This window comes from Barbus barbus, assembly GCF_936440315.1.
Source record: "Barbus barbus genome assembly, chromosome: 26".
In the NCBI taxonomy this organism is placed as follows: Eukaryota; Metazoa; Chordata; class Actinopteri; order Cypriniformes; family Cyprinidae; genus Barbus; species Barbus barbus.
In genome coordinates this window covers 4,909,160-5,457,082 of record NC_136754.1, presented here as the reverse complement: position 1 = coordinate 5,457,082, position 547,923 = coordinate 4,909,160, and the positions used below count along the sequence as shown (strand labels likewise).

At 37.4% G+C, this 547,923-nt stretch overlaps 3 protein-coding genes across 5 annotated transcripts; all 3 read left to right on the top strand.

Annotated features, from left to right (window-relative positions):
• Positions 1 to 792: 792 nt before the first annotated feature.
• LOC306845520 (glypican-5-like) lies at positions 793 to 138,881 on the top strand. Of its 3 annotated transcripts, XM_079378382.1 has the most exons (9): positions 793 to 1,158; positions 22,983 to 23,144; positions 41,727 to 42,445; positions 55,073 to 55,218; positions 59,181 to 59,240; positions 60,042 to 60,164; positions 89,723 to 89,843; positions 110,531 to 110,660; positions 136,890 to 138,881. In XM_079378382.1, exons 1-9 carry the CDS (start codon positions 1,002 to 1,004, stop codon positions 137,042 to 137,044), a joined length of 1,773 nt encoding a protein of 590 aa, XP_079234508.1. In that variant the 5' UTR covers positions 793 to 1,001; the 3' UTR covers positions 137,045 to 138,881. The 3 variants fall into 3 exon arrangements, with proteins under 3 accessions (XP_079234508.1, XP_079234509.1, XP_079234510.1); XM_079378383.1 differs by lacking the exon at positions 59,181 to 59,240; XM_079378384.1 differs by lacking the exon at positions 22,983 to 23,144 and having other exon boundaries at positions 808 to 1,158.
• Positions 138,882 to 160,399: 21,518 nt separating this feature from the next.
• Positions 160,400 to 231,576, top strand: LOC306845719 (glypican-1-like). The gene is made up of 9 exons (XM_079378677.1): positions 160,400 to 160,883; positions 201,051 to 201,209; positions 212,804 to 213,195; positions 226,077 to 226,242; positions 226,747 to 226,877; positions 227,196 to 227,309; positions 227,982 to 228,112; positions 228,363 to 228,538; positions 228,786 to 231,576. The coding sequence occupies exons 1-9, from the start codon at positions 160,739 to 160,741 to the stop codon at positions 228,992 to 228,994; spliced, it is 1,623 nt and encodes a 540-aa protein (XP_079234803.1). The 5' UTR covers positions 160,400 to 160,738; the 3' UTR covers positions 228,995 to 231,576.
• Positions 231,577 to 265,085: 33,509 nt separating this feature from the next.
• On the top strand, positions 265,086 to 531,965 carry LOC306846228 (ephrin type-B receptor 1-B-like; the record flags this gene model as incomplete). The annotated part of the gene is made up of 16 exons (XM_079379447.1): positions 265,086 to 265,155; positions 384,795 to 384,859; positions 405,026 to 405,707; positions 449,785 to 449,940; positions 463,536 to 463,871; positions 476,161 to 476,285; positions 494,009 to 494,171; positions 507,004 to 507,112; positions 508,801 to 508,865; positions 514,380 to 514,565; positions 516,053 to 516,300; positions 519,911 to 520,126; positions 527,051 to 527,200; positions 529,873 to 530,066; positions 530,648 to 530,803; positions 531,804 to 531,965. The coding sequence occupies 16 exons, from the start codon at positions 265,086 to 265,088 to the stop codon at positions 531,916 to 531,918; spliced, it is 3,036 nt and encodes a 1,011-aa protein (XP_079235573.1). The 3' UTR covers positions 531,919 to 531,965.
• Positions 531,966 to 547,923: the final 15,958 nt, after the last annotated feature.

Below are 547,923 nucleotides of genomic sequence, written 5' to 3'. Positions count from 1 at the left end.
GTATACTGTATTATACAGGATTTATTGTTGTGCATTGATTCATTTGAACTTAAAACGTTATTGATTGCTAAATCAACTTTCTGAGTGAACAAACTAACAGTCCACCAGAGAGAGACAAATCACCTCGAAAGCATTACTAACCCTGAACATAGTGTCTTAATCTGACATCAAAGCTATTTAAAAAAAAGAAAGAAAAAAATAAATTATATCAGTAAGTAGGCGATTTGAATTTTAAATAACGCGTTGATTTTACTATTAGCAGCATTCAACATTAAACACTAACAGTAAAACGATAGCGTTAGAGAACATGTTAAAACGAAAACTTTCATAACCAATCACAGTCGTCCAAAAATAATTAGACATATTTGTCAGCCATCATGAACGCAGAATTACCGGATTGCTACGGATCATGCTCTGAATATTTAATTGATGCAATTTGAATAGTTAAGGAAGATCTGCTACTGCTTTGCAAACTGCAGTCTAACACTGCTGTGGTAATAATGTACAGTAATATAATGTACAATCATGCCAGTAAAGTACGTTTTGAAATAAATAAATGATATATACATATATAGTTTTATTTGTAGACTTTTATATTATTTTGCAAGTAAAATATATGTAAGATAGTTCCCATTTATTTATTTCATCTCACCTATGTATTGTTGTCTGTCAATTAAGTTCTTCATATGCTTTGCAAATAATGCAAATGCTTACAGTAGTGTCAGTAAAGAGAGAGAGAGAGAGAGAGAGCGAGAGAGAGAGAGAGAGAGAGAGATTTCTGAATGATTCCACATGCTGAATGAATTCAGTGACACTCAGTGCACGGGACGCAGCGGTGCTTTTCCCTTCTCGGTTTGGGAAGGAAGGACTCACTACAGCCGGTGCAGCATGTGAAAGTCCAACACAGGCGACTTTCTCCTCTTTTCTTTATACACATTTAGCAGCCAGTCTCTGATCATTAAGCAATTCCTCCGCACTGATTTCTCCACTGAAATGCCGTCATGCCACGCGTGAATGTCAGCTGGATTATTACGGTGCTCGCGGTGGAGCTCGCGACACTGTCCGCCGCGCACGCTCACAGCTGTCACGAGGTGAAAACTGCGTTTCAGGTGCGTCAGATCGGCCAGCTGAAATGGGTGCCGGAAACACCTGCTACAGGTGAGTGTGAACGCCACGTGCAACCGTTTGTCATCTTGGTGAAGAGCGGTTTTTGTAAACGCTGTTGTTGTTTGACTGAACAATACTGAAATGTGTCTTCTTAAGTTTAATATTGTTGTTCCTGCTTTGATATTTACCATGATAAACGGAGATGCCTCCAAATAACTATACCTGGTTTATAGTAAAAAAACCTCAACATAGGTCATTTTTGTTTATTTACTTGTACCATGGAGTTTTTGAGGCAACATATTTGTAGTTTATTAGGTGTTTGTGCAGAAACAACTGTATAGTTACTATGGAAAACCTTATTGTGGTGCAACAACCAGGTGCTTTGGGTCCTTTATTGTTTCATAGCACGTTTTAATGATGAAAGGTAATATTTAAAGGAGTAGTATACTCAAAAATCTAAATTTGCTTAATGTATTCACTCTTAGACCGTCCAAGATGTAGATGAGTTTGTTTCTTCATCTGAGCAGATCTGGAGAAATATAGCATTACATCACTTACTCACCAATGGATCCTCTGCATTGAATGGGTGCCGTCAGAATGAGAGTCCGAACAGCTGATGGAAGCATCACAATAATACACATCATGACTCCAGACCATTATATTTCCATCAAGATGTTTTTAACTTCAAAACATTGCTTCTGGTTAAAATGTGAGTCCTCTATCAATAATATTGCTTTCTTTTGAGCACAAAAGTATTTCTTAAACAAGTGCTATTAAACCACAAAGAAGAACTTTCAAGGTACCTATAGCTCAAGGGTTGTGTCTGAATCATTATTTTAGTTGCACTGCCCAGGGACTCATCCATTTCTACTGCTGTCAGATTCGTTCCAGTGTAACTGGAATTTCAATGTTACTTTTGCATCCTAAAAATTCCCACAGTGTGCTGTTAAAAACCATCAGCTGCTCCCTATATTTACTTACTGGAAATATTGTCATGTGTCTGCATGTCTGGCACTGTACTTTTAAAAGCTGAAATGAAGATACATGATAAACAATCATTGGTTGCACACCATTATGCAGAGCATGATTGGATTGATTCCTAATTAGTATGTAGAGTCAAGTTGTTCAAATATATTTTATAATCAATATTTTCATCAGCCTACCACTGTAATTCAAGTGTATTTTATTTATTTATTTAGTTAGTTAGTTGTTCCTGTCAGGAAAATTTAATGTAATCAGCTTCCATTTAGTAGATTGTACAAGTTCATTGACAGATTTTTTTGCCCAACAAAGTTTGCGTGGATGCTCGTGTGCTGTAAGGCTCTGGACTCTGCACTGTAAATAATATGTCTTGGTAAATTTCAGACAAGGATCGTGTCAGGTTAAGGGAATCAGTGTTTACAGATGTATTGAGCCAGCTGCTTTAACGACTCCGCGAACAGGAGCGGGTCCTGCTGGAATGACACCGGCTCAGCTCACGCGGGTGTAGAGTTCTTCTCACAGTACTTGAACTCACACCCAGGTCTGGTTCTCCTATGACAGGGGTGTCCATCCTGCTCCTAGAGATCAACCTGCATAGTTTAGTAATCAAATACTAATCATACACACTTGAATCAGCTCATCGAGGTCTTTGGGGTCGCTTGGAAAGGTTAGTGGGTCTAAAACACAAGCCACTGAAGCCAGCTACCTTAGTCAGTCATTTGCTCTATCTATCTATCTATCTATCTATCTATCTATCTGTCTGTCTGTCTGTCTGTCTGTCTGTCTGTTCTATGTCTAACGTTCTGTCTATCTATCTATTGTTCTATCTATGTATAATTAGTTTATTCGTTCTATTGTTCGTTCTATCTGTCTATCGTTCGTTCTATTGTCTGTTCTATCTATCTATCTGTCTGTCTGTCTGTCTGTCTGTCTGTCCTATGTCTAACGTTCTGTCTATCTCTCTATTGTTCTATCTATGTATAATTAGTTTATTCGTTCTATTGTTCGTTCTATCGTCTGTTCTATCTATCTGTCTGTCTGTCTGTCTGTTCTATGTCTAACGTTCTGTCTATCTATCTATTGTTCTATCTATGTATAATTAGTTTATTCGTTCTATTGTTCGTTCTATCTGTCTATCATTCGTTCTATCTATCTATCTATCTATCTGTCTGTCTGTCTGTCTGTCTGTCTGTCTGTCTGTCTGTCTGTCTGTCTGTCTGTCTGTTCTATGTCTAACGTTCTGTCTATCTATCTATTGTTCTATCTATGTATAATTAGTTTATTCGTTCTATTGTTCGTTCTATCTGTCTATCATTCGTTCGTTCTATCGTCTGTTCTATCTATCTGTCTGTCTGTCTGTCTGTCTGTTCTATGTCTAACGTTCTGTCTATCTATCTATTGTTCTATCTATGTATAATTAGTTTATTCGTTCTATTGTTCGTTCTATCTGTCTATCATTTGTTCGTTCTATCGTCTGTTCTATCTATCTATCTATCTATCTATCTATCTATCTATCTATCTATCTATCTATCTATCTATCTATCTATCTATCTATCTATCTATCTATCTATCTATCTATCTATCTATCTATCGTTCTATCTATCGTTCTATCTATCGTTCTATAATTTGTTTGTTTATTCGTTCTATCTGTCTATCGTTCTATCATTCTATTTGTCTGTCATTCTATCATGCTGTCAATCGATCTGTCTATCACTTTATCATTCTCTGTATCTATCATTTTGTCAGTCTATACATTATTCTACCTGTCATTTTATCTACCTATCGATCAATCGTTCTGTCATTGTTTATCATTTTATTGTTCTATAGCTCTCTATGGTTTTATCGCTCTATCATTGTATCTTTCTGTAATGTATTGTTTTGTTGTATCATTTTATTGTTATTTCCATTGTTTTATCTATCACTCTATCATTCAGTTCATCATTCTATCATTTTATCTATTGTTTTGTCTATTGTTCTGACATTTTATCTATCGTTTCATCTATCATCCTGTTGTTCTATCTGTTGTTCTATCACTTTGTCCATTTCAAGACTTCTTAAACACTTCCTCAACTTTCAAATGACAAGAAGATTTGTCATGACAAACTTGGGTAATCATTTAATTTTTTTTTTTTTAATTTCAGTTAATTTGAATTCAGGCAGAGCACCTACTGAACTGGCAAAGTTGAGTGGTCAAACTAAACTACCATCTTTCAGACAAGGTGTAAGAAACACCTGCTCTTTGGCTGAGACAGATCTATATTCAGAATCAGAAAGAGCTTTATTGCCAAGTATGCTTGCACATACAAGGAATTTGTTTTAGTGTCTTAAATTCCAGTACACAGAGAAAGCAACAACACACAGATAATAAAAATAAGATGTGAAAAAATACACACACACACACACACACACACACACACACATATATATATATATATATATATAGGGTAAACGTACCTATTAAGCTCATGTACCCACTAAGCAAACTTCCAATTTTGAGATCAGATTAAATGTGCATTTTTTAGATGTTTAAGCCTTTATTTTGGGTAGGTTTCACTACTTATTGTAAAATTAAGAGATTAATGTTCAAACTTTTGCATATTATAACCTAGAACTTTGATGTGGGAAATAATTACATTAGATCCAAAAGATAGTTTTATCAACATAACGCAGATGCTACAGAACACAGTTCGCTGACTAGCTGTATAAGATTGTGTGCTACGCTAACATATTACTTTGCAGATATTACTGGCTTGTACTTTTACATCCATAATATTATAAATGTACAGTTTATTGCTGGTCTGTGGTTTTACAGTACTGTAATTTTTAAAGATTTTATATTATTTTGAGGTGAGCTTAAAGGATGCGCTACTATGAAAATCACACAGCTTCAGTGTGGCATCAATAAGAAAAATTATAATTTCATAGATATTGTTAATAATAGTTGTTCATATTAAAATATGTATGAACTTAATATATGACCTACACTATTTATTTAGCAAAAATCCTGTCATTTTAATAAATATTAAATTAAATTTATTAAAAATTGTTGCTGCTCCCATTAAGCTCAGTGTGCTCTCTTTAAGCTCTTCCACATTGAACGTCTATAAATACTTCATAAAAAGACTTCACATATTAACTGATGGTTGTCACTTTAAGTTAAATTAATCGATTTCCTATGCATTCTGTCGACTCAAATCTGCAGACTGGGTCTGATCTTTGGCAACTAGCATCAACTTTTCCAGACTGTAAATCTGTGGAAAATCGGGGCACAAATTGTCTAGTGTATTCCAGCCTTAAGAGACTATAGATAAGTTGACATTCATTTAAAAAGAGGTTTCATAATGAAGCTAGTTTCTGTGTTCATCCCCATGAATGAAATATTTTATTTGATTTTTGAATGTGTTACTTAGCTGAAAGTGGACTAGTCTAGATGCTGCAATGTGCTTCAATGACACTTCACTATATATAACTGATCGACTTGAATGCCTTGTTGCTTGATTTTAGTGTTCTGTTTTTTTTTTGTGATTGACTGTGCCTTCAAAAAAATATATTTTTACAATTATTCTTTACAAATTGTCCTTAAAATAAGCAAGAAGTTTTAATATATGATGTGAGCTTAATGGGAACAGGGGTGTGCTTAAAGGGTACATTTAAAATAAAATTAAATATTTTTGTGTGAGAGATTAATATTCTTTTTTAACATAACTTTTTGTACTGAAATCAATATCTTGTCCACTAAAAATGTCTCAATGTAGATTTTGGTGAGCTTAATAGGTACGTTTACCCTAAATATAAATGATATAAAATATATATATATTAAAAAAATGAAATAAAATAATAATAAATTATATGTACAGGTGTGCTATAGACAAATTGAATAGAAATAGAATAAAGAAATAAGATGTAGGGATGTACTAGGATGTAGGGTGATGAATATATAAGGTTATGCACATTTTTATTGCACAGTGGGAGAAAATTTAACTGTTCATGAGGTAGATTGCCTGGGGAAAGAAACTGTTCTTGTGCCTGACTGTCCTGGTATTTGGTGCTCTGTAGCGCCAACCAGATGGCAAACGTTCAAAAAGGAGATTGCATGGATGTGAGGGATCCAGAGTGATTTTCTGAGCCCTTTTTCTCACTCTGGATGTATACAGTTCTTGGAGGGTGGGCAGGTGAGCACCTGCTTGATACGGCTCAGAACGGCACGGCACGGCTCAGTTCAGCTCGGTTTGCGCTTCCACTGTAGTTTAGTACCGCTTTAGAGTGGGCGGGATTATTCACGTGTCGTTATAGTTGCGCCGCCTCTACTGCCATGACTCATGAAAAACGTTTTGATTCCGCGTTGCTCTCGATGGATCCGCTCCTCAGCTATCAACGAGAGGACAGCCTGTACTTCCTCAACAGACAACGAAACAGCCATTTTTTGGTTGTTAAAAGAAAGGTGCGCTCATTCAAAACAGTTGCGTTCGATCCTTCGCTGGCTGTGCCGATTTAAATCTAGCGGGTCTGTTGTGTCTCGTGCTGCAGGTTCAAATGACGCAGGCAGTGATGACTTTCTCCGGCCAATCAGTGATCAGCAAAGTTTACACATCACGTTTTGGTAACGGTATGGTTTGCTTGGAACCTCAGCCAAGGTGGTACTAAAAAAAGTACCAGGTACTGTACTCAGTGGAAAACCCCCCAAAAGTGAGCTGTACTGAACTGTACCGTGCCGTACCATGCAGTGGAAAACCGCCATATGTGAGTGTCCCACTTCAGGTCCTGAGAGATGATAGTGCCCAGGAACCTGAATGTCTCCACTGCAGCCACAATGCTGTCCATGATGGTAAGTGGGGGGAGTGCAGGGGGGTTCCTCCTGAAGTCCACTATCATCTCCACAGTTTTGAGTGTGTTGAGCTCTAGGTTGTTATAACTGCACCATATAACCAGCTCTTTAACCTCCTGTCTGTAGGCAGATTCGTCACCATCCTGAATGAGCCCGATGACTGTAGTGTCATCTGCAAACTTTAGGAGCTTGACAGAGGGGTCTTTAGATGTGCAGTCGTTTGTGTACTGGGAGAAGAGGAGGGGGGAGGTGTTGGATGTGAGTTTATAAATTCTCACTAGCTGTTGCCTGAAAGCCTGACAGATAGAGCTAAGGACTGAGGTGGTGTCACACCGTCTGGGCCTGCGGCCTTTCTTCTTTTGTTCTTTCTGAAGACCTGACACACATCATCTTCACTGATCTGAAGAGGGGGGTTGCTGGAGGTGTTAATGGTTGTGTGGAGCCAGCTCTACAGTTTCAAATCTACAGTAAAACTCATTCAGGCCTTCAGCAAGTTGGTGGGGGATGGTGTCTTGTAGTTGGTGATGGGTTTCAGACCTTTCCACACCGATGCAGGGTCATTGGTAGAAAATCTGTGTTCTAGCTTTTTTGTGTAGTTTCTCTTAACCACTCTAATCTCCTTATTTAGTGTGTTTCTGGCCTGATTGTACAAGACTCTGTCCCCCTTCATGTAGGCCTCCTCTCTGGCCTGACAAAGATGTCTGAGTTTTGCTGTGAACCATGGCTTGTCATTGTTTAATGTTAAATGAGTCCTGGTAGGGATGCATATATCCTCGCAGAAACTGATATATAAAGTTACAGTCTCTGTGAGCTCGCCCAGATCGTTGGAGGCAGCTTCAAAAACACTCCAATCAGTGAGGTTGGAACAGGCTTTTAATGCCCGCTCTGTTTCATTAGTCCATCTGTTTACAGTCTTTACTGCAGGTTTAGCAGATTTAAGTTTTTGCCTCTAAGTTGGTATAAGATGAACCAGGCAGTGGTCAGAGAGTCCTAGAGCTGCTCTGGGGATGGAGCGATATGCATCCTTTATTGTGGTGTAACAGTGATCCAATATATTACTGTCTCTGGTGGGACATGTTACATGCTGTCTGTATTTTGTCAGTTCACGGGAGAAATTTGCTTTTTTTAAAGTCCCCGAGAATGATAATACCAGAGTCCGGCTGTTGTTGTTCTGTGTCTGTGATCTGATCAGCAAGTTTCTGTAAAGTTGAGCTCACGTGCGCTTGCGGTTGAATATAAACACTCACAAGAACGAAAGTGCAAAACTCCCGCGGCGAGTATAAAGGTTTACAGTTAATGAAAAGCACTTCTAGATCTGGACAGCACATCTTCTTTAACACTGTAATTTCTGTACACCACCTTTTGTTGATATAGAAACATGTCCCGACGCCACGCAATTTCCCCGTTGACTCTGCATCGCGGTCCGCTCTAAACAGCTGGAAGCTCGGCAGATGTAAAGCACTGTCCTGTGTCGTGTCATTCAGCCAGGTTTCTGTGAAACACAGAGAAGCCGAGTGGGGAAAATCCTTATTTATCTGGGAGAGCAGAAGGAGCTCATCCATTTTGTTGGGTAGAGAGCGGAGATTCGCTAGATGGATGCTAGGCAACGCTGTTCTAAATTCGCGCTGTCAAAGCTTCACGAGCGCGCCGGCACGCTTCTCCCATCTGTGCATCCTGAAGCGTCTGAACAGCACCGTTGCTCCGCCAACTACAACGTTCAGCAAAATGTCAGAATAAACGAAATCCAGTAGAAGACCCTGTGGTGTGTTCTGCCGACTGTTCAGCAGTTCACCCCTGGTAAAACTGATCGTGTTTGACAAACAAAAATCAGGAAAAACTGGAGAGCAAAACACTGAGGCTGCTGTCTGCGGTGCCATCTTGTTACCAAAAACGTTTTGTGGTGTCCAAACAACATTGGATGCCATTGGCATTCATTTTATTGACAAGGAGGAAAAAAAAATACCAAAAAATTTATAGTCGAGTTACCAATTCCTCTTCTTGGATTCTTGAAGAGCAGTAGTGGGATGGCAAGTTTTTCACAATGGTGCTTATTTGGATTAGCTAGAAGTTGAATGCTGAGTTGTTTTGGTGGTTTGTTTTGTTAGTGAGCTCTCTTTTGGGTAAGGTCTACATGTGCAGAAGAATTCAGAGCATGCAGAAGAGTTTTGATGAGCCTGGTCTCTCAGTAGACACCCTGTGCCCTCTGGTACAATTTCTTCTGTTTATTTGACTGAATACTGATATGTAGACTTAGCATATAAATCGTTCCTCTGGGAACCAAGACCATACCACAGAAAAACCATAATTACAATACATCTCAGGTTAGTGTGGTTTCTTCCTCCTAAGATCATTAAACTCTTTATTTCCTTTTGTGGTCTGCAAAAAAAAGGTTTAAAGAAAGCCAAAGATTAAATAAGTTCTAAATTACTTTTGTTGCAGAAAGACTGGAATTTTAATTTTTACGAATTTCTCCTATGAGCAGAGTCTCAGAACATGGGACTCTCAGATAAAGCTTTGTGAGTTGTTTGTTTGTTAATTTTTTATATTAAAAGGAGTGTATCACCCTGACCAAACTTCCAATAACTTGACATACATGAAAAGATGCTAATAAATTTGTATTGATATCATTCCAAACCTGTATTACTTAATGTTTTGTGCAACACAAAATATATTTTCAAGAATGCTGTGGTCCAAACAACATTGGATCCTATTGACATTCATTTTATTGACAGAAGCTAAACAGAGACATTTTTTTCCCCCACAGAAATAAAAAAAAATCAGTCAGACAAGTTTGGAACAGTTTCAGGGTGACTAAATTATGACCGAATTTTTATTGCAATTATGTAGCATATCAGACTGTGCCAGGTTTGAGGAAAAATGCTCACACAGCTCCAGGATGAGTTCATTATCATCAAGCACTAACCTGATAACTGAGAGCTGTTCTTGTATCAGCATTCAAGTGCAGGACTATGCAGTCTGTTTATTTGCCATAGCAACTTGGCACAATTAAGGCAGAGACAGCAGCCAAAACTAAAGCAGCTAAAAATATTAGGCTTGGAGAGTGTTCTTGATAAAATGTGCCCTTTTGGATTGATCTTAGAATACTTTCATCAGGTGAGCATTAAGTTGTTGGAGCACCAGTCCTGTATTCAGAACAGCAGAGAATGGACTGTGTGCAATGAACATGCTTTAGCTGCAGATATAGACCCCTTCACGGTCGACGTCACAGGAAAATTCGAAGTGCGTACTGCGCATGTCAGAACGTTCCATCCTGTGTTACTGTTAACCTGATAATTTCTCATCAAAATGCCTAGTTGTTGTGTCGTGGACTGTGCAAATCGCACCAGTTGTGGAGTCAAGTTTTTTAGGATTCCTGCAGGATCTCATCCTTTTAAAAAAAAAATAGACGACAAGCTATTTTAAACAGGCAGACTGGGACAATGCTACGATCAATGACCTCATCACGCACTGACGTGATTTCCACGCATCTCCGCGCTAACTGGTGAAATGACAGACATACACGTTTAGTTTAGCAGTAGCTACCCTAGAGGAAAGGTGACGGATGCAGGGTATAAGGGATTAGGTAAATAAAACCATCAAGTCAAGGAAATCAGTCTACAGTGCATCCGTCTCCAATGATAAATTAAATACTTAACGTTACCCTGCCATGCAGGTGCAATTTGCAGTATGGATGTAGCCTTCCCGCTTGTTGATCACAACCCAGGCTTGGCGCTGGCTCGGTAAAACCTCTGGACATGCCCACAGACTACGTAATTATAAGCGTCTAGCGATTTGTAGGCTCTTAGTTTTTCTTGCGTGTAAACACTCGGTTTGTCCACCAGATAGCTGTGTATGGCGGGCCAGTGAATATCTGGCCACTTGCTGACGTTGTCTACCCATTCTGTTATGAGCTCGGGATCAGGCAGACAATCGCCATTAACTAAAACAAGTTTGTTATGGTACTGTTCCCGTTCCTGTGGTGGCAACGACAGTGCATAACTTGACACAATATGCCGGTCCATTAGCCGCGCCATTTTTCTGACCCCAAGCTGCGCGCGCAACCAACATAGCATTCGAATGTTTACAAACATTGAAGGGGTCTATAGCTCTACACTCCTTCGGTGACAGCTGAGATCATTGCATTGATCAGTGAGATGGAAGCCCAGAGGTCAACTTGCATGCAAGACAGCAGCCACAGACAGAGGCTTTAAGCAAGAGTATAGAATCTCAGACATGTCGGAATGTTTCCAAACACTATCACTGATGGGCAGAAACTAAAGACACCTTATAATAGTAACCACTCAAACCACTCCTCCAAAAAATAAAACTATCTATCTATCGATCTATCGATCGATCGGTGTCTGACTAAATACTTTTTTGCCCAACTGTCTGTCGGTCGGTCGACAGACAGACAGACAGACAGTTGGGCAAAAAAGTATTTAGTCAGACACCAATTGTGCAAGTTCTCCCACTTAAAAAGATGAGAGAGGCCTGTAATTTTCATCATAGGTACACTTCAACTATGAGAGACAGAATGGGGGGAAAGAATCCAGGAAATCACATTGTCTGATTTTTAAAGAATTTATTTGCAAATTATGGTGGAAAATAAGTATTTGGTCAATAACAAAAGTTCATCTCAGTACTTTGTTATAAACCCTTTGTTGGCAATGACAGAGGTCAAACGTTTTCTGTAAGTCTTCACAAGGTTTTCACACACTGTTGCTGATATTTTGGCCCATTCCTCCATGCAGATCTCCTCTAGAGCAATGATGTTTTGGGGCTGTCGCTGGGCAACATGGACTTTCAACTCCCTCCAAAGATTTTCTATGGAGTTGAGATCTGGAGACTGGCTAGGCCACTCCAGGACCTTGAATGCTTCTTACGAAGCCACTCCTTTGTTGCCCGGGCGGTGTGTTTGGGATCATTGTCATGCTGAAAAACCCAGCCACGTTTCATCTTCAATGCCCTTGCTGATGGAAGGAGGGTTTCACTCAAAATCTCACGATACATGGCCCCATTCATTCTTTCCTTTACACGGATCAGTCGTCCTGGTCCCTTTGCAGAAAAACAGCCCCAAAGCATGATGTTTCCACCCCCATGCTTCACAGTAGGTATGGTGTTCTTTGGATGCAACTCAGCATTCTTTCTATCTATCTATCGTTGTTCCATCAATCCATCTGTCATTCTATCCATCGACTGTTCTATCCATCTAGTGTTCTATCATTCTGTCTGTCTGTCTGTCTGTCTGTTGGTCTGTCATTCAGTTTATCACTTTCTGTTGTTTTATTGTCCTGTCCTGTCCGTCCGTCCGTCCATCCCATCCTCTATAAAGCACTTTAAAATAACCCTAGTTTACCAAAGTGCTGTACACAGTTACATCGACCCAATCACATGATAGATAATGTTCTGATAGATAATGGCAGTTGTTCCATAGCTTGGGGCCAGCAACAGCAAAGGATCTGTCACCTCTACATTTCAATCTAGCTCTGGGAAACAAAAGGTGATCTAGATGGATTGTGTACAACAATCAACTCAAGAGAGATATGGAGGAGCAAGGATGTTTAGAGCTTTGTACACAAATAGCAGGATTTTAAATTGAATGTGATAACTAATCGGTAACCAGTGCAATGAACGCAAGATAGGTGTGATATGATTCCTTCTGCGACTGCCTGTGAGCAAACAAGCAGCCGCGTTTTGGACCAGTTGTAGACTATGAATAGCTGCGACAGGCAGCCTATAATATAACAAGTTACAATAGTTTAGTTGCGAAGAAATGAAAGCATGCATTATAATCTCAAAACTCTTCCTGTTTAGGAAGGGTTTGACTTTTGCTAATCTTCGCAGATTATAAAAACTGGCACTCACAGTAGAATTAATCCGCATCCATATGCATGGTGTTCCACATTTCTTTCTAGCTTTCTGTTGTTCTAGGATGAGTTCATTATCTTCAAGCACTAACCTGGACGATAGCTAGAACTATCTCTAGACAGATCCCTCCTCTCCTAGTTTTCTTGTTATAAAACAGTGTGAGCTGTTTGTTGCTTAGTGAGGAGGTCTTAATGTTGCATAGGGTTAAAATCTGGGGTCACTTCCTTTCCTCAGAAGTGCTGACAGGATTCGAGGGCATAAAATGTCTGTTTTCAGATCAGATGCCAAGTAAAGCAGCCTTCTGAATCTCCACCTCTGAAACCCAGGCTCTCCTTCAAAAAAGGCTGTGTTGATCGCAAATCCCATGAGTCTGAGGCCAGAGCAGCATGGATATTTGAAAGAAAGAGATTTTAGGACATTGCGTCTATGTTTTTGTTTAATTTATGTCTTATGGCTATCTGACATAAGCACATATTAGATAGAATGTGTTTCATAAAATTAAACAAAATGACCCTTTCTCCTCTGGCATGATGCTACTTGATGCTGTCTAGTCTTTAAAAAGAGGACAGGTTCATTATGACTCATTTAATGAAATGAAGCAACCATTGCAATCAGATATTTAAAGGACAATCCGAATCTCCTACATTCCACACCATTAAATCACAGGCCTAATTATTCAGTATTGGATTTCCAGCCATTCTGTTGGGTTAAAAAGTCCTTTAGTTAATTAAATTGCAGAGACCTCTATCTGTGTCTGGCAGTCAAGCCATCCATATGGAGGTTTGTGTGCTGACAGGTTACAGCACAGAGTGAAGATTGTTTTCTCGTAAAGACACACAACCACTGCTTTCTGTGAGCCATAGTCACCTACAGCAGTCTGAATTGCCTCATGTCTGCTTCATTGTTTTACTATTAGCTGAATGGATTATTTGAATAAGAACCGCTTATTGCCTGGTTGCAACAGCTACACAATGTTACAGCCTTTTCTATTTTTGGTTTCAGACGTTGCTCAGCCTGTGTATCTATCTAAGCTGAAGAACAATAGTGTTTCATCTGAGAAGATAGATGATATAACGATTTAATAAAATGCATAAAATAACCTTTAAATAAAAATGTGAAGACGATAATTTTTAATTATTTTATTTTAATTCTTAATTTTATACTTATTTTGTATTTTTATGTCCTTTAGCATTGTTTATCTCCAGAAATTAATGTGACCAGAATGGACACAGAAAAGCCACATAGCTTTAACTAGCCCCACTGTAAAGTATCCCCACCACTCATTTTTAAATGCTTGTGTGGAACATCAAGTGCTTTTTTGATGGGTCTCTTGAGGTATACGCTGTTCTGTGATGAAAGGTGTAGAACAACCTGTGCAGTCATGCTTTCAATCTCTGGCATGAGAAGAAAGACCAAACGTCTTTGCATATTTACTTTTCTTCAGGCTTTAACACCTGCAGGCGCTCCTCTTAAGTCTCTCTGCTCTCAGCAAAACACCTTTTTAGAGCGACCAGAACCCTGTATGTTAATGCCAAAGCATATTAGTTTTTGCATCGCAAATATAGTGAATAAAAATTTGAACTTGTAACCGGAGTGTTGTTGGTTCAAGCCCTGTGATTTACCTGAGCCTTGCCTTGCACAGCTTCATCTTTTTGGTAGTACTGTTGGAGTAGCAATGCCAGACCCCATTCAGTTAGTACTAGGGTTGTTTGTTCCAGAAAGTCCCTCATTTACAGTACCAGTTCAATCTGTCTAATTCTGTCTTTGAGACCCAGTAAGAACCAATCGTAGTCTCCCCCTGATCTCCTTATGTGTCTGATATGCATTAATTGGATTGGAGGTGCCAGCTTGTTAGTATTTTCTTCATTCCTCTCTCATCTACAGCTTTGCGGAGTACTTGGGTGGAGCGCTCAAATTAGGCTCCACTTTAGAGATTTGATATCCCCTCACTTCCACAGGATCCAGGTATTACTTACAAATCTTACTGCTTATATTAATTTGAGTGTACTTATTTGAAACTACATGGAGGTGTATTCTCAGAAACATTCTTCTGGGTGGTTAGGACTTCAGTTTTTTACTGGCTCAATCATAAGAATGACCTAGGGCCAGTATGAGACAGTTTCAGGCCAATAGTGCTCTTCCACTAGAAAGGATACATTCACTAAACTTGTTTATTGCGAACTAAAATGTTTTAAATGGTTTTCTGTCATGTGTTCTACATTGTTGTTGCCAGAAATGACAGGTCATGATTCCTAGTTGGAATCATAGAACCAGCAGTTTTGATCAAAAATGACCAGAATGTTTTCACAAAACTTTAATGGAATATTTTGTTTTATGAATATCTGAACATGCAATATGTCCAACGAAAGAACAGAGCCTCTGCTGTTAAACAACAAACCTGTTTTTTTTTTGTTTTTTTTAGCTTAATACATTCTTTTTCATCAACACTTTAGTGTGGGTTAATTTCATGAAAAAGCTACATTTTTGTCAAAGACTACGCTCTGATCAGATTCAGAACAATGATCAAAACATATATATAGTAAATTGATTCCATCAACAGCCCCAAAGCTTGCACTTCCTGGGTCATCATTTCATTCGGTAATGTTGAGCAGTTTTGATTTATAAGTTGTTTAACCTTCGATCACATTATTTTATATGTGCATCTGCTTACATATGCGATTGCTTGTTTCTGCTTCTTCGCCTGTGTTTGATCTAGACGTTCAGTACTCTTTCAGAAGATGTGTAATAGCACCCCCTACCGTATAACATGAAAACACGGAAACCTGGAAAATTCCATCAGTGGCAGGAAAGGGATATCTCATAAATAATGGAAAAATCCATCAATGGTGGGGAGTTTTTGTATTTTATTTATTGCTGTTCAATTTTTTAAATATGCAATATTGCATTAATAAATAGCATCTATGAAAATTAGTGCTGTCAAAATTAGGCAATAAATTTTTTCAGTTTAACGCGTTAAAATTATTTAATGAAGTGAGTGAAGTGACATACTGCCAAGTATGGTGACCCATACTCGGAATTCGTGCTCTGCATTTAACCCATCCAACGTGCACACACACAGCAGTGAACACACACACACCGTGAACACACACCCGGAGCAGTGGGCAGCCATTTATGCTGCGGCGTCCGGGGAGCAGTTGGTGCCCTTGCTCAAGTTAATGCCGTTAACGCAGGGATGGGGCCTAGGGTTGGCCACCCCACTCATAACTGCTAATTCTGTCTCTTTTTTTTCTTGACAAGAAGTGCATTTATTCAGTCGCAGAACGTCTTTACGAGCGCATCCAACAGGAGACGTTTCAGACGCGCGCTTCAACTTCACTTCAGCGTCAGGCCCGAGTCAAACGAGCACGGAAACTGTACTGTGCTCGCAGGGCGTGCTCTTCAATACACCAAAGGTGCCGGCACGCGCATAGCCTGTATCATTTCATATCAAATCGCGAAAGAAACTACGAGCGTGCAATATAATATGACTTATTATAATGGGTACCATTTATTATAAATGGTATAATGTGAAGATTGTTTTAAGTTCACTTAAATTAGAAGTTATTTTTAAAGTCTAATAAATGTTAAAATTGATAGCTCTTAATTATAATGTAAAGTTTAATGACTATAGTCAATGGTTAAATATTAGAGGGAAACATTTTTATAGGAAAATCAGTATTAATTGGTATCAGTGATACTGGCCTTCAGTCATAAAAATAAAGATGCCATTAAACAAATATTAAAAATATACTGTCTTTATGTTGTTTGTACATTAATTTGAAGATCGAATGTGAAATTATTGCAATATTAAAGTATATTTAAAAACTTTAATGTTAGTTGGGATTAATCGCGATTAATTTCAGAAAAATGTGCGATTTAATTTAATTATTTTTTTTAATCGATTGACAGCACTAATGAAAATACATTGCCAAATATAAAAATAGTTTTGTGATGGGACTAGTGAAAATTGCATGGCATGTATGGCTGAATTGTAAAGTTATGAAGAAATATCAAAATAGTTGAGTCTGAAAATATTAGAAGACAAGTGCAGCAAATGTTTATATTGAAAATATGCTTAGACATTAGCATCCATGTGTCTGTGGTTGCTCAGTTTTGAGTCTGATTCAAGAATTTCTGGTATGTTTTAAGAACCAGGTCAAGGTGGGAATATATCTGCCATGTTTAAATTACTGAGGCCAGGTAAAGCTATTCCTGCTGATTTGACCCAACTCCAAGTACCTAGGCCAAAATTCTAGGAACCAGTTTATGTTTGATGTGTGTGCATTTATGCTAACTTTGTACTGATATGGTGTGATCTGGGTGTATGAACACTTGAGCACTTGTGCCATGGCCCTATTGGTCAGTTTAACCTCTGCATTTTGTGGATTTCCAAGCTCCTGTATGGCCTGACCACAGATTTGACTTTAGCTTAACTTGGAGTTCTGTATGAGTGTCTGCAGATCCCTTTGAGGTTCAGCTCTCCTGATTTCAACCCAATCCTTTTCCTAAGCATCAGCTTTTCACTCACTTACTGTGGGCGCAAATGCCAGCCAACGCTCCACAAAGCCAAACACCGGAGCAGCCTGGCTGTGGCTTTGAGAAATGCAGGTGTGTTGCCCAGGCCTTTTGAGAGATGTTTTCTTTTAACATGGTCCCTCCAAAAATAGCACATCAGTTGTGGGTAAATATCTTGCTGCTTTCAGTGTATACCGACACTTCAAAGCACCGATAGCTTCCTGAGTAGAACCACAGGAGAGCCAGAGGTTAAATCTAGTTGGGCTGCCGTCTACTTAATGACTTTCCTTTCCCATAAAGTTACTTCTGAACTTCAAGCATCAGGAAATTGCTGAAGTCTTAACCTAAATAAACCATAACATTTTCAGTCCTCACTGAGGATGTCTTGTTTTGATTCTTCACAACTCTTTCTGGTTGACTTGTAGTGGGAATTTTGAGAATGGCACCAGGGTCACTGGTGGTCATTGTGGAGTTTTGCCTATACGAACTGAATAAAGACTTAATCTGGCCAATCAAATGAATGGGTTTTGTCACCTGAAGGTGATTATGGGATCAGGTTGGCTAAGTTTGAACCCCAGACAGGAGGAAGAATAAGGAAGTGTCTACTCAGGCAGAACCACAGACACCTGCTGGGGTCCTAATTCACACGCCAGGGGCTGAATTAATTCCATCGTCTGTTAATTAAGGCTTAGAGAGAGACCGACACCAGAGATGATTTCAGATAGTCTTCTAGACAAGAGTTTTTCAAACTTTTTGATGTTAAGGAATGTTCTCCTTTCCTAAAATAATAAGGCAGCTATATATTTGCTTGTATAAAATCAAACTATACCATGTGAGTATGTCAATATTAAAAGTGGTATTGTACAGATAACACAGTGAAATAATTGTTTGCATAATTGACTTACATTGTCATTGTACTAAATCTAACAGTTAAGTTTTTCTAAATATTTTTACATAGTTATATGCAGATTTATTTTCCCCCTTACTTTTAAAAACTAGTGCTGACAGTAGTCATTAGAAGTCCAGTCTTTAGAAATCAAAATTAAATACTGTAATATTATCAATATAAAATGTAATGTTATTAGATGTTGAATTAAAAGTTAAAAAAGAATAAAAAACCTGTTCTAGATGTGTTTCCACTTTTGCAGAGAATTGCAGCATGTTATGATCCTCCTCTTATCAAATTAACTATTTTAAATATTTTTTATAATAACATATTGTGTTTTATTTTAATATTATTCTTTATATTGTGTTTGCTATTTAAGAGCCTCCTAGTTAATATTCCCTGCCAACTCCTGCATCATTAGACTGTTCCTGCTGAGTTAATAGAGCCTTAAAGGGATAGTTCACCCAAAAATGAAAATTCTGTCATTAATTACTCGCCTTCATGTTGTTCCAAAGTCAAATTAAGATATTTTTGATGAAATCCGAGAGCTTTCTGACTCTGCATAGACTGCATCGTAACTACCACGTTCAAGGCCTAGAAAGATAGTAAGGACATTGTTAAAATAGTCCATGTGACATCAGTGGTTCAACCATAAATTTATGAAGCTACAAGAACTTTTTGTGCACAAAGTTTAAACATCATTCAACAATTTTCTTCTTTTCCTTGTCCATCTTTGATGCATATTCACGAGAGTACTACAACACATGCGTGTGGTGCTGCAGGAAGCTCTTGGATTTCATCCAAAATACTGTATATTAATTTGTGTTCTGACGATGAACAAAGGTTTTACGGGTTTGGAGTGACATAATGTGACAGAGTGAGTAATTGACAGAATTTTTGGGTGAACTATCCCTCTCCCACTTTCTGTCTCTCTCTTTTACTGCTTAAAGAATTACTTGTCTTACAGTCTTACATTGGCATTTTTTAAGGTAAATTAATGTATGCCTTATTTTCTAGTAAATAAGGTATGTCATAATTCATTCTTTCTTTCTTTCTTTCTTTCTTTCTTTCTTTCTTTCTTTCTTTCTTTCTTTCTTTCTTTCTTTCTTTCTTTCTTTCTTTCTTTGATTGAAAGGTCAATATGTGCTGTGTTTCCGTCATCCCTAAGGCTCGTCTTGTCAGCTGTGAGCTTGTGATCGTATCACATGTACCTGTATGTATGTGTGTTTTTAATATCAGACCACTGTTATTCATGGTGTCCTAAAGAGCAGGTGCTTGTGGTTTTAACTTGTATTTGATGACCTGATTCCTGGTGTAGATGCACAGCTAGTGAAACTCAATCTCAGAAAGTTCTTCATTAATGTCCAATGAGTCACAGTAGTGACCTACAGTCTCAAAAGTGCATAGCGGATGTCTGTACAGCATGGCAATGGAATGAGGCTTCGTCACAGCCTTAACATCAGTCATCACGGACGGCCAACCCAGTCTGTATATCTCACTTTTTCCTTTGCTGTGTTTCTCTTTCTTTAACAAAGGTAATACTTATTCACAGTATTAGCAGAGTGTTTAGATTACAATATCAGTGGTAATACGGTACACTCTTAAACACACATGTATTTGGTTCTGTTTCGTTTGGATAGGTGTTTATTTTCTGTTGGGGAAGTTTATGTTTAGGGTAAACGTACCTATTAAGCTCATGTACTCATTAAGCACACTTCCATTTTTGAGATCAGATTATAAAAGAAAAAATAATTTATTATCCTACTTGATGTCTTAACCAATTCATGTGTTTGTTACTATATACCTCCTACAATTTCAAGTCAATCAGATCATTGCACACTGAGACATGGCTCTCCATGTGTTGAAACTGTCTGGTGGCCATTTTGAAAGCTGTCTGAAAACTTTCACCAAAAGAGGAGCCCCTTAAATGTGCTTTTTTTATGTTTAAGCCTTTATTTTGGGTAAGTTTCACTACTTACTGTAAAATTAAGAGATTAATGTTCAGACGTTTGCATATTATAACCTGGAACTTGGATGTGGGAAATAATTACATTAGATCCAAAAGATAGTTTTATCAACACAGCGCAGATGCTACAGAACACAGTTCGCTGACTAGCTGTATAAGATTGTGTGCTACGCTAACATATTACTTCGCAGATATTACTGGCTTGTACTTTTACATCCATAATATTATAAATGTACAGTTTATTGCTGGTCTGTGGTTTTACAGTGCTGTAATTTTTAAAGATTTTATATTATTTTGAGGTGAGCTTAAAGGATGCGCTACTATGAAAATCACACAGCTTCAGTGTGGCATCAATAAGAAAAGTATAATTTCATAGATATTGTTAATAATAGTTGTTCATATTAAAATATGTATGACCTTAATACATGACAGACACTTTATTTAGCAAAATCCTGTCATTTTAATAAATATTACATGAAATGCATTAAAAATTGTTGCTGCTCCCATTAAGCTCGGTGTGCTCTCTTTAAGCTCTTCCACATTGAACGTCTATGTAAATGCTTCATAAACAGACTTTAAATATTAACTCATGGTTGTCACAGTTAATCGATTTTCTATGGATTCTGTCGACTCAAATCTGCAGACTGGGTCTGATCTTTGGCAACTAGCATCAACTTCTCCAGACTGTAAATCTGTGGAAAATTGGGGAAAAATCATGTAGTGTATTCCAGTCTTAAGAGACTATAGATAAGTTGAAATCAATTTAAAAAGAGGTTTCATAATGAGGCTAGTGTCTGTGTTCATCCCCATGAAGAAAATGTTTTATTGGTTTGTTTTATCTGATTTTTGAGTGTTACTTAGCTGAAAGTGGACTAGTCTAGATGTTGCAATGTGCTTTAATGACACTTCATTATGAATATATAACTGATCGACTTGAATGCCTTGTTGCTTGATTTTAGTGTTCTGTTTTTTTTTTTTTTTGTGATTGACTTTGTTCCTTCAAAAAATATATATTTTTTACAATTATTCTTTACAAATTTTCCTTAAAATAAGCAAGATTTTTTAATAATATATGATGTGAGCTTAATGGGAACAGGGGTGTGCTTAAAGGGTACAAAAATGTACCCATTAAGCACAGCTAGACTTTTTGAATTTAATGATTTATATCTTAATTGAAATGCTTTTGTCATTTAAAATAAAATTGAATATTTTTGTGTGAGAGATTAATATTTTATTTTAACATAACTTTTTGTACTGAAACCAATATCATGTGCACTAAAAATGTCTCAATGTAGCTTTTGGTGAGCTTAATAGGTACGTTTACCCTAGTTAAGTAGATTTAATAAAATGTTTAGTTTTGGTGTTTTTGTTTTCACTGGACATGATTTCAGTTGAAGATATTTGATATTCAAGGCGGAAGCAACCCAAGCTCAATGGAAAAATGTGCCTGTGTCGATATTTCTTTAAAATTAAAATATTTTAAAGTGAAATGGTTGGTAGGTGGCACTAAAAGTGCGTTCAGTTTTAACAGAAACAGTTGAACGCGAATCTGGCAATGTTTATATGTTGGATTTTGTATGTATTGGGGCAGATTGGAAATGAAATGTCTGTTGAGTGGCACTAAAAAGTTATTGCTGTGTTGTTTGAAAAAACTGTACCACGTAGCTACACTAACATGCGTTCTACCTTGCTTGCACAAGTCCTTTAACTGTTTTATCAAGATTTGTGTTTCACTGAACTCGTATTAGAGTGCTATACTAGGTGATCTAACAAGCAAGTTTACAGCTTCAGAAGGGCCATGCATATGAAGATGGCTATGTGATGAAAACATTAAAATTAGTTTGCAAAAGAGTTTTGAGGTCATAACATAGTTCTGCAAGGAACTGCGTGAGACTAATTAATCTATATGTTCTGCCCCTGTAATCATAATTTGTGTGAGGAGTAAAAGTCATTGGTATTTATTTTTAGCTGGAAATGCAGTGAATTGTATGTACAGGTGCTTTTTTGTAAAAATGTATTTAGAGGCATGTTTTTTTTTTTCCAATCAGCCTATGTTGGGAAGGAGAGGAACATGTATCCAAACACAATTTAACACTGAGGGATGTTTTTTGAAAATGGCTATAGTAAGATTTTCCCAGCAGCAAAAAATCAAAATGACCTTTTTAAACCTTAAATGTAACTTATGGAAACAGTAAGTGAACATTTCATGTCATTTCATAATGTTGTGAATAACGAGCGACACAATGAATTGTAATATTTCAGAATACACCATAATTGGTTTTTCCCATTTTGGAAAGTTAGCTTGGAAGCCATTTCGGAATGTTTGAAGTGGAAAATGCAGAAAACATTATTCCACTTGTGTATTAAAATATGGTTTTATAGAATGTGATCTTATTTTGAAGATGATTGTTTGTTTTTATGCACATCGTAAACTCAGGCTATTGGAAATACAAGGTATTTGGAGTGTAGGGATATTGGTCATACAAAGTTCACATCCCCACACAAGGCCTAGGCAGATGGGGCGTGGGGTTCAGTGCTTCTTGAACTGACTTAAGTCTTCTGGGACCCAAAGCACCTCGTGCATCCTGGATAATTAAGTTGCAGCTATGAAGAGAGTGCAAGAGCTTTCTGAGGATCAGTTTTCATTATACCCCCCCCCCCCCCACCCCCCAATGCAAGAGGCAGAGTCTCCATAACACTCAACCACTGAATATTTAGTTGCATGAATGTGTGTGAATGGTGATACTGGTACAGGTTTAATTTGGTGTTATAGTGTCACTAATGTTATTTGTTCAAGTTCTGTCTAACAAATGCTTTTTTCTCTCTTATTGTAGATGTGGACCTGTTGATATGCAAGCACGCTGGGCCATCATGTTGTACGCGAAGAATGGAAGAAAGCTACAGAGCAGCAGTCCTGAGAGATACCACCCAGAACATCAGATCATACAGCTTTGAGCTGAAATATCTCATTTCTGCACATGCCACCGCCTTTCAGGGTACACAGATGCATGCATGGATGGGAGATTAGATGGATGGTAGAGGGATGAATGGATAAGTCAAATGGATGGATAGATAGAGTAATGGACTGATGGATATAGGGATGAGTTTATATGGATAAAGCATCATAAGCTCATTGAAAAGACTGCCTCCACCTACATTTTTGAAGAAGTGCTCCTAAACACAATTCACTACAGTTAACAGCTGAAATGACCACTAGTATCAGTCAAACTCCAGATAATTTTATTCATTTTCACACATTCTGATTGAGTAGGTTATTTGTTAATGAAGACTTATTTCCACATGGTTCCTTGCACAATACTGTGGTATTACCTATTAACATGAATTGTAAACTAATATATTTTGACATTTGCTTTGGCTTTTTTCTAATGTAGTAAACTTGCTCAGGAGCTCACCTGGTACAGTACTGCACTTGCAGTGCAGAGTGCTCTAGTACAAGTCCCATAAAACATTAGTCATTATAAAAGGGCGCAGAAAAGGTTAAAAGGTTAAAAAGCATGATCACTTCAGTATATGCATTTGCTTTTATTAACACTATTGGTTAGGTTTAGAGTACATTGTAATAAAACTGTATTCTCCAATGATGGATGGAGAGATGGCAAATTTATGGGTTGGCTATTTCTGTACCTGTCTTTGTTGCCCGTAGTTTGACTTGTTTAATTGGTAGAAATGGCATAATGTTTTTTCCCAATGTGGTTTGGCACTGTGATTGGTAGAGCTGCTTTAGAGCTTCATCTTTGGCGCTGATTGCATGTGAACAGGAAGCCTCTTCTCATCGTATTGATTAAAGCCCCAGATGTGTTTTTTAGGAAAGTATGAACTAGCTGCAAACATTCAGAAGCATTTAGTCTTAAATATATTAGATTATGCTCTATGAAGTCTAGTTATATGAGGTTTGGTTGGGTTTTACTGCATTAATTCTTTAGAAGGGGAATTTAGAGTACTTGCCCACACTCTCACGAGTGTCGAACCCAGTGGCCAAACCATAATCGGCAGTGGAGCTTTAAAGAATCTCAGTCGTATGCAGCCTTGTGTGTGTTTTGGAAGAGAGCACCGGTTGTTATTAAGGTCTTCTGTCAGTTCATTCATGAGTATCAAGCCTTGGTGTGAATGAATGAGCTCTCACATACACTATTTCAGTCCTGCGCTCGCAATGAGCTCATTTTAACACGATCTGACGCCACAGAAATGGCCACATACTCCCACATGTACTGCATCTCACAAGGGGGGTTCAAACCACATACATAGTTTTCGGTTATGCTCTTCAATCATGCCTTTGTCTTTCCAAGCCCATTTTCTTTTGGCATCCACAAGACAGCACAGATTGTTCATTGCATTCCAGTAAAGTGTTTCTAATGTTTATGTCTCGGATGCGGAGATATGCGCAGCATGTTTCGCCGTCGACAGGTCACATGCAGTAATCAGGAATGTTCAAACAATAGAGCTGATTGCCTTTTACGGATGTTGATGTGTGTGTGGTGTCTGTGTTTGAAAGACTGGTGAAATATGTATTCTTTGTGGCGATTTAGAGCTCTCAACCATTGTTCTTGAGGTTAGTGAGGATGATTGTTTTTGCCTAATATATAGTAAATTATTTAAATTAGTACACATATATTTAGGACATTTCAGGCACACTAGGATTTGTTGTTTAATTTTCGTTAGATATATCTCATTAGAGTTCTTCCCTTATCCTGATATGTGGTTTTAGAGGTGTCAGGTTTAATATGGTGGGGAATCCATTCACAAATACATTACTATTGTAATGCAAATTTACTGTAAAAAAATTATAATTAGTAATAAGTATAATAATTATTTTCTTTTTAAATAAGTATTAATTTACTTTGTGCTATAGTAGATTATAGTATTTCTTCACTTGCAAAAGTTAAACCCTCAAGCTATTATATTTTTTTTTTTACAGTTTAGGTGACAACAGGTTTACAAATGCTTCTCATTACAAATCTAGTGAAATGCTATAAACTTCTGTCCACAAAAATGCTGGAATTTGTGTGAATGTTGAAAATAAAGCATTGCACACATTCTCAAATATATGTTAAACTCATCCTCATGTCGTTTCAAAGATCTAGAAAGTTTGTTCTTCTTTATAAGCAGATAATTAAAAAAAAATTGTCTCAGTGTTTGTTTTTGAAGGTAATTGTGGTAGATGAGTAGATGGCAAAATTTTCATTTTTGTGTTAAATATCCCTTTAGGAACAAAGTATAGTATGCATCTGTAGTGATTTGTGAGAATTTGTTTCTGTAAACAAAACAAGAGATTTTGAGAGTCTGTGTCTGTTTTGCTGTGTCCATAATGGATTACATACAGACTTAATGTAAAAGGTTTTCTTTCATTAATATAAGAGTATTGTTAGAAGGCATGTGTGTTTGTTTGGGTTTCTGTCGCTGTGTGTGTGAATCTGTCTCTTCTCATTTGTATGGGTTCTTGTCTCAGGAAGTTCAGTAGACGGTTGATTCTAATTGTCTAGCTTTATTGTGAGAGTGGGTGTGTTTGTTCAAGAGTTTTTTTATTCGTCACATACACAATTATACAGTATATTGTTGTATGTTGTATATTAATAAAGGATTTAAGAAGTTCTTAAGAATAGGTTGTGCTCTCTGTGATCATCTCAGACTAAGAAAGGAATCACAGGATTAAAGAGACATTGGAAAGGGGATGTTGAGTTGCAGTCAGTGAGAAAATCAGTTTGCAAGCGCGCACACACACACACACACACACAGGTACAAAAAAAACTTTGTTTAGTTTATTTTTAAACCCGTTTTACAAATGAGGACGTCCCCAAAGGGAGGTTTTTGGAGATTTTGTGGTACAAATTTGTCCCCAAAATATGGTTAAGTAGGTACACACACACACACACACACACACACACACACACACACACACACACACACACACACACACACACACACACACACACACATCATATAATTTTATGCAGTGCACCTCATACTGTGTATTTCAAGCAGTTATTTTGCTTCTTAATTATTTTGTTTAAAAGGCTATTTAACATCTGGCAGTATGGTTAAATGAGTCAAGTAATAATTTTTAAGAAATTCATATAGCCTAGTGTAACTTGCTCTTTTTGTCATTTGGAAATGACAGGTGAAGTCTAGCTCATTGCATTGTGGGATACTGTATTTCACACAGTGTACTCTGCTTTTAAACTGCATATTTTGTTAAACTTAGTAGGTCATTTCAGCTTGACAGTGTATGATATATAGCCAATGATAGGCAAACAATGAAGTAAAGGCAGACCCAGGAGCAGCAGTCTGGCCTCTCTGTCTCCTCACTGGGGTTCTTAATGACAGTGACTAATTCTCTTTCTTCCCGTGTGTAAGTGCACGGGTGGGTGTTTCTGTCGTTATGTCCTCCATTTTCCCTCTGAGATTTGAAGAGGTGCAAAATAACAGATGGATGTTGCGTAAATATTTTAGATAAAGGAGAGGAGAGACGAGATGAGAGGAGAACCCAGATGTTTATACGGTTCAGGAATGAAAATCAATGCATGTTAAACATTCAACAATTAAGGTACAAAATAGAGCCCGAAACCCTTGAATTGCAATTATCCTGTAAGTCTAAAGTATTTTTTGTTTCTTTGTTAACAAATTGTCAGTGGAAGAAGGTGAATGCCTAAGATTTCCCTGTTTGCCCCCTGCTAGTGCTAGTGCTGTAACTACACCATCTGGGTGCACAAAGCATGTCTGTTGACAACTGTTCAAAATTAGTGTAACAGTTTTAAATAAGATTCTATTTATTACCTTAATTTTCTTGTTCATTAAATATAGCTACATGCTTTGTTTTTAGCATTTAGCATTGTGCTATGCCAGCTGTTGATTTGAACTGAAATGAAGATAAGATTAATTGGTTCTGGGTAATAGGTTAATCTCAATTAGTTAGAACAACTTTTTGGAATAATTAAAAAAAAAAGTGTTCATGCTACAAATTATAAGGTTTATTATTTGAATACTTTTTAAGAAGTTGTCATAACTCAAAAAGATTGATACAAAAAGTTTTGTACACATTATTATTATTTTTTTTTTTATAGAGTTTTCACTGCAAAGAGCATGGGATTTGGGCCTACACTGCTTTTAAATAGGAGACTAAAGTGTACCGTTTACATGGACAGTGCCAGTAAAAACCTCATTACTGCTCAGCAGTGACAGCAGACGCCTTTTTGGTGGCGTCATGCCAGTTGTGCTGTGGGGAAACCCTTCTCACTCACTCATTCTCCTTCAGTCTTTCGTTCTGTCTGGCCTTCATTCTCTTGTTCCCATTGTTATTATTCGTCTTTCCCTTGTCTTCATCAACGATTGCATGACTCTTAAAGTCTCAGAGGAATCCCCCTCCTCTTACATGTCCTCCTCCCACAGATTATTTGGCCTTTTTGGAAGGTAGATTTATCGATTGACTAATTGAGCTTGCCATGTTACTTCCTTAGCTGGCCCTGGACCACAACTTGTGTCCCCTAGACAAGAGAAAAATAAAAAGGATTGAGAATGAGAGAGACAGTTTGGCCTGAACTGACAGATCCAAACCCAACGCCTGATGTCAGCTGTGGGCTTGGGACAGGAAGTGATGCTCATTCCGTACCTCTGAGCAAATCTAGTGGCTTCAGCCTCACACGCAATGCACCTGCTATGTCATTCCCATGGTAACAGTGGAATGGAGGATTCTAAACATCTCATCCAGCCCCTGCTAACCAGCTGTCGTGAGATGGACGCTGGTGTTCAGGGAATGGTGCTGGCCTGTTGTTTGCCGTACAGGTTAGAGAAAGATTTGGAGTGACCCGCTGTCTGCCCTCCCCTACAGAAGGCACGCTGCGCACTTCAGTGAGGAAAAATAAAATGCAGTTTTTTTTGGAAATGTCAACATAAGATGAAAAGAGAGCAATTACATGGGGCAAAAAACAAAACAAGTGAGTTAAACTTTCTATAGAAGTGAAAAGGACTAAAAAAATACTTTAAGGTGGTAGTCAATTGGTTTAACATAGATTCTAGCTAATTATTTATGGTAATAAACCGGTCCAATCTGGACTAACAGGTGGTGGACCTGCTTTTGCTTTGGTAGACTTTCATGCTAAAACTAGTTTGAGGTAGTTGACCACCTGGAACCAGAAAATTCTTCCATATTCCAAAAACCAGCTGGTCAATCCACTTATATGGCCTTTTCCAGAAGTAAGCCATGCATGCTAGAAATTAGAACAATTATGTGAGGCAATCAATCCCTCAAAACAAATCAATTAAACTTTCTATAGAAGTGAAAATGACTCAAAAAATCTGTGGTTTAACACAGATTCTATCTTATTATTAATGGACATTTACTCTTATAAAAAAACAAAAGAAAAAACAAAAAGGTGCTTAAAAGGTTCTTCACAGAGATGCCATAGAAGAACCATTTTTGGTTCCACAAAGAATGATTCAGTCAAAGGTTCCTTATGGAACCATCTCTTTCTTACCTTTTTATAATGTGAAGAATCTTCTTTGGCCACAAAGAAACTTTTGTGAAACAGAAAGGTTCTTCAGATGTTAAAGGTTCTTTATTGGAAACATTTCGACAATAAAGGTTCTTCTATGGCATTTTGAAGCACCTGGTCTAACAAGTGGTGGACCTGCTTTTGATTTGGTAGAATCAAAATTTGATTTTTTTCATGGTAATGCTAGTTAGAGGTTGTAGACCACCTGGAACCAGAAAAGGCTACCATATTTCAAAAACCAGCAGGTCAATACACTTATATGGCCTTTTCCAGAAGGAGAAGCCATGCAACAAACAACCCCCCAAAACAAGTGAATTCAACTTTCTATGGAAGTGAAACGGACTCAAAAACTAGTTTAAAGTAGTTAATTGGTTTCACATAGATTCTAACTTGTTTATGGATTTTTAGCTGGTCCAATCATGTCTAGGTGATTGATCAACTGGACTACCAGGCGATGGGCCTGCTTTTGGTTTTGTAGTCTCATGATAAAGCTAGTAGACCACATTGGAGCAGAAAAAAGCTGGTCCATCCACTTATAGGATTTTTTTCCAGAAGGAAATGTCATCCTAGAAAATCACAATTAGAATCATCTGGTGGTAGATAGTTGTAAATGGTTTCGCTTGTGAAAGCTGGTCATTAAAGCTGGTTTATTAGGTTGATCAGCTGGAGTACTTGTTCTAAAATGATAAAAATTGGAAATAAATAAATTTTTACTTTACCATTTAAAGGTTAGTTTATATTTTCTGAAGAATGTGTGAGAGGCTTACAAGATGCTAGGGTGTTGGTTGCCTGTGCAAATCCTATGGTGTTTTGGCTGTTTATTTGGGTGTTACAAGGTCGTTGTGTATTGAATCACGATGAAACGTGTTGTGCACCAAAATTTAACACTCAGATTACTCATTCCAAGTATGATTAAGAGTAATGTTGGTGCTTACTTTAACAAACACCACTAATGAGAGATGTTTAAAAGGGAAATAATGAAAGGAAATAGAAGTACAAGTAGTGTGTAGGCTGATGGGCGTCTGAGGAGAAGGGGAGTGGTATCATCTCCAGAGTGTCATTGTGGCTGCTTTCACACGGCTTTTAGGTTGGCGTCTAGCTGCTTCATGTCCCATTATTCACTTCATTACCTCAGACTGGAACGGACAACGAACACACAATACAAACCCAATCATGGCTCAAACTCTCCACCCTCTCTCCTTTTCTCTTCCAACATCATTAGGTTGTCTTAATACTAGGAGGGAGAGACAGAGAAGGGATGGTGTTTTGATTTCCTGTTGTTCAGTCTTTCCTACAGCATGGTGAAACTTTCATGAGAACAACCTGCCACCAATCATCACAGAACATGTTTGAGATGTCTGCACAGCTGGAACTAGAAGAGAGTGTTCAGCTGGAAGGGACAAGCATTTTTTATTTTGGAATTAAGGGATCATCAGTCCTCGTTACTTTAGCATTTCTGCCTTCAGTTGAGTCTTTCACTTTTTCCAACTGCTCTCTTCTGTTCACCAAGCCAAAGTTGTTTGATCCAAAGTACATCAAAAACAGTAAAATTTCAAAATATTTTTGCTATTTCAAATAACAGTTTTCTATTAGAATATATTTTAAAATTTATTTATTTAGTCATTTAGCAGACGCTTTTATCCAAAGCGACTTACAAATGAGGACATAAGAAGCAATCAAAACCAACAAAAGAGCAACAACGTGCAAGTGCTATTACAAGTCTTGGTTAGTCTAACACTGTACAGATAATTATTATAATTTTTTTAAAATAAAAAGACATGTGTGTGTGTATATATATATATATATATATATATATATATATATATATATATATATATATATATATATATATATATATATATATATATATATATATATATATATATATATAAATAAAATTAGAATAGAGAGTGCTAGAGTTAGAGGGTCAAGTAAAGATGGAACAGATGAGTTTTTAGCCGTTTCTTGAAGATGGGTAAGGATTCGGCTTCTCGGATTGAGTTGGGAGAACATTCCACCAGATGGGAACAGTTAATGAAAAAGTCTGTGAAAGTGTTTTTGTGCGTCTTTGGGATGGCACAATAATGCGTTGTTCACTTGAAGAACGCAAGCTTCTAGAGGGCACCTAAGTCTGAAGTAATGAATTTAGGTAAAGGGTTGCAGAGCCAGTGGTGGTTCTGTAGGCAAATATTAATGCCTTGAATTTAATGCGAGCAGCTATTGGTAGCCAGTGCAAATTGATGTAGAGGTTTAATAGAATTGGCTGGAAGACCTGCCAAGAGAGCACTGCAATAGTCAAGTCTGGACAGAAAAAGAGCCTGAACAAGGAGTTGTGTTGCATGTTCCGAGAGAAAGGGCCTGATCTTCTTAATATTGTATAATGCAAATCTGCAGGACCGGGCAGTTTTAGCAACGTGGTCTGAGAAATTCAGCTTATCATCAATCACAACTGGCTGTTTTTGAAGGAGTTATGGTAGATGAGCCTAACTGGAAGGTGAGATTGTGATGAAGCGATGGGTTAGCTGAAACTACAAGCAGTTCTGTCTTAGCTAGGTTGAGTTGAAGGTGATGGTCCATCATCCAGCAAGAAATGTCTGTTAGACATGCTGAGATGCGAGCAGCTATCGTCGGATCATCAGGATGGAATGAGAGGTAGAGTTGAGTGTCATCAGCATAGCAGTGATATGAAAAGCCATGTTTCTGAATGACAGAACCTAGTGATGCCATGTAGACAGAAAAGAGAAGTGGTCCAAGAACTGAGGCCTGAGGCACCCCAGTAGCTAGATGTTGCGACTTGGATACCTCACCTCTCCAAGATACTTTGAAGGACCTATCAGAGAGGTAAAACCACTGGGGTGCGGTTCCTGAGATGCCCTTTCTCAATAGGGTTGACAAGAGGATCTGATGGTTGACCGTATCAAAAGCAGCAGACAGATCCAGCAAGAAAAGTAATGAAGACACGGAAGCCGCTCTTGCAAGTCTTAGGGCTTCAACAACAGAAAGCAAGGCAGTTTCGGTCAAATGTCCACTTCTGAAGCGAGATTGGTTACTGTCCAGGAGGTTGTTCTGTGCAAGAAAGACAGAGACTTGGTTGAACACAACTCGTTCAAGTGTTTTTGCAATGAAAGGAAGAAGGGAAACTGTTCACTAAAAGAGTTGGGTTAAGAGTGTTTTTTTTTAAGAAGTGAAGTTATACGAGCCTGTTTAAATGCTGAGGGAAAAAATCCACTGTGATGGGATGTGTTAACGATGTGAGTGAGTGCAGGTACAACTGCAGGAGAAATGGCTTGAAGGAGATGAGATGGAATAGGATCAAGCGGACAAGTAGTAGGATTACTGGAAAGGATGAGTTTAGAGACTTCACTGGAAAGGATGAGTTTAGAGACTTCAGAGAGTGGAGAGAAGGATGTGAACAAGTGTATGTTTGCTGGTAAGATGTGTTTGATAGATTGTGGTGTGGAAAATTGTGCAGTGTGGTTTGTAATTTTATTAATGAAGAATGTGGCAAATTCGTCAGGTGTTAGAGATGATGAAGGAGGGGGAGGAGGAGGACAAAGGAGGGAGGAAAATGTTTTAAAGAGCATGCGAGAGTTAGGTGAATTGTTATTTTTGTCATGATAGTATGTCCTTTTAGCAGTGGAAACATTAGCAGAGAAGTCAGAGAGGAGTGATCGATATAAATTAAGGTCAGTAGGATGTTGTGATTTGCGCCATACCCTTTCCGCAGCCCTGAGTTTAGAACAATGTTTTTGGAGAACATCAGATAGCCAAGGGGCAGAAGGGGTGGTACTTGCTGGCTTGGAAGATAAGGGTCAGAAAGTATCTAAACAAGACGTCAGAGTGGAACAGAAAGTATCAGTAGCACTGTTAGCATCAAGAGAGGATAACTGTTTATGGGGAGGAAGCGAAGATGAAACCATAGCAGATAGCTGGGAGGGTGAGAGTGAACGCAAGTTACGTCGAAAAGTGACATGTGGAGAGGTATGTGATGTGTCAGGAATCATGTTGAGGTTAAGAGTGAGGAGGAAATGATCCGAGGTGTGTAGTGGAGTAACCAGCACATGATCAGTGGAGCAGTGTCGTGTGTAAATAAGGTCCAGTTGGCTGCCTGATTTGTGAGTAGCCGTAGTTAGCACTCTCTTGAGATCAAAAGAGGCAAGCAGAGTGTGTAAGTCTGCAGCCTGAGGTTTGTCTAGGTGGATGTTGAAGTCTCCAAGTAAGACTAAGGGAGTAACATCCTCGGGAAAGGTTGAGAGCAATAAATCTAATTCTTCCACAAAGTTACCTAGTGATCCTGGAGGACGATAAACAACTACAAAATGGATTTTTAGAGGGTAGGTAATAGTAACAATAGTAATACTAGTAGTAATAGTAAAATATTTTATTTATATATTTTCAAACATCAATCTATTACTGACCTACGGTCCACAGCAATCCATTTTACAATCAAATGTGTGTGATGTAGGTTAAAAACCTAGCATTTGCATTTCAACTCTTGCTCAAGCAAGCCCAGTCCAGAATGGTTATTGAGATGCTTAGATCAGCACAGTGATCGGCAGGCTCACTTTTAACCAGATCCTTCAGCGAGCTCTGTGTTTTCACATGTGCACACACACACACACACACTGCATCCGGCATCTCAGGAATTGTTTGTCTTAAGTTGGCTTTCGATATAACGGGGAAGCCATTTTAATTGAGATCTGATGAGAGAGATATTGGTGAAACGTTCCTCTGCACTCTCCACCTGTTATCCTTCTGACAGCAAAGACGCTGCTGAGGGGAGGGGGTGGGGTGTCTAGAGCAGTTCTGGACAGGTGGTTACGTCTAGTTTTTCTCCTAATGTGTAGCATTAAGTGCTGTTGATTTAACCTTCTGTACTCTCATATGTTTGTTTACAGAGTGTTTTTGGGTTCAGATTTGAGCAGATTGAGTAACTAATTTCAGTATGGTCCAGAAGAATGCCTTTAGTGGGATACTTTTATTGAAAGCAGATATATACATATGTTAAATTATAATCACAGTGAAAAACAACAATATTGGAATAGCATTGTGAAATTGTATAAAAAAATAAATAAAAACATTTTATTTAAAAAACATTAAAACACACATGCGCACATACACACGTTTACTTAGCTATCTAAATGGGGACATCCCATAGGTTTTTATACTATACAAACTGGATGTGCTATTGCCCTACACCTAAACCTAGCCCTCACAGGAGACCTTCTGCATTTTTACAATTTCAAAAAAACTTTGTTTAGTTTATTTTTAAACCCGTTTTACAAATGAGGACGTCCCCAAAGGGAGGTTTTTGGAGATTTTGTCAGGTTTTCCTCACTTTTGGGTGCATATTTGTCCCCAAAATATGGTTAAGTAGGTACACACCCACACACACACACACACACACACTTCTTAAATTTCTTTGAACGGAAATTTAGAACAACATTTGAAATGGAAGTAAATCTTTTGTACGTTATTAATGACTATACAGTTAGTTTTAATCAATTTAAAGGGATAGCTCACGCAAAAATGAAAATTCTGTCATCATTTACTCACCCTCAAGTAGTTCCAAACCTGTATGAATGTCTTTGTTCTGCTGAACACAAAGGAAGATATTCTGAAAAATGTGGGAAACAGGTTAGTTCTGAGGCACCATTGACTTCCATAGTATTTTTTTCCTACTATGGAAGTCAATGGTGCCTCAAAACAGCCTGGTTACAAACTTTCTTCAGAATATCTTCCTTTTGTTGTTCAGCAGAACAAAGAAATTCATACAGGTTTGGAACTACTTGAGGGTGAGTAAATGATGACAGAATTTTAATTTTTGGGTGAACTATCCCTTTAATGCGTCTTTTCTAACTAAACTTGTCAATTTCTTAAAAAAAATCATAGTGATGCCAAACTTTTGGACAGTAGTTATGTTTATTCATTTAGCACGTGCTTTTATCCAAAGTGACTTAAATTAGGAATACAAAAAGCCAATATGATAGCCTTTCTTTTGTCAGTGTTGTAATTGGACAGCTTCTTTTGTACACCTTTAATTACCTTAATAGTAATGTGCAGCTACACTTGCAGCAACAAATTCAATCGCAATTTTTGTAGGAGTGCAAAGCAGACATGTTAGATTTATTTCTCGCTCTTGTTAAAGATTTTCTCTCTCCGTTTCTGTGTAACTGTTTTTCAGTTTCATTGCTCTCCGTTTTTCAGCTTCTCATGCAGAAGTTGCATGTGGTAATGTGACGTGTTTTCTCATCACAGCTGTTTTAGTCAGAGGACCGGGACGTATGTATTGTCACTAATTAAAGTGGGATTTTATAGCCCCCCTACAGAGGTGATGAACTCATATCTGTGTCTGACCCATATGAAACACAAGCCCTTGGCTGGATTACGGGGCTTTCTGGGGTGGAAGATGATCGACAGATGATGGATTGCCGAATGCTCTGAATGATGACCGTGGTCACTGAGGAATGCAGCATGGCCTTGAATGTAGGGTCTTGGCCGTGACAAAAGTGGGTCACTGTTGGTTATCAGGTTTTACAGTATCAAACAAGTAGTTTTACAATTCAATCCAGTTAAAATTGTGTTAGTTTATAATTTCAATATGTTTATTGGAAAACAACATCCACCGCTGTGGGTTACGTGACAGCAGGGAATGTTTAACTATCCCAACACCACCTTAAAAATCTTCTGTATCTTATCTTTCCGCCATCATTTGTTCAGTTTTACTCATCAAGCAGAATCTCTTTGCCAGCAGACCGTGCGTTAAGGAAATGAGTCTTGGTCATTAATTGGATTAGTCATCTCTAAAAGCCTTTTGTAGACCCTCTTAAGAAGCTATATAGCATCCAATTACACGGCTGTAAATCTGGACCCCATCTTGGCTCACTGGCATCACTGCAACACTGCAGTTGCCCAGCTCGCAAACCAGTTATGTACAGAGCGTTGCTTTCCTCTGGAGCCCAGTGACAGGGAATAATCTGCCCATTGTAAACCTTTATTTCTCTCTGCTGAAAATCCCCATTTGGATTCAGACATGGAATTGACCAATCAGAAATGGTTTGAAATGGAATACTAGTGCACTGCTTAGTATATTGTGTGGTATAGTTGATATTGTTGTGGGGCTGTTTATAAAATTTTGTAAAAAAAAAAAAGAAGACTTTTCTTTGAGCAGCTGATCAAATAATGAGTTAAGAAAGACATGATAAAAATTGTGGCTGATGTTCAGTCCCTCAATGTCTGCTTATTAAACAAATTTGGGATTTTTACATAAAGTGAAACAATTTGGTCACTCAAATCTCTTTTTTTTGTGAGATCTGACAGCACTTCATATTACTTCTGGTTCATTTTTCAGATTGGAAGTTGAAGATCAGTTTGATTGTATTACACTGTGGTATACAGCAGCATTTCCTAACCAAAGCATGATCAGTAAGGTTTTCAGTAATATCCATAATATGTTCCTTGTAACTCAAACTGCATATCCTTTGGCAATAATATGATTCATCTGTTATTTTATTACTGATTTTATTTAGATTTATTTAGAATTTATTTGGGGTGGGGCAATATATATTTTTTCTTTAAAAAAAAAGTAGCCAAATATGAGTAATTTTTTTTCCTTACACGTTATTTTTTTGTTAATAGTCTTATTCTTTCCAAGGTCCCCTCTGGAACCAAATTCTTTTGGTTATCCGGGTGTCGTGTGCATGCAGAAATTTTCATACTATGCGGTTTATATTAAAATATTATGATTAGCATGGTGGCATGCTGAACATACCCAGATCCTTAATCTTAGGGCAAACCTAAAGAAAGAGTCAGTAATATGTTTTTGTGCTTTATGAAACAAACAAGCCATTTAAAGCTTTTCAATTTACCCAGTAATAGATCTGACAAATCAGATGAACAATGTCTGGCGGTTCTGCTCTAATGGTGAAGTACTAATGGAGCAACAAATGGTTTCAAATAACTTTTTTTCCCCAGCTGTCAGACCACTGTTGGTTACTGTACAGGACTTTAAGTTTCCTGCGTGTCTGAGCAGTGTCAGCCTTTCTGGGGGTTTCTCCTGGGAGATCTCCTTTCTCTCCTTCCTTTTTTTGTCTTGTTTAAATGCCATTTTCCAACATGCAGCTCCATATGGATCATCCCCGATTGTCCTGGAATTAGTGTTTAATTCCATCTGAAATCAGCAGAGTCGTCCATTGTGTCTTCAGATGTACACAAACACTTAGAGATATTAACTTTTGTATACACATGAAAGAAAACCCTGCAGAAATTTGCTGGCAGAGTTGGCCGGCGACAGTTTGGCCAAGTTCTGTGGCGTGAGGCCTCAAAGCCAAACAAATTCACCTCTTTCAACTCTGTCTCTTTCTCCGTCTGCTTGTCTCTCTCTATGCCACTTCTGGCATTTTTACAGAGCGTTCGTGGCATGAGGCTACCCTCTGAAATGCTGTAACCTTACACTGGCACATTCTGCTTGTGGTTTGCTGCTCTCATTCCAACCATCTCGCCTACATGGGCACACACACACACACACACATACGCATGCATGCATGCACATTTACGATTTATATGCAGACACGAACACACAGCGGGACATGGCAAGCGGCCTTTCCATTCCTTACTTTCTCCTTCTACAATACTCTTGCTACTGCTGGTCTTAGTGGCCTAGTGGTTCGCATGTGTTCTGATACATCAGCTATGGTGCTTATATGGGCAAAATGAGTTTGAATCAGTGACTAATTTCTTTTTACGTTTCTTCTCCCCATCACTGACCTCTCTGTAAGGTTCTGGTGAAAAATAATTAATGACAATATGGGCTAGTCAGCATGATTCTTCCACAGTTTTAGCAAACCAGTTGCATGAACCAATGAACAGTACTATAAAGTAATCTTTTTCATGCTTTTCATAAATTACTTAATATTTTCATAAATTAATTAATTACTTACATCAGCATATTAGACTGATTTTGGAAGAATCATGTGACACTGAAACCTGGAGTAATGGCTGTTGAAAATTTAGCCTGGGCAACACTGGAATACATTACATTTTTAAATGTATTAATATAAGAAAAGCATTTTAAATCTCAATCTCTCTAGCTAAATGTTTGTTTGTTTTTACATCGTTAATGAATGAGACCTGTTATAGCAGTAATTTAAAATCACATTTTAAATGCTCAAGATGCTTGTCAGGTTCTTCTGATTGGCTTATAGTTTTAAAACTGTGGTGGATGTGTAACAAAAGTTTAACTTTGTACCATAATGTAATTCTCATGCCACAAGGCTCTGAAACTTCAAAACATGATGCAACAATAAAAAGGTATGTATGATGCATATGTACGTAGATCAACAATTAAAAAAACTGTGCAGCCAGTATGCAAAAACATCCTGTGCGAACGCCCCCTTTTGGGGGGCAGCGTGTTCAGCCACAGCTGTTGTGATTGGGAGAGTTTAGTTGTTGTCCTGGTCCATTGTGACGGCACTGATGGAAGCCTCCGCAGCTTATGGAGTGAAATGGAGAGCTCTGCTTCTGTGTATGTGTGTGTGTATGTATGTATGTACGTCTGTATGTGTGGTGACCGGTCTCAGTTTCGGTCCAGTTGCCGCTGTTCCTCCATCCCCTAACATGCCTTCAGTCTGACATCAGTGGCCTTAGAGAGAACGGCACCCTGGGTACTGTGTGTGTGTGTGTGGTCATGCTCGACTACAGCGCAGCTGAATAGACAGGCTGCCCTGCATTAACAAACCACTGACCAAACACAAGTTTAGGCACGTGTGTGTATGTGTTTGTGTGTCTGTGTGTGTGTGAGAGAGAGAGGGTGACAGAAAAACCACAGAATAGAGCCATAGACACCGCACTGACTCCTTTTGTCTCTTTTGTTTGTCCTTCCCGTAACTCAGAAGTTTTGTGACTAGTTTTAAAGGAGTAGTTCTGCTAAAAAGGAACATTGTTGTCATTTAATCACCCTCATGTTGTTTTAAGCTTGGAAAAGGGTCTTTATAGCCATTATTTTGTGGAAAAGAAAGCTAGACAGAATGTTTATACTGCTCTTTTCCAATATAATGACAATGGCAAAAATAGTCTATACGACTTGTGTGGTATATACATTTTCTGAAGCTACGATAGCCTTGTGTGAGGAGCAGAATAAAATTTAAAGTTATTATTGAGTGAAATCTTGACTGACAGCTGTGGTCACCATTCACTTTCATTGTATGAAAAAAAGAAGTTTAGCTTTGTACATTCTGCTATAGATATTTATGTTCATATTTCACACAAGGGTGAAAAAAAAAACTATAATTTTAATAAGTAAAGCCATTTGTAGGTTGATTTCTCTGAAAAGTGTTGACACTGATTTCAGTTGCAAACAGATCATGGTTTTTGAACAAATCTTTAAAGTGAATGAATCATATTTCCATAATCAAACTTATTTTTGGTTCATTGAAGATTTTAGAGAGAAAAAAATATCAATTAGATGTGTCAATCCAAATACCTTGCTGGGTGCAGGTTCTGGACTTTTTTTTTTGCCTGATGAAAAGTCATTGGTCAATGTCACTTTTTAAAAATAAAGTTTGGAGCTTTAATTTCAGTGTGCAGACATCCATGTTTCTTGATGTTTACCACAGAAGTCTTTCCCTTGCATCTGTTTTCCTGTGCATGAGGCATTATTAAAAATAATTTATTTAGGCTGCTATTGTTGTCTCTTTTTCTATAGCTTGATTAAAGTCAAGCCCAGCACACAAAGTGGAGAAAATTATAGGTTGTTTTTGTTGTAATTTGTGGGGAAACGCTTGTGATACTTAGTCAGCATGAAATGAAAATTCACCTATTTTCTAAATGCATGTTATAGATCTTATTGTAAACATTCATGCATACATTTCATATTTACTTTTTTTTTTGACTGCATAACATTTAATCAAAGTGACATATGCAGGACTTCTCCAATCATTTAATTGCTTAAACCCTGCCCTTGGTAAGATTGCATTCATCTGACTCCACTTTTAAGTACTATGCCAACATCTCAGTATCCAATCAACAACTGATGCATAGAACCAAGTCCCTGGGCCTACATCCCCCCCACCCTTTTTTATAATCCGTTACACTCAGGTCTGTCACAATACAGAAGAAAAGATCTGTTGCTATGTTTGTTGCATTCTAAATTTAAACCAATAGTTCAAAAATTAAAAGCTCAACCAATAGCATGACTCTGGGGTGGAGCTTTTTGTTTGTCTGACCAATGGCTAGTAGCTTAGAAACTACACACTTCACTTTCAAAGATAAAAAAGTAAGAAAGAAATAAGAAACATGCATTTTCTCACTGCTTGTTTTTTGTATTTAGGCTGTGTGTGTGTGTATGTGTCTTATGTCAATACTACTATTTTATTCATATATATATACAGTGCTGTTTCTGCTTCCTGTTTTTTTTTCTTTTTGGCATATTTGTCTCACACAAAGATTCAGATCATAAAACTATTTTTTTTAATATTACACAAAGGTAAGATGCAGTGTATATGTGCTGCGCTAACCGACAGGGACGGGTCACTTTGTCACACCAAGTAAATACAAAATACAGCTTTGAAATAACGATTTCATTTATTAAGGGAAAAAAGATGTCTAAACCTGCCTGGATCCTATGTGAAAAAGTAATTGCCCCCAAATATAATAACTGGTTGTGCCACCCTTGGCAGCAATAACTGCAGTCAAGCGTTTGCGATAACTGGCAGTGAGTTATTCACATCGCTGTGGATGAATTTTGGCCTACTCTTCTTTGCAGAATTGTTTTAATTCAGCCACATTGGAGGGTTTTCAAGCATGAATGGATTGTTTAAGGTCATGCCACAGCATCTCCATTGGATTTAAGCCCAGACTTTGACTTGGCCACTCCAAAACCTTAATTGTGTTTTTCTTGAGCCATTCAGAGGTGGACTTGCTGGTGAGTTTGGGATCATTGTCCTGCTGCATATCCCAAGTGCGTTGAGCTTGAGGTCACAAACTGACAGCCGGAAATTCTCCTTCAGGATTTTCTGAGAGTGCAGAATTCATGGTTCCATCAATTATGGCAAGTCGTCCAGGTCCTGAAGCTGCAAAGCAGCCCCAGACCTTCATACTACCACCTCCATGTTTGACTTTTGGTATGATGTTCTTTTTATGAAATCCTGTGTTGGTTTTATGCCAGATAAACACACCTTCCAAAAAGTTCAACTTTTGTCTTATCAATCCACAGAATATTTGCCCAAAAGTCTTGGGGATATTCAAGATAATTTTTGGCCAATGTGAGACGAGCCTTTGTGTTCTTTTTGGTCAGCAGTGGCTTTTGCCTTGGAACTCTCTCATGGATGCTGTTTTTGCCCAGTCTCTTTCTTATTGTTGAATCATGAACACTGACCTTAATTGAGGCAAGTGAGGCCTGCAGTTCTTTAGATGTTGTTCTAGGTTCTTTTATTACCTCCTGGATGAGATGTCGTTGCGCTCTTCAAGTAATTTTGGTGGGCCGGCCACTCCTGGGAAGGTTCACCACTGTTCCAAGTTTTCTCCATTTGTGGATAATGGCTCTGACCGTGGTTCACTGGAGTCCCAGAGCCTTTGAAATGGCTTTATAACCCTTTCCAGACTGATACATGTCAACTATTTTGTTTCTCATCTTCTCTTGAATTTCTTTAGATCGCAGCATGATGTGTTACTCTTTAAGCATGCTTCACTTTGTTAGACCGGTTTTATTTAAGTGATTTCTTAATTCAACAGGTCTGGCAGTAATCAGGCCTGGGTTTGGCTAGTGAAATTTAACTCGGCTTTCTAAAATAATGTGGTTAATCACAGTTCTTTCATGATTTAACAGGAGGGGGCAATTACTTTTTCACATAGGGCCAGGTAGGTTTGGACAGATTTTTTCCCTTAATAAATGTAATCATCATTTAATAACTGAATTTTGTATTTACTTGCATTATCTTTGTGTAATATTAAAATTAGTTTGATCTGAATCTTTTGTCACACATATGCAAAAAAAAAAAAAAAAAACTGAAAGAGGGCAAAAACATTTTCACAGCACTGTACATTGATTTATATCTCAACTTCTTTCTCTTTCAGATACGTTCCTGTCTCTGATCACCTTCTCTCAGAATCACCTGACCTCTTTGTTCGAGACCACATACTCTTCTCTCATGCCGTCCATCTCCCCTCACCTCGTCTGCCTCTTCACTGACCTTTCTCGCTTCCTCCAGGGCACTGGCAACGTCTCTGTTGAAGCTGCTGTCCACTGTTTCTTCGACAGTCTCTTCCCGTTAGTCCACACTCGTATTGTCAATCTCGGCATGGCTGGGAGCATCAGCGAGAACTCTTCTGATGCAAACCAGCTCGGCGACTGTCTCCGCATGACGAGGCAGGACGTTAATCCCTTTGGGCCACACCCAAAGGCAATGGCAGATACGCTTGCAAGTGCATTGCGGGCAGGCCGGGTGCTCAGCCTAGCGCTTGGTGTGGGATTGGAAGTAATGAACATTACTGATACGGCGGAGTTGTCCAAGGAATGCAGTCGTGCTTTGGTTCGCATGCATTACTGCTCTCATTGCCGTGGACTCACCCTGATTCGGGCGTGCAGCGGCTACTGCCTCAACGTCATGCGTGGATGCCTGGCTAGCCTCTCGGAGCTCCACAACCCCTGGAGACAGTACGTCACAGTGCTGCAGGATCTCACGCACATCGTAGCCGGAGCGCACAACCTGGAGCTTGCCTTGCTGGGGATCAGAGGTCAGGTTGAGGAGGCCATACTATATGCTCAGCTTCACGGGCCCAGGCTAACTGCTACGGTGGGTGTTAGCATGCATAGTTAAAATTGTATGCTGTGAGTAGTGGTTGACCGGGTTTTTTAATGGCCAATGCAGATGCTAATATTTTAGAGAGCAGAGTGGGTGATATAAAGATGATTTAGGCCTATATTATACTGTTTCATTTAAAGGGGTCATATGATGCGTTTTCAAGTTTTCCTTTGTCTTTGGAGTGTTGCAAGCTGTTTGTGCATGTATAAGATCCGTAAAGTTGCAAAGACTAAAGTCTCAAACACAAAGAGATATTCTTTATAAAAGTTAAGACTCGTCCACGCCTTCCTAAAACACCTCATTTAAACATGCCCCCACAAATCTACGTCACTGTGTTGGAAGATTTGCATAGCACCGCCCAAATGTTTACACAAAGAAAGAAGGCATAACTTTTATTCTCGCTGTAGTATTGTTACAGCCGCTGCCATGTCGTGGAGACGTTGTGTGTTTCCAAATGTGGGAAGGGGCATACCATTTCCGTCACCCGCCTGATGTTTTCGGCCAATCACAATGCACTGGATAGCTGGCCATTCAGAGCACACCCCGCTTTTCAGAATGTTGAGCTTTGTAAAAATCAAAGCGTTTCAGCAAGGCAGTGCAGAGACGAGCAACAATAATGTACGGTATGTGGAAAATGTGTTTTTTTTTTTTTTTTACCTTAAACCTCGTAAATACATTGCATTACAACAAATACACAAAATAATGTTATTTTTTGCATCGCCCTATTTACACCTTTTAAAGATAGGACAAAATGTTTTCTAAAGTCAGGAATAAATAATTTGAAAATGAATCATAAATAATCAAATGAATAATAATTAAATAGTAATTTGAAAAACACTTTTTGATTCTGCAATCCTACTATAGCGATCAAGAAGTAGATGAAAAACACAAATGAAGTAAACAATACTCTAATCAGTTGTTGTCATGTAGCGTGAATGGAATTTATATTTATTTTAAATAATATTTACTTAAAAATTAGATTTTTTTTTACAATCAGTTAAATTGAAAAAAAAAAATTGAACATGATAAAAATTCAGTGAAATAGACAGTTTATGTTTTACACAGCTATAATTTATTTTAAAATCTGAAAGCATGAAAATCCAGAAAGGGTTCAGGTAAGTTCACCTTTTCGGCGAGATTCTTCTGGTGCCGTGTATCCAAACAAAGTGTCCCTTAGGCTGCCGTTATCTGTTGTTGTGTAGTGTAGTGTGTAAATGAGTGTTTGGAAAGGGCTCAACGGCAGCATTTTGTATGACATTTATCACTGACACCCATAGTACACATGCTCTTAGCTTTGAACTGTAAGACCATTTATCACAGACTCAGTCAAACTCACTTTTATTCGCACTTCAAACTCTACTTCATGGTATTGGAAAAGACCCAGCCAACATGAACCCAGGTCACTTTATTTTGAAATAAAGTTTTAAATGTGACACTCCATTAGAATACTGGCATTATACTGTCTACTAGCGTGTTTACATAATTTTGAAGCTGTTAAGTGGCTCACTTAAAGGGCAGAATGTGATTGGTTAACTTTTGACTGATCTGTTCGGCTCACAGGATCGTGTTAATGGTGTGAGTGTTTGGATTTGTTTGAAATGGAATAGTAGTGCACTACTTTATACACTCTATGCTGCCTGCATGAAACAGTATAAATAATGAAGAGATATACAGTAGTATTCTAGGATTTTTGTCACATGATCTCATTTGTTTAATTCAGCACTATATGAATACTAAATCTTTTGGCAGTCCAATCAAATATGTCAAGAAAGTAATGTAGAAATCATGGCTGATGTCATTCTTGTTAATTTTTTGCACTAGATGTGGAAAGTCAAATTGAGTGCATTGTGTTCTGGGATATAATGCCTAATTATATTTTATTAGATAATCAAAATATTAAATTATTTTAAATTTAATTATGCTTACCAAGGCTGCATTATTTGACCCAAAATACTGTAAAAACTGTAATATTGTGAAATATTATAATGTAAAATAATAAAAATGTTTTCTATTTGACTTTTTTCAAATTAATTTATTAAAGTTAAATTTTAACAGCCGTTTCTACAGTCTTTGGCGTCACATGGTTCTTCAGAAATCATTCTAATATTCTGATTTGGTGCTCAAGAAACATTTCTTGTTATTATAAATGTTGATAACGGTTATATTGTTTATTTTTTGGTAAAAACTGTGATACTTTTTTCAGGCTGTCTTTACTGTCACTTTTGATCAATTTAATGCCTCCTTATTGAATAGAAGTATTTATTTTTATCTTTCTGAACCCAAGCTTTCGAATAGTAACGTACATAAAGCGATTCTGTGGTCTTTCTGAATAGATACTTTCAGCCAGTAAAACAGCTTTTGAGGTCCATATTCTGTGGAGGAATAGAATCCTGCATTAAATGATGGAAACGGTTTGGAGATTGTTTCTGGCAGGCGATTTCTGTTTTACTCTGCTGCTGTGTGTAAATCTCCACTGTTTTCTTTACACTCAGCAAAGAGTTTCAAGAGAAAATAGTGAGACTGAAACCCACAGGACTGCCATCCTGATAACAGACCCTATTACCCACAACCCCTTGCCTGTACTATCTCCCATTGTTTTATCTCCCGATAAAGCTGTATTCAGTTCCGTTAAGATAACGCACAACTTTCCGCCTCTCTCATTTTTGTACTCTCCTTCCAAAGATCATAAACCATAGTCTTCTCCACTCTCTCTCAAATGTGTGTGTGTGTGTGTGTGTGTAGCTAAGATGTTATTAGAGGAATTATAGCAATGGTTTGATTTTCACTGGGATACTTTCCCAAACGGATTGCGGTTGGCATGCTGTCCCATCATGTGTGCTGCCCGAGAGGGCATGCTGCGTGTGTGTGTGTGTGTGTTTTCTGGGATCAGGTTTTAGAGGTCTGTCGAGACACTGTAGGTGCTGACAGCGCTGGCTGCCCTCATGCATGTCTGAAAGACTTCTATTGACCAGCACTGTACGAAGAGAGAGAGAGTAAATCGAGAGGTTTTTAAAAGCGGACTGGGTTATCTTTTTACATCTCTGTGGTCTTACTGTGTATGTGTGTGTGTGGGGTTTTAAATCCCTGTAGATCAGGTGTCATACACATGTACCACTGGGTTTAGGTGATGCTGGGTTGTGATACCAGCTGAACTTGGGTAATGTTGTGTGTGTGTCTTGCATGCAATGCACATTCCTTTCATTGTCTTTTTAAATTCTGGACTGTCAGTGCTGGTTATATAAGAGAGTGCAAACTTCCTCCATTGTTCCTTTCTTTCCTTTTTTGGGTATAAAGGGCCTTGTGTGCCTTATTCTGGACAAAATCTGCCCACTTAGACAGCAAGGGGCCATATGAGTGACAGCCACAGTGACCAAACATGCAATATGCATTTATTAGGTGATGTTTAAAAGAGGGTAAATCTGAAATTGGATATAACCTTAAGACCTAAAGCGTCATGTATACAGTAGGTGTGATCAAGGATATCTTGTTTACTTGCCACTAAATCAATGTCTACCCTGCAGCAGGATTCAGTTGTCAGTTTCGAACCATCTCTAGAGGGCCCATAAGTCATTTTTTTCAGAACTAATATTTATTATTATTTTGTCATTATTATTGTTGTTGTTGTTATAACAACAACAACAACAACAACAACAACGACAACATCTATTATTGTTATTATTAATTAATAGAATGATTTCTGAAGGATCATGATGTGACAATGACTGGAGTAATGGCTACTGAAAATTCTGAAATAATAGGAATAAATTAATGCAAAATGTAGTAATAATAATAAGCTGTTATTTAAATGGTAATATTTCCACAATATTACTGTTTTATTACTAAAAATGTAAATTCTTCTGATCTGCCCCAAATCTCTAAACAGTAGCGTACAAAATTTAAGAGCTGTAAGTTTAAAGTTCAGCTGTAAGTTTAAAAGCTGAAGAGCTCAGGATCCTCCCTTCATCTTTTTCTCTCTCTCTCTTTTTGTATTTTAAACTCTTCTTTCTATTCTCTCTCCCTTCTTCCAGTGATTTCATCCAATTTGGAGTCTTTTCCTAGTGATTATTGTACATTTCAACAGGTTTAAGGTCTATTAATAATTCTACTGCTAGACTGAACGACAGGATTTACACCGCAGTGTTATTTCCCAACTGGAGAGGAACGGGACTGTATAGACGTGAGGTCAGAGTTCATTTGAAGTGTTGTGATGTCTCAATGTTGCTAGCGTGGAAACGGACAGTCTTTCAGTGACCCGTAATTGCTGTGCCTCAAAGTGGCTGCTGACAGCTGTGAGCGCACGTCAGACAAAAACTAGAAAAATGTAATAATTCATTATCCACCGTCCCAAGCAGCTAATGTGCTGCTCTACCTTATTTCCTCCGAGGTTTAACTGAGGGCTCTAATTACAGTCTTACACAGGAATTTTAATAGCAGCTTGTGCTTTAAGATAATGGAAACAAGGCCCCAGGGATTAGAAAAGATTTCCAAAGCCCAGAACACAGACAGCCATGAGAAGAGGGGTCAGTAAAAGAGCCCCGTGTCTCTTACTCACCTTCCTCTAGCTCTCATTTACCTTTTTTTTAAATTTATGTCTCTTTCCTTTTTTTATTATCTGGCTCTTTCCACAAATATTGTGTAATTTGGCCTCCTTTTGCATTAGAGGCACAAATAAATATATATATATATATATATATATATATATATATATATATATATATATATATATATATATATATATTTTTTTTTTTTTTTTTTTTAATTATTATAAAAGCTATTAGAGAATTTTATATAAAGTTATCTAAGAAAAAATAAAGTAGCTAAATACATTTCATGCTAGGTTTATTTTATTTTATTGCTAGCAGTGTTTTAGACATGGTTAAACTTTAGTGAAATTGTATTAATGGGTTTTAAAAATGCAAAGCTCATAAAATCAATAGAAAATAAGACTTCATAAAAGAGCTACATTTCTTGCTAGGTTTATTATTTTATTTTTTATTCAATTTTAATTCAATTTTAATTTAATTTAATTTAATTTAATTTAATTTAATTTAATTTAATTTAATTTAATTTAATTTAATTTAATTTAATTTAATTTAATTTAATTTAATTTAATTTAATTTAATTTAATGTTTTCGACGTTGTTAAACTTTGGAGAATTTTAGTAATGGGGTTAAAAAATCCATAGAATAATCCATAGAAAATAAGACTTGAAAAGACAAAATACAGACTAAGTGTGTCGGGCCCTTTACCCTATTTCTGGAAAGTGCCATATCACGCTATCCCTTCACCAATCCATCTTTCCAGTGAGTAAAAAGTGAGGAATCAATTACCTCACCAAGTTTGTAACCCTCAGCGGAGCAATTTATTTTCCAATCTGATGGAGAGAATGACTATAGTGAAGGAGAAAGCCCCCACCCCACTTTATTTTTTCTCTTTTCTTGTTAATTTTTGGTCTTTTCCCCTGCCTTGTGTGCCGTATTTATCCCTTGGTACTATATAATCATTCCTGTGAACACAAATTTATGGATACAGGAAATTATTATATGCACTGATGCACTAGGATTTCATGGACTTAGGGTTCATTTGATATGAATAATTAAGAGGAAATGAGAATATGTCTAGAAATGTTTGGATTCTAAATATGGGAGGAGATATTTTAAGAATCATTCATTGTAATGTTTGCATTTGGGCCCAGAGAGTTTAATATTGTAATAGCGGAACGGAGCGGGTCGGGAAAAGATGGTGGTTCTGTGATTTGGGAGGAATGAGGAATCGGATCAGCGCTGATCCTGACTTATGCAGCTCATCGCTGGCATCTAGATGGCTCACGTGGCGTTTTATATTCATGTACTTATTAATATGTGGCATGAGACAAGCGCTGTGAACTTCAACAGCAAGAGAGAAAGTGATCCATATTTGACAGGCTAACAATTATCACTTTTTAAATGTTATTCATAATAAAGAAAAATCACTAAGTGTGTATATAAATATTTGTATTTATTTATAATAGAAAATTATATCAGTAATCACTACATGTAATTTATTTCTCACACCAGATAATATTTATCTGGCAAAAAATCAGTGAGGATCTCTATTAGGGTCTTGACAATTAGGACAGTCAAATTTGAACATAAGTTTAAAGTAAAAGTAATATAATTAAAATAAATGTATCACTGAATTTAAAGCATAGATAAATAGCAGTGTATTATATTATATTATATTATATTATATTAATTAATTACCTTTATTTTATGTAACCACAAGAAAATGATGTCTTGTTACTAGAAAAGCTACTATTTTGCATGAAGTAGCAGTGATTTTTTTATTTAATTTAGTTTTGTACTTTATATTTTTTAGTTTATACTTTTAATTTCATTGGTTTTATTTTATATATTTTTATTTTGCTTTATTTGTATTTTCTTTTCTTTTTCTTTTCTTTTCCATTTTCTTTTCTTTTTATTTTGGACTCATTTTCATTGCATTTCCTTTTCCTTTTCCATTTCCATTTCCATTTCCATTTCTTTTCCTTTCCTTTCCTTTCCTTTCCTTTCCTTTCCTTTCCTTTCCTTTCCTTTCCTTTCCTTTCCTTTCCTTTCCTTTCCTTTCCTTTCCTTTCCTTTCCTTTCCTTTCCAAACCAAACCAAACCAAACCAAACCAAACCAAACCAAACCAAACCAAACCAAACCAAACCAAACCAAACCAAACCAAACCAAACCAAACCAAACCTTTCCAAACCTTTCCTTTCCTTTCCAAACCTTTCCTTTCCTTTCCAAACCTTTCCTTTCCAAACCTTTCCTTTCCTTTCCTTTCCTTTCCTTTCCTTTCCAAACCTTTCCTTTCCAAACCTTTCCTTTCCAAACCTTTCCTTTTCTTTTCTTTTCTTTCCTTTCCAAACCTTTCCTTTCCTTTTCTTTCCTTTTCTTTCCTTTTCTTTCCTTTCCAAACCTTTCCTTTCCAAACCTTTCCAAACCAAAATTATAGCCAACACTATTGTGGGTTGATTCAAATTTAAACAGTACTGTATCATAACCCTCCCGTGCTTCAGGGGACGTGGATAGTGACCCAGATTCATTTAAAGAAACTGAATGGAGACGTTAACAGAAGCCTGACCTTAAGATGACTTGGAAGAATTTCCTCATTCTTGCTTTGTTATGCTCATGCACATTTTTGGTTCCTAAACAGAGTTCTGTCTGATTTGGTTTCCCAGTGCATCATCTTTCAAAATGTTTTGGGGAGGCAGTTACATTAGAGACTGGCGACATCCGTTTGCTGGGAAACCAGATTGCAAATCATATGTGAATGATTATGACAAACTGCCGAGAAATTGGAAATATGCTCGTAAACAGAATATTTACTGTTTAGAGTGAAATATGGAGGAGAGAAAAGGGGATAGTAGAGGAGAGGGACAAGGTGAGGAGAGGAAAGGAAAGAGGCGAGGAAAGTGAGCGTAACAGCCGCTGAGTCAGCCAGTCTGGGGTCAGATCCTCTGCACCCGTATGTTTGTAAAGAGAAGTTTTTTAAGAGAACTATGATTTATATTTGGGAAGCAATCTGAGGTGGAGTGTGTGTCCAGACCACAAACTTGGCTGAGATAGACTGAGGAGACAGATAGCATTTAGGAAACATACAGTATATAGCAATGCACAGTTCAGAAATATCCATTGCTACAGACAATGCGTTTGTTGTCTGTTTGGTGGTTGTAAATTCCATTTACAACTTCCAGCTGGCATTTCCAGCAATCTTCAAATGCAAAACATTAAACGTTGTTCGTTGGATATGCCACATATTAAATCTCGCTGTCTCTCTCTTTTTCCTGAGGGTGTTGTGGGTTAGTAGTTAATCATCTTGGCTGGTAACTGAAATTATGAAATTAATATGAAATAAAATCCAGATGAGTCATGATTCATGATTTTTTTTGTTTTTTTTCCTTTTTTTTTAAAGAAAGCATTAGTTGCAACAGAAATGTTTTGGGTGTTTGTTGTTTGTCTATTTAATCATAAAAATTATATAAAAAATGTTTTATTTTAATAACCAATAATGACAAAAACAACTACAAAAAAGTTGGTATTTTTTCTGAAAATTAAAAAAATAAAATGGAAAAAAGTAATAATTAATTGCACAAAACATAAGCTTGACCAACTGTTCTGTCTCTGTCCTTTTTTTAAGTAGAAAGGAAGGGACTGACAAACTTTATGCATCAGACTGCTCAAAAACCTTTTTTTTTAATGTAAATTAGGAAAGAAATCAACCTATCAATGTATTCTTATAGTTGTCTTTGTTCTTTTAACTTGGATGGAGAAAGTATTTTATCAATTTTTATCACCTATTCTCAGAATTTTGCCATTGATGTACGGCACACTTAATGAAGTCAGTAGCGTTGGGGGTCTGAATCTGTTTGTTCTATTACGAGAGTAGAATGCATGTGGCGATGCAAAGTTCACAAATAGAACACACACACACACGCAGATCATTAATCAGCTGATTGTGTATGTGTGAGTATCAGCGTGGCAACAGTGAAGCCAAACAAAGCAGCCAGAGTATCACAGTTCAAGCACACACTCAAGCCAGACCTACATGAAAAACAAGCCGCTAACTGAACAGTGAAGCTGGCTTCTCCTCCCCGTGCCATGCTGGCACAGCCACTGCCTGATTCTGAACACTGTTTAATTCAACACCACTGAGACGCTCTGTGATGTTGTTCAAACAGCGCTGCCATTAAAAAAAATCATTTAGCCATTTCCTCTTTTAAAATGTGAAGCAGCGGTTAGATGTATTTTCTTTTGCAGTAGAAGCATCAGTGTTCCTCTGTCATTGAATTTGACAGTCGGCACATTTCCACCTGATTTAGATCAGAGTTTGGATTGCTGGAAGCATTTAAAGTGATTTTTTTTTGTGTGTTCTGTCTTATAAAGGTTTAGCTGTCTGTCTGTGTCCTTTTGTTCTTTCTATCTCTCTATCTCTCTATCTGTCTGTCTTTCTTTCTCTTTGAGTTTTGGGCAAGAGAGCACTAAGAAAGTTGTCCTGCCTCTGGAGCAGATTCTTATATCAACAAACTTCATCACACACCGTCACCACACCATGTAACTCAATACTCCCCCAGAGAGAGAGACTTAAACAAACATGATGATTGAAGGAAAAGTCTGTCTTTAAAACAGTACTCTGAAAAAGATATAGATTGAGCGGTTAGCACATATAAAGATCACATGCATTAAATTAGACTTCCTCATAGCACACTGTAGTAAAAATGCAGCCAAACACCCGCTACCAACCTCAAATACACAGTCAGTCTGTTAGCCAAGGCCAGGCGCTCACAGCTCCCGCATGTGTCTTCCTCTGAGACTTCATCCACGTGGGATAAAGCACCGTTCAGACCCCGTCTAATCACACCCGGAATGTTTCACACACTGGCATTTCACAGATATTACAAGGACGGACAGGTGCACGCATTCTCACCAGACAAGAGCAAACCTCTGCTTTCAACAGTAGGTAATTGAGTAACAGTTGACCAGTGGAATGACCCATTGTGTTTAGCGTCACCGATCAGGGGGTCGCTGAGGTCACTTCTGCCTCTCTCTCACATACGCATGTTTAATGCCTATTTTCACATGCTTTCGATTCTTTAAAAGATCTATGTTTTCATTTAAGACTCTGACTTTCGCTGTAATGTGGCGTTGTAAGTCACTGAGGGCCATTATTCTAGATTAATACTTGTTAAATATAGTTTTCTCCCAAGGAGCAGAACAATTTGTTCAGAAAATATCTCCATCAATAATAATGTGTTGTCATGGATACTAAGGAACAAGTTAACTTTTTTTTTCTAAATAATAGCTGCACTATAGGCCTTATAGTGGTGAACTGAGACAAATAATGAACTAATATGCTTCAATGTCTTCAACCACTTCTTATAATACTTATAATGTCAACACTTATCTTTTCTGGAAATCCTTTTTTAGCACACTGGATGATTGACAGGTGAGTTAAGTGTCGTAGAAGTCACCTGTCAGTCATCCACTGTGCTAAAAAAGGATTTTCAGAAAGGATAAGTGTTGACACTACAAATGTGTTTTTGACCACCTCTGAGTCTGGATAAAATGAACAAATCTCAAAACATTCTGCACCCCATTTACAGGAGGAAGAGATCTGGAAAAGGCCATTGGGTTCATTCTGGGCCGCAGACATTTAGTTTTTACCATCTGAACGTCTGTCATGTTTTAGAGAGAAGACTTTGCGGGTTTGTTGAATTTTTATTAACTTATAAAATTAGTCAAGCCTTACAAGAAAAAATTCCCAGACGTTCTGATTGGAAAATAATTTGATCCTGGACACTGGGAAACGTCCGGAGAGAAATTCCATCCATGCATAAAGAAGCTCGTTTAACTGCCATGAATCTCAGATTAAAAAGAGTTTCTTTTCACTGATGTAAATATGCAGAACTGCAGCTCAGTTACTGACTAGGATGAAGAAAGAAATTATCCGTGGAATAGGATAAAATACATGCGGTTCAAGGATAACTGTTGTGTATTTGAGATACTTTGTCCAAAATCCACCGCTGGGTTTATTTGTGGGGAAACGATGGTTCCCATGCTGTTCGTCAAAAAGAAGGATGAAAAATATTTACAATAGAGGGTAAATCAATAAACTACACAGAATACAACAAAATCAAAACACAAATATTTTCCCAGCACTCCCACATTTTTAGCTGATACCCACAATGCCTCATTCTCTTTAGGCTCAAAGGCTTCTGAAAGTAAAAGAAAGACACAGATTCAGTTTATTATTATTATTAATTAAAGCTGATATTTAACACATTAGTGTTTAATAATGTTTGCACAAGCTCCTAAGTATATTAAATGTATTTATATCAGTAATAAATGCGTTAAATGTTCTTTTCCTTTAACCTGGTATCGTGTCCAGAAAGATATCTGATTCTCACAGACTCTGTGTATGTGTGTGTGTGTTTTGAGAGAGCTGCTATTTATGGATCTTGGAATAAAACTGATATAATTTTACTAACTTGTAGTGAACAGATTGATTTAAATGGTATTTTTAGTTTTTATTCAGGAGAATGAAGCTAAACTGTTTGTGGAGCAGATGCAGTTTCATTGTTATGTCTGAATCAAACCCTGAACCCATTTTTGTGGTAGTCTAGTCATTTCTTTGCATAGAGTGGTAAAGGCCCATCTCGCTCTCAGATATTTTTAGATTTTACTTAAGACTTATTTAGGATATTTAGTCCATAAATGAACTTTTCCAATAGTGAAGGCCATACGTTCCAACCAAGTTTTCCAGTTTTTTTCAAGTCAAGTCAAATTAGCAGTTTTGTTTTTGAGGACTTTTTAAGAAATTTGGACATTGTAAGTGTAGTGAAATATTGCCCTGATGACCCAAATGTTCTCCATATTATCATAAAAAATTTAAATGAAATGTACGTCTTTTGACTTCAAAATATCACTTTAAATTGTCATGTTACTTGCCATTTCTTTGTTACTATTTGTAATTTTTTTTTGTAAAAATTATATCTACTGTCAGAAAAAAGGTACAAAGCTGTCACTGGGATGGCACACTAAGGTACAAAAGCTAAAAGGCCCTAAGTGGTGCATATTTTGTACCATATTAATATCTATTCTATAGTGTACATATTAGGACCTTTAAAAAAGAATACTACCCCAGTGACAGTTTTGTACCTTTCTTTCCAATCTTACACCATTTATTTCAGTGTGTTTATCCTGCAGAGTTGCACCTTGTTATTCATTCAGGTTGTAAAGCGAGTGACGGAGCGAAGACTGTCTTTTTCCTGTCCTCCACCCTTACGACCGAGCTCCCGGAGCAATGACAAATGATGCAAGAGATAAAGATTTATTAATGCTAAATAAAATTGTCATTATTAAAGGTGACTGATAGGAGAGGGCAGAAACTGAGGGTAATCATTTGGGTCGCTGTAGTCAAGTCTGCTTTGACTAATGGACTGGTGACGTCTGCCGGAGCTTTTAGTGGGATGAAACGGCATTGATTAAATGCGTGTGTGAGAATGAGGAAGGCGCAGAGGTGAAGGAGGTGTAGATATAAAAGCAAATGCAAATTGAGATCCTGTGTTACAGCAATAGTCTCTAATGAGATAAACTGGCTTATGCACAGACACGTTTGTTTTTCCATCATGGTAGGGATTTTCCATTAACTTTTGTTGTTATTAGAATGAGCTAATGATATTTTTTGGCCCCTAACCCTCCACACAACCCTCTCAGAATCCTTTCTACATTTTTAGATTTTTATTAAGATGTTATTTCATTTGTTTATAAAGCTGTTTTCCTTGTGGAGACTGTTGGCTGCTTCCCACAGGGTAACTGATTTCAGGTTTTACTATACTTGAGGATATTTGATCCCCAAAATATAGGCAAAACCAGAGCCAGACACACACGCTCAAAGACACCACACACACACGGTCTCTGGCTGAGGTCTTAATCAATTCATTCATTCATGACATTAATGTGATCTGTTACTGTCTCTGCTTTTCCATTAGTTTCATTTATCCCAGAGACAAACACACTTACGTCATCCGTTCTGTCTTCCTGAAGGGACAGAGCATAGCCCTCTCTCATCTGTCTCTCTCTGTCTTTCAGGTGGATAAGGTATGTGGTCACTCTTCAAATGCTTCTTCAACCACAGTCAGGACATTTCCTCCGACTTCAGTCACCCCTCCACCTGCCAACAGCTCACAGGATGTTCCAGGAGCCGATAAGATAGGCATGTTGGCACACCTTCACAGGTTAGGCTCGATCCCAAGACGCATTTATTGAAAAACCCATTTTTACAGCTCTTTGATATTGAAAAGTCTTAAGGTAGAGTATCATGGGAATTTTTAAATTGTTTTTTATTACTATAATTTTTTTTGTAACCTGAAGATCTGCCTGTAAATTAGAAATTAGGGATGCACCAATAATTTAATTTATAGGCCAATACCGATAATTGATATGACCACCAATATTATACACTTACTCACTGGTAGCTGATAGAATATAGTTCTTCTAAAACTATTTTAAATAATAATAAAACATTTTTTAGGATCATACATTTAATTACAATAATTTTTACTTACACACACACACACACACACACACACACACACACATACATGCACATGTACCTGTGTATATATTATTTTATTTTATGCATTATTTATTTTAATTTATATATTCTTGACATTTATTTTTAATCCTGTTATTAATTAACATATCATAGTCAAACTATTTGCCAACATCCCATATTCTGTTATTTTTTTAAGGGTTCATTATTGAATATTAACCTGCTATAAATTTAAATGAAGCATCAAACTATTTTTTTTCTTTTCTGTTATGCAACACACTTTTGTAATCTGGCATAGAAAGACATTGACATGTACATCAAAATAACCTCTATTATCCGTTTAATCAGACCTATTCCAATAATAAAAGCAACTAGATAAAGTTTGTCAAGGCAAACTTTAAGTTGGCTTGAGAAAGCCGGACCAGAAAGTTTGAAAAAGTTTAAGAAGTTAAATTTTTTTTTTTTTAAGTTTGATGGTTTGCAGTCTGAAATAGTTTGAAGTTTAAAGTAGTTTTAAAAGCTTAAAGTTTGAATGTTTTAAAGGGAATACAGTCTGTCAGAAATTATGATTAGCAAGTTACTAGCATGACGCTAGCATGTTTCTAACATGATTAACATGTTACTATCATGTTGCTGGCAAGATTAGCAAGTGATTAGCATGTTGCTAGCATGACTAGCATGTTGATAGCATGATTAACAAGTAACTATCATGTTTAGCATGTCGCTAGCATGATTAACATGCTACTAGCATGTTGCTAGTATGATTAGCAAGTGATTAACATTGTTAGCATGACTAACAAGTTACTAGCATGCTCGCTAGCATGTTTATAGCATGATTAGCATGCTATTAGCATGTCACTTATATGATTAGCAAGTGACTAGCATATTGCTAGCATGATTGACAAGTTATTAGCATGTTGCTAGGATAGACTGACAGACAGACAGACAGAGATAGATAGATAGACAGATTAGATAGACAGACAGACAGACAGACAGACAGACAGAGTTAGATGATAGATAGATAGATAGGTAGATAGACAGACAGACAGACAGAGTTAGATGATAGATAGACAGACAGACAGACAGACAGACAGACAGACAGACAGAGTTAGATGATAGATAGATAGATAGGTAGGTAGATAGATAGACAGACAGACAGACAGACAGACAGACAGACAGACAGAGTTAGATGATAGACCGATAGACAGACAGACAGACAGATAGACAGACAGACAGACAGACAGACAGAGTTAGATGATAGACCGATAGACAGACAGACAGACAGATAGACAGACAGACAGACAGACAGACAGACAGAGTTAGATGATAGATAGATAGACAGACAGACAGAGTTAGATGATAGATAGATAGATAGATAGATAGATAGATAGATAGATAGGTAGATAGATAGATAGATAGATAGATAGATAGACAGACAGACAGACAGACAGACAGACAGACAGACAGACAGACAGACAGATAGATAGATAGATAGATAGACAGACAGACAGACAGACAGACAGACAGAGTTAGATGATAGATAGGTAGATAGATAGATAGACAGACAGACAGACAGACAGACAGACATACAGACAGAGTTAGATGATAGACCGATAGACAGACAGACCGACAGACAGAGTTAGATGATAGATAGACAGACAGACAGACAGACAGACAGACAGAGTTAGATTATAGACAGATAGACAGACAGATAGATAGACAGACAGACAGACAGAGTTAGATGATAGATAGATAGATAGACAGACAGACAGACAGACAGACAGACAGACAGACAGAGTTAGATGATAGATAGATAGACAGACAGACAGACAGAGTTAGATGATAGATAGATAGAATGATAGATAGACAGACAAAGAGAGTTAGATGAAAGACAGATAGACAGACAGACAGACAAATAGACAGACAGAGTTAGATGATAGATAGAATGATAGATAGATAGACAGACAGACAGACAGACAGACAGAGTTAGATGATAGATAGACAGACAGACAGACAGACAGACAGAGTTAGATGATAGATAGATAGACAGACAGACAGACAGACAGAGTTAGATGATAGATAGATAGACAGACAGACAGATAGACAGAGATAGATAGACAGACAGACAGACAGACAGAGTTAGATAGATAGATAGATAGATAGATAGATAGATAGACAGATAGCCAGAAGATAGATGGATAGACAGACAGACGGACGGACGGACGGATAGATGGATAGATGGATTAGAAATATTAGATGGGTTTGAATGAGTTTGAAGGGTTAGAAATAGTACATAGAAGGGAAGTCTGATTGAGTCTAATGGGCTTCAGTGTGTTTAGATTTGAATTTTGATAGTTGGAGTTTGAATAGTCTTGGCTCATCTGAACATTCCGTCAATGTAAGTCTATGGGATTTTTATGATTTTTAATCTTCATTTTTAAGAAAACCGTAAATCTGATCAGTTAGAAAAGATATAGCAACTCGAGTCAAGATCAGTCTGAAGATTTGGGCTGAGTTTGGAGTCTGTAGAGTTAAAGCTCTAGGAGGAGTAGCATTTAGAAATTTAGTCTCAAACTATATTCCTCATGATTCCTTGCTGTCTGAAATAAGAAACACATCATGAAGTGTGTGTAAATATATATGCAGGTACACATGCTTTGGGAAAACAGACACACATACCCATTTGGCAAGTGTCTCTAAAGACCCTGACTTCAAAATAAAATATGCTATCGGACATTTAACCTGTATCTGGAAGGTCCTCACACACGCTGCAGATAGCCATCAGTAAGTGGTAGGCTGGCAAGGACGGTGCTGTAACTGGCTCTGAGAATGCAGGAACGGAGAGAGATAAATGGATTAGAGGTTTTTTCCGGTGTGCAGGAGTCAGTGCAGCAGAGGACAGCAAGCACTCATCACCGTACGGATGACATCATCTCTCTGCACTAAGAGCCTTGGAAATGCTCTGGCTGGCAGACCTGGAAATATCTAAATTGAAAATGTACTATTATTTTCAAAGAATAGCTAGAGTGCTTCGTCATTGTAAAGATCAGAGGTCAGAACACAATGTTATACTTGGTTAAATATAATAAATTATATTGGGCTGCCAGGTTGTGTATTACGTCTGTGTTGAACCTCCAGTGACATGAATAGTGGAGCTCAACAGCAGGGTTCTGGAAGTAAACATTCATAGTTCATAGTTAATTTTATGGATGAATTTGTACAAAAGACGTTAGTAATGTTTTTGAAGCATTAAAGCAACATAAAATCCAGAATGATTCAATTATGTCATTAATTCCCTCAAAATGTTAAATACATCTCTTTTTGTTGTGATCTCAGTGCTTGGTCTGGTTAAGTTTTAACCCTTGACGTTTTTTTTTCTGAGGGAAAAGTACTTCCTGAATCCGCCTGGTTGAGTTTCATTGCTAGTGTGATGTAACCCATCTTTCAGGTCTGGTTTGCATGTGCATGAGTGATTTTTATTTCTCCATGGTCATGAGTTTTCTCTCCCTTTCTCACCATCATCCCCTCCCCTGTTTTGTTGCCCTTTGGTTTCTTCCATCTCTCTGTTCTCCCCTCCAAACTGCTTGCCTCATCCTCCTCTGGACTGTTCCATTGTCTTGTACTGGGGGTTTTGACCGTTATCAGTTCACTCCCTCTGAAAACCTCCAAGAGCGATAGAGGTAGAACTCTGAAAAAGGTTGCACGGTAAGCATGAATACATTTACTAAAAAGTTGCATTTATTTCTGATTATCTTTCTTAAAAATGTGAATCTGTATGTGTCCTTGGGTAACATAGGTTAGCTCCATCTCTTTTTACCCACTTACTACAGTTACTGTGTTTTCACACTAGTGTTTTTAGTGCAGATAGGGTCCTTGTGTCATTACAGTTTGGTTGCTGTGGAAGCTAAAATGTTGTACCCAAATCTGACTGTGGTTCATGTGGTTTCCCGTCTGATTTACATTTGGTATGAATGCAGTCTGGCCTAATGTTTGCATGTGAACCACTAATGTTAACACATCATTTATTCGATATTGACTCTGGATGTTATTTAGAAACTGAAAACTGAATGTTTTTTTTTAGAAATGTGGTCTGATGGGAGAGGGATCGAATCAAAATTGGGTTCAAATCAAGCAAACAAACCAAAGTATGAAAAACAGTTTTAGTAATTTTAAATTCAGGTTGCCTGATTGGTTCCTTACTAAGCATGTGACCCGTAACTTCCTACCTCCATGCTGTTGTCTCTGTAAAGGTCGTCCTTGAAATAAACATGTTTGGATAGACAATTTTTCATCTCCATCCCTCCACCAGATCCATCTGACAGTCGGACAATATGCACACACTAATATATTTATTTTATTTTTCAGATACGTAATGTAATATATAATTAAATGCCTAAAATAGCCTTAAAATATGTTCCTAAAACAATGGGTTTTCTAGGTTTTATCTTACAAAACATTTAAAAACCTTAATGTCTCACAATGTTTATTTATTGAATTGTGTTGTAGGGAGTTTACGGGCTATATCTCCCGGTATAAGTCTTTCTTCTCCATACTTCCGGAGACATTGTGCGAGGGAGAGATGGGCGTTGACGAGCTCACGTGTTGGAGTGGAGATGATGTAGTCAAAAGGTGAGCCATTCAGTGTGTACAGATCAATTACTTTTATGCCACCCCTGAAAAGCATTAAACTGAACAGTCTGTGTAAAGACTCCTAAATGCCATTTCAGAACCACTTCAGAAGGATTTTGGGCACTTTTCTAAGCTGGAGGACCAGTTTAGGTTAGTTTAAGTGTGTGTGTGTGTTTTTTTTTTCAGCAATGCGAACCTGAATTTATATAGTCATAGGTTTGCCCACTCCCATCTGGCTTGGGTCTGGTTGTGTATATGGGCTCTCAAGAACAAAGAAACACATCATTGCTAATAATCACTCAAGAAAGTACAGACGGAAAGCCAAACGCACCCACAGAGCTCCTCCATTAACGAGAAATTACCTTTGGGCCACACTGACTGACTCCTAATAGATTTCTAACAAATCTGTTGCCCCTCAGAGAGAAGTGTTTACTTTGAGAATGGATGTCTGGCTCCAATTTCATGCCTCAAAAGATAACTCACCCTAACGACCAATGACCGATGTAAGATAACACAGAGCTGTTGCATTAACAGCCAGGAGACACTGAAGGTGCCAAGTTTTGATTTCTTTGTTTTTTCCCCGTTGTCTCTCTCTCTCTCTCGCCAAATTCTTCAAGTTCTTGTCTCAGAGTGATTTATGGTAATTGTATAGCACCAAGGCTGTTTTGTGGTGTTTGTGGCCCAACGAAAGTCTCTTTCTCTCACATCCATCACTCTCTCGTTCTCAGAGAGGTCACGTGGCAAACGACGATCTGTATTTCATTTGCCTGCTGGCTTCACTTCTTAAGCACCATCAGCAGAACATGCAATTATGACAATTTTCTCTCTTTCTCGTTCCGTCCCCTCATACCCAAATGTGGTTGCCCTACCTCCCATCGATCTCTATAGCAACCAACCAAATTCTGGCCATCAACAATGAAGCGCAAAAGTGAAAGGCTGATATAAATAATGTGCATATGGCTCTCCTAATGCCTTAATTAAAAGTACCATAGTGTTAGATGGTAATATTATGGTATACTATCCACTGAATGATTTGTATTGTGGTGACATTGGTCAAAAATATCAGCTTTATAGAACGCACTGTATTTTTTTAAGCTTGTGCTTTCCATAATGTGACATAAAAAATGGATTGAGGAGAAATGTTAAAAACTAACAAGGGATGATGATTTCATCTGGAAAAAAGGTTATTTCTAATTTGTAGCAAATTATTACCTTTTGATGTAAAAATACAAACTTTTTTTTTGGAAAATTGTGCACTGGTGAATCATTCCCATAAGACCAGGCATGTGTATTAAAGCAAACAGGGTTGATTTAGATTTCTTGTTGACTTGGAGCAGCATGTAAGGACTGTGATCTCCAGTAAAAACACACACACTCTTCTGCAGTCCAAAAAAAGTTGTCTTTTCTTCATCCCTTTTTCTGTCTGACTTTTTTCTTATAGCTCAATTAATCAGTCTTTGATATTTGGCCTAACAATCTGTGTTTCCACCAGAACAGTCTGCCTGCCAGCAAGATGCAGTAGAGAAACAATATAAGATATTTGTAGCATTTTGTGCCTATTTGGAATTAATCTGTCTAGACTTGTTTAGACCAGCTAGAAAACTTTTTTTTATAGTAGTTTTAGCTTTTTAGCAGTTTGCCTTAAATCATCCAGGCCAGGGTCTCTGTGACTCGCTTTGGATGCTCTTTCACATTTGGGTTGGTGTAACTTCGCTTTGTATCCTGCTAAACGTTCATATGTTGATCAGATGGGTAGTGTGATGTGGCTGAGGCTATAAATTCAAATCACACAAGTGATAGTCTATAAGCCATCAACACAGTGTTCTTAGGGACAGTTCCACTTGAGTAAAGCGTGCTAGAGTCATTTTGTATAAAACATGTTGCAAAACCGCTACTTAACAGTTTCTATCTACACAGACATCAGATCTTCCCTCTCCACTCTGGACACCAAACTAAACTGGTGAATAGAGTGATTATCTCACATTCCAGTTTAGATTGAGTTTAGATTTAGATTGATCCCTTTATCTGAGATTTGATCCCTGCTGGTCTCAGAACTCAAGTCCAAACTGAATAAGATTGAAGATAAGGTAACTCCCATGAACCACATTATTTGAAATTTTCCATCTCTGTATATCAGCACTGAGTTCTGGACACAACTGTCAAAGGTAATCCATTTCATGCTTTTAAGACCATGATTTAAAAAAAAAAAAAAAACTTTCAAAATAAAGCTGAGCACTGGTAAAACATCTACTTTACAATATACACTCACCTAAAGGATTATTAGGAACACCTGTTCAATTTCTCATTAATGCAATTATCTAATCAACCAATCACATGGCAGTTGCTTCAATGCATTTAGGGGTGTGGTCCTGGTCAAGACAATCTCCTGAACTCCAAACTGAATGTCAAAATGGGAAAGAAAGGTGATTTAAGCAATTTTGAGCGTGGCATGGTTGTTGGTGCCAGACGGGCCGGTCTGAGTATTTCACAATCTGCTCAGTTACTGGGATTTTCATGCACAACCATTTCTAGGGTTTACAAAGAATGGTGTGAAAAGGGAAAAACATCCAGTATGCGGCAGTCCTGTGGGCGAAAATGCCTTGTTGATGCTAGAGGTCAGAGGAGAATGGGCCGACTGATTCAAGCGGATAGAAGAGCAACTTTGACTGAAATAAGCACTCGTTACAACCGAGGTATGCAGCAAAGCATTTGTGAAGCCACAACACGCACAACCTTGAGGCGGATGGGCTACAACAGCAGAAGACCCCACCGGGTACCACTCATCTCCACTACAAATAGGAAAAAGAGGCTACAATTTGCACGAGCTCACCAAAATCGGACGGTTGAAGACTGGAAAAATGTTGCCTGGTCTGATGAGTCTCGATTTCTGTTGAGACATTCAGATGGTAGAGTCAGAATTTGGCGTAAACAGAATGAGAACATGGATCCGTCATGCCTTGTTACCACTGTGCAGGCTGGTGGTGGTGGTGGTGTAATGGTGTGGGGGATGTTTTCTTGGCACACTTTAGGCCCCTTAGTGCCAATTGGGCATTGTTTAAATGCCACGGCCTACCTGAGCATTGTTTCTGACCATGTCCATCCCTTTATGACCACCATGTACCCATCCTCTGATGGCTACTTCCAGCAGGATAATGCACCATGTCACAAAGCTCGAATCATTCAATCACAAATTGTTTTCTTGAACATGACAATGAGTTCACTGTACTAAAATGGCCCCCACAGTCACCAGATCAATAGAGCATCTTTGGGATGTGGTGGAACGGGAGCTTCGTGCCCTGGATGTGCATCCCACAAATCTCCATCAACTGCAAGATGCTATCCTATCAATATGGGCCAACATTTCTAAAGAATGCTTTCAGCACCTTGTTGAATCAATGCCACGTAGAATTAAGGCAGTTCTGAAGGCGAAAGGGGGTCAAACACAGTATTAGTATGGTGTTCCTAATAATCCTTTAGGTGAGTGTATACTACACAGTATTATACTATACTATACTGTATTTTCTGTTCATCTTTTATTTTATACTTTGGATAAATATGTGCACACACATAACATAATATCTATTATAATGCGTACATAAATACATATAAAAAACAAAATGTTTTGGCATTTTTACCAGTTGTCAATGGCGAAAGATGCATTTTGCAAGTAGGTGACAATATTACAACTGCATTGGTTTCTAGCTCATTGCTTTTCTTGGTTATTGTCAATTATAGTAAAAACTCATATTGGAATAATGTTTAAATCACTTTTTGTCACACCAAGTTTTGGGTGTTTGTTATGTATCCTAAAAGTGTCATAGTTCACTCAAACATGAAAATTGTCTTCATTTACTCACCCTCATGTCTTTACAAACCTGTATTACATGAACATTTCTCAGCACTTTTTGTCCTTCCAGTGAAAGTAAAAGAGTTCTTTTTTTATTAGACACGAGCTTGGAACTTGGATCATGAGTAACTTATGACAGAATTTGTATTTTTGGGTGAACTGTCCCTGTATGTTTTATTCATGCTGACAGTGATTTCATCGCTAGAGATCACTGTAATAAGTCACTGTACTGTTTTTTTATTAAAAAGTAAGTGAATGGCTTCTCTGCTTGCTCTCCCATTGATAGTCACAGCACATTTACGAGAAGAAATCAGCTCATATTCACTAATATACATTTTTCAAACAGTGGTTGCCAGAGAGACATTCGATAAATAGAAAAGCTAGACATTTGATAAATAGAAAAGATTCAAAGACTAGTGAATCCAATGCAGTGAGCATCTTTGAAGGTGAGAGTTGTCCTGCGGAATAATGCAGAGAGGTCTCTCCGGGGCCGCTGTCCTGAATCTGGGTCCCCCACGGCCTGGAGCCGGAACAAAGGGCCTCCTGTGAGCTCTGTGTGGGAAACAGTGGAGGAGAGAATCCCAACGCCCAGCCTGGGAATGTGCCCTCTAAATACATGGAGCAAAACCCATACAGAGAGAATAAATATTGCACACACACAGGGATGTCTCTTTCTCTGTAATTGTGTCACATTCGCTTCATCAGTCAGATGTACGTGAAGGTTCATGACTTCAAAGCATGTCAGATGGGATGGTGATTTGATTTCTCATTTGTTTTCGGCTCTTTCATGCTAGGCTTCTGGAAATACTCAACAACAGATATCAGACACGAAACGGCGACAATGCGAGCATGTGGATCTGCCCATGTGTGTCCGTTCTCTGGTCATGGTTCTGGAGGACTCTGGGATATTTGGTCAGAGATTCTGAATGCCACAGATTTTAATGCCTGCAGGATAAACCAGTTGTTTACCATTCACACATCTGGAAACCATTCAGTCAGCCTGATCTGCTCTCTTTCTCTCTCTCTCTCTTTGCTTCCCTATTTCCTCTTACTCAGTATCTCAGTGCCTTGTTCGGTCTCTTCCTCTGTGTGTGGCCCTCATCCACAGATTACACACACCAGTGAGACACATTTAAAGTCATCTTTCTTGAGGACTGCCGTGGTGTTGATAATTCTGATTTTGTGTGTGTGGGTTGAAATGCTAGAAATGGTGAGAAATGTCCTTCCTTTAGATTAAAACATGTTTGATTAGAGATGTTAGCAGAGATTTATTTATTTATTTAATGTGAAATAATCTCAGTAATCATATAATCAGTAATGATAAATGTTGAATTCCCACTGTTATTTTATTTTATTTTATTTTATTTGACTGACAGGCACCTGCTTTCAAACATGCTTGAAAAATAAATAATTTATATTATTTATTTAGTGTATAGTAAGAGACAAAAACATATTACAGCTACAGTTTTCTAGCTCATTGTGTTGATAATTCTGATTATTGTGTGTTGATAGAAATGGTGATGCTCAATATGACATTTATTTACTTTTGAGGTTATTTTAATACCAGTATTAAACACAATATATGATACCGAATTTTATTTTATTTTATTTTATTTTTTCAAAAGACTACACGCTGTTTATAATTAGTTCACATGAATATCTAAGTAACTTTTAAGAATTATTATTTTTTAATTAAATTGCAAAAGCGTGTTTTGGGTTTGGGTCAGTAATTGTAATTAGCTTTATTTAAAAGCAATATAAATCTTTGGTATGTCCTCACTTGGATAACTAATTGAATGTGAATGTATGACTGTGTGAAAAGTGGTTATATTAAATAATGTAATTTGAGACCCTGGGATAGAGGACACCCGACCCATTCCCATGACCCACATACATACTGTGGACCAGAACACACACGCAAGTTTTGTGTTGGTTATTGTCTTCGGTGGTCACTGCAGTCACATTATGACAAATAGACAGAAAGAGAGTGAAGCATTGCTTTCCATCACATTTTTAGACCGTATTCTAGAGGGAGGGTGTAAAATGAGCTTTAATTGGTTGCTTTCTTGGTTGATTAGTCCTGACGAGAGTCTTTGTAGTTCCCTGTCTGCTTGTTGCTTTTTTCTGGCATCTATATTTGCTTTGTTCTTATTAACAACACTGTTCTCACATCTTTGTTATGCTCTGTGCTCTAGAACCCGTGAGACTCGCACGTTCTGGAACGTGCTTCTGGCGAAAAGACAAAAACAATCCTCCCCTTATATAAGACCCTGAATTTAATTATCTGAATCAATCTGGGGAGGGACACAGACTATTCTATTCCACATTTCAATTCAGAGACACATGGCTGAATCAGATCTGATAACATGACCTCAGGGCCCTTCAGAGGCGATCCACAAGTGGTGTTGAAAATCAGAAGTTCGTACAAGAGATGGGCGAGATATTACAGACTCATCAACATCGAACAGACGCTGAGTTCATTTGGGAGTTGGTCAGTCTGGTTGGATTCTTGACTTCGTAGAGTGAGAGAGGAAAAATAAGAGGAAAATCTGTTGAATGTAACATGGCAAGACAAAATAATTTAAAAAATGTTATTGTTTTCAGTTGACCAGACCAGAAACATTTCCCCCGGCAGGATATTGGCCACATGTTGCCGTGTTTGCAATTACTGAATGAATGTTTCGTTTTCATCCAAATGTATTTGTAAAGTGAGCTGGTACGGTTCAGACAGACCAGCATGATTTCCCACCTTTTCCAGGCTGGATTATGTAGGTACTGGTCTAGCTGTTTAAGTTTGAGTGTTTATTTTTTTTGCCAACTTTTCTTGTCATGTCCTTTTCCACGTTGAAATATTTTATTATCATTTTACCATGAAGTTCAATGTATTAACATTAGATAATGCTTCAGGTAACACGATGAACAGTACAACACGATGAACTGTACTTTGCAAAATTTGTTCATTAGGTTTATTTTACATATTAATACATTTTAAGTTTGGGGCTGGTAAGGGTTTTAAAATGTTAATAAAAGGAGTCCTCTTAAGGCTGCATTTATTTGATCAAAAATACCGTAAAGCTATAATGTTATGAAATATAAAAATTTTAAACAACAGTTTTCTATTTGAATAGGTTTTAAAATGTGTTTTATTCTGGTGATGGCAAAGCTGTATTTTCAGCATTGTCTTCGGAGTCACATGATCCTTCAGAAAGCATTTTATTATGCTGATTTGCTTCATTTCTTATTAAACATATGCAACATTTCTTATTTCTGAAAACTTTTATAATAACCATGTTTAATTTTTTTCAGGATTCTTTAATAAATAGAAAGTTCAAAAGAACAACATTTATTTGAAATAGTTACAACCCGAATTCTGGAAATGTTGGGACATTTTAAATTTGAATCAAATGAAAACTAAAAGACTTTCAAATCACATGAGCCAATATTTTATTCACAATAGAACACAGAGAACATAAATTTTTCAACTGAGAAATTTTACACACTTATCCAAATGAGCTCATTTCAAATTTGATGCCTGCTATAGGTTTCAAAAAAGTTGGCAAGGGGGCAAAAAATTGAATTTTGAAGAGATTAAGCTGGGAGAAAATGTAGCAACCAATTAAGTTAACTGGCATCAGTTCTGTAACATAATTAGCTATAAAAGGGATGTCTTAGAGAGGCAGAGTCCAATCCGTGAAAGAGTGTGTAAAAAGATTGTGGAATACTGTAAAAACAATGTTCCTCAACATTAAATTGCAAAGGCTTCGCAAATCTTATCGTCTACAGTGCATAACATCATCAAAAGATTCAGAGAAATGAGAAATCTCTGTGCGTAACGGACAAGGCCGAAGACCTTTGTTGGATGCCCGTGGTCTTCGGGCCTCAGACGACATTGCATCACTCATCGGCATGATTCTGTCATTGACATTACTAAATGGGCCCAGGAATACTTCCAGAAACCATTGTCGGTAAGCACAATCCGCCATGCCATCTGCAGATGCCAACTAAAGCTCTATTATGCAAAAAGGGAGCCATATGTGAACATGGTCCAGAAGCGCGGTTGGGTCCTGTGGGCCAAGGCATATTTAAAATGGACTTTTTCAAAGTGGAAACGTGTTCTATGGCCAGATGAGTTAAAATTTGACATTCTTCTTGGAAATCACGGAAGCCATGTCCTCTGGGCTAAAGAGGAGGGAGATCTTCCAGAGTGTTATCAGCGTCCAGTTTAAAAGCCAACATCTCTGATGGTATGGAGGTGCTTAAGTGCAAATGGTATGAGCAACTTGCATGTTTTGGAAGGCACTATGAATGCTGAAAGGTATATAAAGATTTTAGAGCAACATATGCTCCCCTCCAGATGACGGCTATTTCAGGGAAGGCCTTGTGTATTTCAGTAGGACGATGCAAAATCACATACTGCAGCTATTACAACAGCATGGTTTTGTAGTAGAAGAGTCCTGGTGCTGAATTTGCCTGCCTGCAGTCCAGATCTTTCACCTATAGAGAACATTTGGCAAAACACTAAACGAAAAGTATGTCAAAGACGACCACGAACTCTTCAGCAGCTGGAATATATCAGGCAAGAATGGGACCAAATTCCAACACCAAAACTCCAGAAACTCATTATCTTGATGCCCAGACGTCTTCAAACTGTTTTGAAAAGAAGAGGAGATGCTACACCATAGTAAACATGCCCCCGTCCCAACTATTTTGAGACCTGTAGCAGGCATCAAATTTGAAATTAGCTCATTTTGTGCATAAAATTGTCAAATTTCTCAGTTCAAACATTTACGTTATCTATGTTCCATTGTAAATAAAATAGTGGCTCATGTGATTTGAAATTCTTTTAGTTTTCATTTTATTCAAATATAAAATATGTCCCAACATTTCCGGAATTCAGGTCGTATCTTTTATAAAATTATGAAAGTCTTTACTCAATTTAATGCATTGTTAACAAGATGGTTAAGTGTTGATTAGTTAATTTATTAGTAGAATTTACAATAAGGTTCATTTTGTTAAAGTGCACCATGAACAATAAACATTATTTGGATCAGTAAGAATTGTGTTTGCTTTTAAAGAAATTGACACTTTAATTCTTTAATAAGACTAGTTGTATAATTGGAGCTCTCTTCTAAAATGTTTCAGTATCAATTCAATATCAGCCTTAGTTTGCATGCGTTCCCCATTATTGTGAATCCAAGTAAATATATTTATGCTGCCAGTGTATTTTCAGCTTAGATGTGGCAGTGTTCTGTGCAGTGCAAAACAGCTCTAAACAGGCTCACAATGCCATGAGGGTCCCCCGCATAGTGCTGGCCCCCCACTTGCAGTGGTTCTGATGCTGGGAAGGAAATTTTGAGGTTAGACCTCTTAGAAATTCAATTGAATACTCATTTGAGTTGTTTAACTGAAAGACAAGACTTTGTTTCCCATAGCCATCATGTTGAGCATTACAATTTCCCCCATTCATTTTTAAAGACAACGGACCAATAAATTCAACCACATTACATCATCCAGTCCACTTTTCTAGCTAAGTCACATGGAGCTCTCACCTTTCGCACAGAACAGCGTAGCTATGAATCAAAGGAGTGATGATACGGTGAGAAAAGAGCGAGAGGGACAGCAAACAGTGAACTGGACGGCAGAGACTCTGAGTCATCAAACAGCATCTTGGAAATCAAATAAATACGAGAGACTGGGATCAGAAGGGAGCCCCGGAGGAGATGAAAGGGATCAGTTTTCTGACACTCTCCCCGTGGGCAGATCAGACAGGCAGAGGTGCAGGCCCTGAGAGGGGAGCGTCTCTCTGGGACAAACTTGCAGGCCGCCTCCAGAGCATTGACCTTAAAGACGCTTCCTGTTCCTGCTTCTGCTTGCTTCATTAGCTTTGAGGAGACGGGAAAGAAAGAATAAGAGGATAGTGGAGAAATTACGATAGTTTTGCTGAAAAGACCAGCTTAGAGCAGCATGAATCTCCAGTTTTATTCTGGTTGGGAGCTGGTGTCACCAGTTAAACTTGAAGCTGGTTGACTACGGTCGTCTTGGTTCAACTTTTTAAAAAGCCTGTTAGAGACACAATTCTCTGATGGGGGAAAGCAGCTACTGGAATACAACATGCTGGTGATTTAAAGAGGTTACTAGTTTTATTTATATATATATATATATACAGTGCTGTTTTTGCTTCCTGTTTTTCTTTCTTTCTTTTTGGCCTATTTGTCTCACACAAGGATTCAGATCATCAAACAAATTTTTATTTCATTTATTAAGAGAAAAATAGATGTCTAAACCTGCCTGGATCCTATGTGAAAAAGTAATTGCCCCCAAATATAATAACTGGTTGTGCCACCCTTTGCAGCAATAACTGCAGTCAAGCATTTGCGATAACTGACAGTGAGTTTATCACATCGCTGTGGATGAATTTTGGCCCAGTCTTCTTTGCAGAATTGTTTTAATTCAGCCACATTGGAGGGTTTTCCAGCTAGTCAAGATGTTTTGTATATTGCTTGTCTAAGTTGTTTGTTTCACCAATAAATGTCTGTCTATACTGTTTTATCTCCTCTTGTGCTTGCTTTCGCTATTCTCCCCATCTTTTTAAAGCTAATGAAGCCAAGTTAAGCTGGTGAAGCAGGTTGATGAAGGTAGGCATGCTGGTTACCAACAGTTCCAACAAGGTACACACCTGGTTAAGCTAGTTAAGAAGACTGGTGGGATACCATCGGCTTGTGTAATACATAGTCGAGACTAAGCTGGTCATTTCAACATGACAGTTTTCTTTTTCCATCCACTTCTTGTTCCTTTCGGAAGGCGTGGCCTAATGGTTAGAGAGTCGGACTCGTAATCGAAAGGTTGCGGGTTCGAGTCCCCGGCCGGCAGGGATTGTAGGTGGGGGGAGTGAATGTCCAGCGCTCTCTCCACCCTCAATACCACGACTGAGGTGCCCTTGAGCAAGGCACCGAACCCCCAACTGCTCCCCGGGCGCCGCAGCATAAAAATGGCTGCCCACTGCTCCGGGTGTGTGTTCACGGTGTGTGTGTGTGTGTGCATTTGTTCACTACTCACTGCTGTGTGTGTGCACTTGGATGGGTTAAACGCAGAGCACCAATTTCGAGTATGTGTCACCATACTTGACAATACGTCACGACTTTATCATCACAGCTAGTAAAGCAAAATTTGGAAAATGAAACTGATTGATCAAGGTATCCTTGCTGGTTATGCTAGTTAAGAGGCCTGTTAGGGACATTAGGTTTCTGTTCAACAGTGGTCTAATCTGGTCATTTCATCAATAAATCTCTTTCTCTTTTTCATCTCTCTTCTTTTTCTTCTTCCAGGAGGATTAAGATTAAATATAAGTTAGTTAACAAGCGTGGTGAGGACACTGACATGCAATCATGTTGTTCATTATAAAAACAACAACAACAACAACAACACATGTTCATAACCAACAAGGTACCGTCCTGGTTAACCTAAGGTGGGACACCAACTTCTTGTGTAATGCTAGTCTAGACTAAGTTGGTCATTTCAACAACTTGTCCTTCTGTTCAATAGTTGTCTAAACCAAACAGTTCATCAAGAAATTGAATTCCCTTTTCTCCTCCTTTTCTTGTTTTTCCTAACCTCTTTTCCATAACTCATGTTATGGAAAGTTAACAAGGTTGGTGAGAACACCGGCAGAACATCACCACATTTTGGGACCTAAAAACCAACATATGTTAATGACCAACAAGGTACTATTTAGGTAACTATTTAAACTAGTTAAGAAGCCTGGTGGGATACCATCAACATTCTTGTTCTTCTTTTCCTTCAGGTTAATTAATATTAAGTTAGTTAACTAGCCTGGTGAGAACACTGACACACCATCATCATGTGTTGGGGAGCAGCATCTGAAAAACCAACATATCTTGATGTCCAACAAGGTACCTTCTTGGATAAGCTAAGAAGCCTGATAGCATACCAGCATCTTTTGTAATGCTAGTTAAGGCTAGGTTTCTCTTCCCTTTCTTTCTCATCGCAGCTAATGAAGCAAATCAGCCTAATGGGCACACTAGCTTTCCATTCAATGGTAGTCTAAATTGGTAATTTCAACAAGATTATTCTCTTTTTTTCCCCACTGTTGTCTCCTTCCTCACAGCTAATTTAGTAAGTGAAGCATGTTGAAAAGTAGCCGTACTGGTGAAACTAGTTAAGAAGCCTCGTGAGGGCTCCAGCATCTTAAACACAGCAAGTTTTTTCAGCTAGGAGGTGAGGGGAAAATAGCAAATCAAGGGAGAATAGAGTAGTAGAAGAGACGTTATGAAGCAAAAGCTCATATTTGTTTTCGCAGGGTAAATGAAAGGCCCGTCCCAGCGGTGTCCTTGACCTCCACCTCCGCCCTGCTTTGTATGACTCAAACACTGGTGTCGTCTCACCGTCTGCATAAGCCTGAATCTTTCTCCAGACAGCTTCACCCCAACACACACACACACACACACACACACCATCCACCAGATGGGCTCCAGAAACACCATCCTGCCGCCCCGTATTACCGTCCGATGACACATTCCTTTATTTTACAAGAGTTACGACTCTCAGGATACTCCATGGGTCTGGCCTCTTTCCTGCACGCCTCCGTTTATCCAAAATAATTAACGATGGCAGACCGAATGTTACTCTTTTTTTCTCTCGCTGAGGATTTAGTGGGGCAGTGCAGATCTTACACACACACACGCACACACACACACACACACACACACACTTACAGGGATTTGAGATTATCACACAGAATGCACTTTGATAGCAGTCTTCAGTTTCTCTCCCCGGGAGTGCATTTAATGGCACTTGCTAAGGCAAACATCACTATTTTATAACTGGCAACGTGTTCCATAACACCCAACATCATGCCAGTGACTTTTGCATGAGCAAACACTTCTCTCATTTTATTTTTTATTTTTTTATGTATTTTATTTTATTTTAAATTTTTTTTGTGGCTCCCCTGTCTGAAAACCCCTGGTGTAAGGTATAACTGGAGGTAGAGATATTTGGGTGTGCACCTGCCTGTAAGTGCAGCCAGCTGTCTTTGTGAGCTCCATGTGGCATTCGTAATGCGTGTCCTGTTATTCTCAGAGTTTATGTTCAGTCACTCATATGAACAGAAATATCTGAATGGTGTGTGGCCTTGTAATCTTGGAACCACATTCTCTGTGTTTGGATCAAAGAGAAGGTTCTCAAGATTTATATGTATGCAGATGCATTTGTGTGTTTATACCATGCTTTTTCATTGTAGAAAAGGTCTATGGTTAGATTTGTAACTTCTTCGTTTTTTTCTGTTGGTAACTGCATATTCCAAAAAAAAAAGAAAAAGGATTATAACATGTATGACCCCATTATTCACAATACACACAGTGAACCACATTTTCCAGACCTGAAATCAATTAACTGAATTCTGTGAACTGCCTTTTCCACAATTACCACAACACGCATCACTTCATCTTAACAAACTCAAGAATTATTGGATGATCTTCAGCAGACCAGATTCTTAAAGTCTTGGTGCTGATATTAGTATTCATGAATGTTCTTAGCCTCGTTTAGTAACTCAGTTTTGACATAATTGCATGGAATGTGTTTAAAACTAATTGCGAATAAAATGTACACCTTATCATTGTGTAACTAATAGATGTATATTGTAAAACTAATAACACATTTAGTAATGTAAATGTAAATATCTGTTGTTAGTTCAAACCAGCTTATGATTTCTAGTTCATTTGGATTCAAATACATTTTGTTGCACTATTTCCTCCCTGCTTGTGGATCCTGTATTCTGTATCTCTTGTATTTTTTATAGTTCTATTTTTAACACAACATCCATTACATACAGTCGCCACCATAATGGGGTTGTGCCAAAATTGTCCACCAGTCACTGTCAACAGTATAAGAGTCGACCTAGAACAGAGCAGCTACCTTTTGTTAGATGGTTTTAAAGATCACACACATAGACTACACACAACTCTAGTTTAAAGGCTCAGAATTATGGGTGCTTTAAATGCTTGTGTTGTCAGTGCCATCTGTTTAAGTGTTAAAGTTTCTCTCTGGAAGTGTGGGTGTGTATTTCTCTTAACTGTGAGACAAACAGGTGTCTGAGAGCGAGTTTGTGCTGTTGTACTTGTTTCAGAACTGAGATAACAGAGGGACACCTGTCCAACCAAGAAGCTCAGTTTACAAAAGAGAGGAACAAATTGATTTAAAAATGCAAAAATCATAGCTGTGGGTCAGTTAGGATTTGCCAAATGAATCCAGTCCTTGACTGGAATAGTTTATTAAATGACACAATGTCAGTTGTGATCAGATATTCCAGTGTTACGATCTTTATTCCCTTTATTCATTCTCTATGGTTACAGACAGTATCTCAAGAATAGAAAAGAGCTTGACATCAGTTATTGGTTAATTTGGACAATATTGAAGCTGCTGCTGTTTGAATGGGTTGAAAGTCATAATTGTCAGTAAATATTGTCAATCCCAGTGACTGTATGAAAGTAGTTTGGCGGATGTGCAGAATCTAATTTTAAATGTGCCACCAAGCCTTTCATTCATTTTTGTAAATAAACTTTTAATAGATTAATCTGTGAAGGACTGCTCTTTATTGCAGTCATAACTAGCATGTCATCTGCTGCTGGGAATTGAGTGTCCTTAAAGAAAGAAGAGCCTATACTGCCATCCACAGGCTAAAAAATAGACTCCAAAAAGGGTTTGGACTTTACTGCATTAAATGAAAAGAAAATAAAAGGAAAAAAAAACATTTTCATATCTTATTACATTACAGTATATACATACATTACCATTAGAAGAAGTCTTTTATCCTTACTAAGGCTGCATTTATTTTATATATCACAGGAATAGTACAAAGAGGAGTATTGATAAGTATTACAATTTAAAATTACTGTTCTCTATTTTAATCGATTTTAAAATAAAATGTATATTTTCAGCATCAATACTCCAGCCTACACTGTCATATGATCCTTCAAAATTTGGTACTCAAAAGAAACATTTCTTATTAATTACAATGTTGAAAACAGTTGTGCTGCTTAATATTTTTGTATATATATATATATATATATTATATATAACACAAATGTATTTGGTATCAGTTTTGATCATTCTTACTGAATAAAAATATTTTCTTTCTTTTAAAAATCTTACTGACCCCAACATTTTTAAGGGAACTGTAAAAAGTATTTTTTTATTTACATAATATACAATAATATATAATGTTTACATATATAATGGCTTTCTCACGCTCTCCATTTCTCTTTTCTCTATCACCCTGAATGTGTTTACATTCTCACACCTGTCAGTGCATCTTGATGTCTTTTACTGGTGATGCTTTCTGGAAAACTTTGCAATAAAATGATTTACCACTAGATGGCAGGATATGACCGTTACACTATCACAGATATTTGTTGAAGTTGTGGTCTTGCAATATTTATTTGTGATATGTTGTGCCTTGGTGCCCATGCTAAAGACACCAGGTTCTTTTTAAAAAAAAATAAAGGTTCTGTATTGACCTCTGTATTGTTCCATGAAGAAACTTTAACATCTATGGAACATTTGCATTGCACTAAATGTCCTTTGCAGTGGAAAACATTTCTTTAGATGAATGAACTATTCTTCACAATAAGAATAAATGCTTATTTTAAGAAATAATAACTAAAGTAAATAACTAAGGTTTTTGTTACCTGACAAACAGCACCCGTTTCATTCTAGCAGGCATTTAGCTGAAAACTTCGGAAACCTCAAATTATGTGTGTGTGTGTGTGTGTGTGTTTTTTTTTTTTTAGTGAGTTTGTTTTTCTCTGGCATGTGTGTCTGACCTGTTCGTTGTTGCCCAAGACAGATGGTTCTGAACTTGAGGGGTGTTAGGAGGCATGCATATGTCCATGTGTTTAATTCAGCGGCTCTCTGCCAAATTTGCCCTCAGTCATAACATTTTGGCCACTCAGCGTCTGGCATCAGCCATTGTCAACTTGAAGCCTCTGGCATCACTTTAATGCTGGAACAAGCTGTGCACATCTGGCCTGTTGTTACTAAAGGACACAGTCATACAAAAAGGCATTCAGTTTCTCTGTCATCATTTCTGCTTCTGCAAATAAATTGCAAAGCAATGAACATGTTGAGGTTTAAATGCACTTGAAAACATCACAAATATTTAGTTGGTTTTTGTTGACAAGGAATTTACTCTGTACTAAAGCTAGTTTTCATTGTACAGATGCATTTGCGTTTAAATCGATTGCGTGCATTGATAGTTTGCTATTGATCTGCATGACTTTGATGGAAAGCCCACTGGGGAAGAGATGGAGAGCTACCTTAATAATGCATGGAAGCATTACAAAGACTTCTGTTGTTTTATTTTAGAGTGATTGATTTACTAAAGTACCAATATACCATCTGTACATGGACTGTTTAGCTGGAGCACAGTGAAAATGATTACTTATATAGTACAGTGGACTGTTTCTGGTTTGTGTTTTTCCAGTGTTCTATCTGATAACATTGTAATTTAGATGTGGAGACAATAGCTCTTACATAAATGTGTTTGTGAAAATTTTTTGTGAGTGTGTAATGTGTCTGAAAACACATTCTTAAGTTGTTTTCTTAAGTCTTAACTGATCCTTTTTTTTTCTTTTATCTACTAAACTAAAGAACTAAACTAGAACTAAAGATCTGAAGCGTGAAATGGTGTGCGTGTAATACTCGTGTACTTCAATAGGGGGCAGTAAAAAGAATAGTTCTCTCTCCAGCTCATGCTCTTCCATGCAATAGACAGATATATGTTTAGAATAGCATACTAATTCTTTAATATATAGTGTGTATACTCAAATACGATAGTATGCCCCTAACTGATGTATTACATCGGTTAACAAAACAAAACAACAACAAAAAAACAAAACAATAATGTATGCCATGACATACTGTTGACTGTGCTGCCTAAAATAAAGATGCTTTTACTGCATGACTGGAAAAAAAAGCTATTTAACATTTGTGACCCTGGACCACAAAACCAGTCTTAAGTCGCTGGTGTATATTTGTAGCAATAGCTGAAAATACACTGTATGGGTCAAAATTATTGATTCTTCTTTTAGGCCAAAAATCATTAGGATATTAAGTAAAGATCATGTTCCATGAGTATAGTTTGTAAATTTCTTACCGTAAATGTCAAAACTTGATTTGTGATTAGTAATATGCATTGCTAAGAACTTAATTTGTACAACTTTAAAGGTGATTTTCTCAATATTTAGATTTTTTTTGCACCCCCAGATTCCAGATTTTCAAATAGTTAGGTCAGATATTGTCCCATCCCAACAAACCATAAATCAATGGAAAGCTTATTTATTCAGCTTTCAGATGATGTATAAATCTCAATTTTGAAAAATGTATATTTAAGGTCCAGGGTCACATTTAGCAATTTGCCAGATTGTCTCTTATGTGCTTCAAGGTTGCATTTATTTGATCAAAAGTAGTCAAGTCACTATTATTTGTATAGCACTTTTAACAATGCAAATTGTGTCAAAGCAACTTTACATCAGCTTGATATAAAGCTGGGTGGCTTTATATCAGCTTTACAGTATTTAGACGGGGAAATAGTGCGTCGAAATAGCGTCATTCTCCTCTGGCCAGACAAAATCAGAAGATTAAATCTAGGCTGCAGCAGAGTCAGATTATGCAAAGGACTCATCTGGTTCCTGTGGGTTTTTCCCGATAGCTGTCTAAGAAGACACGGTCTTCACTAGGGATCTGTCTCTGGAACTCATCTAGTTGTCCTGGTCTCCGCTGACGTTCAGGGCTATAGAGGTCATCTCTAGGTGCTGATCCACCATCTGATCTGGATACGGACTGGATCCGGGTGGCTGCAGTGACCAACTGATCTGGATACAGTCTGGATCTGGGTGGCTACGGTGACCTCGGAATAAGAAAGAAACAGACTAATATTAGCATAGATGCCGTTCTTCTAACGATGTAACAAGTACATTGGGTGTTTTGGGAAGTGTTCCCGGTTCCGGTTGACCTAATTAGTGCAGCCTAACAATCCTTTAATGGACTTTAATCTAGATTTAAACTGGCAGTGTGTCTGCTTCCCGAACAGCGTTAGGTAGATTGTTCCAGAGTTTGGGCGCTAAATAGGAAAATGATCTCCTGCCCGCATTTGATTTTGATATTCTAGGTATTATCAAATGGCCAGAGTTTTGAGATCGCAGCGGATGTGAAGGACTATAGTGTGATAAGAGCTCACTCAAATACTGAGGTGCCAAACCATTCAGGGCCTTATAGGTAATTAGCAAGATCTTAAAATGTATACGATGTTTAATAGCCAGTGCAGTAAATTGTAAAATAATATTACAGTTTAAAACGATGTAATAGATAAATAATATTTTAAAAAATAATGATTTAATCCTGTAATGGCAAAGCTTAATTTTTAGCATCATTACTTCAGCTTTCAGTGTCCTTCAGAAATCATTCTAATATGCTCATTTGCTGCTTTCAATGGAAAATATTAAACCTTTTGCAACATTATAAATGTTTTTGCTATGACTTTTGATCAGTTCAATGCATCAATTCTGTCTATCTCTTGATGTAGAGAGTCGAGTTTAAATGTCCCCTAGCTTTGTCCATGCATTCTCAGGAATGTGTTTTAAATCCAGTGCTGGAAATAGTGCCTCAGAATGACTATAGATAGAACGGGAGAGATGCAGTGACATCATCCGCTGCATCTAAATGATTAGTGTGTGTACAGTATATGCGTGTGTGTGTGTGATGGTGTGTGTCAGCCCACAAATGGGAGGCCTGGGTTTCGCTTCCGAAATTCCAAAATAATTGAGAACACATCTCAGTGGATTTTCACCTCCACACACACTCACCCTCATTACAGTGTTATCTGGAGCTCATTGACTGCTGTATGCCGCTGACCTGTGCAGCATTAGGAGGGAAACAGTGAAAGTGTAAGAGACGTTAAAAACACCGGGACGAGTTCAAAGAGCAGGAAGTTCTCTGCATGGGGCGTCACCGCTGACCAATTAAAGCCACATTCGCAGGGTCGTCACACACACTCGGACAAGCTTTAGTGTGTGTGAGTGTGTGTTAGTGTCTTGCTTCATGCTTCAGGGAAAAGGCTTTAATAGTGACCAGGCAGAGCTGGTGACCATGTTTAAGAGACTGGGGGCAGATTTACCAGTAAATGTTCCCATAAACAGCCACTTCCTTCAGTTAATTTAGAGCTATAACGGGCTCATCCAGGAATCTCATGCCTTTTTTCCCCCATATTCCTGTACTCTCACTCGCTTGTTTGTCTACTTTACAGTTTACAGAGGGTTTCTTGTTTATTTAGGGTGAATTCACAAAGAATGATCTTCATTAATGTGTGCACTATCGTTCAGATTTTTTTGAACGAAGTCAGAAGAAGCCTCTTATGCTCACCAAAGCTGCATTTATTTGATAAAAATAGTCAAAATAGGCATATTTATGAAATGGTGTATTGGCATATTGTGCATTATAATTTAAAATCACTGTTTTCTATTATTTAAATACATTTTAAAGTGTCATGTATTTCTTGATGTTAAAGCTGAATTTTCAGGATCATTACTCCAGTCTTCTGTGTCACATGATCCTTCAGAAATCATTCTAATATGTTGATTTGGTTCTCAACAAACATTCCTTAATATTATCAATGTTAAAAATAGTTTTTATGCACAATATTTATGTCTTCTTTCCAAGATTCTTTAATGAAACGAAGGTTCAAAAGAGTTTTCTTTCTTTTTTTTTTTAGATTTAGAGCATATATTTGAAATAGAAATATTTTGTAACGATGTAAAAGTCATTACTATCACTTTTGATTAATTTAATGTCTCCTTGTTTAAAAAAAACGTACTGACCCCAAACTTTTAATTGGTAGTGTATGTGCGTTTTATAATGCTGTCTGCGTTGTTTTGGGACCTGATTAACTGTACAAACTAGATCATGGCACAAACACATCCACAAAATTCAATATTTTGAAAAATGTCTCTGGGGTTTCGGTCCATACAATGAAAGCCAATGGGATCCAGTGTTGTTTTGGACTCTAATGACTTTCTTTATATGGACAACAACAACTGAAACATTCTTCAAAATATCATCTTTTGTGTTCCACATGTAGGTTTGGAACGACATGACGGTCTATAAATCATGACAGAATTTCCATTCCTGGGTGAATGTATTATTGAAGTTGTACATTTTTAGCTTCTCACAGTGTCTTGACTCTTAATGCTTGTAGCTAGGTTTGTGCATGATGATAATGCTGTTCCTCGTCATTTGATGAATTCCCACAGCCACGTCCCGAACCACAGCACATCTGTTCATTTTGCTGAATTATTGCTGAATGATCTGCTTCCACTGGAAGAAATGCCCCCACAATGATTAGAAAGTACATAAGGGAATCTGATTCACAAAGGCTCTAAATAATTTCTTGTTTCCAGTAGTTTAGGAGTAGAGTGGAGTAATTATAATTTCCTCAATAGAGATCAGAATTTTATTTGTGTGTTTCATTGCACTGCCCAACCGAATAAGAGGTGTGTTTCTTCCACACCCTGCCTGGTCTGTGGAGGGCGACTTGTAACGAGCCCCAACACAAATAATAACAGACCGAATCAGTCTTATCTTACTTCAGAGACACTCTCCACCTTTCAGTCACCCTTCTTTTTTATCCCGGCATGCTCAGTGTGTGTGTGTATGTGTGTACACCCTTTTGCATAACATTTATGGAGAGAGTTATTGATATTGCACTCAATATCACACAACATGCATATCTGCTACTGTTCAATGCAGAAAGATTGACACTTTGAGTCATGTGTGTGTGACCTCAGTGCCATGTCCTTTTCTCTTGAGGAACAAGAGACACATACACACACGCACGCATGATGCAGCTGTTGGCCACATGGGCATCTGTCCCTGCTACTGGCAGACACAGTCTGCTTTCCCATCATCCCTTGGGGCAGCAGGCTTGTCTTTGGCTCTGTTTTGTGGTTCGTGCTCATCCTCTCACACTCCCTGATCTTTCCATCTCTATAGGATTCCTTCTCTTCACATCTCTGTCTATTTTAAGCATTGTATGTCTCATTTTATTTGGCACGTCTCCCGTCTGTATTGATTGGCATCCGTTTCAGCACAGATGTGTGTTTGGCACCGCCTGCAGGTCTGTCTCTGTGTCTAAAGTGTTATTTATGGATTTAAATGGACACTTTTTAATTCAAACATTTCCTGATCCTGTTGGGTTATTTTCCCTGTTTTTCTTCATCAGAGACTGGTGGTCCACAGGTGAACTCATCTAATGTCTTTTAGTTTTCTCTGTGAGTCTGGGCAAGGCACAAAAGATTGGATCCAAACAACCTTCTAGTAACCAGATGGGCACATTAAATAACACAATGACCGAGTCATTAGCAGACTGCCAACTAACTTTGTGCCACAGCCTGAGATCAGTGCATGTCGCCGGCTAAAACAAAACTGAGGCGTTGAGTCTTTTAATTGGGATTCTTGGTAACAATAATTGTTCTAATGATCGTATATTCATCTGAGATACATGACTTGTGTTTTTGGAGTTCCTGTATAGTTCAGCTCTTTTGTAAAACTACCTGTCTTGCCATATTGGCTAGATGCCTTTTCAGTTAAACCTTAGGCTAAGAAGCTATGTTTGTATATTTTCTTGAAATAAAAATATGGCATGAAAAATTATTAGATATAGATAGATAAAGATATATCTATCCTAGATGGAAAGATATAGATTGATGATAGATAGGCTACAAAGATGAATGAATAGTTAGCTAGAGAGATAGATAGATAGATAGATAGATGGATGCATAGATAGATAGATAGATAGATAGATAGTTGGTTAGAAGGATGGATGGATAGATAGACAGATAGATGGATGGATAGTTAGTTGGTTAGACGGATAGATGGATGGATGGATGGATGGATGGATGGATAGATAGATAGAATGGTTAATTGGATGTATTGGTTATAGGTTGATGGATGGATGGATAGATGGTTAGATATAGATACAGTAGATAATAGACAGATGATGAATGGATAGATAAATGTATGCTTGGTTGGATAGATGGTTAGTTAGATAATAGATGGACAGATGATGGATAGATGCATAGATAGCTGCTAGATAGATGTATAGATGATTAGATGGGTGGACGGCTGGTTTCATTTTAGTTAGAAAATGAAAAAAGGTGGATGAGTTGATTCTTTATTCTGGTCTCAAGACTTGGCTTTGACATCTCGCTTCAGATGAATGTCACCCTCAGTCAAGCACAAATCCTTTCAATGCAGCTCATCCTCAGCGGTGTCTGATTGCTGTTTTCTGTCTGGTTTGTCCTCATGCAGGCAGGCTGCCATTGTGTCTCTGTTCTGAGACTGAGAAAGATGTATGGAGGACAATAGAGCTGTCCGTTCCACAGGCAGCGGAGCGGCATATTCTGAGAAAGTTAGAGAACTCAGAGTTTGTAATTTCCATGTCTGTGTCATGGCTCTCTCTGCCAGTTTATCGCGCTCCAAACCTCTAATTTATCCAGATCAGATTTGCACATTCTAGTGGTTCTCATTCACTCTCTGCCGCCCCATTAATTACAGAGCAGCTCTGCTGTTTGCAATCTAAGATCTTGTTTCTTTTTTTTTTCTTCCCTCTCTCACACAAGTACTCTTTTTTTTTTTTTACAGTTTATTTTTTTTATTTACTTTTTGGTTTGATTTGCTTTAAAACATGAGAAGATGAAGTTCTACACTCTTAATGGGTTTTTAATGGGTCTTTGCAGCTTTTCACTGTAAGGTTACTGAGTTGGATGCTTTTTGATGTTATGTTATAGGTTCTCCAGGTACAGACAATTGGTTCCTGGAATCTGTCAAAACTAAATTTGAATTCTCCTGGTTTTCTGAAGACCAAATAGAATGTTCTTCTATGGCATCATAAGGCTTGAAGAACATTTTCGATCAGTTAATCTTTAACATAATTTCCCAAAATGGTCAGCTTCTGTTTTGCATGTTTTACTTTTTTTCTTCTTTTCTTATGACCAGAAGCATTTACATGGGCATTTCATGCTCAACCATCATTAATTTTCAAAGCTTTTGGAATCATCTGTTTCCATGAAACTCTGGGAGTGCAGTGATTATAGGATGTTTACAATGCTGAGTTGCTTCATGCTGGGAACCAGACTGCATCCTGTCAGAGTTGCTTTTTATGTGTTTATTTTTTGCAGTTTTATTGTTTATTGTTTACTTTTTTTTTACCAAAAAGTTGGTTTTTATTTGCATCGTTGAGTATGTTTATTCTGTATATAGGGCTGTCTGAGCTGTTTATGTTTATTAGATTGTGTTTATTGAAATTTTTCCATTTGTTTAGTTTTCATTCATTTTTGTTTTGTTATTTTTAGTTTTGATTCGGTTTTATTTTTTCAGTTTATTTCGTTTTTAGTTTTTTTTTTCAGGGTTGATGATTTTAATGCAGTAACTAATTGAAATGTTTAACAACATTTACTCTCTTAGGGCTGCCTAGCTTTATCACCATCCAGTAGCATGTGCATGATTAATGGAGCAGGTTAAAGGTCAATTTTTTTTGTACCATGAAGCTAAAATAGATTTTTTGTGAAATATTTTTTTTTTTCAGTTAGTTTTGCAGTCACCAAAGTCTATTTTCATTTAGGTGCATTTATTTATTCATTTTTTTGTTTACTATATATATTTTTAATATATATTAAAAATAGAAATACACTTTTTTTCAGTTTTCGATGATTCTTAAATACGTTTTAGTGTCAAACGAAATGGAATGTTGCAATTGTTTATTGCAACCTGGTCTCATGACATAAATGTACCTGGGTGCACTTTTTAGTGAGACCGTTTTACGCACCTTACTGCACGTTTCGCCGCAGTTTCAAAGAGAAATGTCCACTGAGTGGCGCTAAAACATGGGTTCAATATGTAAACCCTGGCACGTTTTTATTACGTTGATATAGGTACGCATTGCTTATTACGTTGCTTCAGGTACGTATTGTGACGGTTCAGAATTCAAATATCCGGGGACCGTCGCTAAAAATGAATGCTCTATTCATGTTGGAAATATGCCCTACACCAAACCCAAGCCTAAACCTACCCGATAGTGTTGACAAATGCAAAACTGATCTAAAAACACTTTTGTTGATGCAACCATGCTATTTGAACTTCCTTATATGCAGATTTGAACGGTTTTGTCTCTTCACCTCTCAAGTACGTCTCTGTACTCCATGAGCTACCGAACAAACGTACCCTCTATGAAAACCCATAGATATGAAGCTGGATATGTGTGATGCTAACATTCAAAAGCATCAGTTTTCAAATTTCCTAGCATATTGGGGAAGTCGTGGCCTAATGGTTAGAGAGTCGGACTCGTAATCGAAAGGTTGCGGGATCGAGTCCCCGGCCGGCAGGGATTGTAGGTGGGGGGAGTGAATGTACAGCGCTCTCTCCACCCTCAATACCACGACTGAGGTGCCCTTTAGCAAGGCACCGAACCCCCAATTGCTCCCCGGGCGCCGCAGCATGGCTGCCCACTGCTCTGGGTGTGTGTTCACGGTGTGTGTGTGTGTGTGTGTGTGTGTGTGCATTTGTTCACTACTCACTGCTGTGTGTGTGCACTTGGATGGGTTAAACGCAGAGCACCAATTTCGAGTATGGGTCACCATACTTGACAATACGTCACGACTTTACTTTACTTTACTTTAATATTGTTTTGAAGTCATAACATGATATTCTTCAAGTAATTAGACCCTATCTGGCCATGAGACCAGGCAGGGTTATTTATTTTAGTTCACATCTAACACTTTATTGAAGATTTTTTTTAAACTCTCTTTGGAGAAAACAAATGTGGCCGGCCTCTATTAACATAATCTCTTCATACTTCTCTTTCTGAGAGAGAGAGCAGATTACAGTGATGCAGAATGATCCTGCAATAAAGGATGTCCAGACTAGAGCAAATGCTAGTTGTTGAATCAATAGAGAGTGTTCAGTAAGGATGATTCTTGCTCTTCTAACTCTCTCCTCTGGGTCACGCCCAGGGATTATAGGCTTTCTTAGTGCACCATCATTAAGAGAAAGAGAGTGTGAGCCTTTCTCTGTGAGACATCATATTAAAGCAGCAAAAGATTACCTGTTTGTATGATTGGTGATCTTCAGTTGGGAGTATGAAGCAACTCTTCTAGTCTTTCGGATATCTTGGGAGCTGGTACATCAGTCTGTCCTTCACAAGATGGTATCGTGTCAAAAGTTATAGCTGTAAAAGACAATAATCAAATGAGACATGAGTGTGAGAGGTGTGATATTAGATGCATGCTGAATTCTATAAAATAAATGCATGTAGAAATCAAATAGATTTTTGATGGCAACATGTTTACAGCATTGAAACTGATTTATTGGAAAACTTTGAGAAGCTTATTTTGCAATTCAGTAACTCAATTCCACAATGACTCCTCCATTGTGGCCTTGGGAAAGGCTCTTTAGTGTTAGTTTGTGTGGTTGGTAGATCATAACATTGCTTAATTTCATGCATTAGAAATCATTTTAATCATATTTATCGCTCTAATCCAATATTAAAAAGAGCACCCACACAAAATTCTTTTAATGTTCACAGTCACACGCACAACTCCATACGCATACAGTATTTCTTCTGTTTGTGTTCTCATCACATCTTAAAATTGGGCGATGAATAATGTATTTTTAGTGTGTGGGTTGAAACGATTCACGCTTTCAGAAATAATACTGGCAAATTTTTTGGAACAGGATGATAATAAGAGAGAGAAAGAGGTATACTGCTCTTATAATTATATGGCTTGTGTGTGTGCAGGTGTTCAGGACTTTAGGGAAGCTGTTAACTTTCCTTTATGAACTGATAATTCTTCTTTTTTTATCATTTGATTTTTCTTCTCCACTTTTGTCCTAATAACTCCTCTCTGTTCTGCTCCTCCTTTCACCCCGTGGCTTGTCTATTGCAGTAATTCAGTCCTGAATGGACGCTTCATTAGTGCAGTAGCTGCTGCTCCTGAACACAGAGGTGCCAGGAATAACTGTGTCAGCTCACTCAGTCATTTTAGTAATTTTTATGTGCTTTTATTTTAGTTTTGTAATGTTTCTGTTTAGCATTAATTTATCCTCCTGAGACCCAGTTATGGAGTTTTTGCCTCTGTAGTGGACATTCTATTTCAGTGAATTTCTCTGAGACCTCACATGTCACAGTTGTAAGTCTGGATGTCCTGTACAGAGCACATTCAGGGCTTTATAGAGATACTAAATGATTGGAAGTTTCACCAGGACCACACCCTCTCCTAGGTCTTTAAAGATGGCTAAATTTAATTTAGTGAAACTTTTTACATTCTTATGGAAATATGATTATATTTTGTAATTGTCATTTAATCTGAATAATTTTCTAATTGTTTGCAATAGAGCAACATCTCAGGAAAATGTTATGGGTTTTTAAATTCAAATATGACTTCCTGTTATGAAACAGGATATCATTTCATTCATAGCCACTGTAGAGGACACCAGGACTAAAAGCATGTTTATTGTGCATTTTAGTAACAGAGTAGTAAGACATAACAATTGAACAGGAAAATAAATTATATATCTATTTTGTTATGAAATATTAGATATTATTATGAAAATCTGGCCAATTATTACTCCCATTCTGACAATTATTTTTTCAACATGCTGTCCCAACAGCAACCCATTAATATGCAAATTAAATACACTGTGTTTAATGGGAAAACCAGTTTATGGACATTTTTACACACATATTTCATAAAACAAAATGGTATATCAAATCATTTTGTTATATATTTTATAACATAGTTGAGAATCATCCTTAAACAAAGTTTAGAAGAAAAAAAATTCTGAAACCTAAAAATGTATTGGTGATATAAAAAAAATCACATTGTTTTTGCCTTTTTGATGTCTATTCATGCCATTTTATTTTTATAAAAACTATAGCGTCCTCTACAGAGGACATATAATAAAATATGAATAAAATATAATTTTTCAAAAATGTTAATTTTCCATTTTTTTCTAATGCTCTAAACAATGTAATGACATGAAAAAATACTAAATTCACAAACCTTTTTTTTTTTGGGGGGGGGGGGGGGGTCTCAGGAGGATATTTAGTTTTAGTCATTTTCATGCTTCAGCTTAAACATTTTGTAGTTAATTATTAATGCCATTTTTCAGGTTTTTCTTCTAATATTCATATTTATTACAACTTTATTTGAATTATCGAAATTCAATTTAAATAGTTCTAGTTTTATGTATGCAGACCTCACCACCAACCTGTAGAAACAGCAGACATCATTTAAACCCCCCAAAACAACTATTGTTTATATACTCTTATAGTAATTAATAATTTTATATTTTCAGTTTTGTTTTGTGCTGTTTATAACAGTGTGTTTAGCTTTTTTTTCTTTTTTTTTTTTTTCAGTTTTAGTAAATTTAGTACTCCACCTTATTTCAGTTAGTTGCCAAGTTAATATTTCTTTCTTTCTTTTTTGTTCGTTCATTCATTCATTCATTCATTCAAGGGGACCTAACACACAGTTTCACCCAATCTCATGTTAATCTTGAGTACATATAGAGTAGTACTGCATCCTTTATATCTCCAAAAAGTCTTTAGTTTTATCATATTTATAAAAGAAAGATACAGCTTTACGATTCTCTCCGGAAAAAGCCGAGCTCCTGGAGGCACGCCATGGGCGGAGCTAAAGAGTGAAGAGCACTTGAGCGCGGATCGCGAACAAAACAGAGACATTTGATGCCGTTTCACTTACCGTCTGCAGTTCTGAATCATGACCGGGATCTTTTATAGCTGGGACGGCTCCATCTTACAGTATTAAACGATGTGCAAATCCAGCGTCGAACTGGGCCTTGTTTATAAAACGTTCGTCAACAAACACACTTGAGAAACTCCATTTCTGTCCAGGAAAAACAAACCGTATCCACCATAGACATATAGACGCCCTATTCGACCGCTCCAGGCACGTAGATGTGGTCGCCATCTTGGAACGGTATTTTTGACGTCATTCACCACACTGTAGGTTCGCAGAGAGCCGTTGAGCCGTTCTGTGCAGGACTGTGGCATCTTTCGAATATTCAGTGCTTACTATGGTGAATGACGTCAAGTTCACCGCTGCAATATGGCGGACAGCTTACGTATAGCGGCCCATAGAAAAAGTCACTAATGAGGCATCTAGTATATCTATGGTATCCACTGTTCACGTAACGGTGGGTTCTTTTGGGAAGCTGAACAAGGTTATCTTTCCCTCACAACCAAAAACACACTTCTTCAGAAACATTCTTGTCCTGTGACATTGAGTCCTGTGCAGTGCTGCCGAATGAAGCGCATTAAAGGGCTCGCTCTCACTCTGGGGTGCGTTTCCCGAAAACAACTATGGTCACAACTTCGGCCCTTACCAATAGAGTTCAATGGAACTAACGACCATAGTTAGCTAACGATGATTTTGGGAAACGCACCCCTGGTCGATGCGTGCACGGGTGCGTTCTTCTGGGAGAAATGCCCATATAAGGAGTTTCACCGTCGTTTACGTCAGCAAGAGCCACGATCGAAAAAAACTCTCCGAAACTTGTACGAACCCGGAACTGAGATTTTTGGCACAGAAAAACTCTGTTATACGTCCAAATAGTTTTTTTTTAAACCTTGTCCATGCTTAGCATGAGAATCCAACTCTTTAACAGTGTAAATAACTATGAATGCTTGAAACAGCATTGTACCCCCCCCCCCACCTTTAACAATAACAACTCTGACCTCAGTGCAAACCTTCAGGAACAATGGACCCCAACAAATACCCTCAAGAACAACAAACCTCAAAATAGACCTTTAAGAGCAATCTTTACACAAACCTTCAGCCATGAAGTGCCTCAAAAAGCACACTCTGCCTCACACTCACCCCAGCTTCATCTCCGCTTTCTTTTCCAGGTTGTCCTCATTCTCTTTGGGTCATCCTTTCTTCTCCTTTGTCTTTCTCTCTGACTTTCTCTTATATCTTTATCTCTTTAATCCTCCCTTTGGTCTCACCTTCATCAGGTATTCTCAAACCTTTCCTGTTATCTCCACTATATTTTCTTTATATTTTCTCTGTACTGTTCACTTTTCCTCCGACTAAATAATTTTGTTTATTGCACCTCACATTCACTCCGAATTGTCAGGCTTCTTTCTCATTTGGCAATTAGCAAGTATTCTCTGCTAATAATAGATCTCTCATCCCTGTTCTTGTAGTAGCTATGTAAGCAGTTCAGTCACATTTCTCTATGGTTTCTACAAGACTCTAATTAGCCTCATTTCTAACCCTCAGTTACAGGCTATCTTTTATCTATTATTATTCTAAAGCCGTGTTTTCTCCCCCACTGTCTCATCAATATTTTCAAATATATCCTCCCCTCCCTTCCCACAGCACACACACCAGCAATTAGACTTTATAATGTCCCATATCTGGCAGGGGATCTAGAAGTCCAGGCCGTATTGATGCTCTAAGCTGTCAGGACAGTATGTCGTCCATGTCATGGTAAAGCCAAACAGTAGATTGACGATTTAAGCTTCCAAGGGACCTCAACCAAAAGTTAATTCTGATGGGGCTTCATGGTGCAAATAACAGCTGGTCTCTTAATGTTTTTGTCTTTCTCCTTCTCTTTCTCTCAGTTATACTGCAAGAGTGGTGGGCAATGGAGTTCGTGCTCAAAGGCAGAATCCAGAAGTAAGGGTCAGAGGTGCTGACCCTGTGCTTATGGATGTCAAAAACAAACTCGAGCTCTTCAACATGGTAAGGAATATTATGATTTGGTGACACTACATCTACATCTTAAAGGGATAGTTCACCTAAAAATACAAAATTCTCTTATTTACTCATTTACATCCTTTCTATTGTGAAACACACAAGTATTTTAACATATCATCTTTATTTTATAAGGAAGTCTTAACATATCTTCTTTATTCTATAAGGAAGTCATACAGGTTTGGAATCTGAAAATCATACAAAATACATTGTTACCTTTGTTTAATAGCAATACGTTATAAAATTAAATAAATATAAACAGTATATACAGTTGAAGTCAAAATTTTACATACACCTTTCAGAATCGGCAACATGTTAATTATTTTACCAACATAACAAGGATCATACAAAATGCATGTTATTGTTTATTTAGTACTGAACTGAATAAGACATTTCACATAAAAGATGTTTACATATAGTCCACAAGAGAAAATAATAGTTGCATTTATAAATCCTTCAGGTCCCACAAATTCTTTGGTTTTCCAGCATTTTTGTTTATTTGAACGCTTTCACGCCCCGGCTCTTAATACATGGTTTTTCCTTCTGGAGCATCACTGAGCGTTTGAACTTTCTGTAATAGTTGCAAATGAGTCCCTCAGTCGTCCTCAGTGTGAAAAGATGGATCTCAAAATCATACAGTCATTGTTGGAAAGGGTTCAAATACACAAAAATGCTGGAAAACCAAAGAATTTGTGGGACCTGAAGGATTTTTCTGAAGAACAGAAGGCAATTTAACTGTTCAGGACAAACAAGGGACTCATGAACAACTATCACTAAACAAAAAAAAACACAGCTTTGGATCGTTCAGGTAACAACACAGTATTAAGAATCAAGTGTATGTAAACTTTTGAACGGGGTCATTTTTATAAATTCAACTATTATTTTCTGTTGTGGTCTATATGTAAACATCTTTTATGTGAAATATCTTATTCAGTTCAGTACTAAATAAACAATAACATGCATTTTGTATGATCCTTGTTATGTTGGTAAAATAATTAACATTTTTCAGATTCTGAAAGGTGTATGTCAAATTTTGACTTCAACTGTATGTATGTATATATGTGTATATATATATGTGTGTGTATATAAATATAAATAAATAAATATATATATATATATATATATATATATATATATATATATATATATATATATATATATATATATATATATATATATATATATATATATATATATATATATAAATATTCACTAGTAATTGCTTAAAATTGATTACTAATTGATTAATTGGTAAATATGTTAGATCACACTTTATTTTAAGATCCAATTCTCACCATTAACAAAGCAATAACTATGACCTGTGCCTCAATAAACTCCCAATTTGCTAATAGTTAGTAGTTGTTAAGTTTAGTTATTGGGCAGAATTAGGCATGTAGATTATGGTCATGCAGAATATGTGCTTTATAAGTACTAATAAACAGCCAATATGTTAATAATAGGCATGCTAATAAGCAACTAGTAATAGTGAGAATTGGTCCCTATACTAAAGTGTTGCTGTACTGTATGTGATTTCAAACATTCAACCAACTCTGATTTGGGAAATTATGTTCACATAATCCATTTTTTATACCAAATTAGAAATCAATTCGATGAGTGTGATGATCTTAAAACTTGTAAACAGAAGCAGGGTTATTATCGTCTGGTTCCGCATCAGACAGTGTTGTTGGCCTGCTGGAAGCAGTCTGAAGAAATGTGCTGATTAGTACCTTATTCACTTTTACTTGTTAAGATAAAGCATTGATTTTATTACTATATATTAATGTGAATAATAATAATAATGCAATATTACTGTAGTATTTTTTGTTCTTTTTCAAAGATTGTTCTGTTATGAGTAGTAGTAGTAAAAATAATAATAATAATAATACATTCTTGAATAGGAAATAGACATACAGGAAATATCACGCAGAATAGAAAATGGTATTATTTTACTAAAATTCAGCTGCTGTTCAAAAAAGTGATCAGTTATTACAAATCAAAGCACTTTTTTAAAATAACATTGTTTATTATATGTGATTAATTTTCTTGTTTTTGCATGCATTGAACTTGTATGATAAAAGAAATCCCAACTTTTCCAGCGCTACTCACATCAGGCAGTGTTGAAGAAATGTGCTGATGTGTTCAGAAACTTTTTCCTGTTGTTGTTTGTGATGTTCTCATTCTGATAGACCTGATGGAGCAGTCATGCATTAATAGAGTGGCAGAAAACAAGGGCAGATGGTTCTTTTCAGATGTGAATTAAACAGCTCTTCAAAGTGATTCTGATGTGCTTCGAAATTAACTAACAGATGAAACTTCCTAATTAACGGCATCCAGTACAGACTCTGAGATGAGTTTTGGCTGTGGAGAAAGAGAGTTTATACATTTCACATGTGGAAGTAAGGCTGATTCTGATGGGAAGTAAAGAATTGAAGTGAGAACTGGCAGGGGCTGTAGTCTTGAGTCTGTGCAGACTGACCTAACAGAGTCATCTGACTGCCTTGTGAACTGGTGGCATCAGTAAACAATGGTGAGAACATCATGGCCTAATACACACACACACACACACACACACACACACACACACACACATACTGTATACACAAAACAGCTTTAACTCACATGGCAAACTCATGCGTCATCAACAGTATTATATGTAATTTGTATTCAGTTTGAACTATTATGAAAATAATCCAATTCATCAAAGTGATTATGATAGCTATAAATAGATTTTTAATTGAGTTATGTAGAAGTGGTTCCAGTTTATGTATTAGCATGTTATTCTCTTTTTTAAATACATCAATTTTAATCAATAATAATGTTATTTTCAGAATGTTTGAAAATAATACATGAAAATAAATACATGCATACATACATTTATAACAACAACACTATAATAATAATAATAATTATTATTATTATTGGTACTACTACTAGTATTTTTTATATTTTGTTAAATATTTTATATTATGATATATTATAATATAAAGTAATATATTTTATAATATATTTGTTTTATATTTTTATAAAAAAATATTTTGTTAAAATACAGCAGCAAGTAATTTCTTTTGCTCTATTTTTTCTTTCTTTCACTATTCGTTCACTCTTTTGCACTTTCTTTTTGACCCTCTACTTGTTAAGAATTTTATTGGCATTTACATTTTTTTTCAAGATTTTTCGAGATGACAAAATACTGTCATTAAAATGTTATTATTGTTATTAGCATTTTCTTGCATAGGAATTATACATACAAGAAATATCATGTAGAACAGAACATGGTATTATTTTATTTAAAAAAGTCAATTTCTGTTCCATCACTTATATTTGTGTTTATTTCCAACTTGTCTTTAAAATAACAGAGAAATGAAATCATAATTTCGTAAAAGGAAGTTATTACAAACACTCGTTGGTGGTTTAAAGTGAGTTCTGAGTAAAAGTGTACTATTAATCTCATAAATGGTCTTATGTAGCATGATGCTAATGTTAGCTCTAATGCACCTGCAGAACAGGTCCAATTCTTCTTCATAATGCATTTTATCATAACTTCATGTAAGGTCGCAAGAAAATGTTTTGTTGTATTTATTTAGAAATACTTTTGATAATAGTTGGGTAAATGTATGTTGGGATTGAAGCTATGTGGCTTGGTAAATGTTTTATTTCCAGTGGATGATAATGGCTGAAAAAAAAAAGAATAATAAGGATTATGTCTCATACTTTGCGGAGGTGTGAAAGGTTCTGTTTCGTTAAACTAGTTTGTCATGCATTCCTTTTTCAACACTTTTACAGGTAAATCCTAGTATTTTAATTTTGCGATTAATCATGATTAATCACAGTCCATGACTGTCCATGACTGTGATTAACGCGTTTGCATTTTTTAATCAATTGACAGCACTAGTAAAAAACCACCAGAGGAATCTGCTGTGTTAGTCTCAGCGCAGAGAAAGAATGGAAATATTGATCCTGTGTACTTTGGAGGTTTGAATGGGGAAATATGTGGTTAAATAAACTGAGAGAGTTGAAAGGAGTAGAGGTTCAGAAAACAGAGCATTTTAGATGGCAAAGTGCTGTTTTTGTTATGCTAATAGCAGGCCGGACAATGAAAGACTTTCAGAAAAAAAGATGATTTTCCCACAATCCCCTGAGGCTCTGTGTGGCAACAGTATGTCCAACTCTGCCACATGACCTTTCTTTCTTTCTTTCTTTATGCTCTTTTGTTCAATTTTCTTTTCTTTTGCTTTCTTATTTGCTCTCTGTTTTGCTTTCTCTTTCCCTCTCTTGGGCTATTTCTTTCACCATTTTTTTCAGTCTGTTTTTCAAACGTCTTTCTTTCTTTCTTTCTTTCTTTCTTTCTTTCTTTCTTTCTCTTTCTTTCTTTCTTTCTTTCTTTCTTTCTTTCTTTCTTTCTTTCTTTCTTTCTTTCTTTCTTTCTTTCTTTCTTTCTTTCACTATTTCATTCTTTCTTTCACTATTTCACTATTTCATTCTTTCTTTCACTATCTTTTCACTCTTTCGCTCACTTTTTTCTTTTGCTTTCTTATTCTCTTTCAGCCCTCTCATTTCTTTCACAATTTTTTCACTTTTTTCACGTTTTTCAAACTTCTTTCTTTCTTTCTTTCTTTCTTTCTTTCTTTCTTTCTTTCTTTCTTTCTTTCTTTCTTTCTTTTTCTTTCTTTCACTATTTCACTATTTATTTCACTTTCACTCTTTCACTATTTCTTTCTTTCTTTCTTTCTTTCTTTCTTTCTTTCTTTCTTTCTTTCTTTCTTTCTTTCTTTCTTTCTTTCTTTCTTTCGCTCACTCTTTCACTATTTCACTATTTCTTTCTTTCTTTCTTTCTTTCTTTCTTTCTTTCTTTCTTTCTTTCTTTCGCTCACTCTTTCACTATTTCACTATTTCTTTCTTTCTTTCGCTCACTCTTTCACTATTTCACTTTCTTTCTTTCTTTCTTTCTTTCTTTCTTTCTTTCGCTCACTCTTTCACTATTTCACTATTTCTTTCTTTCTTTCTTTCTTTCTTTCTTTCTTTCGCTCACTCTTTCACTATTTCACTATTTCTTTCTTTCTTTCTTTCTTTCTTTCTTTCTTTCTTTCTTTCTTTCTTTCTTTCTTTCTTTCTTTCTTTCGCTCACTCTTTCACTATTTCACTATTTCTTTCTTTCTTTCTTTCTTTCTTTCTTTCTTTCTTTCTTTCTTTCTTTCTTTCTTTCACTCTTTCACTCTTTCACTATTTCACTATTTCTTTCTTTCTTTCTTTCTTTCTTTCTTTCTTTCTTTCTTTCTTTCTTTCGCTCACTCTTTCACTATTTCTTTCTTTCTTTCTTTCTTTCTTTCTTTCTTTCTTTCTTTCTTTCTTTCTTTCTTTCTTTCGCTCACTCTTTTTTTCTTTTGCTTTCTTATTTGCTCTTTGTTTGGCTTACTCTTGCCCTCTCTTGGGCTATTTCTTTCACCATTTTTTCACTCTGTTTTTCTGTCTTTCTTTCTTTCTTTCTTTTGCAGTTTTGTTTTCTTTTGTTCTTGCTTTCTCGCTTTTTTTCTTTGCTGTTCATTCTTTTGCACTATTGGTGTTGTTTGAAACCATTATTAATGACATATTCTTTGCATCTCTTGTGTTGCATTCATAATAGTAGGATGGAACTCAATGCCTCTTAAATGATACATTTAGCATTTTTGGTAACTCATTATCTGGTTACAGTAGTTAACGGTTGACACTGATAATCACAGAGCATTAAACTGAAGTCTGGTTTGACCTACGCAGATGTAACAACTTTCACCCTCACAACTCTGACCATCCCTGATTTTGGGCCGATGTTGCGCTCCTCATATTGATATTTTAGGAGAACTGCTGAGGAGTTGGGATCCACCCACACTAATTTGTTTGTGAATGTTGCAGATTGTCTGGAGTCCTTCAATCCAGATTCATCCCAGATGGGCTGGTCTCCACCTTAGCCCACAGTTTAAGCTCATTCCTGGCTGCACTCATTGTTTGTAACTTTGCAATTTATTGCCCAAATGCAGGAAATGGCCGTCTGGAGAACTAGCAATTCAGATCGTTTCAGTTACAGTACACTGCAGGTTTATGTATTAAAATGCTTCTGAAATCCTGCATATTTGGTGAAGCAATAAAATGTCACAAATGATTCTGGTTCAGTACTGATAGGTGTTTCCTAATCTACAAACAATAAAATAAATACATAAATCTGGTCTTAACATCTATTTTCTTACTGATCTTAATCCATATTTTTTCCCCTTGTAAGATTTCCCAAATATGTTCCATCTACTAAGTATCTAATTAAATATTTTATTTTAAAATATTAAATTAAATTAAAGTATTACTTAAAAATAGGTAAATGCATTTGAGAAGCAAAATTGCGTACATTATATATGTGTGTGTACTGTGTATATTTATTATGTATATATAAATACACACATGCATGTATATATTTAAGGAAAATATGTTATGTTTATATATTAAATATATTTATATATAATATAAATCATATGAATATAAATATATACATTATATATTTAAACATACAATATATTTTCTAAATATATACTAAATATAAATGTAAATATATACATGTGTGTGTCTTTTGTATATACTTAATACAAATATGCACTACACACATATTATGTAAACAAAAACTTTTATTTTGGATGCGATTAATCGCAATTATTCATTTGACAGCACTAGTTTTTAGTTTTTATTTTTAATAAAAAAATATATAATTATTTATGAATAAATAAAATGTATGACTTTATATTTTTTGTTCTTGTTTTTATCGACATTTTTACTGGAAATTAAGACAAAAATACTGATTGCACTATATATATATATATTAGTTGAAATATTAGATTCCCTCTGTGGACGCTAAACTACACATGAAACAACCCAGCTATGGTGTGATGCCTGTAGTTCAGGTCACCAGTGGCCCACCCCTCCCGTTAAAGCTAAATAAATACGTCTAATTCCCCCGTAAATATCCCCGACAGGAATCTGGAGGACAGGCCAGCGGCACAGCTGCTTTTGGGTGTGGAGACACAATAGCATCTCTGTGCTCGGGGTGTGTGTTTGTGTGTTTCAGCACACATGTAGCATGTCATCACACTCATGAGTGTAAATGTGCTTTTCACTTTTAGAGTATCAGAATGGGCTTGTGTTGACCTGCGGCACTACTGTTCTCTAACTCCTGCTACAGCAAGTCTACTTTACTGCAGTACAGAAAACGTATTAAATGCACTGGGCGCCCTGTTTGGACGGCCAGTACATTTGGGTGGATTTTGCTCTAGAGCTACAACATCAATTAAATTAATAGCTCATCCAAATATGAAAATTCTGTCGTAAGTGTTTCACTCTCATGCTGTTCTAAACCTGTATGACTTATTCTTTTCTGCCATGGAACATGAAAGGAATAATTTAGTAAGCTGCTCCTTTCCAAACAATGAACGTAAGTGGTGACCAGGGACTGTAAAGCTCCAAAAATACTTGTAAAACCACCATAAAAATGGTCCATGAATGTCTTTGTGTGAGGAACAGTCTTTATTAAAAATTTCACGATGCACGTATTCAAATTATAAGCATGAAAATTAGGCACTTCAGAGCAGGGAACGCTTTTTGTGAATATCCACTTAAATTTTGGTCTGTCCTTAAATGTAATTTTTCATTTGAAATCTAGTGAATGAGTCATATAGACTGCATTTATGGTGCTTTTTGTCATTTTTGATTTAATTGAGTTGCATCAGTGGGAAATGACATTGTCATATGGGTTTGAGGTGAATAAACGAAGACACTAATGAACTATGCCTTTTATCCATATCACACAATGCTTACACTCACACACACTATTTGCAGTGTTAATTGTTTTAGTAATTTGCCTGATTGGGGTCAACTGTGTGTGTGTGTGTGCATGTTTATGTGGTTTATGAGGACACAAATTTGTATAATGACATGGGTATGACAGAGGTATTACAATATGAAGGTGGTTTATGAGGACACTGCTTATATCCCCGTAATTCAAAAGGCTTAAAAAACATACTAAATGGTGTTTTTTTGAAAATCTAAAAATGCACAAAGTCTCCTGTGAGGGCTAAGTTTAGGTGTAGGGTTGGTGTAGGGCAATAGTACACACAGTTTGTTCAGTATAAAACCATTACGCCTATGGAGAGTCCCCATAAACCACAAAAACCAACGTGTGTGTGTGTGTTGATCATTTACTCTGGTTTATCACTTGACATCAGTTTTTTTGTTTCTCAACAATCACTTCTCTACTAGCTCTACTAGGTGTGTGTGTGTGACCGCGGTATAGTGGTATTCTGTATCAAAGGCTCCTATCTTGTCTGAGGCCTCAGGGAGAACAGAACACACTGTTTGAAGTGGGTAGAGAGATCTACAGCTCTGTAAGGAGTTCACAGAACACTCACTGCTTGTCTGCTGTCTGTCACATATCTGACTTCACTTTGGGCATAATATCAACAACAACAGTCCAGTGATGATAAAACGGTGAGTGAACGAGCCACGTGATTGATATATGGACACCAGTGACTACACATCAGCTGAATTCATATCAATGAGCAGAGTAGACTGTAAACAGCATATACACAAATAATTTGGTGTAGGACTTTGGAACAATTTTCACTCAGAAATTACAAGTACATTTTACATGTATTTACAAATAAATGTTGATTAACAAATTGAATTAGATGTGAAATTTTGAAGTAGAAAACTTGAAATAGTATTTTCTTGCAAAACGCACTTCAGTAATCTTTGTTCTATTTACAAACTTAAAGTTTTACAGTGTATTAAGGTTAATGAAAAATTTTAGTTAGTTAGCTATAAGTTAAATAATTGTTTATTGTGATTAATATTATTAAGGAATTAAGTTATAATTTTCATAATTTTATTAAAAATAGTTTTAATCAGCATTTTGTCATCTTGTTCAATAAAAATATTTAACTTTCTTAAAATAAATTTATTTGAGAGAATTTTTTATTTTTAGTGGGTGCTTTTCAATCTGCAAGTATGATCAAGGTTAATATTGCTGATATCAGTACTGATACCTCTATTGAATGCAATTTTATTTTTTTTATTTTTTTTGCAATTTTGGATGATAAAATTGGTAACTGTAGCCGTTTAATATATTTGAAATCCATAACCTTAAACATTTAATAGGCATCTTTTAGCATTTTTGCTAATTTTAGTGGGCAGAGGGAGAAATTTGCTAGTTTATTTGCCAACAGTTTGTTTTCATAGTTTTGCATTTTAATGAGTGAAATAAGTATTTGATCTCCTATCAATCAGCAAGATTTCTGGCTCCCAGGTGTCTTTTATACAGGTAAGGAGCTGAGATTAAGAGCACACTCTTAAAGGGAGTCTCACCTTGTTACCTGTATGAAAGACAACCTGTCCACAGAAGCAATCAATCAGATTCCAAACTCTCCACCATGGCCAAGACCAAAGAGCTGTCCAAGGATGTCAGGGACAAAATTGTACAAGGCTGGAATGGGCAACAAGACCATCGCCAAGCAGCTTGGTGAGAAGGTGACAACAGTTGGTGTGATTATTCGCAAATGGAAGAAACACAAAATAACTGTCAATCTCCCTCGGACTGGGAATCCATGCAAGATGATCATGAGAACGGTGAGGAATCAACCCAGAACTACACGGGAGGATGTTGTCAATGATCTCAAGGCAGCAATGATCTCATGTCCCCATAGTCACCAAGAAAACAATTGGTAACACACTACTCCGTGAAGGACTGAAATCCTGCAGTGCCAGCAAGGTCCCCCTGCTCAAGAAAGCACATGTACAGGCCCATCTGAAGTTTGCCAATGATTCAGAGGAGAACTGGGTGAAAGTGTTGTGGTCAGATGAGACCAAAATCGAGCTCTTTGGCATCAACTCAACTCACTGTGTTTGGAGGAGGAAGAATGCTGCCTATGACCCCAAGAACACCATCCCCACTATCAAACATGGAGGTGGAAATATTATGGTTTGGGGGGTGTTTTTCTGCTAAGGGGAGAGGACAACTGCACCGCATCAAAGGGACGATGGGCAGGGCCATATACCGTCAGGGCCAGGGCATTGAAAATGGGTCGTGGATGGGTATTCCAGCATGACAATGACCCAAAACACACGGCCAAGGCAACAAAGGAGTGGCTCAAGAAGGAGCACAATAGCCCCTTTCGCACCGCTTTAGTTCCAGAACTAAAAGTACAGTACTAAAGTACCATTTAAAGTGATGCATTCGCACCTACAGTGGGTACTAGGAGGTGACGTAAGGCGGTCGACAGCGACGTCATTTGTGTGCGGCGTTCAACAAAGAAAACAAAGAACAACAAAAAAAAACAAAGAACAACGACGTTAACAACAGGAGGATGGAGGACGCTGTGATCGAAGCTGTGTTTTTGTTGTGTCTTGCGGGTGTCACAATAACGGACATGGAATGTTTACACAAAGTTTTATATCATGGCAGGTGAGGGTGTTTTTGTACGCGTTTAGCCAATCAACGTACACTTACGTCACGATAGTTCATATGGAACCGTTTTAGACCATAATATGGAGCCAATTTAGTTCCTCCAAACGGAGTTCCTGGAACTAAAACCGTTCCTAGTTCCCGTGGTGCGAACACGCCAAAAAGTGGGTACTTCCACAATTAGTTTGGGTACTATGAAAAGGTTCCTGCGGTGCGAAAGAGCCTATTAAGGTCCTGGAGTGGCCTAGCCAGTGTCCAGACCTTAATCCCACAGAAAATCTGTGGAGAGAGCTGAAGGTTCGAGTTGCTAAAAAAAACTCAAAACCTTAATGACTTGAGTGTGCAAATCTGGTGGCCAACTTCAAGAAACGTCTGACCTCTGTGATTGCCAACAAAAAGTCATGTTTTGCGAAGGGGTCAAATACTTATTTGACCTGGATTTTTTTGTTATTATTCTGTCTCTCACTGTTCAAATAAACCTACCATTAAAATTATAGACTTGTCAGTGGGCAAACGTACAAAATCAGCAGTCAAATAATTTTTTTCCCTCACTGTACGCAAGTAAAACCTCTTTGGGAATATTTCTTAAATTGATGTCATTTTGTTTTGAAATTATTTTGTGCTGTAATCTAACAAAATTAGTGACGTTTGTGCTACAGCATATACAAATGTGGTACGAAAACTAATTGTCTGAAAACACAAATTATTATATTACACAGTTGCTTGAAAATGTTTCAAACAAATCAAGTTTCTTTGATTTATAAAATCAAAGCTGCTTGAACGCATGGGCTCTCGTGGCGTATTGCTTTAACATTGAGTTGTGAGTGTTTGGAAGCTGTGAGCAATTAAATAACTAATGCATGTTTTGCACTGACACATCAGTTCTAGCCTGTGCTGGCCTGGTCAACTCATTTGCAAGTCACTTTAGATAAAAGCTTCTGCTAAACGAACAGAAATAAATGTAAATGTATTATTAATTTAATCATGAAGAATGGTCTTTTTTCTCTCTTGCATCTCATATGATCATTGAATTCATAGATGTTTATTTGGACAAACTTAGTTTCTCAACTATTTTATAAAAGCTTTAAATTCTGCTCAGATTAATCATATTCAGAATTGATATATATTTACATTTATATTTGATCATTTAGCAGATGCTTTTTATCCAAAGTGACTTACAAATGAGGACAATAGAAGCAATCAAACCAAGAACACTATGTAAGTGCTGTGCCATATACATATGGCCTCTCGTGGATTATTGCTTTGTGTAATGTCTGTGTGGATGTAAAAAGAATCAAAAGCATTTCATCTGATCTCTCTCTCTGTTTTGTAAAGTCGTGTTCTGATGTTCTGGACAGCATTATGACAAATCTTGAATCACACAAACATGTGAACACAACAGAATCCTCTGCTTCCACAACAGGACGGATGACTTCACTTCCTCTCCTCTAGTCTCCTATAATCTTTCTCTCCTCTTGTCACCTCATTGCATCTCACCTCTTCTCATCCCATCTCCTCTGCACAAACCTTTTTCTAGTCTAATTTTTGTCTCGTTATTCTTGTTCAATTCTCAGTGGTTCTCAGATAATTATCTAGTTTGATCACATGCCTGATGGCTCACAGATCACTCCTGGCAGTGATTTATCATGTTCTTTTACTGTCCGGTGGACGTTATTTCACAGTACTACATGTGAAACCATGACTCCCTACCAGCTCCATTCGAGCAGCAAGTCCACGGAAAATATGAGTACGTTTGCCAGGTCGCTCTGTTGTCTGTGAAATCCCTTTTCCTTCAGGAGAGGAGGTCACTGACATGAGCGCTGCCACGCCAGACGCAGAGCTCTGTTTGAAGCTCAGAGAGAAAGAATGCAGCCGAAAGGAGGAGAGGGCATTCTGTGGCCTTCATAATGATGTGCACACTCCTGTTTGTCACTCCTCCTTCCTTTCTTTCTCCCTTTCTTTCACACTTCAGCTCTTTTGCAACAGGTTTCTTATTGTTAACTAAAACTCAAAAACTATTACTATAAACTAAAACGTAGTTGTTAATTTAAATGAATTTGCTAAAGTTCTTAAACTAAATGAAAATTGTAAATGTTGCCTTGGCAAGTTGAAGCACTAAAATGACTAACAGGAAATAAACTCTAAAATCAAAAATAAATGAAACCTAAAAAAATTAAAAATAAAAATGGCAAAAGCAACAAAATTACTAAAACTTTTAATAAAAAAATGAAGAACTTCAGTTAAATAAAAAAACAACTTCAAACTGAAGATGGAAAACACTAAAACCAAAAATAAATTAAACCTAAATAATGAATAAATAAAAATGGCAAAAGCACATAACACATTTATTTAAAAAAATTAAATTCAAATAAAAATGATATGTATATAAATACTAAAATACATTGCTGCTCCAGTCTTAAGTGTCACATGACCCTTCAGAAATGATAATAATATGCTGATTTGCGGCCCAAGATACATTTCATATTAATATTAATGTTGGAAACAATTGTACTGCATACATTTTTACATGTCCGGGATTCTTTGATGGATAGAAAGTTCAAAGGCTTTGAAATAGAACTATTTTGTAACATTATAATTTTTTTTTGTCACTTTTGATCAATTTAATTTCAATTTAAAGTATTTCTTTCTTTTAAAACATATCTTACTGACCTCAGACTCTTGAGAGGTAGTGTATGTCTCTCTTTTCTACTTCTCTCTGTCATCTTTGTCTGACTATCTATCTATCTGTCTCTCTCTTTCTATCTTTCTGTCAGCAGTTTCTGGTCCTCATGAGGTGATGGAGTCTGGCTGTGTGAGGGTGGGACTGTAAACTACAGTACACACATTGCCTGAGTGTGTGTGTGTGTGTGTGTGTGTTCATGAGAGCACAGAGCTCAATCTAAGCAGCAGAAACCCTCTTCAGGGAGTCGTGAGAAAGAAAGCTTGGCCTCTCACACACACACACACACACACACACACACTGCTGCTCTGTTGCCCTTTAATGTCTTAAGAATGTCTTCTTGCGTGTTTGTCAGCTCTCTAGTGAGCTATTGTCCTGCTCTCACAGATTTATAAACCCGATCGCTTTCTCTTTCCCTCCTTCTGTCTGTCTCTCTTCCTTTTTCACTCCCTCTCTCTCTCTGGATGCCAGTGTGTGGTAAATATGCAATATTTTACCCTCATTTTGGTCATTAACTCCTGGAATGTGTTTTCTTGTGCCCTGCTGGGGTTTGTTCAACAAAGCAGCATGAGCTATTAGCCACTAACACCCACACACACACACACACCCCTCTCGACCTGCTCTTACCAGAGGAATGGTCACTCTGGAAACTCAGGCTTTGCAGTGAATAGAAAGTTTAGTGCACATGGGAAGGAATTTAATCTTGTGCATTCTACTGGACCTGTGTGTTTTTGACTGTATGATGTCTTTTAAGTTTATTCTATATTTTTGGGAGTTGGTGCATTGAAAACTTACAGACTAAGAACCTGATTTGTCTTTGGATGATTCCGCAGTGGAAAAGAGAGACCTCTCTGAGCCTATAGATGACTTATTTTAGCACATGAACTATGAGATCATTCATAAACTGGTCATTTAAAAACTGGACAAAGAACTTTTTACACTAGCTTTGTTCAGACAGGCAGTAAATTGTGGATTTTTTTATTTTTTTATTTACTGACTCAAGCCTGGTTTGCTTTGTTGTCAAAATGAAAAAAACAAAACACACATGAAATCTGATGTTTGCAACCTTGATCCAAACCACATCTGTTTGTGGTTTGAAATCCGATTAAAATCAAGTTTGGAAAGTATAAATGGTCAGATTGGATTTCATGTAGTTTTTGATTCCTTCAATCTGTCAAATTATTTTTCTGTCCACTGTCAAAGTGACTTTTACCAGCTTTAGTTGTTTTTTGTTAGTTTGATGTTTTGTATGCTTGTTTTTTTTTGGCTTTTTCCCATTTTATACAGTAAGTAAAAGGAGGGAAGAGTATCAGGAAATGACAAGCTGAATTTTCACTTAGCTATTTTTAACCAATCAGATGTTTGCATGGGCAAGAGTGATCAATGTGACACAAAAAACAACAACCTTGCAACATGCAAGAAAAATCTGATTTTTTTTTTTCATTTTTAAAATTAGATTTCTGTTCTCAAAAAAAAAAAAACGTTTGGCATCAGATTTCTTTAGTTTTTTTTAATATAGTTGGTAAATGACACATTAGTGACAGCAAAGACTTTTACATTGTTACAAACAATTTTAAAACAAATAAATGCTGTTGTTTTGAACTTTATATTCATCACTGAATCCTGAACAAAAAAGTGAATAACGGTTTCCACTAAATAAATAAACAAACAAACAAACAAGCAGCACAAAAAAATCAGCTGTGCCATCACAGGAATAAATTGCATTTTAAAATATATTCAAATAGAGAACAGTTATTTTAAATTGTAAAAATATTTCACAATATTACTGTTTTACTGCTTTTTAAATAAATGCAGGCTTGGTGAACATAAGAAACTTCTTTCACTTAGAAAAAGTCATACCTGCTCCCCGGGCGCTGCAGCATGGCTGCCCACTGCTCCGGGTGTGTGTTCACGGTGTGTGTGTGTGTGTGTGTGCATTCATTTGTTCACTACTCACTGCTGTGTGTGTGCACTTGGATGGGTTAAACGCCTTCAGCAGAGCACCAGCAGAGCGCCTTCAGCAGAGCACCAATTTCGAGTATGGGTCACCATACTTGACAATACGTCACGACTTTAATTTTTAACTCTATTTTACTGTGTATTTTGAATTAAGCGTTGTTTTAAGTGTAAATGTAAAATTGTGAGCCTAACATACATTTTAGTAAGGATTTTCAGATATTTTCATTGGGCAACATCATGTAAGAATTTAAATTTTTTTAATTTTAAATTTAATTTATAAATTTTTTTTGCAGTGGGGAAAAAACAAACTGTCCATCTAGATGTTCAAATGAACTTGTCTCAGTAGTGACCCTTGCAGGAATATTCCCCGTTGCAATATTTAACCTGGAGGCTGTCCGATCTGACTTTGGAAACATCTTTGAGCAGATGTCTGGACTTGATGTGATTGTTGCTCTCTTAGGATGTGAATTTTGGCCGTGATCGTTTGTGAACAGGAAGAAAGGGACACATACAAGCGATGATTTTATTTGCATATTGAACCCCCCTTACACTGTCTGTCTTATGGAGTATGTAAAGTATGAGTTAGATGTCCCATGTGACCTCCATCTTTGCACAGCCCTGGTAGCCATACTCAAATATGCTCGTAAGGTGTTTGATCTTCAGGTCTGTAATAATTTAGATCTCCTGGTCTAAGAAGCACAATTTCCATTAACTTCATTGGCAGAGACTTTTATCCAAGGTCTAAATGTTCTATACGTTATCTATATTGAATATTCCATGTTCAGAAGGTTAATCTCATACGCTGTAGATTGCCATAAACAGTTATTTTGACTCGGCTTTCAGTTTGTGAAACAAAGTTTAAACACATTTAATCAATCTCAATCTAACGTGTCAACCTTGGCATTTCTAGTTAAAAAAATGTTGCGTTGTTTGTCATTTACAGAATTAGAAAGAGAGGCTGAAATAGCTGGGCCTTCAGCCAGTTAATAAACTGTAACCATGGTCACTGCAGTCTTTCATTCTTTAATTAATTCTTTATAGTGTGTCTAATTAGAGAGCTTTAGCGGGAAATGAGTCCAGAGCCCTCTCTATTGAATGCGTTTTAGACTCTGTCTGTATTGGTAGAGATCTCTGTAGGTTTGCTGACTCAGTCAAAACACTGCCAGCCAGTCCATTAACACACGCATATATAATTAAATTATTCATTTGACTACTTTGCATGATTGCAAGGTTAATTGGTCTGTAAGGGCTTTGATCAAAAATATTTGTTTCTGAGACTTGTTTATAAACTGTGGTTGACTTTTATTGGACCTAATGGACAATGAAGCATAGATGAGGAAATATGTTTACATAAAAACTTGATTAGTTATTATTTTTGTGCATTTAATCACTTTTTTTTTTCGTAGGAATGCTTGGGTTGATGTCTTCAAGTTTATTTGGTTTATACTGAATCAGAGTAACATTTGAAATGTCGGTAACACTTTAGAACAGGGAACACTTATTCACTATTAACTACGATATTTCCCTCAATAAATTACTAATTTGCTGCTTATTAATAGTTAGTAAGGTAGTTGTTAAGTTTAGGTATTGGGTAGGATTACGGATGTAGAATAAGGTATTAATATGTGCTTAATTACTACTAATAAATGGCTAATATTCTAGTAATATATATGCTAATAAGCAACTAGTTAAGAGATCCTAAAATAAAGTGTTACCGAAATGTCATATTCTACTTATTTGTAGCATTTTAAGTCCACTACTAATGTTTTTAGTTTTGAATGAACATTTTCTACCCACTTCTGACCTTTTTGTTTGTATGTAAATGGCCTCCATTATGATTGGTAAACACCGACTTCATATTATTGTTTGGAGGATAAATGTGGGTGGTCATAATGCTAATGTGCTCATAGTTATGACTGCATAACCCTGAATGTTTCTAAATGATTCAATTAAGCAAACTTGTGTAGAACAGGCAACATTTAGCTTGACATACAATTTAAATAAAAAACAAATAGGTGTAAACAGTTCAGTTAGTATTGAGTAGTACCTTGCATCTGTGGATAGTTTGGTTATTATTAACTCACCAGATTGCATGTCGTGTCATATTTACGCAATGTCTGCATTTCTTCAGTAATTATTGTAGTGTGTTATGATTTCAATATGAATATCATTGTGCACTTTCAAACTGGTTCAATTCTCAGTTGTTTGAGAAAAAGCATTTTCTTTTCAACAGCTGTGTTCTTTCTGGTAATTATCCATTTAATAGTCCTATAAAGAAGAATAGTCAGATGAAGAGCTTCCCGCTCAAAATGCCACTTGTCTGTTTATATCGAGAATAAACTTTTTGAAAGTTTGGGAACTTTCTATTAAGAATTCTGCAAAAATGCAAGACTGCGTCATGTGCAAACAGCCGCTCATTCTTCTCTTTTTGGTTAACAAAAGTGATTCCGTGACTCAGCTAGGAAAGACTGTATTGTATAATTCTGTGTTGCACATTTCTTGATTGTGTGAAATCATAATCAGTTCCACTAAAATCATGTAGGCTGGGAAACAGTGTTGTAGTGTGTTTGTGTAGTACATCCAACTCTTTTATTTCCATAGAGCAGAGGAAATCCTGTTTTCCATTATATGTTTCATTATGCTGGGGGTGAGGAGGTGTGTGTTTGTGTCGGGCTGAGCGAGTGTGTATTATGTCTACTGATAGTGCAGCAGAGCATGTTCTCAATGCAGGAGTACTATGTACCTACCAATAAAATAGATTAGCAGACAGGAATAGGTTTGGCATCAGGATGCTGAAACGCAGCTGTCATCATGACAGGGAGTTTCCGATCAAACATTATGAGAAGAACTCTACCTGCACACTTCACTTGTACACTCAGCCTTTAGATCTGTGCTTCTCTGGTGGGTCACAACCCACAAATGGCTCACAGGGCTTTTCTAATAATATCACGATCAGCAGTGGAAGAAAATAGAAGGTAAATGCAAATCATAGCTTCCAGTAACCATGTATTATGATTATATGGGAGTTGTTGTTTGCATTTGCCACCTACTTTTATATACTTGAATATAAAATAAGCTTTATTATTATTATTTTCCTGAATATTTTGTTGTTAATTTCAAATTTAAATCTGAGTCATCACTTCAAAATTTCTTATCCAACCTATGTTATATTAATAATTGTGCATATTGTTCGGCCTATGCAGTTATTGGTAATATTAATGCATTTTATGTATATTTTGCATGATAAACCATTATAGTGCTAGATTGCAACTTGAAATCTGGATTCTGAAGCAGATAAGAACTACTGATGAAGACTGTACATGCTTGTAAATGATTTGCAATGCTTTCATTTAGAAAGACAATAACAGATTTAGAAACGCTCATTTAATTTAATTTATAAAGCACTATTAAACCAACAGAGTGTTGACCAAAGTGCTGTACAATAATACAAAATCATTCCACAAATAGAAAACAACAACAACAAAACACCAGATAAAACATCAAGGACAATACAAGCAGAGACCAATGCCTCAACACGCTGCGGTCTCAAAAGCTAAACATATAAAAAATGAGCCTTCAGACGTCTTTAAAAAATATTTAGAGTAGGAGCAACTCTGATGTGGGAGGGAAGACTGTTCCATCTTTTCACAGAAAGTTGTTGTAAAAAAAAAAAAAATCAAATTAAAAGCACTCGTTATTAAACAATTATTGATATACTATTATAGTATTTATTCATAGTTTGTTTAAATTTTAGTTTTTGTGATTAGTTTTTTATTTCTTTTTCTATTTAGATTTACTTTTATTTCAGTTTTTTTTTTTTTTTCAGTACTTTGACTTGAACTTGTTTTATTTCAGTTAGGTGCCAATGTGACATGTCTAATTTTAATTTTTTTTTAGTTTAAGTTTTTCATCTAATGTTTATAGTGTATTTTATTTCATCTTTAGGTTAGCAAAAATTATATTTAATTATTTTAGTTGGTTATTTAACAATAACAACACAGAGAAATACAGCTTCATGACACTCTCGTATGTTTTTGGAAAAGTTACTTCAGTGGCTTTTGTTTGTGGCTTTGCAATTGAATTAGGCATCTCAGATTGGAAAAAACCTAAAATAGTCCGATCTAAAAATATTAATGAAATCAGTGCTTCCAAATGAGGTCATTAATAAGGAACAGAAAAGTTTTGAGTTTGTGCACGTTGGTGCATTTGCAGTGTTGAAAAACTTTCTTCAGAGCGCCAGTTGAGGTTACGAAGCATCTTCTGTGTTTGCGTCAATCTGCACGTGGCCGTTTTTGAAAGGCATCCATGTGCTTTGTCAGGACAAAGTTAGAAAGCCAAGCTGTGAGGTTTGAACCACGTGTGCGGAGCCGTTGTCATTACTGTCCATTAATATCGTCTATATATTTATCTGTCTGTCTAGCTCCTGGCCAACCTGCTATATTTATCTATAGCTTTGCGTCTCTAGCTGACTCGTAAGCTCTGGGCAGAGGGTGAAAGGTCATGGCGAGCGTGTGCAGCCTGCCTGCTCCTGATTGTGCTGACTCAAAGGTTAATGGGTCATGTGAGTTTGACCTTTACATTGACATTTATTTCCCCAGTGGACACTTCTGTGCAAAGTGACTTTCAAGAAATTGTATATAGGGAGTGTGTTGTGACATTTAGTCCTCAGCAGGTAGTGAAAGATTAAAATCAAATGCTTTACCTTGCTAGGCTCAAAATCTTGTACTGAACGAGAAGGAAACTCTTAAAGTCAAATGCCAGTGGAAAGATTAATATGGCAGTGGAGTGGATTTGACTGGATATAGGCCTGTAGTAGGGTCCAAAAGTCTGGGACCACTGGTGAAAATGCCTCTGTGATGTATTTTTAATATATTGTAATTTGAATGAAAAGTTGAGTGAATGATATCAAATGTTGTTTGTTTCCAAGTTGAAACAAATTTTTTTTTTTGTTTGTTTGTTTTTTTGGAGTTTTTGACTCCACTGTATGTATAGTTTGTGTGTGTAGGTTAAAAATATCTTTGCTTGTGCTATAGAAAACCAGTTTCACCCGTCCTATGGAGCAGCTCTGGTCCGAACCCAGTGCTGGAGGCTTGATTTCGAAATGCCAGACTCCCTCTGTTCACAGATATGCCTGAGCCAGACCTGTCGGTTAACCCTCTGGTTATTCTAGCTGTCTCTTAGAGAGTTAAGAAGTGAAACCACAATCCAAACAATGTCCAAAATAATAAAAAAAAAACAGTTAGTTGAATTTCCTTTTTATATATATATATATATATATATATATATATATATATATATATATATATATAAACACACATACACAGTAGCACTCAACTTCCAGAACGTCTTTTTAAAATTTGCTCATTGACAAATCTTTTTTACAAGTAGTTTTTTGATACTGTATCATTGTTTTTATAACAAATTATTATCATGTGTTTATTCCAATACACACTGTCACTTGTTCAGATTTGGATGCATCTGATTTGGTTCTGTGTGTAATGTAAACATGTCTACATTTTATACTGCTAAATACTGACCTGATATTTTTTTTTTTTTTTTTTTTTTTAGGAAATCCAAGAGATCATGCCTGGTGTGGGGCACAGGGAGTCCTGGGACGAGACAGGAAGTGGAGAGAGCAGTGGTGAATGTGATGATGAGGACGGTTGTGAAGGTTCTGGAGAGTCTGTGGCATCTCCCAGTGAGTTAACAAACAAAATCTCACCTACATCTGGGCTTCCATGGCTAGTTTGTACTGGTTTGATGCTGTTTGTGCATGCTTGTCATGGTCGTGAAACCATATTTCCTGAAGGGTTGCTTGTACCTCTGATGAGCGATGAAACAACATGTTGTTTTGGTTTGGCCGGTTAGCATGACCCAGTTAGCCCCTGCTGGTGGATGGCGTAACTACACTATCTAGTTTAGTTCTAAATCTTGATCAATAGTTCTAAATCTTCACCTATAAATAAATATATTATTATTTTATTGACTTATCAGTTTAACGTTGACTATATTTCAAATGCTTGTGGTAATTTTTTTCATTATATTATATTTATCTGCTGGCATTAACATCGCAACTCAGTATAGTCGTTAGGAATGGATTTGGGCCTGTCTGTGTTCTTGTGGTGTGCCATCAGCTAATCAGTGTCATTTTCCTGTAGCTTCAGAGTGATTAGTCACATATGATTAACTCCAGTAACTGGCTCTCTATGGAAGATTTCAAGTTGCATATTTTTGGAATCCTGCTCCAGCCGAGCAACTGACCTTGAGATGAATGGGAATGCTAAGAGATATTTTTATCCAAGTATTATTCAGGATGTGTTAGGATTAGTAATGTTAGTGTAAGTAATTGCATGGAAAATAATTTTAGGGCCAAACTGATTCCCAGAAGGAACCTTGGAAACCTCACAAATAGCGTCATGTTATGTCATCTGTATACTCAGGTGTTGAAATGACCACAGAGACCACCCAGGGGTACAGAGAGATTGAATAACCTCCTCTGACTGTCTCAAACGCAGGTGCTGAGGTGCTACCTGCCATTCCATCATTGCTAAAATGGCTTCTCTTTTTTGCCCAGAGCCGTAACACATGACCCACGGCTCTACGCCCCCATCTTTTTCCTGGTGTTCACCGTAGACCTTGTCTGTGTAGCGTTTCTCGATCACTTTGAAACCCAATCTTCACTCATCACTAAAATCACCCCGCTGGGCCCTCTGACAGCCATCTTGCTCTCCCGCACCCATTTCCCCTAATCTGCGGTTAGTGCTCCAGGGTGCCAAACATCAAAAACACAGGGTACAGGAAGAAGAGAGGGCATTCCTTTATCACCAGCTGAAAAACATTCCAGGGTAGAAAAAGACAAGGTCAATGAGAGCAAAAGTGTTTGGGAGAAGAGACGCGATATGAAGAATGATGGCCATCCATCACTGAATTTCTCCAAAGGCCACACTTTAAAACCTCTGACGCCTGTAGCATTGATCGCATCTCTCAGACAGTAAGACCAGCTGTCATGGCAGTGTTCTTATCAGATTTGTAGCTCAAACATACTGTCTGTGCCTTCAACGTCAAAAATGGCAGTTAGAAACAATCTGAAATTTTTAAAAGGTCCTCTTATCATTTAAACAGTTTGAACAGCACCTTTCAGCCTTAAACCTGCCACAATCATGAAGGTCTATAATAGAGCGCTGCAGTGATGGTATATTTTTGTAGGCCAACCCAGAAGTTTTTATCGCTTTGGTTCCCTCGATAAAAACCCAATTGGGTTTGGATTTTGGATTACTGCAGAAAATGAGATCTGAAACCAACAAATACATATGATACATGTTTTGTTCATTATGATAATCCAACATGTTCTCACTTCCAACTCGACATGCATTGACGCTTGGTCAGGACCCCTTGGCGTCCCATTTTAACACTCAGCATACCCCATTTAGTGTCACTTTTCAATTGGTAGGCCTTCACTATTGCTTTCAGTTGTATTCCTTATGCATCAGATCATGGCGCATTTAATTCTTTACATGCATTTGTAAAAATAGAAATCATTTTATATACATTTATACTTTCATAGATATTTTAGAGCATCTAACCTCACCCCTATCCTAAACCTAACAGGCAGATTATTGCAAAAACGGACAAAAAAAGCAGGATAAAAATATTACAATCAAGTCGTTACATTCCAAGTCTTCTGAAGCCATGCAAATTATTAGAAGATCAGATTAAAACATAAACGTTTAATTGCTGAAAATGATCCCGCTCTGTCATTCAAAAGATACTCCCAAACTTTATGCTACATGATGCAATCTTTCACAAACACACAAGAGCCTGGCATTTCACAACCAAAGCTGACATAACTCTTCTCTTCGCAGCAATTTTTGAATTTGTGCACAGGGTCCGAGTTTCATGGCGGATGAAGACGGAGATTGCGTCTGTTCCTCTCTCACATCAATCATTTTGCCTCGGAAGGCAACATACATGTAATTTTGCCCCAACATACATGTAATAATGGCAAAATTATTACCCAATATATAAATTAGCATGGCAATAAATTTCACATCCACTTTGCACCTATGTATTTATTCCAGAGGTTTCTTATTTAAAGCATTGGAGTATCCTGCATGCATAACAATTACAGTGTGTTAAAAAGTGATACCAAAGGGTTCTGACCGAGTATCAATACATGCGTTGGGAGTGAGAACAGTCTTCACAAATTAACACAACTTTTGAAATCTAAATACAGTAAAGAGCTAAATGTAGGCTATAACCGAACCAAACGATCACATGACTTCAATGTTACCACACACACACACATATATGAAGAGTTCAGATGCAAGTTCCATTTGAAATTTTCTTCTAAAAGTAGCATTTTTATCAGGCTCCTATATTTATGTTCAGTTATTTCACTTAAATTGCATAGAAAAGGACCTATATATTGCCATTAGAGTAACATTACTGAACCTAAACATTAATAAAAAAAAGATGGTCATTTTAGATGAAAATTTCAGATGGCACTTAGAAGCTTTTGCATCTGAACTCTTCATTCATATATATATATATAGTATGAGGTGCCAAACAGGAAATAATTATATAAAAATCTGAATATATAGATGTAAATCTGAATATGTAAATGTAAATTGTGAATATATAGTATAAGTCTGAATATATTTTTTGTCTGAATATATAGAAGTAAATCTGAATATATAAATGTAAATCTGAATATACAGAAGTAAATCTGATTATATAAATGTAAATCTGAATATATATAAGTAAATCAGAATATATATATATAGTAGAAAATCTGAATATATAGTTGGAAGTCTGAATATATAGAAGTAAATCTGAATATATAGTTAGAAGTAAATCTGAATTTATAGTAATAAGCCTGAATATATAAATGTAAATTGTGAATATAATAAGTCTGAATATATAGAAGTAAATCTGAATATATGGTTGTATTTCTGAATATATAAATGCAAATCTGAATATATAGTTAGAAGTCTTAATATATAGAAGTAAATCTGAATCTATAGTAATAAGCCTGAATATATATAAATGTAAATTGTGAATATATAGTGTGGCGGGAGGAGCAAATGACAGACACAGTGGGTGTGGCGTCAGGCGAGGCTTTTATTAAACAAAATAACCAAATAAATAACCAGAGGGATCTGGTGTCCTTGTCGTGCTGCGGGGTTTGTGAAGGAGGGGCAGTGTTCTGGAAGGAAGGGTCCAGGTAAGGGACGGAGTCCAGCGGCCGCACGCGCTCCCCTCTCGGGACCGGGGCGTGAGGGTGGCGGCTTAATACAGCGGCTTCGTCCCTCTTCAGTCGCCGCGGCACTTCCGGGGGATCCTGCGGCCCGACCTCTTGGCCCGTCGACTGTGTCACGGGTGCGGCTTCGTCCGGACAGCGGGTCCGGCAGCTCACGTCTTGGGTGGTGCGGGAATCCCTCTACGCATCCTTCCTGAACCCTCGAGGACACCAGCGTGCAAGTGCACGGGGTCTCCCGAGGAGAGGCGCACTCGGCATTTAAACAGCGGCGGTGATGAGGCTCTATCAGGTGCACCTCATCACACGCCGCCAGCTGTTTCAGCGCCCCTCCTCTCTCACACACCCACTCCCGTCGGGAGCCTGGTGAAGGGCGGCGAATACGGGATGGGGTGGTGATGATAATAAGGGGGGAGGCAGCCGACTCATCACAATAGTTATAAGTCTGAATATATTTTTTTGTCTGAATATATAGAAGCAAATCTGAATATATAAATGTAAATCTGAATATACAGAAGTAAATCTGAATATATAAATGTAAATCTGAATATATAGTTATAAGTCTGAATATATAGAAGTAAATCAGAATATATGGTTATAATTCTGACTATATAAATGTAAATATGAATATATAGTTATAAATCTGAATATATAAATGTAAATATCTATCGTTCGGACGAAGAACGTTAACTATAATGATACCTATAAAGTATGTTAACATTCTGCTTATTATAAACATGCGCTGCAGTTATTTTTTCTGCTGTTAAAATGTCTTGGCTCTTTAAAATCGGGTGGATTCTGACTGGCTGGAGAAACAAATCAGAATCAGATTTATTATAAAAAATGTGCAGATATTGTTATAGTTGGCATCTTTGGTGTGAACGAGTCTTAAGTGTCAGAGAAAGGGTTGTAAATTATAAAAAAACTAAATAATACTGTTACTAAGAAAGTAAGTGGACTTCAGGGAGAAAAATTATTTAATACAAAATGTATAATGTTACACTTCGAAAGCAATTAGAGAGCTAATATGGCAAGTAGAGAAACTGCTGTAGTGTCTACTGCAACAGAACAACTGCAGCAGCAAACAACCGCTCAAGGGCGTAAAGAGTGAGAGAGAGGAGGTCAACAGGATTAGACCTCCTGTCTTGGAAATGTGTTTTGGTACTGCAGCTACTGCATCTGTTTTTATGCAAGACAAAGCCAACTTCTGCTCTCTCTTGCTTTCCATTTCCCTCTTGATTTGTTCTCTCCCTCTGTTTCTGGTTGCACATGCCAGGCCAAACACATGCCCAGTTTTGCCACGGTGCTTAATGGTAAATATGTAAACGTGTGGAGCGAACAGAAACCGAATGTTCCAGAGCCCACCACACTCTCTCTGCTACTATCATGAGAACATACACGTGTTTCTTTATTTATTTACCTCAGAAGTAAATCGACATGGTGGGGCTTTATGTTAAAGGTGTCTTTTGTTTGAGCACCTGGTCGTAATACTCAAGTGAACCAGCTGTCCAAAAGTAATAAGCTGTCTGTTTTTCCTCCAGCTGTCTTCTGGAAGAAGATGCACAGTTCTCAGGGTTAGATGTTATGATAGGTGCTCTAGAAGTGTTGTGTGCCAGCAGAAGGTGTTTTGTTAGATTATGTTGAGACATCCTGATGTGCAGATGTGCTGAAGATGTTTGAGAGTTTTGACTTTTGAGAATTTCAACTCTGAGGGAACAATGAATTATGTATTTAGGTGACTGTTGTGGTTAACAGCATCATATATCAAACATTATTTTATAATTTTTTTTGGGGGGGGGGAGGGGATTTCTCTTACATTACCTACAACATGTAATGGAACTATATCATATAAATATATAGTTCGGTCATGAAACTCTAGATGGCTGTTGTTAACGTAACTGGTGATTTTCAGAGAGTTAAACGACTTGGCACAAGCTGATTGGTTCATGCTGCATATGCAGCCAATGAGCTTACTGCCTTGCATTTATATGGCTGGCTAGCATTCACTTGAGATTCTTGCAGCGCTTCCGGAGTTTCTCTGAAACCCTCCACCTTCCCCAGCTCCACCTGTGTAGATCTGCTATGGGTTATTTTATATGCTATTTGTGCAGCAGCAGTATGTCTTAAATACTCACGGCACCATATGCATTGGCCGTAGAAAGTTCCTGTACTTGCTTGCAGTAGCAGCAATAATCTACAACCAGAGGTGTAAAAAACTTCAGTAATTTTACTTGATTACTTAAGTATTATTTTGGGGGATTTTTACTTTATTCAAGTACAATTTAAACTGACTATATATGGTACTATATTATGGACGGAATATGGTAAACGGAAGTGCAAAAGTGCATGCTTGACGTGTAATAAACAATTAAAAGATGAATTATCCTTTTAGGCAGTGATATAGACAACACACAAAAAGTGGCCTTTCAAAACGTTAATGTTGTATGTTTTAATTCTAAGACTCTCCTCATTAATTTAGCCCATTCTTGCATTCTGTCTGGAATATGTTTCGAACCTCTTCATCACATTGTTATTAAAAGTGATAGTTCACCCAAAAATTAAGATTCTCATGTCGTCCCAGGTGACTTTCTTTCTTCAGATGAACACAAGCAAATATTTTTAGTCTGTGTAATGCAAGGGGACAGGACCACTTCAGAAACAACACAAAGTGAACACGATGGTCAAGTTAGAAATATTGATTCATTAACAGGGGTTGTATGAGTTACTGTCATATTCACTTTGTGTAGTTTTTGAAGTGTCATTTTTGGACATCCCATACTTGTCTTATAAGAAGAGAGATGATTTAGTTTAGATGATTTAGATCTTTTTTAGTTTTTGTTCATCTGATAAGTAAAAGTGTATATATATATGTATATATGTGTATATATATATATATATATATATATATATATATATATATGTATGTGTATGTGTATATGTAAATATGTATATGTATATGTTTGTATGTATGTGTGTATTTATGTATATATGTGGCCCAATGATAGATAAACCATCGGGAATGGATAACTTAGATGGTCGCCTTGTAAAATTAGCAGCCAGTTGTTTGGCGGAACCAGTTTGCCACATTTTTAATATCAGTATTAAAAAAGGGATTTTCCCTTTAGCTTGGAAAGAAGCAAAGGTCATTCCTTTACAGAAAAATGCAGCACTGAGTTTTAGTGGTGCAAATAGTCGACCAATAAGTTTATTGCCAGTTCTTAGTAAAGTGTTTTAAACGATAGTTTGTGAACAAATTCAGTTCTTCTTTAAGCAAAACAGTTTATTCTCTGATTTTCAGCATGCATATCGAGTAGGACCTTCAACAGGAACAGCATTACCACCGATAACTGATGATTGTTTAGTACAGATTGATGATAGTAATTTAGTAGGAACAGTATTGTTGGATTTTAGCTCCGCTTTTGATGTACTGGATCATAAATTATTGCTTGAAAAATTGAAATGTTATAAATTTACTTCTCAAACTGTGAATTGGTTTAAAAGTTATCTGACTAATAGGAGGCAATGTGTATTTTATAATGGAAGTTATTCGGAAGTGAAAGAGTTGCAATGTGGTGTGCCTCAAGGAAGTTGTCTAGGACCATTGTTATTTTCTATTTTTACCAATGATCTTCCTTTGGTTTTAAAGCGTGCAAGGGCAGTTATGTATGCAGATGATACAATATTATATCTACCAGCAACATCAATTGAAAAATTATCTGCTGATTTAGATGAGGAGTTACAATTAGTGGTAAAGTGGGTACGGAATAATAAGATGGCTTTAAATTGGACAAAAAACTTTAATTTAAATTTGTCTGTAAAGAGTGTGCCTATTGAACAGGTAGAGGAAATTAGACTTCTTGGAGTTATTCTTGATAGTAGGCTGAAGTGGTCAAAACAGACAGAAAACATGGTAATAGTTATGGGAAGAGGTCTATCAGTTATTAAGAGATGGACTTCACATGGACTATTTTAACGATGTCCTTACTATCTCTCTGGGCCTTGAACTTAGTAGTTATGTTGCTATCTATGCAGGGTCAGGGTTTGGAACAACATGAGGGTGAGTAATTAATGAGAGAATTTTCATTTTTGGGATAAAAACTATCCTTTTAACTCTGTATATACAATCTTGTTTTTGACTATGAGAAACAATTGTGATATTAAGTAGGTTTTATTTGTGATTTTTTTCCTTCAAAAATAAGAATCAATACTGTAGTAGCAGTTGTTTGGAGTCAGAGTCCGATTGCAGTTTTGCACTGTCACATATAGACTGTGATCAACCACAGATGCTGTTTATCAACACAACTGCATTTTAACTGCAGTCACATCCTCTTCACCCTCGCATTTCCCTCCCCCATTTATGACACCACGTGCCACGTCACATTCACGCCATTCAAGTTCCATGAGTCCGGTTTCTTGCAGGGGTCAATATTTCACAAAATGACCTCTCGGTTGACCCCTGAGCCTGTGCCCTGTGGTGCCGTCCTCATGACGATGAGGCATTTAAATTGATGGAGGAATAGTTGGACAAGGCCATGGCACTAGCCCCGCGGGCACAGTGTGATTAAACACTTTAACCTCTGACCCCAGCGTTGTTAATTCATTTGCAGATGTGTTCCACATAGAGAGTGTCAGAACAGGAGCCGAACATTTAGATAATTAAGTCACATCTCACTGTTTTGATATGAGCAGGGTCCAGAGGTTACGCCTTGAGCTCTTTCTTGAGCCCTGCAAACACAGACACCTGTAATGATCAGGCTTAGAAGCAGCAGATATTCATCTTCCTGCTCCTTGGAACTAGACTTTAAAGTCAGCATGAACTCAAAATTGACCTGTAAATTGTTTTCAGCACATGTTCCAGGTCTTATTGTAAGCATTTCAGCAGTTTTTCCACAGAAAAAAAGCTTGTATTTTCTAATCATTCAGCGACTGAAATTACTTGCTACAGCTCTGAAACTAATTACCTTTTCAAGCTGATGTCACGCATAAAGTCAGTTGGTTTTAATATTAATACAAAAACAATATTACTGTTAAAACATTTTAATTACTATAAGCATTTTAATATTTACATTATAATTAAAATTAATATAATTTTAATAATAATGTTAGCAATTTAAAAATACCATTATAAATATCAATTCTAATGTTATAATATAAAATATATAATATAAGTGTAATATTTAAATTCATTTAAAAGATAATCATTACCATTAATATTAATAGCAATATAAATTGCATTAATATTAATATAAAATAATAATATTATACAATTTAATATTTAAAAATTTATTATTTAAAATATTAACATTATAATAGCAGTATAATTGAAACATAATTATTAGCATATGTATTCATTTTCATGTAAAATATGCTGTTGAAATATTAATATTTAACAACAATTTTAACAACAATTTTAAGATATTTGCTTGCATTTATATTCATATTAACATTTATTACCATTTATATTAATAATATTAATATCATTATCATTAATGTTTTAATGTTTTAAAATTACTATTAAAATAAGCATTAAATTAATAACAATTTTGTTAATTGTTACCAAACATTATGCATTCCAAAAGCAAAATGGGTTGCGAAAGCTGTTCATCCTGCGATTATTGTCTAACCATAGAACATACAGTATTCCTAAATAAACATCTTTTGGTCCTGCAAACATTCCTATCAAACAATTCTAGTTCGAAACTTAAGAGTCTTCTAAAATAGTTGTTTATCAATACGAAATCACAACCATAACCAACCCCTGAATTTAGAATTGATAGCTTAACCTCAGACCTGTACCTGGATTAAAATAAATGCTGTTGTCTTTCTTGGGTACTTAAATCGCGTTAAGCGTGTGGATACAGTGATGCTAACATGTCAGGCGGCACCTAGTGTTGTGATTGATTCTCAGCGAAACTACAGCAGATCCACCATCCGTCGGATTGAGAGACAAAAGAACACATTGCTCTTTATTTACCCTCCTAATCCTGGTGTTTAGTATTCCGTGAGTGGCGAGGCGTCTCTTGTTTAATGGAGTTTTGTTTGTGTTGCGCAGGAACGGATGCCAGATTTCAGAGCCGTCTCTGATTTATAACTTCATTGGAATTTATGGATGAGCTCCAGCCAAAGCTTCATGTCCACCGCCACTGACAGACCACCAGTTTAACAATTATTGGATAAGCGCTAAGCATGTCTTGATGAGAAATGTTCCATAACACGATCAGAGAGGGATAGCATGTACTTTAGATAGCTCTGCTGTTGTTCTTCCACTAGACAACCAAAGTTCAGATTTAGCTACAGAGGACTGTTTTCGGCCAGCTTTTTATTCTTCAGCAGGATTCCACCAGCTGAATTTTCCAAGAAGCAGTACGGCAAACATATTCAACAAGTCAAAAAGTGCCTTGTTCTCTTCACTATCCCCAGTCCACAAGTCATTCCGCCTGTCTGGTCGCTTTTCAACTGTTTTATTACTTTGTTGGGCCAAAAAAAGGCTGGCTGCCATTTCGAACAGCTCATTATTGCTGATCACTCTTCATGTTGTCTTTGTTTATGGGCTTGACTATTTGGCTACCATGGCAGAAGATGGATTGTGGGATGTTTTCAGCTCAGTTCCTGCTTTTTCTCTCTCTCGCTCTGGTACTCTCCTCCAAAATGCCAATTTTCTTCCCTCGGTAACCGAAGCTGGGAACGCAGAACTCCATCTAAATGGCTGTGGGCTTATATAGGGCACATGGGGATTCCGGAATCTTTGGGGTATCTTAGCAACCGGCGCTAATGTGGTAACAGCGGTTCTGAGAGGGATTCAGAAACTGGATATGGAAGAAGGGACTGATTTTTGATGCTTTGACAAGCTGAAATGAGATGGTATAGGAAGTGGATTGGACAAGGAAGATTTTTGACCATTTATATTTGTGACACTGGACCACAAAACCAGTCATAAGTTGCATGGGTATATTTGTCGCAATAGCCAACGATACATTGTATGGGTCAAAATGATACATTTTTTTTAAATGCCAAAAATCATTAGAATATTAAGTAAAGATCATGTTCTATGAAGATAAGATATTTTGTAAATTTCCTACCGCAAATATATCAAAAGTTAATTTCTGATTAGTAATATGCATTCCTAAGAAATTCATTTGTACAACTTTTTCTGAATATTTAGATTTTTTGCACCCTCATATTCCAGACAGGGGCGGATGTAGTGAATTGGGAGCCCCAGGCAAATATAGGAACATTTGCACACATTTACCTAGATCAACCTTGAGGTTCCTTTTTTGTCATGTTGCTTGCTTCTGCACAATGGTGCCCCATAGTTGTGTCCAATGTTTCTACATTTTTCATGTACATGTTATAATGGGATTCTTTCATTTACATTTACATTTGTTCATTTAGCAGACACTTTTATTCTTTCATGTTGTAGACCACAAAATAGCAATTAATTTACCGTTGAGATACAAGTTTTAACAAAAAAAATAAATTATAAAATGATAGACCTCACAATTGAACATTTAAACCGTTTTTTAAGAAAAGGGATGAGTCAGAAGTATAAATTATTATATCATTTAAAACGGATTTATGTGGGTGGATTTTCTTTGGTCTGAACAAAAACTGGAGACTGGATTATTGACATGCACATTCATTCTCTGCCAGTAGGAGGTGCTTTTGGAACATCAGAAATATAGTGGTTTCCCCAGTAACGGCTGTAAACAAAGCAGTGCTCAGCTCATAAATGATACTTTATCAGGTAAAATGAAAATGCCATTGAAACCTTTTTGAAGACAATCAGTTCCCTTCAGAGGTTCATTCATATAAAAACTTGAATTAGTGAGAATGAGAAAAGTGTGAAAAAATATAGCCTATATTGATGAGGAAAGTCCACTGATGAGTTACCAGCGTACGCCTACATTTAATTTGAGTCATTTTAATTTAGGGCTGTCAATCGATTAAAATATTTAATCTCGATTAATCACATGATTGTCATGAGTTAACTCGCGAATAATCATAACTTAATCGGACATTTTTATCTGTTCTAAATGTACCTTAAAAGTTTTTAATACTTTTATCAATATGGGCATGGACAAATATGCATGCTTTATACAATATATGTTTATTATTAGTGAAACCATAGTTAACATAGAGCATAAAGAGTAGACGTGTTTCATAGGTCATAGATGTTTTTCAAAGAACTTGTTCATGTCTATTAGACACATGGAAAAAAAAGAAAATAGAAATACAAGGTTCCTATTACTTCTCTTTCTTTGCACTGAGCAATTTACTGACACTGAACAGAGCTGAACCGAGCAGATGCAGAGAGAGAGAGAGAGAGAGAGAGAGAGAGAGAGAGGTGTGTGCGTGCTGGGAAAGAGAGACCTCGCGTTCATGTGGCAGTCAGCTTCAGATGTATAATATTTTCATTGGCAACAAGCAGGATACACAAGAAGCATGTTCAACTCGGACACGCAGACGGTTGTCGTGGTAATAAACACGTAAACATCAACCGTTCGCGTGTCCACGCTTAATGCACATCTCCTATATGAAAAGCATTTAAGGGGGCCCTTGGCTTTTGGGGGCCCAAGGCAGTCGCTTACCTTTGCCTAATGGGTAAGTCCGCCCCTGATCCCAGATATTCAAATAGTTGTATCTCGGCCAAATATTGTCCTATCCAACATCAACGGAAAGCTTATTTAAACTTATGTATAAATTAAAAAATGTACCCTTATGACTGGATTTGTGGTCCACAGTCGCATTTATTAATTCAGCAGATGCTTTTATCTAACGTGACTTACAAATGAGGGAAATCACAAGCAATTTTTTCTAGTAAAGATATGTTTACTAGAAAGATATGTTCCTGTGTAACACTAGACAATAATAAACAGCATTCGGGGAAACTGACACATTATTGAATTGTATAATAAATTTGAATTGAATAGCAAACATGATGCAATTTAAATTTAAATGGACAAAATAGATTTAAAATAAACTTTGACTTAATTAGTTTATCAACTTTATTTTTTATTTATTTTATTTTTATTTTTAACGTGTGCAAAGTTTCAAGTGTTTTTGAGCAGGGGCCCCAAAACATTTAAAAAAATAAAATAAATATATCTCCAAGCAGCAATGACGGGCCCAAGCCCACAGCACCGCGGCTGTGCCTATTTATTTATTTATTGTAGTTATGTGCCTTATATGCATTAAAAATAGATAGTGTACATTTCTCTATCTTAAATTTAATAGTTGCCATTTAAATTCAAACTCCTTGAGAATAAACTTTTTATAAAATGTCTTCCTAATGGACTTCATACTTTGTCAAAACAGATGGTGAGATGCTCTTTACCTCCTATGTAGTGTGTGATGTGACAGGTGGCTTTGTTTCTGACCGAACTACATCACTGTCAGGCTACATCCATCACAGAAAGCAGCAGGTGTGTGTATTTGTGTCTAGGTACTGGAGTTTTGTGTGTTCTAACCTGTGTGTGTGTGTGTGCATCGTCCTCCTAACTCTGGTAACCTTCAGCTGCCACCTTCACACATCACCAGTGTATCGCTGTCTCTCGCTGTCTTGCTTATCGATTCCTCCTCCAGCAGCGGCGTTGGGCTCAGAGCTGGTGTCTGCTGCCGTGATTGACACCAGCTAACTGATAGGCTAACCCACTCTCTCCCTTCCCGCTTCTGATCCGTCCCACTCCTACTAATTGCGGTAAATGCCAAGTTTCTATGACAACCTTATTTACGTAATTGTGCCGTTGATGGGCTCGGCGCTCAGTCAAAAGACATGAAGAAAAGCATGCGCTGATGTCTCCAAAGATTTCTGAAGACTGCTATCATCCTGTCAGTCAACAGGAAGGTTCAGTGGGAATTTAGCCTGTTGCAACTTGGTTCAAAGTGCCTTTCATGTTCAGCTTACATGCATATATTTTCTTGGCTGTTTTCTCCTACATGAAAATCCAGATAGAACGAGATTCTGATGGGAGTTAGATGGTCAGAGCTGGTCATTTATCACCATTAGCTGGTCCAAGTGGATCTAGATAGTTAATTAGTTAGTTTGTGGACCTGGTGGCTTCAATTTGTGTGTATTTTGCTAATAATTAACTGTGGGAACACACTTCCTCATCTCGTGTGTGCATCTAGTAGTCCAGGGTAGAACTGCAGTGAAGATATGTGCAGTTAGAAATATTTTCTTCTTATTATTTTTTTTAAATGCATGCTGTCACAAGTGGCAAGGGTGTTGTATATGTTATCATGTATGTATATTTTCCTATACATACTTTTGAAAAACACTGTGTATGAAAATATACTATATAAACATGCATATGTAAATAAATACAAAATAATAGTAATTTACTACTTATTTAAAACGAGCTTTATATATATATATATATATATATATATATATATATATATATATATATATACAACTTAACTTAATATTCATTATTTATTATTATTATTATATTGGATATTCATACAATAGTTATTTTTAAATACAGTTCTCTTCAAATATCAAATATTTGGAAACTCCCTAGGCAAAGTGGTAACAATGGAAAAACAGCAGCAATAATGACTTTTTTTTTATTAGCATAACTTTATAGCTTTAATGATTGATGAATAAATAAAATATGTATATAAGTATAAATGAATAAATATATAAAATACTATTTGGTGAGCGATTTTGTAAAATATTGAAACCCAGTAATGTCTAAATGTAAATATGGCTCTATTTTTTTCACATACTGACCTGTTTGGTTGATCGTGTCATCCTGTGCTTGATCAGTTTTATAAGGTCTGTTCTCCAGAAACGTATTTAGTTAAAAAAATGAAAGATAATACATACCCTTCATTTTCAGTTTGCAGGTGATAATTTTAATATATTAACAGGCTCTTCTACATTACGCCTTAGCATAATCATTTTTTTGTAGAGTGACAGGGTCTCAGATCAGCCTGAAAGGCCACTAGATGTGGCCCACTTGTGACTTCTATTTAATCATAATTTTCCCTGCCTGTGAAAGTGCTTAGTCATGTTCCCAAGTGAACAATTTAACGGCTCTTTAATTAGCCCAGACTGTGAATGAGATCCCACAGCGAGCTTAATGACCAATGAGCCCCTTAATGACTAACGAGCCCTCTCAATTACACACACACACACCTGTCTTCTTGTCTGCATTCACACTACATAACATAGAATTAAGAAAGAAAAAAAAAAACTAAACCAAAAATGTATCATGACATCTGTTTTTTGGTACAATGTTGTTTTGTGTTAGCAGCGCTGTGTTATGGTGAAGCTATAATTAGCTAATAGCTTTTAGCAGAACAACGTCAATTATGCTAATTTTGATTAGTACCTTACTGTAAAAACACTTTCTGAATAAATTCCACTGTAGGCACACTAGTTTAAAATGTAATTTAATCATGATAGACACTAGTGACTGATATTACTGACTGATTTTTTTGACACATATACAAAGCAAACTTTGTTAACGGACGAATACAGTCACGTAAAATACATGTATTGTAAATTGGCCCTGGTTGTGTGGCAAATAAAGGCTTTTTCTGCAATCTAGAACATGCAAACTCAGGCTAACTAAAGAATCTGACACCACAGTCTGGCACATCTCGTGAAACACACTGACATGCTGACGTGGGCATGCAGTTGGACTGGTGCGTTTTGCAGGATAGTCAGAATCATTAGTGTTATGTGATGATGTGTAGTCACGCTCTGAGAGCCTGACTTCTTCCTGTTGAGTCAGAAAATTCAGTTTTTTTGACAGAAGTGCTGACCACTGTCATTAAAAAAAAAAAAAAAAAACACGTCAGCATAAATGTTCCACAAAAAAATTGTACATTGACGCATCATTTTTTAAGCTCTGCATCTTTAAATCATGCCATAGAATTATGAATGACTCTGGTATGGTCTTGGTCAATCATGATTGCACATACATTAGCTTGTGCATGATGACACATTATGCCTGGTTTTATGTCAGTATTCAGTAACATTAAAAATCATTGGTTCTTTCATATATTAAAACCAATGCTGATTCAAAATGTATAAATGTGTACAAGTACAAATAAGATTTGAGAGCTATGCTGGAGGGTAGGATTTTCAGTGAAATATATATTTGTAATTACTTCAATTACAATAAATAAAGAAAGAAAAACAGAAATCAAGGCAAATATAACTTGAACAGATTTGTGTGTGTGTGTGTGTGTGTATGCATGCATGCATAGTCAAGCTAAAATTATGCACGAAAGTGTAAAGGTATTCTTTATCGGAGTGTCTATTTACACTAAGTGCAAATAGCCCACCTTGTTGGCAAAGGCTATTTACACTAACTCCGCCCATCAACGTGTGATTGGGTTAGTCAAAAATAAAAAAGACGCTACTTTAGCATCAGTTTCAGTGGCGTAGATGGGAAGGCACATGCTTTTTGACCCAATCGATCCGAGTACGAGCCCGCCTTTTGCTGAATTTTTTTCTCCCTTTTCAAATCTCATGTCACATCAGAAAGGCATATATTTTCAATAAAAATGAAGGAAAAAATTAAAAAGCTGATAATAAAAGTATCGGGTAGGGTTAGGGTCGGTGTAGGGAGGGCTTTATTGTCCCAATAAGGTTTCATCCATTTAATAATTTTTATTAAAACTATAATTTACACTACGTTATTATTGCGTAATGTTTTATAATTTACTGCAATACTGAGGTGCAGATAATTTGCAAGTAGTATAAATAGCAGAAAATCTAGCTATTTTAACATTGTGTAAATGGAATCCATTGCTATTTGCACTTAGTGTAAATAGTATCTATTGCTAAAAAAATATGCTATTTATGCTTAGTGTAAAAAATACAGTAAAAGTAATGTATTGCGATTTACAATAGCACTTTTCTATTGCAATATTTTAAAATGTAATTTATTCTTGTGATGCAATCATTCTAATATAAATTTGCTGATGAAGAAACATTTCTTATTATTATCAGTATTAAATCAGTACTGCTTCATATTTTTGTGGCTAGTGATAGAAATCTGATAGAAATTCTGATAAAAGTTTCAGTAACACTTTATTTTAGGGTCTCTTGAGGGTTACTGAACATATTTCTTTAAGGCGGTGTGGAGGGCCACCCTTTCCTAAAGACCTGTTGAGTCTCTGCTGTGGATCTCAGATGAAAGCGGACCAGGAAATTACTAAGACTGCTTGCAATATCCGTCCTAGCTGAGTCCACATCTGTCAAACAGGCCAGGCCAGGGGTCTTTCCCTTAAAATCACGACAGACAGTGAAAACAACTGTACAAATGAACAGCATCCCTAGCAGGCTAGCTCAATCCCATCAGCCATTACCACACCAGATAATGAAACAATCATCAACTTCTCTTTCTCACTCATTGTTGGTCATCGTTGCATAAAGTGACAAGGTACGTGCGTGCAGGGCCGAGAGACCCAGGCGTAATCCACGGGATTGCAACCTAAGCTCGATAAGGCGGACGAGAGCTGCCCATATCCTGGACACTGCCCTGAATGTTCCCGGAATGTTCCCCTTCAGGCAGCCAGCCGCAGCTGGGAAGCACCTTCTCAGAACTTGTGGATTATAGAGGAAAAACAACGGCTGGGTTTGAGGAAAAACTCTCTCCCACCGCACAAACACGCACAGAACGCTCAAAATCCCACAAGCCTCCATGTATGTTTTTGTTTCCCTAAAGAAAGCAGGAGTTTGGGATGACTCATTATGGATGAAGAGTGTTGTTTTGATGTTTGAAATATCTACATCCCATTAGCGGCCTACTCTCCTCTGCTCTGATGTTCTCTGAGTTTATCCAGAAACACACTCTCGAACGCAAACATTGGGATTCGAGTGTTTGCCCACAAAGAGAATTGTTTATATGGCGTGTGAGTGATGGATCTGCTCTGGGTTTGTGACACAGATATGTTAAACTTCACCATGTTTTGTGGATTTTAACAAACCCCTAACCATAAGCATTAAACTTTGGGGCGTAACACGATCTGTGCCGTTTACGGACATGGTACCTCAAATCATGCGGCTTCTTGGGAAGAGCTACTATAACTATCCTAAGTCCTTCTCATTTGCTGTATTTTTCCTCACTCATCGCTGTAGTCCCGAGGTCTTTCGGAGTGTTTATGATGTGCTAATCTAATGAGATGGCTCCCTGCAGACTGTTTAATATCTCTTAAATGGAGCGATAACCTCAGGTCAACAATTCTTGAATTTTAGGGAATCTTCCTCCACACTTTCACACTCGTACAGCCTTCACAGGAATATACACTTGGCACAATAGTTTTACTCACGCTTACGTCTCCGTACTCCCTGAGCTATTTAACAAAGAGTCGTGGGGCAATTGTGGCCTAATGGATAGAGTGTCGGACTTGAACCTGAAGCTTACGGGTTCGAGTCTCAGGTCCGGCAGGAATTGTAAGTGGGGGGAGTGAATAACCAGCGCTTTCTGAGGTGAGACCCTTGAGCAAGGCACCGAACCCCCAACTGCTCCCCAGGCGCCACAGCATTGGCTGCCCACTGCTCCGGGTGTGTGTTCACGGTGTGTGTGTTCACTACTCAGTGTGTGCACTTGGATGGGTTAAAAGCACAAATTTCCGAGTATGGGTTACCATACTTGGCCACACGTCACTTCACTTAAAAACCTACCGTCTATGAAAACCCATAGATATGAATATATATAATAAGTGCATATAATTTCTTAATGCCTTATTACCATTATTTTATTTTTAACTGGATATTGTATATTTAATTGTGCATTTTAATTTTCCCTATTTTTAAATGTAGATTTTGTTTTGCATCAATTAATGGTCACCTTAAGTTATTTTTTAAAAACACAAATAATTTAATAACACTGTTTAATGTAATCTTTAGAAAATGTCAAAATTAAATTAAACAAATTAATTTTTATTCTGTAAATTAAATTGTTGTGATGCTTCATTTTACTTAAAATGATAGATTTTACTTTTATGTGTTTTATTGAATTTATTTAGTCCAATATTATTAGCTATTTATTAGTCATCAGCCAGAATGTTTATATATTGGTGCATTATGGCATTCACAATTAACTAAACATGAAAAAGTTCCTCAGCTGTTGATTATAGTTTTTCCATCTCCCTATTTATAATTTTTTTGCAGCAGCTTTTGCAGACATTTTGTCCATTGCACATGAATCCAGTCCTATCTAGTCATAAAGATGTAAAGACTGAATTTAGGCAGTTTGATGTGTGCAGAACCAAGCTGAAAATAAGCATTATAACCAATCAGAGAAGCTTTAAAACCAAACTCAAATGTAAATAATTTGGAATTACAGTATGTTTCATGGTCACTCTGTAATGGTGTTTCCCAAACACACCGGCTGCAAGCAACATAGCAAAACTAAAACTCACCCATTATAATCAACACAGTGTAAATACCAGATCTATTTTGCAGTGTATACAGCTTCAGTGAGTCCAGAACAGTGAACGAGCACTGGACTGCAGGGCTCAAAACATCACGTGAATCAGTGTAAATCTGCTGTGACAGCTTTGTTGATTGTAATAAAATGGGAGTGTTCATCATAATGCTCACTTTCGGTGTACAATTTGTGAAATACTTGCCTAACAGTGTAGTTTTTCTTGCTGCTAAGTGGGTCAGTGTAAAGTTGACCACTTTTTCAGTGATTGCAGAAATGCTGTGTTTGTGCATGTGGGTGTTGTTTTTGTGACCTCTGCTAGTGGTTTAGTCCTCCTACATGTAGCTCTGACCCAGTCTGACCGCATCCCTATGGAGAAGACTGTGGCAACTCTCTGCGTTTACAGAAGTCATTGTGAACACAACATTTCTCTCTCACTCAATCACACAAACACTCAGGAGATCCTTCACTGGAATCTATAAAAGCTTATGCAGCTGCATATGTCTGTCTATCTGTCTGTCTGTCTAGGTGAAATGTCTTTTTAATATCACTTTTTAATATCATATTCCCATTGTCCATTTTAATCAGACTACTTAATATCTTTTTGTCAGTTAAAGTTGTATTTTAGTCGATGATCATTTGAAAAATTATAAATATATCTGTTATATAAACTGTAATGGACCAAATTTTAACCAAACATCTATACATTTTGAAAAAGAAAAGTATAGTGCTTTTCACAATACATATGCAATACATATTTATTTTTAAATAAATTAATACTTGTATTTGGCAAGGATGCATTGAATTGATTGGGAGTGACATCAAAAACATGTGTAATGTTGTAAAAATATTCCTATTTCAAATGAAATTTTGTATTCATTAAGGAATCCTGAAAAAGTATCGGTTATCTAAAAAATATTAAGCAGCACAACTATTTATAACATTGATAATAAGAAGAAATGTTTCTTGAGCACCAAATCAGCATATTATGTAACACCGATGGCTGGAGTAATAACTGCTGAAAATTCAGGTTTGCCATCACAAAGGTAAATTATATTTTAAAATGTATGAATATAGAAAACAATTATTATTATTATTATTAATTTTATCACACTAATGCAGCCTTGGTGAGCATAAATGACTTCTTTCAAAAACATAAAAAAAAAAAATCTTACAAACCCCAGACTTTTGAATGGTATTGTATGTTTCATTGTGAACAGCATAATTGTAATAGTTTTATTATCAATAGTATGTAATTTAGCTAAAATAATGTTTAATAATGATAGTCTCAGGCTTTAATGAGCATGTACAAGGAACAAGTTCCTGGATTTTCCAAAGTTAGCAAGGTGCATGCCATTAAAAACTTCAGATGTTTTATGTAAATGAGATCTGTACATCTATATATATATTTCTCTCTATGAGATTTAAGAATTACCCATTAATAAACTTCATGTAAATACATGGTTGGACATTTTACATTTACAGTCAGATTGCCTCTTTTTAGAACTGTGCTTCTTAGCTAAAATAAGCTTCAGGGTGGATCAGACTTTATTGTACCTGTATGCAAAGTGCATCCATGGGACAGCATTAAATGAAAATAACTTCATATTTTGATAATTAAATTGAATTTTTTTTTTTTTTTTACCTCTGTGTCACTTCTTCTTTATAGCCTTTATTCATCTGTGTCTTTCCTCTCCACTCTGTCTCTCTTGTTGGCCTTTATTATGCTTCTGCTGAATGCTCTTTATCAGAGCTGCTCTATAAAGGTGGATTGCCAGGTAACAGAAGGTCAACCTCCCTTTTAAACGGTCACCGTGGCTGCAGTCTGAGAACTGAATAAACAAATCCGTGTCAAATATGCTCATTATAGCTCGTAAGGACAGTCAGTGATGGAACACACCTCCTCATAAGGGGCCTTTGTTATTGTCGCTGATAAATTCATTCAATTTAGACACTCACAAGATTTAAAAGCAGAAATGTTGAGCTTTTTTTAAGCATTTCAATCTGAATTCTTCACTACAAGAAGTTGTACAGCTGTCTTTTTGCAGTTAGCTTTTCTAGCTGAATGAACAGTTTATAATATAAAAAAATCCAATTTGAACGATTAATAAATTATAACAATTATTTAGGCTACATGCAAAAACTACACCTATATAAATAATATTTATTTATTTATTTTAATTGGCAGCAAGCCACAAATTTGGAATATTCTTGTAATGTTTTATAGATTATTTTCGTTTGTGTTTTGAATGAATAATTATAAATATTAGGACAGTTCAGGATATAATTGGCTGGGTATTTTGAGTGTGTTTTTAGGCTCTTTAGGCTGCTATCCAAAGTGTCATGTGATAATTGGGGTCCTTCAGGGATGGCTGTTTTATTGATCGTCTAAATGCTTGACCATGCAGCATCAGCACAGGCCCGGTACTGAGCAGAGTATTACTGTACCAATCAGAGACATGGGGACATAATCAGAGATGGGGCTAATTAGCTAAAAAAAAAACACAAAGTAATCTGATGTGAAATATTCATTACAATTGAGCTTAAATTGGAAGTAGATTTGCATTTCCTGAAGGAAATAGCAGTGAATAAGATTAAGTTATAAATCTTAGTTGGCAATATCAGTGCAGTGATGTTTTTAAAACACTGAAATAATACTGATCCTTTTTTGTAGTATTTTGAGTGTTTATTTAACTTTGTAAAATGTTGATACAAAACTTAATTTTTGCATGTTTGCAGCTAATATTAATTAATTATATCTTAGAAAAAATACAGCTTGATTGGACATGCTTCAAAAAAATTTAATAAAATATAATCTGTTCATAAACCAAGTATGCCAGTTTGGCAAAAGTTGTTGGTTGTGGCTTATTTCACTCTGCTCTTTGCATCATAATTTAAAAAAAAGTAATATTAATATTTTGATAATATATTTTATTTAAGGGTTCAGAGTCTAGGTAAACCATAAAAACCATACAGAAAGCACTGAAAAACATTATAATGTGACCATAGAGAGCTATACAGACCGATAGTTGGTGTAATCTATAGATTTGATAGGTTGTTCCTTTCCATTTTATAAAGCCTATTCCTATTTTAATAGTCAAAATCCAAATAAAAATGTTCATTAACATATTTTTGTGTTTCTGTTTTAAAACTATATGCAGTTACTTCCAGTCTGCTGCTCTGCACTGCTAAAACCCAGATTTAAAATCAAGACGTCGTCTGGCAAAATCACCATACACACAAGTTAAAGACAACAGCTGTGCAGTGATTTCAGCTATATTTATTTGTGAAATGATAACGAGAGAACAGACATTACAAATGACAGAATGTGCGACTTTGTTTGTTTGTTTGCTAACCACCAAAAAGATTGCCAAAACTGCCAAATATATGTAAATATCCCCAAAATAGCTACTTATCATAAAACGTTAATAAAAGTCACAGCAACAATGAGAAAGTCACATAATTTGGTGACAAAATCCCCAAATTGGCAATGCTGAGAAACAAAGGTCATGGGTAATGGTCGTGTTTCCCATCAGAGTCATGAATGTACCAATCCACTTTTCTCTCTCTTTTTCTCTCAGTCCATCTTTCCTACCACAACACCACAATGCTGAATCATCTTACAATCAGCGAGGCTGCAAGTCACGCCGACGAGGATTTAGAGTCAAAATCTGATATATAAAAACAATGACCTCTGTTATCCCTGAATCAGTCTAGCTTTAAATACCCAGTGCTTGGACTCAAAAATTTTGACGACTGAATTTGGCTCCTTCATGAGACTTTAACCAAATCCAAGAGAACGCTTTCCTTTCTTGTCTTCGTTTCTTTCTTTTAAGAAAATAGTTTTTTTTAGTCTTTGCAAATGAGCACCTCCCAATGGGACTTAAGTAGCAAAGTCTGCAGCACATGCAGTTTTGGTTACATGGCAAATGATAGTATCTGAATACATTCTTTCCTACAGAGTTTCATAAGTGAAGCCAGGTTGTGACCAGTGGGACATGCAAGTCACCCAGAGAGAGACTGATGGAAGAAATAAACCAAAGGGGAGACTGATAGGTGGAATAAACCTAAGGATGAAATGATGGAAGGGAAAAAAACATAGCGGGCGGCTTGAATGCTGGTGTGGTTGCTGCGAAGTGCAAATGCTTTTACAGAGAGCTGGCAGGTGTTTTGATTTTTGTGGTATTTTGTAGCTTTAGAGTCAGCTTTGAGAGCTTTTCCACTTGAGCAAACCAGACGATGTGACATACTCTCCAGAGATTTGTAGTTTTGCTTTTCTGTCTGTTATGTGCAGGTTGTTGAGACAGTCTGGTTATGATTGTAAATAGCGCAGCTATTTTAGTTCCCTGGTTATGAGCTCTGTAAGATAAACAAGTGTTTTCTGCCTTAAATGTACATAAATAACAATGCATTTATTTTAAATATACCAGTCTCTCTTATTCCCTTAGTGAAAAATAAATGTACTAAAATTTATTTGAAATACGATTATTTCATGCCAAGCATGCTACAAATACATTTACATATTTATAAAACTACTTTGCAATTGAACTTTTGGTATACTAAACTGGTATACTTAAAGTCTGCTAAATTGGAACAACTAATTTTGTACTTTATGCACTTTAATTGTGCGTTAATTGTGCGAAGTAGTAATGAAGTCCAGCTAAAGATATACTGAAGTATATTTGATTGTGCTAAAGTGGAACGATTGCAACTATACTTTAGGTACACTTTAAATATCTTGCATTTAAAGACCGATGTTATTCAAAGATTATACAGTCCTCATCAATAGTGACATTAAAAGACATTTTAGGTTTAATGTTAAGAAATGTGCATTATGCATGTGTAGTACTCCAAATAAATTTTAATTATAATTTATAAATCTCGAGCGATATGTCAGTTAATAGATGTTAATAGATTTGAACTACTTGTATTTTAAATGAAATAAATGTATTTTAAATATATTACTTTTTTTTACTATGGTCAGTTTAGTGAACCGCTGTAACACTGCAAGCTACTAATAAAACATTTATCAACTACTTTTTAGTATCCTGGCTGAAGTTTAACAGCTTTACTGTATGATTGTGACTGTAACCATAGCTTCTTCCACACGCATATAAGTACAGTATCTCATGAAAACTTTGAAATACTCTTTCTTAAAATGCACCTAAACTTCTGTATTCAAGTGTTTGTTGAAATTTTGTGTGGGTTTTCTGTTAATTGGTGACTAATTGGCAAGTCTTACCCAACTGCCTCTTTCTCTCTCACACACCCTCGACAGAGACAAACATTCACACACACACACACACACACACACACACACACACACAGAGAGACACACACACACACCGACACAACAACCTTTCCCACACCAGAAAGCTGTCAGATAGACCGATCCCTGACAGCTTCTCGGTGCACAGCATGAAACCTGTGAACGAGAAGGCTGAACTTAAGTATTAGAGAGCAAACAGGTCTTCTTGGAGAATATTTGAGAAATTTCAGAGAAGATGATTCAGCCCGTAATCACTTTGGATAATGGCAATTATGCTCTCAGACTTCATTGCTGTTCTTGAGCATGCCAGGGTAATGATTGTGAGCTGATAACTTTATTAGCATGAAAGAGAGTTATGACAGAGGCTGATTTTGTTCTTGGTCCTGTGGCTGCTAATGAGATCATGGCTGTTTTTGGCATGAACGTTGTTTTCCATCCCACACATAGAGCGTTACTGTTTGGGTTCTTAATTTCAGAGCTGGCAAAGTCTGCATAAAACATATTTAAAATAAACAAATATGTTTGTTGGCATGGATGAAGTGATTTTTTGGATTCATTGGATTTCCTCATTAGAGAGGGAGAAGACGAGACAGGATGAGAGACAGAAATATGAAAGATAAGACAAATGTACTTTTGTGAACTTTCACGTTATGTTATATATTTTTATTGCAATATATTTTTTATATTATATGTGTGTGTGTGTGTGTGTATATACATGTGTGTATATATATATATATATATATATATATATATATATATATATATATATATATATATATATATATATATATATATATATATATATATAGAGAGAGAGAGAGAGAGAGCAGAAAATGTGAAATTAGTCTGCAGATTTCTTCTGGGCACACTCATGAGTATATGGAAAGTCTTACGCCGTACGCACCATAGAGCTTCATTTTCTATTGTTTTATAATCGACAAGCCTTCAGTGTCATCCACACCTCACAAAACACGCAAAGCCTTCTCCTCCGCCAGAACAATCACCTTTATTCTCACCAAGGATAGGCTGCTCATTGTCCATTGTTCTGCATAACAACAAACGCATTAGGTCGCAGAATCCGATGCTTAAGGAGTCGTGAGACTGCCTGAGAGCCGGGGATATTAGTCATTAGGATGTCACTGCCGAATGGCTGGAAACTTTGACAGGAGAGTTAATTTGCTTTGGTGTGTGGATAGCAAAGGCTTTTAATACCAAGTCGTGCTTTTCGATGCCAGAAACTCCTCCTTTGGTCCAAGACACCCTAGATAGCCTCCTGTGGTCATGCGATTAAGTAGCATTAATGGGAAAACACTCACATGTTAAGATATAAGATGTGAGTTTAGAAAAAGCTACTCAAGTAACTTAGCAACTTCAGAATTCACTTTTGAGGTTTGACTGTGTTTAATTTATGAGAACAAAATGTGAAAGTTTCTTCAAGTAAATGTAACCACAGAGCTTGTTTGCCCATAAATCGTAACTGCTTTTCTAAAAACCCATAGTAAATTCATGAGGGAACCCATGGCGAATTAGCCTCCGGGTTGGCCTACAAATTGCCATCATGACTGAACTGCTCTATAGAGAGAGGAAACGCAGGGCTGCAGGGACTATAAAAGGGTAAAAACAAGGGAAAGACAGGCAAAGATTAATGATAAAGAGAGAGATGAATGTAAAGGGCATGGAAGACAGGGACAGGGCGATTGCAGGTTAAAGAAAAGAGATATTACAGAGCTACAAAACTTTTCATTGAGACCAGATCAGGTGAGGGCGTGCAGCAGTCAGCAGCACAGAGGAATTCTGGGTAATGGGAGGTGGGAAGGTTTTTAATGTGACAGAAAAGTACAGTCTTGCCACACAGCAATAAGGACTCCATTTCTCAGATTTATAGCTGATTGGCTGTCTATTTCACTTCCTGATGAGGAACTGTTGCCTCAACAATGAGACACCGTGTCAGACATGTGACTGTACTGTTGCTGCTCCCTCTCATTATCTCTCTCTTTCTCTCTTTCTCAGCTCTCACAGAAGCTGATGTATCCAAAGAAGCAGTGAAGGTCTCCTCCCACGACTCACCCATCACACAGAACACATCTTCATCGGATGTGTCTCTTTCCAGGGCCAGCTTCATCATCATCATCCTCGCTCTGGGGCTGCACTGGCCCTTCATTTGAAAGGCCAACAAGCGCATACACACACAATGATCATATACACACACGGGTGAACATCATGAAGAAATGTCAGGGTCTCATTTCCTCCACAAATCAAAAGAAAAAAAAAAGAAATACATTTATATTTTACAGTGAAAATGATGCATTTTACAAATTTGGCATTTTGGCATGATTTAATTCACAATTAAATAATTCATGGTTATATTTTTTTTATTAGCCATTACTCTGTTCTTCAGTGTCACATGATCATTCAGAAATGATTCTAGTATGCTGCATTATTAATGTTGGATATTAAATGTTAATGTTGGAAACAAATCAAAATAGAAAGATTTAATTTACACTACTTTTAAAAAGTTTGGAGTCCGTACATTATTAGGCTATATTTTTTTTAATTGAAAGAATTTTTTTTTCAGCACAGATATGTTAAATTGATAAAAAGTGATAGTGAAGATATTGTTACAAAATATTTCTATGTTGAATAAATGCTGCTATTTAACATTTTATTCATAAGTGATTCCTGAAAATCACAGGTATCACAGGTTCCAAAAAATATTAAGCAGCACAAATGTTTCCAAAACTGATAATAAATCAGCATATTAGAATGATTTCTGAAGGATCATGTGACACTAAAGACTGGAGTAATAACTGGTGAAAATTCAGCTTTGCCACAACAGGAATAAACTATATGTTAATATATAATAAAATAGAAAACTGTTATTTTAAATGTAAAAAATATTACTGTTTTTGATCAAATAAATGCAGCCTTGATGAGCATACATTTTAAAAAAAAAATACTTTTCATTCTAGCAATTCTGCTTTGCATTGCAGGATACTAAGAATTGGTATCGGAGGGCATTTTTTTTAAATTTAATTTAAATTTGGTTAATTTTTGGTAAATATATATATTATAGTATATAATAAGCACCATGGTCTTAATGCTTAATATAATTTTTTGTTTCTTTCTTTTGATTTTTGGGTGAAACATGACCAGGTCAGTTCCTTACAGTTCATATGAGTTCACCCACACTGTATCCCTAAATATTCACATTGCAAGGTTGATTTATTATGTTCCCAACCCCATTTATGTGAAAGACTCCAGTAGGGAGACTAGCTGTGCTCTCTGGGGTTTAAGTGTTAACACTCTTCACAGACTTTTAATATCAGAACAAAACTGTTATCATCACTGACTGGGACTGTGGAATGCATGACAAAATATGTGCATCTGTGGAAACATCGCTCATGACCACACAACAAAAAGAAAACAGAATCTGTCTGCATAGTAAGCAAGGGATTTTACCACCATACGCACACATACATGCGCATTATTGAATGAAACTATGAATGATATGCACATTGTACTATGTATATAGTTTGAACTGGCGCTGAATTTATAGCATAACGAATGTTTAAGTATCACACAAACTTTTTTTTTTAAGACTTCTTCAGCTGTGACTGAAACCCACACAAACACAGTTATAATGACATACATCTTACAAAATATTGTCAATGTTCTTGGGCTTTGCTGTTACCTGTTTGCACGACTTTCATGGATTTAACGGGCTCAAAGGATCCCTTAAATACTTAAATTATTTTAATTCCCACATTTAGCTTCCAAGTGCCCAGCTTTTCTAAGAAAACACACTTTTAACTTAAAGATGATAGTTTATTAAACATATTTGAGATATACGGTGTCATTTGGAGTATACCCTGTCAGGTTCATATTTTACAGAATTACATATTTGAAATTGCACTAAACTTGCTTTATTCAAACTAAAAAAAAAAAAAGTTTTGTGTTTCCCCTCAAAAGTGTGGTACAGGTTTGCGTGAATGTTGTTTAATGAAAAAAAAAGAAAAAAAAAAATCACAGATATGCAGAATGCCTTTCTTTTATAAATAATGAACTTAAAGCAAAGCAATGCAAGATGTTTAGAGATACCAAATATTTTCTATAATAGCTTTAGCAATCTGTTCATAGCAACATAAATCATTATTTCCTATTATATGTTAACATTTAAAAGTCAGTATTAAAACATTGCTATAGTTCTTACACAGAAGCAAAGAAGGTCTGATGAGTCTGTAAACATTTTTAAGGTTTATGCGTTTTCTTTTTGTTGTTGTAGTTGCTGTGTCTGATTGCACATGAATTGCTACATTTGATTTCCCTCATGTATCTCTGATGTTGGTTCTATAATGTTTTTATATGAATGTTCACGAATCTTCATATACATTCTTACATTTGCAAACCAACCATTTAGCCTCAGATAACACAGATACACCTACAGGGTGCGAATTACAGGGGGTTAAACCCCACAAATTAGAGACGGAACAAAGGGTTTGGGGTTGTACCTTGTGGTTGCTTTTACCTGAGTGGTTTCCATTAGGTCCAATTTTGGGTTGTGCATTGACAACGTCATGTCATTGTCACTTTATTATAGCACATATCACAAATGTATGTCAAAACGTTTAGAATTTCCTTTAAACAGATTTTAAGATGCAAACAGTTGTCTAAAAACAATTTGGGGCTTGCATGATTATCTTAGAGAAATAAAGAAGAATAAGAGGAGTTCATCCAAAAAAATGCTGTTATTATTTAATCAACTTCACCCTCAGAATATTGTGAAAGAAAGTCATACAAGTTTCGAATGGCATCAGGGTCAGTAAATGACAGAATTTAAATTTTTGAGTGTATTGTTTCTTTAATATTGCACTCTACGATGTATCTATAAAGATTCCTTTATTTAAAAAATAAATGTTGTTGAAGGTCATTGTGTAGTTCGCACCCTGAATAGAGTTATGCAATGCCATGCAAAGCCAATGTTTTTTACAAACTGTCATTTCTGTGTATGACTGAAAAATGGATTGCGATTACAGCTTGTTTGCTGTGTTTTTTAATTTTGTTTGTTCATGGTTTGGTTGGTACAGTTGAACACGTATGGCTCCGCGAATGAAGCTACTGAAAAATATATATCAAATATACACAGCGCATATAAAAAGTTGGTTAAACAGCTAATAAAGTGATTCTCTGGTCAATTTTTCTGAAGTTTCTCAACACTTTAAATCTCCACGGTTGATTAAACATACAAAATACCAAAGAAAGAGCTTTGATTTAATTAAGCTTTGAATAGAGAACAATCTTTTAGAACATTCTAAATAAGGGACTTGAAGTAATTAAAGGGGCAAACATTACATAAATGAATAAATTAAAAAATATATATTAATTTATTAATGATTTAAAAGAATTTAAATGGTAACATACCTCTCTCAGGCCTTCTAAAAGTGTCTCATTGAATCTAGAGAAGACTTTTTATAAATATATTTTTTTAATTTACATAGAAGGCAGCAACAGACACATCCATTTTGGAGCCTGCAGCCCACTACAGGGGAGGCAGCAACAGATACACTCGTTCTGAGTCTCAGGCACCTCCAGTGGGACACTAACAGATACACTCGTTCTGAGTCTCCCATCCAGAGAAACAGCAACATAAACACCAATATCTGAGCTTCTGACCCGTGAGGGAAGAGGCAATAACAGATATCAAGTTCTGAGTCTCCACCTTTTGAGGCAGCAACAGCTACAACCACACTCTGAGGATAAAAAAAACCTGCATTCAGAATCTTTGTCCAGCGAGACAAAAACAGTCTCCATCCTAGGTGTCATGTATGGTTCAACAAGGTGTCTCCGGCGAGCAAACTTTTACTTCAAGGTATGTCTGCGTGTTCCAGGCTAAGGACCTTCTATACCTACTCCAGGGCCTCATCTGAGTGTTCCAGATTTTAGGACCATTTGGTGCTCCGGAAGATCAGCATCTACAGCGCTTTATTTTCAAGGCTGCTAAAATGGATTCATGTCCCTTTCCCCACTGCACTGTTACCAGCACAACCAGTGGATGAAATCACTGCCACCGGATTGCTCACTTGACCACAGAGAACATGAATATCACTCATCCAAACCTCTTCCAAAGACCTTGGCTATTGTATATTATCAGTATATGATTTTCTCATTTACATCAGAGATTATATAGCTGATTGGAGTTCATAACAAAGAATATCTAATTTGTTCGTTTGGTTCTGTACCTTATTTGTTTCAGAGTAGCAACAGTTTATCTTTCCATAAGATAATGTAACTCTGACAAAGCAACACCTAGGGTGGCCAAAAGAGCTTAATGTGCTGAAAATGAAAAAAATGAAAAACATGCAAATTCATCAGTTTGACAACACGTGCTGCAAATACTCACAATGTGACAAAATACAAAAACACACTGCAAATACAACATGACAAACTACAGAAATGCACTGCAAATACTCACAACAGCCAAATACAGAAACGCATAGCAAATACTCACAGTACAACCAAATACAGCAACACACTGCAAATACTCACAACACGACAAACTACAGAAATGCGCTGCAAATACTCACAACACAGCCAAATACAGAAACGTGCTGCAAATACGCACAGACCACATCGGAAATGTTTAAAGGAAACGCAAGAAGAGACAAACATGACTGGGATATGCTTCTCTATATTTTTGTTTACTTGAACATCCTGATCACGATTCCTTAGCTTTTTGGATATTATTAGCCTAGATAAGCTGACGAAATTCACAATTACTATAACTGTGAAACGTCATATGAGCTGGCTAACTTTTACAACTTCCCTTACAAATTATAAACCATGGTTTTATTAAAACAAATAACAATAATACTAATAAAACATGGTTACTATATTTAAACCTTTGAAATAAGTTAATCTTTTGTTAATAAAATAATATTTTATTACACTTGGTAATACAGTAAGAGTTACACGTGATCCAACCTTAAGTTACCACACCTTAAGTTACACGTGATCCAAAAATCATAACGTCATCGGTGACATGAGTACCCATCACGCTCTTTCACACAAAATTCACAAGGTTTATTTCCTCAAACCACCAGCTTCTCTATTCAATTAACTGATAATTTATCTATTCATGACATGCTTCTGATTAAATGGGTCAAAATATAACAAGGTAATTTGAACTAGTTAGTTGAATACTATTGGAAGTGGGGATAATGTTTTCTTTTTATGAAATGCTTTCCCTTAAAGACCATCCCTAATAAATGATCTGTACTTGTGTGGTAAAAATACCATAATGTGGTGTCTTTTTAGATGTTTTTGAATAAGCTTGCATGCAGTCTGATTTTGCAAATGCTATCACGGCACTTAGAGTATATATCTTTTAGGGTAACTCATCATACAAAAATAAAAAATCACACTGTTCTCATCATACACCATACAAAATCCTGAATTGCTGCAGAGCTTTTAGCTGTCATCTATCTGGAGAACCAGTCTAGAATAATATGCTTTTATGGAACCCAAGACCACATTTTTTTTTCTGTTAAATGTGGAAAATCAATGTAAGACTCCTATTTTCGTTCCATTTTGAGTGTAGCGCTGGGAAGTGATTGAAACATTTTTCTGCACTTGAGGTCTGCAGAAGTTGATGAGTCATAATTGTGAGCCCACACAGTGTGGACACGTGATTATTTTTGGACTTTGATGGGTACAGTATTTCAAACACATCTTTAAGTGAAACTTTGCACACACTGTTCTTTCAGCCAAATTCATAAAGTTCTCATATATGCTGAATCACTTTAAATCATCCATTAAAATACATAGGCTTTAAGATCACAGGAAACACAAATTCCTGTGTTCAACTTTTGGTAATGTATGGAACTTTCCTTGTACTCATTTTGGTCTTAAAAGTAATTATATTTAAAATAGACATTTAGGCTATGCTTATAGGGCAAATGATTATTTAAAATAAAAATGTGCCCTTAAAAATGTGTTCCAAAACCTACCTTGGCAACATTTCTAGGCATTATTGACTGACTGATCGATTGATTGATTGAAACAGTACAAGGCAGTTCAGTAGTTTTGGAACAGAGCTATTAGCTTATGCATCCACTTAAATTTTTCCCGCAAGTCAGGTCAGGATTTACTTTATTTCTGTGATTTTTGCTGTAAATTGCATTCCCACAGCAAAGTGTTTGCCTTCAATGGTTTAGTTTTTGAATTCCATTCATTTGAATCTCACTCTGGAGTCTTTCTGTTTCTCTGTCTCTTTCAGGCCGTGTGTAGGAATGGAGTTATTTGTGTCTCGTGTTCTCTCTTGAGTCAGTAATGCTGATGGGTCAGTCTGGCACACACACACACACACACACACACACACACACACACACGTGGCTAACGCTAATATAGCAGCTGGAGCTGACACAACTGCCTAGCCAGCACACAGCCTTTAAATAGCGCCGAATGAGAGTCAGTAATGTAATCAAATGTGTTGGAGGATCTTCCGCTTTCTTAAACCGTCCGAAAGAAACTGATCCGACACAGAGTGTGGTTTCTCTGTAGAAGAGGAAACCACAGAGTTTCCTCTTCTACAGGTGCTACATTTAATGCTGTAAAGGTTTGCGTACTATACTATGATAAAATAGTTTGCTAACCTTAAAATAGTACGCCAACCTATGATAAAATGGGATGTCAAATGTAAAAGTGTGATACAAAAAACTAACTGTCACAAAAACGCATGGGAGCTGAGGGAGCCATTAGGTTGAAAAAGTTGAAAAAATGCCAAATGAACTGGGTGACTCTTTAGTGTAACTGATAAAGTTTTCCATCATGTTTAAATTGCAGGCTACTTGTTTTAAATCTTTTTTCTTGTGGTTGCCAATAGCATGTCAGGTCAAAGAACATGCAGTTTGAAGGACAATTCCAACATCTTGGAATCACCTATAAACAGAATGTGCTTCAAGTTCTTCATCAAACACAGGTCACTCTATGAAAGTACACTAGGCTGTATTTATTTAATCAAAAATATAGTGAAACAGTAATGCTGCAATATATTATTAGGATTTAAAATAGCACTTTTTTATTTTAAAATGTTTTAAAATGTAATTTATTCCTGTGATGGTTACTCATTACTCTAGTCTTCAGTGTCACATGATCCTTCAGAAATCATTCTAATATGCTGATTTGCATGGTTGAAAACAGTTGTGATGCTAACTTGTTTGTTTAAACATTTTTAAAGGTGTTGATTTTAATTTTCAATAGTGTTTCTCAGAAATTGCTTACTGCACCTTCAATGTGTCCTTGGTGAAAACTATTCGTTTCAGACTCACTCGCAGCCTATTCCTGTCTCTCTCACAAAGGCCATCTTTGATTTGCTGTCTGTCTCGGCATGTTTGTCTGTCAGTCTCTGCTTTTTCTCAGTTCTCGTCTGTCTTACTCAGGTTCCCTCTGAATCTTTTTCTGTCTCTCACTCTATTCTTGACTGTCTCACACCCACACTTCCTGTCTGTCTTTCTCAGATTCACTTGAATTCCAATCCAATCTACCTCTTTCTCGGTTTTTGTCTGTCTATCATGGTTTGTCTGTCTGTTTATTCATCAAATCACAGACGTCTTCTATTCATAATTTTAACATGACTCCATCTGAAAAGAACTGTAAAAAATATTTCATATGCATCTTGAAGGGCTTAGGCTTAAAGGATTAGTTCACTTCCAGAATAAAACTTTCCTGATAACTCAACCCCATGCCAAGATGTTAATGTCATTCTTTTTCCAGTTGAGAAGAAATTAAGGTTTTTGAGGAAAAATTCCAGGATTTTTCTCCATATTGTGGACTTCAATGGTGGCCAATGGGCTGAAGGTCCAAATTGCAGTTCCCATGCAGCTTCAAAAAGCACGATCCTTGCCGAGGAACAAGGGTCTTATCTAGCAAAAACGATTGTTCAGTTCCAAAAAAAAATGAAAAATGTATATAATTTTTAACCACAAATGCTCTTCTTCATAACTTCATGCATCACTTGATCACGTTGGAAAGGTCACTTGTGGTTAGTTCTTTGTTTGTGTACTTTGGTTAAAAAAGGTAGGGTAGGGTGAAAAACCCCATCTCATTTTCTCCTCCAACTTCAAAATCTTCTGACATCGCTGTTTTTTTTTTTTTTGTAAAGCGTGTTTGACTTTTTTGTATGTTCACTTTGTAAACACTGAGTCGATACTTCCACCTATTTATGTACGACTAGGTAATGCGTGAATTTGAGCTAGTGCAAGATGAGCATTTGTGGTTAAAAAGTATATACATTTTTATTTTTTATTTTTAGAAAATTGCTAGACAAGAATCTAGTTTCTCAGCTAGGATCACATAGAGCCCTTAGAAGCTTCATTGAAACTGCAATTTGGGCCTTGCCCATCGGTCCACATTAAAGTCCACTATATGGATAAATGTTTTCCTCAAAAACACTTATGACCGATATAAAGTAAGCTTTCAAGTACAGAAAGCTTTCAAGTGTTGTCTCATTAGTGTGTTCATTGTAACCGCAAGTTTAAAACTTATATTTGTTATGAGAGATTTATATATCTTCACTCTTCACTTTTCAGACCACTCCTTTTCACATGAGAAGATGAGTAAGACAGTTCTAGTGAATATAAACATGAACTCAAACTCCCCTGGAGATTCACCAACACTGTCTCACTTTCCCTGTCTCTATTTTGTTTCAACTTCGCCTTAATTCCAGTCAGATCCATTAAGCTGAACTCTCCTGAGTCCAGAACCGCATTGAGTCAGCTGGGCTGGAGATCATGACATGATCAAGAACTAACTGCTTTCGGACATAACATTACTAAAGAGTATTTATGATTCAGAATCCATCCGGGGCTTGAATCCTCCGTGATGAAGGAAAGAATGGAGACAGAGACTGTGGTAGGCGTAATTCAGGGGAAAATCACATGCTTTATTTCTGCCTTCCAAATATTTGTATGCAGTTTCTCTTTGATTTATAATTTAGAGGTCTACTGTCCAGTGTGCATTTAGTGTAACCACAGGCAGAACGTTCAGATCTTCCCATAGGAAAGAAACACCTCTATATATAAGCTGATTCTTTGTGACAGGAATATGCAGCAATGGAGGCTTGAAGGGATAGTTCACCCAAAAACGAATCTTCTGTCATTATTTACTCCCCCTCACACTGTTCCAAACCCGTATAGCTTACTTTCCTCTGTGAAATACGAAAGAAGATATTTTGGTAACCAAAAAGTTTCCATTCCCATTGACTTTCATAGTATGGTCAAAAATATATAAGTCAAGGAAAACCGAAACTCTTTAGTTACCAACATTCTTCAAAATACCTTCTGCAGAAGAAAGAAAGTTGGAAGAAAATGAGAGTGAGTTAATGATGATAGAATTTTCTTTTCACGGTGAACTAATCTTTTAACTCAATTTATCAGGACGGAAAGACCCCAGTAATCTTATGTGTTAGAAAAGATCTCAATAATGTCTCAAACGGTGTTTGCCAAGAGTTACTGTAAAAAAAATTTTTTTACCAAAAAATAAAAAAATAATAAAAAGAGTAGAAATCCTACATAGCATCTAGACAAGTGGTGGTTATCATTTTAAGGTAAAAATCTGATTTTGGTAGTTCATAACTTAATGCATTTTAAGTTTAAGATATTTTCAGTGTACAACATCTGCAATCATAAGTCAGACAACTCAATATGATACTTCTTATCAAATTGTATTGAGACCATATTAGCTTTCATTCATTTTATAGCCATGTGCTATTATTGCATGTCAACAATTGTCTCATTTGTGTTTGTTTTATTTCTCCAAAGGTATTTTAGAAGAGACATTAGAGACAAAGATGAAACTTAAAGGTAAAGTATATCATTTTTGCACTTCATCCTTATATGAATCATAACTGAGCACTCCAGTGTGGTTCTCAAAGCATATTCAGGCGTATTGGGGTTTCAAAGCTTCTAGCACAAGGATTGACGTCACGGTTAAGGTTACGTCTTAATTTATCATGTGACCAATAGTGGTTGGAATGTGTACAATCCAGAATGACATTTGTGAAACGGATGAAGATTTCCATCATAGCTCTCAATACTCATATGGACTCATATTATGGGACTTTTATTAATCGTTTTTTTGAGTTTGACTGCTTGTCATTTTATTTTCATAATGGAAACAAACATCTTGGACATCCTACAATATCTTTTTTGGTTAAAACAACATCATCCAGGTTTGGAACATCATGAAGGTGAGTAAATGATGACAGAATGTTCATTTTTGATGAATTATCCTTTATTTTTCTAATCAGACAGTAATGAGCTCATGAGTGAAGCCGGCCAGAACCAGAGAGCTGTAGAATGGTGTAGAGATTATCATACAAGCATGCACTCAAACTTTATTATCTGTTTTTTCCTTTACGTGTCTCGCTCTCAGTCTCTGCAGTAGCTGGAGGGTTGAACTATTAATTCATATATGAGTATTTGAGGGGCAAACGGAAATAAACATGGATTGTGATGTGCCGTGTCCAAAGCCAGATAATAAAGGCCAATCCCACAGGAATGTGAACATATTCTGGAGTTTATTAAATGAAAACAGACAGGGGGGATTGGAAGAGCTTTTGCAGCAGAGAAATAGGAAGAAGTGAGTGTGCGTGATGTGTGTGATCATCTCTGTATCCGTCTATCACGCTGCGGAATGCAGACGCTCAATAATACAGGAGCGGCCCAGAACGGTTCGGTTCAATATGGACTCATTATGACCGGATGGAGGCTCTGTGGAGACGACTGAGATGATAGACTGAGAGAAAGCAAAAGAGACGTCTATGATATATCATCTCAACAAAGGGAGACAGCATAATTGAAATTGTTGTTCCTGTTCCTTTTCTAATATGAACAATTTTTTTTTTTTTCTCTCAAAATTTGGGGGCAGTACGATTTTTTTTACGTTTTTGGAAGACATCTTATGCTAAGATTCTGTTATTTGATCAAAATACAGAGAAAAAAACCTGAAAAAAAATTATATTGTGAAATATTAGTACAATTAAAAATAACAATTTTCTATTTTAATATTATTTATTAATTCATGATGGCAAATCACTATTTTCAGCAGCTATTACTCCAGTTTTTAATTAATAGAAAGTTCAAAAGTACAGCATGTAAAAGAACAGTATTAAAAATATAGAATTATTTTGTTACATTACATATGTCTTTCCTCTCAACATTTTCAACTTAATGAGTCCCTGCTGAATAAAAGTGTGTTTTTTAAAGAAATAAATAATCTTACAGATCCCACACTTTTGGTAGTGTTTATTAATATAAAATGATTGCTTATATAAATATTACAAGAATATTCCATAATTTGCATACATGTATTATATTTTAAATATTATATATATATATATATATATATATATATATATATATATATATATATATATATATATATATATATACATATATATATATATATATATATATATATATTTTTTTTTTTTTTTACAAAACATTTTCTGTATCACTTCAAAAATTATATTTATAATTGATTGACTTGTACACCATCTTTTCCCACAGAGATCGTCACAAAGCATTCTGGGATCATCTTCATGGAGGATGCATGCAATACTGACTAATGCTTAGATTCCAGTGAGAAAGAATGCCGAAAAATATGGTAATTTCTCAGGAGCCATGTAGTGTTTAATATGCAAAGATAACTGAATATTTTTTTCTCTTGAGGAGTGCATCTAATGTATGGAAATTTATTTCAGTTGATGACTGTAAAGCATCTCTGAACCACTTTCTAAACTCTTTCCACAAGCCCTGCGGCGTCTCCCAAGTTTTTCCCTCTCATAACATCTCTCACATAATTCATGTGAGAAATGTCTCACATATTTCGCAGATGAATAATCCTCAGGGAGCCTAAAACAATTTAAGAACTTGTTTTACATATTAACCGATTCGTGACTCATTGGTCATTATCGGGGTCTTAAACAACCCCTTCCTCAGAGCTTCTAAGCATCTATTTTTGAACCTTACTCAATAAACATGAATCAATGTTTGAACGTCTTTCAGAAGTCTTTCTACTTCAATATGTCTTTGAAAGTCTGAATTTCCCACATCGTTTCAGCTAAGAGCGGATCAGATATCAGTGGTTCTTCACTCTGTGGTTCCAGCCACTGGAGTTTTGTACATTTTCCCAGTTCTCCCAGTACAAAAGAGCCCATTAAACACACATGAATGGTTAGTGTGTACACAGAGTTGTGCGGAATTAAAAGAAAGGGATCTTTCATAGGAGATACACAGCTTCTCTTTCCCTTTCATTCTCTTTCCTTGTCTTTCTCTCATGAGCAGAGGCTTTTTGGACGCTTCGCTCTGAAATGGAGATAAAAGTCTGACATGTCTATCGTTATCATCCACCTCTTTATGTATGTCTTTATGTGTGATAAAAACTGTACATTTCCATGTGTATACATGCATATGTGAGAGTAGAGGGGGGTTTGGGGTCTCATTGATCCAGTGTGTTCAAGAACGCAGGGGCAAAGAAGCCAAACCCCCCTCAGGGCTGGAGACACCCTCCAATCAATACCCAGAAAGATCAGCCCTCCTGCCTGGAGCACACACACACACACACACACACACACACACACGACCACACACACACACACTCACACACACACACACACACACACACACGAACACACACACACACGAACACGCACACACAAACACGCACACACACAAAATCATGTGGGCCTCTAACTATAAGTGTATCGGTCTATTATTGTATCCATCCAAATATAACTAATTACTGTACTTGAGTATCTTTTCGGATACTTTGTAGTTTTACTGAGTATCAAAGATATTAGAAACTTTTACTCTCTACTTCACTACATTTTACTCTTTACTCAACTACATTTGAAATGAGTGTTGCAGTTACACATTGCATTTTACATGGCACCTAGCTTTTCTGCAGCAGTTTATTTCTGCTACAAAAGACATGATACTGCCTACTACAGCTCACCGAAGGTACTATATCTTGTGCGTTTTGCCCTTACCCAAATTTGTCAACAAGGCTACTTTACATGAATGCGAGCTCCTTGGCAAGTAGTTGTGAATCACGGGTGTTTTATATATAAGGAAATGACTGCAGCTGGCAATGAGGCCAAAACCAGCACATCCAGTGCAAGAAGACTTTGACTTTTTTAATGTTGTTTTAATTTAAATTATTTATTTTTTGTGCAATTTTGAGGTGTTCAGTTTTATTTTGGTTTTAGAAAATAAATGTGATTGCTCTCCTCACAAATCAGCTCTTTCTTGTTTGTTACATGTTCTCTGTGACTTGTCTTAGATTTTTATGTCACTTCCTGTCTCCCATGGTGTTTGTAGTCAGTTTATATTTGATCTTGTTCAGCTTGTTAGTTTCCTGTATACACAGTGGGGCAAATAAATATTTGATACACTGACGATTTTTCAAGTTTTCCCACTTACAAAGAATGGAGAGATTTGTAATTTTCATCGTAGGTACACCTCAACTGTGAGGGACAGAATATATATAAAAAAATCCAGAAAATCACATTGTATGATTTTTGAATAATTAATTTCCATTTTATTGCATGAAATAAGTATTTGATACAATAGAAAAATAGAACTTAATATTTGGTACAGAAACCTTTGTTTACAATTACAGAGGTCAGACGTTTCCTGTAGTTCTTGACCAGGTTTGCACACACTGCAGCAGGGATTTTGGCCCACTCCTCCATACAGGTCTTCTCCAGATCTTTCAGGTTTTGGGGCTGTCGCTGGGCAATACGGAGTTTCAGCTCCCTCCATAGATTTTCTATTGGGTTCAGGTCTGGAGGCTGGCTAGGCCACTCCAGGACCTTGAAATGCTTTTTACGGAGCCACTCCTTAGTTGCACTTACTGTGTGTTTGGGGTCATTGTCATGCTGGAAGACCCAGCCACGATCCATCTTCAATGCTCTTACTGAGGGAAGGAGGTTGTTGCTCAAAATCTCACGATACATGGCCACATCCATCCTCCCCTCAATACGGTGCAGTCGTCCTGTCCCCTTTGCAGAAAAGCACCCCCAAAGCATGATGTTTCCACCCCCATGCTTCACGGTTGGGATTGTTCTTGGGATTGTACTCGTCCTTCTTCCTCCAAACACGGCGAGTGGAGTTTACACCAAAAAGTTATATTTTGGTCTCATCTGACCACATGACCTTCTCCCATGCCTCCTCTGGATCATCCAGATGGTCTTTGGCAAACTTCAGACGGGCCTGGACATGTGCTGGCTTGAGCAGGGGGACCTTGCGCAAACTGCAGGATTTTAATCCATGACGGTGTAGTGTGTTACTAATGGTAACCGTTGAGACTGTGGTCCCAGCTCTCTTCAGGTCATTGACCAGATCCCCCCGTGTAGTTCTAGGCTGATCCCTCACCTTTCTCAGGATCATTGATACTCCACGAGGCGAGATCTTGCATGGAGCCCCAGTCTGAGGGAGATTGACAGTCATCTTGAATTTCTTCCATTTTCTAATAATTGCGCCAACAGTTGTTGCCTTCTCACCAAGCTGTTTGCCTATTGTCCTGTAGCCCATCCCAGCCTTGTGCAGGTCTACAATTTTGTCCCTAGTGTCCTTAGACAGCTCTTTGGTCTTGCCCATAGTGGAGAGGTTGGAGTCTGATTGATTTGAGTGTGGGAACAGGTGCAATTAATACAGGTAATGAGTGGAGGATAGGAGGGCTTCTTAAAGACAAACTAACTGGTCTGTGAGAGCCAGAATTCTTGCTGGTTGGTAGGTGATCAAATACTTATTTCATGCAATAAAATGGAAATTAATTATTCAAAATTCATACAATGTGATTTTCTCTCTTTTTTATATTCTGTATCTCACAGTTGAGATGTACCTACGATGAAAATTACAGATCTCTCCATTCTTTGTAAGTGGGAAAACTTGAAAATTCAGCAGTGTATCAAATACTTATTTGCCCCACTGTATATATAGTCCAAGTGTTTCTTTAATTCTTTGTGAGTTGTTGAATGTAATGCCCGTTATTCTGTTCTTTGTTCCCTTTGGTTTTTGGCATATTATTTGTTCTAGTTTTTCCATGAAATCCCTGCACATAGATTCTTGCCTCTGCCTGTTTTCCTCAGCTTCATTCTGCATTCTATCAGTCATATCTTCATCAATTCAAATTCAGGAATTTAAATTTTTTAAATATAAGTGGTATTATTCCAATTCTGACTCGCATCCAGTTCTGAATGTGCCTTTAAGACCAGCAACAGAGGGTTAACAAAGAACAGAGTGCTAATGTTTTTTTCTTAAGAGTTTTAAACTCCATTTTCCCCGGAATTCTTGGCTGACTGAATTGCATGGCATAAATGCAGGTAAAAACCATACTTCATGCTCTGTATGTTACTGTATCTCGGTGTTGTGTTATTCCACTCTTAAAAACCAACTCTCAGGAACATTAAGGCATTCACATTCAGACCGCCTGGCTTTATGGTTTGACAGAGGTCATTAGCTTGTGGCAGACCTTTGCTCAATCATTCGGGAAACATGTCGTGTTCTGCAGAGACTGTGGTGTGTGGTTGATTTTTCGTAAGTGTACATCGCCTATGAGGAAGATTTTCCCATGAAGCTGTTTTTTTAATTGAAAACAAAGGGCCTCAACATCTCCTCCTTGTTAGAAAATATCTTGTGATGAGTATATGACACTTATTTGTAGTTCCCTCTCAATGGTTTAGATGTGTAGTTAATTCATGTAGAAGATGAACTGAGATTGGCGGAGCATTTGATGTAAACACTTAGATTTATCAAGCGTTTTATAGTGCCAGGGGAGAGATGTGATGAAATATCCATTTATCAATGTCAGAGAGCCATTAACAATATCTGATGATAGCAGACAGCTTGTGAGAAACCAGCGCTGTGGTCTTCTCTCTGTCGCTCTTTCTTTCACTCTGTCCATGTGTCATCTTTCTCTCCAGTTGTATGTTCCTTCTTAACCCTTTAGCAGGCCTGTCAATCGTTTGGTAGAGCTCATTTTCTGTAAACAACCTGTGAGCCAATTATTAGTTGCTCATTTTTTTGTCTTTTCTGTCAGTTTATTAAACAATACATTAGAAACGCAATGTATGTAGTGACTTGAAATCACAATTTATGGTGAAAAGTCATTTTTAGTTCAGGTTGTAAAATGTTGCAAAATAATTACATTTGGAAATAAAAATTAAATCTTTATTAGAATGTTTTGGAAGATGTTTACATTGTTACAAAAAAATGATTTCAAATGCTCTTCTTTTGAACTTTTATAGAATCAAAGAAGGATGTATCACAGTTTTCACAAAACTATTAAGCACCATTGGTTTCAACATTGATGAGAATGAGAAATGTTTCTTGAGCACCAAATTAGCATATTAGAACAATTTCCGAAGGGCTATGTGATACTAAAAACTTGAGTAATGGCTAAAATGAAAACACAAAACAGTTTTTAAATTATAATATTTCACAATATTACTGTTTTTTGATCAAATAAATGCAGCCTTGGCCAGCATAAATTACTTCTTTTAAAAACATTAAAAGTCTTACTGACTTTTAAACGGTAATGTATGAAATCAACACAAATCATTTCCTATGATTAACACATGACTTTTGAAGGAATAATACTTTAAGTGTCAATGCAGAACAATGAGAAGTGAACTTTTCTCATTAATGGGCAACTCAGCCGTTTGGTAATTTTTGTAAAGAACTGCAAGACGAATAAGCGAGTCAAGTCACGATTTAAGACCATAATGTTCAAACAGATCAAACACAGACAGACTGTTTGGAAATTAAGAAGCCTTATGCTAATGTGTGTCCTCGTTTCATCAAATAATGGGTGTACGTTGTGTTTTCCAGGCTGTTACTCCAGGACTCTGAGGTGAGAAGTCAACTACAGTCATGTCATGTAAGTAGACTTTTTGAACCATGAGTTTCTTTGGCAGGACTCTTCCTGCTGCTGCACTGTATCTGGACATGGCAGCCAACAGGCACATTAACCCCCGCATACCTTAAAAAGGCATTTTTATTTCAAAACGCTCTCTGTTCAAACATTTTGCGTGGAAAAACAAATCCAAAAACTGTACAAAAATAAATATTTGGGTGAGTAGTAATAACAGCAAAGTCAGTAATAAAGGTGGGGTAAATGATTTGTGAAAGCCAATATTGATATTTGAAATCAGCAAAAAAAAAACACGCCCCTACTCCAAAAGGGTCTCACCCCTGTTCTGATAGCTCCACCCCACACATACGTAGCCTACGCAACTCAGGCAGCGATTAGTTCTGTGAAATAAAACAAAATCAATGTTACACCGGATGCGAGCAGCGCAACAAAATTCTATAGAAGTCATTAAAATCAGTGATGCTGTCTACACTGGATGCTGTGCGGCGCGACAAATCCCCGACAGAAAACTCCTGTTGTGTTCTATTTATGACATGCTGACACAAATTTCCAATGATTTTCAACGATCGCTTTATCTTGTCCAGTGTAGGCAGACTTTAGCTGCTGCGGCGCACCGCGTCCGGTGTAGACACGGTGTTACTCACCTATCGAGAAGAACCAAAGCAACCTCGGCATCCAATCGCAGGCCTTCCGCTCCTTGAGTTCTTTCCAGCGCTGGAAAGCTGATCCGATATTTACACGGGTCCTACTTCTTGCCTTATTGTTCTGCAGACGTTTTCCTTTTTTGCTTTTTATCTGCCTTCTCTATCTTTCTGTCGCTTGGCTGTTCACGGAGCGCTCTCTCCTCCACATCATGAGTAGACACGCCCCTTACTGCTGATTGGCTACAGGTTTGTTTTGGTACTTGGCCCCGACTCAGTTTTCTAAAGCATTTTTGAAAAATTACATACCCAACCTTTAATTAGCAATTTCAGGAATAAGAAAATCCTCTCCGGGTCAAAATGATCAGAACACAACATTGCTAAATTGCTCAGAACATTGAAGTTAGTTCTGGGAGCTCTAGTATTATTTGTTTGCAGATGCAGCTTGGTTTGATATGCAGTATTGTTGTGATGCCATTCGTCATTTTAACATGTGGCTTAAGTGTCTAAATGTGTTTTCCACTGAATATTCTGTCACATGCACAAGCTGTAAATAATTTTTAAAAAAAGGCTTTAAATGTTAGAGATTTCAGTAGTTTGGTGAGTCTCTTAGCCATTTTGAAAGTTGTTCGTTTTGTAGTGTGTGTGTGTGTGTGTGTGTGTGTGTGTGTGTCCTCAGGAGTGTGGGACAGAAGTGTGGTTTCTGTCTCAGTAATTACTTGGCTTTTCCATGCCAGGATGCCTGGAGACACACCAACACATTCCTACCCTCTCTCTCTCTTTCTCTCTCTGTTTAGCTCCTTTGTTAAAAATATATGAACTCACTTTTTTTTTGCAGAATACTTCTCAGTTTTCATACTTTGTTAAATGTTTTACCATCTTCGTCCTCTTTACTGTCACACCTCAGTTTATTTTTCACCTCAAATTCTTCAGCCCAAATGTGTGTGTTAAGAGGAGGGCCTAAAACCATCAATTCCTTGATTTCACATCAATGAATCTTTGAACATATACCACACCAATACCATCATTGGTATCACTTAAAGCTAATGAATATAGATTAACCCTTACCCTACCCTAAAGGAAAACTTTCCATCTTATGTCGCTGGAGGGAGGTTTTGTCAGGTTTAGAAACTTCTGGGGACAATTTTGTCCCCAAACTATAGCTTTGTAACCCCCCACAAACACACACACGGCTCCTGTTCCTCATTAGGCAGAAGGCTCTTTCATGGTCAGATCCAATAAAACATGAATGCGTCTGTCTGGAGCAAACATGGGCAGAGAAGCGTATTTGTGTAATTATTGCAGCACAACCCCTTAGCAGATCTTCCGCCACCTGCCACGACAACCACTCCAGCTCTACAGGGGCTCGACCACATTACCCCACAACAGCAAGCCCACGTCACCCTTCTCAGAGGGAACTTCAAATATTATTACATAATGGTTTAAAATTGAGCTTGATTTCCTGAAGCAGGGTGGTTTGTTTCTGGATTCAGAACTAGAGCCAGAAAGATCAGCTGAAGTGTTATGGGAGTATTAATATATTGATTTATTCGTTATTTGGATGTTTAAATTTCTTTGCAATATTTCTAAAAGTGACTATTGTGTCTGTCTGTCCTAAAACCATAAATCCCTCAAACTTCCAGACTTTTTAAACATTTTTGAATGCAATGAAAATCTGTCATGCCAATGTTTCAAAGTTTGTCTTTGCAAATGTTCCCTTTTCTGGTTAAAAATTTCATTTATTTATATTTACACTTTATTTTAAATTCACAATGTTTCAGTTCAACTATTTTAAATTTGGAAACACTAACTTTTTAAGTAAGTGTAAAAAATGCAAAACACTTAAGTAGTGTAGGTGTTAATAAAGTGCAGTTTTTTTTAGAAGAGATCGTTGCGTTATTGTAATTGATAACTAAATTGTGAGTTATCAAAGATCATTTTATTACAGTTTTTTTCTCTAATTAAAGTGAAGTGACATGGTTACCCATACTCGAATTTGTGTTCTGCAATTAGCCCATCCTAAGTGCACACACACAGCAGTGGGCAGCTATTTATGCCGCGGTGCCCAGGGAGCAGTTGGGGGTTCGGTGCCTTGCTGAAGGGCACCTCAGTCATGGTATTGAAGGTGGAAGAGAGCACTGTACATTCACTCCCCCACCTACAATTCCTGCCGGACCTGAGACTCGAACTCATAACCTTTGGGTTACGAGTCCAACTCTCTAGCCATTAGGCCACGACTGCCCTCAAGAACAATTTTTTATTTTTTTTGAATAGCATTTGAATAGCAATTCTGTATAAATTTGAAACAAATAATTCATGGTTCATATTATACTTGATTAGTGCTTGATTTTAAACTTTTGGAATGAAAAAAACCATCGACTGTGAGATGGCATAAAATCCACTCTTTCAGATTTTTTTTTTTTTTTTTACACCTTTCTATGAATATCTCAGGATTCAATCAGAAGAGTCTAATTAAAGATAGCTGTAGATGATTCATATTTAGAGACTGGACTTCAGGGTTACTGTGCATCTTTTTTGTGACATCACAGGCATGTCATGTTATGATGACCAGTCAGTTGAGTGGGCATGGATGAGTCAGCCCTCTTCAAAAGACTTTGATCACATGACCGGACAGACCTGAATACAGGTCCCAAACCATTGCATTCAGTGGCTTTTCAGCTCCCAGAAGACCTGACTCACTGAGACCAACTGAACAAACATAAATGCCACTAGGCAACCTCATTCACTGTGAGACCAGCGTATGGGTCAAGACCAGCAAATCTGATGGACCTTTGGTAATAACTGCACCATGAAATTCAGCTGGGCTTAGTCAAGCTCTGAATCTGTGGGAAAGGATATGCCACCATTGCTGCTATTCTTCTGTAGATGAGATGAATTTATTCCCTGCATTCTCTGAAATGGCATCTCTCTCTCTCTCTTTCTCTCTCACGCTCGACAGAATACTCCCGTGCTCATGCACAGGCTGCTATATAAAACTGCATCAAGGCGCTTGCTCTGTTTGCTTAGAGATTATTATATAATGAGTGAATTGAGCCTGAATTGTTTTGGTTATGAAACTCTAATATTCAGATCTCAGCTGACAGTGAGTTCAGAGCTGAATCTTAAGTCTGATTCATTTGAGCACTTTGGTTGATTCAGACTCGTTGAGGTCACATATGTTCCTAGAAGATAATTTTACATTTTCTTTGTTTTTGTAGCAAATAAAAATCTAAATTTAACTGCTTATCAATGTGATGATTTTTATTTTTTTGTAGCATTTAATGTTATATTAAAGTCTATTTGAACTAAAATTCTTAGTTGTTTATTATATGTACAAGTGTTTAATCAAAACTGTACTGCAGTTTTGTTTAACACAAAATTCTGATTTAAAGTCCAGAATTTACGGATCTTAAAGGAAAATTTCAAGAAAACCTCTAATCATATCAAAAGACTGATCTGTTCCTGAATAATTATTTTAAGAGAGTATGATTTGCATTGACTTTATTCAGGATTTATGTCATATGTGTAGTTTTCGTAGGCTGAATATATATATATATATATATATATATATAGAAATTACGGTATATGCATATTCTAAAAACTTTTTAAATACAATTTCCAGTTTGCTCTCTGAGCAAACAGATATGATTTTATCACTTGCAAAACGAAGGTGCATTCTGTAAATCCAAATGATTTGAAAACAAATCAGATTTGTTGCATTGTAAATAAAGTCAGAAACAACATTATCATTATCTTAGCTGCTAGAGGACTGAAAGGGCAAAGCATGTAACTAACTGCGTGCCTCTCTGTGAAACAGTTTTAATGGCCACACCCTGCTATTCACTCACACAAATGTCCCTGGCAGCTCCATTCAGTTGTTATGTAAGTATGTATTTATTTCTTACCTGTGTAAGTGTGCCACTGTTTATCACTAACCTGTTCATATTCACTCTCCTTTATTCTCTTTTCAGCAGTACATTTCCTGGATTATCTTTGTAATATACTGCTGATTCTTGTTTGTGGCCCAGGGGCCGGTATTTTCTCTCAGTTTGAGGAGTGTTTCCTGTCATATTTGTCAAACTGCAGGCCGCAGACACAGCTCAGAAAATTCTGTGGCTGTCAAGGAGTAACTACGGGTGTGTGCATTGTCGCAGGCGAGCTGCAGCCTGTTCAAAAATTTACTGCATCTTTGAAGCGTGTTAAGATCTAGCCTGTCCGCAGAGGGGTTGACGGTCTGGGACTCTAATAAATATGGCAGAGCATTACATGTAACATGAAATAGAGAGACCGGGACCTTACCCTGTTATTTCCCTCATAAATAATTCAATATAATCTTCCTCCTCTCTTATTGAGAGATGTTTTTGTGGGCAAGAGGAAGGAAGAGTCCAAAAAATGCAGTCCACAATTCAGTGAGCTCGACCTGACCTTGTCTGATGGTACACTGACTTATAGGCCTATTAATCATTCCCACACTATCCTGTCAAATGTCTTTTCTGAAAGCATGTATGTTTTGTGAAAGGGGTACGGAATTCAGTGAAAAGGGCAGATTGCTTTACGGCAGCAACAAATGCATATAATTGCGACAGTGATTTACGACAGTGAATTCCACTCACTTAACTGTAGGGGGCTTCAAATTGCAAAGAATACACAAAACTACATGCAGTTGCTTTAAGAAAGCAATTTTCCATATTGTTCTCCATCAGCAGGGGCGGACATAATGAGATAAGTGGCTGCTTAGGGCCCCAGGGAATCAGGGGGCCCCATCTGATATTGCAGCATTGAACAATGTAGCCAATCACAGACACATCTGTTGATTTCTTGAACGCAATGACCAGAAGTGTTTAAGTTAGTATTGTGCTTCAAGTCATAATTTTATTTGTCTTGATGTTTCAGAATGACTTCCGCACACTCATATGTATTACTGCACAAATGCAATGACTGGAGATTTTCGTTTAATAATTATTACATTTTTGATTTGTTTCCTGACAAACTCTACCGTATGCCTTCAGAACACTTGGAAAATGGAATGAATTGCATGGGATAATTTTATTTTTGTGAAAAGATTGAAAAGTTTACAATTTATTAAATGGACAAGTGCATGTGTTTATTTCTCTCTTTTTTTTGATGGGTGTCTTCTTTTGTGATCCGGAAAAAAAAGGTAGCCTAATATGGCTTTAGAACAGCATGAGGTTGATTAATTACTGGTTGTATAGCGATAAATAAACTATGAGAGCGAGCGAGCAAAATAAGGGTTAGGCATAAAAGAGCATAGTTATTGTCTTGGGGCGCCATACCTGGGATTTGCTTAAGGCCCCCAAATCACTAAGTCTGCCTCTGTTGCTTATTTTCTTTACAAGCCGGACATAACTGTAAAATGTCTTTATTTGATACGCATAAAAAAAGTTTAACGTTTATGCTACTCTACTGATGCCGTGATGTCACATGTTTTTGACCATGTTTCTGAATGACGTTGAAATAAATTAATCTCAAAACACACTAAACCATCTTTACACCTGTTTTAATGTCATTCTGCTTCAAATGGATGTTAATATCAGGTGTAAGCGTGGCCGGGGTGCACTCTTTAGTTTAAGAAATAGTCCATTGTATTTTACAGTACTGGTATTCCATTCCAACATAACTCTAGTTTTTATGTCATGTTGGAATCCTATAAGAAAATTCTCTTTAGGATTGTTTAGGATTGGTTCCAAAGTATGATTCCAAACTGAATCCTATAAAGTTCTTACTGTATCCCCTTAGGACTAGACACAAATCCAGCATAAAGACATGTCAAAGACAGCTCAAACCCAGAGTTTCAGCAAATTACATAAGGAATCTCAGAGATCCTTATCCTGTCATCCAGGAGAGCCTGTGGCCAAATGGAATCCCGTCTTCATTGGCCAGCGGGCTGATTTGATGTAACATCCTGTGTAGGATCGCGGCGGCAGCGGCAGACGAACCCGATGCCCTGCAGATGGTGCCTTCTCTCTCTCGCTCGCGCGCCCGCCCGCCCCGCTCCGCCTCGCACTCGACCGAACGCGAGCGCACAGACGCGTCTCCGAAGTGTGCGCTCTCGTGAGCTCATGTCATTCCACCCTCTCCGCTCCGTCATCTCTCACACAGAATCGCGCTCTCCGTTTTAATTCAAGCTGTTCCCACTGAACAAGACACTGCGCGTGGGAGCGAACCGGTGCGCTTTTGGAAACGGGAGGCTTTGCTGTGGACGCGTTTATCCGCTGCTCTTCGCCCTTGGATTTGATTCGCACATCACGCTTCTTTCTTCTATCCAGAATGGGTTTTGTCGTGCTGGTGCTTCTGTGCGCTCTCACCGGGCTGGTGTTCGGGGACAGTAAACCCAAGACATGCTCGGACATCAGGCACTTCTACAACAGCAAGGGGTTCAATCTGAACGGAGTCCCGCAAACAGTAATATCCGGTAGGTGAACCGTTCAAGCCTTAATTTCAGCGTGAATGACAGTTGTGATTTAGACACTAGAGAGCCTGCCAAGACAAACTTTAATGCAAGTAGTTACTGTGCGATTCAAATACATTATCATCTAGTGTTATCAGCAGGCGAGACAAGTTTCATACACAACACAATGATACAGTATTTCAAATATCAATATTTCATGCGTAATCACAATCGAGCCCAACAGTTAGAAATAAAGTTTAGAAAATAATTCCTACTGGTTGTAAAATTATATGATAACTATAAGTTATTGACGTGTGTGCTGGGGAATTAATAAAAATCTCATATATGTATATGTATGTATGTGTATATATATATATATATATATATATATATATATATATATATATATATACATATATATATATATATATATATATATCAGCGGTTTTAATGTTAATTTCAACAGTTCTAAATTAAACAAATATTCATAAATACAATCATTTTTATGAATTATGTACAGTAATTATGTTATGTGATATATGCATGTAATGTCAAAAACATGTTTTAGACAGAAGGCTTTGACTGATAAATATAATCACCTGATAATATATAGGAATAATAATAATAATAATAATAATAATTATTATTATTATAGAAAATAATAATACTAATTATTATTATTATAGAAAATAATAATAATAATAATTATTATTATTATTATTATTTAATTATGAATATACATTTTAATATTGTATGGAGTGTCATTTTTTATTTATTTTACTTTTTTTATTTTATTTAATTATTTAACTGAACTGTAAAGGAATCTTGCCTAAAAAACTGGCATTTATATACCTTTTCTTCTCTCTGAAGAGCCTCTTATGCACGAGACCTGTTCGTTCATCTCACTGTCTGTCACAGACCCCTGTCCTGCACATATGTGACACTCCCACAGGTCTTTGGACTTCATAATAATTTTCCATGACCCAGGATTCCATAACAGTTTTCCAGACTGTTTCTTCTGCTGTCAGGCGGTTTGAATGTGTGGCATAGTTACAGAGATTTACTGGTGATTATGAGCTTTCTGCAATCTCTGATGGTGGGTGTGTGTGTGTCAGGGTGGTGTCATTCACAGTTGCTCCATGAAGGTAGAGTTTTCACTTTTGATTTTTGAGCTGAAGAGCTGAAACCTCAGTGGGTGTGCTTTGTGGTAGAGCTCTAGTGATTTCACACGCACAGAAGACCTTGATTTCTCTTTGTTTCATTGAATTTTTCTATCACCCCAGATTGCTTTACTGTGCCTGAATGTATTTTTACCCATCATCCTTTTGCGCATGACGCACGAGCTGATCCCGGTCGGTATTCCCTAATGATCAGAAAGTGTCCTCCATTTAGAAGATTAATAGAGGTGAAAATCAGACGTTAACGGCTGTACATTAATGTGATGGAGTTATTATCCTCATAAACACGTACAACACGTCCAGGTGCATTCAATCAGAGTGAATCATCGTTGTGATCAGGCATGTTAGCACCACTGTGTTTAGATAGCACACTCTAACGTGTTTAAGTGATGATGATCAAGCCCCTATCCCTAACTTCTCATCCATATGGAGACAATGAAATTTAATTGAAAGTAATTGTTTCAGAGTCGAGAGTTTCCCCAAGGAAATGTTCTGCAATTATACTGCAGTTTTTTTTATACTGCAGAGATCTTTCTTGAGTTCTCCACTCAAGAGCTGACATACTTGTCCTCCCATGCGTAAAACTGCGGGAATCTGATTTTGGTTTTTGCGAATATTAAAGTTGCATGACTGTTGTCAGCTGTCTGGACGGGAAATCTGGACACAAACTCGGATCTTCTTTAGCGGTTTCTGTGACATTAATGGATCCACCAGTTTTTCCGACTCTTCTCACTCTTTTCCACTCTTTTCTCTCCTGCTGCTAGTCGATGATCAGCATTATCCTTAGATGGATGAATTTCATTGGGATGTGGCTTTAATTTTTGATGGGAAAAGTCTTAAAAGCTTCATTTGAATTTCTAAGGCTGGATTTGAACGTTCAGCTGGATTGTATATCATCTTTCGCTCTGACTCATCTGAGATGAACTTGACACCAACACTGTGAGGCAAATGTTTTGGCCTTTGGTTGCGTTTGTGAGTGTGTGTGTGTTTGTTTATCGTGTTTTATCTAGTAGAACATTGCAATGCTCATCTAAAAGCAGCTGTCTTCTATCAGCCCCATGCGTTCTGTTTTAGTCATAACTGAGTAATCATATTCCCCTGGTGATGCGGAGAAGGGATCCCACCTCGGCGAACTGTGGCACACCCTGCTAATGGCCCGAACAAGCTGAACGACCCACACAAGATCCTGAGGTTACAACAATACACAACGATAATCTCTACTTGACCTCATTTCAAGAATGATTCAGTCACAGATCAGGTCAAGATGGCTCCTGTCAGTTCTTATCAGGCTCATATCAGGAATCATTTTGGGAAAGTAAGCCAAATTCAGCTCACCTTTGTCTCAATTCTTATTTTCCTTTTTCTCACTCTTACACTCCTTGTGTAGTAAATGGAGTTTTACACCCAAAGGCTGTCATCTTGTAGAATCTTTCAAATTGTTTTGATGCAACACAAAACAGTTAGGTAGTATATAAATGTCCAATATGCTCCAATGATATATCACATTACTGGAATTGTATAGCTGCAAACATACCTTATCAGATTAGAGGTCAGTCACTAGGTATAACAAATTGTCAATCCTTAATATAGGGTTTATGTTATTAAAAAATAACATAAGTGCTTAGTGCAAGTGACATTAAGTCATAGTGCTCATGTAGCATACCTGGGTTCGAGTCCAGTCATGCAAAATGGTTTCAATTTATCATTTATTATAAATTAATTATATTAATCATGAAAATATATTTATATGTACATTTTATGTATAAATGTATATAATTATATAATTTTATAAATATATTTTCATTGTAGCCCTGTATTATTTATTCATTTATTTGTAGTTTTGTATTAAAACAAATGTATTTATTTATGTATTTATTATTTACTTACTAATACTTATATGCTTACTTATTTTTTATTTATTTACCAACTAAGTTCCCCTTCTGAACCCCATCTGAATAATTAATGAAAAACTGAACTAGATTTTGCTTGAGTCTAATCATGTCAGAATAAAACACAGGATGTAACCTGTGGCCTTATTTTTGTTATGATTATGATTATTAATGAATATAATAATAATAATAATAATAATAATTTTTTTTGTATAAAATATTTATTTATTTGCCACCTCAATAATAAAGATAGAATAGAACACCGGCTGCAACCTGTAGCATCTGAAACCTCATTGGCCATGATGACAACGTGTAGCACCCCCTAGCTGTGACTGTAGAGTAAGCAGTGGTCACAAAGCAACTGCCATTAGTCACGTTTAAGCCATGGACACAGGCGAGCATGAAAGCACCAATGAGGGCCCTGAGGCGTGGTGGCCCATTGGATAATGGCCACCGGTGCATCTGCTGGAGGCAAATGATGGTTGCTCAAAGTGAAATGGTCCATAGGAACAACACAGATTTCAGAACTTCTTTGTGCATTAATATTTCAATAATTAAGTTGAGCACATTTGCTCTAGGGCATAGTACAGAATTCTTTTTTTATTCATCCTCTCTCTCTATGCATGTGTGGTCCTGGTAAACCCCACATTATCGGGACAAAATTGTGTTTTTTGGCCTCCGTGAGGAAACAAGCTAATAAATCATACAAGTTTTTTTTTTGTGTGGAAAATGTAAAAATGCAGAAAGTTTCCTGTAATGGGTAGGTTTAGGTGTAGGGTTGGTGTAGAGTGATAGAATATACAGTTTGTAGAGTATAAAATCATTACGCCTATGGAATGTCCCGATAAAACATGGAAACCCAACCTGTCTGTGTCTGTGTGTGTATACAGAATGCATTGCATTTTGTATTGATTTGTTGTGTGTATTGATTTGCATGCATTGATTCTAAATGTTTGTTGAAGTCACACAACATGCTTTCACAATAGATTTGTGCATTTATCCTCCAATCCATAGCAGGATGAATTGAGGATGGGGTATTCCTAGACTCACACACACACAGACACCAAGTGAAGTGTTTATAGTGCTGATGCAGTAGATGTTGAAGGCATTAAACGGTAATCTGCCCTCTGGAGCCTGAAAATCACCACACAGTGTTTGATGTCATGCAGAGAAGAGGAACCGCTCAGCACACTGCACCAGTGAAGGGGGAAAAAAAGATAAAGGGAAGGAGGAAGAGAAAACTGATATTGAGATTCTCATTCCAATCTGCTGCTTCTTCTGTTCCTTTAAACAAGAAAAACAGATGGTTGGACTTTAGAAGTACTAGTGTTTTATTAAAATATCTTGTGATGTGTTGTTTCCTTTTTGATGCTGAAAAGATTCTTATGGCTAGTAAGCATATGTTGTGCTTTGGATGGTGGTGTGCTGGATAAATCACCCCAAAATTGAAAAGTGACATCATTTACTCAACTCATGTTGTTTCAAACTTGCACGACTTACTTTTGTTGCTCTTTTCAATGCAATTACATTTAAAGAAGTAGTTGAATGTACTTATCCTCAGGACATCTAAGATGTAGGTGAGTTATTTACTTCTATTCCTCAGGAGCTATAGTATTTTTATTTTTAATTTTTTTTACATCTACTTTTAGCACTTTTGGAACAATAAAGTAGAACAAGGTTGGGAACAAAACAGAACTTTTGGGAATAAACTATACTTTTAACTAGATAACCAGCAAGGCTTGTTTTAGACTGCTAATGTTTGCTAGGGATCATCTATCTCTAACCAGACTGAACCAGCTTGAACTTGTGTGGACCAAATACACTGGTCTTTTCAGCAGGGCTGGTCACTTATCAGAGATTTGTCTTGAGTGTAATTGTCCCATTTTAGGCGGATCGTGATTTTTTTCGGTAATTGGTAAAACATAAAACTGTGTGTCTATACAAGACCTTGGCCTCTCTCCCAGGATGTGATCCGCAGCTGAATATGATACTTATGAAATCAGATGACGCCAGCACAGCGTGGTGATGTAAATCTGCAATCCGGAGTGAGACCTATTGAATTATCTAGCCACTAAATATGACAAATAACTGACTCAGATTGTAATACATGCAGTGTAATGTAGTTCTCAGCCTTCCTGTGAGTGAAGGACTCATGGCCCTCTCAGAGGAGAGCGAGAGAGAGATGTGATGGACCAAGGTGACCTTTAGACGAAGACATTTTTGATGGATTTGCTATTGTGTGACATCCTTTGAAGGAAGAGAGAGAGACAGACAGAGAGAGAGAGACGGAGGTCACATTCCCCCATAGCTGCTACCTGTGTATATAACCTGATATATCCAGGGTCCAAAATTAGCTTTTTTACCATAACTGCTTAAGCCAAGTGAATTTAGAGCATTTTTATTTATGTAACATACTTTTTTGTGGACTTAAACATGTTTCTTTTATTTATAGACACCTGTGCAGTGTAGCACTTGAATGTTTTGACAATTCGTTTCATCCCAGTGAAGTTAAATTTACCCTGACTCTGAGAAAAAGAGTCACACTGTGTTTTTATAATCCTATTTCCAACTAGCCATGATGATTCATTGTAAGGTACTCAAAATTACACTGGAAGTATACTGGTTCAGAACAGGGGTTTGGGTGGATAGCTTGGCTTAGTTAGATTGGTAGGTTCTGTAACTTCACCTACACTTGGCTTGTTTAATAGAAAGGAGGGATTTCTGTTCCTAAATCCAACATATTGAGCATTGCATATTTACATGCACACAAATCATCCATTAGAAATCAGATTAAAAAGCCTTAATATACTCCGGTACATTACACTCCGGTATCATTTATGTAGTGGTTTTCTCCAGTTCTGAAATAATTGAATAGTGATTGCCTTGAAGTTTTGTTCAGATTACATGTAAACGCATATATCAATTTGTATTGCAACAGTCAGGGATAATTCACCCAAAAATGGAAATTCTGTCATCATTTACTACGTGTCCCGAACCTCTATGAATTTCTTTCTTCTGCTGAACACAAAAGAAGATATTTTGAAGAAAGTTGGTAACCAAACAGTTGACGGTAGCCATTGACTTCCATATCCACTTGAGGGGCAGTCGTGGCCTAATGGATAGAGAGTCGGACTCTTAATCCAAAGGTTGCAAGTTCGAGTCTCAGGTCCGGCAGGGATTGTAGGTGGGGGGAGTGAATGTACGTGCTCTCTCTTCACCTCAATTCCACGACTGAGGTGCCCTTGAGCAAGGGTTAAATGCAGAGCACTAATTCCGAGTATGGGTCGCCACACTGCACTTACTCACTTAATGTTTTTTCCATACTATGTAAGTCAATGGCTACCGTCACCAACATTCTTCAAAATATATTTTGTGTTCAACAGCTGAAATTTGTTTAGTTTATATTTTTAATATTATATTTTATGAAATAGGCTTGAAACTTGGAATGATACATAAATTCAATCCTCAGTTTAAAATAAACTGATACCATATTGATATCAACATTAAAATTGCATTATAATTCCTGACATGTTGTAAATGTATGAGTTATGACCCAGGGCGCAGTTCTGGAATAACAAAGCACAACTAGCCCATGGGGTTCCTGTAATGACAGAACATCTTGTGAATTCTTGAAGTCTTGTTTTAATTTTAACATGTGTCTTAGTCTCTGGTTTGACACTCCTAACAGCATCCTAACTTTAACCCCCGGAGACTAAGTGTGAAGCTTCTCTACATTAGAGCAGAGGGACGGTGTAGCGATCGAGAATGTAGGACATTACATGCACTAGAATAAGAAGGAAGAACGGTGAGAGGGATTTGGAAGAGCAATGTAGTCTCAAATGTGAAACTCAATGGGGCTTCCTGTTAAAGCTGGGACGACTGGTGAGCTTGCAGCGCTATTACAGGGTAGTGAGAGGGGAGAGCGTGTTTGGTTTGGCTGGACTCACAGCAGCTGTAAGGAGGTGTGGGAAAAGGAGAGAGATTTCACCTCATTCATCATGGGAGCATCTGACATAATAATGATTGCTAATAGCGCTTATGAGAAACATTCAGCCTTGTACAGCAACCTCATACATAAGCATCAGAGCTGTGGAAAAACTGCAGAAAAATGGTAATTCTTTCATCATTTATTCAGCCTCATATTGTTACAAACCTGTATGACTGACACATACTCTTATTTATTTCTCTATTAAAATCTACGTACACTTAAATGTAGTACAATAAATACTGCTATTTGTTCTTTCTTTCTTTCTTTCTTTCTTTCTTTCTTTCTTTCTTTCTTTCTTTCTTTCTTTCTTTCTTTCTTTCTTTCTTTCTTTCTTTCTTTCTTTCTTTCGTTAATTAATTCAAATCTGCAATCATTTAAAAGTATTAAAACAAGTACTGGCGTTTATTTAAATTTTTTTATTTGTACAAATATTTACATGTAGTAAAACAAATACTGTCACTAATATTTGTATTAAAATCTGCATATATTTAAATATTTTGCAACAAATACTACCTTTTATTTACATTTTATTTATTGATTTAATTTATTTATTGATCTCTTTATTTATTTATTCTGCAAACATTTAAATGTTGTAAAGCAAATAATGTCATTGATTTATTTTTGTATTAAAATCTGCATAAATATCATGCAACAAATACTACCATTTATGTATGTATGTATGTATTTATTTATTTAAAATCTGCACACATTTAAATGTAGTAAACTAGAAAGGTTGGTTGCATTGCATTTAAATGATCTTTTCAGGGCAGTTCTTGACCAGAAAAAGCTGCAAGGTCGACCAGACTTTGTTGTATGTCAAAAGTCTTGTTACGCAACATTGTGCGGGTTGGTTTTCATTATCAATCTGTGGAAGGAACCAGTGAGATAATGTGTATCTGTTGAAACCAACCATGAAAAATTGATTATTTAACCCAGAAAACAAAATGTTATGCTATTCACTATTTCGTAATGCTAGAGTTGTGTCGTTTCCTTCTCCTTTGACTGAAATATTAATTTATTATGACTAATGAGAATTTCCATTGTGCCTTAGAAGATGAAGAGTCTTTGAACAAACAGTGTGCTAATTGCGGGGTCTGTCCTCCCTGAGGCAAACAGGGGCTAAGTACTGTGTTGACAGCTACAGTAGAGATGGAGTGGGCTTTTCAGAACTCTAGTTCATGGGTTCATGAGTTACTTGGGAATGAACCTTCAATCTTTGTGATGGGAGTTTATATATTTAACCGTTAAGTTGCCATCACCCTTACTCTGGGTACTCCAAGTTCTTGCATAACGTTCTGATCTTTTACATTGACTCATGCATAAAAATATAAGATAAAAAATGGTAAGGTCATCAAGATTGTTGTCTTAATAAAGCTTTGCCTAAAACATCTTTCAAGGATCAAAGCGAGCAACATCATTCTGCAAACACAACATCAGTACAGGTACAATACTAAAGCAAGACAGATGCTGTCATGATGTTCATTTGTAGTTTCCGTACTGAACAGGGAATTTCATCACAAACATGATGTTCAAATGCCATCAATTTCCTTGCGTCGTCTTTTAGAGACAGGCCCTTGAGATGGGGAGCGAGATATATTTTGTTCTCAGTTGGATGAGATTTATGTATTTTTAGATGCGCTAAAAGCTCAGTGCGATCCATTTATCTCTTTCCTTCTCTGGAGAAACATCTAACATTAAGATAACAGCACAAAAAGACGGACAAACTGTCATCTCACACAGCAAACTGTGTGTGTAATTAGAGACAAACTGGAAATTCTCTCGTTTACTCATTTGCTATTTTTATTCCTCTCTTCCTCTATTTCTGTTTCTCTGAGCAAAAGTTGTTCATAAATAACATAGATAATCCAGTTTTGTTTTGCTGTCACAGGCCACAAAGTATTTGGACACTTAAAGTCACACTTAAAAATGCATGAATGCCTTTGCATTATAAAAGAATAGAACAAAGTATCACACCAAATGGCATTCATTTTAAAGAAAGATGGTAGAAGTTACTTTTCAAGCAAAACTTTCACACAAACAAGTTAATACAACAGACAAACTGTTCAAAATAAAGACAAATAGACAGTTTCTGCTTCTCAAATATACTGTAAGTGGAACATGTTCTTGTGTCCTCTGTGTTTCCACAGATCTGTCTCTTTAAATCCCATGTTCAGTGAAATGACCCTGCTGGAGGGTGACAGCCTACTGTCTCTGAGTCTGAACTCTCTCAAGCTCTCTTTCCATCTCTGCGTGCTGATTTATATCAAATGTATGTTTCCAGTTTGATGTCAAAATGAAGTGGTTTTCAGTGGAGATCTATGATTTTTGAATGTGCAGCATGTTATCTATCTATCTGTCTATCTGTCTGTCTATCCATTTATCCCCCTCCAGATGTGGATTTTGTTAGTTCACAGATATTAGTTATTAACAGTAGCAGTTATGGCTGATCAGGTTGCTCTCAGAGATTTATGGCAGATGTATGTTGTCAGCATGAACTGAGCTTCTCTTAAATTAGTCCAGCACATAGAGAGAATCTGTCTCTTTGGCTGTGAAAGGAGGTGTTCTCCTCTGTGACCCAACCGCATGGCATCACTCAACAAAATTGAATCGCAAATCCACACGGGAGGAAGGAGAGGAGGGAGATGGATGGGTCAGTAGAGAAAGACCATAAGAAAGAGAGCAATGCTGACGCATCGGTTTTACCAGTGGCTCTCTTCAAAGTCATTACAGTACATTACATCTCACTACGACACGAGTCCATCTCTTTGTTGCTTTCTATAGAAATAGACAGCTGATTTACAGTCTACTAGAAAACCTATTTCTGTTCTTTCAGTCTTTCCTTTTTTTTTTACTTTTCCATCATTCATATACCTGTTCTAAGTGTTTGAGCTACAAACTGGTCTGTAAAAATGTTTCTAGCACATTGATTTCTGTTTTCCCATTTAATACAAGAAAGAATACACTTTGATTAGATGGAGGCATACTGTTAAAAATCAAGTTTTATGCTTGAATGCATGTCTTCAATTTCCAGCAGCGATGTTAGATGGGTCTAAATGGCAATCAAGTTGTTAGACGTTTAATAGACATTGGATAATTCCCCAAAAATAAATACATTTTTAACATTTACAACCCCTCTAAATCCATCAGCTTCAGACTAGACCAGCTGAGCCAGTAAAAACCAACCTGATGACCAGATAAGACATGCATAAGACAAGAAAAATCGGTAACACTTTATTTCGATAGTCCACTTTAGACATTCTACTAACAGTAAGTAACTTTGTAACTACATGTCAACTACCAGTCATTAGAGTATTAGTAGACTGTCTGCTTAGTATCTTCTAACACTTTATTTTGATGGGTCCACAACATACAACATACTGACTATCAGAAACTTTGCAAGTATATGTCAACTTAGTCTACTAACCTTAAACCTACCCTACTGTGAGTTAGTAGACATGTAGTTGCTAATTAATGAGAATTAGTTGATATGTAGTTGACACGTAGTTACAAATTTACTTATGGTTAGTAGAATGTCTAAACTAGACTATCGAAATAAAGTGTAACCGAAAAATCTTAGGAGATGTATTGTGTTAATATGAAGGAATTTTCCTTAATGGTTTTTCACAAGTGTTTCATCTTTGAATTATGCTTTGCCCTGTGTTGTGTTGTAAGGTTAAAGGAAATGCCCATAAACTTATACAATATATAATGCCCTTACCAGAACCTTTTCAGTTTTTCTAAGAATTTTTTTCTTAACTGGTTTAAACCGAGTTGCTACCTACTGTACCCAAATATGTTATATTATGCATACAATTGTGTAGAACTTTAAGAAAATACATCCTGTGCTGCTCTTTCTCTTGTGTAAATGAGTCAGTCCAGCTGTTGGGAATCACAGTGATTAGCATTGTTACATAAGAAGAGTGATTTCTGACTGCTGTTGATTTTGTCTGACGTCAGACATGACCTGCTTTGTTTATATGTTGGCTGGGTAGCAGGGTGTTGTATTTTGTAGATACAAGAGAAAAAGCAGGGACAAGATGGAGTGAAATGAGGTACAAGGGAGTGATGTCGTGTACTTGCTCTTTCCAGCTCTGATATTGACCTTTTGGATACAATTTTGCCAAATTTCCCCAAATTGAATCTTCACATACGAAGAAGTTGCAGTCCTGAAGTGTCGCTACTAATATACATACATATATATATATATATATATATATATATATATATATGTTTGCATTATATTTTATTTTATTTTTTAATTTTGAGACTGTGCATATATACTTTAATTGCATATGTGTGACTGCTAATATAATATATATATAATTTGTTTTTTGAAGAATTGTGTGTATTTTGTGTATATTGAATTGAAACTATTGTTATATATAAAATAGTATTTTTTGTAGATTTTTTGACACCAAAATGTAATTAAAATTTAGGGGTAAAGTGTGTACTTTTGTATTTAGCATTTATAGTTTTCACTGCACATTAAAATGGGAGAGGGAAATGTGCTTTAAAATGATAAAAAAAATGTCCACATATCACTTTTACAAACAGACTATTCCAGTCTCTGATCTGTTTAGCCAAAATGCGCATACTCTTCCTCTGATAGTGATCTTTATCTGATTGGTCTTTCTTAGCTATTGATATTCTGCGAGAATCAGTTTGTTGCTTTGAAATGAATGGATGTAGCCCACACTGGTCTGGCTGTGGATGGAGAGTATGTGTATTGATATAAAAGCTGAGGGTGGACACTGTCTGGCTTTTCTAGGCTTTAGCTGAAGCAGCAGATGTGACAGTTATTGATCCTCTTCAGGGATGAGCTAATCCGTACCTGGCTCTTTGAAGCCTGTGCTAATGTTACATTTGTGCTGTCATGCATGGTTTCTGGGATTACTTGGGAGCAGGAGTGTTATGTGTGTGTTTGGGCTAGATTGGTCCAGCAGTGTCAGGCATTTTACTCCATTGCATAAGGTCTGGTCCACATATCAGCTTATTCTGACACTTGGACTGGAAGTGACTGTCTAATTGACATGTCAGGAGACCAACCAAAGTTCCATTTTGGGTCTGTATTATCTGCATCTGCATCAGATAGTCAGTAAACAGTCTGTGTTTGTGCTGTCTGAGGCTGAGATTAGGGCAAGATCATTGTGAGAGGTTGGGAAAAGTGTGTGTGTGATCATATCATGATCATTGTGTGTTCTGTTCTCCAGGTGCTTGGGCTGTTTAGTCTAATCTTTCATTACTTTCACAAATGATGTGCATTTTGTGGTTATTGATACACTCCAGCAACATCGGCTCTGTTTGAAAGCTGACTCGTTTCCAAAAAGCTGTTTGTTGCTTTAATTTGTAATTTTCTCAGTTCCAGCCAAATGCGCAGAGCTGCTACAGCTGCACTGGAAAAGCCACAGCTGTTAGATCCAGGTTTTGTGTTTTTTATGTTGTTGATTCACCTGGGCACATTTGATAGTTTCATGACTATTGATTAAATTTAAATACCAGCAGTTACTTCTTGATAAAGCAGCATAAACTTTCATAAAAGTTTGCAGACCACAAATTAGAATGACATGTTCATACTGCACATAGACTTTGTTTGGAGGCCAGTGGATACATTGAAGTGAATATCATTACGTGAAAAGAGCCACTGTTGAGTTTCTGAATATCCCAATGAATCAAGTAGGTTTGCGAATGGAGAACTGAAACTAGCATAAAAAATAAATACTAGATGGTTTTCATGATGTTTGTTTCCATTAACTGTTATTTATTCATGCATTTAATTAAATTTGAATTAATTTACTTTTTTGCAATAACTATAGAAATAATTAACAAATATTTTAATAGAAAATTATAATTAATATAATAAGAAATATAGGAAAAAAATATTGGTGGGTATATGATACAAGATGTTAAATAGACGTTACACTTTATTTCAGACCCCATAGTCGTACCCAGTCAATGATTTTGACTTTTTTTTTTTTTCATTTTTACTGAGCCTGACCTCTTGACTAAAACGTACCTGTGGGAAAATTTTTGCAAGATGTGAAATACGTAGTGCCATGTACTTTTTGTGACATATTAGATGTGAAATGTCCTCTGAGTAGCACTAAAAGTGTTTATTTTTTTTACCCGGAACAGACGAACGTACATATGGTACGTTTTATGTAACGCTGGTTTCGTACGTCACCGCAGCTCCGACTTGAAATGTCAGTTGAGTGGCGCTATAAATCTAACGCTCCATGACGTTTTAAAATAACGTACCATCTGCACTACACCTAAATAGTATGAACTAAAGCGAATGTGATGTAAAAACGCAATCACAAGCATGCCGTTTTAGCTTGTACATATCACTGCAATGATATGTACTTATTCATATGTATTTAACGTCTTGTGAAAAAAGTTCCCAAAGGTACATTTTCGTCATGAGATCAGGTTGTTTTTACTCCACAGAAAATCACATGGTTCTTAGAATCTCCAAATGATTTCTATGGGATGTTGTGTAAAGATTGTCTTGTTAGCAACAGTAACCAAAACAAGCTGTCTATTGTTTCTTCCTCAGAAATACAAAAACGCAGATAATGCCGACACGTACCGAGTTCGAGTCCTGGCTTGTGGACCTTTCCTGATCCCGTCCCCCTCTCTCTCTCAAAAACGTTGTTAATGGAATTGTAAAGTGGAATCAGCAATTCTTTACTCAATTCCTTACAATTGATATTGATCCTTACCTAGTGAATTGTCTGTCATTTTGGAGGGCATTTCTTCAGAATGGCTCTCTGAAGCAATTGTTTTGGGAATGACAGTTAATGTATCTGCCATTACCACTCACCCTTTGCACTGCCGTATGGTCTGGACTGTGGATCTTCTTTCAGGAAGTCTATCACCCATCGGTGTGGTGCTGGCTGGATGACGGCGTTCAGGGCCCCAACCGCTGTGCTGTAGTGTGTAATACTCCTCTGCAGGCCTCCTCATCATGGGTTAGATTATCGCAGTGAGTGGCCTTGTAGTAATAGACCATTCTGATGCATGCTGGGAGTCTAATGACATCATGTTGAGATTATGCAGAGCTGGGCCATGATACAGCGTGTTACAGCCACTCTCAGATTAAAGCCTTTCACCGCTGATGGGATGACAATGAATGTGTAGACAGAAACTCAGTGGGCTGCGTGTATGAAAGAGTCTCAACCACACAAAGACGACCGCATAAAACTCTGACATCACAGTCACAGACATCACAGGAATCAGCTGATCTGTATATTACAAAACCCTGTTGTGGTTTCTTTACTGTTTTTTCTATACATAAACTCTGAAGAAGAAAGAACAGACAATATTTAGAAAACAACTGACCCTTGATATAATATTTGTTCATAATGATTTTCTATTTATTTATTTGTTAAAAACAATTATATATATATATATATATATATATATATATTATTATAATATATATAATTTTTTTGTTTATTTATTTTCACCACTTTTGACCAAAAATATTTAATAATATTAAAATAAATTTATTTATTTGTTTGTCAAAACTAAGAGCGTTGTTTTACCACTTTTGACCAATTATTTATTTATTTATTTAAAAGTGCAGACCAGGGTTTCCACCCTTTTTGACAATAAATTGACTTCATTATTAAATTAAGTTCCTTTTTCTTTTCTTTTTTAAATAAATTGCAGTGAAACAATTCCAGTTGTTTGTCACGTTTCAGTCCTGGGAATTATTTATTACTTATTCGTGGACAAAAGTCTGACAGAGATACATTTTTTTAAATATATATTTTTCATAGAAGTCATGCAGGTTTGTAACAATATTTATGGTGAATAAATTACAGAATTGACATTTTTTGGTGGACTATCTCTTTAAGGGGAAACATTCTACAAAAGTGACATACCACGACCTCTTCAGCTTCTCTTGGCACCTGTGTTGATCTTGTCATGGTTTAATGAGAAAGTGAGGACAGTTCACACAGAAGCCAACCCAGTGTGTGGTTTGTTAGTGGAGGTGAGGGTTGCGTGAGGGAAGTGTTTGGCCTCTGTTGGGTTTTTGGCAATGACGGGGTGTTCCATACTGCCTGGTGAACTCAGTGTTTGTTCTTCAGTCTAACTAAAGACAGAAATGCATTAGAAGAGACACAAAACACAAACATAGAGCGAGAGAAAGATATTGCAGGGCTTGTTTCCCATGGGATTAAAATGCCTCTGAGAAATTGAATATCTGAGGAACATCAAGGCCGTAATCCGTTTCTTAGCGGAACACTGAAGCTCTTCCCTCCCTCTGTTTTTCTTTGCTCATCTTTCTCTGCATCCGTCCTCTATCCATCATTCTCTCTCCTGGTCCTTGTCTCACTCTTTTGCTTTCCTCCATCTGTCCCTCTCATCTTCCTCTTTGTGTTTTACTTGTCATCTCACTTTCATTGCTGCCTCATCTTGTTCTAATTTAATTTAAATGAATAATTTACTTATTTTATTATAATGAATTCATAATTAAATGAAATTATTGTTTAAATTCAATTAATAAAAAAATAATTGAATTGAATTATTGATGTCGGATAAGCAACAAATAAAATAAGTAAAAACAACTAATAAAATAAGTGAATTAATATTGATAAAAATATAAATAGTGCAAAACTGAAAAGGAAAAAAACTAATTTACTGTAATAATAGTGAATAAATCAAATAATTTTAGTAATATTAAAAATATATAAAAATATTAAATAATAAAACATTAATTTAATTTAATTATCTATGCACAACAAACAAAAAATAAAATAAGTAAAAATGAACTAATAAACTAATTTAGTCAGTATTGATAAAAAAACTATAAAAATAGTGAAAATAAGAATGTGTGTTAAAGTAGAAAATAACAATCAAGAAACTTACCAAAAACTAAATTACTGTAATTATAATGAATAAATGTAATCATTAAAATGAAATTAATGTTAAAAACATTCATTAAACCTTAAAGACATTAATTTAAAATCAACTAATAACATAATTTGTTCAATATTGATCAATAGTGAAAAATAGAATACATTTATATTAAATGAACAAATAATCAACAAATTGACCAAAAGTTTAGAATTTTTTTTTTTAAAGTTACATTAATTCTCTCTCTCATCATCTCTTTCTCCATCAAATGTGTTAAACTGGAATGACATATATTTTCCCAATGATGTATTGCCCAAGCAAAAACATGCTGGGCAACTGATAATGCAAACTAAACTAGAATCTTATATTTTCTGAAGAAAACATGAGGGGTGCTTGTCCATTCAATAGTACAATACAGCAAAATACTTTCCTTGTTAGGACATTTGGTCCACACAGTGTAGACAAACCAAGACCAGCACCCAGAAACAGACACAAAACATCTTGTCATTTAGCAAGAGCAGATTCAGTCTGGCAGGCGGTAAAGTGTGTTTGTGTGTCATGCACGTTCGGATTAAGCTGCCAGAGAACATCAGATCCATCTCTGACAGCCTGTAATTTTGAACTGAGCCTGTCCAGACAGGCAAGTGCATGTGTGTGTGTGCACCTTGTTCTGAAATATGAGCAAGCAGTACTTGCTGAGCAAGATGTTGCTGAGCTTAAGGCTATTGCTCACACTTAAGGTGGGGTCACATTTACTGTTGTTTGGCAAATTTTCTTAGGCCTAATCCAGTCATTAATATAGGAATCCATGTGATTGGGAATTTTAACTGAAAGATTCCCCCCCTCAGATTTTACATTTACATGACCGACAGAAATCTGCTTGGTTTGAAAATGACTTCTTTGTGAGCTGTGCTTCCAAAATCACTATACTGGAAGTATACTAGACTATACTATTGACAATGGATGTTTTTTCCCACACAAATTCACTGAATTTTCACTAATGTGACCAAATATAAGGGTGGAATTTTAATGACCACTATACTGCCATTTTTTTAAAAAAAAAGGAAATAAAAAAATTAAATTAAATGTTCTTCTAAGAAGGTTCTTTGGGGAACCAAAAATGGTTCTTCGAAAGGCATCGTTTTGGAAATCCACTTTTTGGATCCTTTATTTTTTAGGAGTGAACATGCCATAGGAGAACCATTTTGGATTTACCAAAGAACCTTTTTATAATAACAATTTTTTTTCTTGGTATGAAGAACATTCTAAATAACCTTTTCTAGTAAAAAGAATGCATGCATTTAAAATTGCCCATGTATTTTAAAGTTTCTTCATGGATGCCAATTAAGAAACATTATTTTTATGAGTGTATTATATTATATATGTGTGGAGTGAGCTCTTTTGACTTGGGCCAATAAGGAACTACTCTTGAACCACTTAGCTTCCACCTAGCAACATGATAAAAATCGCTCCGAAAACCTTAAAAGCATGCAGCAATCTAGCATTTTAGCACAAGTGTTTTTTTGTAAGCAAGAACCCCTTGCATACAAAAATCTAGTTCTTATAAAAAAAATTATTTTCTTAGAGTGAATAACATTTATAATCTAAAGATGTTTTTGCCCACAAGATTTCATAAAATGTTCACTAATGTGACCATATACTACAGGGTTGGGATTTGAATGAACACTATACACTCTTAAAAATAAAAGTGCCAAAAGTGGGTTTTTGCAGTGATACATTTTGGGTTTTCTCAAGCCCTGTTAACACCATTGCGTTTTCGTTTTAGAACGGCGTTTTAGAATGAAAATGATCCTCGTCTACACTGGTGTTTCCGCTGCGTTTCAGAAACGATCTCTGTCTACACTACACAACCGGAAATGCATGTAGCAAACCGTAGCAAAAGTTATGCGTTTTAAAATGAAAATGCACTAGTGTAAACGGGGCCTCAGAGAACCTTCTTAGAAGAACATTTTTCTTGTACACTCTAAAGAATGTTTTTCCAGTATAAAGAAGCTTTTGTGCATTGAAAATGTTATATGGATATTAAATGTGCTTTATGGAACCATAGATGTCTTTAAAGAACCATTATTTTTGAGAAAATGTAGAGGCTTTGAGTGAGCTCTTTTGACTTGGGCAAGTAAGGAACCACCCCAGAAACAACTTAGCAAAGGAACACACTAAAAACCTTACAGCAACTCCTTAGCAACAGCACTCTAGCGTTTCAGCAGTACTTTTGCACAATCAAGCACCACTTACATCGCCAGTGAAAGGAAAAATCTAGCTGTTGGCTTAAAGAATGTTTTAAGTATTGCGCATGTGTTTGACCTTATTTTCAGCGATTACCTTTGCTGTTTAAGGGCCCTCCAGAAATTCTCAGCTCATTTTGAAAAGTTGCCCCTCCAGGATGTGTTCTTTATGCAACCTTTGCCTTTCCCCTGACAGATGACTTAAGGAGTCTGACTCACTTGTGAGGTCATTTGGTTTTAATGAGCTGTTTGGTTTCTGGAAGGAGGCTAGAGCATTGACGTGTCTGATTTGAAACCATCACCACCGCCTCCTGTCTACTCTGAACTTTAGTGTATGTTTCCTGTTTTGGGCAGTTCTTTTCTTCACATGGATCAGTATTCACTGGACTGGGATGGTAGTTTGTAATGATTGTGGAAAAGTATTCTAAAACGAGCACTAAATGCTTAACAACATCCTATGAACTCTACACTCTTTTGCAGATTTTAAGTTCACCATAGAAGCCTTGTTTTTGCTATATAGGATTATTGAGTTGACGATTATGTGTTTTGGAGATTAAAAAAGTTCATTATAGGTTATTAAGATCAGTGTTTTTGTTTCTAAGTTCTTTAAAGCACCAGTACATAGACGGGTTTCTGAAGTACTACCGAATAAAATGTTCCTTATAGAGCTTCAAAAGGTTCTTTTTTGGCATCCAGCATTAAAACAGACTCTTTTTCTTCTGTGCCTCTAGCGTCACCTAATTGGATCTGTTTGTTTGAGCAGCCTGACATAGCAACTTTGACTCATCCAATGTTGTGACTTGGGACAGCACTAGACTGGGTAGTCATTGTAACCCTGTTGAAAACAACAATTATTTATGCAATTCTGTGGTATTTAAATGACACACTGCATCTTTAAGATGAAGTCAGAAGGTGAACTGGCAACCGCAAACTCTCTGTGAAACTTTCCAAAATGCTGCAAAATGTATAATTGGAACAATGAGGAAATCTCAACCTTCCCATCAGCTCTTGCTAATGAACACCTGCACTTTAATGTCTATTTGCATTATCCTTTTTGTGTATGTTTTGTATAATTAAGTAATAGGCATAAACTCTGCAAACTCTTCCGTTGTGCATGATGTTCACCAGTGCCTGTGAGCTCTGTTGTGTTTTCCATCCAATACTGTTCCTGCATTGATTGGCTGCTTTGGAAATATTATATGGAAAAGAGAGGAAGAGATCCTCTCAAAGATCCCGTGGCACATGATCTGACATGCACTTTGGGTTTTTGGCACAACACGCAGCAGACTGACAGATTTCAACTGAATTAAAAGTGAACCTTTCATCCATTCACTCAGCCAGCTCTTTATGATGAGAGAAAAAGGAAGGGATACAGAGAAAGACTTGGACAATATGTGCTTTGTACACCACTGTGGTGGAGGGTAAAGGGTAAAGTGATGTAAGTGTGGTCACCTCTGAAATATTCCAACCAGCAACCTTTATGCAAACACACATGTGCAGTCATACTGATGCTTTCAGCTAATATTTGAATGTCTGACAACTGTTCTCCAGACTGAAAAAATATTGACAAGCGAGTGAGTTTTTGAATCCTCAGCCAATCAGCCTGTGATTCCAGAATTTGAAGTTGAGTGTTGTGGATGGTCTGGCTGTCAAGTTTTTTATCTTATTTACACAGCAGGAGAACCAGCTTTTAGGTTGAGCCACGGTTAGATTGATTGACAAGCTTGACCAGCCCATTTTGTAAAGAAATCTGTGGCTTTTCCACAAATATGAGATTTTCAGTACTGACTGAAGCTTTATACTATTAAAAAAGATTATATTTGCTTATAAAGCTGTTGCTAGGGTGACCATACGGGCCATTTTTATGGGACGCGTCCTTGCCAGGATTTCTGTATTGTCTAAAATATCCAGGTTTTGTCTGTTTGCACTGTGCTGGTAGATTGTTGTGTGACATTCATGAGAGCTATAGAGAGCAGAGCAGACGGCTCTCCTTTCTGGCACACATTCACTTTTTGGGTGATTTTAAATATGGTTTTGCACAGACATGCCAGGTGTTAGAGTGGTGCAACTATTTAGTGAAGGGAACTTAGATTTGAACTGACACTTTTGACTTTTTGTTTTCATTTAGACCCAGTAGATAGGGCTAATTTACTGCCGATCATGTTTTTTTTTTTAAAACTGCTTTTAATCTTGAGGTCTGCAGAAAGAATTAAGCAGAAATTAGGCTTGCAGAATGTAAGGTACATGAATATAACATGTTTTTTTGTCACTTTTAAGTGAGCCAGAATTCAAATTTGAAGTCTTTGTTTGTTAGCATTTTCGGCTAGTCTGATAATGCCTTTAGCGACAAATAATAGTTTAGCAATGGCCTGGTAGCTGTTTTTCAGATAATGTAAAAATCTAATTGAAATGATTTGATGCTCTAAAGATGCTACTGGAAATTATTTTCCGAAAAAGCTTATAGACATTTACCATGATAAACTTAAAGCAGAGCCCTGTTGGCAATTCAGAAATGTGGCTGGGATTAGTTAAGAACTTAAATTTTTTTTTTTCTCAACAAGTGCAAGACGCAATCTCTCTAAAATTCATGGCCATAGGGGGGAGAGAGAGAGAGAGAGATGGAAAGAGAAAAATGGGCATTGGAACAAAAGACCTGAGCACTGACGCAGGAATGTGGTTTTTAAAATGAAAGTGGGATAAAAAGAGATACACAGGGAGAGACGGTGAGAGAGATGGGCATTCATGCCTTTCAACCTTCTGTTGATGAAAAGCTTCCTTTCAGTGCGACTGTGAAAGAGGGATTAGGGAGAAGTGGATGGTGAGAAAGAACAGTGCATTCCTCTAAACGCTGCCCCCATTCATCCGTCAAAACGCCTTAATTCACTCCCCATCTCTCAATGCTGTCTGTGCGCTCATGTAAAAAAAAAAATATTAAGATATTGAACATGTAGCTATTCCTTGCCTACTATTCCTATTTCTCTGTACTTTTGTCTCTATGTAGCTCGGTTAGAGCGGTGCCATGTGTGAAAGAATCCGTGTGTAGCCGTGAATGAAAGATTGCATATGCAGATAGAGTAGTGGCCCTGACCACTCTTAGAAATGATGGTATTATAGTTATGGGCTTTATTCATCACAGCTTCAATAAACAAAGGTATCAGTAAACACAATACTTGGGGGGGGGGCTTTTGAACAGGATAAAGATGTGTAAATGTTTGTTATTTTCATTTTAAATATTATATTTTTTTTCATTTAGTGCTGCCCTTCAGAGGCTACCGAATATGGTTACATGTTTCCCAGAAGACAAAATAAATAAAATTGAACTTGTTCTTCAAATTCAAGAAGTTTTCACCCTTCACTCTTAATGTAGAGTGTGCAACAGTTCATGTTTTAATTTTTTTTTAAATAGTTGCGTATGAGTCCCTCAGTTGTCATCAGTGTGAAAAGATGAATCACAAAATCATACAGTCAGTGATGGAAAGGATTCAGATATGCAAAAGATGCTAAAAAACCAAAGAGGATTTTTCTGAAGAACAGCGGGCAGTTTAACTGTTCAGGACAAATGAGGGACTCATGGACAGCCATTAGAAAATAAAAATGGATCATCTTTGTACTCTTGAGTATAAAAGCAAAACAAAATTGAGTCAAAGCAGTGTAAGCCACATGATTTGAGGTATTTTTCATGTTCATGGCATAATTGGTTAAAAACCTGTAATACTTAAGGTCGGTGTTTTGTTCAAACCTCTAATTCATAGTATGAGCTGTAGTAATAGTGATGATTGCCTTAGCCAGCACCACCAATTATAGACTGCAGACTTTCTTATTGCTCCAGCTATCTAATATCACTCTCCTGAGCATTTTCTTGAGAATGGCTTCGTTCATCAATATCAACCTCATTCCTTTTAATGAACTCATTTTACCTTCTAAATAATGCCAGAGTGCCAGCTTTTCATTTTAGGTAACAAATGTGTGCCTGCTGAGGCCTAACACCACCATGACCTGACGGTCTGTTTCAATGACCTTTGACCTCCACTTATATCTCAAAAAGCTGTGAAGTCGGAATTGCAAACCTTTACCCTATTATTTATGATTTATATAATTTATAAAATTATGTAATTTTATATGTGTGGGAAAACTGATCTTTACAACAGGTTCCTTCTTGACTGGTTATGACCCGATAAGAGGATGAGGGTTAAGGCTGCAGTCTGTAAGAGAGTGTGAATGATGTGTGTTAGAGCGATTTGAAAACTTTAAATTGGATTGTACTCAGGCAGAGACAGGGACAGATGAACTCTTGTGGTCCCTTGCTTACTGTGTATGCGTGTTGTTGCATGTGTCGGTCTGATAGGACAGGCTGGCATGATGCCCGGCTCCAGGCTGCCTGGTCGAGCAGCGTTTCAGGCTGAATGCGGCCCAGCATCCCACTTGACTTCTGCTCACGTTCACATCTTAAGTTTTGATGTTATGCCAGTTGACTAATAAATCAAAATATTAGACTCGATTTCTCACTGTGTAAAAGATGCTGTTGTTTATTCACTAAAATTTTATTTAATTGATATCTGTTGCTTGCAAATTACATCAGGCGAATGGAATTTAAAGAACGGGATGACTGAATTCCTGGACGCTCACGGATGATTCTGGCAGGAGTGTGTCAGACTTCTCGAGCTAATCCTCATGCTTTCTGATAGCTTTGTGCCAGCGTTCATGCCAGAGCTTGTTCGATATCACTCAAAGATGCACATTGTGCTGAAATATCACATTAAGGCCTCACATGAGTCAGCAGCATGGGTCCTATGACTTGAGCCTATGTGTCCCAGGCTTCTTTGTGTCAGATGCCCATGTGACAGTGAGACTCTTATGGGTCAATGTGAGCATTGGCTACAATGGATGACCTTGGGGAAGACAAGGAGTGTGACATCACTTCCTGTGTGTTATGACAGTTTAAGTATTCTGAATATATTAAAAAGCAGCTGTTTATGCTTAAATCTGTTTTCTATTTCTGTTTCCCATCCTATTAGATGTAATCCAATATAGATATGCCTATATTTAATTAAATTGCGTATTGTACAGTATCTATCCTAATTTACTAAAATAAAAATTGGAAACAACAAATCATCTTAAAAGTGTTTTTGTTGACATTATTGGCCAGTAATTTTATGTTATAACTGGTGACACTAGAAATGAATACCCTTATTCAGTAAGCACGCAAGAATGAAATTGATCACAAGTTACAGTAAATAAAGTCTTTGTTACAAATTATTTATATATAAAAAAAAAATAAATAAAATAAAATAAAAAATATATATATATATATATATATATATATATATATATATATATAAATCAATTTTCTTTAAAGAGTCCTGACAAAAAATATTAAGTAACACAACTGTTGATAATAATAAGAAATGTTTCTTGAGCACCAAATCAGCATATTAAAATGACTTCTGAAAGAACATGTTACACTACTGAAAATTCAGCTTTGCACACACATTTAAAAAAATATAGAAAACAGTTATTTTATATTGTAATAATATTTCACAATATTGTTTTTACTTTGTTTTTGATTGATTAATGTAGCTATGGGAGCATAAGAGACTCTCTCAAAAACAGAAGTGTAGTGTACTTATAATTAATACCAATAAGTCACGATACATAATAATTAATTGATATAATTAGAAATATACTGGTTTGCCCATTATTTATGAATGTTGTTTTTGTTCCAAAAAAAGCTGTCCTGCTTTGTGCCTGACAGACTGAAGCATAGCAACATGCTAATGCCAAACAGTACAGTTGATACCAATATGCTAAATACAAAAACTATTTTGTAAAAAGCACCCAGATCACTTTAGCAATGCCCTCACAATCACCCACACTAACACTAACAAGTTGTAGATGCTGTTGTAATTGAAAGAAAAGCTCTTTCCGGTTTGTGTTATGATGTGTTCAGGCTTTAGCTTGTCCAGTTAACGCTCCCGCACTGTTAGACACCATAGTAATTCCTCTGCATACTGGCAGAACCCCACCACAGCTCCGTCCTGACAGCTAAATTATATTTGCCTTCACCTCTCATTCATATTTCCTGAGGTGAAATGATGAATATTTCAGTTTTCCATAGTGTATTTAAGTCTGCCTGGATGATCATGATTCTTGCCTGCTGGGTGATAAATGTTGGAATGGAGTTGTTTCTGTATTGGGGAAACAAAGGCCAGGGAATGTTACTTGAACTTTCTGCATATGAACAGACATGTAACCCTCAGGACATAGAGATTGCTGTTGTTATTCACGCACACACACACACACACACACACACACACACACACTTACCGGGACCCCACCTTAGGCTATCAGTGAGGTGGTGCAAATCCCACCCACATGGGCACAAAGGAATATGTGTGAGAAAGAGAGGGAGGATACATATGTGTATTTTGAGATGTCGTCTCTATGGAGGTCAGGATTGCGTCATTTTGACCCGAGCTCAGTGCGCAGCACCTCTTCCTCTGAAGTTGAGTCTAGTTCTAGTTAGTTTAGGGCAACTGCATCTGCACTCTTGAGAATAGGCTGACAGCTGGCCAGAGGGAGATTTTATTGCTCAGAGGTTGCTCCTCCAAAACCCAGAAGACTTAATTAAGTTTTTTTATATATGTTTTAATGGATTTTTGACATCTACTGTATGCATTTCTTTAAATTCTTAAATTAAAATAAATAAACGGTTAAAAAAAAAAAAAAAAAAATGCACGGGACATTCAAATAAGCAGTTTATCATGCAACTGTTGTTGAATTTTGTTGTGCCTTTTATGTTCATTTTTTGAAATGTAAATTTTGATTCCTGATTTTGTACACGTTTCTATACACTTTAATCAGTATAATTTTTATGTTGACCAAGGTTGCATTTATTTGATCAAAAATAGCATAAAGAGTAATATATATATATATATATATAATTTTCCCATAATTGTGCATTAAATTGCATTAAATTAATCAAAATTAACAGTAATAACTTATGTTGTAACAACAAAAAATTATTACAAATAAATGCTGTTCTTTTGAACCTATTCATTTTTTTTAATTATAATAATAATTTACAATATCACTGTTTTTTATTGTATTTTCTTAAATAAATGGTGAGCACAAAAGATTTTTCGAAAACATAAAAACAAATCTTAGTTTGTATTAGTTTTTTGTCTATATAGACAAAAAAATGGACAATTGTTTTTTCTTGACTTTTCTTGGCAGATATGACTTGTATTTAATGACTGGGAATGACTGGATGACCAACCACGTGACATGACTTTAGGACATCCGAGAGAGAGGATGTTTTAAGAGAACATGTTTGTTAGCCTTTGCTCACTGTGTTTGCAATGGAGTGTGATATAAAACAGTGATGTGGGATTTACACTGCCAGCCTACTTGTTGGGAAAAGTAGCTTATTACTGGAAAAGCTACACTATTATGGAAAAATGTTGTGATAATTAAAGATGTAGTTAATTTAACTTATTCACTTTAAAATTCACTTTAAGACATCTTTATCAATAAATCACATTACTTCACATGAAAAAAATTCTCATTTTCTGTTTAAGAGAAGTAATTCATATATATTCTCATTAAAACTTCTCATTTATGCAAATTATTCTTCATTTGATTTTCCTTTTGGGTTATTTCTTCTCTCTGTGGGTGTCAGATTTTACTCATTCGACCCTTTGTTCAATGCATTGCATTTCTTTCACTGAAACTCAGTCTAATTCCTAGTTCAAACACACGTATAGTCAAGTGAGCTTGCGGTGTTTGGGGTGCCTGTGAATCTGCTCTCTTGAGAAAGAGCTGACAGATTCCAGCAGAAGCAGAGAGAGAGAAAGAGATCAAACAAGAGAAGGAAACAGACAGACAGGCTGATGCATAGGGAAAAAATGGCGTTAAACAAGAAGAGGTTTGCACTTGCTCTGATCCAGCCCGAGGTGCTGAGATATTCCAGACAAACACAAATCTGTGCATGCATGTGATTCATCAGTCGCTGGTGACTGATGTGGGTGTTGTGTTGAAAGACTGAAGAACAGAACGGATGAAAGAAAGACAGCTGAATTGTGTTTTTTGTGCCCTTACTTCATGATGGGACCATAGTGTCTGCTGATTCATGGACAGCTGCTCTAGGCCTTACAGAGTGTACAGAAAGTTATTTGACAAGAGCCATTTACAACCTACGGTCCAACTTATTCAATTGCTGAATGTGCTATACTATACATGTATAGTTCAATCAGTCAGACAGTCATTGTCATTAACACACATTATAAGCAAATAAGGTTCTATATAGAATATGCCAGATTTAGAAACATTAATATTATTTGTCTTACACAATCAATGGTCAAACTTGGGCTGGTTTGCATGGCCCAGTTAGCCCCTAATGTCATATTTTATAACTACGCCAACTGGAAAAGCATATTTCTCCACAAATATTTCTCCACAGATACATAGATGTATTTAACAGTTAACATTAATAATACATACAGTTTACAACTTGTATTGTACAATTCTAAAATTACATTTTTAAAATATAAATAATTCATACATTTTTATTTTCTTGTATCATTTTATTCTCTATTGATAGCATTCCAAATAGATTGTGCTTCTCTCTCTCTCTCTCTCTCTCTCTCTCTCTATACAGTATGTGTATGTCATATAGTATAAGTATAATATATATATATATATATATATATATATATATATATATATATATATATATATATATGGTTGCGGTGGTCCACTGCATCCTCTTCAAACTAGAACCTAATTGGCTTGGCTGGGCAGTTGCACCATGCAAATTGAGATAAGCAGTCACTTTGTGGGTGTGTTTGCACCATTACCCGATTTACATTCGTTCTTGATGAATACTTATTTTGTAGCTCAGCAACAAGGTTCACTAAACAGCAAACTGTTCTGACTCTCCCAGACACACACACCAAATCACAGAAGTCCAAAATATCTCATGCTGTCAAAACACACAAAGACACAGAGGGGATTGACATTTCCAGTAGTCTGTGTCCATAATGAATGTTAAAACAAAAGCAGAAGGAACGGATTAACCAAAGCCCATCTGTAGATCAGGTCAAGGACTGTCTTCTCGTGTTCATTTGTATCAGCTGCTAAATGACCCCTTCACCTCTTTGTCATGAACACAAGGATTTTCTTTCTCTGCGGGAGAGTTCAGTGTACTGTGCAGACAGTTTGTAGTCCACTGAGAACATGTGAACTTTTTAAAATGTTACAAAATGTAAATGGCACAAAAAAAAAAAAAATGCTGAAATTGGCATGATTTTATTGCAATAATGTGCACTCTAACATAAGACTGTCCTCATTTGCATATCATTTACATAATGGTTCATGTGTTATTTATATCTCAGTGCCTATATGCCTTAATCAGGTTAGAGAGCATGTTGAATTTAACATAAAAAAAACGAGGCTGTGAGGAATGGACTTAAAGTCTTTACAATGGCACAAACTGTATAAATGTCACATAATTCATACAACCCACAGCTTGTAAAACTTTTATAGAGTTTTTGTCTACTGTGGGTGTTTTTCTGACTAATTGAATAATTCAATCTATTGAACAGAGTTGGAAAGAGTACTGAAAATGTGTACTTAAGTACAAGTACTGTTACATTGCTGAAATAATATTCAATTACAAGTAAAAGTACTGGTGCCAAAACAGTACTTAAGTAAAAGTACAAAGTACTCTTCTCAAAAACTACTCAGAGTACTAGTTACTTTTTAGCCGGCGATATTTAATGAACTACCAAAAAAATATTAATTAATATCAAAGATCTATGTGGATAATAGCTACTTTGAACAAAACCCACTTTTATCTTATTGACAAAGTATGTGAATTAGTTTTAGTTAATTTCTACCGAGGGGAATGTGATCGCGATTTCTGGGATCCCCCAGAATGCGATTTACTGAGAGGAATGCCCCCGGACTGCGATCGCTATTTCAACCCACCAAATACCCACACAGTCTGAGTGCGCACAAGCAATATCGGCGTGAGCAGACAGGCAGTTCATTTGTATAAGTTAGGCCTACTACATTTGAGAGCTCGCATCCAATTTTCTGCAATTCCATGACTTTGTTCTCATGTTACAAAAGCGCTAGCCACATTTGCGCAGGAATGATTAATATTAAGCAGAATACCTGCAATCCCGCGTGGATATTCCAAATGTAATTGACAGGAGGCGGATTCGTGTCAAACTCGCTGTCGGAGAGGAGAGAGCGAGACGCAGCTTGTATCATTGAATATACGGTACTGTATACTGTGGGAAATGAGTAATGAAACCTTGTCAGATATCTAAGTATCAGTATCAAAATATAGATATTTATGATAACACTACCATGTAGTTTGTTTCTCCAAACTTTGAGTCCATAGTTACGCTGAGCACCCCCACTGTCTGATCAGCTCTTCAAGCCTGCTGCAGGGCAGCTTTTCCCAAGTAGGGCTCGCTGCAGCCCATAAGATCCAGGGGGATGGTTGGAGCCACATCTAGGGGGTGGAGATTGGTAGGTTTAGGGGTGGATATGGGTGGGTTTAGGGATCAGGGAGGTTCACGTTTACGTTCAGATATTTTAAATGGCTACTGAAAAGACAAAGGTTTGATTATCAGTTCAAATTGTGGGCGTACTCGGTAACTAACTATGATTTAAAAGTAACAAATTATTTTGCTTAATTTGTACTTAAGTACAAGTACAGCTTTAAAAATATACTGAAAAAACTACTTAATTACAGCGAGTAACGCGAGTAGTTGTAATTAGTTACCCCTCCACTGCTATTGAACACACTGTACTTCAATCCCTCACAGCCTCATTTTCATTCCTGTCAAAAATGAAATATGCCACTAACCTTACTAAGGTCTATTCAGTGTTTAAAAACTTTACCACAACAATAGATCAGCAAGAGACCTTAAAATATTGAAAATGATGTTTCATGCTACTAAAATTGTGCTGTGTAAACCTTTTTAGACACAACAGTTGCATTGTAATTAATCCGATGTGTGCAGATGTAGGGCACTGGTGCTCACCTGCATGGTGGCAGTTGGCCTGACAGCTGAGCGGATTAGACTATGATTTAGGTCCATGTCAGTGTCCCTGAAGAACTCACCCACAGGGAGCAGAGCCCAGCTGCCTCTCACTCACTTTCACCACTAATATCCTACCACTGGAAAGATAGCTTGCCTTGTAGTTAGCATTCAGGACTCTATCTGTTATCAAGTAAGCACAGAAAATACTTTTATTCTCTAAAATACCTTAACGTGGCTATAAACTTGGAGGTAAACATGATATAAACTAAAGTGGCATCTGATAACATATACGGTGGTACACTTACAGTTTTCAAATACAGCTGAATTCATCTTCTCAGTTTTGAAAATAGTAAATATCAAAGAGTGCTCTATAATATGAGGAAAAGCAAAAGTGTGTTAGTGAAATTATGAAATTATGTATATATACACACACACACATGTAGGTTGATTTTTTTGAGGGTAAATCTGAACATCTAGGTTATACAGGTACATCTGAAAAAAAATTATATAATATATAATATCGTGAAAAAGGTCAATATTTTTTTGTCACTCATTTCAGAAAGTGAAACCCATATATTACATAGATTCATTACACATAGAGTGAAATATTTCAAGCCTTTATTTCTTGAAACTTTGATGATTATGGCTTACAGATAATGAAAACCCAAAATTCAGTGTTTCAGAAAATTTGAATATTACATAAGATCAATAAAAAAAGGGTATTTTAAACAGAAATGCCAGGCCTCTGAAAAGTATGTTCATTTCTATGCACTCAATACTTGGTTGGGCCTCCTTTTGCATGAATTACTGCATCAATGCGGCGTGGCATGGAGGCAATCAGCCTGTGGCACTGCTCGGGTGCAATGGAAGCCCAGATTGCTTTGATAGCGGCCTTCAGGTCATCTGCATTGTTGGGTCTGGTGTCTCTCATCTTCCTCTTGACAATACCCCATAGATTCTCTATGAGGTTTAAGTCAGGCGAGTTTGCTGGCCAATCAAGTACAGTAACACCATGGTCACTGAACCAGCTTTTGGTACCTTTGGCCGTGTGGGCAGGTGCCAAGTCCTGCTGGAAAATGAAATCAGCATCTCCATAAAGCTTGTCAGCAGAAGGAAGCTTGAAGTGCTCTAAAATTTCCTGGTAGATGGCTGCGTTAACTGTGGACTCCAGAAAACACACTGGACCAACACCAGCAGGTGACATGGCAGTCCAAATCATCACTGACTGTGGAAACTTCACACTGGACTTCAAGCAAAATGGATTCTGTGCCTCTCCACTCTTCCTCCAGACTCTGGGACCTTGATTTCCAAATGAAATGCAAAATTTACTTTCATCTGAAAAGAGGACTTTGGACCACTGAGCAACAGTCCAGTTCTTTTTCTCCACAGCCCAGGAAGATGTTTCTGATGTTGTATCTGCTTCAGAAGTGGCTTGGTAGCCCTTTTCCTGAAGACGTCTGAGCTTGGTGACTCTTGATGCACTGACTCCAGCATCAGTTCACTCCTTGTGAAGCTCTCACAAGTGTTTGAATCAGCTTTGCTTGACAGTATTCTCAAACTTGTTGTCATCCCTGTTGCTTGTGCACCTTTGATACAGCACTCTGTAAACAGCCACACCTTTCAGTAATGACCCTATGTGACTTACCCTCTTTGTGGAGGGCGTCAATGTTCGTCTTTTGGATCATTGCCAAGTCAGCAGTCTTCCCCATTATTGTAGTTTCAAAGAACAAGAGATACCCGGAATTTATACTGTAGGGATGGTCATTAATTGAAACTCAAATGTAAATATTCTAATATTTTGAGATACTGACTTTTGACTTTCATCAGCTGTAAGCTCTAATCATCAAAATTAAAACAAAAAACTTTTGAAATGTTCTACTTTACATGTAATGAATCTAAAATATATAAAAGTTTCACTTTTTTAAATAAGTTACAAGAAAAAATGAACTTTTTCACGATATTCTAATTTTTTGAGATGCACTTGTATACTGATGTTCTAAAAATTATTAAGTTAAAGATCATTTACAAGACTTTTTTTCTCTCTCTTAAAGCTGATCCTGAATGACTAACTGCAAGGCAAGCTAGCTTTACTGTCATTCGTATACTCATGCTGAGTAATGAAGCCATAGTGTCAGACACTGTAGATATTTCAACTGCAAAGAGCTTTTTTTTTTTTTGAGAAAATCCCTCAATTATATCTCTAGGAAAATTCATAATTGAATGACTCTCGCATCATCTTTCAGTGTTGAATTATGCAACATCTGACAGTGTTTTCCCCCAACGTTTTCTCAACTTATCATATTTTTTGTTCAGTTCGTTTCTCAGATCCCTCATTTACACTGATAAATGCCTGCTGATGAGGCTGTAGGTGAAAAACTGTCCAGTCAGCTCAGCTGAAGTGATTTTTGCTTGTGATTCTAGACAGGGGAGACAGATGCAGGTGGGTGGATCGGAAATCCAGATTCCTCTCGGCAAAACTTGATGATCTGAATGTCATCTCAGTGTTACCTGTCTGTTTAACAGAGCCTGCTGTCAGTGACATGGAGTGCTGTTTTGTTCTGAGCTGAAACAGGAAAAAGTGAAGGGAAAGAGGTTTTTGACACTAAACTGAAAATGTTCCAATCCTCTAACACGTGAATGAATGGCTGTTGCACAGGTTTGATGTCAGTGACATGAAATATTATGTATCGCTGATGTTTCACACAACGAACAGTGCCATGTTTGATTTGAGGAGAATAAGGACAGTTCATCACATTTTGTTGTATGGATTCCACCCCCCCATTTTTTCCCCACATAAAAATCTATTTGTTTATTGAAATTAAGTCATTGTGATTGATTTTTTATGGAAAGGAATACATTGCATTACTTTTTTCTCATTTGGGCATTGCATTGGCTTGCTTGTTTATTTTTAATATAAAAAAATATATTTTTGGCCCTTTCACACATTAAAAAAAATGTGAAATTAATACATCTCAGGCTGAATGAAATGCAAAATAAAAAGTTGAGAAAAGGCAACCAGCTTCAGCAGATTTTTTGAGTTTTCTCAACTTGTTGTTTTCAGTTTATACAACAAAAAGTTGAGAACTCAAAAATCTCCTACAAATTTTTTTTTTTCTTACAGTGTGTAAATTATCATACGTACAGTAGAGGGTGCAGCTCAAACAGACGTCAGTCAATAAATGGGAAAAAAGTAACTGCCGTTGCTTATTTGAAAAAGTAACTCCAATATTTTCTTGTAAATTAAAAAGTAACGTGTTACTTGTAAAAAAGTAATCTAATTACGTAACTTGTGTTGCTTATATCTATTTTGTGCCATTTCAGCTGAAAGAAAGCTTGCATTTTGGATGCTTGTGTACCGTTTCTACTGATCATGGGAGTGGTAATTCATCAAATGATAACAAAATGATATAACAGACTGTTATATCCATATGCATGGTTAAGCAGTAATTTGGTGGGTTTGTTTGCATCGCTCTCTCTCCAGACTCTATTTGCATTATATATTTTTTGAATTTGCTTCTAAAACAATGCAGATGTGTGCAAAAATTCATTCAAAAACCCTGTAAGTGTGTTAGTTGAATTTGTAGGAAATAATCACAGAGAGGAGGTGGCTGTGATCCAGCGGCAGACAGGAAAATGTTACAGTGATAATCCTGTGTTTGGTTTTACACACCAGATCATCTGCCCTGTCTCTTTGCCCACAACGCTATACAGCTCACTGATACTGAATGCCAGTGTGTGTGTGTCTGTTCAGACTTCATTTCTAAAATGTGCTGTAATCCATCATGTTCCTGATAACTCTCTACGTGTGTGTGTGTGTGTGTGTGTGTAACAGGAACAGTGTGTGGGTGGGATATCTGTCTGGCTTTTATTTAACAGTGCATCTCGCTAGAATGGGTCACATCTTTCAACTTCCTATCGTATGATATCTCAACTTCCTCTCATCTGTTGCGAGCGACATTATTAAAGCCTAAAATACTCTGATGTGCATATATTACTGAGCTGAGCTCTGATAAAATTGTGAGATGCGAGAACGGGTGTGGTTAGCATAATCCAGTTAGCCCCTGCTGGTAGAGGTTGTAACTGTCCAAAAATGCCTTTTTGGTACCAGAATTATGTAGTGTATTGACAGCCATTTAAAACAATATAATGCACCATATGAACGTCTGAGGTTGAAATTAATATTTTTCTCAGCAAGGATGCATTAAATTGATAAAATGTGAGATATTACAGAATTTCAGTTTCAAATAGATTATCTTTTTATTCATCAAAGGATCCTGAAAAAAATGCATCACCGTTTCCACAAATTTCTCAAATTTTAGTAAGCTGTATTAAGCAGCAGATCTGTTTCAATATTGAAAATAACAAGGAATGGTTCTTGAGCACTAAATCAGAATTCAAATGATTTCACCATGTGACACTGAAGACTGCTGAAATTTCAACTTTGTTTCCAGGAATTAATAACATTTTAAAAAGTATTATAAGAAACAATGGTGAATTTAAATTGTAATAATATTTCACAATATTAATATTTTTACTGTATCAAATAAATGCAGGCTTGGTGGGCATTTGATACTTCTTTCAAAAACACTTTGAAAAATCTTACCAACCCCAAACTTTTGAATGGCAGTGTATTACTGATACCACCATTTTACTGCAGTACAGCCAGAATACCTCTGTGCAGTAGGTAGTTAGGTCCTGTAGGATGCGTGTGTATATGTATGAGTGATGCTATGAGAGGATGCTTCCTATTCTTCCCAGACTTCAAATGCCCTTGTTAATGCAAGACACGCAGCTTCACATTTGTAGTTATTTGCGGTGGATCGTTAGGAGAAATGCACGCCACTGGCAAACTCATTTATCAGATACCTCTGAACAGTGATTGTGTTTTGGTATGAGGGCTCTTGTGTTGTATTGATTGGATGGTGAAGAGCTAGCGTGCTAAATGTTTCATTTCAAATCACTCAGATAAAGTGTCCCTGCTTCGTGTGTGTACTGTACGTGAGACATTTTCAAACTTAGACATGCTACTGAATGTCATCTGCTTTACATACTTTTTATCTAGCATGTATTGATCTTATTAATCACGATGCTCCTGCAATCTCAGCTAAACAATGTGCTGAAATGTCTTCCTTATATATTGAAAACAAAACTCACTTTACAACTCACTTTACATTTAGAAACAGCAAAGTGGACAATTCTTGCTTGTTTCTCTGTTTTGTAACAGCATGAAGCACCCTCCTCAGGATGTGGAAATAGGCTAATTGCTAGGCTAACTGTCCAGGGGGTTGTGCAGTGCACTTGTTGCAATGCTAAGAAGGAAATGGTTGGGAGATGAAAAGTAATAACTGTGTTTAGTGTAAAATGTTTGGATGGCTCGTGGAGATGAAAAAGATTACAGTTACATAGGAAGTCATGTGTTTAGCGGTTAGCAAAATATTTTGCTAGAGTGGTGTAGCAAACATGTTAAAAATAGAAGGATGTCTTTTCTCAGCCCAAATTGTCCAAGCCATTTCTTCCATACCTCAAAGGAAATATATTATTTGATTTTGTGTTTATGTGCATGGATTGTGAATAAAGAGTTATGGGTATATCTCAGGGTCTAGGGTTGCTACTAGTTTAATTAGAATTGACATGAAGCAACTTATTATAGTTTTATTATCTTACCCCCCCCCCCCCCCCCCCCCACACACACACACTTCTGTGGCCTATAACCACAGGTTGCAAAGAAAAAAAATAAAAAATAAATATATATATATGTATGTGTATATGTATGTTTATATGTATGTGTGTGTGTATATATGTACACACACACACACACACACACACACACGTATATATATATATATATATATATATATATATATATTTTTTTTTTTTTTTTTAAGAAAGAAATTCATATTTTTATACACCCAATTTGCATTAAATTAATCAAAAGTGACAATAACACATTTATAATGTTACACATTATTTCCATTTCAAATAAATGCTATCAAAGAGTCCTGAAAAAAAAAAAAAATATATATATATATATTATGGTTTCCACACAAATATTAAGTAGCAAAAACTGTTTTCAATATTGACAATAATAAACATTTCTTAAACTTTAAATCAACATATGTGAATGATTTCTGAAAAATGATTTCAGTCATGCTGAAAATTCAGTTTTGCCATCAGGAATAAATTACATTTTAAAATATTGAAATAAAAAACAATCATTTTAAATTGTAATATTTCATAAAATGAAATTAATTTAGCCTTGATGAGCATAAGTGACTCCAAAAACCTTTAGAAATCTTACGAACTGAAAACTTTTGAAAGACAGAGTATGTTCACGTGACAAAAAGGCAGGGAGTAAATGCATTCTGGGAATGTACATAAATGTCCTCCTCTGAGGGTTTTCTTGAAGACAGATATCCATTATCACTTCCTCTTGAATGTAGTGATGCTATATAGTTACTGTTACTCATACAGGCTTTGTGTGTTTAATTTGATGTTTTATCTTTGTAACTGCTTTTGAGGTGAACAGATTAAACTGAACATTTCCTTCCTCTCCCTGGTAAAATTAACTCACTCATCTCTTTTAGTCTCTCTCTCTCTCTTTCACACACACTCACACCCCACAAACACAGTTAGAGGGTTTTTTGGATTCTCATTCTGTGGTCTAATTGGATTCTAATAGGAGTTTTCCTCCCTTGAGTTCTCTGATAAGTTAATGGTCTTTGAATTGGTCTTTCTTCAATCTCCAGTCTCACTATGTGTGTGTGTTAGTGGGCCATGAGAGACCTTAGAGGGGAAAAACACCACCGGCTTTACTCACCATTTTAAACACTTTTATTAGGGGTCACATAAGGTCTCTCTTTCTTATTTTAGTTTGCACTATGCAGAAACCAGAAGATGTTTACAAGTTTATATGTTTTCAGTTTTACCTACAGAGTAATCTATTTTATATTAACTCTAATTTATTGAGGTGGAATAGAACTCCAGCCCAGCTCACTTCACTGAGAGATGTGCTTTATTGATCTCTGAGCGGTAATTTAGCAAGTCCGAAACGAACAGGGGTTGCTGCGGCCAATACACCGAATACTAACTGCCAAAAGATCACAGAAAATTGTTTGCCACCCCTGCAACAGTGCATTTTCCTGTGTGTATATATAAACCTGATGAACTAGGCTGTTAAATACAATATTAAAGGAAAATGCTAATGATAAAGCTCAATAAATATTGAATTTTTAGTGCATAAATTATTTATCAATTTATAAACGCAGCATTAATTTAATCCATATTTATTTAGGATAAATCAATTCTTTCCTACAATTTTCTTATGATTAGAATGCCCATTTTTATTTTATTTTCCATAGTGTGAAATAAATGGCAATCAGAATCATCATTTATTAATTATTATATATTTTGTATATATTTTATTTTATTTTATTTTATTTTATCACATTTTTATTTATGTATATTTATATTTATTTATATTTATAAATGCTTATATATATATATATATATATATATATATATATATATATATATATATATATATATATATTAGCATTATTTTATTTCCAACTTTGAAATAAATGTCACCAATCTGAATCATCATGTTTAACAATTTAATTTAATTTAATTTAATTTAATTTAATTTAATTTAATTTAATTTAATTTAATTTAATTTAATTTAATTTAATTTAATTTAATTTTTTAATTTGCCATTTTGTGAAATAAATGAGACTCTGAAACATTTTTCTTGGCATAATGTAATTTTGAACTTGAATTTTAACTATTTATTTATTTATTTTTACTGTGTGAATTTAATTTTATGCCACTGTGAGAAATAAATGAGAATGTGAATGCCCTTTCTGTTTGCTGAAGCTACAGTGAGTCAGTCCACAGGCTCACAAAATAAATCACAGTGAATCCCGTCCCTTCCATATTAATCTCATTTTTTCTCCCCAGCAACACATTCACAGCAACACATTTTGTTATTTCCGTGTTTTCTGTTTTCTTTGTGTTATGCTGGATGTTAGAGGCCAAACACATTAGTTGTGCGGGTTTCATTAAGTGTTCAAATGCTTGTAAACCTTCTTGAGCAGTAACATTAAACTCTGATAAGACCTGCATTAAATTCCATCTGTTTGCAGTGTGCTTTTATATGTGATAGTGGAAAATGAACGGTGCTGCTGGAGTCTTTCTCTCTCTCTCTTCCTCTGTCCTTGGATTGGAGAAAAGGCTCAGGATAGAAATGGCTGACAGCCCAGCTCTTTAGAAAAAGAATCCTGTCTCTGACAGTGTGTACTCTCACCCGCTGACAAACACACGTGTGCGCACACACACAAGTCATAGGTAGACACTTGTGTTTTTTGACACTGACAACCATCCTGGTAAACCACACAAGATACACACACTAACACAGCAAATACACACATCTCTATGGACCAAGATAGCATTATATAAGAATGATGTGGTTTACTAATTGCTAAAATGTAAAAAAAAAAAACAAAGGTTTGTAGGCATAAGCATTTGGATGATCCATTAGAGCTAAAGCAATAATTCACCCAAAAATGAAAATTTGTTGAAAAATTTACTCACCCTCAGGCCATTCAAGATGTAGAGTTTGTTTCTTCATCAGGAATGGATCGAATGGATCCTCTGCAGTGAATGGGTGCCGTCAGAATGAGAGTCCAAACAACTGATAAAAACATCACAATAATCCACATCACAATAACCCATCAATTAATGTCTTGTGATGTGAAAAGCTGCAACAAATCTATCAAGACATAACAAGACATTAACTTCAAACCATTGTTTATTGCTTAAATATGAGTCATTTATCTATAATATTGCTGTGAACTATTCATTAAAAGAGAGAGGAAATAATAATAGTAATTTATTTTTCAATAATTTGTTATTTAGCCTATCTCAAAAAAGAGCAAAATAATAATACTTATTATTTTGTTATAAATAATAGTACAAAATTAATTTGGAAATATAGATAACATAGAAAAGATGATACAATGATTATTATTATTATTAAATTACTGTTTTTATTTAGCACTTATTTCTTTGTACGTTACTGATCTGCAATGAGCTGGAATGGACATTGTTTTACAGTTTTATGTCAATGTCATCACATCTATAGTAGGATGTTTGAGCAAACAAGGCTGAACAGCAGTCGATTGAGTGGAAATTTTCAATTACAATTCCCCCCCTCCCCCTCCAACCCCCTTGTCATAAAAATCGTTTGTACTCTCTTATGTAACTGTGCTGTGATGTTCAGCTGTCAGTCACAGAGCCGACACATCCAGAGCTTTAACACTGGGGGTTGATTTATATCTCCATACACATTTTTATTTCTTATAAGATGTATTATTTGTAATATACAGACTGATAATATTTACTAGGAAAATACTTACTCTTATATGTATGCCACCATCTGCTGCTGCCTTCTAAAACAGCACAAAACTGTGTGTGTGTGTGTGTGTGTGTGTGTGCAGACTAATACTGCTTCAGAGAGCATGTGTCTGCGCTCAGATCAGGTCAGAGATCTGTATGTAATTATACAGTCCACAGATCACTGCAGTAAACCAGTGTAAGCCTATTATACACTTTTGTGCTTCTTTCTTTTTTTCTTTCTTTCTTACGCTGTTTCTTTCTCATTCTTGGAGCCACAAGCAAAAATAAAAAGAGTAGCAGATGATGAATGTAAAAAAGGAATTGATGGATGGTTGGTTGATGAATAAATGAACTGATTTAATGAAGGAGTTCATCCATTGAGTTGGATGGATGAATGAAATACAGCAAAAGTGTGTGAAAATACACCACCGTTCAAGGCAAGGCCTTAAATTGATCAACAGTGGCAGTAAAGAAAAAATTTAGTTAAAATAAATGTTTTTATTTTCAACTTTCTATTCATCAATAAATCCGGGAAAAAGAAACAACAACGAAAAAAAATATCACACTGTAAGAAATAAACCTGCAAAAAGAAAAATGAAAGTATTGGCAGCTCTTTACTGGGACATTATGGACATTAACTCTAAAATGCAACACAATGCAGTGTAAAATACAGGTAAAACAACTGTAAATAAATAAATATTTATACATAAACATCTAATTAATACAGTACATTATGCATTTTATTATGCATATATGATAACCTACTTGTGCCTCAGAGCGAGCAGATGAAACACAATGAATTGCTTTCGGAGGTGGATGCTGCTGTTTGGGAATGCAATCGTGTAAGACGTTTCTTGGAGGCAATTATACAGAAATACTGTGATGACAGACTTTGCTTGGGCATTTCAGAATGACCATAACAACATTCAGATGCTGTAGAATGAGATCGGTCCGCTACTTAGTCAGGTTTTGCCATCCCATAGTGCAAAGTCACATGATTTTTGGTGCGCTTGGAGGAATTTATTTGCAAAATGCATTTCCGACTCCCATTATTCACATTAACCCGAGTGGAAAATTTGTTTTTGCGAAATACATTTTTATTCGTAATTTGGCATTTCCAACACTCGTTTCTCATTTGATACTTCACTTAAAATAGGGTGATGGAAAAATAGGCTAGCTATTGATAATAAGAAATGTTTTCTGAGCATAAAATAAGCATATTAGAATGATTTCTGAAGAATAACGTGACACTGAAGACTGGAGTAATGATGCTGAAAATTCAGCTATATTTTTGTATATTTTACAAAAATATATATATTTTTTTAAATATACCTTTGTATATTAAAATAGAAAACAGTTATTTTAAATTGTAATAATATTTCACAGTATTGCTGTTTTTACTGTTTATTTTGATCAAATAAATGCAGCTTTGGTGAGCATAAGAGGCAGCAACCCCAAACTTTTGAATATATTATGGGCTATATAGATGGATGAATGAATGGCTGAATGGAGATCATGGATAGCTAAATGCATTTCTACTGACAGCCATGTTAACATTGTTAATTGTCTCTGTCTCAGGTGAGCACCTGCGGGTTTGTTCTCAGGGTTACACCTGCTGCACGTCTGGGATGGAGGAGAACCTACTGAACCTGAGCCGACGAGAGTTTGAGACTCAGGTGAAGGAGTCTGGACGCACCTTACAGGTCTCTCTCAACAGCCAGTTCAAGAGCTTTGACGGTGAGTTACACCTGAGTAACATCACATGATGCAAAACCATCATACTGCTCATGATGGTGAGAAGAATGGGTCTTCTGGACTAAAGCTTGTTGAGAAACTGATGGGTTATTTGTCCATACAGACCTATGCTTGATATCTCAGAGCGCCGCTGATAAAACCTCCTAACGACATTAGACAGATGGTCTCTCTGTATGTGTGTGTGTGTGTAGTAGCAGTGTGGATTTTTTCACTCACACTCAAGCTTGTGAGTGTGAATGTTATTCACATCCTTTACCTGAGTGATTGTGTTAGGAGAAGCAGAGATCGAGCCCTACAAGTAAATGTTTTGACAGCATCACACTTTCACTTGTCTTACAATAATGTGTATATATATACATATATATATATATATATATATATATATATATATATATATATATATATATTATGTAGATAATTTTCTCTCTCTGGCTTTATAATCTTATATTTCTCACTCACTCTGTGTAGGCATTTTAATCAGTGTTTTTGCTTTTTGTGTAGATTGGTGTGTGTGGGTATGATTTGTTTCGATTCGTTCTGTCTGTTAGGAACAAACAACTTCTCAGTGACATAAATCATGCTTTACACAATCAAATGCAATAAATGTGCATGTTTTGCTGGATGGGTGAGTCTTTAAAAAAATTATTTTGTTGCATGAAAAAAAATTAAATTAAAAAATTTAAATAATATTAATAAAAAAAATGATAATACAAAGGCATTGCAATAATACTACAGTATTGTGGTATACATAAATCAATAAATATTTGTGTTTTCTTTAATAATAATAATAATAATAATAATTTATTTTTCAATTATTTTTTTATTTACCGTTAAATAACAAAAATAGCTACACATTATTATTATTATTATTATTATTAATATTATAAACAAAAGTAGTGCAAAATAAAATTGGGAGAAGATGAAATAGAAATTATTTTTCAAAATTGATTCAAGGAATATTATTGTTGATATTATCATTTACTTTATTAATAATTATTACTAATATTGTTTGTCTGTTTGTTTGAAATACGATCGGGACAGTTTTTGATATTGAGCGGTATAATCAAAATCAAAGATTAAATTTATGCTTGTTTACGAAGGGGACCCCTATTCATGAGCTTGGCCAAATATAGCTGTTTAATTATTTTATTCCTGAGCAAGCAAAACATTTTATAATACTATGAAGAGAAGACTGGAGGACAGGAATATGTATCACTTTTCAAAGCTGTTATAAAGTCTAGAATCATTGTTGAATTTGAAGGTTACAAACTGATGAAATTTCTCTCTATTCCTGGGTTTTTGTACAGATGGTGACTTTGCTACTTAAAGTTGAAAAAAGTCAGTGTCCCTGTCGTTTTGGAGTTCATAAGTGCCAATTTAGGGTTTTAAAGCATGTCTGTGCCAGCTCACCTCCAGGAGTCCTGAGTGTGTGTCTGTGTGTGTACAAACACACTCTCTCACACACACATAATGTGGTGTGTTTGTGGTGAGAATGCTTGAACTGTGATTATTTCCCAAGTGCTGTGGCACAGGGAGGAGATCTGGTCAGTGTGTGTTTCCCAGCATGAATTATGCTTGGCACAGTAAGCAGCTATGGTGGATTATACCCAGGGTGTGTGTGTGTCTGTATTTGTGTGTCTGTGGTTGTGTGTGTGTGTAGCTATTTATGTAGGATTTGAAAGACTAAAGGCATAAGATTTTAAAAAAAGATTTTGTGCAAAAATAATAAAACAGGCTCTCTGAATCATGTGAGCTGTCATAGACATGGACATTTCTTTTCAGTTCTCGTCCCTTACTGTCTGGAAAAGAGATCAATTTACAGCAAATTGGGGCTAAGACTCTCAAATCATAAATCTCAGATGCTGTTGTCATTTCTACATTGATTTCAGGTTCTCTTTCATTCTTTCTCTCACATTTTTCTGGTGTCAGTTTAATAGCGTCATAATAAAATAATTTAGAAGAGGAAATTGACAGCAAAGAGTAGTGTAGATGAGATTGTAATCTCCTGAGTATAATCTATCCATCCATTCATCCATCCATCCATCCATTGTTCTGTCTTTCTGTTGTTCTATCTATTCTTTGGTTTGTCTACTGTCCATCCATCCATCCGTCCGTCCGTCCATCTGTCTGTCTGCCATCCTCGTATGATCAATCATGTAATCTTGTTGTACACTCCTCCTCCTCCTCCTTCTCTTTGACAGTCAGTGTAATTGTTTCTGTCATATGAGTCTTTGATTTGGATTTATGTTCTATGTGTTGAAAGGTTTGTCTCTAGGAAACTGTTGTCTTTCTAGAATCACAGCTAAAACTATACTAGAGCATAATGAGCTGTTATGTGTCTGTTTTAGAAGGTTAAGTATGGCTTTCAATGTGTGTGTGTGTGTGTGTGTGTGTGTCTGTGTGTGTGTGTGTGTTAGGTACTGGATTCTCTGCAAGGATGAGGAGATTCTCTGTGTTTAGGAATTCTTAAGGAGCGGCCTTTCGCTGTAGGGGATAATTTCTGAACTAATCACACACACAAACACACACACAAAGAAAACATCTGGCCACATTTAGATATAAAGCTAAACAGAATTGATAGAAAGATACTTTCAAAAGACGATCAAATTCAAGTTGCAGACCAGAAGATTTAGGTGTCTGTGTAAAAGACAACAGATTTAATCAAACCGGAGCATAGAAGATAATAAATCTGTTTTATCAGATCATGTTGTTCAATTTATGAAGTTCACAAGTGCTTTTGTCTGAATTACTGCAGATTAATTGGCAATATTTTTTTAGCTGAATGCATTTATTATAGTCCTGATTTTGAGATTGAATAGCAGCTGAGCAATTCAAGTGTTGATATATTGAAAGAATATTTTCACGTACATTAAGTCATCCAGGAAAACAATTTCCTGTTGGAGGTCACCTCCAATGGTGTCATCTGCGACAAGGACAGCTGCTCTGTCGCGTGTCCTTATTGGTCATTTCATGTTGACATGCAAATCACGTTGAAGAAGACCTGCGCTGACACAGACCTATGATCCCAGAGACATTTCTCTCTGTCTCTCTCTCCCTCACACATGCTAGCAGAGTTTTATGAGAAACTGTGAACGCAATTTTTATGTTATGATTCTGTTTTCACTCTTGTTTCGACTCGGTCATGTTTCATCGGTCATGTTTGTTGTGTATGTTTTTTGTGTGTGTGTGCCAACATGAATAGACTTTCTGTTGACTGAAGACATAAAATACTAAAATAAATATTTTTTTTTTATGTACACCAACCCTCTGTACCCTTTTTACATTAATGAATATCTGTCTCTCTATATTGAAATACTCTACCATTATTTTTTTTATTTGATTTTATTTGTATTTTTTACAATTAAAATTAATTACAATTAATTAATCAATGTATTTATTATTTTCTTCTTAAGTCCTTAATGTCACCTTGCTGAATAAAAAAAAAAAAAAAAAAAAAAAGAAGAAAAATCTTACTGACCAAAACTTTTGAGTGTCATAGTGAACTTTTTAGTGTATTGCATCGTAGGCCGCAGTGACATGTAGAGCCACCTGTGTGTGCACCTGTGGAGACTCGAGTCGTGCAGTTGACATGCATGGTATCAGGAGGAGATTCAGGCCACAGCTGGTGCACTGTCTGATTTAAGAGCCTTCAGACAGAGCTGCAGACTTTATGAGCTCCTCAGAAGTAGAGCACGTGTGGTTTAAAGAGCTCCTCTGTGACCATAAAGCTCATGCACTTTCCAAATGCATGATCTCTGATGTGAGGTGTAGACAGACCTGCAGGTGGAGGCTATGTCTCAGCCGCACATGGGTTCAAGTCCTTATCAGACATCTTGAGCTTAGGTGACCAACCCCTCAGCCTGTCATAGGACAGGAGCTAAAAGTGTTTGTGCATGCTTGTTTTGTTGTGTGAGGACCAAATGTCTAAAAAACGCACTTTATTTAAATTAATATTTCTATTCTATTCTATTCTAAAATGCTAAAAGGTCTGTGTGAGCGTTAAATGTGGTGATAAGCATTACACAATATCATTCTCAGTATAAACATAACAGAAGACAATGGAAAGTCCCCATGAAGATGAAAACAAATGTGTGTATGGATTTGTTATACTTGTGAAGGTCAAATTTCATGAGAATGTCTTCACAAATTCAAACTGACATTTAGAGTTGTTCTCTCTGTTTAAAAATCTCATAAATTGGCCATATGCTTTAAACTAAAAAAGGTCTATGAGTGTAATGTCTACAAGGGACCAAACCAAACCATTTCGGTTCCCTTTGACTTCCACTGCATTTTTGTCAATACAAAGGAAGTCAATGGGAACTGAAACTGTTTAGTTACCAGCTCTTTGTATTCAAATGTCTTTCATATATTTGTGTGTGTGTGTGTGCGCGTTCACAAAGAACAAAGAAACTCTTACAAGTTTGGAAAAACATGAGACTGAATAACAGAATTTTCATTTTTGTTTGACCTATTTGTTGAAGGTCCATTTACAACAACGATCTATAAACTGAGCCAGATATTTTATGTGTTTTTTTAGTTTTTTCATATTCGTCATCCTTTCCTATCAAAATGCTTGCTACGGATGTGAAAACGCAGAAAATCAAACCTGGTACGATTTTTTTTTTATAATGTACAAAAGTTTTGCAGGCAGTGTGTAAACGTGATTGACACAACGTGAGGTTGTATATATTTTTTAACGTGTTTAAAAATTCAGATAAGAATTTCGGACTCAGTGTGCAAAGACCTTAACTATAAAGCTTTAATAAATCACTCTAATTCTCGATGAGAACCACACCACAACTATAACAATAACAACACAGAGAAACAATATCAATGGAATCAATTTCAGAACAATTTTTCTAAAAGCTGAGCAATAAAATCATTGACATACAAGCAGAATCCACCCAACTTTAAAGGGCTTGAGCATTTAAAGCAGCAGGCGACAAAACTGGAGCACCCACTTATAATAAGGAGAATTTTATCGTCCATTGGTTTGGAAGCCAATATAGTTGTGGTTATAGTCATTGTTCCTGGCGTGAACTGGCCTTTACTGTCATCAGCTAGCAAAATATCATAAAAGTTGTTTAGGAAAATATGACGTCTTTGAAAGGTCCTCACTCTAATACAGCTTCAAAGGTCTGTGTGTGTGCGTGTGCATTCATTTAAAATATTAAATAAAATGAGGGAGGGCTGGTGCTTCTTTAATTCAGTCATTCAGCACTTTGTCAGAATGCACTAATACAATTACAAGTAATCACATTCAAATCCCTCTCTTCTTTCATCCTTTCCTCTTTCTCTCTCTCTCCTCTCATTCCATCACTCTGTGGTCCCCAGCTGCTTGTCTCTCCATCATGGACTCGGCCGCAAATTAACAGCCCGGCGTGTTCTGTTACGATGCCGCTGATATCATTACGCCCGCGCGCCTGTCAGAGAGATAGATGGAGGAGAGGGGGAACGAGAGAGAGAGCGCAAAGAAGGGTGTAGTGAGGGGGTGGAGGGTCAGAGGCGTGTGACAGGAATATAAAGAACTGGGTATCTACATTTCATGGCCTTTCTTTTTTCTTTTTCATATCAGTTTCACTTTAAGTCTGGATGTTTCCTCACCTCATATATTGACCCCAAAACATATAGAAATTCTATCATCATTTATGCACATTCATGTTGTTCCAAACCTGCATTTCTTTCTTTTTTGGAGGACTCTAATGAATAAACCAACAATCTTCCAAATATCTTGTGCAAAATGTACAACTCTGTCCTGTTTGTAAATGTAAAACTCTCTCTCTCTATATATGTTTATGCTGTTTTCAATTTTAATATATTTTAAAATGTGTAATGAATTCCTGTAATGTATTACAATGTTGAAAGCAGTTTTTGTTGCTTTTTGTTTTATTTTGTTTTGTTGAAATCATGATACTTTATTCCAGGATCCCAGAATATTAAAAAGAACAGCATTTATTTTAAATGCATATCTTTTATAAAAACATTATAAATGTCTTTAATGTCACTTTTGATCAATTTAATGCCGCGGTTTTCAAATATTTTTGATCATGCCTCCCTTTAAACCTTTAAAAAAATCTGGCACCCATTAAAATAAAGGGAGTTAACTAGTTAATTGAGGTTCGGGAGCGAAGCCATGCCTCTACCAATCACCTCACTTTATCCTTTATCCTCTTCCAACTCATTCCTAACATTCTGAATAATAAACTATTCAATTGCATATTTGGTTGTGGCGTGGTCTCGAGTCATATGCTTGTGAATTTCAAACTTTAGCTGTGTTTACAGTATAATTAATCTAATATATATATATTTTTTTTCAAAAATAAGTTGGAGATCAAAACTATTGGTTATGCCTTTTATAATGCAAAAAGAACAAATACACAAAGATTGTAAGATTTCATGATTGTAAGATGTCATGTTGCGAATCAGGCATTTGCAGACCCTAAAAACCTGCATTTGGAGTCAAGAGAGATTCACCTGCATCAGTGGTAACACACTTTGGAGAGGCTTTTATTAAAATAAAAAAAAGTGAGAAAAGTGTCCATCGAAGCGTGAAGAAAGAAAATGGATGTGGGGTTCTCATAGTGCAGGGGGGTGTGAATGAGATGAGATTTAGACTAGAGTCCAGTTATAATCATGTCCTCAAAAAAGTGCAGCTGCAAAAACCAAATAACCTGTGATCTGTTTTATACAGATGTTTTGAAATGCCCAATCGAGCCTGTGTGTATTATGTTTTATGATTCATTTGTTTGGCCATTTCAAAAGCATGACTAATGTGAACTTAATCAGATGTAGGACACAAAAAGGTCTTATTTACAGCACACTGCTCTGTATTTCATCATGAATGTATTAGTACAGACATAATCCCATTGGTGGAATGCCTCTGGGTTTGGAGAAGTGGTGTAGGTTTTAGAAAGATTAATTTTGACCTGGTTTGGGTTCACTGTTATGATTTGTTGTGCTTCTGGTGTGTGTGTGTGTGTTAAATGTAGAGACCCATGGCTGAATTTATACACTCTTCTATCCACTTTCTTTCTGTACTTGAACACTCTCTCTCGTGGGTAATGTGGGATTGATTGATGTGTGACTGGGTTATTGTGATCTTATGATGGGAAGTCGTGGCCTAATGGTTAGAGAGTCGGACTTGTAATCCAAAGGTTGCAGGTTCAAGTCTCCGGCCGGCAGGAATTGTAGGTGGGGGGGGGAGTGAATGTCCAGCGCTCTCTCCACCCTCAATACCACGACTGAGGTGCCCTTGAGCAAGGCACCGAACCCCCAACTGCTCCCCGGGCGCTGCAGCATAAAATGGCTCCGGGTGTATGTTCACGGTGTGTGTGTGTGTTCACTGCTGTGTGTGTGCACGTTGGATGGGTTAAATGCAGAGCATGAATTCCGAGTATGGGTCACCATACTTGGCTGAATGTCACTTCACTTCTGATATCACTGTATTACATAACACAATTCATACTGATCGACTTTCCCTCTGAAATCTTTGCATTTGTGTTTGTGTGTGTGTGTGTGTATGTATGTGGAAGTCAACCTCAACCTCATTCATATTTCTCTCATTGCTTTTAATTGTGTTAGTGCACAAACTACACAACTGACAGTTGTCTAGAATGCAATTTTGTCTATAGATTTGTTTCAGTTCAAGTCTTATGATTTTATGTTGGGGATAAATAGCTTGAAATAAGGATTTTGGTTCATTTCCTTTCTATAAGAACAAAGTCAGAATAGTGAGATACATTAAAAAGTCACAATTAGTCACTTGTTATAAGTAATCTTATATTTTGGGTGCATATACGTGTGTGTGTATATATACAGACATACACACAGTGTGTATATATAGATATATGTGTGTGTGTGTGACGGGGCTGACGAGACGTGAGACGTGCGGATCCATGTGCAAAGCTTTATTAAAAAACATGGTCAGAAAACAGGCAGGGTCAGAAATCGGCAAACAGGTATGGCAAGGGCAAGACAGAGCAATCCGTGGAGCAAGCGTGGGTCGATGATCGGCGAACAGTATCCAAAGGGGCAAGGCAGAGAGATAATACAGAGACGAGACCAATAATCCAAATGGGGAGCGAACACAGTCCAAACCGCAAGGCAAAGGGGTAAATCCAGGAAACACGGACAGGGTCAGACACGGCAAGATAAACAAGGCAAGACAAGACTATAACAATGGCTCTGTAAAGTTGCTATCGCTAGGTTAGTGATAAATGCTAACAATACTCGGCCCTGAGCAAGAGCAAGTCCCAGGCTTATATGGTGTGTGGTGGTGATTGGAAAATGGTGATCAGGTGTGTGTGATGTGTGAATGGTGACAGCTGTGATCTGTGCAATGGATTGTGGGAAATGGAGACCAATGTGCTGTGAGTGTAAAAGTCACTGTGGTGAACGGGTGACCTCTAGTGGTGGTTGACAGGGAGAGCATGGACCAGATTCATGACATAGCCCCCCCCCCAAGGAGCGGCTTCCAGACGCTCCTACACAATCCAGGAGGGCGGTGGAGCGGAGGCGGAACAGGGGGAGGGACGGAGGGCCAGGTCCTTGAGGAAGTGGGAAGACCGGGGATTGGGGCAGAGCAAGACATCCAGCCGGAACCGGAAACCAGGACAGAGCAAGAGCCCACCAGGGCGGAGCAGACGGACCAGGAGCCCACCAGACCCGAGCAGAAGACCACCAAACCCGAGCAGAAGACCAGCACGGCGGAGCAGACGACCACCAGTCCAGAGTAGAAGACCACCACGGCGGAGCAGACGACCACCAGACCCGAGCAGAAGACCACCACGGCGGAGCAGACGACCACCAGACCCGAGCAGAAGACCACCACAGGGAGGCAGACAGGGCAGGAACCCATGACAGAGACTGGGATCTGGGGAGAACGAAGACAGACAACACAGAGAGAGCAGAGAAAGACAACACTGGGAGAGTCTTCGTTGCAGGGCAGGACGGGACCAGAGCCCACCTGGGCGGAGCAGGAGACCCCCAGAGCCAGACAACTGACCACCACGGCGGAGTAGACGGAGCCGGAGCCCACCAATGTGGCATAGACAGGGCAGAGTATCTCCACGGCAGAGCGGACTGGTCAGGAAGCCATGACAGGATCAGGGATCTGGGGAGAACAGAGACAGACACCACAGAGAGAGTCCCCATGGTCACAGGAGCCGTGACCGAGCAGGTCGAGAGTTCATGGACGGTCTCTATGGCTGTGGCAGGACAGGGCGAGAGCTCACAGACGGCCTCTTTAGCCATGACAGGACAGGGCGAGAGCTCACAGACGGCCTCTTTAGCCGTGACAGGACAGGGAGAGAGCTCACAGACGGCCTCTTTAGCCGTGACAGGACAGGGCGAGAGCTCACAGACGGCCTCTTTAGCCGTGACAGGACAGGGCGAGAGCTCACAGACGGCCTCTTTAGCCGTGACAGGACAGGGCGTGAGCTCATAGACGGCCTCTTCGGCCGTGACAGGACAGACAGTGAGTTCAGGGGCGGGCTTCATGACCGTGACAGGGCAGACAGTGAGTTCAGGAACGGCCTCCATGGCCGTGACAGGGCAGACAGTGAGTTCAGGAACGGCCTCCATGGCCGTGACGGGGCAGACAGTGAGTTCAGGAACGGCCTCCATGGCCGTGACGGGGCAGACAGTGAGTTCAGGAACGGCCTCCATGGCCGTGACAGGGCAGACCGTAAGTTCAGGAACGGCCTCCATGGCCATGACAGGGCAGACCATGAGGTCAGGAAAGGCCTCCGTGGCCGTGACAGGGTAGACAGTGACGTCAGGAACGGCCTCCATGGCCGTGACAGGGCAGACCATGAGGTCAGGAACGGCCTCCGTGGCCGTGACAGGGCAGACAGCGAGTTCAGGGACGGGTGCCACCACTTCGGGAGGTTCTGCAGCGGAAGCCGCCACCTCTGGAGGCACTGGAGCAGACTCGTGGACAGGAGAGGCCTCAGGAGCACAGTGAGCAGCCCACACACTCAAAATGGCAACCGCCATAACGGGAAGTACTGAGGTCAGGGGAACGGTCTCTGTAACAGACAGGGTTGAGGCCCTGGGAATGCCAGCTACTCGCACTGACATCAGTGGTGGGTCCATCACACTGGATATCAGACAGGGAACTTGAAGGACTGACCTTAAATCCTTGGGTGTGACAGACTCTGGCTGGAGCACTGTGACGTGGTGTGACTCTGGCTTGACAGCGGAGACGTGAGCAGACTCTGGCTTGACGTGAGCAGACTCTGGCTTGACGTGAGCAGACTCTGGCTTGACGTGAGCAGACTCTGGCTTGACGTGAGCAGACTCTGGCTTGACGTGAGCAGACTCTGGCTTGACGTGAGCAGACTCTGGCTTGACGTGAGCAGACTCTGGCTTGACGTGAGCAGACTCTGGCTGAGGAGCTGAGTCGTGGTGTGACTCGTGACGATCAACTGTGGCTTGGCTTGACTCGTGACGATCAACTGTGGCTGCCATTTTGTAAATGGGCTCTGCTGCGGCCTCCATTTTAGTCACAGACGAGGTGTTGCATTCCTCTTCCACGATACCCACAGTGAACGAAGATTGAGCACACAGTAAAGCATAGTCCATGTAATCCTTCAGGCTGCAGTTAAATTTTCCCTCAGGTAGCCAAGACTTAATGGCCTCATTTATACCGAGGCGGAAAATGTCTTTTAAAACGGTCTCGTCAAACGGGCTCCCGTTTGATAACTCACAGAATTGTGAGACATACTCCTCGATGGGTGAATTCCCTTGTCGAAGGTTGAGTAGCTGGTCAAATAGATCCATACCTGGCCAGGGTTTTTTAGAAAAGCTGCTGGATCCTTGTTTGGCAGAGTATTCTGTTACGGGGCTGACGAGACGTGAGACGTGCGGATCCATGTGCAAAGCTTTATTAAAAAACATGGTCAGAAAACAGGCAGGGTCAGAAATCGGCAAACAGGTATGGCAAGGGCAAGACAGAGCAATCCGTGGAGCAAGCGGGGTCGATGATCGGCGAACAGTATCCAAAGGGGCAAGGCAGAGAGATAATCCAGAGACGAGACCAATAATCCAAATGGGGAGCGAACACAGTCCAAACGGCAAGGCAAAGGGGTAAATCCAGGAAACACGGACAGGGTCAGACACGGCAAGATAAACAAGGCAAGACAAGACTATAACAATGGCTCTGTAAAGTTGCTATCGCTAGGTTAGTGATAAATGCTAACAATACTCGGCCCTGAGCAAGAGCAAGTCCCAGGCTTATATGGTGTGTGGTGGTGATTGGAAAATGGTGATCAGGTGTGTGTGATGTGTGAATGGTGACAGCTGTGATCTGTGCAATGGATTGTGGGAAATGGAGTCCAATGTGCTGTGAGTGTAAAAGTCACTGTGGTGAACGGGTGACCTCTAGTGGTGGTTGACAGGGAGAGCATGGACCAGATTCATGACAGTGTGTGTGATATATACTGTGATATATAGTGTGATATAAATTATTATATATTTATTTTGTATTAAGTTTTATATTGCGCGATTCAGAATAATGTTTTTTAAAATTAGGAGTGTTACCCTTCAGCTCTAATGATGTTCTTGTGTGTTTCCAGATTATTTCTTGGAGATGTTGAACCGTTCTGAAGCATCGCTCCAAACCTCTTTCCAGACTGGGTTTGGACCTCTCTTCTCCCAAATCGCAAAGGTGTTTCAGGATCTGTACTCAGACCTTCGGCGCTACTACCGAGGGTCCAGCGTCAATCTCGAGGAGGCACTGAATGAATTCTGGGCCCGTCTGCTGGAAAGACTCTTTAAAGCTTTAAACCCTCAGTACATTATTGGAGAGGAGTATCTGGAGTGCGTAGCCAAGCAGTCAGAAACGCTGAAGCCGTTTGGAGACACGCCGAGAGAGCTCAAGACCAAAATCACACGCACGGTTATTGCGGCCAGAACATTTGCGCAGGGTCTGGTGATCAGCGGCGAAGCGGTCAGGAAGGTTTCACAGGTAAGAGAACTTCTCATAATGTTTCCATAATATTTCTGCATATATAATCATAAAATTAACGTTTTGGTCTGAACTATTCCTTTAAACATCAAATATGTTGTGATTTGCTGTGATTTCTTCACTTTAAGCAGCATTTCAGCTTTCATGGAGGACAAAAAAATGTCTTGACACTGAAAAAGTTTTTTCCGCCTAGTTATATACTTCAGAATAATTTCCTTCTCATTATTCATTGCATTCATAATACATACCTGTGGCAATGCACAAACCTTATACCTCCTACTAGAACCAAGAATACAAACAGACACACAAACACAGGTGCATGTTGAAGCGTTGCAGTAAACAGCGTAGGATCAATGCATCTGGAAAACAAGACACAATGAATATCCCTGAGGCTCAGGCAATCAATGTACATACAAACACATACACACCCACACACAAACACACACTGCAACAAAATGATTGTGTCTATTGAATTAATGCTGACATTAGACGGAGATGCTGTCAGTGTAAAGCACAACTGCTAACTTTATAGGTGCATCCTAACTAAACATTTAGTTTCTTGTAAAGACCATTCATAGTTTGAAATCTTTGGAGACAAGATAACTTAATGAAACTTAAAACAAACCACAGACATAGCACCACAACCCTGTTATATTTTGAGGCGGCAGTAATAGTGATAGATCAAACCAACCTGGCCTCATTCAGTGAGAATTGGAGGTTACTAATCAATTTTGAGGAGCTACTTTGAAGCGGCAAGCTACCTATAGTTTTAAAGTAATTCAACAGATGTCAGTTTTTTCAACTGCTTACACACATTTCCAAAACTTTACCCCTTTTTTTCAAAACTTTACAGACAAATCCAAGAATTGCACACCCAAAATGCAAAATACCTCACATCTCTTGCAAAATGAAGCACTGCATTCAAAATATCACAAACATTTGCTAACACCTTGTGTGTTACACAGAGAATTGTGTTGTGTTTTGCACAAAGTGTTTTATGAAATTGAAAAATAAGTCAAAGGCCGAGAATCGGTTTTGCAGAATTGGTGTGTGTTTCTGGTGTTTGAGGGTCAGTTTTCAGAAATTGTGTGACTAGATTTTGTGTGTAAGCAGTTGATAAAAACTGTAATAAAACAACTATCTCAGATCTTTTCAAATATGAAATTAAGTATCAGATTAGTGTATGGCACACAAAAAAAAGTATAATTATGATCTAAATTTGAATGTCAAATAAACAGCATATAAATAGATTTATTAATACTAATAATTATTAATAATACTATTAATATTAACAAAAATAGTTTTCTTCAAAATGTGCAGAATAATATATTTTTATCAAAAGTTGCTGTTGTCTAAATGTTTGATGTAATAATAAAAAGTAATAAAAACAACAACAATAATGAAGGAATAAATAATAATAATAATGATGATTATTATTAGTATTTTTATTATAACATCAAAAATTTAGTCATGAACATTTGTAGCCCATGTGTCTTATGTTTTCTTAATTTTCTAGTGATTTTTTTTTGAATAATTGAATCTGAATAAAGTGATTTACTAAAATCATAATTCTTAATGCTTATGTGAGAGAATACATATTTAGTGTTTGAAACAACAGCGATATATCAGATTCTCACAGTAAAAAAGTAACTTATTGCTAAATAAGAGTGAGCAAAAAATTGGGTTCTGGTAAGGTCTTCTCATTCTGTCCCTTGCAACTGCTATTAGAATATAATATTTCACCTAAAAATGAGCATTATTCTGATCTGTCATTATTAACTCACTATTGTTTTGTTCCAAACCCGAGGTAAGCCTTCCAAACCATGCTGCTTGTTTCCATTCAAGGAAACCTGAGAGTGATTCAGACAGTTCCACAAAGGCTTAAATACATATTACATTATCACTGATAAAGAATAGACCTTTGATTTCTTTTTGTTGTTGTTGTCCACTTTGGTTCATCTGTTGTTTACTTTTCATTCTTTTCCTCCACTTTTCTTCTCCCCTTCTCAATTCTCTTCTCTCCTGAAATCTGACCTCTTCAAAGTAAGTCAAGGTTGACAACACTGAGAAACTGCCAGCACTGCATATTGAAAAGGGCAGTGTGTGTGTGTGTGTGTGTGTGAACTGAGGTGGGGGAAATGATTGATTTGCCAGTTCCAGTCTGTTTTGTCTGACCAAGAGATGTCTTTTAACCCCAACATGTAAGAGGGTGGTGATGGCGCAGTGGATAAGACACATGCCTTTGGTGTGAGAGACCCGGGTTCGAATCCACTGTGAGACACCAATGTGTCCCTGAGCAAGACACTTAACCCCTAGTTGCTCCAGAGGCGTGCGACCTCTGACATATATAGCAATTGTAAGTCGCTTTGGATAAAAGCGTCAGCTAAATGAATAAAAATGTAAATTTAAATGACAGCAGCACATGTATGTTAAGTTGAGTCAAGTCACTTTTATTTATATAGTGCTTTATGTCAAAGCAGCTTTACAGTGTTAAACAGGATAATAATGCTTCAATGATGCAAGTTAATGATACGTTATTCTGATTCAATTAAATAGTATTTGTACAATGTGGCCATGATTTACCAAAACAAGGGAAGGTTTTATAATGAAACTATTTTGTGTGTGTGCACCAAAGGGAGTTGAACGTTCTACTTTTGCTGTGTTCTCTTCTTTTGAGGGTTTGGTTAAACATACTGTCTTATCTCTCACTCTTGCGAGATTGTGATTGTTTTGGAATGAGGCTGACATGAGGCTTTCATTGTTTTATAACAGAAAGTTAATCTCTAGTAGTGCTGTTTTGCCCATATATATTCCTACACTTGCTTTCTGTTAAATAATCAGTCCTTCATTCTATTCTTCTATTCATTTAATCATGCGTTATGTTCACCAATTCCTTTAATGGATTGTTCCGGGTTCAATGCAAGTTAAGCTCTATGTCGGTTACCACAGAACTTAATTTAGACTCGTCGTTTGGTGTTTTTTTTAAAGCAATAATCGTGGTTTTAGTAACACAGTTTCAATGAAAGTAAACCAGGTCAACCTTCCAGAGGCTTTAAAAGCAGAAATATGAAGCACATTAATTGTTCAGTAAAACCTTTATTAATTGAGGCTTTTATTTTTTTATATTTTCAGTTTTTTTACATTTTTTGTCATTTCTTATGTGCTTTTGTAATTATTCATTTTTGCGTATTTATGGTACTATTTAGCTTCCATTTATTTTTTTCTATTTCAGTTTTAATTTAAGTTTAGTTACAGTTTTTATTTAGTTCATTAGATCATTTTGGTGCTTCTCCTTAAAATGTCCTTAAAATTTCAAATTTTAATTTACGGTAATTTAAATGTAACATTTAATATCTAGATATTATTTAATTTGAATAATTTCAATTAACAAAAATGCTTTTAATATTTTTAGCTTCTTACTCCAGTAGTAGTATTTTTTTCCATACTATAAAAGTCAATGGGGACCAGCAACTGATTGGTTAACAAAATTCTTCAAAATATCTTCTTTCATGTTTAACATAGACACTCATAAAGGTTTGTAGCAACTTTAGGGAGAGTTAAGTGATAACAGTTTTCATTTTTGGTGGTCATGTGATCTAAATATGCCTGCCGCAATGAGGCGAACCCACTTCATGTCAAATAAAACAAGCTTACGGACACTGACATTATTTTCTGTGATCCTCGACGTTATACCACCGAATGATTAACTTGTAGCTTGCTTGGGGTCATTCAGGAGATGAAAAAGGAAGAAAGAGTTTTAGAGGAAAGAAAGCAAAAGAACAAGTATTAGGGGAGTATTAGCCTGAAATAAAAGAAGTAAATGAAAGCATAAAAGAGAAAAGGCACAGCTGGTCTTCCCTTCTTCCCTCTCAAGTCGTTCCTGCATTTTATTCATTTTTATTAAGGACGACATGTGCTCCCCGTGACTTCAGAAGTAGGCCAGTCACCACACATCTTTCTCCACACACTGGGAGGAGCGCAGCCATATTTCTTTCTAATTACTAAAGAGACGATCGTCTGTAAAGAGAGCACATCTAGACTGCGTCGTGACCCGACCACATACCCACATCCCTTATCAGACGTGCCATTTAAGGACAGAACAAGTCGAGCCTTATAAATCAGACGACGGACGGGAAGACATTGGCAAGAACTTTAAGCACGTTAATGAAGGAATAAATCAAACAAAAGTGGAAAGTCTTTAAAAAATACCATGGTATTGCCATAAAAAACATTGTAAATGTGTTTTTGGTGGTAATACCATGTTGTTCTTTGAAGTGCATTATAGAACAATACTGTGGTGGTATAATGGCACACTGATGGTTTCAGATGTCAATACTATGGTAATCTGAAATATACCTACGGTACTAAAACGAATGTAGTACATGGTATTATAATAGTACCTTATAGTTGTATTTCCAAGAAAACCTTGTCCCTCCCATGGTACTTGTTTAAAAAAACAAACAAAAACATGGTAGTACATGGTAGAAGTGGGTTGTGAATGCCATCTCTTGTTGATGTGAAGTACCATAGCATTTGAATATGGTAATCAAACAGCAATAATTAGCAAATATTGTGTCTGATGAAGGGATTATGCAGCTGTAGCTGAATAAATAGCATGAGAATCCTCTGAAACACAGGATTTTGTTGGATAAGATGAGCCTTGGCTAAAAAGCTAACAATCTCGAGCAGACGAAAGCAGAGGACCTCACAGGACCAGGCCTTCTGCTTTTGAACACAGATCCATCACAGCTGGGAATGTGGAAACAAGGCATAATGACGCAATTGTTTTGGCTTTTAGGGTCCATTGAATGCAGAAAGTAATGAGAGAGTGGCTCAGACAATGTCATTTATGATGTGTGTGTTAACATTGCTAATTTCAACGCAAAAAAACACCATTATGGTGATAAATTACCAATAAACAAGATGCATTTGATTTGAGGAACTGTTATATATTAAGACTTAGTTTCAGAGAATATCATTCACAAGTTTGGGGTTATTTATTTATTTATTTATTTATTCAGCAAGGGACCAATAAATTAATGTTGCAAAATATTTCGATTTCAAATAAATGCTGTTCTTCCAAACAAATAATAAGCAGAATAACTTCATGTTTTTACTGTCATTATTTATTAATTTATTATTGTTTTTTTTTTAGAGTTTTGTAATTAGTACAGAATCATAAATACTTATTTTTTGTGTGTTACATTTTTTATACATTTACTTCTATTTATTTCCTGATATAAATGGGGAGAAAAAAAAAATAATAATAATAATTGTGATCTTTTGGTTTTCACAAAATATATTGTCTGAAAATAAGTAGTATCATTATCTTACACAGTTTTGCTGTTCCGCTTTGGCTTGTTTTAGAGATGTTTAGATATTTTTTGAAAGCAAGGATTTTATTGTGTTATATATATTTATTTATTCATTCATTTATTTATTCAGTGTAATTATCATTGCAGTCTGAAAAACCTCTTGAGAAATCCTAGCCTTTAGTTAGCCTTTTTTATTTCTAATTTGAGATTCTCTAAATCTGTACTTCTGCTTCATGTGGGTTTTACTAATTTCCCCAAAGCAGAACATAATTATGGATTATTCACACAAAGCGTAATGAGAGCAATAAGCTCTGGTGATATTTTTAACCTTAGTCTGAGCTCTCAAGAGAACAAGTACCTTCTCTGAAATTGTCACCCAGTGTTTTGAAATAGTTCAGTGGCACTCTAACTTCATATGATTTGATTTCGCATCTACAGAGATATTGCTACTGATTCAAAATTTTGTGAAAAAGACAAGGTGGTGTGAAGGCCCATTCACAAGCCATTTTTCTTTTGTAATGTGACATATGCCAGCATATTAGAATGATTTCTGAAGGATCATGAGACACTGAAGACTGGAGTAATGATACTGAAAATTGAGCTTTGCCATCACAGGAATAAATTAAAATATATTAAAAGAGAAAACTGTTATTTTAAATAATAATAAGATTTCAAAATATTACTGTAAGCAACTCAACATTACTTCCTTGAGGATGACAACTTGGTATCTCATAAGAAATACCCATAATCCGACTAGTGGATTAAACTCAGCTTGATTTAATGGTTTTTCCATGCAAACAACATACTTCCTAAACCACTTTAGATAAACAGAGTCGACAGTAGACTATTTAAGCTTAATTAAGTCTAATTTAGTGTGGCCTTTTCTGAGCTCTGATGTTTAATTTCTGTCCAAGAAAATTCTCCCAAAAGTGTTTTCAGTTAATTTTGCGCTTGTATCCTGTTCTGTTACTCCACAGCTCTTGATCAGATTTGCTGTGGTCTGTTTGGTATGTTTTCCCGACACATATCCCAGCAGTTTCTTCTAATCATCAGGAATCAAGAATACGTGTGTAATCTGCTCCCCGGGGTCTCTGATTCGGGTATGAAATTAATAACGTGAGGCGATAAGATGGCAACAGATAAAAGGATTACATTAGACACCGTTGCTGACATTAACCTCTAGCTATCATAGTATTAGCTAAACCACTAATTCTATTAAGCTCTTTGTTTTGGGATTTCGGTGCCAAATAGATTCTGGCATATGTGCAATAGAGTCCTCATTAGGATGCAAAGGCTCGATGGCAAGTAAAATACAGGCCTAGAGATGCTGTGTGTGCTTGGTTTTGATAAACAGAGATATTTAACTGCAAAGTATGAGTTCATCACACTCTTTTCTTCTGTTCTTTCCTCCATCTGCTGCTTCTTTTTTAATCACTGCAATAGAAAACTCAGTCAAGTTTCAGATCTTAAGCCCGGTACACACCAAGCCGTCGGGCAGTTTTTGTTTGTCGGCCGACTAAGTTTTCTCAGTGTGTTCTCGTCGACTTTTTTTCGGCCGATTCGACATGTTGAATCGGCGTCGGAACTCATCGGTCAGTCGGGCCATCTGATCATTCTGATTGGCTGTTCAGCTGGCGAACCAGTGCGTGAGAAAGGCGCAGAACGGATGTGCTACTTGGCTGTCGGGTGTCGAGCATCAGGGCAACTTTGGACCCAGACTCTGTCAACGTGAGCCGACCCCGCAGTCTGCTTGCGTCACTACTAGTTTGTCGACATCGGCTTGGTGTGTACCGGCCTTTAAACCTACAATGTTTAGAATCTCTAGGCACAAGTTCTTACTAGTGTTTGGAAAATATGACTCATTTTGCAAATTTGGTTCCTTAAAACAGTTCCACAAACAACTCGGTTATTCTCATGCACTGTAAATCCATAAATCCATAAAAAATCCATAAAAAAATTGAGAATTTGCTGGCAGAAAATTACGAGGCATTTCCTTCAACATTAAAACAGAAAATTCTGTAGATTTACATTTTCTTCTGTATCATAAACGGACAATCCGTTATGCTGAAATTTCTAAAAAAAATATAGCATAGGCCTATAGCAGCAAATAAATCCAGCACAATATATACAAATTGAACATGGTTTATTTAGCCTTTAACAAGTGAAGACAAACATATTATGACATCAGTTAATTTAACAGTGTGTAAAGCACCATTGAAAATGCTTGTATTGTGGAAAACGTTTTAGTTTTAAACAGCAACAGGCAGAAAAAAGACAAAATGAGCAGGTACTTGTACAATATTGGTATTGCACCAAATAGTGGTCACAAAGATAAACTTCACCGTGAAACAGTCAAGATTCAAAAAATTTTCAGATACAGTACATGGGAAACATGTATACAAAGACAGGGGTGTCATTAACAATTGCTATAGACTTATAGACAATAGTCAAGTGAAATGTTATTTAAAAGGACAGTTCACCCAAAAATGTGAATTCTGTCATCTACAACTGACATGGTACTGCAAAAAAAAAAACTTTCTTGTACAGCATTTGAAAATAAAGAACAAAGATTAATGCATTCATGCCTGACATTTCAATATGAAACTAAGATAACTACACATTCTAAATTAAGAGTGGGGCTCCAAGTGTTTGTGTGCTTTTAGTATCTCTTGCCATGTGCTAGCTTGGGGAAACTACTTTTTTTCTTTTGCTGCATGTTCAGTCCAAGTTCCATTTTGAGATTTGAAAAAAGCTCAAATTGTACATGGATTCTCGAAGTTGTCCATACACGAGTCTTAGAAGCGTAGGTTCCCTTCATCTGAACCTTTCACCCTCGATTTCTTCACAGGAAGACTGGAAATGACAAGAAATTAAATGAATGAAAGTGAAGTACAGAGTAACGTGCAGAACAGGTAGAGATTGAATTATCAATTCCATTTCAAGCATTGATTATAAAATGCTAAACTTGCATTTCCAGTGGTCTCCAATTGTATCTGTAATGTGATCTTGTCAACAATGTTTTATGATATACTTAAATGCTTACTCCACCCCAAAATGAAAATTTTGTCATTAATCACTTACCCCCATGTCGTTCCAAACCTGTAAGAGCTTTGTTCGTCTTCGGAACACAATTTAAAATATTTTGGCCCAGAAAAGTATGAAAAGCATTATAAAAAAAGGTACTTCTGCCATCAGTGGTTTAATCTGAACCTTATGAAGTGACAAGAATACTTTTTGTACGCAAAGAAAATAAAAATAACGACTTTATTCAACAATTCGTCGCATCTGCGTCACAGTAGAGCCATTTTGGAGAATATCCACTGAACACAAACTGCGTATGCTGTTCTGTGTCAGCCGCACCACACGGATACACTGTTTTTGTTAAATAACGACTTGTTGAATAAAGTTATTTTTATTTTCTTTGCGTACAAAAAGTATTCTCGTCGCCTCAAAGTTCACATTGAAAGTCGTAATGGTATCTTCTTTTCTTGACAATTTCTCTGTCAGCTTCTGTTGAAGGCACACAGCGCTCTAAACACAGTTGTACGACACTTCAGATTTAACGTTATCACAGCTGCTTAACCTCAGTAATGTTAATGCTTTACGACACACTCAACAACAATTAAAAGTTAATCAACTTTTATTAATAAAACTGAAAGTGAGCACACTGTAACACATAACTTAACTCCACGTCGAATAAGATGTGACGGTGTGCTGAAAATGTTCAATACGACGGCTCCGACATTCATTTGCCAAACAAGGAAGGACAGCAACTAGGTTAACGTTACAGTTTGTTACATTTAACAAAATATAATTTACCACAAAAGTGTAAGAACGGTTCCTCGAACCCAAAATCTGACTTCAAAATGAAATTTTTACCGAGACTTTCTCCGTGAATAATGACGTCTGCTCAAGCACTGTTTTCGCGCCAAAAATCGACTGAGCTTCTTGTTCCCACAATGCAAAGCATAATAAAAAAATACGGAACAACACCTGTAAAAACCAAATACGGAAAATTCCTTCAGATTATTATGGAATATTGTACTGTATTTTTACAGCCTTTTTTTTTTACAATGTGTGTTCCAGTTCAGTCAAATTGAGATTAATGTCACCTAATGTTACGTTGTTGCCTACAGCACTTTACTTGCACATTAAATAAACATATTAAATATGGGACTCGGCTCAAGCACTTACTGTAGATCTCCCCTTGAAGTAAAGTAGATTTGTTTTGCTAGCATTTAGTAATAATATAGCTGTTAACAAATAAAGGAGGAGGGACACTGAAAGAAATGTCACCAAAATATGCTTACATATTCTTGAAATATGAACCATGACAATGAAATATGAAATTTGATATGTGAAACGTATAACATGAAACATGGCAGGATTAAATAAACAAGCTCCTCCCAAATGTACATTTGGATCTTCATTATTTTGACATATTGACAGTTTTATGTTAAATTGACAAATATTGAATAAATATGCCTACATTATAGCACCTTTAGAGTTACATAACCCGTACAGACAGTGGTGCGGCATGAAAAATATCATATTTGTGCCTTAAGCAGATAGTTAATTAGTCATAAACAACTCTCCCTTGTTTTACATAAGCTATGATTTTGCTCATTAATAAAGATCTGTCATATTCTTATATTCAGACTTAAAAATGTAATATTTATTAATATTTATATAAATAATATTTAATTAGCAAAATTATGTAACTGTTCAATGTCCATATCATGTTCTGTATGAAACGCCCAGACCAATTCATTGAGTGAATGGTGAATTTGTAGATTGGTTCAATCAACTGATTCATAAATATTGATATCTTGAGAGGTTCCAGAACTGACGTCCAAGAGGCTCCCAAACGTGGGTCCGGTGTCAGAACTGAGCGGTACACTGGGCAGCAAACTCTCTCTATCCTGCTCTGATCTGATGAATCACAGATGCTCAGAGGCTTTGATGTACCATATTATCCTCCCTCAACTTATTCAATCTCTCCACTTCCCTCTCTCACACTCTCTCTCTCTTCTTCTCTCCTCACTTTCCCTCCTCCCCAGAGCTTACTGTGCATCTTCACACATCCTTCTTCTCACATTCACTCCATTTGTCTATTCTCTGTATCTCTCTCATCTTATTCTCTCTGCTTCTTCTCTTCTCTCCTCATTAAAGAGTGAGTGCTTGAGTCATCCTTTGGGTAACAAGCACTGCCAGGTCTCCCTGAAGGGTGGTGTGTGTGTGTAGGAGTCTGATGCAAGTCTTTTTACCTCAATCCAGTCCAGTTATTTATGTCTCAGCATGTGACAAAAATGTGTTTCTTCCTTGCTGCAGCTTATTTTAACTTTAAAATGAAGTATATGTGCATACTAATATCTAGAGTGACATGAATCTGCTAGCCATGTCATGTCATTTCAGTCACATTTGTGTCATTATATACGTCAAGAAAGAAGAAAGAAAGAGTTCTATATTGTTTTTATAACAGTTCAATAAACAACAAGATAACACTCCGTAACTGACACAATATTACTTTCCGCTAATAAAGTCACAACAGAATTAACTTTTTTTCCCTCCTAGCAACATGAACACATTGTGGCATTTAGTAACTGAATGAATCCATATTTTTTAACAAATCATTTGAGTGAATGATTCAATGACTCACTTATATAGTCAGTGGTTTGTTTCTGAATGAATCAGTGTGTTTGAACAAATTGTTTGAATGAATGATTCAATGACTCACTTATAAAGATAGTCAGTGGTTTGCTTCTGAATGAATCAGTGTGTTTGAACAAATTGTTTGAATGAATGATTCAATGACTCACTTATATAGTCAGTGGTTTGTTTCTGAATGAATCAGTGTGTTTGAACAAATTGTTTGAATGAATGATTCAATGACTCACTTATAAAGATAGTCAGTGGTTTGCTTCTGAATGAATCAGTGTGTTTGAACAAATTGTTTGAATGAATGATTCAATGACTCACTTATATAGTCAGTGGTTTGTTTCTGAATGAATCAGTGTGTCTGAACAAATTGTTTTAGTGACTGATTCGTTTACTCACTAATCAAATCAGTCTGGTGTTTTGTTCTGCAGTAAATCTGTGTTCTTAAGCAGATTGTTTGAATAAATAAATTCATCGATTCACTCAAAAAGACAGTCAATGGTTTGTTTCTGAATAAAGCAATATGTTTGAACAAATCGTTTGAGTGAATGATTCAATTGCCCGCTTATAAAGTCTGGTGTTTTGTTCCGCAATGAATCTGTGTTTATGAATGAATCATTTGAGTGAATGATTCAGTGACTTACTCATAAAGAGTTGTTTCTTTTCTTGATGAATCAGAGGGTTGGAACGAATCAGTTGAGTGATTCAGTGACCGAAAGGCAGTCATTTGTCCCCTCTTACTGACATAATGATGTAGCCTGACTATTGTTATTGAAATAAAAAATGACCTGAACCTCTAAATGTCATCGGTGCAAACATTTTTTTTTAAGAATTATGTCCTATTGGAAATTAGATCTTTGGTCTTACATTTTTTTCAGGAGACATCAGTTTTACAGCTTTTCCACAGTTTCATGAGGAAAAATTTACCAATATTTGCTAATTCATCCTTGTCCAGAATTCAGACTTTTTTTTTGTTTTCATCCAGGTTTAATAATGGGCAGTGGAGTTTTCTTTATCTATCTGAATGCATGTGACAGAACTGCAGCTCAGCTTTAACTGCACTGATGTCATCTGGGGTTACTTGTCTGATTCGATTTGAATTTAAAAGTACATTTTGCAAGGAAATGCTAATTTATTCACACAGCTCCTTTATGTGCCAAAAGGACCCACCACTAAAAGTTCACAAAGATTAATTCGCTTTCAGAACGACTCCCACTCGATAACAAAGAAATGCATGTGATTGCAAATATTTCATTGTCTGATTGCATTAAAAGTTTCGATTGAAGAACCAGTTACTTCACACGAGTCATTGCAATATACAGTTCTGCTGACATTAATCTTTGTGAAACTGTGTAAAAGTTGCTTTTCGCAGCTGTGACTGAACGTTTCATGCAGCCTAATGCAGTTAGAACAGTCAGGTACATTTACAGAAATCAAATGTCATGCTGACCGCATTTTTATTTACACCTAAACAAAAACTGGGTTTGCTTCCAATATCCGTGAAATTAGACTCATTTAAACATTCAAACAAATGTCAAGTTTTTCTATCCTAAGTAATTGCATTACTTTCCCCTAAGGGGTCCTAAATGAATCCCATGTTTTGATATCAGAGCGGTGGAGGTTTCTGATAAAGAGGGAACATTGTGAAAGACATCTCCGACCTCATGGGGGTTACTCTGTGTAGAGAAGCATCATGGGTATTATGCAATAATCGTACCACAATGTACCATCCCACGTTCTTAGACCTCACGGGAAACTGTAGGAACTGACAAAGACTTATTTGCGGAATATAATTATCACATTTTTATTACGTGAGACAAAACAATTCACAGGGCATTTTCTTTGGTTACATGAGTCAGTACAAATATGCTTCAGCTGTTCTGTAAATTCTTTGTTTCTGTCTTGCAGGTGTCTCTGAGCACTGAATGTGTGCGCGCCGTCATGAAGATGACATACTGTCCTCACTGTAGCGGTGTGGCTTTTGCCAAGCCCTGCTCAAACTACTGTAAAAATGTCATGAAGGGCTGCCTCGCCAATCAAGCGGATCTGGACTCTGAGTGGAGGAACTTGGCAGGTTGGTAGGGCCAAAATGGAACCTAGTTGGGTTCCAGAAGTAAAAATTCCATTCATTTTCTACAATTAGAAATAGATTTTTTAGCTTTTGATAACATATAAACATTCAAAAACAGAACTGTTGTGAGATATAAGGTTGTTAAATATGCATTTGTTGAAGCAATAAACTTAATATCTATTTGTATAATCAACCAATTGAAATGAATAATTTTGTATTTTATTCAGAAATGTCATTCATTAAATCTGTTAAGTTTTGTACCTTTGTCTGATTTTCATATACTTCTTTGTTTTAAATCAAATTTATAATGTTGTGATTCACCTCAAATCTGGTTGGTTTGGTTCAAGGCGTAAAACGCTTTAACCAAGACTTTTAAAAAATCTCCATGGGAAAAAAATGAATGGAAAAAATGCTTCCGGAATCAACACAATGACAGTTTTGTACTCTATTAGAATTAAATGGAAGATGAAAGTCAACATGATATAAAGACTTTGTGTTTGTGAGTAGATGCTATGCTGGAGGTAGTTGACAAACTGAGCCGGCCTTACAGTGTGGATTCAGTGGTTCTGTCTCTGCCAAAACGCATCGCTGAAGCTATTCTCTACATGCAAGACAACCTCAACACGTTCAACAATAAGGTCAGTGCTGCACTTTAAGCCTGTCTGAAAAAAAGACCTAATGGGATAGTCCACCCAAAAATGTAAACTCTGTCTCACCCTCATGACATTCCAAAACCCGTAAGACTTCATTCGTCTTTGGAAAACAAATTAAGATATTTTTGATGAAATCCAAGAGCTGACTTTAATCTTTAATATATCATTAAGTCATAAGTATATCCAGTATTCTTATCAACTATTAATATCATCATGAATCCTTTATCAGTAATTAAATCTTGAACTCCTGCTTATATAAATCTTGAACTAGAATTGAACCAGAACCGTTTTTTGGTTCTTCAGGTGTTTCAGGCATGTGGTCCTGTTCAGAGCTCCAAAACTGAGGATCAGATCAAGCGAGGGAGAAACACAGCAGAAGAAGTGAGCGGCACCCCAGGAGCCCAACTGGAGAAAGTGGTGAGTGTGTTTGAATGGTGTACAACAGCAGTTTTTGCTTTAGGACCCTGCTTTACTATTATTTCATATGTATGCTATAACCCAGTAAAGCATGCATATGGAATAATAGTCAGAAAAAAAAGTTTGTGATTTTTGATGAGCATATTTACAGTATATACACATTTGATACAGCGGGCTTTTATGGAGGAGCATTTATACTTGAGGAGGAAAAAAACGTGCATTCAGTAGCTCAAACTGAGCAAAAATATGCAATTTGGTGCAGTTGTTAATATTTATATGGCTGAAAAGCTTATAATGAAAATGAATGAGATTGCCTTTTACTTGCTAAAAAGTATAAATTATCAGTTAGACAACAGAAGGCATGTAACAGATTGTGTACAAAAGGTTTTTCAGCAAAGTTTGATCATGTTGATAATTTAGAGGCCTTCAAAATTTGCAAATCAAATAGGACACAGTAGGCTTTATAGGGTTAATATTACTGTGAACTGAACAGGCTCAATAATATGCAAAATGATTAATGTCCACATATGCTGAGTAGGAACATTTTGTAAATTCATAAACAACAGCTGAAGTGTTATTTATTTTATTATTTGTAATTATAAATATTTTTTCGTTGCTGTCAATGACCCTGTTTGTGAGATCACATTTTCCATCCCATTTTCGTTCTCTCAGTTATCCGATGTGTCCAGAATGTTGAGGGATATCATGCAGTACTGGGTCCATTTGCCCAGAAAACTGTGTGTGGATCGCGAGTCTGGACCGAGTGAAGCAGACAGATGTTGGAACGGAATGAGTGTGGACAGGTAAATGCACATAAACAGCTCAGTCAACCTCAGTTTTAATAGAAACACAACTCACATTCATGTTAAGTGGCTACAAGAATATTTTAGAGAAAATGTATTGTACAAAATCTGCAGCTTTTCAACACAGATATTAATTATCAATGACAACATTTACACTCAGATTATTTTTTTATTATTATTTGGGTCTGTCTGTGATGTTGCCTCTCAAACAGATCACATGCATCTTTCTTGATGTGTTGTGTTCTGTCAGGTATCTGCCAGAAGTGATGGGAGACGGGCTGGCCAGTCAGATCAATAATCCTGAAGTGGAGATTGACATTACCAAACCAGACATGACTGTACGCAAGCAGATCATGCAGCTTAAGATAATGATCAACCGACTGAAGTACGCCATCAATGGAAATGATGTAGACTTCCAGGACACCAGTAAGTATACACATACACTATACTGTTCAAAAATAGTGAATGAATGAACTACAATGAGTCAGATTCAAAACTAATTTAAAAACATCTAGTGTCAGGCTGCAAAAACTGAAGTTAACTTAGAAGTGCAGCTACTTTAAGTTAGTTACTCTTCAACCCTGGAATATAGCTTCGTCGTTGCTGTGAAACGTTCCTGAACTCTGTCTCACTTCAGCTCATGAATCTCCTCCCACTGTGTTCCCATCTTTAGGTGATGATATCAGCGGTTCAGGAAGTGGAATGTGTGCTGATGAGCAGTGTTCCCGTGATCCACGTTTATCGGCCCCAAACACAGACAAACCCAGTGTATACGCCTATCCGTCAGAGAACAAGAAGGTGGTGAATGGAGGAAGCAGCCAGAACCTTCCTTGCGTCAGCCTCTACCTTCTCTCATTGGTCACAGTCTTGCTTAGGCGATAATTGGCAGGCAATTCCACCAACTGGGACTGAGTACAGGACTGGGTTGGATTGTGGAGGGGCGGGGTTAGTCACATTGCCAAAACAAACATGCAAACATCAACGGAAACCGGCGAATGCATCACTTTTTTGTCTTGAATAAGAACATCATGGAATATTCTTAGATCTGTGTACTTTTTTGTCTCTTATTTGATATATGACACCCCTAGAGCTGGTCTTTTGCTTGTCTTTATGTCTGTGGTGAAAAAGGTCTCTGAGAATGCGCCAATCTGTAACAATAGTTATGAAAATTCACCCCAACAAACAAAACATGCTGGTTTATCCTTACGTAAAAATCCTTTTAGATTATATTTATTTATTAATTAAGACCCATAAAGATAAGACGTCTCTGGCCGCTCAAGCTTGAGAATGTCCTTCAACATTCGATCAAAGTGAACAAAACCTCTGAATGAACCATGTGTTCTTCTTATCTTTGTTTTAAAACCTTTAAAATCACAAAAACAAGCTTTACTGAGTCTTATTTCGTGAAGACCAGCTGTCTCACACACTCTCTCGGTCTCTCTCTCGTTTATTGTACTAGTTTCCGCACTCTGCTTTGCAAATGGGTTTCAGGGGCCATTTTAAAGAAAACACAACATGTATTTACTCTGGATGTAAATAAACGTGTACTAACCACAGTCACATTTTCAGTATATCCTTGAGGACCCTCAACAGCACTAGAGCAATATTTGGGATTAAACGTTAATGCACCAGCAATGAGAAAGAGACGGGCGTGTTTTGCGAAACGATGTGCTCTAATCCGTGGGACAGATATATAATGACCGTCATCTCAGAAAGGGATTTTACACGCGGGAAAAGACAAGCCGGAGAATGAAAGACTCGAAACCGGAGGGATGTGGAGGGGTTTCTGGACATTGTTAATTTGATATTGATTCAAACTTCATAGAGATGTGTGTGTGTGTTCTGTGTGAGTGCACTTTAGAGAAAGCATTGCTTTGTAAGTACTCATTATACAAATATACACGTGTACGCAATACATGCTGCATCCACGTCAGATCTGATTAGTTCAGTGAGTCACGGATGTGTGTCTCAAATATTTCCCAGCCCCACACCCTGCTCTTAGTTTGCAGACAAGTTGGGTTGTTTATGGTACGCACACAATGTTGATGTGAAAACGGTGTTGCGCAACATTTTACGAAACCTTTTACCAACAAAAATCTGTCAGTTTTACAATCGTACTCTATGCAAGTATGTAAACGCAAATAATGTAAACATGCATACTACTATTTTTGCATCAGTGTAGCTATAGCACATCTTAGTACCCAAGGGGGCGACAGCGTTAGCACCAATGTTTGCATTATTTAATCAAATGTTGTTGTTGTTAAGGTAGCTATAGCTATAAATGTGTTGACTGTTGGACTAACTTGAACTAGCTTGCTAAGCTAAATTCACTTCAAACTATTAATATGCTATGATAGTAGGTAAAACGTTTGCTAAAACTTGCCTAATACCCATAGTGCACCTTACTTATGTTTCATTATAAACACTGAAGCTATTTTCCAGCATTTCCGTGACCCTACAGAAACATTGGTTTGGATAACGGATGGATTTTGGCTAATTTCATAGCGCAATGTAAAATCAAGCATAGCTAGAAGTATTTGTGTTCTCGTACTTGCATAGAGTTTCAGGCCTAAGAGAGAATGACGTATTTTTTGACCAAACCTGAAAAGAGTGTTATTTTTGGCTCTTTTAATGAACCTTGCGTTTGTAGAGGCTACAGGAAGTGATGTAACTGATTAAGGTTGCTTTGGCTTTGCAGAGAAAGTGCTGCAGTTTCGGTCACCATAAAGTGGCATAAAGATCTGACCGGGTCATTGAGATGGAGAACAACATCCCCTTTCTTCCAGTTTAGAAAAGCACTTTGCATGACGCACACGGCCACATCCGCATGACTACATCACATGATCAGGGGTCGATAACAGAGAAATATCCCACAGGCAGTGTTATGGATTGTTTGTTGATCGATTGGATCAGATGTAGTTGAAAAAATGGACCCGTGGCACAATTCACTAACTATCTGTAGAGAGATCTGACCTGAAATCAGTCTTAACTGTCTTTAGCATGTTTGTTAAATCATTGACAGTTAGTACTCTGACCCCAGGTCAGCTAAAGAGTCCCACCTCTAGGTGTAATTGCGTAACGGTGGCACTGCCACTCGCTCTTTACTGAGGAATGTGGCTGATATTGTCAAAATGTGCTGAGAAAATGAAAATGCATTCTGGTATATACTTTATTATTTTTATTTGTTTTTTTGTTTGTTTAAAAAAAAACTAAAAAAACTATGTGTTTAAGGTTGAAAGTAGAACATTTTGAAGAGACTGAGGAAATGATCTGTCCATTGTTGTTGTATGTTCTTTAAAAAGAAAGAGAAAAACCCTTGTGTCAATTATATAGTTCAAAAGATTTTGAAAATATCTGTGTCACGTTCATTTTGTTCACGCACACGCTTACAACACACAGATATGAGTGATGATACCCAAGTGCTTTGAATCATTCTATAAAAAAAGTTTTTGTTTACACAATATATATATATGTGTACTGTGTATATTTATTATGTATATGTGAATACACACATACAGTATATATTTTGAAAATATTTACATGTATATACATTTATATCCTTGTATTTTATATGATATATACATATAGTTAATATATAAACCTAACATATTTTTCAGAAATATATACATGCATGTGTTTGTATTTATCTATACATAATAAATATACTCAATATACACACATATATTATGTAAACAAAAACATTTATTTAGATTTTTTTATTAATGGCAATTAATCGTTTGACAGCACTAATATATATAAATTATTTATTATTGAATTCATTATGAAATTATCTACTACAAACCATCATATATTAAAACATCAGGGTAAACTATGGTAATGCCATGGTACTTTGATAAACATTGAGGTCCAAACATCTTGAGACCAAAAGTGAAAACATTTTAGTTTAGTTAATTTTATAACATATATGCATGTTGCTAATTACAAACACAATTTAATGCAATTGTAAAAATGTTGAATGTGGAAAACATTTCATATCTACTTGATATGATTACAACATGCATACACAACCAATAACTTGAATGTCCACTCCCCCTAATTATAGATAATCACCTGCTATCAATCTAATGCTTCAATAGAAAGAGGTACTACATGGCAACTGCAAGCAAGCAATAAGATGCCTACGATGACCATGGACCTCTGAGATCACCCTCAGACATCCCCTTGAATAGATGTCACCTTACTTACAGTACTTCAGATATGAACACAGGTTAGTTTGTTTCTTCATCACCCTCCATTTCTTAAAGTGTGGTTGAGGGAGGATGTGAGGAACCCCCCTCAACTTAATGGAAATGCAATTTATTTAAATCATTTTGGTTTTTGAACCAAACCATTTACAAACTATTTATTTTCATTCTCATTCAACAAAAATGTTTGCAGAACAACCCAAAGCATTATCATCAAAGTCACTATAGTCTTTATCATAGCTCTGCACCAGCAGAGAACATAAAAACCGGTCCAGGATATTGTAAAAAAATTTCTACAATTTTAACACAATATTTTTATAATACATAAACTAATACATAACTCTTTTGCAAAGAACCCACGGACCTGGCAGATATTTTCTCTGCGATATGCCCTTATTATGAAACTGTATACAGTATGTATGTGAATGTCTTAAACAGTCCTGAGACTGAAATTTAAGACCAAAACTATCCATTTCTGATTTATTTACATTATTTATGCAATATACTAAGTGTGAGAAACAATTAGACACCATTTTCACTCTTTTATGGCTGAAAACCACAAAAGAACACACCGACCCTTTTAAAATATTTTCCTCTCAGCTATGAGGGTCTGTTCCAATGTTTTCCTCCCTCTCACCTGCTCGTCTCCAGGGTAGAGCCCATCTGTGCCCTCTACACGACTGATGATGTCAACAGCCATTTCCTGTCTAATTGTGCCAATCTGTTCATGCCAGTGTATCTGCTCTGGGATCAGTACCAGTGTCTCATTGATTATTCTGCATAATCTCATTTGTTCTACAACTCTCTCTCTCTCTCTTGACATGTTTGGCTCATGCGGTTTCTTTCTCTTTCCCTGCTGATCAGGTGGGTCTGTGTTAATTTCACCCAATTGTGGAGGTTGATTACTGGAACAGACATCATTTATATTGTGAGCTGCTCTGCAGAGAGGCAGAAAACTCTTATCTCTCATTCTGGGACTAAAATAGCATCTTATTCCTTCCCAGAACATGCAGACCCAATGCTCGCTCGGTACAGCAGATGGATAATTTCTACATTAAGAAACATAGGGTTTTATATCCATTTTGTTTCCATGACACAGTCTAGACCAAATTAAACTGGCAAATACTCAAACAGGGACTGATTATAGAAAATTGCATCTGTTTTTCCATGTGATTTTACACTTTTCTGATTTTTAGATATACAATTGGTTTGTTTTTCTAACCATCTCTGGCTGTTCCTTACCAACAAGTACCATTCTTGTAGTACTGTGGTTATTTTGACAGTCGAAATGTGTTAATGTGTGGCTTGTGTTAATCAAAGTAACCAAACAAACATCACACTGGACACATCTATCTTTCAAAGGAAAGCACATTTTGTCATTACACGGAGGCACTTATGCAGAACATACTACTTCTTTCTTAAATTACTGACTTCTAAGATCTCATTTGTATTTTCTTAATTGAATTTGTATTTGCTTTAAGTTATCATTATTTAATATCGTTATTCCTTTATCAACAAATCCACTTGTAAGATTCCAGTTGCATCACATACCACGCTTTTGGACACTACTCTTTGAAGTACCCTTTAAATACCACAGTGTAATCATACAATCCCATGAATCAAAGTAAAGTATTACCATTTGGATTCCATCACTGCACCACAACAGAAAACTTTCAATCATTATAGAGCTATATGAAGAACTACGCCTTCCTCATCGTTTGAACCTGACGTTCTTTTCCACACCCCACACGAAGGCCTTCTGCCCAACTTCAGATTGGTGTGTTTGAAGCCTATCTCTTTTATGTGACATGAAGGCCCTGCTGCATGTCCCTCACTTTGAGGAAATCTGGTCAGCAGACAATGCGATGCGTATCCTCTTTGTCCTGTGTGCTCCAAACACCCCGCATCCGCTTCCGCTGTCTTCCTCCAACAGATTGATACCAGGCAGACTCCCCATGAAACAAAAGCTTCAATGTGACAACATGTCATCCTCTGTGTTTATCTTTCAGAGCAATGGATGGCTGTAGGAAGATCTGAAGCGTATCTCTTCCCACCTCCAGATGGATGATGGTTAATAATGTGACAATGTGCTTGTCCAACATCAACAGCGCTGTATTCCACATCTGAGATTCCTCTCGTGTTTGTGGAGCCACCGGCCAGAAATAAAATGCCATACGGTTCTTATTTGGGCTCTTTAAGAGCGAGTCCAAACGTTATTTTATTGTATTTGCGGTTCAGGAGCTGCATATCTTTCAGACATTCTTCCGTCTCTGTTAAACATTCCTTTCTCGCTAGACTAAATTGACCATTGCTCTTATTTATCCACATCAGTGAACTCTTCAATGATTCATAGCGTTTCACATTAAGAGGGCCTTGACCTTGCTGACAGAATGAAAATTCTTTCAAATATTTTGTGCAGTGTCTTCGGGAACACTGTAAAATACAAGTTTATTGTTTACTTTGACTGTACCACCTTCCAGAAATATGTCACTGAAGGCAAGACAAGAAAGTTACGGTCTGTCTGTTTTCCATGCATAATTTTGGATATGGTTTTCTTCAAGATTTTTAAGTAGCAATCCTTCTCTCTCACACACACACACACACACACACACACACACACACACACACACACACATGGGTTGTACTTGTTGGGCACTTGCATTATCGTGATTTTAAATATATATTTTCTGAGACAATAAGTGAGAGGTGCTTCCCAAGTGTTGAATGATTGCCATGGATTTGTTTTGTGATTGCCAAATCTTTTTAGCATGTTGCTATGTGGATGTTTTGGGTGGTCACTAAGTCAAAAGACTCCACCATAAAGTCTCTATGATATTTTGGTCCATAGATATGCCCTTTTCAATATAAATATATGGGATTTTATTTATTTATTTACTTACTTACTTACCAGCCAAACCTTTAATAGCATCTCTTCAAAATCATTTTGGAGTTTCATTTTTGTTCGTAGCACAAAGACCGGATGAGCTATATAACAAAGTTTACACTTAAAGTTGAGTGATTTAAACAAACCTCCCCAAAGTGAATCTCTTTTGTGAACGTTTTCAGTCCTTTTTGTGAGTGTTTATCGCCTATAGGCTTAACCGTAAGGTTTTGTTTAGCTGTTTACACAATGGAGGAAATATTATAGATGTAAAAGTGATCGTTTGCCGCCATCAGCTGGCGTAAAAAATCATTGGATGGCGACATTATAATTTAGTGAATTTCTCTGAGACAGGGGTGGGGAACGTTGATCCCGGTGTCCCTGCAGAGTTTAGCTCCAACCCTAATCAAACACACCTGAACCAGCTAATAAAGGTCTTCAGGATGCAATTAGGTATTTTTTTTCCCAGGGGTTTTCAGGGTTGGAGCTAAACTCTGCAGGAGAGTAGCCCTCCAGGATCAACGTTCCCCACCCCCTATATGCTACATGCCACAGTTTTAAGTCAGGATGTCCTGTACAGAGCACATTCACGGCTTTTCGGAGATACTAAATGTTTGGATGTTTCACTATGACCACTCCCTCTCCTTGGTCTTCAAAATTAATTTAGTGACACTCTTATGGAAATATGATAATATTTTGTAATTATTTAAATTTCTAAATTGTGTGTCATAAATCAACATCTCAGGAAAATGTTATGGGGTTTCAAATCAAAATATGACTTTCTGTTACGAAACAGGACATTTATTTCATACATGTCCTTATATGAGGACACCTGAACTAAAAGCATGTTTATTACGCATTTTGGGAGACATAACAAATTAATAGGGAAAGAAATTATATTTCAATATTCTATGAAATATTATATATTATTATGAAAATCTTGTCAATTATTACTCCCATTATTACACTTCTTTTTTCATTACATGTTGCCCCAAAAACAGATTAATATGCAAATTAGATTTAATTTATAGATACATTGTATATAATGAGAGAACCTGTTTATGGCCATTTTACACACATTTTGCAGAAAGAAAAATGGTATATTGAATAATTCTGTTATAACATAGTTGAGAATCATCTTTATACAAAGTTTGGTAAAAAAAAAAAATAATAATCTGAAAAATTAAAAATTTATTGGTGATTTTTAAAAATCAGTTGTTTTTGTTCATCCCATGTTCATTCATGTCTTTTTATAAAAAAAAATTGAGTCCCCAAAAAAAATGAGGCAGCATTATGAATGAAATATAATTTTCTACATTTATTTATTTATTTATTTTATTTTTTTAATGCTCCAAGCAATGTAAAGACATGAGAAAAAACTTTTTTTTTTTTTTTTTCCAGGCTGAATCCCCCAAAAAGCAATAGTTGTTTGCTTTAGTAATACACACCATCTAAACGGGCTAGGATATTATATATTACTAAAGACTGTAATTAAACCCATTTATTAACCTTTTTTTCCGTGTGTGAGAATATTTACCCAAGCTAAGTTTGTTTGTGTACGTCTCATATCTATTCCTTTATACATTTTTCTCAGCAGGACTTTCCAGTATGCATCACTTGTTTTCACAATAAACCTCTCACGTTTGAATAAGAGTTTAGCCGGTTTTGATCCAGTAACATCTGATGCATTTCAAGCTTCAAAGCTGCTGTAAAAATTAAATAGTGCTGCTTATTAATGTTGTTGATTTTATAGAAACAAATGCAGATTTGAAGCTGTTAGATGTTCTTATGGAACGAACCATTTTTAAATATTAGCCAAACCTTTGCTGCCATCCAGTGGTTATTTATAATAAAGACATTTTTGGGTTCAAGATCAATGACATTATTGCCACATAGTTATTATTATCATCATTATTATTGTTATTACTGTCATCTATTTATTATTATTATTGCATCTTCTACTTCAATGTAGGCTACTCAATATTGCCTAATAGACTTTCATGAGTCAACATTATTTACTGTGGTATTCAACATCAGCCACAGATGCTGTTCATAGCACAGGTTTACTTGTAACTTGAGAACTATCAACAATTATTAAAGTGTCTGTAAGAAAATATATTTATAGTAAGGCATTTTGAAAACATTCTACCGTTCAAGTTTCATAGAATCGAGTCTCTCCTGACTTTAACACTGGGTGGCTTTAACATCCACCTCTTAAAGGCATTTGGAGGAGAGAGCCAGACAAGGAGAGAGCGTCTGAACTTCTCAGATAATTGTGAGGTTGGCCTACATTCCAGCTCACTTGCTTGGTTGGTCCGGTACTGGGTCAGTTCACACAAAGATAATCAATTCCACCGGCTCTGATGGAGTGGAGCAGGTTAAAGTCTAGTATATATTTTAACAACAGACAGAAAAGCCAGAAAACAGATGATTTTTTTTCCTATGGCCCATATAGTCTTACATAGAGCAACAGAAAAGGCTCAGTGTTGCAGCAACCACCTTATTTATAGAGAATGTGTAAATCAGACTCATACAGAGTATGATTTGTCTATGCATTTGTCCTTCTACATCATTTCAGACCAGTTTTGTGATTCAGATTAACTGATTCATTAAAAACTTTAACTGATTTACTCATGAATCATTCATTGCAAGACTTGAGAACGTACCAAGGATATTAACATTTTTCACCTTTAAATGTCAGTTTCTTAAACACAAGAGACCTGGGAATATAATGCACAAGTCATTGGGACTACTTTTGTTGCTTGTGCCATTTTTGAAGCTTGAAAGATACAGTCTTCATTGTAATTCCATAAAACATTTATCTTTTTTATGCTGGAATTGAAAACATTAATGACAGATGCATGAGCTGCTATTCTCCCCCTGTCCATTGGTGGGCAGTACATGACTTTTTGCAAGACTGATGCAATGAACAACAGAAAATCAACTGTAGAGTCTCTACTACACAAACAAAAAAGTACTGTGTACTATCTATTTTATTTTTCAGTAGTATCATCTTTTGAAGTACTGTACATGTAAATCAAACACTACCAATTAGGCTCAGTGTGATTTTTTTTTTTCTTTTTTTTTTTCAAAAAAGTTCACTCTTATGATCACTGAAGCTGAATTGATTTGCTCAAACTACATTCAAAACAGCAATATTGTGAAATATTACCATTTTTAAAACAACTTTTCTATTTTAATGTGTTTTTTTTGTGATGCAAATCAGAATGTTCAGCATCCATTACTGATAAATTTGATAAAGGTCTTTACTGAAATCTTTATTAAATAAAAATATTACATATTTTTTATTTTATATATCAAGGTATTAGCCTTGTGTTACACCACAATACTTTTCTGAGTGCATAAATCCTGAGAGACACACTCAACCTAAGTTCAGCAAATTCGGTAGGGGAAATCATGTCATATTTTAATATTATTAGATAAAAATCATAAATCCAATTATACATGAGGGTGTTTGGGGGCACATGTTTCCATAGAAGAAAGGATGTGAGTTTGAAACCTGATGTAATTCTCAGCAATCCTGGAGAACGTCTTGAGCTTCTAGAACATTTTTACTGTAGCCATGCTGAAGTTTGTGAAACAGAAAGAAAGAGGGAGACATTGTTTATCCCTTAGGATAACACTGCAGGTTTAAACAGTGCTGAGGCCAGCTGAGCAAAGTCTTGAAACTTAATATGAAAAATAAAAATAAAAAACAAACCCTGGTGGCTTCCCTGCAAGCCACATTTTATATCACACACCCCAAAATGCTGTCCAGGTATAAAACTGACAGACAGATCCATTACCATACTGCTGATACAGTTTCACTTATTTCAAGTGTTCATGACATTTTTATCGACTCCTTAAAACTTAACTTCAGCAACTAAAAACTTCTACCAGAAAAGAAAACTACTAGAAAGCATCAAACATTTTTTAGCATAAAAGAGGACAACATTCACCAATATATGGCTTTGCGTTGAGCACAGCGGCTTTAGCAGTCTTTGTCATATTTCATGTGGTTATTGAGGAGCAGCAATAGCAGCACTGTGTGAAAATGGCTATTCATTATGGAAAAGAATCTGTGGCATATTGAAATAAACTCATTACAGAGGAACATTAAATACAACACTCATAAAATTGCTTTTCATTCGCGACCTGCAGAAATTGTTTTGTAATGAAGCAAAATATTGTTTAATTTTTAATGCAGATTAAATCTTCACTGAAAAAACAGTGCGTGGAGATTTGCAAAGAATAAAAAGCTAGAATAAAAACATTTAGTCTAAACTAGACAGAAATTTTAGATGAATAAACTCCTGTGAACATTTAGTTAATGGAGAAGGGCATGCCTGACATTAATGTTCATATGACAGTCTGGCAATGGGTGGTAAAGTTGAGTGTTGCATTATAGGATGTTATATCTTTGCAGTGGATGTGTGTTAATCTACAGTATATTCACAGAAAAATGCATAATCAGACTTAAAGTCTTAAACCCATTAAACGTGTTGGCACGCAAACTCTGTAAAAAGATAATTGCAATGCAAATACACTTTCATTCAGATACTATTATTCACACATATTTAGAGTCTAATCTGAAACCAGCTTGGTTCCATTAAGAAGGTTATAGTCATTACAAAATTCCATTACAACCCAATATTCTTTATTTCAGGAGAGATGCTAGTTTTCTTATTATTTACAAAATTAAGGACACGGATGGATGTGCAGAATAACTCCGTCATGCGCTCATGGTTTCATTTTACCTTCCAAATTCTTGTTAAATCAACCTGGTGGAGCCCAACAGGACCAAGTCAATATTCCATATTCCAAAACTACTCAGCCTTTCTTATTTGACTGGTTAAAAAAAAAAAAAGAAAAGAGAGAGAGGGAAAGGAAATAACTTTTTGGGAGATCTCAGGTGAGTCAGAAATGGTTTGGTGCAGTGAGGGAACCACCGCTGTGTTAACCTGCAACCATCTGTCCAGCTGTTCCGCTGGAAACATTGAGACATCTGAGGCCTTTTGATCATGTGAGACCATCAAAAATTGTGAGTTTGCCTCATACATATAACATCAGGCTATTTAGTCTGTCTGTCTATATACAAAACATGAAAAATATGCAACAATTTTTTTAAATAATATTGATAAAACAATATTATGAAAACAACAAATGAAACCAAGTGTGACAATTATTCTACGTAGATGTTTCTGTACATTATGTACATCCTATCTTTGTAAAATCCATACATAATGATATTTTACATACAATATGTATCTTATGTTTTATTGCATGTGTATTTTAAAATCTATTCAAAATATTTTTTAAATATTATTAAATATATATTATGTAAAGTATTTTATGATTTTTTATTTTTTTTACAGAATTAAGGATACAGATGGGTTTGTGGAGTAACTCCATTATTCATTCATGTTTTCATAATCTTTACATGAAAAATATAACATTAACATTTTATATATTTAAATTTGATAAAATAATTTAAATGTAGAAATTACATTTTTTAAATTTGCATCAATATTTTTTCAAAAGTCTGCGTGTGTTTGTGTGTATGTAATAATGTATATGTAAAAATGTACATTCAATTTATATATATATTGTGACGAGTGCATCCCCCCCTGTCCATCATCACCACCCCGTCCCGTATTCGCCGCCCTTCACCAGGCTCCCGACGGGAGTGGGTGTGTGAGAGGAGGGGCGCTGAACACGCAGGGCTGGCGGCGTGTGATGAGGCGCACCTGACGTGAATAGAGCCTCATCACCGCCGCCGTTTAAACGCCGAGCGCGCCTCTCCTCGGGAGACCGGTCTCTTCCCCGTGCATGCACGCTGGAGTCCTCGTGGGTCCAGGAAGGGTGCGTCGAGCAGGACTGCCGCACCCGTTAGGCGGCTGACGGGTCAGGATGCCGGGCCGCCGAATCCCCCAGAAGCGCCGGGAATCCAGGAGATGTAAGGAGCCGCGCAAGAGACGCCGCCGCCACTCGCTCCCGGCCCCGAGAGGGGAGCGCGTGCGGCCACCGGACTCCGCCCCTTCCCTGGACCCTTCCCTGACGAACACTACCCTCCTTCACGAGCCCCGCGGCACAACGAGGACACCAGATTCCCCGTTTATTTGGACACTTTTCCCCTTGGACACTTTAATTTCCCTTTTTATTGTTTAATAAAAACCTCTCCGAGGCTTGACGCCACACCCACTGTGTCTGTCGCTGGCTCCTCCCGCCACTATATATATATATATATATAATAGAAATTGTGTACAAAATATATTTTAAATTACAATATTTGAACTCTCTTTGCCTCGGCAACAAGTTTTTTCAAACCCAGGCTCTATATCCTAAGAGAAAGGAAAAAGTTTTATGGTAAAGTTAATGACTCGATATGGTCACAGATTAATCAATAAAGATGGACAGTGCCCTTTAACAACATGCCAATCATCTCTTTCAATCATCTAACAATCATCTGTTTATTGCTTCAGACAAAATTTGTGGGCAACCGAAAGCAAGATGTGAAAATAAGAGGCAAATGCTGTATTTACATGTGATTGACATAAACAAATTACACACCGAGGGCGATGAGCTCAGCAACAGGTAATCATATATCAGCAGTCACTCAAGGGAGCAAATTGTGTTTTGGCTGAATATTCAATGGCACAGATACGGATTATGCCACGCAGGTTATTCGTGATGCTAAACATCCCTTAGGGCAAAGTGTTCGCTGATATATTTCAATAAGGAGACAAGGATGTGCTACATTTATGTCTGCGATGGAGCCTTTCCAGTATGTCTGCTGTTTCAATTTGCATTCCCTAATGCTGTCGTTTGCTTTCCAGATGCCTGGAGCACCAACCCGTCCCCCTCCCACCATTGTCAGCCAACAGGCCACGGATCACTCCTCGTCCCCAACACACACATACATACATTTTGATTGGCCCATCCATCAGGTCTCCAACAAGCACTGAATCCAGGGACTGTGGGGAAAATGAAAAATCATTGACTGGGAAATTGGCAAGTAACAGGACCTCACTGCAGTTTAACAGGATCTCGACACAATTTGATAGCGAGTCAGAGTCTATGGGACGGAAAATGGAAATATGCGGGGAGAGAGGGAGTTTAATCGAGTCTGGCCTCTGTGGCCCTGTTTTGAATATCAGATTAAGTATGAAAATGAGCAGCTGTCTTTTAAATATTTAGAAGATAAAAACAAAGAGAATGATGATAACTGACCAAGAGCTGATTCTCTACTGCGTTTATAAAAAGATGCAAATCAAACAATGGTTTTTTTTTTTTATCTGTGCATGTGAAGCATCTGAACAAACACATGTTATTATTTAACAGCTGCTATGAGAGTTCTACAATATTGCAAATAAATAAAATAACTAGATTTGTATATTTTTAAATAAAAATGTGAGTTACTTGCTTAAAATCTTGTCACTACAATGCTAGAGTGTTTTTGGGGGGTTATTGTGGCGTTAGGAGAGTGGTTGCTAGAATAATCGGGGGTTGCTAGGTTTTTCTAGGTAATTTCTAGGATGTTGTTGGTGGTTGCCAAGAAGTTCTGGGTGTTTTCACTTGTGTTCTCGGTGCTTGCTAGGGTGTTCGGGGAGGTTGCTAGGACTTTGCTGGTTGCTAGGGATGTCAGGATGGTTGCTAAGGTTTTATAGTAATTTCTAGTATGTTTCTGGTGGTTTCTATGGAGTTCTGGGTGGTTGTTATGGTGTTCTGGGAGGTTTATAGGACTTTACTGGTGTTGACTTTGATATTCATTGTGGTTGCCAGGATGTTCCAGGTTGTTGCTAGGGAGTTCTGATTTTTTTTTTCTAGTGTGTTCTGGCAGGTTACTACTAGGAAGGTTTTTTCAGATTTTTTTTTTATTGTCTTTTAAGTGATTGCTAGGGAATTCCACGTGACTGTTAGCGAGTTCTACACTGTAAAAAAAAAAAAAGTTGGGCAAACTTAAAAGTTTTAGGCAACCAGCTTCAGCAGATTTTTGAGTTTTCTCAACTTCTTGTTTTAAGTTTATACAACAAAGTTTAGAAATTTCTTAAAAATAAGTTGAGAAAACTTAAAAATCTGCTGAAGCTAGTTGCCTTAAACTTAAGTTGGCTCAACGTTTTTTTTTTTTTTTTTACAGTGTAGGGGATTGTTAGGGAATTGTTCTGAATTGTTGCTATGGATTTTTAAGAGGTTGCTAGGGAATTCTGGGTGACTTAGGTTGTTCTAAATGGTTGTTGGGGAGTTCTGGTTGGTTCTTAGGCTGTTCTGGGTAGTTGCTATGGAATTTCAGGTGACTGTTAGGGAGTTCTAGGTGGTTTCAGTGGTCTTTTAAGTAGTTGCTAGGGAATTCTGTGTGCCTGTTTTAGGGAGTTCTGAGTGGTTGCTACGTATGTGGTTCTAAGTGGTTGCTAAGGAGTTCCTAGGCTGTTCTGAGTGGTTGCAAGTCATTTCTGACTGATTGTTAGGGAGTGGTGGGTGGTTACTTGGATGCTCTAGATGGTTGCCAGGGAGTTATGAGTGGTTGCTGTGGTGTTCTAACAAAGTGGTTACTAACAAATTCTGTCTGACTTTCAGAGTTTTGGGTGTTTTCTGAGTGGTTGCTATGGGATTATGTGTGACTCTTAAATAGTTCTGTCTGGTTTCTAGGGAGTTCTGAGTGGTTGCTAGGGAATTCTTTGTGACTTACAGAGTTTTGGGTGGTTTCTGAGTTGTTGCTATGGAATTCTGTGTGACTCTTAGGGAGTTCTGGGTGGTTTCTAGGGAGTTCTAAGTTGTTGTTGTGGTGCTTTTTGTGGAGTTTAAAATGGTTGCTATGGTATTACAAGTGGTTACTAAGGAATTCTGTGTGACTGTTAGGGAGCTCTGGGTAGTTTCTATGGCGTTCTAATTGGTTGCTAGGGAATTCCATTTGACTGTTGGGGGTTCTAGGTGGTTGCTAAAACGTTCTGAGTGGTTGCTATGGTGTTCTAAGTGGTTTCTAGGGTGTTATGAGTGGTTCTAGGTTATTTCTTAAAAGACAATCCTAAGTCTCTGGAATTCGATCACTTCCTCAGTATAAATCAATGGGATTTTGTGCCTGTTTGTCCACAGGTGAAAATTTATGAACCTGGTAGCTTAAAAAGTAATATCTCAACAAAGCTGCATGATTTGAGACATCATGTATGCCAACAAATGACGCAGGAATAGTCACATGAGATACAAGGTTTGCTGAAATCTCTAACCCCATGAGTAATAGCAAAAGCGATGTGTGCCTTAGCGAGCACCACTAAAAGACTTTTTCAAACCAGTACAAATTATTCAGGAGATTTTATGAATGCAAACTATTTTGGAAAGGCATTATGAATGGCCAAATATATCTCTAGACCCAGCAGTGCAAAATCTTAAGAGACACAACTCTGGCTTGTCAGAACAACATTCATAGAGCCGACAGAATTTTCTTTGAATTGCTAATCAGCGACTGGCTTGGACAGTGTCCCAGTTCTTTGTTCTCCTCTGATTGGTGGACCCACAGGGTGCAGCGGGCGAGATTTTCAGTATCTCTGAGAAATAGGAACATTTTTTATAAGGAAATCATTTAATATCAGGCTGCTCCAGAGGGACCTTCAATGCAATTAGTTTCTGGTGTCAAAAAGTCACTTTGGAAAAGGTGTCTGCAAAATGTCATGTAACCAAGGTACTGAAAGGGGTACCATGATTAAATTGTGGTTCGTGTAGCAAAACCATTGTTCATTTGTGGTTACCATGGTTTAACTATAATAACCATGATTTTTGGTTTTATTTTTGTAGTAAAAACATAGCCTAGTTAATTTTCCTAAGGGCAGTCATTACAGACCTGATGTAGCTCCGCCCCTTTTCAACATTGTGTTAGTCTTCTATCTTCTTCCTTTTGTATTTCCACAGCATGAAGGTATAAGGTCGTAAGAGAATGACCTGCTCATTTTAATATCTTTGTTATTTGTTATGACATCCGCTTCAAACATTGTAGTGCTTATCAAAGTTATCATGTGCACTGAAATGTCATTATCAAGTAAATCCACTTCACGAGGTAATTACTCTTCAACAGTGATGCTATAGAGCTACTGCAAAAATGGAAGTTCAAAGACAGAATTCTGTTGAGAGTTATTTGACATGTAGGCTAGTTTTAAAGTTACTTATAGTTAATAGAATATCTAAACTGGACTATCAAAATAAAGTGTAACCAAATAATGACAGAATCTTTACAGAAGAATCTGATTTGTCTCCATAATTGAGTTTCCATAATTCATGATGTTTTCCTGTTATCCCTCTGTAGCTGCCTTGTATTAAGCGCTCTAGAAATAAGTGCCTTGACATGAGTTTTTTTTCCCCCTCAGAGGTTGTTCAGAAGTACAACTATTTCAGAGAGCCGTGAGATGTGAATATTGGAATTGGGAATTTGTATGGATGATAGGCTACCGATTGCTGAATATTTCCTATATATATTAAAAATAAGCTGTTGAAAAATGAATGGCCGTCTGTGTAGAAAGACACATTTCTGTCATATCGGTGTAGTTAGGGCACTTACCAGGGTCAATCTTCACCGTCATAACTAGTTAATCTATTAATTTCAGCTACTACACTGCTATTTTGAAGGGGAAAAAATAACTTTATTCTCTCAGGTATTGAGTAGTTCATGAGCCAGTCAAAGCTTAACAGGAGTGGATAAGTGGGTGTGGTTTACAGAGACGCTAGAGAGCTGCATTTAGACACATGCATGAATTCATTATCTGAAATAATTGTAGAAAGTTCAAGTTAGTTATAGGGCATCTTGCTAACTATGGATTTAGTTCTCTGAAATTGACCCAATGATTGGAAGAGGCATTCTGCTTAAGGATGGATTTACCCCACCTTCCAGACAACATCTCCAACTTGAGTTGGTATCTTTTTATATTATTTTACTACATATAGAGATTTTCATTCCAGTTATATTTAAGGAATGTGTTGCTTAAAGCATTTGCTTATGCTTGGTACAAATGGGTGTATGTTTCCTTCATTTAGAGCTAGATTATTGCAATCATTTGAAAACTGCATTTATGAGTATATGTTTGGTGTGAAAAGTGAAAAGTTTATGGTATAAGTGCCATTGCATTGAATAATATTTGTGTAGTTCTGAAGAGGATTTTTCAGTAACAGATTTTTATATTGCATTTGTGCTGTTATGGGTTAGTTTTATGTATAAATATATACCTGTATGAGATTATTTTAATATTTGTTAATAAATAATGTCATTTAAAACAGCAGTTGGTGCGTTATAAAGTGTATATTGGTATACTGTAATGCTAGCAAAGCTAGTTCTGTTCTTCCAAAACACTCCACAAGCAAAACCACCCAGGGTTAATCAACAGTGTCAAGTCCTCATTTCTCTTAATAATTACTTTCATCTTCATCTTATCAACTGGAATTCATCTGAGACCTTGTTTAATATCTTCAGTACAGGAAGTTTAGTTTCAGCCGTCCAACAAGAAGTCCTGGGACTACAGGTTTCTGAGTATTTGCTTTCTTGGATTTAAAATGTAATAGTTTAGCAAGCCTAGGCTTACTTAGCAAAACCCGGCCTTATAGACTCGACTCTTTAAATCTATTCTAGTATCTTCTTTGTTCAGGGTCTCCCTCAATCTCCTTCTTGTCAGCCCCTCATTTCCCAGTGCTGGCAGCTCCACTCTTCAGCCTAATGACACTGTAATTGAGCGTTACCCAGATAGCCGTGGCGTGATAATGGAACAGCTCTGTGCTGCCGGAGCAATCTTGGGCTGAAATGATTTGTTTGTCTAAATGCTCATCCCTCTTCTCATGCCATGTGAATGAGACGGTCGGCTCCTGTGGCACGGCAATGCTTGGCCTATTCTCTCTAGATCACACTTATCTTTACATGCTGCAGGAGATGGACTGTTACCTACTGTATGATACTGAGAGTATGGATCATATCAGATCAAATTCTTGAATTTTAACTTGCATTTTAGATGGTCATTTATGTCCAAAGCTAGTCCAAGATGGTCTGTCTTTTTGGACCTGTCATTGGGGTCTTCGCTTACCTGGTAGATCTTGGTCGAGCTGATTATAGTGACAAACCAGGTTTGTTCCAGCTTTGTTCCCAAAAACATGCGTTCTAAAGAAACAGATTTATTTTCAAATTTTGCTCAAATTCTTGCTCTCTACTTTGAAATCCGCTTTTTGAGCTTGTTTTACAATTGGTCATAAGACTTGCTATAAAAATGGTAGTGGTAAGCAATGCAACAAGTTGTAATATGCACAAAAACCAATGCAATCTGAGCGCTACTTTCTCAACATAAATTATGGTATATTCCTTCCACAAAGCTATTTTTTAACATTCTTTAGAATCTGGCTTAAAAAGTAGACAAATATCTAAAAGGTTTTTGAAATAAAGGGAAAGTGTGTGTCTTTGTGATGAAGCTACTTTAAGGTAATGTGACTCTTTGAACGTGAACTTCAAGTTCGTCTAGATTAGGCTGTCAGATTGCAGAAATGTCAGAGGAAAGGTTTTTCTTTGTACCACCAGCAAGCCGGCTGATTGGTATTATGGGACTATTGTAATATATGCACTGATAAATCCTGGTAGTTGATATGGATAATGCCACATATACCAGTCATAACTCACTGGAGACAGAATGAGGGAGACATTTTAAGTATAATGTCAATGTTAAATTAAAATTTACTTTCTAAATGCAGCTTCCTGGACTTATTGTCCAAGATTAATTGGTACATGTTATTTAAAAAAATAAATGTCTTGTTATGCATTTGGCACACTTATATCCAAAGCCTAGTTATGTTTAGATTAAATAGCTACTGCATAAAACTGCATTTACAAATTGTAGCTACAGACCCGATTCCAAAAAAGTTGGGACACTGTACAAATTGTGAATAAAAACAGAATGCAATGATGGGAAGTTTCAAATTTCAATATTTTATTCAGAATACAACATAGATGACATATCAAATGTTTAAACTGAGAAAATGTATAATTTTAAGGGGAAAATAAGTTTATTTTAAATTTCATGGCATCAACACATCTAAAAAAAAGTTGGGACAAGGCCATGTTTACCACTGTGTGGCATCCCCTCTTCTTTTTATAACAGTCTGCAAACGTCTGGGGACTGAGGAGACAAGTTGCTCAAGTTTAGGAATAGGAATGTTGTCCCAGTCTTGTCTAATACATGCTTCTAGTTGCTCAGCTGTCTTAGGTCTTCTTTGTCGCATCTTCCTCTTTATGATGCGCCAAATGTTTTCTATGGGTGAAAGATCTGGACTGCAGGCTGGCCATTTCAGTACCCGGATCCTCCTTCTACGCAGCCATGATGTTGTAATTGATGCAGTATGTGGTCTGGCATTGTCATGTTGGAAAATGCAAGGTCTTCCCTGAAAGAGACAACGTCTGGATGGGAGCATATGTTGTTCTAGAACTTGGATATACCTTTCAGCATTGATGGTGCCTTTCCAGATGTGTAAGCTGCCCATGCCACACGCACTCATGCAACCCCATACCATCAGAGATGCAGGCTTCTGAACTGAGCGCTGATAACAACTTGGGTTGTCCTTGTCCTCTTTAGTCCGGATGACATGGCGTCCCAATTTTCCAAAAAGAACTTCAAATTTTGATTCGTCTGATCACAGAACAGTTTTCCACTTTGCCACAGTCCATTTTAAATAAGCCTTGGCCCAGAGAAAACGCCTGCGCTTCTGGATCATGTTTAGATATGGCTTCTTTTTTGACCTATAGAGTTTTAGCCGGCAACGGCGAATGGCACGGTGGATTGTGTTCACCGACAATGTTTTCTGGAAGTATTCCTGAGCCCATGTTGTGATTTCCATTACAGTAGCATTCCTGTATGTGATGCAGTGCCGTCTAAGGGCCCGAACATCACAGGCATCCAGTATGGTTTTCCGGCCTTGACCCTTACGCACAGAGATTGTTCCAGATTCTCTGAATCTTTGGATGATATTATGCACTGTAGATGATGATGATAACTTCAAACTCTTTGCAATTTTTCTCTGAGAAACTGCTTTCTGATATTGCTCCACTATTTTTCGCCGCAGCATTGGGGGAATTGGTGATCCTCTTGCCATCTTGACTTCTGAGAGACACTGCCACTCTGAGAGGCTCTTTTTATACCCAATCATGTTGCCAATTGGCCTAATAAGTTGTAAATTGGTCCTCCAGCTGTTCCTTATATGTACATTTAACTTTTCCGGCATCTTATTGCTACCTGTCCCAACTTTTTTGGAATGTGTAGCTCTCATGAAATCCAAAATGAGCCAATATTTGGCATGACATTTCAAAATGTCTCACTTTCAACATTTGATATGTTATCTATATTCTATTGTGAATAAAATATAAGTTTATGAGATTTGTAAATTATTGCAATTTGTACAGTGTCCCAACTTTTTTTGAATCGGGTTTGTATTAATTTTGTCCATATTCAGTTTAGAAATGGTTGCGAATAACATTTCATGTTATTATATTACATTATAAAAATATCACACAGTCGAAAGTGTTTTGTTGGGTTTCTGCTTCAGGACTGTGACTTTGCTATATGAGAAACGGAGGCGTACTTTCATTATTGTGTCGGCAGATAAGAGCATGATTTAATGGCTTGACCCTTACCCTCAGACATATGCTGTGCTGCTCCATCTTTCTGCTCCATCTTTATCAGTCAAAGCTCGGCTGCTTTCACAAGACCGCCAGCTCAGAGAGGTAAAGTTCAAACGCTTTTCAGGAAGAGATTAGGGAAACGTCTTTATGTGTCATGAAGATGTGATAAAGCCTTCTGTCAGGGTTGAGCTCTCGCTTTGCTCTCCGGCGGCCATAGGTACACTCCTGTGATGCCACAGTGGGCGAGTCTGGAGATTTTAAGGGGATCTGAAAAATAAATGATTCTAGCTTTTCTCTGCGTTTTCATTGGGGGACGTGTTTATCTAAGGAGCTTTGTGCATCTCCACAACTGTCAGAAGAGAAGAAAGAATGTTGTATTGATGCTGCTGTTATCTCTAGAACATCAGTCTCTCTAAAGAAAAAACAAAAACAAAAAAAAAAACCTTTGAAAAGTTCCACCAGAAAGTAGTCAGAAATGGATTTGGGAAGTTTTGAGAGTTTAAAAAAAAAAAAAATTATTTATATATATATATATATATATATATATATATATATATATATAAATAAAATAAATGTTTCACTAACTAGTATGGGTGAGGAGATGTTCCGGTGTCTACATAATTTTGACCATATGTTATCATGGGTGATCATATGTGCTTATGGTTTTCTGCAAGGTCCCTTATTGTCATAAAATGATCTAAAGCTTTGTGGTAGATTTATATCCACATAGTACAACTCTTATTGCAAACGAGCAAGAGGAATCTTTTCCATTATATGTGCTTTTTCATGGTTGTCATAGTGCTGACGGTCAGTAGTGTCACAAGCTAATTAAAGAAACCCAACCAAACGGATAACCTTTCCCAAAAACAGTTATTTGACACACATTTGGGGTGAACGAAACACCAATTAACCCTGAAAATGGTTAACGGCCTTAATTATAAATGTTTTATGTGTTTAATTTTAGAAAATTCATTATTCATCGTGGCTCTGATAAATGGCTCCCCTTTTCCTGAGAGTTAATCGTTTAATACATAACAATGCATCATTTATCGGGTACTTTCAATTGGGAGGTGGTTGTCCCGAACCCTAACCCCTAAATTTCAACTTATGAAAATGATATTGAAGTAATTTTTGTATTTTTCCATTGTTGTTTTTAAAAGTATATTTTTTTATTCTTTTAAAAAGTGAAGTTCAGAAAATATTTATTTTCGATTTTCTTTGTAAATTATGAAATTTTATGTAAAAACGTGTGCCCCGCATTTATCATGCCACTACCAAAACAATGTATGTTTTAGTCCATTGGACGAGACTGATTTGAACTAAACCCATACATATATGATCAGGAAATATTCCTGTGTCCCCCTCTCTCATAGCTACAAGGTGTGAGTAGATAGGTCTCATCTTTCTGAAGTAAATGTATTCAAAAGTGTAAAAAATCTGTGTGTAACTTTAAGGAACTTCACTACCAAACACTTTTTTTTTCTGCAAATAAGCACACTTTCTTGGGAGTTATTCCATAACATTTAGTTTTTATATGTATACCACTGTTAAGAACGGTGCTAGCTAACCATGTGCTGATTAGCATCTTTGAGCTAGGTTCAAAAGTATCTATAATTGTCACTACTGAAACATTTGGTGGAGCTTCATTAGTGACATCTTTGTTTTTTGGGTGTTATCCCATACTACCCTCTACTATCCCTCACTACTGAAACATATCATAAATGTGTTGGTAGTGACAAAAGGAAACACAATCCTCATATCTGGGGGAAATGAACACCATTTTAGTACAGTTTTGCCATTTTAATTTTTTTTTTTGTATTTTAGTACGTTTTAGTAGTGTTTTGTTATGTGAATAAAAATTCTTATCTTTAAGAATACTATTAAGGCGTACTATTTATTTGCATTTTCATGAGACCAGGCTACAAATCTCATAAATTACACTTGAAATATTGTTAAAAATGTAATTATTGATTTACCTCTGAATATATATATATATATATATATATATATATATATATATATATATATATATTACAATCTAGATGTAAGCAAAATCGTAATAGGTCAATATAACCTATATATATATATATATATATATATATATATATATATATATATATAATAAGTTTATAAAAAAAAAAAAAAAAAAAAAATATATATATATATATATATATATATATATATATATATATATATATATATATATATATATATATATATATATATATATATATATATATATTCATGTCCCTGTTACACTTAAATGTTTACACTAGTGCAAATAGCTATAGATTCTGTTTACAGCTGGATTTCTGCTATTTATACTACTTATTGCAAATAGTGGCAATTACCTGCACCTCAGTATTGTAGTACATTATAAAACAGTATGCAGTAATAACATATTGAGTGAAAATGATCATTTTAATTCAAATTGCTAAATGGATGTCACCTTATTGGGACAATACCTACACCTATCCTAACCCTACCCGATACTTTAAGTTCAACTTTTAGATTATTTCCTTCATTATTACTTAAAATACATGCCTTTCCGAGGTGATATCTGATTTGAAAAGGTAGGAAAAAAAAGTTCGGCAAAACGCGAATTCGAATCAAAGTCGATTGCGTCAAAAAAGGACTTCTAACATGTACTTTACCATTTGTGCCACTGGAGCTGTTTCTGAACAACTGTCTTTAGTAATGTTTTGTAATCACACGTTGGTGGGTGGAGTTAGCATAAATAACCACGGCCAACAAGGCGCGTTGTTTGTCCACAAACGAGACTCTGATGTTTTTTAATAGTCACAGCCACGAAGATGCATCTTTCATTTCATCAAGCTGAATCCTCACTAAAAACTGACACAGTCATCATGTTTTCAAGCCATTTCATGTTTCATTTTGACATGACACAAAGCAGTGATATCTAAGCTAAGCAGGAGAGTTGTTTACTTACTTTATAATTAGTCACTAACGCCATTATTTCCTTCATTTATGCCGAGAGCTCGCACGAAAACAAGAGGTGGGATTTATCGCAAGAACCAATCACAACCGATCATATCCAATTATAGGGTGATAGAGGCATTGCCTCCTCTCACGTTACCTTGCCCCATTCATCTCAATGAGCCTTCAGAAACTGCAGGCTCACAATTGCAATCTGGACGATGTGCAATTCCATTGGTTTATAACACGGAAAATCTTATTGGTGTACAGTAGACACGAGCATGCGCATTCATTTGTGAACGCTTTGGAGTCTCTGTTTTAAGTCTATGGACCGAAGGGAGGCAAGCCTCCGCTGTAACTTTACCTACGGGTGTCGCTGTTGGACAGTGTTACTTTATAAAAACGAGTGGCTTATAGACGTTTAATGTCATATTTAGTCATATTTGCGCTGTTTTATTTTTGTAAAATCGATTTTCTCATCCAATTTTGAGGAGAGGAGACACTGCCTCCCTTGCCTGAGTTTGTATCTGAACTCCAGCATTCAGGAAACAGTTGTTTGTGTCAGATGTGTCTCTCAGACTCATCAGTGTGTGTTCACTCTTTCAATAATGAAATAAAACTCCCAGCAGGATCCGGAGGTTGTGCTGTGTGCTCTGTCATATTAGCTGTAAGAGATCTCACTGATCACTCTCTCGGCACTGGATGATGTAGTGCTTATGAATGAAGGTCAGAGGTTGACTGTCTCTTGCCACCTGCGCACCTTCTGCTAGAGTGTCATCTCACAGCCTCAAACGGTGACAGAATGAAGATAATGCTCATTAATCCAACAAAATCCAATAACAAAAGATCACCATGAATGCTGCTGAGAGATCAAGATGGCAAAAAAGGCTTGAGTATTAATTATATAAGATTCAAGACTTCACTAACTCGCATTCAGTACACATGCAGTGTTGGGGAACGTTACTTTAAATAACATGTTACAATATTGCTCCTAGAAGTATTGCTTTTTCTGAAAAGTTGGTTAACTTTCTTACTTTTGGTAACTCAATATGAGTAAAATATTTTACTATACCCAACAAAAATGTCAATATGTGACATTTTGCTAATTGTATATACAATACAAAATTGACAGAAAATCATTCAAGGCCAGTGATATTTTTTTGCATTAATATATATTATATTTTTATCAATAATTGTAATCCCAATGCGTGTGTGTGTGTGTATATAAATAAAAAAAAAATAATAATAATTATATATATATATATATATATATATATATATATATATATATATATATATATATATATATATATATATATATATATATATATATATATATATAATTTTTTTTTTATTTATTTATTTATTTTTTTTCCCTTTTTAGTTAAAGTTTTAATAATTTTGTAGTGTTTTGTCGCTTTTTAAGTATATAGTTCGTTTATAAACTATATGGTTTTCCTTCACGTTTTACAAAAGTTTCACATGTAGACCTCATCGTTGTCAAATCGATTTCTTTCACGTGGATGCACGAAAACAACTAAAAATGCTGTATTATGCACAAAAGTCCAGTAGTTGGCGACGTCACGATGTAAAAAAAAAAAATGCCACGCACCTGCACACATACTGTAGCCTACTTATAAACTTAAAACATAACACCCAAGCACATCACGTCATTGTTTAAAAAAATTCTATTTTTTTTAGTTTACAAAACAGTTTTGAAACCTGTATTCAGAAGTTTGTGTTTTCAGGTCAAAACAATGTTGTTGCGTAAATTAATCTTCAAAATACATTCTCTTAGTTAACTCTAGTAATCCTGGTCAAGGCTTGTTTTAAGATCAAAACACATCATTAATATTTTTGGTCTTTTTATAGGTAGAATGAAGTCCCCAGTACCACACTTTTTCTTTCTTTCAACTTTAGGGGCCAATTATGAAGATATTTGTACCCTGAAGAGACTATGATGCATTCAGACATGAAAGAAGCGCATTAGTCTGTGTATCTGAGCATGGCCTCATGATCTTTGGAGACTTGTGAGTGTGTGTATTTTGAGAGAGCAGGAACCATCTGCCTTCGTGTTGAGTGGATTAATAACTCTTCTACATTTCACTGCAATCTTGTGGCGGGCTCTCTGTTTTGCCTCTGTGAGTACATTTTTCATTATTAACTGCAGTTAATAAACATCCGCTTATGCATTTGAGGTGGATCAGTCAAGCCAGGGTCTAGAAGTCTCCTGTGTTGCACAAAACTGCTTTCATCTACAATCCAACTTGATGAAATTGTTGAGAATTCATACAGACCGGCTCCCAGCTTGTTAAAAAAATGGTTGAAGGGCCATTTGTGTGATTCAGTGACCTGAGAAACCACAGTCCTGCTCATGTCGACCTACTTTAATAACCGATAGCCAACCCACACTTCTCCAGCAGTTTAAATTAAGAGTGCAAAATTAGTTCACCCAAAAATAAAAAATTCCGTCATTATTTGCTCAACCATGTGTCTTTACAAACCTGTAGAGTTTTCTTTCATCTGTTAACAAAAAGGTTTTGCTGAATGTTCCTTCTATATTCTTGGACAAAAATGTATTCTAAAATATTTTTGGGTGAACTATACCTTTAAGATGGTGTTTCATGTTGCTTATTTATCGTATCTATAATATTTTTATATTTATGTAATGTATATTTATCTTATATGTGTAATATTTATTTTAATTGATTATTTATTGTATGTGGACTATTTATCTTATTGTATGTATTTGTTTTATTTATTTAGAATACGTGTAATATTTATCTTATTTTTATATCTAAATAAAGAATATTTATCTTTAAATAAATACAAATAAAATATAATACACATAAAATTAATAAAATATTAAATAAAGAAATATTTATTTTTATTTATACTTTTAATATTTATGTATAATATTTACCTTATTTATAATATGTATAATATATTTTAATTTATTTGTGTAATATCTTATTTATTGTATGTGTAATATTTATTTAATTTATTGTATTAATTTGTTTTATTTATAAGTATAATATCTATTATACCTATTTATATATCTTATTAATGTTTATCTTTTTATTTATACTTAAAATAATATTTGTTAATATTTACCTTATTTGTCATAATGTATATGTTTTTATTTATATTATTTATTCATTATAATATTTATTTATTTATTTATTGTTTGTTTGTCTTATTTTATCATTAGCCCAGACTAAATGTGGTTCATTTAAACGTGACAAAATTCTAAAACATGTAGGTGACTTTCTTTTCTCTCCATTGTTGTTTCTCTCTTCTCCTTCACTCTCACACAACACCTGTATCAATAAAGCCCAAACAAAACCAGTATTGATTTTTGCAGCATTCATTCACCCTCTTCCTCTGAGTATTTGTTTCGTCTTTGTCCACTACTCTGAGCGGTGCCATTTTGTGTGTGTGTGTGTGTTTTGTGTACATTGCGTAAAAATTACCAGAATGCAAATGTGCACCAGAAGAAACGAGTTCAAACTCAAGTGTGTTTCCTTGTCTCGCTCCCTTGTGTGTTTCCAGAGTGCAAGCAAACAGGGATTGATTGGTCCAGGCTGCAGTTCCTCTCTAGAGATGACCCAGAGGTCAGAGGTTGGATTTAGTGTGTCGGAAGTAGGCATGACAAATTCACACCGTCGTAAATCCACAGAAGAGTACACACTCACTGAAAGGAGGAGGCAGAGAGACACCATTAAAAATGATGAATGGGCTCAGAGAGCAGCAGAAGCAGATGACAGTAGCAACGGCACAAAGTGCTGTGATTTGTGTAAAACTCTGCCCTAGTTCTGTACCTGACACACACACACACACACACACACACACTAAAGCGATTCTGAAGTGTTCACTGCTCTCATTCTTAATCTAGTTCTCATCTCCTGGTCTGTTTTTTGTTTTGTTTTGTTTTTGATAATACTATCATCTCAGTGTTGCTAGAACATTAAGATTGGATCAAGATTGTATCGCTCATAATTGTTTAAAATTTGTAATATTTTGCAAGTCAAATCAATTAATGCTGTGATGTTGTTTCAACGTCTTACTGTAGACCTTGTTAAAATTCAATCCTTTTCTTAAATTAAACAGAAGCTATGTTTCCATTCAGCTATTGTTATGCAAATGTTGGTGTACTGCATAAAAAAACGCTGGATGGAAACACCACAATGCGCACAATTAAAAAAAATTCGCAAAACAACGTAAGCGCTCAATTGAGTGTATTTTTTAATCTGATAGAACACATGCTAATAAACTAATAAAATGCTTATTAATTTTCTTAGCTTTTCTTTTATAGGAGATTTATCGCTTTAAGATGTATTTCCTGTCCAAGGACTGACATATCCCACTCCTGGCCAGGAGTGTTTATCAACAGAGGTCCCTGTCATCATACTCTTATAGAAGTTTGATTGACAGGCAGTCTGACCAATCATAACACATACTCTGCCATTTTTGACCGACAAACATACCAGTCAGGAGAGTAGCTTAACTTTGGTGGACTTGACCTTGAAAAATGGGGTGTACTGAAGTCTTTCTGCTGTTCAAACAAGCTATCTTCTGATGTTCATTCATGTTTATTTTGAGCTATATCTAGTAAGTGTGAAAAGATGATCGGTTCACGTGCCGCTTGAACTTAGGCACTACAGTGATCTGTCAGGACACATTAAAGAGCTACAAATCGTTTTTTATTATGTGAATTTCTTTAAAAAAATGACAGAATTTGAAAGCTGAGTCTATGTTTCATACCTAAAGTAACCTGCTCTGTCTTGTCTATTGGCACGTTGTGTCCTCTTTGTTCCATGATGAATAATTCACTGTGTGAGAACGTGTGGTGTGAGACTGCCATCGCTTGTCGGACGTAGCAACCGTAACAAAGAGGGCGGGTCTTACATTGTTTTTAGTATCCACCGTCATGCATTAAAAAGCATCTTTGCCAGCCATTTGAAAGTGTCTGTATTCTTGCAGTATAAAATTTTGTGAGATGTTTGTGCAGGTGGTTTCAAATATCTTGCAATAAATTTCACCTCATTTATCTGAGTAATTCTGTATTGTTGGCTGGTGCATGAATTTTTTAAAGTATCTGTTAGTTTTAGTTAATGATTCATTTGATACTTTGGCATTTAGTTGCGATTTGAATCTTAATAAGTGATGTGTGTGGATCCTGCTTCTGTTTATATGCCGTTACAGCATGAATCGTCTGTTTGAATCTCTGCTTCTGCCCTTGAAGTTTCCCCGCGGGAGAAATCTCAAGGTGATTAGAGCCGTGTTTGAGTTTGTACTGCTGTCTTTCTGTGAAAAAACATTACTTTGTATAATACTCGCAATTACAGTGTCGTACGGCATCACCCCTTGCAACCTTGCGTTTTTAGCTTCAATCACAGCTTTGAGAGCCAAGGTTAACTGTAGGTTTTGGATACAACTTTAAACCTCATGTTTTCTTGAAATGCTGGACTAAATTGCTCCGTTTAAGATGAAGCCCATTTGTAGGCCATTTTAGTAAAAAAAAAAAACATGTTCAGACTGGAATTCCTCTCTTAATTTAGTTTGTTATGCAAAGACTTTCCTGTATGTGTGGAATACCTGGATGACATTTACAGAAATGAGCATTATACAGCAGTGGCACTCTATGGAATACTTTATTCCTCAATACAATGCACTCAAGTTGACCTTCACTCTTCTCTTACTTTACTTACTACTCTATATGGCAGAAATAGCAGTATGGAAGCATAATGTTCCAAATATATATATTTAGCACTAAATTATTTTTGTTTCAGTTTTAGTTGTAGTAATTGTATACATCAACTTACTTTGTTTTTCAGTTATTTGCCAAGGCAGAAATGTCTAATTTTCACTTTTAAAAGTGGAAATTATTATTATTATTATTATTATTATTATTATTATTACTACTGCTACTACTACTATATTTCAGCTTTCAATGATCGAAAACAATTATAACATATTCATTCTAAAATGAAAAAAAGTAGCGCATTTTGTTTGAAATGTTTATTGTGAAATAATGTCTGTAGCTACAGTAGTATTAGTTTAATTTTAATATTATTAATTTACAATTTTATTATTTATTAATAACTAGAATTAGCTTTTTTTGTTTCTAGCTTTAGTTTAAGCTAACCACTCCATGTATAATAAAACAGCTTTTATTAAAGATGTCATCTTTTTGCGCACCCAAAAATAAAAATTCATTATGTTTGAAACCTGTATTAATTCTTTTTTTTCTGCTTAACACAAACTAAGATATTTGGAAGAATGTAGACAAACCAAACAGTTCCTGGTAGCCATTGATGTCCATAGTATTTTTCCCCCCATACTATATGGAAGTCAATGGCTATCGGTAACTATTTGGTTACCTGCCTTTTTCCAAATATCTTCTTTTGCTTTTAACAGATGCCTTTACCTCCGATATCACACAGTGAACTATATGATCCTTTTCTTAATGCGTCAGTTGTATTTTAGGTATTTCTATCCTATCTAGACTGTATGTTCCCAACACATTCCATGTTGATCCCTCTTATGTATATTTGAAACACACAGCTGTGTTTTCAGCCTTGAAGTGTGTTTCTGGGCCAGTACTGGTGTTTCAGCTCGTCCAGGCTGTAGCTGTAATTTGCCAGGTCTAATCAATAGTCTGTCAGTATACAGCGGCCTCTCGCCATGTACTGCTGTTATTGTAGTGGAGGAAACGACATGCTGCATGTTTCTAATGCAATACTGTTGTGTGACCGCCATGTCGGCAGAGACCGGTCTGGCTGTGGGCCTCAATGAGATTATTGAAGCATGATTGAATTTCCTCTCTAGGATTGGCGAAGGAGCCACGGAGAGATACAAACCAATGTGTGGAGGAGAGAGAGAGAGAGAGTGGACGCTCTTTGAGTGTTATCAGGTGCAGGACGGCCAATGCCAAATCAGGCGGATGGGATGCAGATGAGGAGATGAACTGGAAAAGAGCGAGGCAGGTGGGATGTCCTCTTTATTGATAACTGTAGGACCGGTCTGAGAAGCCCCCGTCTGATGTCTGTTCCTTAGGGACGTCTCTTTGTCTGTACCATCTGTTTCAGCACAGCTATGAGAGAAGGACCATTGAACACAGAGGAAAGGAAAAACTCTGATGGTAGATTAGACATAGATTAGATATGCTGTGTTTTGTGCAAGATGCTATATTCCAATCTATCAAACACAGTCTATATCCTATATATTGACTGCTATTATATATAATATACACTCTTAAAAATAAAGGTTCCAAAAGGGTGTTTTTGCAGTGATGCCATAGAAGAACCATTTTTGGTTCCCTAGAGAATCTTTCAGTGAACAGTTCCTGAAAGAATCATTTTGAAGAACATTTAAAAAATCTAAAGAACCTTTTTTGACTGTAAAGAACCTTTTGTGCATTTGAAAGGTTCCATGGATGTTCAGGGTTCTTCATGGAACCATTGATGCCAATAAAGAACCTTTATTCTAAAGAGTGTATGAGGAAAAAGTATGTGTTTTTATTTCTTCTCACAGTTTCTGGGTTTAAAAGCAGAAAGAACATGCAACCAATAATAATATATTAATTTATATTGAAATACTGTTTAAATGGTGTTTAGCACGGTGTGTGATGTGATATCATCGAATATTATCTAACTATTTATTTAAATAGCAAAATATTGTTCTAAAATCTGATTGGCTCAGGTTGACAATGGGTGGAGTCCACGTACACTACCTTTCAAAAGTTTTTGGTCATATTTGAAATTTGAGTAAATTTGAGTACAACAGCAATTTTATGAAATATTATTCTAATTTAAAATGACTGTTTTGTATTTTAAAATATTCATTACTTCAGTCTTCAGTGTCTCAAGATCCATCAGAAATCATTCTAATATGCTGATTTGCTGCCCAAATAACATTTTATTATTTTATTATTTTGAAAACAGTTGTGCTGCTTAATATTTTTGTGGAAGCTGTGATACATTTTTTCAGTTTTTTTTTATTAATAAGTTCAAAAGAGCAGCATTTATTAAAATGAGTACAACCTGAATTCCAGAAACGTTGGAACGTTTTTTTAAATTTGAATAAAATGAAAACTAAATGAACTTCAAATCACATGAGCAAATATTTTATTCACAATAGAATATCGATAACATAACAAATGTTTAAACATAAATTTTTTAAATTTTATGCACAAAATGAGCACATTTCAAATTTGACGCCTGCTACAGACCTCAAAATAGACAAGGGGGGCATGTTTACCATGGTGTAGCATCTCCTCTTCTTTTCAAAACAGTTTGAAGACATCTGGGCATTGAGGTTATGAGTTTCTGGAGTTTTGGTATTGGAATTTGGTCCCATTCTTGCCTGATATAGGTTTCCAGCTGCGGGAGTTTCTGTGAGTTTGTGGTCGTCTTTGACATATTTTTCGTTTAATGATGCAGCAAATGTTCTCTATAGGTGAAAGATCTGGACTGCAGACAGGCCAATTCGTCTACTCGTCTACTATGAAACCATACTGTTGTAATAGCTGCAGTATGTGGTTTTGCATTGTCCTGCTGAAATACACAAGGCCTTCCCTGAAATAGACATCATCTGGAGGGGAGCATATGTTGCTCTAAAGCCTTTATATACCTTTCAGCATTCATAGTGCCTTCCAAAACATGCAAACTGCCCATACCGTATGCGCTATTGCACCCCCATACAATCAGAGATGCTGGCTTTTGAACTGAACGCTGATAACACGCTGGAAGGTCTTCCTTCTCTTTAGCCCAGAGGACACAGCATCCATGATTTCCAACAAGAATGTAAAATTTGGACTCGTCTGACCATAGAACACTTTTCCACTTTGAAACAGTCCATTTTAAATGAGCTTTGTCCCACAGGACTCGACGGCGCTTCATGATCGTGTTCACAAATGGCTTCCTTTTTGCATAATAGAGCTTTAGTTGGCATCTGCAGATGGCATGGCGGATTGTGTTTACTGACAGTGGTTTCTGGAAGTATTCCATTTAGTAATGTCATTGACAGGATCATGCCGTTGAGTGATGCAGTGTCGTCTGAGGACCCGGCATCCAACAAAGGTCTTCGGCCGTGTCCCTTACGCACAGAGATTTCTCCTGTCTGTCTGTCTGTCTGTCTGTCTGTCTGTCTGTCTGTCTGTCTGTCTGTCTGTCTGTCTATCTATCTATCTATCTATCTATACAATTTATTAAATTTTAAACTGTTTTTTTTCTAAGTGAATAGCTGTGGACTCTCACATGGAATCACAGAGAGACAAACAAACATTTTTCAGAGCTTTATTATGTTTATTTGTGAATCTGATTTTACGTGTCAGTTTTGCATTTGTGAATTTATATGCATTTATTCATGAATATTTATACAATAACAACATCATATATCTGCCCCAAGGTGAGCTAATTTCTGTACTGTCAATTATTTTCTCATCCAATTTTTGTGAGATATTCCATAATGTTCGCTTTGGAAGCGTTTGCGCCAAACTGCACACTTTGACAAATGTAGCAAGTCATCAGGGCTTTCTATGCATATTCCTGCATAACCTTTGCATGCTGTGCATACGATACACCTGTGCACTTTTAAAATAGTATGAGCTGTATGCCACAATAAGGAAAAATGTCTAAATCTGAGGGAACATAATTAGGGAGAGTATAGACACTGTGACGTGCACTGTTTGCAAAAAATATGATTATAAAATGTCCCTGACTTTGCAGGGCAATTAGAGTCCAATTTGAATGCAAATGTCTTCCTCCTGCCCTTATGAAGATAATGACGGCTTCAGCATGCACACACAATTCTCAAAACAACTCTGCTGGCACTGGGAAGGGCACATAAACACTCGTTTGGTTGTGTGCATCACAAAAACCTCAAGGGGTGTGTGTGTGTGTGTATGATGTGCGCACCTGACAGGTCGATTTTGTTCTTGTAAAGTCAGTGCTCGAGAACAGCGGGTCCCCAGCAGTGGCCCACTGCGCACAGCCAGCTCAAACTCATTTACATCCTCTGCTTATTAAGCTCCGTGTGCTAATGAAGAGAGCTCCAATTAATGCTGATACATTTCACAATGTTAATTAAGTGGACATGGTTCATATAGAAACGATACACTTGCTTTCAGAAGGAACCTAGGAAAAGTGTATTTGTTAACTGGTTAGACGAGTGTGTTAGCTTGGTTGACGTTTTGGTTTGATTTTTGCTTTTTAGTCTAGCTATTGGATAAGAAACCAAACCAAAGTAAAAATAAATTAAGATTTGATTTATCATTTAATAATAATAATATAAGATTTTTCTAATTTGATTATTGTCATTTTGTAAACTGGTATGGGAAAGTACTTTTTATTTACTTGTTTAATTATTTATTTGTTTGAGCACCTGTTATTATTTTTGTAGCATTCTCTTAAAATAAATTTAGATAAATATAAAAATCTCAGAAAGATATTTGAACCCCCCCCCCCCCCATCCCCCATGCCCGTGTCATTTCATGGTCTATTTTTTCTTAATAAAAAGTCTAAAAAATACTCTTCATTTATTCTTTATTAAATAACCTTTTGACCAAAAAGATATTACATTTTATATTAAAATTATAAAATATATTAAAATCAAACTGAAGAAGAAAAAAATGTATGTGACATTTTCTTTTGGGTCCATATTATTTTGCAAAATTGTTCTTAATTTATATATTTTAGGTTTAAACTTTGATTTAAACTTCAATTTAATCATATTTGGGCTTAAAGGAAACACAAGAATGACATGTTCACCTATACATACTTCTACTTAAGTGTATCAACCGTGTGGTCTCTATGACTCGCTCTCTGTCTCTCTTCTAATTGTTCAGCTTCTTGAATACCACTTTCACTTTGCAGATTGCTTTAGTTGTAATTGCTGTCTTACCTTTAGGCTTGAGTCTTGCAGGATGATGAAAGACATTGCATTTTATGTCAGGTCTAATTCTTCTATTGCTTTCAAAATCATTTACTACTACAATGTGCCCAGATGATTAGAGAGACAAGGAACTATTTGATTTATCCCCCCTGACAGACCTGTTGCAAGAGAGACCCAGACCATGTCATTTTTATTAAGTTTCATGTCAAACGCTTATTCTAAAACTGTCATAAGAGAAAATACACAAACCAGGGCCAAATCTATCTTTAGACAAATGCTTTTCACCTGTTTAGACCTGAATTATGTTTCAGGGACACATTCTTTATTCATTCTCTAAATACAGCTATTAATTATGATTTTTTTAAATTGAGTTATTTCAAAGGTCCATTACAAAAGCAGCAACATCCAGATAAATAAAAAAAGTTAATAAATTATTATTTTAATATATAACAGTCACACATGCTAAAATATGTTTTTATTTTATTATTATCATTATTATTATTATTTAATAAAAACACAGCTTTCATTTTCACTTGACCCTATAACACTAGCACTGTCTATTCTAGTTCTATTCTACTTGATTTCTACTTGATTTATTTATAAAAACCCTTGATCGTTTAACACTTGCACTCTTTACAATACTTGCTTTCTTTTTATTTAAAAATAGAGCTTCGAGCACTAGTATTCTCGATTCGTTTTGTATTCAATGTACTTGTTTTCTTTTTATTAAACATAATCTAACACTTACACTTGTCACAGCACTTAAATATTATTGCTCTTTTGTTTTGATTGCTTCTGTTGTCCTCATTTGTAGGTCACTTTTGATTAAAGCATCTGCTAAATGCCTACATGTAAATGTTTGATGAAACAAATATGTATATGAAACTACTATTTATTGTTTTATATACCACATTTGTGTCAAATTTTTCTTAATGTCACCTCCTCAGTGTAACTTTAAAATTGTCAAACTATTGCTTGTAATTTGGATTTAATTTAGAATGACACCTATTTGTTAAAAAAGAAAAGAAAAGCTGAAGTGATTTCCACTGGTGCAGTTCCGTGTTGGCCATCTGAGGTCGCTATTTCCCTTCCAACCGAACGCGTGTTTCACCTCCTAGAGAAACACTGAAAAGTTTTTGTTTTGAATAACAATGCATGCTGTAAGGAGAGACTGCCTGTGATTGGTTGGCGGTTTTCGGTGTGCAGTCTCTGATTGGTCCATAGGTTTTAAAGGGGGTTCCGGGGGGGGTCCGTCTCTCCCAAGCTCTCATCTCTGCGTCCGTGGCAGCATCCACTACTGCCTGCGATGTGACTCCACGCCGCTCACTCGCTCGCTGGAATATCACCCTGCGTGACAAGTGACGGATTTTACGCGCACGCCAAGCCGTCCGGTTTTCCAAATTCAACGGGACACCGCGGCAGCGGCCAATGCCTTTTACCATGACTGTGGGATTAATAACGGTTTTGTGTGCTGTAACGGCCGTTTTCGCGATGGAAGGTAAATATGTGGATGTTTGTCTCTCTTTGACGCGCTCCGTGGAGTGCGTTACTCGCGGCGCGCTTCAGGTTTGACAGGTGAATGGTCTCGTAGCGGAGATTTGCGCTGGGATTTATTCGCGAGGACTAAGTTGAGTATGGAAAGAGATCTTTTTGGCATCCAACGGAGTTGGAAAGGAGTTTCTGTGGTGTTTTGACAGACGCGGGATGGTCGGGGTGCTGAATGTTGCGGAATGAATGGGTGGATTACTTAAAAACCCTGCTGTATTTTAACATGGGAAATGTGGTTAAGAACATAGTAGTCGGTCATTTTATGATCAACAGCATCATCTTAAGCTGCTATTCTGGTCCAAGATGGTTTTCTAGATTGGAACAGTTAATGACCACCTTGGACTGGCAAATTTTCAGTTAGGACCATAACCAGCTTGCCCACCTTAAACTAGTTCAAAATGGTCTACCAGCTACATAGTAACAACATTTAGGATACTTGGTAATCTTAAAACGAATATGTTCCATGCAGAATGATCTGAAAGGCTTACAAATGTTATTGCCTTTCTTTTCTTGACAGTTTAAGTGTTTTCTTAGAGAAAAATCTTTTTTTTTTCGTAATAAAAATGTGATTTTAGTGTTATTTTGGGCAGTGAAAATTACCTATGCACTGACTTTTTATAATGCAGTTTACTCTTAGATACTTTACAAAAGCTAGAAACAAGTATATATTATCCATATTCAAGATGGCTGACCCCAAAAATGGGAGTTTCATTTGTGTTATCAAAAATCTGTATGACTTGCACAAAAGATGTTAGGAAGAATGAGACTAACAACATCAGTCACCATTCACTTTCATTGCATCTGTCTTCCATATAATGAAAGTGAATGGTGACTGTCATTCTGCCTAACGTAGCCTTTTGTGTTCCACTGAAGAAAGAAAGCCAAACAGGTTTGGAATGACACAAGGGTGAATAAATAATGATAGAATTTCATTTTAGGCGAACTATCTCTTTAATTGACAAACCCATATTGGACTAGTAATACCTGTGTCTTGTTCAGGAACATTTGTGTGTGAACCCAACCACTGATGAAGACCACTGGTGTATGTTGTATTCAGGTCACGCCAGTGCATGATTTATTCTGAAAAATCAAGCAGAAACACAGCGAGAATAAGAGAGGGAAAAAAAATCTCCCTCCTTGTCTGGCATTTGACAGATGGTGGTTGACTGGTTGTTGCAGCCGTGCCAGAAATCAGACGTTCAGTTCGGCATGCTGTGTGTGTGTGTGTGTGTGTGTGTGTGGAGAGATTGGTCTCCAGATCAGTAATGAACACACAGCCAAGATGAAGGGATTGTCTATTTGTTTCCATCTCCACTGCCTGTCCAATTCCATCCATCACACAACCTGTTTGCTTGTCTTTCTCTCCGAAAACACTCATACAGGTATTCTGTAAGTCTGTGTATTCTCACAGTTTTATTTGCAACCCTGAGCTGCTTGCTAACTCACTTTACTTAAGCGTGCATGCTTTTTTTGCATGATAAACCCAAACGCTATATGATTTACCTCAGACAATCAGCACTAAATTATGTCTGCGCAAGCTGTAATGTGTCTGATTTAGATTCCAGCCATACAGAACAGACAAAAGCATTGTTGAAATTCATTTAGGTGAGTTCAATGTTCAATGTTCCCCATGTTCAAGTTGAAGTGTGTCTGAAGGCGGCAGATGGAGGGAACAGGGTTAGTGATCCCTTCTTTAGTGGCTAATTGAAAGGCAATTGGCCTTTGTGGTTTAAAGTGTGTTTGCTGTGGCACATTTGTGTATATTAGCCTCTCCTTGAGCCTATATCAGCAAGATCAGATTATGGCTACTAATTGCCAAATGAGCCCAGTGACCACAAGCAATGTGTCAAAGCCATGTGTGCCTCGGAGAAGGCGAGAGAGAGTGGATGAAAGAGATGGGGGAGGGAGACGAAAAGCACAACTGTGTGTGCACGCGTGCGTGAGGAAGATGAGGGTCTGGGGGACCATCTGGGATAGTGGAAAGTGGAGTGACTCCACTTTGACGTGCTTCCATGCATCAGTGAGCACGGTTCATCAGCCGTGCCTAATAATCATAAATCTGATAAATTATGAATGCACACATATGTTGTTGCACTCGTGAAACACTACCAATGACTAAATCTGTCTAGGTGAGGAGATGATAGATAGTTATACAATTGTCAGTATGTAGTTTATGGAAGGGACCTTTATTAAATTTAAATTGTTTTATTTTTTTTCAAGACTATTATTAATATTTCTAATAAAATTAATTACTAATATATATATATATATATATATATATATATATATATATATATATATATATATATATATGTATATGTGTATATATATATATGTATATATGTGTGTGTGTGTGAATATAATTATGTATTTTTTATTAATTTGAGATTTTTTGAACTTTTTATTGATTTATGTATGTATGCATGTAATAGGACATTGAATTTGACTTCCTTAATTTTTTTGTTTTGTTTTAGGTTTTATTGTTCATAATCATTTCATACATTGTTTGGCGTCATGTTTTACTCTGAAAAGCATCACACTACGAAAAAATTAGATGTGAAGAAAAATTAGGTTTCATTTTGACCATTTTGTGGATCATGAACTTTGTTTGAATTTTCAGTTGAGTTGATTAGAAACTGATGCGAGTCATAAAAATTAGCTTTATTATGAAGACTGTCACGATAATCTTCACTCAGGTGAGCTTTCTTAGATCTGTTTTGCTTGTTGTGTGTGTCTGGGAGGATTTAAGTGCTCAGTCAGGATTTTAAGCGCAGGTTCAATTGGCCTGTCATTTTGACATTTTTCTCTCGGTGGAAACATCAAATAGGTTATAGAAAGCACTCTAGACTCCTAACACACACATACTCAGACGGCCAAACCCTCAGTTAAGCCCTCGCCGTTTAAAGAGGTCTGAAAGTGTGGTCATGTCACTAAGTGCATCGCAAGTGCATCCTTGTTCCCACATTGCTGGCCCAAATAAACAAGCCTTATCTGAAGTCACTCTTCTGTCCTCCATTACTGCCACGGTCGGAGTTCGTTTTATCAAATGACTTCACCGCAGACCGAGCCAATGTCCCGCCCGACACTGTTGTTCTGTTAGAGACAAAGGAACCCAGTGGAGTTTATCTATACTCGCTGCAGGGAGATGGCACTGCCATCGGTCTACTGAGTTGACCTCAAATCACCTGCTTCATCCAAGCTGCTAAATGATTGTTATGCAGTTGAACCCGTCAACCCAGGACAACATACTAAACAGTATCTATCTATATATATATATATATATATAGATAGATACTAGGGCTATATTAGGGCTGTCAACGTTAACGCATGCGATTAATCTAAAAATGTTAACGTGTTAATATTTTTTTTTACGCAAATTAATCGTTTGATAGGGTTTGACCCCGACTTCTTGCCGTCATCAGTGTGTCCGAGAGAGAGAGAGAGAGAGCGACAGTGCGCGCGAGAGACAGAGTGTGTCCGAGAGAGCGACAGTGCGCGAGAGAGACAGAGTGTGTCGGAGAGAGAGAGAAAGAGAGAGAGAGCGACAGTGCGCAAGAGAGAGACAGAGTGTGTCCGAGAGAGAGAGAGAGAGCGACAGTGCATGAGAGAGACAGAGTGTGTCCGAGAGAGAGAGAGGGAGAGCGAGAGAGTGTCTCTCATACATTACATTTTGGTAATCATATTACATTTGTTTTGTTTTGTTTATTTATGGATAAATATTATATATTTTTGTTTTTATTCAGCTATGTACAACGCTTTAGAAATATGTATCTAAGTATATCATGTAATAAAGTTTTGAGTAAAAGTGTACTATTAATCTCATAAATGGTCTTATGTAGCATGATGCTAATGCACCTGTAGAACAGGTCCAATTATTGTTCATAATGAAATTTATCATAATACTTCATGTAAGGTCGCGAGAAAATGTTTTGTTGTATTTATTTAGAAATACTTTTGATAATAGTTGGGTAAATATGTACTGGGATTGAAGCGATGTGGCTTGGTAAACGTTTTATTGCCAGTATGAAGGCTGATAATGGCTGAATTAAAACAAAAGTATAATAAGGATTAGTCTATGTACCTGGCGGAGATGTGAAACGTTCTGTTTCCTTAAACTAGTTTGTCATGCATTCCTTTATTTCAACACAGTTACAGGTAAATGCTAGTATTTTAAATTTGCGATTAATCGTGATTAATCACAGTCCAGGTGTTACGGGGCTGACGAGACGTGAGACGTGCGGATCCATGTGCAAAGCTTTATTATAAAACATGGTCATACAGGCAGGGTCGGGAGACAGCAAACAGGTATGGCAGAGGCAAGACAGAGCAATCCGTGGAGCAAGCGTGGGTCGACGATCGGCGAACAGTATCCAAAGGGGCAAGGCAGAGAGATAGTCCAGAAACGGGAGCAATAGTCCAAACGGGGAGCAAACAGAGTCCAAACGGCAGAGGCGAAGGATTAGTCCAGGAAACACAGGGTCAGACACGGTAAGAAAAACAAGGCAAGACTAAAACTAAACTAAGGCTCTGTAATGTAGCTATCGCTAGGAGAGGGATAAATGCTAACAATTACAGAAACACGGAATGGCACGGTAAAGCAGCTAGCGCTAGGTGAGCACTAAACGCAGATCAATACTCGGCCGAGAGCAAGAGAAAGTCCCAGGTTAAATAGTGTGTGTGATGGGGTGATCAGTGAATTCAGCTGTGTGATCCGTGTAATCAGCTGAGTGTCGTCAGTGCAATGGATTGTGGGAACTGTAGTCCAGTGTGCTGTGTGGTGTACGAGTCCATGTGGTGAGTGAGTGACATCTGGTGGCGAGTTAACGGAAGAGCATGGCCAGGATTCGTGACACCAGGACTGTGATTAACGCAATTACATTTTTTTTAATCGATTGACAGCACTAATATATATATATATATGTATATGTATGTGTGTGTGTGTGTGTATATATATATACACACACACATATTAGTGCTGTCAAACGATTAATCGCATACAAAATAAAAGTTTTTGTTTGCATAATATGTGTGTGTATTTTTATTATTTATATATGAATACACACATACAGTATTGAAAATGTAGTATATTGATTATTATTATTATTATTACTGGTTTGTATTTATTTTATTAAATATATTTATAGTATTTGTAATTACTGGTTTATTAAAATATTTATTTTGCTATTATTATTATTATTATTATTGCAATTATTATTTGTAATTACTACTATAATAATCACAAATAAATTGCTTGATGCAATTAATTATTTAAATCTATTGACATCCCTATTTATAACACATGCAGACATCCATCTGTGTTTCTTTGTCTGTGTGAAGATTTATTCATGCTTTCTCTCCAATCAATCTCTATCACGCAGTCGACTAAATGCACACAATGTGCCCATAATTTATTTAAGGGTGGACAGGACTGTGTGTTGGAAATTACTGCAGCTGATGTGAATAATGAGCTACAGATGCTGACCACACTTTTCCTATTTCCCTTTCTCTTTTTTTCCTACTTGTCCATGGCATGCAAATTCATCTTATCTCTCTCTTGCTGTGTGCCATGTTGGTGGAGATTTAGGATGATCATGTTCTTTTTCTCCATGTATTCATAATGTATCTCTTATTTTACAATGATGACCAGATAACTGTAATAATATCCCACTTATTACTCTGCTACTTTAAGTAGCACATTAATTTGTGTGAAATATTGATTCACATTAATTTGATTCACATTTACAGACACATTTTAATTTAGTATGTGAATACATTTGACCTCAGATTGCTGCCACTGTCCAATCAGAATCAAGTATTTCAGACATCTGTGCGTCAATACTGCACTCATACACCCACAGACACTCGGGGGGAGAGTTGTTGTTCTTGTACGGTTGATTATAAACCTCTTCATCATTAACAGACTGAGTCATCTTTGCTCATGAGGGGTTAAATTACTTTTCATGTTTGCTCTATCTTCCATATCACTGTCAGCAGCGACTGAGGCTCAAAGAGCAGCGAGCGAAAAGCACTAATGCACCTGCAAATGAGATCTCTCATCGTCTCTAAATGAACGCTTCCTCAGAAAGGTGATGGAAACAGATAAGGCAGATTTTTTTTTAATAATAAAAAGACTTCTGCCTTTACGAGAAGAACTCAGACAAGAGGAAGACACAGATTTAGATCTCTATTAAATATTAATGTGAGGGTCAATGGACTGTCATGGCTTTGTGGATATGCTGACCTGATGATTTTTAAATGAAATACAGTTGTTTGATTTTCATTACGTGTGTTGACTATCATTTGACTTTCAAATTGAGCAGCTGACAGCTCCAGTGGTTGAGTTCACTCTAGGTGAATGTCCAAGAAATATGGATTTGGCAGTTGGCTGGATTTGAGTGCACACCGTTTAGTTTGCATATCCTGCTAAAACAGGATAATGCTAATTTGGTTCAGTGCTGATTTGTTGCCAGTTTATCTGAGAATTTATGCTGGTCCAGATTTGATTATACTGGTTAATGCTGGTCTAGGTTTAACTTGTGTAATAATTTTGTTGTAGGTTGAATTATGCTGGTCAGCGCTAGGCGGTTTTAACTGGCACATCACATTGGATTATGTGTGGTTAGTGGTGGTTTGGTGTTGATCTAGGTAGTTCAGATACTGATCGTTCTGTGCTGGTTAATTAAGTCTAAGTTTGTGCTAAAAGTTTTAAGCTGAGAATTCATGTTGGTCCAGGTTGGGTCAAACTTGTTAGTGCTGGTCTGGTGGTGTCAATCTAGGTAGTTGTCAGGTGTGGGTGAAGGGATAGAGCGAGGACTCAATTGCAGGAGGCAAAAGAGCTTTATTAATACAAAAATGAAATAAACAACAAAAACTACCCCGTAGGGGAAAACAGACTGGCAAGGCAGGACAAGGCAAGGCAGGACAGGACTTCACACAGGGTAACATCGACGACGAACCGGCACAGGACTGCAAACACAAGGAGATTATAAACAGAGCAAATGAGGAGGGTAACGAGTAAACACAGGTGGGGAAAATGAACCAATAATCAGGAAACAAGGTGAGTGGGAGCACACAGCACATAGAACTAAACAAGACCAGCCATGTGCACACACAAAACAAAAACACAAGCACATGGCCAGCAAAACAAAAATCACTAGCCATGTGCAAAACAGCACACGAACACGCAGCTAATGAGGAGACTCATAAGCCGCGTGTTCGCAAAAAAACAAACAAACATGAAAGCACGCAGCCAGTGAAAAAACACAAGCTGCGTGCAACACAGAGCAAAACAAGAAAAAGCATGCGGCCGAAACCGAACCGCGTGCCGAACAAAACACACACAGAGGACAGAGGAGCGCACAAACCTGGAGCGTGAGTGTCCGAACCCCGACACGAAACCAGAACTGAGTCTGAACAAGACAGGAGTGCCGGATCCGAACACCACGCCCCAACATGAAACGGAGCACGCAGACAAGAGAAAACAAGACAAGGAGGGAGTGAAAACAAGACAAGGAGGGAGTGTCAGGGCTCCATCACAAAACCACGAATAAACCAGACCGAAATGACAGAACCCTGACAGTAGTTACACATTGGACAATGATGGTTCTGTGCTGGTTAATAAAGTCTATGTTTGTCATGTGGAGGTTCAGGCTGGTTTATGCTGTTTAATACTGGTTTACCTGAGAATGCATCTAGGTTCAGGTTGGATTATGCTGGTTGGATTAGGGCTGGTTTGGTGTTGATTTGGGTAGTTAGCCTACATGCTGAATATGTTTCTAATACTAGTAAATTTTGTGCTAGTTAAGTTTTGTGCAAGTTTGTAGCAGAGAATTCATGTAGTTTCTGGCTGGTTTATGCTGTTTATTGCTAGTATAGCTAGGAATTCATATTGGTCCACGTTGGATTACATTGGTTAATGCTGTTCCAGGCTGATAGATGTTGGCTTGATGCTAGTTTAGCTGACAATTAATGTTGTTCAAGGTTGATTTTTGCAAGTTAGTGCTGGTTTGGTATTGGTATGTTGGGGTTAGGAAGTATGGTGGTAACATAAGCATCCAAAACAGCATATTCTGGTGACCAGCTAACAGGATAGTGTAGGTTGTCATAAATCAGATTGAAGTGTCCAGGTGTTTCGATCTGTGTATCCGCGCTCACACACTCTCCCTGCTGCAGTTTTGGACCCTGATAAATTGTTTCGGGGCATCTGGGTGACGCAGCTCAGCGAGACCATCTCTGGTCCTCTGAGATCTCCGTACTCTCCAGACACGGCAGCCAGATGGTCGATGGGGTGTGTGTTTGTGTGCTGGTGTGTGGCATCACGGTGGGACCGGCAGACCTCAAAGCCCTGTTGGTTTCTTGTCTTTTATGGGTTCTGCTTTTCCTGTCTCAGACCGCCATCAGTCTCACTTCACGCTCTGTGGCTTTTTCAGCATCACTAGATTGGCAAACGAGGTCTGAAATGGCCTCGTTAAACCAAACAGGCATGTGTTCATATGAATTTAGAGCAGAGATGAATGGCGAACGTCCCTGGAAATCACATTCGAACCAGCTAATTGAAGGTAACAGAAAAAAAGGTCTAAGACAAATTATGTTTGATCTAATGCAATAATTGATTTGTTTGTGTTCTTGAGAGATGATTGTCAGGTTAACCATAAGGAAGGTGGGTTAAATATCTATAATAAACAGCTGGGAAAGCAGTGCAACTCTTTGTCGCACTGACCCACGAGTTTAGAGCCCAAATCTAAAATCAGTCTTCTCTGAAAATGCCGCGCTGTCTATTTGGATTTATGGCCCTGCATCACACAATACCACCCCCACCCTCCAATAACCATTTTATCAGATGATTTAAAAGGCACCTAGTTGGGGACAGAGTGAATATATGTAAGTGCAATCAGCAGAAAAAGCTAGAACACCATTTTTTTTTCCTTTTCTATTTTTCGCTATGTGAGACTAGTCAAATGGTGCATTGGGTAAGTGGCCCCGTCAGCAGATATAGGATCCTCCCCAGTGTGTCCGGAGGAGAGATTGTGGCAGGGTGAATTGATTATTGTGGTATGTTTCCAAAGGTTGTTAAGGCCAAGCATCAGGCCTAATTAAAGGAAGAGTTCACCCTGAAAATGAAAATCCCTCCCCCTCATTTTGTGCCAAACTTTTGTCTGGGGAAAACAAAGGATGCATTTTGAGGAATGCTCAGCTCTTTTCCCTACAATGTAACTGAATGGGCGTGGAGGCTGTCATGTTTCAAATATGCAAAAAAAAAAAAAAAAATTCACAAAGGTATTGTCAAAGTAGTCCACAATACTGTATACCTAAGTCGTTTGAAGTCATATGATTGCTTTGAATAGTAATTATTCAGTTAAAATTTTGCTCATTTGTGATTTAACCTTGTTCAAACTTCAAATGTATACCTTGATTGTATGGATATTAATATGACAAATATATATTTATTTTTGTATTTATGTAACATTTTCAATTACCTCTGTTCAAAATTTGAGGTCAGCAAGATTTTTTCTTATGCTCACCAAGGCTGTATTTATATGGGATAAAAATACAGTAAAAATGGTAATATTGTGAAATATTATTCCAATTTAAAATAGCTTTTTTCTTTCGAATATATTTTAAAATATAATTTATTTCTGTAATGCAAAGCTGAATTTGCTCCAGTCTTCAGTGTCACATGATCCATCATCACTCTAATATGCTGATTTGGTGCTCAAGAAACATTTCTTCATATTATCGATGTTGAAAACAGTTGTGGTGTAGTGTATATAAACTGGAAATTTTGCAGTGACGGCTCTAAACCTCATAAACTATTTTTATTCCTGGGAGATGATGCCATATGGTGCAAAACTTTACTGATTTGTTAATGATTTTTCACCCTATTCTAACTGATGCTTCATGACTATCACAAGTCAGCTGGATGGTGTTTGCTTTGGATGTCACTGACTCCTTCATATAAATCTTTGTTGCATTCACAAGTTGCTTTAAATGGAAGCATCTACCAATTGAATAAATGCTGCAGAGAGCTTGGTGGTACATTTTTACACCAGCATTAAAAAGAATGGTTGCGGAATGTGGGAAGGAAAACATTCACCCAATAAGCCCATTCAGATGTCCTAATAGAGCCCTGCATGCAGGCTTGGGACAACATGAGGGTGTGTAAATAATGACAGAATTTTAATTTTCAAGTAAACTATTACTTTAAACTCCCAAACTTCCCCCAGTAGCTCACAAAAGCCTGTTGTCGTCGTGGGGTCTGTTTTGACTGGGACTGTTTTTTCTCATTGTCTTCTTTCTTTCCCTGCACTGTCATTTTTTGAAAGGAAAGAGGCATTTTAATTAAAACTTGAGGCGGCACAGGCAACAACAGAGAGTTCTGCTTCCTGCCCAGAGCGCAGCCAATAATTGGTTCTGTTCCCTCTCGCTCTCTCGCTGTATACGTAGTTAAATAGATGCAGTTGTTCAGTTTGTTGGTCTTTTTTCCACCGTCTTTTCATTTGCCCCCCCCCCCCCCCCCCCCGCACTCTTTTTCCGCCTCTCCAAACAGAGGTGAAACCCGAGTCCACGTCTGTGTTTGGATTGCAGACGGAGGGGCTGTAAAGATCTGGATGTATGAAAGACAGGTTTGAGTTTTAGGAGCCTGAGAAACAAAGCAGCTCATTTATTACTCTCTTAATGAAAGCTGCTTCCAGTGCTCTGCCATAATGGTTTAATTTCACCTCTCGAGCCCCTGGATTAGTCCAGGAGGCACAGGAACACTGGGGTGGAGGGAGATGAAGGGGCTTCTGGGTTGATTTTGGAGTTCTCACGTAGTCACTCTCTCAGAAACTTTTTCAGCCATTCAGCTGTTAATATAGTCTTTTTAGGGTTGTTTTTGAAAGGGTGAAGCAAAACCAACATTTTGGGCTGGAATATTACCAGTAATTTGGAGCAGAGTTTTTGACAGTCTTCCAAGGTCTCAGAACAGTTCATTTTTATAAACACGCATTTAGTTATAGCGCTCATGCAGAGAATGCAAATTTAAATGAAGCGTGCAACATCACTTTCTTACCTTTTTAATATTATTCTGTGAATATATATATTTTATTTATTTATTTTTTTTGGAGAAAAGTAATTGGTGTTTACGTTCTGACATGATGCTAGGGAGTTGACAGGGCTTTGGTATGTCGTTGCCAATAGGGATGCCAAAAAAATCATTCATTGCTAAGGTTGTTAATCTGATTTCTAGATGCTCAGTAGCTTGTTTCCCTCCCTTAAATTTAAGTCTATAGGATTTTTTTTTTTTGGTCCATTTTGTTGTGTGAAAGTCTAAATGCTTTAAAAAGTATTCATTGCACCCCATTGTTTATTAGCATAGGATTCATTCAAAAACCCTAAGTGTGAGGGCCGGTTTGACCACTTTACAGACAGAGAATAATTAAAAAAATGTTTCCAATCACAGCCGAACATGACCTACTTTACGCTCAGATCATTAGCGTGATGGTTTCAACATCCTGTACCCGACGCAGTTGTTTCCACTCAGATCTTCCGTCCTCTCAGCTGTGTCGTGTATCACCAGCACCAGTGACTGATCGTGGCGTTTCTTCCTCGACATCACTGATTTTAAACTGCTCGCCGCACGCAATCAGCTCACCTCAGAAAATCAAGGTTCGGGTCAGCAGGAGGGCTGACTAATGTTATTAGATCATTAATATTTCATCAAAAAGCAGTTTGTCAGGTGTTATTTTTACCGTGGCAGGCAGGGTAATATCTCTGATGTGTGAAGAGGCAGTGCAATGCAGTTGATTTGGCCTCCTCTTGCTCTCTCCTTCTCTCTCTCATGGTCTCTCTCTCTCTCATTACGACTGAGTTATGACCTCTTTGCCTATGCAGAATCATCACAAACCCATATTTCACCGCGCTGTTGCCATAAATGTAATCTCCAGCTTAGGCAGAAAAAAAGGGCGTACAGGAAAGGATGAAAGGTGGAAGAAAAGGAAAATGTGGTGAAAAGATCCTGTATCTTCAAATAGATGTTAGATAGATGAGGGGCTGCTTTATTTTTCGATGTGTTTTTGTGTTAGAAGCTTCCTGTATGTGGAGTTTTCTATTCAGGCCAGTGGTGTATGTGTGTGTGTTTCTGTAAAGGGAGGGCTTAAAGGTAATTAAGTATTGATTTCTAAGCATGCAGGGTGATGGGAAATAGGTGACTTGGCCCTAATTACAGCAGGTTGCCAGATTGGGGGTGTCTGGACTGCAGCGGTGTGCTATAGGGCTGAGCGTGGCTCCCAGCCAGAGCTGCTGCTGCCTCATCATTATAGCAGATTAATTAGTGGCTTTTGCCCATGTGGTCATCCAACACCTTGATTCTATTGCCTGCATGAGCTTTTTTGATTACCCACTGACGGGATGTAGTAGAAATCCGGGATGGACGGATGAATAGATGGATAATTGTATAGAAAAAAAAGAGATAAGTACTCTTTACCAGTAATTATTATAATTTTTTTTTTTCAATTCCAGTGATGTGTTATTCATCTCAAAACTGTTTATATATAAAAATAAAAAATAGTATTAAAAATTATAATAAATATTATTTAGATATTATACATATTATATGCATTATTAATACTAATATAAAAACAATGTTGTGCTGTTATGTAGTTAGGCTTTGCTTTAAACTGTAGAAATCTGCTCATTACTTTGTTATATATATATATATATATATATATATATATATATATATATACATATTTTTATTTCCCTTCCATTTTTCAAACAGTCATTTTAAGTTGTTTAGAAACAAACCCACACACGGACACACCATTTTTCAGCTTTGCCTGCTCCAAGCCATTCATTTTTCCTGGGAGACGTTGCGATTGCTATAATTGGCCATAGTGGAATGGCCATCTATAGTGCTGCAGGTCTGCCACAGGCTATCAGCCATCTGGGCTTTTATGACGCTGATCTTGTATCATCTCTGGGGGCTGTGGATTGCATGCCCATTGGCAGTCTCGTTCGTATCTAGACACAAATCTGTTCACTTTTACAGCAGTAGTTTCTATGCGGCGAGTGGGTGCGACCATAAAGGCAGGTTAGTGTCCTGCTTCCGCCAGACAGGAGTCAGAATGCTAGTGTGAATCTAAAAGTGGTCACAGTTGTTAAACAGAATCTGTTTGCATGGATTATCTGGACAAACTCAGATGTTCAGTCGTTTAAAAAAAATGTAATTAACTGGTGGGAGTCACCGCTAAACAGACTTTGATTTTATATGGAATTAACAGAGGAATTAATTAAATCTCTTCGGCACAATGCAATAAAAATAAATGTGAATAGACAATTTGCCGGTTGATTGTTTTGCTTGATCTGGATTCTATTCTATTCTATTCTATTGTGTTATTTTGGTATTAATCATATACTATTATAATATTTGTTAATATTTTTAATTAGCTTTTGTTTTTATAAAAGTACATTTTTGTTTTTAAGTTTTAAGTCATTTTAATTTTAAAGTTTTAGTAATTTGTTTGTGCTTTTTACTTTATTATTATTTCTAAACATTTATTTTATTTTTATTTCAGTTTGTCAGTTTGCAGTTTTAGTACATTTTTGCCATTTTTGCAAAATTTAGTTTTTCTCCATATGTTTAACAATCCTTAAACCAAAGTTTTAAATTTCACTATTGTTTTTGATTCAATTTGCAATTCATTTCCAAATCTTCTTGGGGTTCTTTCCCCCATTAAAGCTATTACATAAACAGTCTTGCATAAAAGTAAATGTGAACAGACAATTTGCTAATTGCTTATTTTACTTAAAGGAATACGCCACATTTTTTGGAAATAGGCTCATTTTACAACTCCCCGAGTGTTAAACAGTTGAGTTTTACCGTTTTTGAATCCATTCAGCCGATCTCCGGGTCTGGCGGTAGCACTTTTAGCTTAGCTTAGCATAGATCATTGAATCAGATTAGACCATTAGCATCCCGCTCAAAAATGACCAAAGAGTTTCAATATGTTTCCTATTTAAAGCTTGACTCTCCTGTACTTACATCGTGTACTAAGACTGATGAAAAATGAAAAGCTACGATTTTCTAGGCCGATATAGCTAGGAACTATACTCTCGTTCCGGCGTAATAATCAAGGGAATTTGCTGCTGTACCGTGGGTGCAGCAGGCGCAATGATACTACGCAGCACATGAAAGTAGTCCCCAGCTATATCATAACTAGTTACCTAGGCGGAGACTACTTTCAGGCCCTGCGTCATATCATTGCTCCTGCTGCACCCATGGTTCGGCAGCAAATTTCCTTGATTATTATGCCAGAATGAGAGTATAGTTCCTAGCCATATCAGCCTAGAAAATCTAAAAGTGCTACCGCCAGACCCGGAGATCGGCTGAATGGATTCAAAAACGGTAAAACTCAACTGTTTAACTCTAGGGGAGTTGTAAAATGAGCCTATTTCCAAAAAAGTGGAGTGTTCCTTTAATTCTATTCTATTCTATTCAGTGGCATTTTAGTGTTATTTATATACAATTATAGCATTTGTTAATATTTTGAATTATATTTTAATTTTAGATTAAGTTTTAGTAATTTGTTTAGTAGTTTGTTTAGTTTTATTTTCAAGTTTTAGTCATTTTAAGCAGTTTTAGTACATTTTTGCAATAAATGTGAAGTATGTTGTTTCTTTTCACATAATTAACAACTTTAAATCAATAGTTTCACATTTCGCCATTGTCGTTAATTCAGTTATTTGGTTAGTATTTCTTCATTGGATCTTTGTGTATCTTTGTGTTTTTGTCTGATTTTCAAATATATATATATTTTTCTTCAGATCAAAGTTTGTAATGTTATGATTAACTCTTTAACAAAGACTTTTTTAAACATCCACAGGGAAAATACTTTCACAATCAAGGCTGGAACCAATCTTTTTATGTTAATTTTATTGCTCTAGTGCTGAAAAACTTGATTGGTCTTTGTTGGGAAGTGAAAAGAGAAGTTAATTTTAAGGTCAGTAATCTAAAACAAGCAAATGTCCAGATTTTTAAACCATCATCACCAGCATCATGCAGCAGCGACATGAGAACGAGAAGCCCAAATCCCAAGCAGTCATTCCTGCCGCACCGATTCAAAGTCTGAGATAATTTCCCACAGTGGGACGTTGGTCCCTTTGTCTCGTCTGCCTCCCCGGTCAGCCTAACAAGGCGTTGTGATGAGGCGTATGTACGTGATGCTTCAATCAGGCATGTGCGCCATTGTTCCTGCCTTATCTGAATATGAAAGTGTCACTGCAGGAGATGGAGTGAGAGAGAAACCAAGGAAAGAGAACAAGAGCGAAAGATGTCTGAGAGATTCCACCTCCGGCTCAAGTACTTCCCCTGAGACACAAACTTCGATGTTCTAACAAGCGGCACAGCGGTCTCTCGCTAACGTCCACAGACAGGTGGACACACACAAACCGTCTCGCCGTCTAATGGGGCTGGCGTTCGCTCAGATCATTATCTGTATCTTGCTTCCTCTTATAATCCTCCATTTTTTTCCCCCCCAAGCTGTTGCCTTGTCCGTCCTCTCGGCTGAAAGTTATTAAAACCACTGTCTTTTGATCTGAGCTTCACTCGTTGTTATTCTCCAACTCCCTCTACACTGGAGGTGAAGGCTGATTTCACTTGTGCCGCTCTCTCTCTCTCTCTCTCTCTCTCTCTCTCTCTCCCTTTTCTCCATTTCATCGTCTGTTTTCTGTAAAGCTAGTGAATCTGCTCTGCGAAGGCGCTGACTAGAGAGTGTGGGAGTGCGGTAATGAGGTTCCCATGGCGCTGTGCAACGCTGGCGAGGTAAATGAATGGGGTATAGGAGCGTTGGGGGTCAAGCAGCAGGGCGTCCACAGCATCTCCACATAAATAACACATCCAGCCCATGCAGTCTCTCAGAGGAGACTTTCTGGTGTCCTTCTCTTCTCGTTTTCTCTCTGTTTCTCTTGCTTTAAAGTTTTCTTTCCAAGTTTATGTCTCTACATTCGTGGAAAATATGGTGTTTGCCTGTGAAAAAATCACTACCATGAAGCTAGGCTGTAGGAAGTGTTTTTTTGAGTGATTAAGATGTTGCTTTGTGCTTGCTTTATTCAAATTTTATTGGATCATATATATAAATTCTTATAAAGCATATACTGAAAATTCTATAAATAAAAAAATAATATATAGATTAGGGGTAGGCAGTATAGATTGTCACCGCTGAATTGTCTGTCGTTAGAGATTTTGCTATGTTGTTTATTCCAAGGTATGCAAAGATATCTGCGTAACATAGTACTTCTTAAAAGTTTTATACACCTTTGAGTGATAAGGAAACATGCATGAATGAGAAAATAAAGAGTGGGATGCACTTGATAGAGTTATTAAGTGCAGTAAGCATTAAAAAAAGAACTCTAACACATCCACATACATGATGCACACACTCAGAAAGCGCCTCTCTCAGACAGCATGCCATCACGAATTTGGGACGTGCATGATGTTTAATAAAGTTAAGCACAAAAAGCAGTGAAAAAGAGCTCAATCGGCTGCTCGCGGAAACAGATCTCGTTCATCTTTCATTGTGCTTGAATGGTCAAATACGCACATAATTATGTCAAAATGCCCATTGTGTGGAGTATTCACATAAACCCAGTTGGTTGGGTGTTAAATAAATGTAGTTTATTAACAGTTGGGTGAAAACCAGATGTGTATCAGTATATTAGAGCCATGCAGTTGGCCTTAAAGGGACAGCAGTCTAATTTACCTGCTGCTGTCTGTCATTATTAATGTTAATCATTGACTGCACTTGATTGAATTACTTTTGGATCTTTAGTAAGAATCAGTTCATGTTTGATACAGTGTATGATTGATACAGTGAATGCAGTGTTTTATTTATACACTAATATTTCTTACTAAATAAACTTAGCCTACTTTAGCTGAATAAATTTTATTTCATATTTATTTGTTCTATTGTGTTTGTAATTTGCTTCTTTTTCTTGTTTTTAATAAAAAATAAAGATAAAAATTGCTATATCGAGTATACTGTTATCGTGAAATAAAGTGAAGTAAGATTTTGGTCATATCGCCCACCCCTAATATATACATTTTATGTGTTTGTCCATGCAGACTGCTGGATGACTACCTTTTTTTTGCAACTTAATCTGTAGAAGTTCTTTGTTCTTAAAGTGGTTTTGGTATTGCATCAGGTTGTACAGTCCTCTATTTATTATTTTTCGGACTGTAGGCTGTTACTGGTTCAGACCGTGTGTTGCTCGCTGCTCGACATTTCATCCAGTGTCTCGTTAGTTGTGACTGTATTTGAGCCCTGGGTCTCCCACTGGCTTTCAACCCAGATACCTGCCCTCCCATGCATCACAGAAACACCTGTTTTACCGCTCAGCTTTCGCTGGAGTCGTGGAAAGGTTGAGCTCTGAAAATAGCATGCCCCACTTTTCTCTTCTTTAATGTGTAAATGAAGCTCTTAGGTGAGCTCCACTTTAAGGGTTTTTCTTAAGGCTTTCTCTCTGTCTCAGAAACCAGACGATTCTGGAGTCACGTGACTGCTTTTTTTCTTGTCCAAAAAGATCTTTGAGACTCTAGGTTTTGTGATAAAATAGTGGTTACAGGTTTCGAAGTGGACTTGTTTTTACATTGAACGGTTCCTCGCTGTCTGTGGTCCTCCTTGAAGTCACTGAGAATGGCTTACAGCTGAAATATGTGGAGAGTCTGTGTTGAGCGACAGAAACACAATTTCACTCTGAAACACTTAACCGGGCCTCAAAAGAGACGCTCGCTGGTCTGAGTGACATCTGTAATATCCTGCTGTCTGTCACACATACTTTTATGTTGCTCAGCTGAATGTCATGAGCTCAGAGGGTTCATGTTCAGGATTAGTGTCGAAGATAAACAGGAAGGGAGATGAGGTGTCATACACTTATATGTTTGATGCACTTGTTATTTTTAGGGCTGTTAATGTAAAGCATTAATTCAGTGCAATTTAATAAAAAAATTGTGCAAATATATATCATTAATTGTGATTTAATTTGATTAATTAACTGGCACATATTTAAATAATTACAATGTATTAATCCTAATGAAAAATCTAATTAATTAGCACATCCTGTAATGAAAATATAAATGTTATGCAATTAAATGGATTGACAGCTGTAACCCCCCCCCCACACACACACCTTTTTTTTTCATAGATTATTGCTGTAATACAAATGATGCCAAACTAACTTTATAATTTTTTTTTTTTTATGGGTATTTAATCTCATTTCATAATCTCTTTTTTTTGCCGTTTTAGAATTATGGTTTTAATTTTGATTTATTTGATCAGTTTATTTTTGCCACATACTGTATTTAACACAAATATTATGTAGTTAAATTAATGAACAGCCCTGCTTTTTTTCACAAATTACTCCTCCAAATGAACTTTATTGAACTTTTTTATGGGAATTTATTTTCATTTCATTCTTCTTTTGCAGTTTTAGAATGACTGTTTTAATTTTTATAATTTGGTCAATTTAAATTTTATTAATGAATTGGCACATCCTGTAATTAACATTAATTAAATATTTTGTGATTAAATTGATTGACAGCCCTAGGTGTTCTGTTGCCATCTTAGAATGACTGTTTTATAAAATTATTTCCTATAATTAAAATGAATGAAATATTATGTAATTAAATTGATTGACAGCCCTATTTTTTTTCTTCTTTTGTCATCTTGGAATGACTGTCACGAACAGTGATTTATTCGTTTGAAAAATCAGTGCGGTGATTGTGATTCTGATGTCCACACCAGCCAGCAGTGCTGTTCTTAGATCCGTGCATGTCTTGCATAAATATGAAAGCAAGTGGAGACAATCATTTTGTTATGTGATGCGTGAACATCTGATGATCATGTTGTGTGGTCTTTTCGTTTAGTGTCTCTTTGTTGGCCAATTTGCTTTGCGCTTATGTTTGATTTGCAGTTCGCTGACAGCTGGAGTGGAAAACACACTAATTTAAATAATATTACATAAGCTTTACATTTATTAGTGCTTAGAAGTAAAGCAAAAAGACATGCGGGGCTGTGATTAACGTTAAGTTAGAGAAATAAAGGCTTGTTGATAGGCACAAATAGTGCTATCGCCATCATCTACCATGGATCTACTGTAGTAACACTCACTGCACCATGGTATTATGGCACAATTTTGGGATATTCACATTGAATTTTATTACAGGAATAATGGTATATAATTATATTTGTGATAAAGCTGTAGCATGTGTGCATTTATACTGAATGTTAGACTACTGTTTTTTATACAAATAGGCTACCATATAGTTACATTTTTACCATGGTATTGTGGTGCTAACGTTATATGTGTGGTTTAAATGATGATTTAAATGTATGCTACTATGGGAGACCAATGCTTAATCAAAAAAAAAAAAAAACTTGAATAAGAATTAATTTGACCGTATAAGACTGAGGTTGCTACAATTTTTACAGATGTTACTGATTTTGATAATGAACAAAAATGTACCTCTGCATCCTAATTCAAGCTATCAAGTGTGCATTTCTAAGAGACTATTTAGATATTTATTTTGCTTAGGAAAATTAATGGTCTGGTTTCTACAACTTTCACTTTGGAGCAAAAAAAAAAAAACTTGAAAGAAATAAAGATTTGACATTTATTGTAATAATTTTTTTTGGCCATATCGCCCAGCCCTAGGCACAAAACACCCCATTCTGGAAAACAACAACAACAGCAAAAAGATAAAATACACTTGTGATTAATAAATACAAATAAATCAAATTTATGACTTCTGATGAGTAATATAGCCAAGTAGCTTTATTGTATGCTGCTTACGACGTAACTCTGTACATGTATTAGCAATAAAACAGCAATAAGAAAATGCATTATTGCATTTAGTGCATATGTTATTTATTTGAAATTGCAGTTGCGCATTTGTAGTGGGTTGCCTCATGAATCACATGACCACCTTGAGATCACATGACCATTCACTCACTCGTGAAATATTTCGAATGGTGTCAGGAACTAAAAGCTTGTTTTTGTGTGATACTCCCATATTGGTCTGCAAAACCTAAATCACACCTTTAAGGTATATTTCACCCAAAAATGAAAATTCTGTCATTTACTCACCTTTTCCAAAACTACATGAGTTCCTTCTTCTGTTGAGCACAAAAGAAGATATTTTAAAGACTGTTGGTCACTAAACAGTTGACGGTAGTCATTAACTTCCATATTATTTTTTCAATACTATTGAAGTCAATGGCTACCATCAACTCTGGTTACCAACATTCTTCAAAATATCTTCTTTTCTATTTACACGCTTCAAAAACATTTTTAGTTCCTGATGCCATTCAAAATATTCCATGAGCAAAACCAAATGATCATGTCATCTCAAGAGTGTCATTATTGCAATTAGTTCACCCAAAATGACTTTTAAATAATTTAATTAATAAAATAATTAAATTTTTTGGGTGAGATATCCCTTAAAACTGCACAAAGTTTTTCAAAGCCATGTAAATTTCAAGCAGCTATTTCATCCTTCTGGCCTCGTCGTAGTCCTTGAATTGATGTAAACGTGTCCTCCGTGTGATTTTTCGCTAGGCAGAAAGAGGTGGAGCATTAGTTGGATTGTTGTTCCAGCCTAGTTGTTTTAGCACCTTTGAAACGCAAGAGTATGTTGACCTTGGAGTCGCTCTCTCTTTTTCTCTCTCCATACCGAGTCCAACTGCAGCAAAGAGAGGTTTTATTCCAAATGATTGTAGCTGTAAACATTTTAATGCAATCTTTATTACTTTTTCGATGCCATCTTTTAAAGATAGAAGGCCCTGTAAAAGAGGAGCTCTCCAGCTGTTGAAAAGCTGCCTGCACTGGCTAGCACAGGAAAAAAAACCCGACAAAAACAATCCAAAGAGCACTGAAGGGAGACACGTAGAGAGTTCAGTACCCCGCTGTTAGTTTGCTTTTACTGTGTGTCAGCGTGGCATTAGAAAGTTGCATTAGCAGAAAGTCTCTGTTTACCAAAAATACAAGCAGGCACCTCGGAGAGGCATAGAAAGGTTTTACCAAACATTGTCATGCAGATTTTGCCATGCCGGTGGCCTGCTTGTGTTTTAGTGTGTCAAGTAGGCTTATAAAAAATGCATCATATCGAATCGTTTCGTTCGATGAAATTTTCTCGATACCTGTGGAAAATTTTTTTTTATTTAATGAGCAAAATAATGATTTATTGTATGAGGTGTGTTAGCACAGATAGAGTAGTGTTGGACAAATGGGTTTTATTTCAGCAGGTGCTTCACAGCAGCATGTAGATCAGGCAGTAAATGCCATGGTGTCAAAAGAAGAAAAAAGAGATTTGGATGCACAGTCTGCTCTGGTAATCCAGCATAGGCTAATGATATAAATCAGCCAATATGAACCTTGCATCACTTTTATTCATGAGTTTGACATTTAGAATCTGTTGCTGATGTGCTGTGCATTGACGCAAATCACAGTGCTTTATTGCAGTAATGTTTTACATATAGCAGGGCTCAACCGTAAGCATTTTTCTACAGGTCCGGCCAGGCAAATAGTTATTTTTACTTGCTCTGGTAGCAGTTTCACTTGCCCTTCCAATATGTTGAGAAATGGTACTTTTCGTATATATATATATATATACCGTTGTATAAAATCAATGCTGATTCTTTAAGAAAAAACGGCACTCCTTGTGTTATATTTATTAACTATATGAATGAATAAAAATATATACATTTCCTGCCCCCTTATCTTGAATTATGTAATCATTTTTAATGCATATTAATAGACTGAATCATGCAGTGAAAGGACACACTCTTAAGTGTGACCAGACTTAATCATGTCCTATATGCATGCACTCTGTAGGTGTGTTTTGTTTGGTTTTTGCAATATACTCGATAATGTCATGATGTCTCACGAGTTCAGGTTTATGCACACACATATATACATATGTTTAAATATATATACTGTGTGTGTGTGTATTTTTTTCACTTTTTTCACAAAGATATTTTTCACATTTCATATGAAAGTAAATTTACATTTTTATTTATTTTTTATGTTGTAAGAAAATGCAACAGATCGTATAATTCATTTGTATAGTGCTAGAATAGGTTCAGGTAGATGAGGAAGAATCCTTGAGAAAAAACAAGATTGAAGAAGCGCATATCCACAATACATATGCAAAATTATTCATTACCAAAATTATAACAGATATACTCCAGCCAGATTATATTCATGAAGATTGACTAATTTGTCTGATAATGTAATTCTAACATTCTATTAAATAATGTATTGTAAGTCGTGGCCTAATGGTTAGAGAGTCAGACTCGTAATCCAAAGGTTGCGGGTTCGAGTCTCGGGCCGGCAGGGATTGTAGGAGGGGGGAGTGCATGTCCAGCGCTCTCTCCACCCTCAATACCACGACTGAGGTGCCCTTGAGCAAGACACCGAACCCCCAACTGCTCCCTGGGCGCCGCAGCATAAATGGCTGCCCACTGCTCCGGGTGTGTGTTCACGGTGTGTGTGTGTGTTCACTGCTGTGTGTGTGCATGTTGGATGGGTTAAATGCAGAGCACGAATTCCGAGTATGGGTCACCATAAATGGCAGTATGTCACTTCACTTGTAAATGTAGGCTACATTACCAGATTTAAGCTCAATTTGCATCAACACAGTTTATCACAGGAAACCAAATGTTTATGTTTGCAAGGCGCAAAACCATGATCAATGATGCATGATCGGCTGTTGTATTTGCACAAACAGAGACTGTGGAGACTTGTGTAAACTTGTGAAGCTGTGGGAATCCTCTCAGACGCCCACAATCTGGATAGAAAAACCAGTTCTTTAATGCCAGTTATCATCCCTCTTCCTACAACTGTTGGAACTGTTACAAGCTGCCATGTTGTCCATCGTCTTGACATCAGTGGTGCTTTAATAGCTGTAAAATGGGCTGTAATGGGCGGAAGGAAGAGGTTTCCAAATTTTAAAATGTGACAGTGCAAGAATCTTTTTAATGTCTACAGTAAGTAATTTTTTGTGTCCTTGAACCTTGGTCGAAAAGCAGTGAGGCTTTGTAACTGAATCCAGTCAGAAATTACAAAAACGATGGATAAAAGTGTTTCAGGCTGGAATTTGGTTGATCTGTGGCTTTTCAGAGAGACAGGAAGGGCAGTTTTTTCTTGCAGAAATATGATCTGAATATCCTTTCCATCCTTCCATCACGATACAGACAGAAAGAACAACGGCCCCTAATACCAGGACCCGCTCACAAAGGTGATACTGATGAAACGGACACCGAAGCGGAAATTATAGTGGAGTGCCGAAAGGAATGTACAGGGAATCGTGGAATTGTACTGCAATTTAGGCAAGCAAATGAGCATTTTTCCCATGTAATGTAGTGAATGCCTTAATTATGTTAATGCCCTAATTCCACTCAATTGGATAATGGTTTCCAGTTGGCAAGCTCGTGAGTCATGTTTAACTGTGCGTATGAAAGAGAGAAGATATGTCATTATTTATTTCCCCTCATTCCTTGTATCAAAGGCCCAAAACACGCACTATACAAATGCATCAAAGTAAATGTTTCTAGCTATTCAAACCTTGCAATTAAACACTGCAAGCAAATATGCACTGCATTTCGACTAGGGGGCGCCGTAGGGTAAACTCTTCTAAAAAAAAATATTTTTTATCTCAAATACCAAATGTTAAGAAGCATATTAAAATAAAAACTGTTGACGTACCAAATGATAATGCAAGAAACATATTCTTCAAAAAGCATGTCAAGTGCTAAAGGGGTCATATGATGCGATTTCATGTTTTCCTTTGTCTTTGGAGTGTTATAAGCTGTTTGTGCATATATAAGATCTGTAAAGTTGCAAAGATTAAAGTCTCAAACCCAAAGAGATATTCTTTATAAAAGTTAAGAGTCTGCCACAACATCCTAAAATGACTTATTCAAACACGCCCCCATGTCTACGTTACGATGTGGGAAGATTTGCATAACACCACCCAAATGTATACACAATGAAAGAATGCGTAACTTTTATTCTTGCTGTAGTATTGTTGTTGCCGCCGCCATGTCATGGAGATGCTGTGTGTTTCGTTGCGAAAGAGAAAGTACTTTGTTTGGCCTTCCAAATGAGTACACAACTACAAATCAGTGGTTAAATTATATTTACAACACTGTTCCAGAACAGTACAATGCAAATATTCGAGTGTGTGCAGCTCATTTTACGGATGACTGTTTCCTGAACCTGGAAGAGTAGCCTACAATGCCGGCTGTGAACACTATAAAGCGGGGCAATTCCAACTTCATAAGGACAGTCTGGTGCTTCTGACTCACAGCCTGTTTCGATATTTAAATAATTTGCTACTGACTATTTAAACGCAAGTTTTGAGCAGTACAGAGTAGTGCTTGTTTCCGTTTCTACGATCACAAATGCAGACATGGTGTTAGTTTACACGGCGCGTTGCAACACGTAAAAATACCATATGAGTATTTTATTTTGTATTTTGATAACACTGGCATCAACCAAGCATTCTATCTGCGTTTGTGTGCTTGCATAGAGTATGTTTCTGGCAACTAATATTCACAAAATAGTACAGTATGTGTTTATTTGACTACTGAACACAATTATCCACTCTTGCTGTAGTGGATAGGTCATCTAGCTAACTCGCAGTTAGCTCCACTCATCACCTGTCCATCCATATCATTTCATCTCATGAGTGGTCGTGCCCCCTGGATGCTGAGGTTTCTCCGTCACCGTAACTAACTCTAGAAGTGGGCAATTAGCGGGTGACTAGCTGTGACTGGCTGCACTCCAAAGACCTGTGACCTCAGCCACGCTGCTCGGCATCTGATGGAAAAGTCAGCAGAGCGAGGGGTCGTCACGGGAAAGCGGTTACACAGCAGGCCTGACACCAAGCTTCAGCAGGGAGGTGTTTAGGAGGAGTGATTGAAGATGTGGCCAAAGATGTCGCAGATGAGAGGACCAGGGAGACATAACCCCGTCGTATACTATGGCACAGAAACTATGAAAAGTGAGAGAATCGCTGGTGACAAAGGTTTAGTCACTATTTTATCATGTCATTCATCATTTAGTCAACGAAAATAGCAGTGATTTCATTGATGGATGCAAAATGAATCCAATTATTGATTATTTTATATTTTACTTAAATATTTAATATTTTATTTAAACATGCATAAGCATTTCACTAAAACCTTGTTTGTGTCTTAGCATTTTGTAATGAAGGAGTGCATCCACAATGTAACTTGCGCAGTTCACTTGTAATTTTGTCATTTTGTGCAGGTGTGGTACTCTAATGAATGCGTAGCGGAAAATGACAATTGTTGAATAAAGTCATTATTTTTTTTTTCTTTGCGCACAAGAAGTATTCTCGTAGCTTCATAAAATTACGGTTGTACCACTGATGTCACATGGACTATTTTAATGATGTCCTTAGTACCTTTTTGGGCGTTGAACGGGTCAGTTGCGTTGCTGTCTATGCATCACAAAGCTCTTGGATTTCATCAAAAATATCTTAATTTGTGCTCTGAAGATGTTTAGAACCTCATGAGGCTGAGTAATTAATGATAGGTTTTTTTTTGTTTTTGGGTAAATTATCCCTTTAATTAACCTGCTAACAAAGTACCTAGGTTTTACGGTGTTCATTCACTCTTCAGCTTCAGCTGAAGTAGGGTAATCCCTGAAATTACTGATTATGATTTAAGTTTTTGAAACAGTCTTGAGCTTTCTAGATTTTTCTACTTTAAAAACAATGTTTTTGTCCTTTTTGTTGATTAAAAAAAAAAAAAAAGTTCTCAATGTTAAAGAACATTTTTGTAATTTTGTTGAGTTATGCAGTTATTGAAATAGGCAAACTGCTGAAATACCTCTTGATTCAGGGTTGTATTTTGCATTGCATTTAAAGGGGTCCTATTATGCTTTTTGAATCTTAGTCAGTGTGTAGTGTGTATGTTTTTGTCATAAAACAATCTACAAAATTACAAATCTCAAAATCCACTCCAAAGGGAGATATTTCGTTTTTAAAAAAAATCAATTTTGAAGAACTACAGTGAACGGCTCGTTTGGACTACAAAGTTGTTTTCCTCAATTTATGACATCACAAATTGTAAATCCCACCTACGGAAATTCGACTGGTTGGGGGGTGGGGAGAAGTCTTGGTTGAGCTCTGCACATTTCAAAATCAAAACCAAGTGCGGGTGTTTTTATATCACTGTATTTCTGGTGGAAACCAAGTTTTCAGAAAATTTTGGATGTCATTTTCATTTCATCTTGCATGCAATGTCTGATAATGTCTGATACAAATAGTGTAAATCTGTGGGACTATGGTATAAATAAATTCAACTGTATAACAGTTTCAGTGCAATTCATGTAATAATGCTATAATTAAAGAACAATAAACATAATACATATTACCGTTGCACTTATATGTACATAGTCAATGAAGTTATTTTTAAGATGTTGTTGACATCCCATCTAAAACGTGATTTAGCCAAAAAACAACAACAATAAAATTACCACTTTAATATGTCTTGCTATATCCATGCGTGTAAATGTTCTGCACGATCCTCTTGTTCAATATTCTCGAGGTCTGAATTGATATGGCAATATTGACGAACTTGCTGTTCTGGCAAGGTGCAGGGCAATACTGAAACTCTGTCTAAACTGTTCTCCAATCACAACGCACTGGAACAGCTAACCAATCACAAAACATTTCGTTTTTCGGAAGGCGGGCCTTCATCAAGCCCAGAACTAATCGAGTCGTTTGTGTCAGGCTGGGGAGAAAGGTATTGTAATAATGTAAATTATGTGAAAAATAATGCGATTTTCGAACCACCAAGCATGAGAGCATGTTTTAGTACACCCCCAAAACAAAATCAAGACTTTGTAAAAAAGCATAATAGGACCCTTTTAAATGTTTTGTCCTCTATTTGTTTCCTAGAAACTATAGCCATTTTGCTTAGAAGTTTAGCATGACTAGCTTTGACAGTGCCGTCAACACACCAAGGTTTTGTTCATATCATGATCCATTTCAAGCTCTTTTATCCCAGATTTTCCAGGCGCCACTTTTTCAGGGCTGTTTCAAACAAATACCACCACGACAAGGTGGAGACAGTCTGTTGCAGTGCCTCCATAGACGACGGTGTCACCTAACACTGACTTTCAGAGAGTTGGGGAAAGATAAAAACATAGCTGAACATATGGCTTCCATTTCCTTCCTCTAAGATGCACAGGAGAATCCAACAAAGTGCGACCTTGCAAGGATAACCAGGTCGTTTGGCGCCTACTAGTTTAGTGGAAAAGCAAACTGCACATTTGTGTGTTGGAAGTCAGCTAAACTGTGCAAATGGGCGCTTGTCCATATCTGATTAGCGGCTAATCACAATGTAACGCTTCTATTAGCAAGCTTTCTCTGCCGTCTTTTCAAGTTTACTCCCTGGATCTGTGTGTGACATTGGCTTTTATGGACTCCCGTGCCTTATGTTGAACACTAGATGTGGCTTGTTTGGTTAGCATTCACTGAGGCCCGCTGACAGTAGCACAGGCGGTTTGAATTAGCATCTCATCCTGCCCCAGGGGTAATGCAATGCGTGGCTGCTGATTGGTAAGAGCACAGTTCAGGGTTGGATAATTGAAACTGCATGCTTCCATCTTCCCATTCAGTCCCCCAGAGAGATGGCGCTCTACACTCCCCGCATATGCTGGACAATGTTAGCATCGGGCTCCGTGCCAGACTCATATCCCTCCTCAAGATGAAAGAAAATGTTTGGCTCTGTCCTTGATGAGAGCAAGCCTTGCCAATCACAACTACTTCTTGTTCCATCTTTACAGCAATCAAGTACTCATAACTTGTACAAAATCAGCTGAAGTTGGCATTGTGGCTTGGCCATTTGTACATTTACCTCTGAAATGTTGGGTTGCGATGCTCATCTAGGTGATGGTCATCTCAGCGTAAGACATCACCACCGACTTGCATTCTTTCTCGATCCCATTTCTCCTTGCCCCTTTGTTTTCAATGGTTCCTGTCAGTAAAATTGGCAAATATCAGGTGCTGTCTTGTTATAGACTAGCTCAGAATTGAATCCAGTCTCATCTGCTGTAGCTGAACCTGCCATGAACTGGCTGCCAGCCTGGTTTGCACTGGGATGAAGGAATCCTCGCAAGATGGCAGCTTTATTGGCAGAAAACGAATTTAATGAATACCTTCTGCTGGGGTCCTTCGTCCCAGTTCCTCATTTTCTTTTTATTCCCCATCGTTTGTTCTTTCTCTACTCTGTTTCTCTCAGAAGTTGCCACCTTAGCGAGCGCTGAAAGAGCTAGCCGCTTTACTCTCCCACACAAGCAAATTACAGGCGTCTCTCCATATGTGCAGTGGGAGACCTCCTGCCCGCTGCTTCTGCCCTGTGTGTAACGTTGTCATGCTAATGGGAACAGATCCATCTGCCGCCGCGTGCAGATGTGTCTCGAGGGGGAGCGGCCGGCATGTACGATGCGGCCCCCGTGGCATCGTGGGGGAAATCTGAGTTAGGTGAGGCGAGACAAAAGAAAGGAAGAAGCATGTGGCGTTCCTACAGGCTTGAGTGTCTCTTTGTCCTTTGAAGATGGAGATTCAACCTAAAGCAAATTCTCACAGCTGGTGAAGAGGGAAATGTTTGTTTAATTCCGAAGTGTTTACAACGATTAGAAACAAATCACAGGTTTTAAATTTTTAAATTTCCTCTTCAAGAATGTTTTGCATCTCAGGTGGCCACTGATGAAAAACCATGTAAATAAGAATGTAATAATTTGTTCTGTTCAAGTCTTGACCCAGCGGTTAAGCCCAAAGTGCCTAGCTTTTCAAAGTATACTACATTTGATACTGTGAGCAAACACCGATGCTCAATATATGCACACTAGAAAGACTCATCCTTGTCCAGTGTCTGCGCTATTTCTATCCAGAAGTTATAATCTACTAAAAATGTCTCTGTAAACTTTTTTTAAACCATAGTTGTGGGTATCTTTTAACCCTTGAAGACTTGATGACTTGCGATTTCCAGTAGTTTGTTGTTGTTTCTTTTTCGATTGTGAAACAACAGCCCGGGCCTGTGCTGCCACCTTGTGGACAAATTAATTTGCACAAAAAATTCAAGGCAAGCTTGCATGCAGAATATATGCGGTTATAGAATCTGTCTAAACATGCACAATTTGTGTGTACTACACTGATGTGTCACACATAAAAATCAAAGTATAATTGGTCTTTAGCATATGCACGTTAAGTGTTGAGCTGAGACTTGTCACAACCAAGTCCTATCCCTCCTTTTTCTTCCCATTATTTTATGTTCTCTCTAGTATCCAATTTAACAATAAACAGACCATGAAATAAGAACTAAACTAAAAACTTTGCTGTGGTGTCTCCTGTAGAGCTTTCCTTCTCTGGCTTCGCCATCATGGTGCGAAATGGAGAGGAACATCAAACATCACAGACATCCTATCTTCGACTCTGGCAGGAGGTGAATGAGGAGTAGTTTGCATCTGGTGGAAGGTATTATAAAGGCGCTGTGGTTCCAGCTGCATGCTCCTGGTTTTCACAGAGTTTCATGTGGAGCTTTTGTGATGGAACCTGAAAATCAATCCTCTTCTCTCTTCGTGCACTTTAGGGAGGCAGAAAGGAATTTTTGCCCCTATTTTCATTATACATCTTCATTTCTTAGTCATGACTCGTCATGCTTAAAAGAGAATGATTTTGGAACACATGTGAAGAAGTCATGTGGGAACTACTAATACTACAGTTTAGTTACATTGCCACATATAAGTACATATAAGTTTTTGTCCATGGTATAGGTCTGAGCTGACTTTTTTTTTTAAATAAAGCCTTTGCCTACATGTTTAAACTGCAGCAATATGTGATGAGACATGTTTATCATATCGCAGTTCAATAGTGCTGTAGATGCCGTCCGATTGGTGGAAGGTGCTATATATAGTTCCTTTCTGCTAACTTATTTGAAATCATTATGAACTCTACTCCATTTTTATTCCTCATTTGTGATAAGAGGGTAATGGGGCAGATGGAGGGTAGGAGGCCGGTTTGTGAATTTGTTCTACTAAAGTCTCCAGGTGCTCCAGGTGACAATTTTCTGGATCGAAGCGAGCAGCGCAAGGCTAAACCGCTTGACACATTGATGGCACGGTGCCCTCGACGGTTGATTTACACTGACTGCAAATGGGGCTGACCAATTGAAAGCTTGTAGAAGAAGATCTGCTGCGGGATGAGCCGTGTGTCTTCCATCAGGAGTTATAGCTGTTCGTCACTGACATATGTAACTTTTCCTCAGTAGCTCTCCGACATCCTCCCTCATCTTCCCTTTAGCTCATATTTTGCCAAGAGGAAGCCATTATAGCAAATAAAACAAGCTCGTTGGCCGAGTGCCTGTTCTGCTGAGGGAAATTTATTGAGCCGCCAGCGTATTCTTCCTGTGGTTGGCCGGTGATCTCGACCGTTTTCAGGCACAAATCTAGATGAAAGGAGCAAGAAAGTGCAACAGTTTTTTTCCAGGGTTGTGGAGCTACAGAAACTCTGGGATTACATACTTTTGTGTCTCCTAGTCACTTTGTAGCTTGCTAATAAACTCCGAAACCCAAATGTGGATGTGCGTTTGTCGTCTTCTTGACTTCTTGGGCTAATAAAGGATGCTTCTTCCGAGATAACCAGAGCAAGTCGAAAGTATGTTATACTTTTACACTGTCACAGTTACATGTGCCCATTTCCACTTTAATTAGCACATTTCACAAGAAAGAAATTCTCCCTATCAATTTGATCTATTTCTTACTTCTGTTTGAGGGGATGGGTATCCTTCCTCGGGCTCATCTTAGGAGGGGCTTCACATGAGCGGGGAAATTACACCATGGAAAACCTGAAAGCAATTTGTTTCGCATAGAAGAGTAGCATCCGAACCCAGTCCACAGATTAAATGGCAGGCTCTATCAGGCCATCTCCCCCTAAAAGCAATCAAACAGACATTGGGGAACAGAAGCGCGCCTGGGACATTGGGGGCAATGCTTAACCACTCAGAATGGATTGAAGAGTGCCTCTGCAAAGCAAAGGACTGTTATAATAAGAATATTCATTGTTTCAGCAGCTGAGGTGTGAGGGAAGAAACTAGGAGTGTAGAAATGCAGTCTTGATATTCTTCGAAATTTCATTGTTAATGGCATGTTATGACACATTTTATGAAAATATGGTTAAAAAATGTTTATTTTATTCAGATGTTCGTGAGCCCTCATTATTTAAACATTGAAAAACATTTAAAAGTATTTAATTTTATTTGATTTTATTTTAAAGAATGCATTTTATTCAACTTGGTTATTCATAAACCTTTAATAAAAAAGTAGTTTCTTTGCGATACAGACTTCACTGAAAGTAATGAGAAGGCTGAACTGAGTGCATTCAATACAGCATTCGTTAGGCTGATTCAAAACCGTAACTTCTAAAGTTGTGAGTGTGTAACCACAATTCAGCAATGCAGAAAACACTGTTTGTAATCTTCATGGAAATCTGTGAATTAGACACTAGAATTAGAATTTTAATATGTAGGCTCTCTTTAGCGGCATTAATTCGATAAGACAGCGGCAGGCTGGCTTTATGTAACCTTTGATCACTAATGCAAACATCTTAATTACACCAGCGTGTATGCGTGTGGGTGAAATTTCCTTTTAGTAGTTTCCTTCTTTTCTCTCACACTTGTTCTGCAGGCTACATGTATATGAAGAGCAGATGTTTGTCTAATAAAGGGCTGAACACAAATACTAGTTTCTCTAATTCTCTTTCCCTCTCTATTATATCTATGGCTTTTCTCTATTCTCAGCAATAACACCGAGCGTCAGAATTAATTAGGCTTGGCACAAAATGCTCCATTCCAATAAATCACTCCATTATCTTGCAGTGCTCCATAAAAACAGCCTCTCATTTCCTGCATGTGCGAGGCAAGGTTGCATTTTAACCCTCTTTCTCTTGCTAGCCATGTATTCCACGTTGTCTAAAACTGTGTCTTTGTTGCCCAAAAGGGACAACTTCCTGTTCAAAAACCAACCCCGCGTCCCTTAGCGGATTGCAAACCCTCTGGATGTGGTTTGACACTGCCGCAGATGAAAATGCGGGAAGGTTGAATGGATTTATCATAGTGCCGTCTGTTTTTTTTTTTTTTTTTTAGAGCAGGCTGATGATGGACGCCACCATCTCCAAAAAGGGGCTGTTTATAGCACCTGCGACCCATCACTGTGACAACCAGGGCTTTTTGTGTGAAGATGGTGTGTGTACATACATTAAACGGGCCAGGTGCTGCCACTACCCCACCTGCAAAGCAATGAAAGAAAACTGAGTACCGGCGAATGAGAAGCATAATAGATCACGATCCATTCAGACCGCTGGGATGGATGGGTATGATTTATAGATGCTCCAAAAAATGGGTCAGGATGTATTTCTCCCTGGCTCTGCCACTCGAAGAACCGGGGGCTTAAGAGCTTTGTCTTTCTTGGACGGCTGGACAAACATATTTAGCTGAAAAACTTTTGGAGATGCGAGGCTGCAGCTCCAGACGTTGAGTTTCATGCCGGAGCTGTGGGGGTGTCGGAGGGCTTAGAGTCGGCTTTGAGATGAGTCCAGTCAGATGCTTATGTTGATGTAGCTGTTGTTTTAGTCTCATGTGGCTCTCGCAATGATTGTGGTGAATTAACTTTGTGGTCGTTAATTCTTTTACTTAACGGTGGAGCTAAGGGAAGTTTTCAAATGACCAAAACTGACTATGATAACAAAGAGTAGTAGTGTCACTAACATTTTATTTTTCAGTAGTGTGGGTTATAGGCAATAAAACGGCCATCAAGAAAGTGTCTCTCACATTCTCACAGTGGATGGTTCATTTCAGTGAAAATCAAATCACTGATTAATTTGCTCATCACTCAGTAGTTACAGACCCTTTATGATATTTTGCCTCTTGTATGAAAATAAATTCATATCTTTTTCCTCCTGCCATTGCCACTTTATTATCAGTTTTTCACTTTTTTTTTTTTTTTTAATACATACAGGTTGAAGTACATATTCTGTAAATATATTCCTGTAGGTTAGTTAGACTAGGTTAAAAAAATAACTTAAAAAAGCAGCTAACTAACAAAATAAAATACAATAAAAACATGATTTTTGAAAGAAAAAAAAGTTATCTGTTTTTACAAATAAACTCTTCATTCATATATATATATATATATATATATATATATATATATATATATATAATGTATGTATATATATATATATATATATATATATATATATATATATATATATATATATATATATATATATATATATAATGTATGTATATGTGTGTGTGTGTGTGTATATATATATATACAGTATATATATATACACAATATACGTGGGCGACATTTGACTTGAGTCGGGGGGTCAAGAAAAAAAATATTATATATATATATATATATATTTGTTTCTATGTTTTTTTTTTAATTAATCAGTTTTTTTTATATAATAATTGGTCAATATTGGATCAACAGACTGTATTTATTTGCACATGCTCTGTCGTTTAGTTCATTTTTTTTATTGTCAGTCTGGGAGAACCAGCTAGACTGGCTGAAGTCTGTTAAGACCAGCAATCCAGTTTAGGCTGGTTAAAGCGGTTTTTATTTCATCAGGGGTATCAGACTACTTCATATGATTTGCTTGTAGCTTCCCCAACACTGATCTAAACACCCTCAGCCTTGCAATATGCACTAGAACATGAGAAACAACGTGGCACAGGAAGGACGGATGGAGTTGGGAAGCGAGGGGTACGGTGTCTCGGGAGCAGGAAGTCAAGTGTGCTCACTGAAGCATGCTAAGGCAGCCTGCTAAAATGTGCCTGTTCGAGGCAGGCTATTGTGCCTGCTGACGTCCTGCTGCTGCCAAGTCAACCCACACGCTTCTTCAGAGTGACTCAGTAACCCTCATACAACATTTATGTAATACTCAAGCTTTCCTAGCCTTCTCTTCTGCCTCCTACCCAGCGCCACAGGGGGACCCAGACGTCTCGCCCACCTCTTAGCTCCCTGTCTCTCCCCTTCGATAATGTGAATGCCTCACTCCCGCTGTGACGGACAACCTTAACGCAAGAAACGCTTATAGAGAAATATGTTCAGAGGAAAGCCGATGTCAGCCACTGTAGAACAAGATATTTCTGTCAAAGAAACGCGCAACGGGCATTGAGGCCTATTGACCACACCTGCTAATGTGGCTCCGATCCTATTAATGCATCATGGCTTTTACATTACGGGACGGCTAACTTTAGTATGCAGAAGGTCAAAACCTTGAGACTCATTCCCCATTGGGAAACAATAAGGAGAAGCGAACAACGCAGGTTTACATCCCCTGGGACCTGCTGGAGAACTTTTTTGCAAGCTCATTTGCAAGTAATACACATAAATACATTGTTAAATACATGCATAAATACATATATGTAGCATAAATATTGTCATGTTTAATGCATGAAGAGATCAGTAGTTAAACTTTTTTTGCATAATCTTAATAGATAAAAATCCATTTTTAAAACTTATTTTAAAAATTAAAAATTACACTTTAATCAATTCATTAATTAATTCAGCTTTTTAAAAAAAATAGACACCTGAGAACAGGCATATGACCTAATTAATGTAATTAATTAATTGATTTATTATTTTTAGCTGCCCAGGCATCATGCATATGACCTGTATTTATTTTATTTTATTTTACGTGCTCCTTCTTAATATATTAAACTGCGTGTTAATGTTTTTATTTATTTATTTTGTTTTTTAGGATTTTCCATTAACATGGCTGTTGAGAAGGAAACATGGAACTCTTTTCCTTTATCAACATTAGGGCCCTAGAGTCTTACAGTCTGTTTATTTGAATATTGTTATCAGCATCAGATCTAGCAGTACATCGCCATCTTCCGACAAATGTAAATGGAAGATGTCAAACAGTTTTTACTGAAATGAACAATATACCCAGTCAAACAATATGACAGTGTGTTTTAGATTGTGTGATTGGTTTTCTGAAGGCTAGAGTGCTGGTTTAGATGACAAATGGCTGACTGGAAAGCCAAACGTTTGGTCTTGCATGAGTCCATAAGTGGAAAACATAACAAACCAAAAGGGCAATGTAATCAGTCGGAGGTCAAGAGCCTGGTAGAGGGGAACGGTTCCTAGTCACAACAAAGCTACGAATTGCACCGCTGTCACACAGAGAAAAACTGCGAAAACAGCTTCCCTCGTTCTGATTTTTCCCACCAGGACTTAAGAGCCTCACAGTAACAATTAGGCCGTCATAACATCTCCCGTCATGAACAAAAATCTCCAGACTGCTCTGGGATACCAGATGGCTCAAGTATTTAGTGTTAGGAGAACAAAGAAGTTCTGTAGTATGGCAAAACAGAAACCAAGACAGAAACAGAGACACTGGCACATTGACAGTCCAGTCGGCAGATCGCTGCCTACACACTTACTGTGGTTGTTGTGTGTTTAAATAAAATTAAGCGCTACTTTACTCTGATGATTTATCTTTATTCAAAATGAATTTTTATGGATTTTAAGTTTTGGCTTTCAGGCTCCAAATAGAACAACAAATTAAAAAATTAGCTTATTGTTCCTTTGCAGTGAATGGGTGCCGTCAAAATGAGAGTTCAAACAGCTGATAAAAACATCACAATAATTCATAAGTAATCCACATGACTCCAGTCCATCAAGTAACATCTTGTGAAGTGAAAAGCTGCATGTTTTGCTGCAGAAACAAATCTAACATTTAGGAGTGTTAACTTTAAATCATCACTTCTGGCTAAAATAAGAGTCCATAATTTATAATAACACTGTGAAATCCAGTGAAAAATTCCATCCCGTTGTTTCCTCTCACACCAAAATCCATATTTGATAGACATATTTGTCTATTTTTTTTTTTTACTGGACAAACCAATATTATGTATAGAGGACTCATATTTTAGTGTTAAAACATCTTGATTGATTGATTACAAACATGCAGATTTTCACTTCACAAGTTGTTAATTGATGGACTGGAGTCATATGGATTACTTGTGGATAATTGTGATGTTTTTATCAGCTGTTTGAACTCTCATTTTGACGGCACCCATTCACTGCAGAGGATCCATTGGTGAGCAAGTGATGTGATGATAAATTTCTCCAAATCTGATGAAGAAGCAAACTCATCCACATCTTGGATGGCTTGAGGGGGAGTACATTTTTAGGAGAACTATTCCTTGAATGAATTTTAAGATTGGTCTTTCAAGCTCCAAAAATGATAAAAAGTACTCTGACCGTAATCAAATTATACGAGTTACCCAATATTTTAAGTTAAATGCAATTAACATGCAATTATATAGAAGAAAATCAAAATCTAATGTTCTACTAACTTAATCTTGACGTTTCTAAAGAATTTGACATTAACTGATTACCTTTTTGTTTTTTTCTTCTACAGTATGTGCTATATATTTCTTGTTTTCTGACTGGCTTCTAGTGGAAATTTAAGTTGTTTCACTGAAAATCTTCCCTTTCGTCACAGCTCCCAAATGTCATTTGAGTTCACGGGTAACTTGCCAATTCAGGATGCATCGCACCAGGTGTTTAACACCAACTATTTCTTGAGAAATCTGGAAGAGAACTTGCTTTGTTTGCAGTTTGAGTACCACGCAACTTGTTCTCTCTTATGTAATGCTCTAGACGGTTTGAGCTTCCAGACACAGAGATGGAGTGCGCAAACATTTCTTCATCTGCTGGGAAGCTTGTTCGGCTGTTTTTGGCTGGCCTTCTCTGTGTTTTAGTGTTTTACTGGAGAAGCTTCAGCGGATCTTGTTGTCATCGCTGTGTAGTTGTGGGTAATGGAGTGGACTTGCGTGCAGGACTGGTTCAGCTAAACACCCAATGCTTCCAGTGGGCACAATAGCTGAAGGGATTACAACTAGAAAGTGCTGTTGACAAAAGCTGAAAGCTGTTTTCTGTTTATGTTCTCCTCAAGTGAAAAAGGGACCCAGGTTATACACTCAAGTCAATCTGTTGACTTACCCAGCCGTTGGGTATTTCACAGCAGGTCTGTCAAAAGCTCAGTTAGGGCCAGACATATATAAAGACCCAGAGGCTCTCTCTCTCTCTCTCTCTCTATTGGTCATTTTCCCATTGGCTTATTCACAGTGCTCAGCAGTAAACATCACCAAACCGCGTAAGAAATGGAATTACTTTTCAGACATTAATTTTGAATTACCTGGCGTTATGTTTCTGGTGGCTCACTATTAAATTGACAGATTTAGACAGAACTTTAATACAAAATAGCACAATGGCTATTCGTGCTGTGGTAATACCGTGGTATAGTGGTAGCTTTTCAAGAGCAGGAAAATGTATACTAAAATGTTCACTAAAGTGTTTAAGCACATACAATCCCTCTCAATTTTATTTTATTTTATTAACTGAACCTCATACCAAGAGTCATCTTATTTACTTACTTGCAACTTTTCTTTTCCTTTTTTTTAAATAATGCAACATATGAAGGGTGATATTATTTATTTAACTTGTGTATATTTACTTACTAATTACTAATATTTACTTACTTTGTTTATTCAAGGTCAAGGTTTTATGGTAATCTACCTCTGTGGCTTTTTTTTTATAAATAAGATGTATGGTGCATTACAGTAATTATTTAACTTTTATAAATCCATTTTTAATATATATAGTTTTTTTTTTTTTGCATTTTGAAACATGGCCTCTGCAGTGTTAAAGACTGCTGGATTCTGTACAGACTTATCTGTAATCTATGATGTGATCTGTTATTTGATCGTTTTGTTAGCCTTGCCCTGTGCATGCTGGATCTGACCCTGAACAATCTCTGCTCAATAAATCAGTTCCACAGGGTCATTGCTCGCTGTACTAATGGCCAATGTTGAAATAGCACTCAGTCGGATCAAAGTGTGGTTGCCTTGAGTGTGAATTAGCTGTACTGAAAATATTCCATACCTCTTTGTTCATTCCACTCTACTCTGCCTCTTTTCGCTTTAATTTATTCCCACCTCTTCATGTCTTCACGTCTTTCTTACTAAAGTTAGCTTACATGCAGGTTTGCTTCACACGTTCCTATATTCAAACAGCACAGATTTGGGGCCGAAGGTGAACTCTGGTAAAATGTAGAGGCAGACAGCGAATTTCAGACCTATTTTACCCACGACAGAGCCGTCACAGAGAGACTGCTGAATACAGATGAGTCTCTCTTTCTGTGTCTGTTTCTCTCTCTGTCTCTGTCACACTCTCTCTCCGATTCTGTCATTTTCTCCACACCAATGAGACATGTTGAAGTATGGTTATAGTATAGTGCATAGCTTAGATCTAATAGAATTTGAAGAGAAATAAAGCCATATTTGAGTGATTTGAATGCAGAACATGGCAAATCTGAGCACAGTTTGAGACACTGTTGAGATCTTTTGTAAAACCCCATGTAAGATTACTGGGTGTCTTTTCCTCAGGAGAAAAAAAAATCAATTAGTATTTTCTTTTTACCATACCTTTACTGCTTTTACACATTTGTGGTCTTGTTGATTATTGTTAGATGTTATCTGGATCTCTAGAGAAAATGCATACAAGATTGCTCTTACATGCTCAGAAATAAGGTACAAAATCTGGGGCAGTACCTTTTTAAAAGGTACCAAAATCTAACATTTAGGTATGAAAATGTACACTTTAGGTACAAATATGTACATTTAAGGCACTAAAATGCACCCTTTAGGTGTAAAAAAAAAAAAAAAAAAAGGAAGAAAGGTACAAATGTGTGCCTTTTGAAAGGGTTGACAGCTTTTGTACATTTTTCTGAGAGTGTAGGGAGAACTTCTGTCAAGCCAATTTAAAGAGCCTCCTTTTGCTCTCATTTCCATCTGAGAGAGAATCCAAGATATTACAAAGATCTAATTAGGGATTTTTCATTTCTGATTTTTTTTAGAATCTCGTGAAATTATTTTCATGAAAAAAAAAAAAAGTAAAGAAAGAGATTAAAGTCTGCGAGATCAAATGATCCTTTTGGAATGAAGTTAACTGCCCCGTGGCTTGTATTATCCAATATCAGTTAACAATTCCGGTGTGATAAACTGTCACATGGTGTTTATTTCATGCTGTTTTAACCTTTTTCGGAATTCTGATACATCCGGACACATAATTACATTTGGCACGTCGCGCCCCATTCTGGATTTGTATTTGGCTGCCACATCCAATATATTTTAAACACCTGCATTAATGAAAACAAACAGATCAGGTATTTATTGACATGGTGATAAAGGGAGGGTTAGCATTTCCTGAGAGAGAAACAGAGAGGGAGAGAGGGAGAAATAATTGTTTATTGATCTATCCTCTGCATTTAGGGAGTGCATTAAATCCGAGGACAGATTGCTGGTGTCTGTCAGAGACGAGCGGAGGGAGGGAGGGACACAAATGTTCTGCAGATATTGCATGAAGGAGATTGAGAATCGATGACTGTGATGTGCTGCAAGCATCAGATTCTCAATGTGAGGGTGGGGGATGAGCTATATAACCACTCGCACATATTTGGTGGATGAGTCATATATTTCCTTTACAATTGTAGGACAAATATTCCAAGAAATTGGGGTGAATAATGTAATTGCATGTAATTTTCAGTTTGAACATGACTTGCAGGACAAAATAATCACAAAATAGATCTCTATAATGTGCAAATATGTTGTAGGAATGAGAGTAAATAAAGATCAGATGGAGGCTTCTGCTTGAAGTCAACGTGAAATTGTGTTTGATTTGTGGTTTAAAATGTATTTAAAATGTATTTACATTAACATTAAATCTTTTTCAGTGTTATTTTATATCATACCATTATCATTTTTATTAATATTTTAAAACAGTTTTTATTATATTTAGTTTTCATTTTAATTTTGTTTTATAATCATAATCATAATATTATTATTTCTGTAATATTTGGTTCATGTCTATGTAGTTTTTATTCATTTTTATTTCTAATTATTTTAGTACATCAATTTACACTAAAGATTGCATTGGCAACTATTAGCTGAAATATTTTCTTTCAGTTAAAATTGATTTCAAGTAACAAAACCGTTTATTTTTATTTTAGTTTCAGTTTTTGATTAATTTTTAGTTAACTATATAACCCTGATAATTTTATCATAAGAAAGACCCCATTCATCTCACGTCTTCTCCAAAGTTTCATCTCAACAATGTCTCAGATTGTGCTCAGATTTGCCAAGAAAGTCTGCAATCAAAAGTCAGTTTTCCTAATATCAACTCATACGTTTCTCATATTTTTTCATATTACAGGGTAAGTTGTTTGCATTCATTTTATAACTCTAATGGTCTTGTTTTGTGTCCTTGATAGTGTTCCATATGGTATTTTACCAGAAACGTAAAACAGTTTTTGTTTTAAAGACTTATTTTTAGCCTTTAATTAGACAGGACTATGACGCAGTAGTTTAAAGTTTCCAAAGCTATGAAAGAGCAATAAAGTTATCCTCCTGGATGACACTATTACAAAATATGTGATGAAATGCTGGTATAGCGAACGTCTCTAGACTCTACATTTAGTTTTTCCTTCTTTTATCAAATGAGATAAAGGCTCTAGTCCTCAACACAGTCCTCAGAGACTTTATCCAAGTCAGACTTCATTTGACTTCATTTGATTGACCCTCTAACCACATGACAGGAGCTGTCTATCTGCCTCAAACATTCAATCCCGTCCCTCACACCTCTTTCCCAACGGCTCTCTCTTAGTTACTCGAGTTGCATTCTGAATGACTGCTGTCCGGGCCTTTTTGGAGCACTGTGACAGCTCCCTTGTGGCCCAGAAGTGCGAAAGGACCTGATAGGAGAGTTTTATTGTAAACGGCTAGCTCTGGGTCTGCCTGTCATTGTTCTGATAGCCGTGCACCCTGGAAGGGACAGTCGGTTTATTCATTCTGTCCCGTTTCTGATGCAGTGTGGGGTTTGTATTCCCAGACGTGGCTGGATCTAGCTGAAATGTGAGAGCGCTGGGCTGGACAGGTCAGCGCTGAGATCAAATAGAGGTCTGTAATAAAAGACTTGAGAGAATGAAAAAAGAATAACTACCTGTACATCTAATCGTAGTGCTTGAGTGATTTGAAGCATCATGTTTCCATACTTGCATACTGTAGATTTCCACACTAATCCAAGCTTGTATTACTGGATTTTAGTACTGGATTGGTGCCTTCAGTGTGCACAATATTTTATATATTAGAGAGTACTGGGGCTACTGTGTATTGATTGTGCCTGCTTGTGTCTCTATTTTTACATTTAGATTACCTTGGACGTCTAATGCTCACTTAACATTTAATCTTTAAAAACTAGTAATTTAATAACATGTTAAATGGGAACTTTAGCAATTCTCAAAATGAATATTTATTTGTCATATATTACATTATAATGTTGTGATGCTTGAATTTGCTTGTAGCATTTAAATTTATTTATACAAGACCCTTTCTTTTATTGTTTTATTTAATTATTCAAAAAAATAAAAAATATTGTTTTAATATTTCTGTTTTATTTTATTTTTGAGTAGGTTGGTCTCCTAATTTTCGGCCAAATATTGCTGTTTATTATTATTATTATTATTATTATTATTATTTCGTTTTTCAATCAAAATCAAGAATTATTATTATTTATTATTATTTTAATCAAATCATTTTTGCTTGCTTGTTTGTTTGCCATTTATTGGTTATCGTACAGAATTGTAACATTTAAATACTTTGCTGGTTAAGCTATTGAACAAAGGGCTATTGAAGACAATAGCATCCAAAACATTATTTATTTATTTATTTAATACAATTAACTAATATTAACAAATAAAAACGGCTATCAATCCATATAGCTGTTTTTATTTATTTATTTATTTGTTTTTACATTTTTAGCCAGATGTGTTTACTTACTTACTTACTGGATTATTGATAGTTCATTTTAGCACTTCAGTTTATAACCGTAGCTGGCTGATAAAATAATTGTCACAAGAACAGACAAGTAATAATTATCTACTAGAAATGTTAACATGAATGTACCATAGCACTGAATTTACGTTTTGTTCCAATTTGACAGCAAATTAAGGGTGGCAGGCAGGTTTGTGTTGGCACTTGAACTAAAATGGGCCTTGGTTTGAATCTCTAATGAGCATTAACAGCCTGGCAGATGTGGTCCAGATGTAAGAATGAGAGGCCAGTGAGATGGCGGGTGAGATTGTTAACTGTATTCAGCGGGCTTCGGCTCATCTTCAGATTAGCAAGGCCAGGTGTTGGCTTACCCATTCCCTAGGGGTCCTCCATGACACGCCAGGATGGCCTTTGCAAATGCCAGAACAGAAAAAGAAGGATATGACTGGCTCCACTGAGGCTAATTACCTCTGCATGAGTATTCATGAGAATCTGTGGGGGTTTTTTGTCGCTCGTTTTTTTTTTTTTTTTACTTCCATGTTATCGGTTCATTTCCCCAGGCACATTTGAGAAGGTTAACGTTTTGGATGAAGTCCACCAACTGGTTGTGAGTGGGATTTTGCGTCGGAAGAAAGAGGTCCGATCGGAGAAGTGTTGGTCCACCTGAACCTGGAGAAAATCATATTGGCAGGAAATGTAGCGTTGGCATCTGTTGCGTTCTGGAAGGGTGACAAGATTTGATTCAACATTTCAGCCAGATCTTACAAAGTTTGGGTTTTCACCCCCAGTGAAGGAACAGCTCATGCATATTCTAATGCTTGTTGTTGTTGGCAGGAAACATATTTGGTTGGAAACGTCCACAGAGATGAAGGTAGATGTATTTAGTAGACAAGATGGTCCGGTAGGATGTCATGTTGGCGTTAAAACTCCCTGGCAAAATGAAGGCCCTTGGCCACATCCTTCCTAGGGTAAAGTTTGGAAAAGGAATCTGTTTTTAGCTCAATTCCTAACTTCGCTTAATGATTTGGAGCTTCCTGTTGAAAAAAATTCTTACATATCTAAATTGCACAGTTGAAAATTTCACTACATGCATTGTATTTGTTAATTGCTGTCTGTGGCATGCAGTTTAGCATGCTGGTAATTGAAATTTCTGCGCTGGCATGCTCTGTCTGATTTAAAGGATTACAGTGCACTGGCGTGCCAGTCCCTCCGTGTTTTCTGCCCAGTGAAAAATGCCATTCACTTTGACTGTTTAATCAGATTTAGCCTAATCTGTTCCACAGCAAATGAGAGCATCTAACAGTGAAGCTGGTTGCTTTTGTTGTGGACCCAATCGTTTTTGCCCCAGAATTCCCCTCGGTGTCGTCAAGGCCAACAGATATGGACCATCTCCGAACAGCTTTCCTGCTCTGCGGTGAGCCAGCTGCTGCCAAGACCGCATCACACTAAGCCAGAGAGTTATCACCTCCAAACATCCCCGCACATTCATCAGCCTCTGTTATCAGAGATCTGTTTCTTCCTCAGCCGAACACAAGCTTCTCTGGACTGCTCCTGTGTACTGTCTGAGTATTTTTAACCCTTATGTTCGGTATGGGGACTAATTAGATAATAAATAATAATTATTTAATTAATGATGAATTAAAATAATCTACTAAAAATATTATTTAAATATTTATATTTATAAGAATGGAATTGCCATATTAGAATCATGATAGTCTTCCACTGAGAACTGAATTTAGAATCTGTTATAGATAGATAGATAGATAGATAGATAGATAGATAGATAGATAGATAGATAGATAGATAGATAGATAGATAGATAGATTAAACTTAGGTTAAAACTTCAGTAATATCTGCCCATATTGATTTGATTTGGTCAGAAAACTGTCAAATTTTGAAGGCAAAAATTTCGAAATTAGAATTCTTTTCTCCCCAACCCCATAAAATCGTAAAAGTTCAGTCAGTTCAATGCCAACAGAGAATGAGGGTTAAGAAGCTTCAGTGCTGATCTGTTCTAGTTCCTTTTGGTTTTAAGGGAACACGTCAGCTTTCTTTTCCCCCCTTTGACGGTGTTTTTTACTTGGCTTTAATGGCAAAAGAGAAGAGTGCAACAAAGGCGCAAACAAAGATGTGCCGCTGTGGCGTGAATGGAGCTCACTGTTGCCCTTTCCGTTCCTCTTTTGTCAGCTCTTATCTCGTAGCGATGTTATTCACAGGGCGACGGTAGCAGACAAAGAGATGCTGCAGCTACCTTGTAAGTCATTTAAACGTCCGCGGTGAGATTACGGCTGACGTGGCAAACCGGGATGTTCAGAAATTCTCCGTCGCTCCGGGATTCGGAAATGAGGCCTCGGCTTCACAAAGGAAACACAGCGGCTCGTTAAAAGGAACATTGAGCCAGTGCAAAGAGCAATCTCTTCACTAAATTATGGGCTTGGGCTGTCTCTCTTCACACCGCGCCTCTCAAACGCTACTCCCGTTTGCGCGAGAACTGACATCACAGCAATTTATTTTTCCATTAGTGCGAAAGAAACTTAAAGTTGGTTCTTGGGCGAAGGCGAGAGTGATTGTAGGGTGAAGCATAATTGCTTTAATTGAGTGGCAAAGCTTTTATGCCATTGATAAGGCCCTATTGATTTCTGGAGCTGTGCACATATTTCATGGCCAATTGCCTGCGCTGTTTTGGTAATTGCTGAATGTGCTCCCTTTAGGAGCGGGGGGATCGGTTGGTCGCAGAGACTAAAGGGATGGCAGATTCACGACGCCATTGACCTGAGTCAAGCAACGTTTATCATGCTGTAGCCACATTGAGAGGCTGTAACTGTGGCTGGTTATTGGCCTGTAAGACCTGCTGTTGGGGTGTTATCTTTACGCCAGGATTGAGAGCTGCGTTTACTGGGCCTTTGTGCTCTAACTGGTTCATTTTTAGCTGTTTTTCTTCTTATGCTGTAAAATATAAATGCAGGGGTTGTCAAACTGGGGTCCAGGGATGACAAGAGGGCCCAGGGAGGTGATCAAGAGCCAATAGAGATTTTTTTATGTTGTTGTTTAATCACTATAATCATTTTCTATATATATATATATATATATATTTGTGATGTCACAGTTAGTTTGTTTACTTGAGAGATGTTTTTTATATATTTAATATCAATTTATTGTTTAATGTTTTGTTATTTGATAACATTCAATAGTAAAATCACTCTAAATATTAAAGTCAGAAATCATGAGATTAGTTGTCGTTTTTTTACCTTTATTATATTATATTATATTATATTATATTATTAGATGTCTAAACTTAATAAGAGATTTTCAAAGGAAAATTCAATTTTGAATTACTTCTACAAATGTAATTATTTCAAATTACATTTTATATTATATTATATATTATATTATATTATATGTAGATGTATAAACTTGATATGAAACTTTTAAAGAAAAAAAATAAATTTTGAATTACTTTTTATAAATGACCTCTTTCAAATTAGCACCAATCTAAAACACATAATTACAGCAGGGCTTTTTGATGTGTATATATATTTTTTTTTTCATATGCCAAGGACTCCCTAACATGATTCATCATATAATGGCACACAATATCATACAATAGCAACATATTATATAATGACGACATATTACATATTTTCACAAATAAAGGACCCATTTATTTTGCCAGAAATAAAGAAATGCTTTCAAACTTAAAACATTGTAAAATGTATAGTATTTTAATAATATGCTTTATTATAGTAAAATATTAAGAAATTCTATAATTTAAGAAAGAACATGTTGTCATTATCACACTTTTTTTTGTGAAAATATGATTAATCACCATAGTATGATATGTTGCTATTACATATTGATATTGTGTGTCATTATATGATATAAATCATATTCAGTGGTCCTTAGGATTAAAAAAATGTGAAAACCCCTGCTGTAAGGCACAATGTGCATTGAATAAGGTAATTTTTAGTTAATTATGCTAACTTTGATACAAATATTACATGTTGAAAATGGTATTTATGAAATCATAAGTGAAGCATATAGCACAATAGACCACAAGCAGCGTAATGTATAGCCTGGCAGTCAAGACCGTACTATTGTAAATGATCTTTATGCTTGCGGAGGCTTGAGGCCAGCTCAGCCTGACAAACAAGAATATAAAATGACAGAACTGACAAGAGGAAAGGGGTAATTACGTGTTTTTTCTGTGTTTATTCTTGCATTCTTGTGCGCGCATAAACACAGAATCCAGCCGATGGGAAACGCCTCATATATCGGCCATGTTGCCGTTCCCTCTCCCTACGCCGAGGCTCTTTGCCAGTGTAAATAAATGTTTCCTCTCCTCTGTAATATACGCCAGTGAGCCGAAATGAGTCTGATGAGGAATCAACATCCATCACTGGAGAAAAGGGATGAAAAAAGCCTCCAAAAGAAACAATCCCGGGGCAAGAATCTGGCCACGGAAAAGGTTAAGCGGCCAGTTAGTCTATTCAATGGCTGTCTCTGTAGGGCCTCGGTGACACAAACTTCACACTGAGGAATAACCGTGCACGGCTTAATTGTGTTGTGGAAAGGGTACGGGAGACCTTACTGCTGGGTATCTCTCACACATAGACATTTTGGTATTCCTCGGAGAGACGAGAAAAGGAACAAATGTGATTTATCTGCTCTTTTACACATATACCTCTCTGGCCTCGCTATCTGTCCTAGAATTCAGTCAGCCCTCAGAGAGAGCAGGACGTAGAGGCCTACAGATAGATGGATAAAAAGAGAGGGAGAGCAGTAACATTTGCTTTGACTTAAAACTTGTTTTTGCATCGGTTAAATCCATTGTAGTCTCAGCACAGCGGGTCACCTCGCTGCTCATGTACTAAACATTGCCCTGGTGCAGCAGCTCAGAGTGACCCGTCACAAGACTAGTTTGTAGAGCGTTGAAAATTGGTCTGGCTGGCATCTTAACAGCTCTCCTCAGGCTCTTATTATAGTGCAGACAACATCAGACGCTGTAAAAACTAGCTCACCCCACAATCAAAATTGTCATCATTTACTCAGCTGTTTCAAAGCTGTGTGAGTTACTTTGAAGAAAGTTTGAAAGTCTGTTTTTCTTACAACAAAAATGGCTCTGATATACTGTTATTTATTTATTTTTTATTTTTGTCAAGCTCGAAAACTATTTTTATCTGGAACACATATATGGAATGTTTCATTATTAATCTTGATGTTTTATTCCATCTGAACAGTTTTTGTTTTTTGGTGTATAATAGTTATCTGTAAATGTATGCTATGTACACACACATACACACACATGTTGGTTTTTGTGGTTTATGGGGACTCTCCATAGGCGTAATAGGCATAGGCAGTGTCCTCATAAACCACCTTCATATTGTAATACCTCTGCCATACCCATGTCATTATATAAATTTGTGTCCTCATAAACCACATAAACATGCATACACACACACACACACACACACACACACACAGACAGACAGATAGATTCCATGAATTACAGAAAATTTTAAATAAACAAAAAAACAATCTGAAATCGTAGTTTTTGTAAACTTAAGTTACAAATACAGGCCTTTATGTAATTCATAGAATAATTCTGTGAACCTGTAATTTAGATGCATCTTTTATATTATATTTATTATATTATATTATATTATTACCAGATTTTCAAAATACATGCTGTAGTGAGTGGGGCGGGGCCGAGAGCCGTGGGAACGGAGCGAGGTTGAGTTGATGATAATGAGCGACACCTGCGCCACTCACCGGTCTCGAGTCCCACAGAGGAGCTCCGGAAGGATAAAAGGAGGAGCAACAACAGTGGAAGACGAGAGAGGACCAGGTCTGGACTTTATTTTGTGTTTTGTGTGTGGCAGTCGTCCGTGAGGGGCTGCCGCTTTACTTTTGTGTTTGTTTATTTTTATTATTAAACTCTTAAATGCTTGCCGGTTCCCGCATCCTTCTTCCGTTCTACGAACTGTGTTACATTGGTGCCGAAACCCGGGAGGAAGGAGGGACACGCTGTCAGAGAGCCCTCGCTGCTGAGGGGGATCGCGGTGCTGAGGAGATCGGCGAGGCGGCGGTGGTGCTGGAGCGATGGAAGAACAGGTGGGATGGAAGGCTCGCTGCCGTGCTCCTGGGTCGAGGAGGGGCGGCTGCCGTTGGAGCCGGAGGAGTCTGCGCCATTCGCCAAGAGGCCGTAGCCTGCTGCCATCCACCTTGTTGGGGAGGAGCAGGGAATGGGGGACTCGCTGCCGGCTGCCCTCGACCGGAGGAGCCATCGCCGTCCGCCAGGAGGCGGAGCGTCGAGCCGTCCACCAAAGAGGTCCAGTACCATCGCAGGGCACCGCGAGTGAGAGCCTCTCAGCTGGTTGAGGACCAACCAGCAGTGTGTCCGGGAACCGGACCGATTTTTTTTTTTCCTCTCTCCCCTCTCTCGTCTCTGTCTCTCCTCATCCTTCCGTCTCCTTTTCTCTCGCCTCGTCTGTCCTTACCCTCAGGTACGCCGCGGCTGCCCTGACGGGCCCCCGGCCTGCGAGGGGCGATGGGGTATGTAGTGAGTGGGGCGGGGCCGAGAGCCGTGGGAACGGAGCGAGGCCGGTGGAGTTGATGATGCCACTCACCGGTCTCGAGTCCCACGGAGGAGCTACGGAAGGATAAAGGGAGGAGTGACGACAGTGGAAGACGAGAGAGGACCAGGCCTGGACTTTATTTTGTGTTTTGTGTGCGGCAGTCGTCCGTGAGGGGCTGCCGCTTTACTTTTGTGTTTGTTTATTTTTATTATTAAACTGCCGTTTGCCGGTTCCCGCTTCCTTCTTCCCATTCTACGAACTGTTACACATGCATTTCTATTGAATATTTGATAAAAAAAAAAAAATATGTATGTATATATATATATATATATATATATATATATATATATATATATATATATATATACATTAGACATTCTGCTAATTGAGACATTCTTATATCATTAGACATTCTAAAATCAGATGAGTGCTGGAAGCTTCTTGCACACAGAGCTATCATGTAATTTCAGAAGACTCTGAATATCGTGCACATTTTTGTGCGCTCATGTGGTGCTTTTTTACTCTTGGCGTTTGGCAGTCAAAATTACCAACTTTTGCGCTCCACTGAAGGAAAATCATACAGCTCTGAAACGGCATGAAGCTGAGTAAATGATGACAGAAGTAAAATTTTGGGTGAAATATTCCTGTAAATTTAGAGCTTTCAATTTCAATTACAAATATAGCTGCAAGCAGCGATTCCGGGGCCAAGCCTGTGAATGGCCCGTAGAGGGGTGCAGAGGGGGAAGAGCATAAGAAGCTGAAATAGAAAGTACATGGAAAAAACAGATATGTTCAGAAGCACAGAAGTTCAAAACTGAACAGAAGTTCGGAAGAGAAAGAATAAACACACGGTTCTGATGCGAGACGAACACGCACTGAATATCCAAAGTCTGGAACAAAAGCAATGTTGGCACCTCTTATGGCCACAGAACCTCTTGCTGCCTGAGGTTGTACTAACCGGGATTCGATCCCACAACCTGAAATTTCAGGACAAGCAGCTTAGCAGAGTGCACCACTCGGTCTCTGCATATTTGACAACCTGCCGAGGAGAGGTTGAGGTGTGAGAATGAGTTGACAAAAAGGTTCTTTAGCATTTTAACCAGCATAACACATGGTAAAGTTAATTGTAAACATTTACATTTACATTTAGTCATTTGGCAGACGCTTTTATCCAAAGCGACTTACAATTGGGGAATACAAAAAGCGATTCATCTTGAAGAGGCAGTCAGACAGAGGAAGTGCTCGTAACACCAAGTCTCAGTCATTGTTCAAATAAGTACAAACTAGTAGGTGGAGAGAAAGATAGAGGGAAAGTTTTTTTTTTTTTTTTTTTTTTAAGTTTAGGATGAAGTCAAGTACTGCCGAAAGAGATGAGTTTTCAGTTGTTGCTTGAAGGTTGCCAGAGATCCGGCGGTCCGGATAGGGGTGGGAAGATTATTCCACCAGCCAGGAATGGTGAACGAGAATGTTCTGGAGAGTGATTTTGAGCCTCTCTGTGATGGTACCACAAGGCGTCGCTCACTAGCAGATCTCAAACTTCTGGAGGGGATGTAGGTTCGTAATAGTGAGTGGAAGTAGGAGGGTGCAGAGCCTGTGGTAGATCTGTACGCAAGCAATTGTAAAGCAGTTTATGGTTAATTCGATAGATAAAGAGTCACATTAAACAGAATGGTAATTGTTTAGAATGTAACTTAGAAGAATGCTAAGATCACTAGTATGTCAACAAACACAGACATGGTTAACTTCCGAGAGGTATTTCTCGGGAACTGTAGTGAATATCAAAATCTGTTCAGTCATTTCTCTGCGGCTCAGTCCAAAGATCGTATGGTCAGATTTTGGACAAAATTGAATGAAATTTGTAGGAAGAGCAGCAAAAATATTGTTTTTCATTTGCTTTAATATGGCGGATAGACACCATGTTAGAAAATGACAAATGAGACATTGTCAGACTCGGCATAACCCATGGAATGAAATGATAGACAAATGACTAAATTTGGACAATGCCTCCAAAACTTATAAGCAAAATAGTGCATTTTTGCTATCTCACGACCCATAGGTGGCGCTGTTCCCAACTTTGGCATGGACCCTCAAATCATGGTTTTCATGAAGCGTTCCAAGTTTAATTTTGATTTATCAAAGTTTGGCTGAGATACAGCCTCTGAAACAATTTCGGGTCGACCCCGTTAACTTCACAGCATCATAACTTTTTTTTTCACCAGTAGGTCAAAAAATTCTGTTCAGTCATTTCTATGCGGCTCGGTCCAAAGATCATCTCTGCCAAATTTAGAAAGAATTGGACAAAATTTGAAGGAGGAGTAGCGAAAAAACTGAATACTGTACTTTTCAAAATGGCAGCTAGTGTAATGGCTGGAGTCTTAATGTAATATATTGGATGTGATCAGTTTTAAGAGAGTAATCAGGTGTACTAAGTTTTAACTTGCTAGAGCAAGGCATTCAAGAGCTATTAACATTTCAATGTTGAGTTTTTGAACTGCTGGTGGCGCTATAGAGTTTGGTCTAGAGACCCCAAAGTTGGTCATATCTCTATTCATGGCCATCACTACGAGTGTGCCACATTTCATCATTTTCCTATGTTCCCTTCATAGGGCTGCCATTGACTCCCATTGTCAAGATGAGGAAATCTGACAGGAACAAGTTCCAATATAGCTGCAAGCAGCGATTAGCGGGGCCAAGCCAGCGAATGGCCCGTAGCGAGGCGCAGAGCAGGAAGAGAATAAAAAGCTGAAAAAGAACGTACATGGAAAAAACAGATTGGTTCAGAAGCACAGAAGTTCAAAACTGAACAAAAGTTGGGATGAGAATGAACACATACACGTTTCTGATTCAAGACGAACATGCACGGAAGATCCAATGTCTGGAACAAAACAACGTTTGCACCGCTGGTACTAAACGGGATTCGAACCCGTGACCAGAAAGGTTCAGGGCAAGCGGCTTAGCAGATTGAGCCACACGGTTGTTACATATTTTACAGGCCGAGGAGAGGTTTAGGTGAGAGAATGAGCTGACAAAAAAGTTATTTAGTATTTTAACCAGTGTAACACAAAGTAAAGTTAATTGTAACGCAGCTTATGGTTAATTTGATAGCTGAAGAGTCACATTAAACAGAATGGTAATTGTTTAGCCTGTAACTTAGAAGAATGCTAAGATCACTAGTATAAGCCAACAAATTTCAGTGGCGGAGACGTGGTTCAGCCAATCCTGGCAAAATTGAAATCCTTTTAATTTTCTGACTGACTGTTCAAAAGTTATAAGCGAAAATGTGAATTTTTTGGTATCTCACGACCCATAGGTGGCGCTGTTCCCAAATTTGGCATGGCCCCTCAGATCATGGAGTTGAAGAAGTGTACCAAGTTTTGTTTTGATTGATCAAAGCTTGGCTGAGATACAGCCTCTGAACCAATTTTGGTTGAGCCCGTTATGTTCACAGCATCATAACTTTTTTTTTCACTAGTACTCAAAAAATTCTGTTCAGTCATTTCTGTGCGGCTCGGTCCAAAGATCATCCGAGTCAATTTTGGGAAGAATTGGACAGATTTTGAAGGAGGAGTAGCAAAAACACTGTTTTGCATTTGCTTCAAAATGGCTGCCAGACACCATGTTGGATAATGACAAATGACACATTGTCAGAATCGGCATAACCCAGGGAACGAAACGACATAAAAATGACACATTTTGGACAACATTTGCAAAAGTTATGTGTTTTTGTTAGAATAGTTATATCTCTGGAACACTAGGTGGCGCTGTCTTCAGACTTCTGTGGTCCCTCCGGGACATGGTGTTGATGATCCCTACCGATATTTGTGCCGATATGTTAAATGGTTCAAAAGATATTGCAATTTATACCAAATTTCAAAATGGCGGACAGGTCGTTCAGCCAATCCTGGCAAAATTAACATCCTCTGTTTCGTCATGACCCAAGGAATCCATAGACACAAATATTATAATTTTCTGAATTACTGTTCAAAAGTTATAAGCAAAAATGTGAATTTCTGGTATCTCACGACCCATAGGTGGCGCTGTTCCCAACTTTGGCGTGGCCCCTCAGATCACGGTGTTGATGAAGCGTACCAAGTTTCGTTTCGATTGATCCAAGTTTGGCCGAGATACAGGCTCTGAACCAATTTTGGGTCGACTTCGTTAAGTTCACAGAATCATAACTTTTGAACAAAGATGAATAAAAAAAATCTGTTCAGTCATTTCTGTGCGGCTCAGTCCAAAGATCATCTGAGTCAATTTTGGGAAGAATTGAATCAATTTTCAAGGAGTAGTAGCGAACAGACAGAATACTGTACTTTTCAAAATGGCCGCTACTGTAATGGGTGGAGTCTTACTGTAAGCTATTGAATGGGATCAGCATGAAGAGAGTAATCAGGTGTACTAAGTTTTATTTTTCTACAACAAGTGGTTCAGGAGTTATTACCATTTCAATGTTGAATTTTTGAACTGGTGGTGGCGCTATAGAGTTGGATCTAGAGACCCCAAAGTTGGTCAGATAACTATTTATGTCCATCTCTACAATTGTGCCAAATTTCATCATTTTCCTATGTTCTGTTCATAGGGCTGCCATAGAACCCCATGGGACGAAAATAATAATAATAATAAATATAGCTGCAAGCAGCGATTAGCGGGGCCAAGCCAGCGAATGGCCCGTAGCGAGGCGCAGAGCGGGAAGAGAATAAAAAGCTGAAATAGAACGTACATGGAAAAAACAGATATGTTCAGAAGCACAGAAGTTCAAAACTGAACAGAAGTTCAGAAGAGAAAGAATAAACACACGGTTCTGATTCGAGATGAACACGCACTGAATATCCAAAGTCTTGAACAAAAGCAATGTTGGCACCTCTTATTGCCACAGAACCTCTTGCGGCCTGAGGTTGTACTAACCGGGATTCGATCCCACAACCTGAAATTTCAGGGCAAGCAGCTTAGCAGACTGCGCCACTCGGTCTCCGCATATTTGACAACCTGCCGAGGAGAGGTTGAGGTGTGAGAATGAGTTGACAAAAAGGTCCTTTAGCGTTTTAACCAGCGTAACACATGGTAAAGTTAATTGTAAAGCAGTTTATGGTTAATTCGATAGATAAAGAGTCACATTAAACAGAATGGTAATTGTTTAGAATGTAACTTAGAAGAATGCTAAGATCACTAGTACAAGTCAACAAACACAGACACGGTCAACTTCCGAGAGGTATTTCTCGGGAACTGTAGTGAATATCAAAAATCTGTTCAGTCATTTCTCTGCGGCTCAGTCCAAAGATCGTATGATCAGATTTTGGACAAAATTGAACAAAATTTGTAGGAAGAGTAGCAAAAATATTGTTTTTCATTTGCTTTAATATGGCGGACAGACACCATGTTACAAAATGACAAATGAGACATTGTCAGACTCGGCATAACCCATGGAATGAAATGATAGAGAAATGACTAAATTTGGACAATGCCTCCAAAAGTTATAAGCAAAATAGTGCATTTTTGCTATCTCACGACCCATAGGTGGCGCTATTCCCAACTTTGGCATGGACCCTCAAACCATGGTTTTCATGAAGCGTACCAAGTTTCATTTTGATTTATCAAAGTTTGGCCGAGATACAGCCTCTGAAAGAATTTCGGGTCGACCCCGTTAACTTCACAGCATCATAACTTTTTTTTTCACCAGTAGGTCAAAAAATTCTGTTCAGTCATTTCTATGCGGCTCGGTCCAAAGATGATCTCTGCCAAATTTTTAAAGAATTGGACAAAATTTGAAGGAGGAGTAGCGAAAAAACTGAATACTGTACTTTTCAAAATGGCAGCTAGTGTAATGGCTGGACTCTTAATGTAAGCTATGGAATGTGATCAGTGTGAAGAGAGTAATCAGGTGTACTAAGTTTTAACTTGCTAGAGCAAGGCGTTCAAGAGCTATTAACATTTCAATGTTGAGTTTTTGAACTGCTGGTGGCGCTATAGAGTTGGTCCTAGAGACCCCAAGGTTGGTCAGATCTCTATTCATGGCCATCACTACAAGTGTGCCAAATTTCATCATTTTCCTATGTTCCATTCATAGGGCTGCCATTGACTCCCATTGTCAAGATGAGGAAATCTGACAGGAACAAGTTCCAATATAGCTGCAAGCAGCGATTACCGGGGCCAAGCCAGCGAATGGCCCGTAGCGAGGCGCAGAGCGGGAAGAGAATAAAAAGCTGAAAAAGAACGTACATAGAAAAAACAGATATGTTCAGAAGCTCAAAACTGAACAGAAGTTCAGAAGAGAAAGAATAAACACACGGTTCTGATTCGAGACGAACACGCACGGAAGATCCAATGTCTGGAAAAAACAACGTTTGCACCGCTGGTACTAAACAGGATTCGAACCCATGACCAGAAAGGATCAGGGCAAGCGGCTTAGCAGAGTGAGCCACACGGTTGTTAGATATTTTACAGGCCGAGGAGAGGTTTAGGTGAGAGAATGAGCTGACAAAAAAGTTATTTAGTATTTTAACCAGTGTAACACAAAGTAAAGTTAATTGTAACGCAGCTTATGGTTAATTCGATAGCTGAAGAGTCACATTAAACAGAATGGTAATTGTTTAGCCTGTAACTTAGAAGAATGCTAAGATCACTAGTATAAGCCAACAAATTTCAGTGGCGGAGACGTGGTTCAGCCAATCCTGGCAAAATTGAAATCCTTTTAATTTTCTGACTGACTGTTCAAAAGTTATAAGCGAAAATGTGAATTTTTTGGTATCTCACGACCCATAGGTGGCGCTGTTCCCAAATTTGGCATGGCCCCTCAGATCATGGAGTTGAAGAAGTGTACCAAGTTTTGTTTTGATTGATCAAAGCTTGGCTGAGATACAGCCTCTGAACCAATTTTGGTTGAGCCCGTTATGTTCACAGCATCATAACTTTTTTTTTCACTAGTACTCAAAAAATTCTGTTCAGTCATTTCTGTGCGGCTCGGTCCAAAGATCATCCGAGTCAATTTTGGGAAGAATTGGACAGATTTTGAAGGAGGAGTAGCAAAAACACTGTTTTGCATTTGCTTCAAAATGGCTGCCAGACACCATGTTGGAAAATGACAAATGACACATTGTCAGAATCGGCATAACCCAGGGAACGAAACGACATAAAAATGACACATTTTGGACAACATTTGCAAAAGTTATGTGTTTTTGTTAGAATAGTTATATCTCTGGAACACTAGGTGGCGCTGTCTTCAGACTTCTGTGGTCCCTCCGGGACATGGTGTTGATGATCCCTACCGATATTTGTGCCGATATGTTAAATGGTTCAAAAGATATTGCAATTTATACCAAATTTCAAAATGGCGGACAGGTCGTTCAGCCAATCCTGGCAAAATTAACATCCTCTGTTTCGTCATGACCCAAGGAATCCATAGACACAAATATTATAATTTTCTGAATTACTGTTCAAAAGTTATAAGCAAAAATGTGAATTTCTGGTATCTCACGACCCATAGGTGGCGCTGTTCCCAACTTTGGCGTGGCCCCTCAGATCACGGTGTTGATGAAGCGTACCAAGTTTCGTTTCGATTGATCCAAGTTTGGCCGAGATACAGGCTCTGAACCAATTTTGGGTCGACTTCGTTAAGTTCACAGAATCATAACTTTTGAACAAAGATGAATAAAAAAAATCTGTTCAGTCATTTCTGTGCGGCTCAGTCCAAAGATCATCTGAGTCAATTTTGGGAAGAATTGAATCAATTTTCAAGGAGTAGTAGCGAACAGACAGAATACTGTACTTTTCAAAATGGCCGCTACTGTAATGGGTGGAGTCTTACTGTAAGCTATTGAATGGGATCAGCATGAAGAGAGTAATCAGGTGTACTAAGTTTTATTTTTCTACAACAAGTGGTTCAGGAGTTATTACCATTTCAATGTTGAATTTTTGAACTGGTGGTGGCGCTATAGAGTTGGATCTAGAGACCCCAAAGTTGGTCAGATAACTATTTATGTCCATCTCTACAATTGTGCCAAATTTCATCATTTTCCTATGTTCTGTTCATAGGGCTGCCATAGAACCCCATGGGACGAAAATAATAATAATAATAATAAAACATACAGATACAATAGGGGCTATAGCCCTTCGGGCTTGGCCCCTAAATATAGCTGCAAGCAGCGATTAGCGGGGCCAAGCCAACGAATGGCCCGTAGCGAGGCGCAGAGCGGGCAGAGCATAAAAAGCTGAAATAGAACGTACATGGAAAAAACAGATATGTTCAGAACCACAGAAGTTCAAAACTGAACAGAAGTTCAGAAGAGAAAGAATAAACACACGGTTCTGATTCGAGACGAACACGCACTGAATATCCAAAGTCTTGAACAAAAGCAATGTTGGCCCCTCTTATGGCCACAGAACCTCTTGCAGCCTGGTGTTGTACTAACCGGGATTCGATCCCACAATCTGAAATTTCAGGGCAAGCAGCTTAGCAGAGTGCGCCACTCGGTCTCTGCATATTTGACAACCTGCCGAGGAGAGGTTGAGGTGTGAGAATGAGTTGACAAAAAGGTTCTTTAGCATTTTAACCAGCGTAGCACATAGTAAAGTTAATTGTAAAGCAGTTTATGGTTAATTCGATAGATAAAGAGTCACATTAAACAGAATGGTAATTGTTTAGAATGTAACTTAGAAGAATGCTAAGATCACTAGTATAAGTCAACAAACACAGACATGGTCAACTTCCAAGAGGTATTTCTCAGGAACTGTAGTGAATATCAAAAATCTGTTCAGTCATTTCTCTGCGGCTCAGTCCAAAGATCGTATGATCAGATTTTGGACAAAATTGAATGAAATTTGTAGGAAGAGTAGCAAAAATATAGTTGTTCATTTGCTTTAATATGGCAGAGAGACACCATGTTAGAAAAAGACAAATGAGACATTGTCAGACTCGGCATAACCAATGGAATGAAATGATAGAGAAATTACTAAATTTGGACAATACCTCCAAAAGTTATAAGCAATATAGTGCATGTTTGCTATCTCACGGCCCATAGGTGGCGCTGTTCCCAACTTTGGCATGGACCCTCAAATCATGAATTTTCATGAAGCGTACCAAGTTTCATTTTGATTTATCAAAGTTTGGCCGAGATACAGCCTCTGAAACAATTTTGGGTCGACCCCGTTAACTTCACAGCATCATAACTTTTTTTTTCACCAGTAGGTCAAAAAATTCTGTTCAGTCATTTCTATGCGGCTCGGTCCAAAGATCATCTCTGCCAAATTTAGAAAGAATTGGACAAAATTTGAAGGAGGAGTAGCGAAAAAACTGAATACTGTACTTTTCAAAATGGCAGCTAGTGTAATGGCTGGACTCTTAATGTAAGCTATTGAATGTGATCAGTGTGAAGAGAGTAATCAGGTGTACTAAGTTTTAACTTGCTAGAGCAAGGCGTTCAAGAGCTATTAAAATTTCAATGTTGAGTTTTTGAACTGCTGGTGGCGCTATAGAGTTGGTCCTAGAGACCCCAAAGTTGGTCAGATCTCTATTCATGGCCATCACTAAAAGTGTGCCAAATTTCATCATTTTCCTATGTTCCCTTCATAGGGCTGCCATTGACTCCCATTGTCAAGATCAGGAAATCTGACAGGAACAAGTTCCAATATAGCTGCAAGCAGCGATTAGCGGGGCCAAGCCAGCGAATGGCCCGTAGCGAGGCGCAGAGCGGGAAGAGAATAAAAAGCTGAAAAAGAACGTACATAGAAAAAACAGATTGGTTCAGAAGCACAGAAGTTCAAAACTGAACAGAAGTTGGGATGAGAACGAACACATACACGTTTCTGATTCAAGACAAACACGCACGGAAGATCAAATGTCTGGAACAAAACAACGTTTGCACCGCTGGTACTAAACAGGATTCGAACCCATGACCAGAAAGGATCAGGGCAAGCGGCTTAGCAGAGTGAGCCACACGGTTGTTAGATATTTTACAGGCCGAGGAGAGGTTTAGGTGAGAGAATGAGCTGACAAAAAAGTTATTTAGTATTTTAACCAGTGTAACACAAAGTAAAGTTAATTGTAACGCAGCTTATGGTTAATTTGATAGCTGAAGAGTCACATTAAACAGAATGGTAATTGTTTAGCCTGTAACTTAGAAGAATGCTAAGATCACTAGTATAAGCCAACAAATTTCAGTGGCGGAGACGTGGTTCAGCCAATCCTGGCAAAATTGAAATCCTTTTAATTTTCTGACTGACTGTTCAAAAGTTATAAGCGAAAATGTGAATTTTTTGGTATCTCACGACCCATAGGTGGCGCTGTTCCCAAATTTGGCATGGCCCCTCAGATCATGGAGTTGAAGAAGTGTACCAAGTTTTGTTTTGATTGATCAAAGCTTGGCTGAGATACAGCCTCTGAACCAATTTTGGTTGAGCCCGTTATGTTCACAGCATCATAACTTTTTTTTTCACTAGTACTCAAAAAATTCTGTTCAGTCATTTCTGTGCGGCTCGGTCCAAAGATCATCCGAGTCAATTTTGGGAAGAATTGGACAGATTTTGAAGGAGGAGTAGCAAAAACACTGTTTTGCATTTGCTTCAAAATGGCTGCCAGACACCATGTTGGATAATGACAAATGACACATTGTCAGAATCGGCATAACCCAGGGAACGAAACGACATAAAAATGACACATTTTGGACAACATTTGCAAAAGTTATGTGTTTTTGTTAGAATAGTTATATCTCTGGAACACTAGGTGGCGCTGTCTTCAGACTTCTGTGGTCCCTCCGGGACATGGTGTTGATGATCCCTACCGATATTTGTGCCGATATGTTAAATGGTTCAAAAGATATTGCAATTTATACCAAATTTCAAAATGGCGGACAGGTCGTTCAGCCAATCCTGGCAAAATTAACATCCTCTGTTTCGTCATGACCCAAGGAATCCATAGACACAAATATTATAATTTTCTGAATTACTGTTCAAAAGTTATAAGCAAAAATGTGAATTTCTGGTATCTCACGACCCATAGGTGGCGCTGTTCCCAACTTTGGCGTGGCCCCTCAGATCACGGTGTTGATGAAGCGTACCAAGTTTCGTTTCGATTGATCCAAGTTTGGCCGAGATACAGGCTCTGAACCAATTTTGGGTCGACTTCGTTAAGTTCACAGAATCATAACTTTTGAACAAAGATGAATAAAAAAAATCTGTTCAGTCATTTCTGTGCGGCTCAGTCCAAAGATCATCTGAGTCAATTTTGGGAAGAATTGAATCAATTTTCAAGGAGTAGTAGCGAACAGACAGAATACTGTACTTTTCAAAATGGCCGCTACTGTAATGGGTGGAGTCTTACTGTAAGCTATTGAATGGGATCAGCATGAAGAGCGTAATCAGGTGTACTAAGTTTTATTTTTCTACAACAAGTGGTTCAGGAGTTATTACCATTTCAATGTTGAATTTTTGAACTGGTGGTGGCGCTATAGAGTTGGATCTAGAGACCCCAAAGTTGGTCAGATAACTATTTATGTCCATCTCTACAATTTTGCCAAATTTCATCATTTTCCTATGTTCTGTTCATAGGGCTGCCATAGAACCCCATGGGACGAAAATAATAATAATAATAATAAAACATACAGATACAATAGGGGCTATAGCCCTTCGGGCTTGGCCCCTAAATATAGCTGCAAGCAGCGATTAGCGGGGCCAAGCCAGCGAATGGCCCGTAGCGAGGCGCAGAGCGGGAAGAGAATAAAAAGCTGAAAAAGAACGTACATAGAAAAAACAGATTGGTTCAGAAGCACAGAAGTTCAAAACTGAACAGAAGTTGGGATGAGAACGAACACATACACGTTTCTGATTCAAGACAAACACGCACGGAAGATCAAATGTCTGGAACAAAACAACGTTTGCACCGCTGGTACTAAACAGGATTCGAACCCATGACCAGAAAGGATCAGGGCAAGCGGCTTAGCAGAGTGAGCCACACGGTTGTTAGATATTTTACAGGCCGAGGAGAGGTTTAGGTGAGAGAATGAGCTGACAAAAAAGTTATTTAGTATTTTAACCAGTGTAACACAAAGTAAAGTTAATTGTAACGCAGCTTATGGTTAATTTGATAGCTGAAGAGTCACATTAAACAGAATGGTAATTGTTTAGCCTGTAACTTAGAAGAATGCTAAGATCACTAGTATAAGCCAACAAATTTCAGTGGCGGAGACGTGGTTCAGCCAATCCTGGCAAAATTGAAATCCTTTTAATTTTCTGACTGACTGTTCAAAAGTTATAAGCGAAAATGTGAATTTTTTGGTATCTCACGACCCATAGGTGGCGCTGTTCCCAAATTTGGCATGGCCCCTCAGATCATGGAGTTGAAGAAGTGTACCAAGTTTTGTTTTGATTGATCAAAGCTTGGCTGAGATACAGCCTCTGAACCAATTTTGGTTGAGCCCGTTATGTTCACAGCATCATAACTTTTTTTTTCACTAGTACTCAAAAAATTCTGTTCAGTCATTTCTGTGCGGCTCGGTCCAAAGATCATCCGAGTCAATTTTGGGAAGAATTGGACAGATTTTGAAGGAGGAGTAGCAAAAACACTGTTTTGCATTTGCTTCAAAATGGCTGCCAGACACCATGTTGGATAATGACAAATGACACATTGTCAGAATCGGCATAACCCAGGGAACGAAACGACATAAAAATGACACATTTTGGACAACATTTGCAAAAGTTATGTGTTTTTGTTAGAATAGTTATATCTCTGGAACACTAGGTGGCGCTGTCTTCAGACTTCTGTGGTCCCTCCGGGACATGGTGTTGATGATCCCTACCGATATTTGTGCCGATATGTTAAATGGTTCAAAAGATATTGCAATTTATACCAAATTTCAAAATGGCGGACAGGTCGTTCAGCCAATCCTGGCAAAATTAACATCCTCTGTTTCGTCATGACCCAAGGAATCCATAGACACAAATATTATAATTTTCTGAATTACTGTTCAAAAGTTATAAGCAAAAATGTGAATTTCTGGTATCTCACGACCCATAGGTGGCGCTGTTCCCAACTTTGGCGTGGCCCCTCAGATCACGGTGTTGATGAAGCGTACCAAGTTTCGTTTCGATTGATCCAAGTTTGGCCGAGATACAGGCTCTGAACCAATTTTGGGTCGACTTCGTTAAGTTCACAGAATCATAACTTTTGAACAAAGATGAATAAAAAAAATCTGTTCAGTCATTTCTGTGCGGCTCAGTCCAAAGATCATCTGAGTCAATTTTGGGAAGAATTGAATCAATTTTCAAGGAGTAGTAGCGAACAGACAGAATACTGTACTTTTCAAAATGGCCGCTACTGTAATGGGTGGAGTCTTACTGTAAGCTATTGAATGGGATCAGCATGAAGAGCGTAATCAGGTGTACTAAGTTTTATTTTTCTACAACAAGTGGTTCAGGAGTTATTACCATTTCAATGTTGAATTTTTGAACTGGTGGTGGCGCTATAGAGTTGGATCTAGAGACCCCAAAGTTGGTCAGATAACTATTTATGTCCATCTCTACAATTTTGCCAAATTTCATCATTTTCCTATGTTCTGTTCATAGGGCTGCCATAGAACCCCATGGGACGAAAATAATAATAATAATAAATATAGCTGCAAGCAGCGATTAGCGGGGCCAAGCCAGCGAATGGCCCGTAGCGAGGCGCAGAGCGGGAAGAGAATAAAAAGCTGAAAAAGAACGTACATAGAAAAAACAGATTGGTTCAGAAGCACAGAAGTTCAAAACTGAACAGAAGTTGGGATGAGAACGAACACATACACGTTTCTGATTCAAGACAAACGCACGGAAGATCAAATGTCTGGAACAAAACAACGTTTGCACCGCTGGTACTAAACAGGATTCGAACCCATGACCAGAAAGGATCAGGGCAAGCGGCTTAGCAGAGTGAGCCACACGGTTGTTAGATATTTTACAGGCCGAGGAGAGGTTTAGGTGAGAGAATGAGCTGACAAAAAAGTTATTTAGTATTTTAACCAGTGTAACACAAAGTAAAGTTAATTGTAACGCAGCTTATGGTTAATTCGATAGCTGAAGAGTCACATTAAACAGAATGGTAATTGTTTAGCCTGTAACTTAGAAGAATGCTAAGATCACTAGTATAAGCCAACAAATTTCAGTGGCGGAGACGTGGTTCAGCCAATCCTGGCAAAATTGAAATCCTTTTAATTTTCTGACTGACTGTTCAAAAGTTATAAGCGAAAATGTGAATGTTTTGGTATCTCACGACCCATAGGTGGCGCTGTTCCCAAATTTGGCATGGCCCCTCAGATCATGGAGTTGAAGAAGTGTACCAAGTTTTGTTTTGATTGATCAAAGCTTGGCTGAGATACAGCCTCTGAACCAATTTTGGTTGAGCCCGTTATGTTCACAGCATCATAACTTTTTTTTTCACTAGTACTCAAAAAATTCTGTTCAGTCATTTCTGTGCGGCTCGGTCCAAAGATCATCCGAGTCAATTTTGGGAAGAATTGGACAGATTTTGAAGGAGGAGTAGCAAAAACACTGTTTTGCATTTGCTTCAAAATGGCTGCCAGACACCATATTGGAAAATGACAAATGACACATTGTCAGAATCGGCATAACCCAGGGAACGAAACGACATAAAAATGACACATTTTGGACAACATTTGCAAAAGTTATGTGTTTTTGTTAGAATAGTTATATCTCTGGAACACTAGGTGGCGCTGTCTTCAGACTTCTGTGGTCCCTCCGGGACATGGTGTTGATGATCCCTACCGATATTTGTGCCGATATGTTAAATGGTTCAAAAGATATTCCAATTTATACCAAATTTCAAAATGGCGGACAGGTCGTTCAGCCAATCCTGGCAAAATTAACATCCTCTGTTTCGTCATGACCCAAGGAATCCATAGACACAAATATTATAATTTTCTGAATTACTGTTCAAAAGTTATAAGCAAAAATGTGAATTTCTGGTATCTCACGACCCATAGGTGGCGCTGTTCCCAACTTTGGCGTGGCCCCTCAGATCACGGTGTTGATGAAGCGTACTAAGTTTCGTTTCGATTGATCCAAGTTTGGCCGAGATACAGGCTCTGAACCAATTTTGGGTCGACTTCGTTAAGTTCACAGAATCATAACTTTTGAACAAAGATGAATAAAAAAAATCTGTTCAGTCATTTCTGTGCGGCTCAGTCCAAAGATCATCTGAGTCAATTTTGGGAAGAATTGAATCAATTTTCAAGGAGTAGTAGCGAACAGACAGAATACTGTACTTTTCAAAATGGCCGCTACTGTAATGGGTGGAGTCTTACTGTAAGCTATGGAATGGGATCAGCATGAAGAGAGTAATCAGGTGTACTAAGTTTTATTTTTCTACAACAAGTGGTTCAGGAGTTATTACCATTTCAATGTTGAATTTTTGAACTGGTGGTGGCGCTATAGAGTTGGATCTAGAGACCCCAAAGTTGGTCAGATAACTATTTATGTCCATCTCTACAATTGTGCCAAATTTCATCATTTTCCTATGTTCTGTTCATAGGGCTGCCATAGAACCCCATGGGACGAAAATAATAATAATAATAAATATAGCTGCAAGCAGCGATTAGCGGGGCCAAGCCAACGAATGGCCCGTAGCGAGGCGCAGAGCGGGAAGAGCATAAAAAGCTGAAATAGAACGTACATGGAAAAAACAGATATGTTCAGAACCACAGAAGTTCAAAACTGAACAGAAGTTCAGAAGAGAAAGAATAAACACACGGTTCTGATTCGAGACGAACACGCACTGAATATCCAAAGTCTTGAACAAAAGCAATGTTGGCCCCTCTTATGGCCACAGAACCTCTTGCAGCCTGGTGTTGTACTAACCGGGATTCGATCCCACAATCTGAAATTTCAGGGCAAGCAGCTTAGCAGAGTGCGCCACTCGGTCTCTGCATATTTGACAACCTGCCGAGGAGAGGTTGAGGTGTGAGAATGAGTTGACAAAAAGGTTCTTTAGCATTTTAACCAGCGTAGCACATAGTAAAGTTAATTGTAAAGCAGTTTATGGTTAATTCAATAGATAAAGAGTCACATTAAACAGAATGGTAATTGTTTAGAATGTAACTTAGAAGAATGCTAAGATCACTAGTATAAGTCAACAAACACAGACATGGTCAACTTCCAAGAGGTATTTCTCAGGAACTGTAGTGAATATCAAAAATCTGTTCAGTCATTTCTCTGCGGCTCAGTCCAAAGATCGTATGATCAGATTTTGGACAAAATTGAATGAAATTTGTAGGAAGAGTAGCAAAAATATAGTTGTTCATTTGCTTTAATATGGCAGAGAGACACCATGTTAGAAAAAGACAAATGAGACATTGTCAGACTCGGCATAACCAATGGAATGAAATGATAGAGAAATTACTAAATTTGGACAATACCTCCAAAAGTTATAAGCAATATAGTGCATGTTTGCTATCTCACGGCCCATAGGTGGCGCTGTTCCCAACTTTGGCATGGACCCTCAAATCATGAATTTTCATGAAGCGTACCAAGTTTCATTTTGATTTATCAAAGTTTGGCCGAGATACAGCCTCTGAAACAATTTTGGGTCGACCCCGTTAACTTCACAGCATCATAACTTTTTTTTTCACCAGTAGGTCAAAAAATTCTGTTCAGTCATTTCTATACGGCTCGGTCCAAAGATCATCTCTGCCAAATTTAGAAAGAATTGGACAAAATTTGAAGGAGGAGTAGCGAAAAAACTGAATACTGTACTTTTCAAAATGGCAGCTAGTGTAATGGCTGGACTCTTAATGTAAGCTATTGAATGTGATCAGTGTGAAGAGAGTAATCAGGTGTACTAAGTTTTAACTTGCTAGAGCAAGGCGTTCAAGAGCTATTAAAATTTCAATGTTGAGTTTTTGAACTGCTGGTGGCGCTATAGAGTTGGTCCTAGAGACCCCAAAGTTGGTCAGATCTCTATTCATGGCCATCACTAAAAGTGTGCCAAATTTCATCATTTTCCTATGTTCCCTTCATAGGGCTGCCATTGACTCCCATTGTCAAGATCAGGAAATCTGACAGGAACAAGTTCCAATATAGCTGCAAGCAGCGATTCCGGGGCCAAGCCTGTGAATGGCCCGTAGAGGGGTGCAGAGGGGGAAGAGCATAAGAAGCTGAAATAGAAAGTACATGGAAAAAACAGATATGTTCAGAAGCACAGAAGTTCAAAACTGAACAGAAGTTCGGAAGAGAAAGAATAAACACACGGTTCTGATTCAAGACGAACACGCACAGAAGATGCAACGTCTGAAACAAAAGCAGCATTTGCACTGAATCTGGCAACAGAACATAACGCTACCTGGGCTTGTGTTAACTGGGATTCAAACACGCAACCTGAAATGTTCTGGGACAGTGGCTTAGCAGAGTGCGCCACTCGGTCACTGCACGTTTGTCAGCCTGCCGAGGAGAGGTTGAGGTGTGAGAATGAGTTGACAAAAAGGTTCTTTAGCATTTTAACCAGCGTAAGACATGGTAAAGTTAATTGTAAAGCAGTTTATGCTTAATTCGATAGCTGAAGAGTCACATTAAACAGAATGGTAATTGTTTAGCTTGTAACTTAGAAGAATGCTAAGATCACTAGTATAAGTCAACAAACACAGACATGGTCAACTTCCGAGAGGTATTTCTCGGGAACTGTAGTGAATATCAAAATCTGTTCAGTCATTTCTCTGCGGCTCAGTCCAAAGATCGTATGGTCAGATTTTGGACAAAATTGAATGAAATTTGTAGGAAGAGTAGCAAAAATATTGTTTTTCATTTGCTTTAATATGGCGGACAGACACCATGTTAGAAAATTACAAATGAGATATTGTCAGACTCGGCATAACCCAGGGAATGAAATGATAGAGAAATGACAAAATTTGGAAAATGCTTCCAAAAGTTATAAGCAAAATAGTGCATTTTTGCTATCTCACGACCCATAGGTGGCGCTGTTCCCAACTTTGGCATGGACCCTCAAATCATGGTTTTCATGAAGCGTACCAAGTTTCATTTTAATTTATCAAAGTTTGGCCGAGATACAGCCTCTGAAACAATTTCGGGTCGACCCCGTTAACTTCACAGCATCATAACTTTTTTTTTCACCAGTAGGTCAAAAAATTCTGTTCAGTCATTTCTATGCGGCTCGGTCCAAAGATGATCTCTGCCAAAATTTGAAAGAATTGGACAAAATTTGAAGGAGGAGTAGCGAAAAAACTGAATACTGTACTTTTCAAAATGGCAGCTAGTGTAATGGCTGGAGTCTTAATGTAAGATATTGGATGTGATCAGTTTTAAGAGAGTAATCAGGTGTACTAAGTTTTATCTTTCTAGAGCAAGGCGTTCAAGAGCTATTAACATTTAAATGTTGGAATTTTGAACTGCTGGTGGCGCTATAGAGTTTGGTCTAGAGACCCCAAAGTTGGTCATATCACTAATCCTGGCCATCACTACGAGTGTGCCACATTTCATCATTTTCCTATGTTCCCTTCATAGGGCTGCCATTGACTCCCATTGTCAAGATGAGGAAATCTGACAGGAACAAGTTCCAATATAGCTGCAAGCAGCGATTAGCGGGGCCAAGCCAGCGAATGGCCCGTAGCGAGGCGCAGAGCGGGAAGAGAATAAAAAGCTGAAAAAGAACGTACATAGAAAAAACAGATTGGTTCAGAAGCACAGAAGTTCAAAACTGAACAGAAGTTGGGATGAGAACGAACACATACACGTTTCTGATTCAAGACAAACACGCACGGAAGATCAAATGTCTGGAACAAAACAACGTTTGCACCGCTGGTACTAAACAGGATTCGAACCCATGACCAGAAAGGATCAGGGCAAGCGGCTTAGCAGAGTGAGCCACACGGTTGTTAGATATTTTACAGGCCGAGGAGAGGTTTAGGTGAGAGAATGAGCTGACAAAAAAGTTATTTAGTATTTTAACCAGTGTAACACAAAGTAAAGTTAATTGTAACGCAGCTTATGGTTAATTTGATAGCTGAAGAGTCACATTAAACAGAATGGTAATTGTTTAGCCTGTAACTTAGAAGAATGCTAAGATCACTAGTATAAGCCAACAAATTTCAGTGGCGGAGACGTGGTTCAGCCAATCCTGGCAAAATTGAAATCCTTTTAATTTTCTGACTGACTGTTCAAAAGTTATAAGCGAAAATGTGAATTTTTTGGTATCTCACGACCCATAGGTGGCGCTGTTCCCAAATTTGGCATGGCCCCTCAGATCATGGAGTTGAAGAAGTGTACCAAGTTTTGTTTTGATTGATCAAAGCTTGGCTGAGATACAGCCTCTGAACCAATTTTGGTTGAGCCCGTTATGTTCACAGCATCATAACTTTTTTTTTCACTAGTACTCAAAAAATTCTGTTCAGTCATTTCTGTGCGGCTCGGTCCAAAGATCATCCGAGTCAATTTTGGGAAGAATTGGACAGATTTTGAAGGAGGAGTAGCAAAAACACTGTTTTGCATTTGCTTCAAAATGGCTGCCAGACACCATGTTGGATAATGACAAATGACACATTGTCAGAATCGGCATAACCCAGGGAACGAAACGACATAAAAATGACACATTTTGGACAACATTTGCAAAAGTTATGTGTTTTTGTTAGAATAGTTATATCTCTGGAACACTAGGTGGCGCTGTCTTCAGACTTCTGTGGTCCCTCCGGGACATGGTGTTGATGATCCCTACCGATATTTGTGCCGATATGTTAAATGGTTCAAAAGATATTGCAATTTATACCAAATTTCAAAATGGCGGACAGGTCGTTCAGCCAATCCTGGCAAAATTAACATCCTCTGTTTCGTCATGACCCAAGGAATCCATAGACACAAATATTATAATTTTCTGAATTACTGTTCAAAAGTTATAAGCAAAAATGTGAATTTCTGGTATCTCACGACCCATAGGTGGCGCTGTTCCCAACTTTGGCGTGGCCCCTCAGATCACGGTGTTGATGAAGCGTACCAAGTTTCGTTTCGATTGATCCAAGTTTGGCCGAGATACAGGCTCTGAACCAATTTTGGGTCGACTTCGTTAAGTTCACAGAATCATAACTTTTGAACAAAGATGAATAAAAAAAATCTGTTCAGTCATTTCTGTGCGGCTCAGTCCAAAGATCATCTGAGTCAATTTTGGGAAGAATTGAATCAATTTTCAAGGAGTAGTAGCGAACAGACAGAATACTGTACTTTTCAAAATGGCCGCTACTGTAATGGGTGGAGTCTTACTGTAAGCTATTGAATGGGATCAGCATGAAGAGCGTAATCAGGTGTACTAAGTTTTATTTTTCTACAACAAGTGGTTCAGGAGTTATTACCATTTCAATGTTGAATTTTTGAACTGGTGGTGGCGCTATAGAGTTGGATCTAGAGACCCCAAAGTTGGTCAGATAACTATTTATGTCCATCTCTACAATTTTGCCAAATTTCATCATTTTCCTATGTTCTGTTCATAGGGCTGCCATAGAACCCCATGGGACGAAAATAATAATAATAATAATAAAACATACAGATACAATAGGGGCTATAGCCCTTCGGGCTTGGCCCCTAAATATAGCTGCAAGCAGCGATTAGCGGGGCCAAGCCAACGAATGGCCCGTAGCGAGGCGCAGAGCGGGAAGAGCATAAAAAGCTGAAATAGAACGTACATGGAAAAAACAGATATGTTCAGAACCACAGAAGTTCAAAACTGAACAGAAGTTCAGAAGAGAAAGAATAAACACACGGTTCTGATTCGAGACGAACACGCACTGAATATCCAAAGTCTTGAACAAAAGCAATGTTGGCCCCTCTTATGGCCACAGAACCTCTTGCAGCCTGGTGTTGTACTAACCGGGATTCGATCCCACAATCTGAAATTTCAGGGCAAGCAGCTTAGCAGAGTGCGCCACTCGGTCTCTGCATATTTGACAACCTGCCGAGGAGAGGTTGAGGTGTGAGAATGAGTTGACAAAAAGGTTCTTTAGCATTTTAACCAGCGTAGCACATAGTAAAGTTAATTGTAAAGCAGTTTATGGTTAATTCAATAGATAAAGAGTCACATTAAACAGAATGGTAATTGTTTAGAATGTAACTTAGAAGAATGCTAAGATCACTAGTATAAGTCAACAAACACAGACATGGTCAACTTCCAAGAGGTATTTCTCAGGAACTGTAGTGAATATCAAAAATCTGTTCAGTCATTTCTCTGCGGCTCAGTCCAAAGATCGTATGATCAGATTTTGGACAAAATTGAATGAAATTTGTAGGAAGAGTAGCAAAAATATAGTTGTTCATTTGCTTTAATATGGCAGAGAGACACCATGTTAGAAAAAGACAAATGAGACATTGTCAGACTCGGCATAACCAATGGAATGAAATGATAGAGAAATTACTAAATTTGGACAATACCTCCAAAAGTTATAAGCAATATAGTGCATGTTTGCTATCTCACGGCCCATAGGTGGCGCTGTTCCCAACTTTGGCATGGACCCTCAAATCATGAATTTTCATGAAGCGTACCAAGTTTCATTTTGATTTATCAAAGTTTGGCCGAGATACAGCCTCTGAAACAATTTTGGGTCGACCCCGTTAACTTCACAGCATCATAACTTTTTTTTTCACCAGTAGGTCAAAAAATTCTGTTCAGTCATTTCTATACGGCTCGGTCCAAAGATCATCTCTGCCAAATTTAGAAAGAATTGGACAAAATTTGAAGGAGGAGTAGCGAAAAAACTGAATACTGTACTTTTCAAAATGGCAGCTAGTGTAATGGCTGGACTCTTAATGTAAGCTATTGAATGTGATCAGTGTGAAGAGAGTAATCAGGTGTACTAAGTTTTAACTTGCTAGAGCAAGGCGTTCAAGAGCTATTAAAATTTCAATGTTGAGTTTTTGAACTGCTGGTGGCGCTATAGAGTTGGTCCTAGAGACCCCAAAGTTGGTCAGATCTCTATTCATGGCCATCACTAAAAGTGTGCCAAATTTCATCATTTTCCTATGTTCCCTTCATAGGGCTGCCATTGACTCCCATTGTCAAGATCAGGAAATCTGACAGGAACAAGTTCCAATATAGCTGCAAGCAGCGATTCCGGGGCCAAGCCTGCGAATGGCCCGTAGAGCGGTGCAGAGCGGGAAGAGCATAAGAAGCTGAAATAGAACGTACATGGAAAAAACAGATATGTTCAGAAGCACAGAAGTTCAAAATTGAACAGAAGTTCGGAAGAGAAAGAATAAACACACGGTTCTGATTCGAGACGAACACGCACTGAATATCCAAAGTCTGGAACAAAAGCAACGTTGGCACCTCTTATGGCCACAGAACCTCTTGCGGCCTGAGGTTGTACTAACCGGGATTCGATCCCACAACCTGAAATTTCAGGTCCAGCAGCTTAGCAGAGTGCGCCACTCGGTCTCCGCATATTTGACAACCTGCCGAGGAGAGGTTGAGGTGTGAGAATGAGTTGACAAAAAGGTTCTTTAGCATTTTAGCCAGCGTAACACATGAAGTAAAGTTAATTGTAAAGCAGTTTATGGTTAATTCGATAGATAAAGAGTCACATTAAACAGAATGGTAATTGTTTAGAATGTAACTTAGAAGAATGCTAAGCTCACTAGTATAAGTCAACAAACACAGACATGGTCAACTTCCGAGAGGTATTTCTCTGGAACTGTAGTGAATATCAAAAATCTGTTCAGTCATTTCTCTGCGGCTCAGTCCAAAGATCGTATGATCAGATTTTGGACAAAATTGAATGAAATTTGTAGGAAGAGTAGCAAAAATGTTGTTTTTCATTTGCTTTAATATGGCGGACAGACACCATGTTAGAAAATGACAAATGAGACATTGTCAGACTCGGCATAACCCATGGAATGAAATGATAGAGAAATGACTAAATTTGGACAATGCCTCCAAAAGTTATAAGCAAAATAGTGCATTTTTGCTATCTCACGACCCATAGGTGGCGCTGTTCCCAACTTTGGCATGGACCCTCAAATCATGGTTTTCATGAAGCGTACCAAGTTTCATTTTGATTTATCAAAGTTTGGCCGAGATACAGCCTGTGAAACAATTTCGGGTCGACCCCGTTAACTTCACAGCATCATAACTTTTTTTTTCACCAGTAGGTCAAAAAATTCTGTTCAGTCATTTCTATGCGGCTCGGTCCAAAGATGATCTCTGCCAAATTTAGAAAGACTTGGACAAAATTTGAAGGAGGAGTAGCGAAAAAACTGAATACTGTGCTTTTCAAAATGGCAGCTAGTGTAATGGCTGGAGTCTTAATGTAAGCTATTGAATGTGATCAGTGTGAAGAGAGTAATCAGGTGTACTAAGTTTTAACTTGCTAGAGCAAGGCGTTCAAGAGCTATTAAAATTTCAATGTTGGAATTTTGAACTGCTGGTGGCGCTATAGAGTTTGGTCTAAAGACCCCAAAGTTGGTCATATCACTAATCCTGGCCATCACTACAAGTGTGCCAAATTTCATCATTTTCCTATGTTCCCTTCATAGGGCTGCCATTGACTCCCATTGTCAAGATCAGGAAATCTGACAGGAACAAGTTCCAATATAGCTGCAAGCAGCGATTAGCGGGGCCAAGCCAGCGAATGGCCCGTAGCGAGGCGCAGAGCGGGAAGAGAATAAAAAGCTGAAATAGAACGTACATGGAAAAAACAGATATGTTCAGAAGCACAGAAGTTCAAAACTGAACAGAAGTTCAGAAGAGAAAGAATAAACACACGGTTCTGATTCGAGATGAACACGCACTGAATATCCAAAGTCTTGAACAAAAGCAATGTTGGCACCTCTTATTGCCACAGAACCTCTTGCGGCCTGAGGTTGTACTAACCGGGATTCGATCCCACAACCTGAAATTTCAGGGCAAGCAGCTTAGCAGACTGCGCCACTCGGTCTCCGCATATTTGACAACCTGCCGAGGAGAGGTTGAGGTGTGAGAATGAGTTGACAAAAAGGTCCTTTAGCGTTTTAACCAGCGTAACACATGGTAAAGTTAATTGTAAAGCAGTTTATGGTTAATTCGATAGATAAAGAGTCACATTAAACAGAATGGTAATTGTTTAGAATGTAACTTAGAAGAATGCTAAGATCACTAGTACAAGTCAACAAACACAGACACGGTCAACTTCCGAGAGGTATTTCTCGGGAACTGTAGTGAATATCAAAAATCTGTTCAGTCATTTCTCTGCGGCTCAGTCCAAAGATCGTATGATCAGATTTTGGACAAAATTGAACAAAATTTGTAGGAAGAGTAGCAAAAATATTGTTTTTCATTTGCTTTAATATGGCGGACAGACACCATGTTACAAAATGACAAATGAGACATTGTCAGACTCGGCATAACCCATGGAATGAAATGATAGAGAAATGACTAAATTTGGACAATGCCTCCAAAAGTTATAAGCAAAATAGTGCATTTTTGCTATCTCACGACCCATAGGTGGCGCTATTCCCAACTTTGGCATGGACCCTCAAACCATGGTTTTCATGAAGCGTACCAAGTTTCATTTTGATTTATCAAAGTTTGGCCGAGATACAGCCTCTGAAAGAATTTCGGGTCGACCCCGTTAACTTCACAGCATCATAACTTTTTTTTTCACCAGTAGGTCAAAAAATTCTGTTCAGTCATTTCTATGCGGCTCGGTCCAAAGATGATCTCTGCCAAATTTTTAAAGAATTGGACAAAATTTGAAGGAGGAGTAGCGAAAAAACTGAATACTGTACTTTTCAAAATGGCAGCTAGTGTAATGGCTGGACTCTTAATGTAAGCTATGGAATGTGATCAGTGTGAAGAGAGTAATCAGGTGTACTAAGTTTTAACTTGCTAGAGCAAGGCGTTCAAGAGCTATTAACATTTCAATGTTGAGTTTTTGAACTGCTGGTGGCGCTATAGAGTTGGTCCTAGAGACCCCAAGGTTGGTCAGATCTCTATTCATGGCCATCACTACAAGTGTGCCAAATTTCATCATTTTCCTATGTTCCATTCATAGGGCTGCCATTGACTCCCATTGTCAAGATGAGGAAATCTGACAGGAACAAGTTCCAATATAGCTGCAAGCAGCGATTAGCGGGGCCAAGCCAGCGAATGGCCCGTAGCGAGGCGCAGAGCGGGAAGAGAATAAAAAGCTGAAAAAGAACGTACATAGAAAAAACAGATTGGTTCAGAAGCACAGAAGTTCAAAACTGAACAGAAGTTGGGATGAGAACGAACACATACACGTTTCTGATTCAAGACAAACACGCACGGAAGATCAAATGTCTGGAACAAAACAACGTTTGCACCGCTGGTACTAAACAGGATTCGAACCCATGACCAGAAAGGATCAGGGCAAGCGGCTTAGCAGAGTGAGCCACACGGTTGTTAGATATTTTACAGGCCGAGGAGAGGTTTAGGTGAGAGAATGAGCTGACAAAAAAGTTATTTAGTATTTTAACCAGTGTAACACAAAGTAAAGTTAATTGTAACGCAGCTTATGGTTAATTTGATAGCTGAAGAGTCACATTAAACAGAATGGTAATTGTTTAGCCTGTAACTTAGAAGAATGCTAAGATCACTAGTATAAGCCAACAAATTTCAGTGGCGGAGACGTGGTTCAGCCAATCCTGGCAAAATTGAAATCCTTTTAATTTTCTGACTGACTGTTCAAAAGTTATAAGCGAAAATGTGAATTTTTTGGTATCTCACGACCCATAGGTGGCGCTGTTCCCAAATTTGGCATGGCCCCTCAGATCATGGAGTTGAAGAAGTGTACCAAGTTTTGTTTTGATTGATCAAAGCTTGGCTGAGATACAGCCTCTGAACCAATTTTGGTTGAGCCCGTTATGTTCACAGCATCATAACTTTTTTTTTCACTAGTACTCAAAAAATTCTGTTCAGTCATTTCTGTGCGGCTCGGTCCAAAGATCATCCGAGTCAATTTTGGGAAGAATTGGACAGATTTTGAAGGAGGAGTAGCAAAAACACTGTTTTGCATTTGCTTCAAAATGGCTGCCAGACACCATGTTGGATAATGACAAATGACACATTGTCAGAATCGGCATAACCCAGGGAACGAAACGACATAAAAATGACACATTTTGGACAACATTTGCAAAAGTTATGTGTTTTTGTTAGAATAGTTATATCTCTGGAACACTAGGTGGCGCTGTCTTCAGACTTCTGTGGTCCCTCCGGGACATGGTGTTGATGATCCCTACCGATATTTGTGCCGATATGTTAAATGGTTCAAAAGATATTGCAATTTATACCAAATTTCAAAATGGCGGACAGGTCGTTCAGCCAATCCTGGCAAAATTAACATCCTCTGTTTCGTCATGACCCAAGGAATCCATAGACACAAATATTATAATTTTCTGAATTACTGTTCAAAAGTTATAAGCAAAAATGTGAATTTCTGGTATCTCACGACCCATAGGTGGCGCTGTTCCCAACTTTGGCGTGGCCCCTCAGATCACGGTGTTGATGAAGCGTACCAAGTTTCGTTTCGATTGATCCAAGTTTGGCCGAGATACAGGCTCTGAACCAATTTTGGGTCGACTTCGTTAAGTTCACAGAATCATAACTTTTGAACAAAGATGAATAAAAAAAATCTGTTCAGTCATTTCTGTGCGGCTCAGTCCAAAGATCATCTGAGTCAATTTTGGGAAGAATTGAATCAATTTTCAAGGAGTAGTAGCGAACAGACAGAATACTGTACTTTTCAAAATGGCCGCTACTGTAATGGGTGGAGTCTTACTGTAAGCTATTGAATGGGATCAGCATGAAGAGCGTAATCAGGTGTACTAAGTTTTATTTTTCTACAACAAGTGGTTCAGGAGTTATTACCATTTCAATGTTGAATTTTTGAACTGGTGGTGGCGCTATAGAGTTGGATCTAGAGACCCCAAAGTTGGTCAGATAACTATTTATGTCCATCTCTACAATTTTGCCAAATTTCATCATTTTCCTATGTTCTGTTCATAGGGCTGCCATAGAACCCCATGGGACGAAAATAATAATAATAATAATAAAACATACAGATACAATAGGGGCTATAGCCCTTCGGGCTTGGCCCCTAAATATAGCTGCAAGCAGCGATTAGCGGGGCCAAGCCAGCAAATGGCCCGTAGCGAGGCGCAGAGCGGGAAGAGAATAAAAAGCTGAAATAGAACGTACATGGAAAAAACAGATATGTTCAGAAGCACAGAAGTTCAAAACTGAACAGAAGTTCAGAAGAGAAAGAATAAACACACGGTTCTGATTCGAGATGAACACGCACTGAATATCCAAAGTCTGGAACAAAAGCAATGTTGGCACCTCTTATTGCCACTGAAACTCTTGCGGCCTGAGGTTGTACTAACCGGGATTCGATCCCACAACCTGAAATTTCAGGGCAAGCAGCTTAGCAGACTGCGCCACTCGGTCTCCGCATATTTAACAACCTGCCGAGGAGAGGTTGAGGTGTGAGAATGAGTTGACAAAAAGGTCCTTTAGCGTTTTAACCAGCGTAACACATGGTAAAGTTAATTGTAAAGCAGTTTATGGTTAATTCGATAGATAAAGAGTCACATTAAACAGAATGGTAATTGTTTAGAATGTAACTTGGAAGAATGCTAAGATCACTAGTATAAGTCAACAAACACAGACACGGTCAACTTCAGAGAGGTATATCTCGGGAACTGTAGTGAATATCAAAAATCTGTTCAGTCATTTCTCTGCGGCTCAGTCCAAAGATCGTATGATAAGATTTTGGACAAAATTGAATTAAATTTGTAGGAAGAGTAGCAAAAATATTGTTTTTCATTTGCTTTAATATGGCGGACAGACACCATGTTAGAAAATGACAAATGAGACAATGTCAGACTCGGCATAACCCATGGAATGAAATGATAGAGAAATCACAAAATTTGGACAATGCCTCCAAAAGTTATAAGCAATATAGTGCATTTTTGCTATCTCACGACCCATAGGTGGCGCTGTTCCCAACTTTGGCATGGACCCTCAAATCATGGTTTTCATGAAGCGTACCAAGTTTCATTTTGATTTATCAAAGTTTGGCTGAGATACAGCCTCTGAAACAATTTCGGGTCGACCCCGTTAACTTCACAGCATCATAACTTTTTTTTTCACCAGTAGGTCAAAAAATTCTGTTCAGTCATTTCAATGCGGCTCGGTCCAAAGATGATCTCTGCCAAATTTAGAAAGAATTGGACTAAATTTGAAGGAGGAGTAGCGAAAAAACTGAATACTGTACTTTTCAAAATGACAGCTAGTGTAATGGCTGGACTCTTAATGTAAGCTATTGAATGTGATCAGTGTGAAGAGAGTAATCAGGTGTACTAAGTTTTAACTTGCTAGAGCAAGGCGTTCAAGAGCTATTAACATTTCAATGTTGAGTTTTTGAACTGCTGGTGGCGCTATAGAGTTGGTCCTAGAGACCCCAAAGTTGGTCAGATCTCTATTCATGGCCATCACTACAAGTGTGCCAAATTTCATCATTTTCCTATGTTCCATTCATAGGGCTGCCATTGACTCCCATTGTCAAGATGAGGAAATCTGACAGGAACAAGTTCCAATATAGCTGCAAGCAGCGATTAGCGGGGCCAAGCCAGCGAATGGCCCGTAGCGAGGCGCAGAGCGGGAAGAGAATAAAAAGCTGAAAAAGAACGTACATAGAAAAAACAGATTGGTTCAGAAGCACAGAAGTTCAAAACTGAACAGAAGTTGGGATGAGAACGAACACATACACGTTTCTGATTCAAGACAAACACGCACGGAAGATCAAATGTCTGGAACAAAACAACGTTTGCACCGCTGGTACTAAACAGGATTCGAACCCATGACCAGAAAGGATCAGGGCAAGCGGCTTAGCAGAGTGAGCCACACGGTTGTTAGATATTTTACAGGCCGAGGAGAGGTTTAGGTGAGAGAATGAGCTGACAAAAAAGTTATTTAGTATTTTAACCAGTGTAACACAAAGTAAAGTTAATTGTAACGCAGCTTATGGTTAATTCGATAGCTGAAGAGTCACATTAAACAGAATGGTAATTGTTTAGCCTGTAACTTAGAAGAATGCTAAGATCACTAGTATAAGCCAACAAATTTCAGTGGCGGAGACGTGGTTCAGCCAATCCTGGCAAAATTGAAATCCTTTTAATTTTCTGACTGACTGTTCAAAAGTTATAAGCGAAAATGTGAATTTTTTGGTATCTCACGACCCATAGGTGGCGCTGTTCCCAAATTTGGCATGGCCCCTCAGATAATGGAGTTGAAGAAGTGTACCAAGTTTTGTTTTGATTGATCAAAGCTTGGCTGAGATACAGCCTCTGAACCAATTTTGGTTGAGCCCGTTATGTTCACAGCATCATAACTTTTTTTTTCACTAGTACTCAAAAAATTCTGTTCAGTCATTTCTGTGCGGCTCGGTCCAAAGATCATCCGAGTCAATTTTGGGAAGAATTGGACAGATTTTGAAGGAGGAGTAGCAAAAACACTGTTTTGCATTTGCTTCAAAATGGCTGCCAGACACCATGTTGGAAAATGACAAATGACACATTGTCAGAATCGGCATAACCCAGGGAACGAAACGACATAAAAATGACACATTTTGGACAACATTTGCAAAAGTTATGTGTTTTTGTTAGAATAGTTATATCTCTGGAACACTAGGTGGCGCTGTCTTCAGACTTCTGTGGTCCCTCCGGGACATGGTGTTGATGATCCCTACCGATATTTGTGCCGATATGTTAAATGGTTCAAAAGATATTGCAATTTATACCAAATTTCAAAATGGCGGACAGGTCGTTCAGCCAATCCTGGCAAAATTAACATCCTCTGTTTCGTCATGACCCAAGGAATCCATAGACACAAATATTATAATTTTCTGAATTACTGTTCAAAAGTTATAAGCAAAAATGTGAATTTCTGGTATCTCACGACCCATAGGTGGCGCTGTTCCCAACTTTGGCGTGGCCCCTCAGATCACGGTGTTGATGAAGCGTACCAAGTTTCGTTTCGATTGATCCAAGTTTGGCCGAGATACAGGCTCTGAACCAATTTTGGGTCGACTTCGTTAAGTTCACAGAATCATAACTTTTGAACAAAGATGAATAAAAAAAATCTGTTCAGTCATTTCTGTGCGGCTCAGTCCAAAGATCATCTGAGTCAATTTTGGGAAGAATTGAATCAATTTTCAAGGAGTAGTAGCGAACAGACAGAATACTGTACTTTTCAAAATGGCCGCTACTGTAATGGGTGGAGTCTTACTGTAAGCTATTGAATGGGATCAGCATGAAGAGAGTAATCAGGTGTACTAAGTTTTATTTTTCTACAACAAGTGGTTCAGGAGTTATTACCATTTCAATGTTGAATTTTTGAACTGGTGGTGGCGCTATAGAGTTGGATCTAGAGACCCCAAAGTTGGTCAGATAACTATTTATGTCCATCTCTACAATTGTGCCAAATTTCATCATTTTCCTATGTTCTGTTCATAGGGCTGCCATAGAACCCCATGGGACGAAAATAATAATAATAATAATAAAACATACAGATACAATAGGGGCTATAGCCCTTCGGGCTTGGCCCCTAAATATAGCTGCAAGCAGCGATTCCGGGGCCAAGCCTGCGAATGGCCCGTAGAGCGGTGCAGAGCGGGAAGAGCATAAGAAGCTGAAATAGAACGTACATGGAAAAAACAGATATGTTCAGAAGCACAGAAGTTCAAAATTGAACAGAAGTTCGGAAGAGAAAGAATAAACACACGGTTCTGATTCGAGACGAACACGCACTGAATATCCAAAGTCTGGAACAAAAGCAACGTTGGCACCTCTTATGGCCACAGAACCTCTTGCGGCCTGAGGTTGTACTAACCGGGATTCGATCCCACAACCTGAAATTTCAGGTCCAGCAGCTTAGCAGAGTGCGCCACTCGGTCTCCGCATATTTGACAACCTGCCGAGGAGAGGTTGAGGTGTGAGAATGAGTTGACAAAAAGGTTCTTTAGCATTTTAGCCAGCGTAACACATGAAGTAAAGTTAATTGTAAAGCAGTTTATGGTTAATTCGATAGATAAAGAGTCACATTAAACAGAATGGTAATTGTTTAGAATGTAACTTAGAAGAATGCTAAGCTCACTAGTATAAGTCAACAAACACAGACATGGTCAACTTCCGAGAGGTATTTCTCTGGAACTGTAGTGAATATCAAAAATCTGTTCAGTCATTTCTCTGCGGCTCAGTCCAAAGATCGTATGATCAGATTTTGGACAAAATTGAATGAAATTTGTAGGAAGAGTAGCAAAAATGTTGTTTTTCATTTGCTTTAATATGGCGGACAGACACCATGTTAGAAAATGACAAATGAGACATTGTCAGACTCGGCATAACCCATGGAATGAAATGATAGAGAAATGACTAAATTTGGACAATGCCTCCAAAAGTTATAAGCAAAATAGTGCATTTTTGCTATCTCACGACCCATAGGTGGCGCTGTTCCCAACTTTGGCATGGACCCTCAAATCATGGTTTTCATGAAGCGTACCAAGTTTCATTTTGATTTATCAAAGTTTGGCCGAGATACAGCCTGTGAAACAATTTCGGGTCGACCCCGTTAACTTCACAGCATCATAACTTTTTTTTTCACCGGTAGGTCAAAAAATTCTGTTCAGTCATTTCTATGCGGCTCGGTCCAAAGATGATCTCTGCCAAATTTAGAAAGACTTGGACAAAATTTGAAGGAGGAGTAGCGAAAAAACTGAATACTGTACTTTTCAAAATGGCAGCTAGTGTAATGGCTGGAGTCTTAATGTAAGCTATTGAATGTGATCAGTGTGAAGAGAGTAATCAGGTGTACTAAGTTTTAACTTGCTAGAGCAAGGCGTTCAAGAGCTATTAAAATTTCAATGTTGGAATTTTGAACTGCTGGTGGCGCTATAGAGTTTGGTCTAAAGACCCCAAAGTTGGTCATATCACTAAACCTGGCCATCACTACAAGTGTGCCAAATTTCATCATTTTCCTATGTTCCCTTCATAGGGCTGCCATTGACTCCCATTGTCAAGATCAGGAAATCTGACAGGAACAAGTTCCAATATAGCTGCAAGCAGCGATTAGCGGGGCCAAGCCAGCGAATGGCCCGTAGCGAGGCGCAGAGCGGGAAGAGAATAAAAAGCTGAAAAAGAACGTACATAGAAAAAACAGATTGGTTCAGAAGCACAGAAGTTCAAAACTGAACAGAAGTTGGGATGAGAACGAACACATACACGTTTCTGATTCAAGACAAACACGCACGGAAGATCAAATGTCTGGAACAAAACAACGTTTGCACCGCTGGTACTAAACAGGATTCGAACCCATGACCAGAAAGGATCAGGGCAAGCGGCTTAGCAGAGTGAGCCACACGGTTGTTAGATATTTTACAGGCCGAGGAGAGGTTTAGGTGAGAGAATGAGCTGACAAAAAAGTTATTTAGTATTTTAACCAGTGTAACACAAAGTAAAGTTAATTGTAACGCAGCTTATGGTTAATTCGATAGCTGAAGAGTCACATTAAACAGAATGGTAATTGTTTAGCCTGTAACTTAGAAGAATGCTAAGATCACTAGTATAAGCCAACAAATTTCAGTGGCGGAGACGTGGTTCAGCCAATCCTGGCAAAATTGAAATCCTTTTAATTTTCTGACTGACTGTTCAAAAGTTATAAGCGAAAATGTGAATTTTTTGGTATCTCACGACCCATAGGTGGCGCTGTTCCCAAATTTGGCATGGCCCCTCAGATCATGGAGTTGAAGAAGTGTACCAAGTTTTGTTTTGATTGATCAAAGCTTGGCTGAGATACAGCCTCTGAACCAATTTTGGTTGAGCCCGTTATGTTCACAGCATCATAACTTTTTTTTTCACTAGTACTCAAAAAATTCTGTTCAGTCATTTCTGTGCGGCTCGGTCCAAAGATCATCCGAGTCAATTTTGGGAAGAATTGGACAGATTTTGAAGGAGGAGTAGCAAAAACACTGTTTTGCATTTGCTTCAAAATGGCTGCCAGACACCATGTTGGATAATGACAAATGACACATTGTCAGAATCGGCATAACCCAGGGAACGAAACGACATAAAAATGACACATTTTGGACAACATTTGCAAAAGTTATGTGTTTTTGTTAGAATAGTTATATCTCTGGAACACTAGGTGGCGCTGTCTTCAGACTTCTGTGGTCCCTCCGGGACATGGTGTTGATGATCCCTACCGATATTTGTGCCGATATGTTAAATGGTTCAAAAGATATTGCAATTTATACCAAATTTCAAAATGGCGGACAGGTCGTTCAGCCAATCCTGGCAAAATTAACATCCTCTGTTTCGTCATGACCCAAGGAATCCATAGACACAAATATTATAATTTTCTGAATTACTGTTCAAAAGTTATAAGCAAAAATGTGAATTTCTGGTATCTCACGACCCATAGGTGGCGCTGTTCCCAACTTTGGCGTGGCCCCTCAGATCACGGTGTTGATGAAGCGTACCAAGTTTCGTTTCGATTGATCCAAGTTTGGCCGAGATACAGGCTCTGAACCAATTTTGGGTCGACTTCGTTAAGTTCACAGAATCATAACTTTTGAACAAAGATGAATAAAAAAAATCTGTTCAGTCATTTCTGTGCGGCTCAGTCCAAAGATCATCTGAGTCAATTTTGGGAAGAATTGAATCAATTTTCAAGGAGTAGTAGCGAACAGACAGAATACTGTACTTTTCAAAATGGCCGCTACTGTAATGGGTGGAGTCTTACTGTAAGCTATTGAATGGGATCAGCATGAAGAGCGTAATCAGGTGTACTAAGTTTTATTTTTCTACAACAAGTGGTTCAGGAGTTATTACCATTTCAATGTTGAATTTTTGAACTGGTGGTGGCGCTATAGAGTTGGATCTAGAGACCCCAAAGTTGGTCAGATAACTATTTATGTCCATCTCTACAATTTTGCCAAATTTCATCATTTTCCTATGTTCTGTTCATAGGGCTGCCATAGAACCCCATGGGACGAAAATAATAATAAATATAGCTGCAAGCAGCGATTCCGGGGCCAAGCCTGCGAATGGCCCGTAGAGCGGTGCAGAGCGGGAAGAGCATAAGAAGCTGAAATAGAACGTACATGGAAAAAACAGATATGTTCAGAAGCACAGAAGTTCAAAATTGAACAGAAGTTCGGAAGAGAAAGAATAAACACACGGTTCTGATTCGAGACGAACACGCACTGAATATCCAAAGTCTGGAACAAAAGCAACGTTGGCACCTCTTATGGCCACAGAACCTCTTGCGGCCTGAGGTTGTACTAACCGGGATTCGATCCCACAACCTGAAATTTCAGGTCCAGCAGCTTAGCAGAGTGCGCCACTCGGTCTCCGCATATTTGACAACCTGCCGAGGAGAGGTTGAGGTGTGAGAATGAGTTGACAAAAAGGTTCTTTAGCATTTTAGCCAGCGTAACACATGAAGTAAAGTTAATTGTAAAGCAGTTTATGGTTAATTCGATAGATAAAGAGTCACATTAAACAGAATGGTAATTGTTTAGAATGTAACTTAGAAGAATGCTAAGCTCACTAGTATAAGTCAACAAACACAGACATGGTCAACTTCCGAGAGGTATTTCTCTGGAACTGTAGTGAATATCAAAAATCTGTTCAGTCATTTCTCTGCGGCTCAGTCCAAAGATCGTATGATCAGATTTTGGACAAAATTGAATGAAATTTGTAGGAAGAGTAGCAAAAATGTTGTTTTTCATTTGCTTTAATATGGCGGACAGACACCATGTTAGAAAATGACAAATGAGACATTGTCAGACTCGGCATAACCCATGGAATGAAATGATAGAGAAATGACTAAATTTGGACAATGCCTCCAAAAGTTATAAGCAAAATAGTGCATTTTTGCTATCTCACGACCCATAGGTGGCGCTGTTCCCAACTTTGGCATGGACCCTCAAATCATGGTTTTCATGAAGCGTACCAAGTTTCATTTTGATTTATCAAAGTTTGGCCGAGATACAGCCTGTGAAACAATTTCGGGTCGACCCCGTTAACTTCACAGCATCATAACTTTTTTTTTCACCAGTAGGTCAAAAAATTCTGTTCAGTCATTTCTATGCGGCTCGGTCCAAAGATGATCTCTGCCAAATTTAGAAAGACTTGGACAAAATTTGAAGGAGGAGTAGCGAAAAAACTGAATACTGTGCTTTTCAAAATGGCAGCTAGTGTAATGGCTGGAGTCTTAATGTAAGCTATTGAATGTGATCAGTGTGAAGAGAGTAATCAGGTGTACTAAGTTTTAACTTGCTAGAGCAAGGCGTTCAAGAGCTATTAAAATTTCAATGTTGGAATTTTGAACTGCTGGTGGCGCTATAGAGTTTGGTCTAAAGACCCCAAAGTTGGTCATATCACTAATCCTGGCCATCACTACAAGTGTGCCAAATTTCATCATTTTCCTATGTTCCCTTCATAGGGCTGCCATTGACTCCCATTGTCAAGATCAGGAAATCTGACAGGAACAAGTTCCAATATAGCTGCAAGCAGCGATTAGCGGGGCCAAGCCAGCGAATGGCCCGTAGCGAGGCGCAGAGCGGGAAGAGAATAAAAAGCTGAAATAGAACGTACATGGAAAAAACAGATATGTTCAGAAGCACAGAAGTTCAAAACTGAACAGAAGTTCAGAAGAGAAAGAATAAACACACGGTTCTGATTCGAGATGAACACGCACTGAATATCCAAAGTCTTGAACAAAAGCAATGTTGGCACCTCTTATTGCCACAGAACCTCTTGCGGCCTGAGGTTGTACTAACCGGGATTCGATCCCACAACCTGAAATTTCAGGGCAAGCAGCTTAGCAGACTGCGCCACTCGGTCTCCGCATATTTGACAACCTGCCGAGGAGAGGTTGAGGTGTGAGAATGAGTTGACAAAAAGGTCCTTTAGCGTTTTAACCAGCGTAACACATGGTAAAGTTAATTGTAAAGCAGTTTATGGTTAATTCGATAGATAAAGAGTCACATTAAACAGAATGGTAATTGTTTAGAATGTAACTTAGAAGAATGCTAAGATCACTAGTACAAGTCAACAAACACAGACACGGTCAACTTCCGAGAGGTATTTCTCGGGAACTGTAGTGAATATCAAAAATCTGTTCAGTCATTTCTCTGCGGCTCAGTCCAAAGATCGTATGATCAGATTTTGGACAAAATTGAACAAAATTTGTAGGAAGAGTAGCAAAAATATTGTTTTTCATTTGCTTTAATATGGCGGACAGACACCATGTTACAAAATGACAAATGAGACATTGTCAGACTCGGCATAACCCATGGAATGAAATGATAGAGAAATGACTAAATTTGGACAATGCCTCCAAAAGTTATAAGCAAAATAGTGCATTTTTGCTATCTCACGACCCATAGGTGGCGCTATTCCCAACTTTGGCATGGACCCTCAAACCATGGTTTTCATGAAGCGTACCAAGTTTCATTTTGATTTATCAAAGTTTGGCCGAGATACAGCCTCTGAAAGAATTTCGGGTCGACCCCGTTAACTTCACAGCATCATAACTTTTTTTTTCACCAGTAGGTCAAAAAATTCTGTTCAGTCATTTCTATGCGGCTCGGTCCAAAGATGATCTCTGCCAAATTTTTAAAGAATTGGACAAAATTTGAAGGAGGAGTAGCGAAAAAACTGAATACTGTACTTTTCAAAATGGCAGCTAGTGTAATGGCTGGACTCTTAATGTAAGCTATGGAATGTGATCAGTGTGAAGAGAGTAATCAGGTGTACTAAGTTTTAACTTGCTAGAGCAAGGCGTTCAAGAGCTATTAACATTTCAATGTTGAGTTTTTGAACTGCTGGTGGCGCTATAGAGTTGGTCCTAGAGACCCCAAGGTTGGTCAGATCTCTATTCATGGCCATCACTACAAGTGTGCCAAATTTCATCATTTTCCTATGTTCCATTCATAGGGCTGCCATTGACTCCCATTGTCAAGATGAGGAAATCTGACAGGAACAAGTTCCAATATAGCTGCAAGCAGCGATTAGCGGGGCCAAGCCAGCGAATGGCCCGTAGCGAGGCGCAGAGCGGGAAGAGAATAAAAAGCTGAAAAAGAACGTACATAGAAAAAACAGATTGGTTCAGAAGCACAGAAGTTCAAAACTGAACAGAAGTTGGGATGAGAACGAACACATACACGTTTCTGATTCAAGACAAACACGCACGGAAGATCAAATGTCTGGAACAAAACAACGTTTGCACCGCTGGTACTAAACAGGATTCGAACCCATGACCAGAAAGGATCAGGGCAAGCGGCTTAGCAGAGTGAGCCACACGGTTGTTAGATATTTTACAGGCCGAGGAGAGGTTTAGGTGAGAGAATGAGCTGACAAAAAAGTTATTTAGTATTTTAACCAGTGTAACACAAAGTAAAGTTAATTGTAACGCAGCTTATGGTTAATTTGATAGCTGAAGAGTCACATTAAACAGAATGGTAATTGTTTAGCCTGTAACTTAGAAGAATGCTAAGATCACTAGTATAAGCCAACAAATTTCAGTGGCGGAGACGTGGTTCAGCCAATCCTGGCAAAATTGAAATCCTTTTAATTTTCTGACTGACTGTTCAAAAGTTATAAGCGAAAATGTGAATTTTTTGGTATCTCACGACCCATAGGTGGCGCTGTTCCCAAATTTGGCATGGCCCCTCAGATCATGGAGTTGAAGAAGTGTACCAAGTTTTGTTTTGATTGATCAAAGCTTGGCTGAGATACAGCCTCTGAACCAATTTTGGTTGAGCCCGTTATGTTCACAGCATCATAACTTTTTTTTTCACTAGTACTCAAAAAATTCTGTTCAGTCATTTCTGTGCGGCTCGGTCCAAAGATCATCCGAGTCAATTTTGGGAAGAATTGGACAGATTTTGAAGGAGGAGTAGCAAAAACACTGTTTTGCATTTGCTTCAAAATGGCTGCCAGACACCATGTTGGATAATGACAAATGACACATTGTCAGAATCGGCATAACCCAGGGAACGAAACGACATAAAAATGACACATTTTGGACAACATTTGCAAAAGTTATGTGTTTTTGTTAGAATAGTTATATCTCTGGAACACTAGGTGGCGCTGTCTTCAGACTTCTGTGGTCCCTCCGGGACATGGTGTTGATGATCCCTACCGATATTTGTGCCGATATGTTAAATGGTTCAAAAGATATTGCAATTTATACCAAATTTCAAAATGGCGGACAGGTCGTTCAGCCAATCCTGGCAAAATTAACATCCTCTGTTTCGTCATGACCCAAGGAATCCATAGACACAAATATTATAATTTTCTGAATTACTGTTCAAAAGTTATAAGCAAAAATGTGAATTTCTGGTATCTCACGACCCATAGGTGGCGCTGTTCCCAACTTTGGCGTGGCCCCTCAGATCACGGTGTTGATGAAGCGTACCAAGTTTCGTTTCGATTGATCCAAGTTTGGCCGAGATACAGGCTCTGAACCAATTTTGGGTCGACTTCGTTAAGTTCACAGAATCATAACTTTTGAACAAAGATGAATAAAAAAAATCTGTTCAGTCATTTCTGTGCGGCTCAGTCCAAAGATCATCTGAGTCAATTTTGGGAAGAATTGAATCAATTTTCAAGGAGTAGTAGCGAACAGACAGAATACTGTACTTTTCAAAATGGCCGCTACTGTAATGGGTGGAGTCTTACTGTAAGCTATTGAATGGGATCAGCATGAAGAGCGTAATCAGGTGTACTAAGTTTTATTTTTCTACAACAAGTGGTTCAGGAGTTATTACCATTTCAATGTTGAATTTTTGAACTGGTGGTGGCGCTATAGAGTTGGATCTAGAGACCCCAAAGTTGGTCAGATAACTATTTATGTCCATCTCTACAATTTTGCCAAATTTCATCATTTTCCTATGTTCTGTTCATAGGGCTGCCATAGAACCCCATGGGACGAAAATAATAATAATAATAATAAAACATACAGATACAATAGGGGCTATAGCCCTTCGGGCTTGGCCCCTAAATATAGCTGCAAGCAGCGATTAGCGGGGCCAAGCCAGCAAATGGCCCGTAGCGAGGCGCAGAGCGGGAAGAGAATAAAAAGCTGAAATAGAACGTACATGGAAAAAACAGATATGTTCAGAAGCACAGAAGTTCAAAACTGAACAGAAGTTCAGAAGAGAAAGAATAAACACACGGTTCTGATTCGAGATGAACACGCACTGAATATCCAAAGTCTGGAACAAAAGCAATGTTGGCACCTCTTATTGCCACTGAAACTCTTGCGGCCTGAGGTTGTACTAACCGGGATTCGATCCCACAACCTGAAATTTCAGGGCAAGCAGCTTAGCAGACTGCGCCACTCGGTCTCCGCATATTTAACAACCTGCCGAGGAGAGGTTGAGGTGTGAGAATGAGTTGACAAAAAGGTCCTTTAGCGTTTTAACCAGCGTAACACATGGTAAAGTTAATTGTAAAGCAGTTTATGGTTAATTCGATAGATAAAGAGTCACATTAAACAGAATGGTAATTGTTTAGAATGTAACTTGGAAGAATGCTAAGATCACTAGTATAAGTCAACAAACACAGACACGGTCAACTTCAGAGAGGTATATCTCGGGAACTGTAGTGAATATCAAAAATCTGTTCAGTCATTTCTCTGCGGCTCAGTCCAAAGATCGTATGATAAGATTTTGGACAAAATTGAATTAAATTTGTAGGAAGAGTAGCAAAAATATTGTTTTTCATTTGCTTTAATATGGCGGACAGACACCATGTTAGAAAATGACAAATGAGACAATGTCAGACTCGGCATAACCCATGGAATGAAATGATAGAGAAATCACAAAATTTGGACAATGCCTCCAAAAGTTATAAGCAATATAGTGCATTTTTGCTATCTCACGACCCATAGGTGGCGCTGTTCCCAACTTTGGCATGGACCCTCAAATCATGGTTTTCATGAAGCGTACCAAGTTTCATTTTGATTTATCAAAGTTTGGCTGAGATACAGCCTCTGAAACAATTTCGGGTCGACCCCGTTAACTTCACAGCATCATAACTTTTTTTTTCACCAGTAGGTCAAAAAATTCTGTTCAGTCATTTCAATGCGGCTCGGTCCAAAGATGATCTCTGCCAAATTTAGAAAGAATTGGACTAAATTTGAAGGAGGAGTAGCGAAAAAACTGAATACTGTACTTTTCAAAATGACAGCTAGTGTAATGGCTGGACTCTTAATGTAAGCTATTGAATGTGATCAGTGTGAAGAGAGTAATCAGGTGTACTAAGTTTTAACTTGCTAGAGCAAGGCGTTCAAGAGCTATTAACATTTCAATGTTGAGTTTTTGAACTGCTGGTGGCGCTATAGAGTTGGTCCTAGAGACCCCAAAGTTGGTCAGATCTCTATTCATGGCCATCACTACAAGTGTGCCAAATTTCATCATTTTCCTATGTTCCATTCATAGGGCTGCCATTGACTCCCATTGTCAAGATGAGGAAATCTGACAGGAACAAGTTCCAATATAGCTGCAAGCAGCGATTAGCGGGGCCAAGCCAGCGAATGGCCCGTAGCGAGGCGCAGAGCGGGAAGAGAATAAAAAGCTGAAAAAGAACGTACATAGAAAAAACAGATTGGTTCAGAAGCACAGAAGTTCAAAACTGAACAGAAGTTGGGATGAGAACGAACACATACACGTTTCTGATTCAAGACAAACACGCACGGAAGATCAAATGTCTGGAACAAAACAACGTTTGCACCGCTGGTACTAAACAGGATTCGAACCCATGACCAGAAAGGATCAGGGCAAGCGGCTTAGCAGAGTGAGCCACACGGTTGTTAGATATTTTACAGGCCGAGGAGAGGTTTAGGTGAGAGAATGAGCTGACAAAAAAGTTATTTAGTATTTTAACCAGTGTAACACAAAGTAAAGTTAATTGTAACGCAGCTTATGGTTAATTCGATAGCTGAAGAGTCACATTAAACAGAATGGTAATTGTTTAGCCTGTAACTTAGAAGAATGCTAAGATCACTAGTATAAGCCAACAAATTTCAGTGGCGGAGACGTGGTTCAGCCAATCCTGGCAAAATTGAAATCCTTTTAATTTTCTGACTGACTGTTCAAAAGTTATAAGCGAAAATGTGAATTTTTTGGTATCTCACGACCCATAGGTGGCGCTGTTCCCAAATTTGGCATGGCCCCTCAGATAATGGAGTTGAAGAAGTGTACCAAGTTTTGTTTTGATTGATCAAAGCTTGGCTGAGATACAGCCTCTGAACCAATTTTGGTTGAGCCCGTTATGTTCACAGCATCATAACTTTTTTTTTCACTAGTACTCAAAAAATTCTGTTCAGTCATTTCTGTGCGGCTCGGTCCAAAGATCATCCGAGTCAATTTTGGGAAGAATTGGACAGATTTTGAAGGAGGAGTAGCAAAAACACTGTTTTGCATTTGCTTCAAAATGGCTGCCAGACACCATGTTGGAAAATGACAAATGACACATTGTCAGAATCGGCATAACCCAGGGAACGAAACGACATAAAAATGACACATTTTGGACAACATTTGCAAAAGTTATGTGTTTTTGTTAGAATAGTTATATCTCTGGAACACTAGGTGGCGCTGTCTTCAGACTTCTGTGGTCCCTCCGGGACATGGTGTTGATGATCCCTACCGATATTTGTGCCGATATGTTAAATGGTTCAAAAGATATTGCAATTTATACCAAATTTCAAAATGGCGGACAGGTCGTTCAGCCAATCCTGGCAAAATTAACATCCTCTGTTTCGTCATGACCCAAGGAATCCATAGACACAAATATTATAATTTTCTGAATTACTGTTCAAAAGTTATAAGCAAAAATGTGAATTTCTGGTATCTCACGACCCATAGGTGGCGCTGTTCCCAACTTTGGCGTGGCCCCTCAGATCACGGTGTTGATGAAGCGTACCAAGTTTCGTTTCGATTGATCCAAGTTTGGCCGAGATACAGGCTCTGAACCAATTTTGGGTCGACTTCGTTAAGTTCACAGAATCATAACTTTTGAACAAAGATGAATAAAAAAAATCTGTTCAGTCATTTCTGTGCGGCTCAGTCCAAAGATCATCTGAGTCAATTTTGGGAAGAATTGAATCAATTTTCAAGGAGTAGTAGCGAACAGACAGAATACTGTACTTTTCAAAATGGCCGCTACTGTAATGGGTGGAGTCTTACTGTAAGCTATTGAATGGGATCAGCATGAAGAGAGTAATCAGGTGTACTAAGTTTTATTTTTCTACAACAAGTGGTTCAGGAGTTATTACCATTTCAATGTTGAATTTTTGAACTGGTGGTGGCGCTATAGAGTTGGATCTAGAGACCCCAAAGTTGGTCAGATAACTATTTATGTCCATCTCTACAATTGTGCCAAATTTCATCATTTTCCTATGTTCTGTTCATAGGGCTGCCATAGAACCCCATGGGACGAAAATAATAATAATAATAATAAAACATACAGATACAATAGGGGCTATAGCCCTTCGGGCTTGGCCCCTAATAATAATAAAACATACAGATACAATAGGGGCTATAGCCCTTCGGGCTTGGCCCCTAATAAAACATACAGATACAATAGGGGCTATAGCCCTTCGGGCTTGGCCCCTAATAAAACATACAGATACAATAGGGGCTATAGCCCTTCGGGCTTGGCCCCTAATTTCTCGGAGTGGAAGTTGGAGGATTACAGTTTGGAGATTAGCACATTTGCTGTTAACTCAGCTATGTTGTAGGAAGTGGGATTATGCCCCCAAGAGTTTAGTCATGAATTTGCTAGGAATTAACCTGCAGGGGCCCCATTTTCCCTTTATGATTGTAGCGTTTTCAGCAGTGGGATGGCAGTCGCATGAAATGTTAACACCTACAGAATGGGAAGAAAAATGATGGATTTTACTCTCGTTTAGCGCGAGTTGGCACAGGCTTGTCAGAGTCAATTATGGTAAGAGGAGAGGCGTCTCTGGGAGATCTCACACCTGATAAACTTCCTCTGCTTCAGCAATGTGAGCTGTCAAAATACCTGCGTGCAGTTCCACGCTGTCACACCGCTGCAGCTCACGCTTGGGGATAAAGCGTCACACCGCTGAGAGAGCGACCTTACACTTCCATTGATTATCCCTCTCAATCTGTACTTTAAAAATATCATGGTATCACCACAGTATTTCCAATTTAACTGTTTGAAGTTCAAATTAACTTAAGCTGGTTTGGCTGGTCGATCTATACTTGTCCCCCAGACCAGCATACAAGTGGCCAGAACCCTTCTGAAACAGGTAGCCTACCTGAGGGAAACAACCTTTTGTTCTGTTATTTAAATGGTACAAAATCCTTAAACGAATTAGCATTAGCATTCATTGCATGCACATCATCCTGAGAGAAGAGCGTGGTGGTATTAGTATTCATATTTGTGATTTTGTAACCTTGTGTTCTGGGCTTGAATAGTCAGGTACAATTTTCTCGCAAAGTGTACTTGAGTTGACGCCTCGGAGGAAGCGTGGGAGCCGGTGTTAGCATGTTAGCCTTAGCTATGTGGGTGAGGGCTGTGTTGTCCTGACCCTATGGTTCAGTTCGATGCCCTCGGTCTCGCAAACAGCCATGTTTACAGCACACCTGTCTTAAATGGCCAACCTAGGGCACTTTGAGTGGGAGGAGAGAGTTGGCTGAACTTGGTGCCTATTTTTGGTTACAAAGGGGCAAACTAACAGATTTGATTCGGCGAGAATTGCATTTGAGGCAGATGCGTCAAATTTATTAAATATTTATTATGCAATTTTATTGCAATTATATTTTTGCATTTAATTTAAGAAATTAAAATATTATTAAAATTATTCATAATTATAAATAATGCCAAAAGACGATGATACCTTAATAAATGCTATGGTGTTGAATGATTACCATTTTCATGTACCATATTACATCATGGTGCTTCAACAAATGTTATACTGTTAATGTCTTCATAGAGCGGATGAATGTCTTTAAAAGGGTTCCTAGCAACTGCTTAGCTGTTAGTTTTTCCAATGCCACACACACGATTACCTTATTTCACATCCTTACAACTACTGTCGCGCAGTACCATCGGCGCGTGATGACCCTGAACACATTTTCCGCTGTGGTTTGATTAAAAGTGAAAGCTTCCTCAATGTCGCCGTTGTGTTTATCTGCCCTCACGCTGACGGAGCGAGTTAAAGGTGCATGTATGTGCTGTTTGGTGACCAATGAGCCAAAGAGAACAAAATGAAAGGCTGATATATTACGCCGAGGCACCTTCGCCCACTCGACTCTTGATGTACTGCAGTTTTTCAGGGCATTGGACATGAATGCACAGAGAGAGAAAAGGCCGAAACAGATGCTACATGTTGAAAGAAAGTGAGAAGTGTAGTCGAGGGAAATGTGTGATCCATTCAGCTAGCTCTCAGCACTGAGATTGCGATCCCCGGCCTGTCTGAGGCAGATGACTTCTGGATAGCTTCGGGGGAAATTACTGTGTGCCCCTGCGAAGAACAGCCTTATTTAGCTTCAGACAATAGATGTGAATTTAGACCGGCTCGTTTTGAAGGTGCTTCTAGAAAATCGCTGTCTAAAATAAAGGTTGTGTACCATGGAATGGCTGAGGAATAACAGACTTTACTTAAGGCCTGAGGCTCATATGAAAGGTTTAGATGCTAAATCGCTGACATAGTTTTGGGAATAGTATGAGGATGCTTTATAGCACCTGATTGACAGGTGATCTGGCAAGAAAGACTCTTCATAGTGAACTTAACTTATTACACTGCTTATCAAGAAAAAGGGATTTCCGCAAAGAAATTTGAGTATGCTAAAGCAGAAAGTCAACATGAAATCAAAAGTAATGAGCTTTATACTGTTTATAAATTTCTAATTTTATTTTGGTTTATCAGTTTACATTCCAAATATTTTTTATTAAATTATTTTTTATACATAGCTACCGTTTTAGCAGTGTGGTTCAATTGTTGTTGCTTTATTGTTTTAAAAATAGCTTTTATTTTATTTTATTTTATTATTTTATTTTTCCACATTTTTATTATTAGGAAAGCAGAGAGAGGACAGGAAATGAGGAATGTCACAATCATGTTGTGTTCATGATGTATTTAATTACTGACATACCTACCTATCTACCAAACAATAATTTTTGACCAATTTTTCTTGTTAGGGAAGTAAAGAGAGAGTAAAGGAAATTTTGTAGAGTTGAGAATTATTTGCTTATTTTTAAACACAATTTTACCAATAATTTATTTTATTTAATTTTACTTTTTATTATTAGAGCAATGATATGGAGCTTCACCATCAGTTGACATTACAAAAGTACCTTTGCAGTACCCTTTTTTTTTATTTATCATTTGTTTGTTTAAAATTAATTTAATCAGTGTGGTTTAATGATTTCTGCAGCTTTTTTATTATTAGGGAAGTAGAGAGAGGACAGGACCAAGACTAAAATACGCAGTTTTTTTTTTTAAATAGCAGAAGCATGTAAACCTCTATTATCCTCACACTAAAGTGCAAATACGGTTTGTGTCTGGCAAACGGTGCTTCTGACGGTGTTCTAGAGTCAGGCGGCTAATTCGGTCCTGCTGCACGAAGGGCCCCATCCTCAGAACCCAATGGCCCATGAGGTTCTTTTTAATGGGCCAGAACATATGAGCTCCACATGTTTATTAGCTGAGGAAAAAAGGCTTGTTAACTATCCTGAATACATCCTTCACAGTCTTCTGAATCACTGTTAATTTCTTCCGTCTTCTAAATGTCTTCTTGCTTCCTTTTAGTAGAATTAAAGCACAAATAAGTTGGGTTTGTTTTCTGTCTTTTTCACAGAGTTCATTCAAACTTCTGTTTGGCTCCTTATTAAAATGTCTCAGATCATAATGGGAGACTAAAGCATAATGGCTCATGTTTTATTCAGTTGTTAAATGCGCTACAGGGAAGCTTAAAGCTCAAAGCGCTCCAGTAGAGAGGTGGACCTGTGAAGTTAGAGGTGGCGGGGACTTAAAGTCTGAAAATACTGGCACTTAATGGATCGATCGGTGAAACCGAAACTTATTAAAGTGAAGTATGTAATTTCTGAGTCAGTAGCAGCACATAATGATAGTTTCCAAACTGGCTTTGCGAGCACTTCTGCCACCCTTTCCACATCCTTCTTCCATTGTTCTGCAAAACTGGAAGTCCTGCTCCAAAAGCATTTTTGAATTCATTTTGAATTTTATTATCCACAAGTCTGTGTATGTGCTGTATGCTAACAGTGAATCTCAGCTGCGAGGAAAGACTTGCTATAAAACAGTGAATATTTAACACCATGCGCAAGTGTGTTCACACATCCTCGGATTGGTTTCTTGCCCGTTGTTAAAGGAAACCACTATGGGATGATGTGTGTTTAAATGGATTCCCTCGCTGCTCCAGTTAAGCCCATTTTACCTCAGTTTTATTGTGTTTCACTGAAAACGTCAAAATTATGTTTGCAAGATATCTGACATTCGAGTATCTTCAGTCTCTTCAACCCAGAATATTAGCCCTATGTGTCACGGTACGCCCCCAGGAATGGCGTGGAAAGACGAGGTCAGGGTCCAAATGCAGGTAAGGCTTTTAATAATATAAATAAAGGCCAACACGGCACAACAAACACTTCAAATCAATGGCAGACGACATGGCAAGACAAATAATGAACCCAGGCAGAGTAGTGGGAGAGGGGATACTAAATAGTCCGAGACAAATGGGAAACAGCTGTGGGTGTCCTGAGTGTCATGATGATGCAGCAGGTGTGTGTTATGTGGCAGGTGTAAGTGATATGGGAGATGAGTCCGAGAGAACGAGAGATGGCGGCCTCCTGTGGCGCCAGGGAGGAGTGCAGGACCCGGACTCGTGACACTACCCCTCCCTAAAGGAACGGCTTCCAGACGTTCCATCAACCGCAAAAGTCTGGAGGGAGGTGGAACAGGGGGATGGTGAAACAGGGGGAGGGATGGCGGGCCAGGTCCGTGTAGAGGTAGAGGGTCTGGAGACAGAGGCCGAGCAGGAGACCGGGGCGGATTCTGAGGGTTGGACCAGGGAGACTCCAGCCAAACAGGAACCCCAGCGAACGGCCAGGGTGGGACCGGAGGGACAAACCAGGCGGGCACCGCCGCCTCGGGAGCGCTGTGAGCGGGTACCGCCGCTTCGGAAGCCTTGAGAGCGGGCACTGCCGCCTCGGGAGCTTCGCGAGTGAGCACAGCTGTCTCGGGAGCTTCGTGAGTGAGCACAGCTGTCTCGGGAGCTTCGTGAGCGAACGCCGCGCTCTCAGGAGGAACGTGAGCGATCACAGCTGTCTCGGGAGGAACGTGAGTGAGCACAGCTGTCTCGGGAGGAACGTGAGTGAGCACAGCTGTCTCGGGAGCTTCGTGAGCGAACGCCGCGCTCTCAGGAGGAACGTGAGCGATCACAGCTGTCTCGGGAGGAACGTGAGTGAGCACAGCTGTCTCGGGAGGAACGTGAGTGAGCACAGCTGTCTCGGGAGCTTCGTGAGTGAGCACAGCTGTTTCGGGAGCTTCGTGAGTGAGCACAGCTGTCTCGGGAGCTTCGTGAGTGAGCACAGCTGTCTCGGGAGCTTCGTGAGCGAACGCCGCGCTCTCGGGAGGAACGGGAGCGAGCACAGCTGTCTCGGGAGCAACGTGAGTGAGCACAGCTGTTTCGGGAGCTTCGTGAGCGAACGCCGCGCTCTCGGGAGGAACGGGAGCGAGCACAGCTGTCTCGGGAGGAACGTGAGTGAGCACAGCTGTCTCGGGAGGAACGTGAGTGAGCACAGCTGTCTCGGGAGCTTCGTGAGTGAGCACAGCTGTCTCGGGAGCAACGTGAGTGACCACAGCTGTCTCGGGAGCTTCGTGAGCGAACGCCGCGCTCTCGGGAGGAACGGGAGCGAGCACAGCTGTCTCGGGAGCAACGTGAGTGAGCACAGCTGTTTCGGGAGCTTCGTGAGCGAACGCCGCGCTCTCGGGAGGAACGGGAGCGAGCACAGCTGTCTCGGGAGGAACGTGAGTGAGCACAGCTGTCTCGGGAGGAACGTGAGTGAGCACAGCTGTCTCGGGAGGAACGTGAGTGAGCACAGCTGTCTCGGGAGCTTCGTGAGTGAGCACAGCTGTCTCGGGAGCTTCGTGAGTGAGCACAGCTGTCTCGGGAGCTTCGTGAGTGAGCACAGCTGTCTCGGGAGCTTCGTGAGCGAACGCCGCGCTCTCAGGAGGATCGTGAGCGTGCATCGCCGCCTCGGAAGTCTTGTGAACGGGTTCCGCAGCTAAATCCACCCGAAAGGCTGAGCCGCTCAAGTAAAGAGCCCGATTCACGTACTCCTCCAGTGATTCCTCGGGGTGCCAGTAAGGCATAAGGGACTTGAAGGGCTCCACTAGGCCTCCCCAGAAAAAAACCACGAGGCAGGACCTCTCAGTGGTCGACTGACCAGCCAGTCCAGTGAAGTCCCTGGCATAATCCTCAATGCTCCGTTTCCCCTGGCGGATGTTGAGGAGCCTCCCTGCTGGACCCATCTTAGCTGGGTTCATTCTGTCACGGTACGCCCCCAGGAATGGCGTGGAAAGACGAGGTCAGGGTCCAAATGCAGGTAAGGCTTTTAATAATATAAATAAAGGCCAACACGGCACAACAAACACTTCAAATCAATGGCAGACGACATGGCAAGACAAATAATGAACCCAGGCAGAGTAGTGGGAGAGGGGATACTAAATAGTCCGAGACAAATGGGAAACAGCTGTGGGTGTCCTGAGTGTCATGATGATGCAGCAGGTGTGTGTTATGTGGCAGGTGTAAGTGATATGGGAGATGAGTCCGAGAGAACGAGAGATGGCGGCCTCCTGTGGCGCCAGGGAGGAGTGCAGGACCCGGACTCGTGACACTATGAACTTGAGAATTAGATTTCTACAATGTTGTCAAAAAAATGTAATTCAGGCTGGAACTTTCTCTTAAATGGTGGGATAAAAATGCCATCTATAACTAATGATTTCACTCGTTTCTCCTCCTAGTTGCAAAACTTGTATTTTATTTCTCTACCATCTGCCAGGAGAATTAAATCAAAGTTAATCAAATCAAATAAACGTTTGGATTGGCATAAAAAGTAATGATTATGGTGAAGTTTATTTGACAGCGTTAACTGTGATTTTTATTGATGCCCGAATCTGAAATGTCAGAGTAGTAGCTGTAAATGTTGAAATGACCTCACATCCCTCATGCTGTAGTAGCTCTGGTTATCTCCATACAGGCATTCCTGGCACAGGTGGTCTCAGGCTACCAGCAGCGGTGTGGAAGTAGATTGTGATGGAAATCATGCCAACAATAGTAGTAAAGAGAAGAAAAAAATAATTTTCAGTCAGCAGGTTTATGTCTCAGATGAAAGCATTCGCCGCTCATCCACTCACAGTACTACAGCTTGTCAGATGAGATGATTTTCAAATGATCTCTGAGATCCACAGAGAAAATGGTTGATTAAATTAGAGCTGGTGATGTGCGGAGACTCATGGGAAGGCAGCACACACCTGTACCTGAAAAAAACAAGCGTTGATTTGAGTCGGCGGAAAATTCTGCAAACCCTCATAGCTCAAAAATTTCTCCATCCATCTATCCAGTTCTATTGTTCTATAAATTGATCTACTATTCTGTCTATCATATCCATCCATCCAACTATCTGTCAGTCCATCCATCCATCCAGTTCTGTTGTTTTATGAATCAATCTAATATTCTGTCTCATATCCATCCGTCCATCCATCATCCAACCATCTGTCAGTACAACCTTCTTTCTATCCATCTATGGACAGCATGTTAGATTGACAGAATCTAACATTCCATCCATCCAGTTCTATTGTTTTATGTATAGAATCGATCTAACATTCAGTTCTGTACAGTTCTATTGTTCTATGTATTGATCTAACATTCTGTCTGTCATATCCATCCGTCCATCCAATTCCATCCAATCCTTCCATCCAGTTCTATTGTTGTATGTATAGAATCGATATAAAATTCCATTTTATCCAGTTCTATTGTTCTATGTATCAATCTAACATTCTGTCTATCATATCCATCCATCCGTCCATCCATTCATCCATCGATCCAGTTCTATTGTTCTATGTATCAATCTAACATTCTGTCTATCATATCCATCCATCCATCCATTCATCCATTGATCCAGTTCTATTGTTCTATGTTTCGGTCTAACATTCTGTTTATCATATCCAAATCCATCCATCCATCCATCCATCCATCCATCCATCCATTTCTATTGCTTTATATATCGAATCGATCTAACATTGTTCTATTCAGTTCTATTGTTCTATCTAACATTCTGTCTATCATATCCATCCATTCATCCATCCATCCAGTTCTATTGTTCTATGTATCGATCTAACATTCTGTCTATCATATCCATCCATTCATCCATCCATCCAGTTCTATTGTTCTATTGTTCTATCTAACATTCTGTCTATCATATCCATCCATTCATCCATCCATCCAGTTCTATTGTTCTATGTATCGATCTAACATTCTGTCTATCATATCCATCCGTCCATCCGTCATCCAACCGTCTGTCAGTACATCCTTCCTTCCATCCATCCATGGACAGAATGTTAGATTGACAGAATTTTACATTGATAAACATAATAATAGAACTGGATGGATGGATAGACAGACAGAGCATTTATCCATCCAGTTCTATTGTTTTATGTATTGAATCGATATGTATCAATCTAATCTAATCGAATCTGTGTATCAATCTAATATTCTGTCTATCATATCCGTCCGTCCATCCGTCCATCCATCCATCCATCCATCCATCCAGTTCTATTGTTTTATGTATCGAATCGATATGTATCAATCTAATCTAATCGAATCTGTGTATCAATCTAATATTCTGTCTATCATATCCGTCCGTCCATCCGTCCATCCATCCATCCATCCATCCGTCCGTCCATCCATCCAGTTCTATTGTTCTATGTATTGATCTAACATTCTGTCTACCATATCCAGCTGTCCATCTATCCATGTTAGATTGATAGACATAACAACAGAATTGGATGGAGGAATTCTATTATGTTTATACTTCTATTCAAATTTATATTAGAAAATTCTAAATTAATCCTATAAGAATTTTTAAATTATTATTATAATTTTTTTAACAGCTGTTTATTGATTTTTTATTTCTAGGAACAGAAGCACAAAACAAAAAGCAGCTGTACAAATCCACAATCCACCCCACCCCCCAGCAGACCCCCCCCCCCCCCCCCAAAAAAATAAATAAATAAATAAATAAATACAACAAATAAATAAACAAAATGAAATAAATTAAACAATATTAATAAAAATAAAATAATTTTTACAAAGATTTTAGAAAAGATGACAGCATCAAAAGCCAAATCTCACAAATCCACAGCCTAGTATACAAGAAGTTAAGAGTTCCATCGTGATAATGTCCAAAAAATACACAGTCCAGGTTCGTCTGTCCATTGTGTGAGGAGGATTCCAACAGTTGATTTGCAATTTTTTGCTACCGTGAGAGCAGCTAACAGTAAACAACTTTGTTGGACGGACAAGGTGAAGTCCCAAGAGTCAATCATGAAAAATTGGCACGGAGTCAAACATATCTCAGTACCCAAGAGCTGAATCCAAAAAAGTGAGAGAGAGGGGCACTCCCCCAAAAAAAAAAAAAAAAAACCTGCCTAAAACTCCTTGGGAACAGAGATTAGACGAGAGATTCATATAAAAACGCTTCATTGGAGTCAAGTAAACCCTATGCAGCAATTTCATTTGGTGATTAGGGTTTTTAGAAGACAATTTAAACATACCCCATACCTCATCCGAAAATAGAACATGCACATCCTCATTAAGATTCAAGAGATAGGTTGGAAAAAAAGAAAAAAGTAGGGTCAGGAGTACAAGGGGCATAAACTGAAAGAAATACAATATTTCTATTCTCCACCATTGTTTTTATGTGTTATTCTGCCATCTGTGTCACAACCTTTATCTTAAATAGTAATATTTAAAGTTCTCCGTACCAATATTAGGACACCCTTGGTTTTAGTATCTGAAGATGAGTGAGATACCACTTCATAAAGCATATTATTACAGCTGTGTATATCCTCCTCTTTCAAATGGGATTCTTGAACTAACACTATATCAATCTTTCTTCGCAAAAAATTCCAGAAAACCTGTACGTTTGTGAGGGCCATCTAGGCCATTAATATTACAACTCAGAATATTAAGGTCAGTCATAGATATCAAACAAAATTACTGCATGAGACAAAATACAAGTTTGAAAATAAAACCAGTTGAGTTGAAACCTGTTAAACCACCCCCCACACTTCCCGTCACGATTAAAAAAAAAAAAGCATAAACACATTCCCATGAACTATGGCAGGTCAAACCAAGAACAAACCTTGATCTGCCAGCACCCCTTAATATGGTCCGTGGCATCAACAAAAACCTACACATTACTGTAGCACCAACATTGGCCCCATAGTCACATATTGACTACGTAGTATCTCTAGGCCTATTAAAAAAAATAAGAAAATAAAAAAAAAAGAAAAGGAAAGGAAAGAAAGAGAAGGAATACAACTAAAACATACATGAAATAACATAATCAGTAAGCAATACTGTATGCACAATGAAAGCTTCTAGTATGAATTAAGAAGTGAGCATTAAAGAGAGCAATGAAAGACACAGTCACCTATTTAGAGCATCTCTTCTCCGATTAGACAGCAAATGTCCCGCTGAAGTTCACTGAGAGTTGGTGGATGAATGGGATCTGAGAAAAACTCTTTCTTCTTCTGGGGAGTATAGCATTTTAGGTTCACCTTGATTGAGAATGACCTTCAGCATTGCAGGATAAAGAAGAAAATTCTGGATGCCAGCTTCTCTCATTTCCTTCCTAATTGGTGCAAATGCACTTCTTTTTGTTGCGTTGACCGGAGAAAAATCTGGAAAGAAAGACAGCGTTGCTCCGTCGGATGTTTACACCGGGGCGTGAAGTCTGGCGTCCCGCAGAATGAGCTCCCTGTCCGTGTACTGCAACAGTTTAAAGATGAAAACCCGTGGTTTAGCGCAATCTGAGGAGAACCTTGTGTACATGCGATCCGTTCGTTCCACCTCAATCTCTTTGCCCGCCAGAGATGGGAGCCACATCGGTAGCGATCTTTTCAAAAAGCCCATAGGGTCGTCCTTTTCGGAGCCTTCAGACAATCCAACCAGATGCAGATTGCTGCACCTATTACGATCTTGTAAGTCCACAACCTTTTGCTTGAGCACGGCAACGTGCCTATCGTAATCTGCGATGTGATATCGCAATCTATCACCAAAACTTGTTCTAATTTGGTGGAGATCATTAAACTGTTACGCTGCCTCAGAAGCCTGTCCGAAATCAGTTTCATGAGGTGCCCTCGTGCAAAAACGCTGCCTGCAAAGTCATTGCCTCATAAGGCAGCGAGGCAGCAAGTCAGCTGCCTAAGTTTTCGGATGCAGCCACAGTATTCGCCATCTTGTCCATCATATCGCTCGCAGTTAGTAGCTTGGATTTCTTCTTAATCGGAGAAGCCGACGGAGACAACTCCTGCTGTTTCCAATTGTATGCCATCAGGGAAAGTATTATTAATGAATAAAACTTAAAATAAAATGTAAAAAATCAGCAAAAAGGGGTCAAACGTACGGAGCTCTACTCAAGTGTGACTAGGTTCACGAGCACGTCACGTGACTCCTCAAGAATTTCTATTGTAATTTGGAATTAGTCCTATAAAATCATAACAGAAATTTTCTCATAGGATTCCAACAGAAGTCAAAATCAGAATTTCAGATCCGATTTGATTTATAGAGGATTTATATTTGTTGAGAATTGTGTTTTTTCCCCCACCTGCAACAGAATAGAATTGTTGTCATTGTGAGCCGGTAGGTTTTTCAGCTCGTGAGGATGTGCAGGCAGGCGCCGGCCTCACAGTCTTATCTGTCATCTGAGTGGGTGTCTGTTCCAGAACATGCTTCATCTCCTCTGGAGAAGTCATCAGACCTTTCCAGTTATACCTGAGGAAAACAGCCAGCATAGGTGAGGGAGAGAGAAAGAACAGGGCCGTTGACTGATTTTCACTTTCTCTATCTGCCAACCACATCAACCATCTCTTTCTCTCTTCCTGTTTCGGATAATATCTGAGGTCATGGCATGGCGTTGGTGAGGTTATGTTGGTGTTGTCAGTTGAGCTGTGTGTGCAGGGGAAGATAAGAAGTTTGCCATTTTTGTTCTGTGATTTAAATTATTTTCCTCCTAAATACTTCTTCATGCCACAGTAATATGACCATCAGAAACGAAAATCAAATTTTGCTAAAAATTGAGGATTACAGTGAAGTTATTCAAACATTATGACTAACCACGATAGTACCGTAATACTCACTGAGATACTTTTTTCACTAAAATATAATAAGTGTTCAGTTCTTTCCCTCTAAACGTTCATTTCATTTCGGAGATATTACTACCGAATATTATAATCCAATCCAAATATTCTGATCTAATCAATCCCATTCGGTATGATTTGTAGTTTAGTGCCTATGGAAGTTAAATGTGTTGCGAGTGCCATTTTTGTTTCTTTTACATTTGTGGTGTTTATTAATGTCCTTCTTTGAAAAGCCGAGTCTGAATATGTTAAATAACCCCTCTTATTTTCCTTTGCCCATAATCCACGAGCAGCAGCTCCCTGCATGCATTTCACTGCTCGATAGGCATTAGGGTTCCTTCATGCCTGTTATTATTCTATAACTACTGTTTCTCCAAGCTCCTCTGCATATAGGCATGAGTTGCCAATTATGCTCTCTGCCTGCGCTGGAGTAAATAGCCTCCGTGGACGGGCAGGTGTGACGCAGCAGGATTTATTACACGTATTACACGCCGTCATGAGTGAGTGAGAGTTTAAATATAACCCGTAGGCTGGTTACCGTATAGCTCAAGTTTGTTGATGGTGTTCACAGTCGGTTTATCCTCTGAATGACTTGGATTTTTTTTTTTTCTTTCTTTCGCATTGATTTTGTTAAGGTTGCTGTTGGGTCAGCATCAATTCGCCTGGTGTCAGAAAGAGCAAAAAAAACAGCTTGGTTTAAAAACAAACTGAGAGTCAGTGCTCATTAACATGAACATAAGACTCCCCACTTTTCTTTTTTCCCTTTATTGCAGAAGCAATAAAAAAAGAAGCAAATTTAGCAGAAGCGTGTAGCAAAGCAGTTAAATAAATTGCACTGAAACTATCTATTAGGTAACTAAATTAAAAGTTACTTACACGATATGGCTAATTGATTGTTCTTTTATTCTAATCTTTGCTAAATAATTGAAATAATAATTATATATATATATATATATATATATATATATATATATATATATATATATATATATATATATATATATATTTTTTTTTTTTTTTTTATAATATAAATAAATTATTTATCATGGTCTGATGTTGTGACCTTAAATGAGATCCCTATTATTATTATACATTTATAAACATTATCATTTTATATTTGCTTGGTTATTTTTTAGCTTGTTTTAGATCATTTAAGCTAATTTTAAAATAACTGTTTTCTATTTAAATATACACATATTTTAAAATGTAATTTATTCCTGTGATTTCAAAGCTGAATTGTTGACATCATTACTCCAGTCACGTAATCCTTCAGAAATCATTTGAATATTTTGATTTGGTGTTCAAAAAACATACACTGAATTTTTTTTTTAAGGTAATTGGTCGCAAACTATTTATTTTAGCTACATTTATTAAAAAATACGTTGAAAGTTAGTCAACAAAAGTAGTTTATTTAAATGTAGCTAAAATAAATTGATTGCAACCACTTACCTTTAGTAAATTCAATGAAACATTTTTTTCATTTTATATATATAAACTATATACATATGCATACATATGTTTTTTATGTAAGATATGAAGAGACATTTTCTAAAAGACCTACAGCTACAGTTCACATCCCAAAAGAGCAGCATTTCTTTCTTTTACCCTAGGCAGCTTCAGAGAGCAGTACAAACTCTCTAAGTGAATCAGATGCATATGATTTGTATATGGTTTAGTGCAACATAATACCTCTTGTTCTGACATGGCTTTAGGCATCTCAGACTCTGACTGCTTCAAGTTTACTTGTCTTCAGGGTAAATTCCGCCTCAGAGATGGCCTTGTGTAGCGTATGTAACTGTATGTACACGTACATCTGTTGAGGCCTGCGAGTGGAGCATATGTGTTTCCTTGGGGAACGCTGTGTATTGAAACACTGCATGTTGATTGGTCCCTCAGAGCTCTCATTAAAAGATGAACTGTTAATGAAATGTCGGATTCTCTCGGCTTCCCCATCGAGGCACGAACCAATGAGAGCGCAGCAGGCAGCGACCTCATGTCTCCACGCACACGCTTCCATGAGAGGCCAATTAAAGCTTCTCTATCTCACATTCCCTCACTTCCTACTTCTCTTGATCATTCTTTCCTTTTGTCTCTCTCTCTCTCTCTGGGTCTCACTGTTCAGCATTTCATGTGTTAACTTAGTTTAGGGGTGGGGTGGGTGAGTGTAGTATATTAATATATTTACATTTATGCATTTAGCAGACGCTTTTATCCACAGTTTTTACATTTTATCAGCTCTTGCTTTCCCTGGGAATTGAACCCATGACCATGGCGTTGCTAGCGCCAAGCTCTACTCTACTATTAATCTTCTCAGTAAATATTGCAGCTTATCAAGTATATTTTATATCAGATGTATTATATATTATATAAATTTATAAAAATCTCTATATATATATATATATATGCATGCATATGCATATAGATAGATAGGTAGAAAGAAAGATAGATAGATAGATAGATAATTGCTTTTTTACATCTGTCTGTCTGTCTGTCTGTCTGTCTGTCTGTCTGTCTGTCTGTCTGTCTGTCTGTCTGTCTGTCTGTCTGTCTGTCTATCTATCTATCTATCTATCTATCTATCTATCTATCTATCTATCTATCTACCTATCTACCTATCTACCTATCTACCTATCTACCTACCTGCCTACCTGCCTACCTACCTGCCTACCTACCTACCTTCAACAAATACTAATTACTGAATTAAATCAATTAATCAGCATATCTTGTAAATAATTTAATAACATTTTTAATTGATAGACATGCCAGTTTTAATGTATATTTTAATGCAGCTAGATGTTTTATGCATTATTTAACATTTCAGAAGTGTTGCATTGATCTCAAAGGAACAAAAATTAGCATGATGGGAGATGGAAAAAAAAAAAGAACGGTTGCTATTGGTCTGTTCCTGTAACGCATGCATCATAATGTCAGATTTGATTGTACAGGTGGAACAAATACAAATCACTTCGGAGCGTTAATGGCAGTTGAACATTCATTAGCATGTCAAGGGGATTCCAGAATGCCACTGAACATTCCATGAGCGTCTAATGTTCCAGTAAAGCTAGCTTTGAGGTTGGCTTTGTGCTATCAAGAATACAGGAGACCGAACTCCCCGTTCCGTTCACGCCGTCCAGTCATAAACACAAGCTTCCGCTGGTTCTCCAGAGAATGATGATTGAACATATTTCATGTAATTAAACTGGGATGTGGGGAAAATGTGAGATTGAAAACATTACTCACTGCACACATGTGCGCTCGGAGGCTCTCGTAAATGTGAGTGTGATTTGGGTGCGTTCTGAGACGCCGGCTCCGTTCTAGCTTCTGAAGATGTGATTTTAGTAAATGTTCAGCGTGTAATATTCTTTATTTTAATGGCTGTAATCAACATTACAGTGTGTCATATCCGCAGAGAGAAAGCACATATCCAGAAGTTACTGCTGTCTCCGCATTCGCTTAATATACAGCTAAATAAGAATTATGAGCAATTTGATGAAGAAATCTGTTCAATCCCATTATATGCTTTCTCACATTCTGTTTAATGAACAAGAATGTCATTTACTGTACATTTTGTTTCCGCACTAATTTGAATGTGCCAAAGAAGACCAAATAAGAAAGGAAAAAAGCGAGGGAAATAATTTAACAGACGAAGATGTCAGGCAGGGGTCAAAATATGCCTTGTTTTTTGTTTTTTTTTAATTACCTGGCCACAATTTTGTTGCCCCTGAGGCAATAAATAAATAAAATAAAATACAAATTTTTAATTATGCAGCAGGTATGAATTATGTTATTTTTATTTTATTGTATTTTATTTCATAGCACCTTTGTTCGAGAACAATTCAATAGTCAACTTTGTAATGCTTTACATACATTAAGCTTAAAAATATACTATATGTTTTATAATTAAGAGTCTAAATTATGTATAATTATATTAATTATAATTATATAATTGTTCATTATAATTTGAAGTCGTTTAAAGTGTAAATAATTAGAGATTGTTATATAGATATAGTTATTGGACTGAACAAACATGAATTAACAGTGATCATATTTATAATTTAGGCCTATCATTAACCTTGATTACTGAATGCTGCAAATGTATTGTTTATATTTAGTTCATAGCTAATGTTCTTGATTGAACACTACTGTAAAGTGACTCTTAGCTTATATTGAACATAGAATTTTGTGTTTGGCCATTGCATCATGGGATAATTTTGTTTTGCTTAGTCTCGCTGTTTTTGAAAACAAGAATGTATCCTGTGTGTGCAAGAATATCCTATGTATCTTTTTTGCGTCTGTTTGTTCTACAAAGGCTCATCATGCACACAAACTGTAAGTCCTGTTGATGGCCAGCTGACCTGAACCTCTCTCACAGGTCCACTGTGGTTCCAGTAATGACCTACAGAACAGTTGGACATAATATCTACCTCAGAGACACAGACATACAGACCAGACTGGTTAGAGTTAGCTGAGACCCCTACAGGAGGCTAACTTTATAAAGGCCAATTGTACTTCTGTGCTGAAAGGAATACTTCGTCCCCAGCAAAGTCTTTTTTGCGCTGCTGGGAGATTAGAGCTGAAAGACTGAGCTGTAACTGTAGGCTGGTTAAGTGCAGTAAGGGTCAGAGGTCAGGCTTCTTTCTCATCAAGTGTCCAGCACTCTGATACCCTTTGACACTCCGGAACAGCAGGGCAGCGCTGTAAACCGCATGAGATTTATTTTACTGTCTCATGAGGTCTCGGCAAACATGATGAACGTACATCCGGATTACATTCATACTTCACACATCACAATTTATTTTCTTGGTTTTTAAATTTGGTAATTTTATTTGACGAAATGCATGTTAATTTTAGTTGACAAAAATAACATTTTAGTTAATAAGAGTGCAAAATAAAACCGAATATTCAAACATAGTATTCAAATTTACGTTATTTTTGTCTTTTGACTAAAATAATCCTTTATATTTAGTCAATATTTTGCCATGTCATGTTCTTTCATTTCAATTAAATTTAGTTGATGAAAATAATATTCATTTTAGTTACTGAAAATTATAACAAATTTTAGTTAACACAATTTGTTTTTTGAAACCAAATTTAGACAGTATTTTTCTATGTAATATTCTTTCATTTTAGTTGCCAAAAAAAGTTTAGTTGATGAAAATATTAATTTTATTTGCCAAAAATAAGATTTAAGTTGATGAGAGTGCAAAATAAAACCAAATTTTTATGCATTCATTTTAAAAAGTATTCAAAAGTGCTCACTGAACTGTAAACATGACTTTTCAGATAAACTGATTAAAAAAGATATATATTGTAGTGCCCTTCTTTTAGAAAGTTATATGAAATCAGATTTCATCAAAGTGCTTTTCAATTTTGTGCACAGTATGCATCAGATTGTTAGTTCACAGATTAACCGAGTATGAATATTAAATATGATGTGATTTGGTGACCTTTAACGATATAAACACTGTCAGTATGTTTACACCTTAAAAGGGCACATCGAGGGCACTTGTTAGCACCCTTTTGAGTGGTAAAATTGGCACATAGGATACCCTGCAGTTATATGGACTCATTAGAAAAGGAAACACACTTATAAGACATGATGAGGAAAAAACGGAATAACTAAAATGATGGAAAGAACAAGTGCGATGAATAGACTCATACAGTAATAGTAGTGGTGTAGAAAATGAAGGAGGGGTTGTGGGTGAACTAAAGATGGCCATTTTTCCTCAGCGCTATGTTAATGCATGCAAATGATCTGAGACTGTAAAGAACGAGAGATAGAGAGAGGGGGAAAAGCGTCTCGGAGGACAGGCCGCTGAGAGGGTAGTTTGGCATTCTGCACCTGTTTGGTGAGCTGTGATTGGCCGTAGGGAATACTCAGGAGGATGTGTTTCCCTGTAGCTGATCAGCTTCCTGTGTTTAGGAGTCGTGTTTGACAAGGTTGAAGCATGTCCCGCTCTGGAAGCCTGTCTCGCAGAAACAAGTTCATCTGACTTTAGCCCAGGGATGTGAAGAGTCGAATGGGAGCGTGTTCAGTGAATAGATTTAAGGGAGCTTAATGGAATTTCATGGAATTCAATTTGCTCATTTAAAGCACTTCGGGAATGCTTGAACAACTCGTACGAGTTAGTGTTCAGTGTGTGAATCAAGTTCATATTATTCCTACACAGCAGGACTTTTCGGTTCTGGACCTCATTAGGGTTGAAAAATAAATTGGTACTGTATCATTATAGACCTAGGCCTATATATATATATATATATATATATATACTACTGTTCCAAGTGGATTGAGATTTTAGTTTTTGAAAAGTCTATTTATGATCATCAAGGCTGCATTTAAAATTGTACTAAGAAAATACAGTAAAATCCATAATATTTTGAAATATTATTACTATTTAAAATAACTGTTTTCTATTGTAATATATTTTAAAATGTAATTTATTCCTGTGATGCAAAGATACATTTTCAGCATCATTACTCCAGTCTTCTGTGATCCTTCAACGGTCCTTCAGAAATCATTTTAATATGCTGATTTGCTACTGTGCATTTTTTTTTTTTTTAAATGGAAAATGTATATTTTCCCTGGATTTTTTAATAAACAATATAGACAAAAAAAAAAAATTGAATTTTTAAAATGTAAGCCCATTTAAACACCTTTTGATCAATAATTAATCTTTGCTGAATTAAATTATTAATTTCTAAAAGTCTTATGACTCCAAACTTTTGAACATCAGTGTAGATATTGAACATTTTATTGAGCACAATTTTCTGTTTTTACTTTAGTTATCTTTGTCATCCTTTAACGTTCGTTTGAAGCTGAACTTTAAAAACATGAATTATTTAATAACACTGTTCATTGGTCTCAAAATGAACATTAATTTTTCATATTGTACATTATAATGTGGTGGTGCCTAAATGCACTTGTAGCTTTCAAATTGATTAATTTTAGTTTTTAGTGTTTTATCTTTTATTCATTTAGACAAAATATATTAAATCTCAGTGCACCGCTAGTCCTTGAATATGTTTGTTAAATATGTTCAGTGAAATTCTTATTATATAAATTCATATATATATTATTTATTGATTGATTTGCAACATATACATTTTTTTTTCTTGGTTGTCTGACAAAAGCCTGACTCTACAAAATAGTGTAAAAACTTTGATTGCAGCTTGTTTTGAAAAAAGCCCCAAAAAAAAAAAAAGAAAAAAAAAGAAAATCATATTCTGTGTCTAATGTGCATCAGAATATCCACGACTGTCTGTCTGAGAGCAAGACTAGAGTCATATTTATCTGTCACAAACCCTGACAACTGGAACAATAACGTCTCACGAAACTGCAATTAACAAGTGTCATTTAGAAATAATTAGAGAAAACGAAATGGCTTTGATCCTCTCAAAGATCCAATTTTTCATTCATATTGACCTGTGTCTGTTTCGCTCCTTCTGCTGTTGCTCTATTGTTCATTGTTCTTGAGGGGTTTTTCACATTGAAATCGATCAGTTTTAGCATGTCCCTTCTCTCACACTCGTCCTTTCCTTCTCTTTCACACTTACTGATTTCCCCCGTTCTTCGACGTGTGACTCTAACAGCCACCGCTAAGGATTTCCTCTCATATGTCACACACACACAGACGCTCAGATGTGGCTCAGGATTCATTTTCACCCCGTTAGAGCGAGGGACAGGTGTTGAAGTATCTGATAAGTGTGTGTGGTTTGGTCATGGCTGATGTTAGACCTGTTTCACCCCATCTGGCTGTTCCCTAACTAGAGACTGAGCCATATTCACTTTAATATATCTATAAATGAAAGAACACTGATGTCGAAAATCAGCCTGAGATAAAGTAACAAGCTGTAAATCAGATTTTTTTTCCTACCACGCCATGACTGTGACAAGTGAATGTCAGAATGTCAGAAATTGTCAAAATATTTTCTCTCTGTTCATTGTAGTGTTGTTCTGATCCGTTTGATTCATGTTAGGGAATCTGTTTGTTTAGATGGTTGATGTTAATGAACTGGATTGATTATCTGTGTGTATTTTGTGTCTTTTTGTAACAAAATATTTAGGCTGTGATAAATGGTGCAGTTCATCAGTTGTTCATCAGTTGACTCACTTATATTTTATTTATTTATTTTGTATTAGTGTAAATTTGTCCATTCAGCTGCTTTCATCCTAATCAAAATTCAGCACGAGAAAACTCTTTATTGTTTTTGAGGCAGAGAAAAACACAGCGTTGATTTAAGTTTTAATTATATACTTGTCACAGCTTTACCATGTGTGCTTTTACCCCCAACCAGCTGTGTCCATAAACATTATGGGAATATTAATACATTTCTCAGTATATTTATTCATTCATTCATCTTATTTACTATGGAGGGCCAAATTACTAAAAATTTAATCAATAAATAAATGTTGAAATATATCAATAAACCTTTAAATACATAATTAAATAACTAAATACTTACCTAAATACATAAATGCATAAATAAATATTCATTCATTCGCTCGTTTATTTATTTATTTATTTGTGCATTTATTTATGTATGTATTTAAATAATAAATTTTCATTTCATTTATTTTTCGGGGTTATGTGCCGAAACCATAACCCTGAAAATGAAATGTGGAAGAAAAAAATGAATTAATGAATTAATTATTTATTTATTTATTTATTTAATTAGTCAAATATGTATTTAATGATATAATTATGTACTTAACAATTTATTTATATATTTCAACATATATTTAATGGTTTAATTTGGAGTAATTTGACCCTCCATAATATATGTATATATCTTATATATGTGTGTGTGTGTGTATGTGTAGGTGTATAAACATGCATACAGTGGTGTGAAAAAGTGTTGGCCACCTTCCTGATTTATTTTATTTTTTTTGCATGTCACACTTTAATGTTTCAGATAATCAAACAAATCAAAGATAACACAAGTAAACACAACATGCAGTTTTTAAATGAAGGGGGTTTTTTTTATGAAGGGAAAACAAAATCCAAGCCCACATGGCCCTGTGTGAAAAAGTGCTTGCCCCCTAAACCTAATAACTGGTTGGGCCACCCTTAGCAGCAGCAACTGCAATCAAGCGATTGAGATAACTTGCAATGAGTCTGTTACAGCGCTGTGGAGGAATTTTGGCCCACTCATCTTGGCAGAATTGTTGTAATTCAGCCACATTGGAGGGTTTTCAACCATGAACCGCCTTTTTAAGGTCATGTCACAGCATCTCAGTAGGATTCAGGCCAGGACTTTGACCCCCCCTCCCATTAAAATATAACTGTGGTTTATCAAACCTGAGTTCAGTTTCTCTAGCCACACCCAGGCCTGATTACTGCCACACCTGTTCGCAATCAAGAAATCACTTAAATAGGACCTGCCTGACAAAGTGAAGTAGACCAAAACATCCTCAAAAGCTACACGTCATGTTGAGATCCAAAGAAATTCAGGAACAAATGAGACAGTAATTGAGATCTATCAGTCTGGAAAAGGTTATAAAGCCATTTCTAAAGCTTTGGGACTCCAGCGAACCACAGTGAGAGCCATTATCCACAAATGGCGAAAACATGGAACAGTGGTGAACCTTCCCAGGAGTGGCCGGCCGACCAAAATTACCCCAAGAGCGCAGCGACGACTCATCCAAGAGGTCACAAAAGACCCCACAACAACATCTAAAGAACTGCAGGCCTTACTTGCCTCAGTTAAGGTCAGTGTTCATGACTCCACCATAAGAAAGAGACTGGGCAAAAATGGCCTGCATGGCAGAGTTCAAAGACGAAAACTGCTGCTGAGCAAAAAGAACATAAAGGCTCGTCTCGGTTTTGCCAGAAAACATCTTGATGATCCCCAAGACTTTTGGGAAAATACTCTGTGGACTGACGAGACAAAAGTTGAACTTTTTGGAAGGTGTGTGTCCCATTACATCTGGCATAAAAGTAACACAGCATTTCAGAAAAAGAACATCATACCAGCAGTAAAATATGGTGGTGGTAGTGTGATGGTCTGGGGCTGTTTTGCTGCTTCAGGACCTGGAAGACTTGCTGTGATAAATGGATCCATGAATTCAGCTGTCTACCAAAAAATCCTGAAGGACAATGTCCGGCCATCTGTTCGTGACCTCAAGCTGAAGCGAACTTGGGTTCTGCAGCAGGACAATGGTCCAAAACACACCAGCAAATCCACCTCTGAATGGCTGAAGAAAAACAAAATGAAGACTTTGGAGTGGCCTAGTCAAAGTCCTGACCTGAATCCTATTGAGATGCTGTGGCATATGACCTTAAAAAGGTGGTTCATGCTCGAAAAACCCTCCAATGTGGCTGAATTACAACAATTCTGCCAAGATGAGTGGGCCAAAATTCCTCCACAGCGCTGTAACAGACTCATTGCAAGTTATCGCAAACACTTCATTGCAGTGGTTGCTGCTAAGGGTGGCCAAACATGCAAAAAAATAAAAAATCGGGAAGGGGGCCAACACTTTTTCACAGCACTGTATATATGATCACTTTTATGATCACATTAATATATTTCAAACGATTTTGCCACCTTAAGCTTTAGTGTATTTTATATATTTGATAATTCAATAAATTATATAAAATTATATATTATATAATTATAAATACATTTTTTTCTAGTTAATGCGTTGTATGATCACAGATATATTTAAAAAGACTTTTCCCCCTTAAAAGCGTTATTGTAGTTTACCTATGTTTTTGTTTGTTGCTTGTAGTGCCATTTATTTTTTATAAGAGGAACTTGACTGTCGTTGAACTACTTTAAATTTTAAGTAACTTGTAGCACGGAACACTACAGTTGTAAAGTAGATTCTACCACTGTACAAGCGCTGTGAAACTCCCGGGACAGTCTTGTTTATGTGTAGCCCTGAAACTCTGTGTACTTGTGCAAGGTTTTGGTCAATATCATTCCACGCTGCTCTGGACCTGTTTGTGTGGATTTTGCACCTGTGTGTGTGTGTGCGCGTTCAGGTGAGCAATTTCATGGTGAGAACCACAGTATTGATCGGAGAGTGGAGGGCTGCTCAATGTTTAATGTGCTCTTTCTGTACTGGCACTATCCTGCATTAAATATTAAAGTCTTAGCCCTGAATGCCTAGTGTAAATACGACAGGCCGAAAGAGACGCGCTCGGGGCACTCTGGGGTTGTGGGTCACTGACCTCACCTGCCAGCGGGTGAATGATGCGGCAGTGTCCGTGCTGAAGGTCGTAGCTCTGCTGTCACTGAAGCCGTGGTGCTCTGACCCGCTGAGATGAATCAGCTTATTTACCCAGCTTTATTTAAGAGCCGTGACATCACTCAGGCTCTCAGGACCAAACTTCTGATTAAAACAGACTCTCTGCTTATTGCACTGCAGCTCTGTAGGTTTTGGGTGTGGAGTTCTGCTCGGATTTAATAAAACCAGTGAGCTGGTGCTCTAGGAAAAGTGACAGTACATTCACGGATAACAGAGATGTATGTACTGTAATCGTGTGTTAAGTTCTGAAATGAAGATAAACTGTGAAATGAAGCTCTTAAAGGAATAGTTCACCAAAAAATAAATAAAATAAAACTAAATAATAATAAAAAAGAAATTCTGTCATCATTTACAAACCTGTGGCTGTATGACATTTTTTGCTTTCTCGGAACACAAAAAGAGATATTTTGTAAATGTTTGCAGACTTTACCCTGCTCATTTAACCAGAAACGGGTGCATAGTTTTTATTTGTTTATTTAGATATTAATTAATTAATTTTATTTTTAATATTTTTTCTAGTTACATAATTAATTGTATGATAACAAATATATTTACAAAGATTTTGCTCAATTAAATGCTTTAATGTATTTTAGATTTTTTGTTGCTATTTGTGCTATAATATTGTAATATTGTACATAATATTATATATATATATATATATATATATTATATATATTTTTATTTTAATATATATATATATATATATATATATATATATATATATATATATATATATATATATATATATATATTATATATATTTTTATTTTAATATATATATATATATATATATATATATATATATATTATTGCTTACATCATCTAATGATCATTTAAAGATAATATTAAAAAATACCAAATATATTAATAGCACTGTTAAATGTAATCTTTAGCAAGTCTCAGGATAGATTTTCACAAAATCTTTATTCTTATCTACATTTTTGTACACAGTAGTGTCTGCATTTATTTTTATAGAATTTAAATACATTCTATTTTCAGTGTTTAGTTCATCTTTATCAGTTTTAATCTATACAATGAAATAAATTATTATTAATATTTTTATATCAGTCAGAAATGTAATATTGTGCATCCTTATTTGATGTCAGTGACTGAAAACACTGTTGTTTTTTGCACCATAACCAGTTGCGACATGCCAGGTTTCAGCTGGACACGACGGGTGCAGGGAAAGGTAAAGAAAAACTATTCAGTGAAGCTCTAAACACAAAGAGAACAGAAAACAGCAAGCAACCTTGTGTGTAATGACAGAGGTAAAGGGGGTCACCGCGTTGAAAATGAGATTGCCTTTACTATTATGCATGAAATATTTGATCTACTCAGTGTGCTCACACCTTCTTACTCTCTGCTTTCTCTGGTGGGCTCTGTTTTGTATCTCTTTGTTGGCGTTTTGCATCCTAACAAGATTCCATGATCCCTTTGTGCCATTATGCTAATTTATTATAGGCCACATGTTGCATTTTAATGAGCTGGAAGCTGATATGACCTCAAAAAGCATTACGCTCTCCTCACACACGCCGAATGAGAGTGATTTCTCAGGAGGAGGATGTATCTCCTGAGGGAAGTAATGTACAGAGGTCTGTCTCCTCTGAGACACCAGCTGCTGTGCTATTTAGAGCAATTGAATTATGCAGTGTGTGTGTTTAATAACAGCTCTGAACCACAATGTGTGTGCTATATTGTGTTTGTGTGTGCGTTTTGTTCAGTCTAGGCATTTAATATCTCTAATAATCACCCCATGCCCTGCCCACAGCAGTAAAGATTGCCTCTGATTGGCTCTTAACTCTCTGCTCTCCCAATTATGTCATAGTCAATCAATCAATGAATGATTGATCTTCTGCTTATTATCTCTTACAGAGGCTTCATCAATCATCACCGATCAATAACAACAGAATCACTCAATGTGTTAATGCTAATCTTTTTCTCACAAGTCTTGATTTTTGCTGTTAAAATTTTATTTTATACTTTTTAAGTATCTTGTGACTTCACGTCCTATTTTAATTTATGTTTATTTAAATATTTATGTAGCTTGTGATGCTTATTTATTTTTTACATTATTATTATTATTATTATTATTATTTTAAATGAACTTTATTATACTTTATAAGTAGTTTGAACTTGGCATGATATTTTAATTTAATTTAATTGGATTATTTATTTGAAGTAGTTTGTGCCTTGTGATGAAGTATTTTATGTTTTATATTTTGTTTTATTTATATTATTTATTTATCTTAATTCCTTTTAAGTACGCTGTGGCTTGGAATGCTATTTTAATTTAATGTTATTGAAATATTTAATAAGTATCTTATTACTTATGAAATATTTAAGCTTGTGATTTATTTTTATTTTACTTTACTTTGCTTTTTTATTTTATTTTATTTTATTTTATTTATTTTTTTATTTTATTTTATTTTATTTTATTTTATTTTCATGAAAATGAGCTCCCTTATGCAAGTCTGAATTATGGGTAGGGCTACCTATTTGACTGAACAATGTTTGTCATAAACAATATGCTATTAATATATTTAAATACCTGATTTAAAATTGTAGTAATACTTCAAAATAATACTCTATTAAAGATACTTATTTAATTTTTTTAAATTAATCTAAAAAAAAAAAACTGACTTCAAATTTTGAAGTCAGTATTTTTTTAGTACTGAATAAAATATATCCATCTCGACTCTTGACTGAGGTTGCAGTGCATTGGGGTCTGTTTTAAAGGGTTAGTTCACCCCAAAATGAAAATTTTGTCATTAATTACTCACCCTCATGTCGTTCCAAACCCGTAAGACCTTTGTTCATCTTCGGAACACAAATTAAGATGTTTTTGATGAAATCTGAGAGCTATCTGACCCTACATAGACAGGAACACAACTGAAATGTTCCCAGACCCAGAAACGTGAAACAGTCCATGTGACATCAGTGGCTCAACTTCAGTTTTGCGACGCTGCGAGAATACTTGTTTTTTGCGCAAAGAAAACAAAAATAACATAATTTACTCAACCATTCTTCTCCCCCGAGTTACGTCGTCCACCACGTCGTCCACCAAAAACGTATTCTGGTAGCGTCGCAAAACTGAAGTTGAGCCACTGATGTCACATGGACTCTTTTATGTTTCTGGGTCTGGGAACATTTCAGTTGCATTGTCGTCTATGGGAGGGTCAGATAGCTCTCCGATTTCATCAAAAATATCTTAATTTGTGTAATTAATGACAGAATTTTCCTTTTGGGTTGAACTAACCCTTTAACATTACACTTGTGCCTTAAAAGATAGTATTGCTGTTTACCACTTGGAACCGTTCAATATGAGTCTAAAAACCCAAGTATGCAGCTCAGGTCTTGTAAATATTGCCTGCATACAGAGACTTAACATGGTTAGACAGAGGAATGCTGATTTGAATTGGATTTGTTTTGTTTGAGAAAGTTAACTGGGCATTACCGGCTGCCGCTGACTTGGATAAAAACTTTGAGCCTTATTGATGCTTTCCTGAAGCATTTGACAATACGCGTTACCATTCATATGAGTGGGTCTGTGTTTTCTTGATCAGCCAGCGGTGAGTTATTGACGGCCGGGGAAGAGAGTGTCACGTTATCGCAGAATTATACATCATGTTATGAATCCATCAGCGGGAGGCTCGAGTGCTTGTCATCTGCTTCTCCTCATCTATCTGAAAGAGAGCGAAGCTTTCCTACTTCATCTTCTCTTTCTTCCTCTTGAAATATAGAGAAATGTCAGAGGAGAAGAGTGTATGATTAACTCCAGAGAGATGGCGATGCGAGGGATGCAGAGAGTGAGAGGAGAGTGGAAATGACAGTTGGCTTCCGGTGCGTAGCGTCGGATTGTGTTTTGTGGAAAAAGTGGATATTCTTCATCTTTTCTCTCTCCTGTGACATCACTCGTTACTTACAACCATCCCAGTGTGACAGGCTTTGCTCCGAGCGGGACGCACGGGGATGCAATTAAGCTACAGTGCGTGTGTGTATATGTGTGTGTGTGTGACGGACCCAGAGGGAAGAGTAGGAGGAGAATGGCTGTTTGTTGGTTTAGGAATTGGATGTAGATCTGTTTACACTGATGTGGTTTGACTTCAGAAACTTGTTGTGCTACTTTAACGATGTCATAGTGCAGGAATCCCCCAGCGCAGCAGAACTGGAGTGAACGTCATCGTTCTGACATGTGCAGTCTACTCTTCACAGCCATTACTCATGCGTGCAAAAAAGAGCATAAAACAATATCACAGATGTAACACAAATTGGTTACTCAATGAAACGGCTGCTTTTGAGGTTTGATAAAGTGATTAAAGAAAGCGTTTGGATGATTTTAAATATTCACTGAGATGTTCTTTCATATGAGCTACTGCACTGTAAAAAAAAGTTGAGAAAACTTAAAAGTTTAAGGCAAGCAGCTTCAGCAAATTTTTGAGTTTTCTCAACTTAGTTTTGTAGGAGATTTTTGAGTTTTCTCAACTTTTTGAAGCTGGTTGCCTTTTTTTTTTTTTTTTTTTGACAGTACTGTACCTCTTGGGAAGAGAATTTGATGCTAATATCTGTCTACTCTTAAATGGTCTTATTTCATAATATTATTTTTTTTAAATTATGAAATATTTAATTATTTTAAAGGCAGAAAAAAAAGCTTTGACGTTGTGCGTTTATGCTATAATGGAAAGGAGAAATTGAAAACAAGAAAGATCAGAAATATTAATGAAATAAAGAACTAACTAACTAACACTTTTTTCACTGACATTGACATGAGAACAAAAAATGTATGTTCATTAAATAAAGATGAGCGATTTTATAGTATTTTTGTGCTAAATGTCTGTAAAAACTGACATCAGCTATTTGTTTTTTTTAACACATACTGTAGGTATGAGGGACACAAATGGCACCTGTTTTGTTGAATTTTGTGTTTTGATGGTTTAACGTTATCTTTGATGGTCATTGATGTTGAAGTCAGGTATCAATCAAGGTTCTCTATCACTTTCAACCATCTTATCGGTGTTTGGTGGAGTGTGTGTATGTGGATTATTCTCCTTGCTGGTCAAAGATATCTCCTCTGATAAGGTCAGACAAGAGCTGACCACTTTAAGGACACAGACAGCTTATCCTATATCCATCTTCAAAAACACAGGGCCACTGTGGTGCAAAAGTGGCACTGCAGAGAGTTTGAATTCTAGAGCAGCGCTTTTCATTCCTGCCCTCTATTGTGCATTCCTCCCTTATTTGAAACACCCAGTTCAGTTTTTCTCTGTTAAGATACCACAGTTCTAAATGAATATCTCCAACATAAATTTTCCTGATTCCTCATAAAACTTTGTTTTGTGTGCTTTTCAGAAACATTAATGGACACCCGGACCGCCACAGCAGAGCTCGGGTGGACGGCATACCCTTCGTCAGGGGTGAGTGTGTGTGTGTGTTTGCATATTTAAACTAAACTGAGCTAGACAATGACATCACTGAATTCCTTTAACTGAAAATTGAGTGTTTAATTTTATTATTATGCATTACTGACACTCTATCCTCCAATATGATACTGCTTTGACACAATCTGTATTGTAAAAAGCGCTATATAAATAAAGGTGACTTGACTTGCATCAATACATGACCTGCAGAACTGCACACACTGTGTTAAAACACTTACGGTGGGTCTTTTTAATTTCTAGAAAAGCACTTTCCTTCTATTCACCCTTCAGCAACAGCTTACTGGAGAAAGAGAGACTAAATGCTTTCAGATTAGCTCTAAAATGTGCCGTAAAATATATGTGTACTACAGGTGCTGTGTCTGAATGCTGAAATTAAGAGATCAACGTCACACACAAGCACACACTTCTTTATCTCCCTACCAAAAGGCACAAAGCAAAACCCTCATCGCAATCGGCATGCACATTTCACTCTGCAGTTCACATGTAGAAGGACTTAATGACATAATGGGTCCACTTAAAAGAAGAAAGCACCTCTAAATCGGTCTAAATGTGGTCCGGAGGAGATCAGGCTACTGTAATGACAGCCGCAGCGCTGTTCAACCTGCGGAGAAATATAAAGCTTTCATTGAACTCTCAATAAGGGCACAAGAGATTGTGTGCTGTCGGAGTATTTTCCTTTTCTCATGGAGCTTCTGTAGGAAATGATACACGAGTGCTTGTTCGTTCTGTTGCTGTTGTCAAATAGAAATGTCTGTGAGCCCGATAGCACAGCGACTTGGTGATTTTATCAGTGTGAGCAAGTCCCCCCCCCCCCCAATCAGTATAACCTGTGTTGCCCCACCCACACTGAAATCTCATTGGACTAAAATAATTTCAGTTCATGTTACTATGCAACATCAAAATACATTCTTGTGATTACATGATTGTAATTTGCTTAATCAAGTGTAAATTAGCCATCCATTTAGTCTTATTCAAGTGTAAATTAAATTGTGAATTCAAATAAATTAAGTAAATTAAAAATTAGATTATATATTAAAATAAATTTAAATTATGAGTGTTCAATGTTTAAAGATGGTCTAAAAATGTAATTTAATATGATTTTACTAACTAACAATAACTGGAGTGAGATATTTTATTTTGCTGAATTGAGTGGTTTTGTCTCTCTCCATTTCTTTTGCATTTTCTTCCTCTTATCCTCTTTTCTCCTCACTTCATTCTCTCTTTTGGGTCACATGTGGAGGTTTAACCCCGCTCGTCCTTCACACGCACTATTGACTGCGTTCACGATTCATTCACACCATTTGGCGAATTCTCACAGCTGCCCCTTCAGCACACCCGCATCCGTCTTTCTCTAATACATCTAGCTTTCCATTAGCCCCCCTCTCCTTTTCTCCTAAAGAAATCCCTAAAATCCCCAAGTCCTCACAGACCTCAGCCGGCCACTCCTGCTAAAAAGGCTCACGCACGCATCTTGAACTCGAATGGGCGATTTTTCCCCTCTGTCTCAGCGATTACCTTTCACGCCTGCTCGCCCCGTCCCTCACCCAGAGGTCAGAGGTTGGCTGCTTCTTCAGCAGCCCATATTTAATTCATCATCCCAGTCTGTGTATGTGTGCGTGTAATGCTCTCTGGAGACTTAGAGATGTGCTCTTGATTATACAAAGTATGTGCTATGCCATGATTCCCCTTTCTGCTGTCACAGCAATCGTACTTTAGCATGTGTGAACTTATTGATCGTGTGGGCTCTGGGTAATTTGGAAGGGAAAGTGGACACTCGGTCCATATGAACCTGAATTAATTATCAGGGCTGTATCATGTGAGAGACTCTTAATTTGACACTTTGATTCAGCCTGCTTTTTTAAACCATAATGCAACAAGAGCAGCACCACTGGGTGTTTATGATGCCGCATGCAAATATGTTAAACAAATTTAGCGGGGGTACAGTGTGTATGCTTAACCTACAAACCTGGAAAACTCCTCAAGATGTCTTACTAGAGCGTCATCTTTATCTTAAATACACTACAAACGTTTAGCAAAAACATCTGAAAGGAGCTTAACCTTCTGGTGCATGGTGTTCAAAAATGACTGATTATTTTTTTATTTATTTTATTATTTTATTTTACTTTGAAATGAATATACTGTATTTTAGTTGTGTATTTTTAGGGGATTTTGTTTTTCTTATCATTCTTAATTCTATTTATGCAGTAGTTATAATCGAGATATTACCTATTAGCATAGACCTGAAAATAAAATTTCCAACTTAATCTGTTGTAAATCTTAAAGGCTTTGGAGCACAGACTTAAGTCTCTTTTTAAAGAAGACACTTGACAAATTATTGCTGTGGAAGTGGAAAAAAGGGAAATGCAAAAAAAGTTATAGAATTTTAAATTTGTTATTATGAAAAATGCACAAAAGTACTATTTTCAAATTTTAGATGAAATATTTTTCAAATCATGTTTTACTCTAAAACGGCAAGCAAATCAAAGCCATGAATTTAAAAAAGCTGCGTTCCAAATTTGAGGTTGATATATAAAAAAAAGAGCTTCGGTAAGATTTTGCTTGGGTGCAATGGCAAACGTCTTCACTAGATGAAATTTATTTGCCATTTGTTTCAAATGTGATCATTTATGACCATTGAGTACCAGTGTGATGGGTTTTTTAGGACCATTTATCAAGTAACATTTGTAATATTGTAAAAGTTTTGATGTCACTTTTGATGTATTTTATGTGCTGTTGGAGCTCTACTGTTTTTTAATCCATTGAACACAAAAAGACAAAATGCTTTTAACTCTACTTTTTGGTCATTTTTTGGAGCTTGACAGCTTCTATGCTTTCATTGAATGAAAAAAATGTTGCCTCATGATTCCCTTCAGTGGTTTCTCTGGATGTACCCATTGAGATGCCTGCTCTGCAGTAGTATAAAAAAGTGTGTGTGTGTGAGGAAGATTAAAAAAGGCCTTAATTGAAGTCTATCCAGTCTTTTTGCTCTTCTGTTCTTTTGAAAGCAATTTAGCCCTCCATCCTTCTCTCTGACAAGCTAAAACAAGGACGGTCACTATCTTTTGCTGTTTTCTCTCAGCTCAATCACAGCCGTCCATGTGCCTGCAGCTTTTCAGATGCCCTTCCTTCCATTCCCTCTTTATTCATCTTTCATTTTATCCTCTCTTCTCTCATCTCTCCCACTCATTCTCATTTTGGGAAGTCTGTTGCTTGGCCCTACATTGCAAAGAAACATTTTATAATCAGTGATTTTTGTTTGTTTTTTTCCAGTTAGAATATCTAGACATCCCTACAACAAGATACATTTTATTTTGATACACTCTTGTTTCAAAAACCGTCCAGTAAGTTTTTTTTTTTTTTAATGCTCACTAAGACTGCATTTATTAGATCATAAATACAGAACAACTGTTTTAAAATAACTGTTTTCTATTTGAATATATTTTAAAATGTAATTTATTCCAGTGATGCAAAGCTAAATTTTCTGCATCATTACTCCAGTCTTTATCTCACATGATCCTTCAGAAATCATTCTAATATGATTTGCTGCTAAAGAAACATTTGTTATTATCAACTTTGAAAACCGTTTTTGCTGCTTAATATTTTTGTGGAAACCATGATGAATTTTTTATTTCAGTATTTTTTGATGAATAGAAATCATTTGTAAAATTGTCAGTGCATTTATACATACTTACTGAATAAAAGTATTTGTTTCTTTAAAGAAAAACCATACTGACCCCAGACTTTGAAACATTAATGTAGTAATTTCTTTCTTTAATTATTATTTATTTTTTTTGCTTAAAACAAGTGAAAATATCTGCTTGTGCCATAAAACAAAATACACTTATATTATTGGCACCAATATTATTTGTTTTCAGTAATAGTACTACATGCATACTGTATGTGGCTCTGTGCTGCATGTTAGAGTTCTATATAGTCACAGTGTGAAATCATGTGAGCCTGCTCTGCTTTGCTATAGGTGCTGCGTATGTGTGTTGTGTCAAATAGGTGTTACTCTAGCAGAACATACCTACTGCTGACCTGCTATATGTGCCACATTTCCACCTCACTAACGAATGCGCAGCCTGAGATTCATTCAGCAGATAAGCCTGAAGAACTCGCTCTAGCTGCAGACACCATCTGTCTGTTGCAGAATCATATTTGAGAAGTGAAGTCCAGACGTTTATTGATGTCTAAGAGCAGATATTGTACAGATGCTGCATATTTCCTTAGGGACACCCTGCTCTCTCTTTTATAATAAAATCTGTCAGTAGAAAAAGGCAGAAAAAAAGACAAAAAATAACTGGGGGACACACGTATGGTCCGGATATATTTCATCTGTGTTCTTTTTCTCAACAATCTTCACATGAGGTTTTCCACATTCAAGGTGGTTTTTATATTCCAAAAAACAAACAAACTAAAAAAGTACATCAATGTTTTGCAACTGTCATTTTGAAAGTTGAAATGTTTTTTTTTAATTTTTTAATTTTTAATTTTTTTGGCTACTGTACTTTTAAATGTAAATACATGTCTTCTCTTGTAAAATGAGAAACAACAACAGTTTTTTTGTATTAAGTTGAAACTAATGTCACAATTATATATATATATATATATATATATATATATATATATATATGTGTGTGTGTGTGTGTGTGTGTGTGTGTGTGTGTGTGTGTGTGTGTGTGTGTGTGTGTGTGTCGGAGTGATGTATGTATGTATATAATTGTGAAATAATATAATATATTTATATATGAACACTGTATTTAGCATCGTAATCTGGATTAAACATGTTGGATAATGTTGTCTGACTACTTTTTGATTATTTTTTAAATTACATTTAAACTAACTCGTTTATCACTCATTTATCACTCGTTTATCACTTTATTGCCATTGCGTGCATAATATGTAATCATGTGATCCATAAAAAAGTAACTGCAATCTGATGAACATTTTTAAACATAATACAATCTAATTATAAGTACTTAATTTTTGGAATCTGAATATGTAATCCATATTTCATGTACTTCGTTACTACCTAGATATGTATGTATGTATGTATGTATGTGTGTGTGTGTGTCACCACAAACACCCAGCATTGACTGTAAGTTTTGCACCAACAAGCACCACTCAAAAAAATGTCAAAATCTAGTATTTGAATGTTTTCAGTGTGCACTACTGGTTTATTTTAGGATGAATTCAAGGTTAAGTGTAGTTTTGCACCAAATTATCAAGAGGAAAAGCGAGAGAGAAGGTGGCACTCATGTAGACTATGTCATCTCTACTCGTGCACATTAAGAGCTCTGTTCTCCAAAGAGAGATTTTTCAGTGTTAAGTGCTTTGGGTCACTTAAGAACACAAATGGACGAGACCATGCATTTGTGAAGTCTGTTGCCGATGGACTTGTAACTAGTTGTGAGTTAACACTTAGTGACAAGTGGCAGCGCGCACAGGCTTTTTCCCCCTCTCTGTGAGAATAGATGTTCTTGCTGCATTTTCTGTCTTTAGATCACTTAAGTGGATGTACACGAGAATATCTGCCCTTCTTTCTTTTATATTTAATGTCTTGTTCTCTTTTATACTTAGCAACAGCTCTACATATACACACTACTCAGCCGAGGCCACTTTGAGGAGGTGATTTAAGGCGCGTCATGTCCTGTCCTAAAAAACAAGTTTTTCCATAGACTGAGTGTCCCGCTGTGTCTATACACAGAGCTAAAGTTTTGACTGCTGGCATAAACTGGTCCACTTTGCAGTTTATAAGAAGCGACTTGTAGGAGACATCATGTAATGTGAACAGGAGCTTTTTGTGTGATTAGTATGTGACATTTAGAGGTGCCTAAGTCTTGCTGTAATGCTACTCATAACCTCTGACAGTCTGAATATCCTGAATAGTTCCTCAGAAGGGGTTATTGTGTTTACCTGGCATATTTGGAGATGTACGTGTAATGTTACAGCAGGGTTTTGAAGATCTTCAACTGACCTGACAGCAACTTCTGAGGCCAGAATGGTGAAAATCTTAAAGAAGTTAAGAAATTTCCAAGAAGTTAAGAAATTCCAAGAAGGTAGTAAGAATTCCCAAGTGCAGTTCTTGAGGAATTCCCAAGAAGTTAGGTACATTTTAAAAACATTGTTATTTTAAAATGACAGGCCATGCTCAAAACTCAAAAACACAATAAAAAATGTCATCTGCCTGCTGATTACCAAAATAATTATCATAAGCTCAACAACCCAGTAATTTCATTAAAATTATTACCTTTGTGGATTTAATACAAGTTGAAGGTTATCCTTGCGATGATTTTTAAGAAGATTCTTTTCAAGTATTTGAATTCTTATGAATTGTTAAGTATCTTTTGGAATACAAAATATTCTAAACTTTTTTTTTTTTAATTAAGAAAAGAAAACAGCAGTTAAGAGAAATTATATTCTTAATGTTTCATGAATTCGGACTCAGAATTTTATGTGCAGTTAGACTCTAATTATCGTTTTCTCTTCATTTCTTTATTCTTGGTAAAATAAGTGTAAATTTTAATAAAATCTACTATTTCTACACAAAAGAACCATTGATTGCCTCTGTAACAGAATGGAGGGTCTCATTCTGTTGGTGTTGAGTTCTCAGAAAGGTTTTTTTTGTGGCTGTTGAACTAAGGTTTCATTTGTGGTGAAACCTGTTCAGCAGATATTAAACAGATAATATTTACAACCCAAAATGTGGCACTCTTACGTTAATTACCATATTTATATCCCTTCTGCAAATGCTTCCCACACAGTCAATGCAGTCAGTGTGAAAAACTAACAGATTCAATGTGGGCAAGAGTCGTTTTGCTTTTAGAGAAGAAAGAAAATGTTTAGTTGCCTCTAATTACACCAAAACATTATTTAAGCAGGCAAATAAAGCTAAATGCCAAAGTCTGTCTGAATTCAAAATAGCACTAGCATACCATAACATATGGCAGAAATAGAAAAAAACTATTTTATTTTGAATTCAATCTTTGTTTTACACAGTGTCACACTTTGTAGCTCTGTGGCTTTTAAAGGGGCGTGGCCTACAGGCTAGATGCTTATAAGGGGCGTGTGCAACATTCATGTCTCTAAAGGGGTGTGGTTTAGGAGCAGGATGCTCATAGAGGGATGTGGCTTGTAGAGAGGCATGGCCTATAGACACAATAGCATGTGACTTACTGTATGTGCTGGATGCTTCAAGAGGGGCTTGGTTTCATGGTTTCATGATCATTCAAAGTGGAATATAAAATGGATTGTTTTACTAGAAAATACTATTACTATTACAGTCTTTCCACTTCAGAATTTCATGTTTAATTCAGTGTTAGTTATTAGGTAACACTTAAGATTAGGTAACACTATTCGGTAACACTTTACTTAAAGCCTTTATGTATAATGCATTATAAAGGGTTATTAAAGGGTATAATGCCTTGAAATCAGAGGGGACCTCAGCGGGCTCCTCTGCTTTGGGAAGGTCTGAAGCGAGCTCCGCTGCCTCGGGAAGGCCTGAAGCGAGCTCCGCTGCCTCGGAGGGAACATCAGCGGGCTCCGCCGCTTCGGGAAGGCCTGAAGCGAGCTCCACTGCCTCGAGAGGTTCGTGAGCGGGCACCGCCGCCTCGGGAGCCTTGTGAGCGGGCACCGCCGCTTCAGGAAAGCCTAAAGCGAGCACCGCTACCTCGGGAGGACCGCGAGCAGATCATGCCGCTCGCACCGACATTGGCGGGGGATCCTGTACACTGCGTATCAGCCCAGGACAATCCCAAACAGACGCAAAGTACTGGGTGTGGCAGACGAGGCCTCTGACACCCCCTGGATCACGGCTTCAGGAGAACTGTGAGCGGACTCTGCAGCTAACTCCACCCTGAAGGCCGAGCCGCTCAAATGCAGAGCCAGGTTTATGTAGTCCTCCAGCGACTCCTCGGGGGTCCAGTATGGCATCAGGGATTTGAAGGGCTCGGCCAGGCCTCCCCAGAAAAAGACCATGAGGCAGGTCTTCTCAGTAACGGACCGACGAGCCACTCCAACGTAGTGCCTGGCATAATCCTTAATGCTCCTGTCTCCCTGGCAGATGTTGAGGAACTTCCTTGCTGGACCCATGCTTGCTGGCTTAATTCTGTCACGAAACACTACGAGAGCACTATGGACAGAACAGGGGTCTGGGTCCAAATGCAGGTAAGAATATCTTTTAATAAACAAAAAGGCCAACAAGGCAAAAAACAAAACCGGTTAGGGATTGGGATACATAAGGTGGCAACCCAATGCATGTATCCCAAGAGTTAAACAGCACTACAACAAATAATTAAGACAGGCAGAGTGGTGAGTGAGAGGAGAGTATATAATGGCTGTGTCCAAATTCAGGGTCTGCATCCTTCGGAGTACTCATTTGAAGGATGTTACGTCACAGCGCCGCGACGAAGGCTGTCCAAATTCGTAGGATCCTTCAAATGCGGCCCACAAATACGTCCTCCTTTTCCCCGAATTGGAAGGATGGGTGTGGTGGATCCTTTCCCGTCCTACCTATCCCATAATTCTTTTCGGCAGAGCGTAATGGCGGACGAAGCGAGCCGTAGCGGAGTGGGAGAGGAGTTTCTCTGACAAAACAAGCTAAAGTTTATGCTTCGGCTCAATGAATTTGTAGGAGAAATTAGTAGAATACTTAAAAACAAATAAAAATAGGCTATAATGGCTTACCTGGATGTGACTGTCTTGTAGTCTGATATAAAAAACTCTCCGACAACGAGCAAAGAAAGTATTTAATTTATTTAATTGCTTTATTTCTTCCAAAAGAATTAAAATGAGGAGAATAACTCTTTGTTTGTCCATTTTCCCGCTTCTTGCTTGGCGCTGTCACGGTTGCTAGGCGACAGGATATGAGCAACGGGTAAGGGAGGGAACTGAAAGAAGGGTAGGCTGTCCAAATTCACAAACACCGACTTCCGGGTTTTGCGGACGTCGGAGGATCCCTCCTCCTTCAACCGGGTAGGAAGGATCCTAAGGAGGATGCAGACCCTGAATTTGGACACAGCCAATCTGTGAAATTGGGGAACAGCTGAGGGGGTAATAATGAGTGTCAGGTGAATGGAATCTGGAGAATTGTGTCCGGGAGGATGGGAGATGGCGAGCTCTTGTGGTGAAAGGGAGAAGCGCAGGACCCGGACTCATGACAGTAATACTGTAATCTGTAACAATTAATTGATAAGTATTATTAACTGTGGTTACAATTATTCATGAGGTTATACAATGCATTATAAGGTGTAAAAGGCATAATTAATGCAATAAAATTACTTTTGTAATGTATTACAGGTGCATCTCTAATTTAGGTGCATCTAAATTAGAATGTTGTGAAAAAGTTCATTTTTTCTTGTAAGTTATTTCAAAAAGTGAAACTTTCATATATTTTAGATTCATTGCATGTAAAGTAAAACATTTAAAAAGTTTTTTTGTTTTAATTTTGATGATTAGAGCTTACAGCTGATGAAAGTCAAAAGTCAGTTTCTCAAAATATTAGAATATTTACATTTGAGTTTCAATTAATGACCATCCCTACAGTATAAATTACGGGCATCTCTTGTTCTTTGAAACCACAATAATGGAGAAGACTGCTGACTTGGCAATGATCCAGAAGACGAACATTGACGCCCTCCACAAAGAGGGTAAGTCACATAGGGTCATTACTGAAAGGTGTGGCTGTTTACAGAGTGCTGTATCAAAGCATATTAAATGCAAAGTTGGCTGGAAGGAAGAATTTGGGTAGGAAAAGGTGAACAAGCAACAGGGATGACTGCAAGCTTGAGAATACTGTCAAGCAAAGCTGTTTCAAACACTTGTGAGAGCTTCACAAGGAGTGGACTGAAGCTGGAGTCAGTACACCAAGAGTCACCAAGCTCAGACATCTTCAGGAAAAGGGCTACCAAGCCACTTCTGAACCAGAGACAGCATCAGAAGCGTCTTACCTGGGCTGTGGAGAAAAAGAACTGGACTGGTGCTCAGTGCTCCAAAGTCCTCTTTTCAGATGAAAGTAAATTTAGCATTTCATTTGGAATCAAGGTCCCAGAGTCTGGAGGAAGAGTGCAGAGGCACAGAATCCAGAGTCCACAGTCAACGCAGCCATCTACCAGGACGTTTTAGAGCACTTCATGCTTCCTTCTGCTGACAAGCTTTATGGAGATGCTTATTTCATTTTCCAGCAGGACTTGGCACCTGCCCACACTGCCAAAGGTACCAAAAGCTGGTTCAAGGACCATAGTGTTACTGTGCTTGATTGGCCAGCAAACTCGCCTGACCTGAACCCCATAGAGAATCTATGGGGTATTGTCAAGAGGAAGATGAGAGACACCAGACCCAACAATGCAGATGACCTGAAGGCCGCTATCAAAGCAACCTGGGCTTCCATTGCACCCGAGCAGTGCCACAGGCTGATCAACTCCATGTCTTGCCGAATTGAGGCAGTAATTAAAACAAAAGGAGCCCCTACCAAGTATTGAGTGCATATACAGTAAATGAACACACTTTCCAGAAGGCCAACAATTAACTAAAAATGTTTTTTTTATTGGTCTTATGAAGTATTCTAATTTGTTGAGATAGTGAATTGGTGTTTTTTTGTTAAATGTGAGCCTAAATCATCCCAATTAAAAGAACCAAAGACTTAAACTACTTCAGTCTGTGTGCACTGAATTGATTTAATACACGAGTTTCACAATTTGAGTTGAATTACTGAAATAAATTAACTTTTCCACGACATTCTAATTTATTGAGATGCACCTGTATACATAAAGACTTTAAGAAAAAAGTGTTACTATCTTATTACCGTATAAGTACTGTAGCATATTGGCTGTTTATTAGTACTTATAAAACACATATTAATGCCTTATTCTGCATGAGTATATCCTAGATTCCTTAACCCTACCTTATACCTAAACATAACTACTACAACAACTACCTTACTAACTATCAATAAGCAGTAATAATAATAAGCAGAAATATCTCTTTAGTCTAATATTTTACCAAAATGTACGAGCAATTTCTGAGTGAAAATGGTTTCTACATTAAATTTAACATAAAATGACTTTCGATTTACATGCCATCTTTATCACACAAGCATCACATTTTATGTAAATTTGAGCTTTTGCGCTTTTGATAATAACCCTCGCTTCTCTTTCAGCAAAAATACTCTTAGCCAACAGGTAATCTGTTCACTTTCCTGCATTTTTATGTTTAATGATATTGGAACATTTGCAGAATGGATATAAAAATGGTAATGAAACTAAGAGCACTGCATATTTTGTTTTGTGAGCATTGAAATTCTGCAGATCTTTCTGCAGCCCACCATGTTCGTGAAGGCTGTTTGAGGAACAGGAAGTTCTGAGAGTTCAGTCTCATAGTACAGAGGACCTTGGCTCAATGCTTACTGTTTGAGGCCGTTTGCAGTTTCTCTCTCTCTCGTACAGAACATTTGGTTGTTCTAATAAAAGTGAACTGCCTTGGATTTGCTCAGGAGCACACAGGGTCTCTGTAACCATCACAACTGCCTTATTAAGCTTCAGAGGTTGCAGCTGATGACCATCTGGATCACAGATTGTTCTTTTGGAGGTGTGTGTTAGGGATCCAAATGAGAAATATTTCCAAGAATGTTCACCTTTTTTAAGCTGTCTGTTGTTTGCTGTCTTATTTGGACATTCCTGTCTTTTTCTCTATCTCAGCAGGAGACCAATATGATGAATGGCTGTTTATGAGTGCCATTATGTTGGAGTCCTAACAGCAGTAGGCACTGGGTTGTTGGGCAAAACTCTCTCTCTGTGTAACTCATGGTCATTAATACAATACATTAAGCGCTAAACCACCCCCTGTCTCAATCTTGTATGCCGCTGTAACACGATAAACCAAATATGACACATTTTTACAGCGTTGCTAGTGCTCATTGTGGGCCTTCCAGGCAAGCCAGTCAACAAATGTTCAAGAATAGGAAGCTTGTCATGAAGTATTTGCTTCACGTAGAGCGGTCGACTTGGTAAATCCATATATTTGTAGGAGGTGCCTTGGTTTACTCTTTTAGAGTAAGAAATCATCTTTGGAGTGAATTTCTAGACCATCAACTGTTAGAATAGCCATACAACTATATTAGAGGGAGGTTGGGAGCCAGAGATCAGTGTTTATGATGAACTTGAGTCGAGGGGTAATTATTTTCTTCTGTTCAGATAGGTTAGGTCTCTCCACTGCTCCTGCTAACCCTGGTTACTCTCATCTCACGTCTAAATTATTCAGCTTAAGAACACTCTTAACCCACACACACACGTGCCATGAACCGAAATATACCCAGCCGCACATACAGGGCTATTTAAAGCCTTGTCATAGATGGGAAATGGATGTTGGGATCCTGGAGAGTTCCATTATTGCTGTGGTGACGGATGATGGAATACCTTTGTTTTGCTGCTGCTTTTTCTTTTCCTCTTCTTTTAGTTTAAATCTCATGTGCCTTTCTGAAAATGACAAGGTTGGAGGCCTAGCGGTTAGTGCGTGTGCTTTGACATGTCGAGTCATGGTGCTCAGGTGGGAAACGGGAGGTCAAGTTTCGGTTGCAACCATTTTCCCATCCCGTTTTCCCTTCTTTGTCCTCATGATTGCCCTACAGTCACTATCAAAAATTGGGTAAAATATCAGGACAAAATACAGGGTTACTGAGAAAAATTATTTATGGGCAAAATTTCTTAGAAAGTCTTTTTAGATTCTTTTTAGTCATTTTAGATTAATTTTAAAAATGATTAAAAAATAAAAAATCACCAATTCTAATAATCACTCATTATTGTTTCCAGTAGTCCATGCAAAGCATTTTATGTTGTCTTTTGTGTAGTTTTTAAATAAATAAATATTTTAAAATGAATACATTAAACATTTGGTATTTGTTATTAAATATTTTGATACAATTATGTTATTTTTTGTAGTATTGAATATTTCATCTATCTATCTATCTATCTATCTATCTGTCTGTCTGTCTGTGTTTCTGTCTGTCTGTCTGTCTGTCTGTCTGTGTTTCTGTCTGTCTGTCTGTCTGTCTGTCTGTGTTTCTGTCTGTCTGTCTGTCTGTCTGTGTTTCTGTCTGTCTGTCTGTCTGTGTTTCTGTCTGTCTGTCTGTCTGTCTGTGTTTCTGTCTGTCTGTCTGTCTGTGTTTCTGTCTGTCTGTCTGTCTGTGTTTCTGTCTGTCTATCTGTCTGTCTAACTACAGAAACATTGAAATATTTTTATGTTGCAGAAAAGGAAAATGTTGTGAAACACAGGAATGAAAAAAAAAACAACAACAAAAAGTTCTTCTTCTCCGGAGTATCTTGTAGTATATTGATCTAATTTTTCAAATGGTAACTTGACTGTAAGCGAGTAGCTTGTAGCTCAGCTTTAAAGTTCCTTTTTAACCTCTATAAATTAGTCATGTTGTGCACATATTTTATTTACTGGCCTTTCATATTTAATAGTTTTTAACTATGCGCTCAAATCGAAGTGTGTTACTTACTCAATCCATGTGTGTTCTGTCCTCTCTGACTGTGTCTGAGATTAATGTGTTGGGTTGACAACAGGTCCAGTTCTCGCCCATAACAGTTAGAGATACTTTATTGATCCCCGAGGGGAAATTTAGTCAGCGGTGTAGCATGAACCACACTGGATAATGAAGGTCTCCAAATGAAATCTGTGAAAGCAGAGAATGTCTGTGTGTCTGATATATTTGTGACCCCTCCCGTGTCTGAGCAAACCTGTAAATCCCAGCCGGAGAAGCGCTCGGCTCTAGTCGAGATCTGTGCTGATGAAAGCTTGCAGTCCAAGAGTTTATGAGCGTGATCATTATAGTGCAAGCCAGAGGGCTTCAAAACAATTTTACTTTTGTCCTGCACACTGGACAGTTTTAATGGCTTCATCACCATTTTATAGACAGGCTGAGATTGCGAATCCTCAAATTGCCATTTCTGTCGACCTCTTTCTCGCTGTTTATTTGTGTGCGCCTCAAGTCTTGTGGATGGAATTTCTTGTTATGTGTGTTTTGTGTATGTGTGCATTCAGGGGAACATTTAAAATCTGTTGCAATTTGCTGAAAGTAACTAATTACAATACAGCATTATTGCCTCTCTTTCTCTTCTTATTCGCTTTCTCTTTCTCTGCAAGCCAGACGCTTGCAATGTAGACACTGAGTCTGTGGATCTATAGGTTGAACACGTGACCATGTTATGGGAACAGGGTAATTAATGGTCCAAGTATGAAATCTTTCTTCTCTAAGAAAAAATGAAAATTCACTATTGCGATCTACATTTTACATTTTTAGATTTACATTACAATAATAAATAAATCAAATTGTTTAATATGAAATAAATCAATAAATCAATAAAACATCCAATTGTTACTAATGATTAAAAAACATTTAAAAATGTAGGTTTTAGTGTTTAGTGGGATCAAATGCTGAGGACATTTATTAAAAGCATATTTATTAAAATACTGAGGATATATTTACTAGAGAGAGAGAGAGAGCTAGAGAGAGAAAAAAAAAATATTTTCTCATATAATTTATTATATTTTTACACTGGACAAAATTTGGGGATGGTAAGATGTATTTATTTATTTATTTATTTATTTTTTTTAAATAAGTCTCTTATGCTCACAAAGTCTGGAATTATTTGATTAAAAAATACATTAAAACAGTAATATTGTGAACTATTCTTTTATTTTGAAATGATTGTTTTCTAGTGCAATATTTGATAATATTGTGATAAAGATTTATTCCTGTGATGACAAAACTGAATTTTTAGTGGCCATTGCTTCAGTGTCACATGATCCTTCAGCAATCTTAAATCTGATTCCATATTTCTTCTTATTAATATCAATTTAAAACAGTTGTGTTGCTATTGATTGATTGGTTGATTTGGAAAATATTAGATATATTGTATATACATATATATATATATATATATATATATATATCTCCTTTATTTATTTATTTATTCATTCATTCTGATCAATAAGTTTCAAATAACAGCATTTATTTCAAATATACATATTTGTAACACTGTACATGTCATTGCGGCAACTTTTTATCAATTTACTGACCCCAAACTTTTGAATGTTAGTGAATGTTGTCATAAAATAATGTGTGTTTGCATTGAAAAAAGTAACTCTTCTATTATAGAAATTCAAAGCATAACATTACATTATGCCAAATGCCCACAGCGATTATGACTGTGCTAGTGTTGATGCGAGAGTGCGTGTCCGTGCATGCGTGCGTATGATATTATGTGCAAATCTCTGATGGTATAACACAGTTCGAGATGTGATATATGAGCTGGTTCTTGGCTCTGTCTGCAGTAGCCTGTGGCGTGAGTCGGGTTGAGTGATTGTGGTCATTTGAGCAGACAGAGAGACAAGCGTCCCTAGCCCAGGCTGGGGAGGGCCCAGCGCCCTGCTGTATTAATGGCAGCTCCGTGCCAGATTGGACGGGTCCATCTAATACAGATAAATCATCATTACAGAGGTGTGGGGGTGGAGGGGTGGGGAGTTGCTTTGGCAGTCAGGAGAAAAAAAAAGGGGCTTTCATTTGTGCGCAGGATCTCTGTAAACTCATTCATCATGCCAGCTATGTTACACTCCCACCCCTCCACACCAGTCCCACCTCTCTCTTCTCACTTCTCTCTCTCATCCCTCCTTCTTCTCCTCCAGAGCAATGCCTTCTAGCTTTGCCGTCTCTGAGGAGGTGATGATACACTCCTTCTGCCTGTTATCGTCAAGCCTGGCACTGTGGTTAAAGACAACATGAATTTGTATTTATATTTATATTTGATATGTATTTATTTTTATATATGTACAAGGTGTAAATACAGTATATAAAAATAATACTGCATAATCAAATAAAATAAAATAATACAAAATAAAATATAAAACTATATACAGTGTGTGTGTGTGTGTGTGTGTGTGTGTGTGTGTGTATATATATATATTCTTGTTTAGGCAATATTATGAATATATATATATATATATATATATATTATTTTAATTTTTTTCTCTCTCTCTCTCTCTCTCTCTCTCTCTCTTTAAATAACTTAAAGTGGTGCACTGTAAGACTGAGGACAATTATTAAGGAAGAAATGGTCAAATTCTGTTTCATGTTGTCTTTTTAAGATGAAAAGCATAAATGGGAGGGCAGAATTATTATCCTGTGTCTGACAGTCGCTGTCTCTTTAAATTACCGGAAAGAACAAATCAACCTGATGCAATCAAAAGAGGTAAAATGACAGTATGTATAATTAAACGTGGAGATATGAAATTGCTGTGAAAAATCATGCCAGATGTATCAAGAAATGGAAATTGCATTGTTCTGGAGTGCTATATTTTGATTTGCCACCGTTACGGACAACATTTCTGCCTTTTTGTCTTGTTTTCTCTAAATAATTTATTGAATCGTGATGTTGCGTGGAAAGTTACATTCATCCCGTGGGTGTCTGTTCGCATTAATCTTACATTTAACCAATATAAATCGTGCGAGAGGCATTATTTTAGAAGAGTGGAATTAATTCTATTGAAGTGGATTTGCTTGAATGGACGAGTCAGCTACAGATGGGTTTTTATGATTGCTTTTTTATTATTTGTTCTTAGCGTTCCCTGTTTTATTAAATTAAACACAAGTCTACTGAATACTTTTCAGTGTAACATTAAAGGAATAGTTCACCCAAAAATTTGATTTCTGTCATCATTTACTCACTCTCATGTTGTTCCAAACCCTTATGACTTCCTTTCTTTCTTCCAAAAGAAGGCATTTTGAATAATGCAACTGGTCGCTTTTTTCCGTGCAATTAAATTAAATGGATACTGGAGCTTTCAAAGATCAAAAATGATAAAACGCATCATGAAAGTAGACTTATGCACTATATTCCAAGTCTTTTGAAACCATATGATAGCTTTGTGAGGAACAGATTCAAATTTAAACTCTTCTAGCTCTTCCCCTTCACTGTAAAAAAAAGAAAAAAGAAAAAGTTGAGCAAACTTAAAAGTTTAAGGCATCCAGCTTCAGCAGTTTTCTCAACTTGTTGTTTTAAGTTTATACAACAAAAAAGTTGAGAAAACTCAAGAATCTCCTAAAAAATAAGTTGAGAAAACTCAAAAAATCTGCTGAAGCTGGTTGCCTTAAACTTTTAAGTTTGCTCAACTTTTTATTTTATTTAATTTTTTTACAGTGTTGCCTAATTCATGAGGTAGCGATGTCCAATATCATTCTTGAATGAATTATCATTTTGAACTAAATCTTTTCAGTGAACTTGATGACTGTTTGGAGACATATATTTTAATCACAAAATGTTCACAAAAATCTGTTATACTGTATGATTTCAGAAGACAAATGAATATTGTACATATGAGAGGAATGGAACATTTTGTGTTTATTGGAAGAAAGCAAGCTAGATTTGGAATAACATGAATAAATCATTTTAATTTTAAAGGGATAGTTCACCCAAAAATGTTCTAATTTTCTCACTCATAATGTTGTTTCAACAAATTTCTTTATATATTTTGAAGAATGTGTCTGGTTGTCAAAAAAAAAAAAAAAAAGGAGCAACTGTTTGGCTACCAACATTCTTCAAAATATCTTTGTGTTGAACAGAAAAAAGAAATTCATACAGGTTTGGAACAACTTGAGGGTGAGTAACTGGCAACAGATTTTTCATTTTTGGGTGATTTATTTCAAATGTGTTTTGCTTTGCCTCACATACAATTTTTTTTTTTTTCTGGAAGTAGAGATTTTGCTGTTTTTGCCAACAATTCACGCATCGATTTTTTTTTTTTTTTTCCCTCCTGGCTTTCAAGCTGCCACACGGACGCTGATCCATCACTGTTCAGATTTGATTTACTTGAATTCCCCTTTTCTCTGTTTCTGCTTTCATAACGCACACAAAAAGCAAAGTTATACACACATCCTGATAGCCCATCTTACAATTTCAAGGTTTGCTTGGATCAGACTGTTATTCGGTGAGGGTCCGTGAATGAGCAACCCTCCAGAGGCCACACACACTTAGACAAAACAAACAGCGCCCACACAAGTACACATATACACACACACACACTTCCCGTACCGATACCGTAACTTTACAGTCCTCAAGAGCCCACTCGCAAACCTTGTATTTGTTTCCCTCTCCCACGGCTGTGACACCTCAAGGGAATTCTGGGATATCTCAGGATGGCTCATTCGGTCAGCCTGCTCTCTTAAAAGGCAGAGATTACCCACAGGGCCGTGCGGCTGCGTGCCTGTTATCCAGCTTTAACAGTGAACTGAACGGTTCAGGCAGCAAGTGATCACGTACGGGCAACATGACCCTACTTTTACCTCACAGCTGTCCACTGCTGGGACTGAGGGACTTGGGATTGGATCAGTAGTAAAGCATCAGGCCTGCATGGATTGTACGTGTTTGGACAGATATGGTTAAATAAAAAAATTAAATCATTTACTAACCCTCAAGATTATGTTAACGCTGTTCGACAACCAACAGTCTTGCACAGTATTTAACAGTATTTTTGATTTTAAATGTTGCACTCCTAGAACCCTTTCATTTGTGATTTATTGTTGTTATTATTATATATTTATTTACAAAATGTAACTGTAAAACTACTCTGCATTTGTTGTGTAAATCACACAAAGTCAGTATTTTTCAGACAATATTTTAATAATGTATATAAAATATATAATTTTGCTAACATTTTATTTTTCATAATATCATGCTTTTTCTCACACAGTGTGAATGGGTCTTTATTTGTGAGAATATGCTGATATTTTAGGAGGGAAGGGTCTCTGAAGGCATCATCATATTTGGGGGGTTCTTGGCATCAAAATGTCTGAAAATCTCTGTTTTAATGCATTAAGCTGTCAAGCCCTTTTTGTAACTTTGAATTTTTTAGACTGTAGCCTACTGTCCCCAACCATTCAGCAGCAGTCTGAAATCAATTGCCATGTTTCACAATCTGCCAGTGGTGCTGTTCTACCAGGGTTGCAGGAGGGCAGCCATATACTGCTCCACTTACTTCTAATTGTAATTTGATAGCGCATAATCTCAAATTTGTTACGCATCACATTTTATAATATGGTAATATTGTAATGGTAAGTGGCTGGCCGTACTTGGCCTGGACCGTAGCAGATGGCAGCGGCTTCCTCGCCCACCTCAGGTGATTAGGGAGACAGATTCTGTGATCTGAAACTCGGAAAGAGAGACCATAAAGGTTTCATCATCTCAGAAACAGAAGAAAAAAAAGTTTCAAAGTGATGTAGTGTTTAAAAGCTTTTAGATGGTTTTTTGGGTGGGGAATATGGGGTTGGAGAGGTTTCTGGAAACTCAATGTGTATCAATATTTTATGAAAGGCAGAAACCTGTCTAAGTTCAGGCCATCGTTCCACATCAATAGCATTAAACGGACCAGCAGTAATATATACTCATATTTATTCCACTTCCGCAAGCATCTCTTGGAATTTTAAGTTGAAACAAGGGTTTTTCACACCATTGACCTGAAAACAGAAAGTTCTCTAGGTGCTAAAATGCACATTATTTTGTGTAATGTATTTGACAAGAATTATTCATCATTATGCCAGTAAGTGGAGACGAGTATCTTTTTGTGTGGTTATATTATATTTATATTCCATTTTAAGTTTCTCGATTTTAACAGATTCTCTTTTTTACGAAACAATATTGATTCTTAAATTCTAAGAATCAATTAGTCTCGCCTGTTTTCAGTTAATGAATGGAACATTGTACCGCACCTCCCATCCAAAAAAGTTGCCATTTCATGTACAAAATTACTATATGAAACAAAATCTCAGATTTCAAATTCTGTTCATTTTATTACAGTATTCAAACAATACATGCTGTTTTTGGTGCTGTTAAATTTGGAGTGACCGATCGCTGTAGCGCCTCAGTTGAAGAGAAATAAACGTGAACTGATATCTCCTATATATATCCTATATATCCAAAATAATCATTATCGAATCGAATCAATTCGAATTGCAAGCTTGTGAATCAGAATCGAATTGAATAGTGAAATTGACATTAAAACCCAGCCCAAGTCCTTATGTCATTTTAATAATGTATGGTTATCTGTCAATGTTCTTTTTGTTATGCTAAACCTCCTATTGTTTTTCTTTTCCAGTGGGAGGAAGTAAGTGGCTATGACGAGAACCTCAACACCATCCGAACGTACCAGGTGTGCAACGTCTTCGAGTCCAACCAGAACAATTGGCTGCTCACCACCTTCATTGCACGACGTGGCGCTCAGCGCATCTACGTGGAAATGCGTTTCACCGTCCGAGACTGCAGCAGCATCCCGCGGGTGCCTGGATCCTGTAAGGAGACCTTTAACCTCTACTACTATGAGACAGACTCCGTCATCGCCACCAAAGGTACAGCGTTCTGGATGGAGGCTCCGTATTTGAAGGTGGACACCATTGCGGCGGACGAGAGCTTCTCACAGGTGGATTTTGGTGGTAGATTGATGAAAGTGAACACGGAGGTGCGGAGCTTTGGTCCGTTGTCAAAAAACGGCTTTTATTTGGCATTTCAGGACTACGGCGCATGCATGTCCCTGCTGTCTGTCCGTGTGTTTTATAAGAAATGCCCTAGTGTCGTGCAGAACTTTGCAATCTTTCCAGAGACCATGACCGGGGCAGAGAGCACCTCATTGGTGATCGCTCGCGGGATGTGCATCCCGAATTCGGAGGAAGTGGACGTACCGATTAAGTTGTACTGTAATGGCGATGGGGACTGGATGGTTCCGATTGGGAGCTGCACCTGCAAGGCAGGATTCGAACCGGATAACGGGAACGTCTGTCGAGGTAAGACATTGGGTTTTTAATAGCGTTAATCTTTGGTTAACTAATGTATAAGTGTGTTGAAACGATTAATCGCAATTAATTGCATCCACAATTTTTGTTTACATAATATATGTCTGTGAACTGTGTATATTTATTATTTTTATATATAAATACACACACATACAGTACATATTTTGAAAATATTTACATGTATAAATTTATATTCATATAATTTATATTTTATATATATATATATATATATATATATATAAACAACATATTTTTCTTAAATATATACATGCATGTGTGTGTATTTATGTATACATAATAAATATACACAGTACACAGACATATATTATGTAAACAAAAACTTTTATTTTTAATGCGATTAATCGCGATTATTTGTTTGACAACACTAATAATTATTAATATATTTTAGGTGTTTTAAATGGGTCTTTTTCAGTTGGTGGAAAGCGTGGGATAGTCTCTGGTGTCTTGCTTAGCTTTTCTTACTGACAACCCACATGAAAAAATACTATAGTAATTTATGGTAAATACTATAGTGTTTTTGAACCATACTATAGTAAAGTACTTGAATTAATTTGTTACTGTAATTCTATAGTTGTGGTTTTTTACAACTATAGGGTATATTATACTACAGTTTACTGTAGTAAAAACTAACGTATACTACAGTATTTATTACAGTTTATCAGTTCACTATACAGTAGTTAATACTACAGCATTCTGTAGCATTCATTAACAAAGTGTTGTAAAAATTATATTATACAGTAAAATACACTTTACTATAGTATGGTTCAAAAACACTATAGTAATATACTCAGTAAGATTCTTCTTTGCTGAAACTGTATGAATTTCCATTTTATTTTAGGTTTATTCTGGTTTGGAGCTGGTTTACCTCGTGGACCAGTATTTTATAGCCATGATATTTGCCCGCAATATGTTTTTTTAATTGAAGTTTGATGAAAGGCTTCTCGCTGGTTTATCTAGTAGTGTCAGAGTGTCAGAAACAGCTTCCAAAACCCAACATTTGCTGGTGACCCAGTGACTAAGCTGGTCTTTTTTCCTGAGCTGTAGATCAAGAAGTTTCTGCCAGAGCTTTGACAAATTTACTTCCTGTAGATTCAGTTGTGAGATGCACAGATTTGTGATTATTTGTGAAGATTTTCATGCAGCAGATTTTCAGTTTGAGTTAATTTATTCTGGATTAATATGGCAGTGCACACATTGAGAGAGAGAAGAATGTGGTGTTGAAGATTGTTGATGTTGGGCTGAGTGAGGCAAAGATGTAGCTAAAGTCAAAAGGGACCATTTTTTAATTTGTCCTTTAAAATGACATATCGGTCAACCACTATTATAAATATTATATTATAATTTAATATATTGGTTCAGGTTGTACTATTCTGGTAGGCAAATAAGACCTATAAACACGCAGTTTCTCTTTTTTGCCTGTATTTAGTTGCTCTCTTTTCATGTGCACCCCGACACACAAACGGTCATATTGTTCTCTCAAGGTCTGAGATTGGTCGATTTGGCCTTCACTCAAGGCCAGTGCCATATTGGCTCCCCCAGGACCAAATGTGTTGAGAGACGATAAGATTGATTGACAGCCATCTGTCTCGATCAATGAACAGATACAACACTTAGCATGGGAGAGCCAACTCTGAGGACCACAGGTGCCTCTACACATAAATACACACATGCACAGGTGGTGGCCTTGAGGTTGAGTTCATTGGCATCCTCAGGCAAGGTCTTCTTATCAACTGAGAGATGGTCATGATGTCCATGTAGTCCAGGTTGAGACCTGTTTTAGACTGCAGAAATCCCTCAAAAGTTGGCCTTTGCAAATTTGAAATGAATTTAACAAAGTGTCCAAAACCCAAGTGCAATGTGAGTAGTTTTGACATCAGCATTTATTTTATTCATATATTTAATTTATTTTATTTTTGTATAATAATTATGGTTAAAACATGTTCGGATATTACATATATCTGGGTCTTGAAATGCACTTTCAAGGAAACATGCAATTTAACTAAAATTAACTATTTACCTGAATTTACTAAATAAACTAATTAGGTTGCAAACAACAGTATACCTGTAAACGGACAGAAACATACAAACATGTGCTGAAAATATGGGGCTGAAAACGTCTCATGTTGCGCCGGTTGAGGACACAGCGTCAGATATCTTCTGGAATGCTTTGTGATCTGTAAGAGGTGATGAAGTTGTCATAAACTTTGAAGATTAAAGATGGTTGAGGTTTTGCTGGGTATTAGCGTCTGGTGTAAAGTATGTCAGCTAGATGTGGCTGTAGTTTTTAAAAGCCAGTGTGTTAGCGGATTAACGATTTTGCACACAGCAAGTCACCACTAATTACTGCCGCTTTGATCTGCGAGTTCCCATAAAGGCTTTTGATGGGGTAATATATTGCAGTCTGAACATGCACACACATGCGCGCGCACACACACACACACACACTGCATTCTTATAAAGTTTCCATAAAATCCCTGGGGTTGATTTTATCAGCACAGGCAACCTGGTGTAATAAGTATTCCTTTAATGTTCATTAGTCTGTTTTTGTTGATGGCCGTCTGGATCCAAACCTCCACACCCCCCTCTGCTTTCATTGGTCGATTTGGACCTGGAGAGGGTGATTAGAGGTTGATTAGAGTAATTGGTCTTTTGGGTTAATGAAGGTGTCTGAGCTATTATAAATGTGTCTCAAAGGAAGTCTGAGCAGCTTTACGTCTTGGAAGGGATTGTTGCGTACTAATTACTGCACAATATACACTGTATGCTACCTACTGCTTTCTTGATATAAAGTAAACAATAGTATGTTAGTTGTGACTTGACCTCATTATGCTTGTCAAATAACCTCATTAATAACCGCGTGTATAATTTAGTGAGCAGTGTTCAGCTAATTATTAGAAGTAAAAATTAATATTTTGCTTTTTTAATTTTGTTTGTTTGTTCATTTTATTTATTTATTTATTTAAAATGCCTTCATGAAGGTAAGTAAACATGCAAATTAACTTTCATTTTAGTTAAAATGAAACTTTAAACTGAATTTATTAAAGGAACAAAGTTAGAAAAAACACTTTTGACAGTAAATAATACGTAAATCAATATATCTACCAATGGGGTAAGAAAAATATTTGAATTAAGTTTATTTCTTACCCCATATTTTTTCCTTGTTTTAAGTATAAACCTACGGTGGCCGAGAGAGCTCAACGTGCTGCAAATAGAAAAAAAACACCTGCAAATTAAGAAAGCAACTTTGTAAATTTTACAACGCACGCGCTGCAAATGCTCACAACACAACCAAATAAAGAAACACACGGCAAATAGAAAAAAACGCTTGCAAATTAAGAAAACGCTTGCAAATTAAGAAAACAACTTTGTCAGTTTGACAACACACACGCTGCAAATGCTCACAACACAACCAAATAAAGAAACGCACTGCAAATAGAAAAAAAGGCCTGCAAATTAAGAAAGCAACTTCATCAATTTGAAAACACACACGGTGCAAATGCTCACAACACAACCAAATAAAGAAACGCACTGCAAATAGGAAAAAAAACGCCTGCAAATTAAGAAAACATCTTTGTCAGTTTGACAACACACACGCTCCAAATGCTCACAACATAACCAAATAAAGAAACGCACTGCAAATAGGAAAAAAAAACGCCTGCAAATTAAGAAAACATCTTTGTCAGTTTGACAACATACACGCTGCAAATGCTCACAACACAACCAAAAAAAGAAACGCGCTGCAAATAAAATTCTATATTTGTTTGTGTTGTAAACATTTGCAGCACCTGCTGTCAAATTGATGAATATGTTTTCTTGATTTGCTGGTGCTTTTTCTATTTGCATGTGTTTTCTGAAGTTGCAGCGCGTTGAGCTCTCTCGTTGAGTGACTTTTTTTGCAGTCCAACTGAGTACATTGCATTCTGTGATATGATAATGTATGCATAATGCTGTGCTGTATACTCCACTTTTTGACAAAATAATTGCTCATACAGGTGTTCCATGCATTTAGATAATTTGCGTACTCTATATCGTAGTTACTGCAAAAATAGTCTAGTATGCTAGTTTGCGGTTTATATCAGCCAGTGTGTCTCCAGGAAAGTGTATCTCTTTCTGTCTCTTTCTCTCTGTCACCCACTTTCACTCGTTCGCTCTATCTGTGTAACACAGCTGGGTTTTTTGTTTTGACCCTGCTAAGAGGGAGTCTGAATAATCATTGTGTGTATACACTATGTCCGCATATCTGTGTGAGTCAGATTAGATCTCACCCTCAGGGTGAGAGATGATGGCTGTCACCCAGAGTAAAATCAGCATATTAATAAAATAACCTCCCCCATTAGCCACAGCTCAGCTCAGATTCTACAAAAAAATGCCGGGTCGAGCCGTGACTGTTCTGGGATGCAGATTTGGCTCTATATTCTGTCGGCGTGCGTCTCGAGCGCTCTAAAAGAGGGGTGAGAGACTGGATGACTCCTCACAGGCTGCGGAATTGAACTGAGATACACTCACCGCAAGAGCTGACCGAACTGACACACACCTGGAGAGAGTGGACAGCTCCACACACACACACACACACACACGTGCGCACACACACTCACACTCCCATATAGCTTCATGTACACATACAAACACATTCACAGAGCTCAGTACAAACACTCACTCTGTATACACACAAACAGATATACACAAATGCAACGCACTAAAATTGGAGTAGACAAATATGAAAACGTATGTACAGTAGACTTAAGCTGTTTTTTAATTTGTTTAGATTGCATTAAAAAAAGTATTCGCCCATTTTTTTTCTTTTTTGCATAATTTAAAAACACAGCTTTGGTATGTAGGTACAAACTTAAATCTACAACTGTATATACACATTAAACAGATTGACACAGACAGATAAACACACAAAACATGCATGCACTTGCAGCTCTATATATACACAGACAAAAGACCATTGAAAAGCACTCTCAACATTACATAAACACACACCTACGGCCAGGGCCTGAAGTTAACTTTTTTGACCACCAGCCACTGTGGCAGGTGGATTTAAAAATCCACCTGCCACAGTAACTTTTTACCAGCCAGTTTTTTTTGTTTGTTTTTTTTTTTGCCTCATAAAGGTGAAAAATAGAAATCACACAAACATTATTCTTTAACTTGTAAGAATACACATTTAAGTGCTGTCAAGTTATTAACGAAATCATTATAAGTAATAATAACTCTTAGACTATATATTTTTTAATCTTTTTATTCATTGATTTGCTGTGTCACAGACATAATCATATGTCATAGTCACACCGGGATAGAAAAACAGGTATACACACACACACACCGTGCTAACTCAACAGATATAAGTTAGACCTAAGTTACCGCAGCTCGTATGTAAACACATCACACACGGACACGGCTGTGTTGATGGCTGATTTAGTCTAGACAGTTCCTGGCAACTGTTAATTACAGCCTTCAGGAACCGTTAAGCAGAACTAAATGAATATTACTGGTAAAGTTACTGGGTACCGGACATTTTCTGACTGGTTCCCAACTCCCAACATACACACGCACACACATCTGTGACACACAAACGTAGTCAGAGAAGGGCATCATGTTCTTGAATCTTGCCGATCGCGTGATCGTTCCGAAACAGAAGTCGCATCTTCTCAAACTGCGCTACTTTCATGGACGTCAGCGCCTTGACCGCAGCGTTCTCCTCCGGAAGCGCAGTCTTTGATATTTTGCAACTTATTGTGTGTAGGTGGCTTTTTGATGACTCGTGGTCCTTAATTGCTTCTAATTTTAAGTTTTTAGTCCCGATTACAAAAGGATTTGACTTCGCTTTCTCTGAGCCATACATACGGCAGTCACTGCAGTACATTTAATCTGTACTGCGGTCATAAATCAGCCACTCACGAACCTTGCCGTTGTCGCCACTTTGTATTAAAACGTCGTCTTTTACTTTTCTTTGACTCATCCTCATCTTTTTGTTGGTTGTTCGTTTCAGCCGTTCGTTTGTACCTTGAGCTAAAATCCAACGAAAAGGCAGACTTAAAAAAAAAACAGACGCAAAAAAACAACTCAATTCTCATTGGCTACCCGCCAATGTGGCAGGTAGATTGACGGTTTTACCCGCCAATTGCAAAATTCACCCGCATTTGGCGCGTGGTCGGGTGTTAATTTCAGGCCCTGCCTACGGCTCTATATACAACACACAATCAGGCATAGCCAAACACAGCAGAGCTCTATTAAAACACCTATAAACAAGCTTACACATGTTATTCATCGGGTACAGAAACACCCCTACACACACTCACACACTGATGCCATTATGTACAACAAACAGCTCAGGTTTTGGACATCTGGAAGACCCCACTCATCTAGTTGAAGTTTGTTTACATCTTTCAGTTTGTTTTACAATCTCCATTCCACTGAGATGATCCTCCGTGCTTTTCCCGGAGAGAAGAACCCTCTTCCCCTCTCAAATATCCCTTGAAATGACCCAAAACAAGCGCTAGCAGATGGGGGCCGTGTGTTGAGGATGCAGATTTGTGTACATGATGGTTTTCTGATGCCGGCTGCCAAATTTCGGAAGCAAACAGAGGAGATCTGGACAGCTAGGTTTTTTGGTTCTTCTGAATTTGAAGAAGTAAATTAGTATTTCTCTGATGTACTTTGTGATTTTTAATCGTGTGTTTATCACATAACAAATCACCTTCTGTTTTGTTTTCCGATAACTCAAGCGTCCTCTGATATTATCTATAATATTATCTTGACCTTTGTCGAAGTTTGTAACTAAAGCTAGATTTATTTTGTGCTTCCTGGTCCACCTTCATTCCCTGCCAGTACATGAAATCACAGATGTCGTCTGTTAATAACTGTACATCAGCTGCTGTACCAAACCCTTGTGAATAGTGCTGAGTTTGAGTGTGTATGTGTGTGTTTGAGAGGGTCTGTCTTTATAAAGCAGCTTTTGGACAGGAGTGAGGAGAACTGTGTGGCAGACAGTAGTAATTTAGACTCCTGCTTTTCTCTCTAGAACAGAGCCAAAAAAGACATCTAGTCTGTGTGTTTCTTTCTCCATCTCTCTGTTCATCGGTGTGTGTGTGTTCACTTACACATTTAATCTGTTTGTCATATGATTAAGTGTAATTGTCATTTCTTATAAGTGCTTATACCTACTCGCCCACCAATTGTTTTTTTTGTTTTTGTTTTTTTGCATCTGCAAATTATTATTATTAGTATTATTAGTATTATTATACAGTTACAGTATCTAATCATTTTGAATTGGGTTTTATGTTATGTTATGTGAGCAAACACATAACATTGTCTTTTTAGTAGTTTTTTAAATTAATTATTTAGCTTTAATTTAAATATTACTTCAGTTTTACTTTTAGTCATTTGAGGATTTCAATTTATTTTTAGTAAGTTTGGCTCAAAGGTGAGATAAAAAGAGAAAATAAAATAAATATAAGTAGTATTTTTAGTTGAAATAATTAAATTAAATTGATTAAGTTTAAATGAATTTAATTACAAACACATCATTTTTATATAATTATAATATGCCCATTTTCTGGACATATTATAATTATATAAAAATTGGTTCTAGTTTTGGCTATATTTAATAATAACATCTATGAACCTAAATAACTACTCAGCAATCACAAATAAATAAGAACTTTCAGTATATTTTCAGAAGTGTATTAATAATACAACCAGAACACATTGCAATGTTTGTGGATTTATTTTTATATTTTATAAAACATTTTATAATATGATATTTTATAAAATATCTTTTATTTTATTTTTATTTTAAGATTAGATTTAATTTAATTTAATTTAGTTTTGTTCACAGAACAGTAACTCTGGGGATGTCCTCGTTTAGATATATGCTGTTGTCACTTCCAAAAGTTTGCAGTGGCTGTGTGACCTCTGTTTATCCGTCTCTCTCTTTCTCCCTGTCACTCTCTCTCTTTTTCTGTCTCTCTGCTCCCTCTGTTTGTCTCTGTCTCTCGTTTTCCCTCTGCACTCTCAAAAGTCATCGAGGACACGGCAGTTTGAAAAGTGAGTGTGTTTTAATGCTGGTTAATTACACATTTGAAGAGCGCAAACAAACCCTCCCCTCGGCGTTGCCGCTCAGAAGTGTCACGGCTCCATCTCTGTGATCTTGGTGTTTATACCATGTACACAAAGCTTTAAAAACAGAAGAAGAGCACTTGGCTAGCTTTGCTCTGATGGAGAGAGAGCTTTTTGGCTTCATGTTGAGGGAGGATCAACTCTGACCGTGGCTTCTGGAAGAACACTGGATGCCTTTTACAGACATTTTAAATTGGAACGTTTGAGCTTTCAGCTGCTGTGAATTCATCAGTTCATGAGATTCTGATTCTATCTATCTGTCTGTCGGTCGGTCTGTCGGTCTGTCTGTCTGTCTGTCTGTCTGTCTGTCTGTCTGTCTGTCTGTCTGTCTGTCGGTCGGTCGGTCGGTCGGTCGGTCGCTGTATCTGTCGTTCTATTTATCTATTGTTCTATCGTTCTGATGTTCCATTGTACTATTGACTTATCGTTCTGTCATTATATCACTCTATCCATATATTTCTCGAATACTGTTGATACTTCAGACCGAATTTGCTACTAAAAATAACTAACTCTATTAATTCTTCTGCGCTATGAAGAGCAGTCTCTGAGCCGTAGCATTTTCATCGGGGAGGTTAGCATGCTTTATAGCTCTGACGGATTCTTGTCTGAAGGTTGAATGAGCCGGCCTGCATTCTCCTCTGAGCTCTGCTTAATGTATTCATATTTACTTCAGTTATCTGGAGCAAACCACATGTTCTTCTGGGTTCTTCTGCTTCAGCGGCCCGTCAGGTCAGCGGTAAGCGTGGGTCAGTCATTGATCGGGTCAGGGTAATGGTTTGGAAAGCCTACACCAGCACCAGAGGCCCCGTACGAGGCCCAGAGCCAGAAACATGCAGGGAAAAATCTGTTTCCCAATCAATCAAACTGCTCAGCACACAGGCCAATGATTGATCGACTGCTAGTTCACTGCTGCACACTTTGGTTCTGACCCAGATAAGAGGCCTTTTTCCCCTGATTTTGACATTTTGTTGCAGTACAGATAATCACTCATGTTGTTAATGAATGAGCTGCAGTTGTTGCGTGTTATTTTGAACAAATGCAAGTGTGAAATACTATACTTGTTGAATGACTACAACAAAACAAGTAAGCCTACACAGAATCGTTTCATTTTTTTAATGTTGACTGAAGTAGTTCAGACCAAAATGATTATCATTTACTCACCCTCGTGTCATTATTCATATTTTCAGATATGATGTTCCCCTTGAAATCGACAACAAAGAGGAGGTTTTTAATTAAGTTTAAATTCTCATAATTTCATGACAATGCTTCAGAAATAGTATAGACAATTATTAAAGAGGTCATCGGATTCCCATTTTGTACAAGTTGATATGATTCTTTAGGGTCTTAATGAAAAGTCTATAACATACTCTGGTTAAAATTTCTCAATGGTAGTGTAAAAAACACCTTTTTTTACCCTGTCAAAATCAGCTCTGTTTTCAGCAAGCCATTCTAGTGTTCTCATTCTCATGTTGCTTTAAATGCTAATGAGCTCTTCTGACCCCGCCCCTCTCTTCCGTGGGGTGAGGAGCAGACTGTAAACTTCAACCGCGAAACTGGCTAACTAGCACATTATTAGGAAAGGCGATTTGCAAAGATTTATAAAAAAAAACCTTATACTCACTTCTTCTGTAGATGAAGCTGGATCACGAATGATTGGCGCTGAACATAGATGCATTTAGGCAGATCGGGTTCAGTGCATTCCCTTAAAAACTAAAGTAACGTTAATCCTCTGCGTCTTCAGCGGCTCAGATGTCGGGAGTAAATAACGACTGCTATGTTCATTATTACTTCCAATAACAAAGCACCTCAATCGCTTAATCGGAGACATCTTTTCTTTCCCTGCACTGGAGTCGACACAATGGCGGACTGATGACAGCTCACTCAGGGCGGGTCTAAAGTAAGATGCCCCTGTCAATCAACTATTGTGGGAGCAGCCTCTACGTCATTCTGACAGAAATCTCAGAACAGCCTGATTTGAGAGAGGGTATTTTAAAATAGGGATAAACCCACCCCCCAAAAAAACACTGAGTGTATTTTTATCACTATAGGATGGATGTGTACACACACTTCCAACACACATTTATGTTCAAACAACTTAAGTGAATTTTGCATCCGAATGCCGCCATCTATGCTGCCATCGTTTGATTTTTGGCAGCTACATTTCTTATTCACATTCATTTAATGGAAAAGAGAAGCCTGGACTTTCTGTTTAATATGTCCTTTTGTGTTCATTGGATGAAATAAAGTCACATACAGGGAATGACATGAGAGTGAGTAAATGAAGTATTTCCAAAAATGTAATAAAAAAAACTAATTAAAATGAACTTTCCAGTCTCTTAGACCGACATGTTGAGAAACATATATACATATTCAAAAAGAAGCACAAATCAGTCTACTGATTATCTCTGTGATGTTTAATATGGGTTATTTTAAGGTCAGAGCAGAGGGACAGTCCAGTTCATGAAGTTGTATTTTTGTTATTCTTCTTCTTCAGAAGGCAGCTGACTATGTAGACAGGTATTTTAGGTGAGGAACTAGCACAGAATCCATCCCCGGTCTGGTCCGTGTGATTGTAAGAGTGATAAACAGAGCTCTCTCAGTGTGGAGTGTGTGTGTGTGTGTGTGTGCATGTGTGTGTAAAAGAAAGAGGAGAGGACAGTTGGGACCCATAAATACACACACCTGTGGTGTGTGCGTATATATTATTATCTCCACTCTCTCTGTGACAGCGCTGATTTGTAGATTGGCTTATAGTCTGTTGTTTGCTTATTTATTCAGGAGTAGTGCTCTCCATTCTCTGAGCTGTCTAGTGCATATTTAATGCTCTGCTTTAGAAGCTCATATTACCTAGTCTTTTAGACTCGGATATATGCGTGTTGGTGTGTCCTGAGGTTTGTGTGTGTACACAGCAGTGCACATGAGACGGAACTTTCTAAGAAAGATGTGAAACAGGTCAGAACCAAAGAAATAAGGCATGAAAGTCTGCGTGTTTCTGTGATTTTAACCATAGCAGGGGTTTGTTTGGCACGACGTGAAGCAAAAAGACCAGAAAAGCATCTTCACAAATCACTTCTGGGTTTTTGATTCACTCGAGACCTCAGAGGCCTTTGGAAACACAATCCAAACAGCCAAAAGTGCAGCAATCAAAGTGCCAACAATAAATCTAGTGCTTTAGCAATAGCAAAACCATTTTTGCTCAAATAAATATTTTATGTCTGAACATAAAACACTATAAAGCAATAGGCCACAAGAGATTTCATTAGTAATTTTACCACAGTTTAGGGTAATAATCATTTTTATTCAATATTTTAGTAGTTTTCCAGTAAAACATTTTCAATCATTTTTTTTCTTTTACTATAGAAGCAACATTTTTAAGTATTTTAAATTAGTTTTCTTTCCACACTGACTATTTGAAATATTATTATAATTCAAAATAACTTTTTTTTATGCCAGTATATTTTAAAATTAAATTTATTAATGTGATGGCAAAGCCATTTTTTGTAGCCGTTACTCCATATGTAATTGTCATATAATCTTTCAAAAATTATTGCTTAAAATTTTTTGTGAAAATGTAAAAGTGTGTGTGTATGAGTGTGTGTATGTATATTGCTCGTCAACTAAATGTGTGTAATGTGTGTAATTTTTCCACGTACGTGTGTATTGACTTTGTTGCAGCTCATCTTGTCTGAAAAACTGTCCATTTTTGTAAATATGCATTACTGGCCACATATTCTAGGCCACATACTTTCATTTAGTGAGTCATTTAGTCTGTATTTTTTGTAGTTCAATGAACTACCTGTGCTGTAGAAGCAGAGTTTGTGATTTATTTCACTTTGCTCTCGCAGGACTGAATGTCGCACTACGTTTTTATACTTTTGTAATTGGTTAACCGTGCTGAAAACGTATTGCCACGCATGAAGCCTTTGTGTGATGTCCCATTTCTGTGCAAACCACATGCCTGCATAGCACTAACACACACACAAATGATGCTGGATTGCCTCATTCATTGTGTATTGTGTGCCAGCAGCATTCGGACAGGCCATGTTGACCCTTTCACATTGAATGGGATGGAGGGGGCGAGTCTCATATTCTCTGTTCTTCATCCATCACACCATCCCTGTCGTCACGGAGGATGTAAATGGCTGGATTCTGTCTTTTTCACCGGTCTCCGGTTCAGCATCACTGAGCTCACAGCATGCAGCTATTAATATTACAAATATTCAAATAACTTTATTTAACATTCATAGGAGTGGTGGACAGTGGAAAAGTTCACTAGCTGCTGACTGTTACTGGAGTTACTGGAGAGAAACATGTTGAAACGGACTGATGGATCCAGCTTGACTGAGTTATTAATGTAGTAATGACTTGCGGTGTTGTATAACTGAAGGTTTGCATTGATCTTTTTGCTGGCGTCAAACATGCACACACTGATTTTAACATTCAGATGGACTTTATAAACAATAACAAATCAGTTAAAGCAAGATGCAGTGTTGAACAGAGATTTTCAGTGACAAATGGCTTGTTTCTTACACCTAAATCATGTTTGAATGAGGCATTTTGGGAAGGCGTGGACGAGTCTTAACTTTTATAAAGAATATCTCTTTGGGTTTGATACTTTAATCTTTGTGACTTCATGGATTTTATATTTGCACGACAGCTTGTAACGCTACAAAGACAAAGCAAAACTTGAAATCGTGTCATATGACCCCTTTGATACTTTGTCGCAACAACAAAATAATTCTTACTAGAAATATGAGATATTAGACTGGTATTAGATAATAGATTTTGTTGCAACAGTTTTTTTTGGCAAGTGTCTTCAAGTACCTATGATAGCGTTGCAATGTGAAAAAAGCAAAAATAAATAAAATAAAAATAATTAATAATAGTAGTATAAAAGTTTTAACAAGAGCATCTTAATTATTATATACAAACTAAAACTATAATAAACCACTAATATTTTAGTTATCATGCTATATCTGAACATCTCTTAGCAGAGGCAGCTAGCTGTTGCATTTTCATGTCAACATAGCACTATTTTTTTTCTGTAGAGAACATCATTAAGGGCGGCAGCGCTGTCTGTGATGAGGCCGTTTGGGTATTGTGACTGCTGCCGCCTTCGAAAACATTCCCACAATGCACCGGGGCTTTTCACAGTACGCCAGTTGGTTTGTATGAGTGGGAAAAGTGCAGAGAGGTATTTGGATTGTGAACGAGAGTAGAGGTGGCCTTCATTCTGTGAGTGTCTGAATGAAGAAATCAGAAAAAGGCAGGAAGTCTGTGTGTGGCGCATTCAGAAGCTTCCTTTCACTTCCTCCCGCGTCCGAACGCCGTTAGAGCCAACATTAATACGCTATTAGAGTGTACAAACACACACAGCCTAATGATGACCGTCCGCACACTCGCACGCTCAAGTCACCTTGAAGTCACCTTGAAACCCAATTAAAGAGCTCTCTGATCTCTCTGAGCTCTGGGCCCATTATGTGGCACGAGAAAAGGCCATAGTGACAGGACAAATGAAAAAGAGACACAGAGAGAAAGAGACAGACGGGTTAGAAAGACTTCTGGCATGGGAGTGTGCTGAATAGACTGAATAGGTGAAGAAAAGTGTGTCTCTCTCTTAATGAAGAGGCACATCATCCTCATCATCCACTTCCTCTCGTCTCTTGCTTCCCGTCTTCACTGTGGGCTGCTTTTCTGAATTCGCTCCTTTTTTCTGCTCGGATTCACTAGTAAATTAAACTCGATGGCACACAAATAGAGGCAGAAAGTTTAGCAGATGCTTGTAGGAATCTTTGGCTTCTTTCTGTTGGTCGATAAAGTCTCACCATTGCTTAGTTTGGCACTTCAGATCCATTACTGGCTGCTAGGGATGGGTGATATATTAAATATTTGCAATATATCCAGTTTTATTTTGTATTGGAGATGTAAAATGGAGCAACATCATGAATATTGTGATGATATTCAATCATTAGGTTTTTTTTTGGCCCGTGCCAGTAGGCTGATTTTGTGTCATGACTCGTGATTTTGAGAACGCTAAGACAGCGATATTATAATGGCGTGTCTGATTTAATCTCAGTTGCAAAAGTGCTGATAGAGTTGGGAAGTTTGATTCATTTCCATGAATCAGTTATTTCGAACTGTCCATTTGAAGTCCCAGCATGGCATTTTGTCTTATTTTAGAGCAAAATGTCATAAATATATGTCCAAATGTATTTGGACGCTAATGCCTCATTTAAAATTGCTTGCCTTTGCATTATACAGCTCAATATAAAACAAATGGCATTTATGTTAAAGAAGATGGTAGAAGGACTTTTCAAGCCAAAGCTTTTAGGAAAGAAGTTTGATGTAAAATATATAAATTGTTCAAAATTATGTTTAAACAAGTATGTTTTAATCTAATGCAGTGTTATTTAGAATTTGTATGTGTGACTTAAGTGTATACATACTATTTTATATTTAGTGAATATAACAATTTATAAGATATTTATATAATATACAGTAAAGTGCATATCTCAAGTGAGTAAATTATATATTATTAATAAATTATTAATAATACATTTATAAAAGTTTTTTTTTCTGCAATTTGTTTTAAATTAGCAGTATATGTCACACACAGTTCACTTAACTTCCTGTCAGCAGCTCTGTCCAACATGTAATCATGATGGAGTATGAACCTTGTAATCTGCATGTTGAACTCGTGTGTTTTTTTGCCCTGGGGAGCTCATCTCCATGTCCAGACCTGCACCCTGGATTCACCCCATGGCTCACATTAGTAGTCTTAAGCACTGCTGTTCTCCATCGCTGAGGTTATTCAAGATGGAGAGTGGATTGTATGACACTTTTCAGGTATATTGTTTGAATTGTTTTCAGTAGGAATTTACCCAATATATATATATATATATATATATATATCTTTTACATCTTTTTACAATGTATAACAACATTTTGTAAACACAATTTTTAGGTATTTAGGCCTATATGTGGTGTAAACAGTATTTTTCTTTTATTACACTTAAAGTAAGTAGTATCTACCTTCTTTTATAATTAATAGGCTGTTGCTCTCCTTTCCATACAATCAAATCATATTTATTAAGCTTTAAAAAAGACTAAAAGAAGCCTCCATATAACATGAGCACTATATTTCAGGTCTTCTCAACAGATTTTTTTTTAGGAAAGGACCAAAATGTAAGGCATTATTTAGTGTAATTGTTCTCTTTAGCCAAAGCTTTTCAATTACAACCCAAATTCTGGGGAAATGTTGGGACATTTTTAAAATTTGAATAAAATGAAAATTAAGAGACTTTCAAATCACATGAGCCAATATTTTATTCACAATAGAACATAGAGAACATAACAAATGTTTAAATGAAGAAATGTTACATTTTTATCCACTAAATGAGCTCATTTCAAATTTGATGCCTGCTACAGGTCTAAAAAAAGTTGGGGGCAACAAAGGGCTGAAAAAGCAAGCAATTTTGAAAAGATTCAGCTGAGAGAAAATCTAGCAACTAATTAAGTTCATTGACATCAGATCTGAAATATGATTAATTATAAAAGGGATGTCTTAGAGAGGCATAGTCTCTCAGAAGTAAAGATGGGCAAAGGCTCTCCAATCTGTGAAAGAGAGGGTTAAAAATTGTGAAATACTTTAAAAATAATGTTCCTCGATGTCAAATTGCAAACGCTTTGCAAATCTCATCATCTACAGTGCATAACATCATCAAAAGATTCAGAGAAACTGGAGAAATCTCTGTGCGTAAGGGACAGGGCCGAAGAACTTTGTTGGATGCCTGTGGTCTTCGGGTCCTCAGACAACATTGCATCACTCATCGTCATGATTCTGTCAGTGACATTACTAAATCCTAAACAAAATGGCGCCGCTGATGGCAGCTATTGTGCGTTGCTCCTCGGTGTTTGTATTGTTTTTGTTTGTTTTTCCTGTTTTTTGTTTTTCAAATAAGATCAGCTTTACCAGGGATGATCTACTGAACATTCGGCAGAACACACCACAAAATCTTCTACCGGTTTTTGATTTTTCGGACGTTTTGCTGGACATTGTAGTTGGCGGAGCTGTAGCTCTGGTCAAACGCTTCAGGAGGCGCAGACGGGGAAAGAGAGCCGGCGCGCTCGTGAAACTTCGTCAGCGCGGATTTAGAACGGCGTTGCCTAGCATCCATCTGGCGAATCGTTTTGAACGACCACCCCACACCCGCCCAGAACACCCCTCCACACAACCATTCACACCTCCAGCAACCCCTCTCTCCCCCACACCTACAATTCAAATCAGCGAAGACGATGTGTGCCAGGTCTTCAGGAAAAACAAAAGAAGGAAAGCACCTGGTCCAGATGGTGTGTCACCAGCCTGCCTAAAAATCTGTGCTGAGCAGCTGGCCCCCATCTTCACACAGATCTTCAATAGATCACTGGAGCTGTGTGAAGTCCCCTCATGCTTCAAACGCTCCACCATCATCCCCGTCCCAAAGAAACACAAAATTACTGGACTTAATGACTACAGACCTGTGGCACTAACGTCTGTAGCCATGAAATCATTCGAAAGACTGGTTCTGGCTCATCTGAAGGACATCACTGGACCCTTACTGGACCCCCTGCAGTTTGCCTACAGAGCAAACAGGTCTGTGGATGATGCAGTCAACATGGGACTGCACTTCATCCTGCAGCATCTGGACAGACCAGGGACTTATGTGAGGATCCTGTTTGTGGACTTCAGCTCTGCTTTTAACACCATTATCCCGGAAACCCTTCAAAATAAACTAACCCAGCTCTCCGTCCCCACCTCCGTCTGCCAGTGGATCAACAGCTTCCTGACAGACAGACAGCAGTTAGTAAAGCTTGGCAAATTCTCATCCAGCACTCGAACCATCAGCACTGGAGCTCCTCAGGGCTGCGTACTCTCCCCACTGCTCTTCTCCCTCTACACCAACGACTGCACATCTAAAGACCCCTCTGTCAAGCTCCTGAAGTTTGCAGACGACACCACACTGATCGGCCTCATCCAGGACGGTGACGAGTCTGCTTACAGACAGGAGGTTAAGGAGCTGGCTGTCTGGTGCAGTCTCAACAACCTGGAGCTTAACACGCTCAAAACTGTGGAGATGATCGTGGACTTCAGGAGAAACCCCCCTGCTCTCCCCCCACTTACCATCATGAACAGCACCGTGACTGCAGTGGAGTCATTCAGATTCCTGGGCACCACCATCTCTCAGGACCTAAAGTGGGATATTCACATTGACTCCATTGTCAGGAAGGCCCAGCAGAGGCTGTACTTTCTTCGCCAGCTGAGGAAGTTCAACCTGCCACAGGACTTACTGAAACAGTTCTACTCTGCCATCATTGAATCCATCCTCTGCACCTCAATAACTGTCTGGTTCAGCTCAGCTACCAAATCTGACCTCAGAAGACTACGGAGGGTAGTCCGGACTGCTGAGCGAATCATTGGTACAACCCTCCCCACTCTCCAAGAACTGTACTTATCCAGAGTGAGCAAAAGGGCTGGTAAAATCACTCTGGACCCCTCACATCCAGCACACAACCTCTTTGAACTGTTACCATCTGGTCGACGCTACAGAGCTCTGAGCACCAGAACGACCAGACACAGGAACAGTTTCTTCCCTCAGTCAATACATCTCATGAACACTCAATAAATAAACGTAGAACACACAACTAATACATTATCCATTCACCACACTCACTTATTTTATTTTCTCATTTCTAATTTGCACATACTTCACCTGTACATACATAGTCGCCTATATTATATATTATATATTGTGTATTTTTTATTTTTTTTGCTGCTTTGTACATTGGTTATTGGCTATTTCCTGTTATTTTGTTTCATTACCTGTGTCCTGTCCTGTTACTGTCTTTCTGTTGCACTGTGGAGCTTCTGTCACTACAACAAATTCCTTGTATGTGTAAACATACTTGGCCAATAAAGCTCATTCTGATTCTGATTCTGATTCTGATTCTAAATGGGCCCAGGAATACTTCCAGAAACCACTGTCGGTAAACACAATCCGCCGTGCCATCTGTAGATGCCAAATAAAGCTCTATCATGTAAAAAGGAAGCCATTTGTGATCCTGGACCACAAAACCAGTCTTAAGTCGCTGGGGTATATTTGTAGCAATAGCCAAAATATATATTGTGTATATATTGTAATATTGTATTGTATGTTTTATAACGAAAAATACGTCAAAGATGACCACAAACTCTTCATCAGCTGGAAACCTATATCAGGCAAGAATGGGACAAAATTCCACCACCAACACTCCAGAAACTCATTACCTCGATGCCCAGATGTCTTCAAACTGTTTTGAAAAGAAGAGGAGATGCTACACCATGGTAAACATTACCCTGTCCCAAGTATTTTGAGACCTGTGGCAGGCATCAAATTTGAAATGAGCTCATTTTGTGCATACAATTGTAACATTTTTCAGTTTAAACATTTGTTATGTTATCTATGTTCTATTGTGAATAAAATATTGACAATAATTTGAAATTCTTTTACTTTTCATTTTATTAAAATTTAAAAAACATCCCAACATTTCTGGAATTCAGTTTGTACATTCACATTTGTGTATGTTAAAATATGGTGTGAGAGTATGTGCCATGTGTTAAATACCACATTTCTCATAATTGTGGGCTAAATTTGTATATATGGACGTGCAAAAGAAACAGAGCTACAGTAAAATATTTTCAGTGATAAACATCCCAGTTTTTTGGCCTGACCAGGGACGTTTTGCTAGTTAACTGTCAGCATGCTAGAAGCCTATGCTAGGGATCCAAACCCCAAAAGTGGAGGAACTTTGTGTTATTTGTCAGTAATGACAAATTATTCAATGTCTTCAATGATGTGAAGATTTTTATCATTAGGTTTTCAGAACACTGTACAACTTGTGCATTTGCAGAACGCTAAGACAGCAATATTATGATAATGTCTCTAATTTCATCTTAGTTGCAAAAATGCTAATAGACTTGCGAAGTTTGACTCATGAAGTCTGAATCACTCTTTCTCTCCTACACTCTTAAAAATAAAGGTTCTTTATAGACATCCACAGGTATTATGAAGAACCTTTAACAACCATGGAATCTTTCCATTGCACAAAGGTTCTTTACACCGTGTCCTAACTATACGCAACACCGTGGCAAGAGAGAAGGTATCTTTTCAACATACAAACTATGACAGTGAAAATCTCAGGTCCTGATTATGTGTTTTATTCAAAGTTAAACATGTCTAGTGTGAGTTTGAATATTATTTTGCTTGGCTATAAACTTTGAACAAAGCACATAACCAGTACCTGAGCTTATCACTGTCATAGTTTGTACATCGTGGAAATTGAGCGTTAGTTCTGGCAAGTCACGTTAGTCAAGCTCGCAACAGCTGAATCTCAGCTGATCCCCATCTACCTATAGGAATACGAAACCCATCTAAGCATGCATATATAAGGTCGTCAGTATTATCAGCAGTTTTCGCATTGCTCAATAGCAAATTACCCTCCTACATCCCCAACTCCTCCTCTGTCAGTAAGGATCCAGCCTTCTGATTCTCTTTTGAATCAGACGAATTCAAATATATACATAAAATTACTGAACTTGAGGGGTGGTGATGGCGCAGTGGATAAGACACATGCCTTTGGTGTGAGAGACCCGTGTTCGAATCCACTGTGAGACACCAATGTGTCCCTGAGCAAGACACTTAACCCCTAGTTGCTCCAGAGGCGTGCGACCTCTGACATATATAGCAATTGTAAGTCGCTTTGGATAAAAGCGTCAGCTAAATGAATAAATGTAAATGTGAACTTTTTAACAAATCTGCAGTACTTTTGTTGGTTCTGTTCTGTTTACCCTGGGGAGTTATCGCTGCTCTCCCTGCTCTCATCCATGCTTGGCTGCATGGATGCGCAGGGAGTTCTTGCCCAGAACAAAACCATTCCGCCAATCCAAACTATATGCTAATTGTTAATCATCTTTGACGATATTTCCTGACCGAAATAGAAACCGTTTCTAGAAAAGAAATGCTGTGTGCCTAGTTAGGACAAAAACTCTGATTTACATGGAAAACATACCTTTTATCGCATGTCGCAGCATTGCGTCGCGCGTAGTTAGGACATGGTGTAAGAACTGTTCACTGGTTCTGTTCGCAAGGTTCTTTGAACAACCAAAACATAGTTCTTCTATGGCATCACTTTGAAAACCCTCATTTGGAACATTATTTTTAAGAGTGTAGAATAAGTAAGAATGCTAAAGGACTAGTTAATCCAAAAAACGCTCTAGCTTTTTACTTTTTTACCGTCACTTGTCAGCTTTGGCTAGTCGTTTTATGTTCAAAGTGAGTTAAAGAAGCAAAATGCACATATCAGGCGACAGTCACTAGAACAGGTGGGCGAGAACATAACTCAATATTATCGCACCAGGGGTCCTCAGATCTGTAACCGCTACTGGGTGGTTGCTGGGACTCTCTCAGCAGTCGCACATCAGGGGCCCTTTTTGGCCCCGGTCTGGCGACGTCCTTGCAACCGACAGCATTTCAGTGACAAATTATTGATCACAGAGAGGCATTGAGAGAGACTGCGAGGATCCCCTGCCACGGCTGCCTACTTCAAATGCCTGCACGAAATATCAAATAGCTGTAGGAAAATGAAAGAGGTGAGGGGACAGTCGTGACTGTAAAAATCAGGAGAACGGGAAATGAGTAGTGTCCTGACAATCCCTAACCGTGTTTTTGTTTATGTGGCAGTTAGTATTAATGAATGCTGAATTAGCACAGGCTTCTAGTTTTTTTTTTCTCCTTATTTTTCTCTCTCTTGATCTTTTTCGTTCTGGAGACAGGTGTTGTTTTCAGGTGTTATGATTCTCCTAGCAACGAGGCTCACGTTTCTGTGTGAGTTTTTGTTTTTGGAAAGACTTGTATGAATCTCAGTTGTTTACTGTATAATGCCCAGTTTTTCTGTAACTATTTACAGTAACTATTTAAGTTAACTAGTGTATGAAGTCATGTAGTGTATTCCTGTAAAACGGTTCAATTCTAAAAAAAAACATGCACACAGGATTCAGTGGCATTCCGCAGGATGAACTGCGGCATGCTGTGGAAAAAAATGCACATTCTTAATGGCCACATCTGTACTTTCAGTAAGATAGCGATGTATGAAGCTTAGCTCATAACAGTCACTTTCAAATAAGCAACTTTCCAGTCATCAATGCTGTGAATTCATGTGGCTAACTTGAGCCCATAAGAACAAGAATAATCATTAGGTTGTATTAAGTGTTACCTTTAAGTTGATGCCCATAAAGATTTAATATAATAACCTATAAAGAATTAATGTAGCTACATGTAAATGTAAATAGTAAACAGCAAGCTAGAGCACTATGGTTTGGCACAGCATTATTGGTTTGGGTTTAACTTTATGGGTTTAGGTAGAAATATGCCTGTCAGAAATCTGATGTTTGTGAGGTTAGTGATAACACACTGCTGTGTCATTCAATTTCACGCCTGGGTGTCCTATCTGTTCTGGGAAAGAAGATCTGTGGATGGGAATGAAGAACTATGGATGGTTTCCAAATGAATGTCCTGATGAGGCCGAGGGCAGAACGTTAGACCTGGTTCAGGTCTCGAAAAGTTTCCATACTAATTTTGACAAAAGAGTGTCAAGTTATTCTGAGCTGTTACAAATATGCGCAACATGTTCCTGAACATTCAGATGTTCTTGAAGGTGAATACTTGCAGAAACCCGACAACATCGCCTCAGGTGTACAAATGAGATTTATGGTGCACTGTCGCAAGGCAATAACCGTAATATTTCTCTTTCTTCTGCTCTCCGTCTTGTCTTTCTTACCATCCTTTGATTTGCCGAAGGCTGACAGAAGAGAGGAAGGCGGTGGAGATGTAATTTCAGATGGCATTATGGTTTGGGTTCTGTGAGGAGCAGAAAGAATTCAGAGATTCTCCAGAAGCGTGATTGTCTGCTGGCAGATAAACAGACTCTTCTGAGGTTCCTCAGGGCAGAAGGGAATTTGCCAAACGTCCATCAGACACCAGTCCCGAAAACATTTAGAAAGTTGAGAAGGAAAGTAAGATGAACAAAATATATTTTAACTTATCACCACTTTGTAATGGGTGATTACCTTGTATTCTATTTCAAAATTCGGTATGACTTTAGTTTATATGTAGTTAGTTAGTTTGCTTATTTTTGTCAGTATAAATATAACTTTATTGAAAGTGGTGGAGCACCAAGCAAATCTAGAATGCATCTTTATTTCATCATTTTTGTTTTTAAGTTTATTGAAAGTGAAGCACCAAGAACCTCTCTATTTTATTTTATTTTAAAACAGGTTCTAAAATGATTGTACATCTAAATAATTACAAAATAAACATAATTTATTAAAGTGCATTACTTGATATCAAGTTCAAAGACAATTTTCCAAGTTAACAGCTTAAAATTGTATATACTGACAAAAAATCTGTAGTATTTACTTTGAAACAATTTTTACTAAGAAGTGCTGGTAAATTTCACAATTGAAATAACTGTGAACTTCTAAAGCAGCGTTTCCCAATCCCAGTCCATGTTGGGAAATATTTTGCATGTCTCTCTTAGTTAACCCACCTGATTCAGATAACCAGCTCGTTAGAAGAGAGCTACGAGCATGAACTGTGTTCCGACTGATATGATCCCTACACCGTGTTCATTGCTCCAAATTCCCTGAAGTTTACTTAACTTCGGAACATTCATACATGCGTTTGCATTGCACCGCTGCCTGCAGCGTCTTCACACAAAGATGAGTGGACATCATATACCTCTAAATAAATACAATTTAAATTCATGTCTCGCACACTTTAATGCCCTTTGAATGGAACATACACTCATTTCGAACTGGAATCATGGAGGAATATCCTGTGATGTCCACTTCGTAGGGCACTTACTGTCGAATAGAATAAACGTCGTTCCTGATAAGAGATACATACGAAATATGCGGGAGGGGGGCTGGGATTGGGAAACGCATTTCTAAAGCATTTCATTTATTATGTTAATGCACATTTCAAAAGTTGTATTTGTTAATGTAATTTAATGGACCTGATCTGGCATGAACTAACAACAAAGAGTTGCATTTTTATTGACTAATGTTAACAAAAATTAATAAATACTACAACAGATGCATTGCACAGTGTTAGTTAATGATAATCCATCATCTAAAGGGTTACCAACAAACTTATTGGATCTTATTCATGATGAAAGCAGAGAATTTTCTGCTAACTTTTCTGCTGCGGAGGTGATAAGTCATTGCAGATTGAATATGTGTTTGATCTTGATGCGTTATACGCTCCTGTTGAAGGTGAAAAGGCGGTTAACGGATATGGAGCAGCGTGTGAACAGCAGGTCTCACAGTTGACTGCTCTCCTCTGGGTGCGTCGCGCCGCTGAACTTTGTACGTCTCAAAGCTTTATGTACACACAGACCTCTGCTCCAGGCTGTCGACTCAAAAAACACCTTCTGTTTATATTCAGTGCCATAGAATGGTTTAATAATCCCTTGGCCAGCTGGAAACTGGGAATATTGTGGGAAGTGTTTTTTTTTTTTTTTAAATGCATTTATTCATCATATGCACATTTTTTTTTTTAACTCTGGGGATGGTTTACAAATCTGAAAAGGCCATAAACGACGCACAATCCGGCATCTCTCCTCCCTCATCAGCCATTTAAAGAGGATTAATAACTTTTTCTCTTCCTTTCTCCTCTCAGCTCTCGTCTTTCGTCCAAACGGTTGCTGTTTTTCTGAAGGGAAGTAACAATAGGGGTCTTAGCTCTCTCTCTGGTAGAGCGGCGATGCTAATGGTATGTCATTTTGTGTACCGTCAGACCCTGTTCGTCTGGATGGGCAGACCTCATTTCACCCCGCTGACCTTGTTCGCGGCCCCCGTGCTCCGGGGATCGGGCCCTCAGACGCCCCTCTGCCTTAATCTTCCGGAAAGCTCCTTAGACTCCCGCATTTAGGCAGGCAAATCTCAGCCTACACAAAAGCAACCCATCTCAGGGCTGAGGAGTCACAGGACCCCAGTCGACCTACACTGGATCAAGGCAACAGAGGGTCTTACATGCCTCTCAGGAAGAAATTGCCCTTCTGAGAGGGAACTGGTATAATCTACTGCGACGTTACAAGAGGAGGTGTATGAGTATGTGTGAGTGGCACTCTTAAGAAGGAGCTTTTTGTAGCACATTTAGTCTTTCATTTTATGGGTTCCTGAATTATATTTTGGATTAGGGTTTCCAGGTTGAACTAGAGATATTTTGTAGAGGTCCTCCCATGGTATCAGTTGTTCCTGGTTGTGTGAAGCTCCATCCTGAATCACGACATTAGGAAACAGCGGTTGAAGTTTATTGTTTAAAAGTTTGTTGATCACATCAGTCTGATCTAACAGGGTTTGTGTTGTTTTTTGAGAACAATTGAATGGGCAGTGCAAATGATTCTGGACATGAATATGAACATGCAGTTAATACGTAAGTGTAGCAAAATGCAGGAATAAGATAAAATAAATCAATAAATAATAAATTGCATGACAATTGTAAATTAGGAAGTTAATTAGTGTCAAAAAATATTTAATTCGCCTTTTTACTCAGGTTATAAATATGAAAATAGTCATGTACCTGAAGGCGCACATGACCCTTTACCCTTAGATGTTGTTGTTGTAATTATTATACAAATGATATATGTATATTTATATACTTTAACATATATTTTAACATAGTTATATATTTTAATCTAAAAATTAAGTAAAACCCAGCTTAATCTTAAATTAATAATAATAATTTTAAAATGTATAATATATATTTATTATAGAATATTAAAATTAAACTAAAAATAAGCTTTTTTATTGTTATTATTTTAATTTGTGCTTTTACAAACTTTAACATCATTGCAACTCGCATAGGAAATATTGAGTATTATAGTCCAGTTGATGAGAAATCTTAGATCATTTCTTGCAATCAATTTATTTTTGAGACTGTGTTTAGGTCACTTTCAGGTCTCTCTTTGTGCATGTGAATATGTGTTCAGTATGAATGGTCCAAAGTCTCTTGTGATCTAGCATTTACATTACATTTACGCATTTAGCAGACGCTTTTATCCAAAGCGACTTACATTGCATTCAAGTTACAGTTTCTACATTTTATCAGCTCTTGCTTTCCCTGGGAATCGAACCCATGATCTTGGCGTTGCTAGCACCATGCTCTACTATTTGAGCTACAGGAAAGGTATCTAGCACTATTACTGTTGTACCCATGACTTTCTGATCTAGTGTGACAGCAACTGGATTGTTTGGCTTAAGATGGGACTTTTTGAATGTTTAGATGTTTCCAGTCTATGTAAGGGGCCCTTATCAGCTCCAGACTGCGGGATGTGCCATCAAAGGCTATGCGGCATATGGAACTTATCGGACGTTGCTGGCGCGCTCAACGCACTCCTAACAAAGAGGAAGCGGGAAAGCCGGGTATCTGACCTTGCCCATCTGTTTGTTATCATTAGCAGGTTTATTCCTTATTTAATGGTTAGTTCGTTCATTTGTTGGATCGCTTGAGAGATGCGCACACGGTTTAATCCTCTTCTTCACTTGGCCAGAGGCTGCGAGTCTTTGACAAAGTCACCAAAGTCAGCACGGCCTCAGGTGCGTGTGTGTGTGTGTGTGTGTGTGTGTGTGTACTCACCTTCAAAGCACATTGAAATATTCCGACATCCTTTCAAATATCAAAGAGATAAAATCCTGCATACTGAGCTGCTCTGTTAATTAGATACTTCATTAAAGCTAACAATAAATTACCATTTATTTCCAAACAGATCTGAATTGGCTGATTTTTGCATCGTTAATCAGTGCGAGTTTAAACAAACTAGAAATTAAAACTCAACTACATCTTGCATATAGTTGTTTATATAAATAATGTGCATATGATTGTTTGTTTAGTTATTTGTTTAATCTAGAATTAAGCAGCAGTAATGAATATTGCTGATGAGTGCATCACAAGAAATATATTAGAGTAATGCCTTACATATTAACATTTAATGTACGCATTGGAATGCCAACCTGACATTAATTTAAATAAACATATGCAGTTGTTTCAGTAAATGTATGCATTGGTTTATTTTATTTGTTTATTTATTCTAGAGACATTTGTAAAGTAACTGACAGTAATGAATATTAATGATGGTTATGTTGCAGAAAATATACTAGAGAAATGCTGTGTTTAAAAATCCTTGCATCTTCTAATTTATTAGTTTGTTTACTATAGAGAGTCGAGACATTAACTGGTAATGAATACAAGGTAAAGCATCATCAGTGTTGAGTATAGTTTGCAAAAAGATTCACAAATGAGAAGTTTTATGTTTATTTAATCATAGTTCCTTTAATCTGTTTATTGTCTATACATTATATAAATATTGATTTATTTATTCAATCTAGAAATAATGCATGTTAAATAAAGCAGTCATTTCCATACCTATAAATATAAATACATATCTGCTTTGTGTATTTATTCATTAATTTATTATTATTAATTCATTCATTTATTCATAACATTTGTTCTGTTCTTACAGTGTTAGTAAACAGACCTGAAAATAAAAGTATTTCAGGAAATATGTGTATCTGTTTGTTTGTGTTTGCTTGTTCATTCTTTCTGGAGAGAAATAACCAGCAATAATGAATACCATTAAACAAACATTTTGCAAAACATGTACAGAGAAACATTCAACATTAACACCTTAGCATAAAAAACAATCTAGATATGTTTGGTAAATAACCAGCAGGTTTGTGTGAAACAAACCAAAAGAACGTTTAACATCTTGTTCTTTTATCACCGCCACAGAACGGCAGACTGACGTTTGTTTAGCTGACATCTGCAAGCCACCCATCCTCAGACAAACATCTCGACACACCCCAGTCTGCAGTGAAAACAACACGCACCCGGATGAATCAACTGTGCGTGACAGCACAGTAACATCAGATAGCGACAGCAGAGTCAAAACAAATAAACGAATCCAGCGGCAAACACGACTGTAAAAAGTGTGCTGCTCAGACTGGCGGTGGCGCTTCTCTTGGGGGGTGAACAGCAGACAGAATAAAGCTGTGCGAGCAAAGCATGTCGCTTTTAGACTCCTGCTTTCATCGCCTCCACTTCATACACAATAGAAGCGCTCACAGGCGGTGCAGGTAATGAGGTGGGAGAGAGAGCTTATTTAGTTAGGCCGGGAAAGACATGAGTTCGCTTTAGCTTATGTTCAGACTCGCACCTCGACGTCTGTGGAGGCTCAAACACACACAAACAGAAACAGAGCTTTCCACATGGACGTGCTGATATTTGCAAATATAGGAAATCTTTTGGATCTGTGCCTCCCTCCAGCCCTGCTTTCGGAGCATTGTTCCTGAATTAGTTTGTAATTGAGGGTGAGGTGGTTTTCCGCCCTTCCCCTGAAAGACACACAAATGCAGTGCTTGCTTTGCAGTGTGCACACAGCAAAGATCACTCAGCAGTGAAGATACTGTATTAGAGCTGCTGTTTTTTCTTTATTTTATACAAGCACACACATTCTTGCAGCAAAGTGCATCCATCACTGTACCTCAGTCATGATAGCCACTGATAAAGGGAAAGGTGCATGGTTGCCATTGTCTACACACACACACACACACACACACACACACACACAAACACACAGTATAAAATTATTAGGGTTTATTAACATTAATTAATATATCTAATTTAATGTATTAAGTCTTTTCTTTCCCAGAAGCACAGTTCTGTATCGCTATGGGTAAGACTGTAATAAGATCTGTATTAGTACATAATATTTATAAATCAAAAATTTGTATCATGCTGACCACTTTGGTTTGTACCATTTACATTAACATGTTAGTATTGGCATGAATCCAGGTTATTACTATTGACAGCTATTGTGCTGAGAGTGATTTGGGGTGATTCTTGAAGCACAAGCAGTTCTATAGACAATTTTAATATACAACAGCAATGGACATTAAGTTCGCTAAGACTTTCGATAGTGTAGAAACAATATTGAAGAGTTCTTTTGAGTGCATGTGTGTTTTAGAGCAGGAGTGAGATAGATGACAGGAATTTTAAGTGTTAGAGACACCGACATTAAAGGAAATGGAAGGGAAGGCCGTGCGTGAGCATCTTTCGTTAACTGTTATGGATTAATCGACCCTCCCTTGCAGTTAATGAGCTGCGGCACTTAAAGAGAGACCAGCTCTTAGCAAGACAAAGCTAATAGCCGAGGCGAGTTTCATTACAGTGGGAGCAAGGTTTTTACCACCTCAGACATCAGAATGCTTCTTTTAAAATTCACAATGCCTCTCTAAGTGTCTTATAATCACTGGAGCACGTTTTGGTCAGGTGGGCTGGAAAGATAGAAGAGATCGATCGTATCGGTGAGCTGGTTCTTGGGAAGAGAGTTGGTCCTGCTTATGAAACCATTCTCGGTTAATTGCTACATCTCTTTTAGAATTATTTTTGCCCATTTTGCCACTTTATTGAATGTTATCAGGAAATGACACAAGTAAGAGTCAAATTCATATTGCTGGGTGAGAACAGGGTAACCAGATGACCTTGATAAAGATGTTGTAGATTGCCGTTATATTGGTGCTTTTATTATGTGTACAGTAATACTTAAACACAGGCGAGCCGAGTTCAGATCCGGTCCTTTGTTTATAATATTTCCTTTTGAGTTCAGTGGAAGACCTAAGTCAAACATGTTGGTAACGTAAGAAGGCTTGTTTGCACCTTGACATACAAAATTTACATTTTTATCTCAAAATTTAGATTTGTTTTTTTTTTCGCTATTCTGGGTTTATATCTCAATACTTTTTTTTTCCTCAGAATTGTGAGATATAAACAGAATAGCAGATATAAACAAGAATAAAAGTCTGAATTGTGAGATATAAACTCACAGTTGCAAGAAAAAAAAGTATTTTGACATGAAAGGTTGCAATGACCCTTTTTAGTATTAAAAAAAAAACTGAATTGTGAGATATAAACCCAGAATTAAGAATTTTAAGTTTTATCTTGCGATTTTGAGTTTATATCTCATAATTCTGAGAAAAACTTGGAAAAATTACCTTTTTTATTCTGTGGCAGATACGGGCTTCATTATTAACAACATGAGGGTGAGTAAATGTTGACCATTTATTTTTAAGCAAACTGTTCTTTTAAGGCTACCCATTGCATTCTTAAATGTCTATTAAAGACCTATATTTCTAGCAATCAAGCTAAAGTCATGACTAATTATCATGACAAATGACATCCTGACAGTAAGTCCGTCTGGAAGCACGTCATGGCTCTTAAACACATGACTGTCCCATCTGGTCACCCTAGGTGAGCATGACGGTTCAACACATTGTAGCATATGCACTAACCACTAAACTACAGCTCTTACCGTTGTTTTTTTAATCTATGATTTCTGTGTATGTATCTTTGTTTGTGTGTATTTTAACCCTCATTTGACAAACATTAATGGAGACAAACAGTTTTGCTTTGTAAAGCAACATGATTCTCTATCCAGTCTATTAGCTGCAGCATGAGCCTATAAGCTCAAGAGGAGGGAATGCTTCTGTATGTTCAGGGATAAACTAAAAACCATTTTTGAGCGAAGCATAAGGGCAAAATGATTTTTTTTTTCTTTCTTCTGGTAATGAAGTGTGATCTTTATACTGTAAAGGCAGAGGTTTTACTGAGAGAACAGATGATACCTTGAACCAGCGAAAGCTGTTTTGCTGTTAGATAAAAGACTTTCTCTGTGTAAATATTTTAGATGCTTAATTTAACAGTTTTATGGAAAGATTGAAATGAATGTTATTAGATAGCACTGTTTGCTGAAAGGAATAATCTGGGTTAAGTACGTAATGTTGATTACCATCATTTGGACTCATCCCTTTTTTTCCTTAAACAAAGCTAAATAAATAAATAAGGCTAAAATTCAGTATATGTCAGTCCTTGTCTTGTGTTTCCCCTCCTCCCGTGCCCATATTTGGCCTTCCTGTTCCTGTCCTCGTTTGTCTTCATTAGTTTAATTAGTCCCTAGCCCTATGTTTGATTAGTCCACACCTGTTCCTTATTTCCCTGTGTTTATAAGCCCTGTGTTTCCTAGCCCCTGTGTCCGGTCTTAACGTCATTTGTGTTCGTCTCTCCCCATGCTCCTCGTCTCACCAATAAAAGGATTATTGGTACTCCTACGTCTCCTCGCTCCTTGTCTCCCGAGAGGGAACGTGACAGAAGACCGGACCAAACAGAAGTAAGCGGCGCTCCTTTTCTCCCGTTTTATTTTCCGTTTTGAAAAGTTTTTGTTTGCGCCTTTTTTTCCCCGCTCCCTCCGCGATGATAGAGCTTGTTCCTGTCGTTTGCGGGGGATCACGCCGCCGTTCGCGGCTCCCCCCTTCCCGTTGTGCGTGGGGTGTTGGGCTGCCTTTCGCGGCTTTTCCCGGCCTGCAGTATTGGGGAGAACGGGTCGCCATTCGCCGCTCGCCCAAACCCACAGCCCATGAGGAATTTGTTCCGCCCGCGCCGAAGAGGAGATCGCCGAAGAAGGCGATGAACGTTCCGCCCACGGGGAAGTGGAAGCCGCCGTACACGGCGAAGATGGTTCCGCCGCCGACTTCGGCTCATCCCGAGCCGCCGAGGGAGGAAGCTCAGGTACCGGTGGGAACTCTGGTAATTTATGAAGGAATGTCTTGGACTCCAGTGCCTGCTCCTCGCAAGTGCCCTCCAGTGCCTGCTCCTCGCAAGCGCCCTCCTGTACCTGCTCCTCGCAAGAGCTCTCCTGCGTCTCCGCTGGTCCCGCCCAGCTCTCCTGCGTCTCCGCTGGTCCCGCCCAGCTCTCCTGCGTCTCCGCTGGTTCCGTCCAGCTCCGCGCCTCCCGAGCGCCCCCAAGTGTCCGCGCCAAGTGTCCGCGCCTCCCGAGCGCCCCCAAGTGTCCGCGCCTCCCGAGCGCCCCCAAGTGTCCGCGCCTCCCGAGCGCCCCCAAGTGTCCGCGCCTCCCGAGCGCCCCCAAGTGCCGGCTCCACGCACGTGCCCTCCCGTGCCGGCTCCACGCACGTGCCCTCCTGAGTTCCCGCTGGTTCCGTCCAGCCCTCCTGAGTTCCCGCTGGTTCCGTCCAGCCCTCCTGAGTTCCCGCTGGTTCCGTCCAGCCCTCCTGAGTTCCCGCTGGTTCCGTCCGGCCCTCCTGAGTTCCCGCTGGTTCCGTCCGGCCCTCCTGAGTTCCCGCTGGTTCCGTCCAGCCCCGCGCTGCAAGAGCGCCCCCAAGTGTCCGCGCTTCCCGAGCACCACCAAGTGCCGGCTCCACGCACGTGCCCTCCCGTGCCGGCTCCACGCACGTGCCCTCCTGAGTTCCAGCTGGTTCCGTCCAGCCCTCCTGAGTTCCCGCTGGTTCCGTCCAGCCCCGCGCTGCAAGAGCGCCCGACAGAGTCCGCGCTGCAAGAGCGCCCGACAGAGTCCGCGCTGCAAGAGCGCCCGACAGAGCCCGCTCCTCTGTGGCTCCCAGGGGGGAGCTTCCCCAAGAAAATTTTTTGGGGGGGGGGGGGGGGGTAAGAGGGTCACAGCCTGTGTGGCCGGGCCAAGGGCCAAGGCCACAGAACCCCTCGGGCCCGAAAAAAATAGGCCGTGGCCTCCCGAGTCTCCAGATCCGCCCTGGCCTCCCGAGTCCCCTGACCCGCCCTGGCCTCCCGAGTCTCCAGATCCGCCCTGGCCTCCCGAGTCTCCAGATCCGCCCTGGCCTCCCGAGTCTCCAGATCCGCCCTGGCCTCCCGAGTCTCCTGACCCGCCATGGCCTCCCGAGTCCCCTGACCCGCCATGGCCCCTGGAACGGGCACCGCCCTGGAGGCCTCCAGAGCGCCCACCCCCCCTCCCCATTGGATGGTGTTAGGTGTGAGGACACGCCTTCCGGAGGGGGGCGTAATGTCAGTCCTTGTCTTGTTTCCCCTCCTCCCGTGCCCATATTTGGCCTTCCTGTTCCTGTCCTCGTTTGTCTTCATTAGTTTAATTAGTCCCTAGCCCTATGTTTGATTAGTCCACACCTGTTCCTTATTTCCCTGTGTTTATAAGCCCTGTGTTTCCTAGCCCCTGTGTCCGGTCTTAACGTCATTTGTGTTCGTCTCTCCCCATGCTCCTCGTCTCACCAATAAAAGGATTATTGGTACTCCTACGTCTCCTCGCTCCTTGTCTCCCGAGAGGGAACGTGACAGTATACTTACAATGGAAATGAATGAGCTTGATTTTTGGAAGATTTGAAAGTGGAAATAAATGTGAAGTTTAATTTATATCAACACTTACATTCATTCTTCTGTACTAACTTAGTCGAGCTGTAAAGCTGATTATTTTTTACACTTGTTTTATGTGTTTGTTATTTAGTTCTAAAATTGTGTAACATTTAAATAAGCAATTTTTAAGAATTGTTTTTCTAAGTTATTAACCAATTTGATTAATTTTCTATTAATGTTCTGTTAATATTAACAATCAAATCTAGCTTTCTTTTAGCAACTAACAAATCCAGCAAACAAACAATGGAAAGAAAATAACAATAACAACAATAATAATAATAACTAAATTACATCTCAGATTTTATTTATTTATCTTTTTTTTAAAAGACAAGGTGGAACAAGTGGACATTAATTTTCATAGTAATCAACAATACGCCACACAATGCTGGTGATTGACCTTAGATTGTGTTTAACTTTGAATATAGTATTTTTTCTTTTGTCACAAGAGTGTGTTTAATACTTTTGAAATGCATGTGAGTTCAAGTACCGAGAGAGGGGGAGAGAGTTCATGACAGAGCGCTCTATGAAGCGACATGCTATCTGGCTCTGTGTCGAATCCTGCCAACTCTCAACTCTGCCAATGGAGGCCTTTAGAATACTAATATCTCTCACTCTGTGTCCATCCTAATCTCAAAAAGAAATGGAAAATACAGAATAGAGGTATTTCAGTGACCGTGTCCAAGGACTCAGTCATCAAGAAGACTTTTTCAAGTGTGAAACTGTTAGTGCTTACTGTTAGGAGATGCTGGGAGAGGCCAGTGAGTTGAGAGCTGTGGCGTTGTCGTGGCAACAGCCTGCTGAGAGCTGTCAGGTTTTCAATCAGGTTCTGTGAGTCACAACACGTACAGTACAAACACGCATGTGCACACATACACACTTCACACTCTGAGATTTATTTTAGTGTGGCTTAATTTACATTAGTTTTGTCACTAATGAAGGTGCATTTATTTTTATCACTTCACTGGCATTTTTTTTTGGTTATGCTTTAAGCACTTTTTTTTGTTGTTTATGTCAGGATCATAATTCTAGGTATTTTCTCTGAAAACAGTTTTTAAGAGATTAAAATATTTTACTGCAAACCAGATGGAAATTCAGAGAAAGCTGTTTACTTTCCAAATATAATTTCACATGTCGTTTGTAGCAAAACAAGATCTTTGCTTGAGTGCGTGTGTGGTTTTGAAGGAATGGATGTTGCTCTTGTCAATTCATATGAAGCACGCTGCAGCCTAATGCTTTTACTCTCTGACAGATGAAATGGATGATTTAGACTTCGAGATTGTGGTTTGCGTGTTTTCATCAGGGCATGTTTGGAAACAAATGAAGTGCATTAAATGACATGCATCTGCGCAGTGATGACGGCTCTGGAGCGGAGCTTAGATTCTGAGAAAAGGGATTTTAAGTCAGGCAGAGGTAATGACAGCTCCACACATTTGATCACGCACACTCGCAGTAATCCATTCTCTCTGCCTGTGACAGTGAAACTCACTTTGGTCTGGTCAGCTCCATACATCACTGTCACACTGTGGTAAGAAGGAAAATACACAAGAGTGGTCAGACACACACACACACACACACACTAGCTTGCACTTTTGCACAAAGATGAGCAAAAATGCACTCTAAGGCTGTTTGTCTCTCTCTCTCACACACACACACACACACACACGCTCTCTCTACGTGTGAAAAGCTGACACAGATTAGTGGTCTCTTAAAGGGCACTGTCACATCCAAGCCTCAGAGTCAGCAGAGGTTACGACCTTTGACCCTGAGTGTGTCTGATGACAGGGCCTAGCTGTCTCTCATGAGCAATAGCCTGAGGTAATGAGAGCAAGTCAGAAACATACAAATACACACACACACACACACACACACACACAATAGATGTATAGACGGACGGACGGACGGATGGATGGATAGACAGATAGATAGATAGATAGATAGATAGATAGATAGATAGATAGATAGATAGAAGCTTATGATACCACTACATCTCGTCTCTGTTTTTGATTACTGTTAAATCTCATAAAACATAACCTTGTTGTTGAGAGACTTTGTGAATAGATAAAACGAAGATCCACAGAAGAGAGTGAAAAAATAGACATTGAATTCAAGGTTCATCTTACATACATTCATTTTCTGCTGTTTTCTTTTTTCAGCACTTGTCAATAAACGAAAAATACAGAATGGCAAAATTCAGTTCACAATGACGTTCTGTATAGATGCAAGGATGAAAAAAAAAACAAAAAAAAAAACGGATTTCAGAGTTATCTCGAAGTGTTAGCCATATAAAAATTATCTGGATGCTGAAGACACACTTAAAATGTATGAATGTCATTGAATTATATTGTAACAAATCAATCCAAGACCACACAAATAAACATGTATATGTATGTGTGTGTGTGTGTGTGTGTGTGTTGTATGTTTATTTGAGTGGTTTTGGATTGATTTTTTTTTTTAATAATTCATATATTTTAAGTGTCTTCTGCATCCAAATTGTTTTTTGTTTTTTGTACTCTGTGTGTCTGTGTGTGTGTATAAGACTCTGTGGATAAAATAATGTCGGTGGACGTCAAGGTCAGGTGGTTCATGGTAAGCAACCTAATTTTGACAATTTGGCTAATGATCCTGATGCTTCCAAAGACGGACATGAGGCTTTCACCAAGCCAGTGGCCTTTTCTATTGGCTGCCATTTATCTTTGATAACTGTAAGAAAGCAGGGTTTCAGTGTCCACCCATTGTCACATGAAAGATGAATAAAATATTATACACAAGTTACAGCTGAAATCACAGCATGTTGTTGCAAGCGTTGTTGCATGAACTTGAATTACAAAGATTACAAAATGATTTTTGATTTATTTATTTATTGATTCACATTTTACTTTGGTTAAGTTCAGAACTTCACCAAAATGGCAGCATCAACAGAATTTTGCATGCATCGAGTCAAATAGCATGTCTATTGTCAGGTCAAGGCTCTTTGAAGCCCAATTTGTTCTAATGCAATGTTCACACTAGCGGTTTTGATAGGCCCATAGGCGTTCACATTGATGAAGCAACCAAAAGTCTTTCATTTTGAGGTTTGAGTTGAAATGAGACCGTTAGCAATGCAGCGCCGTTGAACGGAGTTCAGTGTCTACCAATGGGAGTGTAGACAATGTAGTTCACATTGCGATACAGTACAGCGACCTCGAACGATGTACGACGGCCTTTTTGACTTCAACAGTGGTCTTTCTCTATCTCTCTCTGTCTACTCCATCTGATAGCTGCAGATTTAATTTAGCTTATCTTCCATCCCTCTTTATGGCTGAATGTATGCAGATCATGATTTTCATTAACATTACAGATGAAGAATTTGCCGCAAGGCTAATTGTTTTGCCTGTGGATGTGACTCACTTTGTAAAGTGCTTGTGTTGTGAGATATTTGATATTTCTTCAACCGAAGTTAATCAAAACGGCCTTGGAAAAGGCCATGATGTTCTTTGCCCTCCCCGACCTTACACCCCCTGTTACATGAATATGCAAACTCATGTAGCTTATTTCCTTTAGAATTCATTTCCATTTTCAATTACAGCATATGAAGTGCAGTCTCACGCTTTTAATAACGTACGTGTGCGAGGGCACAATGGCGGAACGTTAATCTAGACATAACACAGTTGTATTGCCTTTTACTTATACACGCTGTAAGGCAAGATAAAGCTCAAATGGTTTCCTTGAACTTCAAATTGGACTTATTAAAACATCACTTCATGGAAAAAAGAAGGTTGTTTTCTGTGAGGCTGAGATGGGTTTTTGGTTAAGTCTTTTGCATTGGTTTGTTTGTTTGTTGTTTGTGAGAGGCTAGTGAAATTTGTGTGGGAATCGCTAGGTGATAAAGCTAACACCGATGGACTCTGACTAAGCGGTTGTCTCAGCTTCAGACGACTCGCCCACGAACCGTTCGCGGATCGTCTGATGCATATTTCACACAAAAATGGCAATAGCCTTCACAAAGCATCAGGGAACGATCTAATATGCTGGTTTGATGCAGATTTTGGCAGTTAGGATGCAGGTAATCTATTCAGTGCCTGATTAGAAATCTTGCATAATTGCCTTTTGATGTATGTTTTCTGAATGTAATTATAGTTTAAAAGACATTAAAGGTCTTATGCCTTAGCATATAACAGAAGGTATAGATAGTAAAATTAAACGTTACTTATTATTTTTATTTGTTGTAGCTGATGTTTCTTTTTTTTCTCCCACTCAAAAAAGCAACTTTTCTGGCAATGTTAAAACTTAACCTGAAAAATCTGCTTTTTTGAAAAAAAGTTCTAACATTTTTAAAAACAGTTCAGTTTAAAAACGTATATATGTTTTTATATATGTTTTAAAAATGTATATATGTGCAAATCTTCAAAAGTAGACTTTGCTTTTGTAAGAAACTTGTAATTTCTTACAAAAGCAAAGTGGACAGCAAAAGATATCTTCTTGATTTGAGTGTAAATGCAATACAATTAATGCATGGCTATTGAAAAACGTAATTAAAGGGATAGTTCACCCAAAAATAAAAATGTTGTCATCATTTACATGTTGTTCCAAACCTAAACTTTATTTCTTCTGTGGAACACAAAAGAAGATATTTGGAGAAATGTCTCAATGCTTTTTTTTTTTTTTGTCGGTCCATAAAATGGAAGTTGATGGTCGCCAAAACTGTTTGGTTACCAACATTCTTCAAAATATATTTTTGCCCTTCCTAATTTAATGCTTTACTACCTTGCTTTCCAAACTAGGACCATGCGTGTCTGTGTGGACACTCATTCCAAAGTACCCTGGAGAATATTTCAACTACTTTAAAAGCTTGGCTCAATGCAGAAAATATCACGTTAAAAGAATCTCACGTCAGACTCATCTCTGGAATAATTCCTGCCTATTATCTGGTAATCAGCCTTTCATTTACCCCCTCTGGTCCTCAAAAGGTGTGCTCACATTTGGTGATATATTCAATGGTAGTGGACTGCGTGCATTTCAGGATATTCAAGCAGATTACTCTTTGCCATGTACCTCCTTTTTTATGTATTTGAATTTAAGGTATGCAATGAAAGCATATGGGGTACCCTGGAATTCTATCCTAGATGATAACCTATTGTTAAAGTGGTTCAAAAATACTGGAAAAATTCAGGGCACAGTCTCCTTGATCTATAAGCAACTACTTGAATGTTCATTTAAGTCCCTGAAGATATTAGCTGTGTGGGAGAGAGAACTCTCATGGTTGGGCTATAGTCCTGATTGGAATACAGTTTGGTCAAATCTCTGTCTTACCTCCAAAAACCCCTCTCATATTCTTATTCATTTCAAAACTGTACACAAAATGTATTGTACCCCATATAAGCGATACTTGATGAAACTCGCATCGAATCCTAATTGCAGTTTTTGTAACAATAACTCTAAAGGTACTTTTTGCATATGTTTTGGGACTGTTCAGTCACATCCAATTTTTGGAAACATGTAGTTCAAGTACTAAAACATATCACAAAGTTGCAGTTTGACGTTGATCCTTGTCTTATGTTGTTAAATGATGATTCTTCCTATACTTTTACATTAGTTCAGAGAAGATTGTTAATGTCTGGTTTCACTACTGCTAAAAAAAAAAAAAATATATATATATATATATATATATATATATATATATATATATATATTTTTTTTTTTTTTTATTATTTTTTTATTATGGTACTTGGTATTTATGCTGCCATCCAACATTTGTAATGTTATCATTACAGATGACATTATTTCAAATAAAAAATCAATCACAACAAAAACAGAGCAAAAAACACAATTTGTAGTTTTTGAGTAAATTGTCCCATTAAGAGTTTTGTTTGACATTTACACTCAAATCAAGAAGATATCTTTTGCTGTCCACTTTGCTTTTGTAAGAAATCAAATTGCGCTTGATTGTTTTCCATATCATTCTTTCTTTCAAAGTGGGTGATTCTAAACTGCCATGTAAACCAGCTTCATACTGCTATAGTCCCCGTCTACACAAGAGTACATATAAACATGCTCAGTCGAAAACCTGCTCTATTGACTGATGTTTCAGCAACCATGCATGAGCGATGTTTCTTTTCCCTGCTCGCTGTAATTGCTTTATTGCTCTTTTGAGGAATAAACGCCCGTTCCTCCCAGCCCGGCCTGAATGAGTCCGCCTGCGAGCTGGGCTTTGTGCCAGCTGATCTCAGCTTTCAGCAACATGGCTTCTATTGCCACGGCTGAGATTGAACAGAAAAGCTGGTTGGATTTTTTTCTTTCTGTGTCTGCTTTGACAGAATGCTGCGGAGAGACGTCCCCGCGCTAATTAATGCGCTTAACGCCGGAGCCACATGCTCCTAATGCGCAAGGTCAGTTAGAAAAACTTTGTAGCGTTAATACCAAATTAAAAGCCAGTCCCACGGTACGTTCCGGGTGCATTTTTTTTTTTGCTATCGTTTGTTGTTCGTTGCTTTTTTTTTGTCACGCTTCGCTTCCTCGTTTCTTGTCCTCAGTTCCACTCCGTCATCGTTTCTTTGCCGAGTTGACCCTTGTAGCGCCTGGGACCGAGAGAAAGGGCCCTGAATTAATTCATGTCATGCTGAACAGGCGCGAGACAATTAGCGGAAAATGTCGCAGTGAGAATAGCATTTTGCAGTGTCAGAAAGCCAGTGGACATGCAGGTTCGTGTGGGAGTGTGTTTTATTTATGTGTGTGTGCTTTAAGAATGTGCTCCAAAGGCATAAATATGCATTTTTAACTGCGTTTGCGCTCACACACTCGCTCACGTTGACTGTGAGTCGTTCACAGTAGCTGATTCAGCTCTAGACGCTCCATATTAAACAGTAGCTTCAACTTTAAACAGCAGCCTGAGGGACGATACACAGTCTCACACCATTACGTTCATGCAACACATTTATTGTGGTTTTTATTTATTTACTTTTTACTGCCCCTTTAATTTTTATTTTTAGTCATAAAAAAATCTGTATTTTATTTATATTTTTGTACAATTATTTTTGTAGATTTTTTTTCTCATACTATTGTATTGTATTATTACAACAGTTGTACTAACATAGTTTTAGTAATATTTTTATGATTTAACAGCATTTCAGATAGCAAGCATAACATATCTATCTATCTATCTATCTATCTATCTATCTATCTATCTATCTATCTATCTATCTATCTATCTATCTATCTATCTATCTATCTATCTATCTATCTATCTATCTATCTATCTATCTATCTATCTATCTATCTATCTATCTATATCTGTCTGTCTGTCTGTCTGTCTATATATACATATATATATGTGTGTGTGTGTGTGTGTATGTTAAATGTTTTTATCATTTTAGTATACAAAATAGTATAGATTTGTAATATTAGCCATTACCTGAAAACTTTACCAACTTTAAAAATTAACAACTTGCATAAACAACTCAAATTAACTAAACAAAAGCTTGTGTTTTGACCTCAGGTGAGAGTGAAGGAGCTTGTAAGATTTATATGTGCATTGCAAAGTAATGTGTTAGTACATTATGGAGATGTTTGTGATTATTGTCAGGTAAAACAAGTTCAGTCTCTTTGCAATGTAAGCTGTTGACAGTCCATGAAAGATCTGAGATGTCATAACTCAAGTTGATGTGTGAAGCTGTTGGTATGCGTCTGTATGTGCTGACTGCCTGTTTGGTGTGGTCGATTTTTAGGCTTCGATTTCATGGTTGTTTCCTCAGGCTTCGCCTACAGCTACAGAGATGGAGGTCTTCTCAGACAAACCACAGCAGATGCCTGAAGCCAGGCGCTGGGCTGTTGTGTGTGTTGTGTTTGAGCGCTCGCCCTCAGGGGGTGTCTTTCAGCTACAGGTATTTTATAGCAGATGTTGGTCCACTTTCAGCGTTCCAGAGTCTGCAAGTTTGACGGTTCAGCAAACACAATAATCTACTAAAATGAACGCTCTTGTAAAATGAGGCCTCGTATGTCTAAATTTAAAACCTGTCTCATGTTCTGGTAAAATAATATCAAACACACCACACTTTTACAGTTGTGCACTTACAATGGAAGTCCAATCGAATCATATTTGTGTATGTCACATCATATTTGTAATTAGAATTAATAGTTTGAATTGCTCGAGAAGTTGAAGTATATGACAATCATACTGTAAGCTGTGAAAGACTGCATTTATAACCAATATTTGCACTTCCCTGTTAATATAGTATGCCAAAAAAAAAAATAATAGTCCCACGACAGAAGAGTGATTTCAACTTTAGATTATATACACTTTTTTTTAAAGAGATGAATACTTGTATTCAGTTGGGATGCAGTAAATTGATATGAAATTTTTATTTTTTTTCAAATAAATGCTGTTCTTTTGAACATTTATTCATCAAAGAATCCTAGGGAAAAAAGGATAATAATTTCCACATAAATATTAAGCAGTACAGTGGATTTCAATATTGATTGTATTATTTCCTGAGCACCAGATCAGCTTATTAGAATGATTTCTGAAGGATCATGTGACACTGAAGACTGGAGTAATGATACTGAAAATTCAGCTTGGCATCACAGAAATAAATTACATTTATTTCTGTCTTACCAACCCCACATTTTTTAATGGTAGTGTGTATTGTAATAATAATAATAATTTTTTATATTTTAAATATATTTTTATATAATTATTTAAAATAATAAATAATTAAAAGTGTTCTTTCTTTTCATTTGGTATGATCGCTCCAATTATTTCCATAGTAAGTGTTTTACTGCAAATGTGCTATTGTTTTTTTTTTATAGCGAATGATTTTAGTTTAATTTGGGATATTTCTTTTTCTGGCATGAGGATCCACGTGCAGGAGTTTCCCGTCTGTTGTTTTGGCGAGTGTGAGTGGGCCACAGGTGTCAGAGGTCGTGGCTGCGGTGATTGTTGTCGTGGTGACAAGCAGTGCTTGTTTTGAGAGAATGTGGCGTTGTGTGGGATGAGTGAGGCAGTGGAGTGTGATTGTGTGTGTGTCATATGGGCCGGGTCAGAAGCTGTCCGTCAAACTCCCACACCTTCACACATTCTGCTGCGTGTGTGTGTGTGTGTGATAGGGCTCTGCACCAAATGTTCCTCTTATATGTGTATTCCTCTAATCACTTTGTTCTTTTCTTTTCTTTTCTTTTCTTTTCTTTCCTCTTGCTCTTCTTTCTTTTTCCAATTCCTCTTCCTTTCTCTTCCTTTCCACTTCATCTTCCTTTCCTCTTCCTCCAATTCCTCTTCCTTTCCTTTCCTTTCCTTTCCTTTCCTTTCCTTTCCTTTCCTTTCCTTTCCTTTCCTTTCCTTTCCTTTCCTTTCCTTTCCTTTCCTTTCCTCCAATTCCTCTTCCTTTCCTTTCCTCTTCCTCTTTTCTTTGATTCTCTTCCTCTCTCCCTTCCTCTATCTGTCCCTATATGTCTAATCTCCTCTCCGCCCCTTATTTATGAAACGACTAAATGAATAAGTCCGCGGGTGAGTAGATGGATAGATAAAAGAACAGAGTAATAAAGTGGACCCGACCCTCTAAACTTTTAATGAGCTCTATATTTAATTTTTTTTTTTTTTTCAAAGGCTGCGGATATTCAGGAACAGAGGTTTGATTTCACACACGGCGCAGGTCACACTCCTTCATATGGATGGAGGGGGGGGGGGGCGATTATCCTGTCCTCTCTCATTAAAGGAGAGACACACTCCCTCGCGCTCTCACACCTCCATTTATTAATTTCTGCCATTTCTTCATTCATCCATCCATCTTTATATGTAAATTGATAAGTGCGGCAATCACACCCACATCTTAAATTCCCCATATAGCTCTTGTTTGCCCAGTAATTCATATTCATGAGATTGATGCATATGCATGGCATGCAAATATAAGAGCTAAATGTGAAGAGGTCCATCCAGGTCCGCCGCGACTCGAAACGTCCCGTCTGTCACCGGCATAATGCCAGTTAATCAAGGTATTAGAGGCAGATTACATTGATCTAGTGCTGTTGATCACGAACACAAGAAACGCTGTCCACTGATCCCAATGTTCCACAAAGCAAAACAAAAGGTTTTAGCTATTATAAAGGGGTTGTATTATGGATGTGTGTTTGGATATTGTGTATAAATGCTCTCTAGACTGTTCTAAAACACTTTAGAATTTTAAAGGTACAGTAGCAAAACATTTTAATTATACAGTTTAGTCCAAGAAACCTTGAGTAACTTTAAAAATTGACTTTAGAGCAAAACAATAGTGTGGAATATGACTCATTTGGGATCAGTATGATATGTACGTCCATTTTATTTGTCTATGTCAGCAGCAGAACACTGTGTTTCATCAGTTCATCAGATCACATCAGAGAAACGCAGAGTCCTGATCTCTGCGTTCATGCAGCTGACCCAGCAGAAAGTGTCCATCTTGTATAGCTGCAGAATTAATGATAAACGAGTACAGGAATCACCTCAGCTCTTTATTCAGAGAGATAAACCTGGGCTGGAAAAGTAAGCAGAATTTATTCACCACCTTCTGCTGTAATTCCAAATCTCTGAACGGAAAGACCAGCGTGACCCTAATATTTCACCCTCATATGGTGTGTTTTGGATGCTGATGTGCTTATTCTCAAGCTTAACCATCAAGACTAGCTTTGTTAAATGTGCTTAAAGTAATGTTTTTGGTATGGTATGCACAAAATGACCATGCAACTTCTTACATAAATAACAAATGAAATAAGTTGCATTTTGCATGTAAAATCCATTTGGCTCAAAATCTAAGCGGGCATGTTTAAACAAAAACTGGAAATAAAGGGCAGTGGAATGGACTGGAAAATTTAGAGATGATTTTTAAAAAAAGTTGAACTATTTGTGCTGTTGTGTCATGTCTGAGATGTTAACATAGAAAACACAAATGCAAAAAGCGCTTTGTGTGAACGCCCACCTAGACTCTGTAAACCGTGAAAAAGAAAAAAAAAAACAGTCAGGGGAGCGTCTTGTGTCTCCAGATCTAATCAGAAAACACTCTTTGCTTTTTTCTTTGCGTTTGCTGACATAAGGTTGGCTGACGTATCTTGGGAGCACCTTTTCTCCATTTAATTTCTCTTGAAACAGGCCTCGCAAACAGGAAGTGTCTCACCTTGCTGAACATGAAAAAAAAAAAAAACACGCTTTACTCTCATGAACAAAGTTTTTGTCTGAAGTAAACTGACACTGACTCCTTCAGACAACGTGCTAGCAATGCATTGCAAAATAATAGCATGGTGTATCCCACAGTTATAGAGGAGCATCATGGGTTTCTCACACCTGAAGCTTATAATGTTCCAGTAGTCACCATGTTAAGGAAAGACATTCTGCTCTTGTCCAGATCCATTAAACACCAATGTTATGAGATTTACTGGCCAAGAAAGAAGGTTTTATGATTGTATTTTGCAACTCTTTGTAACAGGAAAGCCAAGTTAATCTACAAGTTCAACCATAAGGGCTGCAAGTGTATGAGATTTCCAACTATTCCAGATGAAATTGGTCTCCAAATTGTTATTTTGAAGATGTTTGATATTTGAAGCCATGAGGTGTAATTCAAGAGGTTAAGAAAATGGCTTGCTAACACGAGCTTTCTCTTTCTCTTTAGCTTGTCCTCCAGGAACGTTCAAGTCCAGTCAAGGGACGGGTCTGTGTCTTCAGTGTCCGTCCAACAGCAGGTCCACATCTGAAGCTGCCACTATCTGCGTCTGCAGGAACGGCTACTACAGAGCAGACGGAGAGCAGCCAGACATGCCCTGCACCAGTGAGTCATTATAATCATCATCATCATATTACTGTTATTGTCATTATCATTAGCATTAAACTGAAGCGGTCAGGTTATAACATCGTTTCAGAAGCAGTTTGAGAGCACAAGTCTGCACCGACAGTAAGTTGTGAACCAAACCGAGCCTGCTAATGAGATTTTATGAGCTGATCTGACCAGACACGTCATGCCCATTCAAGCAGTTACATAGTTACAGTAGTTGCATTACTTGGATTTACATACTGTATATGTCTTTCTTACAGTATGTGTCTCTTTATGTCTTTTCTCATTTATGAGGAAACAACTCTTTTTTATGAGGTTTTTGTTTCATATGTAACAAATTGAGTCCATTACTGAGAAGCTGTGAGGCTTACAAGATTACTATTCACACTCACTCACGCACACACACAAACACACACACACTCATGTTGTTTTTTGTGGTTTATGGGTACTCTCCATAGGCGTAATGGTTTTTATACTGAACAAACTGTGTGTACTATTGCCCTACACCAACCCTACACCTAAACTTAGCCCTCACAGGAGACTTTGTGCATTTTTAGATTTTCAAAAAAACACCATTTAGTATGTTTTTTAAGCCTTTTGAATTACGGGGACATAGTCAGTGTCCTCATATGCCACCTTCATATTGTAATACCTCTGTCACACCCATGTCATTATACAAATTTGTGTCCTCATAAACTACATAAACATGCACACACACACACACACACTTACCTAAAGCGCTGCAATTAACATAACCGTTATGTATAATTTGAGCAATAGTTTTCCCAAATCTTCAGTCAGAAATTCAGTGCCGCAGAGAAAGTTTATTCTTAGGTGCCTGCATTAATATGTTTATTTGTTTCCAAAAAATGTTTACATGCTGAACTTTCATTCCAATCTGTTACAATCTGGAATCTTTATTTTTGGATTATGTCCATCTCTCTCAGAATTAATTGTAAAATATTTATGCAGATCACATTGTTGGAGCTTAATGCTAAATACTTTGTCACAGTTCTCATAGATTTTTTTGTTTGTTTGTTTTTGTTTTTAATGAAGAATACTATATTATATGTTTGTATATGTATATCTTGTCAACACCAATGACTTGTACATAAGGGTACTGTCATTTTAGACCCGTCCAAAACTGTTGCAACAGAGATGGAAATACAATTTTTAAATACGTGAATATTATGTTTCCATCTTTGTTGCCACAGTTTTGTTAGTGCCTTTTTCTGTTCTAAAGAAGGGGGTGTCCCAACACGTTTGTCCTTCTAGTGTCTATGCAAGTCATTGGTGTTTGGTGATGAGTTTTTGGCTCAAGGTCTGCATTTAAGGTCACACCAGAGGAGTTCAGCTGGGATCAGGACTTGGCTTTCTGCAGACCAGTCAAGTTCCTCCACACTGACTGAATCAATCATGTCTTTTTGAACCGTGTCTTATACACAGAGGCACTCTCATGTTAGAATATAAATATATATATATATATATATATATACTTATTTTTATTAAGTTGTGGGTTTATATATATGTTTAGACATTCTCAAAGATAACTTTTTGTAAAGATTTGTTGATTTGAAGCATCAGTTTTGTAATTATTATTACTACAGTCAACCTGAACACAGATAAAGAATTTTGTTACACAAAACAGTAAAATTCTATAAAAATGTAACAATATAATTGTTAATATAATATATTATATATATATATAGTATATATATGTATGTATGTGTGTGTGTGTGTGTGTGTGTGTGTGCGTATGTATGTATATATATTTTGGATGCAATTAATCATTTGACAGCACTAATATATATACAGGTGCATCTCAAAAAATTAGAATATAGTGAAAATGTTTTTCTTGTAACTTATTTCAAAAAGTGAAACTTTCATATATTTTAGATTCATTACATGTAAAGTAAAACATTTAAAAATGTTTTTTGTTTTAATTTTGATGAGTAGATCTTACAGCTCATGAAAGTCAAAAATCAGTATCTCAAAATATTAGAATATTTACATTTGAGTTTCAATAAATGACCATCCCTACAGTATAAATTCCAGGTATCTCTTGTTCACAATAATGGAGAAGACTGCTGACTTGGCAATGGTCTAGAAGACGAACATTGACGCCCTCCACAAAGAGGGTAAGTCACAGAGGGTCATTACTGAAAGGGGTGGCTGTTCACAGAGTGCTGTATCAAAGCACATTAAATGCAAAGTTGACTGGAAGGAAGAAATTGGGTAGGAAAAAGTGCACAAGCAACAGGTATGACTGCAAGCTTGAGAATACTGTCAAGCAAAACCGATTCAGACACTAGGGAGAGCTTCACAAGGAGTGGACTGAAGCTGGAGTCAGTGCACCAAGAGTCTCCACGCTCAGACGTCTTCAGGAAAAGGGCTACCAAGCCACCTCTGCAACAGAAACAGTCAGAAGCATCTTACCTGGACTAAGGAGAAAAATAACTGGACTGTTGCTCAGTGCTCCAAAGTTCTCTTTTCAGATAAAAGTAAATTTAGCATTTCATTTGGAAATCAAAGTCTGGAGTTTGGAGGAAGACTGGAGAGGCACAGAACCCAAGCTGCTTGAAGTCCAGTTTGAAGTTTCCACAGTCAGTGATGATTTGGGGTGCCGTGATGTCTGCTGGTGTTGATTCATTGTGTTTTATCAAGTCCAAAGTCAATGCAGCCGTCTACCAGGAGATTTTGGAGCACTTTATGCTTCCATCTGCTGTCAAGCTTTATGGAGATGCTGGTTTCCTTTTCTAGCAGGGCTTTAGCACCTGCCCACAGTGCCAAAACCACTTCCAAGTGGTTTGCTTACCATGATATTACTGTGCTTGATTGGCTCCATATGGAATTTAGGGTATATTTTCAAGAGAAAGATGAGAAACAGTTGATCCGAGCTGAAGGCTGAATAGTGCCTCAGCAGAGCCACAGGCTATTTGTGATAAATGAGCCCCGACCAAGTATTGAGTGTATAAATGAACATACTTTAAAGAACTTGAACTTTTCTGTTTTGCAAATCCTTTTTTTGATTGATCTTAGGAAATATTCTAATATTTTGAGATACTGAATTTCTGACTTTCATGAGCTGTAAGATCTAATCATCAAAATTAAAACAAACACTTTTGAAATGTTTTACTTTACATGTAATGAATCTAAAATATATGAAAGTTTTCACATTTTGAAATAAGTTACAAGAAAAAAATGAACTTTTCTCGATATTCAAATTTTTTGAGATGCACCTGTATATATGTATAGTACAGAGTGTGTTCTTAATATTTTTTTATTTATCATACCCTGATTATTATACAACAATGCATTTTGCTAGTAATTTATATATATATTAATTTTTTCTACAACTTCGAAAAATAATGTTTTAGTGTGGTCACTATAAATCAATAGGCATTTGAAAATTTGAAAAATATTGTCTATATTAATTATAGTATTAAAACTCTACAGTTGCATTATTTGTGACTGCATATACACCATTACATGGTCTCTCGTACCATATTGCTGAATTGAAGGACTATGTGGCAGCACTATAAAAGTGGCTTTTTGTGTTTGCAGTCCTGAAGAGCTGCCGAGGCAGCGCACGCTGTATTTGAAAGTCCTCTCAGCATTTTAATTCACCATTTAGAGTCTAAAATGGCGTTCACTGAAACATATACAGATGGCAATTTGCGATTTAGCCCAACACCTGCTCTGAGAAAGGCCTGTGCTAGCACCTGGTCATTTTAGTGTCTCAGACAGTGAGAAAATTATTCAAAATGACTATTTCTCTATGTAATGCTCCTTGAAATTGTTTACAGAGTGTCTAGCAGTTACAGGGAGACATAATATATATATATATATATACGTATACATATACATATATATATATATATACGTATATATACATATATATACATATATATGTATATATACATATACATATATATATATATATATATATATATATATATATATATATATATATATATATATATATATATATATATATAGGGGAACCAGTCTGGGATCTGATTAACATGCTGATTGATTGCTGAGAGAAAGACTTCACAGGAATCTGTCATGTACCGAATGACATCATCTCAACCTCAGTGAGAAGAAAACACCATCTCTTCCATTTCTAGCACTTTTTGTCCCTTCTTTCAGCTCCTCGGGGGGTTGAGTGGACGGCTGTCTCAGTCTCGGGCTTACTGTACTCCTGTCTCTCTCTCTCTGGGGGCTCGTGGTTCTCTCTGCGGGACTGGTCTGAATCGCCTCGAGCCTCCATCAGTACTTACATTATTTCTTCAGAAATGTCTGCTGTGAGTGTGTGAGTGTGTGTGTTGATGGCTGACAGCTCACTGGTTAATTGGAGGAAGCCGGACAGCACAATTCTCAAGATTAATTCTCCAGGAGCTATGTGGCGACCAGCTCTGTTCTGGGGTTTGTGTGCGTGTGTAGATAGTGCATTCTCTCTTGGATTTAGCTGTTTCGACTGGCCGAGCAAGAGCAGAACTTGTTATCTGCTGCTGGGTTGGCGGCAAGTCTGGGTTCTATGCAGCTAATGCGTCTAGGTTTACACGGAACACTGGTTGCAGTGGAAGTATGTGGAAGTTTTCTTGGCTTTGAGAAGAAAATTGTCCCCAAAAGTGAGCTAAAACTAACAAAAGCTTAAGTGGAAAACTGATAAATAAAAAAATGCTTGTTTGTTTAAAATTTATTTTAAATATATATATATAAAAATTTATTTTATATATATATATATATAAAAACTTTAATAATAAACAATCTTTAATAATAATAATAATTATAATAACTTTTATTATTATAATTATTATTATTATTTGTTTATTTAATATTATTGATTTTTAATACATTTTAAACAAACAAGCATTTTTTTTAAAACATGCAGCTCTTTAGGGGAACTGTAGGGATGTGGGTAAGGGTTAGTCTGGTGACATTATAATTATTTTTATTTAAAAACAATACAAGTCTATTGCTTGTCCTCAGATAATACAGTACACAGACAATATGTGTGTGTACTGTATGTGTGTGGATGAAGCATTCTTTCTTGGATTTAGCAGTTTCGTTTGGCCAAACAAGAGCAGAACTTGTTATCTGAGAATTGGCTGGCCAACAGAGACCAGTCTGGATTCGATGTAACTAATATGTCTAGGCTTATATGGAACGCTGGTTGCTGTGTTTGATTGTGGGTTTATTTAGCTATTCCTTTGGTGCAAAATTGTTGCAAAAGTTAGCTGAATCTGATAAAATGCTGGCTTAAGGGGTGTCCTGAAATAAATTAATGAAGTAAATCATGCTTTTTAGTGGGTTTTATGGGTTAGAGATAGTCTGTAGTTTTTTATAATTAGTTGCATTATTGTATTTTCAGCAGCAAACTGAATCTAGCATGCACTCTTAGAAAATAAAGGTTATTTATTAGCATTTATGGTTCCATAAACAACATTTAACATCTATGAAACCTTTCCATCAAAAACAAGGTTCTTTATAGAGAAAAAAGTCTTTAGATATTTATCTATATTTATTTTATATATTTATCTATTTATTAATTTTTTTCTCCATGCTATGGGAGTCCAGCAACTGTATAGTTACACACATTCCTCAAAATATCTTCGATTGTGGTCAACAGAAGAAAGAAACTCAGGTTTGGAACAATGTGAGGGTGAGTAAATGATGACTGAATTTTCATGTTAGGTAAACTATTCCTTTAACTTAAAAAAAACAAGACTTAATATCTCAAGTCAGTTTTCCTCAGGAGTAAATGTATCTTGATTTAAGAATGTTTATATGCAGTATTTTTCCTTGAAAACAAAATAAAAAAGCTAAATAAGAAAAAAATTGCATTGCAAGAAGGAAAAAAAAAACTTTTTAGGAACTGTTCAGTGGTTAAGGAAGACCAAAAAAAAATGGTTCTTCTGTGGCGTCACTGTAAAAAGCCACTTTTGGAACCGTTATTTTTAATAGTGTAGGTTCATGTCCATGTGAATCAAACTTACACACAAACACACACACACACACACTTAGATATATAAAAGCACTAAGGTGATTGCGCTTAGACAGATCCCTGGAGAGCACCTCAATGGATTTCTCTGAGCCAGTGGACACACACAAACACACACACACACACACACACACACACACACACACACACAGAGACGGTTGACCTGCAGGAGTCAGTGTTGTGTGTACAGGTGCGGTGAACAGGACTGTAAAGCAGTGTAATTGCTTTGCTGCCGTTAATCCTCTGCCAGCGACGTCTGACTCGCTGTGATTCTGCTATGAGCTTAAGCCTGTGTACACACAAAACACACGCTCCCGCTTGCTTTCTTCTGCAGCCCGCGTGTCGCACAGTGCCACAAACCATCATGCACACATAAACGGATGTGCACACACAGAGGCCCTAAAAAGTCAAACGTCTGCAAACAAACGATGCTAGAGCTTTCCCCAGACCTACACAATATTGCCAAAAGTATTGGGTCACCCCCTTCTAATGAACATGTTTGCCTACTTTAGTAATTTCTATGAGAACAAATCTTAATGTTTAAGCATATTATGATATTCTACAGAATTGTGTGCTTCTAATTTTATAGCAACAGTTTGGACAGGACCCTTTTCTATTCTAACATGACAGTGTCTCTGTGTATAAGACACGCTTCAAAAAGACATGATTGATTGAGTCAGTGTGGAAGAACTTGACTCGTTTGCAGAAAGCCAAGTCCTATATTAATTATATATATTATATATATTGTACAAGTCTTTGGTGTTTGGTGATGAGTTTTTGGCTCAAGGTCTGCATATAAAGTCACACCAGAGGAGTTCAGCTGGGATCAGGACTTGGCTCTCTGCAGACCAGTCAAGTTCTTCCACACTGACCGAATCAATCATGTCTTTTTGAAAATGATGAGCATGATGTCAGCTGACCTACAGTGGGATTGTGTTTACATGACTTATCTCAGATTTTGAATTAGCTGAAGTTTGACTATAAATACATGTTTTTAGTTTTCAAATGTTGTGGATTCAGTTCCTGAATAATAAATAGAGCATATATTCAGCAAGTGTGCAGTAGTGCACTGCTAGCTTTCTCGTTAGTGTCGTTTCACTCATTAATGTCATTTCATATCTGTTGAGTGCCATCTTATAAATGAGTTCACAGTTTAAGAAGGGGCAAAGAAAAGCTCTTTTCTCCATCGTTTACTAATAAACAGGCTTATTCCAGTCTAAAATACATTTAAACTCATGTTTTGGAAGCTACGACACTTAGTCAATGTACAAAAGTCATAAACTAGCAATTTATTAACTACAACATCATGTTCATAAAAAAGATCCTTCTCAAATGAGTATCATAGTTTATAATATATAATCAGTATCATGTATATACTCCAATTCTTTGGATTATGTATGAAAACAGTTTTTGTGATGCTTAGTACTTCTATGATTTTTTTGAATTTTGTGGAAACTGATACATTTTTTTTTTTAGAATTCTTTGATGTATAGAGAGTTCACAAAAAACCTTTTATCCTGAAAGCAATGCATCCTTATTGAATAAAAGTATTTTTATATAAATGTATATACATTTCATAAATATTTCTGTAATACTTTTTTTCTACTTTTCTATCATTTTTTAAATAAATAGTAAGTTAATAAGAACAGCATTTATTTGAAAAAAAAAAAAAAAAACTTTTGTAACATTATAAATATTTTATTGTGAAGTTTGATCAATTAAATGTGTCCATACTGAATAGAATATTAATATTTCTGTGATATATATTTTTTTTCAGGATTTTAAATTAATAGAGAGTTAATAAGAGCTACATTTATTTCAAATATACATCTTTTGTAGCATAATAAATGTTTTTAATGTCACTTTTGATCAATTTAATTTGTCTTGCCTGAATAAAAGTTTTAATTTCTTAAAAAAAACAACAAAAAAAACAAATCTGACCCCAAACTTTTGAATGATAATGTATTATCGCTTACGATTGGAATTGCATCATGAAATACTCCACTGAGAAAAACCCCAATGACGATTGTGTAGCATTTTGTTTTAAGTGTTGTAAAATAAAACCGATTTATCCTCATCGTCCAAGACAGGAAGTGGTAGCAGCCGTCTGGTTGGCCTCTTGCCAGTGTGTCTGAACGAGAGAGAGGTAAATGTGCAATAAATCCAGCAGCAGCAGCCAGCTGATTCCTTATCATCCACATGTCCATTTCCAGATTAATCTCCTCATGTCTGTCACTGGTCCTCAGTGTGTCTGTCTCGCTCATCCTCACATCGCTGACGCTTTGATACTCACTCACAGGATTTGGTTTTAATCTTGTAGAGAGCATCGCAAACACAGTGTGTGTGTGTGTGAGCTTGAAACCGCAAGAAGTGGATGGTGTCTGTATTTCATTAACAAAGGCATGTCAGAAAACTCTTTTTCATATTTGGAGGAAACTCTTCAGTCAAAGTTGTCACGTAGATTGAATATGTTGAAAAAATGAAATAACAATTTAAAAAATAAATTAAAAAGACATGTTTTCATACTGTTCAACAAGAACTTCTTATAATTAAATCCACCAAAACAACAATAAACAGCAATATTTGCCAATATATATTTATATAATGAATAAATATGCCATAAAAGAAGTCATTAGATTGACTTATTGTCCAGTTTACACTACCATTTAAACGTTTGCAGTTAAGGTCATTGCACACTGAGTCCGAAATTTACATCCAAAATTTTTGCATGTTAAAAAATAAATATAACCTCACGTTGTGTCAATCAAGTTTGCACACTGCCTCTGAAACTTTTGTCCATCAAACATTTTTTGGATCAGGTTCGATTTTCTGCGTTTTCACATCCGTAGCATGCATTTTGATAGGAAAGGATAGAGAATACGAAAAAAACGGAAAAACGCATGCGACTTAGTGGGCAATGACCTTTAGTAAGATTTTTGTAATATTTTTGAAGGAAGTGTCTAATTCTCACCAAGGCTGAATTTATTTAACCACAAATACAGTAAAAACATCAATATTGTAAAACATTATTATAATTTAAAATAACTACATTTTCTATTTGAAAATATTTTATAATGTACTTTGTTCCTGTGATGCAAAGCTGCATTTTCAGCCATTTTGTGTGTGTGTGTGTGTGTGTGTGTGCGCGAGTATGAAATAAAAAAGATAATTTAAAGCCATTATTGTATTAAACGAGAAAAGTGTCAAATAGACATTAAAAACGTAGATTTAGAAAGATTTAATTTGATTCAACATCACATAAACGTTTTGGCTACAAACGTTTGAGCAATTGTGTGGTTGTGTATACTATACAGTATGCCAGTTTATATCAATATAAAATTAAATTCATCAAAACTGCACCCACTGATAGTGCGATTAATTTGCACACACTGTCTGTGTAGTTCTAGCACCCCGTTCACTAAAGGAATTATACTAATCAGGTATTTGTGATAACGGGCCCACAAAATTAGTGCTTATCACAGTGGGGCAACTCCCTATTTTACAGGCTGTTTCTAAATGCTTAGTTGTGGAGGATTCTGGAGATATGTAGTAAGAAGCAGGCCGACCTCTTCAGTACAGAACAGCAAGTGTCATTCTCTAATGCAGAATAATCATATGCAAAATGTCATCCTGCAATGGTGGTCTTTCTTCGAGAACGCACACACACATACATTATAACATACCAGGAGGTAAACGTACAGTATGAGTGCAGTTGTCAGTGCTGTCAGTTATAATGCTGTTTGCATGTGTGTATGTAGTGAAGTTGCTCTTAGTGTGTGTGTGGATTTCCTCTGGGAACTGGCTAATTGTGTTAGAGCTGGCTGTATCTCATGGCCTCATTTGCTTCACACACATCTTCTGGCCTAGTTCCAGATTTGGTCCACCTCCTCTTTTTTCACTTGCTCTTTTTCACCTCCTGTTTCTCGCTCTCTGCCTTTTTCCCTCTGCCTTTCTTAAGCCTGACTGTGAGATATAGTGAGTAAGACATCTTTGCTGCCGTAGCACCTAATCAAACAGTGCTTTGGGTGTTAACTGTGGTGTAAGCAAAGCCTTGCTGTTTGGATAGTGACCAGCTCACTGTCTGAATGAAACACTCCCTGCTAACAGAGCAGAAAGAGCTGCTGCTTTATGGACCCTCACGGACCTTTTGAAAATATCCATGGCACTGTTTCCTGAATAGGGCAGAAAATACAGCCTGCGACTGAGGAAAAACTGAACTTTTTTTCTCCTCCTTTTTCAGTGTAAAAAGTGAATTGAACAATTTGAAAGTGTTGACCATTAAAGGGTTAGTTCACCCAAAAATGAAAATTCACCTCATCCTCGAGGCATCCTATATGAGTTTCTTCTTTCAGACAAAGCCAATCAGAGTTATATCAAGAACTGTCCTGGCACTTCTAAGCTCTATCATTGCAGTCGGCGGGTATTTACAGTCCAAGAGACGTTAAATAAAGTGTGCGCATCCATAATAAAATGTGCCTCACATGGCTCTGGGGTGTGAATAAAGGCCTCCTGTAGTGAATCCATGCATTTTTTTAAAGAAAAATATCCCTATTTCAAATGTAATAGACACTTTTCTCTCACTTGCGCTGACTGTCATATGTGCAAGCCCTTCCGGTGGATGACATAGGACGTATGTGCAGCACGCGCCTCTAGTCTCAAGAGTTTGTATACAGAAGCAAAGTTTCCTTACTTTAGCAAAGGAAAACCAGTCTCCTCTTGGCTTATATCGAAATCCTGCGAGATTTTTCTTTACAAACCCTCATTTTGTGTTTCTAATTCATGACCGGCATTTTGTTTTGTTCTCTCTCGGCATTCGTCACTAATCACGCAACGCCGATGTCCTACATCATCTGCCGGAACACCTTCCGTTTACCAAAGTCAGCAGAAGTGAGAAAAAAGTGTTTATGATGCTTGAAATATGGATATTTTTCTTACAGAAATGCATGCATGTACACCTAGGATGCCTCAAAGGTAAGTAAAACACAGGCTAATTTTCATTTTTGGGTAAAATTTTATTAGCAGCTTTATTTTTCTCCCCACTTTCTGTGGGGTTTGACGTTGTTGCTACCTCCCAAATTTGGGACATAATTTGTCTGGTTGCATTTTTCTTTTGTCTTGGTTTGTTTTGCTTTTTTTTGTGTTAGTTTTTTTGTTTGTTATTGTTGTTTTACTTTTGTTTTGTCAGCTTTACTTCTGCTTTGCTAACTTTATTTTTTTGTTCTTTTACTTTTGTTTTGTCAGCTTTATTTCTATCTGTCTGTCTGTCTGTTTGTCTGTCTGTCTGTCCGTCCGTCCGTCCATCTATCCATCTATCTATCTATCCATCCATCTATCTACTGTTCTATTGTTATTTACTGAAAACCTGTTTGCATCGTTACACTTTCAGATCAACATCATTTTAATATTTTTTTTTTAAATAATTATTACTATCCTTTTGGTCCCCACAATGTAATATAAACAAGTACACACACACACACACACACACACATATATATATTTGAATACATTTTTGTGTATATGTGTGTAGCTGTCAGAAGTCTTCTGTTCAAGTTTAAGCCTCGTCCTTCTGATTGACTAATCATCAGGGTCACCAGAGTTCGAAGTCAGTTCTGTCATCGGCGCTCCCAGTTTAGGGTCCCAGTAGCCCCTGATCTATCCCACAAGGCCCTGCCTTCACAATAGCTCATTGTGTCTCGTTCTGAGTGAAATCATTCTTCTCTTGCTTCAAGAGCTGGAACGTCTCCTGGCCAGGTTTGATGTTTCAGGAGAACTCACTCAAATGCTCTCGTGGAAGTGGCTGGTCATGAAAATCAAACCTGAATATTCGTTCCAGAGTTTTTCCTGGCTCTCGTCTGGTTCTGTTACGGTCTATAGTTAACATCACAACCTTTCTGTGATCTGTAAATCCTCAGTTCCTGGCCGGATGTTCTACTCGCTGAGGGAAGTCATTGCTTTATCAGAAACACAATATGGTTTTTCCCTGCGGCTCTATAGTGGGAAGGCGAATGTGTAGGAATGAATCCAGGAGGTTGAGATAAAGAGTCTTTACTAAAACCTTGTTTTTATCCTTTATTCTGACTGGCGATGAAAAGCTGCTCTCATTGTTGAGTTAGTGGGCTGATGTACGGCCGCTCGGGGGCCACCACTCTGCATGGTAATTATAAACAGTTACACATCGCTCTGGGACTGAGACCACAGCTAAAAGGAAACGCACAACACAGCTCCATTCTGTAAGACTTTATAGAAGTTGAGTAGAAAATGTATATTTGAACTTTAACCACATGGAAAAGATTTACTGTCACATATCAACAGCTGACTTTTAGCTCAAGTGAAAAACTAAGAATGGTTGTAATTAAATACCGTAAGGAATTCAAACATTAATAGCTGAGAGACAGTTCAGAAGTTTGGGATCAGTAAGATTTTTAATGTTTTGAAGAAAACGTTTATGCTCATCAAGGTGGTATTTATTTAATCAAAAATACAGAAAAAATAGCAATATTGTAAAATATTATTTTAATTTCAAATAAGCGTTCTCTATTGTAATATCCTTTAAAATATATTTTATTTCTGTGATGCAAAGCTGAATTTCCATCAACCATTACTCCAGTCTTCAGTCTCACATGGTCCTTCAGAAATCATAATTTAATTACCATCATGTCATTCCAAACCTTTATGACTTAATTTATTTTATGAAGCACAAAAAAGTGGACTAAGAAGTGGTTCGTACAGACCAGATTTAGGCCTTTTTCATAAATCTTGGCAAATATGATTTGTGAATCATTTAATTCAGTTTTTCTCAATGAGTAGGATGGTTCTGTGCAAGTGATTCATGCACTCGCGTATCAAACTGATTCTGCTCTTCAGTTCAACTTTATTTGATTCAGTCATCCAAATAGATAATCATGTAAAAATGGTGATTGAAATTTTAGTCTGTTTGCAATACAAAGCTATCTTATGACTTCAGAAAACTTGGAAAATGTAGCTACAGTATATAATTTGCATATGCCAGTTTTTCATAATTTCATTTTTTTAAGCTTGAAAGCTCCAGTCTCCATTCTTGGTAATTGCATGAAGAAGCATTACCGGTACACTTTTCTTAAATATTACCTTTTGTGTTCAGTGGAGGACTGAAAGTTATATGGGTTTGCAGTGATGTGAAGCTGACTAAATTATAGCAGAAGTTAATTTCAGGGTGAATTATTCCTTTAAGAGAGGAATGAAAATGCTAAACTGATTTTCATTTACTAATGAAAGAAAAGTGCTCTCATTCTTGTATACATTTTCTCATGCTTTAATTATTTCACTGCGGTAAGCATATCATGCAATTATATGTCTTCTAAAGGCATTAGATTTTCAACTCACAAAATGAATCTAAAAGGAGTAATTTTCTATTATTCAAGTGTAGAAAGTGTAATTTAATAAAAAGTCATTGTAAGACTTGTAATTACAGCACTGTAATTACAGTAATTTAATTTAAAGAGCCTATACAAATGCAAATGTTATCCTTGCTGTTATCATTTCTTTAGCAGCATCATTTTCATAGTTTGCTTAGTGAATCTCACGTGTCTTCATACTTTCTCATCAGGTGTTCCTTCTGGACCAAGAAACGTCATCTCCATTGTGAATGAGACCTCCGTGACTCTGGAGTGGCACTCTCCACGCGAGACGGGCGGCCGTGATGATGTCGTGTATAATATTATTTGTAAGAAATGCCAGGCGGACCGTCGTTCCTGCTCTCATTGTGACGATAATGTGGAGTTTCAGCCCCGGCAGCTGGGACTGACCGAATCCAGAGTCTTCATCAGTAACCTGCTGGCACACACTCTCTATACCTTTGAGATCCAGGCGGTCAACGGCGTCACCAACAAGAGCCCATATCCTGCCCAGCACGTCTCTATAGACATCACAACCAACCAGGCTGGTGAGTGATTACTTTATGATAAGATTATGCTTGATTAAACAAGCTTCTGCAATCAATACAGTCCACAGCAACAGCAAAACCCTGCTAATGAAGAACCGGTTTACATTCCATGTTTAGCATTGATCAGTACTGATATGTTACTGGTACAAGCCTTTTTGTTCATTATATATTTTTACATTTTATATATAGTATATTATACATACAAAGACATTCAGAATGTTTATTTTGGTTATTTTTGACTAATGTGATATGTTTTGCCAATCTTTTTTTTTTTCTCCTTTAACCTATACCATTGTGCTAAAAGAATGTTTTCCCCTTTTTATGTTCTGTCACATACTTATATGCATTTTGACCAGTTATGTTTCTACTTTCATTACATTTGTAATACCTTCACCAATCTAGTTTCTCGTTTCATTCATGTTAAAAAGGCTCCAAGTTGCCATTTGGCCTCAATATCACTGATGAGATGATATTAGAAGAGCGAAGTGTTCAGTTTCAACATTTAGAGCTGCTCGCTGGACTGTGCAGGAAGTCAAAATTGAAAACATCACCTAGTTTGACCTGCGCTAAAAGATATGCATCCTCATCATTTCCTTGAGAGCTCCTCTTTCAGTTTTTTGAGGGCAGCCCATCTTTTTCCATCTTTCTCCACCTTCTTCACTTCCCCTGTCATCTCAATTTCCTGCTTTCACTGAGAAGCTCTACAGAAGCAACACAGCAGCTGGTATGTTAAAAGTTTGTGCGGATCTCGCCGGGACGCATTCGTCTGGTTCAACGCTTTCATCTTTGTCAGCGGGACCAGTATGAAAAACAGCCTTGATCGTGTCACTATTCCTTAATACATTCAGCCCTGAAACGAGGGCACCCAAAAATGAGAGTTTAGCGGCTTCCTTCACGGGCCCCTCCCGGATCAAAGTCAACGCTTGTGGATAATTTAACAGGTGGGGGAGATTTTCATCCTCAAACTGTGGAAACGTTCAGTCCCAGTACAATTTAAGTTTCAGTGTACGGCAGTGTTTCGTCTCCTTTGTTCGTTTGGTTTTTACACAGCACAAGTTAAAATTTAACTAGACTTTGCAGTAGAGTGGTACTCACTCATGCTGAAGTACTTCCTGTGTGGTTGCTAAAGTTTTCTGAGTGTTTTTTAACACATTCAGGTTAAAAGAGCCTATCCCAATATAATATTAGAATCTCTAGTTATTATTCAGGTCCATCTTATTGCTTTAAAAAGCTAAACTCTACTCAATAAATCACACAGTTTGAGGTTCACGTGTGTAACTTGCATTTGATACTTTGATTGAGGTTTAATACTCAGGCATTCTGAAAAACCTTTTTAGCCCCGTTCAGACTGTCAGCCCAAATCCGATTGAAATCCGATCATATTTAGATAGTCTGAACGGCAACAAACTACATGAAATCCGATTTGTGCAAATCCGTTTCGAGCTACATTCGTATGTGGTTTGGAATCCTATTCAAATCGCATTCCTGGAAATCCGTTTCAGTCCGACCGCTCAGATCGGATTTAGCCTAGCTTTTTCACATCCTCACGCCACGTAAATCATAAAAAGACGTTTTTGTAGAAAAACGTCTTTGCAAAAACAAGCTTGTGCTGTTGCGAACTGCAAGTCAAGCGGAAAAGGCAATATACTGCTAGTATACGCACCTCTTTGAGTGTTGAAACCAGCACAGAATAAAGCCGCACATTCCAGCTTCCTGCATTTCTACTGCTGCCTCACAAGATGAATAATCATGAAGGCAACATGTTGTCATGTCGTAAGACAACATCAGGGGCCTGTTTGATAAAACAAGTTTAGCAAATAAGCCAGGTTTATTTCAGTTAATCTGACTTATTGTCAGTTGATTTGGTTCCAAATAAGTCAGACTTGTTTTATGAAACAGGCCACTGTATTGCAAACTGTATTTTATTGTTGTTTTTAGCATTGGCATAACAACGCAACTGCATTGCCATAGAAACCAATGCACATTCTGTAAAATGAAAGAGTGCTTCTGGACACACAAATCGGATATGAACATTTGCGATACACTGCGTGGACAGTCAGTCATTCAAATTAGAGTCCATCCGGATCAGCACAAAATCGGATTTGGGCTGACAGTCTGAATGAGGCTTTTCCTTCAAGAAATAGTTCCAAAAATAAAATACTAGTTTTTTCTTTGTTTTTTTGAAAATTGCTTTTTTTTCTCTCTTTCCCCTCTTCATGTAAATAAAGTCAATGGGCCCCAAACAGAATTGGACCCCAATGACATGCATTTTATGTACGGAATATATTTGTTTATTTAAAATATCTTTCTTCAAAATATCTATTTGTTGGGGTGAAAGATCCCTTCTAACTATACCTTCAATGGAAATTGATACAGTACAATAAACCTTTTTTTAATAAAAATAATATTAATAAAAAATTATCTTATATGGTAAATAAAAATAAGTATTTTTCTGTGTTCAGTTACGTTTATAAAATAGAAAAATTTGGATTTTTAATATTAATGAAAAATGACAATTTAACAGATATAAAAACTGTTTTTTTTTTTAATAGATGTATGCACAGATTGTCCAATATAAAAATGCAACTTTAAAGTATTTAGCTGGCAAAGTTCCAGAAAAAAGTATACATATATAAAATAATAGTAATGATAATAATAAAATGTAAAAAGTTTAAAAAAGAAGAAAAACAAATTGATATTTAAAGACACTGCCCCCCATTCAATAAAAGTCAATAGGATCCAGTGTTGTACTTCAAAATATTTGATTCATTTTGGGGTGAACTATGACTAAGTATGAGCAAAATTAATAACGATACAGGTTGTAGCATACTTATAAATAAACATATTTAGGAAGGATGTTGTTGAAGCATACGATAAAAACAAGATGTCTCCCTCTGTCTCTTGAGGAAAAGGAGAAGAGCAAATGTGTTTGGGTTTGTTTGGATGTGTTAAGACTCCATAGAGTCTGAAGCAGTCGGTTAGAAGCCAAATGCAGTACAAACCTGCCAGCAGCAATATCTTAACATAGCTCTTCTGTTTTGTTGCTCTCTGTAGATTAGAAGCTTCATTTTGGATTTGAGGCTGATTTTTGTTCTTATGTTTTAAAGTAAGATTCAGCTGCCTGAAAATAAGTACATTTTTTGTTTTCCTCCCATGATGCTTCATGGTCTAGAGGCATGTTGATGATGAAGGGGTTCATCAAGGGACCTGCTGTTGGTTTGTTGATCAATTAAATCATTTAAATAAAGTCTGGGATTTGTTTTTGTGTTTTGTAATGATATAGAAATGCTTGGTGGTGGGAGATTGTGGGAAATTATTATTGTGAGAATAATTGTGATTCTGTCATCACTTAAGGCCCATTCACACCAAGAACAATAACTATAAAGATAACTATAATGATGACTAGTTCAGTTTATTATAATCATGCATTGCAGTTATGCCATCTGCTTCTTTAAATGCTTAAGATGTTGGATTCTGATGGAAAAAAGCAAGAAAAACATACTGAAAGTGATGCTAACAATATAATTTATCTGTGTTGTTATATGGTACAACTGGTTATTGTTATTGTTATAGTTATTATCCTTGGTGTTAACAATCCTTAACTCACTCACTTTGTTCCAAACCTGTTTTTTGTTTCTTCTGTGGACTATTTTCATGCTGTTTTCGTGAAGCTTTCTGTCTTTAAAAACTACTCAGAACAACATAGACATGTTCATTCAGTAGCCATTCAGTATCTTTGTATTAAGAATTCAGCCCACAATTCCAGTCATTATTTACAAAAATGTGATCTCCCCAGATATCGCAAAGTTTGTTTTGTGAACGAATCAGTTTGCTGGGTCAAATCATTTCAGCGATTCACCAAAAAATGGTCAGAATGATTTGTCCAGACTGATTTGAGACTATTACCAGTAAATAAATGTAAATTTCCTCAAATAAAGCTGTCATATGGCTTCAAGAAATGTGGTCATGTGGAACGTTTTTGTGTTGTTTTAGTGTCCATTCAATGCAGTTCCTTTGAGAAAAACAACCAGTTGGTTGTGTTCTACAGAAGAAAGTAAGTCATACAGGTTTGGAACGACATGAAAGTGAGTAAATGATGAAAGACTTTTCATTTTTGGGCAACTATTTCTTCAACGTGGTGTTTTTTATTTTCTTGGTTGTTGCCTTTTCAAGTGAGTTTTTCAGTACTCGGTGTCTCGCTTTTTCGCTTTGTTTTGCAACTATATCCTCTTAAACTGTGATTAGTCCTGGATCACCTGCTAGTTTGCTTGTTTTGATCCAGTCTAATTGGAGTTAATTGGTGTAATTGGTGCTCCAGCGCGATGCTTGTTTCCAGCTGAACTGAGTCATTGAGCAGCGGTTCAGACATGACTGCACATGATCTGCAGCAGAGTGTCTTGTAATCGCTCCTCTTGTGACGCTGGGAGTCGGAGCAAACAAACAAAAAGATCATAACACGGAATCAGACACCTGCCGAGTTTTCCTCCTCCTCCTAAATGTACAAGAGCAGAATGCGAGGTAAATAGAGCTGATTAACAGACGGCTCTAATGGCCGCCGCTGGGCATGTATGTGTGACACTTAAATGGTACTCTTGACAGATAGATGCCAAAGAGCCACGCTCTCCTCCATTGTTATCGTTTTGCCGTTAATGGGCCCTTCCCGTGTGGAGGGGTCTTGGAGGTAAGCGGTAATTGTGTTCTGCTTGTACCTGATGGAAATGCCCAATGGGGGTGGAAAGAGACGAGAATACAGATGCTCAGTCCTGGGGAGGTTAGGAGACTAAAGACATTTAAAATAGGCTTAATTAATTAAAGCTCAATCAGGCTTTAATTGTATCCTTAAAAGCTGAGTTAAAGAGTATTCAGTAGAGTTGGTTTGCAAAAGCACAGTTCAGTGGAAAGTAGAACTCTTTGGGGAAAAGAGTACGATTTTGATGAAGAGAGTTTGTTCAGAATTTTAGAACAAAGAGTAAATGAAATGTGTGATTTCTTGCCTTTAGTGGAATTACAAAATGACTGTTTTCAACATTTCAAACACATCATACATTGGTTGCTTTTCTTTCATTTTTAAAGCAATTAGTTTATTATTAAAATATTGAATACTGAAATTTAAAAATGTATTTTTTAATTAAAAGTAAACAAATTGGTCTTGCATCTTCATTTAGGTTTATAAAGTATCGAAATTAATATTTTATTTTAAAACAAAAAAAGTTGAAAAGAACAGCATTTATTCAAAATAGAAAACTTTTGTAACAATATACACGACCGTTCAAGTTTGGGGTCAGTAATTTTTTTTTTCTTTGTTTTTTTTTTTAAAGACATTAACAATTGTATTTATTTCAAATATATGCTGTTCTTTTAAACTGTATATCCATCAAATAATCCAGAAAAAAAATTAATAAAATTAAGAAAAAAAAAAAAAAAAAAAAAAAAAATATATATATATATATATATATATATATATATATATATATATATATATATATATATATATAATATATATATTAATATATATATAACTAAGCAGCAAAACTGTTTTCAGAATTGATAGTAAATCAGCATATTAGAAATATTTCTGATGGATCATGTGACACTGAAGACCGGAGAAATGTCTGGAGTAATTGCTGATGAAAATTCAGCTTTGCATAACAGGAATAATTTTTTATATTATATTAAAAATTAAGTATATTAACATAGAAAACGGTTATTTTGAATTGTAATTACTCACAATATTACTATTTTTTCTATTGTTGATCAAATAAATGTAGCCTTGGTGAGCATAAGAGAAAAAATCTTACTGATCCCAAACTTTTGAATAGCAGTATATAATACATACAACAAATTCAAAAAGAGAAAATTAGGGGTTATAAGATTGTGGTTATGAAAAAAAGACAGATTACATACCATAATAAAAATAAAGTAGGATCCAAAAATCTGACAAAACTGAATGAAATGCTTTGTAAAATATTTTATATTAAAAAATAATACTGTAAAAACACTAATATTAAACATAATCATTTAAATATAATTTAGAATAATAAAGTGTTTATATATTCAACACTTAAGCCTCATTCAGATCAGAACAACTTGGAGAAAAATAAAATCTTGCCGTGATTTATAGATTAAAAAAAAAATCTATAACTGCAGCAACAATCCCCCAGTGTACCATACATTTTTAAAAAACCACTTTCACAACCCGGTTAATTCATTAGTTTATCTCTCCTTGCAGGAAATGAGAGACTCTACATACTGTGATACACATTGATTAGTCTGTCATATGTCCTTAGCAATTATTTCTAATTGACACTGACTCCAAATACACATGAAATGTAATATTAAGATGAATGGACAGACTGCAAGATAAAATGGCGCCTAGGCAGCTGGAGTCTTTACCGGTGTTCCCAGCAGCCATTTGTGAGTTTTGTGTACACCATGAGGACACGTTTCTTCACTCTAGAAGTGGAAACAAGGACATTGTGCTTTTGCGTTGCACACAAGCTTTTGAAAAGTTGACAAATAGCAACCTACAGACTATATAATGTGCAATAACTACACCCTCCATGCATCTAAAAGGTCAGCCTCTACTCCCACACCACCTGTCCTGCCGTATGTGCCCAGACCAATAGCACCGAATGCAGTTTGTAAATGCCAAACACTCGCTGGGTGTTTTCTTCTCCAAACCACTGAACCCATCGAGAAACACAAGGCGCCTCCAGGTGAATAAAGAGCCCAGTTCAGCGCTTGACCTGTTACGCTGAAAATAACCACAGTCGCCGTCACAATCCCGGTGACATTTTTCAGCTCAATCGCTCAGTGGGGAAATTTCAGCCTGCATTTTTTTTCTTGTTGATGAAACATTAGCTAATTCTAAATTTGTCAGCTAGTTTTTTTATATATACAGACATAATTTAAGATTTTGAGGTTTTTCAATATTTAACATTGAAATTCTAAGATAAAAATCAAAAGGTTATTTTTTAGACCAAAAATAAAATAATAAAAGAATAAAAGAAAATAAAAGAGAAGAAAAAAAGAAAAGAAAAATGAATGGATATATAAACATCTACTTCTTCTGTTAGGAAGAGAGGGATAGAAAAACAAAAATCATGGGCATAGAGTAGAGGATATAAAACCCATGACTGCCGGCCCTGCGGTTCTAAAGGGTTATTAAACTCGCAGACTGGCATCTGGACTGTGTGTCTGGTGATTCCCTCATCGATATGACTGATCTGAAAGTGTTTTCCAAGCATGTCCCAGACTGGACACAAAGCTGGATGAAGGACACACCGTTTCTTTAGCTTGAGTGCTCCGTTCTAGATTAAAAATGGTAATTCTGTATATAAATCATCGACTGAACCTCATGTCACTCCAAATATTGGAAGCGAGTATTGACCAGTAGCTCTGAAGCTTGAAAATAACAAGAAAGTGCCATAAAAGTAGTCCAACATGAGTTGTACATTATGTATGTACAACTTCAGTATGTGAACAGTAGATCCTCATTTCCCATAAACCTGAGACAACTTTAATGCTTTTAGATTATCTCTGAGTCTAATTTAGTTGCTTTCCTAAACTCTGTAAGACATAATGATTAATTTCAGTCATTGTCTCCTGCCTGCCAATGTCCATTTAGAGAAGCGGGCACGTCTGTAAATCTCTCCGGCACTCTGTGAAAACAGGGCATTTGATAATATTTGTGCTGAAAGAGCGTGGGAGTGTTTGTTGTTTTCAACCACTAGCCATTTGGAGACCTAAAGCTGCTTTCCAGCCTCCTGTACTGTAGGTTTTATTGTTATTTATTTCGAAATAACGTCTTTTTCTCTGCTTTAGGAAACCGGATTGTCAGCAGTCATTTCGTGTGATGGCTTGTTCCTCATAACTTTATAAGCAATTCCATTTCAGACACTTTTTTCATAACTGCTGTACTTTATCCCCATGATGCACAAAACAGGAAACTGAAGACTATCAGCAATGTTTCATTTGTATTTATTTATTTATTTTTATTCATTGCACTCCCAACACTTGTATGAATCTGCCATGTGGTGTGTGTATTATTTATGTGTATATATATGTATGTACAGTATATATATATGTGTGTGTGTGTGTGTGTGTGTGTGTATGGATGGATGGATGGAGATTGTTTTAAAAAATAGTTGTGGGTATTTGATTTAATACTATAGTAAACCACCACAGTACTTTTCTATAAGGCTACTCTCTCTTAATCTCTCTCGTTCAAAGCACAAACCGCAATCGCCCCATTGAGACCAAGCTCATAGACCAGTGGTTACAAAACCAATTACCAGCAAACACTGTTCCCATGAGGCACTACAATAAACTCAGGAGAAGAACACAACATAAACCAGCTGGAGAAGAGAGGATTGAATCCATCCATATAAACAAGAGACAATCGCACAGGAGATCAATAAATCTCCGATCAAGTGCGGCATAAATGAATTTTGAAAGTTGCTCTGTGCTGTAATTGCTATAAGACTCACTTTATTCAATAGTAAGGGCAGTGCAGCCATAAACAGAAACAGATCCACTATATTGGATTTGCATCAACTAACCACAGCAGACATGCTGTAAACATCATCACCAAATGCAGAATGAACCGCTGACGCTATGTGTTTTGGTAATATTATTCTTTAATGCATTTATGTTTGTAGGATTTGATATTGTGTTGGCAGAGGGCAAGGATCTGAAGTACAGAAAATAATGAGTATGCTTGAGGAGAGAAAGAGAGATGGAGACAGTGGTTGAGGCGTGGGGTGAGTTGTATTCAGCTGTCACTCAGGCAGGTTTTATGGGTCTAGTACATACTATCACTGTCTGGATGACAGTCACACCCTATCAATCTCTTCAAGACTCTCTCGTTCTCTCGCTGGGTGTATATGTTTTTTGCGTGTGTGTGTGTGTTTGTTAATGGTCAAGGGAAAGTGCAAAAGCATCATGTTCAGACTGATGAAACCTGCAACCGTTTAGTAAAGTAACTCCTACTTTTTATGGCCAATGAGTTCCTGATGGATATCTAATACAATTTTTGACGTAAATACTATGGCTGAAAAGTTGAAAATACTGATTTCTCAGATTTTTATTTTGATGAACGAATATTGATTCTTATTGATCTTTCAGTCTATGCTTAATTTGATACTTCACTACACTAAAAATTATTTGTAGGGCACCTAGCATCCAAAAAGCCACAATAAGCTTTGCGCTTTTGATACGAAACAAAGTCAAAGCTTTGAAGTTCTGCCCATTTTATGAAATTCTCATACTAAATACTATTTACCTCAGTTTAAGTGGCATGTAAATCGATAATTTCTTTCTCTTTACTACTAGTTATTGCACAAAATGAACATGAACCAACATCAGAAGGTGTGTTGAAAGATACACTACAACTTGCAGAAATATATCATGTCTTATGTAATCATTAATTCAGTGATTTAGCAGTGAAAAGATTTTAATAAAACAGATTGTAAACAATGCCACGTAATGTTACGTTTACCTCAGAAAAGTCAATAAATGACCGTAGTACTATTATAATAATGTAATATATTAATAATGTACCCATAGACATGGTTCCCTGTATAGTTCACAGCATTAGTTGAGAGAGAAACTGGCTTATACTCTACCTGATATATCCAAATGAATCAGTACCAAATCGAGATTGGAAATGAATCGAATTACAAGCTTATGAATTGAACTCAAATGAAACCGTGACGTTTGTGTCAGTATTAGTAAAAATGGTGTGAAAGTGCAGAGACCAGTGGAGACTGGTGCAGTAGTTGTCTGGCTCAAGAAACTGTTGTTTAGAATTCATCTGCCGTATCTTGCTCTTGTCTTTCTTTCTTTGTCTCACGCTTTCGTGTGTTTGGCAGGGAGTGTGACTGTGATTAATGTTGAAGCAGTTGTCCTGTTGAGGACCAGAGGCTGAAAAGAAGAAGAGAGAAAGATATGTGGATGCTGAGAGATGAGTTGAAGGGGAAAGAGGGTGATGAGAGGAGAAGAGTCACAAATCTTTGTCAGGATGGAGGATTCCTGCCAGCTTTGAGGAGGAAACTGCTGGAAAACCTCCCTTTGAGTTTTGGCAGACATGCAATAAATGCAAACTCACATTCAACCAGCGCGGTGTAATAAATATTCAGTCTTTGAAAAGTATTAGATCAGACATTTACTCGTAAGTTTCCCTGAAGCAAACCAATAAATGGCTAAATGCATGAACACCAACCAGACCCTTATGCTGTTAGAAAGGAATAATTTTAATCCAATCAAATTGTTCCTGATCAGGTTCTATCTTCAAACAAACAAACAAATGTATTTATTTATTTGATTGATCGATTCTCTATAACCATTCAGTGATTATACATAGTAATATTATATCAATACAATATATTAATTATTATATTTATGCTTTATAATTTTACTAATTTAAATTATTATTTTACTTTGTTTAATGAAATATATTATGTTTATTATTATTAATGGTTGTTGTCATTTTAATAGCTAATTATTATTATTATTATTATTACTAAATATTTAAAATTTGGCAGTGGGTGTACAGGAAAAATAGCAGGAAGTATCAGCGTGTGCATGTGTGTGCGTGTGCGTGTGCGTGTGTGTGTGTGTGTGTGTGTGTGTGTGGATTTATAAGGAAGGGGATTGGAGCTTTTGCCGTTCTTTAGATAAGAAAATTAAAAATTGATCACAAAGTTCTCTCTCTCACACACAGTGAGGCTGGTAATCTCTGTTTTGCTACACAATGTGTGGACTGGTAAATTGCTGTATGTGTGTGTGTGTGTGTGTGTTTAGAAGGTGGACGCTCTCCCAACATGGAGATACAGAAACTGCAGAAAAGCAATTTCAACTCTCTCAGCCTCTCTGCAGCTATGTGTATTTGTGTGTGTGAGAGAGAGAGAGAGAGAGAGAGAGAGAGAGCAAGAGAGAGAGAGAGAGTGCACACTGCCAGTAATTGCTAATGTGGAGCAAAGACGGGCAACAGAGCATGAACGAGAGAGTGAGAGAGAAGGACTCAAAGGCCGTGGTTCGGAGCAGGATGACACTTTGCTTGAGTCACCATTTTAAAAGCATCAGATGGAAGTCTGGATGATGTGTAGAGACAGACTAAGAATTCTGGACAAGATATTGTATTAATAGCTTGAGTACATTTGTGTTGAATGTTCATATAAGGGTGTCTTATTCACAATTTTATATAGATAAATATGTCTTTATATTTGATAAATATTATAATTTCAGAATATTTCCCATTTGTAATTGTTTATTGTTTATAGATAGATAGATAGATAGATAGATAGATAGATAGATAGATAGATAGATAAAATATAAATCATTTATTTTAATTCAATAATCAATTTATATTATATTAAAATATTTGCGCTATTTATAATATTTATATATTATAATATTTAATATTTATTTTAATACGTTATATATATATATATATATATATATATATATATATATATATATATATATATATTTTTTTTTTTTTTTTTTTTTTTCATAAATTTATAACGGTGAGGACACTTATTTGTATCTTAATTTAAGAATCTTAAATTAAAGAAGTTAAAGACATTAAGATTTAACTACTAAATCTTAGAAATTAAGAATCTTCATTTAACAGTTTTATTTTGTTTGTAGCATCTTTAATGCACAATATCTCTGCAGGCTTGGAGGAATTTTTCCAGAGTGTGTGTGTGTGTGTGTGTGTGAGAGAGAGAAAATGGTTTGTCTGCTTTTGATGAGTGAATGTGTGTGACCATTCATGTGTGTGTCGTTTAGCAGGTGCGAGTGTGTATGTGTGTGAGTGGTAGCTTGTGTGACATACGTATGCTCGCCTCAGTCTATTCACCCGTGAAAACAGGCTGTGTGTGATGTTACTACAGCTGAGCGTAGAGTAGTATGACTTTGGCGAAGCAAAGGAGAACAGGAGGAAATGAGGGAGAGAGAGAGAGAGAGAGTGAGAGAGGAATGAAACGGGCAGTGGGTTAATTTAGAGGCTGTGCATGTTCACTCAGGTGTGTCTTCCTTAAAGACGGAGAGGCCAGAAACACACTGTAGCCAATCAGTGCGCTTGAACTGAGAAATGGGCTTCCATTGCAAAGGGCACATTCTCACGAAGCTATTAAACAACTCCAATCACCCTCTCATCTGACTCTTTCATCATACTGTGTGTGTGTGTGTGCTAGCTAATTCACTAGCTAAGTACACACAGCAGGGAAGATGGCTGTTTGGAATGATTTTTTTCACTTGGTTTCTCTCTCTCTCTCTCTTGCAGCTCCGTCCATTGTTCCCATAATGCATCAGGTCAGTTCGACGATGAAAAGCATCACGTTGTCATGGCCACAGCCTGAACAGCCCAATGGAATTATTCTCGATTTCGAGCTGCGCTACTATGAGAAGGTAAGATGTGTGTTTGCTGCATTGGAGGAAAACTACTTACTGCTCTTTTGTCTGGATTCTTTCTCAAGGTTTATTGAATGTACTTCATATGTCGACTTTCATTTTAACGCTTTTAATGCAACTGGGTCAAAGGGAAGAAAGTGTGATTCAAAGGTTCACTGCAGTGTAGAATTGAGTCATTTCAGTGAATTAGTTAAAGATGGCTTTCATTTTGTCAACCTGGAAATGTTCCGTTCCAACATTTATGAATTTGGCAGATGCTTTTATCCAATAACCATAACATATTCCTCAAATCTGAGAGATGTCGTTCGTTGATAATGCTGTTCAAGCCCATAACTCTAAAATATGACTGGTTGCTAGTATGTTGTTCCATAACCAATATGGCCGGTATATATGGGCAATAAATAAATAATATATTTAATCAAATGTATTTATTGCCTTTTTCACTAATAATAATTAGCAATTAAGATTGAAATTAACAGCAATGTCAGTCTGATTATTCAAAAGTTTGATTCAGAGTGATTCACTGTTTCAGTTGATTTCAGTTAATAACTGGTCCAAAAGAAAAAAAAGACTTATAGAAATAATATTTATTTATTTAATTAATTAATTTTGTATTGATGTTTTTATTTTTAAAAATGTCCTTTTTATGAAAAGCTTTATTATTATTATGATTATTATTTATAATTCATTTTTAAGAAAAGCTACCTTTAAAGGCACTATTTAAAAGAGAGAAATATGTAATCCCACTTTATATTAGGTATTTTTAACTTACTCCTATGTACTGTGCATAAAAAATGAATTATTAGGTGCAATATATTTTGGACCTTTTTCACATTTCTGGGTTTCTCAGCATAGTTGGGTGCAATAGCAGTGAATGGTAGACTTCCACAAATGTATTTTCTTGCATTCCTTACATACATTTTTAAAACTATGTATATATATATTGTTTTGATTTATGATGCTGATGACCGTTGAAATGCATCATCACAGTCTTGTGAAAAGGGTCTGTTGTGTTCATGTTGAACCGCAAAACACATTTGTTGCTACTGAGCTGGGATATGGTTAAGGTTAGGGACAGGCCTGATTATGTTTTTGTTTTTGTGTGTTTTTTTTTTTTAAATCTGAAATGTCACATTATAAAAGTAAAATAGATGTATGGACGTTTTATTAGTGCAGTGAACCCACAGATCCCTTTGTGATGTCATGATGAGGAAGTGAGGTACAGTAGGTTGCTAGGCGACCGCATTGGTGGGGAGGTGGTGGGATTCAGTTGTTTCGCTGGCCGGTTCCTGCAGAGAGATGCTGAAACACAGACCCTCTCACACCAATTACACCTAATGATTCCAGAGCCTCCCCTACCGCCACACAGACACACACACACACACACACACACATGGTCCACAGCCGTCACCCCTTTTAGAGACATCACGGTAGAGCACACACAAAATAATGCATACACGCTCTCGCCAGCAGTTATGCCTATATTCCCCATCTGATGTTCCTTTGAAATATTGCCATATATATACATTATGAAAGGCTGTAGTAATATTCTACACATCGCTGTCATTCAAATGACAGCCTTTCTGATGCTTTTATTAAGTACACGGACTGTTCAAGGTCAGCTTTTCTGTGGTGCATTTGAGAAGTGTTGATAAGTCAGGTTTAGAGTGAAGTATTCTTTTACTAATTATTAATATGTTGATTATTTTGTAATGGATGGTTATACTGATTAATTAGACCGAGCAGCCATACAGTACTCTTGTATTTTATTTTATTTTATTTTATTTTATTTTATTTTATTTTATTTTATTTTATTTATTTATTTATTTATTTATTTATTTATTTATTTATTTATTTATTTATTTATTTATTTATTTATTTATTTATTTATTTATTTATTTATTTATTTATTTATTTATTTATTTGTTTGTTTGTTTGTTTGTTTGTTTGTTTTATTTTATTTCTCCAGTTCTCGGTGTCAGATGATCCTTCAGAAATCTTTCTAATATGCTGAGTTGGTGCTCTATTGTTTATTCAGCTTTTTTTATTTGAAACATAAATCTTGTAACATTACAAATGTTTTTACTGTTATTTTGATCAGTTAAATGTGTCTTTGCTGAGTAAAAGTAACTAATGAAGGACTAATGAAAGCGCTTTACAATCATTGCGATATGCACAGTGTTGCTTAATTTGACATCACCAGCAAAATCATTGCAAATATACAATGAATATGCAATATATTGCACAACCTCAATTATCAGCCAAATCAAAGAAAGCACACTCATTTTTAACAAACCCTTATTTGGATGATTTTTTTTTTTTAATAGCTGAAATTAAGCATTGTTAATTGAAAGCATATTTTGCGAGTGGTTCCACCCAGCGCTGATTAGTAGAAAGCAAAATTTGTGAGTACATGCACTGACTTTCTGTTTTGTGTAATGACTGAAGTCTGCGAACACTGAACTGCATATTTCTCTGGAGGACAAATCTTTGACTATTGTCTTTTCTGCAATGATGTTTGGTGAGATAAATGAGCTGCGTTATGAAAATTGGTTTAATCAAAGCTTGGGGATAATAATGTCTATATCCGGGATAATTCTCTCCTCTCGACAATAGTTTACTCAAATGCAAATAGCACAAGTGCAGCACTTATTTCCTTATAAATATGCATGTCGTGTAATCATATGCTGATTTATAAAACAGGCGAGAAGGAGAAAGGTACTTCAGAATCAGACACCGTACAGAAAATATCATTAATGCGGCTTTCTTTTGCCATGAAAACATGAGCGATGTGGGAAGCGTGTTACAATGCTTGTTTGCGGTGCTTCAACCTCATCTGATTTTTGACAGCTTATAATTACAATTTTACAAATATATTTGAAATACTGCTTTTATAACAGGTTTTTAAAAGTTTGTTTATATGGTTTGTATGGAGAGGGTGTAAAGAAGCAGCATGTTTGTGGAAAAGTGGCTGTTACAGAGTTTGTTTATTTGCTTGTATTGGGTTGCTTGATAACAGGCCACACCCACTCTGCAATGCAATGAACCAATCAGAGACCAGTTATACTTGAAAAACCAAATATATTTGAAATCTTGGTACCTATGCATATAGAGTTTCCAAAATTTCAAGCATGTATGGTTTAAGTAGGATTTGGGACCAAAAATTATTCAGACACTTTGACCTGACCATGTTTTGTTCAAGTGTTTTTTCTTTAATTGCTTATGCAAAATGTTGGCTTGACTGTATCTGTGTAATTTATTATTATTATTATTATTTAATGTAGAAAATGTTTCCCATATATTTTATTTTATGAATAATTTTATAATTTATTGTTATCAAAATATGTGACGTCTTAAGTCTCATGGTTATATTTGTAGCAATAGCCAACAATACATTGTATTGGTCAAAATTATAGAATTTTCTTTTATGCCAAAAATCATTAGCATATTAATTAAAGATCATGTTCCATGAAGATATCTTGTAAATTTCCTACCATAAATATATCAAAACTTAATTTTTGATTAGTAATATGCATTGCTAAGAACTTCATTTGTACAACTTTAAAGGAGATTTTCTCAATATTTAGATTTTTTGCACCCTTAGATTCCAGATTTTCAAATAGTTGTATCTCAGCCAAATATGATCGATCATATCCTAACAAACCATGCATCAATGGAAAGCTTATTTATTTTTCAGCTTTCAGATGTATAAATCTCAATAAAAAAAATAAAAAAAATACCCTTATGACTGGTTTTGTGGTCCAGGGTCACATATATGGACAATAAATTTGACATCAAGTGGCAACCCAACACAATATTTAACATATTTAATGTTTAATGTAGTCTGGCTGTATTTTTTTTTTTATGGTTCCTATTGCTGTTTTGAATATGAATATGTATTTGTTTGATTTTTATTCTTATTCTTTATTTAACAAAATGTCAAATATATGTGTTTTTGTAAGTATGACTGGTCTCTGATTGGTTCACTGAGATGTAGAATGGGTGTGGCCTATTACCTAGTAATCCAATACAAGCTCATATACCAGTTTGAGGAATCATATTTGCAAATTGTGTTTGGTGAAGTTCATGGTACAGCAATGACACTTCAGCTTTAACACTAAAAAGCTACAGTTAAAAAAAAGACAAGGAATGTGGTCATCTGTCAGATTATAAATAATGAAAAAGAGCACCTGGTGAAGGAGTCATACGTGTGAATGCATTACACTAGCTCGAGTCGCTCTCTCTGCATTGCTTCCGTCAAGATGAGATCAGCGCCATTCCGCCCGAGGGTCTTTTTACGGTTCGCTTGACAGCAGGACTGGCAGATGCTTATTCTCTAAGCCATCGTGACAACCTGAGTCCATTTTTCAGGCATGAGATCAAATTCGGTGGCTAAATTTGCATAAATATAAAAACGCAGCTCTGCAGGAGAGAACTGTGGGTAAGATTTAAAGTTTCAGCCCTGATTGAAACCGTCCTGCCTCGCGATCGAGTTCCACAGCTGTATGTGATTGTGTTGTACCATGTCAGAAAGGTGCTCCGACTCACGTTTCAGCAGCCGCAAAGCCAATATGAATGTGCGTGACTTAGTTTAGACTTGGCAAATGAGATCCGTGTTGCAGTGATCCTGCAAACACATGTTCTCTGTACTTGTAAATGTTGAGTAAAGCAGACATACGAATGTTTTTCTTGTCTAAATGTTCAGCAATCATACAGGTTGCTACAGCCCTGTTCATTAGCTTTGCGTAACTTGGCTGGTTATCGGTTTTCGGAAAAGTAGTCTAAGCCAGTGGTTGTCAACTAAATTGATCACAACCCTAAATTGACTGTTGATGGGGTCATGGACAGGAAAAATAAAAATAAAAATACATGCACAAATTATTTATTAAATTAAAAATATATATTTGTATTATTTTTGTTATATAATTAAATTATTCCAATGTATGTTATTTTATTTAATAATGATTTTATAAATACATTGTTTTGGATCTTACATTGTTTTATTTCTATTACTGTTTTGTTTCTATTATTATTATTATTATTATTATTATTATAAATATTGTTATTTTAAAGAAAAATAATAACTAATATAATATAATATAACTATTTATTTTGAAGAAAGATAATACTTTCCATTTTTGGTATTTAAAAATAGGTAAGTATTGCAATATAATAATAATAATAATAATAATAACTATTTATTATTATTTTTATTATTATTATTATTGTTATTTGATAAATGTTGATGTCTTAAAGGAAGGAGAGTACTTTCCATTTTTTGATATTTAAAAGTGTTTATAAATAATACTGTAATATAATAAAATTGTAAATAATAAAAATTATTATTGTTGGTATTGTTGTTGTTGACAATAACAAACAAAAACAAAAAAGAAGAACAATAACAACATTAATAATAACAGAAAACATTAACAAAACTATGACATCAACAAGATTACATTAAACATGATATAGTTTTGCCTTGCCACTTGATAATCCATTTTTAACTTATGAGTACCACCAGTTTAAACAAAACTCTCCACTATAACCGTGTCTGGCTGTACTTGCTCACAATTCCCTGGAGGGGCTTCTGTATCTTAACTTTGTAGAGACACTTCACATAGCTTCCCGACTTCCTTCAAAAGAGCTGCAGGCTGCCACAACATGGCTGTCAATTACCAGCAGAAGCTGTCACTTCCAGTAACGCAGAAGGCTGCGCTGCATCTCCCATACTGGCTGAGATAACTGCCTGAACCCTTATAGATGTAGTGGTAGTTTTCTGGGACAAGGGTTCACGAGTCTCTAACCTCAATCATCAAGGCTAATGGAGAACCGCAGAAGCTCTGGCCCCGTGCTGCCACACTTCCTGTGCTCTCCTAAATGCTGTAGTGTGCTCCGGTAAAATGAAGTCTGTGAAGTCTAAAATCAACCACACTGAACTCTAAGACCCTGTCCGGCATTTACAAACAGATATGGGACGGTGAGTTGCAATCTCATAAAAATGCCGGGTGCATCCGAGTAGTGCCATTAGTTGAATATGACCAGGCTATTAAAATCATCGCTTGCATAAAACACTCTCTAAAAGCCTCTAGGACAAGACGTTTCCACTATCATATTCTATGAGTTATTTACTGCAGTACAATGCGGCTCTCTAACCCGGAACCCTTCTAATGCTTTGAGATCAGGCACCTGCATGCTCTTGCTTCTCACCCTGGTCACCCTGGTCGTCTGTGCTGGTGATCTGAAAGCTGAGGGTCACAGCTAACCCCTGCACAACCATCAGCTTTAGCCCTCTCGCAGTGAGCCAAAACAAGCTAAGACAAGGAGTGTAAATCTGATCCGACGGCAGGTGTATTTTAAAGCAGAGGTCTTAAACTCACATAACCTGGCAGCCACTACACTGAGAAAAAAGAATGATGTAGGAAAAGTTTTAAATCGGAAATTGCTAGACATGGCATGTACATTGAACTGTGAAATTTTGATAGCATACTCCAATAATCATATGTATTATTGTCATTTTCAGCTTTGAAAAAAAGAACTAAATATATATATATATATATACACATACATGTGTGTGTGTGTGTATATATATATCCACTTGGGTGACTGGCATCATGTACTCGGCCAAGGTCTGATAAAATTTAGGGTCCAATTGCACAGTTAAATAAAGATTTACATTATCTGATTTTCAATTATTTTTATTATTGGAGTATGTTTTACAAGTAAATGCTATTTCAGTTTTTCTACTTCAATATTTCATGTTTCATTCAATGTGTCGTTTGAATTTCTTTGTGGTTGTGGAAATGCATTAGCAATTTTATATATATATATATATATATGATCCCCTGATATATTGATGTTTAAAGTCACTTTCTTGATGTCTGTTGCTCATCTGTCACAATAATGCAGTGTCTATGAATTTATCATCGTTTCACCAAATATTATAATTGTGATTGATTTGATGAATTACTTAATTGGCATAGCATCTAAGTATTTTGTTAAAAAAATGTTAAATAACTGACAGCCCTAATTTACAATCAGTGTGACAGTTTTCATAAGAATGGTTTTATGAATGAGTTATGAAATTCATTACCATGAAGGTTCAAAATTCCCCCAAAAAAGACAGAACAGTGAGATTAACAATGAAACGATGTTGGAGAAAATGAATGAAAAGAATGAAAGAAAGACGTAATTTTCATTTCTCTGATGTGACAAGTAGACTTTAGATTGGGCCTATAATTATAATCCACTCCCTCTCTCTCTCTCTCTTTCTCTCACTCTCTTTCTTAGTCACTCTCTCTGTCCCTTTTCTCTGATAACAGTCTCTCAGAGTTTCATGACACAGAAGATAACTTGCTTTTAAAAGGTCAATGCCTCCATTAACTGCAATATGAAGCTGCATGTGTGTGTGTGTGTGTGTTTGGTTACAGACATGCATTTATGTGCATATGTGTGTGTGTTTTAGCCCAGAGGTAGAGGATTATGAGTCATCTCATATTGGCATCTTTAAAAATACATTATGCTTCATTCAGAATGTCTCTCAGTTAACATGCCAACATTAGTCTTCATAAACAATACTACAATATTACATTTCTCTAATAGAACGCTCCATAACAACAAGCCCACACACGGCAAAATCATAATCCATAAAAGCCCACGTACGCTGTTTGATCTCTGCCTACAGCGCTCTGCATTCTCCTGTGTTTGCTGCCACTTTTCCATTTCCTCTCTCCCTCTCTCTCTCCCTCTCTCTCTCTCTCATCTGCAGACACTCTGTCTACACTGAGAGTGAGCGACACGTACAGCTACATCCCTCCCAATTCTACCACACACTTTATAAACAGATTTGTTGATTTATAATGGAAGTGAGCTAGTCGCGACAAAACTAGACTGCTCTCGTTATACTTTACAAATGATTATTTGACACAACAAAACTAATGCTTCTGTTATAATCAAGAAATAATTCATTAAAGTGATATAGATTTGTCTCAACAGAATTACTTTCATTTTGATTCCAGTGTAATGAATGAATTTCTTGATTATATCAAATAACTTTATATATTTACTTCTTGTATATATTAAGCTTCTGTCACCTCCCTACTGCAATCTTGGCCCATTCCTCGAATGAAAAGCTTTCACTGATAATCTCTGGCTTTCACATTGCCACTGCTTTCTTCAAATTCGACAAAATATTTTCAATGAGAATTAACTCTGGAGACTTAACAGGCCACTCAAGAACATTCTACGACCAAGCCCTGAACCGAGCATAAGCAGATTTGGATGCATACTTTGGGATGATTGTCCTGCAGGAAAGTCCATTGATCGTCATCTTCAGTCTTTGCAGCAAAGGCATCTCAATTCTTGCCAAAATTTGGACCAGACATACCGCAAAGAAAGTTCAAGTTGGGTCTCATCACTCCATAAAACATTCTTCCAGAGCTCCACAGGTCTATCCAAATGAATTTTAGCATGTTCAAGTCGGCCTTTTAGGTTCTTCTTGGTCAAGAGTGGCATTCAACAAGATGAAGGCTATACTTGTCTTGTGTTCTTCTTATACTCTGCATTAAAATGTTATTCCTCCTTTCATCGGGTCATCTTTCAAGTCTTTGGCAGTACATTACAGTTATCCTCAGTTGCTGTAATCAAACATTATGATATTGTGATTTTTCTTCAACACCCTCAGAGGTTTTCTGGTGCAACACATTTTAAGTTAAGGAATAGGGCTGCCAGCTGTGTCTCTAGGAATTTTTAATGACTTGAAAATCTTTATGTAGCTTTAGACTCTCTAAAACAATAAAAATCCTTCTTCACTATAGCTTCTCTATAGCTTTTGTGAGAGATCTGTTAACTTGTCATATAATTTCTACTCAACTTCAGCACATGCATGGGCTAATTGTATGTATGTGTAACAGCTCAAGCTAATTCTGTTTTCTAATAGAGTTCCTAAAGGTTTAATTGTGTTTTAAGACAATGTTGTTCCCCACCATACAAATAAGTGACTAAAAACAACAGTTATGAACAACAATTATGACACAGTCCTATTATTAAAAAATCTTATAACTCAAAAACATTACATTATAAATTGGCATTATCACTTTTAATATGCCAGTAAAGTGTTATAGATGCAATTTTTATAAAGTCCTGGATCTCCAGAAAACCATTTGTTGTGCAACTGTATATAAAACGTGTATATTATTGGGTATATAATTATAATTTATATAGTTTTCTTATGTTTATCGAAAATTACTACTACTACTATTGTTATTATTATTATAAACTACTATTTGAAATTATTTTAAACTTAGGCCTAATTATGATTCATTATTCTAAATGTATTTATTAATTGTAAAAACTTGAGTATTACAAATTAATTTAATTCATTATAATTTTGAATAAATTGTTAAATATAAGTAAGACAAGCTTTTTTATATAGCACATTTTAATGCAATGGTAATTCAAAGTGCTTTACAATGAGTATTTAAAATAATCCTAAAATAATCTCAATAGATGCATGAGAAATAATAATAATAATAATAATAAAAAAAATAAAATCATAAAAATAAAAAAGATTAAATATTAATCCAGTTTATATATATCATTTTATTACAAATCTTTTTTTTTTTTTTTTTTGGAAAACCGTGTTTAACTGTGTAATGGAAGCATTTGTGATATTTTTGTTTCCCCTGTAGCTTTTTGGGGTTTGTTGATCGTTCAGCTCACTGTTGGCTCTGAAATCATCTCATGTATCTCACTTTATGAGCCAAAGAAAGAGTATTGGCTTACGTCTCCACAATTTCGTTCTCTCTTTCCTTTAGAACAACACTACTACAGATTAATAGCACACACTAGCTCACTTTAGATGAGCTAAAATGGTTTATATAACAGGCAGTGTGATCATGTAATTTAGCATATTAGAACTCACTTCTTGAGTTCTTCTACTCGATTAAATCGAGCATTTGTGTCCCCCTTGCACAGGTGTGAGAAATTGAGAATTTTCCTCCTCGTTCCCTTCTACCTTTCATATAATTGCAGCTAAATATTTCTCTGAAGCTGTCAGCATTATGCGGCGTGCGTATCAGGATGTGAAATCCAGCCGTCAGTACGAAAGCGATGCTGTTATTACAAACATATGAAACCGTACACAAGGCCAATACAAGGTTTTGTTTCAGTTGAATGAATTCAATCTCGGCGATCTCTCCATGCTGCACGGAATACAGAGTTGAACCCATAGCTCAATGCATACAGTACCTAAGACTTCAAAGAATCTCAAGAACAGTGCTCTGGGTAACCAGTGAGGTCTGTAATACCTATCAGTTAGCATTCCCATTCATCTTAATGCCATTCTGCACAGGATTCACAGAAATATGCTTAGTACTGTAACTGTGACGTTTAAGATCTGTTATTAACATTTCTAAAATAATAATTTAAAAATAATTTAAAAGAAATGTACAGTGCAAAGAACAAGATTCATGAACAAAAGTCTTTCATAAGCAGGTTCTTAATTGAATCAAAAACGTACAGCATGTACAATGTCGTCTGACTCATGAACAAATGACTAGTTGCTTTTAGTAAATGAGAAACATGCAACGCAATAATCTGATTCACAAACAAATTACTCTTATGAACCAATAATATTTGTGACCCTGGACCACAAAACCGCTGAGGCATATTCATAGCAATAGACAAAAATACATTGCATGGGTCAAAATGATCGATTTTTATATTATGCCAAAAATCATTAGGATATTAAGTAAAAATCATGTTCCATAAAGATATTTTGTAAATGTCCTACTAATTTTTGATTAGTAATATGCATTCCTAAGAACTTCATTTGACAACTTTAAAGACAATTTTCTCTATTTTGATTTTTTTTTTTTTTTTTTGCACCCTCAGATTCCAGATTTTCAAATAGTTGTATCTCGGCCAAATATTGTCCTAATTTAACAAACCATACAGCAATGAAAGCTTATTTATTCAGCTTTCGTATGTTGTATAAATCTCAATTTCAGAAAATTTACACTTATGACTGGTTTTGTGGTCCACGGTCACATTTAATGTATCAAAACCATACATTTCAAACAGTGTAGTCCAATTCACAAACAAATTATTTTTGTGAACTAGTTATATTTATGGATCAAAAACATATAATGCAATCATTGTAATCCGATTCACAAATGACTCCTATGACAGTTATTTTTAGTGAATCAAAATTGTATATTTCAACCAGTGTAGTCTAATTCAGAAACACATGACTCTTATGAACCAGTCCTCTTTAGTCAATTAGTTTTTTTTTCAGTTTAACATAAACATATTACATGACTAGTGATGTAGCGCGATTCCTGAAGCAAATCACACTGTTTTAACATTTGAATAGTTTAAAAACGTATAATTTATATAATCACAGCCTTGTGTAATTTACAGCACTAATAAAATTATTTTTCAAAGCCGTAAGTGAAACAAAGATTATTAATTGTATTTTACAAGAAAATACTATTTAAGCCTACTTCAAAAATGTGTTTAATTCAACACGTTTATTTATAATTATTTCTAAAATGCTACTATTTATGCATTATTTCCAATTTCGAAGAGAAAATAGTTTCAAATTAAATCCTAAACCAATGTTTTATTTAGTGATAGCAGAAAGAGTATATCTTGATAAATGGCCAAATTAAAAACATATCAAATCAGTGAATCAGCTTAGCAGTAATGCAGTTATATTCTCTAAAAGTAATCTTCCCCACTTTGTGTTCCGTAGCTCTTACCAGGTGGTGTTGCCATCCTGCAAGCAGAGGTGGCATGTGCCACCCAGTTGGGGGAAGTGGCGCTTTGCCACGGCCAGCCGTACCATGTTCACTGAAGGATGTTTGAGATGGCGTGTGTATGCGGTCCACGGTCCATTAACAGAAGGACTGATTTGACACCAGCCCCGTCCCCCGGTTTGTGTGATCATGTGTGTAAGTGTGTGTGTGTGTGTGTGTGTGTAGGACAGGCGACTCCCTTCAGCAGGACAGATTGCTTTGCTGGTCTATGGCGTTGACACCTGCCTCCTGCCAAAACAGACCCACTGCTCACCGAGGACCTGCTGAGAACCGTGTCTGTCTGCCCTGGCAGCGCTCCTATTGGCCGCCTGCCACAAACTCCGCCTACTTTCAACACCATCTTGAGATGGTAGAGGTGGGGAGGGACTTCCTATAATCCCCATTTGACTGACAGTGGGAGAGGGCTGCTCCCAGAGGGGGATTCACTACCGGGGGGAACAGTAGCCAGATCTATATGTAAAGTAAAGTGGCTCACAGGCAAACACTGGTTATATTCAGAATAGCATACTACTGTATAAATGTTCTTTATGCATGTAACATGCTTAAGAGCTTCTTTTTTTTTTTTCTGTGGCTAAAACTAACTAAAGTAATAGCAACTGTGATTTTTAACAGTGATGTCTTTCTTGGATCATTATTTGATCAGAATACCAACAATGGCAAGAATTTTTCACACAAAATTAAATGCAAAATAAAAGAACAGAAAATCATATAAAATATATTCAGAATTAAGTAAGTTAAATCTATAATTAAACATTAGTTTTATTATTTTAATACTAAAATATTAAAATGTTTAAAATTAATCATTTTCAAATAATACAATTATTTAAAAAAATACTTATATTATATATTGTAGCAATATTTTATCAGAATCCTTGCAGTTAAAAAAAAATTAGATGCTAAATAAAATAATCAAAAATACATAAGGAAATAATTTAAAATATATTAAAATATAATAAATAATTGTTAAAATAACAATAATTAAATCTATAGTTAAAACGTATCTTAATATTATAATAATAAAATATTATTAAAATGTTTGTAATTGATTTTTATAATAAAATTATTAAAAAGTATTGCAATCATTATTTGATCAGAATTCCAACAGTTAGGCTTTTCTACACAAAATTAGATGCCAAATAAAATAGCCGAACAGTATATATACTGTTTCACATACTGTTTTTAAAGGTCCATAGGCACTGTACAGTATGCTAAACTCTTAAAAAAATAAAGGTTCTTCATTGCATCCACAGAACCTTTCCATTACACAAAGGGTTACTAAGAAACAAACAAACAAAAAAATATTATTTTAAGAATTGTTTCCTAAAAGGTTGTTTGGGGAACCAAAAATTGTGCTTTTATGCCATCACTGTGAAACCTTTATTTTTAAGAGTGGAAGCGCAGTATGTGGTATGCTAGTATTCTGAACATATTCACACTGAACATTTTTCAGTTTCTTTCAAATTAAATAGTTTGGCCACAATCAAAGACAGCCTTGATAAGACGTGAGAGTCTTTAAGAAATCACAAACAGAATCTGAGATTGTTTGTTCTGCTCATTATGAAGAGCTGTTGTTTATTTATTTATAAATCTTGTTAATTTGTGTCACTCAGCACTGCGTTTATTTAATCTCCAGAACAGCAGCGTTTCTGACAGGTTTTAAAGCAGATTGTAATCGGTGTGCTGTATGAGGACAATCACAAATAATGTAAAGTTCAACATTTCATTACTCTGGGTTAATAAACCCCCGGAGGTAATGGGGTATGCAAATTAAGTTGGAAACACTTTTTTGAATAACAGTTTATGGTTTTAAAGGTCTAGTTCACCCAAAGAAATCTTGCAGTCTTATAATTCAGCAAATATTGATATGAATTTCAGTCTGTCCCCCTCACAAATTTATCATGTGACTTCAGAATACCCATAATCCCTATATAATATATAGTATTATAATTAATATTATTATTATTATGATTATATAGCGCACAAATTTGCTGAAAAATTACCTACCCTCAGTCCATCCAAGATATAGATGAGTTTGTTTCTTCATGGGAGCAGATTGGAGCAATTTTGCAGTTCATCACTTGCTCACCAATGGATCCTCTGCAGTGAATGGGTGCCGTCAGAATGAGAGTCTAAACAGCTGATAAACACATCATAACAATCCAAAAGTAATCCACACCACTCCAGTCCATCAGTTATCTTGAGAAGTGAAAAGACTGCACATTTGTAAGAAACAAATCTATGATTAATGTGTTTTTAACTTCAAACAATTGCTTCTGATTAAAATATGAGTCCTCTATCCATAACATCCATAACGTCTTTCTGCAGTAAAATAATTGATTTTAAAATCAATTTTGAAGTCCATGAAAGTTGCAAACAAATATGTCGGTGGATTTTGATGTGAGAAGACAACAATTGATGGACTTTTTCACTGGAGGAAGCGTCATTATGGATTATGGGCTTATATTTTGGCCAGAGGCAATGATTTAAAGTTAAAATGCCTTAATCATGGATTTGTTTCTTACAAATATGCAGCTTTTTGCTTCACAGGATGTTAATTGGTGGACTGGACTGCAGTGGTGTGGATTACTTGTGGATTATTGTGATGTTTTTATCAGCTGTTTGGGCTTTCATTCTGACGGCACCCATTCACTGCAGAACATCCATTGGGGAGCTAGGGATGTAACACTGAATTTCTACAAATCTCTTCTATAAAAACTCATCTACATCTTGGATGTCATGTCAGCTAATTTTCATTTTTGGGTGAAATATTCCTTTAATTAAAAAAAAAGAAGGGCAGCTTCCATCATAAGCACAAATATTGTTTGTCTGATTCCCTAAAAGACACTCGCTGTTTTGATTTATTTATGGCCCAGTGGTGAGGTCATGATCATGTGTTTGTGAGAGTCCTTCATTATTTATATCTCAGTGCTCTAGTGCCCTTCACGCTTTTTTTTTTATGGCTGAGGTGATGTCAGGTGCAAAATCTTCTCATTTCTTCTCATTCACCACCATAAGGATGACACATATTTTGACATACCATCTTGTTTTGTAAATTACAGACAACACGCCAAACCCTCCTGCCCCTTCACATGTCACTCATGCACATTCTCAACCTGAATTATTAATATCACTGTTATTTTTTCCCTGATTATTATTATTATTATTATTATTATTATTATGTTGCAGTTGTTAAGAAACAGGTTTCGCCTTCGGCCATCACAGTATGGGGTTTTTGTGTGTAGCGTTGGCTTTCAGCGTCGCGCTGCTGTGAATTTTGATGAGATCTTGAAAACTAAATTGAATGTTGTAGCAAGTCTCTCTCTTCTCTATCTGAGGCTTTACTATATCTGTCTCTTTTTCTCACTCCCAAAATACCTTTCTGCTTTTTTTTTTTTTTGCTTACAACACAAACACAAAACAGAGACACAAACTAATGCGACATATGTAATATATGGACTATATCAGGCAGGTAATGCAGGAACAAATTGTAAATAGGTAAATATGTGAGTCCTTTATACTTATGCATGTGTATATGCATTTTAAACCTGTATAATAATAATACCTTTTAATGAATATTCCACATGAATAAGTATAAAGAATATAAAAATATTAACAAAAATATTTATATATGTTAAATGCAAATGAGTATTTTCAACTCTCAGTTCTTCAGACATTATGGCATCAATATAAGAAAATGAATCTTATTTGTTGCATTTTATAACAGAGTACACTTGAAATGAACCTGACTCTAATTTCAGATTCACACACAATACTTCATCCTGGTTTACTGTTATCTTTTCAGTGTTTTATTGTATACCACAGCACATTTTCATGTAAGCCGACTGATGAGTGCGAACTAAAATCCAACGAAACCTCATCAGTTCTGCTCAGAGACATTAACTGACAGGCCAATCGGTTTCTCTCGTGTGTGAAGTAGTACTCTGAGTTTAATTTTTTTGTTTTATTTTGACTTTTTTTTTTTTTTTTTTTTCTAAAAGTATTCTTTGCCTTTCATCTCTTCAAAATTAAAAGGAAGCTTTCTGTTTTCTTATTTTTTGAAGTACAAAGAAGGCCGGTTTGTAAAGGTTAAACATGAAACGCTGTTTACAACACATTTTACTTCCATAATGTGATTGTATGTTCAAAAGAAATGAGGTATTCAATGAGAAGCGATCTGATTCTGACATCTGATTTTTTTTCTGTCAGAAATTGATTGGAGCTTGAAAAGTATTTGGAAAGTAAATAAGGTCCATTTTAATGTCATGTTGATTTGAAAGCTGCTGCTTTAAGTGTTTAATTTTAAAAATCAGTTTCAAAATGGTACACTGACATATGGTAAAATGGAGTCTGATTCTATCCCACGCTTCTCCCAAAAATGGAGATGGTCCTCACTGCAGTACACAAGATCCAGGGGATGTGGTTGGATATAGATCCAACTCTGCCCACCTTACATATACCTAAACCTACCCATCTCCTCCCCCTGATCCCTAAACCCACCCATCCCCACCCCTAATCCTACCCATCTCCATTCCCTAGATGTGGATCCTTTTAGTGATAATAAAGGAAGTGCTGCTTGCATTTTGCCATGCCTAACCATGCTGGCAATAGCCCATGCTTGCTTTTCTGTTAAAAATAACAGTGGTTTGTGAATGTTGATGCTTAGCCTAAATAACAAATATTTTATCGGGAGCGTTTATGCTGGGATGTTGTGGAGCTTAGAAGATGTCACAGAACCATTTCATGTAAATTTATTTGATGTACAGGAAAAAAATCTATATAGATTACTTTTATGTAGGCTTTTGCGGGCGGGAGCGGGACAAAATATGAATGTCGTGGGTGGGAGCGGGACCAGATAAGATATATTTCTGCGGGAGCGGGTGGGCACGGGACAGAATCTTACTGAAAAATCCATCCTGCGCAGGTCTCTATTCTGCAGTGAGGGGTTACTGCAAAAATGTGTGTTCTGAGAGTATATAAGTTTGAACGGTTGTGGAATTCTCTAAACCTATGGATTGTTTTACAGCAGCAACAAATGCACATGTACAGCAATTCACTTACATTTACCACAGTGATATATTTACCACAATAAATTCCACTCACTTAACTGTAGGAGTGTCCAAATTCACAAAAATACACAAAACTGCATACAGTTGCTTTAAATCATGGCATTGCTATAGAATACAATGAAATAGAATAGAATAGAAACCTTTAAAAAACTGACTAATGTAATAATTAATATCAAAGATAATTATGATAGCAATTAATTATTTAGCCATTTATAGACGACAATTTTCTCTCTACACACATGCACACACTTTCTCGCTCTGAGTTGGTGAGGTGTTGATGGAGTTTAGTAAGAGAGATCTCATCACTAACACATTACCATCTCGTCTGCAGCTAAATGTCCTTTCTGATGGCATCAGTGCTCATCTGCGGCTCTTCAAAGTGGCTCATTTTGCTAAACCAAGATTTTTTCCTTCCCAAAAAGGAAAGCGTTTTTGCTCAGAAGTTCTATTTATTGGAGGTCTCAGATAAAGTTTGTTTGAATATCAACTTTGTCTCAGATGTTTCTCAGATACTGTAAGATACTGTAGCTTAGATAATTTGGTTTTTGAAAGACTTGTGACTCTTTGGTATCTTGGTAAATCTGAGCACATTTTGAGACATTGTTAAGCTCTCTTCTAAAACTCCAAATAAGACAAATTTGCAATTTCTAGGGACTTTTCACTCTCGGAATTCTCTAATGGACGATGATGGAGACATTTGGTCGCATTGCAGTCTAGGAGAAACTAATAAGATATTAACAAGCCATCATATTTCTTTTTCAACATAAAAATGGAGATTTGTTGTAATTAAATCTGTAATTAAAAAAAATAAAATCAACTAAATCTCTCTGTCTGGCAGGAGCTGTCTGAGGTGAACTCCACGCAGGTGAGGAGTCAGACGAACACGGCTCGTGTGGATGGATTACGGCCGGGCACCATGTACGTGATGCAGGTTCGCGCCAGGACGGTTGCCGGTTTCGGCAAATACAGCAGCAAAATGTGCTTCCAAACCCTCACAGATGGTACGAACCCTCACGCCTACGCCTGCGCGTGTTTGTGTGTGAGTTGTGTATGTGTGCGGAGGCACTCTTTGGATCCGAGTGATCTCGTTTCTTGAGCAGATTTATTTAGAGTTGTTGAAATAATTGCTTCACTGTTCCATTTTCATGCTCCGTAGATTCCAAGTTTGACTGATCATCACTGTGTGTCATAGACAGGTTATGTGTGTGTGTGTGTGTGTGTGTGTGTGTGTTTGTTTGACTGTTTTCCAGACAAACTGCCTAGCTCAATGATTTTTCATCAGGACCATGTTTGGCATTCAAGCTTTCCCATAATGCTTAGCTCATTGATTAGAGAATGATGTGGTTAATCATCATCTGTGAGGGGTCATCTATCTATCTATCTATCTTTTTTTTTTTTTTTTTTTTTTTTTTTTTTTTTTTTGGCCTGTCAGTAACACAGATAACACATGACAGTACGTATGTGTAGTTATGCTATCATCATTCACAGCCTTTTTTTTTTTTTTTTTTTTTATATTATTTATTTTTTATTAATTAATTAAATTTTATATACCCTTTTATTTAACCATACTATGACCGACAAGACCAGGGGACAGAGGAAACAAGAGAGAGAAAAAAAATAAATAAAAAAAAAAAAAAAAAAAAAATTATAATAATAATAATAATAATAAAAAAAAAATAATAATTATAATTATAATGATAATAATAAAAATAATAATAATAATAAAAAAAAAAAAAAAAAAAAAAAAAAAAAAAAATTGTGGATAAAGTCAACAGAGAAGGGGGAGAGAGAGAGAGGAAAAAACAAGACAAAAAAAAAAAAAAAAAAAAAAACAGACAATTTGCTTCGATACCTGCTGACAAAAAGAGAAAACAACAGAAGACACAACAGAAGACACAACATCAGAGAAACTGCAGCAACAACCAACATCTGTATGAATCACAATAAATTCTAAATGTTAAATGTTATTGAGCAACACGCATAACTAATATTACAAAGTAAGTTTTGAAGCAACAGCAGATCAGAACAATGTGTGTCTGTGAGCACCCGTTTTTACACCAATGTGAATGCTTGAGTATACACCTGTGTGTGTGAGCGCGCTTGTGTTCATAAGGTTCCTCCATGTAAATGTTTAATAGTGTGTGTGTGGGGAACAACAGCCCCATCCCGCAAGGCATGAAGCAGGCATGGAAGAGACCCAGGCCCCAAACATCCGGAGGCCCCCCAGGTCACGGGGCCCCCAGGGGAACCACCGCAGGGACAACTGCGGCCCCCACCCAGAAAAGGGCAGAGGAGAGCCCGAAGGTGGGACATCCGACAGCCACAGTGTAGACACCCCAGGGTGCCGTGGCGGCAAGCCCGCAGGCTCCGCCGGCAGCCGACCACACCAGGGCAGACCGAGCCCTGGGCCCGGAGATCCAAGGGCCCCCCACCCCCCAACCGGGGCCCAGCAAGGCCAGTAGGGCCAGGCCCCGCCAAGCGACCGCCGAGAGTGGGCCAGCGCTCACCCGAGCATCCTACCCCGGCGCGAGAAACCACCAATGCACCGGCGGCATCCTCCACCGGCAGGGCATGGTGGTGGGGTGGGGGTCGACTGAGATGATGAGTGAGGTGGAGTCTAAGGCCCGACCTGACACATAGACGTAGACGAACAAGCACACATATACACAAGCATACGTTCCCACCCTCAAGCACGCAACGAATATTCTCACCCTCGCCCCACATGTAGACACACAAAAATGGACATGGTACCCACACTCACACTCCCTATATGCACTCTATACTCCTAGATCCAGGCACCACCACCCCCAGAGGGGTAATCAGCGCCCGATCCCGGAGCTGAACCCCCTTCGCTCTGGCGTGGGGACAGGAAGACCACCCCGGTCCCCGCAGCAGCAGAGAAGACCACCAGCCCAGACCCCGACCGGGCGGCCAGCTCATCCTCGCAGCCCCCGGCCCCGGACAGAGAACAGAGAACAGGGGTGTGAGATAAAAAAAAAAAGAAAAAAAAAAGAGACCCCATGCTTCACCTCACCCGCTCAAATGTAGTGTTGGTGTGTGTTGTTCTAAGGTGCTTTAAAACAGGGGTGCTTTAAAACAGGGGAGGGGCACCCTCCACAAGCTTGTGTCAGCTCGTCCCCTCCCTAGAGCCCTCAATGTCTATGTGCAACTTAAAATTGAGAAGTGGGCACTGGCACCAGAGGGAAGGCTGAATGAACAGACCGCCCTCCGGATGCCATTCAGTGTGCCCACCCCCAAGGCCCTATATGTATGTGTCATGTGACAGTAAGTAATGAGAATGTCTAAGCTGTAATGTGTGATTGAGATGCAGGTGGCCACGAGGAGACAGAGGAGTACCACCTCCCCCGCATCCCAGCGACACACCCGCACCTCAAAACCCTACCTATGTGTTGGTGTGATGGGGCGGGAGAAGTGAAGCCTTAGGGATGGGGAGGAAAGCATCAGAGGGGGCAAAATACCCCCCCCTTCGGAGCCAGCTCCCCCGCTGACCCCCATAGGCACCCCCGTTACCCCAAATCTGCCCAGGGCGGGGGGCCCAGGCCCATCCAGACCAGGGCCCATGGCAGCCCGGGGCAGCCCACCAGACCCCACAGCAGAGGAAAAACTACCCCACCCCATCACTCATTCAACTCCCAGACTACATAAGACAATAAGACACCCAGGTTAGGCCCGTTTTCCCTGCCTCTATTGGATCCCCCCCGCGGAGGCACCGATGCATCGAAGACCCCCACACCAGGGCCGGGCCCAAGCGCATGCACCAACCCATGCTCCCGGCGGCACACCAACCAGGACCCAAGCCCCCCAGGCCCAGCCGTAACCCCAACCGGGAGGCAGAGCGCCCCCAGAACCCCAAGCCCCCCCCGGACCAACCCCGGAATAGTGCAGCCGCCAGGCCGGCAACCTACGTCCGCCGGCACAGGCATCCCCAGTAGCGCCGCATGCAGCCGCCAGAAAAACAGCACCCAAGAGTCACCAATACCCCATCCAGGCCAAGATCGCAGCCCCAGCGCCGAACCACCCAAGAAACCCACCCCCAGGGAACTCCCAGATGCCCCAAGCCCATATGGCCACCCCAACCGCAAAAACCACAGCCGGACAGAATCAGGACCCCCACTCACACTAGGTGATGGAGCTGATCAAAGGAGTCCAGAGAGATTGATCTAATGTGGCAGCAGAAGCTGTGTCAAGACTAATATAATCCCACAAATGATTTCTATATTGGTTGATATTAAGATTATTTTTATTTTTCCAGTTCATGAGGACAGTCTTCTTAGCAATGCATAGGGCAGTGAAAGCCATGTGGATTGTGTTACCTTCTGTAGTGACACCATCTAGGTCGCCCAACAAGCAGACTGAAGGAGAGGCTGGAATAGAGCATTTAAGACACTTTGATAAATCTTCACAAATCCTGTACCAGTACCTCTGAACAGGTGGACAGAACCATAGAGCGTGGATGTAATTGTCAGGTGTATTGCCTTGACAGTGTGAGCAGTTGTTAGAAGCTGTAAGACCCATCCTGAACATCCGATGACCTGTGTAGTGCACTCTATGCAGGATTTTGTATTGTATTAATTGTAAACCAGGATTTCTAATCAGTTCAAAGGTTTTTAAACATATCTGAGACCAGAAATTATGGTCCCAGTTTACTGCTAGATCTGCCTCCCATTTTGCAATAGGAAGTGATACTGATTCATCTATTTTGGAAAGTGTCCTGTATATTTTAGACATTAATTTGGGGGTTTTGAGATTAAGAAAATCTGCCACACTTGGTGGTATTTGTAATTTGATATGATTAGATTTAAATTTCCCTTTTACAATAGATTTAATTTGTTGATATTCTAAAAATCTGTTTTTGTTAATCCCATATTGTTTAACTAATTTGTCAAAGGGAATAAAGTCTGTCCCTTCTAATATATGTTCCAGGTATTTAATACCTTTACAACTCCAATCTGTGAGGTTCATCATATTATTGTTTAGTAATATGTCAGGATTGTTCCAGATGGGGGTACGTTTGCATGGGATTAGTGAAGACTCAGTCATTTTTAGAAACTCCCACCATGCTGTCAGAGAAGAGCTGATACTGATGCTTTTGAAGCATACGTGTCGTTTGATGATCAAGCTAATGAATGGCAGATCCGAAATCTCTATATTATTGCATAATGCCTGTTCTACATCTAGCCAAGGCTCATCTAAGAGGGTGTGTTTTAACCACCCTGAAATGTGTTGAAGCCTGTTGGCTAAGAAATAGTGGTGAAAGTTAGGTAGATCTAGTCCTCCTTTATCCTTGGTCTTTTGTAGCGTTTTTAAGCTAATACGCGGGGGTTTACCTTTCCAAAGGAATTTAGAGATGGAGGAGTCCAGAGATCTAAACCAGTCAGGTGATGGTTTGCTCGGGATCATTGCAAATAAATAATTAATTCTTGGCAAAACCATCATTTTTATTGAGGCGACTCTTCCCATGAGTGATATGGGTAGAGACTTCCATCTGGTTAGATCATCTTCTACCGTCTTTAAAAGTGGGATGTGGTTTAATTTAATCAAATCTGTCAGCCTAGGAGAAACATTAATACCTAAATATTTAATATTTCCAGATTGCAGTGGAGTGGAGGAATTCTGGAAGGAGCAATTAATTGGAAGAACTGTTGATTTTAACCAGTTTATTGAATAATCTGAGACTCTTGAGAAAGAGTTTATTAATGTAATTACCTCAGAGAAAGTGGTTTGTGAATGCTGAAGAAAAAGTAACACATCATCTGCGTAAAGACTAACTTTATGTTCTACATTCTTGCATTTAATGCCTTTAATCACTGTAGCCTGTCTAATTGCTGCTGCTAGTGGTTCAATAAAAACTGCAAACAGTGAGGGGGAGAGGGGGCATCCCTGCCTGGTGCCCCTCTTAAGATAGAAGCTAGAGGATGTTTGGCCATTTGTCCTGACACATGCTGTTGGAGAGTTATATAATATTTTTAACCAGTTTATGAAAGAGTTTCCAAAACCAAATTTGTGTAAAGTTGCAAATAGAAAATTCCAGTTAACCCTATCAAAAGCTTTTTCTGCATCTAGAGACAATATTGTAATTTGAAGGTTTCTATTGCATGAATAGTCTATCAAGTTAAGTAACCTATGTGTATTTGTTGAGGAGTGCCTCCCTTTTATGAAACCAGTTTGGTCGGAATGAATTATGAGAGGGGTTATCTTCTCTATTCTTTTTGAGATAGCTTTGCAGATTATTTTAGTGTCCACATTAATAAGGGATATTGGACGATAGCTGGTAGGCAATACAGGGTCTTTGCCTGGTTTTAGCAAGAGACTAATGTTGGCAGAATTCATATTTGGTGGAAGTCTACCATTTTCCTTGGTTTCCTGCAACATTCTGTAGAATGTTGGTGACAGAATTACCCAGAATTCTTTATAGAATTCTGCTGGAAAGCCATCTGGACCTGGAGCCTTTTTATTGGGCATACTGTTCAAGGCTTCCTGAAGTTCATCTGATGTCAGTGGAGAATCCAATGTCATCGCTTGATTTTCTGATAATTTCGGAAGAGTTATATTGTCAAGAAATTGGTCAATTTCGTCTTTAGATGGGTTTATCTGTGGAGAATATAAAGATTTGTAAAAGTCCCTGAAAGTGTTGTTTATTCTTTCAGGGTCATATACTGTATCCCCAGTTAAATCTTTAACAGCACATATAGTTGTTTTTTCTTTATTTATTTTTAACTGGTTCGCTAGGAATTGACCTGATTTGTTACCATATTCAAATTCTTGCCAGCGAAGTCTTTGTGCTAAGAATTGGGTTTTTTTATTAATAATTTCATTTAATTCTAGTTTTGCTTTACGTATTTTTTTCAGCATTTCCTGTTCCTGGGAGGATACGTAGGCTTCTTCTAAAGTTTTTATAGTTTCTTCTAATTCCTGAATATATTTATTTTCTCTTTTCTTTTTATGCGATGAGAATGAGATTATTCTACCTCTCATCACAGCTTTGCCTGCTTCCCAGAGAACAGATGCTGATGTTCCAGGCAGGTCATTATAGTCTAAATATAAAGCCCACTCTTCTTTAAAATATTTAATAAAATCATCGTCTTTAAGCAATGATGTATTGAATCTCCAGTTATTACTTGGTGGAGTGGCCTTCTTATTTACTAGAGTTAAAGAAACAGCAGCATGATCGCTGACAGCTATAGGGTTTATCTCTGTGTCTGAAATGTCACTCAGCAGAGAGCTGCTGACTAGGAAATAATCCAGACGAGAGTAAGAGTGATGGACATGTGAGAAGAAAGTATATTCCCTACGGTTGGGGTGAAAAGAACGCCATGCATCGCAAAGTCCATAGTCGCTCATGTACTGTTTAACTATATTTGTGGATTCCCAATTGCGCTGAGTTCCAGCTGTACTCAGCCTGTCTATTTCTTTATTTAGTCCAAAGTTGAGGTCTCCCCCAAGAACAAATGCGCAATCTAGGTGTTCAGAGAGTGCGGTAAAAAAACCGTGAAAAAAAGAGGGGTCATCAACATTTGGACCATATATACTAACAATACATAACTTTTTGTCAAATATAGATAATTTAATGATTAGAAATCTACCTTCTGGATCTATAACTGTGTTGAGTACTGTGAAATTAACATTTTTATGTATTAAAATTGCTACCCCCCTTTGCCTAGAGTTATAGCAGGCTGAGAACACATTAGGAAACTCAGTTGTTTTAAGTTGATCTGTAGCTGTGGCAGATCTATGAGTCTCTTGTAATAAAACAACGTCTGCCTGTAGTTTTTTAAGCTGGTTAAATATTTTTAACCTCTTTTCTCTGGAGCCAGCTCCATTCACATTCCATGTGACAAACCTCAGTGCGCCCATAGATGTGTGTGTGTAGCTAATGCTGTTCGCTGCGTGTGATGCTCAAATGAATAAGATATGAGCGGGCGTACGCGCTTGTATGCGAGTATGTCCTTCATGTCTGTGTGCGCTGTAAGGTCGGAGTGGTTGCGTTGACGCTGAATGTATATGTACATGGTCGTGCCGTGCAGATGTGTGATATAGGGTGTTGTGTGTGTGTATGTGTAGTAAAGCAGGTGATCGGTGCAGTGAAAGGAGTTAGAAGTAAGAAAGATATACAAAGAAGCAAGCAGAGAGGGATGCAAGTAAAAACTTGAAAGAAACAAAAACATTGCAACAACATTTAAACGCTGCGGAGACTGACGGTATCGTGTTTGTTATGATATCATATTAAATTAGCGAATTGACATAAATAGTTAGAGGTAAATGGAAGAACAAGCGAGGAAAGAGGAAAGAAAAAAAAAGAAAAATATAACGGATTCTTATCTGGAGTGGTGTTAATATAACCACGGAGTGGTACTGAGGTTACGGTAAAGCTGCCCGTCCACGTAGAGCCGGTCCACGGCGATGACAGCTCGGGAGCCCTTTTGGATAAGACTGCGTCGGATTGGGAACAGAATTTTGCGTCGCTCCAGGATTTCTTTGGGGAACTGGTCGTTTACGCTGAAGTCGGTTCCTTTCAGCTCCCTGCCGCGACTCTTCACCTGCTCTTTCTGCTTGAAGTATCCAAATTTGGCCACAATAGGACGCGGCCTCGGGGCTCCAGGTTTCTTCGCTCCCATCCGATGGACTCTTTCGAAGCAGATGTTTTCCACGGTGTCTTCCGGAAGTTTCAGGTATGTCTTGATAAAGGTTTTAACCGTAGTTTCTACGTCCTCTTCGGCAGATTCCGAGATGCCCGAAAACACCAGGTTATCTCTCATGCTACGGGCCTGGAGATCGATAATAGTCTCTTTTATTTTTTTATTTTCTTCACTTATACGAGTCACATTCTCAGTTAGAGACTTGACCGAGTCCCGTAGTGATGCGTTTTCAGCAGCAAGTGTTTCCACCTGCTGCTGGCTGAATTCCAGTGATTCCCTCAGGGATTTGAATTCACGGTGCAGGATCTCGACCAGGGACAACCTCGCGTCGAAGCTGGATAACCGCTTGTCGATTGAATCCAGGATGTCGGTAAAGCTTTTACCTGTCGGCGATGTTGTTTCAGGCGAGTCTGTCGGGCGACTTCTTTTGGAAGACGGCGTCTCGCTTTTGGCTGGGGAACATGCATTTTGGTTTTTCTTCATGACTATAACGTCGAAGCACCAGTCGATGTATTCCTGAAGAGTTTCCAAATTTTCCTCGTTGTCCTCGCTGTTCATTCAGTTTTTCTGCCAAGTCTCCAGCGTCTGACGTCACCTACAGCATTTCCGGTCATCCATCTATCTATCTATCTATCTATCTATCTATCTATCTATCTATCTATCTATCTATCTATCTATCTATCTATCTATCTATCTATCTGTCTGTCTGTCTGTCTGTCTGTCTGTCTGTCTGTCTGTCTGTCTGTCTGTCTGTCTGTCTGTCTGTCTGTCTAGCTATTTTTATCAGGCTTTTTTTCTTATTTGTTCCTCCCAGCCAACTTTCTCATTCTTTTAACACTCTCTTTCTCTCTGTTTGTTTTTCTCTTTCACTCTATCTCAGCGGAAGTGAGTGGATGTGTTTACTGTGTCTTAGGGCTCATTTCATTCATTAATGGTTGAACACACACAAACACACACATACATGCAAGAGGAAAATTCTGTTTTTCATCTGAGTCTATTCTTTTCCCTTTTTTGTCTTATTTTTGGAAATTTAGGCCTTTGCTAACTTTAAAATGGACAACAAGAAACATAAATCCCCCCCCCCCCCCCTCTCACATACACACACACACACACACACACACACACTTGTAACCTCTGTCTCTCTCATGGGTTTGATTAATGCCTCTGCATCTGTAGTCTAGCATGTTCTGCCTGATGACTGTGCCAGACACACACACACTGTGTATGCCAGGGGGACTGGACTCTACAGGACAGAAAGACATCCGCCAGGCAGCTGGCTAGTTCCTGGGGCTTCACACACAAACACTCACTTTACCTGTCCAGCTCACTCACACATTCATTTTTTAGGCTTTAACACAACCCTCCTTGTCTTTGCTGTCACGCTGGTGTAAATATAACTGAACTGCTCTGGCAATCTGGGACACACACACAAAGAGACACAGGTCTAATATGTGAGCATGGCCCTGTTGTTAGACAGTGTGATACATATTTTTTTCTTGACTATAATTAATGCATTTGTGCATTATATCTGCATTTATGAATTTTGCATACACATTTTACCCAATGCATCTTACTCTGTATTCAAGGTATAAATGTTATCAGTTAATGCATTCTCTAAAATTAAAACCCATGACCTTGGCATTGCTGGCACCATGCTTTACTATTTGAGCAACAAGATATGGAATGATATTAATGGCACACACACACACACACACACACACACACACACACACCAAACATGCAATACATGCAACAAACACACAATAAACATAAAGCACTTAAGTTAACCATGTAGTGAAATCACTTAGACGTGCATGTAACAAATCAACAAACTGCAAATCAGCTAAGCAAATGCACACACTAAAAATATGCATGGCTGATTTGAATGTTTTTTTGCATGCATGTGCTGCATGTTTATTTGCTGAGTGCATCTGTGTGTGCATGTGTGATTGGTTGTTTCGTATGTTTATGTTTTGTTGATTGCATGTGTATTATTTGAATGATTGTGTGTTTCAGATTTGGATGTTTGTTGCTTGGTATTTGTTGTATGCATGCATTGCATGTTTGTTGCATGGTCATTGTGTGTATTTGCATGGCTGATTTGCATATTTGTTGTATGCACATGGGTGCGGTTTGCATGACTGATTGTTGCATATTTGCTGGGTGCATGTGTGTTTGTTGCATGTTTGGTGTATGTATTTGCATGGCATGATAGATTTGTTGCATTTGTGTTTGTATGTGTGATTTTTGAATTGTATGTTTATGTATTTGTTACATGTGTGTGATTTGCATGATTGACTTTTGTTTTGGGTTTGGCTGATTGTTGCATGATGTGCTGCTTGTTTGTTAAACATACAAAGTGTTTTGTATTTGCATGGCTTTATTTGGCTGTATTTGTTGCATGCATGTGGGTATGATTTGCATCACTGATTTGTTTCATTTTCACTGTTTGCTGCATGCATGCATTTCATGTTAATGTGTATTTGCATGGATGGCTTGCATGTGTGTTGTATGCATGTGCGTCTATGTGATTTGAATGATTGAATAGTTTGTGTGCTTATGCATCGATGTGTATGTCTTGCAAGTTTTAGGTTTGTGTATTTGCAACACATGCATGCACCAAAAACTGAAACACAAAGTCATGCAAACCATACAAACATGTATGCAATACACAAACAAATAAATTATGTAAATTCACTTAGCCATGTCAGTATGCATGCACTCAACAAACAGACAGACATGCACACTTACACATACTCTTCATCATGCTGTGTTGAAATATAGTATTCACTTACACAAATGAAACGGAAAATACAGAGAGAACACAATCATGTCACACTGATGAAGACAAAGCTCCTTGTGCGTGCGTGTGTGTGCAGGCGTATCCGTGCCGTCATACTCACTAAAGTAATTAGTGCGCGAGTTCGCTTTGCACCAGCTAACGGGTATATCCACTGGCATTCTGCCATGGCACGACATTCGTTACGACAATTAGCACCAATCACGGGGGAGAGAAGTCCACCTCATGCACACACCTTCTCTAGAAGCACAACACATGCTCTCCCTGGAGTCTGTCTCTCTCTCTCATTTTGACAGCCAGGTGTAATGACGAAGAAATTATTCTGTTAAATGAGGTGTGTTTAAGCCCAGTACACACAGAGACTGCTCTACTTCCTGTTGGCCTTTATGGATTTAGCCAGCATGCTAAAAATGACCACAAGTGCGACTGTTTAAAATCTAGAGTGCTATGACGCACACTTACATGCATATGCAACATTTTAATATACCTTCATTCACAAAAAAATGCACACAATATGGGTGGAAATTGTGAATTAAAATGTTGTGCTTGCTCTTGCAGTCCAGCACTGTGCTGGTTATATGTAACTGTGTTACACCGTTTCATCACATGTTTGGCCATGTTTGGAGTAGGACACACACTTTAGAAGCAAACAAATCAAACATATACATCCAATAAATATGCAGCATTTAAAAATGTGTCTTCAGTGTCACATGATCATTCAAAAATCATTCTAATATGTGACCCTGGACCACAAAACCAGTCATAAGGGTCAATTTTTCGAAATTGAGATTTATACATTATCTGAAAGCTCAATAAATAAGCTTTCCATTGATGTATGGTTTGTTAGGACAATATTTGGGCGAGATACAACTGTTTGAAAATCTGGAATCTGAGGGTGCAAAAACAAAATCTAAATAGTGAGAAAATCGCCTTTAAAGTTGTTCAAATTAAGTTCTTAGCAATGCAAATTACTAATCAAAAATTAAGTTTTGATTTATTTACAGTGAGAAATTTACTAAATATCTTCATGGAACATGATCTTTACTTAATGTCCTAATGTTTTTTAGCATAAAAGAAAAATCTATAATTTTGACGCATACAGTGTATTTTTGGTTATTGCTACAAACAGGGACTTAAGACTGGTTTTGTAGTCCAGGGTCACAAATGCTGATTTGCTGATCAAGAAACATTTCTTATCATTATCAATATTGAAAACAGTTGTGCTGCTCAATATTTTTGGGAAACTGTGATGTATTATTTCAGGATTCATTGTAAATGTCTTACCTGTCACTTTTAGTGTATTAATTTATTCAAACAAATAAACAAACCCCCCCCAAACTTTTGTACAGTAGTGTGCATAATGCAAGTTACACACAATAATACATTTACGTAGAATGCAATGAAATCATAAGTAACCCCAATTGTTTTAGTTGTTGGGCTGTGTTTGCATAGCTTCATGTAGCTAGCAGCTTTTTCAAGAGATTAGATCTGTCTGTCAGACACAGAATGACAAATAGTGATGTATATCAGACTCTTTCACTCATGCTACGACTTGTTTTGTTCCCCGAAGCCAACTTTCTCATTGTTTCTGACACTCTTTCTCTCTGATTCTTCTTTTATGTTTAGGCAGCTTTGTGTAGCTAGCCACATTTTGTTAGTTTATATGGTAGCTAACAATTTTTTATTTTATTCTGAAGTAGCATGTCTTCAATTTAGCTGCATAAAATTATGATTAGCTTGTAGCTTAGCATCTCAATTAGCTTCCTCAAACCACACAAATGTTTGTTCTCCTGTATATACGTGAGGCGGTCGAGGGTTTGTCTGTATTTGAACATTGGCAAAAGACATTCCATCCTCGTCTTTGTTGTTTTTAGACTGTGACGGCGGGATTAGCCGTGTTGATGGGCCACACACATCACTCACACACACTTCACCAGTCGCTGTCATCCGGCTGTGTACCTTAAGTGTTTTCCTTCCCTCCTCTCATTTCGTCTGTCCTTTTCCATAGCTCTTTCTCAGTTGACATCTGTCAACGCTAGGCATTAGTATTACCTGACCACTGTGTTTTAGCGCTTCTTTTTGTATCATTGTATCACTCTATTATCCCTCTCTCTCTCTTCCTTCTCCTCCATTTCATTCAAAGCTCACACCTCCTCACAGTTCTTAATTCTGTATTCTTGTCTTTTTCCGTACATCTTTGTGCCCCCCCCCCCCTCCTTTTTCAATCTCCTATTCATGCAGTCCATGAAACACTTCCCTGAATGGCTTCTCTTGAAATGTTTTATTTACGTTCTTTCATCCCCTGTTTCATCTCTATAGGCAGCGGCCATTTCAGTTATTTCTGTAGCCTAATGCATCCTGTCTCTCTCTGTCTAGACGACTATAAATCAGAGCTGAGGGAGCAGTTGCCGCTGATTGCGGGCTCAGCCGCGGCTGGAGTGGTCTTCATTGTGTCTCTGGTGGCCATATCTATAGTCTGTAGCAGGTGAGTTGGCCATTATGGAACCAGACGCATGACTGCTGCATGTGCTCACGAGGATGAAAAGCCTTGAAGACTAGCTGAATGTGTTCCTGGTTCATGCTTTTACTTAGAGTGAAATTTAATATACCAAGTCATCAGCAATGGAGCCATCTACGAATATGTATCGATAATTTGGTCGGTGGTACAAACAGAAACATTGACAAATCAGATATTTAATCTAAAATGTGTAACGTGTTATAAATTATATACTCTACTATTCAAAAGTAGGAGGTCTTTAATATTGTGAAATATTACTACAATTAAAAATAACTTTTCTGTTTTTATATTTTTTTAAATGTAGTTTATTTTTATGAGAGTAAAGCTGAATTTTCAGCATCATTACTACAGTCTTCAGTGTCACATGATCCTTCATAAATCATTATAATATGCTGATTTGATGCTCAAGAAACATTTCACATTATATATTAGCATTTATTTGAAAAGGAAATATTTTGTAACGCTATGATTGTCTTTACTGTCACTTTTGATCAATTTAATGCATCCTGGCTGAATAAAAGCATGAAAAGTACTTATTGACCCCGAACTTTTGAACAGTACTATTTTTATACATTTAGTATTAAACATTTTAGTACATATTAATCATAAATAGTACATATTTTAATTATATATTGATTATGTAATATCAATGTAGGTTTATTTACTTTTCTAGCATTTGTACATATTCTAGCAATGGGAAATGTTTACCATTGTAAACATTTCATATTGAACAACATATAACTTTTTTTTTATTTTCAGTGATTTGTTCATGCCATATTTCAAATCTCATTGGTTGGAAGATAGCAACTAGCTCTCCTCAAAACACAAACTCATACTGTTGAATTGGTCTTTATCGGAGTCGGTTCTTTGCTGTAGGGTAACGTTAATGATGGGTGAGGCGATGCAATTCCTGTAAACAGTAAGCAATTCAAGCTTTTAATAAAAGGAATAGGATAACAAAAGGCCTTTACAAACCACCAGACACAACTACATCCAAACGAACCCGACAAAAAGTTTTGTCTTCTAACTTTACTTTTGGTCAGATAGAAATGTAGATCACAATGCCTTTTATTTTTATTTTTTCTATTATTGTGGTATCAAATATTGAATAAAACACCCCTACATTACACACAAAATCACAACAAACTGTGATTGTTCAACTTGACATGTCAGTTAGACAGTCTCTGACTGTTCTTTGCCAGAATAAACTGTGATTTGAACTAGACTTTACTTCCTTGTCGGAAACTCATAACATGACTCTATAATACAGACTCTGTTCCGACATATTCCAGCCAGCTGAGCAATGCTATGCTGCACATATAGCCTATATTAAATAACCCCCATATATAACATACATGAAATTATCCCTTAGCAGATCTATCCAGGTGGAGCTGGGGAAGGTGGAGGGTTTCTGAAACGCTGTTCAACTGCCACAGCCAATTATTTGAATGTTGAGCAGCAAACTCACTGATGTGAAAAGGAACCAATCAGCTACGCCATGTGAATAATCATGTGATTATATCAGATTGAGTTACATGTAGAACCTATCAGCCTGCCCCATCTAGAGTTTCATGACAGAATTTATATTTGTATTGTATTGTGTAATGTACTTGTATTTCTTAATTTTATTTTCTCTCCCCCTCTTTCCTTCAAAGGAAACGAGCTTACAGTAAAGAGGCCGTGTACAGTGACAAACTTCAGCACTACAGCACCGGAAGAGGTGAGCAAACCCCTTATATTATTGAGACCGTTGACGCTGACGGACATCTTTGTTATACACTCAGCTCTACCTCTTCCTCTGGTGCAATCCCATCCTGAAATGGGTTTTTAATAAAAGAGAAAGCAAACATATAGGAAAACAAGGCGAGAGATGTGAGGTTACAGGAAAAGCCGCGGGATGCGGTGTAATGGTGGAAAGGAACGAGGGATCGCTTCAGGCCTGTGCACTTTTAAGAAGCAGACACTGAAAAGCTTCCTAACCGTATGTATCCCGTAGCCCTGCGAGAAGCTTCAGGCTCATTAGGAAGTGAGAACTCTCTCTCTCTCTCTCTCTCTCTGTCTCCTTGTAAGCAACCTCTCCGAGGATTCGGTGGGCGATCTGTGAAGCTAAATTTAATTAACATAAGTGCAGACGAAAAAGTAAACAAATGATGTGACAGCCAGACTCACACATCAAACAGACAATTTAGAAAGAAGAAAAGAGAGCAGAGACTGTGAGAACATGATCTCGTTGTCAGGAGAAATGTTCAGATAATTACTGTATCAGAATTTATTCAGTCTTGAATGTCAATGCATATGAGCTAAAACAAAGTGAAGGACACTTTAGTATGAATATAATTGGCGAAAATGTCACAGCCATTCTTGGGTTTCCCAACATTAGCATTATTAAAACTTTTTTTAAGGTAGTGTGGAGTTGGTGTCTGCATACAAAAGTGAACTTCTTCAAGACTTTCAAAGTTATTCCAGCTGGACATTAAAGAATTACCTTCAGCACCAAGGACAGATTCTCTTTACCAAAAATGTTATCGTAGTCTGTATGTAAATTTTTTTTTAAAAAGTATTGTAAAATCATACTTTATATAGGAAATACTTTCAGATAGTCAAAAGTTTCTTATTTATTTATGTTTTATTGACAATGGCTGTCTTTTTACTGTAGCATTTATGACTATAACTATGGTATTTGAGTAAAACTGGTTACCATGATCTATCTGTCTGTCTGTCTGTCTGTTGTTTTATCATTCTATCGTTCTATCTATCATAATGTGTATATATATATATATATATATATATATTACTGTGTATATATACTGTGTGTATATATATATATATATATATATATATATACCACTCTCTCTCTCTCTCTCTCTCTCTCTCTGTCTCTCTATAATGAGCACCCTAAGGAGCTAAAATACTTAAATTGCTGTGAATGGAGAAAAATGAATGCTGGACATAAAATGGAAAATATTGATTTAAAGCGTAATAGAACCTTGCAATAGCGAGGCAGCCGTAATGTGGCAGGGTTATAATGGAGTACGCTTCATAACGCATGGCTTTTTAATACCAGGGAGAGAGAGAAAAAACACATATTTTACCTGAGAGATCAGCGAGATGCAACTAATCTGATCTAAATACGCTTACACAGTGTCAGACACTCTGCATAAGAGCACAAATGGGCTGATATTCTCAAAGCTACTTAACCTGAGACAGATCCTTTTATGTATCAGAACGCATCAGAGATGGCTGTTCTTGCAAAGTTCAGAAACAATGCGATTGCACGGGCCAGGGGTCGGACAACCATGTGCAAGCGGTGTATTAAGATGCTCCTGTTCTACAGTAAACTAATGACCTCCTGGAGTTTATATAATATATGTAAACGTTCTATTTCAATTTATATAGCTGCTCAGTGTAAAGTGTTTAATGTAACATCTCAAAAAAATAATATATGAATATTAAATGTTTGGAATAAATAGATGCATTAGATATAGAGATAAAATGATATATATTCAAAATTATTTAATAAACAAATTATTGTCATGATAATTTAATTTTAATAATTGTTTAACAAAGAATAATTTACTTTGTTGGATAGATGGATGGATAGCAACGGATAGAATATTAGTAAGATGGAATGAAAGAATAATAGAATTATAGAAAGACAGATAGAACAACAGAACTGGATAGAATGATGGATGGAAGAAAGAAAGAAATAGATACAGTACATTCACTACCAGTGAATGCTGCCCTGGGTGGAAGTGATGCATTCTGGTCTTTCTCTGAGTTCTCTCTCTCCTGCGGGGCAGGGGATCAGTGCAGTGGCAGAGCAGTTGGTGTTCCAGGCACGCACAGATCAAGTGGCTATGAAATATTAACATATATATTTTTATTTCCCTTTCTCAGCCATAAGAAACGAGTGGAGCTGTTACGATGCATTACTCTCGAGGACAAGGGGAGATAAACTATTTGCCATTTGTTATTGATGAGGAAAGCCGCGTTTCTAAAATTAAAGCACTCTGTAGGTTTGTGCATGTGTGTTTGAAATTAATAATTCAACAAACCTACATGGCTTTTTTTTCAGGTTAAAGGGTTCATATCATAGATTCCTTTTATAATTTTTTCCCCCTGATGTCCACTTAAAATGTTAGTAAAGCTTTGAAATGACTAGGGACCTTGTTAAAAATAAACTTCAGCCCTTCATTTATAATGCCATGATCCTTTTGAAGGATCTGCAGAGCTGTAGGTGCTACACACACACTGAAGAACATAGAATTGCATCTTTTATGCTTCTTCCACTGGTTTCTGGTAACTTATTAGCCATTGTTGATATTCAAATGTGATTTGATATATTAATGGTTTTGCATTTCTGATGTCAGAAATCCAAATATATTCTTTTTTTAATATATTATAATATATTATTTATAATTTTTGTAAATGTTTTATTTTTGTGTGTTCATATTGGATCAACCTAAATAGACAGATATGCTATAACTATTCTAAATTAAGAAATAAATATCAGTAAGTTTAGTGATAATTTAATTTTAATAATAATTTATAAAAAAATATTTTGCTGGATAAATGGATGATATTATAAATGATCATATATATATATATTTTATAAATAATTTTAATTATAATTTTACTTTACCCATGTTTTCATAGTGGATCAAACTTGTTTATTGACATAAAACAAAACAAAACAAAAATTTAATTAAATTAAATTAAAATGAAAACAAAAATCAAATAAGTTATTTTGTTGGATGATAGATAGATATACTGTACTATAAATATTCTAAATAAATAAATATTATTGTAATGATACACTTTACCCATGTTTTCATAATGGATCAATCTTGTTTATTAAAATAAAATAACATAATATATAAAATAAAATAATATAATATATAATATAAAACATCTGATTTCTAAGCACTCTCTAGATATGACCCATTAAAGTCAACATGAGACCCATATTAGGCAAAAAATAATGTAGGTTGGTGCTTGATTTTACAGTATCTGTTGAGATTTGATGGTTATTTTATTTATTAATATTATTTTTCCAGTGCACGTGGCAACAAAAGAAAAGCAGAAAAGTCATTTCAGCAGTCATAAAAGTTATTATATTTTGATGAAAGATCATGAAAACCAACTTTTTTTTCATATATGCATTGAATCACGCTTAAAAAACCTTTGCAATTTATTAAGACTAAATTGGGTGAATTTTGGTTCATTTCACACTGATGTCTGACGTCTTGGGCTGTCAGTAAAGCGAGTTCTGGATGGGTTATTATTGTGCCAGAAGTCTTGAATGTCTCTAGGTCTTCCTGTCACGCTGGGTGACACATCACGGTCTCTCCACCCTCCAGTGTCCGAGTCAGCGCTCACCTCTTCTGAAGCAGACTTTAGTGACTCTTGCCTGTGTCTTTCAGTGTGATTGCATCAGATTCCACACCTGCTTTTGGGTCTCTTCTTATTGGGCAGCGGATATAAACACCTCCTTTTAGATCTTGTTTAATGTTTGGTTTATTTGTGTGGGTTGCTGGCTCTCTCTGATTCTCTGAGATTACTTTCTGCATCCTCTCTTGCTCACACACACACACATACTGATGTTTACACATGAAGTTTCATCTTCTGCCATGAAGAGCAGTTTGATAGCGTGTCTGCGTTATCTGTTTATGAGGTCCTGTGGGGGATAAAGGCAGAACAGAATTTGATTTGGCTCTATTGGAGAAGCAGAGAGAGATAGAGAGAGAGAGAGAGAGAGAGAGAGAGAGATTCATTGCAACTGTCTTGTGTTGCCACTGTTGTTTAATAATGTCATAGTCACTATGAATCCATAATGTTTTTAAAGGGGGAAAAAAGGATAGAGAATAAACACTCTAATGGCTAGCAATAGGAGTTAGATTTATTTCTAGGGTTTGGAGATTAAAGACTCAGTTCCGTTTCAGATTTCACTTCCACTTAACAATTGCACAACAATACAAACAATAATTACAGAAATACTTACAGTATAATACTATAGTACACAAATAATACAAAATATTACATTATTATAATACAAAGTAGTACAGTGTATAATTAATTATTTTAAAATGTTCTAACACAATGTTCATTCATAAATACATACACACACATACAATGCATTTTTAAGTTTAAGTTTGTTTTGTTTGTTTGTTTGTTTTTTTTTATTTGACGGGAAGTCGTGGCCTAATGGTTAGAGAGTCGGACTCGTAATCGAAAGGTTGCGGGTTCGAGTCCCCGGCCGGTAGGGATTGTAGGTGGGGGGAGTGAATGTACAGCGCTCTCTCCACCCTCAATACCACGACTGAGGTGCCCTTGAGCAAGGCACCGAACCCCCAATTGCTCCCCGGGCGCTGCAGCATGGCTGCCCACTGCTCCGGGTGTGTGTTCACGGTGTGTGTGTGTGTGTGCATTTGTTCACTACTCACTGCTGTGTGTGTGCACTTGGATGGGTTAAACGCAGAGCACCAATTTCGAGTATGGGTCACCATACTTGACAATACGTCACGACTTTTTACTTTATTTAGTGCATATTGAAAACAGTGCTCTTGAATTGAAATTGACTTGATTATTCTGTCATTATATCAAAATGCCATTTTGACTTTATTAGTGCTATGACTTTTTTTTCCATCAAAAACAATAGGAAACTTTTGGATAAGGTTTTTCCATATAGTTAAAATGAAAGTGTACTGAAATTTCCAAGCTTCGATGTGGAATCAGTGCATCATAAAATACTGCAAAATTATTTGTGTGAACTATTAGTGCTTCACTTAGGCATGCCTTTCAAGCTTACAATTCATTGTTGTTTTAGTACAATATTCCAGATGCAGAACCGTTAACAGAACTGAATGTCATGAAAATCATTTGGCTTCTGTATTTTTATTTAAATCAATTCACAACCCTATTTATTTCAGTGTTTTATGAGAAACTATTGATGTCATCAGCATCAGGCGATGGGTGCCGTAATCATTTTCATATTTCAGATAAATCCACTCTGTTTTAGATTGCCTCTTGTTTATCCACTCCTATTGGATTTGTTTATTTACTGCTTCGATAAATGCATTAAAACAAAAATGGTTTATAATAACGTGCTTAGACTTGACCTGCTTTCGTTTAGATCATAAAACAGATTTACCATAATGTGCATTGAAATGAAAACTGTTAATAACGCCACGCAAAAGAGCATTTCAGTGATTTGTGGAATTCGGTTGTGTTCTAGAACTCACTTTGAGGCCAGATCTGTCCAACTGTCACACGCCCATGGGCTGCCCGACCCTCCCAGGCTCTCCGGGGATGAAGATCTACATCGACCCCTTCACCTATGAAGATCCTAATGAAGCCGTCAGAGAATTCGCCAAGGAAATAGACGTCTCCACTGTCAAGATTGAAGAAGTTATCGGGGCAGGTGTGTTGCTTGTTTATTGCTGATTTTTCTACGTGCACGTTAATGCATGGATGACCGGTTTAAAATTGTATGGGCGAAAGCTTGAAAATAAACAGCATAAACAGAACACAAACTACAACTGTTACACAGCCATCTCTCTCAGATAGATTTGAAGCACATATACCTCTCTGAACTTTAATATGCCCTCAGTACGTCTACATTTCCTCACGAACACAAGTAGGACACACAACGCAGCATCCTGAGGGTCCGTGCCCTTCTCCTCGTATTCTTGGCGAGTCGCGGTGGAGATGCATTATGACTCACAGTCTGCTCTGCTTCAGACAGCTCAAGTTAATCCACTGATGCACCTCATATGGATTTCACACAGATCACAACAAATACTCTCACCCTTTTAGTAGTAAAACTCAAGTCAAAGTTTACAAAGTTTCTCTTTATTCTATCCTTTACTATTTTTGCCCATTTTATCTCGAGCTTTATTGATTGTAGAACACTTCTGGGGCCACACAAATATAATCAAGCTTGGTTTTGCTTCCAGTGAGGTTACTGTAGAAAGAGTCTCCATTATGCAACCTTGGGTTGGTGATATACTGAAGGTCAGACTGACCCCAGTGACTCGTTCCTGAATTATATCCACTTTACTTCATCTGCAATTTTGTGTAAATATCCCAGATCCTTTATGGTTAAGCTACCACATCTTGACCACATCTGAACTTTTATTATTATTATTATTAAATACTCTAAGGATAATTGTAGTCCAGACCCAAGTTAATGCAATTGATTGAACCATGGTTAGAAAGTTGGCATTGTGATTGTGAAATGTTTTGGAAAAATTAAAGTAAATTGCTTGCTGTCTGAACACTGTAAACGGTATAAATTACATTGGAAAAGTTGCACACACCAGCTTTAATATGCAATTTATAATCTTTAATACAGTTTGATATCTGAAAACTTTGCATTCATACTTTGGGACTTTTAGGGATTTTTTTAGTTGCTAAATGTTATGTAACATCAGAATAAACTTGGACTGGCAAATACAGAAAATAGTTTTGTTTAGTTTTTTTATTGCTTTAAAAAAATATTTTGTTTTGCTTTGCTTTGTTTTGCAAATTAGCAGTCACTTGTATCCAAATGATCTAAATTCTTAAAAATCTGGCTTCCTTTAATTGACTCTTGGGAATCTAATCTTCTCTTATTTCTTGATTCTCACCTCTAAACAGGTCGTAGACATTCGTATCCATAAAATTGTGAAGTTTGAATCTGCTATCTTTTGGTTTTGAGCTTGCTTCTTTCACCACTGCCATTCTATCCCCACATTTAATCTAGCCAAAACTTCTCAGATATCCTAAAACCCGTTAATAAGACATAACACTGGAGAGATTCAGAATTTCCCTCTGTAATGTAGCTGTTATTCAGCAGTAGAAGCGTCATTATTTTTTGATGGTCTTTTTAAGGGTCTTTCACTCATTCCTCTTCTTTGTGTGCCGCAGGAGAGTTCGGGGAGGTGTATAAAGGTCGACTGAAACTGCCTGGAAAACGAGAGATCTACGTTGCCATCAAAACACTGAAAGCAGGCTATTCTGAGAAGCAGAGACGTGACTTCCTCTCCGAGGCATCAATCATGGGGCAGTTTGACCACCCCAACATCATCCGCCTGGAGGGTGTGGTCACCAAGAGCCGACCGGTCATGATTGTCACAGAGTTCATGGAGAACGGGGCGCTCGACTCCTTCCTTAGGGTAAGTGCAACATCCAAAACAAGCACCCTCTGTCACTCTCTCTCTCTCTCTGTCTGTTTCATTCTTTCCCTCTGGTGTGGAGAAATACACTGCTTAATCGATGTTCAGCCCATTTTTTTCAATCTCATGGATTGGTTCTCCCTAGCTTTGATCTAGTGCCGCAATAAAGGGGCTCTTTGAAGTTGGCTTAGAAATCCACCACATCCGAGTAGCGTTGCCATCGGTCCACTCCCCCACCCTTGTTTGTTATCGTGCGTTCGGTTCAAAGCTTTCACTTGTGCAACATGGCGACTGTGTACAGAAGTTTTGAAGGAACTGTAAGGTCTCCCACTGTGTGCTGTAAACACATTTTAGACAGCTACTGATGAAGAGCGTTAAACACAAATGCTGCACGAAAAGTAAAATCAATGTCTCTTTTATAGTCATGCACATTCATAAGATATTTAATCCGTGCTGCTGTTTAGCTTAAATTATTGAAGGTTCTGCCTCTGTATGAAATTATCATTTTATTAATTAATTAGTTTCTAAAAGATTAAAGCACATTCATGTCTCAGAGCAACATGCAGCTGTTTGATTTCACACTAATTGCAAAGACAGTCGACTGCAGCTGGATCAAGAGTACAGTGGAGATAAACAGCAGTTTATGGAGAACCTCCAGACTCTGGACCATTTCATACTAGAGAATTCCAGATTATAATTGGTTTGGCTGGTATGAATGTTGGTGAGCTACCTGGTTTCTTCATGCAGATATGCTGTTGAATAGCATATCTATCTATCTATTTTTCTATCTATCTATCGTTGTTGGGGATTGCCCCATTGAAAGCTGGTAATGGTTTTATTGACCGTTGCAGAACTCTGGTCAGGGAGTTGGAGTTATCACATTTATTGTGCAAGAGGAACCATACACAGATATTAGTGTACTTGAGGTAGTTTCTGGAAATCAAAATAACAGAAATAAATACTTATTGTACATATAACTTGACAAATATAACAACAATTATATCATTATTATTAAACAACTCGTAAAGTGCAGTAATATATGAAAGACGAACAAAGAAGTATCAATCTCAAACATCAATAAGTTGCAAAACTGCACAGTGCAATAAATTGTATGAAGAAATGAGAATCTATCATTAATAAAGTCACTAGTAGTAGTAATAGCGATTATTACAAGGCATTATTACACAAAACCGCAACACGGATTGAACTTGTAAACATTTCTAGCGCGAACAGTGATGCTAGCGGGTTAACCCGGCTGTTTAACAATTGCAATCATGCTCAAAAAGATCGCTAAACATCGTCAACATACTATAATTAACATCAGGATTACACACATAATCACCATGAACACTTTGTGTCATTATTAGCAAAAAAGAAGTTAACTTACAGCTTAACAAACTTTCTCTTGCACATCAACATGGCATGAGTGATAGTGTGACTGTGTTCTGACAGCGCCACTGGTGTGACAGTTGCGTGAACAAGAACGTCACGTGCTTAACAACTTACTCTTAAAGGAATAGAATTCACAACAGCCGCCCCCACATTTGAGCAGCAAATGGGTAATCAGGGAAATTCTCTAAGTGTCTTTGGGGCTATCTTCTAGAGGGGGAAACTATATCAAGCGAGCAACTGGTCTGAGATATGTTTTGCCATTAATGACAACTTCAGCAGTCCGCACACATCCATCGCTACTGGGCAATGTCTTCGAACTTGTGCCTATGGGCCACTGAGCTCTTGGGAGTTGTGGATCCACAAGCAGTACAACAGAGTCTACTTCCAGGTTTGATTATGCTTTATGCAACTTCTCTCAGGTCTGGAGTGTAGGCAGGTAGTTTCTTGTGAACTGTAACCAGAATTGGTCAACAGTGTTCTGACAGTGACGCCACCTTTGCCACTCCATGTCTCCAGGAGCGTAAGCCACCTGAGGGAGTGATGTATCCCGCTGCCCCATAAGGAGAAGATTAGGAGTGATTGGGTCGATATCAGCGACGTCGGTTGAGGCATATCCTAGTGGTTTTGAATTGAGGATTCCCTCTACTTCCACTAGAACAGTGGACAGAACCTCCTCTGTCACTGCTTGGCTACCGACAGCTACCTGGAGAGCATTCTTTATGGAGTGGACCTCACGTTCCCACATGTGGAGCACTGGGTGGGTTAAACTTGAAATTGATTTGGTGGTCTGCAAGACAGGTTTGGAGTTCTGGCTCCATACTAGAAAAGGCTTCCCGTAATTCTCGTTCTGATCCGCGGAAGTTGGTGCCACAATCTGAACGGATCTCTTTTGGTTGACCTCTTCTGGCTATGAACCTGCAGAGTGGGAGAAGGAGTGCATCTGCATCCATTAAATTAAGGAGCTTGATGTGAATTGCCCTCGTGGTGAGATATTTCAATATAAGGCCCCAGCGCTTCTCATTACGCCTTCCTATTTTGACCAGGTATAGGCCGAAGCAGTCAATGCCTGTTGAGTAAAAGGGTGGACATAGCAGTCGAAGGCGCTCTGGTGGTAAATCCGCCATTTGTGGGACCTTTGTCTGGGCTCTCCAACGCTGACAGGACAATCAGTTGAGTAGATGATGCTTAATGGCCTGACGTCCCCTGAGAATCCAATACTGTCTCCACATCTCAGCATAGACTCTCTCGGCTCCTGGATGTAATAGCCGCTCATCAAATTCTTTGATAAGGAGCTTCGCGATTGTGTGTTTCGGGTTTAGCACAATGCGGTGGATTTGGTCCGGCTCCAAGTCTGCCAGCCTCCTTAGTCGGCCCCCAACTCGTATCAGGTTAGTCAGTGAGTCCAACTCGGGAGTGAGGTTAACTAGTCCTAGTTCCTGTATCTCAGAGACTCATGTCCCAACGAATACCTTGTATCGGCAGGAGACTGACTGAATCCACTCTAGAACAGTCATGGAGTTTGTCCACAGGATTGTTTGACCAATGGAGAGTGTCATCTCATCCCTGAACACTTGGGCTAGTGGAGCTCCAGCTAATGCAACACAAAGCTCCAGGCGAGGCATAGTTTGCTGCCTCTTAGGAGCAACTCGTGATCTGGCCATTATAACTATAACTATTCTATCTATCTATCTATCTATCTATCTATCTATCTATCTATCTATCTATCTATCTATCTATCTATCTATCTATCTATCTATCTATCTATCTATCTATCTATCTATCTATCTATCTATCTCATTCTGTTTATCTATCTCATTCTGTTTATCTTTTTATCATTCTACTGTTCACGTGTTCTATTATTTTATATTTCGTTCCATCTAATTATTGTTATGATGTTTTGTCATTTCTATTTATCATTTTATCTGTAGCATTCTATCTATCGTTCTAGCTGTTGATGATTTTATTAATCTATCTATCATATCTGTAATTATGTTTTTCAATTCAAATCTGTCAATCATGTATCCTAGAGCATGTCCTGCTTTGACAAATCATGTTAATGTTTTTGAAATAGAGTTAAGTGGAAATAGATGATTCTGTTATTAATAAACCAGATACTGTATAACCAAAAATGTGTTTACAGCTAAACACCAGGAGCTCCTTCGGTTGAGGTTTGACATACTGAAGAACTTCATGTGATATTTGTGTTTTTTTGTGGCAGCAAAATGATGGGCAGTTCACAGTGATCCAGTTGGTGGGGATGCTGAGGGGAATTGCCGCTGGCATGAAGTACCTGTCGGAGATGAATTACGTCCACCGAGACCTGGCCGCCCGTAACATCCTGGTCAACAGCAACCTCGTGTGCAAGGTGTCGGACTTCGGCTTGTCCCGTTATCTGCAGGAAGACACCTCTGACCCCACCTACACCAGCTCACTGGTAAGACTTTGCCCAGGCACGTCAGACTCACCACCTCATTTTAACAGGAGTCAATAGGTGCCATGTTTTGCACTGTTGCTCGAGGTAATTGAAAAGGCAGGTATTGAGCGTTTGTAATTGCCCCTCGTTTCCTCAAGCTTTGGTTTTTATTTTCTCATTCTTGTCTGCTTTGTCTTTTATTCCCCAAAATGTCTCCAGAAAGAAACAGTGCATTGTCTCCCTGACAGGACATGACCATTTCCTGGAGAAACTGCATTTAAATTCTGTATGTGATTGAACACAGCCAAGTGACTGGACTTCCAATAGCCTGTCTCCCAAATGGAGCGCTCAGACTTCCAGAATTCTCTATTATGTATCATTAATAGGTATCCAGGGCATCATTAGCCCTCCTGTGCTGCAGATCTTTAATATTAATATGAAATATTATTTTCTCCTGCCTCCTTAAAGACTCTCTATTCAGAGCGCTGTGATATTTTTGGTGCCGAGGATTCGCCGCGTTCATAATTATCTGAGTTTACTGATAATTCATTGTCTTATTCCGTCTTATCTGACCCTGTTTCCGAGGCGCTGGTCGCATTGACAGTCACACTTTTAGCAGGGTCAACCGTTTCCTCCACATTGGAGAGTGACAGCCCTGGGTCACATCCTTTATTGAACGCGTTTTAAATTCACTTCAGACTTCTCATAGAAATGTCCCATGCATTGTAAGCAAACAATTTCATCTTTTACACTCGGGTGGTTCCTCAGCGCTGGTGAGCAGAGATGTGAGGCGGATGATAAGGAGACGAGACGACAGACAGGGAATATTTAGCTAAAATTGTGTCTCTCTTAAAATGTGTGAAAGCTCATTAAGCCCCAAAGGCAGCCGCCATTCATAAACAAGATGTCCTGTGGTGACTGTTGATTGACAGGAATATGCGGCAAATGTGTGAACAGGGGTGTGATACTGATGTGACTTTGCTGTCTTGATTTAATTACCCACCGAATTTTTGCCGTTTTTGTTCACTTGTCAGCTTTTGATGGCCTAGGTTTACTAGTCATATCTATCTATCTATCTATCTATCCATCTATCCATCTATCCATCTATCCATCTATCCATCTATCCATCTATCCATCTATCCATCTATCGTTCTATCTATCGTTCTATCGTCATTCTATACTTCCATCTGTCTGTCTGTTTGGTCCATAGATGCATAGAATAATTGAATACCCAAACAGCTCAGTCACATTCAGCCATTCAGTCTGGACACGCAGTACAGCCAGATTACGATCTGGACTCTGAGGACGAGACATTTGTAAGTATGTCTGCCCGTCCGTCTGTCTGTCACTTTGACATTTTGCTTTTTAAATTTGTTTTCAGCTGATTTATGTTCTGTGTCTAACTTGAAGATAACAATCTTGTACTAAAACATACACAAACTCTACCCAGAGAGTTTCTCACCCGAAACTGGAGAGTTCTTGGACTTGGAGGAGATGATACAGAGAAGGGAATGAAATTGAAAGGGAAGAAATAAAGAAATGTCCCTCACTTTCCCAGCATGAACACAGATTTCCCTCTCGCTGTCAGCATGACAAGTGCAGTGGCTGTGTGCTGCAAATGGAAAATAAAACTATTTACACTGAGGTGGGATCTGAATGTGTGACACCCCCTCGCCCTGCCACCCTCCTCTCTGTCACTTTCTCTTTCCCTCTTCCTCTTCCTCTCCCATCTGAGGGTTGCGATTTGGCGTGCCGGAGTGTGGAATGTGACATGCTCATTTTCTCTTTCCTCTGTTTACTCACCATTTCAATTCCTTCAGTTTCCCCTTACTTGTCTTCTCAGTTCCACATGTTGAAGTCTGATGTCCTGTAGCATCTTCTGCAATTGTATAGTCTAGTTCAGCCAGACTTTTGCCTGTCGGCATCAAGACTGTCACACATTACGGCTTATTCTGGCCAAGAACTGTCAGTTAAACTAGTTCACATTGCCCAACTTGGTTTGTTAGGGCAGTGTGAACTAGCCTGAGACATGAAGAATTCATCTGACCATCATGCACTTGTCTTGTTTTGTTGGATCAGTGTTGGCAATGTCGTTCATGTAGCTCAAGCAGAGGCAAGCTCATGGGTTAAATTCCTGAGGAATATATGGACTGATAAAAACAATAGTAAAAGGGATTCTTAAAGGGATAGTTCACACAAAAAAAAAATAAAAAACATACTGTCATTAATTACACACCCTAATGTCGTTCCAGAAATTTGTAAGGAAATCTGAGAGCTTTCTGATCCTGCATGCATCATGGTACTCTCGTGAATGGTGGCTGACTGACCCAGAAAAGAAGAAAACATTGAATAAAGTTGTCATTTTTGTTTTATTTGCACACAAAAAGTATTCTCTTAGCTTCATAAAATTACGGTTGAACTACTGATGTCACATGGACTATTTTAATGATGTCCTTACTACATTTCTGTGCCTTGACCGTAGTAGTTGCCTTGCTGTCCATGGAGGGTCAGAAAGCTCTTGGATTCCATCCAAAATATCTTAATTTGTGTTACGAAGATGAACGACGGTCTTATATGTTTGGACCGACATGATGGTGAGTAATTAATGACAGAATTTTCATTTTGGGGTAAATTATCCCTTTAAAATTATTAAATTAAAATGTAAAATTTAATGAACATAAGAATACTGTTAAACAAAATGAATTTAATATATAAGCTTCTCATTTCTCACAGCATCAAGCGGGTGGCTATGAGTGTTTACAGAACATAACCCTGAGAACAATGTGAAATATTCAGGCGCACTCAGTGATATCCTGTATATTTGCTACTAAAGGTCTCAAATAAAACTTTGAATATGCTTTATATATTTTTGTTGACACATACATTCATGGGTAAACATTATGAGGATAAAGCCAATGGAAAAAAGAATACATGACCTCACCACTATCAGATTTTGTATGTGTACAGTCTGTTCACCTGCTAAATTACATTTTAGGAAGGACGAATGAGGAGAAATGCATGTGTGTGTGTGTGTGTGTTTGATGTAGTCTGATAAATGTCAAGTGTCACAGGTAGCTAAACCAGTATAAGCCCATCAGTTATTACATTCCCCATCTGTGTGTGTGTGTGTGTGTGTGTGGCAGTCCTCTGTGCAGTGCAGCTGAGATGAACATGTGTGCTCTTTTTACGCTTAATCTTTCCTGATCTCACAACAGCTCGCTTTGAGCAATCCTAATAGTCTACAACAGCATTTAGCTGAAAATTCTCAAGGTCAATATCACAGAGCCAGATTCATTCTGAATTAAGGGTGATGCATGCTTTAATTTATGCCAATCATTTATGGTGTAAAACTAGGTCTTATATATTTTCTGAAGAAAATTAATATTTTTTCCCCCCAATTTGTATGTTTTTCTGAAGAAAATAAATAATTTTTGCCCAAAACTAAATTCCATCCACTTTATCACTTGGAACAGAAATTACACACCTCTCCTCCTTTTTTTACCATTTGGTAACCTTTATGTCTATAGTACAAGATGTGAGCTCAGGATATATATGTTAACCTTAAAAGTATGTGTATATGATTTTTAATTCTGTATGAGCAATAGTAATAGTGTTGTCTGCCTTTTTTAGTATGTAATTTGGACTGCAACATTTATCATGGTTTATTTTAGTGAATTTAAACTGTCAATTCAGGCTCAGTTTCATAGGTTTATGCAACCTTGACTCTTGCCTCTCTTGTAAAATATGAGCAGATTGGTTAGCAAGTTACTACGGGTATCAAACAGAGAAGGGGTGTGAGCAACATTTTACCACACAGCCGTCCTCAGCTGTCATTATTTAAACATGCTATCTGACCTTTGACCTGCAGCACCATGTGACGGACTTGAAAACTCACACAGTGGCGAACAAGCGCTCTTTAATTTAAGCACAAAGAACTCTCAAAGGAAAAGAGAGCATTCGAGTCAAGGAAAAAAAAGAATACTTAACCTGGTTGTGAAAGACAAGGTCATAATCTAATATTAAAAATCCTGGATGGGAAATTGGAAGGAAAGGATGATAAAGGATTAGGTGAGCGTAGTTTAATTTGCGCTGTCCCCGTCGGGCGTCTGGGCTGTGGTGGGGCGGTAAGGGACCAAGAAGAGGGGGTGAAAGGTTAGCGACGCACGGTTAGCCTGCTGCTATCTGAACCATCTCCCCTGACGTCTGATTTGCCTGCTGATGTTAATGCAGCACAAATTGGACTGGAATTTGAAATTAATGTAAGTGAAGGAGATATAAGCAAATTAGATCGGTGAGGCCCACAGAGAAACCGAATGGCCATGAGTTATAATTTAAAAGCAGTTAGTTCTAGTGTTCCCTTTGTAGCATTATTGGTTTGTTGACATCAGTGTGGCATGGGTATCAAACTAGAAATCTTATATCATGTTACTCATCTATATTTTCACATTACATTAAATTACATGTTTTGTTTTTTAGTTTGTTTGTTTTTTCATCAGTCTGTAAGTTTCTTTACTTGTAAGTAATGTAAAGTATGGACAGACAGAAAGTTTCCTGTCTGTTTCTGTCCTTCTAATATGCAGTTTTTCAGATCTTAATATATGCCACTCTTGTCTTGCCTCATGCTGGCACATTTCCGATGCAGACTGATTGTGTTTGGGATATTAAACACTAGTGGTGTGTCTTTCTTCTGCAGTTGTTCACGTGTTGTTTGCTATGAGCATGTGCCACTCTGAGAGACAGATCTTCATTGTTCTTTCAGACTGCAGCTCGGAAATAGACACTGGAGCATCAGAGAGACATATTGGGTCTATTTTTTAAAATGCTGAATTAATGATAAACCACAGTTTTGTGTTTGACCAGACGTTTCATGTTTCAGTGATTCAGCTGTTATTATTTTATTTTATATTTTATTTATTTTACCCCCATTTTTTAACCACACTACAAACAGTCTATTATAGGTGTAAGACATTGCCACTTTAGCATTAACCATTACTAGTTCAGTTCTGTTATGTTCACACTACATGGGTTCAATGTAAAAGTAATTGTCACTAACCTGAAGTCAGTGTTTATGTGCCCTGTCTCTATGGTGACAGGCCTCTCGTCACAGATAGCAGTCAGTGAAGGTGACCTGTTTGACACTGCTCTCTGCTGTAGGTTCATTCCATCTTATATTAGAATCGATGAAGATGAAATTGAGTCTTTCAGGTCACTGAACACAAAGGTCGGGAGAAAATCCAAACAGAAAGGGTAATCAAATCCCTCATTTGTTCTATATTTTTCATTTGATAAATAAAGTCCATTTATGAAATTAGTCTAGGCACCAAAGTTGGTGTTTGTTGGTATTTTTTGTGTCTTTAAAACATTGCAAATGATCTCTTTTGTGATTGGCTAACTGCCTTGTACTGTAGTTATTCACAGTATTGTTCATCAGGGTGGGCAAACTGTTGAATCCACCTATGATATCTAAACATGAGAGGTCATTTGTTATTGCGCTCGCTGTTGAAAAATGCCTGGTTTTGTGCCTGACAGATTTATAAACACAAAGCAGGGCACCTTGAGTGTATTGCATGTTAAAACCGTGATGATTTCTGAATGACCCATTTTTGCAGCTTAGTTTCAGTATATGGTCTTGGGTGGGCAGGAATTTTTGCTTTGTATTTATTGTATATTGTTTGCACTATGTCAAATTCTTTTATATCAAAAGAGTAAAGAAAATCTGGTTTTGATGAGGTGGTGTGACCCTTTTAAGATCATTGGTCTTTATAAATCTCTGTCTGATAATCCTGACTGAGGTGCTGCAGAATTATTATAGGAATGTTGAAAGTGAATATTGAGTTCAAGGATGGTGTGCTTGTTTTGAAGCCCTTTCATTTCTAAATTCTGTTTAAACCAAAATGAGAAAACTCCAACAAGAAAGACTCTAAAGATCATTCTCTCTCTTTCTTCTCTTTCATGGTTTTCTGCTTCATATTGGCCCACAGCAGACACAATGGGTTGCAAAGATATAGTGATAGATGGATGGATAAAGAAAAAAGCAGGAAGGATGTAGGGGACTAACGAGAGAACTGAGGGTTAAAGAGGTGGTAGGGAGCGATTGTAAGAGTGACGCAAACTCCCAGCAGGCTTCAGTTCTTCCCTGACCACTGTTTTGTCACCAAACTTAAAAAATGGACAGAGAAAGAGGTCTGCGATTCTGTAATCTTGTTGTAGGTTGTTCTCCTCGTATTTACTCAAATGTTTTCATTTTCTGTCTATAAGGACACTGAGCGGCTGCAGTTTTTAATTTAAAAAGCCCCGCCCACAAGCAGTGACATCATTCACAGTCATTTGAAATAGATCTCAAACCAGTTCTGTGTGTGTTTTGTCATTGTTTGTGTGTGCGTATGTGTGTGTGTGAGGTGAATCTTGAAACAAACTGCTGTCAATTTTAATCAGTGAGACACACAAATCCAGCTTCAGGTAGACCAATTACAGACAGACACGCTCCACGGCCCTCCTCACAAACACACACACACATACACTCTTGAAAGAATTGGAAAGAGGATTTTATGGTGTTTTGCAAAGCAAAAATAATTGAATTCAGTTGTGCTGAATTTTAAAAAATGCAAATGCAGCCCATTGTTTGCAAATATTTATAGTTGCGATGGATGTAGAGCTCAGTGAGTCGATATGTTCCCGTTGCTTATTTGTTTTGTTCAAAAAGCATACTTCTCAGCCGTCCATGTGAAAGTGATAGATTTTGCTGTTGAATGGTTATGTGTACATAAATGAGTCACATGGATTCTTATGACCAAAATCAATCCATATGACAGAATATGCACCAAGGGTCTGAGAGTAACGCAATTGCAATTCTCTGTATGTATGTGCTGTATATGTGGAAGAATTGACAATCCTATCACTTCTAACACACCGGTCTGAAATGTAATTTTTTGTTTGTTTCCTCAGGGTGGAAAGATCCCTGTGAGATGGACCTCGCCGGAAGCCATTGCGTACAGGAAGTTCACTTCTGCTAGTGATGTCTGGAGTTACGGTATCGTCATGTGGGAGGTGATGTCTTTTGGCGAGAGGCCCTACTGGGACATGAGCAACCAAGATGTAAGTTTCCTTTTTTCTTTTTTTACAAAACAGAGTATGACTGTCTATTACTGGCTTTGAGTCACACTAGCCCTGAGTAAACTGAATAAAATTAAAAATAAAAGTATAATTGATATATACTATTCTATAATTTGCTGTACTATTATATACTATATAATAATTTGTATTCTTGTTATTATTAGTAAAACATTAATATAATATAATTAGTGCTGTTAAACGATTAATCGCGATTAATCGCATCCAAAATAAAAGTTTTTGTTTACATAATATATGTACGAGTACTGTGTATATTTATTATGTATATATAAATACACACACATACAGTATATATATAGAAAATATTTACGTTTATACATTTATATATTCACATTCTTATATTTTATATTATACATCAATATATGTATTATACAAACATAACATTTTTTCTTAAATATATACATGCATTTGTATTTCTATTTATTTATACATAATAAATATACACAGTATACACACATATATTATGTAAACAAAAACGTTTATTTTGGATGTGATTAATCGCGATTAATCGTTTGACAGCACTAAATATAATATAATATAGTATAATATAATATAATAAAGTGGGATAAAACCCAATTACAACTAAAATGAACCCATGCCCTTGTGCGTAATCATTATCTTTGTATGGAATTATACATATATGAAAATGAACCTGTACAACAGCAAAAGCTTTCCATGAGGTGGTAACTTTTCAAAAAGTACACATTTGTATCATATATACCCTTAATAGGTGCATGTTATTACTATGAAGAGACATATTAGTGCCTAAATGGTTAATTTCAGTAACTTTTAAAAGGGTACCACCCCAGTGACAGCTTTTGTTTCTTTTTTTGAGAGTGTAAAGCTTTGCATTGCATTCATAATATATGTAAAGTGTATGATTAACTATAAAGCAGCAAACAGCCTTTGGCTTTACATCTGAATTCCATTGCCGTGAGTCTAATTTCCTATCAATCTCTTTGGCTCTAAGGCTCACTACTTTGAGTCTTACCGTCTTTCTCTCTGAATCTACAGTACCTGCCTCAGAGTCTTTCTGCATTCAAATCTCCCAGCATCTGTGTTTCAGAACAGACAAAAGTTTTTTTCAGTTTGCATTGCAAATATAGCAGACTCATTCTAGGCTCTCTGGGGATTTTCGGAAAATCCTGCCAATGAAAATATAAATTCCCCGATCCTTTTAGCATCCAGTTAACACATCAGAGATGCAGAACGAACCCTTAGGAACTTGTGACTGTAATGACTGCCGAACTCACAACTGTAAAAAACGATTTGAGCATTCAGTGATTCAGTACATTCAAATCAAAGAAAATAAATTACTTTCCACTTTCTGTATTTTCTCTGTGCGTACTTTATTTTTTCAAAGATTGTATACATTGCTCATAAGTGGTGTTGTTTGTCATGCTTGACCGACTTAATTTCTTATTTTGTATTTGAAAATTCTGTAGTTAAATATTCATGAAAAGCATCTTATGAAGGACTCAGACTGTAAAGCTGATTTGATTTTTACAAAATGTTTAACATCTTGTGACATGCACCAAAAACAGCAATAGAGCTCCTATGTTATATTCTCTGACACAGAAGAAGCGCCAAAGGTAAAGTAGTGGAGGAGTTGGATAATGTTTCATCGGCCTATCACACACTTCATTATCTGATCTTCTAGAGTTTTTAATGATCATCCAGTCCCAAATTACCATAAAAAGATCATATCAGCATAATGAAACAGCAGGACATCTGCAGCGCTGAGTGCCCACATCTCACCATGGTCCTGTGGAATCAGTTTAGGAGAAAAACGGCCGGCGTGGAGGGAGCAGAGGGTATTGACCCTCAAATATTTAGATTCATGTTTGTGCAAAGCAGAGCTCTAGATTGGTATTCAAAGGCTAGACAGTGCATTTGTTTGTTCATTTGATGTTTGCTTGTGTCAGAGAGAATCAGAGAGAGAGGAATATGGGAAGAGAGTCCAGTGTTTGAGGAGGGTAGAACAACATATCACGTTTAAAGATTGATGTACATGGGTTGTTTGTTATGTTGCAATGTCTATGCAACAAAACTGATATATGTGGCAATTTATGTGTGATAAAACAATATTGTGTGCTTTTGGATCTTTTTTTAATAGTATTATTTGTTTCTTATTGCTGAGGCACTCAAGGCCAGTTTCTCACAATGTGCTTTCTCTACTGACAGGGGTTTTGATTCAGTGATTCAAATCTTTTGAATTCTCTGAAAGATTCAGTTAGGTTTGACCACTTATTCACTAAAAGATTTGTTCATGCAAAAGACTTGTTCGTTGTTCAGTGACCCTTTCTGAGTGATTTTCGTAAGTAATCATTTATTACTTAGGACTGATTTATTTAGTGTTTTTATCCATAAAATGTACACGTCATTGTCGCTTGGGTGGTACACTTTCAGAAGGTGCTAATTTGTATACTTTTGGTTCTAATATGTATTTTTAAACTACCATTTAGTGGTAAATAAGGTACAAAGATGTACCTTTTAGATTTTGTATCTTAGCTGTCCCATTGACAGCTTTTTACCTTTTTTCCATTAAAAGACTCCAGAAAGTGTTTAAGAGTCAGATACTTTCTCCAGAAATGATAACAAAGCAATTAATTACAATAATATCTGTGTGTGTGTAGGTGATCAATGCTATAGAGCAGGATTACAGACTGCCGCCCCCCATGGACTGTCCCACTGCTCTCCACCAGCTGATGCTCGACTGCTGGCAGAAAGATCGGAACGCTCGGCCGCGCTTCACGGATATCGTCAATACGCTCGACAAACTCATCCGCAACCCCACCAGTCTTAAAGCAGTCGCCGGTATACCTACTATGTGAGTCAAACCAACTCATTATACACACATTTTGTTTCATTTACTATGGTGGAAACCTTTATTTATGCAAAAAATTGGGGTGTTTTTAAAAGAAATATATATTTTTCATATCAAGGACTTTTAAATTTTTACAAAATATTAATTTCTACTGTTGTTCTTTTGAACTCTCTGAAAAAAAGTATCTTGGTTAACACAACAATGTTAAGCAGCATAACTGTTTTCAACATTGATAATAATAAGAAATGTTTTTTGAGCAGCAAATCAGCTTATTAGAATGATTTCTGAAGGATCATGTGACACTGAAGACTTGAGTAATGATTCTGAAAATTCAGCTTTGACATCACAGAAATAAATAATATTTGACAGTATATTAAAAAATTCACAAACCCTAAACATTTAGCGTGTTTTCATATTAAACTAGACATTTTTAGTCCACTTATGAAGCTGTTTTTTTTTTTTTTCTTGGAAAAACAAGTTTGGTGGTCCCTACAAAGAGAGTAACCTAAATTTGACACCCAAAGTTGAGTGATGTAACTCCTCTTTCACCCTGCATCTCACTCCCTCTTTTTCTCTTCCTTCAGTCCGTCCCAGCCGTTGTTGGACAGGTCCATCCCAGACTTCACCAGCTTTAGTTCTGTAGAGGACTGGCTGGCCGCCATCAAGATGTCTCATTACAGAGACAACTTCCTCAACTCTGGCTTCACATCCCTACCGCTAGTCACCCAGATGACTTCAGAGTGAGTGTGAACTCTGAAGTGTATTTTTCAGACAGTAATTGATCACTGAATGCCGGGTGACCAGCTATCTCAGCAAGCTTGTTTAATATTGATTTATGAAACATACACATACAGTAGGATTAGCATGAATCGCTAAGGTATGTGTGCATGTGTTTAGACTTGTGTGAGTCGCTTTCGAGCGGACAGGTGGATATGCTGTTGATGATGTTTAAAACACGCCTCCTGGTGTTTTGTTCGTGGCGGGAAGCATACTGTGAGGTGTAGCGTCTCTGACGCTCTGATTGATACAGCCGCCGCTCACAGAGAGGGTCTGCGCTTAATTAGCAACATAAGTATGAGCCCACGCATAAGCAGGAAGTTAAATGCAAGCAGCGTTCATGTGTTAATGCTGTTTGCTCTCACATCTATAAACCTGTAGGGGCTCTGAACTGTTCCTCTCTCTCTCTGTGTTGTTTGAATGGTTCAAACACATAGTACAGGTTGTTCTCATTCAGAATAAACTTTTGTTTATTCAGAGTTGCTCTTTTGTCTTTGTAATTTAAAGGAGGCAATGAAACAGTCACCTAAAAGCACTTGCTGTAGCAGAAATGTCTTGATGTTACTTGGCCTTTTGATGTGCTGACCGTTACTCTACGAACAGGAAGAAGTGCTTGTCAAGAGTTGCTCTGGGAGTGAAGGTTTTCCTGTACCATCTGGCAAAATGCTTTTAGTGGATTTTAGTTTTTACTAATGTTAGAATAAAAAATAAACCATGTTTGTTAGTATGGATTATAATGACGGACATTGACAACAGGCAGATGTATTATTATTATTATTATTATAGTCACACTTTATTTAAAGGTCCAATTCTAGACTTTTGTCTCATTATACAATTGTAACGTTATAGAGCTATTGTTAGTGACTGTTAGTGTTACTTTGGAGGTATTTGTCACAGTTGTGTACTGCGTTTTAATGCGTGTTCAGTATTAACTATAGTTATGTGTTTTTCTTATGTTCGCAGGGACCTGTTGAGGATAGGTGTGACTCTAGCTGGCCATCAGAAGAAAATCCTCAACAGCATTCAGTCCATGCACCTGCAGATGTCTCAGTGCCAGACAGGCACAGCGCTGGCATGACTACAGGGGGCGCCGGACGATGGGCCGGGCAGCTTGCGGAAGAATTACCAGCGGGTGAGCCCAATCCCATCGGAGCGCGCCAGAATAGAGACTATCATCCTGATCTGAGAGCATGCTTCAGGAGAGGAACCATTATCCCATATACAACAGACCAGATCGGAACATGACCGCCGGGACGTCTGTTAACCTGTCAGCCGTTTGTCTCTTTTTGTCCTCTTCTGGTCATTAATTACCTTTACGATGCTTATCCAGAAATCACAGTGACTGCTTAGATTTCACGACGTCTTGCATCGTTTTCTACAAGGTTCTTTCGTTCTTCTTTTTTCAGTTTTTTTCCACTATAAACCTTCTATCGTCACTGCTTCCCACTTACACTACCTGTCGATCTCGGTATGGCTGACGTTGCCAAAGGACATCCTGTATGCCTGCGTCCCATCCCTAGGCCATACGAGCGTAAATTATGTATATCTTTAAATAAATACGAGTATATCTTCAGAGTAAACCTTCATATTGAAGGTGAAGTGTAACGGACCTGTATGTAAATACCCTCTTCTTCCGCTTGCATTTTTGGCAATGTTGCGTGTTGGACAAGAACCGCCGATTCTGCAGGATACGAACTCGCTTACGTCAGCGCGACGCCACGAGAACAATCTGGGATGAACTCTTGACTCTGTCGATGTTGTGTAAATATCAGTTAGTTGTGTATAAACTAGTGTTAAAAAGATATACTTTAGGTGAAAAAAGCTACGCATTCAGGCCACTTAACAGTGTTTATTTTAGGTGTTTCCACGCTGATGAGCACTTACGTGTACAGCTTTTCTTTCTTCCACCTCTTCTTCTTCTACTTCTAGTTGTTCTTGTTAGTTTTGTGTCAGAGTGTTTGAATGCGTCGACTAGCGTTGGGAAGGTGTGTCGTCACCACCTAAACTAGCTAGCACACTTAAATGTAGTTCCACTGTTAATAAGCTGTACTAATGTTGGTCTTACAGGGTCTTTAAAACCGCTAATCTGTTTCCAAGCACGTGTTTACATGACAAGCCAACAGAAAGGTTGCAGGCAGGAAACGAAGAGACTCGCGAAACGAAGAGTCACTCTCTCGGCTCCAGACGCTTCTCGATGACATTGCTAAATGCGGTACATGTTCTTTCGTGTCATCAGCTCTCCATTTATTTGTGTGTGTGTCTGGATTGAACATCTGTGTGACCCTTTATGAACAGATGCCTAACGCCACCCCATTGAGCACATTCTACTTAAGCAGTCAGTTAAGCACTGGGTAACACACACACACACACACACACGGTCTGTTGATGACTTTGGGCTGTTCCTTTTTGGTTGCCATGGAGAAATAAAATCAGCTGATTGATAATAATAATAATAATAATAATAATAATATTATTATTAATATTATTGTGACCTATAACTCACTAATAATATTTAAGCACCAAAATCACAAAATAATAATAATATTTTATTATTATTATTATTAAAGGTAACACTATACAATAAGGTCCAAGTTAGCAATATTATATTCATGCTTTATATATATATATATATATATATATATATATATATATATATATATGAACTAACATTTAACAATACTTTTTCAAACATCTATTAATCTAGATTAATGTTCATTTCTAAAACTAATAAGACATTCAGGTTGTATAAAATATGATCATTGAATTTACATGAATTAACAGTGAACCATAGGGTATTTAGTACATTAATCTAGATTAGTAGATGCCGTAAAACATGTGATTGTTCATTTGCATGAATTTGTTAATGAAGTTAACTTTAAGCGTTACAAAAAAATATTATTAACATTTTATTTATATAGTACCATGCATAACTAAAATGTAGCTAAAAAGTGCCTAAAAATAATAAAATAACATTTTAAAAAAATAGTAAGATAAAAAATGAACTAGAAGCGAAAAATAATAATAAATAATAATAATAAAAAGTGAATTTAAATGATTTTTTTGTTTGTTTTAATCAATGTAGTTACTTAAAGAGACCTAAAATACTCAAAAGCCAACTTAAAAGTAATAATAATAAAAAATATGAATGATTGGGAGCTTACCTATGCTTTGTGTGCTACAAATATGTTGGCTTTTATGATAAAATCACTTGCAGCATTCCTTTGTAAGCTGCTTGGGATAATAAAGTGTTGTAAACGAATAAATATAAAATTAATTGGTAAAATGTTCTAGCTTTTGGGGTCATAATGGCTAAAATCATCTCCACAGGATCCCATAAGGTTTAACATTAAAGGACCCCAATGTAAGATTTGAAACATAACGGTTTGTAGAGGTTAGCAGCTGTACCATTCATTCGCCTGAAGTGAATGTGTGTGTAATGAATAAGCTGCTACTTTGCCTGTAAGTTAATGAGACTCATGGTTTATGGTTATTCTCTATGAGCAACACACACACACAATCCATCACGCAGATATACCCAAGGTGTTGCACCTAATTGGCTACAATGAATTTCACCATGGCAACCAAAGAGTGTATTGGCTCTTTGTTAAGGATGACACACTTTTACAGAGGCCAAGAGGCATATTCTTTTTGTGCGCACACACACCTCAGCTGTATTACATTTTAGAAAGTGAATCTATTCCTCCATACGATGGTAGTAGCGATAATGTCTGGCTCTATGAGTGTTAGTGTGAAATTAAGACATCTTCCCCTTTGCCTCTGCGTAAAGGCAGCTCAATTAATGATCACAAAGTATCGTCGCCGTGGCCCGCGTCCAGCTCGTTCACGGCGGGGCGTAACCAAGCTGTCCGGCGTCCTGCCGTATGGCCCAGATGAAAAATGGCTGACTTGCGCTCAACGCCGTGGATACGCCGGGGAGGGCGGAGCATGCTGGGATACCTGCGGGTACAGCACACAGACTGAGGAGAGTGATGAATGAGCTGGAGCGAGTCAGAAAATGAAAGAGAAAACAAGAGCGAGAGATGGCAGAGAGTGCAGGATTGAGAAAGAAATGAGGAGAAATGTGGAATGAAGAAAAAAAAATAGAAAGACATTAGAGATTAGAGTATTAAGTCAGCATGAAATTAAAAATTTACCCTATTTTCTTTCAACTTCTCTCCTCCAACCACATGAGTTTTTCTCTATTCGTTTCACAGTCCAATCATGGTTGCAAATGTAAATGGCATTTCATGTTGACTTTCAGGTGTTTGTTGTTGAGAGAGGGCTTACACTATAACAGTGGCTGACCAATATGGGTTTTAGAAAATAGAAAATGCCAATATCATTTCAACAGGGTAGAAGGTTTTTTTTTTTTTTTTACTGATAATATATATTATTCATCATAAATTAAAGGCTTATTAAACACAGGAAACAAAAATAGATATTGGCATCTCCCCAATATATACAGGTACAACAGTTCAAAAGTTTGCGTTCGCTATATTTTAGCAAGGATGCATTTAAATGACCAAAAGTGACAGTAAATATATATATCGGGAGTATATATATTTAGATATATATATCTATTTTGGAAGTAAAAGTATTACGTTTCCACAAAAATATTGAGCAGCACAATGTCTTCAAAGATGAGAATAAGAAATATTTCTTGAACCGCAAAGGAAATCATGACTCGAGTAATGGCTGCTGAAAATTCAGCTTTGCCATCACATGAATAAATTACATTTTAAAATACATTACATTTTAAATTATAATTATTCACAATATAATTTTCCTTTACTGTATTTTTGATCAAATAAACGCAGCCTTGGGGCCAGATTTACTAAACAGGGCAAATTAGCGTTAGAGCGCATTTCCATTATGACCAGCGCAATCTACCAAGAGCAGCGCAAATTACCGCCTTAAAAATTTTGTGTCTGAAAGGGAAACTCCTACAAATGCATAAAAAGGTCAGGCGCAAAAATAACTGTGTTCAGACCTTTTCAGCACTGATTCTTCACTGCACGTCTTTAGTAAATTCTGACAGTAACGCCGAAAGACGGTTTACGTTGGCGCATGTTGTTAGTAAATCTGGCCCATGGTAGCATAAGATACTTTTTTTAATGATTTAAAAATCTTACAGACCTCAAACTTTTGTCCATTGAAAAGCTTTAGATTTTGGAATGATATTTTTGTTAATAGGTCATGTGTAGCCTACATGCAAAACGAACAAATAATAATCCTGGTCAATGTATCCATCTATCACTATATGGAGTAAAACACATGGCAGCGCTTCACCATCTGCATAGACAGATTGAAGCTTCATCGTTACGCACACGCACAAACATACAGATATAGTATATGATTTGTAGGCCTATTTGAATATAAACACTATTGTTTCTATTGTGAATGTCTCTCTTTTTCTTATTTTAACCTCTCGTTTTGCAAGTGTCCAACAACTCAATCGAGGATAATCTTCATCTCTTGCAAGGGTATTCTCCTCTTCCTCCTCCTCTCGGAGGGTTGAGGGAACAGGCAGGGAGTGAGAGGATGAACGGAAATGATTTGAGTCTAATTTTATCACTCTTTGCCTGAAGTGTCGACACATTGTGGAGTCTGGTGAGCGTTTGGCAGCGGATCAGCGGCGATGCTGTTCCCGTGCCAACTGAAGTCTGAGCGGTGCATGTGTTCACTAGCACGGCTCAGACTTCACAAGCGCAAACAAAAAGCGAGCTTGGAACAAACAAAAGCGTCGTCTAACACCGCTGGTAGGAACGAGCCCGTGTTTTGTATCGTACTTTCTGCTTTTGCGCGTTTCAAACGACACATTCATGTTAAAATGTTGGAGCAGTACTTTAGGCAACTGAGACTAAAAGCCAGAGAGTCAAAGGGTTCGAGAGTCTGTTGATATTACGAGCATGGCATGGATACTAGCTCGCACTGTTTTGTAGATAGCGAACGAAAGAAAGCCCCCCTCACCTCGCCGAGGCTGTATAGTTAACACTCGTTTCTTGTGATGAGTATGTCAGAGTTTGAAACTGTAACTTTCTGAGAACTATTGTACTGAAATGCACTCAATAAAGACCTTTGTAAAAGCTGAAGTCGAGCAAGTGATATCTTCATCCGGAGAGAGCTCTTGATAATGAGGCACAGCCGCGGGTCAAACGTGCAGCCGCTCCACTGCTGTTGTAAAGGGAGTGTGTTTGCGAGGGCTGTTAGGAGTTTACAGACGCTATCGAGACCGTTGAGTCTGCACAACAACAGCGGTGTGCTTACCAAGTACCATGGCGGCTGAAAGAGTTAGCGAGGAACACATTTTTAGAGTAATAATTTGACTAAATTTATGTAGTTGTCCAGCGATGCTCTGCTTTAGTAATTATTCCTGCCAAAGCAACATAGTTTATCAAATAATTAAGAAGTGTTGTCTGGAAGAGTTTGGGGTTAGATCGTTCAACGATATTTGAATGTACATGATTGTTGCAACAAACATATATAGTGAAATATTAAATGATTCTGGTATGAGACATGATGTGTTTTACCCTTTAAAACTGCCATAGAATGAAAATGTAGAGACCATGGAAATAAATGGTACATTCCAGGCTGTGCAGGGATAGGTTGCTGTCACGGAAAGCAAATAACGGATTCTACTAAATTAACGCGAGCCACTAAAGGGACATGGTCAGCTCCTTGCTAGCTGCAGCCTGTTACAGTACATAAGATTTCACTTACCACATAAACAGAGTAAGAAGAGATGAGGATGATGGCGAATGATTTACAGATCCAGAGCACCACTGACAAGCATCTATCTGATCTTGTAAAATGTATGGTAAGTACTGCCCCTCCATAATATAATCTTGAAAGCGAAAGTGAAACTATAGCGCGAACGTTAATAAGCAGTTTCAATACCTTGCTTATTAATAACGGCTCCCTGATGCCCGCATTTTATATTCAGTATAATTACATGACGATATAACTGCAAGAGAAAATATTTAAGCAGCACTGTGAAACAGCCAATCAGAGCAGAGCTTATTATTATTCATGACCCTGCCAAATAAGCCAATAACAGACCGTTTCATTAGATATCAGATATCAGAGAACAATTTAAAATACTGTATCAATGCATTCTATGGCACCTTTAAGGGGTGTTCTTTGAGTTCCTCCGTTTGGAATCCGTTTAGAATAATGGAATCTGTTTTATCTCTAATGTTTATTCTATTTTTATTTTTGCTGTTGCACTAATGATACATCAGATAAATTAAAAAAAAAAAATGCTTGCCGTATTTTACTTTTTGATGCTAATTGTCTAATGTCGATTTAATGCTTGCATTTAGTGGTTCATTTTTGTATTGGATATTAATTATTAGTAGTAATATAATAAGGATAACAATAAGAACAATAATTTATTTAGAATTTATATGCAACAGCAAGCATAAAAAAAAATTATAATGCAATTTTAATGCATGCATTTAGAGTTATTCATTGTTATATTAGTTATCAATTATCAGTAGTATAAAAAGTAGAATCTATCACTAATAATAATAATTAATAACTAAATGATAAATTAAGATTAAACTAAGATAAATTGACATCCTGAAGATCAACATAAACTTAGCACGAACAAAGGGATCAAACTGCAAGTCGTCTTTTTTTTTCCTTCTTTTAAATCACATGCACATTTGTGCTACAGCAAAAAATAAATAAAATAATTATAAAATAAAACATTGTATTATAATAAAATATTAAATATAATAAATTAAAATATTATAATAAATAATTATAATCATGCAATAAAATTTTATTTAATGATGGCAGTGTCTATTTACACATCAGTCTGCAAGCTTTTTAACTTTAAGTGTTTACCTTGTTTTTACAGTTAAATAACTGTTGCCTTTAATCATGCACCTTTTGAGAGAAATTGTTCTACCAGTGTAGCAGTTAAAATTTTTAGCATCACCATTATGTTCATTATGTCTCCAATGTTCTTTCAACACTGGATCAGTCATACTTGTGTCTGCATCCACACACGTCCTCAAAGTGTATAGTTGTGTCCTAAATTTACTCTGGACAAACGAATTTGATCGTAAAATAGATTGCTGTGGGCCAGTGATAGACTAATGTTCATTTATATACCAATAAAGCCCAATATATTAACTTCTAAAACCACTTCTTGTAAATGTAAAATCTACCACAATAATGAAAAGATCAGTTGACAGCCCTTGCTTATCTATTTAATATTTTGGCTTTACAATTTCAAGATCAATGTCTTGCCCTGTAAAACGATCATTTCAAACATGAATTGCGCATCAAATGAGCTCGTGTCCAGGTGTGCTGACCTCTTTCCCAGCATGCACAACTTCTCTTTCAGCCTCCCAGCCAAGTTCTCAGGGCATTAGAGACGTGTTTATTCCTCTCTTCCTTTTATTTCATTATCCGAAGGGATCGAGCCCCATATGGAACATGACACTTCATTTCTCAGAGAGGTCTTCCTAATGGAAAAGACCGATGCAAGGTCACCGAGACTGCATAATTGCGACTCTACAAGAGCAATAATTGACAGTTATGCATTTTTAATGGCTATTTATATGGATAATTCTCCACATGGCTCACTCTCCCAAACATTTGTTTAAATTGATATGTTATCTTTATTGATATAATTAAAGTGGAGGGAATTGTGGCTGGGAGAGAATACGTAAGATACTCGCTGACAGATAATTAATGGCGTTGGAGAGTGTTTGTGAGAGTGTGTGTGAGCGTGTGTGTTCTGGAGAGACTTGACTTGTAATGTCTCCTTTATTGATTCAGTGGAGCAGATAAAACCTCTGTATTTGTGAATAAAAACAAACAGATTCTTAATGGGTCCACTCCACACCATGTGCATCACAAGAACCAATAAACACAAAAAACATTTTCATGAGGTTTTCAGGGATGGCAATTCAATTTATTTGATTTATTTTGGTCTGGATCAAATTATATTTGAATACTGTATTCTACGTTTATATTGCATATTATATGGAGTGTACTATATACAGTTGAAGTCAAAACTTTACATACACCTTTCAGAATCTGCAAAATCATACAAAATGCATTTTATTGTTTATGTAGTACTGAACTGAATAAGATTTCACATAAAAGATGTTTACATGTAGTCCACAAGAGAAAATAATAGTTGAATTGATAAAAATGACCCCGTTCAAAAGTTGATTAAAAGTTGAGTACACTTGATTCTTAATACTGTGTTGCTTCCTGAACGATCCAAAGTTGTTTTTGTTTTGTTGTTGTTGTTTAGTGATAGTTGTTCATGAGTCCCTCATTTGTCCTGATCAGTTAAACTGCCCGCTGTTCTTCAGAAAAATCCTTCAGGTCCCACAAATTCATTGGTTTTTCAGCATTTTTGTATATTTGAACCCTTTCCGACAATGACTGGATGAGATCCATCTTTTCACACTGAGGACGACTTTCACACTGATGCTCCAGAAGGAAATACGAAGCATTAAGAGCATTAAGAACAGAATGAAGATGAGTACATTTTTCTCGTTTTGCCTAAATATCATATTTTTTCCATTTAGTACTGCCTTTCAGAAGCTACAGAAGATACTTACATGTTTTCCAGAAGAAAAAAATTAAGTTAAATTTACCTTGATCTTCAAATTCAAATAGTTTCATGCATGGCTTTTCCTTCTGGAGCATCAGTGAGCGTTAGATGTAAACATCTTTTATGTGAAATATCTTATTCAGGTCGGTACTAAATAAACAATAACATGCATTTTGTATGATCCCTCATACTTGGTAAAATAATTAACATTTTGCAGATTCTGAAAGGTGTATGTAAAGTTTTGACTTCAACTGTATATTGATTTGGAGAAATTCAGCATTACATCACTTGCTCACCAATTGATCCTCTCAGTGAATGGGTGCCGTCAGAATGAGAGTCAAAACAACTGCCAAAAACATCACAATAATCCACAAGTAATCCACACCACCCCAGTCCATCTGTTAACATCTTGAGAAGTGAAAAGCTGCATGTTTGTAAATAATGTGTTTTTAACTTCAAACTATTGCTTCAGGCTAAAATATGAGTGTGAATCAGGAGACAAATATGCACAGGTCAAGCACCGCTTACAATAAAACAGTCCAAAAAGTTTTCGTCGGTGGATTTTGACATGAGAGGGCAACAGGGGATGAGCTTTTTCACTGGAGGAAACATTATTATGGATTATGGGCTCACATTTTGTCCAGAGGGGACAGTTTAAAGTTAAAATGCCTTGATGTTTTTTTTTTTTTCCCAAACATGCAGATTTTCACTTGACAAGATGTTAACTGATGAACTGGGGTGCTGTGGGTTACTTGAGGATTATTGTGATGTTTTTATCAGTTGTTCAGACTCTCATTTTGATGGCACCCATTCACTGCAGAGGATCCATTGGTGAGCAAGTGATGTAATTCTAAAATTATCCAAATCTATTAAAACCATCTATATATTGGAAGGTCTGAGGGTGAATACAAATTTTCATTTTTGGGTGAACTAATACTTTAGCAAAGGGCAGAAAAGATTCAAAAACAAACAAAATGCAAGAAATACACAGAGTATAATTACATAGGCAAGTAAGACGTGCGATTTGTTTTACTAGAAAGCAAGCTTGAAACAACATTATTGGTAAGTCAGTGTGATGTGTGTAGAGAAATGATTGCATGCAAATACCTTTTAAGAAGCGTTTTAGCTTCATAGCACTGGCTTTCCAAGTCTTTTCTCAGGATGCATTTTAAACATCCACCGGTAAGCTGTGTGCATCTTGTGCAGGGCCTGTAGACAGCTTAACTCTGCCTGAGTTCTGCGCTGCATTAGATTTTCAATGGAAATAAACAGCATGCCTCTGCATCCCAATTGAGGTTTAGAGAAACTTCTATCAGGATTTTGTAAAGTATTCATAAAGTCATACGGTTGTGTAAAGGTCATCTGAATGCTGTTCCTCTGAATGCATTCATATCATGCACAGATATGAAATTTGACGGAACAGGTATGCCACTTTACGTGTTTTTTTTTTTTTTTCCTTAAATAAACAACAAATGATTCCTGATATTTTAAATGCAAATTTAGTAATTCTATACAAAGAGCTCTTGAACACATTCAATGCACTTAATTGACCATACAAGGCATGGATAACAAGTCTACAAGTTACATTTAAAAATAAAAGCATGATTAAGCAGTATAGCCTAACAGGAACAACAGTGCTGTTTTACTGAATATTGAAAAGGCTGTGATTTGACATCTATCTATCTATCTATCTATCTATCTATCTATCTATCTATCTATCTATCTATCTATCTATCTATCTATCTATCTATCTATCTATCTATCTATCTATCTATCTATCTATCTATCTATCTATCTATCTATCTATCTATCTATCTATCATTATTATATTACAATGTTTTTAATATCTGGTTATTTTTGTCAACAATAAAATAATTCAGAGTAGGCTACTGGTAAATAAGCCAAAGTTTTTTATTATTATGCATATTGTCTGGTACATGTTGTTTATTCAGCCACAAAATAAATAAATAAAAAAGCTCATTTAAAGCCTCTGTGTTCCGTTTGGCTCAACACAGAAAGAATATATAAGAGGAAAGTGCTGAATTTGGTTCATTATATTTACTTGTTTACCTTGGCAAATTTCACAGACATAAACAGAAGTTTCTAGGGAATTTACCATTTTTTAAGACACAAGCCTGGACATTTGCGGTTTTGCACAGTGCTTTCATTAAGAGACAATGCCATGAACCTTACAAATGTGGTAAATTCCAGTGCTATATGTTTTTCCTTCTTCTTTATTAAAACTCATTTTAATGGCCTTGACTTCTCGGCCCCAACCATGCACAGATACAAAGCTGCTTGTTTTATAACAGTATGTACAAAATATGGAAGATTAACAACTATCCCTTTAATGTAAATAATACCTTGCAGATGTACCATTTCAACATTTATCACAAAGTGTATTACAATATTTTATCACACTATGTCCCTATACATAGTCTGGGCTGTTCTCAAATATCAACTGACCTCAGAACTCAAACATATAAGTACAGCAACCCTTTAAGACATTTAGTGTATGAGATGTATTAGATCAAATGCTTTGTATTTTTCAGAGGATCTGTACTGAAATCTAAACAACTGTTCAGTGTAGAGGCCCCTTTTTCTCTGTCTGCATCTATAAATATTCACAGGGCAATCACCTGCTGAAGAGGATTGCCTCTCAGCACGCCGTCACCAAAGCGCGAGATTGATGGAATGAAAAAGGGAGCGAGACAAAGAAAGAGAATAAAGCCAGAGACAGCACAGATTGAGATAAAAATAAAGAACAAACAAACAGAAAAAATGATGATACGCAGGAAAGGCCGTAATAGAGCCATACCTAATAGATGTTGATGGATGGAGCCGTGCGTCTGTCCGGGGGCCCATTGTTCCTCTCAGCATATTCCGGCTCCTGCGCTCTGATTGGCCACAGCGGGTGATGCGTAATAAGCAGGTAGAAGCTTCTCATCAGAATCCACAACGCGTCTCTTTTGTCCTCCTTGAGCCCCTGTAGCTCAGAGGCAGTCTGGGAAACGGTGGCGTGGTGACATGTTTACCGTGGCCCCTGTAATATCTAGAGTGTTTTTAACAGCCTTTAAGGGTATTATTAATAGCAATATGCAGAGTGTTTGGCAGAGAGGCTCTTTGAATATGGATGTGTTTTGGAGTGCCGGGTTTAATGTGGCTTTAAAATGCTTCTACTATCCCGGCGAGCTTCTCCCCGCAGCTCACGTACAGCTGCCGGATCTGGCCCAACTCCAGCACTAATGCGTTTGAGCGAACTCTACAAGTGTGTGTATATGTGTGTGTGTGAGAGAGAGACAGATTTGAGTAGGTGGAAGCCTGTAGGTGTATCGGATACGTGTTTGTGTTTTCAGACATTTGAGATCTTCACTGTTTACTGGAAAGAGCCCAACATGAGCATGTATGTGAATGTTTGTTTGTTTGGTCCTACTGGAGAATCCAGCAAAAAATAGCTTTTGATAGTTAGCTGGTCTAAGCTGGCCATTTCTGGTCTTACTTTAAGTTCATGGGTGTGAATTTGAATGGAATTGGCCAATTTCAGTTTCAGTTCAATTTCAAGTTGAACTGAAATGACAGGAAGAGGATATTGATCCATCCATCTCTCTGTCTGTTCATCCATTCATCTCTCTGTACATTCATCCATCCATCCATTCCTTCATCTATCCGCAATTATTTTTGCATCCATCCATCATCCATCTCTCTCTCTTCATGCATCCATCCATTTGTCCTTTCATCCATCCATTGTTTGTTTCATCCATACATTCTGTCTGCCCATTGTTTCATCCATCCATCCATGTCTCTTTCCCCTCATCCATCCGTCTTTTTTTCCATCCATTCATCCATCCATCTCTGTCTGTTCATCCATCCATTCATCCATCCATCTCTCTCTGTTCATCCATCCATTCATCCATTTCTGTTTGTTCATCCATCCATTCATCCATCCATCCATCTCTGTCTGTTCATCCATCCATCCATCTCTGCCTGTTCATCCATCATCTCTCTGTTTATCCATCCATTCATCTCTGTCTGCTCATCCATCCATTCATCCATCCATCTCTGTCTGTCCATCCATCCATTCATCCATCCATCCATCCATCCATCTCTGTCTGTTCATCCATCCATCCATCTCTGCCTGTTCATCCACCATCTCTCTGTTTATCCATCCATCCATCCATCTATCTGTCTGCCTGTCTGTCTGTATATCGGCCTCATAAACCTTCTTATAAAACTTCAGGGCTTTTTGGTTTTAATTGAAGTGATCTCCTGTGCTGTGACATGCACAATTCAAATCAAAGACACTCAAACCATCAGTTTATGGAAACATCTGCTGTAACTTGTGTGCCTTCCAGTAACTTTTACAATGAGAAGTTTATCTAAAATGCCTCAGGGTTTCCATCTCCATGTGGCGACACATATGTGTATAATATTACTTGCATTAAGCCAGTGCTGTCTGGGTTTTAAGCAAAATAAAACTCAGTATATCTGAATTTAGAGGAATCTGCTTGTATTCTGATGGGAAACAAAACCTTTTCAAATATGTTTGCCTTTTTATAAGTTTCTTAACTTGTGGGTTTGAGGTCTGAACTTTGAAAGAGATGAGATATTTGAGTATATCAAGCAATTAAAAAAAAAAAAATAATAATAATAGTAATGGAATTCAACACTTAACATGATGCAAAAAAAGTCCTTAAAAATCTGGGTTCGTCCTTGATTCTTGATGGCAGATTCTGTAAAATAAAAGCGATGTGAAGTGAGGTTAACCTTGAATTTCATACCTAGGAAAACGTCTCAGGTTACGCATGTAACCATGGTTCCCCGAAGGGAACGAGACGCTGCGTCCGAAGGCGTTCCTGTTAGGGAACGCCTTTAGCGTGACCGCGCTCTGAATCATCTGTACAATCAGTCCAATGGAAGGGCAAGGCTTCACGGGCGGGTGACGTCACGACCAGGAAGCTATAAAGGCACGTGCGGCAGAGACGGCTTCAGCTTTCTGTCATTCAGCAAGCGTTCTGTGTGTCTGTCAGTCCGATATTTGTTTTGTGAGTCTTATTTGGTGTTGTTTGTCAAAAAAAAAAAAAGCACTATGTCCAAGGCCACAAGTAAATCAAAGCATAAGGGCGACCTCGGATCACGCTTCAAGCTGTGTGTTCCTCCCTGCTCTCACTACAATCACGTGCGGGGATACACACAGTTTGCGCGTGGTCTGCCTGGGCGCGAAGCATGCGGAGTCGGCTCTCGTCTTCGGACGCAGCTCGAGTTCCTGAAGGGGAACTAAAATGAGGTACAAAATCAAGATAGGACGGTTTCACCAAGAGAAACCAATTCATCTTGGCACAAATATAGAATTCCACAGAGTGAATAAAATGTGCACTTCCTAATAAAAAATATGCAAAGTGTCATGGCTAGTAAATGTTCTCAGTTGAATGAATTTGTCTGAGTGTGCACTTTGGTCTGTTTACTTCCCACTGTTGACTAATTGTGTGCAGTGTATCTATTATTGTATATCTGTATTTGTGCAGTATCATGCGATTGGAGTATATAATTGTGTGTGTAATGAGTAGGTTTATCGTAGGCCACTTTGCTCCTGAGTTTGTTGCCTCCTGCCTGAAACCTCATCATGATTTTAATCATCAGACTGCGACTCCGTAATTATCCATCCCAGCATGCACATGACTGCGAGTGTAGTCTGTTTCGGTAACCAGCACCGCTAGAGAAACAGGGCAGCCACTCTGACCTTCACTTCCTGTTTGTTTGTTTGCTTGTTTTCCTCACTGTTTATTTGCTGTGGCTTAAGTGATTACTACACCTCTGGAAATAAGAGAATAGCCCAGATTTATCCAGCCAAATCCCGTTTAATCTTGTTTAGTCAGTGGATTAGCACAGAATCATATGATGTAGCTGTTCACATAGAACTGAAGATCCCAAGTTTACAGTGATGACTGTGCCGACTGCGCTCAACAATGCTGATGTTAACGTATGAGACAACTGATGTAAGTCACGTTTATATTATATTATAAATATACAGTAAAAGGCTGGGTGATACCTATAAGCCTATACATATACATATCTATGCTTTTAATATCTCATTTTATATTCTGATTTTCATTTTATCTTGTGTGTAATACAACAATACTACTGTAGATACAAAATCACTCTCAAACTCTCAAAGTACATAATTGACTCAAATTGTGTAACTATAACACATTTGCGTGCAGAAAATTCGTAGGAATAACTCATGGTTGAGTTAAAAGTAACAGAAAATGTGTTACTCTTAACTAGACACAGAGGTTTTTAACACATCTTTTTTAAGTATATATATACTTAAAATATTATACTAACTTATACTATTACATCTCTTAATGCATTGTGTGGCCTTCTTGAGCATCAGTACATATTTTCACCTTTTGTAATATTTATGTATGAGTCCTTCAATTGTCCTCAAAGATGGATTTCAAAATTATACAGTCAATGTTGGAAAGGGTTCAAATATGCAGAAGCTCAGGACAAACAAGGGACTAATGAGCAACTATCACAAAATATAAAAACAGTCATGAATCATCCAGGAAATGACGCATAGTACGATTCAAGGGTATGTAAACTTTTGAATGGGTTCATTTTTATAAATTCAGTTATTATTTTGTCTTGTGGAGTATATGTAAACATGTTTTGTGAAATAGCTTATTCAGGCCAGTACTAAATAAAAAAATAGCATGCAATTTTCATGATCTCTCTTATTTTGTTTCAGTTATTAACATTTTGCACATTCTGCAAAGGGTATGTAAACTTATGAGCACAACTGCACACACACACACTCATCTGGATAATTAACATTTTAAGATAATATACAGGTAAGAAATTATAAAATAGATACAAATCTGTCTGTATTTATTTATTTATGCATGCCATTCAGAATTCATTTTGCACCCTGTTCGGGTTTATTTTGTGATGATATGTAATCCGTTACATACAGGTACATCTAAAAAAATTAGAATATTGTGAAAAAGTTAAATTTTTCTTGTAACTTATTTCAAAAAGTGAAACTTTCATATATTTTACATTCATTACATGTGAAGTAAAACATTTCAAAAGTTTTTTGTTTGTTTGTTTTAATTTTGAAGATTAGAGCTTACAGCTGATGAAAGTCAAAAATCAGTATCTCAAAATATTTGAATATTTATATTTGAGTTTCAATTAATGACCATCCCTACAGTATAAATTCTGGGTATCTATTGTTCTTTGAAACTACAATAATGGGGAAGACTGCTGACTTGGCAATGATCCAGAAGACGAACACTGAAGTCCTCCACAAAGAGGGTAAGTCACAGAGGGTCATTACTGAAAGGTGTGGCTGTTTACAGAGTGCTGTATCAAAGCATATTAAATGCAAAGTTGACTGGAAGGAAGAATTTGGGTAGGAAAAGATGCACAGGCAACAGGGATGACCGCAAGCTTGAGAATACTGTCAAGCAAAGCTGATTCAAACACTTGTGAGAGCTT

Coding starts and splice junctions, on each gene's coding strand:
- LOC306845520 (XM_079378382.1), top strand. CDS start 1,002: ATGCCACGCGTGAATGTCAGCTGGATTATTACGGTGCTCGCGGTGGAG. Junction 1,159..22,982: donor GCCGGAAACACCTGCTACAG/GTGAGTGTGAAC, acceptor CTCTTATTGTAG/ATGTGGACCTGTTGATATGC. Junction 60,165..89,722: donor GGAGATGATGTAGTCAAAAG/GTGAGCCATTCA, acceptor TCTTTCTCTCAG/TTATACTGCAAGAGTGGTGG.
- LOC306845719 (XM_079378677.1), top strand. CDS start 160,739: ATGGGTTTTGTCGTGCTGGTGCTTCTGTGCGCTCTCACCGGGCTGGTG. Junction 201,210..212,803: donor CCAGTTCAAGAGCTTTGACG/GTGAGTTACACC, acceptor GTGTGTTTCCAG/ATTATTTCTTGGAGATGTTG. Junction 228,113..228,362: donor AACGGAATGAGTGTGGACAG/GTAAATGCACAT, acceptor GTGTTCTGTCAG/GTATCTGCCAGAAGTGATGG.